At 41.7% G+C, this 576,716-nt stretch overlaps 1 protein-coding gene and 2 long non-coding RNA genes across 6 annotated transcripts; 2 read left to right on the plus strand and 1 right to left on the minus strand.

Moving 5' to 3' along the window:
- Positions 1-20,981: 20,981 nt before the first annotated feature.
- Positions 20,982-66,475, plus strand: LOC122462138. The gene is made up of 3 exons (XR_006284513.1): positions 20,982-21,657; positions 59,854-59,957; positions 66,412-66,475. It is a non-coding gene; the product is annotated as an uncharacterized LOC122462138 (long non-coding RNA).
- A 20,241-nt stretch (positions 66,476-86,716) lies between these two features.
- On the plus strand, positions 86,717-378,524 carry GRIN2A (glutamate ionotropic receptor NMDA type subunit 2A). Of its 3 annotated transcripts, XM_043524160.1 has the most exons (14): positions 86,717-87,347; positions 88,175-88,367; positions 90,041-90,463; positions 253,211-253,803; positions 274,897-275,011; positions 298,164-298,369; positions 301,631-301,799; positions 301,926-302,079; positions 304,544-304,669; positions 308,302-308,531; positions 318,392-318,552; positions 346,309-346,496; positions 368,654-368,892; positions 375,817-378,523. In XM_043524160.1, exons 3-14 carry the CDS (start codon positions 90,059-90,061, stop codon positions 377,605-377,607), a joined length of 4,377 nt encoding a protein of 1,458 aa, XP_043380095.1. In that variant the 5' UTR covers positions 86,717-87,347; positions 88,175-88,367; positions 90,041-90,058; the 3' UTR covers positions 377,608-378,523. The 3 variants fall into 3 exon arrangements, with proteins under 3 accessions (XP_043380095.1, XP_043380097.1, XP_043380096.1); XM_043524162.1 differs by lacking the exons at positions 86,717-87,347; positions 88,175-88,367 and having other exon boundaries at positions 375,817-378,524; XM_043524161.1 differs by lacking the exons at positions 86,717-87,347; positions 88,175-88,367; positions 90,041-90,463 and adding an exon at positions 100,501-103,068.
- Positions 378,525-513,336: 134,812 nt separating this feature from the next.
- On the minus strand, positions 513,337-526,716 carry LOC122461969. Of its 2 annotated transcripts, XR_006284278.1 has the most exons (4): positions 526,579-526,716; positions 524,757-524,847; positions 520,475-520,520; positions 517,620-517,701 (listed from the first exon to the last, which is right to left on the minus strand). It is a non-coding gene; the product is annotated as an uncharacterized LOC122461969 (long non-coding RNA). The 2 variants fall into 2 exon arrangements; XR_006284279.1 differs by lacking the exons at positions 517,620-517,701; positions 520,475-520,520 and adding an exon at positions 513,337-513,421.
- Positions 526,717-576,716: the final 50,000 nt, after the last annotated feature.

Consider the following 576,716-nt stretch of genomic DNA (forward strand, 5'->3'; position numbering starts at 1 on the left):
AACAAAGGAAATAATATGACTTTGATTAATATTCTTATTTACCAGCCTCTATCTACTACAATCCTAGTTCTCAGGCCTTGAGCCCAGGCCAAGGAAGCTTCCCACGGTTACTGTCCTTTAATTGACTTCCCATGGTCCATGCCCTTGGACAGAGCAATGTGTGCATTGCTCCTACACAACAGTCAGGGTGTGCCCTGACGGTTTCCAGGTGCATGAACGCTACATGAACCCTTCATGTTTGAACTATGCTACTACTACTACTGTTTTTTTGTTTTTGTTTTCCCCCCATCCCCTCTTTGAAGTATTTGTTTTTAATTAAAAGCCTATGTCAGTTATTCAAGTTACAACCTCCAGAACTTGTTTCTCCCTCATCAGCACACTTTTAGTTATGTACATTATAACCTAATATAAAATACTATGAAAGTGGTATTAGTTCGTTTTACACAATGCATAAATAACCTGTAGAACTCACTATATAATATTGAAGAAAATAGCTGAATTGTTTTAATGATTCTATGTTTATAAGGGAGATTTTCAAAAGCACTGAGGGGAAAGGCAGTAGGAGTTGTTAAGGCAAGTGTCACAACAAAGCTCTTTTATAGTCTTTCATGTTTTTTCATAGCATGCGAGCAAATGTTTAGTCTTGAGAAGGCATACTATGTATTTTTTATTGGTAGAGAGAGTTGTGTGAGCAACAGGAGAGCTTGCTCTCTACATTGATCTCTGACTGGAGTCCAGTCTTGGGAAGGTTGCTTCCTTGGAAAGGCGCATTGGTGTTGAGTTGAGATTCCTAATGGGAGGGATTGCCTGCATGCAGTTTGATCACCTGTGTTCCAGGACTCGTGTTTATGTATAAATCATATTCTGACATTTTGTTACTGTAGTTTGTGTATATTTTTGTTGCAAAGTCAAGCACTTGAAAGTAAGGAAATGCCAGATTTAAGATTCTGTCCAACCTTAATTCATCCCCCTTTTGAGTGTGCATTATGATACTAATTGGAAAAACAATATGATGAAGGGCCCCTGCCTCATTATGTGCACAGGTTGGATGCAAAAGGGGAATGGAATTAAGTTTGAATGTATAGGATGAGAATGCCATACAGCTGAGAGTGAGCAGCTCAGGTTTATTAATTCAAACCTTTATTTGAACCAAAAGCATACCTTGTGGTTATATTTACTATTAAAATAAGGGTACAGACATGGGGACCTGCATGAAAGACCCATAAGCTTATTTCTACCAACTTAGGTTAAAAACTTCCCCAAGGCACAAAACCCTATTTGTCCTTGGACTGAGGTATGCTGCCACTACCAAGTGATTTAACAAAGAACCAGGGAAAAGGACCACTTGGCGTTCCTCTTCGCCCAGCAATCCCCCCAAGACCTTACACCCTCTTTCCTGGGAGGCTTGAGAATAATATCCTAACCAATTGGTTACAAAATGATCAAAGACCCAAACCCCTGGGTCTTGGAACAATAGAAAAATCAGTCAGGTTCTTTAAAGAAGTGGGGGGGGGGAGAGAGGTAAAAATCATCTCTGTAAAATCAGGATGGAAAATACTTTACAGGGTATTCAGATTCAAAACATAAAGGATTCCCCTCCGGGCAAAACCTTAAAGTTACAGAAAACAGGAATAAATTTCCCTCTTAGCACAGGGAAAATTCACAAACAAAACAAAAAATAAACTAATCCTCCTTGGCTGGCTTACCTATACTGATTGCAATATTGGAAGCTAGGATTAGGATGGGTTGGAGAAGATGGCCTTCTGTCTGGCCCCTCTCAGTCCCAAGAGAGAACAGCCACAGAAACAAAGAACCCAAAACAAAATCTCTTTCCCCCTATCTTTTGTCCCCATTGGTTCCTTTGGTCAGGTGCCAACCAGGTTATTTGAGCTTCTTAACCCCTTACAGGTAAGGAGGAATTTTAGGCTACCCTTATGGTTATGACAGTAATTCACTTTGTTCTGTCTGCTATTACTTGGAACCACTTAAATCCTGTGGTATTTTCTGTATTTAATAAAATCACTTTTTACTTATTAATTAACCCAGAGTATGTAATACCTGGCGGGGGGGGGGGGGGGGGGGGCAAACAGCTGTGCATATCTCTCTATCAGTGTTATAGAGGGTGAACAATTTATGAGTTTACCCTGTATAAGCTTTATTTGGGGTTCGGACCCCACTGGGAGTTGGGCATCTGAGTATTAAAGACAGGAACACTTCTTAAGTTGCTTTCAGTTAAGTCTGCAGCTTTGGGGCACGTGGTTCAGATCCTGGGTCTGTGTTGGAGCAGACTGGTGTGCCTGGCTCAACAAGTCAGGGTGTTGGAGTCCCAAGCTGGCAGGAAAAGCAGGGGCAGAAGTAGTCTTGGCACATCAGTTGGCAGTTCCCAAGGGGGTTTCTGTGATCCAACCCGTCACAACTTTATTACTCAATTTAAGGATATTTTGTTTTAAAATATTCCCCTCTGTCCTACACAGCTATTATAAACAAGTTTACTTATTAACCAGATCATTTAAGGCAGCATTTCATTATCAACCAAACTACACCAAAGCCAGCATTTACTGTTCAAACATATGCCTCAGACATGGCTATTTTAGCATACATTACTACTTCCCACCTTGAAACTCTCGATTTATTGAGGACTTTACTGGGTTGATTCAGGGAGTTGGGTTATGTAGTTTATTTAGCATCTGCACTCCTTTCAGTTGCCAGTCTCCTAACATACATCACATTTTACAACACATTATAAGAATTGTTATGATTAATATAGCTTGCTCCAATAATAATTTAAAGCTAAATGCTATAACTGGATGATTTCCAATAGTATTTAGTTCCCACCAATTAACTGCGTTTAGAACTTGGTTGATTTGCTTAGTAATCTGACGCAATTGCTCACTCATATATGCAAGATGAACTGGAGTTCATTACAAGAGAGACTAAAAGCAAATCCAATTTTGCAATGAGTACTGTAAAATTAGGGAGTGAACTCACAGCTTCACCTCCAAACTTCGGCTGACTATTAACCATTATAGAGTTAATAAATGTAGGTATAGATGTAATTTCATAATTTTTAATTATAGTTTCAGATTCAGGGATAAAACACCAATTGATCAATTGAAAACACTTTCCCTTCATAATTGTATTTTGTTTCCGACATAAGAGGCAATCAGTCTGGCATCAATTCTAGGCACTTAGACATACGGGCCCCTGTCCCTGGGGTCATCCCCATTCCTGGGGTCCCGTCTTGTTACTGTGATCAGTATTGCAATTTGGTTGTATGGTTCCAAGGGCATTACACCAGGAAACCCACTTAGCCCACACCTCTGTGCAGCAATCCAAAGCAGAGGCAGCAGCAGCCATCTCGGTGACAGTGATATACTAATTTTGGCAGCTGTACGCTGACATAACTTGTGTTAACCGAAGGTTGTAGTGTAGACATTGTTACCCCAAAATCTCTGTTATAGAATAATAAGGAGGTGACATATAAAGAACAGGTTCGACTCCTACCAGCATCTATCAACTGGGAGAGTTAGAAATCTGTATGCCTCCTGCCTGTGTTGCATTGAAATAAAGGATAGAGAGAATATAACCTTAAACAAAAGAAGATTTATTAAGGGATAGTTACAACTGAGGTGGGGGGGAGGGAACCACTAAGGGAATCAGTACAATACCCAAGAATAGATTCCAGCAAGGGGCATAAAGCCCAGACCCTTAAACCGTCCTTTGGTTAAACTATTAAGTGCCCGAAAAACAATTACAGTCTCTCTTTCACTGCAGATGGAGGTCACCGGCAACTGATGTACCATCTCAGAATCTCAGGAACATCGGAGGATCTGGCTCTCTACTACTGAAGCAGGAGATCAACAGATCTGGGCTGATGGCAAAGTCTTCACTGGATCCTTTGGTGGAATACAGGAATCAGATATCAGGTAAGTAGCAAAGTCCTTGGCAGGTGTTGGTAGCTGAAGTCTTGATCCAAAGCCCACGCAAAGAAACTGGACGTGGCTGCCTCAATGGTGGACAGCCCCTCAGTCATCACTGACAGTTCCTTAAATGCTCTATGTGGTGCGAATTCCTGAGGCACACTCTGGCGGATGCTGCCCCTAACTGGTTCCAGCCAGCTCTCAGTCCCTCAAGTTCTGGAGGGAAACAGAATTTCAGCGGGAAATTGCCATGAAGAAAGGATACCAAGATGGAGTTCAAACCTTTCCTACCACATGCGCCATCTTGAATTCTTAGATTCCATTTTGAATTGCAGCAACATTTATTATAATACATAACAAAAGTATAGCCATACACCAATAACACCTTACAACATGACCTGACATTCCTTTTAGGAATCATTTAGATAAGCTATTACCAGCAGGAGAGTGGGGTGGGAGGAGGTATTGTTTCATGGTGTCTGTGTATATAATGTCTTCTGCGATTTCCACAGTATGCATCCGATGAAGTGAGCTGTAGCTCACGAAAGCTCATGCTCAAATAAATTGGTTAGTCTCTAAGGTGCCACAAGTCCTCCTTTTCTTTTTGCGAATACAGACTAACACGGCTGTTACTCTGAAACCTGTCATTTAGTGGTTGTATTTATGATATGGTTTTGTCCTTGTCCACAAGTCACTGGATAAAATTACTGAGATATATCATTAAAAAGAAAAGGAGGACTCTGTGGCACCTTAGAGACTAACAAATTTATTTGAGATATCATTGTTACAATTACTTCTGGGTCACTGCTTGCCTTCTGAAAGGTGGAAAAAGGTCTGGGTGTAGTGGGGAAAATAGTGTTTTAGCCTAGGCAAGCAGGTTGGAATCTGGAACAACCCAGCAAATAGGTGATCGCCCAAACACATAAATGGGTCTTTGAGGCTGACATCATGAGCAGAACAACCTTAGGGATGACATGATAGACAACTGACAGACAGCCTACATGGCATCAGATGTCCTTTTCATTAAACCTTTATGTTATTATATTTATCATGATTAATCTTGGTGAAAGTGAAGTCCTTAATGTTCTTGCATGTCTTTCAGCAGGATAAATACAACATTAGAATTTTTTATCCCTGAAGGATTTGCTTCAGATTTCACTTTTCCCTGTCAAGATAAAATGAACAGTATATTACGTCGCTCAGTTCTGTTCACAACAAGAGTCATCTTGCTTTTATTGAATTCACATAGTATGGCAATTTTCAAGATGTTGAAGATAATTCTCTAAACACAGGTTCTTTAGAAACCCTCTCACTTTGTTCCTGTGTAGGATAGGTAGTCCAGAGGCTAAACAAAATGAGGCACTGCTAATGATAGCTCTTAAAATCCTTGCCCTTGACTCAGCAAAGCTTCTGTTCATGCATATAGGGAAAAGCTTGTACTGTTATAGATTTATATCTTGCCCATAATTCATCCTCATTTTGTCTAGAACTTGCCAATACTTGTGAAAAGAACTGGCTTTTAGCTTAGGACAAGTGAAGTTTCTAATAAAGCACAGTACAGAAGTTCTTATACAAGTTGTTTTCATTTTTAGAGTTTATCCCAAATTAAAGTTTTTACACCAAATACAAATAAAAAAGAAAGAGGTGGTTGTGACACTCTGTACCTTGGGGGACCACCCTTCACCCCCATGTTAATCCTTATAATATGGTTGTGTGGTATCCAATGCAAAGTTTGTCATGTCGGGTGTCTTCGGAAGATTCATGATGCACTGAGCATTGTTGTTATAGTAGTGTTATAGGTTGTAATTTCATGTATATAGTTATGAGGCTGAAAATGTGTCCTCCTGGCTTAAAACAAGCCCAGGCAAAACTTAAAACAAGCCTAGGAGCAGAGGGGCAGTTCACACCTCATTAGGGCATGTATGGGACAAACCCAGCCCAGCCTCACAGGAACAAAGGACACTGGTCTAGGCAGCAACAAAGGATCTGTTGGACACTCGAGTGACTCACCCCCCTTCCCTTGATCAATTTGGGACTACGATGAGGTAATGCTCACCTGACTTTGAAGGGGGTGGGCAAAGCCAAGAGGGAAGAATGGACATGATAAAAGGGAGAGACATTTGCCATGCTGGCTCTCTCTTCCACCTCCATCTACAGACACCACCACCAAGCGACTGAAGCGCTGATCAAAGGGGAGAGCCTGGCTGAAGGGCAACCAGCCAGCCTGCGGTGAGAAGCCTCTAAGTTTGTAAGGACACTGAAAGTGTTAAGATCAGCTTAGAATGTGTTTTGCTTTTATTTCATTTGACCAAATTTGACTTATGTTTTGACTTATAATTGCTTAAAATCTATCTTTCTGGTTAATAAATTTGTTTATTCTACCTGAAGCAGTGTGTTTGGTTTAGAGTGTATCAGTGGATCCCCTTGGGATAACAAGCCTGGTATATATCAATTTCTTTGTTAAATTGACAAACTCATACAAGCTTTCAGCATGCAGCGGGCATAACTGGACATTGCATGATGGAGATTCCTAGGGTTGTGTCTGGGACCGGAGATATTGGCTAGTGTCATTCGGTTGCACAATCCAAGCAGTGGCTGGCCAAAAGTGCTCACTCATGTAGCAGGGAGCAGCTTACATACCAGAGGCTGTGCGTGAACAGTCCGGGAGTGGGGGCTCTTACAGCAGAGCAAGGTAAGGCTGACTCCCAGAGTCGAGGACTGGAGTAACCTAGCCCATCACCGGTCCAGATAACACCAGGGAATGTCACAGTGGTCTCTTTTGAAATTCCCTGTCCAACCTAGAGAGAAGTGGAAATTAGGGCATACAGCTAATTGTTATAACATTAACATGTCTTTAGCAGAGGTGTCCTTTGCGGAGGTTGTGACGTTATTAACATGAACTGTGACCGTATAGATCATTGTGGCAACCAAGGTCCTATAGTTGCACCAAATCTTGTACAAAGGAGGTCAAGTAAGGTGTATATGGAAAGGTTGTAATTTGCTGGTTATGATTATGCTTTCTGTATGTGTGTATCATTTTTGTATTTGAAGTTAAGAATATTGGCTATGTACTTGTATCTCAATGTGTTTGATTCTAAGTAGCATCAATGAAGAATTTGGTCAACTTCTTAAGAAAGGACTATTCTGAGTGCCCAATCAAGAAACACTTAACTGACAATGGACTTTGGGAAACTCCAATCCACATCGACATTTCCTGGGAACATTCAAACTAACGTGTAAACAATGGCGTCAGCCTGCAAAAAGCTGAATCATTCATGGACATGTGACTTGCCCAGGTGGCTACAAACTCATCTTGTCACTGTGATTTTGCACAGAAGAATAAAGGGATTTCTGCCCACAAGGGAGAGAACATAAAAGGCCCTAGAAGCCCCTCCATTTTGTCTTCAGCTGGCTCAAGAGATGGCCTCTCCACCCCAAAGAGGTGCCTGAAAGAAACTGGAACAAAGGACTGTAAATATGGGGGTGTGAGTGATTGCTGGACCCAGGCTATAAACCACAACGTTGGTCTGAAAAGGACTGGGCCCAGACTAGGAAGGAGTCTAGTTTGTGAAAGAAGCTTATTGGAACATCTCTGAGGGTGAGATTTACCTGTATTCAGCTTAGACTTGCATGTTTTGTTTTATTTTTCTTGGTAACTTACTTTGTTCTAGCTGTTATTACTTGGAACCACTTATATCCTACTTAATAAAATCACTTTTGCATATTAATTAACGCAGAGTAATTAATACCTGGGGGAGCAAACAGCTGTACATATCTCTCTATCAGTGTTATAGAGGGTAGACAATTTATGAGTTTACCCTGTATAAGCTTTATACAGAGTAAAACGGATTCATTTGGGATTTAGGCTCCCAGAAAGACTGAATACTGGCAAAGTATCTGTTAACTGAGAAGCCCCTGGGCTAAGTGAATCTTAGTTTCTGTGAACTGCAAGGGGGCGTGACCCATCCTCTTGGTCTGTGCTGTAATCTACGGGAGTGGAGGGAAGCCTTCTCTAGCAGGGGGATTTGTTCTCAGTGGTATCCCAGCACATCTAGTGACAGTCTTGAGGGAGTTTCTGTGAGCAAACCCATCACAGAGGAGAAAGTATAGTCTGTTTTGAAATATAAGGTAATGAGAGCTATACATTTAACTATAGCTTTCTTAAGCCAAAGTCATCGTACTTCAAATTACTGACACGGCAAAACCTAAAAGCCCTCAGTTCATGCAGTAGAATACATTTGGATCTGTCCTTATGGCTATGTGGAGCCCTATTAACTTCATTGGGATTATGTGTAGGTACAGGAGTCCTCTTCTGGGATCCAGTTGCAGGGTTGCAACCTTACTGAATTTCTGTTCCCCTTCCAATATATTCTGTGAAGATGCAACAGCCTGGAAAATACTCAGTTATGCCTTTTGTAATTATGCTTCATCTTCTGGAGAAAAGGTGATGTTTAACAAATATGTGTATTGATTTACATCTGCCTTCATTAGCAAATTCTTTATAAAAGAGATTGTTTCTTCGTAAACTGATTTCTCTCTCCATGGCTGGTTTTTATTGGAGTTCATTTCTGTTGAATGGTTAATTCAGATGCAAATTATATTTAACTAAATAGGAGGTATTTACATTGTTTATTCTCCTCACTTTGTGTCTTCATTTTGTTCTGATATCAACAAACAGGTACATTACTATGCAGTATTTTCTTCTTTTTCCCTAAAGAAATCTATTCCAAAATAGCAGTGGAATTTATTCATGTAATTTTTATGGTCAGGTCTCTTAATGAATGCAAAGTTTAATAAAGCACTATGCAGTATTTTGACTTGGTATTCACAAAGGAGCAAATATTTGCCAACTTTTACATTTTGCAGCAAGTTTAATTAAAAAGTAAAATAAAGGTCACTGATTTGTGAAAGGTCACATTAAAAGGAAATGTAACCATAACCAAATGTGGCTTTAGGCCACATTTAGCACCTGCAGATCCTGTTGAATTCAATCAGATTTATGGATGTTCAGTTCCTCTGATAAAATGGGAAAATAGAAATGGCTTGATTATCACTTCATAATTACAACATGAATTCATTATAAGACACAACATTTTAAAAGGTGTTATTGTGGTCAATAGCAGTGCTAAATATATTTTGTCTGTATGAATAAATCCCCACATTGAGAAAAAATATCTAGGAAGCAGAGAAAAATCTCATTCATATTAATATTGAACAGTCCTTAACATGGCTCAAATGAGCATAAGAATAATAGTTTAGGGCCAGATTCAACTATCTTTAAAATACATCTACACTTAAGCAGTGTGTAGAGTGCAGACACTACATGGCCAGCTAGCCTAGCCAGACACTACATGCTGAGATATAAATAGCAGTTAGACAATGAGGCATGGTTTAGGTGAGTAGAGTAGACTGAACCCAAGGGAATATACCCTACATGACACTCTACATGTCCATGCAGTGTCTCCAATATCTAGCTACACTGCTATTTTTAGCAGTGTAGTGTCCCACTGCTGGAGCCTTTCCCTGCTGCAGGGAAAGGCTCTTGCTGCTGGAGCCTTTCCCCACTGCCTCCCCGCAGCCAGAGCCTTTGACCACCGCACATAGCTGCAGACCTCAGTGACAAGTGTGAATGCAGCCAGCCTTTCACCGCAGCATGTAGCTATATGTGTAGTGCTTGTTCTCTACATGCCACCATAAATATAGACACGGTGTTATTCATGCAAAATGCACTCCACTACTGCACTGAAGTCAATAGATTTCATATTGATATTATTAGTTAAGATGCCACTCAGTATGAGCATACATTGCAGAATCTGTCTTTAAGTAGATAGTAAAATTAGTCAGCTTTGAAGCTGAAAGAATGTTGAGTCAGTATTAGAAGAGTTACCAAGATCTACAGAAGTATCCTGGACTGGACTGTAACTGGGCAAAAAGGCAAGCAACCTCTTATCCTGCACCTAGGAAGTAAACAGACAGCACATTTACATTTTTGACAATGGGGTCACAACCAGCCTTGGTAGGAAACGCTGCAAAATGCTTTGGGTGAGATAAGATTGCACTAGAAGGAGGCTAGCCTATTACATTTAGTCTTCACTGACTAATAGCTTTTGTTAAAAATGTATTTCTCAGTATTCAAAATCCTATTTATAATTAAGGCTAAGATGTAGACATGGGCATGTTTGGTAAAAGTCATGGAGACATCACAGGCAATAATCAGTTCATGACTTTTACCAAAAAATACCCCTGACTAAATCTCTACTTCTGGGGCCTCGCTGCTCCGAGGGTGGTGGGGGCCCTGCTCCAGTCTTGGGGGTTGACTCTGTTATTCTTATAAGAAGCACACGGGATCTTTTTCAGGAGAAAAGGCAATATGCCGCATTTATTGAAGATACAACAATTAGCATATGCATTCAATCACACCACACACACACACAGTCCCGCCAGTCGATGTTCTAGTTACCAGTCCAAAGTCCGGATCAACCTAGTGGCCAGCTAGGTTGATCACAGGTAGGGACAAGCCAGGTTCTGTTGGTCATGACATGATGCTCCGGGGAAGTCTTGACAGGATGAACCCAAAGTTTCATGGCAAGGCACCCTGTTTATATAGTGATTTTCCTTCACTGAGACCAATGAGTTTTGCACCGACATGCTGTAATCAATTGTTGTTTGACAAATGCTTGTTTTCTTAAATTATCCTTCTCATCCTTTATCTAGTTCCTTGGGGAGTTATCCCATGCTGGTTTTGATCATAGCTATCTTGTCCCCATTGATAGGTGCCTGTCTCATCTTTGGAGTCATCAATCTGCCCTCCTCTGACATTTCAATAGGGGCGTGTGGCAGCCTCCTGGTGCCCTTGTGTCTGTCTCTGGTTCCTCCCTAGACCATCTGGTTCAGCGATGGCCTTCACACTTCTCTCTTAACACACACATTCCTCATTCACACACAAAACAAAATTAATTTACACAGAACATTTTGAACAGGAACATCAAGTTGCAATGCAAAAGAAAACAATCATGGCATTCTTTTACTTATTTTAAAATGCTAAACCTACAACACACTGGTGACCCTCAAAGGTCTGTCACTGCCTTGAAATCAGCACAGACACTGTGATGGCTGATGTATCTGTACCAATGGCCCATTAGGCCATTCCTTTCTGTTATTCAAAAAAGGGTGGCTGGCAGGATATAATCAAATCATACACCAATACATTTAATACATGTACATAATTATTATTCTTTATCCTTCATTCTAAATTATATAAAATATAAACATAAAATCCTACTACTACAACTGCCTCCTGGCCACTTTTCTCTGGGACCGCTCTCCAGATGGCCTCTGGGCACCTCAAACTGCTGCTCCAGCTGCCCGGGACTGCTTCTGCTTGGATGGTCCCCAGAGCACCCCCAGGACCACTGTTTGAGTGTTCCCCACACTGGCCACTGTTCCAGCGGTCCCCGGAGCCAGCTGCCTGTGGCCGCCCAAGCAGCAGCTGGTGCGGCTGGCCCCTGTGATCGCTGCTCAGATGCTCCCCATTGTCCCCCCAAGGACTGCTGCCCAGGCACTCCTCAGGGCTGCCCCCAGAACCACTTCTCTGCGATCTGCGGGACCAGACGCACCAGCCGCTGCTCGGGCAGTCCCGAGGCCAGCTGCTCAGGTGGCCCTGAAGTCAGCCACACTAGCTGCTGCAGAAGTCATGGAGGTCATGGAAAGTCACAGAATCCGTGACTTCCGCAACCTCTGTGAAAGAATCGCAGCGTAGTTCATAATGTTTTATACTTTTACTATATTTTTTGTGTGCATTAAATCTTTGTAGACTAAAACTATAAGGAGTTCTCTGTTCCAAGCTGACTGGGAAATATTAACACCTTCATTCAGGGTTATATATTCAGTAGCCCAGAGGTTGCCCTCTGTGCAGTGCTTCCAGAAAAGACAGAGCTCTAGTCTGTGCTGCAGCAAAGAGGTCAGTAGAGATGAGGGGAGTGTAATAAGGTTGAAACATAGTGTTGCCTCAGCATTCCCATACCCTGTTACCTAATCATGCCATAGGTTGTCTTAATTGTCACTGGCTATGTCTACACAGCAAAGAAAATCCAGCAGCTGGCCCATGCCAGCTGATTTAGTCTTGTGGGCTGTTTCTTTGCTGTGTAGAGTTCCGGGCTTGGGCTAGAGTGCAGGCTCTAGGAGCAAAGTCAACACAGCAATGAAACAGCCCCATAGCCCGAGCCCAGGTCAGCTGACACAGGCCAGCTGCAGGTTTTTCTTGGCTGTGTAGACCTACTCACTGTGGCTGTGGCTACACTTTTTTCAAAAATCCAAATGTGTTCTTAGCTCAAGTGAGTTAAGAACACACCTTTTTTTCCTAGTGAAGACAAGACCAGTAAGTTAACCAACTAAAATGAAGCTTTATTTTTTGGCTCCCATCTTGTAATGATAATTTGGTATAGATGGATCAAATTTTCTTGTTTAACAGCAAATTCTTATTTCTTTTGGTGTAATTTCCCTGACATTGATAAGAGGGGTTTCAGGAGCAATTGGAAGCAATTTTTCTTGTGTACAGAAAAAATATTTAGTTAATTAATATGATAACTAATTGAGTGTTTAGTCAATTCAGATTTCATTAGCCTTGGGACATTTTTAGCATTTATTTCTATAAATCAGGATTTCTGCATGTAGATGAAGTACAGATGGAATAGGATAGCAAACATTTCTGGCTAAAATCATTCATTATTGCCAACTCGTGATTTTATCATTGTAAGGGAAAACTGAGTAGGCCCAAACTTTGACCAAGATAACTTTGATTAAAATAACTGTGTACAAGGGGCAGGAGAAGAGAGAGAATGGAAAGTTTAAGCAGAACAATTTGTAATAGTCAGTCTTATGAAATATAGCTGTGACTGCTAGTGTTAGGAGAGCGTTATCCGCAAAAGAGCAAACTGTGAATAACAGGAAAAAGCTTGTTTTGATGTATTCCTCATAAGGAAAATGCTAATAAGGAAGTGTGTGTAATTGATTGTGGTTTTAAGCTATATAAGCTTTTGTATTCCCTTTCAGGGGGCTGGGGGTCAGCAGCTTGGCTGTTGTTCCCCTGCATGCGTGTAATAAAGTGGGCCTCAGGCTGTTCTGATCCAAACACAACGCGTGATAATTTTTTCCACAACATCATGATATTTGATATTTTTCTGAAACAGCTCTTGGAGTGGTGGTTGTGAGAATGTTGGCTTTCATTTTTAAAAAGTAATTTCAGCTTTCTTCAAATTTGTATAATTCCTCTCTACCCTATTTCTAGATACATTTAGATAAAAAGTGTTGATGTCTCAAAGAATACCAGACCTCAATTTCACCTAACACCTCCTCTATTTCCCCCTCCATTCCCCCCATCCCCTACTTTCTTTTCCCTATTCATGTATGTCTTCTATTATTTCAATATGGTTATCCCCACTCTAACATGTTATGGCTATGTAGTATTGTCTGGTCTTGCAGCTTTTACAAGCTATAAATCGCCTAATTTCATAATTCTATTGGAGAGATCCCATGAACCATACAGTACTTGGAAAGATATACAAGCTGTAAGATATTTACCTTTTTGTACTTTTCAGAGTCTGCTTCTTTATGAAAAATCAATAAAAAATTAAACACAAAAAGGTAAGTTTGTCGTTCTTATGGTTGTGGAGAAAAGCTTGAAATCATGAACCCTAATGGTTTAAAATTGCAAATATATTACTTTATTTTAAAAATCAGGAGATTTTAAAACTTATCAAAATCTTTTGGTTGATGATACTACAAACAATATGTATGAACAGTTTGGAAAAAGCAGAATACCCTGGAAGGTAAATTATGGAAGTTCTAGACTGCTTTATTTTCAAAAGTGTGAAAGCCTATTGCCATCTTTCACAAGAATCACCAAGCATTGAATCCATAGTTTGCTGTTTCTTCCATTCACACTTGTTGATCATCTAGTTGTAATGACTAACAGAGGCCTTCCAAAAATAATAAACAAAATGTATTCAATGTTGTTCTTATATAGGTGGAATATGGTTTCATTCTTTTTAAGTTAGGCTTGCAATTTTTCTAGGTTCCAGGACAGTTAGTAAACTGAGTCTAAATCTGACAGTGTTATTCTAGAAATTGTACTCAGCCACATAGTTAATTTAAAATATTAAGCCCCCTTTTTATTAGTTAGATAATGAGGAACACTCCCTGTCTCCATCAGATTTTAAGTATATTTAAATAAAATATTGAGCCATTATCGAAGCTGTAGAGGTGTCAGATTTTATAGCCATAAAGTGGAATTTGAAAAATATCTATTTTAAATAGTAAATTCAGATGGACTGCTCTTTGATACAAGTACTTAAATCAGTTAAAAGTAAGATAGGGAGATTATAGCTCAGCTACACATCTACTGCATGTGTAGTGTCCAATTCCTTGTGCTCCATATGTACTTTATTTCTCAGACTGTATAGACTAATTATTGTATGTAAGATCTTTTCTGCTGTTAGAATGGATGCAGATAACTAGGATCTCTCTCATGGCTCCATCATGTGGTGCAGTTGCTGCATTGCCTCAATATAGTATTTTTCTTTAAATGGTTTGTTAAACAGGGATTAAATATGCATTAAAGAAGCACAGCTTAAAATAAATGCTACTCCACAGAAAGTAAAATCATAAACTAAAGTGTTCTCTCCAATAGTGAAAAATGGGCTAAGAGAGCATTTGGGGGCTAAAGAAGTTGTTAACACTGAAGGATAAACTAATAAAATTGTCTAAGGCTTGAAGGCAAAAAGACTAAAGGAGTGAACTTTCCAACTTAGCACTGGTGAAAGCAATTAGCACACCGAATAAAGTTAAAACAAAGGTTCATCTGAATGAATGAATGAATGAATAGGTAACCAATATATCCCAGCTTTGATGCTGAAATCAAGAATACTCAATTTAAATAAATAATATTGTTGTAGGGAATGGGGCGGTACAAAAATTGATTCATTTATATTGTTCTGATCAGTAAAGGCCATTTAAAATGGTGTTGCAAATAATAGTCAATCTGGTTTAAGACTGTATTTTTTAAAACCCTGTCTCTAAAAAGAGGTTTTCAGTGGTACATTGCTCCAGTGTCAGTCTATTTATAGGGTTACCATATATCCTGGTTTTCCAGGACACTGCCTCTTTTTTGAGCCTCCATCCTCTGTCCTGATGGGTTTTTCAAATAACAGAAATGTCCTGGAGTTTTGCAGAGCAGATGCTGTAGCTCAGAAACAGCCCCGATTGCACCAGACCCCCTATTTGGTCTCTTCTCTGCATCCCCTGATTGGTCCATTCCTCTGCAGCCACACCCAAACCCCGGCTCCCAGCCCTAGGGAGGCAGTCCCGCATTAAGATGCTGACTGATGGCTGTCGCTGCATCCTGGGCTTGTGCCAGCCACCCTGCCACCATGATAGGGAGTGACACTGCACCCCAGCTCCCTCTCCCCCACAGTGTCCTTTTTCCTGGGACCTGAAATATGGTAACCCTTGTCAGTCATGGACCAAAAGAGTAATCAAGGAAAAACACCCCCATGGCTAAATAAAATACTTTAAAAATCTAAGAAAAAATTGCTATTTCTCTATGCTGTCAAGCAGTAGAGAACTGAAGAAAATAATCTTCAAGTCCTTAAGGCGGAGAGTAAGAGGATCAACCAGAGGGGAGAAAATAACATTCTACTAGCCCAAACTTCAGTACAATGAAAATGGCTTATCCTGTCTGGTCTAAAAAAACCTATGAACATGATGTGATAGATTAGTATAAATCTATATCAATCTGCAAACTCCATTCTGTTTTGTGAATACTATTTTGGTTGTAACCTGCACTGTACCCTTCTCTTTTGGGCTGGGACAGTGAGGTGTTAAAAAAAATTCCTTACTCCTAGCAGAGGGGCTAAAATGGGGAAAGCCATCAGGAGTCCTCAGTCTTGATGGTCCTCCTTTTAAATTGGATCCACCCTAGAACAATAGGCTGCAGTCCAGAAGAACTAATTCTCCCTCTGTGGACTCTGAGGAGGGGAGCTGGAGCTAAGCAACTCAACACCTGCTGGGGTGGGGGGTGTCACTTGACAGGTGGGCCAAAACTCTACTTTCTCTACCTTCTCAAGCCTGCGGCTCTCACCCATCATCCATCGAACAGGAAGAGAAGAATGGAGTAGGAGGAGTGGGGTGAAATAGGGTCCTGGGATCCTAAAAGGCTAGTAACCAAATCTGAAAGGCTCTTGAAGTCATGAGGACACTGGAGGGAGCAGTTTTTGTGTACAGGTGTTTGTTATTTTTGCCTAGATCTGTTTATATATGGAAGAGTTTTTTGGGAACTCAGTCTTGCTTTAATAGTCAGGAAGTCTTTGAAATATCTTTTTTAAAATGTCGGTTCATTGTCCTTGAAACGGTAATGAACTGTGCTAATTTAGAATGTCTAACTCTAGTACAGTATGAATTCTTGATAAGAAAACATCTGTTTGGTTCAGCTCCTTACTTTTCAAGGCAAGAAAGTAAGCTTTAAAAGCTCCATACCACTTGAATAATACAATGAGCTATTAAAATATAGTGCTTTGTCTCATTAAATAACTCTTCCCCCGACCCTCACATACCTTGCCTAGAACTACTACTAGTTAATTGTAAATAGCCTAAATGCTGTATTGGCCTGGGAGGTCAGATGGGAAAACAAGGATCAATCTGCTTTTCTCACTCGAATTGAACAAGCTTCAGGAAGTATTAACAACATGCTATGTCAGCTGGCTTTGAAATACCCTCTGGTCTTTTTGGAGTACACTATCCATGCTTGGGATGGAAAGGCTTTGTTATAAAAGGTGTAAGGGAGTGCCTCTGAGGGTACATCTACGCAGGGATAAAAGGGTCGCTGCTGGCATGGGTCAGATGACTCAGGCTTGCAGGGCTTGGGCTGCAGGGCAGAAAATTGATGTGTAGACATTTGGGCTCAGGCCGGACCCTTGAGCGCTGGGACCCTCCCTAAACACCGTAGTGGATCTGAGCATAATCCCTACCCTGAAGAGCTTTAAAACAAAAAAACCTCCTCCTTCAATTTAGATGAAGTCTGATTTGAGGACTTCAGTAACTCAGCCAGAGGTTGAGTTATATTACAGGAGTAGGTGAGGTTCTTTGGCCTGCGATATGCTGGAGGTCAGACAAGATGATCATGATGGTCCCTTTTGGCCTTAAAGTCTGTGAGATGGTTGCACATCAATATGTAAAGTGTTAGCAGAGTTGCTAGTTGTATTTGACAAAAATGTAACGATATTGCAAGGCCATATTAATGGAGACACACAAGGAGCAGAATTAAAGCTTTTATTTGCATATAGTTGATACACAAGAACAATTTCAACATCCTATTCACAGCTAGTGATAACGTGGCTTAATATCAGTACCCAAAACTGGTACTGGGTTTATAGTAAAGATACATAGTGTTGCAGGCAACTCTGCCAGAGGAGACTAGCTTGCTGCCCTCTAGGTAGAGTGAGACCTTTCTCATGGCTATAAACATTTGTGTTGTAACAATCCTTCCCTCAATAACTAATTGGAAGGCATAGACTGTATACACATTCAGCCCAATCTGGAGACTTTTGTGAGTACCTGCAACTTCCATTTAATTAGCTGTTCAGTATCTCTCAAGATTTGGCCTATATACATGTACTCTAAGCCAAATCTAGAAATTCTTCATTTTAATTAATTGTTTATTCACATAAGCTCCCATTCCCCATATTTTATTCTTTCCATTGACATCAAGGATCACTTTACTGAGAGTAGCTAAGTGCACAGTTAGGGCTATATAAAGAAAAATGACTTAATTGTTTCAGAGTACAAGCATCCTGATCTGATTAGGACTTTTTAATCTAACAAAGCAATTCTAACTTTTCTAACATTTCTTAGATAGTATATAAAGACTTCTTTGAAGCACTGCACACTGCTCTTGCTACCCTAATTAAGTAGTATGAGCTCACTCCAGAGTCCTTACCAACATTTTCTTCCCTTTCCCCTCTGGTGTGATCTTTCAGAGGCACTTGATTGTTGCACTGCACTCCAGAGTGGCTGCATTTCATTTCTAGTGTAACCCTTCTGCCCATCAGAGTTGGCAGCAACAAGGGCTGGGTTCAGTATTTAGGGGTTCCGTTTCAATAACACAATGCAAAACCGGCTTGAGCCCCCACACAGAGACCTGGGACAATTACATACCTCCCCCCTGGGCGCCTCTAGGTATTAGTGATTTCAGCTCTGAATCATATAACAAGACTCCTAATGGAGCTAAAATTAGCTCTGTTATTATACAGTGAAGAGAGGAAGGGTCAAAGTAGTGTTTCAGGCCCACACTACCAGGTGCACATATCTGTCCCCAGCCTCTCACCATTCAGTGGGTTTTGGAACCCGTGTCCCTTGCCTAGTAAGTGCTACTTAGTTGAGGGCGAGTCCATCTGTCATAAAATGCCAAGTACAGTTCTACTGTCCTTGATTCACATAACCAGGATAACAACCCTTTATTACTCCTTCCCCAATAACAAAGAGACTGGGGATCCCACAGGCAGGGTGGGTGTGCCCATGCAAATGAGATCAGCCCCGAAAGTCCTTTTTCACAGCTCACCACCAGATGTCAGGGTAGAGCTTATTCTGACTCTGCTTACGCTAGTTTATGTACACATAGTTGAAATGCTTAGAGGTCCTTCAAGTTGAATGGTGCCATAAAATCAACCTAAGTTATTTGATTTATCCTTCTCTACATTATCCCTTCAAAACTCAATGGGATATTGGACTTATATTGTGTCAATAAAGTGATATAGGCTGCCTGGGAAATCACAGTGGGCTTCTATGCACGGTGATATTTATATAGAGCCACATGTGGGCTTGTTCTTTTGTTACCAAATGAGCAGAGTTAACTCAGATAAAAAGATTTTTGCAAGTGCAAGAGCCCCTAGGATCTACTCCTCTGCTTCCAGATCGGCTGTCTCAGAACCAGGGACTTATGCTACACCTGAAACTGGTGTCCCTGCACCTCAGTGCACTGGAGGCTGGATGGCTGTCATTTGTAGAGCAGGCTAGCTCCTCCCCAGTTACGGAAGTGCTCATAGAAAAGAATCAACAAGATAAATTTACCTGTCAAAATGGAGGAGACTCTCTCATTGGTGCCAACAGAAAGAATTGATTCCATTTATCATGCTTCAATACTACGGATTCTTACTAGAATTCAGGATGAAGAACCTGCCCCTCAGCTCTGTCAAGGTGTGCTTAGCAGTGTCTCAGCCCATGACCCACCAGTTGAGGACCATATGTTCTTTGCCCACCCCATCAGTTATAAGGTTCTCAAAAGGCCTAATTAAAGTATTTCTGGCTATCAAAGAACTAATTTTTCCTCTGTGATAGTTGACTCTAGCGCTTGGAGCCTTCATGAGATCACCCTTCAAGTTCATGGCGTCCTCTTCCCTGCTACACCTCTGTAATGGGCTTCCACTCACTGCAAGAGCACCTCCTCCTGGCTAGGCATGGTGTAGTTGCTTTCTTGCCATATAGCTCCCCCTGCCATTGATCATTCCATCACTGTGGTGGTCTTTCTTCCTGTAATTCACAGTGTTCCCTCTTCGTGACCTAGCCCTCTGGCTAGGTCACTACACGGTCTCCCCTTCTGGGGTATCAGTCTCACCAGACCAGGTGTCCAGATGGCACCTCCATGAGTCTTGTACCACTTCCCAGACTGTCTTCCTGCAGCTTCCCGCTACTACAAACCCTTTATAAACTGATATTAGCTCCTCCCCCAGCAATTAGTGTTTGTAATTGCTTGGGCCTCCCATCAGGTGCAACTGTAAAGGCCCTTCCTGGGCCACCTTAACCCTTTCAGGGAAGGTGTGAGGTAAAGATCCCATCACAATATCAATGAATAAGTAATTTTTGATAGCTATAACTTCACCCAGAAGAGTAGGGGAGATTCAAGCCCTTATGGCTGACCCACTGCATACAGTATTCCATCCTGATAAAGTATCAATGAGGACACATCTTAAACTCTTTCCCAAACCAATCACAGAATTCTGTCTCAATCAACCAGTACACTTACCAATATTTTTTCTGAAACCTCACACATCCAGATCTGAGGCAATATTGCATACATTGGATGTGAGGCGAGCCTTAGCCTACTTCCTGAAAACAGGTGGAAGATGATGACCTTCACACAGCTCACCCTGTTAAGTAGGAAACCATGACTAACTTCATCAGCCTGGCAACCAAACGTTGACTGTCGACCACCCGGTCAAAAGAGCAACACAATAAGCCTACCTTTTCAGGGCCAACGTAGTAGGCAGATTGGACCTGAGGTAAATATCTGCCAATTGAATGTTGTACATGTCTCACGGTCCAAATGTGACTACATGGAGAAAATGCTGAAGACCACCAGCATCAATGTCCTCGCCCTCCAGGAGAGCCAAATAAAGAAAGTCTGTTGCTACAAAATCAATGAGCTATAAACTCATCATCGTTATAAATGTAAGAAAAATGATGCATTGAACAGAAACACCAAATACAAATGAAAATGATGCTTCTGAAGATATATGGCACACTTTTGATCTCTGCTGGAATAGGGTTCAGTTTTTAATTGTATTTTATTAAAAATGTATATCTTGCCTGAGGAGAGGGCATCCTATTACATTTAGAAGTTGATAAATTGAAGAATTTAATATGAAAATGAAACCAACCTTTGTAGCATAAGAAACGCTTTCAACAGCGTATCAGGAATATAGACCAAATTTGTATACTACTTAAAGATCCCAGAGATAAATCTAGAGGAAAATACAACCAAGCATCAGTGTGGTAATTTATAGTACATTCTATGCAATAAAATAATTTGAGAAAGTATTCAATATTACTAGTGTATTCTGCTTTCTGACTGACTTAATAGGAAATATCAAATTGAAAATATTGTTATCTTTACATAGGAAACAAGGCAATTAGTTACATATAGTGTTGGAAAATCCATAAGCAGGGGTGGCAAATTTATATCCCCTCTTGGCTAAATCTCAATGGTGTGTATAAAATTAGTGTTGCAATATTCAGAATGCTTCTCTTTGAATCCGAGAATGAAACAATGCAGAAAAAGTGTCATTGTAGGAGCAAGCTCTTTGGGATAGGAAGCATGTTTTCCTATTTGTTTGTACAGTACCTAGCACAATGGGGCTGTGATCATGAATGAGACCTTTAAGTGCAACCTAATAGAAACATTTGTAAAGCATGTCATGTTCCACCCGCTCCAAAGTATACTGAGCAGTAAAAATATAGTACAATTATAAAATCATTTTAAAAATGTTTTTCAAAATGGCATCCTACAGGGTGAATAAAAATAGATGGTTTAAAAAAAATTAAAAGTGGATTTAAATTAATTAAACAAAGGGTGGCTTTTAAAATCAATTTGAAATCAGCAACCTGTGTTAAGGACCAAACTTATTATAATCAATTAAAATAATTTAAATTGAACATTAACATTTCTTTCTTTACCACGAGATACCAGGGTAGAACAAATCTTGGCGGTGCATTGGCTAAGGGTCCACGAGACCAGAAATCAAGAAGTTTTGAATTCTAATCCCTTAAGCAAGTCATCACTGCATAGCAGCCATCATGTGAGAAATCCATTCAATATTGCAAGTCTTTCTGCTTTTACTGATTAGAACTCAGCCTTTTAAAGATGACTAAACACTCAACCACATTCGATATAGAACAAAGGTTAACACATGTAAGTATTCACATATGTATACCAGTTAAGATTTGAACTGTGCAAAAAACACTTAACTTGCAGGATTTGACAATTCTGGAATTGGACCTACATATTCATTTCAACTTCTTTCAGTGTCCCATGATACTGTTATATCTATCAGAATTGTCACAATGTTATGACTGTTGAATTAAGAAGGCTATTGAGATAGTAGTGGCAATTTTAAAATGATGTGAATAATCGATAAAAAGCCAAGAAATTCTATTTTAAAAATATCATTGAGTTATTGCTTTGAGATTTTATTTTACTAACACAAGCTAGCCTCTAATATATTATCTAGGTCAGACTTATAAATGGTTAAGACACTTTCTTGATGGGGAGAAACAGAGGGAGAAACTGCTGATTGTCTCAGCATCTGGTTGTTTTTTTTCTTTTAGTATTTTAACTACTTAGACACTAATGATGAAGTATGTGGCATTGTTCTCTGAGTTGGTATTGAACCAATTCCCCAGCTTGGTATTAGGGGCATTAACATAAGTGTTTCTGGAGAGTGCAAAACCAAAGTCTATGTAACTTGTGAGCATTACAAAGTTCATGGTCCTATACATAAGAGAAGTACTTATGAAAGAGGAAGTGGTGAGAATGGTCTATTTGGAAATAATGAGGGGCAAAAGGCTGTTGAATAACATTACACAGTGAAAAGAATAGATAAGCATTAGAACTAGGCTGTAAGTCAGGTGATGCAGCAAGTAAGTAGTCTAAATTTAAATGAAGTAACAGAATAGATTAATACAAATCAAATTCTGATAGGTGGTGGAACAGGAAAATTGCGGTCAAGACAGGGCAAAATGGAACAGGTAAACAGTAATCACTGAGAACCAGCTAACAGGTGGATGAGTCAATCTGAGCTGGGTAAGGCAACAGTGCAGAGGACAGCTGGAATATCAAAGGCAAAATGGTGGTGCAGACAATCTGACTGTGTATCTTCTTTTGTATTGTCTGTCTACCCATTAGAGAAATGCTGAAGGCAGTTTCCTGGGATCACTGTTGTGGTTGCAGTTGTATTGGGTGGAATATGATGGGCCCAAGCAAAGTTACTGATTCTGACTTGATTTAACTTTCAAAGCCCTAATAGGAAAGTCTGTCCTTTTCTACTAGATTGTTCAGCAAGTTTAAGAGATTTAGATCTAACCAAGAATCAGCCACTGAATAAAAGTCTACAAAGTTTTCCTCATAAGAATTTCTGCAGACAGGGATTTTTCAAATGTATTCATTATTCAGAATGATTAGCCACACTTCTGTGAATTATCCTTGGTCTATAGCCCATACTTTCTAGCTTAGTTGTTTTGATTGAACACATCACATGGTATGTTTCTGTCCTGAGTGCATGACAGTAATATCGGGTTTCTCATTATATACTCAAGATCATTTTCTTCCTGTTGATGTTCTGCGGTATTTGTTTGGTGAATATTCTTATGACTAAACTCATGCAACTGAATATTTGTAAACACAAAGGTGAGTAAATACAGTTAAAGCAAATTCATTTAAAAATGCTGATAAATACACATGGGAGGTCTTTTCTGTATTGACTCATTGACTCTGCAGTATTTGCTCAACTACAGTTATTAGTTGGCAAGCAGTGGCTTCAGCCATTCCTCTGTGTGCTGTGGTTCTGAAATCATAAATGGTCAAGAAGTTATACCTGTGAAATCTATAGTCTCAGGGATGGGAAAGGAGGAAGTGATTAAAGGAACTGCATGCTAAATGAGGATTTTTTAAAAAGATGTTTGCCCCATCAAACATGAAACGATATCTTGAGTTTAGTTAGAAGGGTGTGAAACCCTTTCAAAACTTCTCCCAGCACTTTTTTGGGGGGTCTAAGGAATGTGTTTCAGGGCAGGGAAAGAAGCAGTAGCATTGCTAGCTCGAAGTATGTTTCACTAATATTTAAAACCCTTCTAAATCAATATACCAGCAAGCTACAAGTGGCCTGAACCCCTTAGTCCATATATACATTAGGTGGAGCTCTGTAACAAATGTTCAGCTTCACAATTTTTCAAGAAGAGTATATTTTATTACCGTTTAAATTAAAGTACAACTCATTTTAGGATTTGGAGTAACTATGCATGGGACACAGTTAATTGATCATTGAACAGTTGTAAAGAACTCCTCTGGTGACAGTGAGTCACTTTTATGGCTCATTTTTTTAGTCCTGTACCTGCTAATCGATGACCTTGTGGTAAGAGTCAAATACTTTGCCAAATACTCACTAGCATTTCATAAAAGCTTAAATGTTCATTTTTATTTGCACCTTGATAGAATGACCAGACTTAGCATTAAATCCACTTTCTTTCGGCATTTACAGTACGTCCTGTCATTAAGAGAAATGTCACAAGTGTTATGCTTGAATTAGACACTGAGCATATATCACTCAGTTGAAGAAGTGCCTTCTCTTTATTGCTCCTAATTTATGCAATTTTCCAAACATAGATTGCCATTTCCAGAACAGTTTTTTTTCTGCTCAACTTATTATCCTAATAATGTATCATGCAAACTGTCCAATTTACTAATCTGTACTAAAGCTAAGAAATGTAAGAGGAATGTCAGAGTAATAACAAAAGCATCAGCTATAACCATTTTTTTGTGTGCTACTCATGCTTTTCCTGAAAGGTCCACAGTTAATGAGACAGGGGGCGGGGAGGACGGGGGGAATGACAGAACTGTCTAATTCAACAAATTCATAGGTGCTTATTTTAGATATTTGTATACATTGCAAATAAGTTAAAATATTGCACTCTAATGCAAGCATTAATTGCCAAATTGGCAACATTTCAGATATTAATACTTCAGAACTTTTTTCTAGACTTCATTTACTTTATTATACCCAGTAGGTACTATGGAGAACATCTAAAGCTAATGTAACCTTTATTTTCAGTTGAATTGAATTAATGATTCTGTGTAAACCTACAATAGGTTCAGCTCCTGTTGCTACAGTTTCCAAATCAACAGGGTGAAAGTTACTCTTTAAGATTCTTTTAGATTGAGAGGCTCTTAGGAGCACATGAAGAATGAATACAGTGACCACAAACACATTTATAAGTAAACAGTCTTGTTTGTATTATAAGTTATAATTATACGTTATATTCACAAACACATCTACCCAAACTGAGAGAGCCCAAAGCAATAGCTGTGGCGGTTCAATGATGAGACAGAACACAGATTTATTCAAGCAAGCAAGCTGGTCAGCTGAAATGGGCTGCTGCCTGTCAGCTTTCCACCTTCCCTTTTATTATATTTCTCCCCCCTGCACATTACCTACTTTCACCGCAAAGGAACGCATGACATTGATTAATATTCTTGTTTTTCAGCTTCTATCTACTACATTCCTAATTCTCAGGCCTTAAGGCCAAGCCAAGGAAGCTTCCCACGATTACTGTCCTTTAATCAACTTCCCAGGGTTCATATCTGATCCTCGTCCTTGGACGGAGCAATGTGTTGCTCCTACACAACAGTCAGGGTGTGCCCTGACCGTTTGCAGGTGGATGGACCAAACATGAGCCCTTCATCTCCCCCTTTTTGTTTAATTATACTCGGCCCTCTCATGGGAGCCGTCAATTTGCTTTTGCAAGCAATTTAACTCCCAAACAGACAAGGACATAACTCGGGGAGCTTGCCAAGGTGAATCTCTACGAAGCCTTAGCAAAGAGGGAATACATTGTACACAGCAGCAGCAAAAAATAAGCCCAATGATTATAAACACAGCATAACCGAAAAATTGTCGCAGCCAGCCTAGAGAGGGCAGCCAACCTGTGAGCCAATTCCAAAAGCCCTCGAACCCCACATCTTGACGTATGTGTGCCGTAAGATTGGCCAGTTCGGCCAGTCTAGTCTCTATGGAACGACTATTATCAGTTAAATTAAAACAACACATATGCCGAAACGTGGAACAGCCTAGGTGATGTTTCAAGAGCAGAAAATCAATGGCTGCTCTGTTATCTAAAATTGCATCCCTTAATTCGTGTTGCTCTGCATTAAGTAGGGCAATTGCCTTGGATGTTGTATTAATCGCCTTCGCTGCAAAGCACGCCAGGGCATTTAGGGTTCTGGCTGTATAAGTGGCAAGCCCGGGGACCCCAACAATAGAGGCCGCTAAGGCGGTATACTCAGAGCGGCTGAGAAGATTGACATCTGCAATACAATCTTCGGAAAGGGGTATATTTCTTTTTCTGCGTTTTTGGCTGGCAAAAGGCAATATAAGCGTCATTCTACTAAGACAGCAAAGGGTGCCATCACTTAAATTTGCAGGAATATAACTAAAGGTGCGCGAGCCACTGGTAAAAAACCACCCTGATGGTAGGATGATATGGCCATAATTGTATGAAACATTTACAGCATGGGAACAATTTAAAAGGGGTTGAGAAATTTGCCGACAGCCCAAGGGCACCTTGTTACTAGTGCAGTTAACCACACGCGCACAGGTGACATTGGTGGCCCCGGCCGGGTACGGTGTGTGGAGGGATATAGCCGTGTGAGGCAAGGTATAGTGGGCCGGGCCCCAATTAGCCATGCCAGAGTACTGGGAAGAGAGATTCGCGTAAGCAGCGAGCATCGTCTCATTCCCTATCTCCTCAGGGTGATGACATACTGGAATAAGGCATGTACCTAACAATTCTCCGGCTTCTACAGAATTAGACAAGCAAAAGTGGGTAACATTTGCTATTGAAGCCAATCTTTCCCATATGTTATACGTCATTCGGGCCCGTAACGGGGGAAGCGCTTCCGAGCCAACCCCTACAGGAAATAGCAGGCACAAAAAGCATACAATCAGTACAGAATTAGCAGTGATTTGGGCGAGAATCGCCACAAACAAAGTCTCAGGAGTCTCTGGCTGTTGGTTTGCTGCCAGTCTTCGTTGAGCCGCCGCGACCAATGCTTTTACTGCTCCCCATGTCACGGGCTGGCTTGGGGCGCTACGCCTCTTCCGTTTCCGTCCCGCCGTTGTTGACCCGGGAGGCACCGCGTTCTCCTCCAAGGTCAGCTGAAACTCCGGTATGGGGTTCGGCAGCCCCTGGCGCCATGCCATGCTGTTTCAGTGCCGGTCGCACACACCGGGCTGGAACCCACAACGGTCCTGCAGGGAGAGACACCGCAGCATATCCCCGACCCCAAGTGATTAGAGGTACTGGGCCCAGCCACTGCGGATCAGGCAGCTGACGGTAAAAGACACGCGGTCTTTCCAGTACCTCAGATTTGTGAAAATGCCGATCCGCGGGGGTCTGCTGATCTGCGTTCAGCGTTAAATTATTTAAAATAAACAAAAGGATATGCATTTGTTGTTGAATGTCTCCTAAGGTTCGGAGACGCAGCTCCCCTTGTTTTAATTGTTTATCAAGCAAGGTTTTGAGCGTGCGATTGGCACGTTCAACAATGGCTTGGCCCGTGGAATTATAAGGGATCCCGTGTTTAAGACGGACGTCCCATCGGGCACAAAAGGTGGAGAGGGCTGTGGAGCAGTAGGCTGGGGCGTTATCTGTTTTAATCTGGCTTGGGCGACCCATAACAGAAAAACAGGCTAGCAAATGGTGAATCACTTTGGCAGTGGCTTCCCCACGCTGTGGGGTTGCCCAGAGAAATCCTGAATAAGTATCAACAGAAACATGTAAAAAGGAATAGGGGCGGAATTGTGGCACGTGAGTGACATCCATTTGCCACAGCTGATTCGCTGCGGTACCTCTGGGGTTAACGGCTAAGAAAAGGTAGGGGCAGCAGCGGCACAGTGGGGGCAGGAACGAACAATGGAACGTGCATGATCAGTAGGAATGTGAAACTGCCGGGCCAAAACAGAGGCAGACTGATGAAAAAAGGCATGGCTTTCAATGGGGTCAGAAAAAAGGGAATTTACCTGACCACGTAGCGCGCGATCGGCGCGCGCATTGCCCTCAGTGAGTGACCCAGGCAAAGGGGTGTGACTGCGAATGTGAGCAACAAAATAAGGAAAATTACGAGTGGAGATAAGATATTGCAAAGACAAAAATAGGCGAAGGAGGTCCGCATCGACCTGAGGGGTAATGAGGGCAAGGGGTAAATGATCAATCACTTGATAAACATAATGGGTATCCACAATTAAATTAAAGGGACAATCAGCAAAAAGTTGAAAGGCCAAAATAACAGCAGCCAGTTCCGAGCGCTGCGCGGAACGCTGAGGCAGTGTAAAACGAGAATGCCAGCGAGGGGGGTCACCGGATTGATAGGTGACAACACCTCGATGTGGAGAGCCATCAGTAAAAAGAGTAACAGCAGAAACAATGGGTTGAGAGTGGCTAAGACGATGAACAATTAGAGGCACCTTTTGGGTAATTACCAACCGAGGATCTTTTGGGGGATTATAGGAAATTTCTCCCACATAATCACAAAGAGCAACCTGCCAAGCCAAAGAGGTGTGGCACAAGGAATCAAATTCACTACGGGACAAGGGGAACACAATATCAACTAAATCAGTGCCAGTGAGTTGCACTGCACGGTGGCGGGCTTTACGAACAAGATCAGACAGGGCATCTAGATATGGGTAAATATTCCGAGGAGGAGTGGAGGAGAGGTACAGCCACTCTATGATAGAGACGGCTGTATTCGTACGGGGTACAAACAAAGCCGCAGTGGGCGTATGAGGGGTGGCAAGAAGAATCAACCGTAGGGGACGGACCTCAGGGGGTCTGTCCACAAACTGCTGACTCAATGCTGCATTAATTTGTCGAATGCAGGCAATGTGCTCTTCAGTGATGGCAATAACTGCACCCGGTGCTCGGGCTCCACGTAGGAGGTCGAACAACGGCTGCAGCATTGAGGTGGGGAGACGAAAATAGGGCCGAATCCAATTTAAATGACCCAAAATCTGTTGTAATTTAACAAGGGTTAGGGGTTGAGGTAGTTGCCGGACGAACCGGAGCAGCATAGGTTTGTAAAACCTTATGGCCGAGGTAGTGGTAGGGATAAGAGCGTTGGATTTTTTCTGGTGCCACCAACAGGCCATTTTGGCCGAGAATTTGAGACAAAGATTCAATCTGTTGTTCCGTGACCTGGGGACCACTAAGCAAAATGTCATCCATATAATGGTAGACCTTTAGCATAGGGTACCGGGCACGAAAAGGGGTGAGGGCCCGATCCACAAAAAGCTGACACACGGTTGGACTATTTTGCATTCCCTGGGGTAAGACCTTCCACTGATACCTTTGAGAGGGTTGCTGATTATTATATTGTGGCACCGTAAACGCGAATTTTTCGCGATCTTGTGGGCAAAGGGGGATGGTGAAAAAACAATCTTTTAAATCCAACACACAGAGCTGATCGGTTTGAGGAATTAAATTTGGATTTGGTAATCCAAACTGCAAGGGGCCCATAGGTTGGATGCGTTTATTTATTTCCCTTAAATCATGTAACAGCCGCCAAGCACCAGATTTTTTCTTAATAACGAACACCGGGGTGTTCCAGGGACTAGTAGAGCACTCCAAGCGCTGTGCCTGCAAATGCTGCTGCACAAGCGAATGAAGCGCTTTCAGCTTTTCTAGAGGGAGGGGCCACTGGTCAATCCAGACGGGCTCTAAGGATTGCCATACCAAGGGTAATGCGGAGGGCAATGTGGGTGAGGGAGGGTTTTGAGCCATCAGATATTAATATCGAGGGTGGTGTCCAGCTTTGTAAGTAAATCACGGCCCCAAATATTGAGGTGGACAGGGAGCACAAAAGGGCGGATAGTAGCAAGGGTACGGCCTCCCGGTTTAGAGACCGTGACCCAAGACAAACTCTGTCGCCCGGGTTTACTACCCCCGATCCCCCACAACTCTTTAGAAGGAACCGTAGGCCAACTAACCGGCCACTCCGGATCACGAATCACCGTAACGTCAGCTCCAGTGTCCACCAGCCCTGTGAAGGGAACATCATTTAAGAGAAGTGTTAACTGAGGTTTCGAGGGGCGGACTGACATTGTCAGAGCAACAAGTGGAGAGGACGCGTTGTGAGACGGCGAGTGAGACAACGTTGATCCAAAGCCGCCTCCGCCCCGAGTTCGATCCTCGGCAGCTGGCACCTGATAGGGGACTAAAATCAATTGTGCAATTGATCGTCCACGCGGGAGCGACTGTGGAAGATGAGTCCACACCTGAACCTTAATAATGCCGGTGTAATCGGCATCAATGACCCCGGGGATGACAAAAAAGCCCTGTTTCCCAGCATGAGAGCGAGGGAGAACGAGACCCACAAAGCCAGCAGGGAGAGGTCCAGTCACCTGGGTAGGTATGGCGCAGACCTCCCCTGGCAGCCGAAAATCAGTGTCCTCCTGCATGATCAAATCAAGCCCTGCACTTCCAGCAGTCGCCGCCCTCATAGAGTCTATGGATTTTAAGGCAGAGGAACGGTTGTCTGAGTGGGAAACACCCCCGTTTGGCCCTGGGTTCGGGGGAACCCGTCGCGCGGTTTCCCGACCCGCTACGACACTGATTAGCCCAGTGATAGCCCTTCTGACACTTGGGGCACTTTTTCGAGGGCCGAGCGGGTGCCTTTGATGAGCGGCACTCCCGCTGAAAGTGACCCTCCTTACCACAGCGGTAACAACGCTTCCCCTCCCTCTCGGTTTTTCGCAGGGCGGCAGCCAGAACTCCAGCCTTATGGGCTTGTGTGCCGATGTTCTGGCACGCCCGTAGCATGTCTGAGAGCTCTAAAATGCCAGAGGCTTGCGCCGTCTGGAGGGCACGGCGGCAATCCTCGTTCGCATTCTCAACCGCCATTTTTAACAGGATCTCCTGAGCTGCCGCAGCGTTATCCACCTGTCGGAGGATAGCCTCCTGCAATCTGTTGGTAAAATCCAGATAGGACTCTGATGCACCCTGACGGATACTGACAAAGCTTTTTGTAGGCTTGCCTGAATCTGGGACCTTCCGGAAAGCATGCTGGGCGCAGGTGGAAATGAGGGGGAAGAGGACCTGAGGGAGTTGAGTCTGCATCTCAACGGTAACAAACTGTCCCTCCCCTGCCAATTGCTCATAAATAACATTAACACCTGCTGCTCTATGAATCTGGGCCTGACGGTCCGCCTCCTGCCGAAACTCACTAACCCAAATAACATACTGACTGGGAGACAGCATCATGCGCAACAGCGCCTTCCAATCCTCAGGGATCAGGGAGTACCCAGTACCTAGCCCTTCAATGAGACCACGCACAAACGTGCTAGTCAGACTGAACTCGCGAATCGCTTTCTTTACCTCTCTAACCACCGAGTAAGGCAAAGTAACCCAGGTTCCAACCGGGTTGCCCTGGTCGTCATTCTGCCAGGTCACCGGACAAACTGAGACCAGCTCAGCCAGCTCCTCTGCTGTAAGATCTGAGCGAGTCTTCGCTGCGTGAACCATTTGTTGCACCAGCGAAAGCCTCTGAGCAGATGCAGACGACCCCCTGGGGGGCCCCGAAGCATGGGGTCCCAGGGGGGGATGGTAATCACACACTGGCTCCGGCGGGGAAGGTAAGGGAGGCGGTGGTAATAAAGGCACTGGGGGCGAAGCAGGGAGAGGGATGGCTGCAGGAGCCGACGGCGGTGGCGGAATTGGCAGCCCCTCTATTGGCGCGGGAGAAGGTTCTTCCGAGGCGACACACTGTGTTGCATCGGTAGGAGGGGGGGTGGCTGCAGGAGCCGACGGGCGTGGCGAGATCACCAGCCTCGCGAGGGAGGGCCTGTCCGAGGCGACACGCTGTATCGCATCACGGCAGAGGTGCCAGGCATGTAAAGCCTGCACGGGCGCCCGAGGCTCTTCATGCAATGTCTGGCCCAACCGCTCCCAGTCCGCTAGCTTAAGGGTTCCGGCTTCAGGGTACCACGGGCACTGGGCACTCACCTCCTGTAACAGGAGAGTGAGTTCTCGAGTGGGGCAGTCATGCTGAGCCTTACGCAGCAAATACTGTAGCTCATTGCGATGTTGCACTTGCAAAGCAGAGAGGGAGCTTCCCATACTTACCACAATGAAAAATACTCACCGGGATCCACGAAGCGGATGAGTGACGCGTCTGAAACCCTTGCCGGGCGAGGTGAGTGCTGAGGGCCCCACGTTTGGGCGCCAGTTGTGGCGGTTCAATGATGAGACAGAACACAGATTTATTCAAGCAAGCAAGCTGGTCAGCTGAAATGGGCTGCTGCCTGTCAGCTTTCCACCTTCCCTTTTATTATATTTCTCCCCCCTGCACATTACCTACTTTCACCGCAAAGGAACGCATGACATTGATTAATATTCTTGTTTTTCAGCTTCTATCTACTACATTCCTAATTCTCAGGCCTTAAGGCCAAGCCAAGGAAGCTTCCCACGATTACTGTCCTTTAATCAACTTCCCAGGGTTCATATCTGATCCTCGTCCTTGGACGGAGCAATGTGTTGCTCCTACACAACAGTCAGGGTGTGCCCTGACCGTTTGCAGGTGGATGGACCAAACATGAGCCCTTCAAATAGCCAATGCCGTATTTATACTCACATCTCCAAAAATATAATAGAGTCTGGTAGATCACTCAACAGGTGGTCATTGATATAGAGGTGGTTCCTGCTGGGGTCTTCCCACTTTTACTCTACCAGGCAACCTCTTTTATATTGTTGTTCTGACCACGGCTAACACCTTGTGCTCTTTTTTCTTATCTGTACTTCCATACGCCATAAACTTGGCCAATGGAAGACTGTCGCTGTGTCACTCAAGAGCCACACTCAGCTTCGGTAATTATCGAGGGTTGGGGATGATTTACTAACCTGGTGCGGACGTGTGTAAGTGCTTGAGACTAAGTAAAGTTTAGCTTTAAGTGAAAGCACTCTTGTGTTGTCCTGTTTGTGCCAGCCATCTATTGGTCGGACAGCTCCCTTGATTTATTTCCTGACACACCTCGCACAGAGTAAAAGATACCAAGAGCTTTGGGTTGAAAGAACCCCGGGTAACAGGGTCAGTTTTAGGTCACCCACTCAGTTCAAGTCTCCTTAAGCCTGTGGCCTAGTGTAGTTAGCTGAAATCTTACCGGCCTTAGCCTGTAGGCCATGCATTACTGCCTTACTTTACTTATATCCTTAATATATACTTGTCACTCCTAAATACTTTTCAGTCTTCTACTCTGATAATCCTGTATCATCATAGATGGCAGTGATATTGTCCTGAGAACTGTAATGAAACTTAGGGTTTGTCTACATGGTGCATTAGCCCACGCTAGAGGGGTGTAAATTCTAGAGTGCACTGGCATGTTACACACTAACTGACCTGTGTGGACCCTGCTGGTGTGCACAAAAGTTCCCTAGTGTGCATTAATGTAGTTGTAGTACCGTTTGAAATAGAACTACATTAATGCACACCAGGGAATTTTTAGTGAGCGCCAGCAGATTCCACCTGGGCCCGCTAGTGCCCAACATGCTAGTACACACTAGAATTTAAAGTAGGAGAGGAATACATCAAAAACTGGCTCCCAATTCTATTAAAACCTGAAAAACTGAAAGCAGTTAGTCTGCTTTAAAAATGAAAGAGGTACCTATATCAATAGCTTACGTACCCAAATTCAGTCAGAACTATACCGAGGCAGTTATTTGATATTTGCCTCAGTATTACGTCCAAAGATGGTAACTTTTCTTTTAGAAACCTACTTGTATTCCTGAATCTTACTAATTAGATTCTTTTACCTCTGAAGACAAAATCCAAATGCCTAACTTTGAAAGGGAAGGAGAAATATCCCATCTTTGTATTTAATTTAAACTTCATATTTCATATTCTGTACTTGTCTTATGGAAGGGCAGGACTGGAAGGGACCTCAATAGGTCATCCAGTCCAGTCCCCTGTACTCAAAGCAGGACAACAGAATATCAAGACCTTTCCTGACAGGTGTTTTTCTGACCTGTTCTTAAAAACCTCCATTGACGGAAATTCCACACCTCCCTCGGCCATTTGTTCCAGTGCTTAACTATTCTGACAGTTAGGAAGTTTGTCCTAATGTCCAACTGAAACTTCCCCTGCTGCAATTTAAACCTATTCCTTCTTGCCCTATCCTCAGAGGTTAACGAAAACAATATTTCACCCTCTTCCTTGTAACAAACTGTTATGTATTTGAAAACTGTTTAATGCCCCCCCTCTGTCTTCTTGTTTGTCTTTAATTCCTTAGTTCAAATAGATTTTTACCCAGGTGTGATGGGCTTTACAAACCCCACATACACCCCGCCCCTCCAACTATGCAGTGCATTCTCCAACTGGAGACAGGGTTGAAAAGGGAGCAAACCAGCTCAGAAGTGGGAGGCTGGGGAGGAGTGCAGACTGACCCTGAAGGCTTCTACCAGAATGAGCTGGAGAAACCTCCCTGAAGGAACAGGACTGTATGCGGAGCCCAGCTAGGGTTGGCAGTTTGTTTCCCTTTTTCTTTTCTCCTTATCTGGGACCAGAAGCTGAGGGAACAAAGCAGTGGCAGGAAGCGACCCAGGGAAGGTAGCTCAGAGGGCCCCTCTCTGAGATCAAATGCTATTGACCTTCGTAGGACCCTGGGTCAGAGCCCAGTGGAGTGGGCGGGCCCAGGCTCCCCTACCACTGCCCCATGACTGAGTGGATACTAATCACTAGGCTCCTCGGCCCACCGAGTAACCCCATTACACCAAGTCTTTAATCTCCCATTCAGTTGTTCTGTTACAAAGAGAGCCTTTTAAACTTCTTCTCCAGACTATATTGGAGTAAGCTCTTAATACTTTCAGGTCCTGTTAAACAGGGTGTTAAGCATACAATTCTCCATGGTATAGAAAAGATCTGATCATATTGTCTTTTATTTTTGGACCTTGGGCATCTTATGCAGTTACTTAGGACACCAGTCTGGAAACTTGCAAAATCCTATTAAATATGACATTGAAGGGTGATTGGCAAATAATAATAAATCCTGGGGCCTTGACTGGTAGTTTTTGCAGTGTAGTTTAAGGTAAGATGAGACCTAAGAATCTGAGGAATTGTAGGGGTACAATATCAGTTGAGGGTAGAAATTATTTAATTTACTTCTTTAAATAAGTATGGACTAATGATCAGAAAGTGGCTTAAATAATAGACAAAAGCACCTACTTATGTTGTACATACTTATATGGCGCTCTATCGGTGTGGGCTATGGTACTGATTTGAAATGGACTTTTCTTGGCAGCTGAGCATGGTTGAGCCCTTTTATGGAGAAGAAAGGCTTTTAATCGTTAGATGCTTTTGGTATTAATGTATCTGAGCAATCTCCTTTGTAAATTTTGTTTTTTAAAAGACTAGGTACATCTTGCTAAGCCATAGCATTTCCTTTTATCTGGCTCACCAGCTATTGAGGTCTATATTTACTGCAGAAAAGACATATTGTATTCCAAACCTTGCTGATTCATTATAACTAATGATGCAGTGATTGGAATTCATTTTTAATGTTTTCCATTTACACTTATTTAATTATTCTCATATTTGACTCACTCATTAGTTCACTCACCTTGTTCAATTATTTTCATACACTTTTGCATTTATAAATTACCAATTACAAGCTGCACGTTACCTATTTTAAGACTAAAATTCATTTTTAATGTGCATTTCAGAAGTATGATCTGTTCCTCATTTGTAACTAAATTTGAAATGACACTGTCTCTAAAAAAAAAGATAGCAATTGTAAGAGGTATTATGTCCTGGACACAGCAAGTTTAAAGAAAATTCTATTTTTCTTCCTTTTCCATCTGTTCTGCTATCACTCTTGGATTCTATCCATTCATTAGCATTTCTGAATAATTTGGGGTTGAGATTAGATATTAAACACTTAATCAGGTTTGGGACCCTAACTTTCTGACAACCACTGCAATCTTCATTTCCTCTCCTTGAAGGTCTGACTTGAGAGCAGTAAATATCCATTCATTTCATGACACAAGTTAGTTCATTTGTTAAGATGGCTGCTATTTTCCAATCCTTTTGGATTCTCCTATTCTGCTTTTTTAAAGAAAAACAATTTTAATTAGCAGCACAGGAAGAACCATTACATCATGTTCCATCATTTAAAAATACATCCATGTGTGAGCCTGGAAAAAGGGTATTTTCATTCACAAATGAGCACTTAAAATACTATAGTAACCTGTACTTATTTAATGCTTTTTCCACCCCATGATCTCAAGGACTTTACAAACATTGATTTAACTTTAATGCTTAAAAGGTCAATGCATAGTAATGATAAAGAAAGCAAATATTTAAGGCTGTATTAAGAAACAGAAGACTAATACTGATATGATGCCATTATATAAACCAATGGTACTCTCTGATCTTTAATACTATTTTTATTATTGACAACCTTATTACAACAAGGATATGGCAGAAACAGGGTCTAGAAAAGGCCAATGAACACAATTAGAGGTATGGAAAGTCTTCTTTGGAAGGAGAGATTAAAAATACATAGTTGAGGAAGAAGAGAAGAATTGATTTGCTATAGGAACTTAAACAGTGAATAGTTAAGAGAAGGTAAATCAGGAGCTCCCTTAATACTAGAACAAAGAGACAGCCAATGAAATTGAAAGGCAACTACAGTAATTTAAAACTGATCAAACAAAATACTTTTTATACAAAACATACTCTAATCTGTGGAACTTGATGCATTAAGAAGTTTTTGAGGACAAACTTTTAGTGGTATTAAAAAGATCAAAATGTATGTATGATATGCTGGATCTCTGTAACTACATTGGGGATGTGTTGGGGGAAAAGGAGACACACCAGGGAGGGGAAAGAGCTATTTAAGATAAAGGACAATCTTGACACAAGAACAAATGGATATAAACTGGCCATGAACAAATTCAGGCAGGTTTCTAACCATCCAAGAAGTAAGGTTCTGGAACACCCTCACAACAGGAGTTGTGAAGGCAAAGAACTTAATTGGTTTTGAGAGCTGGACAAATTTAGAAGTGGGACTGTATGATGGGGTTGCTTGTGATGGTGAGGGGCAGGGCTTGGCCTGCCTTAAAGTTTTCTTCCAGTTTATTTCATATACTTTCTAAAATCTCTTGCCTCAGGGCTTCATCCCATGACCTGCAGGGGTCAGGAAGGCATTCGTGCCTACCCGCACCCCTGATGTCTTTTTTTTTAATATCCTTCTTCTGTAGCATCAGAGATGGGCACAGCTGGAGACGGGACACTGGACGGGTAGGCTGGTGTTTGGAGATGGCACTGGACATTGGGCATTCTCTCTCTCAGGTGTGTGGCTGGCTGGTTCTTGCTCATATGCTCAGGGTCTAATTGATCACCATAAATGGGGAAGGAATCCCTCCCCCCCGGTCAGATTGACAGTGACCTTGTGGTTTTTGTCTTCCTTTGCAGTGTGTGGGTGTGGGTCACTTACCAGGATTATCTGGGTATATCTCACTTAATCAATTCCCTGCCATTACAGGGGCCTTGGACACTGGTGTACTTTGGTCCCTCCTATTCTCTCTGGCACCTAGTAGTTTAGTCTCCAGTGGGCTGTAACACTTTGGTCTTATTTCAGTTGCTATGGTTAGTGTGCAGGTGCTCAGTGTTGTTGGTGGCCTGCGATATACAGGAGGTCAGACTAGATGATCTGGTGGTCTCTTCCGGCCTTAAACTCTAACTCTGTGAGATGTACACTGCTCAGCCATGTCAGTTTTTTACCTTCCTCCAGCCCCTACAAAACATATAGGGCCAGATTTGCACTGGTCTAAATTGTTGTAGCTTTGTTCAAATCAATAGAACTATGCTGACTTTCACCAGCTGAGGATGTGGCCATTATTATAAATCATTAAAAAACTACGCTTCGACAGTATTCCGCTTACTGATGCTGAAGCGTTGTCTGATAGTGGCTTTGTGGACTCTCCAAAATACTTACATTTGCTCATGAATTATTAAAGACACGTGGTAAAAAGTCAACAGTGAATCTGACAGTGATGTCTTTGAAACTATTCTTTTCTCGTTGGTTATGAATGACCCGCTAATCTCCCTCCTGCTTCCAATCATGCCACTTCATTACCATGACCAGTTTCACAGAGCTGAGCGTATGGTTCTTTCATTTTCGTAGAGCAGCATCCTCTTCTCTGAGCCAGCAGCACCACAGGGCTTTTCAGGGAGTCACTGCACCAAAGGAATGTAAATGCTGCTGCTTCCATTTGCTATCCTGTAGGACTCCTATGGCCACAGACTTTATTCAGTGCTGGTATCATAGGTGCTGACTCCGTGAGTGCCACAGGGCTGGAGGACCCCCTTGAAAAAAATAGTGGATGCTCAGCACCCACCAGCCACAGCTATTTGGTGGGTGAGGGAGGGGCTTCAGGAAGGGTGGAAAGCAGCAAGCGGCGGGCAGGCGGGGGCCTCGGGGAGGAGGAAGAGCAGGAGTGGGAAGAGGTGGAGAGAGGGTGGAGCCTTGGGGGAAGGGATGGAGTGAGGGTGAGACCTTGGGCTGAGTAGGGGTGGAGAACCCTTGGGGAAAAATAAAAGGCAGTGCCTATGGCTGGTATTATGCAACTTCCTACTTAGAAGGTGTCAGGTTTATCAGTCCTCCCATCCCACCACGCATTCATCTCCCATCACTACTGCACCTTCCATGACTTCCCTGTTCGTTTGTTTTTAAATATACTTTATTATCATTCCCAGGGTTGGCCGCAGGCAGGACACCGTGAACAATGTGTTGTGCCATGTCCTCATAAAGTTTACATATCCTGCTGAATGGCTGTAGCTTTCAGAGAATAATCAGTGGCTCAGACAGATTTGGGGTGAGGCTCAATAGTCACTTTGTTTACATTGCATATCACAGTGAGGTCTAGCTGGCTCTCCATAACATCTTATGTGGGTTAACAGAAGTAGCACATCTTCAGACATTAAGGACGGTTTGATGATTTCATGCAGGTATGCTTCCTCTGCAGTGACAGCTAAAATAAAAGGGGTTGTCAATTAATATGAATTTGTCTCAACCCTGTTTCATGAATATGACTCAGCACAGAGTAACCTAGTTGTTTATGTAAATGTAAACCTAGTTTTTATGTCTCAAGCAAAGGCTTTAAATAACATTTCCTTGATTCTATTAGGCAACATGTGGTATCCACATACATGAACTAGGTATCACTTTCCATTTTCCTTATAGTAATGCAGTCTGTGATGTCTCATTTTCTGTTGGAGAAATTTTGACTTAATCTCATCCGAGGGACAGATTAAACTGAACTCCCTTCTTCCTCTGATAGTGTGGACACTCACGTGAATAGAGTAGGGAGTATGCCCATTGATCCAGCCAAAGCACCATTTCCCAATGAAACAAAGTTTAGAAACCTAAGCTATGTATGCATTAGTCACTGTGTTGCCAGGGCTTAAACTGATTTCAGTGGTGCTAAGTCACCTTGCCTAATGAAGGTTTATAACAATGTTAGGGCTCAGACCACTTATTTAAATATATTTCCAATATGTATTGATATTAGAATTGCAGTAGCACAAAAATATGACAGAGGCCTATGCACACTCTTTAGGGATAAGGCTTGTGTAGACGTGTTTTCGGGGGATGTGGCCACAATATTACATATATCTCTACTGCCCCACCCTTCGAACTGCACCTCAGCTTGACTCTTGCTGAAGTACAGACCAGAGTTCTGTCTTTTCAAGACATTTCAGAGAGTATTACACAGTTAAACGTCAGGGCTACAGCATATCAAACCCCGATAAGTAGTTGTTAATAGTTCCTTATCAACTTCAGAGATTACCACACAGTTTCTTAGAAAAAGAAGCATACAGTGCACACAGAGAGCATCACAAATAGCACAAAACATTGTGTGGAATACTATGAATTACTTTTAAACAAATGCTATTATAATAAATCTGCTGGTGTTCCTTATACAGACTTCCGCACTTTGTTGCTATTACATATATTTAAATATAGAATTTCAACCAAATATTTGTACTTTTGTACTTTAGCACAACCACACTCTGATCTTTCAAGATGATTTCTCAGTCTTTACAGTGTGACTGTAATATGTCCCCAGCACTCTTCAGCACTTGAGGTCAATGGCAACATCTCAGTACCTGGGAGGGAGCGGGGAGAAGCAGAGTGTCAGCGGCGTGCTCAGGGGAGCAGGCGGAGGCGGAGTGCAGGCGACCTGGGGCGGCGGGGGCATATTTCTAGCCCAGGCTGCATGGCCAGCGACGGGATGCCGGCCCTAGAAATGTGCTGCCCCAAGCACCTGCTTGTTTTGCTGGTGCCTAGAGCCGGCCCTGCCTGCACACTGTACGTGTGCAGAGGCTGTTTCCCAACAAATCTGTCTCCTCCCCACTTCTTGGCTCCCTTTCTTTGGGTCAAACACAGTCAAATGCTGCAGTATCAAACATGTGGGTTACACTTGCATTTAAGAGTCTGTGACCCAGGCCACTTTAATCCTAGGATGCTGTATTGTCGTATATTTAACCTCACTACCACTAACATCAGAGGCTTTAGGGCAGGGGACTGTTTCTCAGGACTTTCTGATTGTATTCAAATCTTGCCAATTATATTGTTACAATAGGCAAGCCTCTTAATCTTTCTGTGCCTCAGATGTAAATTAATGATCGGGAAATCTGGTCATCTGGAGTTTTTAAACACCCAGATGTTTTTCCCTTTAAATTTTGTGTTTGTCATCTTTTGAGTTTCAGAAAGTATTCCCCCTAATTTAACCACTGTTTTCCCCAAGGTATAATTAACTAGAAGACTGTTGTCCCCCAGACAAGGTTGGAATTTTTAAAGGAGCCAAAGAGAATTAAGTACCTTGACCAGAATTTTCAAAAGCACCTAAGTCACTTAAAACCAAAAGTTCTGTAACCCAGGGGTGTTAGACACTTAAATGCCTTAGGCCCCTTTGAAAATCTCAGCTGTTGAAATGTGTTGGGGTCCTACAGAAATTACTCTAAACCCATAGAATGTAATAAAAAATTACTACCTTGCTGTTACTTGGATTATTCCATAGCAGGGATATACTTTTCTACTCTGTAGTGATTTTCTATAAAGGATTCTAGAATGCTAGAATTAGTCAGGAAGGAGAGTGAGTATAAAGTCACGTGGCTTATGAAATCTTGGGAGAAAATATTTCAGTTGTCAACAACAACTGTTTCTTGGGCCCTGAACACAGTGCTACTGAGTAAACTAAAGACATAACAAAACAGGGAGTCATATTATTTATCACAAATGATGAAATAATTGGTGAAACTAGGTTTTGAAAAGTAAATATGCTATCAACATTTAAATGTGGGCAATGTCAATTACTCTAGATATTCATCAATACTGGCAGGCATAATTAAAAGAAAATCAATATCAATTTTATTGCCTTCCCTTTTTTTCTGATGCTACCATCTGAGATAGTTGTACTCTATGCAAAATACATGGGGAAAATACATCAGACACATGCACACTTTAAAGACAGGTAATATTCATTTTTGTCTTGTTAAATTGTATGAATTGTGAAACCTTGTGAAAATTGTAAAAACTGACATGCTCAAATATAGCAATTTGCTTATAAATCCCATATTCATAGTATTTTACCAACTATTCTGATTCTTCAGAGGGCTAGCATAATTAAAACTATGAAATGTAAAGTTAGTCTTGAAGCATTCAGTTTTAGAATAGATAAACAAAATCCCATAATGATATGATCATATCTTTATGTTCAATGACATAGTATTCTCAGAAAACTTGCTTATAACATGACACACCTAGAGCCCATTTAAATTCAGCAGGAACAGTTATCAACAAGTTTCAGTGTATAGGACTGATCACATTCTTTATTTTTAATGAATGTAAACATACAGATTTCAGGAAACAAAATCAATTAAATAATAAATTCTATTAACAACTTTCATTCAATAATAAACAAAAATAAAATATCGGGACATAAATTCAGTTTTAATGTTCCTTGCGAGCTGCGTGGCAAATGTTTTATATCTAGAGAGCAACATTTATAATTTTTAAATTAAATTGTGACACCAAGGGAAATAAGTTATTGAGTCTGAATCCCTTGATAAATGAGAAGAAACTCATATGTGCTCTGTGTAAGAACACTTTGTGACAAATCCTGCAGTATGCAGTGTTGTTATAGCCATGTTGGTCCTAGCATACTAGAGAAGCATGGTAGGTGCAGTAATATCTTTTACTGGACCAACTTTTATTGGTGAAAGGGACAAACTTTCCAGCTAAACAGAGCTCCTTCGTCAGGTCTTGGTGTCGCTCAAAAACTTGTCTCTTTCACCAACAAACATTGGTCCAATAACAGATACTACCTCACCCACCTTGGCGCTCTAAGATTCTTCAGTACTTATTAAGGGCTCTTTTACCTGTCATTGAAGACAATGGAAGTTTTCCCTTGACTTTTGTCTAAATAAAGACTATAGGACTGGGATCATGTCTCCATTAGTTAAAGGTGTTGATTCTTTAATGAAGGCAAATCAAAAATTTACCTAAGGCTTCCAGAACTGCAGAAAATTATACGCACCTGATGTACAATGCATAAAGAAAAGATAGTAGCACTTTCAGACCTTTTAAGTGAGTCTCGGATTTGGACCTCTGGTCTTGTATGAAATAACATGGTCCAAAGATTAAGCTGAATACTTGAGCACACAGTGTCTCACTTTGCATAGGAGTTACTGTGATGTTGCACCTCATAATGCTTTATAGAAATATGTTTATGAGTGTAAATATAACATAACTGGAAGGTGTTTTATGCTAGATATTCTAAGTAACATATCTCTGAAAAGGTTATGATCTACTGGATACATTCATCCTATTTGTATGCATGTATCATCTTTTATTCAAAGTTATGAATATTGGTTATGTACTTGTTTAATTTTAAGTAGCCTCAGTGAAGCAGCTGGTCAGCTTCCTGAGAAAAGACTATCCTCAGTAAGTGCCCAATCAAGAAACACTTAAGCTAACAATGAACTTTGAGATGCCAATCCACATCTGAGCTTTCCTGGGAATGTGGCCTGGCTTGTAAGGATCTGAGTCATGCATGGACATGTAATTTGCCCAAATAACTCCAAAACTCCATCCTGCAGCTCGATTCTATATAGGAGAGAGGAGAGGGTCTCCACCCACAAGAGAAAGTCTATTTAAGCCCCCTGGGAGATCCCTCCATTTTGTCTTCAGCTGGCTCAAGAGATAGCCTCTCCACCCCCAAAGGGTACAGGAAAGAAACTGGAACAAAGGACAGTAACTACAAGGGGTGTGAGTGATTGCTGGATACAGACTAGAAGGAGACTAGTCTGTAAAAGAAGCTTATTGGGACATCTCTGAGGGTGAGATTTCATCTGTAATCACTTTCTTATGTATTAGGTTTAGACTTGTGTGTTTTATTTTATTTTGCTTGGTAATTCACTTTGTTGTGTCTATTATTTGGAACCACTTAACTCCTACTTTTTGTATGTAATAAAATCACTTTTTACTTATTAATTAACCCAGAGTATGTATTAATACCTGGGGGGTGGAAAAAGCTGTGCATATCTCTTTATCAGTGTTATGGAGGGCAAACAATTTATGAGTTTACCCTTTATAAGCTTCATACAGGGTAAAACAGATTTATTTGCGGTTTGGATCCCATTGGGAGCTCGGCATGTGAATGTTGGAGACAGGAACACTTCTTAAACTGTTTTCAGTTAAGCCTGCAGCTTTTGGGGGATGTTGTTCAGACCTGGGTCTGTGTTTGTAGAAGGCTAGTGTGTCTGGCTCGAACCAGGCAGGGCACTGAAGTCCCAAAGTGCCAGGGAAAATGGGCTCAGAGGTAGTCTCAGCACATCAGTTGGCAGTTCCCAGGGGAGTTTCTGTGATCCAACCCATCACAGTTACCATGTCTAGTGCCACCATATGTAGCATCTTAAAAAAACACCAAGGTTTGCCCAGACACCAGTGACTCATATTTTTGCCTCTTTCAGCATGATACAGTAACCTGGCATCTTTACAGTAAAGCCCACATAGTAAAGGTAGGAAGCTAAGTGAAAGTAATAAGATAAATCATATTTCTCAAGACTAAAATTAGCTGCTTTCTCAAAAACAGAGCTCTAGACAGATAGGTACTTTAATATGGCCCCTGGACTGTGGTTACTTGGTTTTGACACATCATCACAAAGGAAATTAGGATCAGTTTCTCCAGTCCTGAATATCCCCTTGCAACCTCTCTCCAGTCAAACCTCTGGAATAGCCATAAAATAAAGCACGGAGACAGCCTGGTATCTCTCTTCTTGTAACTGCCAGCTGAGGGCAGAAAAGTATCGTAGTTCGTATAGTGCTGTCCAATACCTGAACAATGAGATCAGGCATCAGATCACTTAACATGAGGTTGTTGCTGGGAAGCTACTGTTTAAACGGTTTAAACATAAATCAGGTAGAATATATTTGTTCAATGGTCTGTTTCTTTGATGCAGGTCTTTCTTTGTGGAATTATTTGATTAACCCCCACTTCTTTGAACTCTCAGAATCCCCACACTTCCAGACCAACCCCTCTGCCCAAGAGAGACTGTGCAGAGCTCCTTCTGAAGCAACATACCCAGTGTAAGCCAGATGTGACTGGGGGCGGGTCTTAAAACGCTGCATCAGTGCAGCTGCACCGATGCTGCTGCAGAGCTTCAGAGAAGACACTACTATGCCAAGAGGAGGGATTCTCCCATCCCCATAGTTAATCCACTTCTGCGAGAGGTAGTAGCTATGTCGACCTAGTGCTGTTACATCAGGCATTAGCTCTGTATAACTGTGTCACTCAGGGATGTGGATTTTTCAGACCCCTGAGTGATGTAGTTATACTGATGTAAGTTTGTAGTGTAGAGCTGGCCTCAGTCAAGGCCAAATATAGATTTCAGAGGCAACAGTGCACTGTGTTGTTTCTAGACCACCAGGCAGCTTTATTTTATTTTCATGTGAAAGAAAATTACTTTTAGCAAATTATTTTGCATGTGCCAGAAGGAACCTTCTAAGCAGTTTGATGGAATGAATGAAAATAAAACCAGGCTTATACAGAGTATTCCAGGGAGCTGAAGCATTCCTAATAGTTACTCTAGACTGCTTTCCTTGGGAACCTAAGAGTTGCCATATTGGATCTCTCTAGCCCAATACACTGTCTCTAACAGTATTGTGCACCAGCTGCTTCAGGGATAAGAGCAAGGAACCCTGTAGTGAACAGCTAGGAAATAACATGCTAATAAGGGAAGCTCCTTCCTAATCCCAGGCAGTTGATGGATGGTTTATGCCCTGAAACCTAACACTTCAGACTCCTTATTATAAAAATCTATTTTAATTCTGCTAATGTGTGTACCTCTTGTCTCAAATGGGTGCATGCCCCGCTTTTCACTGAATGTAAAGTCAGATGTGCTCAAATGACAATAATGATCTCTTATCTTACTGTCCTCTAGTTGCTGTATCTGATTGATGCTAAAAGCTGTTACATGATACATAGGTATAATAGTTTGCCACTAGTTATTTCTAACATCATAATCTGTTTGTTATACAGTAGCATTTATCATACCTACATCTTATATTGTCTATTGACATATTGTTGATTTGCATCTCTAATATTTTCTAGTTTTTCCCCCACCCCATTAGTAAAGTTTAATCCATGGACAGATGTGTCTGTAATCTTCAACAGATATGTACAACTTTGGCTGGGGTGATGAACACAAACATCCTAAAGTTGAAATTCAGAACATTCTGAGTTGGCCAGTTAATGTCTATGGAAGACATATTTTAATGGATTGCATGATGCTTATGTGAAAACATGTTTTATGCTGTTTATTTGCATGCAGAAATGTGGTTGTATGGACCCAAAGAAAATAGGGAAGCATGTAGTTCAGATTCTCTGGGGAAAATGGTGTCCATAGTTATATAAACTGCAATGCAAATTGTGGACTGACGAATAGCTGTGTCCCGTCAACTCTTCAATTGGGGTGTCTTTTACATTGCTTTGCTGTGAAAACAACCACTCCTGGTCTGTTTACACACAGCCTTCAGCATGCAAAATCACTTGCAGCTGAATTATGTGAGTGCTTCTAGTCAGCCACTTCTGAATAATATTTCAGAGTGACACAAACAACTTCCCAGTCCAAGATTTGTCCCCCAGAAATGTGCATATTATACTGCCCAGCTATTTTCTTCTGTGCAGTACAAGCTCATAGAAAGTCCATCATTTCATTAATAGAAAATGATATGCACAAACCTTGTTATCTTGAATGGAAGTTTCAAAAACTTCAATCCAAACACACTGGTTTAGATAAAACAAGTTTATTAACTACAGAAAGATCAATTTTAAGTGATTACAAGTAATGAGGCATAAAGGTCAGAATTGGCTACAAAGAAATAAAAAGTAAAACACAAACTAATATCTAACATATCAAGCTAAGTGAATTCAAAGCAAAGATTTATTTCGCCATATGTTTACAGCATTCTTATTGGCTGAAAGCTTTCCAGCCAGGACCCATCCTCCAGTTCAATGATACTTTCTTTGTCTTTCAAACATTGTTGATGCCGTGAGAGGACGGAAGTGATTTGTGTTCTCTGTTCTTCCTTCTTATAGCATTTCTCTGCTTTGAGAATCATCTCCAGCTGGGGTTCAGGCAGAAAGTCTGTCTGCCAAGATGTAAATTTCTCACTCACACCCTTCTTCCTGCCAAAGAATGTCTGCTCACCCTGGTAGTAGTCCGCTTGATTATGTTGACACCTGGCTGAGGTGCTGGCTAACCTTTTGTCTTTGGGGGAAGTGATTTGGGCTGCTTTTCTAAACTTGGAGCATGTCTCAACAATGTCAGACAGTAAAAACTTATAACTTGATGTACACTGTTGCTACACACAATTTACCAGGACAATAATGTTCAGTAGCTTATGAGTTTTCAAAAGATACCTCACGAGGCATACTTTGTACAACATTTATCATAGTCTTCTAAAAATGGTGAACATAAGAGTACAGTCTATCGCCCAAATACAGTACAAACATTCTTGGAGTGTAGCTAACTGAATCAGTCTTTATAAAGGAATATTGTGTTCAAATTTCATACCTGCACCTATTTTGTGGCATGTAGTGTAAGAAACACAAAATATGTAGTAAGCAGACTTTGAAAAATGTGGAGAAAGCAAGAAGCAAATACTATCTGCATTCTTCCTTTAGATCTCACAGAGGAATAGGTAATGTTACAGATTCTGATTAAACAATTACATATCTCTCGGTGAGCTAGTTGGGGATTTAATATAACCCAGAGAAAACAGAATTATTTCCTGTTATCAAATGACTTTTGCATGAACTGGAGGCAGGAATTTTTCAACCACAGTAAGTTGCACATTTCAAACATATCACTTACATGACACAATTTTGGATTAAAAAAATAGACTCATACTTCTTTTTTTGTAATCTGAAGTGTCCAGGAGAGGTCTGGTCTAAGGACATAACGGAGACAGGAACACTTAGATTTTTAGTTTTGCCTCTGATGCTGATTTACAGTGGTCATGGGCAGGTCATAACTTCTCTGCTTCAGTATACCCTGTCTGTAAAAGGGGATAGCTAAACTTGGTACCGTAAAGATGTAGTGCGGATTATTGTCTGAAGCAATATAAAAATGTTAAGTATTATCACATATAGCTGCAGTATATGAATTGCATGGCAAAACTGGACTTCAGAACTAGTTGAATAAAGCAGAAACGCTTCTGATCTATTTGAGCTTTGATTTGACTTGTTGCTATTGGTAGAGTTGTACACCTAGTCATTAGGATGTTTGCTTACTGTTTACAAATGTCTGTGAATCCTGATAGTCTACCAAGCTAAGAGTACATCATCCTGCTAAGTTTCATTCTTCCAGTCAAGGAGCAGAAATAGCATCATGGTGTAATGGTTTCCAGGATAGTCAATGAACAGTTTTTGAACAATCCATAGTAGGTACATTCATAAAAGTTTTCAGTGAGCACTTAAAAATGCCAAATGCATTCACAGCTAAATGTGATTAGCACTTGAAGGATCTGTTGGCTCTTGTAGGATTAGTGACCCAAGTCTTAGCCCAAAATTGAGTGAACTTTTGGATTGCCTTATTCATCTGACAACCTGTCCTGGATTTCACTATTCTGGTGAAGTTGTCATCTACTTGCATATTACAGTCAGTATGCTCCAGCATGGCTGATATATTTCAGAAGCTGTTAAACTGATCTATTGTTGAAAGATAATCCTGTTAGGTCTGAATAATTCATATGAGTTGAGTAATCTGATTGTAAGCCACATCTAGAGCTTTTTATTAAAAACAAATAAATTAAAACTGGCCTTTCTGAGTAGGCTATTTAACAAGACTGGGTTAGTTTAGTCAGCTCTATTGCCAAGCAGAAACTAATGAGTCAGTTTGTTCAAATGAATCAGGAGATACTACCACTTAATATAATTTGATTTGAGGGTATAATAAACCCTGAGCACTTGAGACAGTAACAGGTGCAAGTTTGTTAAAGGGGGCACCACCTCCTATGGAGGGAGGGGAATACATAAGGATGATCCTACAAAAATATTGTTAACAAATATCCAGGTTTTTTTCCCATTGAAATGTTAGAACAAAATCTATTGCAGGGTCCCAGTACATTTATTCATGTACCTAGTACAAGCTCTGTGAAATGAGTATGGTGAGAGGGTATGGCCCAATGACCTCAATGCAGAACAGGTAAAAACAGTCTGAAGGTAGCATACTATGCTTCTAGGGGAATTATGTAGCTCTGCCTTGTGGATTGGGAGCAGGCAGTGCTGTTAGTTAGGGAAACAATAGCCTGCAGCTGGCAGGCAGGAAGAACAGACCCATTCAAAGCTTTCTCAGTCAAGCTTCAGGCTTACTTGAACCCCAAGGATTAAAGGATGAGGAGCTATGTAGGAGGAACTCAGTAGCTGGAAACAAACTACCATGTTTCATCAGGAGTATAAGCAAGGGTTTCACTCATTCATCTGTCTGATCTCTGCTATTTCTAAGGCTTCTGTAACTGCAGCATTTAAGTACCATGCACAATTTAGCATTCAATTTAGCCACATTTGATCTTTTTTCACATTTCCTTTATTTTAATTCCTGTCTTTCTTTCTTACTCTTGACAACTATTCCTGTCAGAAACCAATCAGTGAAAGATGTTACTTCCAGAGGAAGTGTTAGTGATGGGGGAGGGAACTGTGATGAGGTGTGTACCCTACATAGGCCCTGAAGGGATTAATGTGGGCCTGAGGGGTCAAGTAGGGTGCCTGGCTGCAACTGGAGGAAGAGCCAGGACTAATTGAACAAGAAGCCCAGGTGGGCCTGAGTAGGCTGAATTTATAAAGTCAAGAAGTTTCTGGAAGAAGGGGGTAGGCTGAGTGAGTGGGTTGGTGAGAGGGAGAGCAGAAAGCCCAAGAGGGAGAACTAGCCCTGGAATAAGGGCCAATCCCAGAGGAGTTATGCAGAAAGGAAGCCTGAGAGGGCTAGGTAGGAAGAAGCCTACGGAAACTGCATCAAGGGGTAGGACTGTGCAGACCTTGGCTACTTGTTATAGGGTCCTTGTGCTAGAACCTAGTGTAGAGACCAGGTCTGGGCTCCCCTACCAGCCGCAGGGAAGCGGCACAGGAGTGTTGGAGATGCCAGCAAGATGGCTGGTCTGCAGAGACTTCCTTAACCTGGAAGTGGGGGACTACATAAGGACCTGGCCAGAGGGCTGAGTCATGAAGAGAGAGCACTTGGAGTTGTGACAAGAGAGAGGGATTAAAGCTTGAGTAACAGACGAAAGAGGACATCAGACCAGCTGAGAGCTGATCCCTAGAGCAACCACAAGGAGGCATCACCTGTAGTGAGCAAATTGCATCACAGATATCTTGCATTTTGGTCTGAAAATAGAGCTGATTGTGGTCTCTAATAAGGAATTCCACAGCTGGGATCATCCTGCTGAAAGGATCTCTGACATTCTAAGCCTGGGCTTTTCCATCCCTATGGAGTGCAACTCTCTTGTTGGGTTATAGATGGTCTCAGAGGTATCTGGGATCTAACCTATTTAGGAATATGTAAATTACAGGCAGGATATAAAATTCCACCTGGAAGTAAACAAGGGAGTCAGTGGGGACCAAGGTTGGTGTCTTCTGATTGGGCTTTGTTGCTTGAGATGGCCTCCTTGGGTGCTGCACAAGTTGCAGCTTGTGTGGTGCTTTATTAATTCCTTAATAGCAAGCTGCACTAGACCAACCTGACAGTGACTAATAAGGTCTGGATCACAATGGCAAGTGGTGAGGCCTCCTGGCCATCTGGAGGCTGTAGAAGACCGTCTTTGCGACTGTTGGAATCTGTGCCCAGGAGTAGGGATGAAGCAGCAGGACGTCTGGGGTTTCATGCTGCCTTGACCGTTAGAGGTCATATCTCCTTAACTGGTGATATTGGAGTAATGGTAAGTGCCCGAGTGTGTCCTAGGTCTTTTTCAAACACACTCTACTTTTGTTTCCCTTGGATTTAAGTTTGAGCCAGCAGCTCTTCATCCATTTTTATTTCCTCTGGGCACTGGTATGAAGGAGACATAAAGCTGAATAATTGCATACTGGTGGCAGTATAGGTATGGAGCTGTGTCTTGTTTTCTGTTGACAGCTGAGAGGGGGGTTTGCCAGTAGCCCCTATGTATGGTATCCTGTTCTGCAGCCAGATTTTGAAGGATGCTGGCAGAGGACAGTTAATGCAGTAGTTCAGTTGCCATAATCTCTTTAGTGTCCCTGCACAGCAAAGGGAGATTAAAAACCGTGATAATTAGCAAGTTCATTGGCATCAAGTGTAAACTTTTCACTGCATCTAGTGGTAAGGGGCAAACAGAAGGAAGATTTTTGATGTTTTGTATAGTTAAGAAAACAATTTGCTTTAAACTTTTTGTTGAATATAATTTAGAGAAATACTGTGGACATCTAGACCAAATTACCCCAGTTTTTTAAATCTCTTTCATGACGCTTTGGAATATTGAGCTCCCCTTGTGAGGTATATGACATTTAAGTGTGCCTTTCTGTGACCTGACTTGTGTCTTCTTGAATCTGGTACAAACAGTTACCATTTTAGTTCAGTTCCTTCATTTTTATTTACTAATATTTTTCCTTTGCAATATTTTACTACTTGCTTTCTGTAGTGAGAATGTCAAACATGTCCTGCTGAGGAGTTTGAAAAGGCCACATTATGCTTTCATTGCAGGCTGCCTCTTGCATACCTCTTGTCAGACTCTAAGATGTACAGAGAGGCTTCAGCTCAGTGGGGTAACTGTCAGGTAGTGAAGAGGTCTAAAAATTATTATTGATGTAGCTCAGGATATCGGAGCCATATTTCTTTTTGTAGACATAACCCTCCCCAATTTAATTGGAAGGTTGCAGATAACCTTTCTGGGAACTTGAGTGAACTGAGATCATTATCAATTGTAGCTGAGCCACGGCAGGCTCTGTACATGAGTTTAGCACCCCTGTGGTAGGGATAATTACTGACTGCTCTCCAAGCAATATTTTTCTTTCAATACTTATTTATTGACATTAAATTATAAAGTTTGTTAATTTTTTTTAATCCTAGGTATTTTCTCCATGAGCCTAGTTCTCTGTGAAGTGCTGGAATTTCAGCTCTGGAGACTGAAATTCAATCAAAAAATCACAGGGGATAAGCTGATAGGCTAATTGACTTAGGACCATGAGTCTCATTGAATGTTGCTCTTGAAAATCCCACCTGAGTGCTATGTATAGAGAGGTTCATAGCTACCCTGCTTACTTAACCAACCTGCTTTGGCTGTCTGGGTTTCTTTGAGCTACGGTTAAATTAAAGGTGAGTGTCTCCCCCTAGGGGAAGAGAAAGGAACAGAAGTTGTGCAGGAAGAAGGTCTGGGATAACTAGCTCAGCCCTAAGGCATTTGTTAAACTGCTAAATGTAGTATTGCCTCAAGGATTTGTTGTTTAAGTCTAAGACAGCTGAATTAAGGCAAACTTTAGGAAGGGGGTGAATTGGATAAGAAGCTACTATGTGTGTATATTGTCCGACTCTTTCCACTTATATCAGAGTAGCAGAACACAAGCAAGAGAACTGGAAAGTCCCCTATACTGGCCTGCTCAACATGTTTCTATCCTTACTTGGAAAGACCACCTCTAGGCATGAAGTGTGAGGAAACAGATTAGTCTCCATATCCTACATCCTTTGTACTGAGTATGCCAACAAGGAAGCATTTGGCACCAATTGTGATGATGATTTTTGCAGTGTGGACATCTATACACAGAGGTCTAGATCGAAGACTCACCAAATCATTCACATTGGTCACTCCGGAGGCTACAAATAAAAATAATTCTACTCTAACTATTGAACTAGGCTGGATTAAGGCTGTCCATCCTGAAGTGAAAGGTTTTCTATCCCGTCAATAATTCCCAGATCCACATAACCCCCACATCTCCTAGAATGTTGGTCTAAAAAATCAGAATCAGACATCTGAATTGTAATGTATGTTTGCGCAGGTCAGTGTAAACTTGGATTTTTTGGAAAAGGATTAAAGTGGTTGGGGCCTGTGTGAAAATCCAGGTGAGCCTACAGCTCAGCAACAACAAAGTAATTTTTTTCCTGTATTGTAAATTACCATAATCTGATACTCCTGACGTGTGCCTTCTGTAGCAATACTAGAAGATGGAACAGGCTGTTCTGTCTAATGCCACTAACTTTGCCAGAAATAGACCTCCGATACTGAGCCTCCCTGATATCGTACATTTTCTGTTCTGGAAGAGGATAGATAGATGGAGAATGAAGGTAATGAAGCTACATTTTGTGAATCAGACAAAGGTATTCAGCTGCAGGGTTAGACCACCAATACCACTTCCGGTCATAAAACACCTGCCTTGATCCTGAGGACTACCAGTTAGTAATAAAGCTAGCATGAAAGGTTGCTAGCAGTCTCATGCTCCAGTCACACAACTAGAGTTACTTCTCCTCCGAATTGTATAGGACCCTATATTCAGTTGAAAGAAGTTCAGGAAAAAGGAAAAGAGCCCTAAATGTTGGGAAAAGGACCCTCAGAACCAAAGTGAAATGCTTCCTTTCCTCTCCAACTTGCAGATGTCCCCCATGCGAACACTGCAGATGGTATCTGTGATGTGCTGGGGCTAGACGAGCAGTCAGCAGCCAAGCTACATGGCCTGGAAATCCATCAAGTGCGGAGGAAGTGGAAACTTCAGAGGAGTAAATTCTGCTGGTTCTGAAACATCCTTAATGTGGGGGGTTATTAGGCAGCTGTGGTAGATTAATCAGTGACAGCATGACTTGTGAGTGAGCTCTCAGGGAGGAAGAGCTCTAAGTAGTACATGGTGGAGGGGTGGGGGAGACTACATGTCTGCACAGAGGCCCAAGATCTACAGGAGTAGACCTTGACTTTTTTGGCATGCTCTCAAGTCACAGTTAAATTTTTTTATCTCTAGCTTTTCCATGTGCCTTCAATCTCTGATGTTTCTAGAGCACTCTTTTTTCCCCCCATTCTGCAGGAGGCGAGAGAGTCCATAAGTATTTTCACATCTCTTACTAATGGCTCTAGTTCTGTCTTGAGATCTACATTTCTTACCTCTCGTTCCCATTCACGAGAAGCATGAAACATGCCAAAATCTTCAAAATGACTTGTGATTTTTGGGTGCTTCAATTTTTAGGTGCCAATCCTGAGATATCACAAAGGGATCTGGTTTTCAGAAAGTACTGATCACTCAATTTTTTTCAAAAATCAGTCCTCTTTAATGCATCTCAGGTAGGGCACCCAAAATCACTACTCACTTCTGAAACTCTTGGCCATTTCTGAAGGTGATGAACAATTATCTGGTATTTAACATACTGCAAGACCTCTAGCAATAGTTTAGTGGTGGGGGAAATGCAGATGCCAGCTGAAATTTGGAGCAAGGTAGTCTTCTAAAGCTATTAAATACTACTGCTTTGTGATAGGTTATTCTAATAAAAGGTCAAATTAATTACTTTTTGAACAATTCTTATATAGAAGGCTACTGTTGAGGATTGGGTCAGCCAAATTAGTGGTATGAGTATTAAAATTCCTGTGGTGCTCGCTGGCGAATGAGAAACTGAATGTCTGCCAAATTATTTGGCACATCTTGTTCTCTCAAAATTAACATGAAGCAGTTCCTTTACCAATCTTCTTTAATTTTGTGCACAAAGATTGAGGCGAAGGATGACAGGACGGGTGGAGTTTAAATAGACTTGTTCATAGAACAAGTGAGAAAATCAGTCTTGATATGCACATCAGCAGGTATTTCCATATCATGTCCAGTAAGAAAGAATAAAGAGCCGTCATCTGTACTCCAGTGAATTACAAACAGAAATAGTCTCTACAATGTGGCTGTGAGACTCAAAGGGAGGAGGTGATTCTATGATTAAAGTCCTCCCTTCAATTCTTGCCCATTTCCCTTTCTGGGCAGAGATAGCAGTGGGCAGCTGGCATGCTTCATACTCTGTGTTCATATTACATGATCAAATACTTACATGCAGGTGAACATACCATGCTGAAGGTTCAGCTTTGGACCATTTTTTTTCCATGTGTCTGTCATAGACTATTTCTTACCTTATTAGGAGCTTGCAGGCACTGCCACTTGCCCTGATAGCTCCAGATACTCTATTCAATTTTAATACATGAGGCGAGTGCAACTTCAGATAAAATGACAATTGCAGCTTTTGATAGCAATAGTGCATTTGTTGCAGCACTATCTGTCTGGACCGCTTCAACCTTTGAGCACTACTGTACTTGTACTGTAGTGTTTTTCCTTTCCACCCAAATCATGACACTGGTTTATTACCACTTCATCAATGGAAAGTATCTACACCAGCCTTTGCAAACCCGAGCAGATTTACCATACGCTTCAGGCAAACTCACGGATAAAGATAAGCAGCAAAAGAAGTTTGACTACAAAAGGGGCAAAAAATCAGTTAGTTACCAAAAGAAAATAAGCACACAGTCTAAACTCTCAACCCTATTAGATTGGGCAACATCTAGAGTAAGCAGTTTTTCTCACCCCACTGGATATTGCAGTCCTTAATGAACAGGTTTTTCCCTTAAACCTGGGCCAGTCTCCTCTGTTGGTGTCTTCAGTCTTCTGAGTGTCTTTGTTGCTTGCAGCATAAGTGGGGGCAGGAGAAAGGCCATGGGGCTGCTGTGTTCAGTTTTATACCCTTAGTCCATGTGCTTGGAGAACACAAGTCCAGGCATGTCTGATGGACATTGCCAAGTCCCCAGGCAAGGTTGAGCAATTCCCCTGGTGCGGCCTTATGCAGGTGAGTCACTGAATCGTAGCTCCCTTGCTGGACAATGGCTGGTGATTGTCTTTACTCTATTGCCTGTGCATTTTCCTCTACTTCACTCTGTATATATTGCAGGACATCATTAATGGGAATTCACGGCATGGATCAACAGGATTATTTGACCCTTAGTATCTTGAGAAAGCAGAGTAAATTAAACAAGTGTCTGATCCATGATGTGAGTCATGCATCAAAGCTACTGTGAATGCCAACACGCAAAGGAGGTCAGAATCTTTCCCTTTTATCTTAAAGCATTGCTTACTCAACTCTGAACCCAAGAAGAAAGTGTTTGCATGCTGGAAAACATGCATCAAATGGATTTAAAAATGCTAAAGAAACCGTTAAAAATAAATGTGTCCATTATGCAGGCACAGTTCAAAATCATTATTTGAAAATTCTTTGTATAATTGGTAATGACAAAATAAGTGCTAATTAAAAGAGCTCATTTTTATATTTGATACATAGCTGCTTTCCTCTTATTACTCAGTAAGTGTGTCTAATTACTAATTCAGTAGTTTCAGTCTAGATCGTGGACACCTGAAACAGTGTTGTATCACAGAAGTGCCGTAACAAGACCTTTGTACCACTACATTTTGAAGATTACAGCTTTGACACTTACTACATTGTAATTAATGAATGAGGGGAATGAGTAAAACTATTTGATTTACAGTGGAGATGGAGATGCCAGTTTGTGACTTTTCATGTAATGGGTGAAGATGCAATAAGTTGGTTTGGAGGCAATTAGCTTTTTTTCCTCACGTGAAATTAAGCAGGAAATCAGGCCAAGTATCAGAATGTCCAGTGCAAATGTGGAATGTGTTGACTGAATGTATTCTGATTAGTTTTAAACTTGGGTTGGGGGGGGTTAGTTGCATATTTAATTTTGCATGTAATTTGAATTGAAGGCCCAGCCAACGTCAGAGGTGACCTCATTTTGCAGAATTGTTTGAAGGCAGCTTCCTATGATACATGATTGAGTGGAAAAGCAAACTTGTGAAGTCTAAAAGTTTCTGCTTGGGTCAATTAATTCTATATATAACCTTCATAGATAGAAAATAAGAGTGGGCTCCTACCCAGGAGGAGCTGATATGTGCATAAGTAGCAGAAGTAGAGAACACCAAGCATGGGTGGGATAATAGGGAGAATTAATGGCATGATAAAACAAATGTAGAGAGGAAAAAGCTCTTAGAATTGAATGTGATTTGGCTGCTGTGAATGCAGGAAACTTGGGGGATGATTATTTTGTGTTATGCTGTTGGCTTTCCTGTAACTCTTATTCCAGTAAAACCAGTATGTGGGGAGTAGAAGTGGAGAAAGCATGAGATACTGACAGAACTCTAGCTGTGAGTTATCAAATGTGGAGCACCAGAAAAGTAGAGTGTGACAAGATTAGGGAGGATGGGGGTGGGAGCAATTGGTGGTGCAAAATGGAATGGTGGAGACCCATTTGATTAGTCAATAGTAATGTTAGTGACCTTAGTGAGAAATTTAATGGAGGGAAGGAGTGGAAAGTAAGACTTAAGTGATGTATGATGGAACTAAAGCTGCAGGAGTGAAGACAGCATGAGGATTCTAGGTACTTGTGGTGTTTGGGGCCATATGGGATACAGGTCAAACTTGAAGAGGAAAGAAATTGAGGGAGGACTATTTTTAGAAGAGGAGTTACTTCAGCATTCAGGTGAGCTTCATGGAGGAAATACTAGAAGGAATGAAGTCAGGAGTCAGTAGGGGATCCATTCGAGGAGGGCTGGCTACTGAGTTGGAAGCAAGGAAGGCTATTTCAGAACCAGACAGATGTGAAAGAAAGAGAGGGTAGCAGGGGGGAGGAAGAGAAGAGAATGATGGGAAGGGCTCCTACCAGGTGGTGTCACTTTTTTCCCATTGAGCAATAGATGATACTACCTTATGTAGTCCCCCACTTCTATGTTTTGCTTACCTTTCTCTTGGGTTCTGTTTCTGGATAATACAGCTCTGTGGAACTAAGCAGCTGAAAGTTTCTTCTTTCATCTTGTTGGCACTTAGAGTAGCAAAAATGTCTCTTTTTGGGGGGTCTCTGTTCAAAGGCCTCTGCTTTTTTTCTTTTAAATTCATATATTTTACAGTAAATGAGAGTGAATACCAAGGCAAAACAGAAAAGCATAGCGATGAAAGGCTGAAGTCTAATACAACTGATTGGGAGATAAAACTGTACAGAGACAGTCACTACTGGATTGCCTTCTGTCCACCTCACAAGTCACTTTTGCAATGTATCAGAGAGGTAGTTGTGTTAGTCTGTATCCACAAGAGCAAAGAGGAGTCTGGTGGCACCTTAAAGACTAAAAGATTTATTTGGGCATAAGCTTTCATGGGTAAAAAACCTACTTTTTAGATGCCCACAAAAGCTTATGCCCAAATAAATCTTTTAGTCTTTAAGGTGCCACCAGACTCCTCATTGTTACTGTTGCAATGGTCTCTTGTTGGCAGGCCCATCAGAAATACCAGAGCCTTATCCTCTCATCCATGAAGTTTGTTCCTCTAAGTTACTATTGAGAAGGTAAGGAAGAATCCACCACAGCTACTCTGCTTTAACACTTTTGTAGGTAAACTACTTCAGTATCCAAGATGTTCAGCACTGGGCCTTTAGCGGCATCAATCTGCTTTAAAAAAAAAAAAGATTTAAAACACAGTCAAGGACCTTATTGAGAAAACTCATGCATACTTCGCACTTTAAGTAGCAACTTAGTAGTGATTTTTTTTTATTGGTAGTCTCAGAAAGAGAATCTGCTGTATACATCAAACAGCACCACCACGCTAAAGGCAATGAAAGATGAATTCCTCTAGAGTGTGTTTAATTCAGGAGGAGAGTAGGTTTTTCATTCAAGTATGTCAGGTGTTGGCTAATCACACTAAGACTGCAATAGAAGAATACACATCATCTTGGCAACAGGGAAGTGCTATTGTTTTATTCTGTTTCATTCTCATCCATTGTAAATGGGATGAAAATAAAAGAATAGAAGTTTCTATAGTGTCACCAAGAAGCAGGTGTCTCTACTCAGTTATTTATAGAGCAGGAAAATTCATATATTGGAAATGGACTCTAAATGGTGTGAAAAAGTTCCTCCTCTGCCTTGGTGGGTCCTGCTCTTATTGGCAGATTTCTTGCCTCAGAGATTCGCGGCAGCCCTCAGTTTGGCCACTTTTGCTAGTGGCTCAAACCTGCCGTTCACTCAGCTAACCTCATCACTGGCCAGCATGGGGAAAAGGAAGGAGAACAATCCCCACAGTCTCTGCTGGTCCACCTAGTGGGTCAGGAAACAGGCCAGGGACCTTCCCCTCTGGTGGGACCCACAATCCAGGTCAACTCCTATTATATCCAACAGGGGGAAGGGGAATGGGAGGAACCCGGGCCCGCCCTCTACTCCGGGTTCCAGCCCAGGGCCCTGTGGATCACAGCTGTCCACAGTGTTTTGTGTAATACCTGTGTGATAGCTACAACTCCCTGGACAACTTCCCTATCGCCTCCTCCCAACACATTCTGTATCCTCACCACAGGACCTTCCTCCTGATGCCAGATAGCGTTTGTACTCCTCAGTCCTCCAGCAGCACACCCTCTCACTCTCAGCTCCTTGCGCACCCCCCACTGACTGAAATGAAGTCCTTTTTAAACCAGGAGCCCTGATTAGCCTGCCTGTCTTAATTGACTCTAGCAGCTTCTTAACTGGCTCCTGGCGTCCTAATTAGCCTGTCTGCCTTAATTGGTTTCAGCAAGTTTCTGATTGTTCTGGAACTGCCCCTGTTACCTTAAACAAGGAAAAGGGACCTGCTTAACCTGGGGCGCTTATATCTGTCTTCTGTCACTCTCCTGTAGCCATCTGGCCTGACCCTGTCACAATGGCCAGTTACCCAGTAGATAGGACAGATGGGTATCATAACTGATTATGTGGAAACTGACCTTGTTGGATGCCAGGAATTGGGGTTCTGAACAAGCCAGTCTGTTGATTTTTTTCTGCAGTTCATTTACCCCCAAAATTGGTTATATCTCAATTATGGCTCTGAAAACAGAAAAAGCAAACAATAAAATAGGCTGTTTTATCATAGGAGCTGTTCTGATCCTTGTTCCAGCAAGAAGCCTAGCCTGTATTGTTCCTACCTGGTCTGAAATACTACAGTCTACGTCACTGCAATTAAGCGATTGGCAAACATTGCTAGGAAATTGGGCCCTTTGTGAAGGGACAATTCTGCCCTATTGGAGTTTTGCCACTGATGTCAGTGAGTAAGCATCAGGGTTGTAGCTGCATGCCAACTAAGACTCTTCTCCAATCACATTAATCTGAACGTGTGTCTCAGAATAGTTGCTGTCACTGAGAAGAAGTTAGCATCTCTGAATTCCAGCTTGGAAACCTCCAGTTCCTTAAGAACTAGGTCAGAAACTGATTCAAACGTAATAATTTATAATAATGAAACTAGGGCGAAACAAATGCAGCTTTCCATGTATATGAAAAAAAAATCCACTACAAACAAAATAACCAGCATACCTTGAGTCAAGATAATGAATTGCTACTACTCCACAGAGTGGAGCTGTGCTGACCCTTCAAACAACTTTCTTTGGTAACCATTGTTGGGTCTTTTATTGCTTAGTCTTTCACTTTGAATTTGTGCAGAACAGTGACATCTAGAAATATTACTGCGGCTTCTAAAGAGCAGAAATGAATTTAGTAAAGAGAAGCTGTCTGACCTCCTTTAATGCACAGTGAAGTATGGTATAAATAGTGAAAGTCTGCTTATCATTAGAGTCAAATTTCCCATAATTTCTGCATTTAAAATCGCTATAAAAGACTCGTTCATGCATAGTCTCTCCAATAACATGGCACAATGCTGGTTTCTGTTCCCTTTCTCCATGAGCTTTACAGGGATTGTCATAACTTGCAGTTTTCAGTATTGCAAAGTCACTATTTAAGATACCTACAATTTTAAAAAAAAAAGGTATGAGGAAATACCACTTTCATGGGTTTTCATACCACTGTGGTACTTGTAGGAAACTTCTGATTTTTAATGGTGTCTGTGTCTCTGCCATCATGGGTCCTAAGGTATGGAGCATGCACCATACTAAAATCTCTCTCTTGCCCATCCCTTTAACTTCTCTAAGGCATCAAACACTTCTCCCCTAAAAGATCCTTCCAACAAGATTGCCCTATGAGTGTAATAACCTTCCTTCCCTCCCTTCAGTACTTGTGGGTTGGACCCTCCTCAAACTTATTTAGACCAACTGTAAATTAGGGTTTTTCTTAGTATACGTCGTTTTGAAGTACATCATGTGGATGCAGCACATCAAGTGCTTAGGGGTGGGATTGGCAGAACAGGGCTTTAGGAATAAGTTTTCATGGGAGAAACTAAGCCAGGAGTTCTAGTATTTTTATTTTTTTCACACACACCCCCTCCGCCCCCAGGGTGTGCTAGGTATCTCTCAGAGCATATAAAAAAACAGGTTCCCTTTCCCAAAGAATTCACACTGTAAGTGAGGGGATTAATGAATTCCAATTACTTGAATGAAAAGGCATGTTACATGCCAGTATAGTTTGTCTGCCATGTCTGTGTCCTTCCCTTTCCCTGACCCTTCCATCATAAGCTCTGTCAGGTGCAGAGAGAATATTCCAGCTAAAATCCATGTGTCCTCCTCACTGCTTTCCTCCCTTCCTTTGGGCCAGACAGTCAAATGATGCAGCATTAAAGCATTCAGTTGACAGCTACATTTATTTTTCAAACATTACTAGACAGGTTGGAGAGATGGGGTATAGCTGTAGCCTTTAAAAAGAAAGGAATATATGTCTCAACTTCTTAAACATTTAGGAGCAAACTGTTACTTATAGTTTTCAGAATAGCAGCCGTGTTAGTCTGTATCCGCAAAAAGAAAAGGAGTACTTGTGGCATCTTAGAAACTAACAATTTTATTTGAGCATAAGCTTTCGTAAGCTACAGCTCACTTCATCAGATGCGTGCAGTGGAAAATACACTGGGGAGATTTATATACATAGAGAACATGAAACAATGGGTGTTACCTGATCACTCTTGTTACAGTGTGTATGGTAAGGTGAGCTATTACCAGCAGGAGAGAAAAAAAACCTTTTGTAGTGATAATCAAGGTGGGCCATTTCCAGCAGTTGACAAGAACGTGTGAGGAAGTGTGTGTGGGGGGGAATAAACATGGGGAAATAGTTTTACTTTGTGTAATGACCCATCCACTCCCAGTCTTTATTCAAGCCTAATGTAATGGTGTCCAGTTTGCAAATTAATTCCAATTCAGCAGTCTCTCGTTGGAGTCTGTTTTTGAAGTTTTTTTGTTGAAGAATTGCCACTTTTAGGTCTGTAATCGAGTGACCAAAGAGATTGAAGTGTTCTCCGACTGGTTTTTGAATGTTATAATTCTTGACGTCTGATTTGTGTCCATTTATTCTTTTACATAGAGACTGTCCAGTTTGGCCAATGTACATGGCAGAGGGGCATTACTGGCACATGATGGCATATCACATTGGTAGATGTGCAGGTGAACGAGCCTCTGATAGTGTGGCTGATGTGATTAGGCCCTATGATGGTGTCCCCTGAATAGATATGTGGGCACAGTTGGCAACGGGTTTTGTTGCAAGGATAGGTTCGTAGGTTAGTGGTTCTGTTGTGTGGTTGCTGGTGAGTATTTGCTTCAGGTTGGGGGGGCTGTCTGTAAGCAAGGACTGGCCTGTCTCCCAAGATCTGTGAGAGTGATGGGTCGTCCTTCAGGATAGGCTGTAGATCCTTGATGATGCGCTGGAGAGGTTTTAGTTGGGGGCTGAAGGTGATGGCTAGTGGCGTTCTGTTATTTTCTTTGTTGGGCCTGTCCTGTAATAGGTAACGTCTGGGTACTCTTCTGGCTCTGTCAATCTGTTTCTTCACTTCAGCAGGTGGGTATTGTAATTGGAAGAACACTTGATAGAGATCTTGTAGGTGTTTGTCTCTGTCTGAGGGGTGGGAGAAAATGCGGTTGTATCGTCTACAGCCAAGCTCTACAATGGATCGTGTGGTGTGGTCTGGATGAAAGCTGGAGGCATGTAGGTAAGTATAGCGGTCAGTAGTGTGACAAATTGCCGGCACTATTTTGATGGGTCTCGCGCTTTCTTTTCTTGGGGAGGGTTCAGGGCACCATTTCTCGCCCCTGAACTGGGGTATTAACTGCCCCACTAGTGCCCTAGAGGAGGGGATTGGGGAGGGAGGGACCCAGGCCCACCCTCTACTCCGGGTCCCAGCCCACGGGCCCTAGGGATAGCGGTAAACTGCTTGAACTAGCGGTTCCTTCTCCTGGGCTACTTCCCTCTCCTGCCCTTCAGCTTGTGGGGCTTCCTGCCCTCTCTCTGCACAAACCAGGTGTCCCTTTACCTGGGGTCTTGGTCTTCTTAGCCCACTGCAGCATATATCCAAACTCTCCTCTGCTTCCCTCTAAACTGCTCTCTGCTCCAACACCAATCCACTCTGCTTCAACTCCTTTCCTTGTCTGATTGAAGCAGGGGGATTTTTATCAGGTGACTGGCTTCAGATGCTTTAATGAATCTATAGCAAACTTTCTTCCCTCTACAGGGAATAAGGCTCCCTTCTAACACTCTCCTGCTGCCCTCTGGCCATGCTGTATCACAGTAGGTTTCCGGTATAGGGTGGTGTTTATGTGACCATCACTTATTAGCAGTGTAGTGTCCAGGAAGTGGATCTTTTGTGTGGACTGGTCCAGGCCGAGGTTGATGGTGGGATGGAAATTGTTGAAATCATGGTGGAATTCCTCAAGAGCTTCTTTTCCATGGGTCCAGATGATGAAGATGTCATCAATGTAGTGCAAGTAGAGTAGGGGCATTAGGCGACGAGAGCTGAGGAAGCATTGTTTTAAATCAGCCATAAAAATGTTGGCATACTGTGGGGCCATGCGGGTACCCATAGCAGTGCCGCTGATTTGAAGGTATACATTGTCCCCAAATGTGAAATAGTTATGGGTGAGGACAAAGTTCAACCACCAGGTTTGCCGTGACATTATCGGGGATACTGTTCCTGACGGCTTGTAGTCCATCTTTGTGTGGAATGTTGGAGTAGAGGCCTTCTACATCCATAGTGGCTAGGATGGTGTCTTCAGGAAGATCACCGATGAATTATAGTTTCCTCAGGAAGTCAGTGGTGTCTCGAAGATAGCTGGGAGTGCTGGTAGCATAGGGCCTGAGAAGGGAGTCTACATAGCCAGACAATCCTGCTGTCAGGGTGCCAATGCCTGAGATGATGGGGCGTCCAGGATTTCCAGGTTTATGGATCTTGGGTAGCAGTTTTACTTTGTGTAATGACACACCCCTAGAACACCAAGCAGGGGTATTCTATTTCCCCATGTTTTTCTCCCCCTTACTGTTCCTCACACATTCTTGTCAACTGCTGGAAATGTCCCACCTTGATTATTACTACAAAAGAGTTTTTTTCTATCCTGCTGGTAATAGCTCACCTTACCTGATCACTCTTGTTACAGTGTGTATGGTAACACCCGTTGTTTCATGTTCTCGGTGTATATAAAATCTCCCCACTGTATTTTCCACTCAAATTTGTTAGTCTCTAAGGTGCCACAAAGTACTCCTTTTCTGTTATAGTGTGTGCCAAAATCTTCTATGGATTGAGGGGAAGAGTAGCATTAGAAAATCCCAGGTTTTCAGTTGACACACAAGGGAACATAAAATCACCAGGCACTTCAATGATAGAAAACAGAAGGTGTGTGTTTATAAAGGGTTCTGACAGTCTGCATCAACACTTTGACTTAATGGGAAGCCCTGTAATGTACTTTGCTTGTGGATACTTCACACACATGCTGTGACTGCATGTTTGAGGCGGTCTGTGAATGCTTTCCCTGCCCCAAGCATTCAGAGTCTGGGTACAGGCCTGCAGACAGGGATCAATCCCATTCTAGCTATGCCCTGGCTTACTTAAGTTTCTTTTTGTCATGTGTTTTGATTGCCTGCAAAGAGTTAAATGTGCTATTCTTAGCACTGTTAGCCTGTTTTATTCCTACCTCTGATGCACTGCAGAGCTTGAACTGCAATGCAATGTCACTTTATACCAGATTACACCAGTAAATACTCCTAAATCAATCCTTTCATTGGGTAAGATGTATTCTAACGAATCAGAGATGCATACTAACTTCATAGAGTAGAGATCATGCCACAGCACCACAGTAATTTGACATGGACGGTATTTGAATATCTTCTCAACCAGTTTCTGTGGAAACAATTTAAATGTCGCTCTATACTGTATATCCTCAACCCAGTTTTAATGTATTCTCCATGCAGAGGCACACCAAAATAATTCACTTATGCGGAACATGAACTCAGGATATTGGTTTCATGCAGGATAGGTATTGTATTTCAAAACAATAAAGTTGCTTAAAATCATCTGTCCTGTTTGCTTCTCTGTCCAGCTGACACTGTATTTGCAAACAGTAGACTAGATTTAATCAAGTAGTGGAATCTCCCATACGGTGACTGGACTTGTGGTACGGGAGCTCACATAACCTCAATGCTGCTATAGCTGGGACATGAGTTAAGGCCCTTTTTGGTATTTTATGGGAGAGCTGTAGGGGAGTTTCCCTCTGACACAATAAGGGCTGTGAGGAACTGTCTCCTCAGGAAACAGTTTCTGGCAGACCTAAATCTCTCTAGATTGCACTTTCCTAAAAACCGATAAATCTGTGGTGCTGTAATACATAAGATGGGCCTGAGTGTTAAACCCAGCATGCATTTCTGCAGAATATTTTCTGAAGACAAGTTGAGCACAATTGGCACTATTTAAATACCCTGTGTTCTTCCTCCCAGCAAATGAATTGTACTTCTACAGTATTATACCCATACAGGAACACAGCTGTGCCCTCAGAGATGGAAATAACTAAAAAATGACCCTGCCCTCTCTGTGTAGCCCATTTTGTATACAATCCTGAAATTCAGGTTAATCCTACTTCCAGTGATAAACATGCCTGCAGCATAGCTTCTGTTTTCATCTTTTGTGTTTACACTTCATGTAAAACCAAAAATCATTTAGTGCTTACATAACACACAAAGGTGCCATACTCTGATTTACAGCACTGACTTCCTGATAAACAATTGTCATGTAATACAAAGTTTGAAATGGCTTTTTAGTCCCCATGGATCATCTGATGTTCTTTGACATTTCAGACCAATGTTTTGCCCATTGTTAGGGAGTGGATCATTTCCTCTTTTCTTAGAGGGAGGTCAAACACCAGGATGCTGATCAGCTTGATTAGAGCAATCCTAGTGGAATCTTGGGATTTCGCCAGAACTTTATTCAGAAATCTTGTGACTGTTGAAGACTGTTCAAGGCATATGACATTTCAACAACAGCATTTTTATACGGTTAATATTAAAATATGATTTCACATAGGTAGACTGATAATTATAATCTACAAAGGCAAAACACATACTACATGTTTAATCTACATGTGCTTCCTTTACATGAGATGCCAAGGACTTCTTTTACAGTTCTCTATGGTCATTGGCATACATCCTTGTGTGCCACATGGTAGTACAAGTTCACTTAGACAAACCATGCTGTGTTATATTTGTGATATAGATCTTGAGGAATCTTGATCTTAGGATAAGTGAGTAGCTTGTAGGTCCAGCTTACTTATTGCTTTATTTTTTTTTAAATGTTAACTTTTGATTGCTGTGGACTACAGTCTTTATTTATGGAAGGTTGGAAAATTTTATCTAATGTGTTCACACTTTATTCTACATTCAAGGCAAATGTCATTCCTATCTCCGGTGTCTTTCTCAGGGCACTTTCTTCAGTAAAACGTTTCCTGTTTTTTATTTTTCGGATTTGTCACTTGACATTCTTCCCAGAAAGGTACAGGGGTGTGTGTGTGTGTGTATACACACACACACACACACACAAAAGAAGGGAACATTAATTCATAGCCCTAATGGAACTAAAAATAGTACAGTATGAAGAGCTTAAACCCCCTATTATTAAGTCTGGGGGTAATTTATTTTATATATCCCACAGAGAGAGAGAGAGAGAGTGTGTGTATATATATACACACACAATGTGGGATATATAAAATAAATTACCCCCAGACTTAATAATAGGGGGTTTAAGCTCTTCATACTGTACTGTTTTTAGTTCCATTAGGGCTATGAATTAATGTTCCCTTCTTTTGTCATATACTAAATTCTTTAAGAGCCATATACAAAGATAAGGTCCAACTTTCCAAAGACTCTGAAGTGAACTTCAAGGATCCAAGCACATTGTAATCATAGAAACAAACGTGCCATTGTACCTATGAAGATATTAAGCCTAGCATTGCTCCCACTGTGAGCTAAATGACACAGGATTTGGCTGTAACCTGTTAATGTCTTGACTGATGCCAGCCTTCTTGCAAGGCTGCACTAGGATAATTTCTAGGGGTCTGGTTTTATGACCTATTTCCTTTAGGAGAGCCATAGCTGATCCATTTTTTTTTTTTTTTTTTTTTTACTTTCAAAGATGGCGATGCAGTGGTCTCACCAAAGGATAGTACAAACGTGGTATCTATAAAGATCAATTTAAATCAAACAAGGTAATAAAGAATCTAAAGATTACAGAAGAGAACATCTTTAAAGGTTTTTATAATACATAGAAATGACCATGCCAGTTCCATGGCGGTGTCATTACTTCAGAGACAGAAAATTATCAAGGCATTCAGTAATCTTGACTGGCGTGATAGGATGTATGTATGTCAGCTTATTTTGCTTATAAAGAGCCATTTTTGGAAGCTAAATCATTGGTATAGGTGTTGTGAATGGCTAAGGCAAATTTGGGAAGTATCTGGATTCCCTGCTGACTGATCAATTGCACAGAACTCTTCTGATCCTGTTTTGGTCAAAGCCATAAATTCCCATCACCAGAAGAGGAGCACAACATGAGTGACTTGTCTTGAGCATCTGTACTGTGATGAGATCCTCAGAGAACTTTAGTCTCCATTCAAAATTGTACAGCAGTACCCAGAGGAAAATGTTTTGTTGGAGTGCTTTCATATTCAGCTGTGTACTAATTGTCTGTGTGTACTGCATTGTCATATAAGCCTCTCTGTATTTGACATGGCCCAAACTGAGCCAGTCATTGAGAAATTTCAGGAGATAAGAAATTCCCTTATTTAAGTATCAAAGCAGCAATTCCACAAAAATTCATGAATTTAATGACGAATTATATTTCATAGAGAACAGTCTTACTGTTATTCCCTCATTTCTGACTCATTCAGAATTACACACAAAATCCCACGTAGTCCACAGCTATTTTTACACTTAATTTCAGATTTTTACCCACACCTTCTAAATATGTATCACCTACCCATTGTGAACATTAAACTGGCTGGTTTCTGAAAGGCAAAATTCTTTTCTTTTGTGGATAACATTGTAACATGTCATTCCATCGTCTTTATAAAAATATGCATATGATATGAATGACATAACTAAGATGTACTCTATGCAAGATGGGTCTTGTAAGATATCATTGGAAATGTTCTGATTTACTGAATGTGATTATCCAATTTGTATGCCTGTATCATTTCTGTATCTGAAGTTAGGAAGATTGACTATGTATCTGTATTTCAACTATGCTAGTTTGGGTGACACCCATCGCTAACATTTCAGGTACAACAATGGAAAAGCCAGACAGGGCTGATAGCTTGGACATGGACTGTGAAAAGGCTTGTCCTTCCTGTGGACACTCCATACTGCCACGGACTCATGGCAGCTGTGATACTACAGAGTCAGGTGGTCTTGTCACCTGATACTAAACATTACTGGGGATTTCTTGTAACTTTCCACTGGAAGGGAAAGGTCAAGTTTGGGAAACAAAGGATTCCTGCCTTATGTAAATCCTGTTTAAGGAGAAAGGGAAACAGGACTCTTCCTCTCCATGGCCTGTCTGCCCAAGAGGAAAGACTGAAAAAAGGAAAGGCAAGGGCGGAGTCCAGACTGAGACAGGGTCTAGTCTGAAAAGCAATATAACTGGAACTCTGAAGCACAGAAGCTTTGCAACTTGCCTGCAACAATATCTAGGGTAAGCGATACTATTTGTAACCAATTTCTTTGGTGAAACTAGCTTAGGTTGCATGTTTGATTTCATTTGCTTATTAATCTGCTTTGTTCTGTTTGTTACCCCTTTTACCTCTTAATCTGCCTTTTTATAATATTTGTTTATTATTAAATCCAGTTTCTGTAATTTCTAACTGAGGGGACAAGAAGTGTGCACATCTCTCCACATTGAAGGAAGGGGACAAATTTAATATATCTTTGGGTCTGCACTCCCAGGGAGGTGGACATCTGAGTGCTGGAGCAAGTCCCTTAAGCTGAATCTTCTCAGAGCTGATCTGCAGCTGGCTGTGTGTGTGAGAGAGAGAGGAGGTTTTAAGAGCCTGGCTCAGCAAGCGGGCTCATGCTGGCAGAACAGGTGAGCTCAATGGTATCTCAGCACATCAGGTGACTTCCTAAGGGCTCTAACCCATCAAACATTTGAGCTTTAAATGGCTGAAAATCACTGTCCACTTCTCAGCAATGGACTTGGAATGGAAATACACTACGCTGGAGATGTGATACTGAGCAGATATTTCTTTTCTTGCTTCTGGCAGGAGCCCTCTTGTTGTGTATGGGTAGTGGCATCAGTGGATCTTAGAAAACTTTTCCACTGCTTGCCCAAACTAATAAATTCATGGGGCCACCAGTTAATGAGAAGTCTGTGGAAGAAGGTATAGTGATTTTATTTTAAGATGTTAAACTAAAGTTCAGTATCTTGGATAAAGACGGGCATAGTTACAAACAGTTTACATAGGCACTTTTTTGTAGATCAAACGGAAACTACATCCCTTTGAAGATCTGCTTACAGTATATGAAGCCATATAGAAGTCTTAAACTTTGAAGTATGGATGATGTTGTGTACTGCACCTTTAAAGAGGTCCGTTAAGTGACAAGGTTGTGAGGATTCAAGATGTAAGATGATAGAGACTTACCTTGCCTATAGAGTTTACATCAAACAAAATTCAGTAATCTAAAATAACTGACCTTGACTGAAACATCAATTCTGAAACTGTTTGAGAGACAAACTTTGTGACATAAGAAAAACAAAGGGGTGAGGGTCAAACCAACTGAAAGGAAAAACCACAGGCTCTGGTTTACATTAGGAACACTACTAAAACATTTCTCCATTGCCAACACTAGCTTAGCAATATTCAATGTTCACAACATTAGGAGTCCTAGTCCAAAGCCTTTTTTTTGTTGTTACTTCCATTATAAGTATCCTGTTCTCTTACTCTTCTTAGTGTAGATCTGACTGACATTGGCTGCCACTTGTCAGCAATTTTAAGAGTTTGAGTGAAATCAGGCAGCTGAAGCTGTGTTAACGGGTAGTATTAAGAAAATTATCTTCCTCTGTACAATGGCAAAGGAACTGAAGCAAGGAAAACTGAAGGTCTCAAACTGAACCAAAAGCCAACTCATCTGCATCATTGGTTGGGCTGATGGTTGGAAGGTGGGGAAAAAGTAACAGCAAAATGGAAAGTCTAGGGTATGTCTACACTATAGAGACTACCAGCATACCATTGTCACATAGTTATGTTGGCATAGCCCCAGAGTAGACACAACTATGTGGACAGAATGGGTTTTCCTGTCAGTGTAAGACCATCACCTCCCTGACCAAAGGTAGATACGTTAAGGAAGACTTCTTCCATCAATACAGCTGCATCTACACTGCGGGTTATGTCCGCATAACTGTCAGTCAAGCATATAGTGTTTTCAGACCCCTGACTGCTGTGGGTAGGCTGACTGAATTCTTCACTATAGACCAGGTGCGATGCTCGTGGGGCACCCTGGGCTGTGAGTTACCTTGTTGCCACCTGCCTCCAGTGTGAGGGAGTCATGTCCGTGGTGGCTGGGTGTCAGTTCCCTAATGCAACCAGCCTGTCAGCCACTCAAGCACTCTCCTCTGGGCTGTACAAGCCTTGTCTTTATCCTGCAGGCTGACAATAGATACACCCCACCCCAAGTCCCTTCAAAATGTCCCCCTATTGTGTTCAGTCCCATATTAATGGATACCCACAGAAATCCCAGATCCTTTACTCTCAAAGGAGTGTACCCCAGTTTTACATTAACCCACTGCTCCACTATCCCACACACCAATTAGGTTCAATTGTAGTAAAACAAAAGGAAAAGTAAGTTATGGAAACAAGTGGTTACGTACAAAACAAAATAATAAAACATGAACAAGGACCTTTTCTTAGACAGGAAAGGTATCTATCACTCACCCCAATGTTCAGTCTCTTGCAGTGCTTGCTTGCCCTGATACCTGGGACCTAGTCTTTCTGGAACACCTCTGTTCATCAGTGTACCTTCTCAGTGACTGGATCGAGTGAATTTCTTCACCTGCGCTAGACTGAATCAGTCTCTTGTCTTTATTCACAAACAGGGCCATCTCCCTGCTGTCACATTGTTTCTTTTCACTTCCAAGTGGTTTCGATATTGGCTTTTCCAGACTGCTGCAAAGGTGCTCAATACATTATATAATTGGCTAGGCAGGGAGGGGTGACAACTCTCGCTAGCTTAAATAGGCCAACACAGACCCTGAATCACCAGGGAGCAATGCATATGGCTACATAGCAACTAGACATCTGCGGCTGGCCTGTGCCAGCCAATTTGGGCTCGGGGGGCTCAGGCTGTGTGTCTGTTTCATTGCTGTGTAGACTTCTAGGCTCAGGCTGCAGTCCAGGCTCTAGGACCCTGTGAGGTGGGAGGGTCCCAGAGCTTGGGCTCCAGCTGAGCCTGGAAGTCTACACCGCAATAAAATAGCCCCATAGCGCCAACGCTCACTCTAGACCATAAGGCAGAGGTGGGCAAACTACAGCCCGCAGGCTACATCCGTCCACGGGACTGTCCTGCCCGGCCCCTGAGCTCCTGGCCGGGGAGGCTCACCCCATCCCCTCCCCTGCTGTCCCTCCTGCCACGCCGCCATGCGGGCAGCTCTCTGGGCGGCGGGTCTGCGCATTCATGCAGGGCAGCACAGCTGCCAGACATGCTGCTCTGAGCAGCATGGTAAGGGGGCCAGGGCCTGGATAAGGGGCTGGAGGTCCCAGGGGGCAGTCAGACAGGGAGCAGGGGGAAGTAGGATGGGGTGGAGGTTCTGGGGCGGGGGAGTCAGGGGACAGGAAGCAGAGGGGATTTGGATAGGGGGTAGGGTTCTGGGAGGTGGCAGTCAGGGGACAAGGAGCTGGGGGGGGGGTTGGATGGGTCAGAGGTTCTGAGGGGGGCAGTCATGGGGCAGGAAGTGGGAGGGGTCAGGTGGGGGTGGGGACCAGGCTGTTTGGGGAGGCACAGCCTTCCCTACCCAGCCCTCCATACAGTTTCGCACCCCAATGTGGCCCTTGGGCCAAAAAGTTTGCCCACCCCTGCCATAAGGGCATAATTTTCAGTATAGTTACATTATTCCTTAAATATTACCCATATGCACAGCTCACATTTATTATGAATATTGATAAGTTACAGGCTCACATGCTACCCTTATGGATAAATACCATGATAGTAGTATATTAGGTGTAAACATAAAGAAAACATGCTATTTATTTAAAATTCCATTAGGGCTCCAAAAGGAGCCACAACAGAGCTGTGCAGTCCTAAATCTCTTGGTATACGGAGTGCTGTAGTCTGTGTTTCCAGTAGGTCATGGGATTCCACCCCAGGCAGGATAGTGAAGGCAAGAGGCCTGTCACCTGGAGAGGTACACTCAGACTGGAGCAGGGTCAAAGACATTGGTTGCCCCTGAACTGTGATAGGTATCCCCTTAAGAAGAGTGGCTGATTCATTCTCAAGTGGTTAAATGGGGTTTATGGGTATGAGTAAAAGATACATAAATGCAATAAATGTATGGCTTATTCTCAAACATGGGTGCAGGAATAGACAACAGAAGGCTCAGACTCAAAGCAGAACTGTAGTTCAAGTCCAAGTGGGAATTTTATATCTTGATCTCTCCCTAGTGGACCATGTCTCTTACAGAGTTTAGCACCTAGTTCCGTAGATATGGTCACTACAGTAGAGAAATGATTTGGAAGTGGTGACCAAAAGCACTTCTTGAATTTTAATATCTTCTCCTAGCATGAGGTGAAGTGACTCTCTGTTGATGAGAAATTCTCATCCACCTCACTAAACTTTACTTTCAGGATTTAAAAAGGTCTGATTCTCACCCAGCAGAAACTTACTTAATGAGGAACTCAAAAACAGATGCAGGGTAGGCATTTTGGTGCTTCCTACTCAGTACAACGCTCTGCCTTCACCAGCACGTACCACCAATGAAGAATCTGTGAAAGGTCATTAGATCTTTTGTTTCAGTCATAACTTAACTCCTAAAAACAAAACTTCTATGGAAGATTCTAAAATTGTGTAACCCAAACACTTGGGTCAATGCATCCAAAGAAAATTAACATGGCTCTCAAGAAATGTCTTAATTATTTCAGTCTCCGAGACTTCAGAGGGATTTAAGATTCCTAAGGTATTTGTGACTCTCTTCAAACCCCTTTCTTAATGGGCTTAAGAATTTTAGCAATCTCAAATCCATCTGAGCTCCATCCAGTTGGCACATTTCTTATGGACTTAATGTTATAGTGGGTGAACAGGGCTGTAATATTGACACTACAGTCAGTCTCTTCAGTTTCATGGATAAATACAGTTATACATTTTAGACCTTTTTATTTACTCACGATCAGAATGACCATGACTTCTGGTCTGTTCAAGAACATATCTTTGAAAAAAATATTACATACATCAGCTACACACAAACAAATGTTTTTCCTGAGCAAAGGTATGTCTACACTACAATGGTACAGCTGTGCTGCTATAGTGCTGTAACGTAGATGCTTCAGATATCAACAGAAAGGATTTTTGCTGTCACTGTAGGTAATCCACCTCTCCAAGAGGTGGTAACCAGGTAACAAATTGTTTTTCCATTGACCTACAGTGGTGTTTAGGTTGACCTAAGTACGTTGCTCTGGGTGTGAAATTTTTCAAAGCCCTGAGTGAGGTAGCTAGGTCAACCCAAGGGTATGTCTACACTGGCAGAGTTACAGCGCCGCTCAGAGAGCACTGAAGGGAAAACGCTGTTGTGTATTCACACTGTCAGCTGCCTGCACAAATAGTGCGTTCACACCTGTGGCACTTGCAGCGGTATTCGGAACCATGCACACTGGGCAGCTATCCCACAGAGCATCTCTTCCTCTTCTGCTGCTAAGAGTAGCGGGAAGGCAGAGGGGGTCACAGGGCATCCTGGGTCCTATCCCAATGACCCGTGATGCATTGCTTCACATCCCAGTAATCCCTGTGCTTCCGTCCACATTTGGCTCCATCTTTCAATGGTTTGTGTACTGCGTGCTCTGCCTCTTCGGTCTGCAGGAATGGATCCCGCACTGTTGACCAATATACTGCTCGCTCATTCATGGGACTGTGTGATGAACTCACCCCAGCCCTGTGGTGCAAGGACATGAGAATGAGAGCTGCCCTGCCGCTGGAGAAGTGTGTGGTGATTGCACTGTGGAAGCTGGCTACTCCAGACTGCTACCAATCAGTCGCTAACCAGTTCAGAGTGAGAAAGCTGATGGTTGGACTCGTGTTGACAGAAGTGTGTAGGGCAATTAATCGCATCCTGCTCCAAAAGACGGTGACTCTGGGCAATGTGCGTGACATTGTGGATGGAATTGCACAAATGGGCTTCCCTAACTGCGGAGGGGTGATAGATGGCATGCATATTCCAATTCTGGCACCAGACCATCTAGTCACCGAGTACATTAATTGGAAGTGGTATTTCTCAATGGTTCTCCAGGCGCTTGTGGATCACTGTGGGTGTTTCATGGACATTAAGGCAGGCTGGTCCAGAAAGGTGCATGACGCGCACACCTTTCAGAACACTGGCCTGTTCAGGAAGCTGCAAGCAGGGACTTTCTTCCCAGACCAGAAGATCACTGTAGGGGAAGCTGAAATGCCCATTGCGATCCTGGGAGACCCCACCTACCCCTTAATGCCATGGCTTATGAAGCCATACACGGGGCACCTTGACAGCAGCAAGGAGCAGTTCAACAGCAGGCTGAGCAAGTGGAGAATGATTGTTGAGTGTGCTTTTGGCCATTTAAAGGCCTGCTGGTGCTGCCTATATGGGAGGGTGGACCTGGCCCATGACAATATTCCTTTGCTTATAGCCGTGTCTGTATGCTCCATAATATTTGTGAAGGGAAGGGTGAAAGCTTTATGCAGGGCTGGACTGCTGAGGCTTAGTGCCTGGAGGCTGAATTTGAACAGCGAGAGACCAGGCTGTTAGAGGGGAGCAGCGGGGGGTCATAAGGATCAGGGATGCTGTAACAGGTTGAAGACTCACCACTGCAGCACCTCCTGCTGGTTGCTCCAGGAATTAGCTCCATCTTAGCCATGGAGCTGCCTCTGAGGGTGGTGTCCCGCCCGTTGCCTGCTCTGTTGTGCTGTCTCGGACCCACATTGCTCCCTGGCTTGCGGCGTCCTGTTCTGGACACAACCCTCCAGCTGTGCCCCACTCAGTTCTCTCCCCTTCCAGGGGTATCCTCAGTCTGCACCCGCCCTCATGCCCAACTGCAGCCCCGAAGTCTAGCCCCTTGCCTCAGGGCAAGCCATGTCTGTATCAGGCCATGCTCCTCCACGGCCAGGTACAGCATGAGGGGGAAGGACCCAGGCCCACTCACTACTCTGGGTCCCATCTCAGGGACCCTTTGGTGGCAGCCATGTCCTTCTCTCCCCTCTACTGCTCATACTCCCTGGACCATTCCCCTTTGGTCCTTGTACCTTCTTGGACCTTTCCTTCAGGGGCCTCAGCCTGGCAGGTATCAGGCTGGAGCTTTCCCTCTGCTCCCCTGAGCCTGCCCAGCACTGCTCTATTTAAGGTGCTATCACTGGGAGCCAGTCCTCTTCCCTTGCTTGTCAGGGAGAGACTACTGTCTCCTCTGCTTTGCAGCCTTTATATAGGGCCCAGCCTGGCCCTGACTGGCTGCTTCTAAGCCTTCTCTGATTGGCTGGGTTCTTGCGCAGCCACTCCAAGGGCTGTTATTAACCCTTTGTCTGCCAAAGTGGGGCAACTGCCCCACTGCAGATGCCTTGAGGGAGCAATCTGAAGCTGAAAGCCACTAATATTTGTTGCTATGGTCAGGAGTGCAGTGCTTGTAATGCGAGGAGGTGATTGTGCTTGGTGCAGATGATGTACTATGAAGATTTAAGAAAATTGCCTGTTGCTTTGCAGGGCTCTGTTTTCTTTCAATTAATAGAATAAAGATTGCTTCAGACCAGAACAATTCTTTCATTAAAAAACAACAACCGGAGGAGAGAGACAAACAAAAAAACACATTAGCACTAAGGGGAATAGGGGAAGGGAGGGTCCCAGGAGGAGGTGGGATCCCGGGAGGGTTAAAGATTTGTGTATGTCCAGGGGTCATATCCAACCTTCTCCTTTGGAGTCCAGTGCAGCGGGTACTGTACTTCAGCAGGGCTACACTGCAGAGGGATGGGTGTTGAGTGCAGTGGGTACTGGGAGTCCACACTGCTGGACTGTGATGGGGGAGGAGTGGAATGCAGCGGGGACAGACTGGAGCCAGGGGGTTGACAAGAGTGTGTTGACGGTGTCGGGGGGGCGCATGGGAAAGCTGCAGGGGAGGGCAGGCACGGAGCTGCTTGGTTTGCAGTGCTAGTGGTGCCTGGAGCATGTCCGCTTGGTGCTCCAGAACGTTTAAGAGCTGCTCTGTGGCTTCATTCTGGCACGCCCCATTCTCCTTTTGGTCCCTCTTCTCGCTGTCCCGCCACTCCTTCAATTCTTGTTTTTCGGTTGTGGAGTGCATCATGACACAACACAGAAAGTCCTCTTTAGTTCTCTGTGGCCGCTTTCTAATTCTGCGCAGCCGTTCAGCTGGTGATAACAAAGAGGGAGGCTGGGCTCTCAAGGTCATATCTGTGAAGCCAAAACGCACCATTTTACAGAACCAGTATTGGTTACAACACAGAGACCACCGATTCAGTGATTTAAAACACAGCCAGTGTTCACACACCTGTCACTAACTGGCTGACCCCAGGCAAGCACACATGAGCCCCAAGACTCCCCAAATGGTGAATAGCTGCAGGGGCAGGGTAAATCAGTGTTCCTGGTCCCTACTGTACATTGGGCATGTGGCTCTTGGGGACAGCCAGCACTGTAGGGGGAGCTTGGTAATCATTCCTGTCCCCACGTTTGCCATAGGCTGTGTTCATTATGGAAGATATCTCACTGCTGAGGGTGAGCAGGGAATCAAGGGAGGGTCTTCTCCAAGACTGTAGCTCCGCCCTGAACCTTAAGCAGCTCGCCTGTGTGCAGCAATGGTCCTCCTCCCCCACTTCCCCCCGGTGATGGCAGAGTGGTGTGGGCAAGTTACTCTTAATGGGGCAAGAAACAAAGCAGCTTTGCCGAGGAACCTGTGGCAGCGGATTGCCCGGTATTTCCAAGAGAGTTTCCTGGAGACCTCTGAGGCAGATTCCCGTGACGTGAGTGAGTCAATCAACACAGTGTTCCTACGCTCAGATAAGCATGTGGTGGTACGTGCATCATACAGACACAAGCCTGCTTTCTGCAACCCTCCTGCCCCCAACAACTTGGTTCAGCAATTCCCAAAATCAAAGCCACTTACCAGAGGCCTTCTCTCCTGTTTCTGCTTCACCAAACTCCGACAGCTGTGACTGGCTAGCCTCCTCTGGGGTAGAGAAGAGCTCCTGGCTGCATGCATCTCTGACCTCCAAGTCATCCTCTGCCTCTGGGTCCCCCTCCTTCTCCACATCCTCATCCAAGATTTCCTCCTCCTGGCTCAGTCCACTCTCGACTGGAATGAGAGCCACCGAAATATCCACGGTGGCCTTTTCAGTGGAGGGGGGGTCGCCACCAAGTATCACGGTAAGCTCTTTGTAGAACCAGCAGATCGTGGGGCAGCACTGGAGCAGCGGTTTGCTTCCTGTGCCTTGTGGTAGGCGTTCCGCAGCTCCTTCACTTTGACCCTGCACTGCAGTGTCCCAGTCATGGCCCCTTTCTGTCATTCATCGTGAAATCTGTCCATAGGTATCATAATTCCTACGGCTGGAGCACAGCTGGGGCTGCACAGCCTCCTCTCCCCAAATGCTGATGAGGTTCAGCAGCTTGGCGCTGCTCCAAGTGGAGGATTGCTTAGTGCATGGCGCAGGCATGGCCACCTGGAAAGATGCACTGAGACCACTGCACGTGTCACCGAGCAAACAGAAAGGGGACTTTCAAAATTCCTAAGGAATTTAAAGGGTGGGGCTAACGGTTGGTCACCTGAGAGCAGGGCAGTAGAGTTCAAACCGATGACCAGACAGGTGAGAACAGGCATTGTGGGACACCTCCTGGAGTCCAATTGCAGCACTGGAATCGACCAGAGCGTCTACACTGGCACCGCGGCGCTGTAGCCCCGGCGCAGAAAGCTCTACGCCTCTCACTGGGGTGGATTTTTTACAGCACTGCAACTGCTCAGGGCACTAACTGGCTTGGCAGTGTGTACACCTCAGGAGTTACAGTGCAGAAAGCTGCTTTACTGCGCAGAAACTTGCCAGTGTAGACAAGGCCTAAGTTTTAAGTATAGACAATTCCATAGTAAATACTGTTATGGGGGTTTAGCAGCTGCTCTTCATTTAAGGCAGTGGTTTTCAAACTCTTTTTCTGACTAGTCAGTTGTTGATGCCCGTGACTCAACTGAGCTGGGAATGAGGGGTTTGGGATGTCGGAGGGGTTCAGGGTGTGGGAGGGGGCTTTGAGCTGGGGCAGGGGATTGGGGTGCGGGAGTGGGTCAGGGCTCTGGGGTGGGGCCGGGGATGAGGGATTTGGGGTGCAGAAAGGGGCTCTGGGTTTGGGGGGGGCTCAGGGCCGGGGCAGGGGGTTGGGGCACGGGCTTACCTCTGGCGGCTCCCGATCAGTGGTGAAGCGGGGGTACAAAGGCGATTTCCTGCCCGTCATGGCACCGCGGACTGTGCTGCGCCCCGGAAGCAGCCAGCAGCAGGTCCAGCTCCTAGGCGGAGGCGTGCGGTTCTCGCCTGTAGGCACCGCCCCCCCCCCGTCAAGTGTGCAGCCGGTGCTCAGGGTGGGGGCAGAGTGCGGAGCCCGTGGCCCCCCTGCCTAGGAGCCAGACCTGCTGCTGGCCACTTCCGGGGTGCAGCGCAGTGTTAGAACACATAGGAACTAGTCTGCCTTAGCCAGGCAGTGCTGCCGACGGGACTTTTAATGGCCCCATTGGCAGTGCTGACCAGAGCCGCTGCGACCCAGTGCCTTACATTCCACAATCCACTACTGGGTCGTGACCCGCAGTTTGAAAACCACTGATTTAAGGTATTTCTATTTGTAGTTAAACTCCAGCTAGCTGTAACAATTGTGGCGGTTCAATACAAGACAGGACACGGCTTTAGGCAAGCAAGCAGGCTGGTTTGCTGACTGGATTGCCCCCGTCAGCTTTTCCAGCTCCCCTTTTATTTCTCTCCCCCTTGCGCATTACATACTCCAACCGCAGAAGGCATCAACAAAGGAAATAATATGACTTTGATTAATATTCTTACTTACCAGCCTCTATCTACTACAATCCTAGTTCTCAGGCCTTGAGCCCAGGCCAAGGAAGCTTCCCACGGTTACTGTCCTTTAATTGACTTCCCATGGTCCATGTCCTTGGACAGAGCAATGTGTGTATTGCTCCTACACAACAGTCAGGGTGTGCCCTGACTGTTTCCAGGTGCATGAACGCTACATGAACCCTTCAAACAATAACATTCTCCATCTCAAACACAAGCACAGCTCACTGCCCAAAACGAAGGCACATGAAAGGCAGGTGCGGTGGAGGGGGTTTGCTGGGTATTGTTTTGTGAACGTTTGTGTCTGTGAGAGATCTGTGAAAGACCAGAGAAGCTGAGAGAGAAGGCAGCTCCAGCTGCCTGCAGCTGCAGCACCACTGGTAGCGTGGCCCTGAGAAAAAGTTAAGAGAACTTGTGGTCTAAATGCTGATTGAAAGGGGCTCGGAGCCTTGAGCAAAGAAATTGTCTCCTGCTGTTTGATTCCTGCTGTGTTCTGGGAAAAGGCTTTGCACATTCTTTTGTTTAAAACAAAAAACAAGCCAGGATTGTATCAAACACTCATCTGACTCACTCATAGATTTCTCCTCCTAACAGAAAAACCTGCAGGACTGTGAAGTTTAGTTAACCATTCAGGTCAACAGTATTGGGAGGAAACACAAGGAGGAGGGTGCAATGGGGGGAGCCTCCTGATTCATACTGAGAAAGCAGGGCAATCAGCTAGTTATCTTACATGCATGTACCCAAACACAAGAAGCCTGGGAAACAAGCAGGAAGAATTGGAAGTTCTGGCACAGTCAAAGAACTCTGATGTGATTGGAATAACAGAGACTTGGTGGGTTAGCTCACATGACTGGAGCACTGTCATGGATGGGTATAAACTGTTTAGGAAGGACAGGTGAGGGAGAGAAGGTGGAGGAGTTGCACTGTATGTAAGGTAGCAGTATGATTGCTCAGAGCTCCAGTCTGAAACTGGAGAAAGCCTATTAAGAGTCTTTGGGTTAAGTTTAGAAGTGAGAGCAACAAGGGTGATGTCGTGGTGGGCATGTGCTATAGACCACCAGACCAGGAGGATGAGGTAGACAAGGCTTTCTTCGGACAATTAACTGAAGTTTCCAGAACACAGGCCCTGGTCCTAATAGGGGACTTCAATCACCCTGACTTCTGCTGGGAGAGCAATACAGCAGTGCACAGACAATCCAGGAAGTTTTTGGTGAGTATAAGGGACAACTTCCTGATGCAGCTACTGGAGGAACCAACCAGGGTCTGTTCTCCTCTTGACCTGCTGCTTACAAAGAGGGAAGAATTGGTAGGGGAAGTAGAAATGGGTGGCAACCTGGGCAGCAGTGACCATGAGATGGTTGAGTTCAGGATCCTCACAAAAGGAAGAAAGGAGAGTAGTGAAATACAGACCCTGGACTTCAGAAAAGCAGACTTTGACTCCCTTAGGAACTGATGGGCAGGATGCCCTGGGAGGCTAATATGAAGGGGAAAGGAGTCCAGAAAAGCTGGCTGTATTTTAAAGAAGCCTTATTGAGGGTGCAGGAACGAACCATCCCGATGTGTAGAAACAATAGCAAATATGGCAGGCGACCAGCTTGGCTTAACAGTGAAATCTTTGGTGAGCTTAAGCACAAAAAGGAAGCTTACAAGAAGTGGAAACTTGTTCAGATGACTAGGGAGGAGTATAAAAATATTGCTCAAACATGCTGAGATGTAATCAGAAAGGCCAAAACACAACTGGAATTGCAGCTGGCAAGGGATGTGAAGGGTAACAAAAAGAGTTTCTACAGGTATGTTAGCAACAAGAAAAAGGTCAGGGGAAGTGTGGGACCCTTAATGAATGGGGGAAGCAACCTAGTGACAGATGATGTGGAAAAAGCTGAAGTACTCAATGCTTTTTTTGCCTCAGTCTTCACAGACAAGGTCAGCTCCCACACTGCTGTCCTGGGCAGCAGGAGGTAAGTAGTCCTCAGTGGTGAAAGAACAGGTTAAGGACTATTTAGAAAAGTTGGACATGCACAAGTCCATGGGTCCAGATCTAATGCATCCGAGGGTGCTGAGGGAATTGGCTGATGTGATTGCAGAGCCATTGGCCATTATCTTTGAAAACTTGTGGTATTCGGGGGAGGTCTCGGATGATTGGAAAAAGGCAAATATAGTGCCCATCTTTTAAAAAGGGAAGAAGGAGAACCCAGGGAACTACAGACCGGTCAGCCTGACCTCAGTCCCTGGAAATCATGGAGCAGGTCCTCAAGGAAACCATTTTGAAGCACTTGGATTAGAGGAAGGTGATCAGGAACAGTCAGCATGGATTCAACAAGGGCAAGTCATGCCTGACCAACCTGATTGCCTTCTATGATGAAATAACTGGCTCTGTGGATGGGAAAAGCGGTGGACGTGATATATCTTGACTTTAGCAAAGCTTTTGATACAGTCTGCCACAGTATTCTTGACAGCAAGTTAAAAAAGTATCGATTGGATGAATGGACTATAAGGTGGATAGAAAGCTGGCTAGATTGTCGGGCTCAACGGCCAGTGATCAATGGCTCAATGTCTACTTGGCAGCCGGTATCAAGCAGAGTGTCCCAAGGGTCGGTCCTGGGGCTGGTTTTGTTCAACATCTTTATTAATGATCTGGACGATGGGATAGATTGCGCCCTCAGCAAGTTTGCAGATGACACTAAGATGGGGGGAGAGGTAGATATGCTGGAGGGTAGCGATAAGGTCCAGAGTGACCTAGACAAATTGGAGGATTGGGCCAAAAGAAATCTGACGAGGTTCAACAAGGACAAGGGTAGAGTCCTGCACTTAGGACGGAAGAATCCCAGGCACCGCTACAGGCTGGGGACCGACTGGCTAAGCAGCAGTTCTGCAGAAAAGGACCTGGGGATTACAGCAGATGAGAAGCTGGACATGAGTCAGCAGTGTGCCCTTGTTGCCAAAAAGGCTAACGGCATACTGGGCTGCATTAGTAGGAGCACTGCCAGCATATCGAGGGAAGTGATTATTCCCCTCTATTCGGCACTGGTGAGGCCACATCTGGAGTATAGTGTCCAGTTTTGGGCCCCCCACTACAGAAAGGACGTGGGCAAATTGGAGGGAGTCCAGCGGAGGGCAACGAAAATGATCAGGGGGCTGGGGCATATGACTTACGAGGAGAGGCTGAGGGAACTGGGCTTGTTTAGTCTGCAGAAGAGAAGCGTGAGGGGGGATCTGATAGCACCTTTCAACTACCTGAAGGGGGGTTCCACAGAGGATGGAGCTCGGCTGTTCTAGTGGTGTGAGATGACAGGACCAGGAGCAGTGGTCTCAGGTTGCAGTGGGGGAGGTCTAGGTGGATATTAGGAAACACTGTTTCACTAGGAGTGTGGTGAAGCACTGGAATGGGTTACCTAGGGAGGTGATGGAATCTCCATCCTTAGATGTTTTTAAGGTCAGGCTTGACAAAGCCCTGGCTGGGATGATTTAGTTGGTGTTGGTCCTGCTTTGAGCAGCGGGTTGGACTAGATGACCTCCTGAGGTCTCTTCCAACCTAATCTTCTCTGATTCTATGATTGCCAACCCCAAACCTAAATTCAGTATACTGGAGAGTGCATTAGGTCTTAAATTAGTAAGTAAAATCAGTTAATACCACCCCCATCTGGATTCTGTATATTGAAGAAAAATCTGTGTTGAGGCCAAAGCTGTGAGATTGGGGAACTTTGCGCCACTCTTCCTATAACTGTGAAATATCTAAACACATTTATCTTTCACAGTTCCAAAACAAAAGAGCTCTCTTTTCCCAAATATGGATGCTGATTTCAGCTGAGGATGGGACTCTGAGGAAAGAGACCCTTGTGAATATAAGAGGGTGTGTAATAGGATGCCTGCTGACACAATCTTTATCACACTGTTGCAGTTCATACTCCTTTGTAAATTGAGTAGCTTTAATTAAAAAGTAAAAAGTTCATAATGAAATTCTGGCTTGACCTAGGGCCAGATATGACTAATTTAGTGATTTCCCAGGGAAACAGATTTTTCCCTTGGGTGTTAAATAAAGCAGCCCTGGAATAAAGCTAGAGATTAATTTGATGGGGGAAATGATAACAAAGTGGGGGAGAGACAGCCACTGTAAACCTCAAATGACCACCCAATCAATAATGAGGGAGAGGGAAGCTCAGAGAAGCCTGGTTCTACACAGTCCCTGGGGTTCCCTGGTTAGGGTGGGGGAGGGGGCCCTGCAGCAGCCGCTGGGCTCAGGGTTGTCGCTTCCTGTGTCAGGCAGCAGCCAGCTCACGTCCTTTGTAGAGCTGGGAGTCGCTCAAGGCCATCATTTCATGCATGGCTTGGTAAATTGTGCAAGAAAGGACATTGCCAAATGAATAGCTGAGCCAATTTTCAATAAGGGGACCATCTGTGACCAAATGTTTTAATAAGTTTGAAAACTAGTTTTCTCCCTTCTCTTTATTTCTTACAGTTCACTCAGCGCGTGTGTGTGTCACCTTTTGCCTCACAAGGAATAAACCACCCAAGTTTAGGGTCTGTGTTTACCTGAAGCATTGTTTCAAACCAATAGGCTCATGCATGATTGGCCGGAGATATGTGTTTCACGTAAAGCCTGATTCTGTGGTGCTGAGGACTACCAGTTCCCATTGACTTCAGTGAGAGGGGAGGATGCTTAACACTTCACAGGGCTGGTGTATCAGCTAAACAAAATATTCTTATACAATGGGTGCACTTAAAAAGTTAGTTCTGCTTTTTAGAGGTGTTACTGGTCTCAGCAACGTTCTTCCTTTTTATACTGCAGGAACCAATCAAACTTTAAAACACGGAAAGAGCTCTAACTGATCCATAATCTAGCCAGTTGTTTGCAATATCTCTTACTGATTTCAATTCCACAAAGCTGACAAAGTCTTAACATAATGCTGCTGCTTCTGAGTGTAGTGAGAATTGAGTTATTTGTCTTTTGCAATTCAGTTGAGAGATTTTTTGAATTATGGTTAAATTGTTACAGTAGTGGCTGACTCCTCCGAATATAGCATGGCAATATTTTTATACATAATGTCTAAGGGGAAAGATTTCAGGCAACCTGGGTATCATTGTGCAAGAACTCTTTTCTTTGAAAAGGTCATAATTATACTCGATGCTAATATTGTTCTTTCCTGGGATGTCTGTGAAAGTTTTCTGCCTCGGTGTGAAAACAGAATTTGACCCTTCATAATTAAACAGTACATCATCTGTGAGGTAGGTATATGTTTACAGATGAATAAAGTGAAGCAAACTGAGAGAAAGTAAACTGTCTAAGGTCATTCTGCAAGTCAGTAACAATTAGAAATAGACTGCTTGTCTCTCTGCTGTTAACCATTAGACCACACTCCCCTCAGGCTAGTTTTCTCAATATTTCTTGAACTCAATTTCTTGAACTTGAATGTTGGTGTCATTTGCTCCTGTTAACAAATTCTCCCCCAAATCAGATAATGTTCTAGAGGAAAAACTGAGTAATATTTTCATGTTGGCTTTGAAAAACTAAACATTAATATAAAACTTCCCATAGCGGTGGAAAATCTAAATCTGTTTAGAAGTCTATAATTGTGGGCTTCTGGGAAAAATCCCTTTAATTCTCATGTTCTTCTCAGAAGTGTAATTTTACACTTCTTGAAGTTGTTTAGCAATCTTTTTAGACAGGCTACCTGCTATGTATGCAGAGATCCCTTTAACAAGCTTATTTTTCAATGTATCCTCCGCCCCTCAAAAAGTAACCCTCTCTATTTAAATACATAACAGATCAAAATGTCAATAAATTTCTACCTTAGTCTACTAAATCAATGGAATTCAGTGTTCATTATAGGGATTATTGGAATAGCAGTTCATATTTCATGCATATGTTGCAACACCTAGGCACCCTATGGTAAGTTAAAGATGTTTTAGTGTTAGTTGTGCTTTTCCTGCTTCTGCTAGGTAAAACTGGCCTGCTGATATATTTGAACCTAATTTCCTTAATTTAAAAAGAAAAAAACCCATGAAAATGCACAGAAATATGATTCTGCAGCTTTTACACGATTGAGTAGACATTGCTCACATGGAGTCTAATTGAAAAGAATGTGGCTACTCCTGTGAGTAAGGTCTATGTAAGTGCTTTCAGAATTAGGCTCTATATGTTTGGGTATTTTTTTCAAACTTATTAAAATATTAATGCAGACAACATGTATAGCTGTAAACCTATCAAAATAGAGATATGATACCTATATTTCAAAGTTAAAGACCTCAGCTATTTCACAATTCAGCTTTTTTGCTACCAAAAGCAATTAGAGCACATTATGCACTAAGTGTTTGCCAAATATATCTAAGCTGGTTTTGATATTTAAACAGTAAACTTATTATATGCCCTTGTTAGACCCAGCTTTTTTTCTTGTGGATTTCACCTGTGGGTTTAAGATCTTGTAGTCCTCGTTTCACCCACAGGTGACTTGCTTGGCTCGGTGATAACCCCTTGGAAAAGGATTTATAACTGCAATGACACAATCTTAACTATAGTAACATTACCAGGCATCCATATAATCTTTATAGAAGTGAACTGTGTCAAGAAATGTACCATTGCTTAAATCTTCAAATATTTGTTAACAAATTATATATTTTGGGTTATATTCAATTGCTTTTCTAGAGGGATTAAAGCAGGGGTCAGCAACCTTCAGCCCGAGGCCCATCAGGGTAATCTGCGGGCGGGCCATGAGACATTATGTTGACTGTCCACAGGTACGGCCCCCCGCAGCTCTGAGTGGCCACGGTTCGCTGTTCCCGTGGATTACCCTGATGGGCTGCGTGCCAAAGGTTGCTAACCCCTGGACTAAAGCAATGTGTATTTTGAAGTCTTCTCAGTATTTTAAGGCCCAAAGACCACAAGAAAAAGTATATGGCTACTGGAGGATTTTATCATGGAGTTGTCAAGGGTAATAAAACAGTAATGAGTCTAGGGTAATTTTGGACTAAGGTAACGGCAGGCAAGTCCATGATTGGTTGCTTTGTACTGCAGTAGAGCCCAGACACCCCAGCTGAAATCTGTGCCGCACTGTGCAAGGTGGTGTACAAATGCACAGACGGCCCCTACTCTGAAGGGTTAACAGTCTGCATAAGTGGTTCTCAACCTGTGGCCCGAGCAGCCCACAGCTGCAGCCCATGTGACGTCCTCCGGACAATACAGGCAGTGTATATATTGCGTGGATGTGGCCCACATAATGTATAAAGAGCTGCATATGTGGCCTACAGTGATAAATAGGTTGATAACCACAGGTCTATATGGACAAGACTAAGGTTGGGATAAAGGCATGCAACATAAGAGCCGGGTGATATGGGTAAATGGCATTTTAGTCCCACTTCTTAAAACTGCATCATGGCAGATGGAGTGAGATGAGGGAGAAAGTGAGGTGGGGTGGTGAAGAGAATAGGAGCAAGGGACTGGGGAAGGGCGCACACTAAAAGAGGGAGCTAAGGGGAGGGAAGGATGATGGGGGTGCCTGGAATTCAGGGTTGGACTGGGGTCATAGGGGCAGGAATGAGGACAGACACAGCCAATCAACAGAGGGAAAATATCTAGAGTCTAAGCTAAAAGTTAGTCTGACATCAAGAGTGTTCAGAGGGATGGAGATGTGTGGGGTAGGGCAGCACAGGGACATGGTGCCTGGAGTTGGGTGCCCCTCTACTGGTTTGGAAGACAGGAGGGGAAGGGGGCCCACAAAATTGCCCTTCCCCAGGGTGCTACTGCTCCATCTTCTCTGGGAGGAGTGTCTCAAGCTTTCAGCGCTAGCTTAATCCTGGGAGCTGCTCCTTCTAATTCCCTTGTGCTCCAGTGTCTCTGAATGACCCCCCAGTGTGGGTCAGGACTGGAGGGATGATAGAGCAGGGCAGAGATTCCCGACTGGGCTGCTGTCCCCTGCCACTCGTGCTGTGGTGTTGTGGGAGTTCTCAGGGCTGCTGTTGCTCATGGCATTGCTGTTTTTACTTCCCTGGCGGGAGGGCTGCCCTGATTTGGTCCAGGTCCGGTGGTTGGGGGTAGAGGGTGGAGAGAGTGTGAAGGGAGGCAGAGGGTACCTTTTCAAGTGAAAGAAACCACTTAGATAAATTTGTAAATGGTAAATATTTGTCTGCATTTTATTTACCAAATTCAGGTACTGATGGGTGTAATTTCTTCTTCCAAACACCCTCCCCATCCCCTAGAGTTTTTGAATGGAGGGGGGTTGCAGAGAAAGGCCCCTGGCTGGGATTGCTGGAAAGCTTTGCTGCTTGCAGCCTGTGTTACCACAGAATCAGTGCATGCAGCTCTGAACCTGACTGCAGCTCCCTGCCTTCCCTCATGTGCAGGACAGTGCAACACGCTCTCCCGGAAGGAGGAGAGGGGGAGAGAGAGAGAACCTGCTTTGTAGAATGCACTGTAATTCTCTACCACACTGTAAGGATGCAATGCTGACAATCTGCTCAGTTTTCAAGAAGCTGGGAGGAATTCTGAGGCTGGCGTCCAGTAGAATTGCTGCAGCAACACATACAATTGCCCTTTTCCTTTCTTTTCTTTTTTTTTTTTAAAGAGATGATGCTGAACGTTTTTTGCCAAGGGTAAAAAGCAAATCTCAGTTGCAAGTGGCTTTGCTAAAACTTGATCACGGGGGGGTTTTAAGCGTCAAAGAGCTGCTGGGTTTCTATTTACTGCAGTGGGAACAAGTTGTAGGATGAAATCCAGGGATTAAAAGGCTCATTTTCCACTTCGTTGTTTGCAAAGGAATCGACTGAAATGACTTGGAGGATCTTCCGCTTGGAACTATGTGGCGGGAGAATGCAGTAAGTAGTCCCCTTTCTGGCTTGTTAGTAGTTGCGAATGGGCTCCTGGCTAGGGAATGACACACATGTAAAATGTTGCGGTCTCTCTCCGTCTTTAACGCCTCGGTTTTACCGGGTAGTCTACACTTACGAAGCTTATCGTCGGTGCTGCTTTTTTATTTGCCAAACATGCCACCGGCCTAAATTTAGCTACGGATACTTTAAGAAGTATCTTTATTGTTTTCCCCAGAAATGTTGAATACCAAATCAGAGCCAACGGAGCTTTTCCTGGGGGGAATTTGCTATTCTGTATCTCGTTGGTGGGTGATGGTGATCTGAGAAGCAGCTGCTCCTTAGCAAGATAAAAAAAGAACCGTTTCCCGTATTGATTCAGCTGTTCCCTCCGCCCCTATTATGCTTGTTTTGAACCTGTCAAGAAAACTCCCGTCCTTGATCTCGTGAATTAGTTTAGCATCCAGCTATTCCTTCCAGGTTGGGTGGCTCGCCCCCTTGTAGCTCAAAGCCGGTGGAGGCAATAGACGGTTACTAGCACAAAATATTTTCCCAACCTGTATGGGTGGGAGGAGGGAGGACTTCCAGGGAAGACTGGCTGCCCTGTCACTTCTCTTGGGAGAGGGATGTTCTCGCATCTATTTTTACATAAAGGGCGGCGGGGGGGGGGGGGGGGGGGGAGACAACAACTTTCTCAGCCTGTCACTTTGTTCACTGTGCTTGTTTCATGTGCTCATCAGAGTCGGGAAGACGTTTCCATCGCACTTGCGGTCTGACTAATGTTCTGCATCTGTCTCTTCTCCCCCACCCCCTCGCCCTTAACTCTTCCCCTTCAGCCCGCTTTCGCATCTCTTCCTGCTTGGGTAGCTGCCTCCCTTGGGTGCGATGCGGAAAGCAAGCTGCAGCGAGCCTCCTGTGTTTGGTCCGAGGGATGGAAGCAACCCCGGCCTCTTGGCGTTGAGGGTTACAAGGAAATGCCAAACTTCGCCGCGTGCCAAATAGCAGCGACTACGTTTTCTGGCATCCTCGGTAGGTTGCAAAGTTTGTGTCCCGGCAGTGCGCCGTGCGGCCAGCAAGCGGCGCTACTGCCCTGGGCTTGGAATGGAAAGGGGGGATTCTAGCGCGGCGGTCGTACGCACGAGGATGTACTTTGCAGGATTTCACGTCCCACGGGGGGCGCCGGGGGGGGCGGGAGCGGGGGGCCGTGTGCCTACAGCTGTAATTGGTGCAATTAATGCTTTCCAGTGCAGTCTCGTTTATTAAGGAAACCATGATTCCAAGGATAGGGGAGAGCAGCTTCTGCCCCGAGTCTGCGAGAAGATGCAGCAGCTTCACAACTGCAGGGGTTTGGGTTAATTTATTTCTAAACCTTTCTTCGCTGTCTCTGCTGCTGCAGTGATCAGAACCTGGCATGCAGTATAATAGCTTGGGAAGCACAGTGCAGCTGAGCTCTAGTTCAGTGGTATCAGAAATTCCCACCCCCACGCGGAGGGAAAACTACAGAGGGACTCCTGGTCTTGTTCAGCAGCAGCTGATGATACTGATGGAGGATGGGGACATTATGGTTAGTGGGGTGAAAAGAAAAGGAGGACTTGTGGCACCTTAGAGACTAACCAATTTATTTGAGCATAAGCTTTCGTGAGCTACAGCTCAGTTCATCGGCTCACGAAAGCTTATGCTCAAATACATTGGTTAGTCTCTAAGGTGCCACGAGTACTCCTTTTCTTTTTGCAAATACAGACTAACACGGCTGTTACTCTGAAACCTGGGGTGAAAAGGGAGATCAGGAAAAGGCAGCCCTCTGATTGGAAAGCCTTGCTAATATGTTCTGCATGACGCTTCCCAGCAGGCCTGGCTTTGTGTGTAGCAGAGGGACTCCCCTCCCGAGGCCAGAAAAGGGGGCTGGAAATCCCTTGGGATATGGTGGCAAAAGGAGACATTGCGCTTGGCTGTCTCAAATCACCCTCTCTGTCCATGGCTCATCTCCCTCTCCCTGTTCAGTCCCTGAAAGAACCACTGGGAGGCCAGAGCAAACCAATGCACTGATTCTCATTTATTGAACATGCTGTCCCCCAACGCCAGTGACAACTTTGTCTCTGAGATCCCCAGTTCAGAGATGCTAAAGTTAATGTAGAGTAGGGGAAGGAGAGAGAGAGAGAGAAATAGGTTAGAATAATGTGTGTCTGAATCTGTTCCAGACATGCAGTAGTTATACATGAGCAGCAGCCATCTGAGAGATTTAAAAATAAAATTACATTTCTGAAGTCCTGCAAGATGGGTGGGGTGCAGGGGTGTGGGGTTCTAGTGCCTTCCTGGGCTAATTGTATGGGGAAAGTGCATCTCCCTTTTAGGCTGTCACCAGATTTCAAAATACAAGTGCCTGGTAAAAAAAAAAAAAAATTCCCTCATGCTAATTGGTTCAGTCATTTAATTTTAACTAGATCAGAAACATTAAATGGTGCCTTTCCCCAGAACTTGCATGGCATTTTTTCTAGTTTGCTGTAGACAATTCATAACACTGTCACTGGGGAGCTAATTTCATGGGATAGTTAAAATGATGTCAGAATAAGGCTAAGGTGAAGAGCCATTGGAGGAAGCTAATAAGGATGCATTCTATGCAGATATTTTGCATCAAAAGCCTGGTGGGGGACTACATAGCATATTTTGCTCTTTTTTCTCATGCAATGTGATCACTTCTACAGGGGATAAAGCTGGCAAAGATGGGGAAAATTGGCTGTGCTCTCCTGGTACTCCAAGCTCTTCTGGCGCAATTGGATCTTGTTCATGGAGCAGAGAAAAGTTATCCCATACTCAACATTGCAGTGATTCTGGGGAGGACCAAGTATATCACAGAGCGAGACATCCGTGCTCTCTGGAGCAGGGAAATGTCAGCAGACCTGGCCATTGATGTCAATGTAGTGACCCTTTTGGTGAACCAGACTGACCCTAAAAGCATTATAACACATGTTTGTGACTTGATGTCAGGCACCAAGATCCATGGGGTAATTTTTGGAGACGATACTGATCAGGAGGCGATAGCTCAGATTTTGGATTTTATTTCATCTCAGACTTTTATTCCAATTCTGGGAATTCATGGCGGCTCCTCCATGATCATGGCAGATAAGGTAGGAATTTTTTTTAAAATTATTTAAAGCTTTTGTTGCACCAGCGTAACTTCATCGTGCATATTAACTTCAGTACATGTGCACTGCAAGCAGCTCAAAGGAGGATGCCTCTAACAGCCTATATTCTGATCTTTAAAAGCAAAATTATCATGCAGTTTCCTACTGAATTACCACCCAATGTCCTGACAGATTTTTTGGGGGTCAGGTCTGTAATTTGTTTGTTTACATAAAGAATGTTCTTACTGACAGTTTAGTTACCACCAAGCTGAATTCTGATTAACCTAGGAATGTTACTTACAGTTGATGACCCCGAAGATAGATGGTTTATTTAACTGAATTATGACAATAAAATATTTTGTCCTGTTTTACATCTTGAAGGAAAGGTATAATGTTATTGGCAGACACTAGAAACAAGTGCCACACTGGGAAAGATCACATGTAATGCACTTGAATGGATTTGATGAGGCTAGTGCTAGTAGAGGACTTAGAGGATTTTGATAAGTGTACAGCTATTCAGGTTAGATTTGATGTTCCCCCCCACATAATAGCTTAATGTGGGTGACATCAGTCTGATATAAAGAACCACCCTTTGATTTTTACTTAGTTACAGCAATTCAGTGAGAACCTGTGTTACAGTTAATTAGACTCCCATGTGGTAAACATGAGGTTATGGTGTGCAGGTGGTTTTGTCTGTGAACTCTTAAGATAATGCCAACAGATTTTTTTTTAGGAAAATGTTTTTTCCATATAACCCATCCTAAGATTATGAAATAATAGAACAGTGACTAATACATCCAGCGCACACTCCTTACTCAAGGTGGCAGAAGCATAGCAAACTCCTACTCAACAGGACACAATCTTGCCTGGTGTTCAGTGCTCAAACTCCTGAGAGTTGAGTGTGCTCAGCATCTTGAAGGATCAAGCCCTCTACCATGACCAGTTTCACTGTTAGCATTTGTTGGCTGAATGATGGGGTAAGAAACAACTGGCTGATGGTGAAGCACCCTTATCCCAGCTTGTTGTTACTTAAGTAAAGAGATGAGGATTATTCAACATAACATTTGCGGAGTAGAAAGTCATTTATTAGCTTTTCAGGAAATATTTTTTCAGCACATCATATTCTAAAACCATTATCAAGGGCAAAATATTACAAAGAAATGAGGCATGATTACAGTTCAGCTTTTCTGTAGTAATAAAACAAGGGAGGCGGGGGGACTGTCACATATTGTGTAGTAATTCACACAGATTCAGAGAAATATTGAAAATAATTATTTAAAGTGGCCCAGATATATTTTTAAAAGTGAAGAACAGAAGAGATGGGATTATTTATTATCTTTGAAGAAGGAATCAGGAACCATTCCTGACTTAGAAACAGAGGCATTTCACTCCTTTTTATTAACTGGTGGGACTAAAGATGTTCTTTCAATCTCAGTATTCTGAGTGACTTTATCGTTACAACTGACACTGTCATATAATGGTTCAGTTAATAAATGTTTGAATTGTAGTGGAAATTCTATAGGAGGGCCTTATGTCCACATGAATAACCACAGAGTTCATTATGATTGATGTTACTACTTTGAATACTAAAGGGAGATATACTGACTAGGTCATGGGGACTATTACATTGGGAGCTATTGAACTATCCTTAAGGTTATAAAATCTTTATGAAACTAATACATATAATATATAAATAGATCAGCTGAAGTTGTTATATTAGTCAAAAAACTTGTAGCTGAGAATCCCACCTGCCACAAATTATAAAAAACTAGAGATGGGGATGAGAAGTTAATCTTATCCATGCCTCCAGTGACTGATTCAGGGTCACTAACTTACATACATACACCTATTTGGTAATATAGAGTCAACTAGAATGTAAAATAGATACACATTAATTTAGATCACTAAAATGGAGGTATTTCAGTAGTATATTAATCCTGTAGTAAACTATTTGTATTTCTGTTTTGGCACTGTGTTTTAGTGGTTGTCCCTACTTGACATTTAAAAATGCTTGCTTTCAGGTGAAACTTAATTTTCAAGATCTCCTCTTGGGAGCAAAATAGTTCTGTGCAGTTTTTTAAACAAATCAACGGAACCATCTTAAAGTAGTTAACCAGCCGAACAGAGCCTTTGGATACATATACCTATAAATTGCCTTAATCTTAGATTGGCTTTTGGCATGTACTTAGTGTAATATGTTTCAAAGCTGGGCTTTGGACGTTAACAATAATAATATTTACGTGGTTTTTAAACTCTTTTTGGGACATAAATTACTGTGTAGCACAGGTGAAATTCACGACATTGTTGAAGAAGAATGGAAGGGCTGGAAATGTGAAACCCACTTTCCAAACCAGTGCCAGGATTTGGGGCTGAAACCCAAACTACCTAATGATGACTATTCTAGTTTATGGAGCTGAATTAGCATCCAGAGCCTGTGCCCTTTTGTCCTGTGATATTGGAGGTCACTGAGTATGCATAAATGACAGTTTCCGTGTCCCATCTCCTACCCCACTACTGCTCTCTGCACTAGCCTAGGGTGAGTCAGCATAGAAACCCTTTCTATAGTGCACTGGGTATCGCTATGTGGCCGTTCAGTTCCTGGACCCTGTCTGTGTGACCCTAATGCAAGACTTCAGTGCTGCAGAGAGCCTTACGCTAGTCTTCTAATGCTATTGGTGACTTTCACTTGCAGATGTGCATATATTCTTAATTCTCACATATTTCAGCCAAGTGATTCAGTAACCTATAAAGGCAGAAAAGGAGCCCATTAACTCAGTGATTTCTATATTAAGTATTATTTACAAGATGCTTAAGTGCATCAACATAAATTGGACATTAGACCTCTGAAAAGCATAACCTTTTGTTGTTTTGGTAACAATCCTGCAACCCCTAAGATTTCAATGGGACGGCTTGCATAAGTAAGGCTTACTTGCATGAGTAAGGATTGCAGGATTGTGTCATACTTTATATTGGCAATACCTCCTAAATGTGTTCATTCAAATATATATGAAGCTCAGACTCACTCCTTTAACTTTCCCACTAGGTTTTGTCTCAGATGGCCTGTGTAACATTACAGGCTGATCTGTGATTTTTTTGCTGTAGTAAGCCTTGTTTGGTTGTCACAGTAGCAATGTCTATTATATGTACCATATTTACAATCACATGGCCATATTGAGTTTAGTTTTGCAAAAGAATAAGCTTTCTGTACTAGTTTCTTGGACAGTTTTTTAAAAAAACCCTGTAAATTATAAGAGCATTATTTAGCAGGTGTCCCCAGTAAACTGTTTGTTTTGTATTGTTATGCCTCTAAAAAACTCAATACAGACTTTTCTAGTCCTGCTGCCCATTAGAAACTTTTAATAATAGACATACAAATTTTCTAAGAGGCATTTTTCTGAATTGGAATTACTGACAGTCCTAAAGATATGTGGCACATTCCAGAGAGATTATCATTAGGAAGTGGTACTTTTTGAAACAACTCTGGGAGTCTTGAGCTAAGGAGATTACCCCCCCCATCACACCTACCCAAAAAAAAAAAAAAGAAAATTAAGCATTAATGTATAATTATTGGCAGACTTTTTGAAAGCACTTTACACTGATAAATTACATTAATATAAAATAAGCTTATTTTTCTCTAGTTCTGTGAAGTCTGTTGTGCATTAGAACACCTAAAACCAGCTTGATATTCCTTTTTAAATGAACATTCCCAATGTATTACTATGTGAGGAGTTGTAAGTATTAATATAAAGTGAATTTATAAATATTTTCTATTACTTTGTTGAGGTTTTCTTTAGGTGTTCCAATGGATTATTTGTCCTTGTATTTGCAAACTATATCATTTTAACACTTCTGTTATCCATCACCATTATTTTATGATGTATGTATTGTCTGTGTTCTTTTTCTCAGTGAGATAAAAGCCAATATTTTGTGCAGCATTATACAAAACATGGAATCACAGGCAGAAAGATACTTTCATGTTTGAATTAAAAATTAAAAGTTCATTAAAAATCAATGGGAATAACCATGTGCTAAGGACTATTTGCGTGTTTGGGCTCATAGTCTGAAGTATTTTCTTTATATCCCTATGCAGCATATTAGCATTACATTGTTCTAATTATGCTGTAAACTCCACATCTCATTGAAGTGAATAGTGAGATCACAAAATTTCTGCTGCTGTTTGGGTGGAGACAGCGCTCTGTAAGATTGAGTTAACTAGGACACAGCATATAGTTTATATTATTCTTGCTATATCTTTGCAATAAAAAATTAGACTTTTAAAAAGCCAAAGCTTAGTATCTGTGGGACACTGCATGAGTTAGCAGAATGAGGAAGATTCATGGGATGTGCATCTTACTCTTCTGTCTAATTAGAGAGACAAGGTGGGTGACCTAATATCTTTTACTGAACAAATTTCTGTTTGGTGAAAGAGACAAGCTTTTAAGCTACATGGAACTCTTCTTCAGGTCTGTGTAAGCTCAAAAGCTTGCCTCTCTCATAATAGAAATTGGTCCAGTAAAAGCTATTACCTCACCACCTTTTCTCTGTAATATTTTGGGGCCAACACGGCTACAATAACACTGTATACATATCTCCTGTCTAATGTTGTTGGGTTTTTTCTAGGATTTGGCTGCTTATTTCCAAGGAAGCTAAAATTTTCCTCATGAAGATTTTTCTCAGCAGGAGCTGACTAGCAATCAAGCTGGGTTGGGGTGGCGGAAGGGAATGTTAACTTTTCCCAACGTATGGGGGTGCGAAGGATTGGCAAGCAAAAGAGCGGCAGTGCAACCTGACACATGCTGCCTGGCTAACATGCGGGAGTTGAAGGAGGACAAAATTGGTTTCATTTTCTTGAATGGAGGGGAGGATCAGCTTCCAGAAGTTTGGGAATTGCAGTCTATGTGATCTCATGCTCCTCAGTAAGGATTATTTACATTCAGTATCACTTTTGAATGTTTGCTTGATTTTGGTGTCGATGTGGTTAGGACTATATTCATATGGTCTTAGATTTGCCTGGTCTATATTTGAAGCTACTACATTAGAGCCTAAGGATCATGATCCTGCAAGCTGTACTCATTTATGTGAATGGGGAATTATGCCTATCTTTCAGTGTAGGAACAATTTAATTTCTCTCTTATAATGCCATTTACATTTACTTCAACCTGCCCTTTTTTACTGTGTGTTAAAATAGAAATTGGTAAGTGCATCTGGTGATGTGTTCAGCCAAACATTTAAACTACTAATAAACTATTTTGTAGTCACGGCTGCATATGGTCCAGAAGTACAAAAGACACAACATTCACGCACAAGCAATCCAAGTCATTTTAAATTTTAACTTGATGGAACCCAGACTGCAAAATTAGAACACCAACCCTTTGGCTTGGCATTTAATCTCCTGCCTGCAAACATTCCCAGTAACTTTTTAAAAATACTTCTTGAAGGAAACCATGTTGCTTTTATATTTAATAACTTACAAAATAGTAATAGGACTTCTATAGAGTACTTTTAGCAATTACTTCATATAGGCGGAACGCTCACTCTTAGAAACTTGCACAGTGCGCTGAACAGAAGGGAGATCCATATTGTATCTGTCAAACATGTTTTCAGTTTGCACTATTTCTAATTCATTAACTGCACTTGAGAACGTTTACTTTAATTTGAACGGACAGTTTAAAAGTTTTTTATTTTTGCTACCCAGCTGACCAAACTTAATGAACAAGCAGCCTCATTTTATGAATTTCCTGGTTTTGTTTTCTGATACAATTGTAATACAGGTGATGGCTTTGGACTGGCTTGAGGGGAGACCTGGGAATGGCTGTTTTGGTGGAGGTGCCCCGTAGGCTATCTTGAAGAAAATGGGAACCTTTGAGGGCCACATCTATTCCTATTCCTATGTTGCAACTCTAGGAGTTAAAATCTGTGACCATCTGGGCTCAGCTTTGTGCTGCCTTTTCCTGAAGCTACCAAGGAATGTGGATTTTATCTGAAGGAGCCCAGCCTACTCAATTTGGGTTGTTTCCAAACCATCTGTCACACTATTGTTTTTATAAATCCTTGGGATGTTTTCTTGATACTTTCTTCTTCTTCTTTTTTTTTTTTAAAGGAACATCATCACTGTCTTTTTCAATTAGATGTAATGTTGGTAGAGGAGGAAAATCTGTGCTTAAGATTTTGAGGTGCAGAAATTTACAGTCGGTTTGTAAAAATTAAAATACTTGGTGTTAGGGGGTTTATTCCTTCACCCACTTACTTCCCTGGTCCTTCTTGCATGAACAAAGAGCAACAATACCCGAAGTCCAAAGGTGCAAACAATTCGATGTTTATTGGGGTGAACTTCCAGCAAGCATGATTCCAGTTTCCTTCCTTAGTGTCCCCCTTCCCAGCTCTAACACCACAGAGCCTTACACCTGTGTCCCTGTTCCCATTCCTGCCCTTAGCCAAACATGATTCCAATTTCCTTACCCCCGTTCCCTGTTCCCATTTCCCCCTTTAGCAAAACATGATTCCAATTTCCTTACCCCCATTCCCTGTTCCCATCTCCCTCACCCACACACCCACCCCCTCACTTCCTGATTGTCTGCAGACTATATAGTAAAACTTGAGTTCAGCTTAGCTATACCTTAACCAATCATTTTCCTGAAATTTAACTAACCAATCCTAACATATTGTAACATGATTATGTAACCAATTATATCCCACCACCTTAATTAGTTTACACCCAGCAAAATTAATTATACAGCAGACAGAAACAATCACAGAACCAGACAAGAGATTATACAGACAAACAATAGCAAAGTGGGAACTATAATGACAAAACAATACAGAAGTGAGGATTTCACATCCCAGCTATTGATAAGTGAGTTCTTGCCAGACAGGATGCTATCAAACTAAGTTTCCTTTTACATTTTCTAGGCACTTCCCTTTCTCTGGAGGTGATAGGCACTATCAGGACAGGATTGTATTCCTAACAGCCCAATAGCACCTTATTTCAATGTGACTAGTTTGGAATGTGAGGATGTGACCGTTCACTTCCCAGCTTATGGCTGCCTCGGTTGCTTAGCCAAAGGCCTTAGCCTAAGAACAGGGCCTCAGACTGTCACAGTAAGAGAAGGCCCTTACGCTGGCAGACAGTGATTTTGATTCTTTCTTTTATACCTCTATAACTAGCCAAGTGATAAGAATACACCTAAATTCTTAGAGTACAGGCCTTTACCGACAGGCCTGAATATCTATATCCTAACACTTGGATTCTGGTTTTTGTGTTGCAGAGCTCAAATTACACAAACCTCATACCATTTTTCAAATGGGGAGTGAGAGCCATTCTAAATCTAATGTCCTCAGATATGTGATATTTCTTATCGTATCATTGGGGCTTCCCACTAATTTCAGTGAGACAGATGCTTTGTTCTTCTCCCTTGTGTAAATTTACACCTGAGCTAGCATGCGGCTTCTCCTGTCTAGCAATATGTGGGACCTGGGGTGGTGGGCAGGGTAGAAAGGGAAAGATTCAAGGGTATGGAGTGGGAAGTGAGGTAAAAGGGGTAGAGAAAATATAGGGTAAAATAAGAATAAATAAGAGCAAAGCTACTCTTCTCTCTTGTCCAGATACACATTATTGCTGCTGGACATTATCTAGCTAATTTGTCTGGGACTTTTAGCCCATCTGTTCCTTAACCCTGGCCGCAACTTTCCTCTCTCTCTCTCTCACATGTACGTGACAAGGGTCAAAGTGGTTAAACAGAAGAAGCTTGGGTACCCATTGAGAATAGGAGTTCTGTGGCAGAGCAGAAAAGACAGACTCGGAGGAGAATCTATCCCTGCATAAGTCACTGGATGGACAACTAAGGACGGGAGGACTAGCTAGGTGGGATGAGATGGACTCTGCGTAAAACCGCGTACTTGACCAGCCTAACCACGTATTTGAAACAAGTAATAAAAGCAAATTGTCTCCTTCCAATGCCCTGACTGTCATATTTGTCTGAATAGTGAGTGAATCTTCCAACTTCCCACAGATTGAAGCAGCTATTCATAAAAATATAATTAACTACTAAAAACAAAACAATATTCTGGTGGTATTCAGCATATCCCAGATCATAAACTGGTCCTAAATCTCCTTTCTATTCATGAGTACATGGCAATTAAACATTATTACATTTGGTGACAAATTCAGGGAGAGGATAGCTTTTAACAAAACTCACATCTGGAAAATGACAAATTAAAAAGAAAACCCACTGAGCTATAGTGTACAGAAAGGTATAGTTCTAGGGAGAGTCTTTCTTGCTGTCACTCCATGGTTGCTGGGAGGCAGTGGGGGAGCAAAAATGTATTGGAGGGTCATGGAGAGAGCTAGCTAAAAGATGTTAATGTTTTGTGAATGTGCATGTTTTGAAAGATTTTTGTTATTTTAAATTTTTCACAAATTTATTTCATTTGTTGTTACATAAATTAGTTTGTTTTGTCATATCTCTACTTGTCAGTCTGTCTTTTCCTTTTCCCTTTCTTTTCACCACTGAAAAAGAGAAGGGAAAATGAAGGCAGAAAATGGATTTTTTTTCTTTTTTCAAAGGAGCCTAAGGAAGTGGTTTGCACTACTCCTGCTGAAATTATATGGGAGCTAACAGCCCTAACCTAAGCTCCCAGGCTGATCTTTTGGCAGTGTTGTGCAGATTTCCTTTGAGAATGAGGACTGATAGGACAAATATAGAGTGATCGCTTTGTGTAACATGTTTGCCCACAGGTGATAGGGTGTTTTTGTCTTTTATCATTTTCCATCCTGAAGGAAGTCTTTCCTGAATGCCCACTTCTGGCCTTCATACAACTCCCCCAGCCTCTCCAAGCTCATCAAAAGAAAGCTCCCCCCAGCTGAGGACACATCAACTCAAAGCAGCACCAGACTGTGCCAGAACAGCAGATGCAGTGGATATGTCTGCAGGTTTTGTGATGATCAACACCCACCACAACACACCTTTCAAGATCCATAGATCCTACACATGCCTATCATAACATGAGGTGTACCTCATCCTGTGCACTAAATATAGGGTTGCCAACTTTCTAATTGCACAAAACTGATCACCCTAGCCCTGCCCCTTCCCCGAAGCTCCGCTCTCTTCCCCTCCCCTTCCATGAGGCCCCTCCCCCTGCTCTCTACATTTCCCTTCCCTCAGTGGCTTGCTCTCCCCCACCCTCACTCACTTTCACTGGGCTGGGGCAGGGGGTTGGGATGTTGGAGGGGGTGAGGGCTCTAACTGGCTCTGGGGTGCGGCCAGAAATGAGGGTGCAGGAGGGGGCTCTGAGCTGGGGCAGGGAATTGGGATGTGGGAACAGGAGAGGGCTCCAGATGGGGCTGCTGGTTTTGGGGTGGGGTTGGAGATGAGGGGTTTGGAATGCAGGAGGGGGCTGTGGGTTGAGGCAGGGGATTGGGGTGCAGGAGGGGGTATGAGCTCTGGGCTGGGGGTGTGGGCTCTGGGGTGGGGCAGGGGATGAGGAATTTGGGGTTCAGGAGGGGGCTCCAGGTCCGGGGGAGGGCTCAGGGCTGAGGCAGGGGGCTGGGTCTTGGGGTTGGGACGTGGGCTTATCTTGGGCGGCTCCCAGTCAGTGGTGCAGCAGGGCTAAGGCAGGCTCCCTACTTGTCCTGGTACTGCGCTGCACCCTGGAAGTGGCCAGCAGGTCCAGCTCCTAGGCATGGGGGCCAGGAGGCTCTGTGCACTGCTTCACCTGTGGTTCCCGGCCAGTGGGAGTGCAGACCCGGTATTCAGGGTGGAGGCAGCGTGCGGAGCCCTGTGCCCCTGCCGCCCCCTTCCGGGGTGCAGTGCGGTACCACTAGCCTGCTTTAGGCCTGCAGCACTGCCGACCGGACTTTTAAGGGCCCTGTTGGTGGTGCTGACTGAAGCCGCCAGGGTCCCTTTTTGACCAGGCGGACACCTAACTAAATGCCCCAATTAGAATTATGTGGATGAAACCAGACAATCACTGTGCTTTTGAATGAAATCAAACAAGAGAATGATAAAAGACAAAAATACTCTTTCACAAAGCGATCTCTATATGTTGCCTGATTCCTTTTAAGGTTAATGTTTGGATTGATGGCCAATTGATTTGACTGCGATAAGGTTCTTACCCCAGAGTCAGGCTATGCAGAACTAAAACCATGAAGTGCAATATCTTGTGGGGAGCCTCATGGTGGAGGGCAAGGACACTCACACTGAGGGCAAAGTAAAGCCTTCAATATCTTTATTAGAATAATGAACAAAGCCAGAAAAGCTCCAAGCTACATCAAAAGATACAGTATGGGGGCTAGCTGTGGTTTCATTCTTTGCATAAACTCTTAGATCTGCATACTCACACCCTTCTTTGAGGACCTGGTGGTAAGTGATTCCGATGGTCCAGGTTCCTCACTGAGTTGCAGGGTCAGGTGGTAGAAAGCGCGCAACAAAAGATGGAGAACTCCCTCCACATGATTGTCTTATTATAGGTCCCCTGCCACTGCCCAACCCACCGTGCCCAAATCTAGCTTTCACCCACATAATGTTGAGGTGTAGTTACCCTATAGGTTAACATATTGATATGTGTAAATGTCATCTTAGCTTATTATCATACTCATCACCCCTTGCCCAAATGGATCTTGCGGGGTTCGCTTCCATGTACCTTGTGGCAGCCACTTACTGTTAAGTTCCAACTCCTGCCATTGAGCAAGCGCCTTACTTCCTGCAAAAATCTGTGGGATAACTGTCACGCCATTTATCTATGCCAAAGGTTACAGGCCTATTATACTTCACTATACTTATGCCAATTTATGCTAATTTACTTACTTAAGTCAAATGGTCTTCCAGGATACAAGTCTGTAGATTCTTTGTGTTACAGTTGAATATATGAAAGCAGAGTCTAATAAAGACAATAGAGTGAATATAATAAAGGCAAGCTAGCCCTGTGGACTACAGACCTATCGGTCCTCATCCTCAAAGGAAACCTTTCAACAGCACTTTCAAAAGATATGTCTGGGAGCTTAAATTCATTACTCTGCTAGACACCAAAAATCATGGACCGCAGAGAGACACTGGATTAAGGTCTTATTACAACAATCTGTAACCCACTAACCCCCTCTTTTGTCCTATGACTGCAGAGGTATTAATGGGCCACTCTACATTGAATGGTCCCATACAATATGTGCTAACTACTTATGCTAAACAATCTGTTCCACCTTGCCTTTTGCTGTGATCTGGGAGTTCCTTTCGGAGCCCTGAAGGAGAGCTCAGTGTGACTCAAAAATTTCTCACTCTCTCATCAACAGATGTTGGTCCAATAAAAGTTATTACCTCGCCCATCTTGTCTCTCTAATATCCTGGAACTGACACAGGTATAGCTACACTACATACAACATTCATAATGCTTAGATATCTTTTGAAATATAGAGCAGAGAGGATGTGTGTCTATATTACATAAGAGGGCATGTTGGGTAGAAAGTTTCTTTTCTTTTACTCTAACTTTATTGTCATTTCTAATAGGGTCCCATTTATATTGTGTCTTCTAGAGTGTTTTCTCTAACTTCTTGCTTCAAGACAGTACATTTTACTTTGATTTGTTAGTATAAAGTTTTGACCAGTTGCATTACCAGTTTGTGTTGTCACATGACTAGAATTAACAGTAAGAATACTTAATTTTCACTGCACTGATTTTTGTCTAGTGGGAAGCCTGTGCATGTATAAAACCACTATGAAACCCAAATGAGCAAGGATTTTATAGTCACCTTCCAGCTCAACACAACTTACAATACAATTAGGACAGACTGTTATAATTGGATTAAAGAGAAAATAGAATTAAGGTAATCTATTTTAAGTGCACAACATTCCTATAATGAGTTGCTTTTAGCAGTTGCAGAAACATATAATTACCAAATAAATTACATGTTGTTCTTTGTATGACACTAATTATGTGTTCTGGGTAAACTGTGTTGGCAGAAATGTCTAAATTGCATGATGAACTGTGATGGAGCTTAGCCCCATCACCTGCAAGGTAAGGGTAAATACCTATTAATTATGCCCTGCACCTGGGAAATGGTTGATTAATTGCCTCCTGGCCAGAGGAGGTGGAGTGAGGTTGTTTAAGGAGCTCAGATCAAAGTGGAGATCCAGGAGACAGAGAGGGTATAGAGAGTTCCTTCTCCCTAGGGAGGCCTGTTAGAGCGGGGCTGGCTGTGACTAGGAATCAGAGCTGAAGGAGTAGGGTTAACTCTTGTGGGGGGGCCCTTGAGTGGAAAGGTGCATGAAGGTAGGCTATGAGAGGACCAGGGAATGAGGAAGAAGCCCAGGAGGGGAGAAAGACTTTTTTGTTGTTGATCCCTGGAAGGCAATCAAACTGTTTTGTGACTTGGCCGGAGATCTGAGCCACAGAATACCCAGGAAGGCAATACAAAGAAGGGTTTGACTGGGATGGACTGTTGTAGCTGAGGAAGTGGCTGCCAGAGGGAGTGTGAGAAACAACGCTGCATCTGGCTGTGAGGAGGTGCCCTAGAGATAAGGACACGTGTTTATAAGCACCTCATTGGGAAGAGAGGGGACCTGTACATTCATCATGTGAAAACAGATGAACAATATCAGAAATGATGCAGTTTCCTTAAGGTATATTAAGCCACTGGGTCTTACGCTGCCTGATGATGACTGTCAATTTGTTGGATGGCCATCTTCATCTTTAGAGGAAACAAACTAGCTTGCTATTTTTCTGTTGCCTCTTACTTTCTCCACTTAACTGTTCTGACTAGTAAAAATATATCTGCAAAATGGCTGAAAATTTACCAGAGCTGACTCTAGGCTTGTTAGCAGCTGACGTTCCTATGGATGATTGAATTATGCCCAGTATATGGTACACGAACTGTAACAGGTTTCAGATTATGTAATAAGACATTGAACTGGTATCAGAGTGTGTGTTGACAATGGAATAAAAAGGTTTCTACAAGAAAAGTGAAGAGTTTTGGTTCAGAACACATTTGGCAATTGCTGGCTCAGGAAATTAAAGCTGCCCCTTGGGTGGTAGCAAATTAGTATGGAAACTACCAAAAAGGAACCTTTAACTAAACTGAGCTGTGCCTCAGTGAAAGGGCCCGTCACAGGCTGGCTGCCCTTTCAAGGGGAGTCAGCTCAGTATTGCCTGTGATTATGTAGCAGACAACCCCCAGCTGATCGTGATGTGTTGACTTAATTACCATTAGTTACCTCAGCTGTAAAAGGGTCAGGAAGGACTATGTAGCCGGAGAAAGGAGAGCTCTTTTTCTCTGGGCAGGGCCTGGTGAAAGCAGGCTTGAAAGAACCACAGGGAGTTGTTCCCGTGGGAGCCCTGAGACAGGTGCTATAAAAAGAGGGAAGCTGCCAGCATCCCAGGGGAGAGGAGGAAGGCAGGCAGGGTTGCCAATCCTCCCGGTTTCGCAAGAAGTGTCCTGGAATCAGGATCTATCTCCCAGAGGCTACTGAAGCCAAACTGGGAGATTTTAAGCTGCTAAATATCTGGCAGCGCAACAGTGCTGAGGCAGGCTCTCTGCCTGCCCTGGCTCCGTGCCACTCCCAGAAGTGGCTGGCACGTCCCTGCAGCCCCTGGGGGGGGGGGGCGGGCAGGGGGTCTCTGCACGCTGCCCCCCCGCCCTGAGCGCCAACTCCGCAGCTCCCATTGGCTGGGAACTGTGGCCACTGGAGCTGCAGGGGCAGTGCACAGAAACCCTCCCCCCGCCCCCACTCCAGGAGCCACAGGGATATGCTGGTCACTTCTGGGAGCAGCGCGGGGCCAGGGCAGGTAGGGAGCCTGGTTTACCTTGGGTGGCAGTGCAGGGAGGCTAAGCACCGCCTCCGCCAGAGTCTGTACCCCTCACCCCAATCCCCTGCTCCAGCTCTGAGCCCCTTTCTGCACCCAAACTCCCTCCTAGAGTTTGCACCCCGGACTCCCTCCTGCACCCTAACCCCAGCTTGGAGCCCCCTCCTATACTCTGAACTCCTTGGCCCCAGCCCAGAGCTTTCACCTCCTCCCGCACCCAACGCCCCTGCCCCAGCCCAGTAAAAGTGAGTGAGGGTGGGGAAGAGCGAGCGACGGGGGGATGGAGTGAGCGGGGTGGGGTAGGGCCTCGGGGGGGCAGGGCAACGGTGTTTGGGTTTGTGTGATTAGACCGTTGGCTACCCTAAAGGCAGGAGGAAGACCTACTAGGAAGAACAGCCTCCCAGGGAAAAGCCCTTGGAAGCGATGCTTAGCTGAAGGAACAAAGAACAGCTCTGCAGTCCCCAGGACCAGGGGCAACGAGCAGAGGGACATCAACGTAACCTGCAATGGGCAGGAGGATTTTCTGTTTGGATGTTGGTGTGGACATTTTAGTTGGACTTTCGTTACCCAGGGATCTGAAATGGAATGACCTGTCCTGGCTGGAGGGCTGGGCCACGGAAGATGTAGCCAGAGACAGGCCATTGCAGGACCAATGAAGCAGTCAGCAGCAGATGCTGGAGATGAAGACCCCAGGAACACCATGCTCTGATGGTGGTGGGCACTGCAGCAGTGAGTACAACTGCTTACACTGCCCTTCTTATCCACCCAGCTCCAGATCCTCTTTCCCCCGAACAGCTGTTTCCCAGACCTGTCCTTTTTTCTTTTCATCCCACCCTTTCCACTCTATACTTGGCCATCCCTTAGCCTGGTCCTGCTTCTTTCATTTCATTAAGCTGGCTTAGTCCTATTCTCTCCAGCCTCTTAAGTCTGACCCCAGGCCTAGCCAGCTCTCCTTCTGCCTGCTGATTCCATTAGCATTTCTTTCAGCATCCTGGAAGGGTGGTAAGCAATTTCCAATGCATGGCCTTATAGGATGTATCTGATAGTGGGGGAGTGCTGGGCGTCTCTTGGCTACCTGAGCATAGGACAAAGGCAGCAGTGGCTCTAAAATGAGAAGACTGGATTCGTTGGAGCAAATGAGAAGGATTCTCTGGGAGGGCAAGACCAGATGGAGTTGCACACGTTTGAGTCAAAAGATATTTATATTTAGGGATAGAAGGTGGGGAATTAAAACAAATAAAGGCTTAGGATAAACTCAGCAGAGAATTTAGATGGTGGTAAACCCTAAACAGGATAACTTAGATCAAGAAATCATGTGGAAGTTTTATTGTAGAAATAAACCTAAGAAAACCAAAAACCACAAATCTATCCCAGAATAAAGCCTTCAGTGCTGAACCTTAGGGGTTCCCTCCCCACTCTGAACTCTAGGGTACAGATGTGGGGACCCCCATGAAAGATCCCCTGAGCTTATTCTTACCAGCTTAGGTTAAAATTTCCTCAAGGCACAGATTCCTTTCTTGCCTTGGGATCGCTGCCACCACCAAGTGAATTAACAATCAGGGAAAGGACCACTTGGAGTCCTATTCCCCCAAGCCTACACCCCCTTTCCTGGGGAAGGCTTGAGCATATATCCTTACCAACTGGTTACAAAGGGACTACAGACCCCAACCCCTGGGTCTCGGAACAATGGAAAAATCAGTCAGGTTCTTAAAGAAGGATTTTATGTAAAGAGGAAAAGGTAAAAGAATCACCCCTGTAAACTTAGGCTGGTAGTTAACCTTACAGAGTAGCAGAAAATTCAAAGAGCACAGAGGAACCCTCCTAGCCTTAGTTTCAAAGTTACAACAAAACAGGGATAAACCTCCCTCTAGCAAAGGGGAAATTCACAAGTTGAGAAAACAAAGATAAACTAATATGCCTTGCCTGGTTGTTACTTACAAGTTTGAAATATGAGAGACTTGTTTAGAAAGATTTGGAGAACATGGATTGATGTCCGGTCCCTCTTAGTCCCAAGAGCGAAACGGCCACAGAAACAAAGAACCCAAAACAAAGCCTCTCTCCCCCCTCCCCAGGTTTGAAAGTATCTTTTGTCCCCATTGGTTCCTTTGGTCAGGTGCCAACCAGGTTACTTGAGCTTCTTAACCCCTTATAGGTAAGGAGGAATTTAGGCTACCCCTATGGTTATGACAACCTTAGAGTACCTTCTATCCATATTTCTGGCTCTTACGCTTTTGGGAACACTTTCTTGCTTCCTTCCCTAAGTGATACCTTCTGCCTTCTCCGGTTACCTCTGAACAGTTTGTAGTTTCATCTTCTTAAAGGCACATTTCCCAGAAACATTATCTTGTAACTTCTCCTTTAAACCTGTGTGAGATAAGGAGCTGTAACTGGGCCAGTGGCATCTGATTACTGAAGCTGCTATTGCAAGCTCCCATTTCACTTCTCCCTGGTATTCTTTGTCATAGTCCCAGGGCTCTTCTGTATCATTTGAGGCTTACCTTCATTATCTTTGGGAAGAAGTATTGACTAACTTGTGGCTTACTTGTCCAGCACTAATATAGTCTTACTCTCCTTTTTATAGAAGGTCGAAAGGTTTTCTAACCACTTCTCCAATTTACAGGACATAATAAGCTTTCTTGCAACCATACTTCTCTTTCTCTATTACAGAGTGCTGTGTATGTTCATTTTAAAACGTTTCCACTAATCAGCCTATTTAAGTGGGGGCGGGCTATTACTGTGGCATCTAGGAGCTGTTATTTGAATGTATTTTTAAGATGACTTTTTTCCCCCTTACAACTAAATTCTCAGTTCATATGGTAGGAATTTTGTTTGTTATGTTGGTTTAGCTTTCAACCTGCTGTTAGGGCTTCAGAGGATTTGAGGGCAGAGAAGAATGTTAAATTAAAGAAGAAAAGTTGCTATTCTGGATATCAGACAGGCTGTCACAATTCCCACTACAATCTCTTACGTCATGCATGAGAATCCAGGCTGAGTATCTGTCATTTCAGTGATACAGATGTTATCCCAAGCCAGGCGCTTACCAGCGTTTATGATATAAAATCCTTTTAAGGTAAGTAGTCATAATCTTACCAGAGTTTATGGACGAAGTATGAATCATGAACTAAATACATGTTAATATTGGCAGTATGACCTTATGTTTTTCTACAACACAGCACGATGATATATGCAGGTCTTCAGAGCATGGAGTGTGGGAAGACTTTTTATTTCTTGTTGTAGGTTCAGTACATTTTGTTTCAGGTGACAAGTACAGATTTGTGTGAATTTAATTTCTCACACTGAGTAAAGTCAGCAAGTCAGTTTGCAAAGTCTGCTAGCTGTGCTCATCTGGTAGTGTATATGCTCTCTTTTTCTGTCATAACAATTTACAGAGCCTAAAAATAGCGCATAAACTCCTCCCTTGCATGCCTGTATCTCAAGACTGGGTAACCCAATAAGCTAAAAATCTGATTGCTCTGCTTCTCTGTAATTATCTAATACCATTTTGAAAGCATGGGAATTCCCGCAACGTTTCTAGTGATCTGAGAGTAAGCAAAATGACACGGAATAGCACTAATGAATTAGGACAAGTAAAAATAAAATAAAATAAACGAGGTTTGAAGAGTACTGCACAGTAGTTTAGAAGTAGAAAAGTAGGGGAGGGTGGTGGTCTTTCTCAAGATGTGAAATTAGGTTTTCAGACTCTCCGCTCCTCAAAAAACCAAACGCCTTAAAAAGATATCTGAATTGTTGCAAAATTTAGAATTTTGGGGAAGTGACAAATGGACTATTTATATGGGAAACTGCTGCCAGTTGAGGAATTGGCATCTTTTGGAGGCAAGGGAAATTTTTACAAATTTCTTTTACTGTGTGCTTGTTTATGCTGATACTGTTTGTACACAAAGGTGTATTCATCACATCTAGGCCTGATTCTCCTCTTCTTTACATCATTGTGATTCTGACTTGGGTGGAGTTAATCTTGATTTACATCAGTGTCAGTGATCATAGCATCAGGTCTTAACAGGAGGTATATCTGCCAATAATACAATATTAAGGCCCAATATTGCAATCTGTATTCAAGCAAAAGTCCTATTGATTTCAATTGGCTTCAGTGGATGCCGTGCTTCAAAAGATTGCAGAATTGTGTGGGGAAAGTGGGAGTGGGGAGAGAGAATCTTTGTTTCTCTCATTACCCTGCACAGTAAGAAAGTGTGGGTGTGAAACACTTTGTGACGTCCCAGAAGGGAAACTAGCAATCCTCTTGCCTTTTACAGCAAACGCAGCTGCAGTTATCAACATATGAAGTGTGTTCCCCTCTGCTTAATATTCACAGTTGCCATCAAAGAAGGAGAGGACTCCAAATAATGATGAGATATTAGCTCATTAAGTACCAAGTAAAGGGTAAAATCCCTCTCACCTCGCTCACAAGAGTTAGTCCTGTGGGTTTCAGTGTGAATAAAGGGAGCAGAATTGGGCTCTGAGCAAGCAAATGTTCACTGATTTGCAATATAATCTTTTAAAGACTAAAAATGTTCCTGTATACGTAAGTATAAAGAGGCAGCAGAATAACTTTTTGCCAATCTGTCTGATAACGCACTGAGTTTGTGTTTCCTGTAAACAGAACTTTATCAATGCTCTAGAGACTGCATTAGAGAACATGGCAGCTGTAAAATCCTGGGATTAGAATGTGTTGTGTGAGTGCTAGCTATTAGAATAAGACCTCACTACCTAGAAGGGCAGTCGTTAAAAAAATGCTCCACCAGATTAGGAGCTACTATGCTACTGGGGCTACTGTTTTTCAAATGACTGCACAGAGCATTGGTTTTATGTCATTAAAGATCTGGCACTTTTTATAAATTGCTTGTGATAACTGTGATGTCCTGGCCAAACTTCAGGTTCATTTTGTAATTAGATTTTGTGGTCTACCATCTTGAAGTTTCCGTTGGATATAGGTCTTCGTAATCCTTCCATAAAATGCTGCTGTTAAGTAGCTCTTCTGTTCCATCCCAGAGGTAGCTGCATTTTAGTGGCGCCTAAAGTGTTCCCCTGTACCTGCAAAACCTTTTCCAGAAAGATGCAAAAATGCATTGAAATAATCAGTGACTACTTAGATTTCTATCACTGATTGTTCTGTATGTGGAATAAGTACAGTAAATTGGTGATTTTCTATATCCAGCAGACAAGTTTGACCAATCCTTTTTCACCGACAAAGCCAAATCCCAAAATGATTTCAATGAGAGACTTGCCTGAGTAAGGTCTTCAAGATTCGGCCTGACAAACTGCAGAAATATGCTTATGCAGTAATGTTTGAAACCTTTGGCTATCCTGGTGTGGAGGTTAAAGATAGATCTGGCTCTGCCATTCTCATACTACGAAGCTTACAGACTTGCGTCTTGAAACATTTTCTCCCATTTCTATTCTATCTCCTGAGGTAATAGCGTACAGCATCATTTGCTATGGAAGCACACGGATGTGGCATTTATATGCTCAAGGGAAACCCTGTTGTTCTAGGTCTTGAGGTGACCATGTATGATATTTCATCAAGAAAAGCAGACATGAACTGCAGGTATATGAAGGAAGTTCAAACACAAAACTGCTTTTGGAAGATTCGGTGACATTTTCCTAGTTCCCCTTTCAAAAGGGGAAAAAGGAATTTTACGATTAAAAATTTCCACATTAGCCTTTTAAAATGCTTGAGTCTTCAGTTTTTGCATGTTTGATTTATTTTAATAGAAATATATATAAAATATTTGAGTACAAAGAACAAACATAACAACGAGGTGAAAATTATATGTACATCTTCGGGTTTGCTTTTTAAAAAAAGCAATATACTTAATGTCATTCTGAGGTCGTCTTAATAGAAGATAAATAATTTATCCTTTCAAAGGAATGATGTTGTGACTAAAGAACATGTCAAAATGTCTGGGATTCTCTTCTCAGCTTTGTCATGAACTCATGTTCAGTGTGAGGTGGCCTGCTAATTTAGCCTCAGTTTCTTCAACTATTGAATTACACATATGGGTTAAAATATCTGTCAACAGACATGGACTACTTTCATTTTAAAAGAAACACTTTTTACTTGTGCCCTTATCAAAGACCTTAACTTTTGTCTTAATCAAATCCTTACCATAAGCAAATGTAACTTTGGCATGTTGTTTAAATTGTACAAGCTTCTGGTTTTGACCAAGGATTAGCACAGATTTTAGCAGTTCTATACTTAACTGGGTAGACAGGATTACAATCTGTATGCTGCCTGTTGTAGCTGCTTATTTTGGTTTTTAAGAACGCACATTGTCTACTAACTGTGGGTCGAAGATTATGAGGGGTTTGTGAAAAAGCAAGTGGACAGCGATGGAGCATAGTTTTTCCCTAGTGGATTTAATATCTCTAGTTTGAGATGAGTACTTATGAATAAAAACAAATTTTTAAAAAAATTGCTCACTTGCAGCAGTGTAATTGGTGTTTTATTATCTCCCTACTGATAACATCTATAGTTTGAAGAAGAAAAAAAAACAAGTTAATTTCCTAGTTTGGAAATTTTGTCTTCTAAAATGTCTGGTTTTATACTTTAAATGGTACTCTGGAGGTGCAAAATAATTCTAATTTCTTATCCTGAGTTTGTTAGGATTGGGATCCAGGAGCTCCAGTTCCTGACTCTGCCACTGACTGGCCATCTGACCGCAAGCAAGTCCCTCCGCCTTTCTGTGTTTCTGTTCACATATTTGTAAAACATGGATAATGATGCCTGCTGCACACGTGTGTTAGAGTATAATTTTGCATTTATGTAAAGAGCTTTGAGAGAACCCCCCCCCGCCCCCCCAAAAATCTAAGTATTCTTATTTTACTGGTCTGGCAGTGTCCCCAAATCTAGCCATCCTATTGGCCAAGGTGGTTGTGTGTCTGTCGAACTGCTAATCGCTAGCAGATCACTAATGACCAAGTTTGGCGAATGGAATGAAATGTAACTTAGGCCTTGGCAAATCTTGAGGGTGAGCATGCTGAAGAGAATCCAAATGTTTGGTTTGATCAGCTTTGGGAATGGTAACATACTCTGGGGTTCTTATGGGAGTACAGGAGACTGCGTCTCAAGAGCTGCAGAAAACCCATTCTACTGCTAAGCCTGTAAAACGTATGAGATTACTGCATCCTAGAGAAGTGTTCATTTTACATTTTAAAATGAGAGCATTTATAAGAGCTTGTGTTTTGGGTACTTTGACCCTTTTTGGAGTTTTAATTCTCTCCTCAGGCAGACAGCTGAATCCTCAGGAGAGCGACTCTGAAGGCTTACATCCACTGCTTAAAAAGCTCTTTGCAGTATGTCATTTCATTATATTAAGAAAAAAGTAAATCTGTTCAAACAATGTTTGCACTATACAGTTGAAAATAGCGATTGCAATATTCAGGACATTGAGAGAAACTTTGAGTTCTAGTCTCCCCTTGATCTATACATGTAGCTTTGATGTTAGTGGGACACGGCGTCTATGTGTTAAGATTTCAAACCTCTCTTTTCTACAAGTTGAGGCTTATGACAATATATTCTTAAATGAAACAATCTCAAAAACAAAACCCCCTACCCCAAGCAGAGATTTTACTTTTGAAATGAAGAAAGAGCCAGAGGCTACATAAAGTCTATCAGGGATTTTGCTTATTGCTATTGACTTCATGTGGAAGGTGCTCAGATACTGAGGTGATGAGCAGTACTATCAAACTCCTAAGATATGAGCCACTGGGGTTTGGCCTGGAATATATGTTCTCCTGCCTCTATGGTTGCTGGTTCAAATAATTCATATCCAGTGGCTATTTGATGGCCTGCGTGACATGATTTTGTGGTCTGTCTAGATTGCAGGTGGGCAGGACTTTACATTACCTAGAACATCATAACTGGTATAATGGATCGTCTTGTTTCCAGTCTGGGTGGAGAAAGCAGAGAGAGAATAGGCTTGGAGATGGATATTTAATGTTTGCATTTTTAGTTATTGTAAAGTACACTGATATAATGGTGCTGACAATGCACATATATTATATTGTGTGTTTAGATATACCTTCTAGGTTAAGATCAACCCACCTAGATATCCATCACTTCTCCTGTAGTTGGGCAGATTGAGTGCTGCTTTCTTTGGGCTTTTGAAAGGCAAGACCCATCACATCCAGTTATATAAGTACCCACTACAGGATTTTTTTCTTTGTAGCAGTCAGGCAAATGGAAGCCAGCTGCATCTCAGTAACATAACAAATGGTGACTCCTTTCCAGTTCCTGGCTGCTACCCTGTTGCTGCCTGTCTCACATAATTATTCCACTGCCCTTCCAAAGAAATGCCATCCCAGAATTTCCAGACACTTTGCAAACATTAATACACGCCTGCTTTTTCCCTTGGCAACACTGAAAAACCAAACTTCCATTGTCAAAAATGATGACTTGTTGGATGACTGTGAAAAAGCAGGTTTCAGATAGCAGCCATGTTAGTCTGTATTCGCAAACAGAAAAGGAGTACTTGTGGCACCTTAGAGACTAACCAATTTATTTGAGCATAAGCTTTCGTGAGCTACAGCTCACTTCATCAGATGCATTCAGTGGAAAATACAGTGGGGAGATTTATATACACAGAGAAAATGAAACAATGGGTGTTACCATACACACTGTAACGAGGGTGATCAGGTAAGGTGAGCTATTACCAGCAGGAGAGCTGGGGGAAAAATCTTTTTGTAGTGATAATCAAGATGGGCCATTTCCAGCAGTTGACAAGAACGTCTGAGGAACAGTGGGGAGTGGGGTCGGGGGAATAAACAAGGGGAAATAGTTTTACTTTGTGTAATGACCCATCCACTGCCAGTCTCTATTCAAGTCTAAGTTAATTGTATCCAGTTTGCAAATTAATTCCAATTCAGCAGTCTCTTATTGGAGTCTGTTTTTGAAATTTTTTTGTTGAAGAATTGCAACTTTTAGGTCTGTAATCAAGTGACCAAAGAGATTGAAGTGTTCTCCCACTGGTTTTTGAATGTTATAATTCTTGATGTCTGATTTGTGTCCATTTATTCTTTTACATAGAGACTGTCCAGTTTGACCAATGTACATGGCAGAGGGGCATTGCTGGCACATGATGGCATATATCACATTGGTAGATGCGCAGGTGAATGAGCCTCTGATAGTGTGGCTGATGTGATTAGGCCCTATGATGGTGTCCCCTGAATAGATATGTGGGCACAGTTGGCAACGGGCTTTGTTGCAAGGATAGGTTCCTGGGTTAGTGGTTCTGTTGTGTGGTGTGTGGTTGCTGGTGAGTATTTGCTTCAGGTTGGGGGGCTGTCTGTAAGCAAGGACTGGCCTGTCTCCCAAGATCTGTGAGAGTGATGGGTCGTCCTTCAGGATAGGTTGTAGATCCTTGATGATGCATTGGAGAGGTTTTAATTGGGGAGCTGAAGTCTCTACGTAAAAGGCTGGACAGTCTCCACGTAAAAGAATAAATGGACACAAATCAGACGTCAAGAATTATAACATTCAAAAACCAGTGGGAGAACACTTCAATCTTTTTGGTCACTCTATTACAGACCTAAAGGTTGCAATTCTTCAACAAAAAAACTTCAGAAACAGACTCCAATGAGAGACTGCTGAATTGGAATTAATTTGCAAACTGGATACAATTAACTTAGGCTTGAATAGAGACTGGGAGTGGATGGGTCATTACAAAAAGTAAAACTATTTCCCCTTGTTTATTCCCCCGACCCCACTCCCCACTGTTCCTCAGACGTTCTTGTCAACTGCTGGAAATGGCCCCCCTTGATTATCACAACAAAAAGTTTTTTCCCCTCCGCTCTCCTGCTGGTAATAGCTCACCTTAAGTGATCACTCTCATTACAGTGTGTATCGTAACACCCATTTTTTCATGTTCTCTATGTATATAAATCTCCCCACTGTATTTTCCACTGAATACATCCGATGAAGTGAGCTGTAGCTCACGAAAGCTTATGCTCAAATAAATTTGTTAGTCTCTAAGGTGCCACAAGTACTCCTTTTCTTTTTGTGAAAAAGCAGAATTTTGCAATTCTTGCTTACAGGGGGAAAACAAACTTAAAATAGCTTGGCATAGAAGCTTTCCTTCCAAGCCCATTAAGATGTTCCCAATTCTGGTGTGGTGGTTTCAAGTGCATACTGCGGCATAGGTGGATCTAATATGTATTAATATATGAATACCAATATGTAATAATGGTATGAAGATTGTGACCTTGTAAATTAGGTAAGTTACTGTGTAACTGATTCTTAAAATTTCTGTGACTCTATGGATCTAACTTATAGTGAGGGTGGTAGAATGTTTGTTACATGCTTGCAATGATCAAATTTAATGAGCATTGTACAGGAAGGTAACACAATGATTTGGTAGCTAAAAACATCCCAACAAACAGCTGGGGGAGGGGGGAAAGAAGGGGAGAGGGCAGCAATTATAGCACAATGGTTCACTTCCATGCTCCAGGCCAAAGTGTCATAATTAATTACTTTGCCAGACTGGGTGCTTGGAGATCAAAAGAACACTTGATTTACAAAATTCAGAGGGTAGGAAAGGGGGTGAAGGGTTTTCAAGTGCCAGAATCTGTCTCGGAGGCCAGGCTGACTCAGACATGGTGCAGAGAGAATCTAAAGGAATTGGGCCCTCCCAGATCCGGGGATTGGTAAATCTTAAATAACTAGATTTCCATAAAGCCTATTTTTATTGTGTTTCTCTTAGATGGATGTTCTAAATAAATACTTTACTATAAAGGGGCTCTTTCGTCTCCGATTAGCACTATCATTTGTCCTGAAAGGAACAGTGTATCAGGGCTGAGCCTAAGTCAGACCTGCAGAGGTAATTGTGACTAGTACTAATCATAGTACTAATCTCTGGCTGATTTGAACTCTGGGGGAGGTTTTCGAAGGCTTATATGAGAGGCAGGTTCCCAACTCCCACTGACTTACAATTTGTTGGGCACTTGAGTCCTTTTTACCTTTGAAAAACTCCCTTTTTAACTTTAGCAGTAGACCCAGAGTTGCTGTTTTTACAGCTTTTTCCCAGGGTTAGGTGGCCTCTTGTATGTGGTGGGCAGACACTGAGCAGACTGAGGGTGCTTGCTCCAAATATAATCAATAAGAGTCACTGTAATGCAGAAAGCACTATACTGATATTCTTTCCCCTTACCGGTACCTCAGCTTTCCTGTCTGCTGTGGCACAGACTGGAGTTTAGTCTTTTCAGGATTTTGCTGTATTATGCTCTAGCTTTAGTGAGACCATCAGACTTTTCTGTTCTGTAGGTTCTTAGCGTCTCACTTTTTTTTTTCCAGAGCCCTTTTTTGTGTTTAAAAAAAGAAATCCATGGGGAATCTGAACCAAACTAACGTGTATGTGGAATCAGCTCTAATGTGTATCCTTGTTCCTTGTATCCATGTTCCTTTTATAGGAAATGTTGGACAAAAGGAACACTAGAAAAGCCTGATTTATTTTCCTCCCTCTGTGGCTGCCTGAGCAGTAGTAATGTGACACAGAGATAATCAGCCACTCATCACTCCCTCCCTCCAGTTTGTTGGCATACTTGGGGAGAGTCATTATTGCCTTAGTTGTCCTGTCAATGACTGCGTGTGATAATTAATTTACCTTGGGCAGCAATAAAGGGTCCTCAGTGGAGCTGTGACAAAAGCAGGCTAGGTTTGGATAAGTGCCTGCTGTGCTCCTTTGGGTTTGTAACTGGGGAAGTTACCCTGTTTTTTTTTCCCCAAAGGTAAACATTTGTTACTTTCCTCAAAGGGTTAAGTGCAAACAGGATACAAAATTCCAGCTTGCTTCCATGTATATTGTTCATTTGCTGCTTACAAATGGGGGGCTATGGCTTTCTGCTTTTTTTAAAACAAGAAATTGTAGTGGAGTCTCAACTCAGATTTCAGTTAATTTTTTTTTAAAAGCGACATTTAGAAATTGTAGTAGAAGTGACCTTGCATTAAAAGGTTTTGTTTTGAATATAGTTTAATTACTTTCCTTATATTGGTCAACATGGCACTGAGTGGTGAAATATGAAGCAATAATAGCTACATAGAAGACAACTAATATGCAAGTGCTTTATTATTATTTAAATAGCATAATACATAAAGATTTTCTTTCTGTTAATGAAGGAAACTGACAAAAAGCTTCATTTAATGTTTGTTATGGTTGCTCTCATCAATACACTAGACTATAAAAAATTAGGAAGTAGAAAGTCAAGGATTGAAAGGTTGTAAAGTCAAGCATTCAAGTTAGGAAATGCCAGAATGAATGTTTCCTGTGAAACCTTAATGTGTCCCCTTGCGCATATGCATTATGATACAGCCTTTAATTTCATGATCCCAGGTTGCTTTTTACATAGGACCACTGCCTTATTCAGTGCACAAGACAGATCTGCTTTAGGGATGAATTGACAAAGTGGGTAAAGTAATATCTTTTATTGGACCAACTTCTGTGAGAGAGACATGCTTTTGAGGTACAGAGAGGTCCTCTTCAGATCTATATTTGCCCTCAGGTCTACCTGAGGAAAAGCTCCGTGTAGCTTGAATGTTTGTCTTGCTCATCAACAGAAGTTGGTCCAATAAAAGATATCACCTCACCCACCTTTGTCTCTGATATCCTGGGACTGACATGGCTACAACATTGCATACTAGAGATGAATTGGCATTATCTAGGAAGTCTCTTATCTGTAGGAACCATGCCTTGTTTGCTGAAGGTAGGTTTGTAGTGACTGAGGCAGGGGATTGCAGGAAGAAAAGGATTTGTCTTGTGGCTAAAGCAGTTGAATGCCCCCCTGGAGACTTGGACTCAATCCCTACCTCTGCTACTGAATTTCTGTGTGGTGCTGGACAAATCATTTATACCATTCCTTTCACAGGTAGTAACTTTGATAAGCAATTACAAGGAGGCCAAATTTCTAGTAGTCGTCTTTTTTCCAGTGGGGTGAGGGAGTCTGCAGTCTAATCCAACAAAGCTAGCCATGTCCCTAGAATGCAGTCCTTACAGCTGGCCCTTCTGCTTCTTGCACTGATCCACTGCAGAGTTCTTAAATCCCCCCCGCCCCCTCATCCTATTTATGAACTTCGCCCTTCCCGCTGAGTTACCGGAGTTTCCATTCTTAGATTGGCTCTAGGTGCATCCTGACAGGCTGCTTGCCCATCGTGGAAATCACCCAAGTAACTTCAACGGGTTAATGAGCACACCTAATACCCACCTTATCTCTGGATGATTTCAGCCCATACAGCAGAGTGACCTCACTTGGCTCTGGCAAGTCTGTAGGCACAGAGTCCCCCAAAACATTAACTCTGTATTCTCCCCACTCTTTCTCTCATTTACACAAGAAAGGCTCTACTGCAAGTCTGTGAATTGCACCACCACACCTTACTCCAGGTCGTGCTGGGCAGAAACAGATGAAGGTTTTTATCTTTGAGGTAAACATGGGGAATTTGTTTCTATTTCTTATGGTGAACAATGCTCAGTAACAAATACAGGTGAGGGAATCCATCTCAGAATCCCTAAGAAATCCTGTACAGATTCAAGCTGTGTAAGCATATGTTGCAAGTACCTGAAAAGCACTACTCCGTATTCAGAACATGTGAGTAATTACAGCAGGATGTTGGCAGGGAGGAATATAAAAAATTTCATTATGGTGCATTATTTGTTTGCAGTTCTACTCAGCAGTGATAAAAGGACTAAAATGCTGTTCTTACAGAAATGGCATCTCTTCCAAAAATAGACTTTAAAAGAATGACCTAAATCTCTATTGCTAATTTATTGTGCTTGAGAGTAAAGCTGCATTGATGTGCTAACGAATGCTACGTACAGTCTGCAACACATGGATAGCATTACCTATAAATAACTTTGTGCTTTAGAAATGGCTGAACAGTGAATTGGATGAAATGGTATTTCAAAGTGACCATGCCTCGTTTCGCTATTTCTTCCCTGGAGCGATTCAGGCTCTTCCAGAACTTCATTAATATCGGTATTAGCATAATCTATTTGGCTCTGCGAGCTGTTTTCTTTTTCAGGGACCCACTGAAGCCAATTATTTTGTCTTAATATTCTTATTAATGAAGATACAAAGCTATATGCATCTCCCCTTCCATGTTGATGTGGAGGACCATGGGGAAAAAACTTTTGAAGACCCCCCCCACCCCCCCAGATCTTAGGTTGTATTTTTACTGTTAAATTTTTTTTGTGAATTAGATTCACAGCATTTGGTCATGTAATGTTGAGAAGCTAGGGAGATATTCCAATGTAGAGCAGCTCCTCCAGGGTGTGTGCCTGTTTGGGTTGTGGCCCTATTATCCTTGCAACGGGAGGAGAATAAGGAGGATGGATGGAATTTGGGTAATAGGAAAAGTGGCTCATTTTGAACAACGGACTCAATCCAGATGCAGTATTATACTGCACGTCCTACGTACATGCTCAGTGTATTTGTGTACAAGGCAGAATGCAGGGTCTGAAGATGTCAGAGTAGTTCTGACTTGTCTCTCCAGGTACAAACTAACTGTGGAGCATTCTTTTTAAGGATGAAGTCATAACCTGTGTTGAATTAACACCACATATGTCCACTGGCTGTCTCTGCTGCACTTGCACTTCCCCTACCTTGCATCAAAGCTGGGGGACAGGATAGAAGATGTGGAGTCATTAACTTCTGAAAGATTTTCTACTTTGCTTTGATGGAAATGTGATCCAAAAAGATGCTGCTTGCCAGCTCTGCCCCCAGCCCTCAATCCCATCTTTGTGTTCAAGTGCAGGCTGTCCGGTGAGCTGCTGGTGAGGAAGGGTGAAAGACTGTTTGTTGTATTAGCCTCATTCTGTCATCAGTGAAACTGAAGTGTCAGGGGTCTTTCTGCTTCATGTTTTCTGTACCATGTCTACAATCTGTCCCTGATTTTTCCCATAAGTAAAATGTTAGTCCTGGATGGTAATTGTCTGTCTGTCCTGTAATGCTATAAGACCCTAGTATCCTCTGATAGAAAAAACCTTTAGAGTTGCTTGTTTTTCTCCAGTTCGTCTAACAAGCTGCATTTCTTACTTTGAGGTACTCATCAACCCTTTCAGCTTTGTTTTCCCAACAATACTTCCTCCTTTCATGCTGCAACTGTTCTGCTCTGTTCCGAAACAGCCCCAGCGTTAGAATCAGGCAGAGCCTGATAATTTTTTTAAAAATTAAGTTGTCTTGTACATCCCTTTCCTCAAGGACAAGCCGCTGATCTAATCTGACTGGCACATAAAAATCCTGGCTGCATCAACTGACTAGCCATGTCCAGCCTGAGGCTGAAAACAAGATGTAGCCCCCCACTTCAGTTCACTTGTACATGCCTCTGAATGGCAGCTATGCCCCATACTGTGTGTCTTGGGGAGAACTTGTACAGAATTCACCCTGTGCTTTCCAAAGTGCAGTCTGAAGTGTGACCAGATGGAGCGCCAGAAGTATTTAGTGTAGCAGCAAGCCGTGCAAGCAAATCATATATTCCTTTGAGGTGGACAGGCAGTTTTAATTTTTAGCTGAAGGTTGAGCATGCTGGCCAAGTCAAGCCCAATTAGCAAACCTGATGGTTGAAAGTTGGACACCTAAATATTCCTTTTGGGCATCCAAGTGCTCATCAACACCCAGAGGAGAACTTGAATACCCTCTCTAAGGACTTAAATTATGGTGTACTTAAATTTGGGCACTCAGTTACACACTATAGGTCTCAAAATCTGAATATGGGTGATACCTTTCCTCATCATACTGCTATTAGCACAAAGCTGAATGTATTGGTTGGCTCCCCTTTACTCTGGCAAAGGATGGAATGCTAGAATCGGAAGATTTTGGCACGTTCTTTGACAGTTGGAGAGGGAAGAAAATATAGCAGCAGGAATCCCTCTCTTGGGAAGGGGGGTGTAGCAGGGTGCTGGTGCAAAAGCACCTAATTAGCCCCTGCCTGGTCAGCTCCAATCAAGGGAAGCAGATTGGGGCTGATGGAAAAGGCCTGATGCTGGCCTGAGGATTGGCAACACCTGCTGACCTGACAAGCCAAGGGCTATAAAGGCTGGGAGGAAGCCATAAAGCGGGGTGGCAGCAAGGGAGAAGTCAGTCAGTCATGGGGGCAGCTGGAGGCCTCCTAGCTGAAGGCTGACTCTGCCTGTAAGGGAGGCAAACAAACCTGTAAATCTTGTATATAGACGGGCACTGGTGGTGGGACAACCTTGAGTAAATGAAGACATGGGTGTTGCACAACCCTGAAGTCTCTCTCAGCCTTATTGGGGAGAGCAGGTGGGCCCCAGGAAGAGGGGTGGGTTGTGATCCCTGTTACAGGGGGCAAGAAGAGGCAATGAAAAGGCAAATAGAAAGCATAGTGAAGTGTGAAAGGAACAGTGTGAGGAGGACAGAAGGATAAGGTCAAGAAAGAACAAACAAAAAAATCAGGAAGGTGGTTAGAAAAAACATGACTGACTGAAATCCACTAAGAAGGTTGTGACCTTCAGAATGGTGGGCAATGAAGAATTCAAGATGCTAACTAGCCTGGTTCTTTCTTTGAAGAGATCTGTTTTCCCCTTAAGTAATTTTTCTTGTATCTAAGTCATAATTAGCTAGTTCTTGTAAATGAGCTTGAGGGGTAGTGATGCTGTAATGAGGTATTTATGTAACATAGTGTGATATTACAAAGTTACATCCATGATTCCCAGTAGATTTGGGTCATCCTTGGTTACAGATCCACCCAGGCTTCTTAAGTTCAGCTCAGCAGCAACTAGGGCACAATAAATACATTACTACGTATCTCAATGTGGTTTTGGTCTTGGAATACTGGATATTTTTCTTATATTTTTAAATTTATTTTTTCTTGTACATTCACGTGTTGATGTGTTTTCAGAGTCTTCTGACATAAGTTGATCGTGGTCCTCCAGAACTGTGGTGTTTAATTTTGTAATATGCTCTTCTGACAAGAGCCATGGATATTTTCAGATCTTCTTAGCTAATGCTTATCGTTTAGGAAACATTCAGCAACTCTCTAGCTACAAAAACTTTCTCTGCATCTGACTTGGAGTATGTTCAAAAACTTATACTCAACATTGCGTTCACACCCACTTTTGCATCTGGCTCAGAAGACGGCCCTTATTTCTCTGGACGAAGATTTGGAACTGAAGGTGCCAAAATTTTAAGACCTGTTCTTTCAAAATTTGGGCCCCAGATGGGTTGGAGTCTTGTGATAAACATCTGGTTTTGTCACATTTTGGACACGCGAACTAGATCTGACCCAGAAATAAAACGCAAAGCTGGATTCTGATAATTGAGGTTAATCAGTAACACACTCTTAAACTTGAAGGTGTTAGGTTCTAGTTTGGACCCATCTCAAATCTGCTTAGGGTGCTTTATCTTTCTTTACAAAGACATCAGATATTTATAGACATACTGACTTTTTTGCTCTGTTGTGCAAATGTTGCTCATAAAAAGTGGTTTCAATACATTAGTGTGGGTAGGTGTAATGGACCGCTTTCATTTCTGGATCAATTTTGATGTAGTGTCTAACTCCCACTGAAATTCAATAGGACTTTGGAACCTACCGGTAATTTCTTTAAGCTCTTCTGAAAGTTCTAGCCTAAATTTTTTGCTTATGAGTTCTGCACCCACTAACTTTCAGGTAGGTCAGTTACAGAGATAATGTCCTTTTCCCAAAGAAGCAGAAAAATGAGGCTGATTTCCAAGGTTATTTTTAAAACTAAAGTTATCAACTTCTGCCTGTAAAAGAAACTTTTTGGGAAAATTCACACGAAAGGCAAATGTAAAGCAGCTTGCTGAGAAGCAGCTAGAGGTGTTGCTCTGCAGTGTAACAGATAGTAAATTATTGTATTTAGAACAAGTTCTCCAATATGTGCACTAAACTTCATCTTCACCATGACAAACTGATATCCCTTGTATCATTCAAGGTTGTTGGGCCAAAAATGTTATGATTGTCTTGATAAAGGGTCTCTGAACTGCAGACGAGATCACAACATCCTCAAAATTCAAGGGAGTGTAAACATCCAGATATGGGCCTGAATTTTTCACCCCAGTCCCATCTTTGTTGGGAACCTTGTAATCCCATGTATACATCAGAAGCCACCATCTCCAATGTCATTTCTTGACATTGACCTTTCCATCTTTTCGTTTCTTTGCTATGTAGATAGAATTACCCTCTGACTCCTTGATGTGGTCACTCCAGAACAGAACTGAAGCTCACTTGTGGGACATTGTGGAAAGTTTGCATTACCATTAACTATAGTGTGTGTATTCTGTTCAGGGAGTCTTTGCTTTCCAGAGGGTATCAATCTGGCACCTTTTGGCCACAATGAAATTCATTGAACAAAAGGAAAAATAAGCATGGGCAGGAAAATGTGTATCTTTGCAAATTATGTGGGTGGAGATGGTGGTGGCAGCGGCATGATTTGTGTAGAACTTGTTGCAGCATGCTCCCATCATTGCGTTTAATAAACTTTTATATGGGGGAAAAACCACTCACTCCCCACTCCAGAGGGGAATTCTGTCACATTGCCGTGTTATCAAAACCCATGTATTCTTAGCTACTAAAGGAGTTTCTTGCTCTCTAATGTTTTGTGCTAAAGAGAGAGGCTCCAGCAAGCACACAGATTTGGAAGACAAAGCAGTAAACAAGTTTTACAGTAACTGGAGATTATTTTTCCCTGTGACACATTGAGTGTAGGTCTCAGTATCCTTTCAGTTATGGGTAGTATACAGACAAGCCTCTTTTCCACTACCGCACCAAAAATACCAATCAAAATAATTCATGGGCAAGAAAATGCTTCCTTTTCATACCTTATGGCCCAGTGTTATGAAAGACACAGAAATCTTCTGGGATTAGTTAAATTATAATGTTCATTCCTCTTTCTCAGTACATATGCAGTTATGGAAAATGAAATTTGTGAAAGACCATTGACACAAGCTAGTGGAACAAACCAACCTGTCTAGAAATAGCTGTCCTGCAGACGGCAGTAATATTGTGAGCTGTAGTGTTACTAGCCTCTACTTTGAAAATACTATTGCATTTTTTAAAAATGAGACAGTGCTTTTTAAATTACCAACCTGTGCATGCTGTATATGAGAGAAGTGATACAGAACTTGCAGCCCTGAATGATGCTCACATGGAGGGTGCTGGTTACTCCCTTACAGTTGGTATGTTTATCTCAGTGACAATAACTTGTGAAAAATGTGGAAAAATTGGAAAGTGTCCAGTGGAGGGCAACAAAAATGATTAGGGGGCTGGAGCACATGACTATGGGGAGAGGCTGAGGGACTGGGATTGTTTAGTCTGCAGAAGAGAAGAATGAGGGGGGATTTGATAGCTGCTTTCAACTACCTGAAAGGGGGTTCCAAAGAGGATGGATCTAGACTGTTCTCAGTGGTAGCAGATGACAGAACAATGAGTAATGGTCTCAAGTTGCAGTGGGGGAGGTTTAGGTTGGATATTAGGAAAAACTTTTTCACTAGGAGGGTGGTGAAACACTGGAAGGGGTTACCTAGGGAGGTGGTGGAATCTCCTTCCTTAGAGGTTTTTAAGGTCAGGCTTGACAAAGCGCTGGCGGGGATGATTTAGTTGGGGATTGGTCCTGCTTTGAGCAGGGGGTTGGACTAGATGACCTCCTGAGGTCCCTTCCAACCCTGATATTCTATGAAAGGCCATGAGTGAATGTAATTTCACCCATATTTAGTGCTTTGCTACCCTGCATGATACAACGTAGTGAACTTGTGGTTTGGAGAGAGGCTGCTTATACCATCTGTGCCATTAGCAAGCAATTAACTGATCAACCAGTACAGTGCACTGAACACTCCCACCCATTAGTACTAATGCACTGACCAAACTTGGCATTACAAGAGAGGCCATTGCATCTTTATATTCTAATACCTTTATGAGGGGGAAGAGTAGGATACAGGAGAAGCCCCGGGCTAAAGAAGCAGAATCAGAGGGAGGAAGAGCAGCGTGCTTTGCATTCTGAAACAGTTAACCCTTCTCCGAAGGCTCTTAGCAAAAGCAAACCAAGTGGGCGGAAGCAATAGTAAATGCGTACAAAATTACAAGTGATACAACAAACACAATTCTGTACAGATTTTTACTCCTTTTCACAAATTGTGCACCTCTCTTGGTGAAATAAAACCCCAACGTAGGCAAAGTGAGCTCAACAGTGAGCTGTAAGAAATCAGTCATTGTGCAAAGTGAGCTGTAAAACTAGTATGCTATTAGAACAAAATGCTTTTTCATTCAAAAATATGACCCCTATTAGATGGCCTGTCTGTCTCATTACTAAGGCTTGGTACAGAAGCCATTCTGTTACATTTGCTAGACAGCGTTAAGTGTCCTGATAGTTTGGCCCCTCAAATAAAAGCCTAGATGGTTGTGCTGGATAAACCTGTGGGGAGATGCTCAGTTAGGAGACAAATCAATATGTATCACATGCAAGAGTCCGTCAAGAAAAATGACACTAGACACTTTCTTAAATACATAATTACATCTTCCATACACTTCTGTAGCATGGAATGAATAGTTAGGGTTGTGTAGCCACAAACCCCGCAACTTGTTTTTTTTTGATAATTTAATATTATGAAATATGCATTGTTTAATAGAGTTCTTCTATAAAGCATGTTCACAAATAGATTAGAATACATATATAAATTGTACTTTCCACGTTAAGTGTTTTTTTCCTCTGTCAGATTTTAAATGGAATGGAGAACATGAGAATGGATCACATTCATTTAAAACACCATTAAAAACATTAGAGAAGGATGACAGTGCCAACTGTCCCACCATATATGGCACTTTACATGTGCAGAGACAATAATGCAGCATCTTTAAGTACTTTTTCCTATTTATGTATAGTTGTAAGAAGACATGGTTTTCAAAAGACAAAATCCCTATCCGGTTTAGTTTGCAACTACCTCTTCAGGTGCATGAAAAGATTGCTACCTTTCCTCCAGAATAAGGGATTAACAACTCATCAAATTCCTTTTCAAGAGAGCTGCATGCTTTCCTCCTCCAGATTGGGAATAATTTCAGGATCCTCATCTTGGTGCTTGCTCCTGCGCTCTTCTCAGCCAGGTTCAAATACAGATGTAATTCTTCCTCTGACAGAAAAGGAATAAGAGGCAGGATTCCAGCAAACCAAATTTTGGTTCTCCCTTGTGGCAATGAGAAGGATTCCCTGTTGGCATGACAGTGTCAAACAAAATTTAAGTAAGGTAGCAAAGCCTTCAACCAGTGCTGCCTCTTAGCTCCAGTGCAGTAAGTTCCCAGTACTCATTGGCCAGCATGGTGGACATGTTAGCACATCCATGTGTTCTTCAAAAACATTTAGCTCAATAGTTCCTGCCCACCCCACGCTTTATAGCTTGTGTCTTACTGAGTCGCAGCTGAAGACCCTTTCTTGCAAACCTGATGGCTCCAGTGCAGTGATTTATCTCTCACTGCCCAATGGATACAGGGTGCTTACATCATGTCACAGGGAAGCAGTTTAGATGTGGAGATGAAGGCACCATTGTAGGAATGCTGCATGTTAGAAATAAGTTTAAAGGAGAGATCTGGAAAAGAGAGACTTTTTTTCTTTGTGGCTTTGTTTGCACTAGACCTGGAACATGGTAATCGTGAACTTTCAGATACAGAAACCTCAGATTGAAGAAGTAGAAAGACTTGGGATTTACCAATGTGCATGTTCACGGTAGCTCACTAGGTTATGAGAAGTATTGGAGGATGGTAAATTATGAATAAGTTTTGCTGCTCCCCTGATTAGTGAACTAGTGATTAGACACAAACTGTACAGTATATCTTATGTCTTGTGGTTATTTCTTGGTTGAAGGATCTTGCATTTCTGCTCTTAGAACATAGCAGCAGTATCTGTTTTCCTTGTTAGCATTTCTTTCCAGTGATTCAAATCAATGACATGCAAAAATGCATATTATAACTATGGTGACTATGCCTTCAGCATAATTGCTTTATTTTAGTAAAGAGAGCATCAACAGAATGTGCCTGGTTAGAATTTGCCTTTGAAGTTAAATCTGGTAACTTTTATTACCTTAAATAATCCTCTGATTTCCTCCCCCCACCCCCGATTAATTTCATATTGTACCTAGTAAAAGTTAATTTGTCAGACCCCGCTTGCACACACAGAGATCAGAGGAACTATATGGAATGGGGACATTCCCCTAAGATGTGTCATGAATGTGTTGCTCCTTCACTTCTTTTGTATTTGTGTTTCTGGCAGCTTACGTAGAAGCATGTGTTGTAGGATGCAGCATGGAAAAAAAATAAAGTAGTGTCTGCAAATTCTGGAAGCCAGGGCCAGAAGAGGATCCCACAATCAAGTGTTAGGAACAGATCTTCACATCAGTCACAGTGAAGATCACCTGGAATCTGTTTTCTGAAGCAGAATGCAGGAAGCTTTAAACTCTGTTTCTATGATGCGAAAAGATTCAAAGACTGAAGTCCTTTCCAGCTAAGGCTATTCTGCACTGCATACCTGCCAGTGACACTGCTGTGCCGCTCCAGCAGTGCCACTGTAAGGTGTGCAGTGTAGTCACTCTTTGTTGGCAGGAAAGCTCTCTCCTGCGCCTGCCAACAAAATAAAACCTCCCCCAACGAGGGGCGGTAGCTTTGTTGGTGGGAGAGCGTCTGTCAAGTCATCCTATAGCTGTGATTTTAAATCTTTCACTGAGAGCTTAACTAAATGTTGGAGTCCTTGTGGCACCTTAGAGACTAACAAATGTATTTGGGCATAAGCTTTTGTGGGCTAAAACCCACTTCATCAGATGCATGGAGTGGAACATACAATAGGGAGGTCTAAATATACAGCATATGAAAAGATGGGAGTTGCCTTACCAAGTAGGGGGTCAGTGCTAATGAGCCAATTCAATTAAGGTGGAAGTCTTGTCAACTGTTGAGAATAGCCCACTTCCACCTTAGTTGAATTGTCTCATTAGCACTGACCTCCCACTTGGTAAGGCAACTCCCATCTTTTCATATGCTGTATATTTAGACCTCCCTTTAGAACTTTTGTTTTTCTTTTTTAAATGACAACTTAGGTTCTGGAGCAGGACCCTGAAACATCTTTTTGCTCACTGAAAATTCATGTAACAAATCAACTGTGATATGTTACAGCAACAATTAAATCTTCTCCCAGGCTTATTATCCTAATCACTTGTGTGATCATGAGTCCAGTATCCTAACTGCATATGTGGTAGTTAGGGTCTTGGTATTCCTGTTCTAGGGATGTATAACTTGCCTTTAATTGGCTCCATGGTGATACACTAGAATTACGAATACCAGAGTTAAGAACTAACCAGTCCACCACACATCTCATTTGGAACCAGAACTATGCAATCAGGCAGCAGAGACAACTCCCTCCTCACAAAAGCAAGTACAATACTGTGTTAAACATAAACTACTAAAAAAGGGAAAGGTTTAAAAAAAAAGATTTGACAAGATAAGGAAACTGTTTCTGTGCTTTTTTCATTAAAATGAAGATGGTTAAAAGCGGCATTTTTCTTCTGCATAGTAAAGTTTCAAAGCTGTATTAAGTCAATGTTTCAAATGTTTACAACCATAATGTTTTGTTCGGTATTACAAATATTTCAGAGTTACAAACAACCTCCATTCCCTAGGTGTTTGTAACTCTTGAGGTTCTACTGTACCTCTGTCACCACTGGTCCTTCCAGAATTACTTCTCCCTTAGAAAAATGCAGAATGCATCTATTAAGGACATTTGATGGATTTAATCTATTTTTATAACTTCTCTGGTGGTAGAAGCTCTTCCTGTTACAGTCAGAGCAGTCAATAGGAACACAGTGGGAAGCTGTGAAAGCTGGACAGCTGCTTCTAGCACAATTGGTCTGATTTGCTGGGCTCATGTCGATGCACACACCCTTAAACAGTTGTAGCTGTCAGGGTGAAGGACCCCAGTGTAGATATTCTCCTCTAGTGTTATATGGGGAAATGCCTACATCTTAGGTTTGGGAATGGTGCTTAACAAGTAGGGGAGGATGAATCTTCCATCACCAGAAGTGTGGTTGAAACTCACACTAACACTGTGTTAGCCAGTGCTCCAACCCTCAGTGCCCCTATTCTGTATTAGCACTTCCTCATGATCCTATAGCTGGAGGAGAGATTTCCTGGGTGAGAGAGTATGGGTGGCCGACCATACCATGCACAGCAAAGTTCTCATTGCTGACCACCATACATGTGTGGGACTGCAGTAGAAAGGGAGTAATGATTATGACAGAGACTGTGATCACTTGTTTTCACTTCAAACTTTAACAAACATGATGTGCCCACCACATATCAGTTACACAGTAACATCTGGGATCGTCATGAGATACTGAACATTTTGATCCTCAGCCACTTTTCATATCCATCCCATATTTGTTACCACCCATAGCCTGCAGTTTAGTGTTTTACAGTATTAGAAATCAGATGGCTCTCAGTCAAGTGGGCAGATATGAGCATCAGAACTGCTTCATGTTGGCAGTCTCAGTGGAGGACAAGTACCGAATGGACCATGGAGACTGAATTAGCCACATCTGTAATGTGGGTCCTTCCAAGTCAATGCTGAAGCACATTAGATTTCAGCTCTCCTGGCTGTTACTCTGCATGATCATTAGTGTTGGTTTTCTTTGTTTAAATTGGCTATGCTTAGTGCTTGTGAAAGGTGCCAAACTGGCAGCCCTGGAGGCTGAAGTCATATAGGTGCCGTCCTGGGCCTCATTCCTGAACTAGAGGACAACCCCTCAAAGGATGAGGAGAGGGTAGTAATTTAATCAAACTCTTGTTACTCATAAGCTCTTCTCAATGAATATTCTTCTCTCCTGACTGTGTGGATGAATGCAGCCCCTGCAGCACGTTTTTCTGCACTGTGAACACACTGCACACGTGGCTCTCATTTACAGAACACACTGTAGTGGAATCTCGTTAATGAATGCTGCCTAAAGGTACAACAAAGAGGGGTTGCCACCTAGAAGGAGTTAATTATCTGGTTATGCATTTGCAGTGCACTAGTTTCTGGGATCCGTGCCAGCTTGGGTCATGGGTCTAAAACAAAATAAGGTCAGCTGTGCACATCCAAGAATGTAATTTATCAGAACCATGATCTGAGCAGAGCTGTCTCCGTAGGCCCAGCAAATCCTGAGACACACATGCCACTTCATTAAAATTTTAATAAACCTTTATATCACACCAAGTGGGGAGTCATGCTACACCATTCCTCAAGCCTCCAATCACCCTGTGTGCCACAAATACATTCATCCTTCCCCCTCCAGTCTATCCATCCTTTCATCTAGCACCTCAGAGGCTCCTTCCCTCCAGGCTTCTCTTCCCAATTGCAGCAGTAGCACCTTTCCTCCACTCCCCTCTTCCTACCAGATGGAGCAGCTTGCTGCTGCTGCGGGAGGAGTGAGCGCTACTATAAAAGAGGTTCTAACCTCACTCTAGTCTGAAAATCAATCCTGTTGGGACAATTCAACCTAAGGCCATACTTTTGTTTTCAGACACTGCTCACGTGAAATCCAATATCATGGGCATACTTCCACAGAAACTACTGTCTGTCACATTAGAGCATCTATTAAAATATGTAAATAGTCTTTAATTTGGGGTTCAAATTACCTGCAGAGCCTGTTTGATAATTATTTATGTATCTCAAGGGATCCCCCTCTGCATTAATGTGGAACTTAAAATGATGACAAAGTCTGCCAAAAGGTAAATGTTTACCTTGAAGAGAAACTCCCATGATTAACTAGTGTAAATCTAATAAGGAGCAGCAAGATTTGCCTATTGGAAACATACTTAATATTTCAAGGATAGGCAAAGTAAATTCTCAGTAAGATTTTGGATTTGCTTACATTTGTAATCTATTGCAAAAGCCAAAGAATAGATCCTTGTGGTAGTAAACTTTTTGCAACTACTCAGTCAGTAGCTTATGTTTACTAGATACAGCGTCTTCCATCTCCAAAGGTCCTAATATGCTTTAAACCCTATATACTGACTATGAACCACTTCATCCATTATTGAGGTGCAGCCTTCTCACTGGTTTGCAGCAGCTCTTTAAAGGACCCAAAGCAACACTCTACTTTCCTGACAGTGTGGTACTCTGGAGCAGTGACAGCTCTTCCAAAGCTAAGACTGCACCTTGCTTTAAATTACAAACCTAAATTTGGCCCCCTCTAAAATCGCTCTGTAAAAGCTTTTAGCTTCACATTTATGCCAAGAGACACTTCACCAAATTTGAAGTATTCAGTCAAGCAGTTTTAGATACAGGACACAGAAGATGTTTAAATCAGAGCTTATATTGTTCTAATGATTTTTTTTTTTTGCTACATTCTAGCATAGGGGTGGGAAAATTTTTTGGCACAAGGGCCACATCTAGGTATGGAAATTGTATGGTGGGCCATGAATGCTTACAAAATTGGGGCTTGGGGTGTGGGAGGGGATGAAGGCTCCGGCTCGGGGTGCGGGCTCTGGGGTGAGGCCAGAAATGAGGAGTTCAGGGTGTGGGAGGAGGCTCCGAGCTGGGGCAAGGGGTTGGGGTGGGTGGGTGAGGGCTCCGTCTGGGGATGCGGGCTCTGGGATGGGGCTGGGGATGAGGGGTTGGGGGTGCAGGAGAGTGCTTTGGGCTGGGACCGAGGGGTTTGGAGAGCGAGAGGGGGATCAGGGCTGGGGAGGGGGTTGGAGCATGGGAGGGGGTCAGAGGTGCAGGCTCTGGCCAGGTGGCTCTGTGCACTGTCCTGTCTGCAGGTGCCGCCCCTGCAACTCCCATTGGGTGTGGTTCCCAGCCAATAGGAGCTGCGGGGATGGCGCTTGGGGTGGGGTCAGTGTGGAGAACCCCCTGGCTGCCCCTACGCATAAGAGCCGGGGGGGACGGGACGGACATGCCAGTGCTTCCGGGAGCCCCAGCACACACGGAGCAGGGCAAGTTCCCGACCCCACTCCCTGGCTGGAACTTGAGGGCTGGATTAAAACGTCTGAAGGGCCAGATGTGTCCCCCGGGTCGTAGTTTTGCCCACCCCTGTTCTAGCAACTATGTGCCGTATCTGAGAAACTTTAAAGGAGTTTGCTTTTAAAGACTTTTGAGATATGGTGCACAGGATACAACGAGGCATTATTCAGTGCTAAATTAGGACTTTCAGAATGGAACTACAAAGTCCAGCAAACACTTCATGCTCGCCTAGGACTCTGGTTCTAAAGAAATCTGCGAGGCTGCTAAGATGACTGCAGACCGTTTTTCCAACTCCAGCGGTTTTCCTTCTGAAATTGATGTAGTTTTCAAGATAGAGAGAACCATTGGATGTAGGGAAGAGGCTGCCTCTAGAAAATCTACATGTTCTTGTGGGATCTAAGTTCAGAGGCACCTTCAGGCCTTAAACGTTCTACATGGTACATACAGAGTTGCTGTTTCTACAGCCCTAGGTCCCCACTCTTCACGCCCTGGCTTTGCTACTCTGTGGGCACTCTGGCCTATGAAGACTTAAAGGTTTGCGTGTAACAGCAAGAACAGGAGCCAGGAGGGCCTTACGTGGTATTCATGAAACCATCCCAGCTTCTCCTGGTTCCCTTCAGTCACCGCATTCCTAAAGCCTTTCCCATGTCTTCTCAAAGACCAGAGTCCCCCAATATTCCCTTAAATATTAGTGTTGGTAACTTCACTGCAGGTTAAAGGGATACGATTACCTGGAAGGCTATAGTCAGGTTTCACCCCGAATCCCCCTGCCAAGCTGCGTGTGGCTTTGTAACCATATTCCTTTTTACAAACTGTCTCCCTGGTGCTGTTGGAAAGACTCTCACAGACAGGGAAATATTGATATGGGGAAACAGGGCAACTTAAACAGTGTCAAATGTATTAAGTAAACAGAATGAGCAGTATATTTTCTCTCATCTTTCAGAAGCAGTAATCTTACAGGTCACCTGTAACACCATTAGGTAACTTTTTTTTGTACAATGTGATAGCAACTTTAAGCATTTGTTTTTAATTTTCTAAACTTGTCTCTTTTGAACCTATCTAGTCACAGAGAAGTAAGCACACTGTTCGAAGTGCATTAAAAGATACGTACATCTGTGGAAGTGCGATAAATGTGTTCGGTACTAAAGAATTGAGAACGGATGGTCGTAAATAGATGTAATATAAGACATTTTGGTAGCTTGCATTGCTCCTTGATAAAACTGCTGAGTCTCAACTTTAGTCTGATAATTGAATTGTGTGTATAGTACACACAATTGGTTGTGTCTACCCTTTGAATAGTGACCTGTTGATTATACAGGTGAATGTGGTTCTGGACTAATCGGTTAAGAATAAGCAAGTGTCCTGATGTGAGAAATACTGTTCAAGTTAAAAGCTGACCTGAAAAGAACCCAGTGTTAAAACTAGTAAGGTTACGTGCCCTGGACTTGCTAAAAATCGGTTATCCTATTAGATTCATTATATTAGCAAACCTAGGTTGTTAGATTTTAAACTCTGAAATCTAACTGGCACCTTTGCAAATTCATAAAGTGACCCCCTTTCATGCTTATAGGGTGTCTCTTTAGCAAAGTTTTTTGTTTGGAAATGTATTTTTGAATTGCAGTCAAATATAACTACCCTATGGTATTTATCTAGGATGCTCAGTCTAAAAACCGCACGCTTGAGAGAAATGTCATGAAAAATGCCCACAGGTTGTTCGGGGTTTTATATCTTGTCTGAAAGATGATCCCCCAACACTGCCATGCTGGGGCATTGATACCGTCATGATTGATACCCACCAAAATTGCTAACATCACTTCCTGCAGTCCCTGGTACCTTTCTTGGTGGAATTATCAAGGTACTGAGCAAGATTGATGTCAATTAACCTGAAAAATCTGGCCAGCGATGGTATGCTGTGGGCAAGTGCATTCATCTGGGTTGATGCTTTTTAGTTTTAGTAAATAGTATTCTGGAAATTAGCTAAATCTGAAAACTTATTGGAATTGAAAAATAACTGCCCCTTTTGCATGAGAAAACAAATTCACTGTCCATTAGTTTTCCATTACTTTTCATAAGGGAGTAACAAGGAAAAAATGTGAGCCTGAAAATTAAATCTCAGCTGGTCCAAGAAAGGTTGCTCTAATTTGAATGAGATTACTGACATATGTTTAGGCAAACATAGAAATTTCATTGCAGTGAAATATCTTATGTTTCCATTAGCTTGAGTCATAGTTTTTAAATGGTGTTTAATAAAAAATCATTAATTGGCACAAGCTACTGTATCTGAGCTTTATAAATCTTAACCTTTCAGTTTAAGACTGTTACCTTTAAAGCCTGTGTCATAAATATAAAGGGAAGGGTAAACCCCTGTAAAATCCCTCCTGGCCAGAGGAAATCTCCTCTCACCTGTAAAGGGTTAAGAAGCTAAAGGTAACCTCGCTGGCACCTGACCAAAATGACCAATGAGGAGACAAGATAATTTAAAAAGCTGGGAGGAGGGAGAGAAACAAAGGGTATGTGTGTCTGTCTATATTTTGTCTTTGCCGGGGATAGACCAGGAATGAAGCCTTAGAACTTTTAGTAAGTAATCTAGCTAGGTACGTGTTAGATTATGATTTCTTTAAATGGCTGAGAAAAGAATTGTGCTGAATAGAATAACTATTTCTGTCTGTGTATCTTTTTTGTAACTTAAGGTTTTGCCTAGAGGGGTTCTCTATGTTTTGAATCTAATTACCCTGTAAAGTATTTACCATCCTGATTTTACAGGGGAGATTTTTTTTTTATTTCTATTTACTTCTATTTCTATTAAAAGTCTTCTTGTAAGAAAACTGAATGCTTTTTCATTGTTCTCAGATCCAAGGGTTTGGGTCTGTGGTCACCTATGCAAATTGGTGAGGCTTTTTATCCAACATTTCCCTGGAAAGGGGGGGTGCAAGTGTTGGGAGGATTGTTCATTGTTCTTAAGATCCAAGGGTCTGGGTCTGTAGTCACCTAGGCAAATTGGTGAGGCTTTTTACCAAACCTTATCCAGGAAGTGGGGTGCAAGGTTTTGGGAAGTATTTTGGGGGGAAAGACGTGTCCAAACAGCTCTTCCCCAGTAACCAGTATTTGTTTGGTGGTGGTAGCGGCCAATCCAAGGACAAAGGGTGGAATATTTTGTACCTTGGGGAAGTTTTGACCTAAGCTGGTAAAGATAAGCTTAGGAGGTTTTTTTCATGCAGGTCCCCACATCTGTACCCTAGAGTTCAGAGTGGGGGAGGAACCTTGACATGGTGGCAGAGTGGTGGGATTAACCTGAAATCATTTTGAGATCCAGTTGAGATTTTGTTGAACTAGAAATACAGATTTTTAAAAAGGAAGTCCAGAAGCAGCTGAAACTGAAAGCAGCTTGTTTTTTTTTCTCTGCTTTGTGGCCAAGCAGAGACAAAAGGGGATTATCTTTGTGAATTGCAGGTTTTCTTTGCCTGGAGGCAGGGTACTTAACTCCTGCAGGGAAATTCACAGTCTTCCAACCCAGAGTTTTTTTTTTCCCTAAAAGTAAGTAGAAGGGGGGGTGTTCTACCCATTTGCCTGGAGACAAAAGTGGCAAGGGTTTTTTTTTTGGATTTTGATTTTTTACAAGGAGCACAAGTTTAAAAAGGAAACTTGGTTTTTCTTTGGGCTGGGTAAACAGGTTTCAAAGTAGCTGGAAGTTTTTGCTTTGATTTGGGCCCAGAGCAGAGACAAGGGAATTGTTTTTTTTTTTTTTTTTTGTAGGCTGACAATCACTATCAGAGAATAGGTATTCTATTCCAGCACAGCAAAATTTTACAGCCAAGTTTTTTTTTGTTTATTTCTAAACCTCGGGTGTAAAGTTAGTTAAAAACAGAGAGGTTAGAATGACAATATCTGCGGCTCGACTACGGCTGGAATTAGCCAGATTTCAGGCTGAGGAAAGACAAAGGGAACATGAAAGACAGATAGAACTCATGCGGCTGAAGAAGGAGGAGAAGGAACAAGAAAGGGAGGCAGCGAAAGAGGCAGCGAAAGAGGCAGAACAACACCAAGCGGCTGCTCACAGGAGAGCTATGGAAGCAAGGGACAAAGAGCTGGAGGAGAAGGAAAAAGAGAGGAAGTATGTGGAGGAGATAGAGAAGATAAAGGCTCAGGAGAATATCCCAACAAACCCTAGCTATCCTTCTCCAAGTACCACTTCCCATCCCAGAAAGTTCCCCACCTACAAAGCAGGCGATGATACTGAGGCCTTCCTAGAAAACTTCGAAAGGGCCTGCCTTGGGTACAACATCTCTACTGACCAATACATGGTAGAGCTGAGGCCGCAGCTCAGTGGACCCTTAGCTGAGGTGGCAGCTGAAATGCCTAAAGAACACATGAACAAGTATGAACTGTTTAAATCCAAGGCGAGAGTCAGAATGGGGATAACACCCGAGCAGTCTCGTCGGAGGTTCAGAGCCCTAAGGTGGAAACCAGATGTGTCATTTACCCGACATGCCTACCACATTGTGAAGCATTGGGAGGCCTGGATATCCGGAGCAAGTGTTGAATCTCCAGTAAATTTGCCCTTCCTAATGCAAATGGAACAATTCTTAGAGGGTGTTCCTGAGGAAATAGAAAGATACATCCTAGATGGGAAGCCCAAAACTGTAATCGAGGCAGGAGAGATTGGAGCCAGATGGGTGGAGGTGGCAGAGAAGAAGAAAACTGGTCGCAGTTGGAGCGGAGACCAGAAGGGACAACCCCAGACCACACCCTATTACCGGGGGCCGCCCAAAGCCCCACCTACCTCCCAAAGAACCCTCCAGACCCCTTATCGTCCCTCCACCCCGTTCTCCAGCAACCCTCCTCGCCCCAGTGACCAGTCAGCTGGACGATGTTTTAAATGTAACGAGCTGGGGCATGTAAAGGCCAACTGCCCCAAGAACCCCAACAGATTACAGTTCATTGCACCGGAATCGCACCAGAGGTCCACAGGCCCAGATACCTCCCAGATACCCTTGGAGCGGAGGGAAACTGTGAGTGTGGGCGGGAAGAAGGTCACCGCGTGGAGGGACACCGGAGCACAAGTGTCAGCTATCCATGCTTCCTTAGTGGACCCCAATTTAATCAACCCAGAGATCCAAGTGACGATTCAACCCTTCAAGTCCAACTCTTTCGATTTGCCTACAGCCAAGTTGCCTGTCCAGTACAAGGGCTGGTCCGGAACGTGGACTTTTGCAGTCTATGATGATTATCCCATCCCCATGCTGTTGGGGGAAGACTTGGCCAATCATGTGAAGCAGGCCAAGAGGGTGGGAACGGTCACCCGCAGCCAGGCTAACCAAGCCGTGAGGCCTAGCTCTGTTCCGGAAACTTCTATCAGGACCCGGTCAGAGGTGATGGATCCGGACCCCAGACCAATGTCTGCAACAGCAGTAGTGGATCCAGTCCCAGAGACCCAGACGGAACCAGTCCCAGAACCGGAACCAGCCGAACAACCAACACCAGACCCATTGCCAGCACTGAATCCAGTACTTGCAACCTCAACACCAGAGGGCCCCACCGACCCTGAACCGACAGCAGCCGATAACCCGACACAAGAGGCTCAGCCGGAGCCTGAATCCCAACATAGTTCACCAGCGGAGAGCGGTTCACAGTCAATGGAAACAGCCCCATCCCCTATATCGCTTCCAGAGGGACCAAGCCTAGGTCCACAATCCAATAAGGAACTGATGTCTCCAGCATCAAGGGAACAGTTCCAGACCGAACAGGAAGCAGATGAAAGCCTCCAGAGAGCTTGGACGGCGGCACGGAGCCACCCACCGCCTCTCAGCTCTTCTAATCGATCCAGGTTTGTTGTAGAAAGAGGACTTTTATACAAGGAAACTCTTTCTGGTGGACACCAGGAAGACTGGCATCCTCAGAGACAGTTGGTAGTTCCAACTAAATACCGGGCCAAGCTCTTGAGCTTAGCCCATGATCACCCTAGTGGCCATGCTGGGGTGAACAGGACCAAAGACCGTTTGGGGGGGTCGTTCCACTGGGAGGGAATGGGCAAGGATGTTTCTACCTATGTCCAGTCTTGTGAGGTGTGCCAAAGAGTGGGAAAGCCCCAAGACCAGGTCAAAGCCCCTCTCCAGCCACTCCCCATCATTGAAGTTCCATTTCAGCGAGTAGCTGTGGATATTCTGGGTCCTTTTCCGAAAAAGACACCCAGAGGAAAGCAGTACATACTGACTTTCATGGATTTTGCCACCCGATGGCCGGAAGCAGTAGCTCTAAGCAACACCAGGGCTAAAAGTGTGTGCCAGGCACTAGCAGACATTTTTGCCAGGGTAGGTTGGCCCTCCGACATCCTCACAGATGCAGGGACTAATTTCCTGGCAGGAACTATGAAAAACCTTTGGGAAGCTCATGGGGTAAATCACTTGGTTGCCACTCCTTACCACCATCAAACAAATGGCATGGTGGAGAAGTTTAATGGAACTTTGGGAGCCATGATACGTAAATTCGTAAATGAGCACTCCAATGATTGGGACCTAGTGTTGCAGCAGTTGCTCTTTGCCTACAGAGCTGTACCACACCCCAGTTTAGGGTTTTCCCCATTTGAACTTGTATATGGCCGTGAGGTTAAGGGGCCATTGCATTTGGTGAAGCAGCAATGGGAGGGATTTACACCTTCTCCAGGAACTAACATTCTGGACTTTGTAACCAACCTACAAAACACCCTCCGAACCTCTTTAGCCCTTGCTAAAGAAAACTTACAGGATGCTCAAAAAGAGCAAAAAGCCTGGTATGATAAACATGCCAGAGAGCGTTCCTTCAAAGTAGGGGACCAGGTCATGGTCTTAAAGGCGCTCCAGGCCCATAAAATGGAAGCATCGTGGGAAGGGCCATTCACGGTCCAGGAGCGCCTGGGAGCCGTTAATTATCTCATAGCATTCCCCACCTCCAACCGAAAGCCTAAGGTGTACCATATTAATTCTCTAAAGCCCTTTTATTCCAGAGAATTAAAGGTTTGTCAGTTTACAGCCCAGGGAGGAGACGACGCTGAGTGGCCTGAAGGTGTCTACTACGAAGGGAAATGTGCTGGTGGTGTGGAAGAGGTGAACCTCTCCATGACCCTTGGGCGTATGCAGCGACAGCAGATCCAGGAGCTGTGCACTAGCTACGCGCCAACGTTCTCAGCCACCCCAGGACTGACTGAACGGGCATACCACTCCATTGACACAGGTAATGCTCGCCCAATTAGAGTCCAACCTTACCGGGTGTCTCCTCAAGCTAAAACTGCTATAGAACGGGAGATCCGGGATATGTTACAGATGGGTGTAATCCGCCCCTCTGAAAGTGCATGGGCATCTCCAGTGGTTCTAGTTCCCAAACCAGATGGGGAAATACGTTTTTGCGTGGACTACCGTAAGCTAAATGCTGTAACTCGCCCAGACAACTATCCAATGCCACGCACAGATGAACTATTAGAGAAACTGGGACGGGCCCAGTTCATCTCTACCTTGGACTTAACCAAGGGGTACTGGCAGGTACCGCTAGATGAATCTGCCAAGGAAAGGTCAGCCTTCACCACACATCTCGGGCTGTATGAATTTAATGTACTCCCTTTCGGGCTGCGAAGTGCACCCGCCACCTTCCAAAGACTTGTAGATGGTCTCCTAGCAGGATTAGGAGAATATGCAGTCGCCTACCTTGACGATGTGGCCATATTTTCGGATTCCTGGGCAGACCACCTGGAACATCTACAAAAAGTCCTTGAGCGCATAAGGGAGGCAGGACTAACTGTTAAGGCTAAGAAGTGTCAAATAGGCCTAAACAGAGTGACTTACCTTGGACACCAGGTGGGTCAAGGAACTATCAGCCCCCTACAGGCCAAAGTGGATGCTATCCAAAAGTGGCCTGTCCCAAAGTCAAAGAAACAGGTTCAATCCTTCTTAGGCTTGGCCGGTTATTACAGACGATTTGTACCGCACTACAGCCAAATCGCCGCCCCACTGACAGACCTAACCAAAAAGAAACAGCCAAATGCGGTTCAGTGGACCGAAAAGTGTCAGAAGGCCTTTAACAAGCTTAAAGCGACACTCATGTCTGACCCTGTACTAAGGGCCCCAGACTTTGACAAACCGTTCCTAGTAACCACAGATGCGTCCGAGCGTGGTGTGGGAGCAGTTTTAATGCAGAAAGGACCTGATCAAGAATTCCACCCTGTAGTGTTTCTCAGCAAAAAACTGTCTGAGAGGGAAAGCCACTGGTCAGTCACTGAAAAAGAATGTTACGCCATTGTCTACGCTCTGGAAAAGCTACGCCCATATGTTTGGGGACGGCGTTTCCACCTGCAAACCGACCATGCTGCACTGAAGTGGCTTCACACGGTCAAAGAAAATAGCAAAAAACTTCTTCGGTGGAGTTTAGCTCTCCAAGATTTTGATTTTGACATCCAACACATCTCAGGAGCTTCTAACAAAGTGGCTGATGCACTCTCCCGTGAAAGTTTCCCAGAATCAACTGGTTAAAATCGTCCTTGAGATGTGGAAAATATTGTTAGTCTTTATGTACTTGGTAGCATATTTAGAGATGCATGTGTCTTATTAACTCTGTTTTCCTAGAGCTCCAGGAAGAAATCCCAGCCAGTGTTTCACCCTAGCTGAGATTTGGGGGGCGTGTCATAAATATAAAGGGAAGGGTAAACCCCTGTAAAATCCCTCCTGGCCAGAGGAAATCTCCTCTCACCTGTAAAGGGTTAAGAAGCTAAAGGTAACCTCGCTGGCACCTGACCAAAATGACCAATGAGGAGACAAGATAATTTAAAAAGCTGGGAGGAGGGAGAGAAACAAAGGGTATGTGTGTCTGTCTATATTTTGTCTTTGCCGGGGATAGACCAGGAATGAAGCCTTAGAACTTTTAGTAAGTAATCTAGCTAGGTACGTGTTAGATTATGATTTCTTTAAATGGCTGAGAAAAGAATTGTGCTGAATAGAATAACTATTTCTGTCTGTGTATCTTTTTTGTAACTTAAGGTTTTGCCTAGAGGGGTTCTCTATGTTTTGAATCTAATTACCCTGTAAAGTATTTACCATCCTGATTTTACAGGGGAGATTTTTTTTTTATTTCTATTTACTTCTATTTCTATTAAAAGTCTTCTTGTAAGAAAACTGAATGCTTTTTCATTGTTCTCAGATCCAAGGGTTTGGGTCTGTGGTCACCTATGCAAATTGGTGAGGCTTTTTATCCAACATTTCCCTGGAAAGGGGGGGTGCAAGTGTTGGGAGGATTGTTCATTGTTCTTAAGATCCAAGGGTCTGGGTCTGTAGTCACCTAGGCAAATTGGTGAGGCTTTTTACCAAACCTTATCCAGGAAGTGGGGTGCAAGGTTTTGGGAAGTATTTTGGGGGGAAAGACGTGTCCAAACAGCTCTTCCCCAGTAACCAGTATTTGTTTGGTGGTGGTAGCGGCCAATCCAAGGACAAAGGGTGGAATATTTTGTACCTTGGGGAAGTTTTGACCTAAGCTGGTAAAGATAAGCTTAGGAGGTTTTTTTCATGCAGGTCCCCACATCTGTACCCTAGAGTTCAGAGTGGGGGAGGAACCTTGACAGCCTGAGTGCTAACATTTACAGAAGGAGTAAAGCAGGAGCAAAGAGAATCCCCTGTGCATGATATCAGTAAATAGACAGAGACTTATATGGGACTTGATAAATGCTGTAGATTAAATGTACTGAAATTCAATTTAATGTTTCCACTGAAACTGGACAATGCTGACTTTCACTGAAGTTTCTTTTCACTCTTCTGCAGTGTTCTCTGCTGTAGTGAATCCGTATAATTTCTCACTAGTGTGCATTTTATCTCATATACTAGCATGAAGCAGCCTACTGTGGAGACTGGTCATAGAGATCCAGGCCATAGTTGTTGGAAGTTCTTTGGCTCCTGCTACTTCTTCCTATCTCCTCTCCTCATCCCAAGTCACATTTATTTATTTATTTACATTCACACACCTCTGCAATAAGACCAGTCACCCAAAGATCTGGGCACCCTTGATGATATTTAAAAAAATAAACTAAAATATACACATCTGTCACCTACCCCAAGATACACTGGAAATGACATAGATATAGCAAAATGTAACTTAAGTGCCCCACCAGAGTCCCGTATCACTGCCACCCAGCCCCTATACAGCTCCTTATGCCAATGGAAGGAAAGATGAGCCTTGCAGTATGCCTTTGATGGTTAGCAGTGAACATCGAAGCCATTATTAATTATTTTCCACAGTTTTTAAAAAATGGATTTTTACAATGAGTTTAAACTCCTCAAAGCAGAAATTTTCAGGGAGGGATAGTGGCGTATTCACAACATTCACCTAGAAGCATTTCATTCGACAGGCAGTTAGAGATGTTGTCATAAACATAAAGGGGTACTTTTGAACCAGAAGCACAGAGTGTTTAAATAAAACCTCCCCCCCCCCAAGATTTGAAAGTATCTTCTTTCCCCATTGGTCCTGTTGGTCAGGTGCCAACCAGGCTATTTGAGCTTCTTAACCCCTTACAGGTAAGGAGGAATTCTAGGCTACCCTTAGCTGTATGTTTGACAGATGTAGATAGAACATAGTTCTAAGTATTGCCCACCATTATCTTTATGGTGGCCTTTTCTTGCGGGTATGTTTTCATATGTTCTGTACTGAGTTTCCTAAAAGTGGATCTGAACTAGAGCCACAGAATTCAGATCTGGAACTGAACTCACTGAATTTTGGGGTGTTCAGTTGCAGGGCTTTAGTCTGAGCCTTTCTGATGGGATATACTGGTACCGTGCATTTGTGACAGAAAAGCGATAAGGGAAGCAATGAAAGGCAAATCGACTGGGCTTATTTTCAGCAACTGCTATGAAAAGTTTTGCTTTAGAAGGTAAGGAGAAGCTTAGGGGAAGGAAGCTGCTGCAGAGAGAAGGACTTGCGTCTCTGAACCAAAAAAGCCTGTGAGTGTCTGGCTACGAGAAGGTCAATACATTTCTTGCCTTCAGTTAACAGTGGGGGTGAGTCACTCTCTAATCTTTTCTTTTAGACAGGGCTTCTGCTTCAGAGTTTTGAGGGTAAAGAGACCTGGACTGTGCTGGAAATCTGCATGGATCCTCCCTCCCCCATACAAGCAACCCCCACCTCCATATATACATTAACCTTAAAGAAAAGCACTGGTTGGTGATTAAACTGTCAGTGAGATGTCTGCTGCATCTCTGTATAAGACTATATTTGTATCTGTACGTCTTCACCAAACTGAAAAAGGAGGCATCACTCAGGAACATTATTTACATCAAAATCTGTACAAACATAACAAAGGTATTTGCCTGGAATGTGGGTAGAACATAATGGGCCGAATTTATTCCTAGTGTAACTGCAGTGAGCTCCCTTGCATTACCAGAGACAAATTTGGCCCAATATTTCATTTTGAGATTAAAATACTAGCGATAGTGCTGATTAAACACGGGTATGAAAAATGACTGATTTCTGTGCTGTCATCCCCCTCCCCCTGGCGTATTACCATTTTCACAGCTGGAAATCTTTCAAATCAGACAGATACACAATAAGCTGTTACTTGCCCCTTACTGTTTGATAGATGAGGAATTTGGCTACCATTTTCAGATTTATTTGCTCTGTACTGGAAAGCTTACACTGAAAGCCTATTTATAGCTTCCCAAAGCAGGCTGACTTTTTTTTAGTTATAACTTACATACATTAAAGCTATGATTTGGTTAAGCACTTAAGCACATGCCTGCTCAGAATATCTTTGTTACACCCACCAGTTTAATATACCTGTTGAAATACTTACTGAGCTGTGGGTAGCCAACCCGAGTTAAATAACTACATCTAGGAGACAGGGGATGAGACTCTTTCTACTTTCCAGCTCTCTGCCTAACTGGAAAGGCAGGCAAAAAGATGAGACCAAGGAGGAAGGTTATGCCTTCCTGTCGATAGGGAGGCAGTTAGGCAACCCTACTTCTCAGAAGAGCTTCCTAGTGGAGAAACTCGGTTATTGTGGTTAGAAAAGGAAAGATAAGCCTGGACCAACCCAGAGGTTGGGGTATGAATTTTCATCTTCAGCATATTATTCTTTGTGGTTTTTTTATAATGCAGTGGCAACAAGGGGAAAAACAAAACGGCTTTCTGTAATCAAGAAAATCCCAGTCTGAGTTACAACCCTGGCCTTATTAGAAGCCTCTCACTCCCTTCTAATTTCCCTGTAGCTTTTCTTTATAGAGGTTCTGGTAATCTCATTGAGCCTTTGGTTCCCAGCCTGGCCTTGCTACTCTTCCCTGCACATGGGTATGTGGTTTAGGAGGTAGTTTCTGGAAATAAGTAGTGCCTCTGTACTCTGTTTAAAGGACATGACCCATTTTCCTGGAAAAGATCCATTTATATATTTTACACTTGCTAAGGGTGATACAATATTCTATATTCCAGCTTCACTTCAGTATGCGCTGTTTCCTTTCAAAGCTGAGCTCAAGGTTGAGGTATTAAATCATGTTTTCCAATTCAAGTACCATGGTAAAATATATCCCGCCCTGGTTTCTTAGCACAGTCTGAATATATGCAGATAATAAATGCATTTATGTTCTGCATAGGATACCAATGGCATTTGTATCATTTGTGGCATAACTGCATTAGGACAAAGTGCAGTAACTTGATTCATTTCAAAAATTATTAGTGTTCCATGATTCCCATTGCAAAACCAAATACTTTATTAAAATGTAAGGAGGAAGATTAGAGTGGCTGACATTATTCATGTGCAAGTGGTTGACATTCTGCAGTTATTTCTATTTTAAGTATAGTGAAATACTGTGGGAAAACTAAGTCAGTTTTTATTGATAGTCCCTGTAGCTTAAGTTTCTTTTCAGTGTGATTGACATCCCAACATCTCTCTCTCTCTCTCTCTCAAAAAAAAAAAATCTAATGACCATTACTCAATTTTTTTTTAAAGGTTGTTGTGAAAAACGTTTGAGTCCACTAAGATCAGCTATGAAACCAATGGATTTCCTGTTTGCCTCAATTTGTGACTACTTGTAAAATGGGAACTTCTGAGATTGAATTACTGAGTCCTGATTCAGACAGAACACAGCACAGACAAAAGGAGGCTGTTACCCTTTCAACTTGCAAATATCTATGGATGATTTTATTTAAGTGCGAGTTTATTTGGAAAAAAGTTGAAAATGCTGTTTGTTTGTTTGTATGCTGATGGGGACAGTAGACATAAGGCATGAGCAAAAACTCCAGTTTTTTGGACTTCCTCCCATTTCTATGCAGCACTGTCTGCAGACTATCTGCCCCCTCCTCCTTGAGGAGGGTGGGAACAAGACTTTTTCATCACTTGTTCCTGACTAACGAAGACGTCACATTGGTTTTTGACAAGAAAATGTTTGTCCCACTTTTCAGACAATGGTCTCACTTTCTCAAGTGAAATATTGGTGAAGCTTTGAATGGTTAAAAGCACTTTGCATTTTGCTTCTGTTTTAAGCAAATGTGCCAGGATTTTTTGTTGTGGTTGTTTTTAGCATGTCTGACTCTAACTTGGTCTTCTGATTCATTTTTGTCCTTGCTCTACTAGAAGTTCTAAATTTAAGATGGATTAATTTAGAGGTTAAATGAGTGTTAGTAAATGTGTGGATCCAATTTTGGTCTGAAAACAAACAGGTTAAAGAATATTCAGATAAGGTAGATGTATTCAAGTCAGCAGGTCCTGATGAAATTCATCCTAAGGTGCTAAAGAAACTATCTGAAACACTCTTGGAACCATTAGTGATCATCTTTGAAAACTTCATGGAGGACTGGTGAGGATCCAGAGGACTGGAGAAGGACAAACATAGTACCTCTCTCTCAAGGGGAAACAAAGAGGACCTTGGGGAATCATAGACCTGTTGGCCTAACTTTGGTACCTGGAAAGGTACTGGAACAAATTATTAAACAACCAGTTTGTGAGCACCTAGGAGTTAATAGGATGATACGGAATAGCTAACATGGATTTGTCAAGAACAAATCATCATGCCAAACCAACCTATTTTCCTTCTTTGATAGGGTTACTGACCTAGTGGATAAAGGGAAGGTATCACATGAATGAATTTGGCCCATTATGTTTTAAGTTTTGATTTTATTAAGGCTTTTGACACAGTCTCACAGATATTCTTCTTATTAAATCTGGGAAATGTGGTCTGGAAGAAATTGTAAAGTGGGTGCACAACTGGTTGAAAGACCATACTCAGAGTAGTTAGCAATGGTTCACTGTCAAACTGGGAGGACATATCTAATAGTGTCCTGCGGGATCTGTACTGGGTCTGATATTGTTCAATATTTCTGATAAAGACTTGGATAATGGAGTGGGGATTATACTCATAACACTTGCAGATGACACCAAGCTGGGAGGGGTTGCAGGCACTTTCAAGCACAAGATTAGAATTCAAAATGACCTTGACAAATTGGAGAATTGGTCTGAAATCAACAAGATGAAATTCAGTAAAGACAAGTGCAAATTACTACACTTGGGAAGAAAAAATAAAATGCACAAATACAAAACAGAGAATTATTGGCTAGGCAGTAGTATTGTATTATGAGCCAACAATGTTGCAAAATGCCTAACATTCTTGGGTGTATTAACAGGAGAGTTGTATGTAAGACATGGGGGAGGAGGGGATAATTGTTCTGTTCTACTTGGCATTGGTGAGACCTGAGCTGGTGTACTCTGTCCAGTTTTGAGCACCACCCTTTAGGAAAGATATGGACAAATTGGAGAGAGTCTAGAGGAGAATAATAACAATGATTTTTTTAAAAAGAAAAGGTTAGAAAACCTGACCTATGAGGAAAGGTGAAATATACTGGGTATATTTAATCTTGAGAAAAGAAGCCAGAGCGGGGGACCTGATAACAGTCTTTAAATATGTTAAGAACCATGATAAAGAGGGTGGTGGTCTATTGGTCTTCATTTCCACTGAAAGTGGGACAAGAAGTAATTGAGCTTCATTTGCAGCAAGGGAGATTTAAGTTAGATATTAGGAAAAACTTCCTAGCCATAAGGATAGTTAAGTACTAGAATAGGTAAACAAGGGAAGTTGTGGAATCCCCATCATTGGAGGTTTTTAAGAATAGGTTAGAGAAGTACCTGTCAGGGGTGGTCTAGGTGTACTTGGTCTGGCATCAGTGTGTGTGGGGCGGGAGGGAAGGGGAAGGGGATGGACTAAAAGACCTCTCAAGGTCCCTTCCAGCCCAACATTTCTATGTTTCTATATTCGTTCTGTAGCCGATCGGTATTTGGTAGGTAAGGCATAGGTATAAGTTAAGGTATAAATAAACCGATGAAGTGAGCTGTAGCTCATGAAAGCTTATGCTCAAATAAACTGGTTAGTCTCTAAGGTGCCACAAGTACTCCTTTTCTTTTTGTGAATACAGACTAACACGGCTGTTACTCTGAAACCTACAAGGCCTGTAAGACAATCGCTTAGCTAAACAAAGCATAAGGCCTAAAAACTTTAGCATAAATGGCTAAGCAAGAGTAATCCTAGATCAGAAGATAGAATGCTGTAATGGCTAAACTTGCTGACACAAGATGCTAGTTTACACCAGCTTGGGATATTTTAAGTTAGGAACATCAGTAAATGTCTCACCACAAGAGTGTCATGGTAACTAATTGATGCATATGCTAATAAGCTTGAGGTAAAAGGACTAGTAATTTATGAGAGAAGGGCACCCCAATATTAGTAAGGTGAGGAAAGACAGAAGGAAAAGGGAAGATATCCCTACTGAATATGCATTAGGCATAGTGGCATTAGTGTAATACATTGTAAAAGTTGTATGCTGGCCTAGGTGCCTTAGGAGATGCCGGCAGGATGGTGACTGATACTTCAGGTTCTTTTGCAAGGTATGGTGTAAGTATATGGATGCCCAGGCACACATTCTGTATTTCTTCATCTACCTTGCTGGGTTTGGCGTGTTTGTGATTTTACTAGTTAAACTATTGCAAATTCAGAAGCTTTTCCTAGCTACAAGTGTTGCAACCATGCACATCAGGGCTCCCAACTGAACAGTAATTCTAATAATACTAAGCCTGATCTTGGAGCAAGAACCTACCACACCTTAGAGTGTTAATTGGGAATTTAAGTAATCAGTACTATTAATACACAATCAATAGATCAGGCAACAATTCTGTGATAGAAAAACATTGATGCCAAGGGATTCTTTTTGAAAAAGATCAAGGATAAAATCTGGTTCTAATTTGGGGCATATACCTTTCCCATAAATGGTAGTGCAGCACCGAGACTATAACTGCCAGCTTGCAGTAGTCCATTTTAATACAAAAATCCAGCTGGATCTAGATGGCACATTGCATGCTAGAATTTGTCATAGGTTGCACTTATGTATTAAAGTTAAAGTTCCATTACAAGCCAAGTACATGTGGCCTCAAACTTCTAGTAAGTCAACAATGAAGCGTTCAGTTGCACCAAGTTTGGTGTCTCTGAAGCTTATCTAGGGTTCTCCCTCAAGATTAGAGCTGCTACCCTTATCTTTATGACCCTTCAGATTATGGTCATAAATTCTGTATACCCAACTCAGTTTTTGAACAGGGATTTGGTCTTGTAGATATTGGAAGCTCCCTGAACCAATGACAGAATGAGAAGGAAGTGTTATTAACTATACTGTTCAGGAATAATCCTCCCAACGATACTTTGTAGAAAATATAGACAAATTGAATGAAGCTAGCATTCTTTCCAAGTGTCAGTGTTTGTTAAAAACAAGGGTGGGTAGTGTTGGTTCTTCCATATGTAGTGCAGGAACCATTGCTATCCAGTGTGAGGCATGAAGTTTCATTCCCATTATGTGGATCCAAATTATCTTCTAAAACAAAACAACCGTGATTTAATGTTCCCCATACACATTCCTGCTGAACCACTGAACAACTGTTTTTCTCCATGTAACATGTCATTCTGGTAGTCTCATCCATAGGTTATTACTAGTTAGGGTAAGGACTAGATATGATTCCTTCAGGGTCCTTTGATTCTCTATAGTAGTTTAGCATCACAATGAACTCCTGCCATCACTAGGGGCCCAGCACGCTTCCCTGGCCCTGCCTGAGTCTGAATTTATTTTAAAATACTTTATTGCAGCAAACTCATGTTTGAGTAGTAGAAAAAATAGGTATGGCTAAATACCATCTTTCACATATGCTTAAAGACTCCAGAGCTGGGCAATACGATACTAGGTATGGCACCAGAAGCTCACTGTTCTTGAAAGACTTCTGTGTCATGGGCTGGGCAGCTCAATTGGTTGGTTCTCTGCTCCAAAGTGAAAGGCCTAGGTTTATGGACAAGTCTTATAAGGTCATTTATCTTGGTTGCTGGAGGAGTTGAGAGAATCACCCAATAAAAATCAGCATAAGCAAGCAAATTAAAATCACAAGGCAAAATACTCAATTTCAACGACTGAAATGATTAGTCATTTTGATGTATGTATATTGAAAACACTTATATGTTAATTAGTGGCAAAGATCACAAGAGTCTATTATTGGGCTATGAAAGTGGCCTGAATCTCCTGATAAAATACTTAAATTTCATTTGTGCTTAGTGGAACAGCTGCGTAAATAACTCTTTAAAAAAATACTAGAAAACTCCTAGTAGTAAGTAAAATTGTAACTTTCAGCATCTTTTAACTTCTGAGAAGCTCAAAACTGGAATTTGTTTACTATTTTTATCCTAGGAATACATTGGGTTGGGAGTGTTAAGTTACTGGCATTGATATCTCTTGTTAGGTATATGTAGGGAGAGAAAGATACAGGGTCCTTGTATTCCTGTGTAGTGGGTGAGAGGAGACAAGTTTGTGTAAAGTTTTTAAACCTGAATCAAGATGTTCACAGGTGCAACCTTCCATTGGTTGCACCTGTAATTCTCTCACGATGGAGTGTGAGCTTGGCTTATCTATTTGAGAGTGGGGGAATGAGGATATGTGAAATTGATGGAGTTGTAGATGATAAAGAATAAAGTATTAACTACTGACGAGTTTGCCTTGAGCCTTGGATAGGCTCTTTATACATAGCATATAATTAAAATAAATTTATACTGTATCCAGTGTTCCCTCTAATTTTTCCATCCATGTGCGGAATAAATTTTGTTACATGCACTGAGGTATGTGTGGATGTGCGCCACCAGTAGAAACAAAAAACTTAGATATAATATATAATTTAAAAAAGTTACCATAGGGTTAATTACTCTAGCCAGGACAGGTGAGTAGTGAGTTCTAAAATGCCTCAAAGAATTAAATTTAAGTGTAAGAGAGAAATAAAATTATGAAATGCATAGACCAGTTCAGAAACTAAAATAACACACTTTGAAAAAATAAAATTACAGAGAATATATGTCCATTGCAGGAAGTATCAAGAAGTAACAACAATACAAGTATGTATTAGGAGGTGAGTGTGAAAGACTGTGTGTGTGTGTGTGTGTGTGTGTGTGTGAGAGAGAGAGAGAGAGAGAGCGCTGGCTGCTGGGGAAGTGTCTGAGAGACTGTGCGCTGTCTCTTTAAGACACTCACTCACTGTCTGGTGGCTTGTTCAGACCTCAGTAGCTCTCTCCTCCTCTGAATCCTGAACCCTGTCCCCTCTGCAGGGGGAGGGGGACAACCTGACATAAGCACCCCTCCTGCCCCGCTCTACAGAGCCAGCAGGAGGGTCCCAGGAGCAGCCACAGGAGCAACATGGCTGCAAAGCAGCAGCGGGAGGGGCACCTGAACACACGTTGCTGGATGTGTGCGGCTCTGCTAATCAAGTGCGCGACACTTGAATCGCTCCTGGGCGGCCACCCGACCACACAGCTTACAGGTAATACAGACTGTATCAGGAAAAAAAAGTGAAGCATTTCTTCTGGAGAGAAGTATAAAGACGGTGCTGGCTGTGTACACATATTGGAAACAAATTTCATTCCAATTTTGGGTCTATCAATCTTCAGACTAAGTCTTTAAATAACAAGTATTAAGCAACGGTGCAGTAAAGCAAAATGGGTACAAACGCAGCCATCATACCAACCAATTTACTTCATTTCTAAATATCTACAACAGAGATGTTAAGGGAATTACAACAAAAGCAAGCCGAACATGCATTTCCTCAATTCTGCTCAAAATGTAATTGTTACAGCACTGAATCTAGCACTCTTTGCTGCCCTTTGCCCATTAGCTCTTCTGAACAGCTGATTTGAAGACTTTTTATTTCCATTTTGTTTGACATAAAACTTTAATAGTAATGCTGCTGCCAATAGTGATGACGCTTACAGCAGTAGTGGGCCTGTCCTGGATCAATTTTGCAAGTGCCAAATTCCCTAGGGTATGTATTCTACTGTTTGTATAATTACTAAAATTGTAGCTGCCATTCAATTTGTCAAACCATGCTGAGTGTAACTGATGTCTTGGAAATGAAGCTAGAATGTCTAGAATAAGAAATGATTTTGCAGGGTGCAGCAAGACCTTGCTTGTGAGTGTTAAAAACCATGCAATGGCTTTCAGATGTAAGACTGATTTTCTTTTCTGTGTAGGGGTGAACAAGTGATTTTTGGTACTGGAATAAAAAGTCATGAATCTAGAGAAAATGAGAGGTTTGTTACAATTGCACAAGACTAGGTTATAGGAGTTCCTTAGTTCTAATACTGGCTTTAGCATGTATTTATATATGGCCATTAGCAAATCACTGTGTTTGTCTCAATTTCGCCATCTGTAAAACAGGATATCATCTACTTCCTAAAAGGATTAAAAATTGCGTTAATGGATCAGCTTGGTTCAAGATTTGTAATGAAAATGAAAAATGTTCAGTGTTCGGGTATGTAGCAGAACTGTGTAAATTACTTTCTTTGCTTTTTCCATATTTTAAGACTAAACCCGATTCTTAAGAACCTCTATCTGCAACAATGAATCTTGACATAGGTATAAAATATCCTTTCAAAATAAATATGCTTTCATGTTTCAGTGGTGCCATGTTTTGCATAATTATAAGCAGCAAACTATTTCACACATTGTTTAAGCCAGTTTGTCCTCCTTCACATGAAGATACCAAAAGATAGGATTTAATACTTTCAGGAGTTTACTTGGTTGACATCTATTGTGTTCAGAGTAGCAGAACTTTTAGTTAGGCTGCAGTTTTCCTAATGAGTTTGTCTCAAAAGGCAGCCTTTAGGATAGCCAGGTTTTAGCGTTAGACAGTCTAGATTAGAACTAGGGTTTTAAAATCAGTGTGCAAATGAATTGGGAGCCAGTGGAAGGATGAGTCATCATTTTGGCTTAACAGATGGGCTTCTCTGTTATGTAGCTAGTCGTCTAGATTAGACTGTTGCAACTCTCCTTACCTGGTAAAGGAAGTGCAGTTGTCTAACCCAGAAGTGAGAGAAGCCTGGATCACAGGAAAAATAGTAATCTGATAGGGAAGTGTGCAGTTTCCTGGAGGAAGAAGGTATTCCTCGCTTATCTGTAGTGATCTGTGGTCAGGAGTAGTGAAGAGTCTTGTATGATACTGAAACTATGCTCTGACTTGGTAAGTTGTATGGTGACAATCAATGACTGTTACTGTATTAGCAAGCTCCTTGAAGTGAAGTGGCTTCTTTGGTTTAAACTTGACTCAGCTGCTGTTCATTGTTCTGTTTGATTTTTCCAGGAAATAGGACATCTTAGTGACAGTGGAGGTATATCAGTTGGTAAGAACATGCCAGCATTCAAATGACATCCATGGCTTCCCAGGGTCTTCGTGAGAAGGACTGGTGAGAGTACTAACCTTGAACACTCCATCTAAGGGTTTTCAGGGGAATAAGAGCAGGTGCACATTATATCCATATACTGCTTTGACCACATCTGCTAGATCTAATGTGTGAGTCCGCACTTTTTCACAGGTGTCAAAAGCTGCAGAGATCCAGCAGTAACGGAAACAATTATGGAGGTTTAAGGCCATAAACAGATCATCCACTGAGTGCCAGATGGGTTCTGTGTGTCATATCCTCATGTGAAACTTGTTTGTGAAGAGACTAGGATATTGGCAGAGGTAAAGTGTTGCTGGAGTGTGTGTTTCCTCATATGTAATATTTTACACATACACACATATTATATGATATTATATTATATTATATAAGGAGGTTGAGGACATGGCCTCGAGAGTTAACTGTGTTCAAAATTGGAACTCCTGGCTACATCCCTGCCTGTTACAGGGGAAACATACAGGTCAACCTGAGGCAGAATCATGCAAAAGCAGTGAGTTTCCAGCTCAGTGGAGCAAGTTTCACCTCTCCCCCCACCCCCCCAAGGGGAAATGTAGAACATTTCCCCATAATTCAGGTGTGTAAATTGTATGAGTCTTCCCTCTTTGCTGCAGCTTTCAAAGGTTACATTTATTCTGTGGTTAGGTGTGCATACATTACAAACAGTGTGTGTTTGTTCTGATTCATTTGGGTTTGTCTTGAACTTCAAATATGAAATTTAGATTACAGTGCCCACATTTGCAGTTTGTTTCACACATTGCAGTAGCTTGATTTTTAGAGTGTAAATGATTTTCTACACCTATGAATATTGCTAGCCTTTGATTTCTAAGCCTTATGTTTAGGCTTTTGTATTGATTAATCAAATGATTTCAGGTAGTTGCATACTGTACCACCAAATCATACTAATATTTAATTTTTTATAAAAAAGCCTCCTGCAAGGTATAGAAAATGTAGGTTTTGATCTAAGTTGAAACGACAGCATCATCCTACACTTTATTCATTAGGTATTCTGAAGCAATTGCCTCTGACATCTAAACTGCAGAACAAATGTATTTATCATATTATTGACAGACCTGCAGCTCTGTATAAATGAGCAAATCCTGCAGATTAGCTGCTAGCCTAATTTGCCCTAATCCTAAATCTCCTTTGGCCTGAGATTCAGGAACCATACGTTCATAGCATTTGCCTTTCTCCTGTGTTGCTTTCATTAGAGACAGTTTCATTATTTCAATGCTGCTGCACCATTAGCCACAGATCATTCAGAGAGATGTGTGCATTTGTTCTAAGGATTTGTTGGCTCAGTGAAATACTTCCTGTGTTTTGCCAGTTTTGTTTCAAGAGTAAGATCTTGCTATGACACCACCTGCAGCTAATTCAGGATTGATGCTGGGCAGTTTTCAATAGAGGAGAGGTGATATAAAAAGGTTTGTTTAGTTTGAGGTCTAATCAGTTTATGCTTGTTGGTGCATGTGGAAAAAGTGATAAATTCATCAGAGGAAGCAAATGCCTTCCTTAGATTTGAATGTAAGGAAAGACCATGTATTTTTTGTCACTTCAAAATACAGTTTATATTCACTTTTGATGCAATAGGGATAACAAACTGCTGTAGGGGTTCTTGTTTTTCTTGTTTTGGCATTTGAGTTAGTTATTGAGTATTTTCAAGGGTGAAGTGATATCTGTGAAAGACAGCAAAACAAAACTGAAAGGCTCGGATTGCTGCATATCTATTGCCATAAAAGAAAATCATGCAACGGAGTACAACATTAGCTAAGAAATTAATCCCGTGTCAGGCAATGTAAGGTAAGGCAATGCATCTGCAGTCTCTAGCTGTTCTTCCTTGAACCAGGAGTTTTTCCTTTCCTTGTCTTTCTCAAGTGGAAGGTTTTCTTTGAACACAGTTTTAGATGCAGCAAGAACATTAATACAGTAGACTGCACCCAAACTTTGAGACATGTATGCTTTTTTTACACAGACTTATTTTCAATTTTTAGCCATTATGCCATGTGAAAGTTTACTGAGGTTGAACACTTAATGCAGAATTGTTAGGCCTGACATCCTACCAGACAAGCTACAAACTGTTACAGGGCTATTACAATCTACAGGAGTGTGGCTTGAGAGCTCAATGCAGCTACGTAAATCTGTGGTACTCTATAGAAATGATTAGGCTTTTAAAAACAGTGCTAAAAGTCTGAAAACAACATACCCATACAGTCTCTTGGAGGATCACAGAACCACCAGTAATCAAACAAATAACATCAAAGTCTTTATTCCAGTTTGTAGCAGGTGACACAGAAATTAAGTAAAAAACATTAGTGTAAAGGTATCTGCAAGAGATCAAGATGTATTAATAATGTATCTGAGTACATCTTAACCAATGGTATTACAAGTGCTAATAAAGTGTTGTGTGATGAAGTTCATATTCTTCCAAATTGAATGTTGTGACAGAACATACCCCCATGTCCAGACCCTACACACTATTTTAATAATCTTTGTACAAAGTATTTATTGTAAGATAACATTTGAAAACTCATAATTTGCCCTTATAAAATATGTATGGCAACATTGTATGTAAAGTTAGAAGATTCCACTGTCTGGTGTTCTTAACACATATTCCAAACTGGTAATTGGCAAAGAGGCCGGTCTCAAACAGAAGAATGAGTGCTCTGCTTAATTTGCATGTAAGCAGTAAGCGGGAAGGGAAACAAAGGAAGCTCAAACAGGTGAGAAAAAAGCATCAGGGAACATCCTGCCCGATAATTTTTTTTATTTTTTGTCTCCTGGTACCCAGCTGGAAATGTTTTTCAAATGGGGGACTGAAACTAGAAAAAGGAGGAACAAACACCCCAAGACACCCTGTGATGAGTGTCCCCCCCCCGGGTACAACCTGGAACTGCAGTACCACTGAGCCTTCTGACTCACCATCCTGGGTTCCCTCTCACACTGTGCTGCTGTGACAAGCTGCAGACCACTCCTGATCCTACACTCCTTGCAGGCAGGGACACACGCAGCTGCAGTTACATGCCGGCTCTAGCCAGCCATTGCATGAACCAACAATAGAGAGGCTACTGCCAGAATACCCCCAGCTCCCCAGGCTAGGACCCCAGAGCTGTACCATCCTGCCCTGGTCAAAAACCCGACCAGTATGAATTTATTACCAGTTCACCCCTCCCTTGATGTGGAGAGGAATATGCACAACACCTTTGTTAACTGAGCTGAGATTTTCCCAAACACTTCACTCAAAAAAAAAGCACTGGTTAAGATAAAACATAAAACAAGTTTATTAATTACAAAAGGTATATGAACCTGAAAACTGGTTTATAATAGAAAGTGTTAGTCTGACTTTAAGTATAGACATCATTGCCAGCTCTGCCTATAATCTGTCCTGAATTTTTAACTAAACCTATGTTAAACCATGTCTCCATATACGATGTAATAAATGAGACAATTCAGGCATATAAATTATCAAAAGTTAAGAACTAGACTTCATTAGTGCTACTGCTGGTCTCTTTTGTGGATTTAATATTTTCTTTGTCAGATACTATTTCTTAAAATAAATCAGACTTGCTTCAAATGCACTTAATGCAAAGTGTGTGAAAAAGGAAAAGCATTTCAAGTTGGTCAACAGTAACCTTATGCAAGTCTGTTAGCTGCAGGTATACTATATTTAAAGAAACTAAGGAGGCTGCAAAAGTTAACAGAAGGAGCCCACTTCAAAGAAAATGTATTTTTGGATTAAAGTTAGGAAAGGGAAAAAAGTCTATTTTCAGCAATAGGAAGCTTTTCTCTTAAAATGCAGTACTGTATATCAAAAAGGCAGGTCACTAAATATGTACAGTCACTAATGACAGCATGCAAAATGTTTTAAAACAGGTGTGGTGAACCAGTTTGGGATGAATATAGATCTGACAGAAACAAAGCTCCAAAGTGACTTTTAATATTGTAAAAAGTTTGTATAACTTCTCCTTTATCTTTAATTACTGAGCATCTTCCAGTAGTCCCCCAGAAATACAACAGGCAAAATGAGACCCTCAATTTCTGTGTACAGCACGCTCCTCACACTGTGGAACTCCCCATTTTGGGGTGGTAGAGTCCCTGGCACCACCTGTCCACCAGCAGAGCAGAGTAGAGGCACAAGCCTTCTCTCATGTAGATGGATCGAATCTTTGGAGAAATCCCTGTGTTCCCTGGGCTAAAGAGGATGTTTCTGCATGGGTAGCTGTCAAGGTTCCTCCCCCACTCTGAACGCTAGGGTACAGATGTGGGGACCTGCATGAAAACCTCCTAAGCTTATCTTTACCAGCTTAGGTCAAAACTTCCCCAAGGTACAAAATATTCCACCCTTTGTCCTTGGATTGGCCGCTACCACCACCAAACAAATACTGGTTACTGGGGAAGAGCTGTTTGGAAACGTCTTTCCCCCCAAATACTTCCCAAAACCTTGCACCCCACTTCCTGGACAAGGTTTGGTAAAAAGCCTCACCAATTTGCCTAGGTGACTACAGGCCCAGACCCCTGGATCTTAAGAACAATGAACAATCCTCCCAACACTTGCACCCCCCCTTTCCTGGGAAATGTTGGATAAAAAACCTCACCAATTTGCATAAGTGACCACAGACCCAAACCCTTGGATCTGAGAACAATGAAAAAGCATTCAGTTTTCTTACAAGAAGACTTTTAATAGAAATAGGAGTAAATAGAAGTAAAGAAATCCCCTCTGTAAAATCAGGATGGTAGATACCTTATCGGGTAATTAGATTCAAAACATAGAGAATCCCCCTAGGCAAAACCTTAAGTTACAAAAAAGATACACAGACAGAAATAGTTATTCTATTCAGCACAATTCTTTTCTCAGCCATTTAAAGAAATCATAATCTAACACGTACCTAGCTAGATTACTTACTAAAAGTTCTAAGACTCCATTCCTGGTCTATCCCCGACAAAAGCAGCATATAGACAGACAGAGACCCTTTGTTTCTCTCCCTCTTCCCAGCTTTTGAAAGTATCTTGTCTCCTCATTGGTCATTTTGGTCAGGTGCCAGCGAGGTTACCTTTAGCTTCTTAACCCTTTACAGGTGAGAGGAGTTTTCCTCTGGCCAGGAGGGATTTTAAAGGGGTTTACCCTTCCCTTTATATTTATGACAGTAGCAAACCTTACTTCACCTGTTCCCCCAGTGGTGGGTGGGGGCTGGAGGCACGGATTCTTAACTCCAAGCTGTTTTCCTCTCCCTTGGTTGCCTCTTGAGGATTTCCCACAAACAAGGGTGTGCTAGGTCAAAACCAATATAGTACAATCATATAAAGTGTGGTGGCAATAATATAGGGATGGTAATATATATTTATTATATTTATATATATTTTCAGTAATGGAGTACACCTATAGGAAGCCAGCAGTAAAGAAAATTGGATCAAAGTCGTCAAAATGTGGGAAGAATCTTTAGTGCTCCATACAGTTCATGGAATAAATGGAGCTAGAAAGTTACTTCTGTATTGCCCCTTGCACGCTGAAAAGATAACCAATATAAAATAAATGATTTATTCTCCATGTAACATATTGCCCTTGAACTCTAGCATAGAGAAGAGGAATTTTAATTATATCAGGTATGATACAGCACCTACTTTTGTCACCAACAGAAAAGTATTGGCCAGTATGAGAGAAGTTGGCCTCCAGGATTTATAAAGTCTGCTTTATAGTCTTCACAGTCTCTAAACTCTGGAATTCACTCTGCCACATTGGCTATAATTCTCCCCATGTTCTTCATCTTCTAATCTTTAACTGGTGCTTTCACAACCTGCCAAAGACAAATATCTTTCTGCACTATTAGGTAACAGTGAGCTCCAAAAATATATAAAATAGGTGAGGTGAGAGTCACTCTCACTTTTCTTTGGGCATATGTCTGATTACCAGGATAGGGTATGGTGCATTTCATTACCCAAAACACGTTACCTAGCAATTTTGCTTAATCTATAGGCCTTCTACTGGAAATAAAACACAACCTTTAAAGCTGTTTTCATGTGGAGTAATCTTATCATAGATTTATGTAATTGTTCCACAAATGTTGTTCATTACGTTTAGTAACGTTCTTTGAACAGGCAGTCTGAAAGGGATATGATTGGTCATATGGAAAATATTTATTTTTCTGAACATACTTTTCTTAGGCTCTTTTCTGACCACCTTGTATTCTTTCCTTTCTTCTCACTAATCCGAAGAGACTTGTCTGTCTTCCAAAGAGCCATATATTTATTTTTCTCTGGTTGGAAATATTTTCCTTTTCAGAGCATATTAATCAATATTTAAGTTCTTGTATGGTGCCCATTGCTATTGTTGCCCAACTTATTTCCATACAGTGGAAAATGAAAATATCCATACAAGTAGCTTATGAAGGATAAAATTCCAGTAGAAAGTAGTCAATAGCTAACAAAAAACTCTAGCATCACCAGTTGCTGCTGGAGAGGCCGCAGACATGCTGCCTGCCACACGCACATCTGGACCTTCTACAGATCCAAACATTCTGGTCACACACAACAAGTTGACAAAAAAGTGTCAATGTATTTGTAGATAAAACCCAGATTATGATGTTCTAAGGGATACTCCCCCAAACTTCATAACTAAGGGGGGATCCTGGTTCAAAATACTAACAGCTGCAAGAAAGTGCTTCCCCATACTATGGCACCTGAAAGAGCCTTTCAATTGAGATGTGGCTAAAGAAAGTACAAAATATTAGAGATGGAATAAATCCCAACTCATATTTGACTTGGAGATTTCAAGCCAATACTCTGTTCACAACATATAGGAAATAAGGGTATATAGCAATAGCCCAGGCTAAAAACACACTGCACTCTGCTCTGATAGACATAATTGTTAGTCTCTGTTCGAGACTCTTTCCCAGCGAATTGATAACTCTCCTAATGAGCTCACATATCAATTGCATGAGGGCTGACAGTATATAACTGTGGAACTCCACATGAAAGCCATTGGAGTAGAAAAGCACTTACCCAACATTATCCTTTGGAATCTGAGAGACAGGAACATACCCACTTGAAGCTGCCCCTGTCTGCTTCTGCCAGGGACTACAGACTCATCCGCATATCATAATCTGTGTTGGTAAAAGCAGCTGATGTAAGAATATCAGCATGTACACCTGATCTTGATCCACTGCTAGATCATCAACCAACACCAGCAGTGCACTCTGCCATATCCTGGTTGGATTCCTGGTTGACAAAGATCAAGAAAGTCAGAGGCATCAAAGCACTGAGTTCTCTTCCAGAATCTTAACTATGTATAAAGTTAGATTCCAGTGAACAGTTGGAAGAATTGTTGACATGGAAGGCTGACTTTTTGAACAGAGGCCAAACAAGAGCTTTCTTCAAAAACAGTCGGCACCCTGATCTCTTTTAAGGAGGCACTGATATCAGCAAAAGTACTAGTGGTTCCAGGCTGGCCTTCACCAGCCAGAAAGGACAAGGTTCCAAAGTACGGGTTGGGGTATGAGGCTCTTCTACTGGATCTGGAAACCAAGTACAGAAGTCCTAGCATTTGATCCCTCCAATTATTGCCCCACCTCCATAGCCGCAGACAATCTGGTGCATATATTCCCTTTTGTATCTTCAAGTAAGTTGGAATTTCATCACCATGGAGTAGACTTGCATCAGCAACTGGATGGAGACTGTTCAGATTAAGCACACCATTCCTTGGAACAAATTCCATAATTGAGACTTTGCGGTCACTATGGTGGAGGTAGGACATTTTTTCTGTTTCCTGCTTAGACATGGCATAAGACTTCAAAAGGCATTTATCCAAAACACAGTTTTCTCACAAGGCTTATGCACTACCACTGTATACAGAAGTTGCTTAATTTCTGACAAATCACCAATCAAATGACTGGAACCTATCTCTTGAATAAAAGGTGATGCAGAACTTCAAGTTGGCATCTGAAGATACCTAATTTAATAATTTTTAAATCAAATAGTAAGAATATCTAAGGTTTCAGAACATCCTTCTTAGCCTGCCTTTTGTCTGGGCAGTGGGGGGTTGCGTGCTCAGCACCTCTTCAGGAGCTAAACTCTTGTCACTAGTCACCACTTGTGATTCTGTGTGCCATTCTACATAGATACATAGTGAACACTTTCAATTTATAGAAGATTAAAACATTCTGATGATGCTTCTCAGAGAACAGGGTATAGCAATAAAACTTGCTCTCCAATGTGGTTTATTGTTGTTCCTTGAGTAGCATATGTCAATGTTCTGCTTGTCTGGGCTAGCTTCTTAGCTACCTGTAGTGTTGGCATACAGATTGTGACAGGCAGATCTGCAGCCATATTTTTTTAGCTTCGGTCTAAGTTGCAGGTTCCCCATGACTTACCGTTTCTCACCTACTGATGGGATATAGCAATACTATCGCCATGTGAGAACAAACTGCTGCTCATTTGCAGCTAAATTACCCCAAGCATGTAATTGCAGCCATTATTAGTGAAGCCACCTGTATCTTCACATCCTCCCCAACAACAGCTGTTATCAGACAAATCAGGGAGAAATCCCTCAGAGCCAAATCAAAAGGCAGGAATAGTAAAATAACCTTAAAAATCCCTTAAAATGGCTAAACCAAGTTTTGGACCGAAGACTACTAATTCTAATATCTGCATGTTAATTTGGTGGAGTTACACTGATTTACAGTCATTCAAAGTGGTCTGTTTTTCCTCACTCTGTAGAATAGTTCTACTGCTTGTTTAGCAACAGTGCTATTTAGATATCATTTCAATCTTTTAGAGAGATGGTGATTTGAGTAAATGGACTTTCCCACAGAGTTTTAAAATCTTCCATTACAACTATGTCTTACCAGCATGCTCACTCATTTGACTAGTAAATGAACTTGCTAAGAATATCCAACTATGTTCTAGATGTTGCAGAAAATATCTTAAAACATTTACTTTAATGTTAATTTAATTTAATTTAAAATAATCTCCAAACAGATGTCTCTCTTTTTCAGTCTAACATGACCCTTGTTGTTATTGTGGAAAGCTAAAAGGAAAATTCAAACCTTTATCCTCTTGGCTGGCTGGTTCTCTTGGGTCCAGTTTTATAATATCGACAAAGACAAAACACCCAGTTAGACCATTTGTAATCTTGCTTGATATCCGTCTGCTCAAAATGACTATTTAACAGCCCATCTTTAACAACCATCTCCAGATAAGGGATTTCTCCCCTCGCCCATTATTGAAGTGAATCATAAAATAAATTTTAAACGATGACCTATCTTGATCATACTGAGCTTCTAATTCAGACTCAGATGTAGTAATCCACAGTAATCCCAAATTGTAAATAGCTGAATTGATATCTTGGAAAACACTTATTAGGTAGTGTGAAAATAAATAAATAAATAAAAATAAATCATCATTTAATATCCCTACATCAAGATCTACCTGAAGATCATTGATTTGAATTATTCAAGTTTTTATAAAGCACTGATAGAGCTTGGAATAATATGGTACGTTTCTCATGTAAGGTGGGGAAAGATATTTATTACAACAGTGCTTCAGGGCCAATTCGGTATGGGCCCCACCATGCTAGACATTGTACAAACACAGAGTAGCAGACAGTCCTGCCATGAAGAGCTAACAATCTAAATTGACAAGATAGACATGGTGAGGGTGTAACGCACAAGCTGAGTGAACAATGGAATGGTAGCTAATGTTATGTTAGTCCCATGATATTTGGGTGGATTTAGTTAGGGGATAAGAAGATAAATGGAAAGAAAAGTGCAAAGAGAGGAGCTGTTGAAGGAAAAGGGGGGAAGTGGGTAAGAAAGGCAGGTGTGGATTGAAGCTGAGGTGAAGAGACTGTGGGTTTGGGGGGAGAAGGCTGGAGCAAACAGCCAATCAGTGCAGGACAGAGAATGTCTAGGCAAAACTGTAGAAAGTTGTCTGAATGTCCAGAGGTCCTAACTTTGGCTGCTTCTACAGCTGCTCCTACCAGCTGGAGTCTCTGGCTTGTTTCTCCCTGCACTTTTCCAAGGCCATATGTGGAGGGGAGGGACCATTTGGATCATACTGCGTCAAGTATGGGGGGCTCTTTTGCACAGTTATGGGTCAAGAGGTTTCTGGGAGGAGGGATGGTCCCAGCGGGGCCCCACTTTCCCCTTTCCCCTCAGTGCAGCAGTCCCTGCAGCTACTTTGACTGGCTGGAGTCTGTCTGGTTCCTCCCTGTAGTTTTTCCCCAACGCCACACAGGGGAGCAGGAGGAGAGCTGATGGGAGAGACACCTCCAGAATGTGGGTGTCTGTCCTCAGCACAGTTCTACAGGTCTACAGCATCTGGGGGCTAGCTGATTGTTTTCAGTCATAGGTAACTAGGAAGCTTTTTTTAATGCGAACAATGTTTTTAGGAAATATCACAGATTTGCTAACCATGGAAACATCTCTTGTCGTCCTCCCCCTTCCTTTGGGGATGGAAAAAAAAGAGAAAACCATTTCTAGATGCAGGAGTCCCTAGATGTAGCAAAGTAGGTATGGATCCACACAACCTCCACATCAGAGCATTCTGATCTGCAGGAGTTTCTTGCACCACTTCATGCAAGGTAATGGACAAAGGGATGGCGGATAAACAGTACGGGGGTTAACTGGCCATTCTCACCTATAGATGGGAAGTACAGTGGCTACTACAGCCCTGAGCCTTTGGGAGTGGATCTGCTGCTACTCTCTGTTCTGGGGGAGAGGAAGCTTCTGTTGCTTTTCCCACAGTCCCCCGTACTTATTATGTGAGGGACATGCTTTCCCTCGGAGAGCATTTGATCTTAAACTGGTCAAGTGCATACTATCTACAGGATTACCAAGATCAAAGTTACCAGCCATTGTGGGTCAGGTTTATAAAATATAAGCAAGGGATTTAATTCTAAAGTAGCTTGTTTATCACTGGGAGTTGCATGCAGTACAGTACTCCTCCTTACTGTTTACTCAGTTATAAATCTATGTAGTCATGTGTGAGTTCAGTTCTACTCAGATCTAACTAGATGAAGTACACTCACTGAGGAGGAAAGTCATTCTTCGCCCCAGGAAGAGTTGTAGCACTAAAGAGGAAATTAGGAAAATACCAAAATGCGGGCATATAAATTACTTTGAGTCAAGGCATTCATGATATTTTCAACATTGCCTTGATGAAAGCTCTGCTTAACAGTTCTGTCCTTAACTCTGTCAGAGAATCTGTTAACTACAGTGTGGGATCTGGCACACAGAGGTGGATCTGGGGAGTAGCTGCTTGTTTTAGAGCATGCTTCCTTGCCTAACTGGCTGATTTTGAAGTGGCAAGCTGCTCAGCAGTTAATTTTGCAAGGACTAGAAGGAATTTCGATACTGGCTCAGAGGGATAGCCAGTAGCAGAATGCCCTCCTCGGGTGGTGGTGGTGGGGGGGTATACTGCCAGGGGAGAGTGTGTGATAAGCTGGATGGAAAGGATGGTTTTGCACAGAGGGTCTGGGTGCATGACCTCTTGCTTCCATGCAGGTTTGTTCCTCTGTTCTCTCAGCTGACCCCCCCGCCCCAATCTGTCTCCTTTTGAGTGGAATCAAGCAAAAAATGTAGACTGAAACTCAATTCCTGCTGAACTTTTATCCTCCCAGTTGTTTTTCTCATGAGATAGTAGCAAGTAGGCAATTATCTTGTCAAGAACAGTTCCTAAGATATTAGATTTGTTACTGCCTGTATGTTTTCTCTTTTTATAGACTGAGATGATCTCAAAAAGCAATGACTGACAAAGATGAACGTCTTAGGGGTCTTAAGCATGGTTGTGGAACATTTTGTATTGTATTATGTAATTTAACCAGAACCAATAAAAATGTGATTCTTCTTTTAGCAGCATTGTCCTTGAGCAGAGACAGTGTTAATTATTCACTTTGGAGTATCCTCTCCTGTTTTTGTAATAGTATTAGCTTAAAACAATGGATGTAAGAAATCCTAATGTACAGCTGCTTATTTACCATATTTTAAAATGTCAAGAGGTGCATGCACATTTCTTCCCAATGTATGCAAGTTACTGTTAAGCTGTGGGAATGAGCACATCACTTTCATGTGAACTTATTTATGTAGCTGTACTGTCAATCAATGGAGGAATAAAGTTGAGCACAAAAAGAAGCAAATGCCCAGATTTTGTTTAAAATGTGGAGCTATGTTTTATCAAGAAAGGTAACTGCACTATATACGTGAGTTGAAATTTTGGTGCACATAATTTGTAGGCCAGATGTTTCTAAATTACAAAATAGTGCAGCACAGGATATGTGAATGGTTATATATCTCTAACGTGGCATTACGCTTGCTGTGCACTTCTCTAGATGTCCTGAATCTTTTCTAAAACTCAGGCTGAAAGCAGGGGTTTACGATGAACTAAAGGGTATCTCTAAGGATAGTGAAACTAGTCGTAGAAACAATAAGTGCCTTGTATAAAGTTAAACATGGAATACTATAAGGAGTCCGGTGGCACCTTAAAGACTAACAGATTTACTTGGGCATAAGGTCTCGTGGGTAAAAAACCCATTTCTTCAGATGCATGGAGTGAAAATTACAGATGCTGGCATAAATATAGTGACACATAAAGAGAAGGGAGTTATCTTACAAGTTGAGAACCAGTGTTGACAGGGCCAATTCAATCACGGTGGATGTGGTCCACTCCCAATAATTGATGAGGATGTCCATACCAAGAGAGGGAAAATAGCTTTTTGTAGTGAGCCAGCCACTCCCAGTCCCTATTCAAGCCCAAATTAATGGTGTTAAATTTGCAAATGAATTATAGTTCTGCAGTTTCTCTTTGAAGTCTGTTTTTGAAGTTCTTTTGTTGAAGTATAGCTACTTTTAAATCTGTTATAGGATGTCCAGGGAGATTGAAGTGTTCTCCTACTGGCTTTTGTATGTTACCATTCCTGATGTCTGATTTGTGTCCATTTATTCTTTTACGTAGAGACTGTCTGGTTTGGCCAATGTACATGGCAGAGGGGCATTGCTGGCACATGATGGCACATATCACATTAGTAGATATGCAGGTGAATGAACCCCTGATGGTGTGGTTGGGTCCTCTGATGGTGTCGCTAGAGTAGATATGGGGACAGAGTAGGCAGTGGGGTATGTTATAGGGATTGGATCCCTGTTACAGGGATTAGTGTTTCTGTGGTGTGGTCTGTAGTTGCTGGTAAATATTTGCTTCAAGTTGGGGGGCTGTCTGTAAGTGAGGACTGGCCTGCCTCCCAAGGTCTGTGAGAGTGAGGGATCGTTTTCTAGGATAGGTTGTGGATTGCTGATGATGTGCTGGAGAGGTTTTAGTTGGGGGCTGTATGTGATGGCCAGTGGTGTTCTGTTATTTTCCTTGTTGGGCCTGTCCTGTAGTTGGTGACTTCTGGGTATCCGTCTTGCTCTGTCAATCTGTTTCCGCACTTCCCCAGGTGGGTATTGTAGTTTTAAGAATGCTTGATAAAGATCTTGGAGGTGTTTGTCTCTGTCTGAGGGATTGGAGCAAATTTGGTTGTATCTTAGGGCTTGGCTGTAGACAATGGATCGTGTGATGTGTCCTGGATGGAAGCTGGAGGCATGAAGGTAAGTATAGCAGTCAGTAGGTTTCTGGTATAGGGTGGTGTTTGTGACCATCACTTATTAGCACTGTAGTGTCCAGGAAGGGGACCTCTTGTGTGGACTGGTCCAGCCTGAGGTTAATGGTGGAGTGGAAATTTTTGAAATCCAGGTGGAATTCTTCAAGGGCCTCCTTCCTGTGGGTCCATACAATGAAGATGTCATCAATGTAGCTCAAGTAGAGGAGGGGCACTAGGGTAAGAGAGCTGAGGAAGCATTGTTTTAAGTCAGCCATAAAAATGTTGGCGTACTGTGGGGCCATGCGGGTACCCAAAGCAGTGCTGCTGACTTGAAGCTACAAGTCATTGCATTGTAGTTTCCTCAGGAAGTCAGTGGTGTCTCGAAGATAGCTAGGAGTGCTGGTAGCGTAGGGTCTGAGGGGAGAGTCCAAACAGCCAGATAATCTTGCTGTAAGAGTGCCAGTGCCTGAGGTGATGGGGCATCCAGGGTGTCCAGGTTTATGGATCTTGCGTAGCAGATAGAATACTCCTGGTTGGGGCTCTAGGGGTGTGTCTGTGTAGATTTGTTCCTGTGCTATAGCAGGGAGTTTCTTGAGCAGATGGTGTCGTTTCTCAGTGGGATCAGAGGATAGTGGCGTAGTGATAGTGACTGTAGAATGTGGTGTTGGAGAGTTACTGTGCTGCTGGGATCCAGAGAAATCTGGCTGAGGCATCTGGATGTGAGGTAGGCCTTTGTAGCTATACTGGACACTGACACACCTCTGCTGCTCAACAATGAATGAGTGAAAAATTGTGCAATGCCATTGCAAAAATATACACTTGTATATTCTCAATAATATTGCCAGTGTCTGCCCAGAATCCGGGTCTTAATAGGTGAGGTACTGTACAAACACACGCACAGACATCGTCACTGCCCCAAAATCTTTATCAAATATGAGAAATAATAAACTGCTCTCCTTGTCTTTTAAAAATTGGTTTAAGTGAGTGCATCTTGACTTGTGGTGGGAGATTCTCCACAGACACAGATACCATCATAAAGATACTCAAGAGCAATAGAAAAAGACCAAAACACAAACCAGACCGAAACCAACCATTTAAATTTTGTGGGGGGAGAAAAATAAATATTAATATCTTAAATTAACATATTCTCATTCCATTCCTGCTTCTGAATAGGACTGGAATGAAATTTAACACAACTCAAGGGTGTTTTTGGCCCCTCATATTGGCTCCAACCAAACAACAGGAGGAAGTCAGAAATCTTGTGAGTTTATTTTTGTATGACCTTGCAGCTCAACTTCTCAGATTCTCCATATTTTGATATGCTTACCCAACCAAATCTCAGGATAGTTTTATAGAAGGTCTGTGCACTGATTAATGCACTTATGCTAAAGGTGCTAAATGCTAAAGGTGATTGAATATCTTTACTTGTATCTGTAATTGGCCAGAAACACTAGGTACAGCTCCCTTGTGCTATTTTGGGATTTTAGTCCCAGAACACGTAAGAACAAAATAATAATAATGAATGAATAATTAACCTATTTAATAAAAGCCTAAGCCTTAAATTAAATAACATTTGAATTACCCAAACATCAATTTTTTGTACTGTTCTTAAAGCTCAGCTAGAAGTCCAACTAAATTAACCTAGATGATTATTCCCCACAATCATTCCCCACTTAAAAAATACCTATTAATAGCTTTTAAACTGACTACTTCATTGTTCTGTTGTAATTAAAATTAGTCAATGCTATGGTTCTTTCAACTGTTTCTGTTGCACCCAGCAGCCCTTGCTCAGGGTAGCAAGTGGGATGGCATAGATGGACAGTGCCATATTAATAAAATTATAAATATTCTTAATTCTTGACATGTCCTGGTTTTAGGATATTAATGAACCCTTAAAATTACAAGGCTGGCAAATGTTCTTATCTTAAACTAATTGAGAGAGAGGAAGGGTGGACTGATATACAAATGACCTGACAATCAAATCAATAAATGAATAAACAAAACGAGTGTTCTACTTAACCTCCTTAATATCAAAGGATACTTCTGTCTGTTCAGGGCAGCTGCAGCTGTATTTTCCCTCCCCAGCTGTCACCTCTATTGGGCAGAGACCCAAAGCTCTTTTCCTCCTGACTGGGGTATTTTCAGGTTGCACTGTTGTCTGCCTACTCTGTGAATTCCCCACAAAGTCAGACTGTGTCAACAAGCCTGCTTTGCCTTCCTTCTTCATAGGCTATAAACAGTGTAATTGCCCACAGTTAAGTTACTGCATAGCTATATCTAAGCAAGCATATTTATTCCTAAAATAAAAGCATTAGAGAAAACATATTTAAAACAATAAAAGGATGTACACATATGCTAATAAGCTTACCAGAGTTAACACTAACTCCAAAAAGACCCCAGGTAGGTGAGGAGTCCTTCAAACCCCATCCAGGAGTTTTTCTGTGGTTACAAGTTCAGAACTGCTTTGGCTCAGAACAAACACGCTTGTGAATCTGAGTCATTCCTTTACACAATCTGGGTCTTTGCTCTCAGAATAGGTAACTCGTAGACAATGGGTTTCTCCTCAGGGCATAGTTGTAAAAGGCTGGGTTTTTGCATAACTGAAGGAGTTACATTTGCATACATCTTCCCCTAAAGGTTTTCTGGGAAACTCACTTAACTTTAAAAGTTCACATTGTTTCACAAAGTTGTTTGGAGAACGCTTCCCAGGCTTATATTAGTCAGGTCTCCTCCCTAGAGGCATTACATACAGTCCTGCAATAATATGTAAATGTTTGCATTTTAATACAATGAACTCCTAAGCAACTTAAACTTAATTCAAAAATGTGTACAGGAAATTGCAACATCTGTCAAAACTTCTAACATCCCTTGTGAAGTTCTGTATGTCAAATGCTGCTGCTGCTATACTGGCTGCGTTGGCACTTCATATAGTTATTAGTGGCACCATGGGATTATGCTGTTTGATTGCCTGAGCAGAATGTCCTCCAGACTGTAATCAGTTTAGGATTTTTCTATAGTGCTTATCACTAAGGTATCCAAATAGCACACAAGTTCAAATAATGCTGAAATTATACCATGCTGTAGAAAAAAATCTCTGCGCCATGTATAAAATTTTCCTCAAGTACCAAGAAATAACCAGAGCACGTTTGATCGGTAGTATTGCCGGGACTAACACTTTCCTATGAACGAATGATAGCAGAGGACAAATGAAATACCTTTAACGGACTTTGCTGTCTCCAAAATTCCAAATAATGTGGATTTCAGTATTAGGCAGTTCAACTTCCCTCTCAAATGTTCTCATCCCCAACTCTCATATGATGATGAAGAACAGAAATAAAGTAATGGTATTCCTTCAGTTTTAATATTTTATTGTCCATTGTAATTTTCATTTCTTCATAGATTATGAATGGTTTCCCCATGCATGCAGTAAACCTCACTCATTTGTTATACCAGCTCCCCACAAACCATGCAGGTGAACTACCATGATAAAATTGAACCCAGTAAAATATTGTGACTCATGCTGTACAAAACTCATGTCTGCTTTGAGAGGCCAAAGCAGAAGATGAACAAAGGGGTAACCTGAGCTGAGACTAGTCTACATTTTCTTAATCTATAATGTGTGGGCAGGGCCGTCCTTACCCATACGCAAAACACGCAACTGCATAGGGCCTGCTCTGCGAGCTGCTCCAGCCCCTGCTCCGCTCTTCCCCAGGCCCCCCACCCCTGCTCTGCCCTCGCAGGGGGGCTGTGTGGGGCCCCAGGCCTCCATGGAAAGGGGGGGCTGGTCCCAGGCCTCTGTGGGGGACGAGGGCTGGCCACTTCCTGTGGGAAGTGGAGAGACCCGGCCCCAGCCTGCTCCGCTTCTCTGGCTGGCCAGACTTCGTCCCCCACGGAGACCTGGGGTCAGCCCCCCAGCGGAGATCTGGGGCAGGGCCCCACACAGCCCCACCACGGAGGCCTGGGGCCCTGCTCCCCGCTGTGCAGGCCTGGGGCCTGATACAGGCCCCCTGCAGGGGGGCTGCATAAGGCACCAAAATAGCTAGGGATGGCCCTGTGTGGGGGGATTTCAAGGCTGCACCCTTCTGGCTCTTCTCCACAGCCCTACCGGAATTGGGAGTACTAACATTAAAGCTTATTTGTTTGCAGTGTTTCTATGGACAACTTCTGCCATTTCCTCAAGCATGTGAAACTGAAGACATTTCTACGTGCAGGGGATAGTGCATTAAAGATGTGATAGGCATATATGGTAACATTTTCAGAAACACCTGTCTCATTGTCTGTCAGGGGGACTTAGGTTTCTAAATGAATTAGGTGCTCTTGAAAATTTTAACCATAGAACTGTACTCAGGAAAAGATCTTCCCACTCAGCTTGATCTGCTTCATCTTCCTGCAAAATATTAACTGTGTCTGTTGTCCTGAATAGGGCCCTACCAAATTCACAGCATGAAAAACGCACCATGGATTGTGAAATCTGATCTCCCCATGTGAAATCTGGTCTTTTGTGTGCTTTTACCCTATACTATACCGATTTCATGGGGAAGACCAGCGTTTCTCAAACTGGGGGACCTGACCCAAAAGGGAGTTGCAGGAGGGTGACAAAGTTATTTTAGTGGGGATCTCTGTATTGCCACCCTTACTTCTGCATGGCCTTCAGAGCTGGGCGGCTGGAGAGTGGCGGCTGCTGACTGAGGGCCCAGCTCTGCAGGCAGCAGCATAGAATTAAGGGTGGCAATACCACACCATGCCATCCTTACTTCGGTGCTGCTACTGGTGACGGCTCTGCCTTCAGAGCTGGGCTTTCTGCCAGCAGCTGCCACTTTCTGGCTGCCCAGCTCTGAAGACAGAGCCGCTGCCAGCAGCAGCGGAGAAGTAAGGGTAGCAATACCGCAACCCCCCACCTCTCACAATAACCTTGCCACCTCCCACAACTCCCTTTTGGGTCAGGAGCCATATGATTACAGCACCATGAAATTTCAGATTTAAAGATCTGAAATCATAAAATTTACAGTTTTTTAAATCCTATGACAGTGAAATTGTCCAAACTGGACCGTGAATTTGCTAGGGCCCTAGTCATGAATGATAGAGGAGCTCCATGAAACTAGTTTGTCAGTGCATTTAACCACAGGCAGATGATTATCAAGTGCAAACAATACTTGTCTTTGACATATGTGGGGGGTTTTCCATTAAAGGATTCAACCACTTGGGATTTGTGGAACTGTTGACTTCTGGGTCATCCTGACCAGAGCAATCCTGATCCAAACTCTGACGACTGTTTGTTTGGTAGCTTTTTGTGATGTTCCTAGTGGGGATGGGAAGAATGAGTCTGGGTAAAATGCTCATTGAGCCATGGCATGCTTTACTTTTTCGAAATTTAAGAATGGTCCACATATGCCAATATAAAGCAACAAATGGCACAAACATACAAGTCCAGGAATTAGCTTTCCAGTTGCCGCTTTGTTAGCGATCAACACAAAAACCCAAATGAGCACCTTCTGCAAGTCAGTGCAGAATTCAGGTCAGTTCTTTACAGCTTTCATTGAACCAAGTGGCTAATATGTTTCTGACTCTTCTGTTGAGAAATGGCTTGTTTGTTTCATTACTCTTAGGTGTCTGCCCCACGTTTGTTGCAACCTCCTTCATGTGTGGTGGTTTTTTGTGTTTTTTGACCTTGAATAGGAACTGTGGTTCTGCTATGAGTAGCTTTGAGGAGGTGGACACAATCTTTTCATCAGGGGATTTAACTGCAGGTGGATGTTTTCTTCAGTGCAAACAGTCTTGACCTCACCAGGTCTCTGCTCTTTTTGCAATCTGTTCGGGGTAGTTTTTTAGTTTATTTTATGGTAACGTTAGCTATATCAAAATAACAGTAGGTCCAAATTAAACAATATCTGTGAAGAGCTTGCTGCATACAAATAGCATTATAAACCAATTAAGGATAGAGGTGGTGTGGAAAGAAAACATTACCATCTTAAATACAGAGGAAACCAGGAAGATTCAGCTGTAAAGCCTATCTGATATTATATGTACTTGCTGTAAGTCAAATATAACCTATGCAATTTGATCCCAATACCTACCAGGTTTTAGTGAAAAGAACAGTTGAAAAATAACTCTCCTCTTGAGTAGCACAAGGGACTCTCCAAGAGGAAGGATTTGCCCAAGAGTCTCTTCTTGTAAAACATTTCCACAGAGAAATCAATGAATGGGTATAGCATGAGAAGCAGATTTTACTTTGGAATGTCCATGAGGAGCATTTTAGTGTTGTCACTGTCAAAAAGAAATCTCTGTAGCCATCTCTGTCCCTGCTCATTACAGAAGGAAATAAGGGATGGAGAAAGGGCGGAGGAGGGAAGACAGTGGGCATAAATAGAATGTGAAGACTAATATATAGAAATCCTGTAAACAAACAAAAAGCCCTTCAACTAACTAAGTAGTCTTGTGTGAGAAATTCAGGGAGTAGGTTTCTTAAGGATATTAATGACAGCTTTCAGAGTAGCAGCCGTGTTAGTCTGTATCCGCAAAAAGAACAGGAGGACTTGTGGCACCTTAGTGACTAACCAATTTATTTGAGCAGAAGCTTTCGTGAGCTACAGCTCACTTCATCGGATGCATGCAGTGCAAAATACAGTGGGGAGATTTTATATACAGACCCATTGTTTCATGTTCTCTGTGTATATAAGCGAGCTGTAGCTCACGAAAGCTTATGCTCAAATAAATGTGTTAGTCTCTAAGGTGCCACGAGTCCTCCTTTTCTTTTTAAGGATATTAAATGTCACAATCCAGCTTGCAGTGCCTCAGGGCTTGGTTACGCAGGAGCTATTGCAAAACAGGTAGCTTTTTTTACCTCGGGTTTTGTCCCACACCCACTGCCACCTTTGGTTATGTCGAGACCTATTTGTAGCAGAATAATTTAAGTCTGTACAAAGTAATATTAAAAAGCTGGGGATACTTTAAATAGCTCATCACTTAAAACAGAGGCTTCCCTATTCCAGTAAGTTTACTGTAATGAAATGCAGGTTGCCTGGCACCTAGTGCAATAACCGTTTTATCATTTTGATGGCGCAGATATTCTATATTGTCAATATAACTGTGATTAAAATTCTGCTTTCCCGTTATTTACTGCCCTGATCTTTGTTAGAAGTCAGTGCTGACAAAAATGCACCATATGCAAGTTGACACGCTATGAAACAGCAATTTTTGTATACTTTCTTAATTTCACAACATGCGTTGTGCTGCATTAAGCTGTATAATTGTGGTTTGTTTTCTGTCCTGCACTCTGAAATCTTTTGGACTCTGCTGTCTGCAAAGACAGGAAGCCATTTGGTACTCAGTTCTGGGCAACATGACAGAGGAGAGGCATGGGGGCTTCCTCAGTGAGCTGTAAAATGTGTTCATTTTTTGTTGGGGTGGTATTTGAATGTAAGATCAAAACTATTCTGACTGAAAGTGTCTGCTCTATAATTATGGTGGGGGGGAAGCCACAACAGTTTACCCAGTTGGTCATTACTGAGGTTAAGAGCCCAAGGCATTCTCAGCACCTCCAGCTTCTCATTAATTGCCAAGAAATGCCCTCCCCATTGGTCATCATTGCTTAAAAAGTGCCAAATTCTAAACTTAGGTTTGTGAATTAATCATGCTTTGCTGACTTGCCAACTTTGCTAAGGTTGAGTGCCCTTTCAGAATTCACTCAAGAGATTTAGAAATCAGAAATGCAATTCTTTTGTCAAGAACTTGGCCAAAAATTGCAATGCCCCAGTATAATTTTTCTAAGTATTAAAGTAGACACAAATTTTAAAACGAGAGCTTCTAAAAGAAATCAAAGGCATGTTTGTTTTTTTTTACTATGTATATCTAGTGATAGAAACAGCTCCAGTGCTCAGATTAAGACAAATCTGAGCTTTAACAGGGACCCTTAAAGAGATGCATAGATATTGGACAAATACTTACACCTGTCTGGATAAACTGTGTATGGAGGAGCACCCTCATTTTGAAGCAAGCATTGTACTGGAGTTAAACTTGCAGCCTATTCCCACTCAAGGATTGCATTTGCTGAAATATAGTCAAGTTGTGACTAACTGAAAACCTGTGCAGACAAAAATGCAGCAGAGTTACGGTAGAAGAGGAACATGCTGTGACCATTTAAATCTTTACTTATATAAAGAAAGATGCTGTCAGGTTTTTGATTCTCAACAAATTCATGTGAGGGTGGAACTTCATAGGTCTCTTAAAAAATCAAATAAAAAATTGGGGGTGAATTTTTATTAAGCAAGCAAAAGGGGAAAAAATCCATGGCTTTTAATGAAAAATGCACCTAATAACCTTGAAAGTTTTTTTTCTTATGACAGAAAGATAGAGAATATAGTTATCTCTCAGAAAAAATAAATGATTAGACAGGCATGATGAGAGATGAGGAAGCACCCAAGGGACAACTTCACAAGCCTTTGCTCAGTCAGCCCTGTGATGAAGTGCAGCCTTGCGGAAATAAAGACACCCGAGAGGCAAAGGAAAGAAGTATTCCAAACTTCAGTCTCAAGTTTTTTTCTGTAGGTGCAATTTCACACTAAAAGAATTAAATATTACAGGAGACGTGATGTACAATTATTTCTAAACACACCAACGCCTGATAAATACTCTACTGCAATATAATGGAATTGGATACGTCCAGGTTATGAAAGCATGCAAGGGCCGGTTATCGGTTTGACAGTTTGAGCTTACATAAATCCTTACATACACATGGCTCTTTTTTATAGGGCAAAAGAATGAAAAAGCTGTAAAGGTCACTTCCCTGCGGTAAATCCTACATAAGGTGATGCGGCCATTTAATGTAGCACAATATAGAATTCTTCCTGACATTAGAGAAAATTATGTCAAGGCTGAGTGACCCAAAATTTGTCTTATCTTAAAAGCATCACTTTTCCAAATTAACTAACTAACTAACTAAAAGTGCTTTCTTGACTAGAGAAATCTGTCAGTGCCACAAAACAAGGACTGTGTTAACTGCTCAGCTTTTCAGCTGGGAAAAACCCATTCATACCTAACCTAGAGCAAAAGGTTTGTTGAAATATAGACATACGCATGACCTGCCACTGGTAAAGATGTGTTTTATTCTTCAGAGGAAATGAATGTGACAGTCACTGAATGGCTGGATGCAACCAATGACTGCAGGTGGAGTCTTTCATTTGTACAGTAGATTGTCTAGCACAGGTTTATTTTAACAAAAGTCATTAGAATGGGATGGCTGTTTATTAGCTTCTATAAAATAAGTAGCTTTGCTAAATTCCTAATGGGCTATGATAGTAACAGTAGTTGGCATTTAAAGTGCCTTTCCTGTGGAGCTGTTAGAGTGCTTTACAAAGGTGATTAGGTATTACCTCCACGGCGGGAAAGAGGTTCATTGGCTTGCCTCAGGTATTACAGCAAGTAAGTGGTAGAAACAGAAATAAATTCTGATGCACTCTCCTACTCTAATGCTTAGACCATGCTACCTGCCCTGACAAGGTTCACCAGGGGACTAAATTGTATTCACTGCATGCTCATAGGAGAAAAACCCTCTCAAAGTAGGCACTACTGCAGTGGATACTACTGTATACCTGGTCAGCATTGATAAGATCCTACATTTCGAAGATTCTAGTTGAGATCTCTGCTGGCATCATTAGTTTCAATTCTTACAAGGACTATAGCTGTAGTGGCTTACCATTTGAAAAAGATGAGAAGAAAAAGCAAACCTTTATTTGTTCAGGACATGGAGTCCAGTATATAGAAGTCAGATGAAAACTGATGACTTAAGATGGAATCAGTCAAATTCAGAAGGTACCAAGGAGTCATTGTGAAGATAATGAGCCCATAGGCATGTGGATCAATTACTGAACATTCTTATAAGTTTATATGCAAGAGTTCACGCCTGGTTACTTCTTCGCAGATGGGATGTTTGAAGGTAGATAGTCACTGGTAGTGGAACAGTAGAAGTTTTGTAGAGTAGAAGATGTTGGAATCTAGTTACAATGAGGAGAATGTAAAGAAAATAGGAAAAATGAGAGACTCAACTAAGTTAAAAATATATGCAAAAGACCAAGAACAATACACTAGGTTATGAATTGTAGCTATTGTGATAGTTCCTAGAGATCACAATCATGATTGGCAGCCTGGTTTGTTAAGCGTTGTATGCATACACAACAAATGCTGCTCAAAAGCACTTACCAGCCAAGCAGTTCAGCAGATACAGCTCGTAAGTAGGGCTGGGTGCATATGGAAAGCAAACTGAAGTGATTGAATTCAATTTTTGAATGTTCTTTGTGCCGTGTTTGATAGATTTGTTCTGGGCAATCACTTTTTATTAGCACGAATGCTCATGGAAAGCAAATTATTTGTTTGCATGTTCTAATTCTCACCAAAAGCTATTTTTTGCTGCTAGTTTTTGATGAGCATTTGCACCAGTCACTTGATTAAATGGTTGTGCTCATTCACGCAAAGAACAAAAATGATACCATGTGATTTGTGATCAATAGCAACTAAGCAGCTCAGTTCAAATTTCAAACAAAGTTGGACAGCAAACAAAAATTTCATCAAGTATACATCCGATAAAACTGATTTCAGACATCCCTGAGTAAAACTTTATCAACTACAGGATTTTGTTATACATGTATTCACTCCTCTCTACCAGTCAGATAGGAAACAAAGATGCTGCTGGCTACAAAAAGAAGCTTCACTGGATACTGGAAAACGGGGCGGGGCGGGGGGCGGGGGGAATAAGAAAAGGCTGCTCTTTAAATGTAGCATCTGGTGTGTAGGAATAATGTCTCATCTGACACCTTGATGAAACTGCAATTTGTGTAAAATTCCACAAGCAAAATGTGTATGTGTAAGAGCAGGTGAGGCCCCATGTAGTATACTGTGCTTCCTTTCCATTTCATGCTTGTAGCAAGTGACTCTTACAAACAAATATTAGTACAGATATCTCATCTTAGTAATTCTCCCATTATTATAATGTTTTAGAATCCAATTTTTAATCTATTGCTTGCAATGTTCTTCTCAGGTAGTTGCTTCTAAATGTTTGCAGTTCATACTCATGTCTGCATTGTGCATATGCAAACCCAATGAACAAAGCAGCACCCCTACACTCCACAATTCTTTCTGAGTTCTTTTTCCTTCGGTGTTGAATTTGTGACCTGTATGGTAGATAGCCTCTTCACTTCATCATGATTACACTTTGCACACTTATGTGTCACTTCATTTTCACATTCAGCAGTCATGCTTTTCTCTCCTTTCTCCTGACAGAATGCCTAGCTTCCTCTTATTTGCCCACAAATCTGTCTTAGATATGTTTGTAAGATGGGAAAAGAAATCTTCAAATTAAAGGAGTCACTTACTGCAGTGTTGAACTCTGCATTATTTAGTTTATTCATGGTACAAGATTATTCATTTTTTATATATACAAGATACAAAGGGTGAGATCTTTGAACACTCCACAGAAGAAGCTACTGTTGAGTGAGTGTATCAGCTAAACTAACTCATTAAAAAGCCTGTAAGTAATTGTAAGTTATACTTAATGCTCTAAATAGAAATAGTATTACCTGTTTGCTTTTTCAGAAAAGTTGAAATCCAGTAACTAGTAATCCTAAAGATTACAAATCAACATGGTTAAGACTAAAAATAAGTTTTTCTATTTGGAGGGCAGTACTGTAGTTATCTGACAGTTTGTCCTTTTAAACTTGGTCTGGTAAATAGTTACATGAATAATGTACAAATCAGCACTCAAATTAGGGTCATCACTCTGAAGGGCTTGGCCAGAATGGCCAAACGTGGGTGTTTAATGTCAGAGGTCTAAGTCCAAGTTTAGTGAACCTAAATAAGTGGTCTCATTGTCACAGGTACTGAGCACCCACAACTCTTAGAGACCTAAATATGGAATTAAGTTCCCAAACCAGCAGAGTGGGCATTCTGGTGCCTAAGCTGGAATGTTGTGGCTGTTGTAGCTATTTTTTTTTTTTTTGTGATGAGGCCGTTGTTGGGCTCAAGCCTTTGCTCTTTGCTCTGCCTACGCATGCGAATAAATTGTGCAGTATTTTTGTGCATACAAATAAAAAGCTGCCTATGAATAAGTCACTGAATAAAGTGAGGTCATTAGGGCATTTGTTTGTTCTAGACTAAGCATTTATAGAAGACTTACAGTGGATGCCATATTGAAACCCGCTTCCATCTGCATTCAAATACCTTGCTGAGTTAAATAGCTATAGTACTATCCAGGGAACTACAGTAGTTCTTCTGCACCTGGCATCCCATATATACTGAGGGAATAGAACACATCACAATTCCTGATGCTTGCCTCATTATGCACTGATGCTTTATTAGCCATTTGTATGTAGACTTTATCTCCCCAGGCAAATGGGAAGCCAGCAGTGTCATAGAATTCACTTGTTACTTGTTGGTACTTCGTTTCCCATAAAAACAAGTATTTAAATATTATTTTCTAGAGTTGAATCCACATATTGACCAATGGACTGCAATGTAGCGAACCACTTAATGCTGTAATTACCGTCGGAGTTGAAAAAGATTCTGTAGCAATTAAATGCTAAGTTCATTTTAATTAAATTTCACAGTATATGTTGTGCCTAGATACTACAGTAATTTGTGTTATGAATAAAGTACCTAGATCCTCTTTTCACTCATTGCAGAGACAGCACAGTTTTTATTTTTTATTTTTTTGAAAGCTCAGCAAAAATTAGGCTACATTGCTGACCAGCAAAATGTGAAGAAGACTGGCCAAGTGGGAGTAGAATCTAATGAATCTTGTAGGCGCTCCAGTTGAAATGAACAGATGTTCTTCTTAGAGTAGTGTCTCTATTGGTGAGGAGTGCCCAAATGTTTCCTCTGGTGTCCCCACCCCACCTGTAATGGAATGGGTCCGTGCCCCACCCTTGGCTGGGAGTGGAGGCAGCTGGGGCTGGGAGCAAGACTGGAGTGGGGCTGGGGGCAGAGTGTGGTGGGTGGTTCTCCCTCCCTCCCACCCCCCCCCCGGCCCTGCTGTGGCCCTCCAATGTTCAGGCACGGAGACACCCTCATTGTACAGTGGTCCCCAAGCAACCAGCCTCCTGGAGCATCACAAATGATGCAGAAAAGTCTTCCACCAAGAGAAGTAATACATATTCTCAGAAAGAGCATACCTCTAAGAAATCTGCTGGAGACCCTGTGTGCCTCAAAGTTTTCTGTGGAGACTTCAAGTAGTCTTAGTACTAAGAGTTGTAAATCAAAATCTTCAAGCTAATCTCAATAATGCAGTACCCACCGATTGGTCCCATCGTAACATGACCGAGCTGGTAGAGTCTCCAGGGAGTCTAAAGCAGTCAGTACCTCCTGCAACATCAACTGTGTATCTTGACCAGCAGTCCAGTAAATGTCTGCACCTCCCACATCTTCCTCAGCACCGCAGGCCTCCATGTCCGCAGCCCCCCAGATTCTTGTACAACTGCACCCAGTACCACAGGCGTCCATGTTTTCCAGAAATTTGGTGGTCTCTGATTAACCTGATTCTCCTTTGAGTTCCTGATACTGCAACCTCTGTTATATCTGGCACCTCGTCTATCACTGATACCATCTGCTTCCCTGGTACAATGCATATGGAGACACAAACCATCACTCCTCCTTTGTTTGTTCCACCATTAGACAAAGCAGATGACTGCTTTTCAGACTCTGATTTCTGTCCAGGGCTGTTATGATTATATACCTAGACCACCCTCTCCTGAACCTGCTCCATCGAGGGATATTCCAAGGCTTGGGTGACCATGACCTGTGCAGCACTCTTTGGTATCATCAGTCCTGGATGCCTCCCCCATTACCTTCTGGTCCCCTCATAATGGCCATATTGGGACCCTTGGGCTGTTTACCACCACCAGTTCTCCAAGGTACCCAGCACCTGTAGGGAACACCAGGATCAGCACTCTCCAATTCCCTACAGTCTCCCACAGCAATCTCCAGCTCCAGGAAGAGACATTTGAGGAGGAAATAAGGAGAGCTGATGAAAAGGCTACCAACAGTTGAATATTTATCATCACGCCCAGGGGATATTTTATGACACCTCTGTAACAGAATACACCCTTATATTCACATCTTACACACTATTGTAATAATCTTTGTACAAAGTATGTGTTATAAGGTATCATTTGAAAACTCATAATTTGCTGATTTCCATCTGTAGTAGATTACTTTAAACAATGTGGATTTGATTAAAAGAGTGGTAGACACTCTTCAAATCCCATTAGGAGAAGTTCAAGAGACTCAGCTCAAGTTGCTGGACATTTTTCACGCATCATCTTCAGCACAGGTAGCCCTTCCTGTAAACAAAGGGTTAGTAGATGCTGCCAAGACCATTTGGCAGACCTCTGCCACTACCTCCAAAAATCTAAGAGGGCAGACAAAAAGTAGTGTGTTCCAGCTAGGAGTTCAGAATTTAACTCCCTAGTTGTGGAAGAAGTAAACAAATGCAGAAGAAAGCCTCATTCCAAGGCTACCCTACACGATAAAAGCCAAAAGAGCTTAGATCTTTTTGGATGCAAAAATTACTTGTCTGCCACCCTGCAATTCCGAAATGATAATTACCAGGCAATTCTGACAAAATATAACAACATTAACTATTCAGTATGTAATTCCTTTATTGAACACCTCCCACAAGAGCAGAGGGAACAATTTTGTGGCCTTATTGCAGAAGGAAAGCTTCTTCCAAGGACAATTTTGCAAGCTTCTTTCTGCCACTGATACAACAGCCTGCTCTGTCTCCACAGCTGTTGTCATGCTTTGAACTTTATGGCTGCAGTCCTAAGGATTCTTCATGAAGTTCAGAACACTGTACAGGACCTCCCCTTTGATGGTCTTAAATTATTCAATTAATTCAGTGATGACTCCATGCATTCACCAAAGGACTGTAGGCTGACCCTTTATTGTCTGGGCATATATACACTTGCAAATAAGAGGCGATTTAGTCAGTCTGAGACAGCTCAGGGATCTTACCCAGCCCAGTTTCCCACCTACCATTGCGTGCTGGAGCCACCAATAAAGAAACCCAGAATGCAGAATAGAAATTGGATGCAGCAGCTATTATCTACAAAGCATTCATTTCAATGCCTCAGACGAGGGCCACAAACACCCTCAAGATCCAGATCTGTTGCTATACAACCCTGCTTCTTCCATCCTCCCGCTATTTATGCATCTTATGGGAGCAGCTTACCACCAACAGATGGTTCTTGGATTACTTGGATGGTCTTTGGATTACAAGGAGTTGGGTTACTCCTTGCCTCCCTCCCACCCTTCTTCCCCATCTCTTTTCAGCCTCTCCTGAGACACAAAGTTCTCTCCCTATCCTGCTTAGTAGCCATGGAACCTGTTCCTACTCAGCACAGAGGAAGCAGATTTTACTCCTAGTACGTTTTGTTCCCGAAAAAGAAGGTGTGTGTGGAAGCTGATTCTAGCTCTCAGGATACTGAATACTTTGGTCAACATACAGAAATTCAAGAGGGTAACACTAAGTCAGTTTTCAGAGTAGCAGCCGTGTTAGTCTGTATTCGCAAAAAGAAAAGGAGTACTTGTGGCACCTTAGAGACTAACTAATTTATTTGAGCATAAGCTTTCGTGAGCTACAGCTCACTTCGTCGGATGTGGTTCTCAACCTGCAGCCCATAGGCCACTTGTGACCCAGTCAGAACACGGCTGTGGCCCATGTGACATCCTCAGGGCCACACAGGTAGTGTGTATATTGTATGGATGCGGCCCATATAACACACAGAGAGCTGCATATGCAGCTCACAATGGTAAAGAGGTTGAGAATCACTACACGAAGCTATTATTCCATTCCTGGATCCTGGAAAGTATTTGTGACCCTCCACCTTCAAGGTGTGTACCTTCATATCATGATACATCCCTCTCACAAGAGACTCCTACACGTTGTCGTAGGTGAGGACCACTCTCATTGAATTCTCCCTTCTGGATTCTCTACTGCCCAGAGTGTTTATAAAAGTTATGGCAGTAGTTGCTGCACAGCTTCACCAATGGGGAGTAATCATCTTCCCCTATATTAACAACTGGTTTCTAAAAGGTTCAAATGGTGGTAAAGAAGGTTATGTCTCTCTTCTTCATGCTTGGCCTTCAGTTCAACACTGCAAAGTCCTCCCTCTGACCTCTACAGCAGATAGACTTTATAAGGGCGAGTCTCAATGCCATGATATCCAGAGCTTATCTACCAGAGGACAAAATTCTCACTCTGATACACTTAATCATGAGTCCAGTTGAGTCCACACAGGTCACTGGCAGATCGTGCCTGCAGCAACTCAGACACATGTCAGCATGTGTCTTCGTCATGTTACACAGCCACTTACATCTATGATTCTTCCAGACGTGGCTCAGGACAGTTTATACCCCCAACAGGGACAGTCTAAACTAATGACTCTCTATTCCCACCCATGGGCTAGTCTTCTTCAACTGATGAAAGAATCCAGACAAGATGTGTGTCACAGTAGTTTTGTGACATTCAACATTCTGGAACCCAGGGCCATGAAGTATGCTTGCCACCACTTCCTCCCCATGATAGAAGGTCAATCCATCTGCATAACAACACACAACAGGGCCACTATGTACTACATAAATTGACAAGGGGCAGTGAGATCCCTTTCCCTCTGCTTAGAGGCAATCAGGTTATGGAATTGGTGCCTAACCCACCAAATCCTTACCATAGCAGTTTATTTGCTAGGCCTCCAAAACACCATAGCTGACAACCCCAGCAGATATTTCACACAAGATCATGAGTGGGTACTCAACAGATCCATATTCAGGCAGATATTCCTTATCTGGAGTTTTCTGAACATAGTCCTTTTTACCACCACCAGAAATGTGCAAAATTTTGCTCAGGGGGATATCTCAGTTGCCATTCTCTAGGGGATGCCTTTCTCCTATCTTGTTTGAGAAGTCTCCTGTGCGCCTTCCCTCCAATGCCACTAATTCTCAGGATTCTAAACATTATTAGACAGGACAAAGCCACAGTTATCTTGATTGTACCAACTGGGCCAAGACAAATGTGGTTTCCTTATTTACTTAACCTCTCCACCCAGCTGGCCATTAATCTCCCACTGATTTCCCAGGCTTCTCACTCAGGATTTGAGGAACATTTGTCATCCCTACATGTGCACTCTGGCTCAAGACTTATTACTTGGATGGCTCTTGGGGTTAGAATTCTCCTGTTCCAGAGAGGTTCTACAAGTCCTGTTGAGCAGTAGAAAGGAATCCATCAGGAAAATTTACCTTCAGAAATAGAAGAGATTTTACCACTGGTGCACTTACTGTCCCCTATCTTGGAGGTTCTACAATATCTTTTCATGCTGAAGCAAGGAGGTGTTTCTTTGAGCTCCGTGAAAGTTCATTTAGTGGCTATCACAGGGTTTCATTCTCCTGTGAAAGAATTCTTGGTATTTGCTCACCCTGCAACTTCCAGATTCATCAAAGGGTTAATCAACTGCTTCCCAAATTTCAGAGAATTCACCTCAACTTGGAACTTGCACTTTTGTTCTTTATTCTTTCATGAAACTTTCCTTTGAGCCTCTAGCTACCTGTACCCTTTTAAACCTTTCAATGAAAGCCACCTTTGAGTGGCAATTACCTCTCCTTGAAGAGTTGGTGAATTAGGGTTTTTAATGACTTACCGCCTACCTGCTTTTACACTGTCTTCTTCAAGGTTAAGGTATCCCTCTGACTACACCCACCATTTTTACCCAGAGTTCTCTTGGACTTTCATGTCAATCATGCAATTCAGAAGCCAGTTTTCAACCCTAAACCTCATCAGACTAGGGAGGATGCTGCCCTTCCCACCTTAGATATTAGGAGAATGCTAGCACATTATTTCTACAGTACCACACAGTTTTGAGTTTCCTCTAAGGCTATTTGTGTCTATCACAGAATTAAAGGGATGCCAGTGTCCCCCCCAGAGACGTTCTAAGCGAGTTTCTTGCTGCATCCTCTCCTGCTATGCACCTGCTAACGTGCGATGCCCTCCTAGGGACATAAGCCATTCTACCAGATCTCAGTCCACATTTGCTGCCCATTGAAAGATATTCATATTGCAGAAATCTGCAAAGCTGCTACATGGTAACAATCTGTAAGTCCTTTTAATCTGATTAAATGTATTTTTGAGGCATCCTTGATCCTGCCTTCAGCTGAACTGTGTTGAACACATTGGAACTTATAAAATACAGGCAGTCCTCGGACTTACGATACAATTGGTTCCTGAAAATTGTGTCATAAGTCAAAACATCGTAACTCGGAATTGCAACTCTCTCTATTGTGGGACCGAGCGTTGTAAGTCGTAAGTTGAATCAGGATATCAAGTCAGAAACATCATAAGTTCTTTTCGTCGTAAAGTCGAGGACTACCTGTATAGCAATGGTTGCTCTGCAAGTGCTGGGTGAAGAATGTCTGTGCACTTATTTGGTACATAGAATTCAGCAAAAAATCCTGACAACACCCCCCATAGGATCTTGCAAACTGCTCGCTAGCTTGCACTTGGATACAAGGGGTGTGTGTGGGGGCATGCTGGCTACATCTTTAAGAGGGGGTTTAAGTGCTTGTTCTGAGTGCATTGCCTCCAGCACCCCTAGAACTCTTGTGCCTGCCTGTGCATTCCACAGGCAGAATGCCCCAGCCACCGCTCTAGGCTGCCATACTTCTGCAGCACCCTCTCTTCCTGCCAGTGCTCTTCTGGCTGTTGAAATCAGTACAGAGCTCTTAGCTGACAGCATTATGGGATTTCATAGTACTTGCTGCTTTTAACGATGGAATTAAAACTGTATATAAATGATTGACAAATGTTTTTATTCCTATGTCTGTTCTTCTAACTGCCCCAGTAATAGTTTTGTTTAGCTTCAACAGCCACTTGCACTTTACAGTGTTGTCTTAACCCCATATTTGGAAGAAAACTTTTCTTTGTAGGTTTGGTTGTGTTACCTTGTACATAAAGGACTTGTATGAGTCTAGCCCAACGCCAGATCTCTCAACCAGAGCACACAATAATTCAGGATCTGTGGAGCTGAATGGTCGTGTGTTTAGTTGAGATTTAGCACTTAAATTATGTGAACAAATATAGCTCTTTCTCCCATTAATGCTAATTGGAGTTACTTTTGTGCACTGAGAGGAGAACATGCTATTTAATGCTAAACGGGGTTTATTTCGGCTAAAACATGTTCTCATTGAGTGAAACATAGTGTTTAAATAAGAACTGCCTGAAGTGCAAAACAAAGCAGAGATGTCACTGCAACTAGATCTTCTATGGTGAGGTTGATCTGTATTAAAGGAAGGAAGCTAACTTTGTAATATATGCATTTTAAAAATTCTCTAAAATTAAATACATTATTTACACTATTCTTTATTGTAAAATGTGCCTGTATATTATTTTCAAACTCCTGTTCTTTTTGTTTTCGTTCCTATATACGTTTTCATTTTGATCACTCTTTTCACTTATTTTCCTTTTTGGTAAATATTGTTTGTTTGATATCATTCTTTAAAAGTTGTAATATGACATTGAAACATATAAATATTCTAGAGGAGATAAAATTATTGTGAGTTGTAAGGTATTTATCTGAGAGATGATATTTTAATGGAGAAATATGAAGGAAAGGCTAAAATTTCCCTGGGAATGCACAAGGTTTTATTGGTTCAGTTGAGCTCATCTGAAACTGTCTTCCTTTATTTTTATTCCCAGTCAATGTGAGCAGCAGCAGAGTACATGCAACTGGAATGTCTCAGTGGAAAGACAATGCTGTACCATGTATATTAGAGATCTCAAAAGCTTCAACAAATTGAAGTTCTTTTTATAATTTGCCCAGCAATTCATGAAATTCATACACTGGGGCCAATTTCTGTCCATTCTATGTGTGGATTTTCCTGAACTTCAACTTCTGGCTGTGCAACCCTGTCCTAAATTAGCCATACTGTTTCATGAGGAAGCTAGGAAAGTAAGATGGGAAAAAAACCAGCAGTGCTTGCTTAGAATACATTCATGCATATTTACTAAAATCTATGCATACTAAATGTCATTTTAATAAATTGCTCTTTCTCGCTACCTTCGTTATTTGATTATATATTATATTTGATTGTATCCTTCTCTCCTGCCACATGAAATCACTTATTTTCTTAGACTGCAAGTTATTTAGGGCAGGGACAACATCTTAGATGTTTGTAAAGCATCTTGGTGATGACTGGTACTTCTGGGTGCACATTTAATACTATTTCTGAGCAAACTTTCCAGATATAGATATTGAAAACCTTGCCAACTTTCACTCTGAGTTTCAACTTGGAACAAATGCAAACACTCAGAGTGGAACTTGTACAAAGTTGCTAAGTTGTTGCTGTTTTTTTTTTTGTTTGTTTTAGCTTTTGTTTTTTCTCAGTTTCAGGTTGAAATTTCAGGTATTGCGCACACACGTACTCAAGGGCACAAAATAGGTTACATGGTTTCGACCTAAACCCATCAGTTGACCCAGTCTCTTAAAATAAACCTGATGCAAGATTCTCATTTGAAATACAATGTGAAATGAGGGAAGTTTGATCTGGTTTTGAATCATGTAATGAAACATTCGCATGGCCCTGATATTCTGAGAGGGAGGGAGAATGACAAAATCCAGCTCCTCAAAAGGAAAGCAACAGAGACTTCCAATGCTGTTGTAAGAAAATTGTTTAGATTACTTTATTTAACTTCACAGCAGTTAAGACACTGAAATCTGTCTAAATTTAAAAATAATGGGCAAAATCTTGAAGTCTTTACTTCAGTTTCTGTTTGGTTTTTACTTGGTGCACTTGATTGACCTCAGTGTAAGGGATGAATAAGGATATCAGGATCTGACATAATAAGAAACTTGCGTTACAAAAAATGTGGAAGGTCCCTACTTTCTAGCCACTTCAAATGGAGAATGAGCTCTGCCTTGATCTGTATAATCAGATTCTCAAAATGACAATTATTCTCTGGATGTACTTCAAATTTTCAGATACTTCTTCTTTATAATTGGATGTATTAGAATCGAGTTTATTACAGAGCAGAATTTGTTTAATTACATTGTTTCACAAATACTTTTAGGAATATGTGGTGATACTTAATCTTTTAATACCAGTTTTCATTTTAAAATTTCTAAGGCAAGAAGGTGAAATATATAAATTTAGGGCATGCCATTCAACTGGCAAAAATGTCAAAGGAAGCTAGATCTCTTTTTTCCCCAGTATTGACTGGCAACCGGTATCTAATGTGGGACCCTCTTGCCAGCTTTGATAAATATGGATTGCAGTTCACTGGAAACTCAACTGTGAGTACTCAGTTCAGTTTCAGGACCTTTCACCATTATCTTCTTCAAATTATTTTTATAATCTCAGGTCCTAATGTCCAGTCTATTAACTATGGAGCTGAATAATCAAGTCCCTGGCCTTTCATAGCAATCAGGCAACACACAGGCATGAGTATGGGACAATGTTATCTTTCAGAACACAGGGAACACAGTTGTACTACAGAATAACAATTACAAACATTGATTTTGGTCTGAAATTTAGAATGATTTTCCTTCTTTCCACTCTTTCCCCCATTTTTCCACAATTCCATTAAGACATTTATCTGTGTACGTGCAGCTGTTAACATCCTCATGGAGGTATTTTGTCAATCTTTTTTATTACTTTGCCTGGCGATACAATCCTGTTTTAATCCTCTGGTAAAAGCTGCCTATTTGCAAAAACTTCAAGAAGGGTGGAGAGGAGAGAGAGGTGTGTGAGCCTTAATTCCTGAAAGGAAAAAAATAATTTAATTTGGAGATTACATATATATCTCGAGAAAGTTCCTTATGCCAATCCAGCAAAGAGGAGTCTCTCTCTTATTATATAGGGTTTTGATGTGCCTTAGAAGTAAATTGGGGACTAGATTGGCTTCAGAGTTTGTTACTTGTCTGATGGGCTATGTGACACGTAAAGTTGAGTGAGATGTTAGCACTGGTGGATGAAGTGCACATAAGTTGTCAAACACCGAGTATAATATTGTTTCGAATCATGCTGGCGAGTGCTCGGTTCTCTGATGCCAGGTCTGTTGAAAACTGTTTGCCTAATGCAAACAACCCATGAATGAATGCAGCACAGCTTAAATTGGAATAAATTGAAGCCTTCTTTAGTGCAGTGGAGACAAACTTTTCAAAATTTTTGCAAGCAGGATCAAGCTCCGCCTTGGCAGCTTATACATAGTAATGCATTATTATTTACTGGTATAAAATAAACAAACCACTTGTTTAAACAAAGTTCATTGAAAAAAGAACAGGAGTGCTTGTGGCACCTTAGAGACTAACAAATTTATTTGAGCATAAGCTTTCGTGGGCTACAGCCCTCTTCATTGGATGCATGCAGTGGAAAATACAGTGGGGAGATTTATATACATAGAGAACATGAAACAATGGGTGTTACCATGCACGCTATAATGAGAGTGATCAGTTAAGGTGAGCTGTTACCAGCAGGAGAGAAAAAAAACTTTTGTAGTGATAATCAAGATGGGCCATTTCCAGCAGTTGACAAGAACGTGTGAGGAACAGCAGGGGGGAAAAATAAACATGGGGAAATAGTTTTACTTTGTGTAATGACCCATCCACTCCCAGTCTTTATTCAAGCCTCATGTAATGGTGTTCAGTCTGCAAATTAATTCCAATTCATCAGTCTCTCGTTGGAGTCTGTTTTTGAAGTTTTTTTGTTGTAATATTGCGACTTTTAGGTCTGTAATCTAGTGACCAGAGAGACTGAAGTGTTCTCCGACTGGCTTTTGTATGTTACCATTCCTGATGTCTGATTTGTGTTCCTTTATTCTTTTACGTAGAGACTGTCCAGTTTGGCCAATGTACATGGCAGAGGGGCATTGCTGGCACACGATGGCATATATCACATTGGTAGATGTGCAGGTGAACGAGCCTCTGATAGTGTGGCTGATGTGATTAGGCCCTATGATGGTGTCCCCTGAATAGATATGTGGACACAGCTGGCAACGGGCTTTGTTGCAAGGATAGGTTCCTGGGTTAGTGTTTTTGTTGTGTGGTTGCTGGTGAGTATTTGCTTCAGATTGGGGGGCTGTCTGGGAATGCTAGTGCAACTCCATACTGAATATACCACTAGCTAAACAAATACACACTTTTGGACATTGTAATAGCACACTAAAAATATCTAAGTAAACCTACCAATCTTATAATGTTTGGACCATTACAGAAAAGATGGACAGCATTTCACTTGTAAAGGAGTGACTTATGATTCAATCTGAACAGCACTTGGAGTTTGTCCATTACAATCCAGGAGGTGAATGAAATGACATACTGTAACATTTAATATAAGACTTAGGTGAAGGTGGGAAAGTAGTCCATACTCTAATGGTTAAAACACAGCTCTTGGACTTAGGTAATGTTGGTTCTGATTCTGGCTCTGCCATGAAGTCCTGTATTGCTTTGGATAAGTTATTTAAGTGCATGGTTTCAAGCATGGCTTCGGATTCTGAGTGCCTCTGGTTTTGAGTGTCTGGCTTGAGAAACCCAGAGCCTGATATCCAGAAGTGCTGAGTGCCTGCAATTCCCAATGAGTTCAACTGGAAGTATTGAGTAGTCAGCATCTCTGAATATTCACCTTAAGGTGTCTCAGGAAATGCATTCAGAATTAGAGACCACTTTTGAATATGGCCCTAAACTGCCTCAATTGTGTTTAAAAACCAAACCAAACCGAAAACCATCTTACCTCACAAGGGTGTGGATTAATTAACATTCACAAACTGGTTTGAAATTCTGAGACAAAACGTGCCACAGGAGTGCAAGGTATTAATTGCCATTAAATTAAATCTAATACTTTTACTGCCAATGAAAATGCTTAGAAGATAAGCACAGATGAGACTACCTGAGTATGAAGTAGGGGCTTCCTCGGTTTACTGGCTTATTAAAATGTAAAACTGTCTGCCCATACCTTCATTTGCAAGTGAAGCCTTTGTGGTATTAATTTAGAATAGACATAACGTGTTTTGGCAAATGCTCATTCAATTGATGAGAGGAAAATACGGATATGAAAGCAAAATCAATATAGTAGCAGCTGCTGTCACAACACCATAAAACTGAGTGAATAACAATGTTGTACAGAGATTAAAAATAAAACATCTGTTAGTGTATGAAAAAAGTTCCTATTGTAGATGGCTGATATTAATGAAAACCATTTTAATAATGAAGCAGGGACCAGGAGATGCTTTTATCCTAACATTGTTCTTATGGCTAGGTGGACTTACTGACAATTTTGAAAAAAACTTTTAACACTTCACATAATTTGGCAAAAATCACTAAACATTAAGATAAGTTTGAGTCATTGAGCACAAATATCTTCCAGTTCAAGGTTTGGATGGCTACTTTATTCACTGCTCCATTTCTATCATCTGCAATAAATTCATATTATAGACTCTACTTAGTTTCTGCTTTTAGTATCTGCATTATGCAAACTACTAAAAAGCCACATGAATAAGGGAAGAACCCTCAAGTACAAGTGAGGTGACACAAATGCACAATCCAAAAATAAATGTACTGTAGTTGCTGCTTGTTGTGAAGTTAACTTTTTATATTGGCATTTGAGTTCTAAAATGTTTTATTCATTATTAGCTTTCCTTTTTGGGGGAGGTTATTCATCTTAATTTACATTATGCTTCCTTGTTGGGTAGAGTATATATTTTGCTGTTGGTTGCAGGTTATTTGGAACAGAGCATTTGTGCCCGTGACCTTTTTCTAGGAGCAAGTGTTTCTCTCTAAATGAGTTTTAATGCTTCTTAGGTACTGGATTTGTCAGCTTAAAAATGATCTTCTATCACATGCTCTGCAGGCTGAAGTCCTCTGTTAATTTACAGAACAGATACAACATAGGCAGAGACAGGACAAACTTTCCCACCCTGACCTTTAAATGCTCCTCGAGTCTGACCTGGAAAGACCTCTTCTAACGATCAAAGGGAAATACACAGGCCCACTGGGTCTTTGGCCTCCTGGCTGAGACTGCTAGAAGACCAGTATGTGAATTCAGCAGGCAGATTTTGTAAATTGCATATCTGACTTTTGGGGTGGACTGAGACCACCAATTCTCTTCGTATAAGTGTTAAATTTTGATTGTACCAAGATGATTCCAAAACTTTTTCCTTGCCCTTTAATTTGCTGCATATAGGGTGACCAGACAGCAAGTATGAAAAATTGGGTCGGAGGCAGGGGGTAATAGAAGCCAATATAAGAAAAAGACCCAGAAATTGGGACTGCCGCTATAAAATCGGGACATCTGGTCACCCTAGCTGCATGTACCGGTTTGCTCTTTAGGGGTCATGGTTTTTTACGCCCCATAAATTCAGTATTATAGGTGAAGGTGTTTATCAGGAGGAACATTAGAAGAAATGACCAGAAATCTAATGAAGCAATTAATTTTAAAAATAGTATTTGCAACACATTTATCGAGCCAATAGCCACTCTGTGCTATAGTTTCCCCATCAGTAAAGGGGAATAAATATTCACTTTTGTGAAGTGTCTATGGGTGCAAGGGAAGGAGGAGAATGTTGTAGGATCAAGAGATAGAAATGGTCCAGGAAGTCAATGACTTATTCACTTTAAAGGGTCTGATACTGTCTCTGCAGAAGTTTATTAGCCATCCTGATTATCACTACAAAAGTTTTTTTTCTCCTGCTGATAATAGCCCACCTTAATTGATTAGTCTTGTTAGAATTGGTATGGCAACACCCATTTTTTTCATGTTCTCTGTATATCTGTATCTTCCTACTGTATTTTCTAGTGCATGCATCTGATGAAGTGGGCTTTAGCCCATGAAAGTTTGTGCCCAAATAAATTTGTTTGTTCCTGAGGTGCCACAAGTACTCCTCCTTCTTTTTAGAGAAATATTAGTAGAGCTATAAACCTACAAAATCATTCAAAGTGGGATTTTTGAAAGGACTAACTGACTTTAAGTGGGACTTGTGCTCCTAAGTCCCTTTAAACTCCTACCCTCTGTTCCTGAGCCTACATTTTCAGTCACTACCGCTGAGGAATTGGCACTTGTGAAAATAGAAATCATCACAATGAGGGACATTTTGCCACACTTGTGGGTAAGGAAATGTTAAACAACTTTTTTACCTATGGGCGTAGGGTAGCTCAGATTCTGAAAACAACCACATTCTTGAGGTGATGCAGTAAGATCCTTAAAATTGTCTTAATTAGAAAAAGGAAGAATGTTGTCAGGAAGGTTGGAAACACTCCTGGAAAATAATGGAAGAAGGTGTATTGCAAGACTGTCTTAGGAATATCAGTCTTTGCAGATATTTTTGTGGTTGCACTTAATACTTATAACAAGTAACAGATTCCCAGTACTAGCCTGAAACTTCCCCACACTGCTTTGACAATGCACTTCAATCTTGAAAATGAAGAAAAATCACTTCAGTTGTCAGGTAAATCAGAATTTGAATGTAGGTCTTCAACTGAAAAACAAATTCACTAACTTACTGCTCCACTGTAAGTATCTGCAATAGCTATCAAGTAGAAACCAAGACAATTAAATGGATTAGTATTTGTAGTGATTGTCACTCTGCTGTTTATATTGCTTGTACTGGCTGTCAATGGAATATGATGTGAAATGTGGAAAATGCCTAATATTCTATTCATATATGTCCTGATGTTTGTTGTTTTATTTGTTATATGACTTCCAGGGGTCAACTCAGGCATGGTTTAGTTTACATGCAGACAGGAAAGTGGCCAAACATTTCTGATAACCCTCTTCGGTAATGAAAATGAAAATGCAGGTGTCAGTTTCTTTGAAGTTTTATCCCCTCCATTCTGGGATCGGCTAGCTCGCTGGTCCCTCCTCGGGAAGATCCTAGCTTGTAACTTCAAGGGGCCCTGAAATAGAAAGCTAGAAAAAAAAAAAAAAACTTTAGGACTGATCAAAAAGGCAGCCCCTGAAAACCAGAGGGAAAGACAGGGACTGCTGGAGTTCAGCACTCCCCCTTCCATGAGGTTGGAGTACCGGGGGTAAGCTAGATCTAGCTACTCGTTAGGTGAGACAGATGCATGTAGGCTATTTATTATGTTCCAACCCCTTTCCTATCATGCTTTTATTCCTACTGCTGAGATTAAACAATACTTTGCCTTGAAAAGTCTGGTTTGGGTCACAGTATTCATCACTGGCCACAAACTCCCAGAGGGAAGAAGTGCAGGCACAGAGCCCAGCCAGACCTGCTGAGCGATCACAGTTGGTACACAGGGCACTGCAGCCCACGATCGGATCTGAGAGTGGAAGAATTGTGAGATTCTACCCCAGGGAGGTAAAGGCTCAAGGTCTATAAAATCTGGGAGGGTGTATTTGGGGAGAGGCCCCAGAAAGGGATGTGAGGTGCAGCTTAGCTATCCCTGAACTGGGGCATAAGCAGTATGATGGGAGACTTTGTGGCCAGGGTGCTGTTTGGAGAGCAAGCCTCCCGTGCAGTGCGAGAAGTGAAATGAAAGGGAGAAAGTGGAAACTATGATGAGAAGGAGAAACAGGTGGAGGAAAGGCCTTTTTAATGAACACAATATATTCTCTCAGGTTTTCACATTCCTCCACCGCATCTGTCACTCAGCTTGACATCTTCTCCTTTCCACTGAGTAAAAGTGACTGAGAGAACTCTGGAACGTGAAAAGAGAAGCAATCTGACATGGCGCAGGTAAACAGTAGAGCAGAAACAACAGTTTTGCATAGGTGCCTCTTACCCCTTCTCAGAATAACTGATGAGGAGAAAATAATAAAAGCAACTTCAGGAAAGCCTGGCACTCTTGGCAGCCACTGAGACAACAGCATGTTCAGCAAGTCTGGTGCTGACCTAATTCAGTGACAGCAAAGCTAAATGCTAGAACAAGGACCTTAATATATTACGAAAAGACACGTCTAGTTCTTACTATTTAGAATTGCACTTGCCCACCCTTGAATGTTTAACACTGTGTGGTGTTAAAAGAGCTATTGATTCCAGACAAGGAGCCTACTTAGTATGCAGAGAGTTTGGCAGCTGGTTTTACTGTAAATAAATCACAAAGCCCTCCCATATTGCTGTCTGCATAGCTTTCACTTAAATTTTCTTCCTGGACGATGTATGAAGTTTGGACGGCAGTAAGAAATGAATGTTATGGTGGTGAATTGACTGATTTTGCAAATGTCCCTCCTCGCTGACGAACAAACCAGACGGTGCCATGCCTCCTGTTGAAAAATAGTAGAGAGTGAAATATTCAAGTATTGTGTTGCTTGGAAGCCAGTTTTAGGAAATTAAATTGAATCATCTAGTGGGCAAAATGGCAAGTTTTGCAGTGGGAAGTGCTTTTCCCACTCTGCAGAGCTGTATTGTGGAAAAGGGCTTCCCAGGAACCTGTGAGGTGTCTAATGTTTCAGTGCTGAAAAGTAATTTCAAAACTTTTTAAGAGAACATTATATAGCGGAGTAGTGTAGTGTAGTCAGTGTGTTCCATGCTTGCTTAAATCAAGGCAGGACGGCATGGTTACATTGTCACAGGTTTGGATCCAGACAGCTACTGTGTGTGCAATGTCCTGAATAAAGTGTCTCCTTTTTGGGTACACCCAAGTCCTGTCTCTTCTCCACTGTAAGGGAAGGCATGTACAGGGCTATCAAAATTACGTAAATACTGATTGTACCAGTGATACAGCTGCAGCATGTTACACCTTGGGACTTGGGTCTGGGACTCTGCTCCATCCCTTCTTCAGACACCTGCTACTGGGAATGAGTGGACCAACCTCTAATCCTCAGGAACAGATACAATGGCAATAGGGCTGGTATAAAAACCTAGATAGTCGGCACTGCAGACTTTTGCCACTATAGTCAAGGGCGTGACAAGGTGTGATCCCTGTCCAACATAGCTGTTCCAGCAAAAGCCCATAGGGTAGATGCAGTTATTCTGGAAAAAAACATGCTTTTGCCAGTATAGATTGTTTTGCTGGGTGAGGAGGCTGGAATATGTTATATCAGCAAAAGCTGTTCAAAGCTGCTTCCCACTAGGTATAAGGTACTGGTATAGGTATACATGTAAAGCACACCTAGGGTGGACCTGGCCTCAGAAAGGGATCGGAGTGTTACAGAGCTTATCAAACCTCATCCTATTGCCATTAACGGTTTGCCCAGGCTCTTGATCTCACTGCCTGATAGCTCCTTCAGTATTATACCCAGTTCCTCATGGGACATATATTTGTGGGCTAGATACCTGCACCTAGATTCATATGAAGAACAAAATCTCACTCTTTCCCCTCCTGTAACTCCACCACTGAAAAGAGTAATAAACACAAACAAACAAACCACAAGGCCAACTTCCCCCGCCCCTCCCCAGGTAACTCTTTGCTTGTTAAGAAAAGGCAAGCAGGTTTAATGGTGCACCTTTACTTCTCTCTGATGTCCTTTCTCTCAAAGCAGCGTCAGCAGGGAAAACTTTATGGATATTAGATTTCAGTTAGTTTTCCCTTGGGGCTTACCTGACTGGAAAATGAGATCTCTCTCTGCGAGTGCCTTTAAAAGCCTCCGTTGCCTCCACCTGTTTTGCTAGCTCATCCAAGGGAGGAGGGACATTTTGTTATCTACAATATCTGTGGGGGAGGGGACTGGGAGCAATTACTTCAAACAAGCAGCCTCCTCAGTTTTGATTACATCCATGGATGACGTTTATTTCTCCTGTCAGACTGGTACTCAGAGGCTTGTGTGGCCCAAGTCCCAGAAGACCTATATCCAGTCCTTACGCAGGAGACAGATGGTTAGATGAAGTAGCAGCTTAGCCTTCAGAAAGAAAATAAGTCGCTATTGACCTTCAAGCAGTCCAGGAGGAGCTAGATAAAAGCTGGCATTTCTTTAGTCAGTTGCAGGAGGCGTTCTCTTCCTTATACCGACGGAAAACATGGTCAAACTCAAGAGTGAGATGGAAAAATCTGAAATTCTCCAGGGAACCAGCAAATTCAAGACAGATATTTTTAAAATCCATTCTGTTTTCTGTCTTTCAAGGGGATTTCCTTTCCTCCATCAGCCTGAAGGAGGCTGAGCTCTATATTCTTACATGTCCCTCTCACAAGCAATTTACTCTTGTCTGCAAGCGATCATGGCTTCTTCAATATAAGGCCCTATTCATCAGCAGTGAGCATGTTCTGCATGGTGGCCTGTAGTAGTATTTATGACCCTCATTAAAAGGTTCATTTGTCTTAATAGATCACTTAAGAACTGAAACTCCAACACCAATCCTCCCCCTACCACATCTCCTGAAAAGGATAAAATGGGACAAGGAAGATTTTAAAGGATTGCAAGTTGAGCCCTAGTGAAACTCAGAAAAGTGTGTGGGAAAGCTGCATACTGCATTTCTTTCTTTGGGAAGCCCTTTCTCAGTGAAACTAATGCAACAGTGTATTTTCTGTACCTGATCACACCCTGAGCAAGGGATTAGCCCAGAAAAGGGGGTTGAAGACCCAGAGGACAGTCAGTAATTTGTGAACTTTTACCCCTGCCCCTACTCAGGAAAGGGGATGAACTATAAACAGTGACTTGGCTAGGGTACCAGGTGAAGAGTCCCCAGGGAGAAAGCCCTGGGGGCACTGCTCCATTCCAGAGCAAGGAACAATACTTGAGCGAGCCCAGGATGGACTAAGAGACACTTTGAAAGCTAGCCCAGGAGCGGCAATAAGCAGGGTACTGTGATAGGCCCTGTAGGACAGACTGAGGACTAAGCCCAGGGACAGGGCTGCAGGCTGACACCAAAAGAGGGTACTGTGATAGGCCCTTTTGGACTGTTTACCCTGGACGGGGTGTGTTTTGTATGCGCATTTCACATACAGACTGGGTGTGACTAAGCTGGAGGGCTGAGTCACTGAAAACCCACCAGATTCACCGCAAGCAATGCAGAGAGCATGCAGGTGCAGATACGCCTGGCTGGTAGAGGCGTTCACGAGAGGCGAGTGGGCCCTGTCACAAAAATCCATCACCATAAATATTCTTAATATTTATAGAACTGAAGTGGCTAATTTTATGAAAACAGAAAGCCGGAACAGCAGAGAAAAGGAAGATGCATCCTTCAGACATGATGGGTATTTAACGCTCCCCTCTCCCCCCCCCCAAAAAAAAAACAACCCATCAACCCAGTAGATACCTGGGGAGTCTTTTGGGAGAAGACCAAACTGTGATAGTGGAACCTACAATGTTTTACAGAAGAATGTTGCCCCAAGGCAGTCTTTCAGAAAGAAAGTGGCTAGCAGACATGGGCATGAAGGAACTTGCAGAAAGAAGGTGATGAAGCAGACATCACAGCTGTGAGAAGTAAGCAACCAGCCAAAGATGTATAACCCATGGACTGGTCCCTTGGCTAATATTCAAGTGCACTTGCACGTAATGATTCTGCTTGAACTCTTTGCCTGTTCCCTGGCTTTTGTGAGGTGAAGAAGCACAAGCGATATCTCCTTAATATCCAATGACATCGGGTAGCCTGTTCGGCACTTCAGCTGATACTGTTAACAAAATCATGGAAAGTATTTCCTGACAACCCTTGCCAGCATGCTAGACTTCCAGAGGAATAATGGCATTGACAGCCAGACACATGGAACTGCTTCTGTGTATGGATATCGTAGCTCCGCCTCCCTAACTGCTTTCTCTATACAGATCATATAGCGCAGGGGCGGGCAAACTTTTTGGCCTGAGGGCCACATCATCTGGTTTCCAAAATTGTATGGAGGGGTGGTTAGGGGAGACTGTCTCCCCGCAAACAGCCAGGCGTGGCCCGGCCCCTGCTTCCTATCCGATCCCCCTGCTACTCGCCCCCTGACGGCTCCCCTTGGACTCCTACCCCATCCACCACCCCCTGCTCCCTGTCCCCTGACCACCCCTGGACCCTCCATCCCTGACTGCCCCTGCTGCCCCATCCAACCCCCCCTCTCATTCCTGACTTGCCCCTCCAGGACCCCTGCCCCATCCAACCACCCCTTCTCCCTGTCCCCTGACCGCGCCCTGAACACCTGCCCCTGACTGCCCCCCGCCGCCCCATCCAACCCCCCCTCCTTCCTGACTGCCCCCCCAGGACCCCTGCCCCATCCAACCCCCCTGTTCCCCACCCTCTGACCCCCGCGACCCCTATCCACACCCCCAACCCCTGACTACCACCCCGAACTCCCCTGCCCTCTATCCAACCCTCCCTGCCCCCTTACCGCGCTGCCTGGCGCACCGGTGGCTGGTGGCGCTACAGCCGTGCCGCCCAGAGCACCGGGTCAGGCCGCGGCTCTGCAACTGCGCTGTCTGGCTGCCCAGAGCGGTGCACTGAGGCTGCGGGGGATGGGGAACAGCAGGGGAGGGGCTGGGGGCTAGCCTCCCAGGCCAGGAGCTCAGGGGCCGGGCAGGAGGGTCTCCGTGGGCCAGATGTGGCCTGCAGGCCATAGTTTGCCCACCTCTGATATATAGGATAATAGGAGAAATAATCTCAGTCCTTCATGTTTCCTTTGGTGCAAGTCATCTAGTAACTATGGGAGTAATAGCAAATAGCAAGGAAAAGGTGCTTTGGTGTCAGTGCATTAATCACGGTAGTTTTAGTACTCTGCTAGTTTCTCACCCCTCCTTACCCTTTGGCTGGGTAGCGGTACAACTTCAGAGTTTCTGGATGCTTCCAGAATCCATCAGTATTTAACAGCAGCTCATCTTTCCACATGGGAGGAGGGAGTGCATCCTTTCCTGCAACCTTTGTGTCCATATTAAAATCAAAGATTATGTCTAACCAAAACATACAGCTTTGATCGGCTTATTGCTTTGATCTAGTTTTCGTTGTACATAATAGTGCAGAGTAATGGAGTATGGCATGGAGCTTATTAAATGGTAACCTGAAGTCAGGGAATATGACTGTATCTTAAGCATATCCTTATCCTGATCTTTTGATTGAATATATCTGTATTCATTCAGTCCCTTAATAAGATGAGCGATAACACTCCAGAAAGACTGGGGAATTAATTGGGCTGCCACAGAGATGTCTCAGATTGTATGCTCTCAATTTTGAATCTGTTTAGATTAGAGATGGTTCTGGGCCAAAAGCACAGACAGGTCAGATTACTGGACCTCTGAATGGTAGGGAAGTTAAGATTTGGATCCAGACCAAAACAATGGCCTGGCCTCCCTTTTAATAATAAAGAACATATTGTTGCAGGCATTGGTGGTTTTATGTGCATACTGATCCAATAGTGTGAATGAAATATCAATACAGTGCATGGTCTTGTCCCAAGTGGCTTCTGACCCCTCTCCAAGTACTGCACAACTCTCTTTCTGGTATTGAGAGCTTGATAACTGAACACTTCTTCACGTCAGCATTAGCCTTCCACATGAGTGAGTCCTGAAAGGAGTTCTACTACAAGCTAAGACTGCTGAATCACTTCCAATTAGAGCTGATTTGATGTTAATTAGCCTGATGCTGCTTGGTAAGCTGTTTGAACTTATTATTATATATTATAGGTGAGAGACAAAAAGTGGTAGGGAATTGTGAATTCTTCTTTTGAGTGAACAAGTGAGTTGCAGTAAATAATAAACCTGCCCAGAGATGTGGTGTGATGGGTAAAGACTGGCTTCATGCTGGCCCAGTTTGTGCTTCTTGAACCCCTGGCCTGGGTAGATCTGTGTGCTGTAGGTGGTTGGCTCTGCTGATTGTAATCTGATGTTACAGTTCTAAACAACGTGGAAAAGAAGGAAACTCCATGTAAAACCTGGTAAAAATGACATCAGCAAATATTGGGGAATCTGTATTGCAGCTTACAAAAATTTCTCAACAACATGTCTACATCTCTGGCAGAAGGTCCCCGTGAACCACGTCATAGGGAAGTGACACTTAATCTGCGCACAAAATTATTTAAAACAAGAATGAAGTTAGCAACCCTTCAGTAAGAAGGAAATGAAGTCTGAGTTCAAGTTCACTCTCTTAGGGTGACCAGACAGCAAGTGTGAAAAATTGGGACAGTGGGTGCAGAGTAATAGGCACCTATATAAGACAAAGCCCTGAATATCGGGACTGTCCCTGTAAAATCGGGATATCTGGTCACTCTACACTCTCTAAACTGCAAAGTTTTACAAAAAAAAAAAAAAAATGTGGCCTGTGGCTGACGATTTCAGAGCAAACGTGATTTCTGACAGTATCTTAAACTCCCTTTTGCTTCCCTATAATTTAAATTTTGTCTATACACCCCACATAACAGGCAAAGCAGTTCCACTCTCTGTAGATTTTAGAACAGATTCTGTTGTGTGTCTGGTCCATGGTTTTCTGCATAAAACCAAGTGAACTCATCTCATACGTGGCTGCACGCACTTCAGCTGTCAAGTGCTTCTCCCCTGCATTTTACCATCATTCCCTCTGACTTCATTCAGCACAGACTCTCCCTTATAGTCTTTATGTATCATGACTGCATGCTTCTGGACACCCGATTGTCCACCTCTCAGTGCTACATTCTTTTTTGTGGTGAGAAATTGAAAGCAAAATTTTACATCTTAGTACTGATTCATCAAAGGCTCTTCATTTGGAGGCTGCCTGCATTGTTGATATCAATGAGTCATCATGCCAGGTACTTAGCAGCCTCTGGCTTGTTTTCTTGGTACTATCTGGATTATTGACTCACCCAGTGCTCTCTCCTCAAGTTTCAGGTTCAGTGTTGTTGAAGCTTTTGGTGTTAGGGAAGAGCTCAGGCTGGCTTTTGGTACCAATTTCCTTTGTTGCTTCAGTGTATTGCACTTTCAGTGTCATCTGACCTCTTGCTCTAATTCCTTCCAAAGCCTTTGGCCTATCTGCATAGTCACAACTGGGATGCCACATTGGTGGTTTCCTTTCTCTTGTTTGCCATTACCAGTATGGAGGAAGGAAGAGGACGTAGAGGCTTCAAGAATTGGCAAGAGTGTTTAAAAGTCTATTTGGTGTTCCTTAGGGAGTACGTGGCTGTGATATAATCTGTCCTGGAAGGACCATGTGTGGAGGAGGTGCTTCATCTGTTCACAGAATGTCACTCCAATTAATGAGCGTTCTCAGAGAATGACTTAAGTTTTTCTGGTGTCCGCAGAGTGTACCAATTAGTCTGACATGTGGTCAGCAAAACATGTCTTGAAGCCTTTGCCTTCAAAAAAATAAACGAGAGTTGAATTCCCACTCTGTGCATCAAGACTCCACATGAGTGACTGCTATGACTCAGGACGGGTGCTGAAAAAGAGTAGGCCCCACAGCACTGCTTCTGCATCCACAAAGTATTCTGCTCAGCCCAAAGCATCAGGGCCTGCAAATCATGTTAAGGTTGCCTCTGTGCACCATCCTTGTGTACTATAAACTTTCCTTTAAAGTAAAGTGTTGCCTCTTCAGAGTTCTGTTTCTGACCAGAGTCATTCAGAAACTGAAATGCATCTGTAGTGGCTGAGGTGGGCGTAAAGTGGTTCTTTTCCCCCCCATCCTATATCGTTCCTTCCTGCTGGGCCGGATGAGTAGAAGACTATGACAAAACAGATTATTAGTGAGTAGTCTTCTCTCAATGTGTTCAGTTTCATGGACGCATACTAAAACTCGTAGTAGAAATCAGAGCACCTGAATTTCCCCTGGAAATAAACTATCTGTAATAACTAGGGCTGTCAATTAATCACAGTTAACTCACGCGATTAACTCAAAAAATTAATCGTGATGAAAAAAAATTATCGAGATTAATCGCACTTATAACAATAGAATACCAATTGAAATTTAAATATTTTTGGATGTTTTTCTACATTTTCAGCTATATTGATTTCAGTTACAACACAGAATACAAAGTACACAGTGCTCACTTTAAATTATTATTTTTGATTACAAATAGTTACACTGTAAAAATGATAAACAAAAGAAATAGTATTTTCAATTTATCTCATACAAGTACTGTAGTGCAATCTCCTTATCCTGAAACTTACAAATCCTAGATTTTTTTCTTACATAACTGCACTCAAAACAATGTAACTTTAGAGCCTACAAGTCCATTCAGTCCTACTTCTTATTCTGCCAGTCACTAAGACAAACAAGTTTGTTTACATTGATGGGAATTACTGCTGCCTGCTTCTTATTTACAATGTCACCTGAAAGTGAGAACAGGTGTTTGCATGGCACTTTTGTAGTTGGGGTTGCTAGGTATTTACATGCCAGATATGCTAAACATTCATATGCCCCTTCATGCTTCGGCCACCATTCTAGAGGACATGCTTCCATGCTGATTATGCTCTTTAAAAAAATAATGCGTCAATTAAATTTGTGACTGTATTCCTTGTGGGGAGAATTGTATGTCTTCTGCTCTGTTTTACCCACATTCTGCATATATTTAATGTTATAGCAGTCTCGGATGATGGCCCAGCACATGTTCATTTTAAGAACACTTTCACAGCAGATTTCACAAAACGCAAAGAAGATACCAATGTGAGATTTCTAAAAATAGCTACAGCACTCGACCCAAGGTTTAAGAATCTGAAGTGCTGTCTAAAATCTGAGAGGGACGAGGTGCTTTCAGAAATCTTAAAAGAGCAACACTCTAATGCAGAAACTACAGAACCCAAACCACCAAAAAAGAAAATCAACTTTCCGCTGGTGGCATCTGACTCAGATGATGAAAATGAACATGCGTTGGTCTGCGCTGCTTTGGATCGTTATCAAGCAGAACCCATCATCAGCATGGAAGCATATCTAGAATGGTGATTGAAGCATGAAGGGACATATGAATCTTTAGCACATCTGTCACGTAAATATCTTGCAACGCCAACTACAACAGTGCCATGAGGCGAAGAGGTAGGACTGAGTGGACTTGTGGGCTCTAAAGTTTTACCTTGTTTTATTTTTGAATGCAGTTTTTTTTTTTACATAATTCTACATTTGTAATATGATAAAGAGATTGCACTACAGTACTGGTATAAGGTAAATTGAAAAATACAATATTTTTGTTTTTTACAGTGCAAATATTTGTAATCAAAAATAAATATAAAGTGAGCACTGTATACCTTGTATTCTGTGTTCTAATTGAAATTAATATATTTGAAAATGTAGTAAACATCCAAAAATATTTAAAATAAATTTTATTCTACTGTTTAACAATGTGATTAATCACGAATAATTTTTTTTAATCGCCTGACAGCCCTTGTAATAACATAATCAATGCACAGCATTTGGCTATAGAAATATATAGCTGAAATGTAGTTCATAAATACAAAGACAAAACTAAGTTAGGTATCAGTAGAATTCCTGTTTTTTTGTTCTGTTTTTGTTCTTGTAGCTAGCAGCAAAATGTATACCACTGTAGTGGAACATGATGCTGTATCATTATTTCTTTTAATTCATAAACAGTCCTGAGTAGTCACTGACTCACTTGGCATAGCACAGGGTAGACCATACATGTAAAGAGTCTATCTGTTAAGCTCAAATTTTTCAATTTAGCTTTTATTTACATATTAATTACAAAATAATTATTTAAGTTTCAGCAAAAGCCGAGACATTCCAAAGCTATGCTTCCAATAGCAATGTTAAATTGGTCACTGAAAATCCTGTATAAATTTTATTCCAAAAAGTGATATATTATGCTATACTATAACAGAGGGGAAAAAAAACTTGAAAATACTATGTCCAACATAGTGAACAAAGTGTGGGAACTTTAACGGTTTCATTACCAAACTTCCTGTGCTTTTAACAATGCAAGTTGAATGTGATACTGTGTTTTACATAAATTTTGCTAAGTATTTAAGAGACAATATCTTGAATGTGACATGCGCACTTAAGATGCCTCTGTGCTGCAGACAATGTAACCTGCAAGTGCCTTAAATATTTGATACCATGAACACTTAAGTTGCTTTAGTGTAGCTGAAATCCTTATAGTGATGCAGGGTTTTAAGGTACACAAAATCCTTAGAGGCATATGCGTCAGAGCTACCTCAGATTCTTCAGCTGACATAACCTTTTAAAATGTCTTAAATACTCACAACTGAATAAATGAGTATACTGTCAGTTTATTAACTTTAAAAGTACCCATTGTAGTCCCTAGATGCTGTGCAGTTTTAATTAACTTGTGGACTAGAATCAACTTTGGAAGACTCTTGTAACCTTTCAGAATACCACCCATAATTACCCACCTAAGGAATGGGTCTGGGAGAAGTGGTGGGCTTCACATCATGCCCTTTAAGCCAACAAATCTGGGCTTGCCCCAAATTGCAAATAAAGTAACAAATGTGCACTTACTGAAGAACTGAAATGCTGTAAATTCTACCATGTGCACACTTAAAAAAAACTTTCCACACCCCTGCACAGAACTACAGTGCATCTCTTTAGAAGTATGATCAATTATTTTTATTCTCTTGATGCTTACTAGAAAATTTCCACTTATTGGTGTATCTATTACCCAACATGTGTTTTCTATCTATGTAAGGCTGTACTCCTCAATGAGGAATACTAACATGTGAGGCTTCAAAGTTCAGCCATTTTACATTTTCCATGGAAAAATGAGTAGCAATATTTTTAATAAATGAGGAAAAGCTGCTTTTATTTAATTTTTTCCCCTCTCACCGTTGCAGAACTCAAAACAATGGCAAGGGGTTTGCTCAAATTCTCAGGAAAAACTTAACCATGGGGCAGAGTGAAAGGATGGAAATATAATCCCTAAAAGGGAATTTTTATTTTTAGAAAAGTATGCATGAGAGAAAAGGTGCTATAATGGAAACTGATTTACAACTTTAAACATAGTAGGAACTACCAGGCACTCACTATAGTACTTGGTGTATATATATAAATATACACACACACGCGCGCAGGAAGAGGGTGTGGTGTCTGATGCTTTAATAATTAATTTTGGTTTACATCTTTCCATATAATTTGAGGACGTTTGCTCCAAAGGGCTGCTTTTTGGTGTTTTATAGTTAGGGCTATACAATTGCTATCAAATGCGGGCCATTGATTTGTAGTGAATGCAGTTTTCCATTTAATTAGCTTTAAAATTTTATTGTCATAAAGGAACTATAAAAGAATAAGTTTTTATATTAAACTTTGGAGGATTTAGAAAGCTGATAAAAGTAGAATGAAAACGCATAAGTCCTATGGTATCCGTTTTTGTTTTTTTTAAAGCATTCAATATTCAGTTGGGAGCAATCTTGTATTGGCAACAGAACTGACAAAGTAACTTAACAGACCTCGTTTGTCTCTAGATTGTATTGGGTTTTGTTTGCATAGATGTGGGTCATCTCATTTTTGTGTTTTGGACTTTCAATTTCTCAGCTATAACGGAATTAAATAAAAATTAAAGTAACGTCCCATAAAGTTTAAGTGAAAACTAGGGCTTCTATTTCACAGGACCCTCCTGGTAATTTCCAGTGCAATAAATATAAAGATCTCAAACATTGGTTTTCTGGATTACTCTGAGAAAGGGGAAGAACACATAAAAGGGAGCCCAGCTCACCACTTATGAAAAGTATAAGAGTAAGATGCTGGTGGAAAGTGCTGACCTCAATATATTTTTTTAAAATGTGCAGCTGGAGAAGCCCTGAAAAAATAAGTGGCTGGAATTATTGTCCGTTGAAGCTGTGGTGATTTTTCTCTCTGTAAATTTGGTGTTGGGGTTTTTGGTCTGCATTTGGTGTTTTGATCTGTTGGCGTTTTTCTGTTATCGGAGTGCAATTTGTTGTCCTGGTTTCATATTTTCATACTGGAGAACAACTTGTGTATCTGTATGGATAACAAAACAAAACTTGTGTATGCTCTGGATAACAAAACAACAGACAGGACACTGATCACCACACTGATCTAGCTTTTTGATGTTTATCTCTTGCAGTCCCTTCTAATCTGGTGGTTCTATGATTTTTTTCTACTGTCGCAGCTGTTCTTGATGCTGAGTAAATCACCTAGTAATACAGGTGTAACTAGTTAGCAAGAAAGAATGAAATTAGTTTGTCGGTTGGAAGTAACCTCTGTAATGGGGATTGGAGTACAATTGTTAAGTGTGATCAGGAAAAAAATCAAGACAAGGCCCCGTAATAGAGCAACAGAGTTATTCGACTGATTTTCTTCCATTAGGTGTAACTCTATTTTGCCCTCAGCATTCTTATTTTATCAGTGTATGGTTACCATATTCTGAGCTTTTCTTAAGTAATATTTCTTCTCTGAACTCTCGACCAGGGTTTGACAGGAAATTTAATCTGTTTAGGTCAAAAAACAAAAAAAAAGTCCAAAATTGTTACAAATAGTGTGTGTATTGACAAGTGGATATGTGGCCTAATAATTAGAGCAGGAAGTGAAGACTCCTGGGTTCCTTTTACATTTCTGACACTGAATCTATCAGACCTTTGACAAATCATTTAGCGTTACCTCTCTGTGCCTCAGGTTATACTGCTTACCATCCCACAGGAGTGTTATGAGGCATCATTAATTAATTCACGTTTGTTCTGCACATTGAGATCCTCCCATGAAAGGAGTTATACAAGTGTACTGCATTGCCGCTCCTTTTTTCCCTTTTAATGTTGGAAATGTTAATACAAAGCTATTTCATCAAATTAGTCTGAGCAGCATCAGTCCTGTTTCATTAAAGCTGTTGAACATTTGGAAGCCTGCAGGTAAAATAGGTATTTTAAGTAAGTTCTGTAAAAGCTCATGTTCCGGCAGCAGCTGAAAGTGCTGCAGGCCTGTTAGACCTGTGTTCAAGATGGACTCCAGGACTCCAAACCTCAGCCTAGCAGGGAAGCTATTTGTGTTACAGAAGGGATGCTGACTTGTACAGTGGCATATTTGGTACTGATTGCTTTAATGAAACACCCTTGCCGGGTGGAGCACAGAATGGCAACAGCATGTGGTTCTTTGGAGAACTGTGTGTTGCGAACAATCTTCCCAGCTGGTTAGATGATACTCTGGCCAGGATGGCAGATACACAGGTGTAGCGTACAGTGGGATCTTATATAGTAGAGGGAGAATCAGAATCTTGCTCGTAGGATGTTGGAAACATTCAAGTATGGCAAATATTGGATGCGTCTCCTCAGAAACCAAGCTAAGGCTCTTGATGTAATAGCTGGCATTGACTAATAGAATGGGACAGCAAATCGATAAGTAGGGTGAATGCACAGAGAATTTTAAATGGAATGCACCAGTGTTGCTGAGGTGAGTAATATTTGCTGGGTGAAGGTGCTGAAGTCAAGTATTTAAGGTCAAGTATTTTTACACAGATTTAGTCTCAAGATTACTTACTATTATACATGAAACATGAGCAGAACCCAGAGACGGCCAGGTTATACATGTCCCATTGTGACTACACCTTTATGAATGGTTTCAGAGTAGCAGTGAGCTGTAGCTCACGAAAGCTTATGCTCAAATCAATTTGTTAGTCTCTAAGGTGCCACAAGTACTCCTTACCTTTATGAATGTAGTACTGTAAATTCATCGATCTTTTGCCAGGTAGCATCGTGGTCCACTCTGACAAGGTCATTATGCCAAAAAAATAAAGTCTACTGTTCAGCTGTACTTCTAACCCAGTCATACTTGAGTTATTGGTGTGGATTTTGTTTTTTAAAAAGTATCAGTAGGGATTTACAAATCATTTGGGAAAAGAGAGAATCAGAAATGGGCTGTACATGTTTTGAGGTTTGAGTACGTTTGGATAGCATTTCCTCCACACTATGTTGCTTTTACTAGTTTGCATATTCTCATTTTAGCAGGACATCAAAAGAGAGAGAGAAGAAAATTATCTTGAGAATCTATTCTCAAGATTGCTAGCTCAGGTCAGCATTTCTGGGTGTATATTTCAAGAAGACTTACTCCTCCAAACCTTTTTGAAGGCTCTTTCCCTCCCCCCCACCCCTTTAAAATACTTTCTGAAATTGTATTATAATCTGTCCTGTTGCAGATTTTATGGATGGGCATCTGTGATCAGCAGTGCTGGAGTGTGGAGCCCTATTCCGTTTGAATTCTTGTTCAGTCTTCTTTCCTTATTTGTTTGCTGTTTGTTTTCATATTCTAATAAATAGTTTAGAAATCACTGCCTGCTTAATTGCAGACTGGATTCTTGCCATGACACAATCCTTTAAACACACCCAAGGCTTTTTTAATGTAGCAGTACTTGCAGATTTCTTTTATTTAGCACACACACAACTAATTTTATTGTTAAGAAATTGCCATCGATCTTCCTAGAGAAAATGAAATGTTGTATTCAGCAGAGCATGGCTTGCAGAGCTATGATACAAGAGCTGTGTGCAATATTTTGTACCAAAGTGACTTGGTGAAATTAGCCTTTTGGCCTATTTTCTTCACCAGATGAAGAAAATGCTGTTTGCCTCTTGGGTCAGTACTGCTATAAAAGAAAAGCGGTCATTGAAGCTGAAAAATTGCTTTTCTTTTCAAAGCAGCAATGTATATATTTCTTACCAGTGAATGACACAACAAGTAAAAATAGGTTGACCAGACAGCAAGTATGAAAAATCGGGACGGGGGTGGGGGGTAATAGGAGCCTATATAAGAAAAAGACCCAAAAACCGTGTCTGTCCCTATAAAATCGGGACATCTGGTCACCCTAAGTAAAAACTGTGCAAATCCTCAGCTCAAATCAAAGTGTGAATCAAACATACAACTTTTTAGCTTATATAAAAATTTGGATAAGCACTCCCTGTGTGGTGTGAAAGTATGGGGGTCATGTTAAAGGAGAAAAATCCCAAAGGGTAGTGGGAGGAGGTTGAGAGCTGGTGATGGATAAGATCAAAGTTCAGATGAATTTTCAGGATTTAAACTGAACTGCCAAATCCGTTGAGGGCGAGATCAAAGCTAAATGCAACTTACCATAGCTATGCTCTTGATTTGAATGCTATTTGAGGGTTTAGCAGAACACTAGGAACACAGGAGTTGCTGGGCTGGAACAGAACAGAGGCCCATCTGGACCAGTATCCTGACTCCAACAGTGGCCAGCATCTAGGTGCTTGAGAGGAAGCTGCTGCAAGGAGGAGAGACTGGCAGGGAAGAAAGTTTTGTGGGTGTATGAAGGGCCCGTTAGGAAACCTATAAAGGAGGGACAAATAAAAATTAATAAATTTGCCCTGCCCCCCACCTCCCAATATTTGCATGAGAGAAAAGAGTAAAGATATCTTTTGGTACCTGTCTTATCCATCAAGGGACCAGCTATTGCTTCTGTGAGTTAGTAACAGTGAATCCTCTATTGAGGAAGTCCAGAGAGGTGCACAAATGGGAAGTGTGTTCAAGGTGAATCTACTGTTTTCACTGCCAGAAACATGAGCTGCTCTGGTGAAGAGAGTCGCAGGCACCATCTGTAGCTGCATATTGTTTGTGCAGGTAGAATTTCCCTCTAATCACTTTCCTCTTCTTCCCCAGTGAGTGCAGTGGGTTTGACGAAGAAAAGAACAAATGAGAGAGTGTAACTCAACATTGCAGAAATTACCAGCTTTCCAGAAACACTGCGCGTCAGCTAGAGATTGGTTCATTCTTCCTCTAATCTGCTTCCTTATGTAAGCTGATTTTTATAAACAAAAAGATGCTAGTCTGCCTAGACTAGTTTGCCAACCTGTACAGTCCCAAATTCAGTACCTTTCTCCATGGATGCACAGCACTCTGCTTTTGCAGCAGAACCTCTGATTCCACTGTTTAGGGGTTGTGAGGGAACATGGATTCAACAGCCTGCACAAGGGATGCACTAATTTTGACTGTTGGGTTTAGTGTACAGGTGCTGGGTGGTGCTGGTGGCCTGTGATATACAGGGGGTCAGACTAGATGATATGGTGGTCCCTAATGGCTTGTATTATTGATTAAACTCTATGATTGTGTACCCTAAGTGGTTCAAAGCTCAGCTCCATAAAGCCACATGTACTCATTTTTGGGGACAGAGCCATTGGATTTGCTACTTGGGCTGATGGCTAAGGACAAATTTGCCCCTAGAGTACAATGTGAGTCTGGAAATTTTTTCCATGTTTAGATGTAAGATCTTGAGTAGCTTAGGTTAAATACTTTAACACTTTCCTTCTAAACATTCTTGCTCTGTTTTTAGATTCCCAAAGACAGTGAGTGTGCTAGTCTCCAGGGTGAAGCTGATCTGCAACACTACAGAAAATTCTTATGAATAAGTATTCCTGCTCTTTATCAGAATAACCAGTGAAGAAGAATGGAACCTTCTTCACTTGAATTAGGGACAGGTAGAGGAAAGTGCTAAAAAATAAAAATTAAATAAAAATTAAAACTATTCATGTTCAGTGCAGAATGGCTAATCCACTGTCACAATTGCCTTTTGGCTCTTGCAATTAAAGCACGTGCCTGGAGTCTGGACATGGGAAAATCTGGGTTCCATTTCTGGCTCTGCATTCAGCACAATGGCCTTTAGTGTGGCCTTTAACCTGTCTGTACCTCTGGTTCCTTATCTGCAAAATGGGTATGATACTTTCCTAAATCATAGGGGTGTTGAGGCTTAATTCATTAGTGTGTGAAAGGTGCTTTGATAGCCTTAGATGGAAGGTGCTTGTAGAAGTATTAGTATTTTTATGATCACAGTGATGAAACCATTCTGGAATTGGTTTCATTTCAGAGAGGAGAAATTTCCATATCTATTTGCAAAAGCTGACATTAAAATGAGTTAAGCCATTTGACTGGGCCTTTGTAACCTTCAGAAAGGCCTTCAAGAATCTAACTACTATTTGTACTAAAGATCCCTTGTTATCTGTTCCTGATACAAGTTCCCTTTTCACCGGTTACAATCTTGGAGAAGTAAAGCGACTCACCTCTTAAACTGCTTGTGGAGAATACCTAATGCTATATGGAATCCCTGACAAACCCATGTTAACTATAAGGATTAATGTAAGGATACAAACTCGTCCCGTTCCTCACAAGCACACTTTCGCTTGCACTCCAGCTTGTTGGCAGTATAGCTGGGGTTGTAGTATGAAGGGGTCCCAGAATAAGAACTAGCTTTATATCTTTGTTCACTATTGTAAGTTTCCCTTGCCACAAACTTCACAGGCTTCTATGTGCTGCTAGAGTGATCTCCTTTTTGGCCAAAAAGTACTGTCATACAGTAAATGTTACATGCAAGTTTAGATGTAATGCTGACAGACCCTGGTCTGTTGGTGGGCAGGATTGAACCTGGGATCTCTGGAGCTTAGTGCATGAGCTGCTACTGCATGAGCTAAAAGCCACATGGCTGTTAGCTAATGCTGTAGAGCAGACTAATTAATTTCTCTCTAAGTGGTCTCAGTGCTACTAGATGGGACAGAACACTACACCCAGGAGGTGTGTGGATTACACAGAACATTAAAAAAACATGAGTAAAACATTGGGCAGGGGCTCAGGAGATGAAGTTCAGTTCCAGTTCTGTGACACCTGGGGCAAGTCGCTTAATGTTTCTGTGCCTTCTATTCCCGTTTTCTTTCTCCCTCTTTCCCTCTCTGCCTTGCCCCCAGTCTGGTTTGTCCATTCAGATTGTAAACTCTTCAAGACAGGGACTTCTGTATGTGTAAGCAGCATCACTCCTAGTACAATAAAAACAATTAAAATAATAAAAGAAAAAAAGAGTATTTGCTGGATGGTTTGTCAAGAGTCAAACTGACACACTTTCCGGCAATATTTTTTTTTAAAAAAGAGTGGATGCACTTGCTGCATGCCTCCTTCTTGTGGCTACTGATCAAACTTACCCCTATTTCTGTAACCACATGTAGATATTATAAAAAAGCCTGTCAAATAACGAACCAAACTGTCAATCAGTGAGGACAGCATTCACATTATAGAAGCACATAAATCACTACACATAAAATGAAAAGGAGTACTTGTGGCACCTTAGAGACTAACCAATTTATTTGAGCATAAGCTTTCGTGAGCTACAGCTCACTTCATAAAATATATATTTGAGGCAGGAAGAGTCATAGGAGTACTTTTAATATTGCTTAAATGTTAATATGAAGCTTGATAAAAGCAACATCTATTTATTGTAGGTATATTCCAAAGCCATAACCATTCATATTGTGACACGCTCAAAGATACAACAAACCAAAGCATTAAAAGAAGTTCATATTGTCACATGAAGGTTTGAAATTCCTGTGCTGCTGTTAATTCAAATTTACTATTTATAGGCTTTTATGCTTGATAAATTATTTACTTAGGTACAGAGCTATAAGGTGTCTCACTCTAAAAGGGAGTGGCCTGTGTGGAAAAGGAATGCAGCATTAATAAAAATTTCAATGTCACATGTAAAAGTACATCACTTAATTTTTTTGGATGGCATGTGGCTAGAATTCTTCCCTTGTCATCTAAACATCACTTTATTCCTTATGGTCATTTAACTGTTTTGACTGCAATGGCTACCAGATTGTGGATAGCAGAGGCTTCTCAGTAGAACATGTCTTGCCTACTGGGGGTTTATCCCTATTACAGTGGGACTCCGTGACACATGTCTAGAAAGGGTGAAACATCCTGCAGAATAAATGGCTCAAATTCAACCCTTGAAGACATGTGGGGAGATAATGTTTGTGTTTTTGCATATTTACATGTATCTGGGTAATGGTCAACAATGTAATCAACAGTCCCTGTCTATACTGTATTCTGATAATTCAGAGATCAAAAGAACACCCTAGCACCCTAGACTTAAATGAATTGTAAACGTGGGATATCTCTGTATTCATCTCTCTTTGAAATGTATAGCAAATCATTTGTGAATCGTGGAGGAACAAGCCAATTGCCTTATTCGTATAGCCAAATACGGATGATGGATCTCCTTCAAAGTCATCCTAATTACCCTTTGTTCCCTGAGAAACTCCAACTTGTCAAAAAAGACATGAAATTGTATAAAAGATCGTTGGGTTCTGATCCTTCTCCTCTCAGATTTGCATAAGGTTTCATGCAGGGGAAGCCTGAACCAGAGGGACTGAGACCCCAGTTCTAACTGGATTGCCCCGAAATATAAACATTGGACTGTAACGTATGGACTGTTTGTGAAAGAACTCTTTGCAACTACAAAGCTCACCATCTCTGCTATGAATCTGAACCTCAAAGAATTGAACTCGTGTGCATGTATATTGATCTTTTAACAATACTTGCTCTCTTTTGTTTTTAATACATTTTAGTTTAGTTGATAAGAATTGGCTGTATGCGTGTATTTGGGTAAGATGTGAAACATTCATTTACCTGGGAATGGTAGATGATCCTTTGGGATTGGTAGAACCTTTTCTTTTATATGATGAAATAAGATTTTCAGAAATCATCATATTTGACTTATTTGGATGGAAGCCTGAGGCTGGATCACTTCAAGGTAACTGTGTTGTTTGGACTTCTGTGTAACCAGTAAGGTAATAAAGAAGCTGTTTTATGCTGTCTTGGTAAATCTAAGTACTGAAATATCCACCATATTTTGGCGGATTTCTGCCCCATTCTTTGCAGTTCACCCTAGTTGAGTGATCACAGCTGGCCCCCACTGGGACCCTGGTCACAGACCCCAATCCTGGTTTGGGCCTCAAGTCACTACCGCAAAACAAATAGAACTGAGCATGCAAAGCTTTATATTTGGGGTTAAGAAACAATTCAACCCTCATATAGAAGCTCTGGTAAATAGGAACCTTCTATGTTAGGTGTAATGGCAAGTTGTTTGTTTTTACTTAGATTTTCCAGTGTTCTAACCTTGTTTTATGTCCTTTGCCAAGCATATTTTCTTTCTCTTAGTTGCCTCTCTGGAAGTCACTGATAAGCAATTTTAAGCAGAGTATGATTAACACTATATTTCAGTTATGTGCTACTTGCTGGGAATGAACTATGCTGGCAACATTGTGTTACTGTGAGAATCTGAAGCAAAGAACTTATGGATAAATCATATCCTATGGTGTTGCTGTAACCTGTAAGTACAGCAAGATGGTGGAGACTTTTATCAATAGAATGTCATGTTTGAAATGATTATAGTTAGATATGGTCAGTATAACATTTTTAGTAATTGCACAAAAGGCTGATAAACAATCATCTGTACAACTCAGTCTACAGGTTCATGGGGAAATTAAAAGAATTCTAGTATTTGAGGGTGTTCCCATATCTCAGAATAATCATGCAATATGCAGACTCATCCTGGGAAGGCAGAAGTTCAATACATTTGTTTTGCATTTGGGAAAAAGACAGATGATGCATTCGTATAATGATGGAATATTTTCCATTTTGACAATAACTCAGGAGATGTTAAATAGCAGCTACTAAATGTAAACATTTTAAAATCAGCAGGTCTGTATAACATGCATCCAAGAGTTTTAAAAGAGCTGGCAAAACAGCTTTGTGGACCACTGTTGATTTTCAGTAAGTCTTAGAACACTGGAGAACTTCCAGAGGATGGAAAGAAAACTAAACTGCCAATATTTAAAAAGGGTAAATGAGATGACCTCGGTAATTATAGTACTGTCAGCCTGACGTCGATCCTAGGCAAAATAATGAAATGGCTAATACAGGACTTGATTATTAAAGAAATAAAGGAGACTATTATAATTAGCGCCGGTCAATGTGGATTTATAAAAAATAGATCATGTCAAGCTAACTTGATATCTTATTTTGATTAGATTACAAATTTGGTTGATAAAAGTAATAGTGTTGATGTAAAAGACACTTAGTCTTCTATAAAGCATTTGACTTCGTTCCACATGACATTTTGATTTAAAAAACTAGAATGATATAAAATTAACATGGCACACGTTAAATGAATTAAAAGCTGGCTAGCTGCCAGGTCTCAACATGCAATTGTAAATGGGAAAGCTATTTAATATTTTTATCAATGACCTGGCAAAAAACAAACTCATTACTGATTGTTTGCAGAGGACACAAAGTCTGGGGGAGTGATAAATAATGAAAAGGACAGGTCATTGATACAAAGGAATGCACATATCTCTGTTAAACTGGGTGCAAGCAAACAACATGTATTTTCAATATGACCAAATGTCAAGTCAAACATCTAAGAACAAAGAATGTAGGCCATGGGGGACAGGAAGGGGCCAGGATGGGGGACAGGAAGCAGTGACTCTCTGAAAAAGACTTAAGAATCACGGTGGATAATCAGCTGAACATAAGCTGCATAAGTGTAACGCTGTGGGCAAAAGGGCTAATGTGACCCTTGGATGTACACATAAGGGAATCTCAAGTAGGAAGGTTATATTATCTTAGTGACTTGCCACAGTGTGACTGCTACTTGAATACTGTGTCCACTTCTGGTGTCCACAATTCAAGAAGGATGTTAATAAATTGGAGAGGGCTCAGAAAAGAGCCTCAAGAATGATTAAAGGATTGAAAAACACACCATAGCGATAGATTCCGAAGTAGCTCCATCTATTTAGCTTAGCAAAGAGAAGGTTAAGGAGTGACTTGATAAGTCTATAACTATCTACAGGGGGAGCAAAAATTTGATAATAGAGTGCTTTTCAGTCTAGCAGACAGAGATACAAGGCAATCCAATGGCGGGAAGTTGAAGCTCTCCAAATTCTGACTAAAAATAAGGCACACATTTTTAATAGTGTGGGTAATTTACCCCTGGAACAACATACCTAGGGTTGTGCAAGATTCTCTGTCACTGGACATTTTAAAATCTAAAGGGGATTTTTTTTCTAAAAGGTAAGCTCTAGTTCAAATAGGAATTAATTCAGGGAAGTCCTCTGGCTTGTGTTATACAGGAGGTGAGACTAGATGTTCACAGTGGTCAATTCTGGCCTTATCTATGAAAATTGTTGAAGCTAGTCAAATTCAGACTAGAAATAAGGCATGAAATGTTTAATGGTAATTTTTTTTAGGCACTTAGGCGCCTAAATCCCATCAATAGGCTCTGAAATACTCGAAATCTAACAAATGGAAAGCCCACAATGTCCATTGAAGCACAGTCGAACATATTGCTGTATTTGATCTGAATGGAATTTAGTTTAAACTGTTCCATTACTCCTCTTATATGGGCTAACAAAATCAGCTACTTATGGATGTCTTCATATAGATTTACTACTTATAACAACATGCAAGGGCTAAATGACTTTTGGCCTGTTTGTAAAATTATGACTGTTCTTTAAAATACACTAAATCCAGAAATAGCTCCCACTAGTTCTTGATGAAATGGCATAAATTGGCTTCATAATGCAGGGAGAGTGTCTTTCCAGCACCATCAGCCATTCTCCTACTCATTCAGCTTTTCAAACTTCTGTCTTGAACTACTAGGAACATTGCACCACTTTGGGTGATGAATCAAATGGCAGCTAACACATCTGGTGCCTTTAATAAAAGTGTTTTATTTCAGCAGAAAAGGTATGTTCACTTGTGGTTCAGATAATAACATGGCCCCCAGCATATTGAAAAAAGTGTTCAGTCTTGTGAAAAAGACACACCCTGTAATGCTACCACAATAAGTGTTGTCTCAGGTTAGTGCTAGTGCTTAAGTCATATCTGTAGAGGAACCACCTTAATTTTTTAAGGCTTGGCTTTTCAGAACCTGTTAACAATGGATTTTTGAACAAAAAGTTTATTTCCTCAACTAGACTCAGCTTTGTTAGCTGAAACCATGGCATGCAAGTAACTCTTGTTGATTATCAGTTTGTGTAAATTTATATGGGGACTGTCATGGCCAGAGATTTTTTTTTCTATACAGCTAACATGAGAATTGGTCAGAAACCAAATGTAACTCACTAGTGACTAGCCCTTAATTTGGCACAACATGTTGGGGGCCTTCCCTTACTGCTATCGTGTATTAGATTACGTTTTCACCCCACTTTCCACTACAGTATTTCCCTTGTAAATAATGTATTAAAGTCCTTGTGTCCTCACACACCCTGAAAAACTCATTTGGCACAGTGTAAATAGCTTGACAGCTGGCTTTTGGGGTCAATTAGAAATACTGCATTGCTGTTGGGACTCTTCTCTTTAATATGCCCGGTAGCATGCAAAAATGCTTAGGAGACTGTCAGAATGGTATACTTTTTGCTAATAACTGATTGACAGCTCTTGTGTCTGAGGCAACTTTGCTAAAGAGCTGATTTCACACCCTCCCCCCACTTTATACTTGGCCTGGAAATGTCTTTTCCCATCACTTCTTCCTTCAGCTGACTCCTCCCAATGACAACAGAGCTATCCATTGTTCTTGTGCCCTTATTGCCAGATGACTATACTAATGGATGGCTGCCTCTTCTACCAAAGATGATAATTTCGGTTCCATCTAGTTAGGCAGGCAACATCATCTTCTTGGTCTCCCCAGCTGTTCTTGTGCTTTGCTGAGGTGCAGAGGCAACCTCAGTCTTTTTTGGCTTTTGTTTTTCAGAGTTTTGTTAGTATGATTGTAGGAAAATTAGCAGCAGTGGCAAGGAGCAGGACTCAGTTTTGCCCAACTCCTTGGTTCTTAGCGTTAAGGCCCATTTGATTAGCTCCATTTAGTTGTTGGGGCTGGAAAGGGAGAAGTTTGAGCTGAGGATCTGTCCTCAAAGTATTCTTCTCATTGTGCTTTCCTCACACCATATATGCCAGTACATATTCTAGATATTATCCAAGGCAGTCCCCTATAGTTTAGGCCTTTCCATTTCCTCCACATTACTTTTGACAAAAATGTGTCTGATAAAGGACTTTGCAATTCTTTTGTACTAAGTTCTTTGTGCTTCAGTGAAGATGTAACAGTTAAAATGGGGTCTGCTTAGCTTGGCCCTTTTGCCTTTCCCACTCTTTATTTTAGCTCTGTTGGGAATAGTGTGCTGTACATTTTTCCAGTACTGGTGACATCTGAGACACAAGTGAGTTTCCAGTTCCATTTTCCTTCTCAATGCACTCTTCATTAGATCCATTGTGTTTTTCTCCTCCAGTAAATTTTCATTGTGCATTGAACCATTATCAATACCATTTTGCTTAATGTTCACTCACTCCATGTCTCTAACAATTGTGAAACATCTTCCTCATTCTTTGCTGTGTTGTGGACTGTGGAAGAAAAAATGATTACTATATTTTGGAATAAAAGCCATTTGTCCATTACATATCATAGCTAGCTGGAAGCTAGAGAGACTATGGCCAGGATTGTCAAAAGTGACAAGCAATTTTGGAAGCCTCAGTTTTTGGGTGCCCAGCCTGAGATGTCCAGTTAACCTATATTGTAGGTACTTTCAAAATTATCCAGTGATTCTGGGACAGCTGGAAGAAAGGTAACTGGTACTACCCTGCTGTGCTTACCCATCAAATAAAATAGCAGGATGATTGAATTTGCTCCACAACATTCATGGAGACTGAATGTGTGTGGTGTGTAACATGTATGGAAACTGAAAGAAATCCATCTGCTTTACATCCTGTTCACACAGTGCATTAGCAATATGGCTTTTGTTCCAGGGCGAATGTGCTTGTAGATGCAGTGTTAACTGCTTTGGCCTTGTCACTATCTGTTAGCGCTTCAAGATTCTTTTCTCCAACTGGTGTCTTGATGGTTATAATGCTGATTTAACTTCATCGTATAAGAGGATATTGTGCTCCCCTGTGTACTAGGCTCTCTTACTGTAAGAGGTGAACTTGAAAGTAATGCAAGGATGTATCTACAGAAGTTTCTGGACACGCAAGGGAAAGCTAATGGTTAAAATTTATTCAGTAATATTTTAAATCCACACGGCCAAATCTTCCCAGCAGACTGTGTTTCATTTTGGCATTCAGATTATTAGCTGTTCATTTCCTTTGCAGAAACTGCGAGCAATAGTACTGAAGTGAAATTGTCAGGATTAATTAAATCAGATCTGTTTTAACTCTAGGAATGGATGCATTGTGAGGAGTTCCCTTCAGAAACCTTGGATGCTTTTTCACCTGCAATTTTAATTCACTCAGCCACTAAGGATTCCTACAAACTTAAGCACTTATTATAGTTAGCTTTAAGCTACTGTTTTGTGAACTGACAAGCAAATCCAGGTGGGAATTATGGGTTGATGCCGTAGATTTTCATGTTAACTTGCACCATCCTCATTTTAAACAAGTTTGAAATAGTGAAGCAACATTTAAAATTATTTGGAGTCACTACCATGTTTTCAGCAGTGGCTGTTTTATGGGTACAAGTGGCTTGCTGACTGACTTTTTATGAATAAAGAAAAGTGTATGAAGATAAACTCTTTGTTTATATATATATATATATATAATTTGTAGACATAATTTCCTAAAAAGGTATCATTTAAATAGAACCCTCATGCCCACGGTGTGATACAGTGGAGGAAGCATGCTGCACAATTGGCAGGTCCCTCTTTAAGTGTAAAAGTACAATGGATGCCAAACTGGATAATGCTAATCTGCACCTGATTACTGAAGGGGAGTGTCACAGGGCACAGCCCCACTCTTGTCTTTTCCAGCCACAGACTGCTCAGAGATCTTCTTCTGGTCAAAGACCCTATATAGTTAATTTACAGTGTTCTCCCCCTAGCCTTAGAGACTCATGCAGCTCTGTATTTACAATAGCATACACTCCTTAATGCACTTAGCCAAGGATGGGAGAGGGAATGGAGGTATCACCCCCCTGAGAGATCTCTTCTAGCTCTGACGCTCTCACCAACAGAAGTTGGTGCAATAAAAGAGATTTCTTCTCTTCCCCCCTTAAAAGCCATCTCTCACTCAAGAGCACATGCCTATGTCTGTCTTCTCCTTCCTTCCGGTGCCTTTTCTACTTTCTGGGCAAATGGGTTAACTAGCCTTGTAGTTCTCTCCCATCCTTTCCCACTCTATCCATTAAGCACAGCTTTGTCCTCAGATTTACCCTGGGGTGATTTAATTGGTGATCCAGTGATTAGACTGCTGGTACACCTGTTGTTGCCTAGCCCTCCATTCCAGGAAGGCAGGAGCCTGTGTAAGGGCATGTACTGTGGAACAGAGATCCACAAAGGCTCTTTTGCTATGTCAGATTTCCACCTGTACCCAAGGAGTCTGCACAGGCTTTAAAAGCTATTCAAATCTAAGGCATGGAACAATGCTTGTGGAGCAGGTTTGGATTCAGTTCAATAGTTGGGGAGAGGGGGAGACTGAATTTGAGCTTCACTAATTCACAAAATGTCATTATTCACACTAGGTCCCCTAGTCATTAATGCCCAAGTTCTGCTATACTCTATTGTACCAAAGCTTAATCTTCATTTGTTACAAAATTTGCTTTAATTTTCTTGTTCTCCTGGCTTCTTATCAAAGGTGTGTTTCCCATGAAGATGATCATTGTGATGCCTGTTTCACACTTGGTCCTTCCAAAGTGATGTCCTAATGCTGAACGGTGATAACTTTTTTCTTGGAAAGGATTTATCAGAAGATAAGGATTGAGAGGGAGTAATAGCTTTAAACATATATTCAAGCGTTAGAAAGATAGACATTGTAAATAAAAGGCTTTTTGCAAAAAGCCTTTTTTACCAGAATTATTCCACTGTAAAAGCTCCTCTTTAAAGAACAGTTTAGACCCACAAATGCTGTATTGCCTAACTTATCATGTTGAGGTTAGTGCAAGTGTAAGGGGACTGTTGCCCCCTTACTAACATTCAGTGGGGGTGTTTTGGTTGGCTAGCTTCCAGTACTAAAAAGGGGGAAGGGTCAATGGGGAATCAGGACCCTGAGACTGACAGCCCCCAGGAACCATGGGGAGAGGCCAATGCTCCAGGTCAGCCTGAATGACAGCGTGGGCAGGCTAATCAGAGAGTCAGGAGGCCAGGGAGGTCCCGTCCTCTGTGTGAGCTGGATTTGCCTGGGTCAGACAGAGTGGGGCCGAGCTAAGGAGAAAGCAGGGGCCCAAGCTGAGCTGCGGAGCAGAGCTGTGCCAGATCCAGAGGGACCAGAAAAGCAGGCCAAAGAGAGCAGACCCTGTCCTGGGAGCAGAGCTGCAGCCCCAAAGCCAGAGGCACAGCCCAGAGAGAGCAGACTTGCCCTGGGAGGAGAGCTGCAGCAACCGGAGCCAGAGGGGCCAGAAAAGCAGCCCAGGAAGCAGGTCAGTGCTGGGAGCAGAGTCACAGAAGCAGCCTGCAGAGCAGACCTGTCATGGGAGCACAACTGTAACAACCAGAGGCAGAGGGGCCAAAGAAGCAGCCCAGGGAGCTGGAGGCAGAGCAGCAGCACCAGTGCAGAGACAGAGTGGTGCAGCTGGGGCTGGAGCAGTCTGGAGCTGGGTGCGGTGAGCAGCTGGGGAGAGCGAGGGGGGCCCTGGGCAGCAGGCCCAGCACAGGGAGATGCCTCAGCCAAGAGGCTCTGCAGGCCAGGCTTGGATCGTAACCCCGACAGGGCTGGGGTGACACTGGGAACAAGGGTCCTACCACTTAGAGCTGAGAGCGTATGGCCACCACCAGAGGAAGTGTTCAACCCACAGCATCCCCTACAGCACAGCCAGGGCCTGAGAAGAAGGCCTGGGTCTTACAAGGAACAGACTGTGAACTGCCCCGACATTCCAGAGACACACTGTTTGGGATGTTCCCTGCCACAGAGCGGGTTGATGTGTTTCCTTTCACCTTTCCCATTATTCCTTATTCTTTTTAAAATTAATTGTTGATTAAATAACTTGCATTCGCTTTAACTTGTATGTAATGGTCAGTGGGTCAGTGCCCACTGTAGAGAGAGTACCCCAGAGTGGGGACACCCTAGCCCCTGTCCTAGGTGACCATAGCAGGGTTGGGGGTCGAGCCCCCCAGGAGTCCTGGGCCCAGCCTTGTTGGGGTTACGAGGACTCTGCCAGACAGGAGAGTGGAAGGGGAGCCCTCAAGGGCAGGGAGGCCACTGGGTAAAGGAAGTGGGAGCGAGGACTCAGATCCTTTCGCTAGCTCACTTCACCGGGGTAGTGCAGAAGCCAGGAAAGTTCTCCACAATAGCGGGACTATTCCCCCGCTTACACAAGCTAACAACTTGAAATGTATATGAAGAAAAAAGGCAACACATATAGTCTGCAGAGTCAGCAAACGTTTGGAACCTAAGTCACAGTAAATCAGAGGCATGGTGCTGCTTCTCCTTACTGGCAGGCCAGGAAGAAACAGCAAGGAGATTTTGGCAGAAGCATTCTTTTGCGCCTAGATAGCTAGAAACATGCTGCCTTGATTCCTCTCTTCCTGCCAGTGAAGAAGAAATAGGACTCAGTACTGTAGCTGATTTGCTGGGAGTTAAACTTTATGCTTTCTGCTGAGCAAGCAGAATTTGGCTATTGTCTGCTATAGCCTGGGAGCAGCTGAAATCCCCAGCGTCGAGAAGTGTGAGATTTTCTTGTTTGTTTATAATGTGAGTAGTATGCATTTAGTGATTCCCATGTGTATCTGAAGTCTGTGCCTTAAAATTGCTTTCTCATAATGAGCTAGGGTATGGAATGTCTGATTGTTAAAATAATACACTCTACATGCCTGTAGTAAATCTACATCCTTGGAAGCTATATTGAGATTCAGCATTAATCAAAGTAAAATAAATTGGGAACAGATGATTCTGCATCTAATGTGGTTATTTAGATATTGTTCTGCCAGCAATGCTGCTCCTACACATTCTTGCACCTTTCTCTCCAGCCCCACGTTATTCCCTGCTCATGCTGGAGACCATGCTGCATGACGGGAGTCCGGGCAGCAGACTATAGAAATCAGATTTTCTCCTCACTGATGTGCCTGTATTTATGGTGATGGGTGGGGTAAAGAAATACACAGAAGCTGGCTTGCATCTGTGAGTCTTCTACGGGCTCCGGTACTCTCTGTCTGATAATGTACTTGGCTAGCAGGATCAGAAGATCCAAGAGACAGTTTATTATATGTATACACGATCTCAGGTCTGTTCCCCTCCAGGGAATGGGGAAGAGATAGGGAGAGCTTTGAGCCATTGTCACTTTATCTGACTGCAAGAGGATATTTTTCTGTGGGGGCTACTCTACTGTCCTCCTGGATAAATTGTTTACTGGCAACTTGAACGCTAATCTGGATTTCCCTCTTCCCTAGCGATCCTTTGCACATCGCCAGAAATGTGTATGACCAGTTCTGTCTGCCAGTGGCACATCCTACTTCTCATGTAACATGCAGAACTTCCTGCACGTTGAAATGAGACTGTAACCTAGCAAATATCTTTAGTTCTCTAGTGGCACATTCTTGAGCTGTAGCTCACGAAAGCTTATGCTTAAATAAATTTTAGTCTCTAAGGTGCCACAAGTACTCCTTTTCTTTTTGCGAATACAGACTAACACGGCTGCTACTCTGAAACCTGTGATTATTCTAGAATGTTACATATGGAAATTATTTTATTAGCTGCATCTCTTTGGAAAAAACATGATTTCAGTTAAACATGCTATTTAATTTGCTGTACAGTTGAGTATTTTCTTGGCAATATGGCATGCTAGTAGCTTTTATTTTTTGAAATTTACCATTTTTATGATTACTACCATTTTATGATTACTGACATTTCATGCATTTTCTTTATTTGAAAAAGAAACTCAGTCTCTTATTTAAAAAAAAATGAGAAAAAGGATTTACTGGAGTTTCTTGGAGTGACTCAGTTTTTAATCCTAATAAGTATAATTTCTAAGGGATTCAATTGTCATTTGAAGCATCTTCATTGTTATCTTTGGGCATATCCTTTTTTCTTTTGCAGTGCTCTTAATAATGATGACTGACATTTATAGTGTGTCTTCCATCCCACATCACTTTACATGCTGCGTCTTATAATTGTATGTCTAAATTAATTGCTTGTCCCATTGCTGACGTGCAGCCAGCTCTGGACTGCAACTCAGCAACTGTAGTGCCTAGAACTAAGGATAGGTGCCCTTTTTATAATTTGCAAGAAAAACAACCAACCAACCAACCAATGTAGGCTGACACTACAAAACAGGGCAGGATGAAATGATGCCCTAATATCAGTGTGCCGGGCCCTCACTCTTCTGATTCAAATTCCCCATCAAGGTTTATTTCTTATACAATCCCCAGTCACCCTAGTCCATGTCAAAATCCTTCTCCACCTTGTTGTTTTGGGTGGAAGGCAGTAGTAATTTAACTGAACTTCAGGGAGAAAATGTTCTGAGCTATCTCATCCTGTGGTTGTACTAATGACTCTTCTCTTCCATATATATTTTAGAATGCAAGCTCTTAGGGCTGGGACTTTGTCGGTCTTGTCCATACATATGGACTGTTATTGTTTAAGGATTATGAAACAATAAAGCTAAAATCTTCTAATGCTGATTGCAGAACTTGTGGTGTTCTGCTGCATAAAGATGGTGAGTAAGGAACATCAGTATATTTCCTACAACCCTTTCACACCCATCCCAGTGCATAAAAGCCCTGCAGCATGAAGGAAGGGTATGGGCTTGGCCAGTGGATGCAGATGGTCGGGGGACTCATGATTCCATCCTTGTTTCTGAAGGAGCTTTGTAGCTTGCTGCAAAGAGGCTGTGCCCTGTCTTTTCTTCATTCCAACCCTCTGCTGAAACATTTTTCTCCCGTGAATGGCTCAAATGCTCAGTCTCTGCTGTTGAGTTCAGGAAGTGCATGATATCTTATTTGTTTAAAAGTGCAGGGGGTTTTGAGACAAACTAAATAATTGCTTCACAATAAAAGGCAAAATTTTCAAACTTTGGGAAGAGGAGCAACATCAGTCCTTACAATATGCTACTTCAGCTAAAATTCAAATTCCTTGTTCTTCTTATGGATCACTAACTTTTGTTGATGGTTCTTCAGGGGCATACAAAGTGAATTAATACCATTTCATTTTCTTCTGGACGCATGCCCCTATCACAAATTGCATTTGCACACCGTCCACTGAGTCACCATGTGATTTTATAATCCTAACTCTTGTGCTTTCACACCCTATCCCCCAACCCCAATATTGTTACACTCATTGTCACGTCTACAATTGAAAGCTCTTTGGGGCAGGGATAACTCTTTTGTTCTGCAGAGCATGGGTATTCTTCTGCGCTTGGGTATTGGTAATAGTGGGTATTGTCATCCCTGTTGGGAGGGACTAAAAGGTCTGTGAAGCTGAACTATCCTGTTACCCCCAGGGTTTTTTTTTTTTCCAGAGCAAGGTGTAGGGATATTGGCACTGCCCTTACTGTACCTCTTTTTTATGAGCAGACAGAGAACTTCAGGCTCTGAGGTTGCCATCTGACGTCTTTCGTAAACACTTAAAAAACCCCCAAAGCTGCTAGCTGTGGGACTCATCTTAAATCCATGGCATTTACATGCTTCAAGACGCAGGATGTGTTCCATGGGAGATATAGTTAACGTACACTTATACGTTTAGCATATTTTTGTTGGATCTACTGAAACATAATGAATTTACATGTTGCTAGATCAGGGAACTATTTAGCCCTGAGGAGAACTGAGGCTTAATTACTGTGCATAGAGCACTTTGTGATCCATGGCTGGTAGATGCTACCATATGTTTTGAGAAAAAACCAAGTACAAGGTTGATATTTTACTGTTGCTGTATATGCAGTCCTGGGATCCTAAAATGACACTTAACCTTTAAGGGATTTGTTGCCCTGTAGTGTGGATTCCACTGAATAAAATTTAATTCCTGTAAGACACTCTTCTTCCTACAGGAAAGGAGGGATTTTTAAGGCCCTAGCAAGGTGAAATGTAAGGGCTAGCTCCAACGTATTGGTAGGTATTCTCCTTGACAGTGTTATCTCTGAAAAGCCCCACAATGAGATTGCTTGCCCTGCCTGTAGCCGCAGAAACTTGTTTGATTCTGGAGAACGATAAAACAGCACGAAAGAGGTGCCATTATGCCATACCACCATGTACCAGCCCAATCCAAGCCCTGGTTGGTTCCAGTTATGCCTGACTGAAATGGCCTCTCTAAATCTTTATGGGTCCAAAGATAATAGGACCTTCCCGGGTTTGGGCTAGGGATTTTTAGGGGACCTGCTTTTCCTGAGGGCAGCCTTCGCCTCAGAGCAAAGCCTCTCCTCAGCCCAACAAAAATGTGCATCCAAAAGAGGATCCAGAGGGGTAAACCACTGGATCCCAGTGGGTCTACTGGATCTGCAGTTTTCTGTGCATCATTTTTAATCATGGCTCCCCAACGTTGGGTTTTATTTTTCTAGGTCAGCCCTCCTCCATTTGGATATTGCTGTCATTGGTCTATCATCACCCAGCCTTTATTCCTTCTATCTCCTTTTACCAGCCAGCATCCCACACAGGATCTTTGGTGATATTCGCAAAGATCAGTGGACCAAATTGGTAGGAAGGCACAATCTTCAGTGGCAGGGCACTCTGTGTGATGTGCAGGGGCAATACATTTCAAGAACAAAAGATTACTTGGTTAAATGATCTTTCTTTTCATTTTTCCAATTCAATGAATAGGCGGTATCCCAAATCATTAGCCTTTGACATGCAGGACAACAATGCTATGTGTTCTGGGTCCTGATTATCTTGGACATAAACTTTTGTCCTATCACAGATCTCACTGAGTTCACCCTGTTGGACACTGACCAGCCTACTGAGGGGGATCCAGTTGTTGAATCCCGCATGCCCTTAGCTTGCTGGGGCTGGGCAGAGTTTAGGCACTGCCCCTGGTTTGGGCTTGTAGTAACCCACTCCAGGTGTAGACCTCATTTTTCACACACATCTTGACTGTGGGGACTCCATGGTGCAACTCCTGAGGCCCTAAAGCTAGTGCTCTCTCTCCCTCGAACCTCCCCTTGCATGTTTCCCAGAATCCCAGCAAAGCTTTACAGTTTACCTCTTTAAACATACGTCCTAGTGAAAGCAGATCGGCACTCTGACAGGCTTAGCATAGGATTCCAAAGCACCATTTCTTTCTACTTAGCACAAGAAATACTGATCTGTAGCGCGTGCGTGCATCCCCCCCCCCCCCATAGTCATTTCCCTGCTTCCAGTTTCTCACCACTCAAAAGAGTTTTTTGGTTCTGAGACAAGTCTTCTGGGGAATCCAGAATCCTTACTCTGCAGCTCATGACTTGTCTTCCAAATCATGGAGTCTTCCCAGGCCCACTAGCTTTCTCTGACTTGATTGGTCCCTCCTACTATGAAACCAGACCCCCTGCCTGTTATTTCGCCTGCTCAAACCTTCCTGTTCCTCCAAAAGCTTTCCCATCGCTCCTCCTGTGAGTCCTTTTTAAGCCTGTACTTTGTCATCTTTGTCCTGTCAGGGAATTTTCCTCTCTTTACTTCCTTTTCCCTGTAGCCAAGATTAAGGAAGTCCACTCTCCTTAGCATATCTGTTATTTGGTCCAGAGAAGCTGTTAAGGTTAACAACTCTACATTGTCCCTGGACTGGATCCATTCTGTAGCCCATATCAGCAGCTGCTGGATTCCATATCCAAATAGAGGCGTTCCCCGACATAACAATTTGATAAACCACTTATTAACCTCAAACAGAATTCATAAGTTGTACAGGCAGATTCCCCAAATCATCACAAACCCCTTGCTTATCTCAGCAAGGGAGATCAGTGGACACATTCCAGTAAGCTTTCATGAGACTTAAGACTTTGGAGGTTAGTGCAAAGTTAGGCTTTTTTCATTGGCATGTACTTGACCCTGAAACATGCTCAATTTGTGCATCCACCATTCATTTTGCTGACTTTGAGTGTGGTTCTGGGCCCATTTGTTTCACTTGCACCTTGCCAGAGTTAAGGGTATGTATGAGAGAAAATTTGCCTAAGTGATTGGTTGGCGATTGTTTTTTGGCAAGTAACCATCATTTGATGGTTACTTTAATCTGACCATTAGCTGCTTGTTGCAGTTTGTTTTGCTTATATGTTTTTTAAGGAATTGTAAATGGTACAAGACTTTTTTTACAAATGCAGATAGTCATAATATAGTTTAAATAGAGACATTAATTATCAGTAGTCCTGGACTGTACTGTTTCTATAAATGTGCCAGATTTTTATAAACATTAAAAGCATTAAAAATATCAAAACATGATATTTAATGTTAATCATTCAGAATGACAATTTGTGAAATAAAAAATGAGTTCTCTACTCACGATGCTGTTGGTGAAATTGGCCCTAAAGAACAAATCAATTCTAATACTGCTCTATAAAATTACAACAGCACAGCTTTTAATAGCTATACTTGTGCATGAAAATTGTAGGTTTAGTATTAGAAGCTCACTTCAGAAAATGCCCCCATAGATCTCCAATACAATTAATCTTCTTCTTTTCATGTGAGTTTTCATATGGCTGTATACTTGAAAAATGCTAAATCCAGCACTTACTCTTGGGAGAGTAAATTGTTCTGTTTTTATTTATTCATCTGTGCAAAGTTAGGTTAGGCTAACATCACATTAAATTCTGGCAATATTGAGCATTAGTGTAGTGTTTTGTAGTAGTATAGATAAATTTGTAGTTATCTCTTGGAATTTTTACATTGATTTCCAAACTTTTTTTTAAAGTCTTTTTGAATTAATTTACAGTCATTGAATTGACTGGTTGTGGTGATTATTTTTTGGTAATGACTATGGTGGAGGTTTCAAAAGCACAGAGTGGTGGCTTGCTGCCCTTTGTGCTTTTGAAAAATCTACCCCTAAGTGTTCAATGTTTTCAGTTAATTAGAGGTGTGTATATGTGTATACACATACATGTATGTACTGTGCATAAGTAGTGTGCATGTGTGTGTACAGAACTGGACTATTTTAGGCAGAAATCTGCCTGTAATAGCCAGGAAAATCCGGTGCTACTGATTACAAGCTCTGGACCCAAATAGCAAGATATAAGTGCTACATTTTTTATTGAGAGTTTGGGCCAATAAAAGAACAGTTTGGAGTAGCAGCAATCCAAATCTGGAAATGTGGCACACCAAGAACTGTTGAGATAAGTTTTATATAACCATGGGGAGATTAATTACTGTGGTGTTAACTGAAAATGCCTCAATTAGTGTTTTCACTACAAAAGAGAGATACAGTACAATAGTTCTTGTATGCATATAGTTTGTCAGGCTGATTATAAAGAACTTTCATTTTAATTACATGATGTTGAATGGAAAAAGCTGTTCATCACTCATGGTTTTTAAAAAGACAAATTGTTAAAATTTTCTTCCTGTAATTTGTTCATTTGTAAATGGGGAACTTTCATGAAAAATAAAAAGGATTTATTTCCTTATACTGCATATAATGCAAAACAGCATGGGGCTATCAAAGGAAATGATCCTTCAGCTGGATGCTATTGCAAGCAAGCAAGCAAGCAAGCAGAATTGCAGAGAGGTTTCTTATCAAGAGATTCCATTCTTGTTGCGTATGTGAATGTTCGGGGGAATGTGCCTTCACAGTATCAACTGTAAAATGCTTTGAACTCATGTTGTATTAAAATATTTTGGAAAGAACTATGAATTGGTGAGTGTGAAGCAGGTCTGAGTGATACAGAAACAGCAACTCTACAGTACAAATGCAATAGAGAATTTTAGATATAGATATACACAGAGTGTGTGTGTGTGTATGTATGTATATATATGTGTGTGTATATATATATATGGAGAGACAGTGTAAAAAATCTAGTAGGTTCATGATGTTGTAATACATTACCATTAACTTTATCTCAGGGCAGCATTATCTCTTGTAAATGTAAATGAACTTGTTTGTCATAGTGATTGGTGAAGAAGTAGGACTGAGTGGACTTGTAGGCTCTAAAGTTTTACATTGTTTTGTTTTTGAAGGAAGTTATGAAAAAAATATATCTACATTTGTAAATTGTGCTTTCACGATAGATTGCACTACAGTGCTTGTTTGAGGTGAATTGAAAAATACTGTTTATTTTAATTTATAGTGCAAATATTTGTAATAAAATAATAATATAAAGTGAGCACTGTCCACTTTGTATTCTGTGTTGTAGTTGAAATCAATACATTTGAAAATGTAGAAAAACATCCAAATATATTTATAATACATTTAAATTGATATTCTGTTGTTGTTTAACAGTTGTGATTAAAACTGCAATTAATCACAATTAATTTTAAAAATCTAGTTAATTTGTTTTGCATTAATCGCTTGAGTTAACTGCGATTGACAGCCCTATTTTGGACATTTAATTAATACTAAATTTGAAAAAACAAATGAAGCTTTCAGAGCAATTTGAAAAAATATACAGTCTCTATCCTTCATTGCCTTCTAGTAGGGTATCTCTTTCTTCTCCTTTGGTCAGAGCTTGCAGGAGGAATCTCAAAAGGGAACTCAGTGGTGCCATCTGTATGCAGTCTTGCATTTCCCTAATGTGAGAGAACCAGCAATGTAAAAGGAGCTTCTTTCTTAAGTTTCTAGCTCTTTCTCTTGGAAAGGGAAACTGTAAATCTGATTTCAAGGCTTGAAAGGAACAAGCACCTGAGCTCCACGGCTGCAGCAGGAGGGGGTGTGTGTGCTGGGGGGAACCTAAATACCCTCTTCAACCCTCAACCTATTTTTATTTTGTAAAGCATCATTTAAGTTAGTGGTGTTCCCTAGAGAATCATCTCAGTAACCAGTCCTCCTGAGGCTGGCTCAGATGATATGGTTTTGATTACTTTTTGGAGTAGGAGGTGTGCATCTGTGTGACAACTACTATGCATATGTAGCTTTAATTAAAATATCTGGTTAGCCAGGAGTCCACTTTTTTTTAGTGGTGCAGGGATAGGAATGACATGGGATTACCGAAAACATAAGTTTTCTTTCTTTTATACTTGATAGATGATGACAATTTGGCAAGACTGGGACATGTTGGTCTAGACAGACTAATCTAATAGAATTCTGGCGACAGGAGAGCCTTACATCTAATTGCAACAAATAATACCCTTTAGGATGAGCTAGTCTCATGATCAATGTAATCTAATCAGTGTCACTCTTTTCTTCAGTTAAGAAGAATAGGATGTCGGAAAGTTCTGGTTGCTAAACAATTTGCTTCTACTTGGCATTCCAGTCTGGATATTTATCTTAATTTTACAAGAAACAGATACCCATTCCTGACTCTGCTATTACTAAATTAACATTAATCATCTTTTTGAGTGCCATATTTGCAGCTGATCAAGTGAAAGCATTGATTTATGATGCACTATTGGTCACATCCTGGGTCCTGTGAGAAGCCCTAGTAAATGGAATTGAAACAGAGATGGGGGGTGGTTTCAATCGTGGTCAGGGGAAGTTAGAATTTTCCCATTATGGGTCACCGAGCAACAACAACAGGTACCCCTCTGTTTGTTACTGCAGCCTCACCCAGAGGAAGATGACTTTTGATAGTTTGGGATGGAGTGAAAGGTGAAGAGGTAAGACATAGGCAAGAAAGGAGGAGGTTGCAGTATCTGGTCTTGTGGTTAAAGGACTTCCCTAGGAATTAAGCTTGGTTCAATTCTGGCTCAGGCACAAACTCCCTGTGTGGTACACAAGTCGCTTAGGGCTTGTCTACACTGGCACTTTACAGCGCTGCAGCTTTCTTGCTCAGGGGTGTGAAAAGACACCGCCCTGAGTGCTGCAAGTTTCAGCGCTGTAACATGCCAGTATAGACAGTGCACCTGCGCTGGTAGCTACGCCCCTCGTGGACGTGGGGTTTTTATGCCACAACTATGGCAGCAAGAAAGGTGATGGCTGGAAGTCTGAGATCTAAGTGTGGTGTCCTCAGGGAGGCCATAAAGGTGTCAGAATTGCATTTTACTTGGGGACTCAAATGCATCCCACAGGAAACAATATGTGTTTACCAGAGTGTGAGAGGGTGTTCATTCCACACCAGTCTCAAGAGGGTTAAGGAACTGAGAAAGGGCCAAATAGTGTGATAGACCACACATGAGAGGCTTAGGCTGAGATGAAGGTCAGATGAGCAAGTCTGGGCTGGACTAGTATAAACCCAGGGAGCTGGCAACAAAAAGGGACTGTAGGGAAGTAGTCTGCAGTCATTCCTTGGGAGTAGGGAGGGATGTTTGAGGCTATGAAGTTCAGTAGTCTGCAGTTACTCCTTGGGAGGAGGGAGTTTGAGCTGGTACATGCAGAGATGGATGAGCCAAAAGCGATAGGAAGGAGTCCAGGAAAAGCACAGTTGCCAGGTATAGAATCCCTGGGCTGGAATCCGGAGCCGTGAACAGGCCTGGGTTCCCCTACTAGCCACTAGGGAAGTGACACCATTGGGGCAGTGAATGAGAATACTGCCTGAGACTGTTTGAAAGAAAGGACTTTGATACATGGGAAGGGGAGCACTACAGTGACCTGGCCAGAGAACCTAAGAGATCATATGATGATACAAAAAGAAAAGGAGTACTTGTGGCACCTTAGAGACTAACCAATTTATTTGAGCATAAGCTTTCGTGAGCTACAGCTCACTTCATCGGATGCATACTGTGGAAAGTGTAGAAGATCTTTTATACACACAAAGCATGAAAAAATACCTCCCCCCACCCCACTCTCCTGCTGGCAATAGCTTATCTAAAGTGATCACTCTCCTTACAATGTGTATGATAATCAAGTTGGGCCATTTCCAGCACAAATCCAGGTTTTCTCACCACCCCCCCACACAAACCCACTGTCCTGCTGGCAATAGCTTATCTAAAGTGATCACTCTCCTTACAATGTGTATGATAATCAAGGTGGGCCACCTGGAAATGGCCCACCTTGATTATCATACACATTGGAAGGAGAGTGGTCACTTTAGATAAGCTATTGCCAGCAGGAGAGTGGGTTTGTGTGGGGGAGGGGAGTGAGAAAACCTGGATTTGTGCTGGAAATGGCCCAACTTGATTATCATACACATTGTAAGGAGAGTGATCACTTTAGATAAGCTATTGCCAGCAGGAGAGTGAGGTGGGGGGAGGTATTTTTTCATGCTTTGTGTGTATAAAAGATCTTCTACAATTTCCACAGTATGCATCCGATGAAGTGAGCTGTAGCTCACGAAAGCTTATGTTCAAATAAATTGGTTAGTCTCTAAGGTGCCACAAGTACTCCTTTTCTTTTTGCGAATACAGACTAACACGGCTGTTACTCTGAAACCTATGATGATACAGTGATGGTGATCCACTGATCATAGAGGTAAAAGCTCTCTGCATTTTAAAGAAACATGGTCCAAAGCCCATGATGACTCTCACTGAATTCAATTTGGGACTTTGGATCCAAGAAGTCTGATTAGGAAATCTCCTTTTTTGGTGCTTTGTAAACAGGGAAAGAAACAACCCTAAAAACTGATGAAGATTTTAGTTCCTTAAACACCACCAGGGGAAAAAAACACCTCTAGATTCTTATGCGTGTTTTGTATGCCTGAGCTGCATTGTGTGTTATGTAATTTGCTACTCCTTTCTGTAGTATTTCATTAATCTGCTTATGTGCATGTGTAGCAAATCTAGGTTGAAATTCTATCAGTACATAGAATATTACTGACATGAGAGACAGGGATGAAAGCAATGAGGAAGAACTGTAGCCTGAAGAGACTTTCAGCCCATCCACCTTCATTAACTTTAAATAGCCTTGGCAAGTCTGAGGTGCAAGTGGCACGGAAACTTGGAAAGCAGTGAGTTAATTGGGTAGGAATTTGGGAGCTAAGTGGGCTTTTGGTTCATATTAAAAAGGGGAAAATATCAAACTCAAGAGGTAATCTGAGTACTGAAAAGAAAATGTGAAATGCTTTGACACTAATTGTTAACTTTATTAAAAGTCTTCTGAATTCAGTCTAGCTCCGTGTCCTAATTTCAGCACTTTAATTGGGTCCAGTGGTAAACTATGGGTGATGTAAGTCCTTAGGACTAATGAATCATGTGAACTAGAAATAACTCTTTCTCTCTTCCCTCCCACCCCCAATTGTAACTGAAATAGTTTCATGTAACATTTTAATAAAGGGAGCTGTATAATACCAATACAGTCTGATATCCAGGTTTTTAATGACTAAAGAAGTAATGACCATTGGCTTTGCCTTGGGCCTTCAGTTCCTCCAATCAGTCATCAGCTGTTTCGTAAGCTGATTCAAATGCATGATGAATCCTTTGCTGCTGCTGAAGGTATAGAAGAACTCAAACTGTCATTCAAGAACAGAAGAAAATGCTTGTATGGTCACTATTGGAATTTTTTAGTTTCCTGATGTAGCTAAAGAAGCAAGAGGGACAGAGAGGAATATGGACAAGAGAAGATTGGGACAAGATGGGGTGGAGATGAACTATATTATGTACATTTGGGAGAGGGGCGAAGAATTTGATCAAGGAACAAACAATTTCTGTGGATTTTGGTAACAGCACAATCTCCACTCTCCTTGCTTACACCTCCTACATTTTACTGTGCACATATCCACCTTGCTTCTTGAATTCAATGCAAAAGTAACTAAATAGTGTCTATGAAATTGACCTAACTAATTATACTGCATTCATCACCAGTTCTTTGGGAGATTGTATCTATTTTGTGAGCTGACTGTCTTAATAGCAATGCTAGTGTTCGGGCATTTTGTTATTGGCTTAGTAAATGCTGTTCTCTTCCCCCTCCCCCGCCATTTGACTTAACATGTGCATCAATATTAAATTTGTCTGGCACAGGGTATGCAAATCTATGCTGGCCAAAAATTCCCCTGCCTCCACGGTTCAATTCACTTAGAAAACTCAGTGAAAGAAAACTGTGTCCTCTCACTGATGATACAATGTGCTGGTGTGGCCTCTTTGAAACATGGTATGAGGATGCTTATTAAAAGAAAAGAAAATGATGCTAATACTCGCTGATATGAAAGTAGAAAGAAAAGGAGTACTTGTGGCATCTTAGAGACTAACCAATTTATTTGAGCGTAAGCTTTCGTGAGCTACATGAATCCGATGAAGTGAGCTGTAGCTCACTAAAGCTTATGCTCAAATAAATTGGTTAGTCTCTAAGGTGCCACAAGTCCTCCTTTTCTTTTTGCGAATACAGACTAACACGGCTGCTACTCTGAAACCTGATGTGAAAGTGTTATTCAATGAGAGTTCAGGGCAATTAGAGGTGACAACACAAAAAAATGTGTGTAACAAATTACTGGTGAAAAATGTATTACACAGAAAATGCAAAACTGAAGTGAAAAGTTCAGTTATGTTCTCAGTGTGTAACATACATTTAAACAGTTCCAAGGGATAGTCCCTTAATCCCACAGCTCAACATCAAGAATGAAAAGTATAAATCCACTACTATAAATTCATAACGGAGTGCATGTCACTTTGAAATTAAAGTACTGAATAAGAAAGTCTGTTTTAGCTGGAAGCTGGTATAATTTCGGCTCTATGCTTATCAATGCAAACAGTTAGAAATATCTGAGATTATAATCACATGCCAATGTTTGTTGGTAAGTGAACAATTTTGAACTGCAACATGAGTCCTGAATTGAACTAAAACCTACACTTCTTTTTAACATTCTGGATCCATTTGGAGAATACAAAAGTTTGTCTTTTATTGGTGAAATCTAAATAGGTCAGGTGACCTAAATAGGTCTCATGAGTTAGAAGGTTCCCATCTGCTAGAGGAAGTATGGGAATATGTGCACAGATGTCCTTATCATATATGATTTAAATAAAATGGCCATCAGATCTCTGCAAAGAGGGTCAGATCTGAGACTGCTGACGGGTGGGGAAGTCAATGTCCTTGCTGGGGTTTGGGGTATGAGTTATGGGTCAGGTGTGTGTGTGTTTGTTATTTTTTTTAAAAGGATCTTGGGATTTTTTAGAACCAAACGTTTTATGGGTCCTGTTATGTTAATTTAGATGGAATAGATAGACTAAATGTGTTAACATAACCTAGCCAGTGTTCAACATTAAACAGAGTTAAGCAAAGTCTGAGGTTTGGTATACAGAAACCTTAGCTTGCTTAGTACCATGGGAAACAAACTACAAAATTCATGCGAAATGTATTGATGTCAACATACTAAAGGAAAAGAATCAAAACAAGGTAAAGAGCATTGAAACAGCAATTGATTGTTTATGCCAAACAAAGTCCCTTTTGGGAGACAGTGAATATTGGTTAAAGTCTCTTCAGTCAAACAGTCACTTTTGTGCTTTAGACAAAACAGCTGGAGACAGAATGGACAGAAGAGATAGCACAGTAAAGATGTGGGAAATACGGTTTTTGTTTATTTCAGAATACAGGCTCATTGGTCAGTCACAGATGGATGCTTTGGGCTGGTAGGTCAGATGACCAGTGTTCCATATAATTTTTCCCACCCATATGCAGAATTCATTTTGTTATGTGCACCAGTATGGGGTTCGGAGTGTGGGAGGGGGCTCAGGGCTGCGGCAGAGGGTAGGTGTGCGGGGGATGAGGGCTCTGGCTGGGAGTGCACGCTCTGGGGTGGGGCCAGGAATGAGGGGCTCAGGGCTGGGGCAGAGGGTTGGTGTGCGGTCGGGGTGAGGGCTCTGGATGGGGGTGTGGGCTCTGGGGTGGGGCTGGAGATGAGGGATTTGGGGTGCAGGCTGCCCTGGGGCTACGGCAGGGGGAGAGGATTCCCCCCAGCTCTCTCTCCCCGCAGCAGCAGCTGGGCTTGCGGGGAGGGGCGCCTCTCCCTGCTGCGGCAGGGCTGGGCTGGGCCAGGAGAAGGGCTCCTCTTTCCAGCTGCAGCAGCTCCGGCTGGTCTGGGCTTGGGGAGGGGCTTCTCTCTCTGGCTGCAGCAGTTCTGGCGAAGTTGAGCCGGGCTGGGGCACCTGCGTGGCCCTAGATAGCCTGCCGTGCAGTTTACAGGGAACCTCGGTCATGACAGCTGTTGCTCTGGACCCTGGCTCATCTCTCTGGTATCCAAGGCCTGGTGTCACAGCAATAATCCTTCCACCACAGCCATAGCAATGGTAAAAATTCTCTCCCTACCAAAGCTTTTCTTTTTTATACTCTCATTATTTTGTCCAACAATTAAGCCTACTTTCTGACATACCAATTTTGGTTCATTGACTTCAAATCCTTTGCTCCTTTTGTTTACATCATAATCTTAACACAGCCTTTGAATGGTACCAGTAGACCCTTTCTAATAGAATTAATCCCATCTTTTCTGTCACCTCCTCACATCTGTTCTTAAGCAGTTTTATATAACCAATCATTGTGACAATTCATGAAACTTGACCAACTTTTCACCCATCAGGCTAACAAAGTAGGCCTGCTATGCCTCAAGTATTACGACAATTCTCAGTACTAGCTGGTTGGTTTTATATAATTTTGAAAAAAAAAGTTAAATTTTATACAAATAAATGAGAACTGATTTTGTTCTACATAAAACTTGAAGTACAAGTTCTGAAGATTTGATAATGGATCTGTCAGGTTGGTACCATTCTGAAGCACATTCCAAAGATGTTTGAAAATGTCTGCATGATCCTAGGAAGGTAAAATTGCGTGCTAGCCACTGAATCACCAAACATGTCAACTCTGGTGCTTACCAGCTTGGCCATTGCTGCAGTGTGCTCCTTAAAACAGAACTTAGTGGACAGTTTCACCCTGTGTAGCACTGTATTGAGGCAGGAACCTGAGGGTAGCAGAGTATATGGGTTGCACTGAGGTTAATAACCTTATCAGTGGAGGCTGAGGCCCAAGTTCTGTCTCACAGCACAGCCAAGGCAGTCAGACTGGGCACTTGGGAGTTTAGCTGGGGCTTGACAGGATGGAATCCTCCATCCCCATGCTGCAGAGTGCCCTGGAGCTGCTAAAATAGCCTCCATGTTGCCTGTTCTCCCCATGTCATTCTTTAAATGTATGCAGAGAACGACCATTGCATCCACACAGAGATAAATCCACCAACTGCACCCTGCGCTGGCCAGCCTTGCTTCTGTATCTTTGATGTGCAGTAGTCTACCTTCTGTGCAGCCAAGCTGTCTAGCATGTGTAGGATTATGCATTTCCTGGGCAAGCTCTCTAGGCTATTCTCCCCTCCACATGCTGCAGGAACTCATGTTTTGCTACAGAAAAGTAGTTTCCCAGAGCGGAGGCAGGATTGCTCCTAAGAGTTGTCACTTTGGTTGTATGAGGTTTAAAAATAAAACCATTTTATTTAGGAGAGCATGACTATTTAAGCATTAGTGAATTTGCTATCGAAGGGTGCTTTCCAGTTGCCTCTGTCAAGAAGGTATAGCTAATACAAAAACACTAAAGCAAAAGTGCAATAATTACGAACATCACTTACAGAAACTTCTATTTAAATGAGACATTCCATAATTAATTATAGATAGGTCTCTCATATTACCAATCACATTTTTAGATGCTAATTGCAAAATGGTACTGCACATACCCTGGGTAATTTGTATTGCTGTTTTAATTCTTCTTTTTCTACTAATCTAGGCCAGCTGGAATGAAAGAAGACAAAGGACCATATTTTGGTGATAAGCGTATTCTGTATAGCAAAATATTTATCCCAAGATCCCAGCAGACAGACCAAATCTCTGTCTTTGTGCAGAGAGGTGACATTGAAAACATTGAAAACCACATGAGAGAGAATACTTTATCCTACATGTACCAGCCATTTAGTCTTCAGGGTTCATTGACATGCTACCTTGTACATGGACCACTTTTAACCAACCTTGGCCAGCCCACATCCCTTCTTTCTATGCTGCATGTACTCTCAGAGAAGTGACCATGTCCTCATGCCAAATTTTCTGCTTGACAAACTTGTGCACGCAAACTGACCGCTTGCCAGAATTTGGCCAAAAATGTAAATGTGGATGAAAGTCTGTTAATAGACACGGCAGAGGCAATTAAGAGAATAAAAACTTTGTATACTGATTCTCTACCTGCAGAGCTACCCTTCAGCGAGGACACAATTAATATCCTGAAAGTGTCTTAAGCCATCTCTTTTAACCTTTTTTTAAAAGGCAGCTTTTGAAGAATTCTAAATGCGATTTGTCTGATCTCTCTAAATTGGACTGATAGTAAGTAATATAAATTTTAGCTTTTACAATAGTTTCAGGTCCTCTTAGCTACTCTCATCCAAGTTTTCTGAAACAGCTTGAAATTAGATTTTTGTGTATGTGTGTGGTGAGGGTTATGAAACTATGGTGCACATCTGAATTGCTGAATAACTGTCTTCTGTACTCCAAAAGGAATAAACATATTATATACTACATTGTGGAATCCTTAATCATACTGGTGTGTGTAACCCACACACCTCCAGGGTGTGGTGTTCTGTCCCATCTAGTGGAGGGGAGGGAGAGAGAGAGAAATGAGTCTGCTCTACAGCCTTAGCTAACAGCCAGTTGGCTTTTGGCTCATACGGTAGAGGCTCATGCACTAAGCTCCAGATTCTATCCTCATCAAGATTTATACAATCAGGCCCTGTGTGTAACTCTTACTCTCGCTGTCTGCAGAGTAAACTGCAGTCCTATTAATGTTTGGCATGTTCAGACTCTTCTGCTCATTTGTTTGTTAATGGGAACATCTAGCAGCATACATTTAGATTCCAAAAAGAGAGGTGTGGAACCTCAGTGATCGCTCCGTTGGGCCCTCTTGCTGATTTAGTTGTCTCATTTTCAAATAATAATTTGAGTCCTTGACATTCATTTCCCCTCTACATTCATTTGTCACACAATTCTAAACACTTAAGTGGTGTTTTTATATTGCTGTTTTTATTTATACTTCAGTCTATGCCCAATGATGAAGTTTGGTCATGACCAGCTGATGAAATCCACCATGTTTCTCAGAGGGGTTGAGATGATGCTACAAGGAAAACAATTCCTCACGGAAAGCAACAAATGGTATATTCCAGCTATTTTAGACCTGACACCTGGTTTCATGTTTCTCTCATTACTCTTCGTTCAGAGTCTTCTGTTTTTGTGGAGAGACTGAGGATTAATAAATCTGACATGTTCACAAGACATATTGGCCAGGGCATGAATGAATTAAAGGAAAAAATGCTACCCATCCGTTAGAGGGAATGACATAGCCTGTTATCGTCACAGTGGTGAAGCAATTAGTATACAGAACTACACTTTGTGCTATGCAGTTTGAGTGTTTGATCACACAATATAATGAATGTCTTTTCTGATATAGGAGACTTTTTTTGGACAAAGCAGAACAGAAGCATGGAGCTTGGTCTCAGTGCAATAATGGAGTGCCTTTTTAAATATCATCAGCCTCTACACCTTCTTGGACTACATATTTTCATTTAAAAACCACATCACATTTTAGCACTTACACACCCGTTCTGTCTGAATGTAACAGTATTGTTCAAACATTGGAGTGAAACAGCCTCTCTATTCAGATTTTAGTCATTTGAAAAACTGAGTTGGGGACTCTTTCAGTAGGAATGGTTTAATGGTATTTTCTACTAAAGCCAGATAATCTATTAGAGTGAAATGTGCCAAACGGATGGTCTATAATTGAAGATAAATCATTTCGGCAATTAGTAAGAAATTTATATTTTAAAAGATACTACTTTCTGCTTGTTTGTTCTGAGCCTGTGTCTTATTTTTACAAAAAAAGCTCCAGTGTTTCATATTTGAGAAATTGAAAAGCTGTTGAAAATTATCTCTTATTGGGGTTTTATTGGACAGATGAGGTTAATGAAATACCCATTGTTCAAATACAATTTGTAGTGGCATTGATGATTAAAGCTGGTTGGACCATGTTATGAAACGTAATAATTTAGCCCCATATTTGGCTAGTGAAACATTTGCTGATGAATGCTGATTTTCTTTGAAATTATTTGTTATTTGGTGAATAATTTGGATGAATAATCTTCAGATTGGGTGTTCCCAAATGGTTTAGTTTGATTATTCTATATACATGGTGTACAGCTGGTATCCTATGTCAGATTGGATGCCTGTCATATTTTTAAACTGGAAAATAGAAATGAACAACAATGGACTTCTGGTCCCAATTTTCAGAAAAATAAACGTTTATGCTAAAATTTGCAAAGCTGTCAGAATTAATGTCTTCTATTTTTATGGATACCCAGTGGTTGTGCAAATAATTGTGAATAGTGGATGACCCACTAATCACAATGAGCCCAAATTTCTGCTTTTTGTTCATGAAAATATTCGAGAAGTTGTTTTGACTGTTTACTGAGTTCTCATGTTCCAGTGTGTTGGTTAACTCTGTAAGGCAGCCCTTCCTGGTATGACATGTTACAGCTAGCTGATCATCGTCAGAAGTAATCCCTTTCAGAGGCAGCCATTTGGCTGAAATTGCTCAGGAAGCATGGTCTTTGTGGGCAGGAAGCTCAAGTTGTGGGGCAGGGATCTTGCAATTTAGGACTATTCATATTGTGAGCGTTGCTTTATAATATCTGTCCTCTTGACAGGCATGAAGATTACAAATATTAATGAATCTTCCCACACTTCAGTTGACACTTGTTCTCCGCACTCCCAGCAATGTAGTATTACTGTCTGAGGTGCCTTCCAGTTGCTCAGTGTAGTGATGGTAGCACAGGGGCCAGCTGGCAAGGACTGCCCTAGGGCAGCAGAGGGGAAAGAGCAGCATGTGTTGTGGTGGTCTGTCCCACTGCCTGCACCAGGTCCACCAGTACTGTCGTTGATTGTTTTTTGAAGTTTTTGGCTCTGCTTGGATGAGTCTACCCTAACTTAGAGTGGCCATCTGTGGTCCGATGGACACACACGAGCAGAAGGAGCTTTTCTCTGCCCATTTAAATATTTGTCATTTCACTGAGACTTCCAACAAGGCTGATATTCACGTTGTGGTGATGGATGCTTGTCCCCTGAGAAAAACCACTGATCTCGCTTCATTAACTTTTAGTTTAAAAAAGAATTTAAACATCTCCTAAAGCTCCCAGAACGATGGTTGCAGTTTCACATTAGAGGATATTAGAAGTGTAGACAGAACATGAGTGGCGAAGGCATTAGGATTTTTAAAGATTAGATGTTTTTTGCTTTTCAAATTTAATTTAATAATTTGACCTGTGCCGCCTTCATGCTGAATACAGCATTGGAAAACAGTCGCCTGGAAGAGGAACCGAGCAGCAGCCAGTACCATTTGATGGAGACTCTCTGTGATGCTGCTTTGACTGCTTTCCAAGCTCACCTGTTCTCAGTTACATGAATAACAAATAATTGAACGAAGTTGAATAATACATCTTAGTAAACTGGATCTTCCTCTTTCTGTGCAGAAGGGATGGGTCTGCTCATGGGGACAGGGTGAAAGGATCTTTGTGGGGAGGGGTTGTCCCATAGCTGGGAATGGGTGCAGTATGTTCATCATCATCTCAGCAACGGTTTTAACTTTAAGCTGGCTTCAGTCAGTATTAGCTCTTAAGCAATGTGGAACCCTCCTTTTTGAGGGCTAGATTGATGGTTCCTTAGGCAGCTCTGTTGTCAAGGGATCAAGAGGGGGCTGTATAGCGGTCATGTAGGGCCTGGGCCTGGAGTTTCATAGTTTCTAGAGGCTAAATGCCCTACTCCAGTTGTTCTCACCCAATGGTACGTGTAGCTCTGGGGGTACGCAGAGGTCTTCCAGGGGGTACATCAACTCATCTAGATATTTGCCTAGTTTTACAACAGGCTATGTAAAAAGCACTAGCAAAGTCAGTACAAACTAAAATTTCATAGAGATAGTGCTCTATGTACAATACACTGAAATGTAAGTACAATATTTATATTGTAAATGATTTATTTTACAATTATTTGGTAGAAATGAGAAAGTGAGCAATTTTTCAGTCGTAGTGTGCTCTGACACTTCTGTATTTTATGTCTGATTTTGTAAGCAAGTAGTTTTTAAGTGAGGTGAGACTTGGGGATATGTAAGACAAATCAGACTCCTGAAAGGGGTACAGTGTCAAATATTTGGCTAAGCTCATTAAGAAGAGTTATCTTCTTTTTAGCGTTTGTCCACCATTGGAAACAAAGTATTGGATTTACTAGATCGTAAATCCAACCCAGTATCACATCTGTAATCCTCCCTAGAACTTTTCGTTAAACCTTGTAAGTAAAGAAATAATGAATGTGATGGAAAAATATTGTGAGCTAGGCTTGGCAGCTTGAGTTCATTTCTAGCTTCCTTTCATTGTTTTTGTCATGTATCCATCCTGCATATTGTAGGTGAATTTTTCTATTTTTTGCTAGAAGTAAGAACCACACCTGTGTATATTTTACCTTTCCTCAACTGAAGAATAATAACTTGATAAGATAGATACAGTTCATAGCTGAAAAATCCTTGTTATGCACATAAAGCTCTAAATAACATGAATATACGTAGGGCAGAGATGCTTCTGCCCAGAGTACTATTTGCCCAAAGGGTATAATGCCTGAAAGGTCTCTTGAAGTATGACAACACTGTTCTCAGAAGTCTTGCCTGTGCAAGTCTATGCATCCTGAAACGAGATGCCAACACTGAAACATTGATTTGTCAAGGAAAAGGTGTAGGACTGAGTGGGTGTATTCAGTAGATGCAGGTAGTGCATATTTTTATCTGCATATCTCTACATTATAATTATCTTCCCTACCATCCATCACATACTGTAGCATCAAACGTTCATGTCCTTAGTTAGGTCTCATCTTGGCAGTTACAACACTTCGGAGTCATCGCTATGTATCTGTATCAGTCTGAATTTTATCTCCTCAGCTTCCCAAGTGAGAGTTCTGCATCTCATGAGGATGCTTTAGCTCAGGGTAATGGAATGTTTATTTTACAAAGACTTCATTCCGCTTTCCAACTACGTAAAACAAAGCTTTTCTTCAGGAAGTTCATATTTTGGGCTATGATGAATCAAGGCTCCACAGTGGGTACTGGTATAAAACTTTTAACTTCACTGTTGTTCTTCAGCATACCGGTTACATTCATATTGTCAGATTTTATTAGATGAAACATTATCAAAGACTCTCTTGCCTTGAGCTAGTTTGAGGTGCAAAATTTGATGTACTTGGTACTTCTGGGAAATCATAAGAACATACAAACGGCCATACTGGGTCAGACCAAAGGTCCATCTAGCCCAGTATCCTGTCTTCTGACAGTGGCCAATGCCAGGTGCCCCAGAGGGAATGAACAGAACAGGTATCATCAAGTGATCCATCCCCTGTCACCCATTCCCAGCTTCTGGCAAACTGAAGCTAGGGACACCATCCTTGCCCATCCTGGCTAATAGCCATTGATGGACCTAACTTCCATGAACTTATCTAGTTCTTTTTTGAACCCTGTTACAGTCTTAGCCTTCTGTAGAAGTTATTTGCATCTGGAGTTGACCTGCTCCTTATTATATACCCTAGGGTAATAAACACCTTCTGCCAGACTGATAGTTCGCTTGGAGAAAACACATCTGCTGGTTAAATATTAGAGTAGTATTTTTTTTAAAATTGCATGCTACTTTATTTTTAGTGGAATTTTTGATTAAACCTACTTAGTTATCTGTATAAAAGGTGTGCGTAGATTGAGAAGCCTTGGTTAATTACAGCTTTGGATTTTCTTTCACCCCCTACATAGAGGCGATGAGAGAGATTTTGGAATTCAGCTCAGGCAGAATGTTTTCAGATGTGAACCTGATGTCCAGTGATATTTGTTTTTATAGCAATTCAATTCCTGATATGCATACCTTTTCATTAGTGCATATAGTACTCTTATACAAAACTTATCTTAAGGAATGCCTTTGGGCCTGATTCTGTTATCACTGAGGTCAACTGTAGATTGTGTTAACTTGGGGAGCAAAATCAGACCCTTGATTGTAGCATACTTGAGTGTGAACATGGTCATTGTCTAAGTGTTTTGACAGAGCTTATATGGATTGCAACATTCAGGTTCAGCTCCTGCTTCTCTTAGACCCTGTATATAATTCTTCACAAATAGATTGTCTAATTCAGATGTTTTTACTAGTAATGCTCTGACATGGTAATGAATATATGAAACAACCTTTATGTAACTTCAGCTAATGTCTGAGCTGTAAATCAGTAGCTTGACGTTGGATAGAATTTTCTTTCCAGACCCATACCTTACCAGGTAAGAGAGACGAGTAATGCTTTATATGATCTGTTCATTCCTCAGTGTCAAATATTTCATCCAGATGATTAACTACGCTCACAGCACCTCTACTGAGATACTGATAACAGTCTACTTTTAAGGCCCCTTTATGAGTTTGAAGTTCATTTACAGCTGTTATGTGGCCTGGCACTCTGACACTGCATACTACAGAAGGACACTTGTTTAACCAAGATTGTTAGCAGGAGGAGTGCTGGATTTCTTGACACACATGCATATTTTTTTTCTTGTTTAATTGATCTTGGTTGCTCTAGGCCAAAACAGTAGGTGTGACACTGAACCTCCCCTTAGTTGTACATGAGCTCATTAATTAAGACCACTTTTTCCCTGAATGCATCTGATGAAGTGGGCTGTAGCCCACGAAAGCTTATGCTCAAATAAATTGGTTAGTCTCTAAGGTGCCACAAGTGCTCCTGTTCTTTTTGCGAATACAGACTAACACGGCTGCTCCTCTGAAACCTTTTAATGAAGTGCAGTGGTAGCAGCATCTGCTACTGCTTTTCAGCCCTCAGTTGGAAAGTGCCCATTTACAGTTGACTGTCTGCAGCACTGTAGCAGCTGCACCTGCACAGATCCCTCCTCCAGCTTTTCTGTTCCACGACATAAGATATTGTGAAAAGTGCACAGAATTGGTCTCCACGGTGTATTTATTTTACCCTGGTTTTTATGTTTCCCTTCTTATGAATGGGTAAGGCTCTAGCTTCCCTAATGGGAAGAGTAAGAGGGTACAAATGTTAATCTCTTTCTATTTTTTCTATAATGGAGAATAATACTTAAAACTTTTTAACGTCACCCCTTTTTGGTATTCCTTAACAATTTGTTTGCTTTCTTGATTGCTCCATAATGAATAGATATTGTCAGTGGACGATCTTCAGCGACACCTAGCTCTCCCTCCTGAGATGTATGTTAACTTAGAACCCATCAACACCTCTGAGTAGTTCAAACTATTTCTTCCAATATACCTCTCACTCCTCTGCTTTTAACTTCATATGCCATTATGTTTAGCTGCCTAGCTTTGTTACTCCTGAAGTGCCTCAAAATCCTTTTGAGATTTGACTAATTTAAATACTTTTGTAATCTGCAGGTTTTGGTCCCTCACTTTTTAATCCCTTTTCCAATTCATGAATAAATGTATTAAATAGCATAGGTCCTAGGGGCCTTGGGGCATATTGCTGTTAACCTCCTTCCATGTTGAAAATTGGCCACATATTCCCTGTGCTCTGTTTTCTACCTTTTAAATAGTTTCTAATCCACAACACAGCGTTCACTCTCACCTGATGGTCCGTCTTGTGAGGGACTTTATTCAGAGGCCTTTTGAAAATCCAAATAAATTGTATATACCATTCCTCACTCACGCGGTATATTGTTGACTCTATTAAAGAATTCTATAGTCTGTGTTAGCGTCTAGAAGATCGTAATGGTCCTCTTGGGCCTGAACATCTGTGAATATGGATTCTAATAGATTCTCATTTTAATTCCCTGCAGACAGCTGGCAATGGCAGTGTATTTTCTTTTGGTGGAGCAGCTTCATAGCAGCAACCCCCTCAATTCTTTTCTCAGAGATCAGGTTTTCTAAACCTTTTTATCATTTTTGTTGCTCTCCTCTGGACGCTCTCCAGTTTGTCCAAACCTTTCCTAAAGAGTAGTGCCCAAAACTGGACACAGGACTCCAGCTGAGGTCTCACCAGTGCTGAGCAGAGTAGGATAATATATAGTGGGTCTTATACACAACACTTCTGTTAATACACCCCAGAATATTAGGTTTTTTTGCAGTTGTATCACATTGTTGACTCATATTCAATTTGTGATCCACTATAACCATCAGAAAAGGAGTACTTGTGGCACCTTAGAGACTAACCAGTTTATCTGAGCATGAGCTTTCGTGAGCTACAGCTCACTTCATCGGATGCATAGCATATCGTGGAAACTGCAGAAGACATTATATAAACACAGAGACCATGAAACAAAACTTCCTCCCACCTCACTCCCCCGCTGGCAACAGCTTATCTAAAGTGATCCTCAAGTAGAGCCATTTCCAGCACAAATCCAGGTTTTCTCACCCTTCCCCCCCCCCCCCACACATACAAATTCACTCTCCTGCTGGCAACAGCCCATCCCCCTTTGAAACCCCTCTTTATAATGCGCATGATAATCAAGGTGGGTCACCTCCAGCACTAATCCAGGTTTTCTCACCCCCCCCCCACACCCCCCCCTTTTTTTTCCCAAAAACCACACACACAAACTCATTCTCCTGCAGCTCCCTCTTACTATTTGGAATTGCCTTCATTCAGGAATGTGATGGGGTGCCCCTTTTAACCCCTCCTAAAATTTAGGGTGCAGTCAGTTCTCCAAGTTTTTTTTCTTGGACCTGCAAGGGTCTGCTGGCTGGTCCCTTTCTCTCAACGTATATCTTCAGGGTCTTTACTTCCTCCTCAAGGTATTGAGACAGTCCACAGATCTAGCCTCCTCCTAAATCCCGGGTAAGGATCTTCACAAAGGCAGGCTGGTCCTCTTGAATCAACCTACAGCAGTGGGAGTAGAAAATTATCCTGTAGAAGGATGCAGCCTTGTGATGCTCTCTCATCAAGTTCCCAAGCCCATCATTGCTGGGTCACCATGTATCTGACATGAGTCTGGCTGTGTCTGTCACCAAGTTCAGTCACAGGCTGTGTACTCCCTGATGTTCTCTTTTAGCCATCTTTCATTTTTGTTCTCAAAAGTATTTTTCACTTAGCCTTTTTCAGTTGAACAGAAACTCCAACTTGGACTCCAGAGTTTCCACCATATGAGCAATCACTGACTGTTCAGTGTGAAAACCCAGAAGGTGTGCACCAATTAAAATAACATTATCATGTTCAGTGGCCAAAACAAATATCTCTGCAAGAGGTGTTTCACATTGTTTCACATTGTTTCAAGGTGGTGACGTGTCTTACAAACTTTATACATTAGATTCCTTTATTGGAAAAACATAAAGGAGCAGAGAAAAGTGAATTGTACAGTGTGCAGCCGCGACTCTTCCCACTCGTTCATACCATGTTTTTTTAGTTACTTGCTTTTCTGCTATATATAAAACTAATGACAAAAATTAGTACTCACTTCAAACTTGAATCAGAGCAGCAGGGAGACTCAAGCTGAATAAGTGCTGTAAAATGAAACTTTACAAAATCCCTTTAATTATTGTTAATTAGCTAAGTACATGAAAAGAACCCATGTTATGAAAGCACTAGGCCTTATAGACTCAGTAAATATAACAAATTCTGCAAACTCCCACTGGAAGTTTTGCCTGTGTTGGGACTAGAATTTTATCCAGAGGTGTTTCTGACTGAGCTATTACTGATACTCCCACAAAAATGCCCAAGCTATGTTCAGCAATTTTATATTTTTGAGCAGAATGTGCTTGATTAAGTTATATATAGCATGCTTTTAAAAATTCTGCTTCTCTGGTCTTTACTCCTTGAAGTAATAAAAGGAGATGTGGCATATATTTGTAAGGCATGGGCGGGGGACAATTCTACTCCTTACCATTTTCGGACTTCACTTGGCCTTTCCCCAAAGCAAAGTTTTAAAACAGCAAAAGTAAATCATGATATAGTTCTGACATTAACTAAAGTTACACTCTCCTTATATTTGAAAGAAATGGGCGAAGGTCAAGTTCATTCTATAACAGAGGTGGGCAAACTACGGCCCGCAGGACCGTCCTGCCCAGCCCCTGAGCTCCTGGCCGGGGAAGCTAGCCAGCAGCCCCTCCCTTGCTGTTCCTCCTCCCCTGTAGTTATGCTGCTGCGTGGGTAGCACAACTTGCACCCGCCCATCCCCCCCAGGCTTCCCAATAAGCCTGTCCTGCTGCTCTGAGTGGCATGGTAAGGGGGCGGGGGGAGAGGGTTGGATAAGGGGCAGGAGGTCCCGGGGGGCAGTCAGGGGACAGGGGGCGGTTGGATGGGGTGGAGGTTCGGGGCGGGGTGGTCAGGAGACAGAGAGCGGGGGGCGTTGGCTAGGGGGTGGGGTCCTTGGGGAGCAGTTAGGGAGGGGGGTCCCGGGAGGGGGCGTCAGGGGACAAGGAGTTGGGGTGGGATTGGGTGGGTCGGGAGTCCTAGGGGGTCTGTCAGGGGACAGTGTGGATAGGGGTCGGGGCAGTCAGGGGATAGGGAGCAGGGAGGGTTGGATTGGGGATGGGGTCCTGGGGGGTGGTTAGGGGCGGGGGATCCCGGGAGGGGGCGGTCAAGGGACAAGGATTGGGGGGGTTGGATGAGTCAGGTGGTCTGAGGGGGGCAGTCGGGGGGGCGGGGGAAGTGGGAGGAGGCGGATAGGGGGCGGGGGCCAGGCTGTTTGCGTAGGCACAGCCTTCCCTACCTGGCCCTCCATACCAATTCGCAACACCAATGTGGCCCTTGGGCCAAAAAGTTTCCCCACCCCGTTCTATAAGCTATAATATCTGCTCACCTTTGACACTTCTCTAGTATTATTATTCTCTAGTATTATTTTCCTTCTTTTGATATTCAACTAATCAACTTACGCTCAGGAATACCCTTCTCTGAATTTCAGTTGTTCATTCTCCATGAAAAGTTAAAATAGTCTACTGAAAATCTTTACCACTAGAGATAAATTAGTGTAAAGTAGGAGTAAAGTCTACTACACCTAGTATAAAATCTTCAAAATAATTACAAAAAGGTGCTGATCACAAAATAAGAGAAAATTATGCAGTTTCTTATAAGATTTTTCCTACGGGATAGGGAGGGGAGAGAGAAATAATTAGCAAATATCTTGGTTATAGCTAGGGCCTTACCAAATTCATGGTCCATTTGGGTCAATTTCACATAATGGGATTTAAATATCATATATTTCATGATTTCAGCTATTTAAATCTGAAATTTCATGGTGTTGTAATTGTAGGGGTCCTGACCAAAAAAGGAGTTGTGGAGGGAGTCACAAAGTTATTGTTGGGGGAGTTGCGGTATGGCCACCCTTACTTCTGTGCTGCTGCTGGCGGGGCACTGCCTTCAGAGCTGGGCACCTGGACAACGGCAGTCGCTCTCTGGCCTCCCAGCCCTGAAGGCAGTGCAGAAGTAAGGGCGGCAATACCATGACCCCCCTAAAATAACCTTGCAACCCCCCTGCAACTCCCTTTTGGGTCAGGGCGCCCAATTTGAGAAACACTGATCTCCCCATGAAATCTGTGTAGTATAGGGTAAAGGCACACAAGAGACCAGATTTCACAGGGGGAGACTAGATTTCACGGTCCATGACGTGTTTTTCATGGCCATGAATTTGGTAGGACCTTAGTTATATCCCTAATCTCATAATATACTTCATCATTAAATAGAATTGATGTTCTTGATTGGTGCTGAAATCACGTATCTTGAGTAACTTTCTGGTGTCTAACCCGTTGTCTCACTTTCTAAACAAGCAAGATCAAAACAAGCTTAACTTGCCCAGCAAGGTGTAAATTAATTTGTTCTTGTGTCAGTCACTGTCGTCTTCTGATTCTGGTACAAAGAGGAAAAGTATCCCATTGCAGATAAATATTTGCATCATTTACCTGACTAAATGTTTTCGCTCTTCCCCAGAAGAAGTAAGAATACAAAGTGAAGTCAATGGAGCGATGACCATTTTTACCAGTGGTGATGCTTTTAAAACTTTAAAGAAAACATAAATTAATATTTTAAGTGTTTTTGAACCTGATCCTCCCCTTTGGGGAGTTTTGCATGTTTACAGACTGTTGGATTGGGCCTTCAATTTCCCAGCTTCACCAAAATGATCACTTTTGCCAAATAAACCCTGTGCATGTAATGTCTGAATATTTTCCTTATATGCACATAAATATTTCTTGTAGATACCACTGAATTTTTAAAGGTGTCTGCCTGCAACTTTCCATCTTGCTGCTAACCTTAGCTGTAAGTCTCCACTTGTTCTTTAGCTGTGTAATTAGGTCGTGCTCCTGCTCCCATTTTAAGGTAGTGGCAAAAAATCATTCAGAGCACATGTGGCCAGATCCTTAGCTGGTATAAATCAACATATCACCAGTGAAGACTATGGAGTATCTGAGGATCTGGTCCATAACATTAATGCTAACACACTGAATGCTCTGCAGCAAAGTTCTGTCTTGTCCACTTAATTATTGTTTTAATCAGCTGGACCATTGGATGGTATTAATCGCAAATTGCTTGCTTGTAATATGTGGATAAGTCAAGTCATTGTCAAAATTTGTTAAAAGGCCGTTTCAGTAAATCCTGCAATATGTAGGCAAACTTTAGAAAGTTTAATATGTTGCCAGAGCTCCATTAAATGCTAATGTATCTTTTCTAAATAAGTGATTTCAGAGACATCATCCTTCAAGGAGAGAGCTTCATTTCAATCATTTCGCTCATCTTGCCAGATTCCTTTAGTTACATCGCTACCCAATGTTTCTGAAAGCATGCATGACCATGGAAGGGATTGTGACAGTAGCTGGGGCTCTGAGCGTCTATATGTGCACATTAGAAAGGTACACGTTTGTAAGTGTTTCTCTGTATTGTGGCTGATAGTCTGTTCATGTAAGTCTTCTTGCTTTTTGGAGTTCCCCGATGTGCCCCCGGAGTCTATGCAGACAATGGCCTTTGCACAGATCCTTCACTTGGAGGAGCAATTCCATTATGCTTATAGTCATGAGTGGTACATAGGGGTGCAGTGAAAGGATGTGATGGATTTCATAATCAAGTCTATTTACGTATCCTAAGTGCTATTATTTATCTGTTTTATTTGTGCATAGTAGGTCCTTTTGCCATTGCATCTGAGCACACCACAGATAAAAGAATATATCAGTCACAGTTTAGAAATCTGAAAAGCAAGAAAGCAAAGAGAGTGCATTAGATTTAATTATCGGTTTGGTAATATTTCTCCAAATAGTCAATCACTTGGTTATTTACTTTGTATTGGAGAAATAATGTAAAATTAGATTAATGGAAATGGTTTTGGATGTTTAATTCCTTTTGGTGTAGTGATGTGAAATGCTGTCTCTGAGTATATTTTCAATGTGCTCAGTTTGTAGGTAGCTGTGAGTATCCCTGAAAGGAAGACTTTTTTAGATTTATAATTGGAGTCCCTGGGGAATTGCTCCTATAAATGTTCAGCAGTAAAATATCCCATGTTTAATTCTCTCCCCAATATGCCTCATAGTGTCCTTAATTCATCAAACTGGATATTACCCAAATCTATTGGAAGGCTAGCACCGGCAGTCACAATACCCTTTTTGCCATGACAATACCTGCTAAGGCAGAAGATTTAATTAGCACCAGTGATGCACACATTGTTGCCCTAGTTGGCTTTTTTCATAGTTTGACCCTATGGTAGGATTTCCATTGGGGTTAAGCCCTAGAAAATCCTCCTGTTGGGTACGTAAGGCTCTAAAATTAATAACACTGCTTGCCTCCTTAACAAACAAAAAGACTCAAACACCTGTGCAGAGAGTTCTCTGCAAGAAGCTGGTATAGTTCAATGGACAGAATACACAACTGGGCATTAACAGACCTGAGTTTCAATTCTGATTCTAACACCAACTTGCTGTGTGACTTTGATCATAGATGTATCTGCTTCCTTTTCTCCTGCAGTTTCCCCATATGTAAAATAGAGATAATAGTTCTTAGCTGAATTCATAAGGCACTTTGAGATGAACTGTGATATATGTTTGTATTAATAATAAAGTCATTAGAGGAATGACTGACACTTTTCTAGAGACAGTGTTAGAAGCCTTGAACAGCCGATGCTTGAAATTCTTCAAAAAATAAGATACATATTTCAACATGATGGTCTATGAACAATATCAGTGTCTGAAAATGAAATAAATATGTCCTGGTGTTACTACTGGGGATAAAGTAAAACTATAACTGGTGGTGTATGCTTTGATAATCTAGTAATTTTAATTTGTGTAAAATCCAAATAGAAATTTAGAAAATGACCTGTCCATGTATGAAATATTAGAAGCCTGTAAAGAGCTTATTATAAAGTACACACAAGTATCGTGGTATAAGTGGATGTCTTTTGTTAGATGCCAAAAGTGGATTTTTGTTAGATGACATAAACACAATAGGGAGACATAAGGAAAATGGAACGTGTCAAATGTTGTGACTGAGAATATACACCTAAGCAAGGCAAACTCAAGGAAAGTGTCCAATGGCAAATTAAGGATGCCTTTGTGCTCGCTAGGACAACACACATAGATGCAAGTTATAGAATGCAAGACCATTCTTCAAATTTACTTCCATTAACTAATCTCACGAGGACTGGAACATGTTGCTAGACACTCCTAGGTTATCATTATTATAAATCAGTAGTTATTATTTTATTACTGGATGTAATACGATTCTAATTTGAGATGGGCAGAGTGACCTGAATGTAATGTGATGAGTAGTGAATACAGAGTATGCAAGTACAATGGGTCTGATTTGTAGAGCTGCTGACAGTTCCCATTGAAATAAATTAGATTTGTGGTAGCTCTGCACCTCTGTTAAGTCAGGCCTGTGTGTACAGTGTTGCTTCATACATATACTGCATATGCAGTAAAGATGCTTCCCTTTTGTTTAATAATCCAGCTGGACTACACTGCTTCACAATAAGAGTTGGTAAATCTACATCAGTATGGTGGAGTTAATTCATTCAAACAGTGTAGAGATCTATATGGTTCATTTATAACTACTAGTTTGACTTACTTCCTTTACCTTCAAGTGCTTTGAGAAATTTCCCAAGTAGATAACTAGATGCTCATGTCATTTTTCCTAAAGATTTAATCAGCCATTGCAATTACTGGTGGTTGGTGTTACTGACTACAAGAAAACAGCAACATCTGCCTGGCTGTGTTATATGTAAAATATAAAAAAGATTCTTTGAACTTTGTACAGTCACTGAAAGTTAGAGCGGTAACCATTATGGGCCTTAAGAGGACAGAAGACACAGACACCCTCTCTTCTTTGCACATCAGTCCAGTTATAGTAACCTTTCATTGTCTTTTGCATATTCTAGGATGTGATGTCCACATTCTTCCAGTTTGGGGCGTCTATCCAGCAGGAAGCCATTGTCATGCTGAAAGTGATGCAAGATTATGACTGGCATGTCTTTTCCCTGGTGACCAGCACCTTTCCTGGATACCAGGACTTCATAAGTTTCATCAAGACCACAGTGGAAAACAGTTTTGTGGGCTGGGACATGCAGAATGTGATCATACTTGATACTGCCATTGGGGATGCCAAGACCCAGATTCAGTTGAAGAAAATTCATTCATCTGTTATCCTGCTTTATTGTTCCAAGGATGAAGCTGTTTACATTCTTGATGAAGCCCGTTCCCTAGGCCTTACAGGCTATGATTTCTTCTGGATAGTCCCCAGCCTGGTTAGTGGCAACACAGAAATCACTCCCAAGGAATTTCCTTCAGGGCTAATTTCAGCATCCTATGATGAATGGGACTATAGTTTAGAAGCTCGGGTGCGGGACGCTCTTGGGATTATCAGCACAGCTGCATCAGCCATGTTGGAAAAGTACTCCTTCATTCCAGAAGCAAAAACCAGCTGCTATGGACAACTAGAGAAGACTGATAGACCATCTCACACACTACACAAGTAAGACGTTCTACTTTTTTCCTTTACTGTACATGGTTTTGAAGATTATTTTTTTCAGATTAGTACCAATATATTTCCTTGTAGTAAAATAATACTTTTTATTAATCCCTTCAGCCTCTTTATAAAAGATATGCTGTATTTATTGTTTGTCAGAGATCTCCAGGGGATTTCTACAAAAAGGTCTGGTATGTTGTTACTTGTACTATTCTATGCATGGAACTGATGCCATGCTCCTTGCACTAGAGAGCTACCATCTCTTTGGATCTGGTACCTTCATAAATTTGGTTTCAGCATAGTGGGTTGGTGGGACATTAGTTAATTATCCGTTGTGTCTTTAATCATTTCTCAAAAATGTAATGTGGAGGTGAAATTGCCAAAATACTATGCAGGCCTTGACTGAGTTTGCGTTACTCCCATTAACTCCCAGAGGACCCTAATTAGTTGATACTTTGTACATCTTTTTACTCTGTGTTAAAATGGTGATGCAGGAAATTATACGAGTCCAGGGTAATCTGGGCAACTAATAACAGACAGGAACAGAAGTCTGTTACTATTGTAGTTTTTTGCTACCTCTGCTTGTAAGTATTTTACCTTGGAAACTTATGTAAAAAGTCATCAGCATTAACCCAAGTTGACATGGAAGTATTCTCGCAATACTGTGTCACTTTTCAAACGGGAACTGTTTGTTTAGTTTCAATAAACTCTTCTCTAGTCTTGTCTTAGGGGCATTGGGATGCTCGAGTAAATGTAAGTCAAAGTCCTGACCACTTGTGAGAGCACCTTTAATAACCACACTTAACTGCATTCTGCCTCCCTGAAGTCTCCCCTGCATATGTAATTGGATATCGTATTCTTCAATACCTGTACTTACATGGCTGTGTAATGAATGATGCTGTGATGAGTACCAAGATGTATTTGAGCAAGTATGCTTGGGAAGTGTCCAGTCAGGGAACGGCAAGAATGTCCTGTGATTTAAGTGGCAATCACACAACACAAATAAAAAATATTCAAAGCCGTGCTTATGGGAAAGAATTTAAGCACTCTAGAGGCTGAAATATTTTTGTATAAACTATTCATTGAATAATTTCTAAATAACCAGGCAACATAGTAAAAAATGGAAGTCTGAATAATTCACAAACAGAGAAAGCAGCCAGGTTCTGGTCCTCCTAATTTCTCCAGTATTTTGAAAATGTGAAAAGAAAGAGGAGAAATATGTGTATAGAATTCCTAAATACAGTAACGCATGCAAAATTGTGGCTATTTTCTTTTGCTGATAATGAATGTGACTTATAGGTATAGTATATAGAAATACATAGTTTTGAGAGAGAAATCAATACACTCTTATATTTTAAATAGAATTAAGTAATACATTTATCCACCACTCAAATCATTCTCTCTTTCTCTTTCTCTTCTTTTTATTCCTGCTGGTATACCATATTGCTTTTCCTTTTCCAGAGTTATGACTCCTGACACACAGTAACTTTAGAAAGGACACACACACACACACACACACACACACACACACACACACACACACACACACACACACACACACACACACACACACACACACACACACACACACACAACTAGAAATCCTCTCCAGAAATACCATGTGTGTGAGATACCTAATGGAATGTCAATCAGTAAAAGGGGCATTGCCCGTATGACCTATAATTTGGCTGCTGCTCAGTATCACAGTACATTCACATTAGAATATTTGCACCCACTGTGGCCAGGTATTAATCATTTACTCTGGGTTTATTAATAAGCAAAAAATGATTTTATTAAGTATAAAAAGTAGAATTTAAGTGGTTTCAAGTAATAACAGACAGAACAAAGTACGTCACAAAGCAAAATAAAAGAAAACATGCAAGTCACAGCCTAATACATTAAGAAATTGATTATAGGTAATATCTCACCTTCAAAGATGTTCCAATAAGCTTCTTTCACAGGCTAGACCCCTTCCTAGTCTGGACCCAATTCTTTCCCCTGGTACAGTCTTTGTTAGATCCAGCAGACATCTCAGGTGGTAAGCAGGGGTTTTCTCATGACTGGCCACCTTTTTTGTCCTAGTCAATGGGAGCCATCGAGATTTTAAACCACCATTAATGGCCCACACTTTGCATAATTACAATAGGACCTCAGAGTTATACTTCATATTTCTAGCTTCAGATACAAGAATGATACATGCATACAAATAGGAGGAATATATTCAGTAGATTATAACCTTTGTTATGATAACTTACAAGAGACCTTTTGCATAAAGCATATTCCAATTACATCATATTCACACTTCTGAGCATATTTCCATAAAACATATGGAGTGCAACGTCACACAGGGTGCATGTGTAAACCTCCAGATGTGGAGAACAGATTTTCTTTATGTCCACTTTCATTCACTATGGTCGCTTGCTACAGCATCTGTAGCCCAGAGCTTTGGCTTCTTTTGGCTGTGGATCAGAAAACATATGCCAGCCCAGTAATGCAAAGTCACTCATTTCAAATTAGTATAGCACTGGGTGAACAGTTCAGCAAAGAACAGAAACCTAACTCTTTTAAGTCTGGAGTATCCTGACCCACAGCAGTAGATTTATAGTGCCTGCATGCTGGATATAGAAGGTTAATTCTAAACAGTGTGGTAAATAGTTACTATACTACCTAAATTTAGAGCAAGACAGAGGGGATTGATGGCAACACTGACTTCCTTAAAACAAAAAAAAAAATGTGTCTATTTGTCCTTTTATGGTGGAAAACAGAAGAACCCTTAAAGGTATTTAAAACTCCAGTCTCCTAAAGGTGAAAGGGGTGACCGTTGTCAATGAGTGAACTTATCAGAAGTGGGGAAATGTGCTTTTCAGAGTCTTCTAAGGCCCCTAATGGATGGCCACCACAGAAACATGTTAGAATTCACTTCTAAAACATCTATAGCAATGTGTTTATAAAACCGTGTTGCGGGAGGCTGACTGAATTAGCATGACTTTCCAACGCTATTTTAATGGTCAACTGGTTTTCACTTTGCTTGCAGAATCTGTGCTGCTTCAGATAGAGAATGTAATTAAATTTGGGGGAGATTGTGAAGTGGGGTTGAGAAAAGGAGATTGAGTTGTGCTTTCATATAGTGTAGAATAGGCATGCGTATTTATATTAAGAATTGGTATGTAAAATTATGGCATCCAGGAATAGCTGCTTTTCCTTTCAAAACGGCTCCACTTTGGTGCTGCTGCCGTCTATGTAGAAGTCATTGCCGGCAGTTTCTGCTAAATGCCAAATCCTGTATCATGTAGAGCTTTTCTTGCTTCATATCCACATTCCATAATTCGTGTGGCCCTGGTGAGGAGCTGCACTAAGCGGTAGGCTTCCTCCTCCTGGCTCCCTCCATCCCACCCTGAGCCTCTGAAAGAACTGTGGAAAATCACCAGAATTGCTGCAGAAAAATCTGTGAATTCCCCCCTCCATGGTGTAGGGGAAGGGAGGAGGAAGAGGAGGGAAGGGAGGAACACCCAAAAAACTATGCAGTGACAACCTGTTACAACATAGCTACTGGCAATATGTTTCCAAAATCATTTATTCTAAGACAGAACAAATCTGAATCAATGTCAGATTCACTGTAATCTCTATACCAAGTTTTTATTGCTCTTGATTTCTTCTTATATTAAGTATATGTCAACATTTTTAAAAAATCCCCAAAAAACTACTGACACTGTGCTCACTAAATCACACAGTTTAACATTAGAGCTTACACTGAAAAGATAAATTCAGCGTTAACTCTGCACCCCAAATTCCATGAATGTTGCAGTCTTGAATACCTTTCACAGTTATACCCTTTCACTTTTAAAAGCTCTTGTATTAAAAAACCACTGTTCAAGGTGGAAGTCCGTTTTAAAGCTTGGATATGTTTTGAAACATTTTCCCCTGTTCAGTCACTCGCTGCTTTGGAGCGGAACTAGCTATTTAGCATTCCTCCTCTGTGTGATCTTGTGCTGCCATTAAATCTGTATGACTACAAGGGGAATGTATGCATCTCCGCAGTGCAATTAGGCTGTAACATGAGATCCTACAGTATGTAATGCATAATGCACCTGCAAATTACTGGTGGATGGAGCTGTAATATACGACGGTGAATAAAGCCACTTTCCTGTTGGAAGCAGTCACGTCTACCTATAACATGAGCATAAGTTTTCCTGTATGGAAGACAATTCATTCTCTTCCAAACTTCACAATATAACAGGAGTGGGGAGGGTGCTATTTACGGTTTATAGAGGAAATGTCACAATAATAAGAAATTGCTTGACGTAGTTACTCTAATTAGTCATTTTTATATTTTTAAAAAATAATTATGCTGGAGTACTCAATTAATATTTACTGTATAATGCCAGAATCAATATATACAAATGCTTAGCACTTCCATAGTGCTTTGGAAACATTAACCCTCTTAGTACCGTGGTGCAGCAGATAAGTTAAATGTGCTTCACTTTTACCATCAGAAAAATGGAGGTTACCTATTTAAGTGCATTGCCCAAGGCTACACAGCAAGCCAGTGTCTGAGCTAGGATTAGCACTCAGGGCTTTCATGCTGCCTTGTTCTATTTTAAACTAAAAAAAATACATGAAAGCAGTATTAAAGGACGGATTTAAACAAGGAGTATTGATGAACGGGGGAAAGTCTAAAATTACTGTAAATAGTTGAAGGGCTTAAGGTCCACTATGTCATGCCTTACTAATCTGTATTGAATGTCTCACCATAACAGTGAATTACACACGTGATACAGCTTGCAAATGCCAAAGCTGAGAACTCAGTGGGGAGTACTGTATCTTGAAAAAACCCCTACAGGATATAATACCTGATGCTAAATGAAACAAGCTCAGGAAAGAAGCAGAAAAAAAGAGGCTTTTAGACCCTCACTTTTATTATCACTATCAAATTCAGCTTGAAACCTAGCATTGTATTCTAAACCCACTTCACTATACCTAGTTCGTTTGTAAATGAAGATAGGTAACATTTTACACACTATTTTTTGCATCCAGATGATCACTTTAAGCTCTGGATTTTTTAAAAGAAAATCTGTTTTGAAGTGAAATCTATTACAAAGCAAAAACTCTCAATGTTTTACCCCTTGACTCCTGTGAGCAACGCACTGGCTGAAGGCATTTTATCTCTCTTGAGCACACACAGGCTGTCTCCCCCCTTCACTGCAACTCTAAGATGCTGTTGTTGGCTTTTTTATACACAGGAAAAATGCTGGTTTGCTTGAATTTATTGGGATAAGCTGATCGATGTCCATTTCTAATATATGTGGGGAGAAATCGGCTTTCCCCTAGAGTCTCTCACCATGTAGAAAAAATGTAAAGGAAATTCAGAGTGAGTAGTTGAAACATACATATTTTTCAAGTTAATGTCTAGAGGTTTACCTTGAGTAGCATTAAATTTGGGAGCATAGGTAACAATCTGCAGTTGAGAAAAACAGAATGGCTGATCTGTTGGCATGTTCCCTCCTCACTTGCAATATACCCATAATCTCCCAAGGCAGATATACCATTACACACAGTATGGTCACTAACATAACAATACAGTTAGAGCTAGCAGTATATTAACACGATATCTGAACAAAACTCCCTCTCCCAAAAAACCCTGCTGATCACTATGAGAAATTCTGCCCTCCCATGAAATAAAAAAGGTGTATGTGTTGTTGTTTTTTTGTTTGGTTTTTTTATACATGCCATTGGAGTTTTTCTAGTAGGGTAAAAATGTATAAAGTTTTGGAACAAAAATCAGGGACAATTTTTTTTTTGCAAAATATTACCCATTTTTCAATCAGCTCAGATGTGTTCCTTGATGAACATAGCATAATTGCTATTCTTTGCCCTCACTCCTGAATAGCAAAGAGGTTTGGAGGTGCATCTACAGATACACTACTAAGTGTGGGCGAAATGTATGAACCTACTTACAGCTACAGTGACTATGTGGCTTTGCTGGGTGGGTAGTGAATCTCCCTCTGATCCCAATCTGTGGCCAAAGTGTGAGTCTGGAGCAGTGTGCCCAGCCACTACTTACTCCTTGCACAGTATAAATGCAGATTCTGTGCCCTGCCCCTGTCCTGTACACAGGCCCCATCACTAGCTTGTGTGGGGGCTGGTGCAAAGCCTAGTACGAGTGGTCATTCTTGTACTCTACTTCATCGAGCTTCAATGCAGAGCTCAGGCGGTGCAGAGGGCATTGGTCTGGAGAAAAGCAGTGCTTAGGAATACAGTACCTGATCCTCCATAGCCTCAGAGAGACGAGGTACGTGAGGTAATATCTTTTAGTGGGCCAACTTCTGTTGGTGAGAGAGACAAGCCTTCGAGCCACACAGAGCTCTTCCTCAAACCCTTCTACAAACCCTGTACACATACATGGCATATACATGGCGAAGTGGAGCCATCTTGAATGAACTTTGAGGCTTTATTCAATAAACAAACCAACAAAACACTGACAAATATCTGTCTATTTCTGTTTTGATTAACTTAGTTTGTACAGGTTTCAGAGTAGCAGCCGTGTTAGTCTGTATTCGCAAAAAGAAAAGGAGAACTTTTGGCACCTTAGAGACTAACACATTTATTTGAGCATAAGCTTTTGTGAGCTACAGCTCACTTCATCGGATGCATTCAGTGGAAAATACAGTGGGGAGATTTATATACATAGAGAACATGAAACAATGGGTGTTACCATACACACTGTAATGAGAGTGATCACTTAAGGTGAGCTTTTACCAGCAGGAGTGGGGTGTGGGAACCTTTTGTAGTGATAATCAAGGTGGGCCATTTCCAGCAGTTGACAAGAACATCTGAGGAACAGTGGGGGGCGGGTGGGGGGGGGGAATAAACAAGAGGAAATAGTTTTACTTTGTGTAATGACCCATCCACTCCCAGTCTCTATTCAAGCCTAAGTTAATTTTATCCAGTTTGCAAATTAAATACATTTGTTAGTCTCTAAGGTGCCACAAGTACTCCTTTTCTTTTTAGTTTGTACAGTGTGGCTTACAAAAACAAACCAATCTAACAACTTCTTTGAAAATTTAAAATCAAGTGGAACTTAGACTTCAATATGATCCTCTACCCACATTCATTCCCTGATTTCACTCTTGTCTCTGACATATCGATGTTGCCAACATGCATCCTGTCTGTGAAAGCAATGCATTCCTTACATGGGAAAGGCTTTTTATATAACAAGCCCTGATATTAATTCATTTGGTTCAGTACTTTGATTCCAGCTTCCAGCAATGCCAGATTAGTTCCTTTTTTTCTTTTTGAATTTGAGTCAATCCTAATTTTACATGAACACAATGGTTTGATGAATAATCTAACAAGTCTGTGTAATGCGTGTATGCCGCAACAGATCTCTTGACAGCCAGTTTACTGAGGATTTGCTTATTTCATTAAGTTCTGTCAAAAATTGGGATAAATAAACATAACATAGTTTACTACATGATTGAGAATGTTTCATTACTTAACGGATTATGTCTGGAGCAAAATGTTTTTGTCACTAGTAGGACACTTGCTGTGCAGTCCTAAATCAATATGGAACGATAAAAGCATATTTGGGTATGCATTTATTTTCAGTCAATACAAGAAAAAAATCACTCCTTTTTCTCCCGATAAATCCTAGAATTTCTTGATAATGCATCGTACTTAATTTCTGAAGTTCCCTTGACAGTTGAATTGGACCCATTTCACTTCCATTGATTATACCAATGATTAATTTTACCCTCTGTGTTTGGTACCGGGCTATAGCTTAAGAGTCAGTAATTCCAATCTCTATTTATAATTATATAGATGGACAGCATACTTGACATCTTCTGCTTAGTATCCTATTTTTTGGCAAGTAGTCCAATGCCTGAACAAGTTGCCATTTTTGATGGCTATAATTATCCCTTTTGAATGACAGTTGCTTATGTAAATTCTTTCCTATCACCTATGCTATCCTATCCCATTAGTTTTATAAGGCAGCATTCGTCATCGTGTCTTATAATGGATTTTTTTTTAAAGGAATCCAAATGGCAAGTGAAACCACTATTCTTCTGCAGTGATGGTTCATTAATTAAAAGCATTTATGAGGACGTGAGCCTTAAGGTGTGACTGAAGATAATCAAATCTGGCTTCTGGCAGATCTTCAGAGAGTACTAGTTGCATAGATGAAGGCCCTCAAATGCGTGCCAGGCTGCCAGTCCTACCAACTTAATTTTAAACAACCCACTTCCAGGGTACCCTCGGTGATGTGAAAAAATTATATCTTAACCAAACAAATGCCTGAGAAATACACTGCAGTGAACCATTCCCTGATGGCAGGGGATGGATTAGATGATCAAATAGTTCTTAACTTTCTCTAGTTTGTTTCTGCATGGATGATGGCTCCTGATTGGCAACCATGGCACAGTAATTAACCGATCTGATTGGTGAATCATTGTGTGGCAAGTGTAGCTCACTACTGAAGAGCCTATTTTAAACACTGCAAGCTATATTAGCATCTTTGATTAATGCACACAATCTAGTTGCCCCCAGTGCTCTCTGAAGAGTGGTGTTAATGGAACTCTTGTCATATTCCACCAGCCCAACAGGAGTTGCATGTGACACCACTCATCCAGCTAAGACCCCACTGGATAGTGGCGTATCATTGGTGCTGGCTGGCTAGTAGAGGTAGTGTGTTTTTGTAATTACTCAAAATGTAAACAACACATTTCTGTGCCAAATTAGGTCAGCGTAGAGTATGAATACCGAGAGTATGAAAGAGTCACAACAAAAGGTTCTTTAGGAATTTAAAAGGAGTCCCATTTTACAGACGAATTGCCACTTTTTGCAACTTAAATATGTGCCTCTTTTCCCCAGAATTTGGCACAAATGCACCTGAAGTTGGCATTGAAATGCAACATTTAAAATTGGCGCATTCTTGCTTTTTGGTATATGAAAAAAGATATTTAATCAGATTTCATGGAAAAGCTATGTTTGGAGATGCAAAGTTACCCCAAATGGCAAAAAGTTAATGTAAAAAAATGTTCACTATTTTTTGCAAAGCATGAATTATGAATAATAATGTTGGCTCACTACAACCTATTGTATTTCTAAAGTTTGTGACTGCTAGAAGCAACTATTTCCAATGACCAGTGATGGCACACTAGATTGGGAGGGCTCTGAGTTACTACAGAGAATTCTTTCTCTGGTGTCATCTGGCTGCTGGGTCTTGCCCTCATGCTCAGGGTCTAACTGATAGCCGTATTTGGGGTTGGGAAGAAGTTTTCCCTGGGTCAGATTGGCAGAGACTCTGGGTTTTTTTCACCTTCCTCAGCAGCATGGGATACGAATTATTTGCAGGTTTAAAGTAGTGTAAATGGTGGATTCTCTGTAACTTGAAGTCTTTAAACAATGATTTGAGGACTTCAGTAACTCAGCCAGAGGTTGGGGTCTATTACAGGAATGGATGGGTGAGGTTCTGTGTCCTGCAATGTGCAGGACGTCAGACTAGATTATCATTATGGTCCTTTCTGACCTTAAAGTCTGAGTTATGCTGCACTATTGCTAACCTGTAATGACCGACATTGCAGGCTAGAATGCTGAGCCATCCTTTACAAGCTTTGTCCAGTTCCCCTCAGCTTTTTTTATCCTGTCCTACTCTTTGCTGCTGATTTTGTACAATCCTGGGCAAAATGACTTCTCCAGAGCTGATGCAACTAACACTTTAAGGAGCAGCTGGCAGGAGGCGTAGATAGTTGGCATGCCACTCCTTTTTCACAGCCACTGAGCACATTGTTCCCAAAATGGATTCATCCTGTGCTGGCCCCAGGCCTGGGATTCTACAGCTCCCTCAGAACCAGGATATCACAGACGAGATGTACCCAGGACATAGGGGAACACTTCCTATTTACCACACGGAAGGGTTTGAAATAAGAAAGAAAAGACAAATGTCCATATTGTAAGACCTTTTAAAAAAAAAACAAAACTTCCCAAGTGTACAGTTGTGTGTAGTTAAGAGGTACATTCCAAAAATGCATCAGATCTTAAAACAGATCAAGCTAAATACAAAGGGGAAGAGTAATTAAAAGTAAACGAGTAGATCATTGGAGTTTTACATGATACCCAGTGCAGTCTATGTAGTATGCCATATACAGTTCCCTGAGTTTCATTAGCTTACTTTTTAATTGCTTCTTTAAGAAGTCTCTCTGATAATGTATATTTCTGGTGTACCTGTTGATAAGTATTTCCAGAATTACAAAAGTCTCACATAAAACCACATTAAGGAAGCTCAATAATTCATGGATTCAGTTAAATGAAGAAACAAAGATTAAAAAGTGGGAGTGGGTCCAAGTTTTATAAGCTTCAGTACTGGGTGAATGCCAAACCAAAACAGACTGTCTTCCTTGATTATTAAAGTGGCTGATTCATATTAGTTGGAGGAAACTGAAATATTGGCAGACATCATGTTTCCTGTAAGATGTGATCAACTTTGAAATCTAGAAATTCCTTCTTTTCCAAGAAAAAAGACTTTGATGAAATCCATATTTCTTTGAGCCTCCACCCTCTCTCATTTTCTGTGCATTGCCTGCAGTTGTTTTGGAATTGCAATACTAGGTAGTGAGGGAGAGCACAGATGAAAAATGATGGTCCAAGTTGATGGCACCTGTGACATTTATTGAGTTTATCAGTTTGTTGGCAGAAAGATGAGGCCAGGAAATTAGTGGCTGAAGTTCAGATAGTAAAGGATCCTAAGGACTCGTCATCTCTTTGAACATGTATTCTATTTCCTAATCACCATTGAATTCTATTATTGCTTACGTTTAGTTTAGCAATGATATATCTTGTTTTAGTAATAACTTTCACCCCTTGCCTGCTAAATTAGTTCTTCCCAGGACAATGATTTATTGTGGAGGTAGATGTTACATGAGCTTCAGAAGTCCTATTCATATTATGCTCTGAGCATTACTCTGAGATTCAAGTTTTCTTCTTGAGCTGTGTGGGATCAGTGGTACCTCTTTAAAACAGCTCAGGCTGTTAAAATTAATGTTGGCAAGAAGGCAATAGGAATTTCCAAATGTCAGTTTTAGGGCAACTGGAAACCAAACAGAACTGCAAATTGTTGGATTAGACTATAACCATCTTCCTCACTGTGACCTGTCATTCATTGCTCATACTCACATTTCATTATAAGGCAGAACTGAAATTACATTATGGTTCTTGTCATGTATTCATGGCCCTGTGTATTCTTTTGGTGAGGATGAGAAGCCTTATCTGTCATTAACTCAACTGGCCACTAGATGTCCGTATTGCTTTTCTGAACTACAGATGAAAGCAAATTTCTCTTGTAATTACAATAAGAAGACTCTTAAAGACAGAAGTTTTGAAATTCATAGTTTGAGGCTAGCAGGCACCATTTCCACAAGGCTCACTGTTGAGAGATATGAGATGCTTTCACCTTCTTCTGGAATGAAGTATGCTATTATCTCAGCTGTTCCAAATCCGAAAGCAAAAATCACACCTTAGCCTCCTGTATTTATTTATTAAAGACATTATATGGTATCCCTTCCAGTGGCATCTGGCCATTCATTCACACAAAAATGTATATGAAGTCACAAATATTGGAAGACCCAATACATTTACATACAATGAACCCATTCCTGTTACTATCAAAAATCAATGGTAAAACTCCTACTAACTTCAATAGAACCAGGATCCAGCTCAGAGATACTTTTAATGGCTGCCCAAGTTAAAGACTGAGGACTTGTCTTCATGGTACAGTAATGCAGACCAGTGAGTTGTGAATTCTATAGCACACAAATGTGTTGTGCACTAACTGGCCTGTGTAGACCCTGCTGGTACAAACTGAAAGTTCCCTAGTGCATGTTTACACAAAAGTTCAGTTCATAAAGAGTGACCGTACGTAACTGAAAATTTGGGGTAAACTTAGGAAAGCAGAATGAAACTACTCAGATTGTGACTCTGGGGATAATAGTTCACCTCTTGTGAAAAGTGTCATAGGGTCCATAGCAATCTCCCAGGCATTCACAACAATGTGGGGATGTGATTCTGTGAGACTTGACAGAAGAGCATCGACTATTGAACCAACCTTTCCTGCAACACTTTGCTTTTGGTGGTCTCCCATCCAAGCACTGAGCTGACACAACATTGGGAATTGGATATTATTACAATCCAAGTTAGCCTGGCCTGCAGATTGTAATAGCTCAGTCTCTTGCCAGCATTTGTGCTCTCAGCAGCAGTAAAAATGGCTATTTCTCACCTCCTTTTCTGACCCTGGCACAGGGGAAGCAATTTGTTCTCAATATGTCTGCATGGTGGCTGCCCCCCTCCCCGACAAAAAAAAGAAAGTCTCAGAGCCTGTGTCAGCTGACTCAGGCTTGTGCTATGGGGCTAAACTCTGCAGTGTAAATGCTCCTGCTCAGATTAGAGCCTGAGATCTGAAACCTGGCAAGGGAGATACCGAAGCCAGTGAGGGATGCCAAAACTATCAACCTGTAATGTAGGTAGGTTGTAGTGAGTCTGTTTCTGCACTACCTTGAATTTAGGCTAGTGCCCTGTTTCCTGTCATCTGTCTGTAAAGAGCTAGAATATTTTTTTTATAGATCGCTTTCCTGGCGTCTCTTGGCTGGTGCTCTTCAAACATTCCTCATAAGTGGCACCCAACAGATTTATTTTTATTCTATTCCCTTTTGAAGTGCTTCTCCCAGTACTTTGGGTATAACGTTTGGCCAGTTGGGGATGAAATATTAAAAAGACTGAAACACTGAAGTGTCAGAAACCACCTCTTTTAACAGTGAGGTGAGTTCCACCTTGACAGAACACCACGTTGCGTAGCAGATCAACCTCTTGTGCAGTAATCAACTCAGAGCCTTCCCGAGAAGCTAGTTCTGACACTTTCATCAGGAGCAAAGCAGTGTGAGCCTCACTGCTCATACTGTGAGTCCTCTGTGGGTAAATACGTGACTTCAGTCACTAGGGGTGTACATTTGGTATCTTTCACAATCGCTAATTTCACTTAAATGTAATAAGACATGGTCAAATCTAGCCAAGATGGATTGATCCATTGTTAGTGCCTCCCTTCGGCAAAGTAGGATGTGAGTGTCTAAATGTTCATTTTTGGTGGGATTTTCCAAAGTGTCTGAGTGACGTAGGAGCGCAAGGATTATTTATTTTCAATGAGACCTGTGCTCCATTGTTACTCAGACACTTTGGAAAATCCCATTCTTGGCCTTTACTCAGAAAATCTCATGATTTTGACAGAGCGGCTTACTGTTTCCAGGTCTTTACCCTGAACTTCTTTGGCAAGGTTGATGAGATGGCTGTGGTGATGAATGTCTGGCAATATCTGGAATCATCAAATCTTCTCATTCCATATCAGTCTTAGGTTCAGGTCTCCATATGCTTTAAAAATTGTGCTGGTCTTATTGTCTGACCTCCTTGAGATGGACAAAGATCCGTTCCAAGTTAACAGATACAGAAGAATCAACCTGAAGTTTAATAAATTGTCTGTGGATTCTGGCATTGATAAATGGAGTCACCCTTTTTATACCCTTTTTCCTTTGAGGGACCCCAGAGTGGTGTTGGGTGACTGCTCATCTGCCCTGAGAACTTTCTCTGTGTGGTTGCATCGGGTCATACTTTTGTCACTCCTGCTCAACACATATTTAAAGTGGTGGTTTAGGTTGTAGTCTCATCAGAATGCTGATAACATATAGCTTAAATGTCTTTTGTTGACTACTGATGTTGTAGAATGTCTGCTTTCATTTCCAATTGTTTGGCATAAATAAGAACCTGGATAATAGCAGGGTATCTGGTTTCAGTCCTAATAATCTTAGAGATTATGTAGATGGAGGAAGCATCAATAAAGTTTGATGGAATGGGAATGATGCCTGCCCCTGTTATAGAGGAGGTATACCCAACTTTCCTCAAGGAGTTTCACAATATACAGATATGTTTGAAGCCCCAGGTGACGCTTATCAATCTGTAATTGATGTGGCAATTAAGAACATCTCTCTCTCTCTCGTGGAACCTGCTAAAATAACTTGAGGCATTGTGATTTCCAGGATGGCTTATTGTAATGTATAGTACATAGTGACCCTTTGGATCACTAGTGGAGAAAGCAGCAACTGATTGCCTGAGAAAACAAGGCTATAAGGAGTACATTGCATCGATGTTCTACTTACTTTGCTGGCTTCCTCATTCCAGAATCTGATATTGATCTTTAAAGTCCTAGTGCAAAGATGCTGTCCCATCGGTTTACTCGTGCTTTTGCTTGAAGCATCTGGGGGGAGAGGGTGTATTTATACTCATCTGTTATATGAGGAGTGCATGGGTTTTTTTAGTCAACATTAATTATATAAATTTTATATTGCTCAAATTTGTACAAGTGCCCAGATGAGTTGGCATATGTTTAAAATTAAACATAAACAATATATAGCATCAGACAGATAGGATGAGCTAAAGGGACTACACTAAGGGTATGTCTACACCGGAGCTGAAGGTATAACTTCCAGCTCAAGTAGACATACCTTTGCTAGCCCTGATCAAACTAGCATGCTAAAAATAGTAGTCATGGCTGCATGAGGGGTGAGACCAGCAAGCACGCTACATATGTACCGAGTATTTCAGACTGGATTACACTCAGGGCAGCTAACCATTGTCCATGCAGCCATGGCTACAGTGCTAGTTTTAGTTCACTAGCTCAACCAGGATGTGTGTGTGTGTGTATGTGTGTGTGTATATATATATATATATATATATATATATATATATACGCATATATATATCTGAGGTGGAAATTACACCTCCAGATCCAATGCAGACCTATCCTAAAAGTATCAGTGAAAGATCCATCAGAAATTATATATCCTGGAGGATGATTCAGAAATAAGAGAATGAGCTTTCCATGGGAGCATTGGCTACGTTAGCTACCACAAGGTCAAATCCTAGTAAAGGCAAGGCTGGTGGTAGCTTTCACAAGAGTTAGCATGTGACACTCCCCAGGGGTACGCAAGGTCGTGAGGTGTCTTGCCACTACCTACCCTTAGCGTGAAGTAGTCTTGTCTGTCTTCTGTGCTTCAGCTCCCTGAAACCAACAGCCTCTTCCCCACAAACACTGACTTCCAGCTGTCTGGAGACCTCGCCGTCTCCATGCAGGCTGGTGGCAAGTACACCCCAACCCCCGAGTTCCTCGCAACATCCAGCTCTTGTCAGTAGACGCTCCCAGTAATTACCAAGTACACCAAAGAGACAATGTACGCACAGATTAACGGGAACAACTGAGGATCAGGTCTTTTATAACATAGCACTGTAATCTGTTTACAGTGAAAACAAATATCTTTATTAAAAAAGATTAAGATGTAAGAGATAGTGAGCAAGGAGAATAAGAATAGGTTACATGTAAATCAAAAGGTATAACACACTTCTTAGAGTCTAAACTTAATTTTAACAGGCTAAAATTCTTGTCTAAAGCAATTTCTCACCTAAAGCAATCTCCCACTGTAACTAACACACGTGGCCAGGGTGCAGCATTCATGAATGTAAAAAGTGCTGTTCTTTTTGCTTCCTCAGTGAAGGATAAAGATGTGTCCTTTTGTATTCCCCTTTTATATTCCCCCAAAGCCACTGTTTTTGTCCCCAGGGTCAGTAACCCTCACAGTGTTTATTCTCTGGTGCCTGTTGCCTTCACATGTCCCTGTTTTTTATTAGCATTGAGTTCAAACAGGTGATGGGGTGCGGTGATGGGGTCCGCTCGCCACAGCCCCTCCTGTTGGCCACCACAGGGATTAGCTCTGCTGGCTGCTGCCCCCTCTCCCGGTGGTGCCTCACCCGTCGTCTTCTCCAACTGCAGACCCGCCTCAGTCCAAGTACCGCAGCATCCTCTTCGTGACTTGGGCCTCCGGCCGGGTCACCATCTTTATTTTCCCCTTCCAGGAGTGGGTACCTTGTCAAAGGCTTTCTGAAAGTCCAGGTACATTGTATCAACTGGATCATCCTTGTCCCCGTGTTTGTTGACTTCCTCAAAGAATTCTAATAGATTGGGGAGGCATGATTTCCCTTTACAAAAGGCATGTTGATTCTTCCCCAACATATTGTGTTCATCTACGAGTCTCATAATTCTGTTCTTTACTATAGTTTCAACCTACAGTTAGGCTTAGCTGCCTGTAATTTTCAGAATCACTCGAGCTTTTTGAAAAATTGTCATGACATTAGCTATCCTCCAGTCATCTGGTACAGAAGCTGATTTAAGCAATAGGTTACAGCAATAGTTTAATCTGGTCCTGGTGGCTTATTACTGTTTAATTTGTCAATTTGTTCCAAAACCTCCTCTATTGATACCTCTATCTGGGATAGTTTCTCAGATTTGTCACCTAAAAAGAATGGTTCAGGTATGGGAATCTTCCTCACATCCTCTTCAGTGAAGACTGATGCAAAGAATATATTGAGCTTCTCCACAACAGCCTGGTCTTCTTTGAGTGATCCTTTAGCACCTTGATTGTCCAGTGACCCCACTGATTATTTGGCAGGTTTCCTACTTCTGATGCACTAAAATAAAAATGTGAGGTTAGTTTTTCGTTTCTTTCACTAATTGCTCTTCAAATCCTTTTTCATCTGCATATTTATATATTTACACTTGACTTGCCAGAGTTTATGCTCCTTTCTATTTTCCACACTAGGATTTGACTTCCAATTTTTAAAGGATGCCCTTTTGTGACTCTCAGGATATATTTTCAGTATATACACATAACTTTTTAGGTATCATCTCTACATACTTCTCACAATGATATTAATGACCAGTGTGTCACTGGATTTCATTTGATGTATGTGACAACATTCTTTATAGATAAATACAGTGACAGCAATGTGTAGTGAGTTTGTCAGGCCTGTTAGGAATTGGGAAATCCTCCTTCATCTGGAACCAGGGCTTGTAGTTCTCCTTTGTGCTGCTCCAGCCCAGTTTACTTGGCTTACCCAAGCTGGAGCAGGAATAAGGATCTGACCCAACCCCTATAGAATAGGAAAAGTTATGACATATACTATTTCCATTATTGCATAGGAGAGTAATATACTTGTCCTCTGTGTATGGTTTTGAAGTTGATTTTTATATAGAGAATTTGGAGAAAAGGTCCCTTAAACATTTTTAATAGCTGAGACCTAGATGCATAATACTGCAAGCATGTAGGTTACTATCCAGGAGAGGGGCGTCAAATGGCAATGCTATAGTGTGAAACTGAGCAGATGTATGTTGTTGTCTTATAATGATAGTAAGACTTGGTCCCATTATTCAGCATTTAGAAATTTATCAAAAGGAGGGCAATGTATGGTTGCACATCCTTTGAATGGATTATGGTATAGCTCTGATCATAACTTGTATGGTATGTTATGAAAATATATTATCATAGATTTGTTACAAAGGCAGATATGTCTAACCACCGTCCCCAATGCACATGTCAGCTTTGCTATGTTATGTTTTGGAGGATTCATACTGATTAAGGTGGTGTGACAGTCCTCCCCACAGGTTGTGCTGTGGGAATAGAGTGCATCTCCAATCACAGGGCCAGATTGTTGTTTGTTTGCATTATGGTACTGCCCAAAGGCTTCAGGCAGGGTTAAGGCCCCATTGTATTAGCTGCTCTCCAAACACGAAGCACAGTTGCCAACTTTCACGTGGTAAAAAAGTACTCCGTCTTTCAAAATAAGCCAAAAATCAAGCTAATCCCATTTCAAAACAAGGCCAAAACAAGCCAATCTCTAAGAACGTCAACACTCTATGTGACTAGATCCCCCTGGGGTGCAGTCTGGGACTGTGGTGGGCCCGCTGTGCACCCCTGACTCTCCCCTGCTTGCCCCTGCTTGCTGGGAGCCAATCACAAAAAAAGAAGCAACAAGATACAAGCCAAACAAGAAACAAGCTACACGCCAAAAACTAGCCAAAAAGCAACTCACAAGCCAATTAAGCCAAAAACAAGCCCAATTTCTGTTTTTTTTTACGGGTTTGGCATGTCTATCAGGAAGATATGGTACATGCTCCAAAGATCTTACAATTTCAATTGAATGAATCAAGACCCAATGAAGGAGTCTGAGGAATAACAGAAGAGGAAGGTAAGAGAAGGATAACCTCTGATGTTTGCCCTTGCCCCATGTAGGTAGAAGTACCAGATGAATTGTATTTGAGTAACTTTTCTATGTAGACTTGTCCCTGCCTCTTTCAAGATATAAACCATCTGGCACAATTCAGTCTTCCCTTCTGCATGAGATGTGCTGTGGGTGAGAAGAGTGTGCTGGTCACCTCAAGCATGCACTGTTTTAATCTCGCTGTTTTTACACAGCAAAAACATACAATTTCTACAGTTGCTGGGGATCTGCACAGATAAGAATGGGGAAACAGGGATTTTACTTGTATTGAAGTTGTTGAGGGCTTAACAGTCAGAATTGCTGTACATTATCTCTTCACTAGAGGTTTGTAATGTATGCACTTGGTGCTTCAAAAGGTCTGATTTTCCAAAGCTGAGAAAAACTGAGCAAAATTGACTGGGCAGAAACATTTAGAGAAAAGATGTGAAATAAAATATAGAGCTCTTGAAGAAGAGTTTATTAGATGGCTAGAAAGCTATGATTTCACAATGAAGAAAGAGAGACAACTTTGTCTAAAAGGCCTTCCTGGTTCAGTAGTGAAATGAAGGTAGCAATTAGAAATAAAAAGCAGTATATAACAAATAGAGAAAGAGGAAATAGATAACATCTGATTCATACTGACTGCTATAAAATGCAGAGAACTGATATGGAAGCTACGGACATGAGAGAAAAATCCATGTCTGGAAGGGCTAAGGACAATAAGGAGAAGTTTAAGCACATTAGGAAAAAAAGAAATGCTAGCAATGGTTATAGGCCCATTACTAGATGGAGATGGTAAAATAGTTAATGATGGTGCAGAAAAGGCAGAAGCAGTCAGTAAATTACTATGTTCTGTATTTGGTAAGAATAATCTGAGAATGATGAAGTATTTTCCAATCCATTAGTAGTTAAGGAAGATGTTAGAGAACCTCTACTAGTGATAAACACTTTTGAATCAACAGGCCCAGATAACTTGTACCCTAAAGTCCAAAAAGAGTTGGCTGAGGAGATCTCTGGCCTGCTGATGTTCATCTTTAATAGATCTTGGATTAAGGGGAAAATTTTCAAAGACTGGAAGAGTGCTAATGTTGTGCCTGTGTTCAAAAAGGGCAAGCAAGATGACACAAGTAACTATAGGCTGGTTAGCCTGACATCAATCCAGGCAAAATAGTGGAAAAGCTGATGTGGGAGTCAATTGATTAAGAATTAAGAAACATAGATATAATTTATGCCAGTCAACATGGTTTTGCAGAAAATTGGTCTTGTGAAATAAACCCGCTCTCACTCTTTGATGAGACTGCAAGTTTGATTGATAAAGATAACTTCGTAGATTTAAAATACTTAAGACTTTTGTAACGCATTTTGGTTAAAACTGCACAACACGCTGATAAAGAAATTAGTACTATGATATCAATAGAGCATATGTTAAATGGGTTAAGAATTGGCTTACTGACAGATGTCAAAAAATAGTTCTCAGTGGGGAATAATCCCCGAATAGGGGCACACCACAGAGATTGGTACTAGGCCTGATGGTATTCAACATATTCACCAATGATCTGGAAGCAAATATAAAATCACTGCTTATAAAATATATGGATGATGCAAAGATTGGTAGATTGGTAAGTGATGATGTTGACAGGACAGTTATGCAGAGTTACCTGGATTGCTTGGGAACCTCGGCCCAGTCAAACAAAATGGAAAACACAGATAAATGCAAAGGGAGTAGTTGAGAATAAGGGAGAGGATGTTGGAAAGAGAGAATATAGGAGATGGGGTAAGCTATAGAGGTCTGTTTGGGCCTAATTTTTAAAGCTCTATCCAGACGCAAGAATGACCCAGGAACTGCTGACTTTGAACCCAACCTGAGAGTGTCAAGTCCTTTTCAGACACAATGCTCCTTCTGGAACCTGTATCAGCGCCACTTCCGCCTCATCCTTGGGACTTGGCCTGGTGGGGCTTTCTGCTCCTTATGCCTCTGGTTGTCTCCTGCCTGTGGGGTAGGGGTGACAGTGGCTTCATGACCCACTCCTGCTGGCCACCATCACCTCACTGTGACGTATCAGGACACTCACTACGCAGCACACGCAATGCAACAAGATAGCAAGGTGAGCAGGAGCAGGGCACAAAACCACTGTAGGAGGTGATGAGAGCCTACCCTATTGCAATCCAAGGCTTGACCCGATCCAACCTCAACCCATCAGGTTCAGGTCAGGTTTGAAGGCCGTAGTAAGGTATGATATTAAGTTGCTATAAAATGTTTGTTAACATGATCTGACGTTCAAATTGATCTCTCTAACAGAAAGGTGGTAGCATTCCTCTAGTGTATTCTTTTTTAGTGATGTAAATGCAGATAAAATGGGTGAGTCACATTTTTTGCATATTTCCTTCTAAGCAAATATAAAATATGATTAATGATAACATCAGTATCAATACAGATGGAGCATATAGTTCCTCTTGGTAACAGGTTTAATTAAATCACAATGAAGTTACAGTTAAGGATACAAAATATAGATGCATGAGCAAATGTTAAATGTAGAATCAAACTAACAGTTTGTTTCCTGGCCTAAACAATGTCTAATAACAAAGCTGTATGAGCTTATTTTAATTATGTTCAACTGGACGGTTTTCATCTACACTCCTCCTGTGCAGTAAGAGGACACGTCATAACCACAGAGTATTTTATTGTTCACCTGCCTTCAACCAAATCATGATAAATTGATGAAAGCAAATCCAGTAACAAGGTGGGAAATAACCATCTACCTCTGCAGTGCAAGTCATGTGTATATAGTACTTTGCTTTTTCTTCCCTTCAAGGAATGCCCCAGAGACTCCAGCTGCAGACCTAGGATTTTCACAGCAGTGATGGGATTTAATGTGTGTGTATTTCATCAGTATTGTTCTGATGTATGAATTAGCTTGTTCGTTAACTGTTGGCCAGCTCATTCATTTTTCACTAAACTTTTTTTTTTCCTCCTAGGTTTGTGATGAATGTGACTTGGGAAGGTAAAGATTTGTCCTTCACAGAAGATGGCTACCAGGCACACCCAAAGCTGGTGGTGATAGTGCTGAACAAGGACCGGAAGTGGGAGAAGGTGAGCATTTGTCTGCATATTAATGTACTGAAAGGCACAAAGAGAGAATTTCAGTGCAGCTCCCTCTCCCGTGAAATACTTCTGAATTCCTAGTTTGTTGATGTCAATACACTGCTATTCTGACTGTAAATGTAAGCAAATCCCCAAAATAGATTGGTGACATGGTGTGTGTTCAGTTTCAGCAGAATGTCTATATTAGGCTGCATATACGTGCAGCATATACTTTTATATGTGCATGGCACTGCCTGAAGGTAAGGGAAGGATGATCATGTGGCTAAAACACAAAACTGGGAATCTGGGCTTATGGGTTCTACTCCTGGTTTTGTTCTGGAAATCTTGAGTGACCTTAGGTAGGTCTCTTGTGCATTAGTTTTTCCTTCTGTAAAACACGGATAACATTCCTAATAGGAATGTTGAATCTTCATTCATTAGTGATTTGAAGTCCTTGGATGTAAGGCTGTCTGTAAGTGCACAGCATTTGCCTGATAGATAGTAGAGCTGGCTGTTGGGTGGCCATTCCATTTTGCAACAACTTTGGAGGTTTTGAAATTTGTTTTTGTTTTGCATTGGAATGACAACAAAACCTCTCAAACATTTTTACGAAATAGAATTGCTTTAAAACATCTGATTATTTTTGGATCAAAAAGGTCAAGTTTTCAATTCACGGGTGTCTGTCAAAAGTGGCTAGAGAAGCCACATAGGACCTCAGAAACCTTCCTGTTGAAAACTTGTCAAAATCAGTACATCTCTGCAAAATATTTCCGCTTTGATGAAACAGCATATTTAAGACAAAATATGACCAGCTCTAATAATTGTGTTACTACTACTATATCCTGTAGGCACGCCGGTTAATGCAGAACTAGTTGCTGACAGCCCATGTGGTTGCACAGGTGTGGCCGTTATGCCAAGTAATCCACCATCTGTACAGTCTCCCTCATGCAACCAGTAAAGTTATTGCATGCAAAGTAGCTGCAAAGTAAGGGGAGTGATCTGAATATACTTCTGATATCACAATGGTCTTAGACTCTTGGCATAAAAACATAAGAACAGCCATACTGGGTCAGACCAAAGGTCCATCCAGCCCAGAATCCTGTCTACCGACAGTGGCCAATACCAGGTGCCCCAGAGGGAGTGAACTTAACAGGTAATGATCAAGTGATCTCTCTCCTGCCATCCATCTCCACCCTCTGACAAACAGAGGCTAGGGACACGATTCCTTACCCAGCAATGGCATAGACACATGCCTTGCTGTTGCTTGGGTGTCATTTGCAAAGTCAAAGAGGCTGAGAATTTAAAAATCGGACAGTAGCAGACTACAAAACCCAGTGATGATTCAACTTGGTGATATTCTAAACAAAGAGCCGTCAACTATTCTGTTCTTATCATTTCATAGTGATTCAACAGCCATTTTAAGCTTCAGAATGACACAGAGTGACACTCCTGGAATCCTATCATATAGATAGCAAACATGGCAATTTATAGGGTGTAAATATTTTTAAAGTGGAGTTTAGTGTTTAAAATGGCAATTTAGCATCTAGGACTAAATTTTTTCTGTCATATAACCACCATCTACTGCCATTAACATCAGAATTGGGTTCTTATTGTATAATAGTCTTGAATGTTTTAGTTTCCTCCCCTTTTAATATACTATTTCACAAACACTTTTTCAGTCCAGGCTTCTTTATTTTCTCATGTCCTAACTGACTTTTTAAATTATATCCTATCAAATAAGTCCCAGTGATACATGGCTTCCAGCTTTCGAAATCTTAACAAATCTGAAATCACCTAATGTGGTGATCTAAGAGTGGGCACTAACATTTTATACGTTCAGTTAAGATAAGAAAATTGTCTTTTGTGACCTACAGCAGCAAGTATACTCCACTATGATAATCTGCTCTCTCCGTATGGGCAGTATTACCATTAATATCGGTGACACAAATCTGTCATTTTGTCATCACTAGAAGTTCTGTATGCATTGGAAGAGCAGAATATTGGTCAAGATATGCCATGTGGATCAGAGAATTTTTTGGAGACTGCTCTGCAATTTCTTCCGAGTTCACTAATTAAACTGAGCTCACACTGGAGGAGTGAGTGAACCCCACAATCTTTCCTAAATTTGGATGGGTTTGAAAATCCAAACACAATCTAAAAACCCCTTCGCATTTTTATTAATTTGAATAATTTCATGTTTTAAAGTTTTTTGACTGCTAATTAAAATGTCATGTCCTGCTCTCCCTACCAGCAATAATAATAATAAATAATAATAATAATAATCTGCCTGGCAGTAAAGCTATAAATGGTCAATATTTGTTTCAAAGTATTTTTAATTAAAAAATTTTGTATTAAATTCCTTTCGAGTGTTAATCTTAATTCTTTCAAAGTTTGGCTGGAGGTTCTGAATCATGACTGCAGCTAGAATGCATTTAATTATACTGAGAGCTAAGCTGTTATTGGTGCATGTAAACCTCCATGCCCAGGGAATGTGCTCCATGGAAAAAAATCCACTGTAGCTAGTAAGTAATTCTGTTTTCTTTGATAAATGCTAATGCTGTATACTGTGATGATCTAGAACATAAATAAATATATTATGAGACTGATCCTACAAATCTTCACTCTTATAGTATTCCCATTGAAAGTGCATTTATTGAGGGCCAGATTCTGTCAATCTTATGCACACATTTGAAAAGAGTGGGATTATTAATCAAGTTAATTGTGAGTAACATGCCATAACCTGGAACTGAGAAAATGCCTGCTGTATCAGGACCTGGGAAAAATAGGCAGAGATATGACAGATGTATTTTAAATTCTTAATGCTTGATCATGCGTTGCTTGGGAAACCAAAGCTCCCATTGAAATCCATGAAGTCACGTGACATCCACATCTAGGGTACACACAGAATGTAGGATTGGAGTTCCAGTTTGCCTAAATGTTGCTGAATCAGTTTCCGAGCTGAATTTGTATGATCAAGAATGAGTTACTGTAGTCTCAGTAAACATGATAGCCATGCAGAGAGGGTTTACCGTATCACATGATGTATTTCTTTACATTCATTGACATGAATTAAATTATTAACCCTGCAGTGTGAACTAAACATGTAAATCTGAATATTTTGAGGAACATTCTGCTCATTAACCATCACTAAAAACTTAAATGTTATTTTTAAATATGCACTAGTCTAGCTATTATATATTATCTGTGGAAAAATCACTTTGATAACAACACACTGTGAGGTCAGTATTTGTATGAGACAGCTCAAGGGGAAAGTGGTTTAAGACATAGCCAGTGATCCTCATAGTATCATAATTTCATATACTTTATATAGTTAAATTTGTCTTAAGGGACCACCAAAGCAAGCGGTTTGATAGAGTTTTGAAAACAGAACTAGTAACTGCTTAGGGAAACTGACCAGGGGACAGATCATGTCCAAACTCCTCGATGTGAACAGTCTCCAGACTTCAAAGAAATACTTGGGTCTATTTCAACAAGTGACCACCATATGAGAGCAGGGAGGACTGAGTATAGGCTCTGCTACATGTAACCAGACATGTTTTGAAGCATTATAGTTCCATTGTGCAGCCTCAGACAAGATATGAGAATTCGTGAATTTCAACTTGGAGACATGAGAAGGTATTAGCCTAACCGTTTATGCAAATCTTTATCATCTCTGCTGTACCCACTGCAACTCTGTGGCAGTCTGGGAGCAGACACTGCATGCAAATAAGGCTCACCTTGGTTTAAAAATAAAAGAGGGAATTTGTGGACATCTGGGGACCTAGTGGGGATGGAGGAGGCAGCCAAGTATTTTGCTGCCACCTTCTTGTGGAGGACATCCAGTGCATGTCCTCTGGATGGAAGGGATATGACTATGGGGTAAATTGGACTGGAAAAGAATTTTGAAAGAAAGAACTCCTAAATCTTGTCAGTGTGGAGCAGACCCCTGTTCTTTTCCTGGTCTTCTTAAGGGAGCTGAGGAAGGGGATTTGGGTCTCCTATGTCTGGACCAGTGGGAAGCTTACCCCCTCTTCCCTGCATTGTGCAATTTGTTGCTGGGTACTCCCACATATTATAAGTGAATGAAGTTGTGGCCTAATTAAACCACATACATGACCTCCAGTCTTTCTTCTGGCATGGATAGACAATGCTCCATGTGCCTTCCTAGAGTTTCCTTCACATACCATACACCTCAGTTGTTTCCTTCACGAGTAGGAACAAACTGAGTGTGGACACTTAGATCTGTACAGTGTCATTTTATCTAATTTTATCACAAGTTTATCTAACGTTTCCCCTCTTCTTGCTCTAGTAGGAGTCTGACAGAAAGTCTGACACCTTTCAAACAGTGTAAATATATTATTAAACTTAGAGCCAACATCTTCCTTTTGTTGGTTTCCTGATGGACACAATGTTACTTCAACTGGCTGCGTTTGAATAGGTTGTATCACAGTTCCGTTTCAGTGGGATTTTATAACTCCTAGTATCTAATTATATGGGTCACTCACGCAAAATACTGATAGTACAACAATCCACTAGTCCTTGTAGTATAGCGAATGTACATACAAATTGCAGTATAGTTACTTTATAATGTGAGTAACGAAGAGTAATTGCTTCTGTTTAATGTGAAGTGCTTTTATCTAATTTTCTCCTTCAGGTACAAGTTTTAATATGGAACCCCTTGATTCAGTTTCCCTTTGCTCATAGTATAATAATCTGTTTTTACTTGATTATAACTTGAATAAAATTTCTCTTTCGGGACTAAAAATACCTATGCTGGATTTAGCTGCAAGGTTTAAATGTGCAGAAAATCCATTCAGCCATAGCTGAGTTGTTACAGGCTGAAAAAAGGTACATGCTCTCACTGTAAAAATAATAAAAGAATCACTTTCCCTCTATAAATGACTCAGATATGCAAACTTTGAAACTTACACAAAGTGTATAAATAGTGTTGGGGGAGGGAGAGGGGAGGGAGTGGGTGGTCCACAGCCAAGTTTGAAAAACGTTGGTTGAATGAATAATAGTTATGAAAATCACTTCTAGGAATGTTAATTAGGCATCCACCAAGATGTCATGATAGATCCTAAAGAGGCTCCCATTCTTGCTGGGCACAGGGGCTGTTGTTCTGAGGCAAGACCGTTTACATGGAGTGTGTAATGTGTGTGCCTCATTGAAATGGTCTACCTGGATAAAAATGCAAGCGTAAGCAACACCATCCCTAGCTCTAATACAGTGTGATGTGCTGCTGCCCTGTTAAACTAGCCCTGCAGAAATCGTTCCACTGCCAAACAGTAGCAGCTGTTCACCTCAATAAGGTATCATCCTTTCCTGTTCAATTGACCTCACGGAGATGTGGACTTCAAAGGTTTTTGGGGCCATTTAAATATAAACATTTTAAGCATGAATCACATAACCTCTTTTTTTTTAAAGCCAAGGAAATTAAGTGCAAAAAACATATCAATCTGATATTAAAGTATAGTAAAAATAGATAAAAAATATCAAACGCAAAATTAAGTTCCTAGAGAAAAATTAATTCAGCTACTTTGCATATCATATACTAAACCTTACTTCATGGTGAACATTTAATAGCAAAAGCAGGAACATATTACACTTAAACAAGAATATATTACATATATAAAGGTGAGCACAGGATAAAAACATTTTTTGTGCTTTATTACTATTCTGTTATTTGTAAAGATAAACTCATAGCCTGATTTGTTAAAAACATTTTTCCTGCTTGCTATTTTATCTTTATAAAATTAGCTACAATATCCTCAAATCCTTCTCTTTCTGAAGAACCCCAGTCTGTAGAGTAATGTCAAATGGTGCTATAAACTGAGAGTGAGACTTACCACTCCCTTGCTCCTAGATTGGAGGGAGGAAGTAGTAGAGGTCAGGTTATAGCCTTGTATATCACATCACTGTTCATGTCTGTTCTCCTACACAGAAAGGGAAGTGAGCATCTGATATCTCATATTTCTAGGGCAAGTGGGAAAAGAGAAATAAGACTTTTTAAAAATGTATAATAAATTAGTGAGATGTAAAAAACATTTTTTGCTTTACTCCTGCTTCTTGTAAAAATGTTTGTAGAAAATATTATATTGTAGGTACAACACAGCTGAGTCTGTTCCAGATCTCATGTTGCTATAGGAACCTTCACTTCCACATGTCCAAACTTATTAAAATTCCAACTGTGCATTAATATTGCATTTATTGTATGTGGTCAAGGGCTTGATTTTGCACTTTGATTAACTTGCAGAAGGAGGAGTCAGCCCTGGTGTGCAAGACATGATGTGCATATCAGAAAAACAGGGGGCTTGTGGTGGGCAAATCCCCTGTCCTAGATAAGAGAACTAAGTTCTCCATGGAGTGTTCCGTCTGGCAAAAAAAATCTCCTGTTTCATATAGCCAATAGAGGAAGTGTAGCATGTACAGCATTACAAGTGAAGCAACACTGTCCATGTTTAGAATTGAAAAACAGAACACTGGTTCAGATTTTGGAAAGCTTTTTGCTGTCAAATTACAGTGATGTTGAAAAATCACTGAGGTAATATAGTACCGAGTATAATTTCTCAGGAAATCATTGCATCCAAAATAGATGAAGTGAAGCTGCGATTTTGTTGGCAGTTCAGATCACACCATGGTACTTTCAATAAAAAATATGGGGAGACCATATACTTTTAACTAGAACAATTGAAATAACTGGGAACCAAATGTCCCTTTGTTTACATATTCCTCATGTGAAATATACAATGGAACCTTCTTATAGGCAACTCTGTCATGGGGCTAATATTTTCTAACTTGATGTTAAACAGGACTTTACACCTAGAGTAGATGTAGCAACACACTTTCTTGGCTACCTGTGTTGCAAAGTCCTGTTTAAAGTCATGTTATTTAAAATGCAAACACAACGTATTTCTAGATGTGTTCATGATAAAACTGTATTCAGAACAGAGTTAAAGTCCAGAATTGCATCTCTGCTTTTCAGTGAACCACTTGGCTTTTTTTTATAGTTTTTATTATAGTGAAATTTCACTTCATTGTATCAGTGTTGCACTTAGCTAATTTCCTTGGAATGCATCAGTTATTACCAAGCAGTTGTTAAATTCTGTGTTCCAAAAGAATAATCACCATTCTTCTCCTCCTCTCTGGCTGAAAAATAGGGGAAGAGTTGTAACTATTGTGGAGGAGTGGTGAAGAATGCCTGACTCCTATTTTTATAGCAGCTGGTCCCAGTGGAAGAATACGGGAGCAGGGGCATTTGTGCTGGAGCTGTTTCCCACTGGGAGTGAAGGCATGGCCATCCAGAGGCTACTTCAGCTGCCAAGGCTGTCACTATAACCCACTGGTGTGCGTGTGTTACAGGTCCCCTTCTGGGCCAATCTACAGAGGATATTAATTGTCACAACCCCAATGTATAGATTCTCTTGGCACTTTAGCTCAAGCTGTAGCAGCTCATGCTTTTAGTTTTGGAAGGTCCCTGATTCGGTCCCTGATTCAGTCCCCTACGGATCAGCCAAGAGGGCAGCTGTCAAACCATCAATCTGGAGGTGAAGAGAGGGGGTCATTGGCCTGAGTAGTACTCTCCTATTATAGTGAAATGCCAAACCTGCATTATTAGAGAGTTCCCAGTGTACATACCATAGGCTTATATTTAACCCAGTACTTCTCAGGCTTATTTGAAAACTTGCACTAAACAAAGCTATGCTGCACTAGACTAGCTGGGTGAAATCCTAATCTCAGCGCAGGAGCTGAAGGAACTATGCTGCGCACTGGGACTTTTCTCCACAAACTAAGGAGCAGCGGGAAAACCACTCAGGGCTGCAATAGCCTGTGTGACTGCTCTGCTGCTGTCTATCTATAATCTAGGTGTGTATATATACACACACCTCACTTATTACTCTAGTGCCTGAGGGCCACAGTATGTGGGCTTTCCTGTCCACAGAGGAGTGGGATGAGGAATAAGGGGTAGAGCTGCATAGTCTCCCTTGTGAGGCTTTCAACCCAGTTTTGAAGGTCAGAGGTTCCAATATGTTTCTTGAACTTCATCAAGACCTTCAGGTGAATATCTAGAATTAATGTTTCCTGTTATTAACACATATACGTGTTAATTATAGCATGCTGTATCTTAAAGTAATTGAGGAAACTGGGATCTAGATAAAAGTGTCATGCAAGAGGACCTTCAAAAATATAAAGTGATTGCAGTACTCTGTATCCTGCCATGCATCATATTTTGCAATGGAAGGGGTATGGCAAATGCTTTTTTCCTAAGAAGAGGAGTTTTCTCTCATGCTTTTCTCTGCAGTGAGACAAGATGGGTGAGGCAGTATCTTTTATTGGATCAACTTCTGTTGGTGGAAGGTGTAAGTTATACACAGAGCTCTCCTTCTGTCTTGGGAAGGAAATCAGAATAAGTTAAATACAAGTTGGGGCAGATTGTTAAGCATAAGGGGTAATGCATGTTGTAGGAGGCCATCGAAATGGAGCGGGCAATAAGGGTTAGATTGTTATGCAACAGGAGTTTGAAGTGGGCCATTAAGGGTTAGCTGGCAGGTGTGTGTTACAAATTGTCGTAATGAGCCATGAAACCAGTGTCCCTGTTGAGTCTATGATATGTGGTGTCTAACATCATGAATTTAAGTTCCCAGGCTTGCCTTCTGAAGGTGCATGCAGGGTTCCTTTGAGGATGAGTATTGTAAGATCAGATATGGAATGATCACTTTTTGGAAAGTGTTCATCCACAGGTGATATCGGGTCTTTGTCCTTTATCATTTTTCTGCGAGTTCATTTGTGAGCTTAGTGATTGGCTGGCGACACCCACATAGTTGTTGCTGGGCACTTTTGATGCACTGGATAAGCTATACCACATGTTGTGATAGGCATGTGCAGGACCCCTGAATTTTGAAAGGTTTGTTTTTAGTGGTAGTTTTCTGCCATTGTCTGTTGTTACTAAACTGACACGCTTAATTGATCTAATCTTGTAGTTTCCAGATATTGACCTAAAACTAAGATGAAGTATTCCCGAAGAGTAGTTGGAGAAGTCCACTAGAACAAAGGAAACAGCTAGTTTTCCTACAAAAAGTGTATGTCAGGCCATATGTTTGCTTGGTATTAATTTCTTGATATGGGTAAGATACTCCAAGTTTGTACATCTTCACCACACCTGTTGGTATTTCAGAGAAAAAGAAAGCATGTGCTCTATTATAGATTGCAATTGAAATGTGTTCTGAAAGGGAATGTGCCTGTTTGAACAGTAATGAGAGCAGATGTAGCTATTCATCTCATTCTGTCACTTTGTTACAAAAGGATTATGAATAACAGTCTTGTAATTTAGCAAGCATATTATATTCTGAATTATACCAATGCAAAGTATTGCAATGATGCTTTTGCATTAGTTAGCTGCCCTGTCATAGTGCTATTTGTTGTATAGCATCTACTCTTTCATGTATAATCTTTGTCAAATATTTATTGTTAACATACTGTTCCTTTGATTACTTATGTTCGAATATCCTGAAAAATTTTAGAACCATAAATATAATCGGACAGTTCATAGTACCTCACATAGATTGCAAAAACCTTTGAATGGAATCCTATTGTTAAGATGCTTTATTCCCCCCACACCATCAAGCTATCCATTTCAATGATAATATTGACTTTCTACAGGTTGCACATTTATATCTGATTATTCCTTTCAGAAATTGTTTGGTGTATGTAGCATATATTTTTCTTTACTTCCCTGCAATTATTCTAGTCTGCAGCCAGGATATTACTAGTTACAGTGACTTGATTTATCTATTTTCTATAATGTACAGTAATGAGCTATTCTGTATGTTATGTTTTGTAGTGTTTAGTTGTTTTTGTCTAAATATGTTACATAAAGATTAACAATTTATCATCGCCTTCTTTGACTATTGTCAGTTGTAGTTTGCAGAAAATATACATATACAAAAGATGTTATCAGAAAATGTTTTTTCTAGCCAGTTCACTGGGTTACTTTGGTAAAGACTGAATGCGGTGAGGCTGTAAGAACTAGTATTTCTATCTGACATCAAACAAGCTCCTGCATTTTCAGCTGTGTTGTGTATTTTCACCTGTGTCCTGGAGAGATTAAACCAAAACAAAAGGAAAACTTCCCAAATCCAGGTGAAGATGCAAGACATGGCTGCAAGAATGTAGGAACTTGGAACTTAAGTATATTTGTGTGTGTGTGTGTGTGTGTGTGTGTGTGTGCGCGCCTACAAATGTATACTGTATGCGTGTATTATGGAAGCAGTGGTTGCAGTTTCATAGTTAAAACTGTTGAGTTTTATACTTAAAACAGAGATTCAAAACCTTTGTATATGGAAGTGTGTGTGTAGAGAAAGAGAGAGAGACACACACACACACACACACAGAGTGTCTGTTTTGGGAAAATATAGTATCCCTGTATTGTGTATTACCCTAAATTACAGGCTCCACCTTAATGAAGTTTCTATATACACACATATGGTCCCATCACTGTGATGTCTGCCCACAGTAATCTTACTCCCACTTGTAATTTCTCTGTTGACTTTAATTGGATTCTTAGGGATCTTTAAACAGACTCTCTTTCCAGACACACACATTTCTATGCCCTTTGCCCTCTAAGCAGACTATTCTCCTTTCTATAGATCTATTTGCTGTAGACTGTAACTACATGTAGCTAATTGGATTTAGGGATGGAGCATAAATCAAATTTTCAGATCTGTCTCTGAACTATTCAATAGCTCCATCTTCCAGGTTACATAATGCAGAGTTCCAAAGGGTCCTTCTATAGTGCATTTACTGCTCAATTAAATGGATGTCACTCGGAAAAAAAAAAATCACATTACCACAGTGGGAAAAGATTTTAAAAGGAATAGTAGAGAAAAATTACTTGATTCTCCCCATGTTGAACACTAGCCCAGAAGTGCTTGTGTTATGAGACATGAAATATGGTGCCTTCAGCAGGCTGCCTAGGAAATGGATACCTGTAACTAAGGAAAATAGTTAAACCCATGCACTTCCTGGACATAATCAGAAAGGACATATCACCAGCAGTGTATAAGAAAGTGCAAATTACATCCAACTACATTATAGGTAGGCTTAAAAGGATTTGATTTTTATTGATAAATATCAGTAACTGTCAATTTTGCGACACAGACAAAAATATCTCCATCAATAATAATCAAAATGTACATATAGGCAAGGGAAGAAAAATGGTGCTTGAGAACTTTTTAAAGTTTGATTTAGGGATATGGATTTTGTATATTTTGACATGGGCTGCTGGTAACTTGTGTTTTAACAGTTATCAAGCTTTAACTTTTTGAATCTCAGACAGTCATTAAATAATTGTGTCTCCCATAATTTCCCACAACTGTGAAAAGGTAAATGGTTAAAAATAAAAAAAGTATAAGCCCCATAATTTTGTGTAACACTTAAACCAATTAAAATAAGCATCAATATTATCATTGAAATTATAAAAATAATAAAAATAGAATTCTGCCAAGCCTAATGATAGCTTTTACACCTTACAAATTACATCTCTTTACAGCACATTTCTGAACAAACCTTTAGAACAGACTTATGCAAATTGTCCTTAAGATTCCCGTTCCTTCCCACACAAATATGCAATGAGTGCTTTAGTTTTTCTGCTCTATGTTATCATTATGCAGTGGCCGACAAGAGGCAGTGGGCATTTTAGGGTTGTAAAATGGCCCATTCACTTGTAATGCTTCATTCTTCTGCGTTATATAAGCTTGCTCTATTTTGCTTACGTGCTTCAAATCATCAGGACCTGATGTAGATGTCTAGACTCTTCAATTTTAAGTTCTAATTATGTGTATTGTGATGCCACCAAGATCAATAGGGAAAGAGAATTAGCAGCATAGGGCTGCAATTTAACAATCTGCTTATGGCAACAAGTAGCAATGCTCGCTATTTCTGTTTAGGACTTCCATTTATGTATTTGACAATATTTTGCATAGCCTACATTTTGGCAGTTGTTATGGCTTATTCATGCCCAGCAGGATGTACACTGGCAGAGAACAAATGGCACTGAACGCAAAGATTTGTGTTCAGACTTCAGAATGTTGGATCTTCTGTTGGAATACCTTTTTATATTCCTATTAAGAATTAATGGTGACAGTTTTCTTCTTGATGGTGATAATCAAGAATTTATGTGGTCTCCTTATTAGTGTCTTGAACCAGAGATAAGTGAAGAACAACTCAGCTGGACTCTTTCCTGTAGTGCACAATCTGATTAGTAGAAACAATCTCCTCTTGTTCCTATAATTGATCAGTGATGAGCAGATTGAACTAAACCAAAGTCCTGGAACTGAACAGCACAGCTTTCTCCTCTCCCTGTAAGGAATTGAATCAAAGCCTTGTTGCAGTGCTCCTTATTGTAGGGCCAGATTTCTATTGCGATGCTTTGTGCTTCTGAAACCAATCCTAATGGCAAATTCGTCATACTACAAATGCCTCTGCAATAGATTGGCTCTGGGCTCACCTTCATGGGCTTTTGACTGTAAGCTCATATGCTTCTAGCCACATGGAGTGTGTTCTCCTGGCAAGGAAGTAAATCCTTTCACAATTCAGCAGAAATGAAGCTGAAACTATTGTCAGGCCCTAATCTCTCCTGGCCTCAAGTGTGGAAAGGGGAGTGAAGAAAGTCCCTACTGGTCTTCTTCTTTTCCCCTTTGTCGTCTTGAGAGGAGACAGTCTCTGAAAGTGCCCTCTGATAGACTAGCAACATCCCGCATGCTCTGCTCTCCTCTCCTTTTCTGTTGAGGGAGGAATAGAGGAACCCTGCAACCCTTCACTAGGGATGAGGGAGAGGCATTTAAGGATTAGGCTATCTGGTGAAGGAAGACCTGGTAGCTGTGGCGGCAGGCTATAAATTTGTGTTCATGTGTCTTGATTAGAATCCCCTCTTAGCAGGTCTTACAGCAGAGCGCTTCCATTGCCTTTCATATTGCTGAGCATGCAGCATCTCATTCACTCATTGACTAGAATTATATGTGTGAAAACATTCTATCATTTTTCTTTCGTGCAATTGCTCCCTTTCTTATATTAAAAAGGGTGATTTTTCTGGAGATTTCTTTAGATGTTGGTTTAAAAATCATATACCATCCTCTGAAATGAGCCCTAAGTACGCTGATATTTATACTTAAACTTATAAAATACACTTAATTTTGCATCTTGATATTTTATCCTACAATACTAAATCATTATTCATCCACCAATACGGGTTAGTATTTTGCATTGAATAGTATCTTCATGGATTTGCTACCTTCACTGTGCAGTTTATTATGCAGAGCCTTTCTCCTGGTTAGATGTTTAACTCAGATAATTCTTGGAGCATATTTTTTTTCCCAATTTAAATTCTAATGGTGCTGGAATTGGTCTGTGGAAAGAGAGAAAATTGTTATAGCACCTTAGTGATTTATTTTCTTCTTAAAAGGCCCTTTGGCAAATATATGCTAATTAAGATCAACAGACTTGTAAGAAATATACTGGTAATACATGCGCCTTTCCCCATGTTTTAGATTGATAGCTAAAATGCCTATTTTCATCAGAATATATTATGTTTGCGCATACAAATGGCACTCTATAAAATGTTAGATTTCCCATTGCATTGATATAGATCTAGTTAAGCTACATTTTAAACCAGCAGAACATGTTTCTTGACCCAATATATTTCCAGAGGTCCTTGATGTAAGACTACTACCAATGTACATTCATCTCCCCCAAGCACTGCACTCCTACTGCTACACAATTGAAAAGCTTTGAAGTTAATTCATTTATAGCTGAGAGAGATCATCCCCTGCTTTTGAGGTTCTACATCCAAATGTATACATATCAAATGTAGTTTAGCTTTTAGAGAATATAGATTAAAATAATGTTGCATCAGTGTAGTGTACCTTTGTCAGTGATACCAATATACATCAATCAAATTGATTTTTTGTGTGTGTCTTTTTAAAAGACGAACCCAATTCAGCTCAACAGTAGATTTTCGGACTTGATTGGAGGGTGAAGTTTCAAACTCCTGTTAAATCAGTGGGTTTCATATAGTTAAAAATCAGGCATAATCAGGTGTTGAGAATTGAACAAAAAAATCAAGTCTGTGCATTATCGCATTGAATTGCAAACCATTATGTGCAATTGCATACAAATTGCCCAGCTTTGGCAAAATATTTCCCTGTATTGTAAATGTTCAACTATTCAATTATCTACTACCCAAGATGTGTTTGTTCAATGTTTGTAAAGTACTTAAGTCCCTCACATGAAACCTTTTAAGTGCAAAGTGTTGTTAATAATAATAATTAATAAAAATCTGATTAGAATGGCAGTCCAACACTTGCCAACAATGGCAGTTTCCCCCAATAAAAGTTTAAAATTAGTCAAAAATAATGGCTTAAATATGAACAGTTTTTCCTCACTGAGTTGATTATCTCAAAAGAGTTACAAGATCATATTTAAACCCAAATTAAAGTACATTATTCATCGATAGTAAAACAAACAGTGGCCTCTGAGTAAAGATACTTTTAAAAATGGTCATATATTTTGAGATAGGTTTTTCGAAAAACAAATGTCCCTAGCACCATACCTTGAAAATATCTTTTGCATATTTCAGTTAAAGTGGAATGCATCCAAGCTGGAGATCACTACTTTGCAGAGGGTAAGATCCAATACGCACACAAAGCCTTAATGCCAAACTTACAAATCATAAAGACTACTCACGGTCCATGGTATCTGCAGTTTTCCAAATATAATTGTAGTGGGTAAAATTTTACAGGCATCAGAGTGATTTTGGAGACTGAGTTTTATTGAAAGTCCCATGGGACCTAAGCACTTTTGAAAATTTTGCCTAGTGTGTCCTGCTTGCTATATGTAGCTATGTAGCGCCATATTTGCTATCAATAAGGTTAATATTATTAAATGTTTATGCTAAAGTCCAAATTAAATTGGCTTCATTGCTTTCATTAGGATAATCCATTAACTCTGCCAAGCCTTGGGTAATATAGTAGAAGCAGAAGCAGTGCTGTAATTTAATTTCTGGGCATTTATTTCTGTTTCTAAAAACTGGAACATTCTGAGCCAGTATCCCAATAGCAAACATCTTGTTAGTTTCAGGAGATATCTATTTTTTCAAAGTCTTGTAATGGACAGACCCAGTGTCTGCATTATCAGAGGGTCAGTTCTATTACTGCTTGCAGCCTTACAGGATTAATCAGCAAGGCATTGAAAATAAAACATATTGTCAGCTATTTAGACCAAAAGAGAGTTCTTCCTTTGTGCAAACTCAAATCTATCTTTGCAATAATCTTTAGCGAAGGGATAATATTAAAAACATATTCAACAAGCGCCAAAGGCTTGTCTTTCATATCTGTCTATATTTATTTACATTTCTCTTATGCAATAAGATAACTAAATGATTAGCTAATACCCTTCTGTATTATTTGAACTAGAAGCTAATGAAAGAATGACTGTCTTGGTTATAAACAGAGGAGGGTGTAACCTACAAAGTACAAAGATTTGGATATTATTTTAACATATAGGGATGTGTGGTCTAGTGGTATGAGCATAATAATGGGAGCCTGGAACTCCCCAATTATAAGACATCTCTGACGCTAACTAGTCCCAGTTTTGACTTTGGTAAATCACTTGGGCCCTGATCTGGGAAAGCAGTTACATGTTTAAAGTTAAGTATGTGCTTAAGTTCCTTGCTGATGTAGGAGCCTTCACTTTTCTGCCTCAGTCCCTCAGTCTGTAAAATGAGAATATTTATCTACTGCACAAGGATGTGGTAAAGAATAAATGTTTGAAGATTTAAAATAGTATTATTTAAAACTCATTAGTACTATCATTCAGATTCTTATTAGCAATACTATAATTCAACTTAACATACAAAAATGCAAACCAGAAAACTTCCAAAGTTAATTTTAATATTAAATCCTGCCTACATTTTAACTAAATATGCATGCCAAATGAAAATAAATAAATTAGGAAGAAATGCGATTTTGAAATTCAGAGGTGTGGCTGATTTATGTAAATTGTGTGTTTTCATTAAAAACTTATACTGTTCAGCCATCATACTGCTCAGAAGTCTAAATATCATGTGAAGATGGGAGCTGTTCACTCATGTGTCTAGCATCTTTGACAGAACAAATCCAGTGACTGTGCCAACCAGTTCTTAATTAGAACTAGCAATATCCAGCCCAAACATTCCTTAAGAAGGGCAACCTGCAGGCATTTTCTAATTAACATTACACATGATCTGCCATTCTCAAGTCACCAGCAAGATTTCCTCAGCATTTTTCTATCACTTCCTCTCATCATTGTCCCATCCTGCTTCAATATAGACTGACAGCAGCTTGTTGCTGTTTGCCATGCTGGTCAGTGGAGAGCTTTCCGATACCACAGAGCCCAGTTGAAGTCAATGGGACCTTCTGTGTGTGTAGCAATACATCTGGATGGTCTGTATGACTGAGACCTAGGAGTGTGTCTTACTCGAGTCCACTGATGAACAATGCTGACATACAATGGCATCGCTAACTTTCAGGTTAGTTAGTTAATAAGTTAACTAGGCTGACACTGTTAGAGTAAATCCCCTACCTCAAAGTGGCAGTTGTGATAGATACTGGGCCTAACTTTGAGGGGAGCTCAGCACCCTAGAGTTTGCACTGACTTGATCCTCAGTTGTAAGTGATCAGCACTTCTTAAAAATCAGCCACCCCCCCCCTTTTTTTACTCTCCTCCTCAGGCAATAACTGTAATTGAAACATAGAACTCTAAACTATGAAACATTTTCTTCAATCCTCATCTTTATATGAACAAATAGATTCCAGTTGGCAGCTTTTGTAATTATATTTCCATGTATGACAGAGATTCAGCAGAATCATAGGAAGAAGCAGTGGCTTGCCAAACAAGAAACTCTTTAAAATTATACAGAATGTTGTCTCTTCACGTAGCTATGTCTACAGGTGCACTGCTATATTCATGAGCAGGTAAATCCACAGAATCCCGGCCAGGTCCTATTTCTATTTTTCTTACTGGTGTGAATAGACAGGTGGGAGGTAGACGTAGGGTTGCCAACTTCCTACTTGCACAAAACCAAACACCCTTGCCCCAACCCTGCCCCACCTCTCCTCTGAGACCCTGCCCCTGGCTCACTCCATCCCCCCTCCCTCTGCCGCTCGCTCTCCCCATCCTCCCTTACTCGCTCATTTTCACGGGGCTGACTCAGTGGGTTGGGGTGTAGGAGGTGATGAGGGCTCTGGCTGAGGGTGCGGGCTCTGGCATGGGGCGTAGGAAGGTGCTTCAGGATGGGATCAACTGTTTCAGAGAGTGGGAGGGGGATCAGGGCTGGGGCAGGAGGTTGGGGCACGGGGGGGGGGGTTAAGGGCTCCAACTGGGGGTGCAGGCACTGGGATGGAGCTGGGGATGAGGAGTTTGGGGTGCAGGAGGGTGCTCCAGGTTGGGACCGAGGGGTTCAGAGTGCAGGAGGGGGATCAGGGGTGCAGGCTCTGGGCCGCGCTTTCCTCAGACGGCTCCCAGTAGCAGCAGCAGCATGTCCCCACTCTGGCTCCTATGCGGAGGCACAGCAAGGCAACTCCATGTGCTGCCGCATCCACAGGCACTGCCCCCACAGCTCCCATTGGCTGCAGTTCCCAGCCAATGGGAGCTACAGAGCTGGTGCTTGGGGTGGAGGCAGAGCACTGAGCCCCCTGGCTGCCCCTACATCTATGAGCAGGAGGGGGGATATGCTGCTTCTTACAGGAGCCACAGGGAGCCTGCCTTAACACTGCTGTGCTGCCGACCAGACTTTTAACGGCCCGGGCGGCAGTGCTGACTGGAGCCGGCAGGGTCCCTTTTCAACTGGGCATTCCAGTCAAAAACAGGGCACCCGGCAACCCTGGGTAGATGCTGCTACTCTGTGCAGTTTGAAATTCTGATTTTTATTGCAATGTTTGCCCTTCATTTGATTGAAGTTTTAATCCTTTTGGAACTCTTCCAGTACCAGCTGGCAGAGTTCATAAAAATGGTTTCACCATGGGCAAAAATGTACAGAATGCCTGTGTGCTAACACACCCAAGCATGGACACTGCTGCAAATGGGATTACATGCTGTCACTCGGCAGACAATCCCTTTTTGAAATGCAGCTCTGTCATACAGATATACAGGATTATTTTCATGCACGTGAAATTGTTTTTCTCCCAATGGCCTAAATTCATGGAAGGAATCACATGGGGATAGGTTGTATTTTGTCAAATTTCAGGCCGAAACTTTCAAAGTAGGATACAGAAATCAGGCTCCAAAATCCCCTTGATTTCGAATTGGGCACCTATTAGGCTCCTTTGAAAATTTTAGCCTTAGTGTATAAGAGGCAGCCATTCTCATACTTCCTTTTAAAATTCAGCATTATTGATCTGAGTCCCTGCGCATCCCAGGAAGGCGGAAGCACAAACTGAATAGAAATTAGGCCGGGGAGAACATGTGCTTAAGTGCTGCTCTGAATGGGAATGGATTTAAGCGTGTGCTTTGCCTTAAATTATAAACTCTTTGGAGGGGGTGATGGTCTCTTATACCTTTGTTTGTACAACATTTGGCACAGTGGATCCCTGCTGGAGCCACTGGACACTACTACAATACAATTTAATAGTATGTGGGATGGGTCTCTACAAAATTAAATATAAGTAATTTATGGCTTGAAACAGGAGAAATAAATGTTTCTAAGAGCAGTATTAACTTCTACTGCACACTCTGATCCCCATCAGTAAGGTCACAGAATGACCCATGGCCGCACAGCTGAGCCAATGATTCTGCTCATGTTGGGAATGGGTCCCTTGAATTTTCTGAAGATCCTCTTTCTGCAGGATTTTCAGGCCAGGTGCCCGATTCTCCACTCGAGTCAATTAAGAAGAGCTTCACTTAAGTCACTGCAGAGAAAATGGTGTAAAGCCAGAATGACAGCAGGCCAGTTCTCCAAAAGGTGCATCCCAGTAGTTTTGGGGGGATTGAATGTTGTGGGTTTTATGTTGGACGTCTGCGTGTCTGTAGCTGGGGAAATTGAATGCAAGACTGAATTTGCGTAATTCATACAAAACTGAAACTTCAGTAGCTATCAGATTGTGATCTCTATCCCTCAAATTGTCAGTTTTCAATTCGTATTGAAATTCAATTCTCTTTGCTCTTTGAACTATTAGTTTAATTTTTAAAGATGACAAAGCAATAATAGTATTTATTATTTTAATTTCTAAAAGTGTAGAAGTATCACCAAACCCTACTTTGCTTTCATGAGTCTGGCCTGACAGATTGTCCTGTTACTTCCAGCCTGTTTTTTAGAGAAACAAATGTTTGTCAGATTCATGATTATGTTATTAAGTGGTTTTCACTAAGTCAGTCAGGGATTGGGAAAAATTCCTAGGATGTATGTTAAGTGGCTTGATAGCTTATTTGTATTTTTTCTTATCATAGGGCTCAGGTAAACCATGCAATTATATTTGAAGATACAAAGCAGTTATAAACAGTCTGAAGAGGGAATGCTATAAAAAGAGTTCACAAAGTATTGAAGTAATACTTGATGTTTGGATAGCAGGAAGAGTCAAGATTAGTTGAGGAGAGACAGATATTGAGCCTGATTTAAATCTCTATTATTCCATTTTATATCAGGACTTAACCCCACTGAATTCACTTAAGTGACACTGGTGTAAAACTTTTGTAAGATTGATCAGGATTGGGGCCATTACCTTAGGAATGTGTGTAATTTTAAAAAAATTAAATGAGGACAAATTTTTAAAACAATTTAAATTTAAAATTTGTCTTGAGTCTTCAAAATAGGCAGAAATGATAGAATACATTTATTATAAAGTTAGAGGCTTTGCTTGCTTGCTTAAGCTTTTAAGGCTATTGCACTTCTAAGTAAAACAAGTTAGAATACATTATTTGTAATGAGAAGTAAAACATGCACAACTGGAATTTGTGCTTGCCAAATATGACATTAGGGCTGGCCATTTTTACAGGTCACAGAAAAAAGTGAGATGGTTAGTTCTTTACCTCAGTCAGCTCTAACAATGATTTAATAAATGACTCTGCACTTTTGACAACAGTAAAAATATGAGAACATAAGAAGGGCCATGCTGGGTCAGACCAATGGTCCATCTAGCCCAGTATCCTGTCTCTGACAGTGGCCAGTGCCAATGCTTCAGAGGGAATGAACAGAACAGGACAATTTCAAGTGATCCGTCCCCTGTCATCCAGTCCCAGCTTCTGGCAATCAGACGCCAGAGCATAGGGTTGCGTCCCTGACCATCTTGCCTAATAGCCATTGATGGATCTATCCTCCATGAAATCATCTAAATTCTTTTTTGAGCCCAGTTAAACTTTTGGCATTCGCAGCATTTCCTGGCAATGAGTTTCACAGGTTGACTGTGTGTTGTATGAAAAGTATTGTCTTGTTTGTTTTAAATCTGCTGTCTATTAATTTCATCAGGTGACCCCCCCAGCTTTTGTCACGTGAAGAGGTAAATAAGTCTTTCCTATTTGCTTTCTCCATTCCAGTCATGATTTTATAGACCTTTGTTATTCCCCCTTCGTCATCTCTTTTCTAAGCTGAACAATATGTCCTCTTAATCTTCCCTCATATGGAAGTTGTTCCATACCCCTAATAATTTTTGTTGTGCTTCTCTGTACCTTTTCCAATTATAGTATTTTTTTTTTGAGATGAGGTGACCAGAACTGTATGCAGTATTCAAGTTGTGAGCATACCATGGATTTATATAATGGCGTTATATTTTCTGTCTTATTATCTCTCTCTTTCCTAATGGTTCCTAACATTTTGTTAGCTTTTATGACTGCCGCTGCACATTGAGTAGATGTTTTCAGAGAACTTTCCACAATGCTTTCAAGATCTTTCTTGAGTGGGAACAGCTAATTTAGACCCCATCCTTTCGTATGTATAGTTGGGATGATGTTTTCCAATGGGCGTTACTTTGCACTTACCAACATTGAATTTAATCTGTCATTCTGTTGGCCAGTTTAGTGACATCCCTTTGTAACTCTTTGCAGTCAACTTTGGACTTGAGTGTATTGTCTGCAAATTTTGCCACCACACTGTTATCCCTTTTTCAGATCATTTATGAATATGTTGAATAGCACAGGTCAAGTACAGATCATTGAGGGACCCTGCTATTTACTTCTCTCCACTGTGAAAACTGACCAGGTACTGATCGCTCTTATCCCATGACTGCTTATTTTGCCTACGAGCCTTTGATGTTGGACCTTGTCAAAAGCTTTCTGAAAGTCCAAGTACACTATATCAAGTGGATCACCCTTGTCCCCATGTTTGTTGACTTCCTTAAAGAAATCTAATAGATTGGAGAGGCATGATTTCCCTTTACAAAAGCCACGTTGACTATTCCCCAACATATTGTTTTCATGTGTGTGTCTGATTATTCTGTTCTTTACTACAGTTTCAACCAATTTGCCTGGTTCTGAAGTTAGACTTACTGGTTTGTAATTGTCAGGATCAGGTCTGTAATGCTTTTTAAAAATAAGCATTATGTTATCAGTCATCTGGTACAGAAGCTAATTTAAGAGAGAGGTTATATTCCAGGGTTGTTAGTGCTGCAATTTCACATTTGAGTTCCTTCAGAACTCTTGGGTAAATACCGTCTGGTCCTGGTGACTTATTACTGTTTGATTTATCAATTAGGACACCTTAATCTTGGACAGTTCCTCAGATTGTCACCTAAAAAGAATGGCTCAGGTGTGGGAATCTCCCTCACGTTGTCTGCAATGAAGACCAATGCGAATAATTCATTTAGCTTCTCTGCAACGGCCTTATCTTCCTTGAATGCTCCTTTAGCACCTCAATCATCCAGGGGCCCCACTGCCTATTTGGCAGGCTTCCTGCTTCGGATGTATTTAAACAAAAATGCTGTTAGTTTTTGTGTCCTTAGCTATCTGCTCTTCTATTTTTATTTTTTTCCACCTACACTATTATACCTTTATACTTTACTTGCCAGAATTTATGCTCCTTTCTATTTTCCTCACTAGGATTTGACTTCCAATTTTTCAAGGATGCCTTCTTGCTTCAAACCTTCTCTTTACTCTAACCATGGCGGCATTTATTCGTCCTCTTACAGGGTTTTTTTTGGGGGGGTGGGGGGGGAGGAGAAGGGGGAAGAGGAAACAATACATTTAGTTTTAGCCTCTTTATTATGGTGTTTTTAAATAGTCTGCATGGAGCTTGCAGGCATTTCACCCTTGTGACTATTCCTTTTAACTAGCATCCTCATTGTTGTGTAGTTTCCCTTTTTGAAGTTGTGGGCGTACCATGAAGTTAAATGCTACTGTGGTGGCTTCTTAGGCATTTTTACCCCTACAAGGATTTTAAATTTAATTACATTATGGTTGCTATTACTGAGCGGCTCAGTTATATTCACCTATTATACAAGGATAATATTCTGATGAACTGATAATCAGTCAACACTTGTAATACCCAGAGAATGCTACTGCAGAGATTTCCAGATTGAAGCCTGTCTGCTGGTTGCAAAGTCCCTTTAATACAACTCTCTATTGTATTAGTGTTAATTTGTTACCTAGAAGGTGACATTCTTAATAAAAATGCCAAGCTTTGAGGTGTGTATTTTGCTGAAGAATGCCTAAAGGGGAGAGGTGATGGTAAGTATTGTTTTGTTTCAGAGAGTTATGCCAATAACACTCATATAATATTGACAGACGTACATTTTGTTCCTAGATAGGAAACTCTTTGGAGCAGGGACAATTGCATGTGTTTTAGATAGCACAGTTGGGGGTGCCTATTGCTGCTGTAGTGCAAACATAAAATATTATTTTCAAAATGTTGACAATCTTATAGCCAAGGTTTAAATAACAAATCAATGTTGTCATTGAGACTAGCAGACCTTTACCTACATTTTTCCTCTTAAAATTATATATCCTTCGTTGACTTGCCCCTACTGGTTTCTCTCTCTTAGTGTGTCAGCTGAATATTTCTAAACCAATTCTGATGGAAAATTAAGACTCTTTCCAGTATAGTTTGTTACAGCTATGTACCACTCCCCTAAAAGTTACATCTCAAACAGCGACAGCCCCAAGCAAGCAGATGTCAGCAGTGTGTGTGTGTGTCTCCGTGTTTCAGGTGGGAAAATGGGAGAACAAGACTCTGAGCCTGACGTATTCCGTATGGCCAAGATTTAGTTCTTTCGCAGACAGTGACCCTGATGACAACCACTTGAGTATTGTTACCCTGGAGGAGGCCCCCTTTGTCATCGTTGAGGATATGGATCCTTTGACAGAAACTTGTGTAAAAAATACTGTGCCATGCCGTAAATTTGTCAAAATTAAGTAAGTACAAACTTTTCTTGAGAAATACCTTTGTTTTCATATACACCTGCTCTTTAGCTTCTTCTTTTTCTTCCCATCAACTCTCTCCCTTATGTCTCCTATTTTGCATTTTTTAAATATGTTTCAATTTTCTCTATTTCTTTGTTTTGTCCCACTATTCATGTCTTTGTACAAGTTTTTCCTTTTTGTGATTTGGACTGTTACACACTTTAGCTTCTGATTAATGTTATGTAAATCATATTAAATCAGTGTCTTGATAATAAATTCACAGCAAATTCGCAAATCATGAAGACTTAGTCGTTGAGTTATATGGAAGTAGATTACACTACTGGGGAAAAGGTTATAATTTAACACGAGCTTTTAAAACTGATTTAAAAATGTCCAGCCATGTTGAAATGTTACTGATTCGATTAATCCTGTGACAGTGGCAGATATTGAAAAGATACATTTTTTTGTATAATATGCCGTAAAGCTCTGTAATACAGAATGCCAGTGTGTCGTACTTATCAGTGTCTCATATTTACCAGGATCTAGTCCCACCTCTGCCTGTGACTTTCTCTCCAGTATTGGGCTTGTCACCAAGGCTGAACCAGTGCCCATAGAAGTTAAATGGGAAAAAAAAAACTAATTGATTTCAATAGGTGTTGAATCAGGCCCTTAACCAGGCCATGCCTCTGTCTACGCAGCTGCAAAATGAGTGTAATAATAATGGCATTTACCTACTTCACTGGGATGTTATGAGGTTCAACAATGTTTGTGGAACTACTTGAGATACTGGGATGAATGGTGTTATATACCGATTCATCCAGAGCCTTCTGAAATCAATTAAAGTCTTTTGATTGACTTTAGTAGGCTTTGATCAGACTCTAAACTTGTTGTTGCTGTTTTTATATATTCCTATAAAACCCTTAGGGTTACCATGATGTCACAGGATCCACTCAAAACTACTGTGGGGATTAGCTCTTTCCATGTCCAGGGCCCCTTCTGTTGCTTCTTGCACACCAAACCTACTGCTTGCACTCTCTCTCTCCTTGTTTGTGACTTGACCCTCCACCCAGGTCACTATACATATTTTCCCCTTCCAGGGTATCAAAATCTTTCCTTGCTTGCAGTCTCTGGCAGTTTTCCCATTCATTACCCCACAGTGCCAATTCCTCAGTGGCTGGCAGGGGAACCTGGGCCCACCATCTGCTCCAAGTTCCAGCACAGGGACCCTCTAATCAAGAAGCTAAGATCTGTTCCCTCCTGGACCTTACCACCTTTCCCCTCAGCCCTTTCCTTACCTCCTTGCTTCCCCGGATTTGCCAGCTTCACAGCTCCTTCTTCTGAGGGAGTAACTGTAGCTGCAAACACACCTCCCCTCTCTGAGGGAGTGACAGCAGTCTGCTTCCCTGCAGCTCCCTCTGCTATCAGCTTCCTGGCTTGATAAACTCAGCCCAGTTCCTTCCTCCTCAGCTGGGCTCCCTTATTCAGCCAGGGGATTACTTACACCACCTGATTGCCCTCAGCTGTGGCCTGTTTGGTTAGCTGGCTTCCTTCTTACCTTACATTAACCCTTTCAGGGCAAGTGTGGGTGAACACCCCATCAACATGGCCTATCAGAACACTCACATTTTTCTAAATTGCTGTGGTCATGAAATGTGCATTGAAGTAAAATGTAAGAGAAATTTCCCCTCTTGAATCCACATGGCTGATCTGAGTTTTGTTATTCTGCTTGCTCTGCATGCACAGAACTCTGCTTGATGCGGATGGGAATTCTGTGTACTTCCAGAGGGCAAAATACAGGGGCCCAGAGCCACCTATTGGAACTGTAAGGAAATTTTTCTCCTCACTTTCAGATTAAAATGGATTGTAATGATTTAATATAACTTTCATGTGGGAGAATTACATAATGGAAGGCATAAGTGCTAAATGACAAGAAGCCACTTGTGTGTGTGTCTCTCTCCTGTTGCAAAAAGCTATTGCACTTTTGTCTAAATAATTAAATATTCATTGGACCAGGGAGAGGGGCTGGCTCTGTGGCCTCTTGGTTAAGGCATGTGATGACCTGAACTTGGGTCTCACACCTCCCAAGTGAGTGCCCTCACCAACAGGTTATTGGCTATTCTGGCTGGTCTCTGTCTCTCACTCACTCCCATACTCCCAGCCACCCCTGGACATGAGAAATCTTTCCAATGAAAGTTTCATTGAAACTTACGCATTTCCATGAAAACATTTGGTTTTGAGTAATTGACATTTTCTGAGGAGAAAGAATTAATTGAAAATTTCCCATCCAGTTCTAGTCAAGACCATACAAACCTCTTTACATAGGAGGACAGTATATTCCAGTGGGAAGGTTAATGGAATGGAAGTTATGAGGCCTATGTTGTATTGCAGGGTCTACCATTGAACTTCTGTATAATCTTGGAAAAGATACATCAGTTCTATATTTCAGTTTCCCCATCTGACTGGGGTAATGACACTTGCATCCCTTTAAGTAGTGTGAAATTTATGTATGAAAAGCTCTCTATAAGAACTAGGTTTTATTTATTATTATATGTTTGAAATGAGCCTTGTACTAGAGACATGCTTTTGATTTATGTAACACTTATTTATAAGGCTCAGTTTAATCCTGCTGAGTCATTTAAAGATAAGGATTTTATTGGCAAGACCTGCTAACACCATATAAAATGTCATGTGTGCACTATTATTTCTAAATTGGTCCAAGACAACAATGGTCCTCATCAATTGCTTCTCAGTATGGCAAAAAGTTTATTTAAGCCTCTTTTGTTCATTATCTGACCAATTTAGCCGCAATATATATTTATTATATATTATATTATATTATATTTATATTATATTATAGCTCAGTATGTTAAGTCCCCTTTTCTTCCGAGTGCTATTTCAAGTACATCAGTAGTTTTAAATTGGACCCAGTGCTACCTTCAGCTATGTGGGTACCCATCCCCTTCTTGTAAAACTGGTCACAGGAATTTGTAGCTTTCTTATAAGATACATGGCAGAAGTGTGATACCAAACAATCCAATCTATTGCTAATTAAATCTATCTATGGTATTTATAAGGTACTATCACCATCCTATGTAAATGCTGAACAAATTTATGAAGAAGCAAAACATTGCAAGGCAGAATTTTACCACACTGTCTGTATGTCTCACTTTTGAATTCCACTTGTCTACTGATAAATACAGTAAAACTTGCTGGTATGTAGCCTCTTCTGTTTTTCATAACTGAACTGGTTGGTTCTTTCTTTCATGTTAACAGCAATTCAACTAATGAAGGAACTAACATAAAGAAATGTTGCAAGGGATTCTGCATTGACATCCTGAAGAAGTTATCTAGAACTGTGAAGTTCACATATGACCTATATCTGGTGACCAATGGGAAGCATGGCAAAAAGGTCAATAATGTGTGGAATGGAATGATTGGTGAAGTAAGTTCTGTTAGGTAAAAGAACTCTTAAGTAAAAACTTGGCAAACAAGTGTTTTGAATTCATTTGGAGAAATATGGTATACCATGTGTGGGTAACGTTGTTGGTTTCTTCTCTTTCTGGATCAGGTGGTCTATCAGAGAGCAGTTATGGCTGTAGGTTCTCTGACAATTAATGAAGAGCGTTCAGAAGTGGTTGACTTTTCAGTACCATTTGTTGAGACTGGGATAAGTGTCATGGTGTCAAGGAGCAATGGCACGGTTTCTCCATCTGCATTTCTAGGTATGTTTTTTTTTCCTCCTTCCAGATCAGTTTAATTGCATTTCCATAGACTTTGAGAGCTTTTGCTATACATCACCAAGAATCTGATTGCATTGTTCCTCATTATTTGCTATGTTATGTTTCCAAGTTCTAGGGTCTTTTACAAATGGTAGTTCAGATCTCACCCAAAACATGTATCTTACCAATAGTCATACAAACTAGATCTTACAAGTATTTTGTGAAAATCAACACTGACTGCACTTAAAAAGTTCCTGTTGTTTAGAACATTCCTATCTTTTTGAGAGAGATTCCTTAGATTTAAACATGAGAATCAGCACTATCCCTCCTAATGGAAAGCTCTTTCTTTGTAAGCACGACTACTGTGGGTAAGTTACATCCACCACAGCATTTCTTTTGCTGGTTTTATCTTTGATTAAATTCAAGTTCGTTACTTCCCTTTCAATAATCCATGTTCTTCTTTCCAATCAAATTATGCACTTGGTGGTATCATTTAACACACACAGAATTTTTTTCTAAAATATTTTCCCACCAGCCTGTAACTTTTGCTGAGGCTGCTTTATTATTAGCTGCTCACCTGGGGGCTCCCCTGCTATCCTTCGCACACCACGTGGCTGGGTTGGGCCCATTATAATGTAACTATATGTGATGTGAAGATCCACTTAGTTATTTATTCTATATTTGTTGTTCGATGCTGCTTTTTGCTCTTTTTAGTTTGCTTCTGTTTATTTTTTAATTCTACACCTCATTGCCAGACTGTTTATATTATTTAAGTACATTCTGCTTAAACTATTGTTTATAGCCCAGCTTAGCTGCATTGTCCTGTTCTGCCCTTTTCCTTATTTCTGTTTTACCTAGTTTAATTTGAGGTGTAGTATTGCTGACAGTCTTGGACGTTTTCTGTCTAATATTTATTTCTGATCAGAAACATTCGGAGACATTTCAGTACCTCTAAGAGAACTTCTCTGATATTGTACCACATCTCCTCTGATCTGTATTTCAAATTGTATCTTAACTAGGTTCTCCCAAGTTAAAACTTATTCAGCCTATGTCTTTTTTTTTTTTAAAGCAACATCTAAAATGATCTCTGGGTTCTCAGTACTCCTTCGCCTTTAAAAACACATCCTAATCCCCTTTAATTTTTACATAGCTCTTACGCCAATTAATATATGAATATTGAATATATAAGAATAAATAACACAATATAAATATATGTGAATAAATAAACAAATATAAATATATGAATAAATAACACAATATTTATTATAAACACAATCTGGGTTTCTTAAAAGGGCTCCCCTTATGTCTATCTACTTCCAAACTGACCTGGAAGTCTCCAACACCCCTTAAGAAACTCTTGTTGTTTTGCTCACTTGCTACACTATTCCAGCAAAAATATTCTCATTACAGATGGGTATGATCCATCTTATTTAAATAAATAAATCTCAGTCCATCACTCCCTCTTTAAATAATCTTTCAAAACATGTAATTCAGATTTAGCAAAATACACTTGCTAAGAGGCTAGGCAAAAACTACTACTACTTACCTTAAAAAACCTGTTCCAGAGATTAAAAATATAACTTGCGAAAGGCCATCTTTGCATGTGGTAGAAACATGTAGAGATGCCTGCTCAATGGAAGAAGAGGAAAAAGTAAAATAAAAAGCTCTCTTCCATGTTCAGTGGTCACATGCCCTTACATGAGGCATTTGAGTGAATGGCCTGTCCTGTCTTATCCCTGCAGCAAGCTGCCTATATCTCCTGATGTGTCACAGGCACAGAAATTATTATAGATTAACTCTACTACCCTCAATAGAGTTGAAGATAATCTTCATATTTGTAACAATTATGGGTATAAACTGCTTCTCCAGGCAGCAAATCCTTCCCTTTTCTGAGCATGGTAAAAGTTTTCCTTAAAACTTCAAAGTTGTCTGTAAAGTCAGAGATTTACCTTTTTTTCCGTCCACTTTGGCTTAGATAAGATAAGTGTGGGAGAGAGAGTTGGATATGTACTTCAGCCCTGATTTAGCTGAATCAGGACCTTAGTGGTCATGTTTATATAGGCACATATAACTGAATATATAAACAAACAATTAAAAGATGTTTATATAATACCAAAAAAGTTGTGATAAATCAAACTAAAATTTGCTGATCAATGTGAGTGCAGGTTTTGCCCAGTGAAATAGAAAAATGCAGCCTTCATTCTTGAATTGCAACTCTACTTTAAGATGAATTATTATTTTAATTGTATTTAGCCTATTTAGAAGCAGCAATCAAGGACAGCTTGCAGGTTTTCCTTCTTTCTTTCAGTCTTCCAGTCAAACTGACCTCTTGTTACATATCATTACATAGCTAGTGTTTTGGTGGTAAAAGCTAATTTACAAACAGTTGCTAGACATTAGAATTCTTGTTGTGCTGTGACTGGTTTAATGAACTGTGTTTCTGTTTCTCTTGTCTGTTTTGCTGCAGAGCCTTTTAGTGCTTCTGTCTGGGTGATGATGTTTGTGATGCTTCTCATTGTGTCCGCCATGGCTGTCTTTATATTTGAGTACTTTAGTCCTGTAGGATATAACAGGAACTTAGCAAAAGGGAAAGGTAAGCTTTACACTTTACAAAATCAAGGACTATGCAAAATTACACACCTCCCTCCCCTCACTCCTCTCAAAACAAGCAATAAAATTGAAGCAATATGAACAGCTCTACAACTACATTTACTTTTAACTAAAATGTTTTATCTGGTTGAGAGCTTGTTGTCATGTTTCACATTAATATAGTGTAATGAAGTTGGTGAATGAGTGATATTATGGAAAATCACACTGCAGTAATGTGGTGGTCAAGATACTCTACTAGCCCCAGAGTATCGATATAGAAAATATTTGGAATTAATTTGTATCTTAGCACATAGGAGTCTGATTCTAGTTTCCTTGCACTCCAAGCCCCCATTGACTCCTGGGAATTGACTGGGAATTCAAACTCGCTGATCTAAACTAGTGCGGTTTTCTGCGTAATTTTTAAAAAACATGGAGATTAAACAGGATCTAGTACAGTCCTTGTAAAAAAGATAGGATTCCCTTGCAATAGGCTCAGCTCTGAAAGGGGATGCTTGGAAGGGCCATGTTCCTTACAACGTAGTGTGCACAGCTGTATGCTGAACTTGCTCCCTTATTTCCAAAAATATTTGATTATTTCAAAATATACCACTACATCAATTATTATAGGGAATGTACATTTTTCAATTAAACTATTTTAGTTGCATTTTTGCCCCAAGAATGAATATTTCTTGTAAGCGTTTATGCTGTGCTGTGCATCTAACTTTGTTATTTTACTTTCAGTTTAATAGGTTAATTTTTTTAACTCACTACATCACACATACTTTATTTTATAGTTAAATATCTTTCAACTCGGGGAATACCATGGGGACTATTATATGCTGACAGTATATTCTAGTGTGTGTCATAGGTCTGTCAGGATGCTCAGATACTATGACGATGGGTACTCATATAAGAAGTTGAGAAAGTAGGTAGATTACCCACTTCTTTGGTGAATTCTAAATATTCATGGTTAATAAACTTTTAGGAACATATGACATTTTTCTTCTGGGTTTTTCTCAAAAGAATTTAGAATGTATTTTCTGAAGAGATTCCCTATGAAAACCACAGGTAAAAGAAGCAGTTTAGGGGCAATATTTCCACTCTTTCCACCTAGCCACATTTACCTAAGTCTTTGATGTCATGTAGCTTTCATAGTTCCATCTTTATAAAATATTAACAAACCCTAATAGATTTAATAGTTATCATCTATCTTAATATATTAAGTGTTATGAATGTTATTTGCAGAGGAAAAACCATATTGTATAACAGTCATACATCTGCTGATGAGCAAGGATCTTCACACTTGATGTAACATTAAAATAAAGCGGGCGTGACTTCCTGAGGTCCCAGTGATTTGAACCTGATTTGATGCCTTTGAAAATCAGGCCATGTAAAATTAAACAGATGTCACTATATAATTATCTAAAAATCCTGGAGCCTTCTCGGTAGTATACATTCCTGGTTTCTGAGAACATTAAACACCATACATTGTGAAGGCCAAATGATTTAATGTAGCATTTTTTTAAGTATTAATCTACAGAGAAGTAGCACGAGCCATAAGCCAGATCCTTCCATCTTCACTGAACCTATGCCAGTCCTTCCATTGATTCCAATTACACGAGTCTTAGAACCATGAGGATATTTGTGTGGGATTGTCCTACTCACAGAAGCAAGGGTTGCAGAATCAGGCCCCATAGTAGTGCAGCTTCCAGTGACAAAAAGAACAATGATAAAAAACCTAAACTTCAGCTTTTATACCCAGCTTCGCTTTTCTTGAATGGCTTATGCTTTTCTTGTCTCCACTGCTCATAAAGTACATTTTATCCACACTATCAGCTCAGCCTTTAATGGCCTTGAAAGGTGCTTTCATAAACCAAAAGTCAGTTCCATTACATATATTTATTGCACAATATTCTCATAGTGCCACTGCAGTCAGGGAAGCAGATAATCTTTTCAAAAGTCATTCTGTTTGAATGTAACATCAAAAATTAACAGTGTAGTAAAGGAAGAGTTCTGTTGAAATGAGAGTATAAATTAAGTTCATACCCATTGTGTGAGTAGGAGTTTATTGCTTTAGAATGTTTCTTTTACATCCTATTTGTTTTCCTTTCAATATTTCTGTATATTGTTTAAGTGTTTAAAATGGTTGATAGCATTATACAGAAATTAATTCTTGTAAATCAGACTTCAAAAAAAGCAAGTCAAGCAAGTACTATTAATTCTAGTGTTGATTAGGAATTTTTTGATTCAATTGTTTTTGCATTAGGAAACCCAGATTCTCTAAATCTGAAACTGTTTGCAGGAAAGGTCAGTGTTAGCTAGTTTCCAGTTTAAAGAAAAATAGAAGGAAAAGTTTTTTTGAAATTATAGTGATGTCCCATGTTGCCATTCTTTGAAACAATGTTTGATTTTTTTGGAGGGTTCCAAATGTTGTGTTGATAAATGTAAGTTAATTTATCATATAAAAAGTTGAAATCAAAATGAAACATTTTGATTGATCTGTCCTGATTTTTTTTTTTTTTAATTTTAGGTTTGCAAAAGTTGAGATTCTGACTTTTTGTGAAATTTTTTCTACATTTCAAAACTTCTTGCAGGACAGGAAACAGTTTCCTACTCAGCTCTAATTAAATCGAATTTTCTAGTAGCCTATTGACACAGGGCTATACAAGTAAATGATTTTTAAATGGATAATATCCTTGCTGGCCCACTTCTCTTCCTGTTTGAGTATAGGGATTCTATGTTGGCCATTTTTTCCCACATCTTTCATCTGAAGTGAAAAATCAAAACTGATTAAAAAAGTGACTGGTTGGGTCAGATTCTTCCCGGTAATACTTCTCTAATCAAAGTGGGAACTAACTGTGCATTTTGAGGAGGGAATGTATCCTGTTAGCCCTGATTCAATAAGGTACTTAACATGTGCCTAACAGGAAGCATGTCAGCAGTTCCTTGTAGTAGTCAATGGGACTACTCGTGCTTTAAGTTAAGTACATGCTGAAAAACCTTGCTGACTATGGGCCTTAATGATTATTCAGAATGGAAACTTTCTTAACTGTGATTAAACTATTCAGCTCAGAATTTAATTTTCTGAATGTAAATAATTAAGTGGGAAAGGCTTTGCATTAAACTAGTCAGTAGAGTTTATAATGTCAAGAAGCGTCATTAAAATAGAGCAGAGAGGACGAAGTCTTGAATAATATAACAGAAATATTTGTATTTACTTATAAAACACTCCTCCCAATGTATTGCATTTTAAATTTTGATTGCCATATTAGACTAGCAGTATGGTAAATACTGTGGCATAAGTTTATGTGAGAGAGATATCCCCCCTTCCTTTGCATCTCATCCAAACCCAACTTACAGTGCATGTTTTCAGTTTTCATTTTAAAATTGATTTTGGGTAAACTCTACTTTGAAAAATGTTGGAATAACGTGTTAACAAATATGGAAAGAACTGCAATTACAGTATTCAGTACAGTGGTTAAAGAACTGAAATTATTCCATCAGGAATATAATGGGTTCATACTGAAAGGATTTAAACCACCCATTTGAGAGTATTTTGTTAATATACGTTGTATTTTAACCCAATTGAACTGCAGTCAAGTAAAACTAAAACGACTGTGCCTTTTGCAATTACAGCTCCCCATGGGCCATCCTTCACCATTGGAAAAGCAGTGTGGTTGCTCTGGGGCTTGGTGTTCAACAACTCTGTGCCTGTTCAAAACCCGAAAGGGACAACCAGTAAAATCATGGTGTCAGTTTGGGCCTTTTTTGCTGTCATTTTCCTGGCTAGCTACACTGCCAACCTGGCTGCATTTATGATTCAAGAGGAATTTGTTGACCAGGTGACTGGGCTAAGTGATAAAAAGGTAGGTGTTCAAGTTCTGAAAAGAGACCCAATCTCCATTTTCCAATTCATTGTACTCGGTTAATCAGACATGCTAGATGCTAAAAGTCCCTATCAAGATACAAACTTGCAACCGCTGCTTTCAATGAAACTATGTGACTTCATATTAAACTTATTTCTTTATTTAAAAGCCCAGGGTCCAAATAATAAAAAAAAAATATAAATCTCTTTTTATAGAGGCTTTATATTCTTTTTCTGAAGGAAAAATATGCAGTGAAATGAAGTCATGTGAAACTAAGTTGTGTGAGTCATTAAACTCATGTTCTTTGAGTAGATGCAGCTGTGTATTATTCCAGATAGGTGTGCATGTGCCCAGCACACTGAAGCTGGAGAATTTTGCCTAGCAGTACCTGTAGAGGCGGTGCTCGCACCTCTGGTGCTAGGTTCTCCCTTTACTGGATAGGGGCAGCACCACTCCAACCCCTTCTTAGTTCCTTCTCACCGCCTGTGGCTAGAATCGGAGCTGCCTGGTGTTTTCACCTCACATTTTGGTCTCTGTTTTCTGTGAGTTTTTTCTCTACGTAATAGTTAGATAGTAGTACCTTAGGTTGAGTAGTTGTCTGCCCTGTGTGGTACCCTCACCAGGGTTCAAGCATTATCCATCATGCGGGGGCCATCCCCAATGGTGATTACCACATAAAGTGCTTGTGTCTCGGTGAGGGACACGTTAAGGAATGGTGTTCCAGCTGTAAATCATTCAAAAAGAGGACTCAGGTGGCAGAGACTTATGGCTGAAGCAATACCTTCTGGAGCAGGCTGGGACACCTACTTCAGCACCAAGCCCTCATCTGATCAGCAGTTGCCTTCCAAACCGGCAAATGCTGCTGCTTCACTTTCAGACCCTATTGTTTCCCCCAAGAAGAAGAGGAATCATTCTCCCTTTTCTGGGGCAGCGAGGAAGAGGTCCCATAAGACTACTTAGGACCACTCCAGGACTCAGAGAGACTCTTCCAAAGAGGAGTGCTAACCAGTACCATACTGTAGGAAGTCAACATTGGTTCCAACTCATATAATCAAGTTCATTGGACTCTACAAGTTTGAGAGCAGTTCTGCTGGCTGACTGATTCCATGCAATTTTACATCTATGTCTGGAATTTCAGTCTCAACCACAGCCCAAGTATGCCTGAGGTTGCTAGGCCATATGGCTGCATGCACACAGGTAGTGCACTTAGCTAGACTTCGCCTTCATCAAATATGGCTGAAGTCAGTCTATCATCCAAATAGTCATCCCTCGGGCAGATTGGAATCCTCCACTGATTCTGGACTCCTTGTGGTGGTGGATGGTTCAGGGCAATATGTGCCAGAGCATTCCTTTCACTTGGTCCCCAGTGACCAGGACTATTGTCACTGATGCCTCTGTAATAGGTTGGGGAGCACATCTGGGGTCACTAAAAGTTCAGTGCCTGTGGTCAGAACAGGAAGCATGTCTGCATATCAATGTCCTGGAGCTTTGTGTCATCTGCAATACCTGTCAGGTCTTTTAAGATCACATCAGGTACTCAGCAGTGCACATCTCTACTGACAATACCACTGTGATGTATTATGTGAACAGACGGGGGATCACACTCCAGCATGCTGTGTCAAGAGGCAATTAGGCTCTAGCAGTTTTGCATCAGCAAAAACATTAGCCCTGTGACCAGTCATTTACCTGGGATCCAGAATCACCTGGTAGATCACCTCAGCAGAAATTTCTCCCTGAATCACAAGTGTTTTCTGAAGCCCAACATCCTGCCATCCACCTTTGCAGTTTGGGGCATTCTATCAATCAACTTGTTCATCACAAGAGACAGCAAGAAATGCCAGATGATTTGCTCCTGAAGGGTCTCAGTCTGGGCTCTGAGCTGGAAATTAGCACTCCTGTATACACCCCTGTATGCTTTTTCTCCAATTCTGATCATCTGCAGGTCATTCTGAAACTGAATCGTGCCAAGCTCATTCTCATTGCTATCCTGTGGCCAAGACAGTGCGAGTTCTCAGACCTCATCACGTTACTGAATGGCCCTCCCATATATCTTCATATTCATCCCAACCTCCTGATTCAGGATCGTGGTCAGGTTTTGCATCCAGCACTCAGCTCCTTGCCTCTCATCATCTAAACATGCTGCATGTTTAGATGATGATGAGGAACGATGTTTGAAGGCCGTCTGGAAAATCTTACTTAACAGCAGAAAGCCCTCCATCAGAGTGGCCTATTTGACCAAATAGGTTCTCAATGTGGTTGTTAGCTCAGGGAGTTCAGCTGAAGATGGCTTATATCCAAGACATCTTGGAGTACCTGTTACACTTTCAGTCTTCTGGTCTTTTACTTAGTTTGTTGAGAATGTACCTGGCAGTGATTTTGGCATTTTATCCACCCATCCGTGGGAACACAGTGTTTTCAAATTCCATGGCAGTGAGGTTCTTGAAAGGAGTCACTCATCTCCATCTGGCAGTGAAATAACTGGTTGCTTTGTGGGATTTTAATATTGTCTCAGCGGCTCTTATGGGGCCTCTGTTCAAGTCGCTTGCAACTTCTTCTTTCTCTCTCTTGTGTCAGAAAACCACTTTCCTTGTGGTGATAACCTCTCCAAGGCAAGTATGTGAGTTGCATGCTTTGATAGCAGAGCTGCCTTATGTGCAATTTCCAAAGACAATGTAAATCTGCGGCCACACTCTACGTTTTTATCTGAAGTGGTTTCTCAGTTTCATTTGAACCAAGTGATATATTCACCAGTGGTCTTCCCTAAGCTGAGTTCCACTCCACATGAGCTGCATTTTCACACACTGGATGTCAGGCAATGTTTAGCTTTTTACCTGCATGGGACTGAACCTTTCCATTCTTCATCTCATCTGTTTGTGTCATGTGCAGACCAAATGATGGGGCAAGCAGTTTCTTCACAGTTGATCTCCAGGTGGATAACTTCCTGTATCATGACAGCATACAAAGTACCTCAGACTGCACCTCCTCAAAGGGTGTGTGGTCATTCCATGAGGCCCAGGCAACACTGATGATGTTTCTAATTGACGTTCCTATAATGGACATTTGCAGAGCTGCTACTTGGTCCTCTGTACATCTGTTTACAAACCACTCTGGTATTACTATTGCATCCAGATCTGATGCAAATTCTGCAGTCTTTATGTAAAAAGGCTCCTGCGAGTACTGCTTGTGAGTCACCTGCATAGAATACGTGGCTGCATCTACTCGAAGTAGAGAAAATGGTTGCTTACCTGTATTATGATGTGGTCGTGTATTCCACAATCCAGCCTCCATCCCCTCTGCACTGGAGCCTGCACTCTTGATGGTCAGTGTGAAGGAACTGAGAGAGGCTAGGGTGGTGCTGCCCTTATATCCCCAGGGGACGGGGCTATAGCCACAGGGCACAAGTGCCACCCCTACAGGTACTGCTAGCCATAATTCTCTGGCTTCCATGTGCTGGGTGCGCTCCCACCTACATGGAATACACATCTGCATCACATCTCGAAGAACAACAGTTACAATACTGGTAAGTAACCGTTTTTTCCCTTTTAGATAAAACAGATACTTCTGCACAGGTTTAGAAGGATGAAAAATTGCACCATGAAGACATGCAATACGTATTTTGTTAAAGGTAGAACATTTGAAGACTATTTCTAAGAGTAGTACCAACAATGTAATTAACTCACAAAACCATTACCAAAAGTCAGTGATGGGAACAGGGAAAAAGAGAAATTATTTTAAATTGCAACACAAGAAATATTTGATGCAGACATTTTTATGTTTCCCTTTCTTAAATTGGAAAGAGTGAGAGGGTGATATGTAGCAGATGTGTTTTTGTGATAGCACTCTGCAGTTGATGTGTAAATCTTCATAAATGTGACACTGTGTCCCACTGTGTTCATGCAAGCAGCTTTTCCTAGTACAGTACCTTTTGATCAAATCTCATGTTAAATTTTGAGCAGTATGGTGTGCTTTCTCATTTTGCTCTAACGGAGACAGGACAGAGGATTTGTACCCAAATACTTGGATTATGAGAAATGAACACGTAAAGTTATTTTAAAACTACCATTCAAGGGAACACAACAGCTTAAATAGCTGCATTTCATACCCAGGCCCTGAACAATCCCCAGAATTTTCAGAGATAGAAAGAGTTAATTGCAGCCTATGTAGATGGCCATAGGAAAGACTGATAAGAAACAGAATGAGCAGGACTAATTTTGTTCTCATAAAGTCATAGTGTCTCAAATTTTTTTGGAAGAATGTAAAGAAGTTCCTTAAAGATACTTTTATTTTAAATAGTATAAATCATTAACAGTGAGACAGATAAATGACATTTTTCATTTGAGGAAAAAAAATGGAACTGGAAAAAGCTGCTCTCCCCATTCCACTCCCTATCCCGCTTTTGGTGCAACCTGGAACTGAAAGTGTCGAAAGATCTTAGATTCAAAGTTCTGGCCAATATGGGTAATATACATGTCACTGGTCTTGGCCATCAGCTAGTGATTTCAGTAGATCTGTGATTTTCTATATGGGTTTTGTCCTTCCCTTCCCCAACTCCTCCCCAAAAAATAAATAAACCTTTAGCCAGAAAATGCCAGTAATTCCTTTCCGTATTGCTACTAAAAATGTACTTAGTCTATGGACATGATTTTGATTTTACAATCTTTAGATTCCCTTCTTCCTAACCAATAGATATTACATAAAAGAGGAGCCACATCTTTTCAGTGAATTTGTAAAAGTATCTAGAAATCCTGAAAAATAAAGGATTGCTTCAAGATGTTCTTTTAGATATATACATTTCCTCCCACCCCCTGCCTCCTGAAATGTTCTCAGACTTTAAAGATTTAAAATAATTAGTGTTTAAAACAAGTAACCATGGGTTATGAGGGCAATAATCCTAATCATGTTAAAATAAATATATTTTTCTCTCTTTGGCGCTTTGGCACTCATTGGTAAGATTCCCTAATGCTTTTCACATAATAGCCCAGGAATTATCATTAGTGGTTTTCTTTAGAGAATTCAGACCCTCAGCAAGATTTGACTGGGGGGGGGGCCATGGGAGAGGAACCAACCAACCCTGAAACTCAGTTCAAACAGACACTGCATAATGAGCTGAAGAAAAACTCCAGTAGTTTTAAAGACCCAATAAAGAGATGCTCTATAATTCTGTATTTGTTAAGAGATGGACATAAAGAAACTCATAAATCCACTTCACTATGAATTCTTGGCTGGTGAATCAATACTTTTTTGTTTTGTTTTGTTTTCTCTAGTCACAATTGAAAAGTCAAGCTCCTTTGTCAATATTGTCACTGCAATGAAGTGATCCCAGCCAGGCACTGGGGTTGTTACTGTCAGTTCCCTTGGTGATGTATTTATAGAGGAGAGTCAGGAGAAACCTATCCCTCTTTTGAGCAGTTGTCCCTGACTCTCAACATTCAATAACTTCCCATCCAAGGAATGTTTTATTTCTCCCTCCTCCTCCTCTTTCTTTTGCTAAATATATGGTGACAGGCAATTTACCCTTGTCCTCGGCTTTGAGACCTTTGTGACTCCCTTCTCTTTAGCATTCTTGTAAATGAGTCACTGAATTCCATGTGATTCTTGTCGCACCAGAAGTACCCGCACAGAATGTACTGGAAGTGGGTGTTCAGAAACTTCTTCACAATGCTCCAGGAGTTTAGAAGAAAAGAGGAAATTATGTTTTGACATCCTTTTTTATTTAAAAGGATTTTTAAAAGCCTCAGTGTACTTTTTGTATAAACACAAAGTAAGTGCAAAAGGTTGGCATTCCGAGCAGCTGTTACTTATTATACCACAGGATGCCTTTTTAAAAAAATATGGGGAAGATTATTGAACAACAGTAGAAAATTATGGGTATTTTTCCTGATGGGCACCTTAAGGGGCTCTAGCATGTGGTCTCCTCCACGGCTGGTGGCTCCATTAGTTTGTGACCACACTGCCTTTGTGGTTGCTAGTTCCATATGGGCCTTGTGCTCAGGGACTGCATGTAACTGGCCTTGCACAACAGACACAAGATGGGGAGAAGGAGAGCCCAGATATCTGCAGGTCATGCAATCTCTTTTGTAAGATGTAGTGAACACTTCCCTCCCATCCCCAAGTGTAAGTATCCCAGTGTGCTGTAGCCTTGGCCAGAAAAATCACCACTGGGTGGGTTGGGTCAGCACAAATAGGTACTGTTTTGCCCAGTGCCCTCTCTCCTTGTCCTGCCCCTTCCACTTGCTATTAGAACAACACAAGATATGTCTACGTAGACAGCCTGAGTAGACAAATATGCACGAGCTCTGCCTGAGCTAGTGTGCTAAAAATAGTGATGTGAACGTTGCAGCATAAGTAGTGGCACAGACTAGTCACTCAGGTACAAGCCCACCAGATGCCCCAAGTCTATACTCAGGTAACTAGCCCATGCTGCAGTGACCATGCTGCTATTTTTAGTATGGTAATTTGACAAGAGCTAGCAAGTGTCTGTCTGCCTGGGCTGGGAGGCATGCTCCCAGCTGCAGCAGAGACATGCCCACAGAGTGTCATCAGAATTGTCAGATGAAAGCTTCTGTGTGAATTTTTGATAGCCGTGACTTTAACGATACTTTTTGTAATTCCACTTTGTGCTGTACTGGTAAGAAATAGACTGGTGGCAGCATATCTGGAATCCGTCTCTACCGTGGTGTTTGAGAAGGAAGAGAGTTCAAATGTGGGTATCATCATGCAGGCCTGATATCAGTCACTTGGATGAAATCATCTGGAGCAGAAAGGCATATAGATAAAAACAAACTATAAAAATGAGAATAAGACTATTCTCTCAGCTCAGACCATTATACATGTGTCATGGGGGTCCTAGATCAGTGGATGAGAGGTTTTGGTTACTGTATATACTGCAGTGCTAGTAGCAGGCATAATATGGGGAGTTAAGAATGGATTGATAGCCTTTTGAATAATAGCAAATGTCCGTTTACAATCAAAATGGAAGTTTTCTGCATTTAATTTAGAGATTTTTATTAACAATAAAAAAGAGCTGAAAATACTTCACAAAAGATCTAAAAAGAAAATTGCATCCTGATAGCTACCATATATTCCAATTCCCATCAGGGTGCTTCAGAATGATTGAAAATATATAAGAACTTGAGTCTAAAAGCAAGGCGTGCCAGAAGTGAGGCTTTTTGCTGCCTTCTCAAACCCATGCTTCGTGGATCTTTGATGCAATCACAGGTCCTATATGCTTCCTCCCACCTATGTCAGTTCATAGAATAGATATTATTAAAAGTATCATTGAAATTTTCAAATTCCTCCTTAGAGCTGGGGGAACTATTTGCAGTACATTTATTCATTGCATTTAGCTCTTTTCCTGTTTGCAGAGCATGAACAGACCATCACTTCTAAAAAAATTTAACTCCTTTAAGAATTTGCTCTTGGCTAGCAATACTTGGTTGAATGTTTTGTGGCAATAAAGTCCAGCCTATGGATTCTTCTTGAACGATTTTCTTTTTTTGAGTTTTAATATTAGCATTTCAGTATTTGAGTTGTCTGATTGGTCTCCTAAGTCACATGTTATTTATTCTGTTCTTTGATTGAATTACCTGTACTTTATAAGCCATTTCTGCCCTAAATAAATGTTTTGGAATTGAATTTTGTCTGTCAGTCTGAAATTCATTTCCTGCAAACAATCCTATGAAGACAGCTTTGCTCATATGGATCTTCATGAAAAGTGAAAATAGAGCAAAACTTCTTGAGAAGTCACCAAGGCATTCAAACAATTTTTTCACTTTTTTCAACTCTGCTTTTATACATTAGTATTATGAGTAGAGCTTGCAAAAACTCATCAAATTTGAATTTTCAAAAAATTTCAATTATTCCAATAACAGCAAAAAAATTTCATTGAAATTTTAAAATCTGAACATTTTTGACCAGGAAATTAAACCAGCCTTAGTACTTGAGGAACTAGTCATACTAATTTTAAGACACTAATTATAAGTCAAACAAATACCTGGACCTAATTCTCCCCTCAGAATTTGACTGCCACAGACATGTATGGAAGTTGTGGGCATATATCCGGGAGCAGAATTTGGCTCAATTCTGCTTACAAAATGCAGAAAGGGGAGAGCAAGAAACCAGTTACACAAAGTATGAACTAAAGTGTAAATGTCTGATTTTAGGGTAAGCCTGAATCAACTGGCACAGATAAGGTAGGGAAATAATCCTTTAAACAGGAAAGCAGTGTGAATGTGCAAATAGAAATATACAGGAAGAAGCATATTGCAACAAAATTAAATGAAATAAAGTTATTTTCATTCTAGTTTGCCATAGCCTTAATTAAAATGAAGTATTCAATTGCAATGTCATCCCATGAAAAATATACTGCAATAAAGAACTATTTTGAGTCTAAAGCCAAGGTTTGACAGAAGTGAAAATGTTCCTATAGCAAATAGTTTATAGGCAAGCCTATTTGCAGTCTGTCTCACAGTTGGCATTGGACCCTGGGAATTCTTGCTGTACCAAGAGCAAAATTTATGAAAGAAAGCACTACCTCTGTGGCCCAAAGGAAGCAAGTGCTGTATAAATGAATATTGGCTGACTCTCGCACTATATGGGAGATGGATTGGGACTCTAACTTTACAGAAATAATACAAAGAGCATTTTACCATTGAAACTGTGGAGTGAGGATCCTAGATAATGTCTTTCTCACAATTAATTGCTTTTAGTCATATTAAATTGAAATTCCTCATTAGTCAAGTTACTTGAGTTTAGGGCCAATTTTAACAAAACATTTTAATTAACCTTCACTTCTGGTAACATTTCCTTACAATGTTATCCAAATGTTTACTCAGTCTGCAACCCAAAAGCCCAAAGAGCTACTGTTAATCCCGTGGAAATACTGAAACATTCCCAATGTGATGCCTGTCCATTCTGTCTTTCCTAGCTCCATAGCTTGTCCCATTATTTAACCCTATCCAGAGTCTCTTTGAAAAAACTCCTCGCTGCCAGTAAGCCACCAACCCCAGGCTCATAAATGAATTACTTTTGTCTTTAAGTCAAAGGTCCAGGCTGAGCTTAGATATGCACTATCCCAACAGGGATTGTCAAAGGCATTGTTCAGGGAGACAAGGCAGCTGCTGCTGCACTTTTCAAAGGGTGCAGAATGAACTTCCATCCACATGAAGGCAGCTGCATTGTTTCAAGCCAATTTCCCTCCCTTTGACCTTGCCCTCTCCCTGTGGGTTGGCAAGCAGGCTGCAGGTGCTAGTCTGGTACAGTCTTTGTGGTCCCTTGTGCCAGAGGCCAATGATAGGGAAGGCTCCTTGCATCCTATGCTGTCTCTTGTGCAAAATCTCACCGAAAACTTACAGAAAATAAGAGCATATGTATGGCGAGGACTTCATTTAAGGGTTGTATTTTTAGCGTGGCTGGCAATGGCATATCACCTGTCCATCCCCACTGCATTGCTTGCTCTTTTTTTTAGCTTTTGTTTTTTGAGGGAGGGACTGGTTTTCAAGGGAGGGACATCCTCCTGGTTCCAGTATCTCAAACCTCCTGTGGTCAACTCAGCTGCCATCACGAGAAACCCTGGAGGTTGTGAGGGAGCAATATAGAATGTCAGAAATGCACTGATGTCACTTTGGATGTGAACATTTTCATACAGCTCCACAAGTGACAAGAGGGGCTTTTGCAGGAGGTGTCAGTCCAGCATGGCGGAAACACAAGTTGTCCTTGAAGCAGGTGATGTGGAGCTTTTAGCTGGACAAAACTCAGGCCGTCTATGCAAATTATTTAACAGGAGATCAATCTGGTAGAGTTGTCTCACTTAGGCCATGCGTTTACTTGTCTCTTTTGCGTTTTTCTTTCCTTCTCTCTAGTTTCAGAGGCCATATGACTATTCACCCCCATTTCGATTTGGAACCGTTCCAAATGGGAGCACAGAGAGAAACATCAGAAACAACTACCCAGATATGCACCTCTATATGACAAAGTATAATCAGAAAGGCGTTGAGGATGCATTGGTCAGCTTGAAAACTGGGTAAGCATTTTTTATTTATTTTAATGAAAGCTGCAGGCTTTACGGAAACTGAGGAATATTGATCCACACTTATAATGATAAGTGCCTGTCAGATACCAAACCTTGGTTCTGGCTGAATGGTTCTTCTTCTCAGCGATGAACTTTGTAACCACAGGGGAGCAAAAGCTGTCTGCACATAATATGTGTGCCATTTTAATCATGTTGGAGGCTGTAATACCAAACATGTGGTAGGTTCAAAATGTGGAATTAAAATTTCTCAAATTGAGAAGAAAAAAAGTACAAATCAATATGAAAACCCAAACCATAATATATTGGTAATATGCCCAACACTGAAGAAGCATGATTTGTGACAATCTGTTCTCCACTCTCTCCCTCCCCATGGCAGCGTTTGCCCTCTTATAGGAAACCCTCCCCTCTCCCCTTGCTACCGTTCTGGAACTAGCCTTTTAAGTTTGGTAAAGCCAAGCAGGTACAACCTTAAAGTGGCCATTTTGCGACTGGCAACCCCCCCCGCCCCTTCTAGCTAGTCTATACCTTTTAAATGTTCCTTTTCTTATTGCTGATGACCTAGCATTGCGCATTCTCACAGACACAAACCATTTGATTTTGTTCTTCATAAAATCTATTGGGATGGGATGGACTGCAAATGTTGCCTAATTCTTCTGCCAACATTGTAACAGCATCAATGTCCTTATTCCTTAAATACCTTAATTTGGATGTTGTTGCAGGGTATGCACACCCTGTCCCCATTTCGGGGCCGGGTTGTGATACCACTGCCGTTACAGTCTCCCCGACAGCCTCTTGGCCGAAAGTGGCCAGAGTCACTGCCAGCAGTCCTTATGTTCAGGGCAGTGTGGTCTAGTGGTTAAAGTCGATATGACTGCCCTCAGGTGTAGGGCACTATGGCCTAGCAGCCAGGGTCCATATAACAGCCTTTGGATACAGGGCAGTGCGACCCAATGGCCGGAGTCAATATCGCAGTCCCTAGGTACAGGGAAGTGAGGCCCAATGGCCAGTATCCAGGCAGGAGGAAGGGGCTGCCACTGGTGCGGGGGGGGTGACAGCCCAAGCAGAGAGGCCCAGGCCCACCCAACTCTACCGAGCCTCGACCCAGGGCCATGACGGTGGCAGAGTACTCTGCCATTGGGTCAGCGGGGACTCCCACTGAAACATGCTTACTTCACTCAGGTGGGAGGTACCACTTGCACATCCTCCTTGGGTCACTTCCTACCACGTTTCCAGGCATTGTAGTCCATTGGGGTTCCCGGGCTCCTCAACATGGGTGATTCCCTGCGGCTCCATCAGCCGCAGCCCTCCAGTCTGGCTCTTAGGGTCTCCAGTTCCTGCAGGCAAAGGCTGTGATGGCTCTTTGGCTGGCGCGTCAACCCAAGGTCCTTCCCCTCCGGCAGTCAGCCTAGAATGAGCTGGGTTGCTCCCTTTTATACCGAGGCAGTAGTTGGGGTGTGTCCAGCACGTCTGGGGGGCCAGACTTCCACTGCCCATAGTGTGGCGTTAACCCCCTCTTGTCCAGTGCAGGGTATGCACACCCCGTCACAGATGTAAACACTGTACACTGCCTTCCTGTCTTTGAACAAGTCTTTTCCTCTTTGAAAGAAAGGTTGATCTCCATCCATTTGCACCCTACAGGTGTGTCTCACTGCTTGCATATCACATACCAGTGCATATTGCTACAGTAGCAACTTCTGAACAACACAACATTAGTTGTGATCATTTTTTATAAATGCAGGGACATCTTCAGAATTTGACATTTTCTTTCTAAAACCTGATTAAAACTATCAAAATTAAGTATAGTAGAAGATGGAGATTGTTCACTTTTATTGATGTTTCAATTCCAAATGTATTAATCAAATGAGAGGTTCAGGTTAGCCAAAGATTGAATTAAGTCGTGGTATATTTCCACCAGTGGCAATCTCACATCTTACTCTAATGCATATCTTTTCTTATAAGTATTTAAAGTTAGTATGGAAACTAATTTTCCTGCTACTGTTTTAACCTGTTACTTTTGTTTGGGCCTCGTTATCCAATCAGAATAACAGGTGCCTATCATTTTAATATACATCTCCTTTGTGTACTGGTAGTCAGTTGTGTTATGTCTCTTCTTATGTCCAGATGCTCAAGTCTCTCTTAGCCTTTATTTGTACTCTAGGTCCTGTCCTATAAACTTTTATCATTTTTATTGCTCTTTTCTGAACTGTTTCCAATTTGTCAATGTCTTTTTAAAATATCAAAACTGAAGGCAGCACTGCAGCTTATGTCTAACCAGTGCAAGTTATATGTTTGCTAGTTTATATTTGTGTTGTGAAGCATGATTGGACAGCTGAGACTAACTGCTTGCTGTATGAAACTTCCTGAAGGTAGCTACACTCAGCAAAAGTCTTTCTCTTGGCCAAAGATTGTGTATTTGGGTTGTTGTGTGTACTTGCAGGGGGATTGTACACATTTTATACAGTGTCGTTTTTGCTCCAGCTGCTTGCACTATAAAAGACTCTAAGACGTTGCTGTGAAACACAAATAAAACACCATTCAGGTGATGGTGTGTGAAGGCAGTTGGCTGGTTGCAAGGAAATTCTGAATACCCACTAAAACTCAAAACTGATTCCTGTTGCACCAGCTGTTCCTTCTCCCTACAAGATTTAATCCTCTTGACAGCATAAACTATTCATTTTCATAGACTTTTCCCGCAGGAGTTTCTTTTCCTCCTCTAAGTGATTTCTCAACCTGGACATTCCTAGGTGTCTACCCTGCTTCCCTTGAGTGACACTTTTGCAGCAGATGGTGCAAATAACCTGCCATGTACAGTATTTTCCAGATCAGTATAAGACAACTGTTACATACAGCTTAGTTCTTTAGTGTTTTGTCTCATGGCATCTAAGGAAGGATTAAAAGGCAAGTGAAAATACACCATCAGCTGCTGAAGTTTCAGACTACAAAAGTGTCACTTTTTCTTTGATTATATCCTAGTATCTATCACGCCAGCAGGATTATAGCACCACAGTCAGAACGGGTTGGATATTATTTCCCCTGAGACTCTGCAGAACAAAAGCTGCAGAGGGTCCAAATCAGTGTTATGATTGTGGACACTCACTCTGTTACTACAGAACACTGTATTGCACCCAGCCAGCACATCAGTTGCTTCCCGTTATGTTCTTGAGTTATATTTATGTCACTTGTGTCACCTGTAGTCAGGAGGTCCTCTGTTACCACATCTCTGCTGTTACATACTCGGTATAGAGATGGCTCAATCTCAGTGAACTGACCTGCCCCTGTGACTCCATTCCCTCTTGTTTACTGGCTTCTGTTGCTTCCCATCTGAACTCCTCTTTATGTTCATGTTTATTAAATACAATGTCAAAACAAAACCTACAATTTACAGTCACAATAGGTTTACAGCACACAAATACAAAAAGAAAACAGCCAAACTTTTCATACCCTAGACTATTCGTCCTGAGAACTAAAAGGTCAATTTGATTGATTTTTTTGCTGAACTCATCTGTTTTTTTCTCAGCCATTGCCAGCTCAAGCCTTTTCTGCAACTGCCAAATCTCTCTCTGCCCCTTTGTCTGCCATTTTATTTAGCATGCCATCTATTTTCATGGCCTTCATGCCCTCATTTCTGTTTTAATTCCTGTGCAGTCCAGTTTCACTCCTTTCCACTGAAACCACTGTCATTCAGGTCACCAGTGAATACCTCCTGGCCAAGTTCACGGGCACTTTTCTTCATACTCATCCTCTCCAATCTATCTCTTACCATCATCACACTCCATTCCTTTCAGCTTTTCTTCTTTACCCTGGCAATGTGGACTATGTGTTGTGGGATGACATTTCCCTTGGCCAGCAAACCAGGGACTGAAGCCAGGGGCCCCCAGAGCTAAAAGCATTAGCTGCTTGAAGGTTTAATGCTCAGTTTCTTTCTTTCTTTCTTGTCCCTATATTTGTATTGTACTGTCAGTGTCTAATTAGCATGGAAAGCTCCTTGGGGCAGGAGTCTGGTCTCCCTTAATACAGTAATGAATACTTAGTACTCAATACGTATCTAACAATAATGGTGTGGTATTTTTGGCCCACATAGAAATCAGACTAGAAAGTGGCCTCTTGTGAGATATCAGTTTGTTTTTTTCAGACTCTGAAGGTTCACATTGGCTTTGAATAAGCATCAGCTTTTTTGTATACTTTTGTGACCAGAACTTCCAAATCATTTGAACTTTGACCATCGCTATTAGAAATACCATAAAAACAGTGTTCATGTTGTTTTGGTACTGACATTTCTGGCCAGGTAGCAAGCCAATTTCCTCATGCAACAACTGTCCTTCCCTCTCTGTGCCTGAAAGTTGTTCCCATTTCCCTGTGCTTAATGCAAAATAAGACATTTAAATACCACGTATTTTTGTATTAAGCAGCCAGCAGACCTTATGCTATTTGCTGTTTGGGCGTTGTCTATAGCTATGTAGATATTTGAACAAGGATGTGAGGGGTTTTTTTCAGTTTTCAGTCTTTGGGCATACAAAATGGCACTGCCACTTCTACAGGTATAAAGAATAATGTGATAGTTCAGTAGGAAATTATTAACCTAGGCACTATGACTGACTTTTAATTATCATCATGGCATGATCTAGAATATGTATTGGGACGTTAGCTGTTCTGGGTGCCTCTTGTACCTGCATGCTGAGTGGGATGCTATGATGAATCATATGCTAGCCTTTGGGACCCAATCCTACCACACAGTGTGCAGCCCCTTTATCTTCTCAGCAGGTGTCCCACAACATGAGACAAGAGTGCTGGAACAATTTTTATAGTGGGGGTGCTAAGAGCCATTGAACCAAACTGTAAATCCTGTATATAATGAAAACCACTTCAAGCCAGGGGCTGTGACAGCACCCCTAGTTCCAGCACCTATGCCATGAGATTTTCCTTACTCTCATTTCTCATTATTCTCTCTCATTATTATGGTAGCTGAAAGTCCATCTTTCCTTTAGAAGCACTGGCAATTGGAAGTGACAACATGGGTGATTGCAGGAGAAATACAGTCTCACTTTATCCTGGAAGATAACATGTCACTGCTCTAATCTGCCTCACTGGAATTTTCTGTCTTAAAGCAGCATACAAAATAGTAAATGTTCTTGGTGACAACAGAAGTCTGTGGAAAATTCCCCCCAAACCGGCAGCATTTCTGTGATACTTTTATTTTCTAGTCGATTTGGCTCAACTCCTACTTTAATACCAAATGTTATAGCAAGACGTAAGGCTAATCATGTAAGTGGTGTTTGATATATTAGGTTATTAAAGTAAACTGCTGCAGGTCAGAGGCTGATGCAAAGGAGGAAGCAGACATAGAACTCCAGACACACAGAATACTATAAATTTATTTTTCTGCATTAATAATTTTGTTTATTAATCAATAAAAGATGATAGACTAGAAAAGACCTGCAAAATACTAAGGGATGGTTCTCTAGTACACCAGTTCTGCTCCATTGTCACTCCATTAACTTCAGTAGATTTTTACAAAACGGAGATGCTAGTCCTTCATTCATTTTAAAATGAATTATAAGAAAACAAAAGAGGTTTGCTACTTTGCAGTCCTCTACAATAGTTATGAAAAATAGACTCCACAGGGTGTTGGTCCTGGTCTCTAATTTGGACAGTGAAAGCTATTGGTCTGGGCATCCATGACACTCAGCAGCCCATTCCATTAACCTTGTCCAGGGCTTTGTGTGGCAACACTGCAGTACACACACCATCTGTAAATGAGAGAGGCCAGGAGTGTTGTAGTGCGTGTGTATGTATGTGGGCACACAGTATCCTGAATTTTTAAAAAATCCACTTTGTGTTTGCTACAACTGAATCTAGTCTTTTTTCCACCATCAGGGACACTACAAGGGCTGGAAGAGCCAGAAAACAAAGCTTTTAAAAAGTAATTGCAAAAACACCTATTGTGGTACTTGAGCTGACTGGTATTGGTTTAGAATCAGGTCTCAGGATAGTTAATTGACTGTCGTGCTCACTCACTGGATGGAGGATCAGATTTAGGATTGAGGTTCAACGTGAGATCCGATTTACACAGAAAAAATGTTTATTATCTCTATCAGCCCTCCTGTAATTACTACTTGGAACTTGATTAGAGTAATTTTCATAGCATGGACAAGAAGCATGACTGCAAGCCTCAAATAAACAAGTAATTAAATGCTGGATCTGAAGAGACTACATCCCAGATGTCATTCCACTTACTCAATACAAAATGAAAAAATGAGTAGAAATTCAATGTATTTGTCACTGTAGATATACAGGGCACGAGTCTATCCTTGTTTACATGGGTGTAAATCATGAATAACTTGATTTAGCTCAGTGGAGACACATCAGTGGAAAACTGGTATAAAATCAGATTCAGGCCTAAGGCTGCAGTAATGGAACCAGCTACACTGGGAATGGTGTTTGCAGGAAAATAGTAGTACTCTGGGGCAGTCTCTGTGAGGTGCCTATTCAAAAAGATTTGGAGAGAAAGGAATGCTAAAGAGACTGGAGGACTAGGACCCAGACAGATGAGTTTAAAGAGACCTAAGTTGGTAATTCCTTTTCTGTATTTTGATACTGCAAGGTTCACAATAGTTATTTAAAATTCTGCTGTTGTATACTTCCAGACAGTGATTCTTATGTACTTCACTCAGGAGAACATTGTTATTGTAATTGGGAATTTCCCTTTGTGTCACCACAGTCTTTGTTAATAATGTACAAACACCAAATTAGTTTTTCTTTTCATCCACTTTGCTTTGTGCTATTTGTTAGATATTAGAATCCAAAAGAAATCTCTCTTCATTATCTATCTCATATACCGAACACTAGTTGTTTCCTTTGCCACAAATGACCTGGGGACGTGTAGGATGGTTGCCATGGAATGACTGATTATGATGGTTTTCTTAATCTCCCCCCACCCGAACTCCATTTCTCTGGAAACCTCCTTACCTTGAAGTACAATTGTCATAAAGTAAAGAGAAAGGTAACCACCTTTCTGTATACAGTGCTATAAAATCCCCCCTGGCCAGAGGCAAAACCCTGTCACCTGTAAAGGGTTAAGAAGCTAAGATAACCTCGCTGGCACCTGACCAAAATGACCAATGAGGAGACAAGATATTTTCAAATCGGGAGGGTGGGGAAACAAAGGATCTGTCTGGGTGATGCTTTTGCCAGGAACAGATCAGGAATGCAGTCTCAGAACTTTCGTTAGTTATGTAATGGGACTGTTGTCCCCTTACTAACATTCAGTGGGGGTGTTTTAGTTGCTAGCTCCCAATACTCAAAGGGGAAGGGTCGATGGGGAATCAGGACCCTGAGACTGACAGTCCCCAGGAACAACGGGGAGAGGCCAGTGCTCCAGGTCAGCCTGAATGACAGCGTGGGCAGGCTAATCAGGGAGTCAGGAGGCCAGGGAGGTCCCGTCCTCCGTGTGAGCTGGATTTGCCTGGGTCAGACAGAGTGGGGCCGAGCTGAGGAGAAAGCAGGGGCCCAAGCTGAGCTGCGGAGCAGAGCTGTGCCAGATCCAGAGGGACCAAAAAAGCAGCCCAGAGAGAGCAGATCCTGTCCTGGGAGCAGAGCTGCAGCCCCAAAGCCAGAGGCACAGCCCAGAGAGAGCAGACTTGCCCTGGGAGGAGAGCTGCAGCAACCGGGGCCAGAAAAGCAGCCCAGGAAGCAGGTCAGTGCTGGGAGCAGAGTCACAGAAGCAGCCTGCAGAGCAGACCTGTCCTGGGAGCAGAGCTGCAGCAACCAGAGGCAGAGGGGCCAAAGAAGCAGCCCAGGGAGCTGGAGGCAGAGCAGCAGCACCAGTGCAGAGACAGAGTGGTGCAGCTGGGACTGGAGCAGTCTGGAGCTGGGTGCAGCGAGCAGCTGGGGACCCTGGGCAGCGGGCCCAGCACAGGGAGACGCCAATAGGCTCTGCAGGCCAGGCTTGGATCGTAACCCCGACAGGGCAGGGGCAACACTGGGAAGAAGGGTCCTACCACTTAGAGCCTGAGAGCGTGTGGCCACCACCAGAGTGAGTGTCCAACCCACAGCATCCCTGCAGCACAGCCGGGGCCTGAGAAGAAGGCCTGGGACTTACAATGAACAGACTGCAAAGTGTCCTGACTTTTCAGAGACACTGTTTGTGATGTTCCCTGCCACAGAGCAGGTTGAAGTGTTTCCTTTAACCTTTCCCATTTTTCCTTATTCTTTTTAAGATTAATTATTGATTAAATAACTTGCATTTGCTTTAACTTGTATGTAATGGTCAGTGGGTCAGAGAAGTGCCCAGTGCAGAGAGAGTACCCTGGAGTGGGAACACCCTAGCCCCTGTCCTAGGTGACCACAGCAGGGCTGGGGGTCGAGCCCCTCAGGAGTCCTGGGCCCAGCCTTGTTGGGGTTACGAGGACTCTGCCAGACAGGAGAGTGGAAGGGGAGTCCTCAAGGGCAGGGAGGCCACTGGGTAAAGGAAGTGGGAGCGAGGACTCAGATCCTTTCGCTAGCCCACTTCACCGGGGTAGTGCAGAAGCCAGGAAAGTTCCCCACAATAGCGGGACTATTCCCCCGCTTACAGTTAGTAAGTAATCTAGTTAGAAATGCGTTAGATTTCCTTTTGTTTAATGGCTGGTAAAATAAGCTGTGCTGAATGGAATGTATATTCCTGTTTTTGTGTCTTTTTGTAACTTAAGGTTTTGCCTAGAGGGATTCTCTATGTTTTGAATCTGATTACCCTGTAAGGTATTTACCATCGTCATTTTTCAGAGGTGATTCTTTTACCTTTTCTTTAATTAAAATTCTTCTTTTAAGAACCTGATTGATTTTTCATTGTTCTTAAGTTCCAAGGGTTTGGATCTGTGTTCACCTATACAAATTGGTGAGGATTATTATCAAGCCTTCCCCAGGAAAGGGGGGTGTAGGGCTTGGGGGGGATATTTTGGGGGAAGACGTCTCCAAGTGGGCTCTTTCTCTGTTCTTTGTTTAACATGCTTGGTGGTGGCAGCATACAGTTCAAGGACAAGGCAAAGTTTGTACCTTGGGGAAGTTTTTAACCTAAGCTGGTAAGAATAAGCTTAGGGGGTCTTTCATGCAGGTCCCCACATCTGTACCGTAGAGTTCAGAGTGGGGAAGGAATCTTGACAACAACATAGCAAACTGTACCAAGAGCTGTGACAAAGCTAGTCAAGTCAATGGAATAAACATGTGCAAGTTTCAGTTAAAGCAGAGAAAACCCCTCTTAGGGTTTAGAGCAATTCGAGATATGCAGGCTGGCAGAATGACCCAGCAGAATCCCAGTTTCAGTCAGCAAGGGCTTTTCTTCAAAGGATAGTGCTTACAAAAAGGAAGTACAAAGTAAGTTATGAGCAGAATGTGAACAGAAAACTCCTGAGCCTGGAGTTCAACCTAGTCCTATAAAAACAATGAGGAGTCCAGTGGCACCTTAAAGACTAACAGATTTATTTGGGCATAAGCATTTGTGGGTAAAAAACCCACTTCTTCAGAGGCATCTTCTGCATGAAGAAGTGGGTTTTTTACCCACGAAAGCTTATACCCAAATAAATCTGTTAGTCTTTAAGGTGCCACAGCCTCCTTGTTGCTTTTGTGGATACAGACTAACACGGCTACCCCCTGATACTCGACAACCTAGTCCTATGACTTTTGATGTGGAACCTGGTGCTCCCAAAACACAATCTTTCAACACTGACTGCATCTACACTTGGAGGACGGGATGTGATTCCCAGCTCGTGTAGAGACACTTGTGGTATCTCTCATTGAGTTAGCATGCTAAAAAAGGTATAGCCATGGTAACATGGGCAGCAGTGAGTGACTGGATGAGCTAGCAGCCCCAAGTACAAACTTGCCTGGATCCCATGGGTACATACTTAGGACAGCTAGCCTGTACCACCACTCACCACTGCCCGTGCTACCATGGCAGTAGTAGTATACTACTATCTTTCGCATGCTATCTCGATGAATGGGTAGACATAGCCAGACTCTCTTCTGATCAGCCACTTCTATAACTTGTCCTCCACATGCATGTTCAAGGGAAGGAGAAAACATTGCAAGTCCTTTTTAAGCCATCCTTCTGCATATTAGGAGGCATCTATACTGGCTGAAGTCTTCTATGCTCCCAGTTTCCTTCAGGAATCCTCTGATTTTCATCTCACCTTTGCGATTTCAAAGGCTGAAATTGACTCTTTCACTTGTGCTGACTCCACACCACCTCCGCTCAGGTTTGTCATGTATTTGAAGAGCTTGAGAGAGGATAGTGCAAATGAAGGGTCAGTCAGCAGGCCTGGCCTGATAGCTTCCACATAGCAACAGAGCCCTGCCATCGCTGTAGTGTGTGCATCTATAGGCATCAAACAGTGAGCTCCATGAGTTGCAGTGATCAAGGGGACCAGTGCTGCGTTAACCAGTCTAAACTTTTAGGGCCATTCGTATCATTAGAGTACCTGTTGATTCACATTACGTCGATCAAAACCAGAATAATTCCTTGAACAAGAAATAACCAGTCGCTTGTGTTATGTTTGCAACCTGTGTTCCAATTTTTGTTTGCTTTATTTTTTTTAGGAAGGGGTAGGTAAAGAGGAGGTATTTCTCTGCAAACAAAACAAATTTGAGATGGGCAATTTTTTATTTTTGGTTCTCTGGTATTTGTTACTACTGTTAGTAGTTTTTGAATCTGCGTATAGCCATTTCCCCATGCACAGCTCTCCTGTGCATCACTGAGATATGAAAATGACAGATGGGGCGGAGACTTGGAGATTGGGAGCAGCACGAGAGATGTATTTATTTTCCTGGCTTAGGCCTTTGTCCAAGCATGTCTACACCTGAATTTCAATAGGGCTTTTTATGGCTAATGGCTTAAACCAGAAGCCTTAATTAGGGAAATCTCTTCTTAACATAGAAATCAATTAGAATACATCTCACTCACACAAACACACACTTACTAATTGAGCACCTTGTTTTTCTTTGTCACTTTTCTCATGTTCTTTTCTATCGCACATGGATGTTGCTTGAAGAAGGGTGGTCACAGTGTCTGTCTTATCTTACAGAAAGAGATGGCTTCTTCAGCTGATAGATCAGAACTGTGGCAGGCCCATTTAAGTGAGAGTTTCATTGACTGGATTAAGTTGTCAATATATTTTATTTTACGTAGGCTACAGTTACAGGAGTCCTTTGTACTCCATGAGCCAATAGTCCCCTTATATACAATCTGCTACCCCCACAGCAACACGTAAATCCATCTGTGCTTATTTGCAGTAATTGATGTGGCTAGATATCCAGGTGCTAGCTGTTAAGCAGCTAGGCTGATGCAGAGGTTTGCACAGGAGGGAAGCTGCCTTCTATTTAAGGATGCAATGTTTGTCAATTTGCACACATCCAGTTTAATGGCCTAGTCTGTAGCTGTTAACAGACTAAGGATCAGCTTGGAAATGTAATTTTAGCTCCTTTGTAATGCAAGACCTTTGGAAGGTACAGTCCACAATTTATTATTAGGCATCAAAAATCTCTGAAGTTAGACGTTATCACTTTTCAGACATGTTTCAAGTTAGTAGGTACTTCAACGGTATCATTCGAATATTTGTTTGTTTAAAATTTTTTACTGGCAGATAAATTATTTTGTCATGATGCCAAATAGAAAACTACATCATAAACAGCCAACTGAGAACAAGCTGAGTGGGAATGGCTTGAAAGAGATGTTTTCCCATGTGAAAACAACAATGTGAAAATATTGATCCAAAATCAAATAATGTTTAACATAAATAGGGCTGGGCAAAACTGCAGATGCTCAAATAATCCCTGAAAGTCCTTGTTTGTTCGCTATCTTTGGCTTTATGTTATGTTTTTGAAATATGTCCCGTTCACAGCTTTGCGGACTCCAGTTATCCACTAACAGATACAAAATGGCCAGAAGCAGTTCTAGCTCCCTCTCCAAAGCATTTTAACCATTACCTGGAGGGTAACACCCTCTGGCAGGGAAAGCATAGTTGAGAGAGAGAGTGTTGAAAGAGACCTGAAAGGGCTAGGGTGTATAGGGATGTGAGATTTTCTTTGCTTTAGATTAGAATGACATGTTTAATGCCTCAGAATTTTCCTGTTTGCCTTTCATGGCCTGCCCATTGGTTGAGAAACACTGCCCTGGGCCATCCAGTCCCTCTAACTTTTGTTTAGCCAAATTTGTTTGAATTTTGTCTAATATTACATTTCTGCATACCTTCAAATAATAGTGTCCTAATCTCATCCAAAAAACGGAAATCTCTCCCTTGAGTGACTGATTTTCCCAAAAGACACTTGCCCTGTGACTCTGTTCTTCTCACTTCCTCTTTCTACCCTAGCACTACCAAACTTATTCCTTTTTGTGTCTTGTAAAGTGTCAAAATAGAATTGAAATAGAGTAAAAGAAGGCACCTAAAATAAATGTTTTTTTAAATGGCTGAATCCTTGTCCCATTCATATTCTTAACATTTCATTAAAAGTATAGCACGTTAATAGGTATTTGAAGTTCTTAACACATTGGAACCTAAGATTTTCTTTTTCAAAGTGTCATGTCTGAATGTCTTGGAATTCTCAATATTCCATCCATTTTCAAATCCACTTTTGTACCTGACACTCCAGTTCATCACACATCATTTGGAAGAGTGAAACGGTTAGTTTGCTATTTCCACTTAAACTTTAAAAATATGCAGACTGCGACATGTTTACCCTTACAGTGGTCCAAGCAGTAGAAAAATATAGGGATCAGTCCTGTGTCCACAGGGAGATGGTTGGGGTGCCAGAATAGGCCTTTTCCATCAGTTAACTTCCATAATTCTATTAATTTGGAGGCGTTTGTTTTTCTGCATTGTTGCTTCACAGAGTTATTGTATATTCGGAGATTTCAAGATTGTATAGGCTTGGAATTAAACTATTGTACTTGAAGTGCAAACAAATCCATGGGAACTTCTGACTTTTCTATTTTCCAGAGTGATGGAATGGTTGCAGATAAAATGGTGAGTCAGGAGACAAAGGAGAGGTGTTGCACTTTTCTTGTTCATTATCTTTACAAGCAGTTTTCTGAGACTGTGGGAAGCTCTTGTCAGATTTTTGGTCTGTCTGAAAGAAATTCCATTACTGGTTGTCTTTTATCTTGCGCCAGATATTACCAGCCACATGACTAGTGTTATAAAGCACAGAAATCAATGTCCAGTGGCACTACTAATACACATTGTATTGTGGCCCTGTAGAAGGGGCACAGCATCCTCCTGAGCACCTCCTTGAGAGGGAGCGTGGCTTTAGTGACGCTGGCCGCAGTTTCTGTTAACAAGGTCAAACATCTCTGGCCACGGACAAGCCAAATACTCTACAGCAGTATATCTCCTTTTGGTAAAGCCTCTGAAAATGAGCACTTGTACAAGGGTTTAAAGGCTCTGACCTCAGAGCCCAGCTAACACTTAAGTCCCAAAACAAAAGTCTCTTGGTTCCCTCAGCAGCTTCTTCTGCTGTAAGGCCTCAGGCTTCTCTGCTGCCTGGAAATACGTGCAGTCTTTCTCCTGCTTGTTCAGGGTCTCCCTCAGGCCTCATTGCAAGGGGTGTCTAGTTCCTGCTCCCAAGGAGGATCCCTTCTCTGGAGCTTTCTTTCTCAGGTGCTTTTTAAAGCTGAATTCTCCTAAGCTTTTTATTAGGCTCTGGTGCTCCTTGCTTAATTAACTGCCTTCCAGCTAGTTAGACAGCTAACTATGCCCAGGTGGACCTGGGTTGATTCACTCCCTTCAGTGGAGCCCATCACAGATAGGCTGGATAGCTGATGCCCTTAAAGGGCGTGCTCTGTGACAGGCTCATAGCAATAACTATAAAATGCCTTAAAATACTTGAGAACCTTTTAAGTTGCAGGTTATACTCTACCTTATATGGCTTTTTAGTGCATGCCCTAAGACACTATTCTGTAAAGGAGGAACTTGCAGGAAAATTACTGCACATTATTTCTTCAGGGCATTAGAAGATTAGTACATAGAGATTTTTGTGAGAGTCTAAATACCCCGGGGGGAGGGGTGTTTGTGCACCATGTGTGGTGAAGAAGAACATTATTGCACCTGGTGATCTTCCTTCTATGAGCTGTTAAAGTTACATACTGATAAACCCAACATTTGAATGCGCAAAAAGGATGAGTAGTTGATGCCTCAAATAATTGACTGTCAATGTTTTATAGGAAAATGTGCAAGAAACATAGAGTATCCGATTACCTAACTAGCCTCTGGATGTCTTTAATCCTTACAAATCAGCTGCCAACCCATTTATCTGGCAATGAATTGGAGACTTTCAGAGACTAAGAATCCATTTCTGCCATTTACATCTGTAAAAAATAATCCAAATTTCAGTAGAAATATGAGACAGGGAGAAGCAAATTAATTCAGATAAATTATATTATTTGAACTTTAGCTTACAACTCAAATGGAATCTGGACCTGAGTTTGTCTGAAGTTCAAAAAAATTCTGATAATTTTTTTCATTAAGCAAATATATTCATTTTCATTTCTATGCCTGTTTATTTTCTGGTTCTGTGCTGACCTGGAAGAAGACATTCTGAAAATATCTGTCCCTGTAGTGCAGTAGTGTAGTTCTTCCTGATTAGAAGAACCAGAAAGGTAGAGCTCTCCAAATATTGTCAATCCAGGAAAGCAGATCTGAGAATTGTGACTATTCTAGCTAAGACTACCTACTTTGGGGTACTTGCCTGCCCAGCACTAGACCTTTTAAGGTTCACCTGTGATTGACAAGATATTGTATTGGTGGAGAAATTCCTTCTCTTGGACATTTCTCTAGAATTGCCCTAGGAACGTCTAACTCAAGATGCTCTAAGCAAAGTACCCAGTCACCTTAAAGATGCTTTGCCCTCTTAGGAAGCACATTTACACCTGAGCAGTGCCTATTTAGTTTGACAATAAATGTAAAATCCAAATACATTTTTTTAAAAGATCTGAAGGGGCATATATGTGATCAATGACTTTATAGGTGTCATTCTGTGCCAATACTCCATGGAGCAGGTCAGCCCCCTCAATATTTTTTCTTCTGGTCGGGTGAGTTCAGTCAACTCCCACAGTCAATAACTTCATTTAGTTTGGTTTGTATGGCTGTGGTACTTCAATTTCAATTTGCATTCTTGTACTTGAATTTGAACCTCAGTTCACATTCATGTATCTGCACAGTGAATGTAGTTATCCTCAGCTGATGAATAGTTTGAGTCACACAAATTGGGCACTGGGCGGAAAGTTATTATTGAATGAGTGTGGGGTTAGAAGGGTATTATTCTTAATCTTGCTGTTCCAGTAGCAAGCTTTATTCAGAGATCTGTTTGTTAAAATACTGTTTCTGAAATCTAATCGGCCTAAAGATTTGCACCTCAATTGGGACTAATTTTCTTCCTTTTTACTATTACCACTATTATTATTGTCTGAAGTAAACAAAAATCGGTCATTGGACTGAAGATAGGATGTGCCACTGCGTGCATAAATTGTAAAGGATTAAATTGTACTCAACTTTGTGGCAGTTTCCCCAAAACTTTTGAAAGCTGAGGCTCTGTGATTGGATGGACTAGGCCCAAAGGCCCCCTACTGGAGGCCTCAGACTTTTGCCAAGCCCATCCCAGGAAAGGAGCAGTGGAGAGCAGGCTAGAGTGGCTGCAAGGGAAGCAGCCAATCAGGGCCCAGGAGGGCCATATAAAAGAAGCCGCAGAGAAGTAGTTAGTTGCTGCTTGGATCAGGAGAAGAAAGGACTGTAGGCCTGGCTGCCTTGAAGAGCAGCAGGGCCATGGACAGCTCAGTGTGGACAGGGACCAGGGGAGTGAGACGCTCTTGGCTGGCTGCTAGGACCAAGTAGGGACTGAGCCTGGAGAGGGCTGCAGGAAGATAGTATCTTCAGGGAGGAAGCCCTGGGGATACAGCCCCATACCAGGGCTAGCCTACTTAAAGACCAAAGCCCAGAGAGGTCTAAAGAGAGACACCACCAGAGGGGTACTGAGATAGTCCCCAGTGGACTGTATACCCTGGAAAGGGTTTGTGATGGTTAACATGCAGACAGGGTGATTCGGACAGAGCACTGTCTCTGAAAAACCCATATGAGAACCATCGAAAGGGGTCACCAGAACTAAAGAACACAAACATGCCCAACCAGAAGGGGGCACTCACAAGAGGTGGGTGCCAACCCCATTACAGGTCCCTTAATCTACTTTTCAGGAAAATGAAACTAATCATACTCCCCGTCATTCCTGCTATGTGAAAAGAGTGATAACTCAGAGTGGATTGTGTAGCACTTCGTGTAATGTTTCCTATCCTTTCTTACATGCTTTAATGAGCAGCAAACTAGTTAACAATGGTGCCTGCTATTTACAGTATCATTGGTACCTGACACAGCAATGGCTCTCAACCTGTCCAGACTACTGTACCCCTTTCAGAAGTCTGATTTATATTGCATACCCCAAGTTTCACCTCACTTAAAAACTATTTCCTTACAAAATCAGACCTAAAAATACAAAAAAGTGTCACAGCACGCTATTACTGAATAATTGCTTGCTTTCTCATTTTTACCATATAATTATCAAATAAATCAATTGGACTACAAATATTGCACTTACATTTCAGTGTATAGTATTTAGAACTGTATAAACAACTCATTGTATGAAAGTTTAGTGACTTTGCAAGTGCTTTTTATGTAGTCTGCTGTAAAACTTGGCAAATATCTAGATGAGTTGATGTACCCCCTGGAAGATCTCTGCATACCCCTAGGGGTACACATAGCCCTGATTGAGATCCACTGTGATGTAGCACCCATTGGAATGAACGGGGGAGTTCACACCTCATAATTATTATTTCAGGTGCTCTACAAACTCACACGGCATTGTGTCAATTACATTCAGATCACATTTTTAAGATTTTCTTCACAGCTGTAACAGATAAACTTACTTTAAAAAAAAAAGAAGAGAGGAAAAACAGAGAAAAATTGTGAGGTCTGTGCTCCCCAGCTAATTGTTCCTGCTCTGCTCTTCAGAAAACACTGACTTACGGCCATTTATTTCTCTGTGCTTTTAAATTCCTTTAGATGGTATGTAGGTGTTAATGTATATACCCTTTAGGTTTTTTATTCCATTTCTGTCCAGATCACGCTTTACAAATGTAATTATATTTAGCCTTTTTTTAAAACAAATTGGAAGCAATGTAAAAGGGCTGGCAATTGAATTAGTTAAAGGCCTTGTTCCACTCCATTCCATCTGGGGAATGTCTCTTGTTTTTCTTGAAAAAATATTGTATTCCTGTTACTGTCAGTTTGATTTGGTGATGAAGACAGACACTTACTGCAATATGCTGTATTTATCCTTCACTGTGCTGCTTTAACTGCGACAAAATCTTAAATCTAAAAATGTATTCCCTCAACTAGATACTTGTTTTGAGTTTCTTGTTTTAATAAAGTGAAGCTTTACAAGTACAGTACTTCCTCACCTGGCTTCTGAGTCTGGAAATAGGACTTATCCTATCACATAAAACAATAATAATAATTATACCTTTTACTTTCAGTCATTTCTGTTGTTGAGAGAAATTTTATATGTATTGGGAAGGTAGTTGGAGGGACTGAGAAGGATGTGAATGGAATTGGATTGAGAATGAGTTATGTGAATATGTCAGTTCAGGTCACAATAGACAAATGATGCAGAAAGATTCATATGAGCTTTCCTGGTAGCCTGAGGTTGGCCTGGCAGATGAGGTAAAGCCTCTACAATCAGTCAAAATGCAGTATGGTGTCACTGCTCTAACAGAAATTTGCTTTTAGTGTGGTCTCTGCATTTTCCATGTATAAATTTGAGTGAGGGCATTTTGAGGCAGGAGACCAATAAAGAAGAGAAGACTCACTGATCAATCAGAAAAATAGGTTAGATTCTCTTTTAACCCAGATAGTCAGAAGGAATGGGTAGGTAATGTTCCCCCTAACAAGCGGACAGCTTCAATGTGTCTGAAAATGCAGTGTATATAAATTCTGAAGAAATCTATTGTTTTTATAAGGGTCTATCTGGACAGGTACTATAGGCTGGAGCTACTGAAAACAAAAACATTAGATAGTGTAGCAGATATTTTTTTGTTGAGCAGTTGGGTGGGAGACATAGTTTGCAGTTGGGATTTACAATGGGGTCTCTTTCTTCTTCCAGCCACAGCATCAGAAGTGTCACACAGGAAACAGGACATCCAGTGTGGTCCCTTTTCTGTTTCAGTTACAGGCTCATCCCATCTCTGCCCCCAGTATTTCAACAGAAGGATATGTCGAAGTCAAAAATACTGCTGTATAGCTAAAAAAGCTTAAAATACAGCCTGGATTATTTTCTAGGATTCCTTCAGACCCACTTGTTCTTGGATTTTTTAAATTCTGCATCATGTCTTTTGCTTCTAGGTTGCCTGCTCAAATCTAGCACAAGCTGGTAGTGACAAAAGTTGTAATGGCCCTGTGATGAGTTTTGTCTGTTTCCCAGTGGACAGGCACTAACTGGGAGGACCTGCAGAGAGGCTGTAGTGGACTATGGGCATGTCTGCAGTACAAAATTAAGTCAACCTAATTTATATTGGTATACAGCTGCCACAGTCATTTCATCGCTTGTGCATGTCTACACTCTGCTTCTTATGTCGGCGGTGTGCATCCTCACCACCAATGGAGGGCTTGCACCAATTGAACTGTGTGTGGGGCACTGTGGGATGGCTTCTGAAAGCGATCAACAGTTGAGGTAAAGCAACACAGTGTCTACAATGACCCTGCGTCGACCTAACTATATCGATATTGACTCTACACCACTCGGGGAGGTGGAATTAAGTCGGTGTAGGGAGTGAGTTACATCAATGGGAGCGAAATTTTAGTGTAGATACTGACAGAGTTAGGTTGATGTAAGCTGCCTTGCGTCAAACTAACTCTGAAGTATAGACCAGGGCTAAGCATTGAATGATGCTGGAGACTGAATTATCTTCTCAGCCTTAAAATTAGGCCTTCTGGGGCAGGTTTTAAAGGCACCCTTATGAGATTGCATGGCTCTGCTGCTGCAGTAGATAGGCCTATTTTATGGATAAATGAAAGATTTTTTCTCCAGGACTTAAATCGAGTATCCTTTACGAGCAACATATTTACACACACAAGGTGTGAAAAAGAAACTCCACAAATCGCGTCTTGAGGTAGCTCAAATATATTCTCATGTTTCACCCAGCCTTGAGCAGATTCCAATAGATTCTCTAAAATAGAACAAAATAAAAAGTCCCACTTTAAGGGTTGCTGTAAAAGTGACAACTGTTCTGGCTACTATTGAATTTATTTTAAAAGGCAAAAGAATTTGGACAGAATAGATATAAGGTATCTGTAGAGTTCATGTAGAAATTCTGCAGTCATCCAAAGTGGGTTAGTCACAGAATCATGCTAATGATGCCAAGTCAAAAGAGCAAGAACATTCTTGGTAAATAACTTTGTAAAAAGTGCTAGTGGTTTGAAGAATCACTAACTGTTGCTCTGATCTCTGTGGTGAGTCAATAACCCTAGCCAAAAAAGTATGCCACAGACACCTCTGCTTCACATGATGTATATGTTAATGCACATGACTACAGCTTTGGTAAATACATATCCCGTTGGCTATTCACATTGTAATTCCTTTGTAGTGGAGTCATTCTGTCAATCACTTACAGCAAATCTGGAGGAATTAAGGTAAAATTTGGTCACTTCAGGTATAACCTAGGTAAGCTTCCAAAGTAAATAAAAAGGATCTGTGATTTCATTAATTAATCTGCACAAGTCATTGAAAGAAAAGGTGGCCCATTAACTGCCTTCCATTAATTAGCCTTAATTGTATAATTTGCCTTTAAACATAGTACACAAAACCAAGAAAGAGACACACATAAGAACATAATGAGAGCTAAAAAAGAAACTGCTGATCCAAGTGAGAAAGCAAGTGTTCATAGAATAGATAGCTGTTTACAGAGATAATGCTATGCATTAAAACTGTGATATAGTTGCACACTTTGAGTATTAGGGTGTACTCAACCTTTGTGCTTGTGGAACCATAATATGCATTCATAGTAATAATACCTAGCTTTTATATAGCTATTTATAGAACATATTAAGGGGTGCTGGACAGAAAGCATGTAGAAATAAGAATGAAGAGCTCTGGATCTGAAGTTAATGTCTTGTATATGACAGATGAACACTTCACTTAATGGTACCCATTTAATAAGGAATTCCTGGTGCGTGTGTGTGTGGAACTAGGGCACTAGTCGAGAAGGGGAAAATAACTTCAGTCATGCACCAATCCCTTTGATCTGCAAAGGAACCAGGATATTATTTGTTCAAGAAACTCCATTTGACAGAAAGGAAGAGTAATGCAAATAACTATGGCCACATCAAAGCGTCTTCTAACTTTTCTGAATGTCATGATGTACTTTATATTTAGACATAACAGTTATAGAAGGAAATCTGTTTCTCCTTTGCTGGTTTACTGCTCCGTGTCCTCGGAAGCACTGAGCAGAATCCACGTAGCCTTTTTAGCTTATTTGCATAGTAAGGACAGGAGACATAGGCGGCAACTCCATAGGTACTCCGGGGCTGGAGCACCCACGGGGAAAAAATAGTGGATGCTCAGCATCCACTGGTGACCCGCCAATCAGCTCCTCCCCCCCTTGCCCCTAGTGCATCTCGCTTGTTGGTGGGCCCTGCCGATCAGCTCCCAGCATCTCCTGACCGCCACAATCAGCTGTTCAGTGGTGTGCAGGAGGCACTGGGGGGAGGGGGTGCAACGGGGCCGGAAGAGGCAGGGATGGAGAGGAGCGGGAACAGGCAGGGTGAAGCGAGGGCAGGGCCTGGGATGGAGCAGGGGTCGATCACCCCCGGCAAATGACAAAGTCAGCACCTGTATCTCAAGAAACATGTAAATGGTTAATTATGCCAATTAGTATTTTAATCTGAAATATATTGCTGTCTTTTGAGGTTTAAGCCATGACCAATAAAGGACCATTTTCCCCCTCCCTTGAATACATTTAGTTCACATCCTCTGATTTCAGTGGCAGTTGTGTGCCCATATTGAAGACCAGAATTTAGCCCAAAATGATTGTTAAATTGGGTCAGTATTAGCTTCTCAAAGAAGTATTTTTCCTAGCCCCAGATAATAGTCTAAGTTTATCTGGATTCCACTAGCCATGGATGTCATTAGCGAAGTGCATGGTGCTTCTCTAGTTCCTTCAGGAGATGGTGTGCGAAAGTCACTTGATAAAAACTGGGTGGCCTGAACTGAGAACTACCAGATGTGTTCTTCTGCTGTATGTTCCATTACCTGTTGTTTCCAGGCAGTAGTGTGAACGTGCACCATTGCAATATGTACCCGTCAGGACCTATGAATTAAAACATGATTAGCTCACTATTTGTTTGATGTGTTGCTTCTCTGGATAGCTGAAATTTTCACATTGTAGGCTTGTCAGCGGAGCATCAATGGATATTAAATTGTATAATCAAATAGGATCAGATCTTCAGCTTCAGTGGAGCTATGCCAATTTACACGAGCTGAGGATTTCAGCAATGAAGTTTTAGGAAGGAGTGGGTAAAGAAAACCATCTTTGGCCTTATTAACCTAAGCCTCAAACTTTATCCCTTTAATTATTGCCTGCAGCTCCTTTAGTTTTTCAAGCTCTGAAACTGGGCTTCTCCTGCTTCAAAAAGTTCTCTGTACATAGACTCAGGGCTTGTCTTCGCTATGGGGGTAAGTCAACCTAAGTTATGCTACTCCAGCTACATAGCTTAGGTTGACTTACCCTGCTGTCTTCACTGTGCTGCGTCAACGGGAGATGCTCTCCTGTCGACTCCCCCTACTCTTCTCGGGGAGCTGGAGTACCAAGGTTGACCGGAGAGTGTTCTGCTGTCGATTTAGCGGGGCTTCACTACAGTGTGGATCTCCCCATAGAGAAAACCAGCCCACAGCCTGTAACAGTTGAGCTGATGACCTCCTTTAAGAGCATCTAAAGCAATGCAGGAAGCATGGGAAGCAGCTTCACTTTTTAAAGTAGCAAAAGACTAAGGACAATAACTTCAATCTATTCCAGTGCTTCTGTGGTGTTTGACTGACTTTACATTGTCTTCATATGGCTTTTCTCTAATGCCTAATTTTGGCATTCATCTTTCCCAAGGTCCTTGTCATAAATATAAAGGGAAGGGTAAACCCCTTTAAAATCCCTCCTGGCCAGAGAAAAAAATCCTCTCACCTGTAAAGGGTTAAGAAGCTAAAGGTAACCTCCCTGGCACCTGACCAAAATGGCCAATGAGGAGACAAGATACTTTCAAAAGCTGGGAGGAGGGAGAGAAACAAAGGGTCTGTGTGTCTGTCTATATGCTGTCTTTGCCGGGGATAGACTAGGAATGGAGTCTTAGAACTTTTAGTAAGTAATCTAGCTAGGTACGTGTTAGATTATGATTTCTTTAAATAGCTGAGAAAAGAATTGTGCTGAATAGAATAACTGTTTCTGTCTGTGTATCTTTTTTGTAACTTAAGGTTTTGCCTAGGGGGATTCTCTATGTTTTGAATCTAATTACCCTGTAAGGTATCTACCATCCTGATTTTACAGGGGGGATCTCTTTATTTCTATTTACTTCTATTTCTATTAAAAGTCTTCTTGTAAGAAAACTGAATGCTTTTTTCATTGTTCTTAGATCCAAGGGTTTGGGTCTGTGGTCACCTATGCAAATTGGTGAGGCTTTTTATCCAACATTTCCCTGGAAAGGGGGGGTGCAAGTGTTGGGAGGATTGTTCATTGTTCTTAAGATCCAAGGGTCTGGGCCTGTAGTCACCTAGGCAAATTGGTGAGGCTTTTTACCAAACCTTGTCCAGAAAGTGGGGTGCAAGGTTTTGGGAAGTATTTTGGGGGGAAAGACGTGTCCAAACAGCTCTTCCCCAGTAACCAGTATTTGTTTGGTGGTGGTAGCGGCCAATCCAAGGACAAAGGGTGGAATATTTTGTACCTTGGGGAAGTTTTGACCTAAGCTGGTAAAGATAAGTTTAGGAGGTTTTTCATGCAGGTCCCCACATCTGTACCCTAGAGTTCAGAGTGGGGGAGGAACCTTGACAATCCTAATTACATCTGCAGTTCTAGACAATGTCAGGGTCACACACTGAGTAGTCTTTGTATCCCTGGAAATGGCTGGCCTGACTCTCCCCTAAACACCCGCTTTTTTTAATGGTACCCAACACTTACCTTAGATTTTACCTCTGAAAATCAGGTACTAAATATTTATTATTGGATTCCATCATGCACTTAAGTAAGTTGCTTGTATTTGTTTCTAAACTATTTTTTATAAAAAAAAACTTAAAGTATAAAGCCTGTCAATGAGATCTTATTTGGCAGCAAGGTGATAGATTGCTACATATATGAAAGTAGTGATAAAAACCTCTGTGTAGGGTTATGTTGTGTTGGTTTATACGGAGCAGTTTTTTTCTTAAGGCAAAATGTTGGTCTGGAATCTGCACTGCAGGGTGTTTTTTTTCTTCATTGTGGACCTCTGCTTCTTATTCTGCATTCAAATCCCTGTGTAGCATGTCCATTGGCATCAGGAGTTTTGTGTGTGTATTAAATAGAGAGATGAAGTGTGGATCCCAAAGGTAGATTTTGCCCACAGTTTTATGTGCATAAACAGGCACAACTCCATTGACAAAAGTGGAGTTACTAATTTAAACCAGATGTGAATTAAGAAATTCATCAAAGAGCAAATTCACTACTTGCATAAACCAGTATAACTTCATTGAAGTCAGTGAAGTTCTGCCAGTTTATACTGGGCAGATTTGTTTTCTTATGTTCTCTTTCCTCCTCTTCCCCCAAAAGTTGAATTAGAAAACAAGTACACAAACATTGCTGAAGATGTTTTATATTTCACAGGCTTCAAAATGGACCAACTTTCTGGTTTGGGCAATATTTTTATTGAATTTTTTATCAATCTTTGTAGGATAGTTTGTTCCCTAACAGAATATCCAAGATTTTGAAAGTATTTTGATAAAATTTCTATTAAAATATTAAGGATAAATGTTGCAGAAAATTTCACTTATGCATAATTTTTTGCACAAACTTTCATTTTTTCCATGTAATTTCTGACAGATTTTAATGTTAAATACATTGACCAATTCTCTCCTCTCACTATAAATAAAATGTGAAGAAATATAACAGCTTTGTGTAATGTACTTAATATTAGATTGTGAAAGTAGGGAGACAGTGATGTCTAGTGGCTATAGCAGGAGTATGGGAATTAAGACTCCTGTGATTTCTGGAGCCTACGTTAACTCCCAGTGATTTTAGGCAAGTCATTTAATTTTTCTGTGCTTCAGTTTATCCATATGGTGTTTCTGTGTTGACATCTACTCAAAAAGTCTCACCCATTTTCTTCAACATTTTCAACCTTCAGAGAAAATATGGCAATTTTCTTGCTGATTTTTTGTAGACAAAATTATTGAGGGTCGTAAAAGATGGCTTATTATGATTGAAATCTTACCAGAGTCAACAATTGTCTGTCTTATCTAGCCTTCCCTGGTTTTGTTTTCTTGAAGCATACTGCAATTTTATTGTAAATCCTGGCACGTTCTGTACAGTGCCACTATAGAAAGGCTATGAATGTTGCCTGTTGAGAGCTGTCATAATGCTCATGCTTGAACACAGCTGTCTACAACTCATGTACTAAATATAATTGTTTGGAACTGAAATGTTTGGCACAATGATATTACTCTAAATTGCCTCCTGGGGCCTATTGGTGATATGATTTTGCAGCTTTTGTCCCCAAGGAATCATTTAATTTTTCTTCAGAGACTTGAGTTCAACAAACAGCTACTTGTTGCATAATAGTTGGGTCCAATTCACCACAATTATACAGTATGAGTGCAAAACACTGGGTTTATACAGCTAACTGCTGTACACACAGCAGCTGTTTGCCAGTACTTCTCAGGCTCTTCAGTTTTCACATCCAAAAAATCCTGTACTGTATAGACCCAAAATACTTACAAGCAAGAATCTATCTGCTTTGTGTATCTAGGTTCTTATGTAGGGGCCCATCAGTGTTGTCCTGTGAGTGTCAGTGTGACCAATTTAGTCCTTTTTCTCAACACATTTAATTTTAAAAAGCACTGTATTGATACCTCTTTTATATTGATAAGCATTACTTCTGGAGTAGGAGAGAAGGATGTGAGTGTTCAGTGTTAATTAATATGAGGAAATGCTTTGAAATTCTGTAATACCTTTCACCTGAAGATTGCAAAGCACTTTATTGACACTAACCCTCATAATCATCTATGTGAGGCAGATAAGCATTATTAGAGGGGGAGCTGGTAATGACTCTACATTTAAGTTGACTAACACTTTTCATTAGAAGAAAAGGAGTACTTGTGGCACCTTAGAGACTAACCAATTTATATGAGCATGAGCTTAGAAGAGATTCTCTTTTTTAAAAGCTGTAAAACCTCAGCTGCTTTCAGAAAGCCTTTGAAATTTGTGAGGGAGAAAGCCCTTTGACTCAAAGTCTTTTCTTTATTCTATGAAATTCCATTCAGGTAAGTTATAAAAGGTTTAAAAAATCAACATATTTCCAGTTGGTTGCATTCCTGAGGGCACTTTTGGCAGCATGCCAAAATAACTGAAGGTGAACAGTCTAAACAGCCGGGTCCCATGCTGCCACAAAAACAGCAGCAGCAGACACAGCCCTGGGGACACCTGGGAGCTGCCCAAGAAGCTAGAATAGAAGTGAGGAGGGCAAGGCTGGTCTCTTCTACCCCACTCTGAGCACTGGGACATGGTCTCAGCCTCCAATTCTGGCAGGAGCTCCTCCAACAGAAGAGACAGAACCAGACTGGGGCAGGATTTGTTGGCCATCCCCAGGATCCAGAACATGGTGCCAGTAGCCCATGAACCCTCTGAGACAACAGCCTTCCTCTTTTTGCCAGCTATGCTGCAGTGCTGAAGATTCAGGCTTCAAATCTGGATGATGCATAGGGGAGAGCGGGGCCGGGGGCGGGGGGCACTGTTAGAGCTCTAGATCAGTGGTTTGTAACCTGAGGTCCGTGGATCCCTGGGGGTCTACAGACTATGTCTAAGATTTCCAAAGGGGTCCACACCTCCATTCTAAAATGTTAAGGGGTCTGCAAATGAGGAAAGGTTGAAAATCACTACTCTACAGAACACAATTTGGTTTCACCCATTTCCTTTTAAAAATCTATGAAAAGTTACATACCAAAAACCGGAGGTAAAAGAACTTTTATATTACATAGTCAAGCAGCCAAAAGTGAGGAAATGTCACATTTGTGGTTGCCTGTGCATCTTTAATTCTGCTCCTTTGTGTATATGTGTTATGATACAGTCTTTGTTACATTATCACATACTAGAGACAGAAGGTGGGTGAGGTAATATCTTTTATTGGAGCAACTTCTGCTGGTGAAATACACAAGTTTTCTACCTACACAGAGCTCTTCTTCAGTACTGGGTCTGATCACATACTGTCTTTTTCCACAAGACTCCTGCTTCATTCGGTGCACAGGTTGGAGACAGGAGGAGGCAGAATTAATATTGCACAGGTCACCATAAATCTGGCACTTCCTGACTTTTGAGTGCTTGTATTTGCAACTTAAGTAATTTCTTTTAATGTTTTTTTTTTAATGTAACAATACCCATTTTACAGATGGGGAAAGTGAAACACAATTTGATTTTCCCAAGGTCACCCAGTAAGTCAGTAGCAGAGTTAGAGTTTGGGACCCAGAAGTCCTGACTCCCAAATGTTCTCTGACCATCAGATATACTTTCATGTTCTTTCTTAATTTCAGTTCCTCTTGACTGGCCTTTTCTTCCATGCGTGTGCACACTCTTGCTGTATCTGTGAAATGATCCCTTTTGCCCCACTACCTCTAAGTCTATCCTTACTGCACTCCTTATATGCAATCCCTTGATGATGCTACTTAGCTTCCTTTATCTACTTAGTCTCTGATGAGGTTTTCTTTGCTGCATAACTCAAGACAATGTGATTAAGTCATGTGCATTCTGTTATTTTTTTAAGGAGATGAGTCAAAAGGCTTACAATTTTCTGAAGCATCTTCTATTTTTACAGTGCTACGGACATAAAAGTAATGAGGATGGTGTGTGTGTGTGTGTGTGTGTGTATATATATATATATATATATATAAAAAAAATATTTTAGGCTGTATTACTTCTGTTGTCTCACAAGGGGCTTAATTTCCACCTTCATTCTTTGGTGCATTTTATTTTTGGAACGAAAGAGAAAGATAAGGAAGTGTCAAGAAAAGCGGCTTAGTCAGATTTTCAGACTAATTCAATATTTTAAATGAAGCTCGTTGGTCATTTTACTTCTATTCTACATTATTTACTGGCATTTCCATTGTCCTTCAAGATTATTTTGAATATCGAGTTATGGATTACTCATTTTGAATCCCAAAGGTAAAATGTGTTGGCCTTTGACATTATTACAATTGTTTACTGGTTTGGCTAGTCATGTTCTTTGTATATTTTTAACTGTGTCCCTTAAAATAGAAGTGCAAAACTGTGTCCTGTTTTGCCCCCTCTAAAAATATATGGCTTTTTTGTTAATGTCTGACTGTACAGCACAGCAACTTATCATATGGATTTTTTAGTATCATTAATGATATTCAACAGAGTCCTGATGTCCAGGGTGAAAGAAGGCAGACAATCGCTGTCCCTAATGATTTGGTTTGTATAATGTTGTCTTTTTTTTTCAGGAAGTTGGATGCTTTCATCTATGATGCAGCAGTGCTGAATTACAAGGCTGGAAGAGATGAGGGCTGCAAACTTGTAACAATAGGCAGCGGATACATCTTTGCCACAACAGGCTATGGAATAGCTCTCCAGAAAGGGTCACCTTGGAAGAGACAGATTGACCTCGCACTCCTTCAGTTTGTTGGTGATGGTAGGGCCAAACATTTCTTCCTCTCTATTTTGTGTGCACAGATAATTATTTTACTTCTTTGCTATAAATTTTTTTGTTCAAGAAAGAATTTTTTAAAAAGTTCTGTCTAGGTGTTCTTGAGGCGGGTAGTTTGCACCCCAACCTAACCCAGTGATTCCCTTCAACTCACTCCACTCACCTCATCTCCAAGACCACTAGGCCATATTTTCATGAAAAGGCTACTTCCACATATCACATCCCACACAAATATACCAAATCCACTGATTTTGATGCTAGAGACTATATCTGGATGGCTAAATCATTGAATGACATCCGGGTTATAAAATGTTCATGAGTATATCAGGGTTTTGACAAGAATACTTTTCAGTATCATAGTTCTTACTAAAAAATCTGAAAGGATTTTTGGGCAGGGTGGAAAAAAATCAATGATTTAAAAAAAATCTAATTTTTTTAAATTTAAATTTAATTTTTTTTGACAAAAAGCTTTTTGTCATAAACTTCATCGAAAGATCGTTTTAATTAAGATACATTATAGCTCAAAGATATCTCATCATGGAGTAGTGATTATAAATTCTAATTCTATAGTATGAGACAATATATTCGTGTCATGTTTAAGAAAAGTTTTGTAAATGAGTTCCAATAGTTCATGGATTAGGGACCCAATTTTATGGTGTTCCAGGGTCTTCTGTATAGATTATTTAAATTAATCTTTCTATCTACCCAATGGGACTCAGTGCTCAGTCTAGAAGATACCATCAGAGATGCTTAGTTTTGCAGTTTTCAAACTGTGGATTTGTGTCTCCAGAGATAACATGCTTGTTAACAGCAAAAATGTTTTTAAATAAATAAATAAATAATATATAGAGGTGAGAAATAACAGACCTCAATCCTATTGTCCCTCTGCAAATTTGTGTACACAGCATCAACCCCTTACCTTTTTCTAAAAGTGCAAAGTTTCAAAAAGTTCAACAAAGAGAAGATTGTTGGGGCCGAAATAGATCTGGACAAGGAGAAGAAGTCTGGAGATAAATGTGGGAAGGGAGGGACAGGCAGTATAAACAAAAGTGCAACTGCTTGAGCAGCATATTCCAGAAGTCTTGAGGTCTTTCTGAGTGTAGCCTTCATTGATTTGAGTTCTACCGTACCATTCTCTCACTAGAAGGGAAAACCTAAAATGGCAGCAGGCTGTAAAATAGACCCAGTTTGGGAATAATAAACCATTCAAAAAATATGTGTTTGCTGATGATGTTTTAAAGAAAGTCACATCAGTGACCTGGTGGAAGTCACTTAAGCACTTGCATTCAAAGACTGTTGAAGTGATAATCTCACTTTTAACAGCAGTGGCTTCTTCTGCCAGTGTAGAAAGAATATTTTCTTCCTTTGGACTAATTCATTCCAAACTGAGAATTGTTTGGGACCTGAAAAAGCAGGAAAGCTTGTTTTTCTTTTCCAGATTATGAACAAATAGGAAAATGAAGGTGAAGACGACTGAATTAGCTGCAGAAGCCAATATTTTAAGTTTCTCATGTTGACCTGGCTGACATAGTCGATTTAATTTTTTTTTTAATATTTCATTTAATTATTTTAGTTAAAAACAATTTTAACAAAACAAACCTGATTTTAAAAAAAATAATTTTTTTAACTAAATTCAAAAATTCATATGCTTGTTTTGTTAAAATATTATATGTTTGCTGTTGAAGAAAAAATCCAGAATACATAACGTTGTTTTGGTTAAATAAAACAATTTAAATGTCTGCCTGGTGATGTTCTCCTCCTAATACAGCCTGGCAAGAAAATCCTCCAAATATTAATGATTAACCTATTGAACTGGAGATAGTTCACCTCCTCATGACTTCATAAATATCTGTTTCAATTACCTTTGGTAAATGAAATAACCAATCAATCGTTCATTTTCTGATATAGCTGTAAAACTAATCTGAAAAGTTTTCAAAATAAATCACTTAAAAATGTAGAGTGTGTACCTTCTAAAAATGAAACCTACATCTGTCTCTGAGTTGTGAAGAATATGTATTAAGGTTATAACAACCAACAAGAATGCACTTTTATGTAATAAATCCATGATTAAATCAAGTCTTCCTGACTAGTCTTCCTGATGAGTGATTTAAATCAGGATTTAAATCAAATCCACCCTGTTTTTGGGGTACTCAAAAATAACATTAAGTACCTCATAAACTAAATAAAAAGGTTGTCCTCTGTAAAGGACGTATTAATTTACATTGGCCCATATTGTGGATACCTCACTAAGCTTATTTATTACCTTTCAAATGTAATAATATATTTCTTGAGGTTTTTTTTTTCAAAAACATGCCTTTTAGCTTCTGTCTGCAATCTCTGGGAACAAAAGGAAGACCTGGGCACAAAATGAGGCCTGTTCTGTATTTGAAAATATTTTCTTCTTGTGCACACAGCTATTATTTTTATCTATACTGGGTGCTTAACGTTTAAAAAAAAATTCATTTTAAGCTTTATTTTTCCCTTTATTTTCTTCTTTATTTTTTTTGTTCAGACAAAAAATAATTTTGGTTAGTTGACCTTCTCCTAGTCTGCTCTTCACTTTTCTCAGTATATTCTATATGTAAACAGCCATCACATTACTTGAGAAGTCAAAGCAAAACATATGGTCATGAAGACTTAATAATTGACCATTAGCAATAATGTCTATTAGTGGGATAAATTGCTTTTCTGAATCTTGCTAAATCTGGCAAATTTTGTACATTTGGAATGACTATAGTAAGAGTAAAGTGCATTTACAAAGAACATTATTGAATAATGCTGACACTGAGTTTAAAGTGCTTGTTTTCCTGAAGTGTGCTCAACAGTGACAGATTTAAATGAACGGTTTCAGAGTAGCAGCCATGTTAGTCTGTGTTCGCAAAAAGAAAAGGAGGACTTGTGGCATCTTAGAGACTAATGCATTTATTTGATCATAAGCTTTCATGAGCTACAGCTCACTTCACTGATGAAGTGAGCTGTAGCTCACTAAAGCTTATGCTCAAATAAATGTGTTAGTCTCTAAGGCACCACAAGTCCTCCTTTTCTTTTTGTAGCTTTAAATGAAGATGTTTATCTCTCTCCCTCTAGATATTAGTTGTAGTGATTCTAAGAAGGCCTCAGAATCATTTAAAAACAGATTTTCCTTTTGTCTTTGAGTCCCCTCTTATGAGACAAGCCACTCCTTTATCATGGTCCAAAAAGCCAAATCTGTTTATTTCTTGTAGTTAACAGAAAGTTTCTCCTTTGACATAGTCAACTAAATACTGTTCTGGCTCTTTCTTTCTTGTAGGGTAGCAAATCAACCCCCCCAAAGCCACACAAGAGCCTAATTCTCCCCTGCTTTGCAGCTTATGAATGAATTATACCTATGCAAAGTCGATGTAAACCAGAAGGGTTTCATTTAAGCTCACTCTATATTTGGGGTCAAATGACTATACATAGTGCAAGGCACTGGAGAATCAAATCCCAAGATGATTGTCTTCAGAGGGCAGCCAGTTCTATTTCCTTCCTGATCAACAACAGAAGAGGAGTAGCCCCTCCCGATGAGATGCCTCTCTCCCAATACACTTCTCTCTCCCCATCCATGCTCTTAATGACTGCTCCTTAAGGGACAAGAGTGGATCACTTTCCTCTTCAGGTTGTGAAGCTTATGGGGCTATCAGAATCTCTTCACCAGAGTGAAAAGTTTAACCCTTCCACTGTCTGGGTGCACGTTATACAATATCTCAATAAATGTACAAGTGTTATGAAAGTTCCTGCACTCCAGGGGCCATTATCAGTCATTCATCCAGTCAGCGTACAGGAATGCTATGTGCTTATGTTGAATTAACTGTTCAATCACTTATTCCCTTATTCTGATTCAGTCACAGATTTCCTGCCCCCTTCCACAGTGGAGGGAATGGCATAACTGAGAAACAAATATAGATTTATGCAGGGGTGAAAGTAAGTTAGAGGACTTACTGGTACGTGGGAGTCCTGAGCAGGGGGTGTGGCCTCAACCGGAAGAGGCGTGGCCTTATCCAGAAAAGGCAAGACCTTAAATCCCCAGGCCTTTAAAGGATCAGGATTTAAAGGATCAGGGCTCCAGCTGCAGTAGTGGCGGCTGGGAGCCCGGGGCCCTTTAAATCACCCCCGAGCTACCAGCTGCAGAGGTGGCTGGGAACCCTGGGGCTCGGGAGCAAATTAAATGGCCCAGGGCTCCAGCTGCCGCTACCGCAGCGGAGCCCCAGGCCCTTTAAATCACTGAAGAGCCCTGGGGGCTCCCAGCTGCCACCGCTACCCCAGGGCTCTGGGCTCTGGCAGAGCTTTAAAGGGCCTGGGGCTCTGCTGTGGTAGCGGCTGCCGGACCCCGAGCCCTTTAAATCCCCACCTGAGCCCTGCTGCCCGAGCCCTGGGGTAGCGGCAGCCGGGCTCTGTCGGGGATTTAAAGAGCTCCGGGGCTCCAGCCACTGCTACTGCCCTGGCCCTTTAAATCCACTCCGGAGCCCCCACGCCTCTATCCCAGGGCAGCAGGGCTCCGGTGGGGATTTGAAGGCCTGGGGCAGTAGCGGCAGCTGGAGCTCCAGGGCCCTTTAAATCCCCGCCAGAGCCCGGCCGCCACTACCCCAGGGCTCGGGCAGCAGAGCTCAGACGGGGATTTAAAGGGCTTGGGGCTTCAGCAGCCGCTACCGCCCCGGCCCTTTAAATCCCCTGCGGAGCCCCACCGCCACTACCCTAGGGCTTCAGCAGCAGGGCTCAGGTGGGGACTTAAAGGGCCGGGGTGGTAGCAGCGGCTGGAGCTTTAAATCTGGCCCTTTAAATGCCCGCCGCAGCCCCACCGCTGCTACCCCAGGGCTTTAAATTGCCGTCTGGGAAAGTCTGGGGCGTACCAGCATTCTTTCACCTCTGGATTTATGGGTCACTAACTGAGGGTCTCTGGTAGGTAAAACAAATACTTTTCAATATAACTAAAGGACAATGTAATTGGAATAGAATAGTGTCACAGGACAGTGGCCCTGCTTCATAAATATCAAGGCATGAATTTTCAAAAGAGGGGATGCTGAAAGTGCGAATGTTCCAGTACATTGATTGAATTTCTGTTATACAAAATGGCTGAAATACATGTAATCGTCTTGTTTCATTAACTTTGTCTGCAGTAGAGTGACAGTTGCTTATGGCATCATTATTGATCTGTTGGATTCAGGGTGGCCTACAATAGAAACATTATTTACTTCTTCCAGCCAGTGAGCAAATAAGCCATAAAACTCCAGTATAAAACAAAATGGCTTACTCTATTTTTATGAATTACCTAGATTTTAACTGGTTACAATATGTTTACTTTCATTTTTTTGTCTTTATTCAGCGTGCAGTGTTCTAAGATTGCTTAGATGTCGTAATAGTATTCCCATTTTATAGCTGGAGAAAATGAGGCAGAGTGGTTAAATTATTTGCTCAAGGCCACAAAGGCCTTGTCAGAATCAGGATAAGAATACAGGGTTCCTGTGTCTCACAATCTGGGGTTAATACTATTGGACACGGCCCTGGTCCAATGCAAAGTCGTTCTCTGATAATGCCTCTTTGTAGCCTAAAATCTAAATTATGTGCATTTTGTAATTCATAATTTACACTTTCTTAACTCTAAGTTCTTTTACCTTTTTTACTTGTCATCCTCCTATGTAAGAGAATAATTTGTTTTGCTAACAATTCAGTTTCTCTATTGAAAATTAGTAACTGAGATTATGTGCATTTCTGAAAAAGTAGAGAAAAAGCTAACAAAGATGTTGAAAATATGTAGGCAAAACTCCTTTGTCCAAACACTGAAAGTGCTATTGCATCTATATTTACCACTTGGTCTACAATTATTATAAAAGGAGTATTTTCTCAAATCAAAAATAGGAGTGTGATGAGAGACTGTGTGTGTGTGTGTGTGTGTGTGTGTGTGTGTGTGTGTGTGTGTGTGTGTGTGTTGGAGCAGGGAAGCTAGAGTTAAAGGGATTGGCTTGTCTAATCATTTACCGCAGTTAGCCAGCTTATTGTGTCATGACAGGCACTACATATACTGATGTGGATGGGTCAAAATAAGTAGGATTTTCCTGTAGCTAATTTTTTTTTTAACCTGTGGATTGGTTTAGATTGTGAATACTCATGTCCAGAACCTTGGTTTTTATTGGTTTAAAATAAAAGAAACAGTTAAAATAAGCTTTAAAACTTTTTAGAAATTTCTTGAATATGATTAATTTACTATATTTCAGCATAAAATAGACCATGGTATAAATGGTACTTGGCTGAACGCACATCAATGATGCAATACTGGCTGTCTCTAGTAGTACACTTTGTTTGCCCATACAGTGCTTAGAAACCTAAGCACAAGTTTTGTAAGTAAGCCATGGAGAATATGAACATATTTGCAATATTGCTTTATTGTTTTGTAGTTTAAAAGGATTTCTGGGCCACTCAGGGTTTCTGAAATGTGCATTTTCTGTTCTAAAGAACCCGGCTAAATTTGTAAAAATCCTTAAAGAATTGTTCAGTCACAACTTAAGAAGTATGGTGGTTATCAACACAGAGTTAGAAGGAAGGAGGTCCAGCAATACCCACTTCCTGCAATAGGAGGACATCATTTGCACGATGTACACCACTCTATCCTAATGTATGTTACCTGTCCAGGGCTCTAGAAGAAGTTGAATTATCCATTCTACCAAAGATCATTTCTGCTATACCCTGCAAGTTTGGAGATAAGAAAATATATAATCTTAAGAAAAGGAAAATTGACAATTAATATTAAGAATAACTCCCTGAGTGAAATCTGTGGTATGGAATTGTGGCACATTGAAAATAAAATGGAACAAAGCACTAGAAAATGTAATGTAGGGAATAACTCAACTGCGCTAGCAATGAGATGGGCTAAATGACATGATAGGTGTATTCCCGCTCTAATTTCAGTGGTTCTAGCCATAATCCCTTTAGGTGAGACTTGTTATAACTCAGTTTAGAGAAATCAGAAGGGATGGACACAGAGTCCATACAGGCAGATCATTCTGATACTTCACTGAACATCTTTGCTAAGTTGTCAAGTGAAACCAAAAAGTAAATGTTTGTGGTGGTTTTAAAATAATCTTCACAGGACACCTTCATCAGGCTCAGAATGAGGTTTTTGGGTAAATACACAAACTATTGATGCATAAATACTTCACTCGCTTGTGTAGGATTGGCTCTTTAAAATGGGGCTTATGAAAGAGGTACTGCCAGATAATTATTCATTATCAACAAGAGAATGTTTATCTGTTGTTATTGAGGAACGTCAGTGAATAATTATAAATCTAATGAGTGTGAGAAGCATAAGAAAAAATTCTTATGAGTTGTACGTGCATAACCTTTTGATCTGAATACTTTGTTAATAAGAAAACCTTTTGGATGGTATTAGCCAGACATTTGCATGGGAGCAAGTTGCCGTATCATTTATATGCATATATGAACATAACTAGCATGCATACTACATGATTTTGTGTGCTTCTCTGATTTAGCCTTAACAGTTAGATGGATTCCTGCAGTGTATTTTGTGTGTGTAATTTTTAAAGCCCAAAGGTTTGCTTTAATTTTCTGTCATGATCCCCAATTTTGATTGCATTCAAGCTAATGTAGCACTATGCTTAGGGACTGTCCTCACCTTGCTTTGTCAACACTGAACATGAAAGTCTAGCATGAATGTGGGGTTTACACTGCAGCTTCTTTCAATGCCTTTTAACATGCACAGATTTTCTCTGTGACCATCTGAATTATTTTGAGTCCCCCTTTTGTTAATAGAAACAGCTTTGATGACATTGAAAAAGAGCTGATGCTCCCCTGCTTACTAGGGCAGGTACAAGAAGGACGTGAGCTTGTGCTTACGGACGGCTTGAGGCTGGACTGGATAAGCTGTATTAAACTACATGGGCAGCATCCTGCGTGTAGGAAGGGTTCCACTGCAAAGACAAGTCATGTTGCCAAGAATCACATATTCTGGGAGCTCATCTCTGAATTATGGGTGGTAAGAAGGAAGTAGGATACTAGAGGACCAATTCCCTGTCCTAATAAGGAATTGGTGAATGCAGCTGGGTGACTGGACAGAGTTGGCAAGGCCAAGAGGAAAGGATAAGAGATGAGAATACCTACTTTGTTGTGGAGTCCCAAATGTTTCATCACATAGATTGCCCATATATCTATGGCTAGCCCTGTTTCTAGAAATAGAAGATGAATATTCATTTGTTAGGAACCACGTCAATTGCTGTGGACCATTGGACCTTTTCTTAATATACTTAGGTTGATATTTGTGTTTTCCCATTTGTTAGACACAATGAATTAAGCATGCTTAACAATAGCAGATGTCCATTTTTTGTCTCAGTAGCCTCATTATCTATGCACAGACTCCAGCCTGGTAATTAACATTTGCAGTTTTATTTAAAATAATTGACTATTTCAAGATACTTCTCTAAAATGCAGTGCAGTTTGATGCACAAAAGGGGCTCATTTTATTCACTAGAGGGCATGCTTACATTTATCTGCTACCCTGAAATAAAAGGTCCCTTAACTCTAGTAGTGCTAAGTTTGTAACCAATGGAAGAATTGGTATGCCTTTCTACGCTTCTGTTTGCTGTCAACCAGCTTCATCATTCTGGCCACTGGTAGGATTCTATTCCCCTAATAGCAGGGATCTGATTATACAACATCCACTTTGATTTCCCTTACAAAATAGTTAACTTTACTGCGCTCAGTAAAGCAGTCTAACCAACCTATAAGCCAGCCCACTACCTTAGCAGCAGTCAAGGAGAGCTGGACGAATAGCTGGGGTTTTTTCCGTTCATTGGCAGTTCTGAAATAAACAAAAACCAAATCAGTATGGGTTGAACTGAACCTGCAGTTTCCCAGGATTGTTGATGAATCAAAAAAGTCAGAAAAAAATTCATTTGGGATCAAACTAAACTGTTTGTATTGACCCAGATGAAAAGTTTTATTTTGACTTTGAGCATGTTTAACAAAAACAAAGGAAATGGTGGGCTAGATTCATGAAATAGAGTAAGGGGATGTGGGCTTGATGATTCCCTGTACCCAGTGGTTAGGACACTCCCCTGGTATGTGGGAGACCCAAACTGAATCCCCTCTCTGAAGCAGTGACTTGTATCCAAGTCTTGCTCCACCTCTCTGTGAGCAGTCTCACCACCAGGCTATTGGGTATGCTCGAGTGGCTCTCTCTCAATCTCTTCAATTTAAGCTGTTCCTCTTTGTATAAAATGCTTGAATAAGAGACTGATAATGACTCTGATGTTAGGGCAGTCGCTTGTATTCAAGCCCCTGACTCAGATCAGGGATTTGACCCTGGGTCTCTCATCTCCCAGGTAAACGTCCTAATCACTGGGCTATTGTGAGTTTGTGCTTAGAGCAAAAGCACATTTAGGCCTGATAGAAGCCTGCTGTGATTAAGAGTTGCACAGCTTAGAGGGTATAAGAAAATTCAGAATAATGATGTTTGTGGGGATAACAAAAGATAATTTATCTATAAAGATAGAAAAGACTAGTTTGAGTTAGCACTAAACTTGTACTGATAGGGATGGAGAATTGATATGAAAATGAGAAACCAATATATATATATATATGAGAAACGATAGCCAAAGTTATAAACAGTTAGCCTAATGAAGGGAAGCTGAAGCCAGAGGCGGCTTTACAGTGAAACACACAGTGCCCTGGCATGGGTCTCCCCAACCACAGGGGTCCAGAGGTCCCGGCAGCCCAACACCTTCCAGCACCCCCTGCAGGGGCAGAAGCTGTGCGGGGGAGCAGGGAGGGAGCCGTTTAAGAGCCATACGGGAGGCGCGGCATGCGGTGTGCTCTCCCAGCTGGTAAGCTGGGCTCCTGGGACTCCTGCTGAAGGCTGGCACTGGCGGCCCCGCGCACCACAGCAGGCAGCCAGGTGAGGCAGGCAGGTGAGGGGCTGGCTGGCGGTGCGCTGTAGTGGAGGCGGGTGCGCTCCCCTGGTGGGGCGTCTGCATGCGCCTGTCCTGCTGCCCTGCTCCTCTCAACACCAGGCAGCACAGGTGCAGTCCCTGGTGTGCACTGCTGCTGGTGGCCCCTGGAAAAAAGCCAGGGGAAGGGAGTGGCAGGCCAGGGGGTCTCAGTTCTCACCTGCTGCTGCTGCCACAGCTCCCTTTGGCAGCGAACAGGAGCAGCGGTGGGGCAGGGACGCATGCGATGGCCAGCCAGGTAAGGAGACCCAGCGGCCGCGACTGGGACTGCTCCAGCCCTGAGCTCCCCCCTGCGCTCTGCCCCCTACACACACACTGCCCACCCTCGCTCCTGCACCCCCACATCCCCACCCCCAGCATGAGCACTAAACGGGAGCTGCTGCACCCTCCCATCCCACTGCACCCCTCACATCAAACAGAAGCTGCCCCAGGTAAGCGCGCCACACCCCAACCCTCTTCCCCAGCCCTGAGCCCCCTCCCACACCCTAACTCCTGGCCAGACCCCGCACACCAATTCGCAGCCTGCTCCTACACCCTAACTCCCTCCCAGACCCCACACCCCAACCCTGAGCTCCTCCCCCACCATCCTAACTCCTGGCCAGACCCCACACCTTAATGGTTTTTTATGTTTTTTTTATAAAGTGCTCTTATCCAAAGCACTTTACAATAGTTAGCTAACAGTACAAACAGTATTTGGAAAGATCATTAAGTGGTCTACTGAGACCCTTAACAATTTTCAAGCAGTCTGTGGAAAAAAAAGTTAGACTACAAAAACAATCAAGATACCTCACTTTATTTTCATTTACTTCCTATTACGTATAATATAGGAGGAGGATGAAGAAAAAAAGAATGAAAAACAGGGATGGGGAGATAAGAGACTGGATCCCGAGGTGGGGGCCCCAAAAGTGAAGCTGAGCACAGGGCCCCACTAATTCTAAATCCGCCACTGGCTGAAGCTGTGAATTTTCTTGTACTGGAGGTGACTGTGCAGTGAGACCCTCTTGGTAAGCTTCCCACTTGTGAGAAACTGATCAGCGGAGGGCAACAAAAATGATTAGCAGACTGGAACACATGACTTATGAGGAGAGGCTGAGGGAACTGGGGTTATTTAGTGTGCAGAAGAAAAGAGTGACGTGGGATTTCATAGCAGCCTTTAACTACCTGAAGGGGGGTTCCAAAGAGGATGGAGCTCGGTTGTTCTCAGTGGTGGCAGATGACAGAACAAGAAGCAGTGGTCTCAAGTTGCAGTGCAGGAGGTCTAGGTTGGATATTAGGAAAAACTTTTTCACTAGGAGGGTGGTGAAACACTGGAATGCGTTACCTAGGGAGGTGGTGGAATCTCCTTCCTTAGAAGTTTTTAAGGTCAGGCTTGACAAAGCCCTGGCTGGGATGATTTAATTGGGGATTGGTCCTGCTTCGAGCAGGGGGTTGGACTAGATGACCTCCTGAGGTCCCTTCCAACCCTGCTATTTTATGATTCTATGCTTGCTAGTGTTCTGCCTTAATAAAGAGTTGGTGAGTGGTGAATTTTACTCCAACCTGGGGGGGTATCTCCTCCTCTGCGGTTTTGTGCATGGCACCTAAATCCCCTTGCGAATCTAGCCTGAAAAATTGAAATGGACTGTTTCAACTTTTCTGACTTTTTTCTCTTTGTTTAGACCAAAACAATTAGCAGAAATTGACACGAATTTATTTTGGTCAATCTAATCTGCATTTTTCAGTGGAGAAAAGGTCTGCTGAAAAAATCGCCCAGCTGTACTCTCAGGTTGTTCTTTTCTATTGATTTTTGGTCTAGTCAGTTAGGCTAAGCTGCCTGCAACTGTATTTATGTGCATAGATGGCATAACTCAGTAAGTCTTTAGTTGCAGGATTGGAAAATTGTGTAAGCACCTATCTACCACTGGCCTCCTATATTTTCAACCTCCTCTCTAAGCCCTGTGAAAACTCAAGCATCTGAAGACAAATCTACCCACCTTCTGCTCCAGTTTTGATGGTGTTTTTTTCCACTGGTGACAAAACAGTAATGTTAGAAAATATGCAGCAAAATAGTTCAAAGTTTGCAGCATAATTTCTGAATCCTTTTATAGCTCTAGAGGTGAGGCTGGCAAATTTGTGAGGAGGCATTTCCTTGGCTGAGGGACAAATGTGTAGAGGGGCACCGGGGTTGGGACAGGTAGAGTGATGAGTAACATGAGGATGTTGTAAAGAGAAGAAGCGGAGAGCCATTGGACAAGTGGGGATAGGAGCAGTAGGAGAGAAGAGAGAGAAGGGCAGAAATTGGTAAGATGTGGGGGAATAGGAAGGCAGTTAAGGAGAGGCAGGCAGACAATGGAAGAAGATAGAAGGCATCAGTAGAGAAGGAGCTGGAGAAGAGGATGCGTGGCTAGGCGTAAGATGTGTGTGAGAAATGAACTGGAGAACTATTAGCTGGGCTGCCTAGGTAGAAGCTCAGCTGTAGGCCAGGCATTTGAGGAAGGGGAGCAGGCTACTATGTTAACTGGTGTTAAGAAAGGTCACTTGAGTGAGGATCTGAGAAGAGGCCTCCTGGAGAGCAGTGTCCTTTAAAGATTGGCTGACGTGGCAGTGTTAAGGTTTTGACCCTTAGAGCTGTAGCCTTTGAAACAAAGTAGTGGGAGGAAACATTGTTTTGCTCAGATTTCCACACAGTCATTACCCTGCTAATAAAATCTTCCAAATGTTGGTTAATTTTCCATGGGCTTTAAAGCAGCTTTATATATTGACTGAGAATCTCAGCGAGTAGGCGTGTGTTTCCCACCCCTAGCCGGGAAAATGCAACTGTAGAAAAAAGACTTCTCATTAAATCTTTCAAAGAAAAGCCCTAACCTCACCCCTGCTTCTTTTTCTGGTGTGTATTTGCATAAGTCTTCCAAATGAATATTTCAATTATAATACATTGTGACTCGTGCTGTACCTTAAAGGGCTAGAAAAAAAAATCCTGTGAGTAAAAGTACATATTTACAGTGCGTGCTGCTTAGGCAGAACACATCCGTGTTCCCTGTGATTTTCTGTTTATATATTTAGTGTCCTCCTTAAGCAGTGGGTGGAACAAATGTGACTGGAGAGTGTGAGTGGATAGGTGGGGGCGTGTGTTTAGCTGAACAGGAGTGAGTGAGAATGTAATGCTGGAAATCGTGCTTAGCTGTTCTGGTTTTATTCATCCTTGAATAACAGGGCCACGCAGACTCTAGTCATTAGCTCACAATAAGTTAATAGCTTTTACTCAGGCTTTTCGTTCTTTTGAGATTTTTAACAAGTCAACATTAATCTAGAAATCACATATATGTCATATGATTTTGGGGGTGCTGGGGAAAGAAACTCAGAATTCTTAAATTCAGTAGTTGCGGACTCTGTGTGTGTGTGTGTGTGTATATATATATATAATGTATTGCATACAACATATTGTACATGCTGTGTAACTAGGTTAAGTTGATACTTATGGGTCCCAAGAACCAAGGATTGATACAGGGCCAGATTCTGACCCCCTTGCTCAGAATGTGAGTAGTCCCTTATTCCATAAATAGCTTCATTAATTTCAGCTAAGCCGACCAGGGACCACTAACAGGGAGTTTCGAGAGGGAGTTCTCCAGGTGAAGGAGGAGTAAATATGGGACCCTTGGGGTAATTGGCTGTCTGTAGTGTGTGTTTGTGTTTGGGGGTTACTTGCTGTGTGCTGAGCTTGTGTCTGTCTGTCTGTTTGAAGGACCATGTGCTGTGGCTAGCATTTGGAAGCTGTGAGCTTCTAAACAAGGTTTGAAATCTAGAAGCCTCTGTTCATTGGCTGAGCCTTAGTCAGGGGCGGGGCTATCAAGAAGGCCAGGGCTTTATAAAGCAGTGAGCAAGTGACCAGGGACTTCTAACAGGGAGTTTCGAGAGGGAGTTGGGAGGGGGGCGAGGTACACTTGCCATTCTTTAAAACCTTTAAACTTAATTTTTATCAAAACTTCTTGATTTAAACAAAAACCCTATCTTTAACCTAGGTAGCTGTAGGAGAAAATGCAGGCAGAAGCCCAGCAGCAGAATGGGGGCTATCCTGTTTATTGCACTCGCTGTAGCATGTATGATTACCTGCCCTGTGGGCAGGTGGCATATGTGTGCATTCGGTGCAAGGAGCTCCTGGCCCTCAGAGACCATGTACGGGCTTTGGAGGCCAGGGTGGTGGAACTGGAGGAGCTAAGGGAGACAGAGAGGTATGTTGATGAGGCTTTCCAGGACACTCTAGATTTGTCCCACCTCCAGTCGGACAGCCCCTGCGCTGTTAAGGAGGATGAAAGGCCCAGGGAAGGAAAGCAGTCAACGGGAACAGAGGGAAACCTTCTCATAGTTGGGACCCTCCTTCCAGATGATGTTGGGGTATCCTCTAGCACTGAGGTTACCTCTCTGGGGTGGGGGAGGAGGAGATTCGATATCAGTCATTAGGAATGTTAGTAATGGGAGATTCGATCATTAGAAACATAGATAGCTGGGTTTGTGATGACCGGGAGAACCGTATGGTGACTTGCCTGCCTGCTGTGAAGGTTGCGGATCTCTCGAGGCATCTAGATAGACTTATGTGTAATCCTGGGGAGGAGCTGGTGGTCGTGGTACATGTAGGTACCAATGACATAGGGAGGGTAGGAGAGACGTCCTGGAGGCCAAATTTTGGCGGCTAGGAAAGAGACTGAAATCCAGGACCTCTATGGTGGCATTCTCAGAAATGCTCCCAGTTCCACGTGCAGGGCCAGGTGGGCAGGCAGAGCTTCAGAGTCTGGATGTGTGGATGAGACGATGGTGTAGAGAGGAGGGAGTTAGATGTATTAGGAACTGGGGGAACTTTTGGGATGGGGGAGCCTACACAGGAAGGATGGGCTCCACCTAAACCAAACAAAACTTCCTCCCACCTCACTCCCCCGCTGGCAACAGCTGTTGCCAGCAGGAGAATGAGTTTGTGTGTGTGGTTTTTGGGAAAAAAGGGGGGGGGGGGGGTGGGGGGGGGTGTGAGAAAACCTGGATTACTGCTGGAGGTGACCCACCTTGATTATCATGCGCATTATAAAGAGGGGTTTCAAAGGGGGATGGGCTGTTGCCAGCAGGAGAGTGAATTTGTATGTGGGGGGGGGGGGGGGGGAAGGGTGAGAGAACCTGGATTTGTGCTGGAAATGGCTCTACTTGAGGATCACTTTAGATAAGCTGTTGCCAGCGGGGGAGTGAGGTGGGAGGAAGTTTTGTTTCATGGTCTCTGTGTGTATATAATGTCTTCTGCAGTTTCCACGATATGCTATGCATCCGATGAAGTGAGCTGTAGCTCACGAAAGCTCATGCTCAAATAAACTGGTTAGTCTCTAAGGTGCCACAAGTACTCCTTTTCTTTTTCCTTTTAGTTAATCCTTGGTTGATCACAGCCTCACTTACTTTACTATGTGTTTTGCACATCCTTATTTCTTAGTGATGGGTATTTTGATGGCTCCTTGACATGGGTTTCTCATCTGATGAAATAATTCCATCAGCTATTCTTTTCCTCTGATAATTGTCTGTGAGCCCTTTACCTCACTTTCCGTCGCTACTCTGAGCTGTATCAGCTTTCCTGCCCTTGTTTGTTACTACTATCTGTAGTGAGTGATTTGGTTGTACTACTCAGGCACATGCTACACGTTTGGAGGAAAAGGGGCATTAAAACCCCAACCACCATTCTGGACTGCTGTACATCAGCACATATACACAACTGAAGGATTCCCACATATCCTCTCCTGACAGTTATTCAATAGCTACTGAGCTGGTTAAAAACATAGGAGCAGGGCTCCCTACAGATAGCAGTGGTGGGTGGAAGAAGAAAGCCAAGACAAAGCACCGAGGATTCTACCTTTTTTCTCATCCCATTCCCCTCCCAGGAAGAAGATGCCCAGGAAATACTCAAACATCAATAAATCAGCAGAGTGTTCCTTTCTCTGAATGGAATAGTATGACCAGGTTGGAAACTAGTTTTTGTACAAATGATTAGCAATGGAAGTTTTAATGGCTTTCTTTTTGGTCTCTGCCCAGATGGAATTACAAAAGCTTGGGCTTGCTTATTTCCACCCTGTTTTTAACTAGGGAGCAGTTTGGGCTGTTAATGAGGAACTGTTTTAATTAGGGATGAGGAAAGCACCATACATTTACTAAAAAGTTGTAACTTCTTTTCTTGTTGAAAAAAAGCCCAGGATTTTAGCATTATTTTTATATAAAATGGTGAGGAAAATGAGTGAGTAGTGTATTAGTTTTTGATAAATATCATATGCATCTGCATTTGTCTGTGTGGTATTATTCTACCTGAATACCCAGAGTTAAAACAAAGGATGCTGTCCAGGGGGAATCAAGAGGAAATAAAACAATGACACCTGTGGTAAATAGCAAAAGAGGGGCTGGGATAACAATGTTTGGCCATCAGTTGGGAAGAGGCTATCTCCCTGGCTCCTTCCAGACTAGAATGGTTTACTCTTCCCGGGGTTGATCCTAGGATCCAAAGGAGCATCCCAGAAAAGGGAAGTAGTTGAGTGAGTTGCCATGGGCTGCCCATGGCATATCAGTGAGAACTGACAGACATGCATGGAGAGAGAGAGAGAGAAAGCTTCTCCCAACCCAGAGATGAAGGTACCTGGGCTAGGTGAAATGTACCAAAGCTTGTAGGGAAAGATTAAGGGTTGGGTGAGGGGAAATATGCATATAAACCTTTATTATTTTACCCTTTGCTCTGCAAGCTTTGTGCCTTCAAGGGAATGAATGGTTTGTTCTGAAGAAACTGTTTTTGAGTCAGCCACTGTCCCAGGTCCCCAGAGTGAAAGGGCTCTCAGGTGCCAAAAACTGTTAACACGTGAGAGGAGATCAGGCCCAGAGTGGTTGAATTACATAGTTCTGCCCTGAGAGGTGTGACGGTAACAAGGCTTATTCCCAAAGGGGTTCACTTGAGAAGAACTAAAAGGGGTCCAAAGTGCAGTTCAGCCTGTGCCCATGATACACTATAAATAGCTTCAAAGAGCTGGTGAGACAGCTAGAGTTTCGCTATTTAATACAAAGCTGGCATCATTCGAATGATTGGAAGTGCCACCCAACTCATGACAGAGTGACTGTCTCATGGTCCGGAGAACCAAGTGTCACGAGAACTTTTAAAAACTGAAATGAGAGGTACTGAGCCGTTTGCTGATAAATCTAACACAGAAGAGAACCCTCTCTTATAAGCACTAAGAAGACTTCCCTTGTATTTCCAGTTCACTGTCAGGATATTTCACTTGTAAGAGACAAAGACGTTGGGGAGCCTGTGATGTGCTCCAGTCAGGGCCATAATAAAAGAGATCCGGAATCACAAGGGAACTCAAGCTGTTATTCGAGAGCTCAGTCTGGATCAAGCAGCTCACATGCCACATCACGTGGCACTGAAACATAAGCAGTAAATGTCATGCTAGTATTTATGCCTTTGTCTGATACGGTGAGATCTCCATGGCCTCCTATGACTGTTGGTTTGGCAGCTTTGCTTGAAATGGCTCTTATGGGTCATTACTTTGTGATAGATTCTGCTCCCCGTAACACCAGTACAAACCAGGAATAACTCCACTGAAATCATTGACGTTATTCCCCTTGTGCACTGAGGTAACGGAGATCACAATCTAGCTCTTTGGACCTTATTCAGACTTCACTGGGAGCTGCAGATGTTCAGCAGCTGTAAGGTTTGGGCCTTTACAAATACCTACTTGCACTATTCTCTGTGCTATGGGTGAGTCAGGTTTCTATAAATACAGAAGTGTAGAAATTAACGTACCACCTACTGCAGTCACTTTCTATTTATTTGTAATTTTTACCAAATAGACGTGCTTTGAGTCTGTTAAAGTTGAAAAAAATTACTGCTGTTACCCCTTTTGTAAATCTGTTCAGATCGGTTTCATTTTCTAGTCCTGTTTCTTTCATCATGTCCTTTGATACTGAAACTTTTACTAGTCCATAAGCCTTTTAATCCTATCTGCATATGGTGTATGAAGAATAAATCAATAACAGTATGGCCATTCCTGCTGGCAAGTTGCTGATATTAAAACAAAAAGCCTTAAAAACTGAATTATAAATTATAAGTAACTTGAGACCAATCAGCAGACTGTGGTTCAGGCTCCAACTGCATTGATGCCAGACTTCACAGATGCCTGGTTTTTATATACATTGAGCTTACTTTCACAGGTTTCCGAGAACCTGATGTTATACTATCACAGTTATCCCCAAACTTGTTACCTCATGTCCCCCCCCTTACCCTTGTCTGTGCCCGCCTCCATCCCAGAGCCAACGCCCGGAGTGGGGCCACGGCTCCAGGAAGGGGGGGACACGGCCAGGGGTAAGGGGGCCACAGCTGGGGGTGGGGCTGGGGCAGGGAGCAGAGCCTCAGGCGGGGGCGTGGGGCCAGGAGTGGAGCTGGCTGGCACTCCCTCCCCATATCCTGTGGGGGTTGATCTGAGCCCCCCAAACATTCCTCTGTGACTGCTGTGTGGCACACCCCACCGTCTGGGGACCTCTGCACTATCAGCTTTAGCCCACTAGCCAGACCTATGCACACATAGGGAGAGCATATGCAGACTGCTAGTCCTTTACCTGTAGCTACATGCATATGCCAAGACTGTTCATTACCCTTGGGGGTCATCTTTCCCTGGCCACTTCCAGCTCAGGGTACTGAAGGATCTGAAAAGACAGTATCTTTATCCTGAACCAAAATTAAGACCACCCCCAAACTTCAGTGTTTTGAATTCAACTCACCTACTCTTGCAAATAGCTCCTCTCTCTATAGTGACCTAACCTAACCCACCAGATCCCAAATTTGGGTTATTTGAAATCAGGATTCAAGAATTATGACTTAGCCCATCTCTGTGTATGTTAGCAGTCTGGTCTATACTCAGTCTAACAATGTCCTTTCATTTGTTTGTCAACTTAGAGTTTAACAAAATTCCCAAACGTGTACCCTACATAGTTTCAAAATGAGGTAAATTGTTGCGGAGCATATATATTAGGTGTCTGCTGGAAGTGACTGCACTCTTGACCAGGTGTAAGGAGAGGTAATAAACCACTGCGCAACCCTTGGTTCCTTGCAGGTTGCTAGGGCACTTTCATATCTCAGTTTTAAAAAGCCTGGGTTGTTTCTGAGCTGTCCTTTTTTCAAAAGGTTAGTGGCTTATCACTCGTTATTTTAGGCATATATGGCGAAGGAGAGGAAATGCGAAATACGCCATTATAAAAAAGAGAGTTAAATCCCTCCATGAAATTTGTTGTGAATTGTGAAAGAGCACAGCAGCCAAACCAAGCTGACATCTGACAGTCTTGGGAGATGCGGATTTTACTGTGGAAAGCAATGCAGGCTGATTGTCAGAACCTTTGAGGGTAACACACATGCAGGCACTATTACACTTTCTCTGGACTTTCATTTTTCTTTTCTTGAGTCTTTGTATTTTATTGGTAGATCTTAGGGAGGACTATAAATGGGGGGTAAAACCACATCTCATTGAGGCTCTAAATGGTACTGGGATACAAACCAAAGAATAGGAATCCAAACATTTTAAGGTAAGAAAGTGCATATAAGCACCCTGAGCACAGGCAATAATTATATAATTGTGATTAATGAATGTTCGTGTTTATTGTCCCAGATTAAAGTGATTTTTAAAGACAATTTAGAATTGTTTTTCCTTGTGGTGTTGTTATGAGGTCTCGAAGAGTAAGCACTGTCATTTTCGTGAGGATACACTATTCTTCATACATAGAGGTTGAATCTCTGCTTTAACTGTAAAACTCAATTCAGTCTTAACTATGGGTATGTTTACACTGCAATCACGGCTAGTTCGCTCAGGTACTGTAGAAGCCTGCCCAGAACCCAGGGCACTTACTCAAGCGGGTAGCCTGTGCTGAAACCCATGCCACTGCAGCTTCACTGCTCTGGTATCTGAGTTAGGTAGATTAACAATAGCTTGGATAGGTCTGTGCAAGCTGTCATCACGATCAGTGATTGCAGTGTAGATATACCCTAAGAAGCCACGACTGGTTCCTCTGACTTAGGAACTTGTAAAATGCTCATCACTGAAGTATGCAGGCAACCTTTCTCTTCTGCCCCGGTGTTTAATTCCCACTTACCTCTACTCTAGTCCTCATAGCCCAATTATTTGTGGCCATCAACTTGCCTGTCTGCCCTTGGACTCTATATGCTGTGAACTATTCTTACATGCCAGCTCAGTAGCATTCCAGTTTGATGTGGGTAACTAAGATGTAAATACAACTTCTTTGCAGCTCACACCAACCCTGTTCTTGATTACAGGCTTGAAGTGCCTTCTGATGTTTCTCAGAAGACCAGGAAGATCCCACCTTCTATATTACAGAGCTCATTGTCAAGGAAGGGGTAGATTAGGAAATCTGCACAAAAATGTATTGTGTACTAAATTGTGAAGTAGATGAAGCTAGCTAACATGATATTTCTCTGTAGGTCCCATTTCATTCTTGATCATTATTGCCAGAAGCAGACAACTCATGTAATTACAAAAGAAATTAGAATCATGCCACTGCATATCTCTGAGAAGAAAAGGTTTAGCCTTAGAATCAAAATGCATTTTGCATGTAATGCTCCAGTAGAGGAACACTAAGGATGTTTCAAGAGTAGTCACGTTGTACAACATAAAAACCTTTCCAGAAGCAATTTCATTAGTTCTCCTGTGTGCTTGCAGACAGAACGAAACCAAATGTGGGGTTAAAAAGGGATAGAAACTATTTCTGCAGTTCAGGGAACATAAAGAATGAGTTTAGAGAGAAACAGTTGCAATGAACACGTTGCCAGGGTTTCAGACTCTGAGCAATGCTATGAGGACATTGCCCTTTGTCGTGCAAGCTTAGCCCCTTCTTAAAAGCCTGGAATAGTGTGATAAGTTAGTCAGTAGCTTTTCTATGAAAACCTCACTGCTGCTGACATGCCGCTGGCATGCTGAAAAGTAAGAGAAGGGAGATCCTGAAATATATCTGGATCTCATACTGAGTCTCACTAGTCTTTTGCGTTGGTCCATGTGGTGATTACATCACAGAGAAGAAAAATATGTGAGGTGGGGAGCATGGATTGCCCCAAAGATGCTTTTGAAGTGATTTTTTTCTCACCAAATAAGGTAATATTCAAGAGAGAGAGAAGAATTGAGGCGATGGTGATGGGAGAATTGAATGCTATAAGTCCCTGCGGTAGCTTCTGTCCATGCACAAAGTACAACATAATTTAAATCATTTTTTTATATATTGCTGGAAGAGCTCCATTCAGAGTTCTAGACCCTATAACACTTTTATTTGCTTGGATGAGTGTACTTAGTTTTGTATATTTTAAATAACAACTTGCCTAACAAAGTCAGACTGATCTGCACTAGCTGTCTGCATATTGCGATGACAGTAATGATGAGGAACTCAAAGACCTGTAAACTACAAATATTCAGCCTAAGAACCACCCAGCTATGGGAGATGGTATATCTGTTTTGCTGGGTATGACTGAGTAAAGTGAATTGTTTGACATCCCCTGGCACGGTTGTGGCAGACTCAGGAATAGAAGCCAGGAAGCCTGCATTCCAGTCCTGTTTCTGCCCACTAGATTACATTCCTTTTGACTAGTTCTATAGAGTACAATCCTCAACTAGATACAGACACGGCAAAGAGACAAAACACGTGAATAGAGATATCACCATAGATATCTATTTTTAAAACTGTACTTATTTGAACAAATGACAATGGAAGTTAAAAATACCAAGAAATAAAACAGGATAGGGAGATCCTGTCAGATGTCCAAGAGCTAAATAGTTGTAAGTCTGTTTCCACAGTAAGAGGGGTAATATATGAAACACAAAAGGTCTGTTTTTGAAGACTGTGCCACATTCAGATGTTTCTCTCCTCTTCCTGAAAACCCGAGATGGGAATGGCTAATCATGTCTAGCTAACATATGAAATCTGATGAAGTCACAACCCGAGGTACTGTGACCTGAAATCTATTAAAGTAATGTAGTCCTAAATTAGCAGATAAGAATAGTCACTTTATAATGAGATATTAGAGTGCTGCATTTTTAAAGATGGAATTACTCTATGTCCTAGATTTTCATTTTTGCAATATACTATGAATGATGGTTTTCAAACCCTAACTGTACGATTTCTTGTTTTCTCCAGGAGAGATGGAAGAATTGGAAACACTGTGGTTGACTGGTATTTGTCATAATGAGAAGAATGAAGTCATGAGCAGCCAGCTGGATATTGACAACATGGCAGGCGTATTTTACATGCTCGCAGCAGCCATGGCACTCAGCCTAATAACCTTTGTCTGGGAACATCTGTTTTACTGGAAACTCAGATTCTGCTTCACCGGGGTCTGCACAGACAGGCCAGGATTGTTGTTCTCAATCAGTAGGGTTAGTATAACTTTCATAAACCTCTTTTATCCAGTAGTTAATATAACAACTAGTTTCTTAAAACCACTAATCCACACCCTGTGAGGCAGACATATTTTCTCTCAATTTATCCCTTTGCTGAATATCTGAAACATTTTAAAAACTTTGATAAGATGTTCCACTGGGTTTGTATTATAGTTGCATTTCATATGCACTCCTAGGGATTTTTTGTTTTGTTCTTTCATTTGATAGCTGTGACTGCAAGCTGTCTGGTGGACTAGCACATGTCAGGATAGTCAATAAGCAAATACAGAAATCACAGGCTATTGATTCTTCGTTAGGGAAAGGTTTAATGGAGAAATGCAAGATTTACTCGTTAGCGGGAACTGGGCTAATCATTGGAATGAAGCAATTTTTTAAAACCTGCATTAATCAGATGATAAATATTAACTCTCAGTACTATGCATTTCATAGAACATGTGGGGTTCTAAGAGTGTTAAATAGTCTAGAAGGTATTACTCAGCTACATTTTCCTAATTAATTAGATTCCTTCAATAAACTCAGATTAGACACACAAAAATGTAATTTATTTATATGGTTAGAGATTAGGTCAATTTCTAAAGATAATTCTACCTATTAAAAAGTCCAAATAGATGATTGTAGAAGTAAAAGCAGAAAATATGTGTAGTCTTACTCTTTTTGACAAACGAGGGTTTTTTTATGCATCAAACATTAAATAGCCAATGGACTCTGAAATTTTTTTAATGTAGCCAAAGTGAATAGAACCATAGCAATATGCCTATTTGCCCCAAATCATGTTGAGGCTACTCCCCAGAGTAAATCCAGTAACTCTATTGGACTTGCAGCTAAAAGGAGTAGCGTAGAGTAAATGTTATGTCCTATTCTGTTGGTAAGGGATTTTGCCCTGTGATACCCTATGTGGAAAGCTTACAGTTGTGGCCCATGAGTGTTAGCACCAAACTCAGTGGTGTGGGCATTTTAAATGTTTGTTTTACTTCTTCTGAGACTGATCCTTGGACACATTCAGATCTATGTTGCCATCAGAGGGAGTTTGGGGTAGGCAAGGAATGTGGCCCTTATGAATTTAAAGTTGTTTTGTTATGACTGCATCTAACTTTTGGAAAAAAACCACCTTTATTTACTTTTTTGTTTGCAATGTTTATATGGAACTACAAAACTGCAAGATGGGACTTTTAATTTTGGTGCTTCTTTGCAGACCTGTTTTACAGACAGCTGCAAGTAAAGCTGTTATTTTCACTGAATACTGTCCTGGACCAGATACTTACGAAGCTGACTTATGCATAAATTTGAGCTTCCTAAACAACCCCACCTTTAAAAAATGCACCATACACAATCACTTCTCCTTTTTCATATTGGCTTCTTTACTTTTTCAAGTGAGATTCACTGTAGACCTCTTTACCCCCCACCCGCTTTACCTCCACTCCACTCCTGGCCTCCCAGCTGGGCAAATCAGAGATGGACTTTGTAGTCTGAAGATGTTTCCAAACTGAATTATATGGAGAATATTTTCTGTGGGGAAAATCATGCTCAGTTGTATTAAATATAATCCATTTTAACACCATTTGGTAAATTTTGCCGTTTGCATAAAATGTTAATTTAGTGCCCTTTGGTTTTGGTTTTGTTTCTTTTAGAAAAGGTGATTCGTTTTTGCGATGTGGTGGGAGAGCAGGTGTTTGGTAAAGGAACCAGGATAAGGGACATAAGCAGGTTATGTACACTGCAAAGCAATGTTATGCTTCTGGCATCTTTCTAGCAAATTTATCTTGAAACACTTTAGAGTTATTCTAATATGATTACAGAATTAAATAACTGAGGGGGGCGAGAGAGAGAAGAGAGATGTTTTCAGCTACATTCGTAATGAGTTGCAGAGTTGTTAAGCAGAAAGAGAGAGAAGTTGTTTCAGATGACAGTAACTGCAGAGATTAAGGCTCCTGCTTCAGCAGTAGTTGAGGGTTTTTGTGGGGGGAAGGTAGGGAGTGTGGGAGGGGAAGGTGAAAGAGAAACCAATGCCTGGTATGTTAGTAGGACTTTGATTTTAATGGATTCCAAAACAAACAGGAGGCAGTGGGAGTAGTTAGAAGAAGATGAGGATGCTGTAGTTGTGTTTCCTTGTGTATGGGAGGGAGCAGGCAGCAGCATCCTACACGTGTTGGTGCACAAAGATCTGGAGTAGTGTGAGGCTATGGAGAAGAATGTGCAATAATCCAGGTGAGAGGAGATGAAGTCTTGGAAGACCAGTGTTTGCTGTGCTCTAAAGCAGTGTTTCCCAAATTGTGTCGCATGGACCACTGATGGTTTGACGAGAGATTAAAATGATCACATGGTGCTGACTCTCCTCCTTTGGTTTGCATTAAGGCTGCTGAAAATATTCTACTCTTCCGCGTAAGCCATTGTTGCTGTTACCTAGGGGATGTTATGTGGTTGTGAGTGGGTGAGGAGGTGGCTCATATGATTGTCTCATGGGCCATCTCCTCTTTCCTTTGCACAGTCTTTAAATTTGTGATCCACCCTGTGAAAAGGTGTGAGAAACTGTGCTCCAAAGGATCAGCTTGGTCCTATGGGTTTATTGCTAAAGCATCTAGGTATTCTGTAGACTAACGTAGATTTATCTTCTGTGAGAGCCCATCCAGTGTTCTTAGAAAGACCTTAAATAGTAACCATCATTGAAAGCAATGAAATCCATACCTACAAAAATGACACCAACTTTAAGGCTGAGATTCACAAGAGTGAGAGTAGCTAAAAAGGGAAGTTCTCATTTACTTTGCAAAACCCAGGCACTTTAAATGGGGAATTGGCACATTTCATCTTCAGTTGTATTTCCTTGGTGTTATAGGTTTGTTATGGCTATAATGTTCCATTCATGTCATCTGCGAGTGAGAGAGTGGTTTTTGCTGTGACAAACAAATAATGGGGGGGGGGGTGTTTTTTCGTGGGGGGGGGGGTTCCAGTGATTTCATCTGCTTCATGAAACCATTGCATTAATAATATTTTGCAAACATCTTTAGAATCCAAGGGGACTCCAGGCCAGTCATACTTCCCTTTGATGAGTCTGTAGTGTCTGCAAGGAGTTACTGATGTTCATTCAGGGTTTTCTTATCCTGGTTAATGCAGAAGCTTTCTAGGAAGCCTGCTATCTGTCCTGTTCATTTCAATATTTTTCTGTAGCATTCAGAAAACAGGCTTACTACATTCCCTTGAAATGTTAGTGTAATCCTGTAGCAAAGGTCTTACGTTTTTGCAACGAAAGAGCTGCTCTGTTTTACAGCATATTGTAAATCTGCCTGTTATTTTCCCTTATTTATATTTGAAATTCTCCCAATTACTTTGAAAAAGCTACTCCTTTCACAAGCAAATTCACAGCTAATTCATCCTAAAGGAAAGCGTAAAATTCAGTAGAATCCTGCTACAGATGGGTAAACAGGTTTAAATTAAAATACGAACTGACTTCAATCTTCACTCCAAAAGGCAAAGCAAATCCAATTTCAAAAAGTTAATTTAACGTTTTAGAACATTTTATTTTTCATGTTTGCAATACACCACACTAATTCTGACTGGGACAGGAAACAACAGAACTGAAATACCATGTGGGCTGACTTTTTCTGTTTGACTGGAAGTGGGAAAATAGCATAATTTTCAGGCAAATCCCTGTTCTTGCTCAGCTCTAGACTTGTTTTCTAGACCAACAGGTGTGGGTATTTCAGATAAGCATCCAGGCTTCTGGGTCCTCACTGATCTTCTGTGATTTCCCCATTGATGGCTAGGTATTCTCTGTAGTTAACACCTTTTCAAAAGACAAGGAGAAGGGAATGATGGGTAGGGACTTTTAAGCAAGTAAGAAAAGAACCATAAAACCAAAAAATATTATAAACAAGTCAATTACAAAAGAGCAAGGCCCTTAATTTTTGCTTTGTATGCATGTTACTATGGTTAAATTCTGTTGCTATCGCTCACTTTTTGCTCAGGCAAAATACTCGCTGCAATCATAAGAGTTTTTCCCCAATAAGGAGTGAATAAAAAATTATTGACTGACCTGGGCATTTGGCCCATTGCCTTTGTTGGGACATTTGTCTGACCAATGACTAAGGAGTTTATGGTTTCAAAAGTCCTTCTAACAATACAATCCGTACATCTTAACGTGCTACATAACTTCTAGAAATTCTCTTGGATTTTGTATTTAAATTAAGTCATACCGAAATCCTTTATTGGCCTATTTATTTAGCATCAACTTTATAGTTCAATTTAGCAGATGTCAGCAGTCTGTGAGAGCTTCTTCATAAACTAGGGCATTCCATTGCTTTTGCACAGCTAACAGGCTGAAACAGGAGTAAGCAAAAATGCAGACATTTTTTATGCTAACAAGAAAACTGGAAAAAAAAACAGATAATATGCATTATGTGCATTGTAATTATGCTACATTCATAATTACTCCCTTTGCTGATAATTAGCAGCAAATTAAAAAATAACAGTATAAAGGTATCATACATAAAATGCATTTATATTATGTTTACATTCCGTTTTGGCTGCTTAGGATTTGCAGATCTTTACTGAATTTAATTTACAGGAATTAAACTTAGTGTTTCAGTTGTCTGTGGACAACAGAAATGAACATTTCTCTTTGTTCTCATTGTTACAATTGTCGAGATCTTGTAGGCATAACCCTTGAAACACCAAGTGGTGCCCCTCTGCCCATGAGTATGGCACGTATTTACCTAGCTGTCACACCAATTACCCAGCAGGAAGTAAAGAATAGTATTCAAGAAGACTATAAGAAGTCTTCAGTGTTTTCACCAGGAAAGCCATGGCCACCAGAATTCACACTCACTGCCAATGTTGCACTATGTATTAGCCCTTTGTTAACTGACTACTGTGAAGGACCTCTTCCTGACATACTTAAATTGAGTAGTTCCTACTATGTAAGTAGTTCCATTGATTTCTATAGGATCACTCATGGAGTTAAGTACTGTTCAGTGTTTGTGAGGGTAGCAGTCATGTCAAAGAGGTTGACACATTAAAGAGTAATGATTTTCGTAGGATCTCGAATGAACAGGAGTTGCTGTGGCAAGGAGGAGGATGCTAGAAAAAGAGAGGGATCAGAATTTATGATGGGCTCAAGTCCTTGTTTGTCCTGCCTTCATCTTCCCGCTAGGAAACCTTCTTGACATGCCCATCAGATTGGGAGCAGCTGGTGGCTTACACATGGCTGGAGGCAGAAAACTTTTTTTTTTTTTTATCCAGTGCTAACAGTATAATTGTATAAAGAAAAGGAGTACTTGTGGCACCTTAGAGACTAACAAATTTGTTAGAGCATAAGCTTTTGTGGGCTACAGCCCACTTCATCGGATGCATAGAATGGAACATATAGTAAGAAGATATATATATACACATACAGAGAAGGTGAAAGTTGCCATACAAACTGTAAGAGGCTAATTAATTAAGATGAGCTATTATCAGCAAGAGAAAAAAACTTTTGTAGTGATAAACACCTACCAGATCTCTATCAAGCATTCTTAAAACTACAATTCCCATCTGCTGAAGTGAAAAAACAGATTGACAGAGCCAGAAGAGTACCCAGAAGTCACCTACTACAGGACAGGCCCAACAAAGAAAATAACAGAACGCCACTAGCTGTCACCTTCAGCCCCCAACTAAAACCTCTCCAGCATATCATCAAAGATTTAAACCTATCCTGAAAAATGATCCCTCACTCTCACAGACCTTGGGAGACAGTTCAGTCCTCGCTTACAGACAGCCACCCACCCTGAAGCAAATACTCTCCAGCAACCACACAACAAAAACACTAACCCAGGAACCTGTCCTTGCAACAAAGCCTGATGCCAACTCTGTCCACATATTTATTCAAGTGACACCATCATAGGATCTAATCACATTAGTCACACCATCAGGGGCTCGTTCACCTGCACATCTTCCAATGTGATATATGCCATCATGTGCCAGCAATGCCCCTCTGCCATGTACATTGGCCAAACCGGACAGTCTCTACTCAAAAGAATAAATGGACACAAATCTGACATCAGGAATCATAACATTCAAAAACCAGTAGAAGAACACTTCAACCTCTCTGGCCACTCAGTAAAAGATTTAAGGGTGGCAATTTTGCAACAGAAAAGCTTCAAAAACAGACTCCAAGGAGAAACTGCTCAGCCTGAATTAATATGCAAACTACATACCATTAACTTGGGTTTGAATAGAGACTGGGAGTGGCTGGGTCATTACACATATTGATTCTATTTCCTTATGTTAAGTATCCTCCTCACACCTTCTTGTCAACTGTCTAAATGGGCCATCTTGATTATCACTAAAAAGTTTTTTTCTCCTGTTGATAATAGCTCATCTTACTTAATTAGCCTCTTACAGTTTGTATGGCAACTTCCACCTTCTCTGTATGTATATATATATCTATCTTCTTACTATATGGTCCATTCTGTGCATCCGACGAAGTGGGCCATAGCCCACAAAAGCTTATGCTCTAATAAATTTGTTTGTCTCTGAGGGGCCACAAGTACTCCTGTTCTTTTTGTGGATACAGACTAACACGGCTGCTACTCTGAAACCTGTCAGTATAATAGTGTAACTTTCTCCTTTTTAATGCCTGAGGCCTATGGTGCCAAAGAATGATACAGTTTGGGGAAAATGTTTTGTTTGATGTTAGCAATGCTTTTCTTTTACTGTTACACAGATGAAATCAAGAAATATTTATCATCGCTGTCTTATGTATGATTCTAGAAATATGCTGCAGGAAGACAGCATGCCCTTCTGCTCTTTGTGCTCATTAAATAAGTGATGTCCAATTTAATCATATTGCTAAGAATGAAATATGTAAAATTACAGTATTTAAAGTTTCCAGTTGGTGATATAATTTGTTTTATGTTACTCCTATTACAGGGTATTTATAGCTGTATTCATGGAGTGCACATTGAGGAAAAAAAGAAATCACCTGACTTTACTCTGACCAGCTCCCAAACCAACATGTTAAAACTACTGCGAACAGCCAAAAATATGACCAATATTAATCCTTCAAGAATTAATTCCCCCAAAAGAACAGGTGATTTTATTCAGAGGGGTTCGCTAATTATGGACATGGTCATGGATAAGGGGAATTTGATATTCTCTGAAAACAGGTCTTTTCAGCCAAAGGACAACCTTTTTGGTGACAATATGAGTGAACTGCACACATTTGTCAGCAACCGACACAAAGACAATCTTAACAACTATGTTTTCCAAGGTCAGCATCCTCTCACACTAAATGAATCAAATCCAAATACAGTGGAAGTTGCTGTTACAGCAGAAGCAAAAGTAAACTCCAGACCCAGGCAGCTTTGGAAGAAATCTGTGGAATCTTTACGTCAAGAATCGATTCTTCAGAGCCAAGGTTCACAGAGAGAAAATGGTTCAGAAGAAAATAGGCAGCATTCTGTGAAGGGCCAGAGATACCTTCCTGAGGAGATTGTCCATTCGGATGTATCGGAAACCTCAAGCAGAGCCACTTGCCATATGGAACCCGAAAACAATAACAAACACCACAAAACCAAGGACAATGTTAAAAAGAGATCAGTGGTGTCAAAATACCCAAAGGACTGTAGTGATGTGGAGCTGACATACCTGAAAACCAAACAAAGCACTCCTCGGGATAAAATTTACACAATCGATGCTGACAAGCAGCCAGGTCTCCACCTGAACCCACCCCAGTATATTGAAAATATTGTCCTTCCAGAGACTATTGAATTCCCTGCTGTTTACCAAGATCACAATGACAACTACAGGAAAGCAGAACACGGTAACAGGACTCCTTTGCATAATGAAGACAGTCTTCCAAATAATGACCAGTACAAACTTTATTCAAAGCACTATAGCTTAAAAGATAAAAATGCTTCGCTAGGCGAGGTGAATGATAGATACAGACAGAATTCCACCCATTGCAGGAGCTGTCTTTCAAATCTGCCCAGTTACACAGGCCATTATTCAAGCAGGTCTCCCTATAAATGTGATGCTTGCTTGCGGATGGGGAACCTATATGATATTGATGAAGATCAAATATTGCAGGAAGCAGCCAGCTCGGAGCATCCTGAAGAAATGTATGAGCATGACTGGGTTCAGAATAATGCAATCCAGCATCAGAAAAAGGATAAGATGAGGATCAGTAGGCAACACTCTTTTGACAACATCCCCGATAAGTCCAGGGACGTAGATATTGGAAGGCCTGCTCGCAGCATAAGCTTGAAAGAGAAAGAGAGGTTTCTAGACTGCAGCTCATATGCAAACACATTTCATGTCCCCCCAAGCAAACTGTTGAGTAACAAGAGCTCACTCGTAACGCAAACTCTGGAGGACAGTAAGCGCAGCAAATCCCTGTATCCTGATCACTCTGCAGATAACCCTTTTCTGCACTCCTATCGTGATGACCAGCACTTCGTTTTTGGCCGAAGTCCTGCTGATCTTTACAAACAATCATTAGCAGCAAAAGCAAGAAATGATACTTATTCAAGGTCATCAATAAAGTCCACAGCATCATATAGTTCCCGAGATGGCCGGGTCCATAATGATATGTACCTTTCAGAGCATGTTATGCCTTATGTTGCAAATAAGAATAGTGTGTACTCAACTCCACGAGTTTTAAATTCCTGCAGCAATAGACGTGTGTATAAGAAAATGCCTAGTATTGAATCAGACGTTTAAGTTTCCCATTTACACTTTATCTATAGGGAAACATAGTTGCCACCATCTTAGAGGCAAAGAGTGCATTCTTAAACAGTACTATGCTAAATGATAATATGCAATACCCTCAGGACTTGAATAGGTAAGAGGATATGACATCTTTTTAGATGTATCCAGGGTTTGTTGAAAACTGGGGGGAAGTTATATAACTGGAGGTTGAATTGAAGAGCCCCAAGACACACCGGCGCTGACTTTTATTTTTCCCAGTGAGTGCTCCACCTCCCCTCCCGCCGAGCGCCTGTTGGTGGCCCTGCCCAACAGCTCTGGGTGGTGGGTGCTGAGCACCCCCTATTTTTTTCCTGTAGGTGCTTGAGCCCCGGAGCACCCACTGAGTTGGCACCTATGCCAAGATATGTTGGCAACTATGCTCTTTTGTATTTTGATTATTTTACTGGTTTAGTTATGCTAAATTCTGTTGTTGAGCATCACTCAATGTATTTCTGTCATCGGGAATGTTTAATGGTTTTCTAATACTGGATGAGCAATATGGTATGCATGTAGTTTGACAGACAAAAAAAAAAGCGAAGAGCGCATTTGCACTGTAACTAAATAGAGGCTTGTAAAAGAATAGAGAGTTAGACTTTCAAAGCTATATTTTAGTTTCATATTTGTTTTCAAACGTCAAAATAATTAAAAAGAAAAAAACTCAGGGCCCTAAAATGGAATAAAAAACTGTGTTAGCACAAAAATGTTATGCTCATTCTAATCTCATAAAGATAAATGTGGAAAATATAGGCCCAAACTGTTATGTATCAAAAGGAAGACATATGGATATTGGTTAATGCTGGTGTACAAATGCTTTCTTTATATTTCATAAGCACTTACAGTTACAAACTCAGTTACTAAAAAATTCTGCGGTTTCATTGTGCAGTGAAAAATAAGCTGCATAACCTAGAATATATATTTTTAGATATCAATATATGGATCTTAAATCTGTCAAGCTATGGACCTCATTATTTATCTTGAAGCCTAATATGTATGTAAGTTTTTGCATTTGCCCCTTAATGGTCATTACTCAGGGCTGTATAGTATCTCTTTTATCCCTTCATTACAAAACAAAATAATAATGAAAACACCTGTAGCTCATTGTTCACAATGCAGTAGTGGTGACATCTAATTAATTGTATGTTAATATTATTACAGTTGTTAATATTGTATCAGACACCAACATATGTTTAATGTAATCAGTCAGGAATGCAATACCATTTTTGCGTATACCGTATTATGAAAGATTAACACCTTTTTAGTGACTTCTTCCTTCTAGAATATCTTGTATATTTGTTGACCATCAGGCTAGTTTTTTAAACCTCTCTAACCCTTCATTAAGTTTTAATGTATCCACACATAGTAATGTAGTTATAGCGAAACTAAGGGACAATATCTTTATCATCACTCATGAGGCATATGTTAAATAACCCACTGATGGTTCAAAGCCATTCACAGGGTATAGATGCATTCTTACACAACATTTGTTTCTGCGCTCACCAGATTATTTCACATATATACATTATACATTCTGCACTCCAGAAATATATACCGCATTTTACCAAGGGAGAAAATGTATACCAAAGTAATGTGTACAATGGAAAACGTTCAACAATCTGTGCTCACCTATTCCCTGAACTATGCTGAGAGCTGTTCCATTTACTGTGCTGGGGGCAGATAGTTCAAATTTATATGAATGCAAGTTCCTTAAAGGGTTCATTGAAGAAGTGGCTGAATTGGAAAATTCTAATGGAAAACAATGGAATTAAGTGGAGAAAGTACTATCCCATTGGACTGGAAAATGTAATCATTGCTGGGCAAAAATAACCTTTGCCTTTTTCAACCCAAGAGTCCATCGCTCTCCCCTAAGCTCTGACTCTGAGAAGTATCTTGTTCATATCAGATAAAACTATAGTATCTATATGAAATAAGTACAATATACCAATTGTTGTCATGAATTGTGATAGCACGCTTCACAAGAAAGAAAATATAGACAACATTCTTGCGCTCTACACATTTATAAAGTGTATTCAGAACAGAGGGCCAAAAGTAGGGATGAGACAAAATTTAGTCATTATTACAGCTGCTTGAATTATTTCTTGAAAACAATTTATTAAGTAGATTTGAGCTTTATTTCAGTTCATGAATTGTCCACAATGAGCTTTTTACAAATTTGTTGATGGTGGTTGGTATTTTCAAAGGTTCCAAAGGGAACTGAGCACTCAACACTCACGGGAATTGGGGGCGGAACTCCCTTCAGCTCCTTAGAAAATCTCAATTGAGATTATTAGGCCCAAATATGTTTATAAAATCTATGAGGTTTTTCCAGCTGTTCATAATGAGTACTCCCTTAATAATTCTGTATTCAAATTTGGTCTTTGTGATAATCCCTGAGTCACACGATATGGTTTCCATTTCCTGATTAGATGACCTAACATGCCAGCCAGGATCACTGAGGTGTTGAATTTCTCAGAGAGATGCTGAGAGGAGCTCTGAGCTAAGCAGGGCTAGTAAATTCTAGGGCACCATCTTCTAGCTGTTATCCAGTTTACTGTTGTGAAGCTTGACTGGCTCATCTGTTTCCTGGTTCTCCATTTCTCTGTGATGATGGTGGTAAGGTTAATCACCCTCTTGTGTGTACATGGATGTGCTTGGACCACAAGGAGAGAAGTTCCACAGGGTGGTTGTCCCCAGAAACCAAACCCTTCCACCTTAGTATCTCAACACACTGCAGGCACCTTGATTCCTATTCTAGGACTGGAACATGTTATGTGTCCCTGGGCAAGGACACGTTCTGCTCTTTCAGCATCATCCGTCCTACTCTTTTCTTGCTGCTCAGTGTGAACTTTCACTCAGGGTGTTTTAAAACCTCTGCCATTCTTTTTCGTTTTTCTTGTTGCCTCCAAACACGCTCAGTACCAAACACCTAAACTCAGAGCACATAGGTGAGTGCTTCTTTCAGAACAATCTGTTCTTCCCACACAATCATGTGGACAAAAACTGACTGGCCCTACATTTGTGGGAAGGTGAACAAACCAAGAGTATGAACACTATCGTATTGAACCACGAATTGGTTTAGCAAATATATTTGTGGCAAATTGTTTCCACTGTTTGTCCAATGCTAGTCATGAGCTAAAGGCTTAGATTATTTTGAACCAGCAGAGTAACTCTTATTTCAATCAAACCAATTTGCCATCCCTACTTGTGACATTGAATTTACTGGGAATTTTATCACAAGATGAATCATGAAACTTTGCAATGACTCCATCTTAATCATTATGATTTGCAGTAAGTCTCTGAAAATCTGATAATTCTAAGGTTGCTGTGTCATCTGTTTCTGTATATAGGCACACATGCTTTGCATGTTGTACATATATACATGGATACTGTGCTTTAAAATGTTGATTTTTTTTTCCCCATTTGCAAAATTTTCTAGGTAACTGGAGATTCAAACGTAAATATCCTGAAACCAGGTGGACTTGTACTTCTGTGAAATGTACAAGTAGATTAGCTGAAAAATATATTGTGGTGTGTTCTTTTTCTGAGGTGGGTGGAATGCTGGAGATTGTTGCAGTTTAGACAGCATTCATCTTAGTCACCACATAGATGCAATGTAAATGTGCAGCACAAAGAAACCAAATTTAAGAAGCAGCAGGAAGGCTGGGTAATATAGTAACACAATTGTTCACATGGGAATGAACACTGATGCCTTAATGGGAGGAACCACATACACTCAGATTCTTATCCCCACAATGTATTTACCATCTTGATCTTGTGGCATACAACGTAACTAAACAGAGAAGAAATGTAAAGGCTCATCTTCAGGGACAAAGGTGGGGTGGTTACTGATGGATCTGTGTAAAGAAAAACAATTTAAAAAGCTGAAGAAAAGCTTTTGGCAATGGAGCCAAAAGCCACAGCATGTGATACTGAGCCATAAAACCCTGGGGAGGCCTGGACTTTGTCTGCTTGTAGTACTCTCACATTGTTGATACCATTGGACTAACAGTCAAATAGAGATCAAGGATTTCTTTATCTCCTTCCTCTTTCTTGGAGAGGGAAAGGGAAACCTCATGCATGTGACCCCCATCTCTGTACTTCCATGGGCAGTGCCTGATACTTGTTACACTTTCTCAATTGCCGCCGCAGCAGTTTGTTGGTCAGTGTTATCGCCAAAGAGTTGATCCAGCCCCCAGTGACGTTAATAGAAAGATTCCCATTGGCTCCAGTGGGAGCTGGATCAGACTCTAAATCACTATGACCATTGTTGTCACTGGTGTTTAAGACTGTTAGTTTGTTTCTGTAGCATTACATAGCTCAGGTACATAGAAGTGAAAACAGCTACTGCTGACATATTTTTATCTTGTTCCTTTCCTATTTCACAGAAATTGTAGAAGTGTCTTCGTGGTTTTGCTCCTCCCATTTCATGCCAGTATGTTTTTCCTTTATTCTTTTTTAAAATTGTTTTCCCCTCTAATTACATTTCCTATACCACAGTCTCCACATTTGCTATATTCTGCAGCCACCCACTAACTACCACTCCCACAACAAAAAGGGAAAAACATGATATTTAAACACAAGGGAGGAAAAAGAAAAAAACAGATGTTTTTTCCTATTTCTGGCAAATTTTATTTGATATTTTGCCTAGTCTCTCTCTGACCTCACTATCTCCTTATTGAAGAATCTCAGATCTGAGCAGGTGCTCTGGGGAGGAATTGAACCCAGTCATCGTAGCAAACTGGGCTCCAGCATAATCTCATAGTTCTCCCTTTCCTTTCTGCATGTCAGCATAATCTTTCAACTGCCCTTGCATGAGAACACACAACAAGGTTTAAAGAAATCAAGAGAGTCTTTTCCTGGTAAATTTTATCCACATGGTTTTGAAGGTGGCAAAGAGTTGGATTCTGCTAATTTCATTGTAGGTAGCTACCATTTCCAAAGTATGTGACAGTATAAATTAGTGCCTGATTCTAATACCTTATTCCCTAGTGTTCGCACTGTTTTCCTGGTGACCACACATGGCATAAAGGAACAATTCAATGTAAAGTAAGAGTAGCAGAATCTGTCTATTGTAGAATAACTTAATATCTACATCATTACTATACTACTATATGTGCTTTTTAAAGAACAAGGAAGGGGAAGATATGGAATTATTCAATGTGCTTTTATCTCTAAATCAATCAATACATCAGGAATTCCTGATTTGAACCATAGCAGAGGCAAAGGACTAAGAATCAAGCTCAGACTCTGGAGGAATTAATAGATGAAATCTTTTGCTGTTTGATTCACAATTATTTCATTAAGAAATATGGTAAATAAGAGCTAATAAATACATTGATCATTACAGAACATTCCTCTATTGCTTAATATAGAGTGATAACTGCTCTACGTACTTGATGGACAATATCAAGTACTGGTCATCAGTATGTGTTCCATTCCATCTGAGTAAAAACGTGCATGAGGTTCTCTCCATCCTTAGAAATCCAGTGTTAGTCCTTAGGATCCTTATGACAGATTGCGCACCAGAACAGGGTAATGTCCATTACAATTTAAACTAAATACAATAGAATTACAGGGTAAAGTAGTCTTGGTGTAGAAAGTATTTCCTGCAACTGGATGTAAATGACTGTCTTTTTTTGACTAGGCATCCTCTCTGGTGTGAGCCTCTTCCAGATACTCTACTTCCCTTTCCCTATTTGAGCAGTGCTTGAAAGAATAGTCACTTTAACATTGTAGAGTATGAACCATTTTCCTCGTGAATCTACACTGTACTGTGTTAGTATTTAATTATATTAGCAAAATATTAGTATTTATTGTCACTAATAGGAAACAAAATTAATCATCAGTGCTCACTTATATTTATGAATATAAACACAACTGCATATGTACATATGATGCAATACAAAAAGGTCCACCTGCTTTCATCAAAGCCAATTACAAAGCTCCCATTGGCTTCAACAGGGGCAGCACCAGGACCAACATTCTTGTTACATAATTTTGATCATTTACAGGAGTGTTCAATCTGAAATGAGCATACTGTACATACTGTAAAGTTACTGTTAATGGTTAGCTTTCACTGTGGTATTAACAGAATACCAATTCTTCTTCATTACAATGCGGTCAGAACCATGTCTGTGAGCTTAAGAGATGGTGATTTATATTCATTGAGGTCTATTCCCACACTGAACTGTGGGGAGAGTTGTAGAACTCACTTCTAACACTGCTGGGGAACAGGCCACAGTGTTTGTAAATAAGATCCCCAGTTATTTCACAGGTCAGCAATCAGATACTCTGCATTTTTTGCAGCATTTCCCCATACCCGTGTACTGAGTACCTTCTGTAGAACTTGGCGCTCTTCCAAAACCCTGCATCGTTTAAAGTTAGAATTATAAATGTGCAGGCTCCTCCAAAGCAGTGAAAATGCTCTTACTTGTTCTTGCATGTTCATGAGTTGTTTTTTTTGTTCCGTCTCATATATAGCATATACCATGTACTGTACGGTCAGTGGTTTCAATGGTTTTAAAATTAGTGTTAGTCTAAAGCGCTGTCAGGGTTCCACTGCAGATCATGCAATAATGATCTTACTATATAATCATATCTATAATTTAAAAACCAAAAATAATATTAAGGTGATCACCGAGTTACCTCTTTGCTTCTTCGATCTTTTTTATTTTGTTTTGAAATATTTGAATTCTCCTTTTTAGTCCTTTTGATTAATTCTTTATTTGTATTAAAAGCAAGGCTAAATTGGTATAGAATATAATCATGCTGTAACATTGTCATGCGAGACCTTCATTAATAGGTTAACCCATTACATGTATTATATATATTTAAAAAGAGATGTTTCTGATTCTCCACAACTTAAAAAGTAGTGCTGATAACTAGTTATACTCTCTGATATTTTTTGTCCTTTCCCTTTTGTATTAGTATTTGTTTTTACTAATATAGTTCAAAAGTATATTTCTATATGCACGTTATAAATCTGTGAAAATAAATACAAATAAATATAATATTGTGATACTAATACAGTGCAATGTAAAATTACAAGTAAGATTATACTTTGTTAGGGAACTAATAATGTTTCCCTCATTTCTCATAAATGGCACTAAGCTTTAATGGGGGAAAATGGTTGTATTTACATTGACATGAAATTAACATGGAGAGGATCTTCTTTTGTATTTATGCTGCTATCAGGAGTAGGACTGTGTTTTCCCTAGCAAATGCATAATGAGAATAAATAACTTTTAATCTAAATATTGTACATCATATGCTTGGAAAAGTCCTTTTTTACAGATTTTTGTCAAAAAATAACTAAACCATCAATTTTGGATTCTTCTGTTATATATCATTTGCTGATCAGGTCTTTTGATGATGAATCAGAAAAACAACTTACGCTCTTTCTTGGGGAGGAGATTCTGTTTCTGAGCTGCATTGTCAAGACTCGTGCAGAATCTTTACTTATGCAACTTACGTTAGGAGTTGTGCAGCTAAAGGCCCACACACCATGCACGTTTTTTGCATGTGTACACCAATAGCAGTGTTATCGGGCTTTTATATGAAATGTTTCTTGAATGGATGGGATCTGTGAAGCATATTTACTCTAAACATTATCAATAGACGATCAGAGGGTGTTAAGAGATTTTGTTAGGGATATGTCATACAGAAGTCAAAGTGAACATTATGTTCAGAACTGGGAAAAGGAAACAATGGTAAGATTTAAAATGACATGTATTGGCAGGTATCCTGCAGTTAAGATACTGGTTATCAGAGAGAGTTTTTGGAGCATACAGAAATTGTTGATCTAGAAGATTCAAGTGCTGTTGAGTTTATTATGCTAGCCCATCACTAAGAAAATGGGAGAAAAAAGATGAGGGTTACATGGCAAAAAGGGGTCAAGGAATGAAATTAAATAGGTAGAGGCTGATCTTATGGAAAAGGAAGTCCTATCATCTTGATAAGCATAAGTGTATTAATGGTAATAGGAACAAAATGTGTAATTTTCCTGCATATTGCTACTATTGGATGCACTATTAAATTATGTGAGCCCAATATTTTAATTACCAGATACCATACGATTTTTTATTTAAATTAAACATGCTAACCTAAATATATATAAAGTGTATACACACATGCTTGCATACACATGCCAACATGATGGTGTGTGAGCATTCTCCCAAAACAAGTATTGTACTACCGGAAGCATTTCCAGAAATGTTTTCTTTTTAAATGACTGCATTCTTCCCACTCAAAACCCTCTTCTTAATAATGCCGCAAGTACTGACAAGCATTTATTGTATTGCTTTATTTAAATTATGGTAGTGCTTAGAGGCCCCAGTAAGGATCAGGATCCCATTGTTGTAGGCTCTGTAAAAACACATAGGAAGAGACAGTCCCTGTCTCAAAGATCTGACAAGCTAATTACATGCTGTTCTGTAGTAACGAATGTGAAAACTAGTTAGACAAAAATAAAAGCAGATTTTGCTCATACTGATTATATTGTAAAGCCAATTCCTCAGCTGGTGTGTCAGCGCAGCTATGTTGACTTCAAGGGAGTTATGCTGATTTGCCCCAGTTGAGGGTCCAGCCCCTCGAGTTTGATATACGAAGGCAGTTATTAAACAAAGTTATTAAAAATAGGCAACTAATAAACATTGCTGCTGCCTGCTAGTACCTCTATCTATATAGTCTAGGCAGTGGTTATTTGGTTCCTTCTGAAAGGGAGAGAAAAGGTAGGGGAGGTAATATCCTGAATGGGCCAGCTCCTAAAGTGGTCAAAGCCTGCACTGACTACAATGAATGTCTTGTCTGAGCAAGGACTGAGAAAGGACTGCAGTATTTGGCTCTAAAGTTATACCATTTTAACCAAAAACTATCACAGAAAATGTCCAGTTCTCTGCATGCTTTTTCATTAAACTCCCACAACTCCTCTTTTGGAAAGGTCATTCAAGGCATTCCTGGCATTTTTTTTTTCTCCAAATGAGAGTTTTAATTGTTTCTATTAACCTTTCCCCCTTCAGTTCTAATGGGGAAAAAATCCTTGGTGTCAAGTTTTGCTTACAGCTGAGTGCATGCATCTTTCATTGAAGGACTTGACTTCAGGTCCTTTGTCTACAATAAAACCATCTTTGATTAATTTACTTTTCTCTGGCCCAGTCCTGGATTCCTTACTCAGGCAATATCTGATTGACTTAAATAGGAATGTTTCGGACAGTAATGCTGGATCAGATCCATTTTTCTCAGTTATTCACAGAAATTAAAAAACAAGTGATGTGCAGTAAAAGAACGAAAGTTGCATTATGTGAAATTGAAGAATTTTTAATAGGAGCTGTTTACAATTTGTGGTTCACATTAGCTCGCCTGTGTGCACTTTTGGATGGAATTTATGATAAGATTTTAAACTAATATCTCATTCATTCCACAACCAGCATTTTGCACTGGAAAAGACAATCTGATCTGTAAATTTGTACACATACACATGTGCTATCTTTTGTCTGCCCTATTATTACTAGCATGTACAAACAGGATTTGTGTGTGTTAGGAACATGTCGACCTGATTTGGATGCATCCGTCCTGTTTGTATGCACAGTTTTACATGTGTTGCTTTCAAGAGCTGTTGTAGGCCCTAATTTGTGAGTTAATTCCATTAATTTTAATCCATCATATTTTAATGCCTCTTTTCATTGATTTGACCTTTTACGGTTTAATGATTTTGATTGATTTAAATGACTGTGTGCTACCAGGATCAAAAAAATTTGAAAATATAATTATTTAAGATTAAAATAAAAACTTCAGTTAAAATTTTAAAAATGTTTCTCTAATTACTTGAATTTAATTTTAATATGTAGTCCCAATTACCTTCATGTACAAACAATTTTTATTTTTGGAAGAAAAAAATTACTATGATTGGAATCCTACTGTAAAATTTACAGCGGGTCTCAAGAGCACAGATTAGAATTTTTAGTCTTGGCATAAGTTATTTATAATACTCTAAAGGTTGAGCAATAGTTGAAAATTAATATTGGCTTGTGCCTCAAAATGTTGAGTTCAGATTATTTTCATTTGTTAGTGTCCTCACAGAATACAAATTCACAATAGGAGCTGATAGCTATTTGTACCTGCTGAAAAGTATTCCCAGTAAGATAGAAAAAAATATCTGGAGTTATTACACAAAGTGGTTGTCTTCCCCCCAGTAGTAGAAATTTGTATTCTATCAATAACGTCTTACCAGAAATCTTGGAACTCTTCTGTTTCATACACAGGAAATTAAATAGTCTATCATTTCTAATATTTACTAGTACAATTTGCTGCAGTTCTGAGATAGTAATATTTCAAGCCAAAGCCAAATCATAAATTGAAAACTGCTAGCAAAGAATGGTAATGGCTTGACAATCTCTTAACGCCTGGGGAAGTAAATCAAAATATTAGATTTGAAATAAAAGCTTATTCATCAAATGGGATAAAGGATAAATAATTCATTTGTAAGCGAGATTAGATTTTGGTGTTTAATAGCCTGATGGATTGTCCAAAAGGAAGGGAGTGGAAAAATAGAATGAATAAAAAATAGTTTTAACATTCCAATTATAAGCCTATTTTTATCAGATAGGATTGATTTAATGAACTCAAACAAAGGTTTTAATACAGACACACACCCGTCAGCCACAATACAGTTACTTACACACACACACACCTTTGTACACAGCTGTCCACTCCCCTCACCCACCTAATCATGTCTTTAAAACCCTGGTTGGTAATTTGGTTTTATCTAATAGTACACACTACAACCCAAAGGAGTTGTGAACCCTGTAATTTTTATTTCCTTTGTTATGTATTGTCTCCAGCAATCTACCCCTTAACATATTTTAACCCAGTGCATGACTAAGTGCTAATACTGTATAAATATTTTCAGACATATCTAAAAAAATGTTTGCTTCAAACTTTTTATGATAGAAAAAATATATAATTACTATGGTTGTCTTATAAATTGTATTGTGTTCTTCATTTTTGTTAAACACGCAGAAAAATGTTAAGTGAATGAGGGACATGAATGTCTGGGTGAACTGAAATGTATATAACTATTGAGGAAAACACACGTGCCAAGTATAACATGATGTAAAAAAATGTAAATACATGAAAATTTCATTTTTCTAATAAAGATAATTTCTGCCAATTGATATGAAAATGAAAAACAGTCATTGTTCTTGTCTATGTTGCTTATTAAATGATACAAGGTTTAGGACTGTCTACAATTTAAGCTTTCCTGGGGTATTTTTACTCAGTTAATTTGATTTGAAAGGTGGTAACAATCATATAGTTCAAGTCATCCTTTTGCTGTTACAAATTATCAAAAGGTGAATAAACCTGAAGCTAGACATTATATACTCCATTTTGCCACTTTATTGTGGAGGGAACATGAAAAGACAGAGCCAATTAGCTTATGAAAAATCCATTCTGCATGAGGAGGACTGGCTTTTGTGATGCTCCTCAATAGAAGAGTTAGGAACTACATCCAGTAGGGTTTGTAACATGTTGCTGGGCTTTCATGCCTTCTGAACTATGACAGACAAAAAGCAAAGGCTCCTATCCAGACAAAGAGGCATCCTCCCTGGTTGCTGGTCCACAGAAGCTCTTTCAGGCAGTTGTGAAGTCCTCTTCCAGTTCCAAGGAGGAAGTGATATCTTGCCAGTAGAGATGGGTGACATTTTTTTAATAGTCTATTTACTGAAAAATGCCATTTCGGTTGACCAAAAATATTCACATATTTGACATGAATTTGCTGAATAGTTTTAGACAAGAGAGAAAAAAAAGTCCAGAAAAAAAAAATAGGGCTAGATTCACAAAGAGGCAGCGGCAGCAGCAGCCAATTTATAACTTTTAGCCCAGGGAATATTTGAGGTTTCTCTCTTTCAGCACCAGGCCTGTCCTGGGATGGTCTCTCTCCCATTCTCCTGTTGAAGCTTTCCCACTTTGTATAATTACATTTTCATTGGATCAGGGAATTGAATTTGGGTTTCCCTCCCCCGAAGTGAGTGACTGACTTTGCCTGGTAGTTTGATCTCACTGACTCTGGCCTAGTGACTATTCAAGTATTTTACACAGAGTGGGACAGCTTTAACAGGAGGCTGGGGGAGAAAGATCCACCCGATACCTCCCAATTCAAATTTCAGTTGTAGGGTAGGGATTTGAACCTATGTCTTCCACATCTCAGTGCCTTAATCACTGGGCTAAGAGTTATAAAGTTATAAGGTGGGTAACAACATTCCTCCTTCCCCCGTTTTGTGAATCAAGCCCTTTAAAAATGCCTGGAAACAAAATATTTCCATCAAAGGATGTGTTTGTTTCAACTTGAAATGCACTTTTTTGTTCACTGATATTTTTTGGATTTGTTTTGGGTCTAACCAAAGTTTGGGGATTTTTTTCTCCAATTTTTCGTAACTGTCAGTGAACTGAAAAATCAATTATTCACCCAGCTTTACTTGCCAGGATGATATTATTGAGAAGCATTTTGGAAGGCTGGAAGGTATAGAGCTTTGCCTAGATGGTAGTAATGTTTGAGGTCACCCATGGTGGCTGGGGAGGGGAAGAAAGGGAGTTGTGGAGAATGAGGGAGAGATTATTTTTTGTATTATGTGTGCCTCAATATTATTCTGGCTGACTACACAGAGTTAAATCAAAGAAGGCTGTTAGGGAACAGTGGGGAACAGAAAGAAAATGAAACAAAAACAAGAGAGAAGATCTCACCAGGGAGAATAGCTAGGGTCCTAAGAGAAACAATGGGTGAGCTAGTCATTGGAAATCCCTACCAGTCCATCATCAGAAGAGTTACGGGCCTGTTTTTCCAGGGGTATAGACTAAGATCAAAAGAACACTAAGCCACAAAAAAAAAAACACAGTGGGGGAGTGGGTAGCTGCTTCTTGGGGTGACACCCTGCTATAGGCAGAACATGCAGGAGGCAGGGGCTCTGCAGGATGTGCCTGAGACAGCTGGTCTAAGCTTTGAGAGAGGAGGCGATGAGCTGCAAGCAAGCCCCAGACTTCTGGGCTTGTTGTGAGTTTAACCCTTTCTCCCTCCTTGCTGTGTACCTCTAGGCAAATGCACAATACATCTGGTTGGAAGGAGCTCTTTGAAGACACTTTAATCAGTCTCTTGTCCCAGGTACCCAGAGATGATTGTCTTGCAAGTACCAGTTGCAGCTGGGCTGGTCATGTTAACACTGTTGGAAACAGGAAGTCTGCCACCCTGGGATCCAGTCTACATGGTAGAACTGAGAGAGGGGAGGGGTTCCACCTGGAGAAAGGTGAAGATAATGAAATTTGTCACCTGTGGGGGTGCACTCATGAGGGACTGCAGGACAGTGCAAGGCACTGCATGCCCTGGAACCGTGGCAGCATGGTGGGAAGAGGGTGTGTTGTAGCCTGGTGATCCAGTCCAAAGTGGCATGAACCGTGGAGTTCCACTCTGGAGGGCAGGTAGAGGCCTGTCACTTGGAAGGCATGCCAGCAGGAGACTCTGGGAGAGTGATCACATGTACAGCTCACCTTTGAGCCATCACAGGGGTCATGATATCATGGTTCTTCATACTCTCACCCAAATCAGAGCACACACAAGGGGCTTGGGGAAGGAGGCTCCGCTATGTCCTGTCAAGGACAAGAGCAAATGGCCAGAGAGCTCCCTCCCCATAATAACAGATAATGGAAAGTTGCAAAGGATTTTCTCTGAGATGAGGATAGGAAAGCTCCTGAATTAGGATGGGGTAGCTGCAGCTGCAGACTTTGCAGGGCAGCAGAAGGCAGCTCTGCATACCTGTAGTCTGTTGTCTTATCTGGGCTTTGATCCTGAGGTGATGGGTATGAAAATGATCAAAGGGCTGAATTTTAATGGAGGACTTAAACCAGAACAACTCTGTGCTAGGAGAACAGTTGCAGCAGAAGAAGCAATTTGCGTGTGACCTCTTAGATTCTCACCTTGGTACTTACTAACCTGTACAGGAGGTGCAGAATCTGGAATTTATCAATTTAACATTACAATTATAGAAGAGCTGAAAGAAAGATGGGGGACAGGGGAATGATGAGCCAGGAAGATCTTGGTGGTGGTGGTGGTGTTTTGTATGGATTTGGAGGGAGTGGGTGGGAGAGATGTGATGACAGAAAGGATGAAGAGGAGGAGGAGTGGTGGTGGTCCATATGCTACATGAAGGCCTGAATGACTGTTTTTGTTGTCATGATACAGAGCAATATATGGATCTTGGAAACATTCTAGAGGAAGAAATGGCAGAATTTGGATGAACAGGGCAAAAGAGAAGGTTTCAGAGGAGGATACCCAGGTGATAGAAATGATAGTGTTGTGGGAAAAGGAACAGAGATGTCAGCAAAAGAGTCAGAGAGCAAATGGGTAAAGCAATGGTAATTAAAGCTGTGACAGAATGAGATCATCCAAAGCCCAACTGTAACGTGAGGAGTGGAGGGGGCCAGAAATGGAGTGCTTTAGAACCCCCATAGCTCTGTCGTCCTCCTGGCCTCTGGTTTAACATGCAGCCCCTGGAGAGAATTATTGTGGCTAAAGCAAACCCAAATTAGTCCCCATCTTATGGAATAGCTCTCTGGAGCCTTGACTAGCTAGGAGTAATTTAGAGTAGATCTGAGGCTGCTGTAACTTAACGAGTGATGTCCCTGTCACTAACTGCCTTAGTTGGGTAGGTGAGGCATGCGTAAAAATAAAAGAATAAAGCATTGGGACCCTTTTTGTTGTACTAAGCAAAATATGACCGAGCAGCTCCTGTTGGCGCACTCTCGCTTTCTCTGATGATGTCTTTTTTGTGCAGTTGCTGTTGCTGCTCAAAGAAAAAGAAACTGCTGCTTTACGGCCTCTGATGGCTCAGCTGCACCTTGAAGCAAACTGGCTGTCCAAAGGGTATTTGCAGGATCCTTTCATAGCACGAAAAGAAAGCCAAGTCCCTGCTTAGGCTGCTGGAGTACTGCTACACAAAGTCTTCAGATGATATATGATCCTCTAGGCCTTGGAAGTTTGGAAGGTAATCTGCCTGCCAAGAAGAACAAAATGTCCAACAGGCTGCTACAATTCCTTGATGTTCTTTAGTATGGCAAATTGAGGGAACCCAGGGAGTGAGTGAAGGGACTTTTAGCGGATAATGAAGTAGAAGTTAAAAGCAAGCAGCTATCCACATTCCTAGACACCAAACAATGTCACATCAAACCACTGCAGGGATAACAAAATCCCCCAACCAAAGCATTGCAAACCTGAGAAAGATGAAGGTTAAAAAGATTTGGAAGAGACAGTCACAGCTTGTTTGATTACTTTCTGTGGCGGTTTAATAATGGGACAGAACACAGATTTATTCAAGCCAGCAAGCTGGTCAGCTGAAATGGGCTGCTGCCTGTCAGCTTTCCACCTTCCCCTTTATTATATTTCTCCCCCCTGCGCATTACCTACTTCCACCGCAAAGAGACACAACAAAGGAATACATGACTTTGATTAATATTCTTATTTTTCAGCCTCTATCTACTACAATCCTAATTCTCAGGCCTTGAGGCCAGGCCAAGGAAGCTTCCCACGATTACTGTCCTTTAATTAACTTCCCAGGGTTCATATCTGGTCCTCGTCCTTGGACGGAGCAATGTGTTGCTCCTACACAACAGTCAGGGTGTGCCCTGACTGTTTCCAGGTGGATGGACTAAACATGAGCCCTTCAACTTTCATATTACGTCTATCGCTTATGTAAGCTTTTTCCAGCTTTTTTTTTCTAAATTTTCTGACATTTTTGCTTGTGATGCTTTAGTTAGTATAATGAATATTCCTGCACTGTGTTTGACAGAGGAGCATCCAAACAGATCATCCATAGGCTTTGCCTGCCTTGGGAAGATGCATTATGTTAGAAAACACGTTAACTCAAATGTGAAACATGTAGTGTAAACAGGAACAAGTCATTCAAAAACTCATTGGCTTTCTAGTGGTTAACAAGGGCAAAATCATGTTTGATGTCGTGTTAGTTAAAATGTTTTAACATATTTTCTGATATTTTCCCAGTGTAAACAAGACCATATAGAGAAGTAATGTTAAGTGGAAAGAGATTTTTTGAAAACCCATATTTAGACAATATCACCTAATATGTATTAGGGCATTTGCCACTAGTTCACTCCAAAAATCTACGTAGGTGAGATTTTAAACCAATTTTATTATTTTTTTATTTAAATCAAACACTTATTGAAATCCAGTGAGGGGACACAGTTAAGATCTCTCTCTCCCCTGTCTCTTCACCATGGTATCTGAGCATCTCATCCTATATAGTACACCTCATCCTGGACTGTATAATTAAAAAAGCACCTTTGTGTTGATAATATGACCTTAAATTATTAATGCTGACAGGTTTTAAAGATCTGATTTACCTTGCACCATTTAGTCCAGGTTTTTGCTTTCTGCCCTTCACATGGACAGAGAAACTAAACTGGCAAGTTTCATTTTCTGTTTATAAACAGTTTAATGTTTTGGTTCTTCTCTGAGTATTGGTCCACATGGATCCCCCTCTAGGTGTGTGCATGGAAGCTTGGGATCTTTTGACCAACAGTGTCCATTGGGGCTCCACATGCTCCCTGCAGGTCCCTGCACCCCCTCTCCTTGCACCAAAGACATAAACAGTGAAACAGCCCCAACTACCACTTAGTTTATTCTTGAAGCCTGTGGCTGCGAGATGGAGCAGCACTGTCCCACTGCTTTCCTGCAGCTTTTAGTGTAGCTGACAGTTTCTTTGTGTTACTTAGTTTATTGTAGTCTTATTAGGGTTCATTTGGCCTGTTGGAACATCCTGCCTCCCCTCCACCCAAAAATTCCTTGATACTGGTTGAGTCTAGGTCTCAAGGTTTCCACACTTGCCCAGCCTGCGAGACAGCTATACGGCTACATGATGGGCATATTAATGCCTCTTCTGTCCAGGGGAAACTCCTGTCCCAGGCAAATATGTTATTTGTGAATCTTTCTCCAACCACACACAAAGAGCTAGTGATGCTCATCTGAAACTATTTTGATGAAGAAATCTATAAGGATCATGTCTGACTTAGGTCCCTCCTCATAAACCATCTGCTGCTCCCCTGAAGCCAGCACTTGCTACTAGAGACGCTGCCCCAGGACCTAAGAATTCTTAAGCCATCAAGAGATCTCGTGTCTGTGAAGTGCTTTTGTTACAGCTGTCACAGCAGTTCCCCTCAGATCAGTCAGCGATGCATGGTGCCTAACGTAGAAAGAAGCAGATATCTTTGGACACCAATAACTATCCCAGGTACTGCCAGGAAAAGGCCTAAGAGCCACTCTTCTGACTTGTCCAAGCCAGCTACAGTACCAAGTTACAGGATCTTCAGTACTACATTCCGACAGAATACCTGAATCTATGAAGCATCTGCTTTGATACCATTCCACTTGGTACTGTCCTTGTTGGTACTATTCTCTTCAGTACAAAGTTCCTCTACTCTGTCTGCATTTACATCACCTGTTGACCTGGTGATTACTCCAGAACTGGAGTCTCCACTCTTGGATAGTTCTCCATTATCAGTGGTATCTAAATCTCTCCTGGTACCAGAACCCAGGGTACTGATTATAAAGATATTGCACATCCATCTTCCTCAGCATCCCAATCTCCATCAGTGAGAGTTGGCTCTGGGTCTCCTAAATCTATCTCAACTCCTCAGATATCTGCACCTCCTTTGAGGCAGTTCTATTCATCATCAGCATCTTCTTCTGAGGGTGGTAAACATCCCTCCCTTGCGGTGTCTTTTCATTCTCCAAAATAAATTCCTGAGAGAGGTGTGCATAGAAGCTCTCCTCACCAAGGAAAGCATGCTTCAGAGAGATCACAAGTGTCTTGGAGTCCATCTCTGTGGCATTATAAACTTCAAAACACTTTCTCTGTTCCTTATTCTTCAGGACCCAGATCTAGGACCAGGTTGCTTCCTTCTGCAGGACTTCCTAAGGCATTATAGCCACCGCAATAGGATCTACTTTTAAGAATTAAGTCATGACCCTCAAAGTGATAAGAAAGTTCTCACCAAGGAATATAAATATTAACCTGTTCCACTGACTATTTCATCTACATAACCAGATGAAGCCATTCCACCATCAGTGCCTTCCATGATTGGCAACTTCAAGGCCTTTCAGGATCTTGCAACCTTAATTCAGTCTGCTTGTGCATATGTATTATGACAGTCTTTAATTATATAATCACATTGTTTTTCCCCACAGGAATTTTGCCTCATTAAGTGCACTGAATGGCTGGCTCTCACTTAGTAAACAATTATTCAATATTTTGTTTTCTCTGCATAATTCCACATATTCACCACATACTATGCAAACCCTGCTCTGAAGACAGAATTATTGATTTTCTCATGAGCTTTTCTATGACACTTGTCACTATAATATCTGAGAGCTTCAAAAATATTAATGAATCTGTTTTCACAACACCCTCTGAGATGAAAGGGTGGTATTATCCCTATTTTGCAACTGGGGACCTGAGGCAAACAAAGATTAAGGTCAAAACTGTCCACTAATTTTGGATTCCCACTTTGAAACACCTAGGACCTGATTCTTCAGAGTACTTAGCATTATAATATGTTCAAAGCACAGCTCCCATTGACTTCAGTTGCAGCTGTAAGCACTCAACACTTCTACAGATCAGAACACAGGGTATCAAGTTGGGCACCCAGAAAATGGGGAACACACATTTAATGACCATGTATGAAAAGTTTAGTTTAAGTGACTAGCTTGACTAGTATCACACAGGAGCTGTATGGCAGAGGCAGGGATAGAATCCAGTTCTCCAGGGCAGGATTCAACTGTCTTAACCATGAGAACATCCTTTCTTCTCTTGAAGTCCCCTGCCTCACTCACTACACAGACAAAGTGAGTGAGGTAATATATTTTATTGGACCAGCTTCTGTTGGTGAGAGAGACAAGCTTTCAACATCTTTCAACTTCTGCTATACAGGGAGCAAGGGTCCTATAGACAGTCTTCTTTACTACACAGCCCTGAATTCATCCCCAGAGTAGGTCCAGCATGTGCACTGAATGAGGCAAGAATACTGTGGAGAAAAATAGGATGTGATAATGTTTTTAAAAACTGTATCATCATACATACACACAAGGCGGGTGGTGGAGGGGACAAATGAAGGTTGCACAGGAATTGTGAGAATTCGGGATCTTGGGTTCCATTCCAGGTTCTGGAGGGAAGTATGCCTTCTACTCGGCACAGGCTCTTCTACCCATTGCCCCCAAGCATGGCCCCTTCTCCTTGTCCCAACCTTGTCTCTTCCCCATCCCTGGCTTCTCATCCAAGTGTTTCTTTACCCTGTGAAGTCTAGTCTCAATACTCTGGACTCCCTGTCCCAGTCCCCGCCTCCACTTCTAGTCCTAGTTTTCTGGCCCACCCAGTCCCTATTTCCCCTGGCATCTCATCCGATCTTTATCTCTCCCGTACGCTAACCTCCTGTTGTGGTCCCCCCCACTCACATTCCCTCTCCTCACTGAATCTCAGTCCCAATTACCTTTCCTGGACCCCTTGTCCAATGTTGGTGTCCTTCCCCCACACCTTGTTCCAGTTCTCTCCCTGAATTCTAGCTGCCCATCAGATCTGTCTCCTGTCGTTCCTCACATCCTTACCCCATCCCACTGGTTCTCAGTTCCAGTCTCCATGCCTCGCCAGTCCATTCTATCCCCCTTCCTGATAACTCATCCAATCTCTCTCGCCCCTACCCTGGCCTCCAGTCACCTCTTGCATCCCGCTCACATTCCCCATCCCTGCTGCCTACCTGCCCCAGTTTTCCTTGCCTGGGCAACTTTTCCAGCCTCAGTGTCATTTCCCATCCTGGGCTTCTTGTCCCAGTCCCTTTTCTCAGTCAGTCCCAATCCCCATCCCACCCTGCCCCCTCACCTTGCTGCATTGTCAGATGTGTCTGCCCTTCCCCACCCACTTCCTTAGCCCTCTTCCACTGGTTCTCAGTCCTAAGTCTGCCGCTTGGCTCCTCTTCTGATCTCAGACTCCCTCCCCATTTCCCCTCCTTGTCTCCCAATCCCAGAGTCCTTGCCCAGGTGGTTACAGTTCCTCTCCAGTCTTCTTGCCCATCCAGTCAGCTTCCTCCCAACTCCCCAGCCCCAGTTTCCATCTGCCCCACTAGCCTCCAATTCCAGTTTCTATGTCCCCTTTCCAGGCTCCAGTCTTCTTCCCTCAATTCCCCCTGGTCCATCTCTTGTCGCTTTTGCATTCAAATCAGTAAGCTTCCTCCTCTGTGCTGCCTGGGCCAAGCAAAGGGTTCCCTGACAATTCAGGAGATACAAGCTACCTGCTCCCAGTTGACCTGGCATGGCCTGCAGCCTCCCAAACGTGCAGTTACAGGAAAAGCGCTGCTTGGGCCCTAGCTGTGGAGCAGGCCCAGTGTGGATAGAATGTTTGAGGACTTCAGCTGCTGAAATCTAGAAGCAGATATGAATGGTGATTTTTCAAGGGCTCATAACTTGGCCAAATTTTGGGCAGATTTTCATCAGGATGGCAAAAGAAACATTCTAGATACAAAAACCACCAAGTTTCAAAGCCACACTCCAAAGCATGCTAGAAGCTGTTCAAAAGAAAGGTCACCAGATTTATTGTAACATGGACAAAACAATGTACATTTCCCTAGCCTCGTTCTTGGAAATAACTGAACTGTTTTGCCTGAAATGTTCTTTTAAAAAACAAACAAAAACAAAACCCAGGCAGACCCGAGGAAAATTTAAGTCTAAATGGTTAAAGTTTGATAAAGTTATAAGCAAACCCGCATCAACTCCTTTTTGGGTCAACACCCCTACAATTACAACACCATGAAATTTCAGATTTAAATAGCTGAAATCATGAAATTTACTATTTTTGAAACTCCTATGACTGTGAAATTGACCAAAATGGACTGTGAATTTGGTAGGGTCCTAGTCATGAAGCTGTTGGTTTTGTGAAATCAGCTAAAAATGTATGCCCACACTCTTGAGTCTTTACTAGATAACTTTCTATCATATTGACAAGCCCACATCTGATTCCATTTTGTCTCTCAAAACAATATAGGATTAACTGGTATGCCTTACTTTACCTGATTTATGGAGGCCAAATTCTAGAATGTTACATAATTAAAATAATTAAATAAATGCAATCCCTTTAAGACTTAGAATAAGTGGTGCTGGAAAATTAAATATGGTTTGCAAAACTATGTGATGCCAACCTGGAAAATGGTTCAGTTCTGATTCCCTTATTTTCTGTCTAAAGGTCCAGATTGAGTACAGTATTATATTCAAACTAGTTTTCTAATCCCTTGCAGTGACCTGGTTCTCTTTCTAACTTTGCCTTGATGACTCAGCTACACTTTGGCTTTGAGTCCATTTAGGATCCATTTAAAAGACATTCTTATTTTCTAATATTCTCTTCATCCCATTACTAGTGTGACAAAGAAAGTTGTCATTCTTCTATGGCTCCTTTAAGTTTTGTGTAAGTGGAGACTGGGAAACCAAACTATTTTAAAACAAAAACCTCCAGCTACAATCAGCATATTTCATAGTAAACCAAGTATTATAATGTAAGTAGTTTCAAAGTATTCATCAACAAAAGCATAGTACTTTGTATCTATGATATAAAAACCATCTTGGTTTTAATAGCAATTGCTCAAGACAGTACGTCCTTCTGCTTGGGCACATTAATTACTGGACCCGATTTCTCTCATTGGCACCCAGACTTTCTCCCTCTGCTGCTCTCAACAGCTTACAGATGGCATTAGCTTCCAGTTTTAGCCACAAAAAACACTCAGGTTCAAGCAACTGGTCTATAGCTTAAGTCAAAGTTGCTGCAGACTTCCTCCTCCCACCACTCTCATTCCACTGCAGCAGCCTAGTTCACTGGTATATTACAACACAGAGTGCCACTTGTAAGCAGCTATCCTCCTTTTCATTGGAGCCACTATGAAAAAGGCAAACGAAAATAGTAAAGTTCTCCTCTGATTTGTTTTCCATTTTCTTTTTCTTCCTAGTAAGTGTCTTCGATTCATTCCCAAAATCCTTTTTTTTTTTTTTTTTTTGGGGGGGGGGGGGGCATTTTTTTTCTGACAAGGTAGCATTACTAGAACCAGCATTTTAACAGTTAACTCATGTTCTGTACACATCACTGTTTTTCTCCCCACCTGAAACCTTGCTTTCCAAAAATAATCCAACTACAATGCAGTGCTGTTTCCTGATGCTGCCATAGGAGATGAGGGAAGGCAATGTATAGATGATAGTCAATTTTAACGTTGGTTATGGCAGATCATTGCAAAATCACAAGACATTTTCTGATGATCTATGTACAGTTGCAGCTACTAGTTTCATAGCTAGAGTGCAGAAGCACTAAAATCCCATCTGCTCTGCAATAAAGGCAGAACTCAGTGGAACTCAGAACTCTTTTTTACAAGAACTCGGTGGAATTCACCCTGCTAGTCAGGTGGGATGTGAATGGCCCAGGGACTGATTCTCCACTGCTTTGCATCCTGTGAATCAATTATACCTGTGCAAAGAGAGTGTAACATACCAGCGGGTCAGAACGGTAGCAGTTTATACCTACTTTGCAAGGCAGCGGGGAATCTGATTCCAGGACTATCGACGGAAAAAATACACTTTAAAAATACTTTGAGAGCCTAAAGGCCCTGTCCTTCCTTAAGCGAATAGTCCCACTGCTTCACTAGAGTTGAGGATGATTTGAACCTCACAGGACCAGATCATTTTATGAAAGAATCCCCCCATCCCCAAAGTCTAACAGGAATGGTAACAGACGACGTTTCACTGCAGTGGGGTTTATCTGGGCTCAAAGGAAAAACAAGAAGGCTCAAAGTTGTACATTTGCTTCCAATTAAAAAAAAAAAGAAGCCCTGGCAGTTTGAAAGAAATGGAGGAAAAGACTCTGCAGTTACATAAGCGCGATGCTGACTTTACCTTCCCCTTCAGTCCAGCAAGTGAAAAATTGCACCTTGTATAATTCTGCTGGTAGCTGAACTTCCTCTGAGTGCTATTATTGCTCCTGCACATGTAAAGAAGCAATATCTGGCTGTGCTTTGGAAAAAAAGACACGTGGGAACGAGAATGTTTACACTAACTTTGTTTCTCGTTTGGGAGCAAAGCTGCTGCTATATTTATTTGTGCTTTGTGAGTGTTTCACCAATTACATTCCATGTTCATTCTGCAGTCATATTTTTGGCAATGTGTTTGCTTTATATTCAAATAGCTTTTCAAACATTTTTGCTCATAAAACTCCAGCCTGGGAGACAGAAATACAGCCTTAATATTGACACCTTATGTGTCATTTCACCAAGCATCCCAAGGACCCAATCTACTGCATTTGGCCAAGGTTTTCAGAAATGACTAGTGTTTTTGAGTGCCCAGCCTGAGACCTCTTATTTAGGGCCCTGATGTTCAGAAAGTGCTAAGCACCTGTCCTTTGAACATCTTGGCCCATAATGCTGATGTTTAAGCAAACATGCTGACTCTGTGTAAGCAATCTTCTAATAACTCTCAGTGGTATAAAAGGAATACATAAATAGAAATCAATGGGTGTTTTGCTTGTGCAATAAGTGCAGGGCTTGCTGCTCCCATGCCTCCACCACATCTGTACCTTACCTAGAATATCTGCTCTTCCAATCTATTTAGGGCTGTGTAGGAACAAAGGAAGGGGGTGGTCTATGGGAGCCGTCCATGGAACAAACTTCCTGAGGAGATCAGAAAATACAGAGTGACCTTTTTCAGAAAATAATGCAAAACTTTCCTCTCCGAAAAGGTCTTTCTGACGTAAGAATGACTCAGAACACTGACACCCTTCTACCCAATAAACCTCACCCACTCAACCAACCAAAACAAGAAATGTATTAAAATTTAAAAAATGAAAAGCAGCCCCTCTACCCAAAGCAGATTTTACCTCCACCAAAAAGTGCCAGAGGCTCCATGAAGTGCACTAAGGGTTACACTATTGCTATTGATTTTATGTAGAAGGTGCTCTGATACTATGCGGATGGATGGCCGTACTAGATCCTAAGATAGAGAATTGTCATAGCAGGTCAGATGAGTAGTCCAGGTAGCCTAGTGTGCTGTCTTTGACAATGTCCATTACCAGATGCTTCAGAGGAAGGTGCAAGAATCCTTGAAATGGACAATTATGAAATAACCTGTCAATTCAGAAAGATTCTTTCCAACCTCAGGCAGTTAATGGTTGTATGTGGAGAGATGCATCATTTTATTTTTTTTCTTATTTAATTGTGGATATTGACATTATTCATATAAATGCCCAGTGCTGTTTTAATCCTGCTATACGATCAAGCAGCAATGCTATATGTTAACTATGTGCTGTTTTCTCAACGTCAATTGCTTTGGACGCTTCTTTGTTTTGGCATCCTGAGAGGAGAGGATAAGAGGCAGCTCCTGATATATCCTTGCCATGTGTCTCCGTCATTATTGTATGCCTCAGTTATGTCCCCTCATACTCAGCTCCAGTCTCAACTAAACAGCCCTCTCTTCATACAGAAGTCTCTCCATGCCTCTAAATCATTTTGGTTGCCCATCGTTGGACTCCTTCTGTTTCTGTTAGAACTTCTTCTAGATGGGAGACCAGCACTTCAAGGTGAGTGCACACCAAATGATTTCTAAAATAGCATTACAATCTCAGTGTTGTTTTCTAGCTTTATCTTTACACATGCTGAGATGTTGTTTACTATGCAGTGAGCGGATGATTCCATTAAGCTGCTCGTGGTGCCACCCAGGTCTTTTCCCTGAGAGGCTGCAGTTAATTCAGAACCCAGCAATGTTTGAGTAGTTCAAGTTATTCTTCCCAATGTACATTACCTGGCATTTCTCTGAATGTAATCTACTATTGAGCTGCCCAGTGGTCTCCGTTTGTTGGGTCATTCTCCATTTCCTTGTAATTTCATTTAGCCTCAAATACCTAAATAATTCTGTGTAATCTGCAGATTGTGGCTAGGATTCCCATGTTTTCAAGGACACTTGATAAACGCATATTTCATCACTTAACCAACCATTCTGTTGGTTTACAGATCTTTTTTAGCTATCAAACCCAGAGAATAGGGTTCTCAGGTGTTCTCCGACCAGAATTTACATGCAGCAGCCATGCAGTAGGTTTGTGCTGGGACACCAGAGGCACAACAAATAAGCTGAAAGTCTGTTCTGCACAATAATTATTTTACAAAAAGGTGCAAGTACTGGTATTGTGACTCATGCTGGACTATGTCAAATCACATTCAACAGGAGGCTGATTCTCATTATGGTACATGAGTTTTATGCTGGAGTAAACCCATTAAAATCATTGTAGGTATGCATTGGAGAATTAAACCCCAGCGGTGTTGGGGATTGGCAAATTGTGTGTGGGGGAGAACACGACTCTACAGTGCACCAGCTTGTGTGGACCCTACTATTGCACACTCAAGTCTTATAGTGCACTTTGAAACAGTAGTAGATCAAAGTGCACTATGGAATTTTTAGTGCATGCTAGCACGATACAGGTGGCCAGCTTGCTGCGTGCTAATTCTCCATATAGCTATGCTCTAGGTTGCCAAAAAAAGCATTACAGATTAGTATCTTGAGAGAATGGCGTGCATGTCCATTAATTCTAAAAACATCTCATATGTGGATCACAGAGATTACTTGAAAGGTATGTCACACACCCCCCTCACTTTTGATTATAGAAATCAGACCTTTAGTGATGAGCTTGAGTCAATACTAATAAAAACCTGGCCCTAGTCACTCATGGTATTTCTGCAATTTTATTTCAGGGGCTGAGATCAGCACGTGGGTGTGTATGAAATCATATTTACCAGAATGCTGTACCATATGTACTGTAATATTAGGTAAAAAAAATCCCATATTTTATGGGTCAAATTTTAGTCTCATTTACCTGTGTTAAACGCCATTGAATTTACTGGAAATTAACTGTGGGCTGATTTGGCTCTGCTATACCAGTGTTAATCCAGAATCACTTCTGGCCTTAAATTAATGCTTGGGGGGTGGTGGTGGTGGAGGGGAGGGTTGCCTGGATGTAAATGAGAGCAGATTCTGGCCCCAGTGTTCCTAGTTTATCCTAATGGCCAAATTCTGCCGATTGGCTCCAATGCATGAATGTAACTGAGGTAGAACTTGGTCTGAAATTCTTAATTTCTTTATCCCACATTACAGAATTTGAGTCAGACTAGAAATATTTCACTGTATTACTGAGAGTTGAATTAGACCCATTAATTTCAATACCTTTCTGTATGTTTTTTAAAACAATAGGTGTACAGTATATCCTCTCCTTAGTGTGCTTACAAACCTCCCACAAATACCATATGCAATAGTGTCAAATCATCAAACCCTCTTCTACTGATTCCAGTAGCAATTCTTGTGGCTTGATTTTTTTTTCAGAGCAAACCCAGCTCCTGTGGAAGACAGTGGGGGGCTGCAGGTGCTTAGAACCTATGAATATCAAATGAACAATGCTTAGAGGTTCCCAGTTTAGCTAGAAGTTTTATGATTAATAAGATAGTGTAAATATCAAATCGATTATGTGCCTTCACCTCTGTTTTGCTTCCAACTCTGTCTGTCTTCTCTAGCTAGAATGTGAGCTTTTTATGGCAGGGACTGTCTCTCGCTATGTGTTTGGACAATGTCTAGCACAATGGGGCCCTGATCCTGGTTGAAGACTCTAAGCACTACTGTAATACAAATAATAATCCTAAGATACAATGGTGATGTATTATTCACTTTTTCAAAGTCCCCAAGGTGGTCAGCGACTTTCACTATTGCATGATTCAAACTGGGGCTATGAAGATGAAAACATAATTGACTAAACTGAACAAGTTCCTCCGTCGCCATCCAAGATGAAATATGACAATGAAAATTAAACCTCCAAATCTGTCTGGATCTCTAACTACCAACAAGACAAATTTTGAAGGCTTGACAAGATCAGAGTTATATTATTCTGTGTACCTGACAAGTTCCATTCATCATGGGAGCATACCGTGGGAAGCTGTCCTTCACTTAAAAGATAGGCTGGACACTACTAACAAAGTATGCAACTCACCAACAGTTTGTCCTTCGATGTACTGTGGGTTTGGCCAGTATCCTGCAAAAAAATTTCATTTTTTATTAACCTTGTATAAGTTACATTGTTAAATCATTTTTACTGAAAGACTTTTCACATGAGTTTTTTTTAATGGCTCATGCATGCAGATTTTTATGTGCATTAGAGCTTCATGGACTTGCAGAAGTGTCCTCAGGAGTCCAGGAATATAAAAAGGGGTTTCTTTTCTGGCTTCATTTTTTCTTGGTTTGGCAGGCTGGCTGAGTGGCAATAAGGCAGTGTAGCTGTACTGAATACTATCACACTGTCCTCCTTACAATTGGCACAGGAAAAACCTATGGCGGGAACAGCTTTGTTTCCCCTTAAGGGTTTCAGCATAAGAAGAATGATCAGAAGAGTCCTTAAAGAGAGGAGTAAAGTATAACAAGAGTGATCAAAATATTTTTTTAATGAGATGGGTTATAAAAAGTACCATAATAATGATTTCAAAGATTGAATCAGAAGAATAGTTCCATGTACCAAAAATGGTCTTTCAGCAGGAATTACAACTTAATTAGGCACTCATTTTGTAATGGTTAACCTGTTACACTGAAGACCTCTTTCTAGAAGTTAGACAGTGCCAGTCCTTTTAAAAATATCTACATATTTTAGTTACCTAAGGTTGTACAGACTCTGTGCCATAGAAATCAGATATGTCACGTCTGGCAGGTACAATGGAGAAGGAAGAAGAGTATCGCTGGATAATCTGGAACACTAACAGAAGCTGTCCATTATTTTGGTGTTTAATAGAAAAACAAACCTCAGTGCAGAAGTGCTGAGTTCAAGGATACTAAAGCAGTAAAAGAAAAAGAAGATTCATAGTTAATATGTTCTACCCAATATTGTTTCACTGGGGCAGGAAGAGGAGGAACTGGAAATACAGTCTGGAGTATGACAGTGAACAAAGATGGGAAAGATGCAGTTCAGGGCTTCAACTTGCAATGCTTAGTCAGGCAAAACTCCCATTGAAATTATGTCCATACTGGGCAGACCAGTGGTCCACCTAACCCAGCATCCTGTCTTCTGACAGTGGCCAATACCAAATGCTTCAGAGGGAATGAACAGAACAGACAATCATCAAGTGATCCATCTCCCTTTGTCCACTCCCAACTTCTGACAAACAGAGGCTAGGGACACTCAGAGAACGGAGTTGCATCCCTGACTTTGCTGACTAATAGCCATTGACAGACCTATCTGCCATGAACTTTTTTTTTTTTAAAGAACCCTGTTATAGTTTTGGCCTTCACAACATGCCCTGGCAATGACTTCCAAAGGTTGATGTTGCGTTGTATGAATAAGTACTTTCTTTTGTTTGTTTTAAACCTTTTTATTATTATTATTATTATTATTGCCCATTGGGTAACTCCTGGTTCTTGTGTTATGTGAAGGAGTAAATAACACTTCCTTATTCACTTTCTCCACACCAGTCATGATTTTATAGACCTCTATTACATCCCCTCATAGTCATCTCTTTTCCAAGCTGAAAAGTCCCAGTCCTTTTAAATCTCTCCTCCCATGGAAGCTGTTTCATACCCCTAATAATTTTTGTCTCCCTTCTCCATATGTTTTCCAATTCATCTTAGGGATATGGTTGACAGGAGAACACTCCTCTTTTCATGGGTAACTTCTTCAATATGAAGATATCTTGAATAAAGATATTTTTTTCTGAATGTGGGATACTATACTGCATATTATATAAGAACTGTGTGTGTTGCATCAGGTTCTGTTCATTGTGGCATATAATGCAGTAAAATTGGATGCATCTTGATAACATCATTTAATTTAATAAAGCTGCAAGTTTTTAAGATTTTTCCCTGAAAGGGATCAAAACCACTGCTTTTGAGTGAAGCATTTTTAACCAATTTCTCATTCTTCAATGTATCAGCATAAGTATTATACTTCCCACCATAACAATAAAAATCCAACAAATATTTTGAGGAATTATTTGAATTCCTGTATTTATTTGGATTTTGACAGTTGCTCGGGGTGAAATTCGGCTTTCATAGGAGCTTTTCATTTTTTTTTATTCTTTTAGAATTAAAAAAAAGAAAAGAAAAAGAATAATACAATTTTTGGTCCAGAGGTTTCAAACTCTGATGTACCATGATAGTTTGAGGACTTGAGGCAGTATTGTCACAAGATAGCAGTAGAGCAATATATATATATATGTCAAGGTTCCTTCCCCACTCTGAACTCTAGGGAACAGATGTGGGGACCTGCATGAAAAACCCCCTAAGCTTATTTTTACCAGCTTAGGTTAAAACTTCCCCAAGGTACAAACTATTTTACCTTTTGCGCTTGGACTTTATTGCTGCCACCACCAAACGTCTAAAAAATATATAACAGGGAAAGAGCCCGCTTGGAAACGTCTTTCCCCCCCAAATCCTCCCAAACTCTACACCCCCTTTCCGGGGAAGGCTTGATAAAAATCCTCACCAATTTGCATCGGTGAACAAAGACCCAAACCCCTGGATCTTAAGAGCAATGAAAAAGCAATCAGGTTTTTAAAAGAAGAATTTTAATTGAAGAAAAAGTAAAAGAATCACCTTTGTAAAATCAGGATGGTAAATACCTTACAGGATAATCAGATTCAAAACACAGAGAATCCCTCTAGGCAAAACCTTAAGTTACAAAAATACACAAAAACAGGAATATACATTCCATTCAGCACAGCTTATTTTCTCAGCCATTTAAACAAAACAGAATCTAACGCATATCTAGCTAGATTACTTACTAAGTTCTCAGAGTCCATTCCTTTTCTGCTCCCGGCAAACAACTGCTGTCAACTGCTTGAAATGGCCCACCTTGAATATCACTACAAAAGGTTTTTTTTCCCCCCGCTCTCCTGCTGGTAATAGCTCACCTTAAGTGATCACTCTGGTTACAGCGTGTATGGTAACACCCATTGTTTCATATTCTCTATGTATATAAATCTCCCCACTGTATTTTCCACTGAATGCATCTGATGAAGTGAGCTGTAGCTCACAAAAGCTTATGTTCAAATAAATGTGTTGGTCTCTAAGGTGCGACAAGTACTCTTTTTCTTTTTGCGAATTAATAATTTGTTCAGTCACAAATTTAATTAGCGCATTATTTTTGTATCAAGCATCATCAACATGGAAGCATGTTCTCAAGAATGGTGGCTGAAGCATGAAAGGGCATATGAATGTTTAGTATATCTGGCACACAAATACCTTGCAATGCTGGCTACAAAAGTGCCATGAAAATGCCTGTTCTCACTTTCTGGTGACATTGTAAATAAGAAGAGGGCCGCATTATCTCCTGTAAATGTAAACAAACTTGTTTGTCATAGCAATTGTCTGAATAAGAAGTAGGACTGAGTGGACTTGTAGACCTGAAGTTTTGCATTATTTTGTTTTTGAGTGCAGTTATGTATCAAAAAATATCTACATTTTGTAAGTTGCACTTTCATGACAAAGAGATTGCATTGCACTACTTGTATGAGGTTAATTGAAAAATACTATTTCTTTTGTTTATCATTTTTACAGTGAAAATATTTGTAATAAAAATAATATACACTTTGATTTCAATTACAACACTGAATACAATATATATGAAAATGTAGAAAAACATCCAAAATATTTAATAAATTTCAGTTGGTATTCTATTGTTTAACAATGTGATTAAGACTGCAGTTAATCACGATTTTTTTTTAGTTAATTGCGTGAATTAACTGCAATTAATTGACAGCCCTAATATCTCTCTCTCTATGTGTGTGTGCGTGTATATATACACAGTATTGTCACATGATAGCAGTGTTATAAATAGGTGTTGAGAAGTTATATTAACTGAATATATTTTGCTTTTCCCACAGTTCTGCTCAGGTATCCCACAACACGTTACAAAGCTGAAGTCAGCTTTGGCATTAGAAACAGGAACATCTCAAAAACAAGATATCTGAATGAGCACAGGTCAAGATGTACCTCTGTGCCCACTGGTTGGGAATGTAATATCCAAAACAAAGCTAAGAAAAGGGTATACCATAGTAAAAGAAAAAACAAGGTAAAAAGCTGATTGGTGAATTTTAGTCTTGGGTGACGTATACAGTGCTTTCTCACTTGTAAAAAAAAGTGTCCTGTAAGAACAAGTGATCATGGGGTGTATTTTGCAAGCACACCTTCTGTGTAAGGAGAACTGCACACTGTGGGAAACAAGCGTCCCCAAAGGACTGGCATGGTATTAACTCTTTCTTTTCTGTATTGTAATGCTTTGTTTTAGTAAATAAACTTGACTAAGCTAGGTCATTTGTTCTCTCAAATGTTTTTTAATATTGAACAATGAGCTTAGTCAGCCAATCACCTGTACATTTTAAGCAATACAATGATCCTGGATATTGACACTGTTGTTTTCAAACATTGCATGTCACCTCAAAAAATGTTAGAAGATGCTATCACCTCCCTTCAAATTTGTATTTTCTGTATGTTAAAGTCCTGAGGCAAATTCTGCTCTTATTTAGTCTCATGCAACAATGTAGAGGTGTAACTCACCAGTGACTATATGTTACAGGTCCCCCACTGTACTTGATCTGAAGAGGATATGGGTCTATTACAGCTGCAAGTAGCAAAATTTAACTCTTTAGATCAAGCAGCAGCTCATGTTTTTATAAGTTCTGGAGACTTCCAGTTCACTCCCCGTGTGTTGGCTGAGATGGCACCCATCACAATTGCACTTAGGGACTGGTAAAGAGAGAGGCAAATGAGGATTAGATATTTGTTACCTGAAGCTCTGTGACTGTTCTGCCAGTTACCGCTCTTCCTGCCATCCTGGATGCTATTATCTTCTTGCATGTTTATAAATGTAATAGTCTATATGAAGGTTTATGTGTTGAGATGTGTATTAATAGTTAGGAGTTTTCATAACAATTGAAAGTACAATAGTTAAGCTTTAAATAATGTGTGGTAAAGCCTGACCTGGTGTGTGTGTGTGTGTGTGTGTGTGTATATATAATATATAAATTTAAAATATTATTAAATTTATATATTATATATATATATATATATTAATATATGTATATATTTTAAATTAATTTGATTCTTGTGAAATATGTAGGATTAATGGCACTGGAGACTAAAGTCTTCTATGTAGCCATAGTGCCATGATATGCCCTAGGCTGTGCTTGTGCAAGCTACTATATGCAGATTGTGTGTAAGAGTGCTAAGTGTGAACAGAGCCAAAAATAGGAACTTTCATTTGAACAAGGCATACATATTTCAAATGCAGAGATGTTGAGATGATGCTGACTCCTGTTGTTTGTGTACCAGACTGAACAACTTTGAAACCATGTTTTCCCCAACATGGTTGTCTGAGCTGTCAAGTAGCTATCGTGTATAGTAGGTATTTTATAGTTCCTATTTTTCTGTACACTTTTATTTTCTGAATACAGGAGAATCTCAAAGGGATTTACAGTAGCCAGCTTTCTTCTCATACCGTGTGTTCAGCCTCAGAGGCTCAGCAAACGCAATTTTTACAATACAGTAAAAATGCCCTTAAAGCCTTATATTGTAACAGGTACTGCTTGCTATTCTTGCAACTTGATGATAAACTCACAGCCAGGAAAAACTATAGAGACCATTGACTGGTTATAATAAAACTCTGATGATTCAGCACCTTGAATGATTGAAACTAAATTGAACTGATAACATCAATTGTGCAGCACCTGTGTTTTGCCCCAGCTCTTAATAATGTTCATGGCAATTTTCCATTACAATTCTGTGCCACTCACATTTCCCTCCATTGTTCTTTGCAGTTATGGCATCACTGTGCTTTCATAAATAATGTTTTTTTCTTTCTTTCATTTGTGCTCTCTGAAGGATGTCATAATACAGATTTGATAGACTTTTCATATGTAGAAAATCTTCTGCTCCATTATTTTGGATAAGTATAGCATAAACCCATTTAACTAAATGCAAGTTAACAGAAACTCCTGCTTAACCAAAGTACTTTTCATTTTGTCTGCTGGGCTTTAGGGAAGGCTCTTTTCCAAAGCTGGCCAGCTGGCTGGTCTGCAAAGCCATTCAGCTGGAATTTACCTTTACTATCCTCCAGAGTTGAGGACTTGGAATACAGCTGTTTCAAAGCTGGCTGGCCAACAGAATGATAAGCATTAGTGGGAGCAGCTGGTAGAGTTTAGGTTTAGTGAAAAGCAAGAGAGAGAAGCAGTCAGAAAGAGAAATGAAGCTCTGAGAATCTGAATAGGGAAGGCATTATGGTAGCTCTTGGGGCGAACAGCGAGGCTCCAAGAGAAGCCAGCAGACTAGGGGTTAGGAGAAACAAGACTAGATTGTGTGTGATGGGTTCTGGGAACCACAGGGTGGCATAGGGTTTAGGTGAGTGCTATGGGTAACATCAGCATGAGATGAGGGTGCCTGCATAAGTTAGTGCAATTCAGCATTTCAACTGTTCCCTGCAACTTCTTGCGTGTAGGCAGACTGCTCCACCTGTGTGGAGCCCAGCTGATTTTAAAGGGGTTCTGAGTGGGCCCAGCAGTCTGCCCATGAACATGAAATTGCAGGACCAGGACCTTAGTTACAAGCAAAGATCTTAACAGACATATTAGATGAAAAGGGAGCTATCTGAACTGATGGTCCATGGGATGGATGCATTAAGGAAGCCTCTGCAATGTGAGAAAGTGCATCTGCAAAGTGTGTGAGTGTCCGGGAAAGTTTCATTAATGTCATGAGTGAATGTCGTTTGAGCTATCAGAATGATTTCTTCTCATTTGTGGATATCCCCAATAGTATGGGAGGTGCTGTACTGACTGCCCTGAAGAGCCTATACTCTAAATTGTAATCTAATAGGAACCAGTGAATATTCCAATTCAAAAAAATTCTCTCTTGAGCTGGCTCAGCCTCAAACCTCCAAACACTTGCTACACCAGGCATTGTGTCTTTAACTAGACTGTTCATGGTGTTAAGCGCTATGATCCTGAGAAAGTACCCTTAAGGATGGTACTTCAGTGGGTACTTAAATCCCATTGAAGTCAATGGGACTTAAGAACATAGTTAAGTGTTTTTTTCTGAATTTGAGCTTATCATCTGCAGTATGCTTTTAAAGTATTCTCTTAGAATCATTCCTTTGTTGGGGTCTGACCCCTGGCTCAAGTCACATGGTATATTCCGCCCCAATTTCTTTGCTGGTGGTGTCTAAACATCAGGTGCCCAAGTCCGTCCAACCAATTAATCAAATAAATAAATAAATAAATAAAAACTTGTTAACTTAATAGGGGAGAATGTATTTTCTCCATACCAGTCAGAATATAGTCTTCTATTTTTCTGGTATTTGAGATTAAATTAATCCTCACATTTATCATATAATTTGACAAAGGGACCAGCCCCGTGAGACTCTGTGGTGTGGTGACAATGGAAGCCAATTGTCTGCTGTGAGAAGGCTGGATAGTCCACGGAAGGGGCAGGTAAGTATTATTCAGAAAAATTTCACTATTTTTATAATTACAAAGTGGGAGGAAAAACATGTTTTTGCCCCAAATACAAAATGTATATAAATACCACCCAATGAGTGGCGGATGTTCTCTGACAATCCAGATAAAACACCAGATGTCCAATAAGTACTTGAAATACGTTGGGCACCACGTCTTGTTTCAGAAGGTAAAGGAATTATCCAGCCATCAGCCTTTTTAGACTTGGTTCTGACTAACAAGGAAGAATTGATTCCGAATCTGAAGGTTGAAGGAAACTGTTGTATTAATTAAAATAAAATACGGGCCCAAAGAGTCAACATAATGCTATGACCGTCCAACATGAAACAGTGTCAAACAAGGTTTGGGTTTGGTATACAGAGACCTCAGCCTGCTTAGTACCATGGCAAACGCACTAAGTAAGACACACTAAAGTTTGGAGATTAAGAGAAAAGGAGCTAAAACAAGTTATAAAGCACTTTAAGTGCTGGCAAAAAGAAAAGGAGTACTTGTGGCACCTTAGCGACTAACAAATTTATTTGCGCATAAGCTTTCATGAGCTACAGCTCACTTCATCGGATGCATGAAGTTGAAGTGAGCTGTAGCTCACGAAAGCTTATGCTCAAATAAATTTGTTAGCCTCTAAGATGTCACAAGTCCTCCTTTTCTTTTTGCGAATACAGACTAACACGGCTGCTACTCTGAAACCTGTCTTTAAGTGCTGGGTTTACTTTCCCTGATTTAATGGTACTTTATTTTAAAACTGAAATAAACAAGTATTTAAAATCAAAACATTGTTTTAGGGGTCAAGATCAGACCTGGAGCTACTCTTCTTCATTCCTTATGTGCTGGAATATAATCTCTCTTTTTCGAGGGCATCATTCTATAGGATTTTTTCCTCAACATTTAAGGACACTATCAAGTCTTAATTTTCCACTATGTGTAAGTGGAATTCATAAGTGATTTTTTTAAAAGTAATGTCTGGGCTAATTTTGGATTTAAAATGAATCCTAAAGACAAAGAAGCCTAATGTTGTACTTCATAAATTTGTTGGGCTATATAGTAATTCTGGAAAACCTAATTAAAATAAAGAGAAAATAATTGTGTCTCTTCTGTACTCCAGGTGCAGTGGCCATTAGTATTCTTCTGCTCCAGTACCCTGAACCGCTGCATTTATTAACATTTAGTTAGATCAGAGGTAATTTTCTCCTGCTTGCACATAATGTTTGAGTTGTAATTGACAGCACTGATGAAAGGAAAAAGTGCTCCCATCATGTATTGTAAGAAGTTCTTGGCAACTCTACTTTTTCCTGCTTCTACACAGAGTTTTTCTATGGCAAGAGTCTTTTGAGTTTTGAAAAGGTGCACCTCATTAATGCTGGACTGTAGATACTATTTCAGTGCCTTGTCAAGAGTAGAGATGGAAAAGTGAAATCCAATGTGTACTGCATTATGTAATAACAATGCTATATTGGTAAGATACAGCAATAGATTGTAGTCCTGTATTTTAATGCATTGGTGAAAGACTGTTTATTAGTGAGCCTGGAAGAAACACTCAGTTTGAAAAAAACTGGACAGTTTATCAATGTCCAGGCAAATTTCATCACCTGAGATGCTTTTGTAGGGTTCACCTGAAGAGAAAACCCTATACACCTTATACACCCCGGAACAAAACAAACCCAAACACCACAACCAAAAAACAAAAACAAAAAAACCCCAACAGAAACAGAAATTGCTAGTAGGATTTTCCTGCCTTGTTGGCTTGGTGCTTGAAACTGAACTATAAGCACGCTCAATAGGTATCACTGTTCAGGGAAGGTTTTGTTTCATGTCTGTCTCCTAGGTCCCAGTTCACAGCTGGCAGTGGGATGTGTAACAGACAAGCTAGGCTAGGCTTGCAGGGCCCCTGAGCTCTTACAGATACATATCACAAAAATTAAAATCCTCAATTTCTAGTTTGCTGAGTGTGACTGTTTTCTTTTTGTTTACTTATTTTGTACTTTTTGAATGCCCATTTTCTCCATTTTGTGGTGTAAAAGAACCTTTTTGAAAGATGGCTATTTTTACTGAAATATTATGGAACACTTCCAAGAAAGAATCTTTGCTCCTGGAAATGAGTAAACACTGTACCCGAGAGACTAATTTGCTTTGCCCAGTAGCTGATATTGCCATACCTCACTGTGATAGAGGCTTACACCCTCCAGCTTAACCTGGTTACAGTGCAGTCATAATTTACTTTCTGGCAAAGTGAGTTTCTTCTTATTGTTTGGAGTTCAACTCATGAGGGAGGATTCAGCTTTTTATACAGACAGTGGCATGAAAAAACTCCTCTTCTAATTGCTGGTAAAACAATGATATATTTGTTTAAGCAAAAAGCAAAACATTTTCCCTCTAATCTGTTTGACATCAAAACAAAACACACTTTTCATAAGTGCAAACATTCATTTTGCTGTAAAAGGGGTAACATTTAACATTGGGCAAAATCATGAAAAAAGTACAGTTTTTTTCACTGGGCTAGAACTGATTTTTTTCCAACACCCAGGCCCATGCACATTACCTCTATTCATTGAGAGAGAGAGATGACGGCCTTGATTGAATTCACAAACTCTTGTGAAAATTTTCCAAGTGAAAATGGATAGTTTTCATTAGAGCCCCTTAACCTAAGCTAGGGCATGACTTCACTCGCAACGTTAAAGAGAGCTCTCCTGGCTCTATAAAAAACCACCTCCATGAGGGGAGTAGCTACCAGCACTGGGAGCACGGCTCCCCGCGCTGGTGTACTGTCTACACTGCCATGTTACAGCGCTGAAACTTGCAGCGCTCAGGGGGGTGTTTTTTCACATCCCTGAGTGAGAAAGTTGCAGCACTGTAAAGTGGCAGGGTAGACAAGGTCCTAGGCTTTTTAGTTGCTTATTTTTTTTTACCATTTTGCAAAAGCTAAAGTGTGACATGTGAAAACTGCTGCAAAGAGGAGAAAATGTCCACACCAATGTGTAAGAAATATAGATATTACTTCTTCTCAAGGAGCTTCTTTACGTATTACTCTTAAAATACCAGAGCTTGACTGAGCTTTTTCTCAAGATGAAGTCCTCCCAGAGGTAGCACAAAACGAAAGGTAGAAGACAGAGGACAGAAGTGAAACAACTGCAGAAAATTGCATGAGTCCAAGAATAAGATTCCTACCCCAAACAGTCAATACTATGAAGAGCATATCAAGGCAAAGGCATCAGTAAGAGCTCTGTGTTAACTAAAGATGGGCCTTACCAGAACCTTTTATCCCTGACGTCCAAAGTTTGGGAAAGTTCAGCTCAGTATGTAGGCTGTGACCTATCTCTGTAATAGGCCTGGAGGAAGATGCTGAATCAAAATCCTGCTCCGAATTTGAATTTGGGTATATGTTGGGTCTATCCTGTCCTCCTTAATCTACTGATGTATTTATACCATCAGGGCTGGATTAAGCTAATCTGGGACCCTGGGCACAACATGACATAGGACACTCATGTCTCCATCTCTGCAGCAAAGATAGCCCTTCAAACACAGACAGTATAAACTGATACAATGTCTGCCTGAGTCTGCAGACAGATAGATAGCTCCACTGCCTCTGATCAGAGTTTTGCCGAGCTATCACAGAGAGTAAACCAGGTAGGGGCCTTAGTGTTTTTACTGCTAATATTCATGCAGGTGCTAAAGTAAGGATGGGAGTGTAGAGGGGCACATCTCTTCTAATAAATAGAGGAGAATTCTCCATTGTATCTCTGGCATGGGGGAGCACTATGTAGGGAGGTTTTATGCCAGTGTAACCCACTGACGCCTACTGGGTAGCACGCTATGGCAGTGGGACATGCTGTGCCTTTGAAAAGCACAACTCTGCTGATTCTTGGCATGGCCTCATCACCTTCCCTCTGTGCATTGGCCATTCCAGGACATACCCTCTCTAACGCATGGATAGCTGCAATAATGCTAGCTGGTTATCCCATCGTGCTCCCTAATGCTTTACAGCCCCATTCTGTCCCTCTCCAGTCATATGTGAAGAAGAAGGTGGAGCTCCCAGGGCTTTCTTCGCCTCTAGCACACATTTTCAGATATGGCCGTAACTTGGCCAATGAGAGTAATCAATATTATAATATTGTATCACACTGTGTAGATCAACAACAGTGCTTCACCTTCAATTACTTGGCAAATAGAATGCTGCTTTAGAAATTTATAATGGATTTTACATCATTAGAGCAATGCTGCTTGAGCAACCTCTAGCATTCTGTAGGACAGCAAATGAGAAGCTCAATGCTGGGTTTGGTGCACAACAGCTCTATAACACTACCTATAGTTCTGAATGATCTTTTGTCTGTTTTAGTCTCCTGCTTAAATGTATAGCAATACATGTGTTGGAAAGGAGTACCAATTAAAGATGATGGGCCAAATTTGTCCTTGGTTGACTTCTTCAATGGACTTGCCCTGCTGTAACAGAGGGTGGAAAGTTACCCATCTAGGAGACAATGGGTATCTTAAACCAGATTTATTTTTAAATGAGAACATCCGCATCAGAATGCTTGTCTACACAGGAGATTTTACTGGCCTAACAATATCGTATAATTATCTCATTTTGAAAGCGGTATAAGCTAAATCAGAAAAAAAAACCCGCCCGTGACAGAATAGGAGCGTCCACTCTGAGTTGTGCCAACATGACTATGGTGGTATAACTATACCAATATAGTTTTACTAGTAAATTTCCCCATGTAGATAAGTTCAGAGATGTGGGCCAAATTCAATGATGAATTTAGCAGGGAATCAAAGTTGGTATGACTTGCACGTTTTTCTAGGTGCCTCAAACATATATGTTGCACCGATTTCAATGCCCTTAGCACTTGTAATCATCGTTCTTATTAAAAAGATTGTTTCAAACATGCATGAATAATATTTAATTGATAGTCTCAAGTATCCATTACATTTATTCCCCAGTATAAACGATCCATCATCCCCTTTGTTTATTTGGATCAAAAATAATTATCCATTGTTATTCAGTTACTAATCCGAATCTTTTCCTAGGTTGTGACAACTTTTAAGGGGGAAAATAAGGGAGTCATTTTGAAAATATTATCACTGACACAATGTTCAGTCACAAACTGTCAAATTATGCTAAGTTATGTGAGATAATGTAACCTGTCTGAGTCAACAGGTGATAAATTACACATGGCAGGATTGTAGTTTATTAGCTAAATATTGCATGATGGCATAATTGTCTTCCTTTCCACTGCACTGCACATATTAGTTCTTTTCCTCACATTTTAGTTCTGCACCAGAACATTGCTCAGTTTGCAAGTTGTCATGCAGTGATTCTCCTTAATAGCTTATAAAATGGTATGGCTTGATTTTCAGAGGTTCTGGGCACTCACAACTCCAGCTGAAGTCATTCCTTTGTCTCCTCCTTCCCTGCCAGTCTGCCACCTCCCTAACCCAGAGAGATCACCTCTAGGTACTCATTTATTATTCTATTTGCCATTCATGAACAGAGCAAATTGGCTGCAATTGCCAATTAATGCTGTTGGATTTTGTGATATGGGTGCCTGCCCCCTGAGAAGTGGACAGAGGTTATATAGGTGTTTGAGCAAATACTTTGTACGATGGTTACACTTGAATTCTCTCCCTCAGTGCTGATTCTTCCTCTGATGTGGCCATGTAGGAAAGACTTTGGGAATCAGTGAAGATTAGGGAAAAAGAGAATCAAGTACTTCTTGCTAACCCCTCAGAGTAACACAGACAGACTTGCTCTGCTAAATCACTGTTCTCATTTCCCACCCTTTTAAATTTAATTTTTGATATTTGACTACAGATAACTCACTTATAAAAAAAATTGCCGTCTTTATGCAAATTGGAGTTGATGTGTCCCGCCCACCCCCAAATATCCTTATTGCAACAGTAAATTCAAACTATATTCATTCACTATTAAGGAACCTGTGAAAGGTGCCCAGTGAATCAGAAGGCTGGCAACCACGGTTCAGACCTCTGCAGGGTTGTTCACTAAAGCCAGCAAGTTTCCCAGTACATTTGGGTTCTATATGACCCAAACGCCCAATTTGGCAGAGCACACCAGTGCTGAATGGTATCCAAATCCACCTCTCCCTGGTGTTTCAATTTATTGAACGCATTATAACCATGGCCTAAGTATCCTCCCTGAGCTTCCTTGATGCTACTTTTCTCTTCAGTATCAATTCTGTCCTAATTTCATGTATGCCCAAAGAACACCCCTACCCTCTTCATATCCCAGTTGGTCCTAAGTTGATTCATCTGCTAGAAAAGCTTGGAAATAATTACCTTGAATCTTAATGCAGGGTTTTAGCTTTTACTGTGCAGTGTGGGGGCAGGACATTACCCAATCCCTGAAAAATCCAGACCAGGCACAAGCCCTCTGAAAATGCTACTGAAAGAGAGTGGCCAGTGGGTGCCCCTTGCATGACCTGGGGCAAGGTGTATTACAGCTGGGGGGAAAGGGATCCCTAGGGAACCAGGAAGGGTAGTGGGGAATGTGATGGCTGCTGAACTGGGGGCAGATGGCTGTAGAAAAAAATGGGGATTGGGGCTCTAGGGAGATGCAAAACTAATCAGGAAAGAGATCTTGGAGTCATCGTGGATAGTTCTCTGAAGACGTCCATGCAGTGTGTAGCGGTAGCCAAAAAAGTGAACAGGATGTTAGAAATCATTAAAAAAGGGATAGAGAATAAGATGGAGAATATCTTATTGCTCTTATATAAATCCATGGTACACCAACATCTTGAATACTGCATACAGATGTGGTCTCCTCATCTCAAAAAAGATATACTGGCATTAGAAAAGGTTCAGAGAAGGGCAACTAGAATGATTAGGGGTTTGGAACAGGTCCCATATGAGGAGAGAATAAAGAGACTAGGACTTTTCAGTTTAGAAAAGAGGAGACTAAGGGGGGATATGATAGAGGTATATAAAATCATGAGTGGTGTGGAGAAAATGAATAGGGAAAAGTTATTTACTTGTTCCCATGATATAAGAAGTAGGGGCCACCAAATGAAATTAATGGGCAGCAGGTTTAAAACAAATAAAAAGAAGTTCTTCTTCACTCAGCGCACAGTCAACCTGTGGAACTCCTTGCCTGAGGAGGTTGTGAACTATAGGACTATAACAGGGTTTAAAAGAGAACTAGATAAATTTATGGAGGTTAAGTCCATTAATGGCTATTAGCAGGATGGGTAAGGAATGGTGTCCCTAGCCTCTGTTTGTCTGAGGGTGGAGATGGATGGCAGGAGAGAGAGAGAGATCACTTATGTTCTTAAAAAACATCAGACTTGGTCTGTTCATGGACATGGTCCCATGTTTACTGACTGATCTAGAACCTGAACATCCTGTAGCACTGAGCTCCCTACAGAGAAGGCTTGTTACAGAATTTTAAGCATTAACTGTGATATTTTTTCTGGGATTTCATAAGGCACTTTCCAACTGAAACACACCTGGAAGGTAACAGTTAAATACTGCACAATTTCTGTATGTGACAAGTGTGCAAAACTATTGTCAAGCTTGCAATGAATAAAGGTATTAGCAATGTTAGGCCTCAAACTTCTGGAAGCTTCAAAAAACAAGCCTTGCAAAATTAAACTTAAACTTGCGGTCAGGATGCGCTGCAACCAAATAATACTTTGTGCCGACCCCTCTGTAGTATAGATCAGTGGACATATGCCCCTGGACATAACTTATCAAACCCGCATGAACCAAATTTAAGACAATTGGCTACAAAAAAGCCAATTTATGCTTATGTATAAGCATAACTTATACAATTCTAATCACACTGACAATTTGGCCCACCCTAATTGGTTGGTCTGTTTTAAAACATGGCCAACAAATAAAATAAAAAGTGCAGAGACACAAAACTGTGTGTGTGTGTTTCAGTCACAAGGGAAACCTGATCCACACCCCCTAAACTGAAGGGACGTGCACTTCTCAACTGTCTGTACCTGGCCAGTGCAAAAAGCAGCTGACTAAAGAGTAACGAATTTTCGCAGAAATGCAGAGTAAAATTATAAAATAAAGAAGTCTGGTTGCTCAAGCTAAATTAATCTTAGTTGTATCAATACTGTAGTGTAAAACTGGTGGTAAGTGGTTGGTAAATAGTAACTTTACATGTACTTGTGCTTGTCTTCAGTATAACCTGCCATTTATCCTAATTCTTATACAATGCTGGTCTTTACTCTTTCTTTTCTTATTTTGTCTGTGTTGCCTTTATAGCCAAAAATCATTAAAAACTTTTTTAAGGAATAATTAGTAGTTTTAATTTGTCTTATATGGGCACTACTCAACCTCATTACATCTGTGTTGGGTGGTGGGAAGTAGCAATCATCCAGGGCTGAATTAGGGCCCTGAGGCATGTCTCCTTCTTCCTTCATCTCTGCAACAAGATAGAAATGTGATTCCCAAGCTGGCATTTCCCCTCATGGCTGGGCATGGCATAGCAGGGTCTCCTCCTCTGCCATTGCCTGCCGACAGCCATTCTGGCCCTACGGTGGTCTGCTTCTTCTAGTGACTTGAGGCCCTTTGGCCAGGTCACATTTAGTCCCACCCCCTCCAGGGTAAGATTTCCACAAAACAATAGTCTTTTGACTTTATGCCAGGTCTTAGTGTAAGTCTAGGCTTAGTGGTCCTTTTACCCCTTATAGTTGGGGGATTTCATGCCACCTTCCTTGGTGGTTGGTAGAGGATCCCAGTCCCTCCCTCTACTCTAGGTTCCAGCCCAGAGAGCCTTGTTGCCTCTCTGGACCACTTCTTATCTCAGTCTTTCTCTAGGTCAGCCCCTTCTTGGGCTCACTTCGTCGCAGGCTCTTCACCCCTTCCTGAACTCTGCAGAATTCTTTCCAACTCTTGTACTTGAGTGCTGCCTCCCCGGGCTTTCTCCCTGGAGGCATGGCTAACATCTGAAACTCCTAAGCCTCACTGTATATCCATTTCTTTTTTCTCTGGAAACCTAACCCCCGGGCTGCTCCCTGGGGTCTTGCCTTTTTGTCAAGGTTCAATGCACCCTTGCTCCACCCTTGTGACTCCCCAGTATACCTTCTGGACCTTTGCCAGAGCGTCCTTTCTCAGGAGAGGATCTCAAGGCCTAATCTCTCCCTGGGCCTTCCCTTTATTGTCCTGATCATCCCCACTCCTCACAGTGCTGACTCATCTTTAATTCTGGGCCTAATTCTAAATTGGGCCTGGCTCACCCTCCCAGTGCAACTGGGCACACTAATTGCTCTCTGGTCCCAGTTAATTCTTCCTCTACCTGTGTGGACTTGCCTTGGGAGGTTATATTTTCGTATCATCTGTATTGCTATTTCAGACATTAGTTGTTGGAAAAGAGCTGTCTCCTTCACAACCCCGCCCAAATTTGGTTTCTCTGTTCCTGCAATGATTATATAATTAGGGCTGGGTCTGGGTGATACTTTCATAGATACATGCCACCATGTTTTTCCCACATCAAAATTTTTGCATTTTCATGACATTTCTGGAAAATTGTCATTTGACCAAGGCAATATGCACAGTCTTAACATGTTTCTTACTGTTGAAAACAATTTTTCTTTAAAATGTTCCCATTTTTAATACAAAGCCAACATGGGACTGTAGAGAAAATGGCACTGATTCCAATTTAAAATGAAATGTGTAAATAGTCAAATACTGCTCATTTCAAATGTTCTGGTGACCATTTCATGCACAACATGCTATAACGCTGTCTCTAACTGCAGCCTAATGCTAATATAAATATGACTGTGATGTGCGAATTTCAAGTGGAAATGGAAGAAGATCAGGAAAGGGCAAGCCCTTGTTTGAAGGCACATACTTCAATATTTGCCAAATGCGAGGAAAAATCAGTGAAAAGGCAAAAGGCTTTTTGCTCCATGTGATACACATGCATGTTCCTGTTCATGTTATGTAAAAATATATTTTGAAAATTTTACTAATGAATACCATTGATCCAATGAACTGGAATTGTTCATTTGTTTCCATTATGGAGCTGACATGTAGTAGTGATCTATCTGCATTTAGACTGTTTTGGGGTTTTTATATCATGAAAGCTACTTTGAACCGTGACTCACGTTTTAACGTGGAACCCTGTAGTGGAGCAGTTGCTCCACTTTGGCAGAAGAGGGGTTACAGCAGGGCCTTGATGGAGCCTGTGTAGAACCTGGCCAATCAGAGAAGGGCAGAAAGGCAGCCAATGAGGGCCAGGCTGGGCCCTATATAAAGGTTTCAAAGCAGAGGCAGCTGCAGTCTCTTCCTGACAAGCAAGGGAGGAGGACTGGCTGCCAAGGATAGCACCTTAGATAGAGCAGCGCTGGGCAGGCTCAGGGGAGCAGAGGGAATGCTCCAGCCTGATACCTGCCAGGGTCAGGACCCTGAAAGAAAGGTCAAGAAGGTGCAAGGGCCAAGGGGAAGTGGTCCAGGGAGTGTGCGCAGTAGAGGGGAGAGAAGGAGGGAAGAACATGGCTGCCACCAAGGGTCCCGGGGCCCGAACCCAGAGTAGGGGGTGGGCCTGGGTCCCTCCCTTCCCCTGCACCTGGCCGGGGAGGAGCGTGGCCGATGGACTGTGCCTTGTCCCTGAGGAAAAGGACTAGACTTTGGGGTGGCAGGTGGCCACGAAGGCAGGTGCAGACTGAGGACTGTTGATACCCCTGGAAGGGGGGAGATTAGAGCAGGGGCACAGCTGGATTTCTGTGTCCAGAAGAGGATGCTGCAAGCCAGGGAGCAATGTGGGTCCCAGACAGCACTGCAGAGCAGACAAAGGGCAAGACACCACCTGCAGAGGGCGCTCTACAGCTGAACAGTACGAATTCCCAAAGCAACTGGAACGAGGCACCGTGGTGGTGAGTCTGTACCCTGTTACACACCCCCAAAGTTATATTAATAACCTGCAATACTGAGTCAGTGATGATTATCAATATGCACATTCTGAGACTATTGTCAAAAAGTCAGCAAGGAAGACAATTCAATTCCTTTTAAACTACAGAGCCATTCAAGTCTCCGTGACACACCACTCTCATGCAAAATTTAATTTTGAAATATAAACTTAATTTTGAGTCCAAGATATTTAAGGAATCACTCAGAACTGACAAGCTTCTCAAATGTACAGTCTTTAATGTTTCTTCGAAAAAGCTCCCAGACTGATATCATGTTTGTTCACTATCTGAAATAAACTTACTACCAAGTCGTATATAAAGACATGCAAGATATCTGTAATGGAAATACTAACTATTCCTCAATGGTACACTGAGCTGCAATGGGAGATGGGGATGCTGAGATCTTGTAGGATTTAGCCTGTGTTGCTGTTATAAATATATTATAGCCCTGGTCTACACTAGGAGTTGAGGTCAATTTAGTAGCGTTAAATAGATTTAACCCTGCATCCGTCCACACAACAAAGCCCTTTTTTTCAACTTAAAGGGCTCTTAAAATCGATTTCCTTACTCCACCCCCGACAAGGGGATTAGTGCTGAAATCGGCCTTGCCAGGTTGAATTTGGGGTACTGTGGACACAATTAGACGGTATTGGCCTCTGTGAGCTACCCCAAAGTGCTCCATTGTGATCGCTCTGGACAGCACTCTCAACTCAGATGCACTGGCCAGGTAGACAGGAAAAGGCCCGCGAACTTTTGAATTTCATTTCCTGTTTGGCCAGCGTGGCAAGCTGCAGGTGACCATGCAGAGCTCATCAGCAGAGGTGACCATGCAGAGCTCATCAGCAGAGGTGATCATGATGGAGTCCCAGAATCACAAAAGAGCTGCAGCATGGACCGAACGGAAGGTACGGGATCTGATAACTGTATGGGGAGAGGAATCCATGCTATCAGAACTCAGTTCCAGTTTTCGAAATGCCAAAACATTTGTCAAAATCTCACAGGGCATGAAGGACAGAGGCCATAACAGGGACCCAAAGCAGTGCCGCATGAAACTTAAGGAGCTGAGGCAAGCCTACCAGAAACCAGAGAGGTGAACGGCTGCTCCGGGTCAGAGCCCCAAACATGCCACTTCTATGATGAACTGCATACCATTTTAGGGGGTTCAGCCACTGCTACCCAGCCATGTTGTTTGACTCCTTCAATGGAGATGGAGGCAACACGGAAGCAGGTTTTGGGGACGAGGAAGATAGCTCACAGCAAGCAAGCGGAGAAACCGGTTTTCCCAACAGCCAGGAACTGTTTCTCACCCTGGACCTGGAACCAGTACCCCCCAAGGCTGCCTCCCGGACCCGCCAGGCGGAGAAGGGACCTCTGATGAGTGTACCTTTTAGAATAGTGTACATGGTTTAAAAGCAAGCTTGTTTCATGATTAATTTGCCCTTTCAGTCATAGACTATCAGGATTGGAAGGGACCTCAGGAGGTCATCTAGTCCAACACCCTGGTCAAAGCAGGACCAATCCCCAATTTTTGCCCCAGATACCTAAGTGGCCACCCTCAAGGATTGAACTCACAACCCTAGGTTTAGCAGGCTAATGCTTAAACCACTGAGCTATTCGTGGCTCTCCTGGATGTACTCCCAAAGCCTTTGCAAAAGGGAGGGCAGCCTTATTCCATCCACCATGGTTGGACACTTTACCACTCCAGGCCAGTAGCATGTAGTCGGGAATCATTGTAGAACAAAGCATTGCAGTTTATGTTTGCTGGCGTTCAAACAACATCCATTCTTTATCTCTCTGTGTTATCCTCAGGAGAGTGATATCATTCATGGTCACCTGGTTGAAATAGGGTGCTTTTCTTCAGGGGACATTCAGAGGTGCCCGTTCCTGCTGGGCTGTTTGCCTGTGGCTGAACAGAAATGTTCCCCGCTGTTAGCCATGGGGACGGGGGAGGGACTAGCCACGTGGTGGGGGGAGGCAAAATTCCACCTTGTAATGAAAGCACATGTGCTATGTATGTAATGTTAACAGCAAGGTTTACCGTGAAAGAGTGTACCCATTGTTCTATAAAATGTGTCTTTTTAAATACCACTGTCCCTTTTTTTTCTCCACCAGCTGCATGTGTTTCAAGGATCACAGGATCTTCTCCTTCTACATGCGATCATCATGTACCTTTCCCGGCCATCCCACGCTGATGTTGGTGAAACGTCCCTTGTGATCCACCAGTGCTTGCAGCACTATTGAAAAGTACCCCTTGCAGTTTATGTATTTGCCGGCTTGGTGCTCCGGTGCCAAGATAGGGATATGGGTTCCGTCTATGGCCCAACCACAGTTGGGGAATCCCATTGCAGCAAAGCCATCCACTATGACCTGCACATTTCCCAGGGTCACTACCCTTGATATCAGCAGATCTTTGATTGCGTGGGCTACTTGCATCACAGCAGCCCCCACAGTAGATTTGCCCACTCCAAATTGATTCCCCACTAACCAGTAGCTGTCTGGCATTGCAAGCTTCCACAGGGCTATTGCCTCTCACTTCTCAACTGTGAGGGCTGCTCTCATCTTGGTATTCTTGTGCCTCAGGGCAGGGGAAAGCAAGTCACAAAGTTCCATGAAAGTGCCCTTACGAATGCGAAAGTTTCGCAGCCACTGGGAATCGTCCCAGACCTGCAACACTGTACGGCCCCACCAGTCTGTGCTTGTTTCCCAGGCCCAGAATCGGTGTTCCACCGCATGAACCTGCCCCATTAGCACCATGATGCCCACATTGCCAGGGCCCGTGCTTTGAGAGAAGTCTGTGTCCATGTCCTCATCACTCTCATCACCGCGCTGACGTCGCCTACTCGCCCGGTTTCGCTTTGCCAGGTTCTGGTGCTGCATATACTGCTGGGTAATGCGTGTCGTGTTTAATGTGCTCCTAATTGCCAAAGTGATCTGAGCGGGCTCCATGCTTGCTGTGGTATGGCGTCTGCACAGAAAAAAGGCGCGGAATGATTGTCTGCTGTTGCTCTGATGGAGGGAGGAGCGACTGACGACATGGCTTACAGGTTCGGCTTACAGGGAATTAAAATCAACAAAGGGGGTGGCTTTACATCAAGGAGAGACAAAAACAACTGTCACACAGAGTGGCCCCCTCAAGGATTGAGCTCAAAAGCCTGGGTTTAGCAGGCCAATGCTCAACCCACTGAGCTATCCCTCCCCCCAGTATTTCAGGCAGGACTGAATCTCCATTAAACTATTCAAGGTGTCTCTGACAGACCTCTCCAAAACAATTGTTGGTCATTGAATTCACAGAGGGAGGGAGGGGGAGCAAATGAATACAAAACAAATCTGGTCTATTTCTTGTTTTGATCCACTCCATCTATCTTTTACATCTTTGGCTGGCAGCAGACGGTGCAGTAGGACTGCTAGCCATCCACATCTCCCAGCTGCTCGGCAGAAGATGGTGCAGTAGGTCTACTAGCCATCTTCATCTCCTGGCTGCTCGCCATAAGATGGTACAATAGGACTGCCGGCAGGACTAAAGAGAATGACCTGATCGAGTCACTCCTAATTTAGTTCCTGCGCCCATGTCTGCCCAGGCACTCCTGACCGACCTTACTGAGGTGGCTAGGAGCACCTCAGACATGACGACGATGGTTATCAGGCCTGTTGCACCATCTGCTGTCAGAAGGCAATGGGTTGCTGCTGCTGTGTAGCAATGCAGTACCGCGTCTGCCAGCACCCAGGAGACGTACAGTGACAGTGAGCTGAGCAGGCTCCATGCTTGCCGTGGTATGGCGTCTGCACAGGTAACTTAGAAAAAAAGGTGCAAAACGATTGTCTGCCCTTGCTTTCACGGAGGGAGGGAGGGCTTGACAACATGTACCCAGAGCCACCCGCGACAGTGTTTTTTGCCCCATCAAGCATTGGGATCTCAACCCAGAATTCCAATGGGCGGTGGAGACTGCGGGAACTGTGGGATAGCTACCCACAGTACAACACTCCGGAAGTTGATGCTAGCCTCAGTACTGTGGAAGCACTCCACCGAGTTAATGCACTTAGAGCATTTTGTGTGGGGGGACACACAATTGACTATATAAAAACGATTTCTAAAAAAACCACTTCTATAAATTCGACCTAATTTCATAGTGTAGAGATACCCATAGTCTAGAAAGAGAAGATTTCACATAAATAGCACTTGTTGCTGGCAAATTAAATTTAGCTGAATAGGTTTCCTGGCACTAACACTTCTTGCATTACGGCTGCATATGCATTAACAGCAGAATGGCCAGACACCACACTTGAGTCCTGTGTAAATTGCTTTTGCAGTGTGAATTTTGTGTATGAGCCAAATCCTCAGTGAAACTGAGTATGATTGATTTCAATGGAGACTGGTCCCCTGCCATGTGACAAAGGTCAGCATATGACCCATATTGTGGATGGGTCCAGGAGATGACAATTGGTCTTTTACCGGTACTTCTGTGTGTGTCACGTCTTCATTACAATGAAGACCTGCCACTCCTATTGAATTCAGTGGGAGCTACAGACATTCAATACTTCTCTGTATCTTATTTTAAACACGAATGAATCCCCTTAGATGATCTAATCCTGTTTTATAAATATCTGTGCTTCGGGGCACTTTTCTATGGTTATATTAAGGGTGTTTATCAAGGTTTTTTTTATTATTATCCTTTATGACTGTGTAACATTCAAGCCTTAAAGTTAGCTCTAAGGTTTCAGCTCTGAAGGAAAGAATGCATTTCCTCTTTGTATTAGCTCACTACAGCAAGGAAGGCAACGCAGCCTCTAGGGTCATAAAATTTAAATAATTAGTATAACAATTTTTTCCAAAATATAATGGCATAATTTCAGTATTTTCTGGATTGTTTGTCTGGCACTAAATGATAAATAAGGAGGATTAATATATGTTCAGAAATTTCCCCAAGGCTAATATGATCAAGATTGAAGATTTTCAATGCTTGACAAAACAATGAATGCAGGATGACTTCATATGGATTTTAGCTTTTAATATTTACTGTTTTTCAGGCTTCCTTAAAATAATGTATGTGAAGACACTGCAATCCCACAGTTCATGACCGTACTCCTATAAGGGGTATGGTCAAGTGTAGAGGTGAGGGGATATTGGGAAGTAATTTTCATGAACAATCACAAGTGACCATGGTCATGATCCTCTTGTGTTTACTTTTTGCAAATGTTAAAACTCCTGTGCTTTGCTAGTACGAATACTCATGGTTTGGGTTCAGCCATGGTAATTTTGAATAAAGCATGCACACAAAGTCCAGCCAAAAGAGGAGGGAATCTGTTAAATGGTTAAATCCACTCTGGCATAGGACCACTAGTTGTTGGAAGATATAAGACTTAAGACTAACTGGAAGCTACCAAAATAGCAGAAGGGGTGTGTGTGTGTGTGTGTGTGCGCGTGCGTGCATGCGCACATTTGAGAGAGGATTAAAGAACATGATGGGTAAATAAACTTTGTTTAAAAATCAAGAATCTTCTTTTTAAAAGGAGGAAGCAGAACAGCCATGTCATAGAGCAACACTTGACCCTCATTCAACTGGAAAGAGATCGCATTATAAAAGCTGATTGCTACAGTAGCTTTTTACAGTATATCTCATTATATCATTCCCCTCTTCCCCCTCGCTCCATCATCTCATGATTTGTTTTTATTTGCCACTTAATGTTTTCCAATCTATCAGAGGTTTAAGTGCTATGCTTTTTTCATAACTGAATGGGCTTTTTAGAAAGCCTCTCCTCAGGAGAAGCTGTCTGAAATATTGTTTGCCTGTAAAGGACTTTTTATTCCCCATTATAAATTTTACTGTTTAAACAAGAGACCAAACTAAATGAAATATTGGCAGCTTAGAGTCTAGTGGAACTTTATCACCAGTTACAATGAAAATCAGAAATCTTCTTTTAACCAGAAATCTCCCAAAGTGCTTCACAAACCCTTGTATCTTTAGGAATGCTTTCACCCACCACTGAAATGGAGTCATCTGTGACGTAAAAACATAGCAACTACTGAACAAGGCAAAATAATGTCACAGGTTAGGACTGAAAATGATGTGACTTAATGACACCTAGATCATATACAGTGCTTTCCATTCATAAACCTTGAAGTACTTTACAAAGGAGGATGGTATCATTAACCCCATTTTTACAGATGAAATAACAGAGGTGCAGGCAGGTGACTTAACTTGCCCAAGGTCAGACACCAGGCTAGTGTTAGAGCTGGACATAGATTTTAAGGCCAAAAGGGATCATTATGATCATCTAGTCTGACCTCCTGCATTACACATTTTAGAGAAACATCCAGTCCTGATTTAAAGCCTTTAGGTGATGGAGAATCCACTGTGTCCCTAGTTAAGTTGTTCCAATGGTTACAAGTCTGTCCTTACTGTTACTAGTTTGTGTTCTATTTCTAGTTTGAATTTGTCCAGCTTCAGCTCCCATCTATTGGATCACATTATGCCTTTTTCTGCTAGATTAGAGAGCTGTCTACTAGCATAAATCTCTTCCCGTGTAAGTACTTGTATACCATGATTGAGTCACCTCTGAACTTTCTCTTGGATCAACTAAATACATTGAGATTCTTAAGCTTCTCACTACAAGACATATTTTTCAGACCTCAAATCAGTTTTTGTAGCTCTTTAGAGGACCTGTTACAGTTTTTAAACATCCTTTTTGAAGTGTGGACACCAGAAATGGAAGCAGTATTCCAGTAATGGCCCCACTAATGCCATATGCCGAGGTCATACCACCTCTCTGCTCCTACTTGACATTCTACTATTCATGCATCCACGCATTGTGTGCACCCTATTCGCATCACACTGGGAGTTCAGTTGATCATCTGCCATTACTTCTAAGTCTTTTTAATGTTACTTTGTTCCAGGATACTATCTCCCATCTTGTAAGTGTAACATACATTCTTTGTTCCTAGATGTATAATCTTGCATTTGGTTGTATTAAAATCGAGTTTAAATAAGCCCACTTAACAAGCAATCCATATCAGTCTATATAACTGACCTGTAATAAGCATTATTTACCCCAAACTAATTTTTATCATTGCAAATTTTACAAATAATTATTTTCTATTTTCTTTCACATCATTGATAAAGATAGTAGTATTGGGCCAAGAACAGATCCCTGTGGGACTCCACTGGAAACACACCCATGGGATAACGATTCCCCATTTATGATTACTTTTTGAGATCTATAGCTAATCAGTTTTAAATTAATTTGTTATTGGCTACCTTGATTTTATATAGTATAATTTAAAAAAAAAATCAGAATGTCATATGGGATTAAGTCAAATGCCTTGGAGAAGTCAAAAGTATATAGACTCAACACAAGCTACCTTTATCAGCCAGACTTCTGACATCTTTTTAAAGAGACCATGTTTGTTTGACAAGACCTGTTTTCCATAAACCATGTTGACTGATGTTAATTATTTTACCATCTTTAATTTTTTACTGATTTTTATCCCATATCAGCATTCAATGATTTCGCCCTAGATCAGAGTCAGGTTAACCAGCCTGTGCCGTCCTGTTTACCATTTTTAAATATTGGCACATTAGCTTTCCTCCAATCCTCTGAAACTTCCCTAGTATTCCACAGGGTATTTTTTTTTTTTAATTTAAATCAATATTAGTGGTTCAGAGAGCTCCTGGACCAATTCTTTAAATACTCCTGCATGCAGATTATCTGGTCCTGCCGATTTTAAAAATGTTTAACTTAAAAAGTTGCTGTTTAACATCCTCCTTAGTTACTGACGGAATAGAAACTATGAACATACCAATCTGTTTTCCTCCAAATATCTATTTATTGAATACTTTTGCCTTTTCAGAATCAAGATAGGTAATTTTAACTTAGTATTGGACGTATATTAGTGTTAGAACTTCATATATTTAAAGAATTCCTTCTTATTATCCTTAATCCTATTGGCCGTAGATTTTTCATTGATATCTTTAGATTCTCTTATCCACTCTCTGCATTTCTTAGCTGCCAATTTGTACTCATTGCTATCAACTTCCCCTTTTTTTCATTTGTTACATATGTATATTTATCTTAATTACTACTATCACTTCTCTTAACCAAGAATGTTTTTAATCAAAGAAGCTTTTATACATGATTGTGAAATAGAATGCAAGTTTCCTGAGTCTGAGTCCCGTGTCCTACTGAGTGGGCCATGCTGCCTCTCATATCCCCACGTATTTTTATGTAGGCAAAATGTAATAGCCTGAATTACAATTTGGACAGGACATTTGCATCCCTTGCTATCGTTAAAAAGGTGTGATAGAATCTCCAGTAACCACATCTGGTCAGGACCTTGTTTTTAATGTATCCCTCAGAAGACAGCACTTCCACCAGTAAAGTTCTCTCACGTTCTTCTGAAGCACCAGTTAGGGTTAACAGACAGTGATAGGATACATAGGACTTGAAATACCAATTATCTGGTCAAGTATATCAAATATTTAAGTAGGGTATAGACCTGTTTTATTATTTTTTTTGAAAAGTCAGTGTAGATACTATCTCCCATACAATCTGCATTCATAGTTCTACTCCTAGAGTCTTGTTATTAATGTTCAGTTGTAAAGATCTGATTTTAGCCCTATAAATAATCAGAGGCATAAGAACATCAGGATGACTTTTGGACAACTTCAAGCACTTTTCGGTTTTGGCCTGCTGTTGAGCCATGTGCTGATGCCGAATTTCTGTTCCAATAGTAGCCATACACTACACAGCCAAGCATGAGGCTGTTTCTTAGTAAAAATATGGACTATCAATTTATTATGATTTATTAAAAATCATAAAAGTAGATGTGGGTCCAGGCTATATAAAATTATACCAAGAACCTTTACATTACAAATATTAGAAAAAAATGCCTAGGAAAAAATAGATGTGGTCTTATTGATATTTAAATGGCTTTTTTGTGGGGGGCGGGGTCTTCAGTAGCCCTGGGATAGGTATATGAAGTTCTACGCTGGAAAAGAGGCAATAAGAGGTGACCTTGATATGTGAGTTACTTTCACTTTACACTTCTTTTTTAGTATGAAGGGCACAAAACAAAAAAACAAAAATACCTTTAGCAAATGATACACCATAATGCTTTAAACAAGTTTTTAGTTTTTTGTTTGTTTGTTTTATTTACCAGACTTTTTTTCAAATAGTCTTCTGGGAAGCATAACCAAGATGAAGTTTTGCTTTCTCAGTAAGATGCCTTTCTATTTCCAAGGCTATTAAAAGACACTAGTATAAATGATTTGCCCAGTGGGATTCACAGCATCTGCTCTTTGTTGCTGTGGCACAAAAACAAAAATAAAACAAAAAACAATCAAGCTGGTAGTTGAAGCATGGCTATTTCTTATAGGCTTGGAGCATCATTCATTATATCAGCTACAGGTATACAGAGCCAGGTGCTGATGGAAATCAACATATCTCATTTACTTTTGCCAGCAGAGGAACTGGCTCATATATATGAGGACCTGGCTCTGTGTGTGTGTGAGTGTATGTGTCTATAGGTATATATGTGTATAGATAGTTACACATAAAATGTGAAATAAGCACTTGAGAACTTCATTCAGACCAAAAAAAAAAAAATACATATTTCTAAATTCATCTCTCTGAGCTCAGACATCTATGCATGGAAGCTTTAGGTCTGTATGTCTGCAGGGTGAGTTTTTGTGGCAACAATTTATAGTAAAAGGGAAGAAATAAAGAATAGAAAGAAAACTTAATAGAGAAATAAGACTCGAATAAAGTTTGCCTGCCAGTTATGTTTGTTCATGGCATATTTATTTAAGTAAACCCAGCAGGGCATATTAGAATGTAGAATAGTTCTGAAAGACAGTTGAGAGAATAAAGTGGTTTTCATAAACCTTACATCTATTTTATTCAGGTTTTTGTGCAGTAAAGACACAGTTCGTTACCAGGGATCCTGAAAAAATATAGAATTAGTTAAACATCTTTTTAAAGACATTGAATTAGTTGAAAGAAGAATGAGGAGTACTTGTGGCACCTTAGAGACTAACAAATTTATGTGAGCATAAGCTTTCGTGGGCTAGAACCCACTTCATCGGATGCATGCAGTGGAAAATACAGTAGGAAGATATATACACACAGAGAACATGAAAAAATGGGTGTTGCCATACACACTATGATGAGATTACTTCAATCTCATTATATTGGGTATGGCAACACCCATTTTTTTATGTTCTCTCTGCGTGTGTATATATATATCTATATCTATATCTTCCTACTGCATTTTCCACTGCATGCCTACTTCCCAGCAGGCATTTTTTTGGTCTCCAAAACCAGTAGGAAAGTACATAATTACCTAGAAAATGTCTTTGAAAACCAGATTTTGTTTATCTAACAAAACTGCATATGTCTCCATTGTGAGCTGAGAGAGGTAGAAATGGACTGTATGTGGACATAACTATGTACCATCTGACTGAGGTTAACAAGAGCCCCAGGGCTGAGCTTGGCAGTTGATACAGGAAAAAGTTCATCATTGTGATGATATAGGAGCAGGCTTCCTCTCTGCCCACTGACATAGGACTAGAAGCAGACAATAAAACAGGAAGCAAGTATTTTTCTCTCTGTGTGCATGCACATGTGTGTATCTCCAGTCATTCCTGTGCTCTACATTGCAATGTTAGCAGACAGCTAATGCAAAAAGTGCTTTTTTCTAACAGACAGGCTTACTTTTTGTTTTGTCAAACAATATTTTTTTGTAACTTACAGTAGAATGTCACCATTCCTCAAAGCTACTTTAAAAACTCACTCACAGCTGTTGTCTTCCTCTGAGATTCATATGTCCTATAGTGGCTCATGTCCCAGCAGTTATTAAAAAGTTCACTGAAATTGTAAAGCCATTTATACTGCCCATGGTGACAACCTTATACAGAAGCATAGGAACAGTGGTTAGTAGGTTGGTGGACTTGATGATCTCTGGGGGTGGAGAGGGGTATCCTCCCCAGAATGTCCCAGATCTAACAATGGGAAATATTTGTGGACAAGCATCTATTTTTTCTCTTCCTTTGGCGTTCCATACAATTGTGATGAGAGTTGGAGGAGGAATTAAGTCATTTTATAATCACACTTGTTTTGCTGCCCATGAGGTTTTCTTGATGGTGAAGTCATTTATTTCAGCTGAGCCTCCCTTGAAATCAGTTCATATAATCTATATATTGTGCACTTAGTTTTGCCCTAAGAATGAAAGACACTAAATGTAAACGAATATATTGTATTACGCTGTAATACAAAGTGGATTTTAAGGTCCATAATATTCTTGCAGCTACAACAGAGAGTACGGACCATATCCAACACCCACTAAAATCACTTGAAAGACTGCCATTGATTTCAATGGACTTTGGACTTTGGTCACTTAATCAGAAACGTACAGCCCTTTTGAATCCCTTAGAGTAAGACAAGATGCAAGTGTGTGTGGTTGGGCATTCCAAACCCCTTTGCCCCACAGTGAGAAATCAGGTTCCTACAAAACCTAAAAATGCTTTAAAAAATTCCCTATAAGTTACGGTGACACAAATAAGAATTACCTCTTCAGAAATACTGTTGACGAATGGCGGAATGAACAGGACCAATCACAGGACAATAATGTTTCGAAAACCCTGTAGCCCTTCTTCCATTTTCCCAAAGTCCATTTTGTAATGTGCAGACGCATGCAGCTCCCTCGATAAAATTCCACTTGGCACTCACCGAACATTCACACAGAAAGAACTTTGCTTACTAGAACATTGCTCCAGCTGTATTGAATTTCTGATCGTGATAGCAGTCTGTAAGGCAGACTGTGCATGAAATGTTAAAAGTCAGATTTGAGATGCAAAGATAGGTCTCTGTTAAAAAATTGTCAGGTTCAATATTGTAACAGTCAATAATTTTTTGAATAGAGTCCAAGAAGCAGGTGCAGCAAGGGGCGCTTCCAGCAGCCCCACAATACACACACATGCACACGCTTGCACACACATGCCTACCTTGCCAAGATAGAGGCAATTTGAACACCCGATTCCCTTAAAAGTGATAGGAAGTAGGCATCTAAATCCTGTACACTACTTTGAATATCTCAGTTGTAATGCCCTGCAGACACCTCCACTTGGTGGTGCACCTATTACCCCCACACTAATGCAAATTAGAGCCCCAAGGGTCTTACCTGTGCCCAGCATGTATTGCTGCATTCATCACCTGCAGGAGTCCTGGTGATTGTTAATCATTATCTAATTGTAGGTGAATACACCATTGGAACTCTTGATGGATATTGATAATAGCCAGGAGCTTAGTACAATGACTCAGCAGCTATATTTAAAATGGATCAAGGTTTAGATTAGTGTTTGAAGCATCTTTCAAATTGGCTTCTGGTAAAACAAAGTGGCACTGGAAAAAATGACATATAGTTCAGCTACCTATGCCGCAGTACCAACCCTCCCACCGAAGAAATGCAGAGTGCCGTTTTTCCAGGAACGAGCCAGAGCCTTGACTGCTCTGGGTCACCTTTACGAATGAAGGTATCTCACTTTGCTTGTTTTTATTTTGTCCTTGGTCTCTGCTAACCAGGATGCTAATTAGTTAGAAACCAACCAGCAACAGCAATAACAAAACACTTAAAACTGTACTGAGACTTGGCATTTATTTCAGATGGACAAAGACTTTACCGTTCTAATGGCACATTTGGTCAGTAAATCTGCTTGTAGATAGTTGAGTACTTATATGCTGGAGTCTTTAGGTATGTGTTTCTATACTATTAGCATCAAGAAGAGTTAATAATGTTCCTTAAAGTATTTTTGTTTTTGGTGAGTATTAGATTTCTTAACAAAGAATAAGCTGTCGAGAATTCAAAACAAACAAACAAACCAATCCTCACTTCATTTTGACAGAACAACATCTGAACTAAACTGATACGTTAATTGAGTCCGACAATCTCCCTTTAATTGTGACTCAATGCAAAAGATAGTTTGTCAACACTTCAGTTGGATTGTTCTTTTTGAAGTGAATGTAAAATAAACAAACATGCATTACTTTTAACTTTTGCTTTTTAAGTCACACAGTTTTGAAAGCTTTGAAGGTATGTTTGCTTTGATTTTTCTTTCACCAGTGATTTTGGTCCTACAACTTCTAACTCTGAGGAATCAATCAGCTGTTGTCCTTTAAAGGTTACAGATTTAAAAATTATTACAAACTCATTACAGATGTAAATGTGTGTAAAATACAGTCATGCATTATTTGCCACACAGTTTCATTACAATACATCAACAACATGAAAGCACTGGGAACATTCAGTGCTGGGTAGCAGGAAAAAAGTCCTCCAGTAAGTACCCCATTCATCTTGGTGTAGCTCCACTGTTTCCACTGCAATTAAACCAGAGATTAATTTCACTCCTTATGCTTAGACCTGTCCAGGACAGTAACAAAATAAGTCACCTTACATATGACTCTACATAATATGAATCCCATGAAGCCTAAGCAGTCTGGGAGGAGAGGAGGAGCAGTGTTGTAGAGGAGTGGAGGGGGCAATAGTCTATTATTGTTAATTATTTGTATTACAGTAGGTCTTAGAGGCCCCACGTGGCATCAGGGCCTCCTTGTGTTACACTGTGCAAACACGCAGTGAGAGAAAACCCTGCTGTGAAGACCTGACAGTGCCATATTCACTAGACCACACTGCCTCTCATACAGATCTAGGGTGTGTGTAGCACAATAGCATCTTAAATATTTTAATTCACCTTTACTGTCCTAGTATTTAGGCGCCAAATTAGCTATGCATTGTGTTATAGCTTTGTTAATTACCTCATGCTTTAGAAGTTCCTTATTCATACTGGTGAACTAGAGGGTCCTAAAACAACAATGACATTCTGACAATTACTTTATGTAGTAGTCCTTCTAATATTTTACAAAAAACTCCCGAAAAATGAGCACAGTTGGTTTTCATCAAGGTACAATTTGTAGAATTTGGTTTGGGGCAAGGCTCTTTATTTACAAGAGCACAGAAAGGTTACTCACCTGCCAAGTGTCAGTTCAGAGAAATATGTACTGACAGAGTTCTAAACTTCTGCAAGTAGGGATCTGTCAGATTTGCTATCATAGATGTCACTTCCAGCATTACTCCTAGAATGCTATAAAGATTTAAATGTTTAGAATTGTTGTCTCCACTGATGTACATATTTAAAAAGAAAATGATCTGTATTGCTGTAAAAGTTAAAGGCAGCTTTAATACTTTCATGAATACAGTATTTAACACAAGTGTAAGTATGGACATTTGCTTATGTATGTGCATCATTTATGGCCAAATCTGCAAGTCCTTACTTTCTGGAGTGATCATGAAGAAACTGATTTCAAATGGATATTATGATGAGTAATGGTTGTTAGGACTGGACCATAATGCCTAAACCATGGATTAAAATGGTTCTTAAATTATAACGTTCTTATATTTGAGTGCTAAAGGATTTTTTTATATAATGCAGGATAACACTTGAGGATGGGAATGGCATTTTGAAAAAAAGTATCTGTGACAAGTATGTATCATCAACACCCCTGTGAGGTGCTATTATCCCCATTTTACAGAAGAGGAACTTCAGCATGGAGAAGCTAAGTGACTTGCCCAAGGTCAAAAGGGAAGTCTACGGCTGAACAGAGAATTGAACCTGTGTATCTCAAGTCCTAGGCTGGTGCCCTAACCATTCTTCCCTTGAGGTACTTTGTATGATTACTGCTGTATGTAGTTACTTCAATTCTATTAATGCATAATGTTTCCTTACCTTTGCTTTTGTAACAATTGCCTGTATTCATCTGAAAGGGATCATCTAGATATCATCTCTATTTTTATTAAGCTAATTCAGCCATTGCATTACTTAAAAAGATATAATTAATCATTATGTTCCCATTCTTGGCTCTTAGTGAAACCACAGTTAATTAAGTTTACAACTCAACACAGCACAGTTTGATCCAGACAAATGACCTTAGGAGAGGGTTTGTATTGATAAAAATCTCTGAACCAATATAATGTTGGCTTCATTAGTTTGTGAGAAAATCTAGCCGATAATCTTCAGCTATAGACTGGTTGTAAATGCTTTCATGCAATGTAAGTCAACTTGCTGAAACCACCTCAGCAAATCACAAGTTTAGAGAAAGTCACCAGTTCCTCTAGGTGGTTTCAGATTAGGATTACATAATGTAGAAGCCTGATTCTGCAAGATGCTCAATGCACCCAACTCCTGCTGAAGTCAATGGGGACAGTGGGTCCAATTTGGCACCATTGAAATCAATGGGAAGAGGATTGGATCCAAAGCGGGTATATGCTAAGATAATGAAAACCATTAGATACAGATACTTCTCTTATTTCTCCAAAGGAAAAGGATGGTGAGTGGGTCTTAAAATGTCTCCTTCACACGGCCTATAGCTCAGTAGGTACAGTATTGTAATTTGTGTAGAATATTGACTAAATCACAAAACGAAGCATGGGAGAAATTTGGCTGCAGTGCCACATGTTATTGCCGATGGCCCTTCCTCCACATCCTGCCCATTTAAATGGGAAGGAGGCAAGAAACAGAAGGTTAGTGCACTGCAGCCCAGCATCCAGATCAACTAAGTGGCTGTTGCAGTAGCTCAGATGAGAGGATGGGGCTGGATCTTGTTACTCACATAATACAGCGTGCATCCAGGACCTTGCATATTCTCTTGTACGTTATCTCCCAGATTACTGATTGCAGAACACAACCTGAGATGTTGCATGATAATTCAGGCACAGTGCCTCCTTGTATAAGAGTGCTTTTCTACCCAATCATGAGAACTATACCATTCGGCAAGTCCATTTGGCATGAGTTCATTAACTGAACATCGCACATGACGTATTTGGTCATCCAGCAGCCTAACGTCTGCATTCATTATCAGTTCTTGTGTGTGTTTGTGCCTTTTGCTTTGCACAGCAAGAGAGATCCAAATGCATCTCCCAGTTGGACCTTCTACCTAATGCCTTTGAAATACTCTTCTAATGAGGATAATCACTGGAGCAGCATCCCAAAACCAGAAAGCTTCTCCATTTTAAGACTGGGAGTGGATGGGTCATTACACAAAGTAAAACTATTTCCCCATGTTTATTCCCCTCCCCCCCTGTTCCTCACACATTCTTGTCAACTACTGGAAATGGCCCACCTTGATTATCACTACAAAAGATTTTTTTTTCCTCTCCTGCTGGTAATAGCTCACCTTACCTGATCACTCTTGTTACAGTAAAAAGAAAAGGAGTACTTTTGGCACCTTAGAGACTAACAAATTTATTTGAGCATAAGCTTTCGTGAGCTACGGCTCACTTCATCAGCTGCAACTCTAGAATGCGGCTCTCTCATTAGTGCAACAAGAGCAATTTGACCAGGCAAAATGTGATGCTGTCAAACTATTTTAGAGTACCAAGCTATGAATCCCCTCATCCCGCTGATATTGGTGGGAGTTTGAAGGTTCTCATTTCTGTCATTAAATGACAGGCAGTTAATGCAATGGATGCATTAACATCTCAATAGGGACTCAATGCTACGAAGTGCTGAGAACATCATGACTCCCTTGGGAATTGAGAATGCGCACTCAACACCTAGCAGGTACAAGCCATAAAGGTCAGACCCTAGAGGTATTGAACTGGGGTTCATTACCTGCAACTGGGGTTCATTGGGAGAGGCAAGTGCTCAGCCCTTCTTATGAAAAGTGCCAGCTACTCCTGAATGTCTGAGGAATGAACTCTTCTCTTGTTTCATAGGTTCAATTATCTGCTGCTTCATGTCTCCTGACACTGAACTAAGTCTCTCACATGCAAATGAATAATTTCCTCAGGGATTCCAATCCCCAAACAGTTCAGCACATACACATCTATAGCTGCAGGCAAAACTAATTCTTTAGTCATTGTTGGAGCATTTCTTGTAATTGGCAATACAATATTTCAAGAAGATAAGAAGCTCATGGGATCTGTTCCAGGAAAATAAGCTCATCTACCAATATTTTCCTTGATTGGCTCAGTTTATTTATGTATTTTCCCCCAAATGTTCTATTGTGTACAGAGCCATCCCTTGGGAATGGCGAATAGGGGCGACCGCCCCTGGCCCTGTGCTTTGGGGGGCCCCGCGTTTCTGTAAAATTGTGAGGAGGAGGGTGGGGAGGTGAGGTGGGCAGGGTGAGGAGGCAAATGGCTAGTGGCAGGCAGGGAGGAGCCCCCCTACCAAAACCTCCCCACCAGAACCACCCCACAGGGCTGGCTCTAGGTTTTTTTGCCACCACAAGCAAAAAAAATCCCCCCCACCTTTTTTTGGCTTTTACACATGTTTGCACTTTGCAATGTGTCTTTTTTTTTGACTATTTAAAAGAAAAAAAAATGAAAACAGAGAATTTGTAGTTAGTGAAATAAAACAATTTCCTACTAGTGTATTCATTTTAATTTTAACAAAATCACAATTACAACCAATTTGTGTACAACTCTACACTGTCATGAAAAACATTAGTGTCTTCCGGTGCGCGCAGTTTCTGATGAATTAAAAGAATTTATATGAACTGAATTTTTCTGGATTTTGTACTTGCGTAGTCTTTTAATAATTCAGTGAAATCTAAATTTTTTGCAATGGTCCTTTCAATTGAAATGACTGTGAGTCCTGACAAACGATTTTGAGATCTAGTGGACCTCAAATGCTTTTTTAGTAATTTCAGTTTTGAGAAACTGCGCTCACCAGAAGCCACTGATACTGGTAATGTTAAAAGACTGCGTAATGCTATAGCAGTGTTTGCAGTGAGATGCTCGGGGCTCTACATCCCGCCCGTGGGCCCCCAGCCCAATCTCAGACCCGGCTCCACCTCTGCAGAGGGGACAGTAACCAACAAAGCGGCTGGGGGGTGGGTGAGCTGCGGAGAGGGGGGTGGACCAGGGTCCTGCCCCAATCCCGGGCTCCGCTCCTCTCCGGCTCCTCCACTGCTTGTGATACGTGCGGCAGGGGTGGGCATGGGGGGAGGAGCCGCATCACCTCGCTCCCCCCGCGGCGGCGGACCAGGGCAGGGACTGCCCCCAAGCCAGGACCCCCGCGCTGAGCCTGCTGCCCCGCCCCACGCAGGGGCTCATTGGTTGACTGAGCAGGGCCCGGGGGGGAAAAAAAGGATGGCCGGAATGCCGCCCCTGGAAATGTGCCACCCTACACACGTGTTTGCTTTGCTGGTGCCTAGAGCTGGTCCTGCCTCCCCATCCCCCCCAGTGCCTCCTGCCCACCGGTGGGTCCCACTGATCAGTGCCTCCCCCTCCCTCTCAGCGCCTACCGCCTGCCACAAATCAGATGTTTCACGGCGTCAGGAAGCTCTGGGAGAGAGGGGTGAGGGTGCAGCATTCTTGTGGCAGGGGGAGGAACTGGGTGGGGAAGAGGCGGGGCGGGAAGAGGTGGAGTGGGGGTGGGGCCTGGGCAGAGCCAGGGCGGAGCATCCCCCCGGCAGATTAGAAACTCGGCACCTATGTCCCAGACCCCGCACCCTCCTAGGGACGGCCCTGATTGTGTATATACTTTTAAGTTGTTTTGACACAGCTTGGATGCTGTGGGCCTGATCCAAACACCAGTTAAAAGAATCCCATTGACTTCAGTGGGCTTTGGATACAGCATTATGCACTTTCTGCACATTCACTATGGTCGTCTCATTTTCCTCCTTTTCATTTATTTGAAAAATTCATTAACATTCATTCTCTACCTCTCTGTCTGTTGCTCGAGGCTCCAGCTCAACAAAGCACAGGCTTAAGTCCATTCCTATTCAACACTGCACTTAAGGCCTTTCAGAGATTTCTAAAGGAGCCGGACATCCAATTCCTACTAAAATCAATGAGACCTGAGCATCCAGATCCTTTAGGCAGCTTTGAAAATTCAACCCTGGAAGCTTACCTTTAGGTATGTAAGTGCTTTGCTGAATGGTAATAGAAGAATTCATGAAAAACAATTGATGGTGTTTCTCTGAAGGAGTGAAAATCTGGTTGTATCACAAATTAATGCAAAGGGCACCTGAACTATTTAATTTTTCTCTTGATCATTACTTTTCTTGAAGTTAAACAAGAAAGACCGGGTCAACAAATGATTGATGGTGTAGTTTACTTTCTCCAGAAATAGTTTAACTTTAGATTTGGGGGGATTCCAAGGGTCTTAATACTTCTTTTAAAAGGGATTGTTTTCTGTACTGCTATTGCTTGAAATAGAGACAGGAACAGCAGAGAGCGTACCATGGGGTGCATGGGGAGAAGCACCTCCACCCTTCAAAGCCTATTACACACTGGCTGCATGACCTTCCAAAAAGAGACAGAAAACTATCCAGGAGGGGCAGAGTATGAGGACAGCATGCAAACCATCCCCACAACGTTTCTGGTAGTCAGAGCACAGGAGAAGCCCACTTACCCTCTGCATGGAATGGATGGAAAGCTGGTGAACACACAGGAGTGCTTCAGGCTGACTAGCAGGAAGTGAAGCTGGCCCTGAGTCCTGCTCTTCCTGCTCAGCTTGCCTGGGAGCCATGTCCTGGCAACCCTCTGGTATGCCAGTAGCAGGGAAAACCCATCTATGCCTGCTTCAGTGGATGGAGGGAGATAAAACCCTAATTTCTAAAACACTAATGAGGCTAATCAGCCAAATGTCACACCTGTTACTAAGTCCTAGCTCGGAAAGCCAGCACAGCCAGATAGCTGAGGTCAAAGAGAACACAGTCAACAATGCAAACAAGCCAACTTTAACTAACAAAGGAGAAGTATTCAGTTTATAACTAGGGCTAGAATTTGGACAAAAACCCATTCAGCTTGTGAAATTATAGGCCAAATCATGGCTGAAGTAGCATCTTAAGTGGAAAGACCCTTGTCTCATTCAGACACATCTTTGGCTATTTATGATATTAACTTCTGGGGCACTACATAGCTTAACAGTTTAGCAGAAACAAACCTGTTTGTTGCTATCACCTCCGTAACATGTACGTAGTGGACCATTAAAATGTTCGCAAAAAGAAAAGGGGACTTGTGGCACCTTAGAGACGAACAAATTTATTTGAGCATAAGCTTTCGTGAGCTACAGCTCACTTCATCTGAATATAGACTAACACAGCTGCTACTCTGAAACCTGTCATTAAAATGTTGTGACAGTCCTGCTAATTCTTTATCTTAACATGCAAGCTAGTGTTTACTCTTGGAGAAAATGCTGTGGTGGTGGTATTCTGATGGAGTTTCTTTGGGGGAAATGGGGAAATGTGACAAGCAGCAAGCTCTCTGCCTTAGTGTCTCTAATTAGGATACATTTCTGAAGCAGAGTTGCTCCCTAAGAACAAGGCGTTGATGGCTGGGTTGAAATTTGTGAAAGAGAGGTTTGCCTATATGTTGTTTATGATCATCTCTGTACCAAGGCTGGTGTATATATGTAAATATATTAAGTTACATGTGTTTTGAATTTAAAATCCAATTTAAAATCATAAAAGTAACCCATTTCTAGGCTTTTTGACGAAAGCCTAAATATAAACCAAATGTTCAGTGGCTTTTTTACTTCTCTTAACATCTGGGCTGTAAATGCCCATCCCTTATTGTAACAGCTAAACTTGCCTATTATGTTCTCACTCAAATTCAGAATATTTTTCCCCAAAATGTGTTTGCTTTTAGGAAAAACACTTATAGATGTAGTATTATTTGTTAAGAATTTTATTGAAAATGTTACCAGGTGAAAATAGACTTGTTTCTTAATTATGCTAGCATTTATTGCAATATTTGAGCAACAAGAAGTTGTTCCCAGTTATCTTTCTCAGAAATATGTACTCTTACCATAGCTAAATTATGCAAATAAAAAGTAAGATTGATCAAACACAAATCACTAGAAATGTGAGGGCTAGAATAAGGCCAAACTTATTTTACAGGTATATGGAAACTAATGGAATCACTAAATTACATATACAGATACACATTTCCTTTCATGAATATTATTGTTCTTGTTGTTACATTTTATAGCCCCATTCCCTGGCATTTGATTAGGAAAACACACACTATTTATTTAAATTTATTCACTGGGCTTATCCCGGGCTCTAGGCATTTTACAGGACTTTTAATAAATGTTAATATTAAAATAGGGTTCTCAATTAGACCTATTCCCTGAGAACACACAAAAGAAAGCGCAGACCTCTTCTAATATTTTGACGTGAAGTAAGGATTGTATCAGCTCAATAATCTTTCTTCCAAGTAAGAGTAATCTATTCTTTATCCCTCAGGGGTGCATAAGTTACAATAAAATTGGAGCTAGTAGAATAATATTCATGAATAGTTTATCTGATGTGTTTTCCAATCAGTTGTCAAATACATTATTTATAAGTGAAGTTCAAAGTCTCATGCATGAGCATTTTTGAAGACTGATTTTTTTACATTTGCATCTGTGTCCCGTTTGTGACAGGAGTATCTGTACATGTACCCAATCAGGGATCGAAACAATGCCATAAGACTTATCAGACCAGTCACACAATTAGCAGCACAGCTTGATTAATATCAAGAATGGAATATTCTGAGAATGAAAAATAATCCATGAAATTAAATAAATAAATAAATAAATAAATACAACCACACACAAAAAACTTGACAAGGCCAATATCAAATTTGATGAAATTGCAATCTGTTGATATTTCACTGAGGTGGCACAGGCTATATTTGTTGGATAAATTATTCTCTCAGCAATAGTTTTCAGCATGGCAGAAGGAGCATAATTCAATATGCATAGGTAGAGCATGCATATACTTATAAAGGGCATCTGCTAACACATCAAAAGAGCATATTTAAGCATGTTTATTATTCCTGGGGCCTGTTTCACAAGAGTTTACAGACTGTGGTTATTTGTGGTGCATTATGCTCAGTCACGTACAAGAGCCATGCCCACAGCAGTGTGATCTTTTTTATCCATTAGCTGACCTGGACTTCAATAGCAGCCTAAACATGGGATGGTCAAAAAAGACCTGGATTTGGAAGTAGATGTGCTAGCATTTAGTTCAGATTCTGTCTCATCCCGATCTGGTCAATTTTAATGTAAATCTAGAACTGAGGAAGTCCAGGAAATCTAACACCCAGGAACTGTTTGCACTCGGGATGGGTCTAAAGTGGGACATTGGATCTGAACACTCTTGCAGTTTGACAAACTCTGAATCCATCCAGATCTGAACTGCATGGCTCAGACTAGTATGGCTGGTTGGAAAAAAAAACGGACAGAACCATTTTTCTTCAAAATCAAACACTTTGCAAAATCATGTCAATTTCATCAACATTTCATTGAGGAGAAAAACTGGAAAAGAATTCTGACAATGGTGAAATGTCCCATTTCAATATTTTCAGAATGAAACTATCATAATATAAAATAAAGTCAAAACTGAAACAAAGTATTTCAATTGATCTGAATGAATTTTTGGGGACAATTTTCATTAATGGAGAATTTAGAAATGTTTAAGTTTAGTTCCAAATTGGAATGAAAACAGATTTCAGAATCTTTAAATCATTTGTGAAATGGGATTTCCATCATCCACACAGCTCTAAAGGCTACCTCTAATTTGTAGAATAGTTAAACAAAAGATAAATTCTTTGAATCTCAGGACAGCCATACTTGGGTAGTTAATGATCATTTTATCTGTCCTAGAGGAAGAATTATCAGCCCATTTTGATGGAATTAGAGAGATACTGTAGATCCAGTTTTGATCAAGATTAGTTATCCTCTTGGGGTAAAATTTTTAATTGTGCATAAATGAAATAGGAGCCTAAATCCTATTTTCAATAGTGATTTAGGAGTTTAAGAGTTTAAGTCCCATTGACTTCACCCCGTTCAAATTACTGGTGCATTTAAGTGAATAGTGTTTAGAACTTTGTATGACAAATTAGTCCCAAATTAGTCTCTATAACTTCATTGACCTCAGAGAGAGTATAATTCACGGCAGAATTTAGCCTAAGATTTTCATATATGCATTATACAAGTATTTAGTAATTAATTCTCCTTATGCCTGTGAAATAGCAAAGTAAAACTGGATAAAATGAAAAATATAGAAATTAAGTGACTTACCCAAGGCCCCACAGTAAGTCTGGTGCTAGAGCTAGTATTAAAATTCATGAGTTCTTGGCTCCTAATTCTGGGGTCAATCCATTCGACTGCACTGCTCCTCTGTCAAAAGATTTTTAGTGCTGTTATTCCATCATCCAGTCTTGCATTAGTTGATAATACTCTCTGTGATCCAAGCATCTCAGAGCTTTATTTAAGCTTCACAAGACTTCAGTGAGATATTATGATGCCTATTTTATAAATGGGCTAATCTGAAACAGAGGGAGGTTGAGACTTGCCTAAGATCCTTCAAGTCAGTGGCAGAGCTGGTTAACAGTACTTTTGTCTCCTTGCTCCCAACAAACTTGTTTGACCCCCTAATCAACACTTTAATTCCCAACATCTCTCTATCCTTAATGAACAGTGGGCCTTTTTACTGTTTCACATGATATCCCATGGGGCTCTCTTTGCTATACTCTTTTTTTTTTTTTTTGTTACTTATGTGTTCTCACTGGATTCTCTCTTTAGGTGGTAATGCTGGGTGTTACGTTCCACGGCATACAGAAATACTCTTGCTGGAAGGGTGCAATAAAATATTATTCGCAGGCTTAGAAAGATTCCATTTTTAATCTGTAAATAACAGTAAATGTCTATTTCACTGTACACACGAAGACAAAAAATGTTTCTATTAATGATAATTGAAATGTATAGTTTGGCAAAGTAAGAAAAATTCTGTTTGAGAATTTATCAGTTTGATTTACTTTGTCTATTTTGACAGGTTTCAGAGTAGCAGCCATGTTAGTCTGTATCCACAAAAAGAAAAGGAGGACTTGTGGCACCTTAGAGACTAACAAATTTATTAGAGCATAAGCTTTCGTGAGCTACAACTCACTTCGTCGGATGCATACATTTTCCACTGTATGTGTGATGAAGTGAGCTGTAGCTCACAAAAGCTTGTGCTCTAATAAATTTGTTAGTCTCTAAGCTGCCACAAGTCCTCCTTTTCTTTTCGTCTATTTTGACATTGTGATGTTACAATTTGTGTTTTAATAGTTATCATGCTTTAAATTTTTGAATCTCAGCATCTGCTGTCATTAAATAGTTATTGTCTAATCCCCCACTCCCCACCCCCCATTCCTGGACACTATGCCTCCGATTTCCTACAACTGTGAAAATTTAAACTGATAAAAATTGGAAAAAAATGCTTAAAAATAAACATCAAGATTATCCATCAGGATTATTTAAAAAAATGAAATTCTGACAAGCCTATTAGACTTCAGGAAACATAAGAACCCCAAAACAGAGAGATTTCAGAGTAACAGCCGTGTTAGTCTGTATTTGCAAAAAGAAAAGGAGTACTTGTGGCACCTTAGAGACTAACCAATTTATTTGAGCATAAGCTTTCGTGAGCTACAGCTCACTTCCACAGTATGCATCCGATGAAGTGAGCTGTAGCTCACGAAAGCTTATGCTCGAATAAATTGGTTAGTCTCTAAGGTGCCACAAGTACTCCTTTTCTTTTTGCGAAAACAGAGAGAGAAAAGGAAGTTTGCTCTTTAAAACCACTCACCCCCACCTTACTATAGACTGGCTGTCTGCTGACTTAACTCTGCTCAAAGGCTTTGCTATGGAGCCCTTTGTATGGAAGACCAGGGAGCTTCCCCCTCCCTTAGCTCTTAAAGTGATCATTTGCAATTCCAGCCCAGTCTTCATAGTCTTCAACACACTGGGCTTTCATTGCTATGCCTTTAATGGAATGAATGTCTGTTTTGGAGATCCTAGAATTGCAGCTTCTGTGCTATGAAACCATCTGATTGAAATTTGGTCGGTCTTGGTTGGCTTTTTAATTGGCTATGCTTGAATTAAACCTAGACTGGACAACTGCTGACAATTGCCTATTTTTTGGCTTAAATTGTTTAATCGTTGAGTGTTTCAGGAATCTCAGGGTCATCATGGATTCCAGTCTTAACACTGAGAAACACTGAAAAAATATTTCCTGAGTCCCTTCTCTCTCTCTCTCTCTCTCACACACACACACACGGTAGCACTCGGTCTTATCCATGACTTTATCACAAGCAGACCAGATTACTGTAATGCTCTTAATGCTGGTTATCCTGCTGCTACATGACCCCTTCGATGGGTTCACATTTATAACAGGGGAAAGGAGGATGCATTTGTATGCCTTCTCACATTATTGCTGGTGTTGGAGAGTGAGAGTGGAGGTGGGTTGCGGGTTATGTTGGAATCCTCTCCATTAATTTTTTGATTTTAAAAGTATGGCCTTTATGAGGAGTCTGAGTGAAGCAGGGAAGATACAGTTATAAAGTTCTGCTGAAAGTCTAGCCCATGTGGTCCTTTTTATAGATTAGGCAGAGGGGTGCAAAAGGGCTTGATCAACTTGAACACAGGTATTGGAGACTGCTTTCTGTGCAACAGCAACTTTGGTTGCTTCTGCAGTAATGCTCAGCCATGTAAAACTTCCTTCCTCAGTCTCTTCAAGACTATGAGGTCACATTTTGCTGATAGATGGATGCCCCCATGGGCAGCTAATTCAGCGGGAGTCATCTATTTATATCAGAGAGGACAATTAGCCCCTAATGTATAAACTCTTCTTCTGCACATAGTCTTTCTGACTGTGTTTTACTGATGTCATATCTAAGGTGCCACAAGATACTTGCATGCTAAGTCCTTACCTAAGCAGGACACAGAATTTAAAGAAAAAATCTATCTCGTGCTTTGCACAGTTTCCAAACCATAACAAGAAAAGTCTACAGAAAAATTCTCTTAGTTAAAGGCAGAGGTAAAGATCTAACGCTTCCTCATACCCAGACATGTTCTATTAATGAAAAAGCTTTGACTCTATAAAAGGCTATTGCCACCTTTCAAAACCCACTTAATCCAAAGAGATCATCTAAGTCTTCTTTAAGCTCTAAAATAACTAATATTATAGTACAGCTGCTTTTTTGCATGGATCATGATAAAGTAGACTTTGTCCAACTCGCTTTCTGACTTAAGTGTCTTTGAAACAGGCTCTCTTACTCATGTATTTTCATCTAGACTACTACCCAGAGTTACTTTGTGTAGGACTGTGGAAACATGAGGCCACATTTTTAGTACTGGTGTTATGTAGAGTGATAGTCACATGCTAGAAACATGTTTAAAACTATCTAGTGCCTTGTTCAAAGGGAAAGTGAAAAGGGGAGCTATAGTTCCCAACCACACCACAGGGGGGAGCTGTTGCTTGTGGCCACTCCCTGGGAGACTGGCAGAACCATTCTGGGAAGTGGAAGACTGGGCTGGGCTGGGCAGGAAAAGCTGACTGAAGTGGGAGTGGGAAGTGGGGTGGAGAGATGACAGGGCCCTGCAACATAAGGAGGAGGATTTTCTCTCCTGTTGGGTAAACCGTTGGACAGTTAGGAAATCTTATCCAAAGGGGGTTCAGGGCAAATCAAGGTTGGGATGAGCTCTGTGCAGAGAGCCTTGACTAGTAAATTAAGGAGAAGTTACTGTAAGCCAGTGTCTATTTCAGTTTTATTGTGATAAAGATCTGTTCACCTTCCCAAGTGAGTGTTTCTGTGCCTACTCCTCCATTCCATTAATAGTGCACCATTCATACTTCCTGTTTCTCCTCTGCCCAGGATTATAGCCCATTGGCCAAATTCCAGTAGATGGAGCCTGGATAAGTGGGTACAACTCCTGGGTTAGTCTGTGGGATGAATTCAGCAGTGATATAGACATTGGCTATAAAATGGGTGTGAAAGTGGCCTGATTTGGCATTCAATGAGTGTGAAAAGTGAGTAATTGACATGCTGGGGAGATGGAAAGATGCATATGCCTGGTTGCCTGCTAATTACTTAACTTGGACAAAAAGGAAATTATTTTTTGGTCATGTCTTCTGCACTTGAGTGTCATCCTTTGACACTAATTTCTTTTATATTACCAGCCTTCTGCTGCTGTAGTATCCAAGCTGGGTATCTCTTTTGACTGATTTTCCTTTTCATCCTCAGACACATTTAAACACATCTTCATCACTTGTTAAGCATCTTACAAATTCATGCCTATTTAGCTATTGATACAGTTAAGATCCTGCAGCATGCAGTGATGTTCTTTCAAATGGATTATTGTAATGGCTCTCTTGCTGGCTTCCCATTGTCTACTCCCTCCTAGTCTAAACTGTAATCCGCTCAGAATCATGCAGCCTATTTGATTTTTCTTTGTTCCAATTTTCCCCATCAAGCTCTCTTGCTTAAGTGGCATAGTTGGTTATCACTTGGGTTAAGAATTCAACTTAATGTTTTAATTCTTGCATTCATTTTGTTGTGTTGTCTGCTTGATAGATCAAGGCAAAGTATTCATTTAGTTTTGAGACTATACCTAGATTATCCTTAATCTTTTCCCCTTTTACACTGCCTAGCGACCCAACCTCATCCTTCCGTATTCTGTTTTTAGCTATATAACTAAAACATATTATTATTTGTTTTAATTTCGTTGCCAAGTGATAGTTCAGGTTGGCTTTTAGCAGTTCTCACTTTATTCCTGTATTTTCTAACCTCCAAGATGTAGCTTATTTTGCTGATCAGTCCATTCTTTGTAGGCTCTCTGCTTACTCCTAATGACATTTTTGAGGGGGTTATTCATTCAGTTGGGTCTGGAATCTTTCCCTACAAGTTTTTTCCATACTTTGGATACAAATTGCAGATACAACGAGGAGTCCTTGTGGCACCTTAGAGACTAACAAATTTATTTGGGAATAAGCTTTCGCGGGCTAAAACCCACTTCATCAGATGCTTGGAGTGAAAAATACTGTACGCAGTATAAATATTACAGCACATGAAAAGATGGGAGTTGCCTTACCAAGTGGGGGGTCAGTTATGTACATTGGCCAATCCAGACAAAAGAATAAATGGACACAAAGCAGACACCAAGAACTGTAACATTCAAAAACCAGTAGGAGAACACTTCAATCTCCCTGGACACTCAATAACAGACTTAAAAGTGGCAATTCTTCAACAAAAAAACTTCAAAAACAGACTCCAATGAGAAACTGCAGAACTGGAATTAATTTGCAAACTGTACACCATCAAATTAGTCCTGAACAAAGACTGGGAGTGGATAGGTCACTACAAAAAGTAATTTTCCCTCTGCTGACACTCACACCTTCTTGTCAACTGTTGGAAATAGGCAATGTCCACCTTGATTATATGGGCCTCGTTAGCACTACCTTGATAATCACACCTTTTTGTCAACTGTTGAGAATAGACCACTTGCACCTTTAATTGAATTGGCCTCATTAGCACTGAACATCTCCTCCCCACCCGCACTTGGTAAGGCAACTCCCATCTTTTCATGTGCTGTAAAGTTTATACTGCTTACTGTATTTTTCTACTCCATGCATCTGATGAAGTGGGTTTTAGCCCACGAAAGCTTATGTCCAAATACATTTGTTAGTCTCTAAGGTGCCACAAGGACTCCTCGTTGTTTTTGCTGATATGCACTAACATGCTACCACTCTGAAAATTGCAGATAGATTTTGTACAATTGATTTAAAGAAATTCCAAGCTTCCTCCACATTTAAATCCTTGAGTTTTCCAATCCAGTTGATTTATTTAACTAATTCCCTTGATTTCCTTTTGAAATAAAAAAAACATGAAGTTGATGATCTGGATTTGATTATGCTTATATCTAATTTAAACTCATAATCACTAGATCCATGGTTATGTCCTATGACCAACTCTTCTTTGATGTCCTCGCTACTTACCAAAACCAAGTCTAAAATTGCACCACCTCTTGTTGATTCAGTGACTATTTGATAAAGAAAACGGTCATCTATCACAAGCAGGACTAATTGGACCCTATCAGTGTTTTCTATCAGTGTTCTCCAGTCTATATCCAGGAAGTTGAAGTCTCCCATTATGATCCAGTTGTGACCCAGAAGTACTTATCTTTCTGATAATATTAAAGAGATCTCTATCCATACCCAAGTCCAACCCTAGGAGTTTATAGCAGTCTCCTAACACTATCCCAGTAGAATCCCTTTTATGATTCTTCCCCGGAATGATTCTGACTCAAACAAATTCTGTTTTGTCCACACTATCACTTCTTATTTCTTTACGGTTACTACATCACTGATGTACAATGCTACCCTACCACCTTTACCTCTACCTCTATTCCTTTCTGAAAGCAGCCTGGGAGCTGTCAGGAGAGACCAGAACTGGGAGAAGCCCCAGGAGGAGAGTTACCTCCTGCAGGGGGTCTCAAAATAGGGCACATCTCCAGGAAGGCAGCCCTGGGCTGACAGTGTTCAGCTGAGGAGCAGCATATCAGGGAAGACTTATGAAAGACTGAAGCTCAAGTCTGGGAAGGGCAGAAGTGTTTTAAGTTTTCACTTTTGGGATTTGTTGCAGAACTCCAGGGGGAATCCAGTGAACCACAGCCCTGAAGGAAGCTGTGAGGGGGCATGTCCAGTATTGAGTCCCTCCTCTACAAAAAATCTCACAGAATTAATTTAATAGGGACAAAACCAACAAGTTTTAGTATAAATTACTTAAGCTATAGAATAGGGTATAGAATATTAGATATACATTTAATAGAGATTATTTCTGTAGGTTTTAAAAACCATCCTATAGAATTATTTTGATGGAATATAATTCTCTATTAAATTCTATAGGAAGATCCCCAAAGACCTACAGAAAGGCTATAATTTTATGTTAAATTCGATAGGACTTTTCTGTAAAGCTTGAACATTGTGTCAATAAAGGTTATCAGTGTCATTTGGTTACAAGAGACTTTAGCTAACATTGCATTTTTCTAAGCTATGATTGACTGAAATCCATTTTGTTGCATTAATGTATGATATTTTTGATGGACTTGACCTTAGTTATGCTAAATCCTTGTGTTGTTCCACTCAAAGTTTTCTGTAAGGGCCTGTAGAGAAGATGAACTTCTGAAACTTCTTTTGTCCTTGTATGGCATTTATATCTAGCTGCTGAATCCTTTGCTAAATCCAGATTGATCAGAGGGGGAAAAAGGCCATTCCAGGCAATCAAAAGCCTATTGGCATATATTGAAATAAAGAGGGATCTTACAGTAATAAATTATACAATTGACTAAAATGATCACTTTTTGCCTCTGTGCTCTAAAGAGGCTTGGACCTGATACATGATCTTCAGGTGGACTTTTTTCAGCTGTGAAGAAATCTGATTGGTGGAAAGCTTTCAAAGCTTTTTAAGGAGGAAAATGAGCTGGGGGTAGTGGTGGTGAACTATATCCATATATTTTTGTGGGGGGAGGGGCAGTTAATCCATGGGTGCAGCTCCTAAGACCTCCTCAAAACTCAAGAAGGAAACTCTCAAGCTTATTGGCCATTAAATAACTAAAGGTCTAATTTGAAGAAGTGATTTGTATTTACTTGAATCTGGTGTCTTTCTTTATAGCTCTTTATATCATGTCGGGTGCATCTGCCGTGCTCTAGGGAGCCACCATACACTTCTGTGTCTTTGAGACTTGTGGGAGGGTTAGTTTATTAATCTACTTCAGAATCATAGAAATAGAGCTGGAAGGGACCTTGAGAGGTCATTTAGTTCATCACTCCACGGTGAGGCTGGAACAAGTAAACCAAGGCCATTTCTGACAGGTGTTCTTTAAAATCTCTAGTGATGGGGCTTCAACAACCTCCCTTCATAACCTATTCCAGTACTTAAATATCTTTATAGTTAGAAAGCTTTTCCTAATATCTAACCTTAATCTCTCTTTCTGCAGAGTAAGCCAATTAGTTTTCATACCTTCAGCGGACAAGGAGAACAATTGATTACCATGCTGTTTATGACAGCCCTCAACTTATTTGAAAACCGTTATCAGGTGTCCCCCTCAGTCTCAAGACTTAACATGTCCAGTTTTTAATCCTTTCCCCATAGACTGAACCCGAAACTGAACTGAACCAGTTTTTTAACCTTTTAACCTTTCTCCATAGGTCAGGATTTCTAAACATTTTATAATTTTTGTAGCTCTCTTCTAGACTTTTTCCAATTTGTCCACATCTTCCTTGTGCCCAAACCTGAACACAGAACTCCAGCTAATGCATCACCGATGCCAAGTAGAGCAGGACAATCACCTCCCATATTAATAACTACTTTTTGAGTATATTTTTTCAACCAGTTGTGCACCCACCTTGTAATAGTTTCATCTAGACCACATTTCCCTAGTTTGTTTATGAGAATGTCATATGGGACCTTCCAAAGCCTTTCTAAACTCAAGGTGTTTGCTGCTTCCCCCTATCCATTAGACCAGTAACCCTGTCAAAAAAGGAAATTAGGTTGGTCTGGCATGATTTGTTCTTGACAAATCTATGTTGGCTATTTCTTATCACCCTTTGATCATAGAGATCGATTGATTTATAATTTGTTCCAGTATCGTTCCAGGTCTATAATACCCCAGGTCCTCTTTATTTACCCTTTTTCAAGATAGCTACTATTTTTTCCCTTTTCAGTCCTCTGGGACCTCACCCATGCTCCATGAGTTCTTGAAGATAATTATTAATGGGTCCGAGATTACTTCAGCTAGTTCCTGAAGTATCCAAAGGCGAATTTTGTCAGGCCCTGCTAATTTGACTACATCTAACTTATTTAAATATTCTTTGACCTGTTCTTTTTCTTTTCTGGCTTGTGTTCCTCCCTCCTTGTTAATATTATTATTGTTAGCAAACATTAGTGTGGTGACAGTGTGCTTAGTGCTGTATAAAGTGAAGGCCCCAAATAACTTACAGTCTACAAGACAAAGAAAGCAGAAGACACACTGGAAAGCCCTGCAGGAGGAATAACCTGGAGAAATATATGTGTAATGATTTGTATATGTACATGAGGTGTGTATGGATTTCAATTCTCCATGTTATTCCTCTGTCTATCTTTATCTACATATATTTTTTAATGATGTGATGTTCTGTTCCTGCTCAGATGATCCTGAGGCTTCAGCCTGTTATGTAATGTGGAGGATGTATCACTCAAGTTCCATCATTATTAATTGAGCCTAGTCTCTTTTTTCTACGTATGAAATAGAAGACAATTTATTTACAGTAATATGGGTTTGATGAGTTAGGATTTGCTTTAGAAACTTTCCGTTTAAAGAACAGGATCCTACTGTTTTGTTTCCTTACTGCAATGGGAAATACAACTGTGCAGGTGGTTTGGCATTCACAGGAACAGCCTGGAAGCCATAGGGATTATGGAGGTATGTCAGAGCTACGTTGTGACTCCTCTATCCCTCCACCCCAGTTGTGAATGGAAGCGTCAGACCACCCCTCTAATGAAGATCCTTTTTATTTGATTTGAGGTTGACTTGAAGCTCCCAGGTAGTAGGAGCATTAAAGGAGTCAAACATGCTGTATACAGAGAGACCCAAACCTGACCTTTTCAATCAGAAAGCTGCCATTTTGACAACATTCTGTTTCATGAAAACTTTTGAAAGGCTTGGTTTTCATTCTGATGTGGAACAAAAACAAATATTTGAAACTTTGAAGATCTTTTCAAAAGATAATTACCATTGTCTGACCAGCCAACTCTAGAGATGATCCTTTCAGATCTATCTACCTTTTGGTCTCGACCATGGTATGAGTCTAAGGACTTCTGCAGTGATGTTGAAAGTAAAAGTACAGTGCAACCTAATTTGCAATCTGATCACAAATAGAAACAAAGAAGATGTTAGAAAAAACAAACCCTTGATCTATTCTTGAATAGCAATTATGAGGCATTTAGCATAGGATAGCAGTTATGGAAAAATATTTTTCTTTCCCATTTGAGGCAGTCTGTGTGCCCATGAGATTTAATTAATGGATTGTTATTTATTCTCATTTCTCTCCCTTCTGTATGAATTAAGAATAAAAATAACACATTTAATTTGGCTGCTGGCAACATGTAAAACCATCTATCATGATTATAGAGGAATCTATTTTGATTCTCAGGGAACTAAGGGAGTGTGTGGGAGAAACACGTGTTATTAATTGTACATTTGTCTATCATAGAGAATTGAGACTGCTGTAACAGAGTGGATTCTTACAGAGTCTGCCTCTGTTCTTCTACAGAACTACAGTGACTATCTGAGAACACAGAGGCCTTTGTCAATTATATCGTTCCGGGTTAGAATTGCTATTCATAGTGCTTAAAATGTAAATGACTCCTGAAAGCTATAGCCCACCCAATCTTTTTATAACATCTTGTCTTCCTGGGGATGCAAGCCTCTGGAAACATATCTAGGTTCCCGTTATCTTTTTCAATTAAGCTAATGTGTCTGATTCAGGAATAAGTTTCTGCTGCAATATCATTTGTTTTAAAATAAGATGAGCTATCACACCTTCCAGTACTCTCCTGAGCAGTGGAGAGTGGATCTAATTTACCTAGCAGTGGATCTAATTTACCTAGATTTTAGTAAGGCATTTGATACCGTGCCACATGGGGAATTATTAGTTAAATTGGATAAGATGGGGATCAATATGAAAATTGAAAAGTGGATAAGGAATTGGTTAAAGGGGAGACTACAATGGGTCCTACTGAAAGGTGAACTGTCAGGATGGAGGGAGGTTACCAGTGGAGTTCCTCAAGGATCGGTTTTGGGACCAATCTTATTTAATCTTTTTATTACTGACCTCGGCACAAAAAGTGGGAGTGTGCTAATAAAGTTTGCGGATGATACAAAGCTGGGAGGTATTGCCAATTTAGAGAAGGACCGGGATACCCTACAGGAGGATCTGGATGACGTTGTAAACTGGAGTAATAGTAATAGGATGAAATTTAATAGTGAGAAGTGCAAGGTTATGCATTTAGGGATTAATAACAAGAATTTTAGTTATAAGCTGGGGACGCATCAATTAGAAGTAACGGAGGAGGAAAAGGACCTTGGAGTATTGGTCGATCATAGGATGACTATGAGACGCCAATGTGATATGGCCGTGAAAAAAGCTAATGCGGTCTTGGGATGCATCAGCAGAGGTATTTCCAGTAGGGATAAGGAGGTTTTAGTACTGTTATACAAGGCACTGGTGAGACCTCACCTGGAATACTGTGTACAGTTCTGATCTCCCATGTTTAAGAAGGATGAATTCAAACTGGAACAGGTACAGAGAAGGGCTACTAGGATGATCCGAAGAATGGAAAACTTGTCTTAGGAAAGGAGACTCAAGGAGCTTGGCTTGTTTAGCCTAACTAAAAGAAGGTTGAGGGGAGATATGATTGCTCTCTATAAATATATCAGAGGGATAAATACCGGAGAGGGAGAGGAATTATTTAAGCTCAGTACCAATGAACAAATGGATATAAACTGGCCACCAGGAAGTTTAGACTTGAAATTAGACGAAGGTTTCTAACCATCAGAGGAGTGAAGTTTTGGAATAGCCTTCCAAGGGAAGCAGTGGGGGCAAAAGATCTATCTGGCTTTAAGATTAAACTCGATAAGTTTATGGAGGAGATGGTATGATGGGATAACATGGTTTTGGTAATTAAATATTCATGGTAAATAGCCCCAATGGCCTGTGATGGGATATTAGATGGGGTGGGATCCGAGTTACCCAGGAAAGAATTTTCTGTAGTATCTGGCTGATGAATCTTGCCCATATGCTCAGGGTTTAGCTGATCGCCATATTTGGGGTCGGGAAGGAATTTTCCTCCAGGGCAGATTGGAAGAGGCCCTGGAGGTTTTTCGCCTTCCTCTGTAGCATGGGTCACTTGCTGGAGGATTCTCTGCTACTTAAAGTCTTTTAACTACGATTTGAGGACTTCAATAGCACAAATATAGGTGTGAGGTTTTCTGCAGGAGTGGTGGGTGAAATTCTGTGGCCTGCGTTGTGCAGGAGGTCAGACTAGATGATCATAATGGTCCATTCTGACCTAAATATCTAAATATCTATGAATCTATGAGCCTGTCAAGGCATCCAGTCTATTGGATTTCACTTGGCCATAAAAATCAGAAAGTGGGAGTGAGATACATAGTGATGCATGCACTGGGTGAATGCACTAGAGCCCTGATCTTGCACCACTGGAATCAATGGGAATTTTACCACTAACGTCAATAAGCACAGAATCCCAGCCCCAAGTTTTCATCTCTTTGAAACCTGGGTTCAAATCTACTGTGAGCAAGGGCTGATCAATAAAACTGATGTCGTAGTTTCAATCTACATCCTCCTTGATATTTTTCCCGCATATAATAAAACTACTCCATTGCTTGGGACAGTTGGAAGCTTTTTCTCCAGAGATGTTCAGAACAGCAATAAAAATGGTGTTGCAAATGCAGACTCAATTGGACATATTGCAGTGCATCTGCCTGCATTCTGCTTGGTCTACCTAGTACCACCAGGGAGGTCACAAGGAGCCTTTGCCACCTCTTGTGTGTGTTCCAGCAGGACAAGCCACAAATGTGGTTCCTGCCCTCAGGGTTAAGAAATGTACCTTCCCTCCTCACCCAGGACGCAAGGTGCCTCAAAGGGAGCTGGCTGGAAGTGGGGTTGTTTCTCTTGCCCTTACCCTGATGCAGCTGTCAGCTCCGCAGTGGAGGGAATAAGGGGTGCCCCATGAAAAGGGGTGCAGCAGCAGATGCATGCTCTGCATGCTCTTTTTTTTTTTCCCCAGGAGGGAGAGTGATTCCCTGTCCTCATCTCAGCACCGTGCCTTACAGACGCCACTGAGCCCTGAATAAAAGGCAGCAGTCTACTCGTTTGCTATGGGTGGTGTCAGTTCCCCTTTCCTTTCATAGAAACTTCAGTGGGGGCCATTCAAATATACAAAAGGAGCAAAAGGGCACATCAGTGTAAAAATTGCCAGTGAAGCATCTTAGAGTGACAGCAAATGACTAAGGACAGCTGCCCCGCCCCCCACTACATACAGCGGCTAGAATGACAATGGGAGCAGTAGTACAGAAATAGCAGCAGCGTTATACCACTCTATACCCAAAGCAGCTGTTAGAGTCCCATTAAGTCAAGGTTATAGCATCCTTCTCACCCCTTCTAAGTCAGCCCCGCTGGAACCGCTGCTGCTGCTGCTATTGACAACTTTACTAATTTATTTGTTAAACAGAATTCAGCGTGGGGAATAGGGGATTTATCTTTTGGCTGCCGTAATCACAACCTCCATCAACTGTCTCCTTGCCTTCGGCTATGACCATGTTCTCCTCTGGCATGTTACTAATTTTAGTTCTTTTGGACCTCTTAGTTCAATTTTTTGTTTCACACTATTTGCTGCAACTTAGAGCCAATGAGTACTGCTGGCATGCTTCAAGCATGCACTGTTTATATTTTCCCAGCTTTTATTTTACACGTTACAGCGTGTGTGCCTTACAGAGCATTGAAAGCACACAGTGTTACCAAAACTGACATCTAAAAGCAGAGCTGCGGTAGGCCGTTAGGCACCAGTATAGACTCCTTGTACAGCTATACCTTCCATTACACCACACTGTGACATCAGCAAGCTTCTTCTAACAGATTCCATTACACCCTTCAGGCTAATCCTATCATCTCCTATCCAGCACCCTCCATTCTCCACATTCCAGCCCAGGAAAAAGTCACAACAAGCTAATAATCACCAGCGAACTGCATGTCTGTGGCCCCAGGAACCAGATTAACTAATTTAACTCCTAAACCACTGAGGCCTGACTCTCCACTGCCCTGCACCTTGTGTAGTTATTGGCACCAATGCACAGTGGGTGCAAAAGGTAGCTCCCAGAGTAAGGGCGAGGAGAAGTTTGATCTGGATTTCATTCTCTATACGTGTTGCACAGGTGCAAATTGACTATGGGAGGCAGTGCAGAATCTGGCTTCAATCCTGTGAGGCAAAGAAGCAGTATCATTAGTTCAGCCTATGGAGAAAACAGTATAAATATCATCAGGCTGGATGCTCCAGCTAGTAGGGGCAGAGGTAGTTGTTATTCAGCATCACATGTCTAAACTGAGACAAATGTTTTGTGAAAACATTTTAAAGCACTAACATTTTCCTGCAACTTTGGGGTTTTGATAAAAAAAACTTGAAACAAAACTAAATTTAATGCATTTATTTTTATTTCTCCCTTCCCCAGCATTTTCACTCACTCTTTTACTCCTTTTCCCCATTGGAAAAGGGAGGAAGGATTGTAAAGGGAGAGAAGGCAACACTTCTCTATGAACATTTTTGGTTGGGTCAAAAAGGTATTTTCCATATAAACCTAGTTTTGATGGATGTATTTTCTTTAGCTCTGTTCACAATACTTTAAAGCACAGCCTGGGGTGTGAGGTGATAAGGCTATACGTGATTGGGGTGATTATTTTTACATCCCTGTCATAGTTCTTGAACTTGGTTCTCTTTCCATGAGAGCAAAGTCATCTTTTTGTATTGTCTCTCTTGTTCATTCAGTGCTTTACTTGAAAATACCTCTAGTATAAAATCAAGAGAGCAGACATTACTCTCTGACTTCTCTGAGTGATATTAATCACACACCTTCAAGCTGTTTTTGTAACTTTGCTATCGGCGTGGCTGCTGGCCATCTTCCTGGTTTTTTTTTTAATGTCAAGATCCTTCAGCAATGCATAGATCTTAGAGAAAGCAAGATGTTATATTTTTCCTTTAGCTGGTTGCATCTTTCTTTAATGCTCTGCCTTGTTTTTTAGTCATGCTATATGCGATGAAAAGATCCCAGATTCCTGCTAGAGATTAAAGGATATTTAAATAAGCTTTTTCTGCTCCTGTTGAAGAGTTTCCCTTTTCTGTGTTTCCCTTTGTCCCCTACCATACTGCACGTAATAATCTCTGTCAGTACTTATATGGGCCCCATCACTGTGTTGCATCAGTGCATATGTTAATTAACATATCCTCTCTACACCATTGAGTTTCAGAATTGAAATACAGAGAAATTGTGGCAGCCCAAGATCACACAAAGTCTGTGACAGAGCGACGAAATGAACCTGCATCTCCTGAGTCCTAGATCAGAGCTTTAACCACAAGTCCTTCCTTCCTTCCACAGGCATGCAAATTACTTGTATATCTGCACCACATAATCAGAGTTTAAGGCCAGATCATCTAGGCTGACCTCATGTCTATCACGGGCCACCACCGCCACTAATCCCAGAAACTGAAATCAGACCCAAGTATTACAGCCCGCAGGAGACTAGACTGGTATGCGCCACAGTCAGAGGATAGGAGGGACTAAGGTGCACCAGTGCTCAAGCCCCCCGCAATGGCAGGGAGTTGACTGATGCATACCCAGAAGATCTTGGAAAGTGACCTGCACTCCATCCTGCAGAGGAAGACAAAAAATTCATGGCCACGGCCAAGCTGGGGGAAAATCCTTCCTGACCCCGCATTTAGCCCCAAGAAAGAACCAGCCAGCCAGGCACCTGAGAGAGAATGCTCAGTGACCCCTCAGAGCTCTGGCCCTCCCCATCCAATGTCCCATCTCCAGTTGAGGCCATGCCTAACGCTTCAGAGGATGGAGATTTTAAAAACCTGGGAATATCCTGTGATACACATATTGTGGTATTTTAACACTTCATAATGTTTTGCACATTGTTTTGAATTTTTACAAAAGAAAGTCATATTTCATCAAAACTATTTTCCAAAGTAGTAATTTGAGACTTCCTCTCCAACAGAGCACTGATTTCTGTAGCTACATAATCAACATGTTTAGTTCGTGAATGTTGGATCAACCTTTAGGTGATCATGTGCCCTGACATTTTGGATTGTGCCTGATTTTGTGACTTTGTTTAAGGTTCTGATTATGCAGATCACCAAAATTACTAACCCCTCGGCTAGTATCTGGGATAGTACTTGCCTCTGTGTAATGTACAAGTAGATTTCCCAACCCTCCCAGATTGGCCTGGAGTCTCCCGGAATCGGTCTTGATCTCCCGGAGGCTACTGAAACCAATCCGGGAGATTTTAATAGGCCATTAAAAGACCAGTGATGCAGTAAGGCAGGCTTCTTACCTGCCGTGGATCCCGGAAGTGACTGGCCTCTCCATCTGGCTCCTAGGCACAAGGGCGGCCAGCAGGGTCTCTGTGTGCTGCCCCCACCCTGAGCGCTGACTCTACAGCTCCCATTAGCTGGGAACCACAGCCAATGGGAGCTGCGGGTACGGTGCCTGCAGGCAGGAGAAGTACACAGAGCCCCTTGACCTCTCTGCCTAGAAGCTGGATGTGCCGGTCTCTTCCAGAAGCCGCCTGAGGTGAGCGTTGCCCAGCCAGAGCCCACACCCCTCACCCCCTCTCACACCCCAACTCCTTAGCCCCCTTCTGCACCCAAATTCCGTCCCAGAACCCACACCCCCTTCTGCACCCCAACCCGCTGCCCCAGCCCAGAGTCCCCTCCCACACTCAGAACCCCTCGGCCCACCCCCCAGCCCAGAGCCTGCACTCCCAGCCCCAGCTCGGTGAAAGTGAGTGAGGGTGGGGGAGGGCAAGCGATGGGGGGGGGGGATGGAGTGAGCAGAGGCGGGGCCTTAGAGAAGGGGTGGGGCAGGGGAGGGGCAAGGGTGTTTGGGTTTGTACGATTAGATAGTTGGCAACCCTATGTACAAGAAATATTCTGGGATGGGTTAAGACAATTTTATCTGGAAAAAAAGCATTACTATGAACAACTACTTTTCATAAAATAATCAATGTTATCTGAAAAGGAATGTGAAAAAAAAAGTAATTTACTTAGAGTAATTTATGATGTTTTGACCTTGTGCTCGCAGATAGTAACAGTAATAGCTTTAGAGATACCAACAATACAAATCCTGAACAAAAGGGTCCTCTTTTGTGAAACAATCTTCTACTCACTGCAGTTCATAAGTAGAACAGTAATCCTCTACTTGATGGGGCTTGAGTCTTTTCTCAGGCTGTTGTAAATTGGGAGTAACTCTACTGAAGACACTAATTACACTGCTGTAAAATCTGTGTACATGAGAGAAGAATCAGACCCAGGGGGGACAAATGAACTGAAGACCATGTTATAATTGAGGTCAGGACTTGAATAGAAATAGCTTTCAGTTCTAGAACTGCTGTTGGGAGACAATCAACTCATCATATCAGTGCTACCTATTGTTCACAGAAGTGTAATCTATATCACAGGAAACTAGTGCTTAATTGGTATTACAGAACTTTTATCAACCTATTTTGAATTTAAAACTCAGTTGCAAAACATAAGTCAGACAATGGGACTGTTTGCTGTTCCTTGCTCAGGAGCACGCTGTGAGCTGCAAGAAGGCAAAGGAGTATACCTGTCAACTTCTCACCCTCATGCAAACATTGCCAAGTCGCTAGGTTGGCAAATGATTAATTCATTCAAAGATTTGCTTTGAAGTTTGATTCTAGCACAGGAGAAATGATTCCTTTATTATTAGTTCGACTCCTGGAGGAGGCAAAACAGATAAAATAGCATTTTGTTTCTATTCGGGCCATCTAGATCTTCTCTAGTTTGCATACGGCAATTCCAGAGTAGAAAAGTTTTCCCTGTTCCTTTTGTCAGCTCATCAATAGTAGTTAGAATTTCAGTTCACCCTTGGAGCATAAGCATTAGATCTGTTTAGCAGAGATTGATACTCTGGTGGGCAAACAGGTCCCTGCTGGATCACTGAGAAGAGCATGAGTACTTGCAGTCAATTTTGCTCATTAGGGCCCCAATTCAGCAAGGTACTGAAGCATGTAACTGTAGATGGTGTTAGGCATATGCTTCAATACCTTGCTGAATTGAAGCCTAGTAATGACATGGAAAATAAGCCCTAAAACATGGCTGCTATTGCAAACAAACTAAGTGTTATTACTATGAGGCTTCTGCTTAAAAATCAGGGTTTTAATTGGTGCAAACAAACATCTGAAAACTTGAATAGCATGTACGCCTGCAAACAAAATGTTATGCCCACAAACTGGCTTGTCACGTGCTTAACTCTGAGATTTGCACATGCCAATTCTTTTGTCTTCAACTGAAAAATATCTGTGTGCATGCAAAACTTTGAGTACATATTTAAAGGCAAAGCTGAGGTCCTTTTGGAAACTTGAGTCCAATTTATGAGTTGTATTATCTCAACATTTAATTTGATACTTCAATATAGAATTACCATTAAACCCTTCCTAAACCACATTAATTACATGGATTGAGCATGGCAATTATATTGGCATTATCTCAGTGGATAGTCAGAACACGTGACATCTTGTAGAACCATCTCTTTGCCACATGCTAGCTCCTTAGGTGTTGATGGGATTTCATAGAGTGTAGTTATATAAAGCACTACTGGAGGCAAGACTACAAAATCCAAATCTTTAGCATTTCCTAGGCAGACACACAATTCTAATTGTTTTGTCAATTCTTATTGTCACCAAAAAAACAAAACAAAACCAACCAACCAACCAAACACAAACAGCCGAGGCCTTAAAGCGTATTAGGTGTACTTAGTAGAACTCTACAATTTACTACTAAAGGTATTTCTTAATTAGTGGAATACATAATCAAAAATTAATCTTAGTGTTTAAAGTTGGCTGCACTTATTCATAGTTTTCTGAACTAATTAGAATCCCAAGACCTTCTATTTCTTCTCAGAGACTAATGTTCCCGATTGGTAATTAATATTTCTTTTAAAGTGAACTACTGTAGGATCTAAATTTAGAAAGGAATTCTGAACATGGACAGTTTTTGCATGCCTTACAGATGAATAGCTCATGAATCATTACATGACTAATGTATTTTCTGTAATGAGCAGTATATACATCTTTGTCAAACTCCAGGCTTAATTGGAAATAGACTCAACACCTCTCCAGTGCCACATGTAATACAATTTGGGGACCTTGTGCAATTAAAATGAGTGTGAGATGTTAGTGATATTCCACTGATTGTAATGTTATGAACTGGAAAAGGGTTAAGTGAAAGGAGGGATGGGAAAATATCTGATTGGCCAATATGCTTATCTGTAAGTTGCATGAAACCTGTTAGGATTTGCATCTTTCCACAGTATATTTGGAAGAGATGCCATAGCATTGGTTAGCCGGTACTGTCTGATGATTTCAAGGACATTCTAGGGTATTTCAGAATTGTGGAAGAGATGGCAGGGTGTTTACTCTGATAGGCGATCCGGATAACATGATTGGCTACTGAGGTTATTCACTGCTTCTGTGGGTGTTTCTGCTGATCACACACAAAATAATTCATCTAGCCAACTGGGCAATGTTGAACATGGTATGGATGATTCCCTGTGTATGTCAGGAATCATTTTATCTCTTGGAGCATGACATTTGAACCATCCCTAATTAATATAATCAAATGACTAGTAAAAAACCCAAACTGACCAGTTTAATTAATTTTATCTGGTCTCATGAAAACAGGAAGACATGAAGTGAAACTTTACAACCAGCAGCAGGAAGTAATTTCCTACACAATGTTTTCTCAACTTCTGGAATTCATTAACCCACAAACTCATCGAGACACATATTGTGGCTGAATTTAAGAGTTGGAGAGTTTATGATCTCTAATGAAAGTTTAACTATGCAAGTTTAAGGATGCTAAAGGTAATCAAATCTCATGCATAAGGGTATTATTCCCTACAAACAGTTTGTCATTGCCTGTCTTCTCTCCCACTCAGGCTTTACCTGTCTGGCTATAGGGCTTTTTCCATCTTCCTCTGAAGCACGTGGTGCTGGCTATTGCTTGAAGCTGTATACCTGATGACATGACTCAATGGTCTAAACTGGAATGGTAAATCAATTGAATCATATCTCATTCCCCACCCAGACTGGGGTTTTGATAATATATAAACCTTGCTATGTTCAGACAAGTGTTGAGTGAAGGTAACACATGTTTTATAAAGCAAGCAGAATTACAATAAGTTGACTAATTTAGTAATAATAATAAGAAACAATCTTATTATTAGGGCTGTCAAGCAAAAAGAAAATTAACAGTGATTAATTGTGCAATTAATTGCACCATTAAACAATAATAGAATACCATTTATTTAAATATTTTTGGCTGTTGTCTACATTTTCAAATACATTGATTTCAATTATAACACGGAATACAAAGTATAGAGTGCTCACTTTGTTTAATTTTTATTACAAATATTTGCACTGTAGAAAACAAAAGAAATTGTATTTTTCAATTCACCCAGCACAAGTACTGTAATGTAATCTCTTAATCATGAAAGTTGAACTTAAAAATGTAGAATTATGTACAAAAAAACCTGCATTCAAAAATAAAAAAATGTAAAAATTAAGAGCCTGCTAGTCCGCTCAGTCCTATTTCTTGTTCAGCCAATTGCTCAGACAAACAAGTTTGTTTACATTTGCAGGAGATAATGCGGCCGACTTCTTGTTCACAGTGTCACCTGAAAGTGAGAACAGGTGTCCTCATGGCAATTTTGTAGCCGGCGTCACAAGATATTTACTTTAGATGTGCTAAAGATTCATATGTCCCTTCATGCGTCAATCACCATTCCAGAGGACATGCATCCATGCTGATGATGGGTTCTGCTCCATAACAATCCAATGCATGTTCATTGTCATCATCTGAGTCAGATGCCACCAGCAGAAGGTTGATTTTCTTTTTAGGTGGTTCAGGTTCTGTAGTTTCCGCATCAAAATGTTGCTCTTTTAAGACTTCTGAAAGCATGCTCCACACCTCATCCCTCTCAGATTTTGGAAGGAACTTCAGATTCTTAAACCTTGGGTTGAGTGCTGTAGCTATCTTTAGAAATCTCACATTGGTACCTTCTTTGGGTTTTGTCAAATCTGCAGCGAAAGTGTTCTTAAAATGAACAACATGTGCTGGGTCATCATCCAAGACTGCTATAACATGAAATATGGGGCAGAATGCGGGTAAAATAGAGCTGGAGACATACAATCTCTCCCAAGGAGTTCAGTGACCAATTTAATTAACGCATTATTTTTTTAACAAGCGTCATCAGCATGGAAGCATGTCCTCTGGAATTGTGGCTGAAGCATGAAGGGGCATATGAATGTTTAGCATATCTGGCACATACCTTGCAATGCTGGCTACAAAAGTCCCATGCAAATGCCTGTTCTCACTTTCTGGTGACATTGTAAATAAGAATTGGGGAGCATTATCTCCCATAAATGTAAACAAATCTGTTTGTCTTAGCGATTGGCTGAACAAGAAATAGGACTGGGTGGACTTGTAAGCTCTAAAGTTTTGCATTATTTTTTTTGAGTGCAGTTATGTAACCAAAAAAAAATCTACATTTGTAAGTTACAGTTTCACAATAAAGAGATTGCACTACAGTACTTGTATGAGGTGAATTGAAAAATATTATTTCTTTTGTTTATCATTTTTACAGTGCAAATATTTGTAATCAAAAGTAATAACATAAAGTGAGCACTGTACACTTTGTATTCTGTGTTGTAATTGAAATCAATATATTTGAAAATGTAGAAAAAATCCAAAAATATGTATAATAAATTTCAATTGGTATTCTATTGTTTAACAATGTGATTAAAACTGAGATCAATCACAATTAATTTTTTTAATTACGATTAATTTTTTTGAGTGAATCGTATGAGTTAACTGCAATTAATTGACAGCCCTACTTATTATGGATTATTTTAATTGCTAGCTTGCTACATGTCTGCTTGGATTGAAAAGTCAGAAGCAGATGGTAGTGTTTGAAAATATACACAGCTACAGAAATATCAGGTCATTTATGCAACACTAAGAAATCTTGTGCCTAAGAAATCTTAGAAATGGGAAACTATTGCAAACAACCGAGAATTCTCACTTTATTTGTAACAATAAGCTGCTACATGATTTGTATAAACGTGTTAGAAGCATGTTTTCATGATCTAGGCTAAACTCATGCTGTAGCGGAAAAGTGACATTTGGATCACACGACTCTGTTCTTTTTTTCTTTACAGAAGGCGAGAGTGTGGAAAATTCAGAATTAGGCAAACCTAAATAGAAACCAAAAGCCTATTCCGGTCTATAATTAAGTGATCCCAGAAAATGCTAATTTTTTAAGGCTAGCAATGAAATAATACACGATGCAAATGACAGAAATTCTTATAGTAACTGAGGTTAAAGCAGCTATGATTTGGTACACTTTTGCTTTGTGTATTTAGCTTTTATTCTTATAGCTGTGAGAACAGAAAACAGAAAAATCTGAACCTCAGTGGGAGGGGGAAGAACTCTTTTACTAATAGTCCTTGCAGTGTCTCCATGTTGCTAAAATTGATCACCAGCACCGGTGTAAATGAAGTCATAGGGGAAAAAGTTTTCTGGCTGCCACTAATGGTGCCAACGTGTTACCTTTCTAATGCCCTTGATAGAGCTCTTAAATTTTTTCTTCTAAAAACGCAATTGGCTATGAATTTTCTTCTTTATGATCACCAAAAGAAAAGCAGGAGCATTTACATACCATAGCACACTTCACAGCAAATTATAAAGACAGATAGGGTGAGTTTGTGGTTGCAGTTACATCAGTATAAACACAGTGAAAATTCACTAAGGTTAATGCACAAAGTCTTGATTTTACTCTGGTGTAACTGAGGTTAGAATCTGGCCCACATGCAGGGATTTAAGGAAATGAGAATCTGGCCCTTAGAAATGTATCATATTGTCCCTCACCCACTAATGTCTGCCGTTGATGCCAGGTTCAACACCTTGTTTTTCCAGGGTACTAATTATGCTGGAATGCTCTGGATTTCTGGTCTGGCACTTGTTTGGGTGATCTGAAAGGGCAGATTCCCATACTACCACTTAACGGCAGGAGCAGACATGAATTCTGGCACCTCCTTTTTTTTTAGGAGTGGAACACTGCCCAAAATCACTTTTGCAATTTTGTTTACGTCAGATCAGGGCTGGTACTCTCTCTTTATTCAAATCCTTTCTTACAACCCACTTCTTCAAACAAGCCTTAAAGAAAATAACTAACAAACTTATATTCATTACAACTAAATGCACTCCACCATGCTGAGCACTAGGCCTCAGTGGGTAACTGTGTTAGTTTATTTATATAACCCCAGAGGATATGTCTATACTACCCGCCGGATCGGCGGGCAGCGATCAATCCAGCGGGGGTTGATTTATCGTGTCTAGTCTAGATGCGATAAATCGACCCCCGAGCGCTCTCCTGTTAACTCCTGTACTCCACCGCTGAGAGAGGCACAGGCAGAGTCGAAGGGGAAGCAGCAACAGTCGACTCACCACAGTGAAGACACCGCGGTGAGTAGGTCTAAGTACGTCGACTTTAGCTATGTTGTTCACGTAGCTGAAGTTGTGTAACTTAGATCGATTCCCCGCTCCACCCCAAATGTAGACCAGGTCATAGTGTTTTGTTACTTCCTCATCAGCTCATGTCTGATATAAGGTCCCAATTCTATAGTAGAGTTAATAGAGCTCCACACATGGACACAAGCTGGTGCTGGTGTGGCAGCCACCATCTTTACTGACCGTGGGGATTGAACTGGAAACCTCCAGAGCAACTGCCATGGTTTTCTACTGCTTCAGCTAAAGCTGCAGGCTCTGTAGCTGGGACTGTAATCAACTCCTCCCCTGTAAATTAGACACACAAGGCAGACACACATCATACACTGATGTGCAGGATCAGAGATGGAGTATGTAAGCTCCTTGGAGCAGAGATCCAGGCTTTTCTGTACTGGGGGACACGTACCACACTTTTTGATGCTGTAAGAATAAATAAAAATAAACAAAAAGAAAAGGAGTACTTGTGGCACCTTAGAGACTAACAAATTTATTTGAGCATAAGCTTTCGTGAGCTACAGCTCACTTCATCGGATACATTCAGTGGAAAATACAGTGGGGAGATTTTATATACACAGAGAACATGAAACCATGGGTGTTACCATACATGCTGTAGTGAGAGTGATCAGATAAGGTGAGCTATTACCAGCAGGAGAGAAAAAAAACCTTTTGTAGTGATAATCAAGGTGGGCCATTTCAAGTAGTTGACAAGAACGTGTGAGGAACAGTGTGTGTGGGGGGAATAAACATGGGGAAATAGTTTTATTTTGTGTAATGACACATCCACTCCCAGTCTTTATTCAAGCCTAACGTAATGGTGTCCAGTTTGCAAATTAATTCCAATTCAGCAGTCTCTCATTGGAGTCTTTTTTTGAAGTTTTTTTTTGAAGAATTGTGACTTTTAGGTCTGTAATCGAGTGACCAGAAAGACTGAAGTGTTCTCCGACTGGTTTTTGAATGTTATAATTCTTGGCATCTGATTTGTGTCCCTTTATTTTTTTACGTAGAGACTGTCCGGTTTGGCCAACGTACATGGCAGAGGGGTACTGCTGGCACATGATGGCATATATCACATTGGTGGATGTGCAGGTGAACGAGCCTCTGATAGTGTGGCTGATGTGTTTAGGCCCTATGATGGTGTCTCCTGAATAGATATGTGGACACAGTTGGCAACAGGCTTTGTTGCAAGATAGGTTCCTGAGTTAGTGTTTTTGTGGTGTGGTTTGTGGCTGCTGGTGAGTATTTGCTTCAGGTTGGGGGCTGTCTGTAAGCAAGGACTGGCCTGTCTCCCAAGATCTGTGAGAGTGATGGGTTGTCCTTCAGGATAGGTTGTAGATCCTTGATGCGTTGGAGAGGTTTTAGTGGGGGGCTGAAGGTGATGGCGAGTGGCGTTTTGTTATTTTCTTTGTTGGGCCGGTCCTGTAGTAGGTAACTTCTGGATACTCTTCTGGCTCTGTCAATCTGTTTCTTCACTTCAGCAGGTGGGTATTGTAGTTGTAAGAATGCTTGATAGAGATCTTGTAGGTGTTTGTCTGTCTGAGGGGTTGGAGCAAATGCAGTTGTATCGTAGAGCTTGGCTGTAGACAATGGATCGTGTGGTGTGGTCTGGATGAAAGCTGGAGGCATGTAGGTAAGTATAGCGGTCAGTAGGTTTCCGGTATCGGGTAGTGCTTATGTGACCATCACTTATTAGCTCTGTAGTGTCCAGGAAGTGGATCTCTTTAAAATACAACTATTTCCCCATGTTTATTTCCCCCCCACCACACACACACACACACACACACTGTTCCTCACATGTTCTTGTCAACTGCTGGAAATGGCCCACATTGATTATCACTACAAAAGGTTTTTTTCCTCTCCTGCTGGTAATAGCTCACCTTACCTAATCACTCTTGTTACAGTGTATATGGTAACACCCATTGTTTCATGTTCTCTGTGTATATAAAATCTCCCCACTCAAAATGTGTTAGTCTCTAAGGTGCCACAAGTACTCTTTTTCTTTTTGCGGATACAGACTAACACGGCTGCTACTCTGAAACCTGTAAAAATAAACAAAAGATCATCCTGTTGTCGAAAAGTAAACTAACAAGTATTTACAAGTATTAACAAGTATATGCTTAAAACAAGGTACTGATTTCCATTGATGCTGCCTTGTTGTATTTATGACTAACCAAAGCTGTTTCATGTGCAAAGTTTGACAATGGGCAGGGCACCCAGGGAAGCTGAAGTTGCACTAGTGTGCTTTTTGAGCTGCCCTTTGTGGGTAGGCTTTGAATTTATGTTAAAGTATCTGGATGATGTAGAAATAGTTTCTTTAACAGCAATTTTTGTATTTTGTCACTTACAATGAAGGTTTCTTACAGTCTGCAACTCCACTGTATAACTGGGTCATTGAGAAATATCTTTCTGGCACTCTGTAATTAATCACTTGATACAAGAAGGGGAAGGTTATATTATCATGAACAAGAACTACATTCATAGATGCCCCGGCATGTTAAAAATGTGTTGGACTGTTAAAATGCGAACATTTCAACAATAAATAATAAATTTTATGGGGAATTTGGCTTGAGGTTTGGTGAAGACTATCGTGTGGTGGCGCCACTTCTCCTCTCAGATAGGCCCAGATCCAAAGCTCTCTGAAGTTAAGGAGAGTCCTTCCATTAGCCGCAATGGAATTTGGATTAGGCCATTCCAATAAGGTGAATCAGAAATAACTGCACCGATATCATAGAAGTCACGGTGGTGAACATGTGACATAAGTCAATCTGTTCTACCGCTTTTCAGCCAGCGCTGAGGATCTAGCTTTTGTCTCTTACACAAAGTGGGCTTATGACCCCACACAGCTGCCCTTGAACTTGATGGAAGTGTTTCCATTGACTTCATTAGGGCCTTAGGGAGCAAGTCTGTCCCTTTGCTTTGACAGCCAGTGTATCTTCCTTGATCTCAGTAGTGTTATTTTTGGCTCATACTACTGGAAGAGCCTAATCCAAAATCCATGGACTAGAGTCAAATTTACTTGTGGATTATTGGAGAATAAATTAGTGAATCCTTAAAATCTTGGGTACTCTCATGGGTGAGAATATTTTAGCCTAGGTAGCGTTCCACTATCAGTAGTAAAATTTCAAAGTCAGAGGAATTATTGTGTAAAATCAGAGCTGCCTGCTCAACATTTTTCAAAATGAAAAATTACCCTTTCTTGAAACTAGAATTTGTGGAAAGTTTCCATTGTCTTGCTATGCTGCAGAAAAGGTAAAAGAGGGCTTTTTCTGCATCAATATGGATGTAAATAATCTGAAAATAATCTCCCCTCTCTTCCAGTGACCTGGTAGAGGGACGGGTCAATGTGCCCACAATGACCTATTCTAAGGCTGCCACAACAGCCAGTCCCTCTCTGGTTATCTAGCCTTTAAAGGGGCCACACACATTTTCCTACAAGCCAGATGGTGGCCCCCACCGCTAAGAGTGTGGTGAGATCATTTTCCAAATAAAGAGATTATTTTTTTCATTGTTTTTTGTTATTGTTTGGTTTCTGGTTTACCTCCCTTCCCCTCCCCACTTTCTTCCCCATTTTTTTCATTCTCTTCCCCTCACTCCCCTTTTTCCTTGGCAAAATAGGAAAAGGACAATGGGGGGAGAGGAACAGAGAGAGCAAATCTGAACACTCAAATGAATTAAAAAAAAAAGTTAACTCATTCCTTTTGAAAGTGTGTGGAACAAAAATAAGTGAGATTTTTTTGATGAACCGCTTCTAAAAATGAGATTGTAATAAATTCAGTGGGCCAGATCCTCAGGTGGTGTGAACTGTAATAAGTGACTGCAGTGAAGCTTGCACCAGCCAAGTATCTATTTTATTTCAGCCAGCGCTGAGGATCTAGCTTTTGTCTCTTACACAAAATGGGCTTATGACCCCACACAACTGCCCTTGAACTTGATGGAAGTCTTTCCATTGACTTCATTAGGGCCTTAGAGAGCAAGTCTGTCCCTTTGCTTTGACAGCCAGAATATGGAGCCTGAATTGGCCCTTCAGTCTGTAATGCCTGGTGCCCCAAGAGGAGTGTAAATACAGTTCAAAGCTATAGTGGCTCAGACTTGGGAAACGACAGAAAATTATGAAACAAACAAATGTATTGACAAGCTATCTTTGTGTAATTACTGTATGTAATTGCACAGCAACCATTTCCTGAAAGCTGTACTCTACATACTGAAAATCTAATTAACAAATACTGTAACAGACTAGCATTTGGGTCATTTTTCTTATTACTAATTCTCCAGTGCCTGCTATGATGTATACTTATGAGCTCGCCTGTCTATGGAGTCTTATTTATGAGAGCTGGGGGTGGTGGGCTAACAGAATTGGTTTTTAAACACAGTCCTAGGATATTTGTTTGACTTTTGGGCCATGTTGTCATGATATCATTTTGTTTCTAATCTGATTCTTTTTTTGTTAAGGTGCTTGGATTTTTGGACCTGACCTAACAAATAAAAAAATATATTCCCCACACAACTGCTTTAAAAACGGTTCTCTTTCATTTCCAATAGAAGATTTCTTAAAACACAAACTGGAAATGTTCTCCCACAACCAGGTCCTCTAATGGAAAGTTATATAGCGAGAGAGTGATCCAGGAACTCCATTTGTCTGGTCTAATAAACCAGCAGTCCTTTCAAACTGTGAGATCTGGAGAACCACTGGGGATAGAAATGACTACTATACATATTAGATGACAGGGGATTTGTCCTGTGCTTTGTGGCATATGGGAAACATTTTCTCCTAGCTCTGGTAGCAACATCTGTTAGCATTCAGCAAACATCTGCATGCGTCACCCCCCAACTGCATGAGACCTCAAGGTGTGTGAGGCCTGCACCACAATGTAGTGGTGGTGAACAATGGTTGTCAGCCTGCATTGGCTATATAAAGGTGTGTTCATTTAGTCAAGTGTTTGTAGCATCCTGAGCTATGTGCCAGCCAGTCTACACCCATTGGTGAAAGTAATCTTAGAACTAAGCCAGGCTATGTGGCAAATCTTGATAGATTGAAACTATATGATTGGATTCAATAGCAAATTGGCATTTCTTTCATCAAGGGCAGGACTGCTGTCGAGTGCAGTTGGTCCTGGGTTTACTAAACGTTGATACAAAGCAGTGGTATACGGAAGGAGTACTGTAGCTGAGCATACATTGATTCTAACAGGATTTAGTGATTTATAGCATCAGATGTAACAGCATGTTACAAAGTAACATGCTATGATGTGATTTAAACAGTGATGGCTGAAATGTCAGGAGGGGAAGATATCTATTTTCTGGTCAGCCAATATTAATTCAGATGCCTGCTCTCCCAAATAAATTTTTTTAAAGAATCAAAGCAGGGAAAAGCTTGCAAGAGATAAATCAATTGTTCCTAAACAGAGAATGACCATGTTATAGATAATGGTCATAAGTATATTTTTGGCTATCCTGCTGTCTCGTTTGTTTTATATATGTTGGCTGATTTGTGCATAAATGTAACTCGTGGTCAGACTGCGTAATTCAAGAATCCTGGTTCAGTACTCCTGTAAACAGATAACATATGGGTACACGACAACTTTCAAATTTCAGAAGACTATTAGCAGGCCAATAATTGGTGCATAAGTACTCAATCTGCTCTCAGAAACAACTTCTTCTATGATGGTCTAACAAGCTGAATTAAAAACTGCCATACCCAAAGGGTTACAGACAGCGCACAAAAAAATTGCAAACTAGAAACCACTCCTTGATGTGTAAAATAACTTGCCCTTTAGCTCTCCACAATAATTTTGTCTCAAAACAACCTCTACATATAATCACCTCATATTTTTTACTTTGTAGGGAGTGAAGGCTCAATTTTTTTTATAAAAGAGTGCTTTAGATGTTTGTGCATTATGAATGATGTGCAGACATTAATTATAGCTCAAGATAAAGGGAGAGTCGTATTTGGTTATTTGATAAATCAAAATGTTCTTGACATAAGAAGTTTTGGATACTGGGATAGTTTAACAGGAGAGGTTTTATTTTTTGATTAAGTTTGTGTGGAAGCAGGGGTTAGGATGGTGCCAGCAACAGGGGCACTGGAACAATTTGTATAGTGGGGGTGCTGAGAGCCAATGAACCAAACTGTAAACCCTGTAAATAATGGAAACCACTTCAAGCCGAGGGTGCGGCAGCACCCCCTAGTTCCAGCGCCTATGCCTGGCACCGTATTTTATGCTAGCAAGAATGGTTCACTGAATGTGCATGTATGTTACTTAAATAGGCTTGGTCCTTTCACCATTTGTGGTGAAAGAATGGGTACTGGGATAGTGAATGGCAAGATACTTGAAGGCAAATGCTGCCTATCCATGACGGAGTGTGCAAAGCCTAATAATCAGTATTACCACTGGTTCTGCTGCATTATGTCTCTACAGCAGTGTGGTGAGATGGAAGGGGAAAGAAGGGGCAAGGACATGCCCACTAGGGACAAAGACTATGCAGGGAACCTGATTGAAACTTCCCTATATTGAGTTCTTCCTCCATCTTCCTGTGATGGAATTGGAGCTGCTCTCTAACTTATAAATACTGTATGTTGACCGGGAATGTTTACTGTATGAATGTTCTAGTTTAATAGGGGATTGTAAGTGAAGAGAATGGCTCAAGATAAGCCAGCCCTCAGCAAACACTGGACCGTTGTTAAGAGACAATTGCTGACCCTTTGGCTCTCAGGACTCTGGCTCTGATCCTACCAGACTGGTTTAGGCCAGAAGGGCCAAAACTGGGACTACATAACAAAAGAACTCTGGCAGTTTAAAAAAGGGCCTCCTTCTCAAGATGCGGGGAATTCTTTGGGAGAACCAGGCTGAGACACAGCCAACTGTGAGTGTGTTTGAAGGCATTCATCCTGCTTAGATTACAATCAGGGGATGGTACACCTTTAAGAGGGACATGTGTAGACTATTTAAAATATTTTTTTTCTCTACAGACTTGTTCCCAGTGTTACATGAACACCACTTTGGTTTTAAGACGGCTCTGATCACTGTATACCAGTGGTCACAGACTCCTAAAGGGAAGAACCATGAGTTCCAGAACTCAGTCCGACCCCCTAAATACACATGGTCGATACACAGGGCAGTGGAGGGCCGAGACTAGGACTGGGAGAACTGCAGAATTCTACCGCAGGAGAGAGAAAGGCATGATACCTTGATACCTCTCTAATCTGGTAGGATGCACTCAGACTAGAGAGGGGACTGAGGTGCAATCCTGCCCCCATGGCCTGCCCCCATGCCACATCCTTCCACAGCTCTGGATGCTTCATATAATTTACCAGCTCCACCACATAGGGGACTGAGTAAGCTGTAGCTTCTACTTCAGAGGCTGCAGAATGGCTGGGCAGCTGCTACAGGCCCTCGCTCCTGGTTTATTCTGGAGAGACGAATAAACAGGAGAAGATAACTGTTTCTGATTGGTAACTCACTGCTGCTTCTCAGCTGTATCCCTAATGCCCTTGTGGCAGGAATTTGTAGGAGTCACTTCCTTGCCCCTGGTGGTGTTCTTCCATTGCCCGATCCCCACCCACCACTATTGCATGAAGCTTTGGAGAGAGTTTTCATCTTGTCTCCAGCTAACTGTGGCAATTCTCTGTTCAGCAAAGGGGCTGCTCCCTGCTGCTGCATAAGGAAGCATTAAGGGAGGACTCCATTCAGACAATCTAGCAAGGTATGAGGCTTATTCCTAGGGCCCCCCAAAATCTCCCTTCCTAAAATAATTCCATTTTTAAATGCAATTTCAAAATAAGCTATTTCTCACCTTTCTTGCCAAGTGAGGGTAAGGAGGAGGGAAATTTAAGAAACCGTTTACAAGGGAAGTCAATTTCTTGTCCAGCCACTATAGATCAATGCTGAACCCAGTGGGAGCCAGCAGCACATCCGAAGATAGTTCAGGATAGTCAAAGGTGTTTCACAAGATTCACCTCAGTGTAGTTATTCTCCATCCCTGCTCTTCTGCTGTCCTGAGTACCAGCGGAGAGATCTCTAATGAGAATGATAGCACAATCACTAGGAGAACAATTAGATTCTTTTGGTGTCAGTCTTAAGGTTATTAGCATTTAACATGCATGTAGAATATAATTAATAATGGGCAGTCAGCTATGTCAGCCACTCCTATTTAGTAAATGAAAGGCTCTCCCACTGTAGAAATAGTTGCACCGATAGTACTAAATCATAATATTAAAAAGAGAAGGTGCTGCCAGTGATACCATTGGAAAGAAAGTCACAGAATAGCACTCAGCCAGTGCAGTGGGTAGTTTCCCAGAGAACAGGCATTCATGGAATGTGTCCCACACTCATCACACTTGCAGGTATTTAAATGTTTTCCGGGGGCTCCCTGCTCAAGTATGAGCCTGTGAAAATTCCATGCACTGTCACAGAAAGCAATTGAGTACTTATGGTCTATTTTTATTCTAGCAGAACACGCTATTGTGGGGGAACATTACATGATTTTTTTTAAATTAGAAGTTTACTTTCTAACAACCTTCCAGAATTAGAGAAAGGCCTGAATCAAAACCCTAGATCCAAATCTCACTCTACTTTCATGATAGTCTGAACAAAAAAAAATCTCAGTTCCAAATATCCCCAAATTCCACAGTTTGAAGCTTCGATCTGTATCTGAACTATTCTGAGGTCAGAGCTGGTCCTCTGTAGAGTGAGGTTTGAGCTGTGAATCTGAATCCTGATGTGGATCCAGATCTGGAGGTTTGGATCACACCCATTTTTACATGATATAGAGAAGATTTTGCGTGATCTTGTTCAGGCTCTGTTGTATTTATTTAGATGGAATAAATTGGCTCTATGAGTCAAAGGTGTTAACATGACCCTGTTAGTGTCTAACATTAAATGTTTAAAACAAGGTTTAGGGTTTTGTAAACAGCCTATTTAGTACCATTGCAAATACCACTACAAATAATTTAAAATCATTTATTAAAGTTCCTGAAAAAGGAAAAAACAGTTAAAGCATTTGAAATGTAAAGTATTAAGTAAAGCTTTCTTTTTAATGACTTCCCTAGTTCCCTTTCCCTTTAGTTGGAGAGAGTTTTTAGGATTTTTCTTTTTATTTGACAATCTTTTAGATGATCATAACAGCCCATTTCAGGAAAAGAAAAGAAGTTAATTGAAATCGGCTGGAGCTGTCATTGTTAAAGTCTGAACCTGTTTCCTCGGGCCGGTCTACAAAAAACCAAAATTGCTTGCACAAATTGATCAATGGAAAAACAAGAGAGTCCTAAATACTGTTGAGATGAACAACAGAGTTATTCAAATACTGTTCTTCAGTATTCAGCCAGCTCCAGGTCTGATACTTCACTAAAGCTTTTTCTTTTCAAACACTTCCAGCCACCTACTGTTGAGTCCAAATTGCTCCTCAAACTATACAGCCTAGGCCCTTTATTAGTAAAAAGTATAATGTTTCTTAAGCTCTCAGAAGGCAGGTTAGAGGAAAACCACAGAGCTTCTATTCACTGACAAAGCACCTGGCAATGGTTTATGGAAAGACCTAGAGCACAGGTCTTTAACATCTGCTTTAGCATAAGCCATCCCATCCTAACACTGCATCATCTCATTTGTACAGCTACCCCCATGTTAAAAACTTGATACCCCTCCTCACACGTTTTCTCCACTGGCCACCAGTTGGCTTCATGGAGATTTCACACCTTGTGCCTCTATTATTCCTTTAGACAGGGCTGTCTCCCCACTTTGACTTGTTGGTGGGCTTTCTTTGGGAATAGATAGAACACTTTCACCAGGAAGCAAGTAGAGAAGAGTCAGACCTATTTGGGGTAAATGACAATAGATATTAGCTAGAGCTGATCAACTTTTTTAAAAATAAAAAACAGTTTGAAAAAACTGACTTTTTTTCAAAATTAGAAATTTGGAGAAAAAATGATTTTTTTTAAAGTGTCCTGATTGTCAGCAAGATTGGAGAAGTTGTTTCTTTTCCCCTTTCTCCTTGTGCCTCTTTCTTAGGGACAAAATGGAAATAAAAAAGAAAAGGGAGTTGGGGGAAGGGGATTAAATTGCAATGTCAAGATCTTTATCCATTGAAGAAGAGTCCTGTGTTCACATTGTTCCTCTCATATATTCTGGAAGGGATATGGAGGTCAAAGCTAACATGGTGAGTATGCCAAGATTAGTTCTCAGGGGATTTAAGTTCATACTTAGACTATTTCTCACTGTCAAGATGATGATTATCTGCTGCCAGAAGCTTATCCAGGTATTACTTGTGTAGAATAGAAGGAAACTAACCAGTATGATATATTGTGGGTGAGCGGAACGGGGATGTTTCAGCTCAATATAATATTACTTTGTCTTTTCTATGCATAAAAATAAAAAACACAGTGTGAGAAATTGTACTTTAGATATCAACTGCAATTAGTAAGTTAGAAGTTCTCATTGTTTTTAGACATTGCTTACTCCAGCAGGAGGTTTGAGATTTCTATCATTCAGCTGTGGCATGGAAGATGAAATAGATGAAGATGTCTACATTGGGAAACAGTATTATTCTTGTATTTCAATAAAATTTAAGAGTTCCAGTCATGGACCACCAATCCGATTATGCTAGGTGGTATTGTGATGGGGGGCATCTGGCTCTTTGAGGCCCCCTGCTGGAGGTCCTCTGGTTCTACCACACCTTGCCCCAGAAAAGGAGCAGTGAAGGTGGGTCCTCCAGGCCTGCCAAGAGAGGCTACATAGAAGCAGCCAATCAGAGCTCAACAGGCTTAGATAAAAGGAGCAGGTTGGTTCTTGTCTGTGACCTGAGGGGTGAGGAAGGGGGCTCTGATCTGGCTACAGGAGCTTGATGGAATTAGGAGCTAAACTCCATGCAGGGAGTTTAACTAGAATGCAATGGTAGATTAAAATTATGGGAATATGTTCTTGGGGCAAATGGATATTTTAATACCTTTTTGCCTACTCAAAATTGCATGTTTCATGGATAATCAAACAGGGTCAGATTTCAATGGCAGCTGCTGCGTGCCAAGCACTTTAGACACATATTTCACTTCTTTTAACAGTGAAGGTACTTTGCCATTGGAACAACTTACTTAGGGTCATGGTGAGTTGTCCAATCACTTGCTGTCCAGTCTTGATTTAAAGACATCTTTTAAAAATATATTCTAGGGCTCAAACAGAAGTTGCAGGCCTTTTGCTGAGATTACTGTATGAGGGTCTATGACTTGTGTTATGCAGAAGGTCAGACAAGATCATAATGGTCCCCTCTGGCCTTCAGATCTATACACTTATGTGTCTGAACGGGATCTCAGCTCTTCTGAAACTCTGGCCTCATTTGTGTGTGTTAGATGAATGCTCTGAAAATATGATGAATGTTGTATTCTCCAGATACACACTCCATCAAAAGTGTTGACTGGGTAAGTGCCTGGCGTCATTGCTTTTCAGATGTCTGGGAGAATTGTAAATGAAGTATTAAATTCAGGTAAATTGTATATGGGGTAGAGGTAGGGTAGGAATGGAAGACTCTTCTACATGACAAGCATTTCCATTTTTCCCCAGGGCGAAAGGAGATTTTCAGAAGTTCTCTGCTTGCATTTATGTACCCAAGTGACAGTCAGGTTTTCTAATACATTTACCCCCCACCCTCCCAAGGTTCCAGTTCTAAAACTTATGGTCAAATTGTTCAGAGTCGCTCAGTTCTAATGTGGTGTGCTGTTTTGAAAGTCTGTCCCCCTGTCCACACTGGAAGGGAATGTAATGTTCAGATATATTAAATTGTGTCAGTTTCTATGTGCCCTATTTCCCAAAGACTTTTTCCTGTAGGTGGAAAGTGGCAGGGGAAATCCCCTCAGGACTGGTTCACTAATGATTTTTGCCAGCAAGGGACTCTGATAAGGTGACCCTACATGGAGCATCTTCCTACAGCAGGCCATGGCATGACAAGTGCACTTACCTGAGTTTCTCCTCAGTTCAGCCATAAAAAGAATAGTTTCTCTCCCTGTCCAATACAAAGTCCCACTTCAGTCATGTACACATCAGTAATCCATAGAACCCTCATTGTAAAGCCACTCTCTCAACTCCTGCAGTAAAACATATCAGAGGATGGCCATTTTCTATTCACCTCTCTAGAGACATCGCTTCCAGGTCAGTCACCACCTGTGAGTCCACCAGCTCTCAGTTCCCAGTTCCTTCCTGCCCTTGTTCCAGGGCCCCACTCTCCTGGCCATCTACCTGAGAGTGATCAGGCTCATGATTTTTCTACCCAGACACAGTCCCACAACTCAGCCCTGTTCAGCCTCCCAGCACTGGCTGTCTGACTCAGGAAGGTCAGCAAGCTAGCTCCACTGGTCTCCTAACCAATTCCTCCCTGTTCCTAGGGAGGGCTTGGAACCATTCCACTTCCTACAGCATCCCTGCCTTGCCCAGATAGCTCTCACCTGCCCTTTCCTGGCTTCTCCACTTTACACGGTCAGGCAACTCAGCCTCACCAAATCCTTCTGTCTTCTCTCAAGTCCTAATTGGGAGGCAGCTGACAAGTCACAGATGCATTATACCCTGCTTCCTCTTAAGGGGCCAGTGCTACCCTGTGATAGCCACAAAAACACACACAGAGAGAGAGGCTTTACTAATCAGGAGAAGCAGGAAAAGAGGCAGGATTAGATTCTGATTGCCAGTGTCTGTAGTGATAGCCTGACTTATAGCTAGGCGGCTTGAACTGTACAGCATGAAACCATGTGGTCTTGGTGAGTAGCACAGCACCAGGGATACAGCTTGACCTATCAGTCCCTAGGTAATACCATCAATGTCAGTTTCTCTCACTCAAATGTCTCCCATGAGGGCCAGCACTTCTCCTCTTCACAAGGCTGATCACTGTGAAACAGAGCAGTGGTGAAAAAGAACATAACCTATGAGCTTCAGACAGCATTTAAATTTGGTCCTAAAAAACCTTCAGTCGGAGGAAGAGGGAAGGTGTTGGGTGATGGTGAATGAGGCTCAGTAAAATTGCCAGTAGTATGAGTATCTTCTGGAGTGCTTACGATGCCCTGCAACTGGCATGTGCTGCGGCAAGCTACTCTGGTGCAACCACCTAGAACCCATTTAATAATCACCTCTTTGGTTTCCCAGACCTGCAGTCAAATGCAGAACATCATTCCATCCCATCGTCATTAGACACCTCCATGGCTTCCCAATCTCTCCCGTCCATTACCCCATAGTCTCTCCCTCACTTGCTCCCTCTTTCTCCATTGTCCCCCACAATCTTTTCCCTTCTGCTGCTTCTTGGCAATCACAGTCTTACCCCCCTGCTTAGGGCTGGAAAAGAAAACAATACATCGTCTGCATGCTTGCCATCTCCGTCTATTGCACACACGATTTCCCCTGCTTTCCCTTCCCTCATAGGTGGTATGAGTGGGGACGGGGCCCACAGAGAGGCAGATAGAGGGAGCCCAAACCTGCTAATAACAGGTCTGTGTGCAGAGGACAGGGATGCTCCACTGGCCCTGGAGGCAGCAGTGTTTGCATGTAAGCAACCACTTAAGATCAGTGGGAGAGAGGCAAAAGTTGGGGAGAGGGGGGTGATCAGCCCCCCTTTCCCTCCCTGATATTTGTTTAAATGTGTGGTGTCCCATGAAATGCAGGATACTGAGAGTGTATGTCAGTGTTTTGTTAATGGGAATGTGATCGAGATGGGCAGAATAAAGGGCAAAAAGCCATCTCTGGACAGGGTTGTTAGTAGTATCCTATGACGGGAATGATCTACCCTAGACAAAAAGACACTTCTCCAGACTCTCTCTAGTTTGAACACTGTTAACAAGAATAAATGAATTGCAAACTATTAGTGTAATCTGAAAAAGATTCATCAGTTTATTTGCTTTAATTTAGTGAAAGGACAAAACAGGAAAATACGCAAATCCATTGTAGGTGATTAAAAGGAAATTCACATATGGGAAAGATTTGATTTGATAACTCATTCAGTCTGATGATAAGAAATGCCAAGCTTGCATTATATAAAATAAAATGCATTTTAGTAGTGTGGCTCTGAGAGACTCTTTCCTTGCGTCACACAAGACATTTTCACAATCACGTTTTCACTCATGCATGGGATTTTTATTTGTCTGCACATTCATAGAATGACTCTTGCATAAAACTTTCACATGACTATTTGAGGGGAGGATTTTTAAGTGAGGCACTTATGTGTATTCAAGATTTTTTTTTTTTTAAAAAAAGGATTACTAAAATAAGAAGAAAATTGATGTAAATCAGAATTTTTAAAATGCCAAAAGAGGTTTTAATCGATTTTAGCTGCTTGCAGGCTGCTGCATTTCACACACAATTCACACGACTAAAGTTTACATGGGTGTATACTTTCATCACTTTTATGCCTATGTACACTCACTGAGAAAGGTGAGACTTATATGGGACTCATTATGCACCCTTCTAGTCCAAATGCAGTATAGTTAAGTCTATTTCTTTACATTATCAATGGGAATTCAGAAGTCTAAAGATACTCAACATAGCCGTTTCATTAAACTCCATTTAATCTTCCATCTCCATATTTCAACTAAGAGAAATGATAATCAGGGAACTGTACTGTCGAGGACACATTTTAGATTTATTTCTAGGGTAAGGAGGCACTTACCATTTTCTGCACTAAGAAGCAATTAGAAATGGCAGCCACTACATATACTAAACAAGCCCTCAGAATAAAGTATTAATGGCCAGCCAGTGCAGTGCTGTCTAAAACAAGAATAATTTGGCCAAGAATTTGTTACAACCCCTCCGTTAGCAAAAAAAGGAAGAAATTTCACATTTCTGTTAAACCTCTAAAGCTTTGCTCCCCCGCTGTGCTGCTTCTTCTTCAGTTTTATGCAGGTGTACCTCTGTTGGTTTAACTGGAATGCAATAGTGGGGAATCATGTCCTTAGATTTGTTTCCATACACACTTAATATTATTAGATGTTGTTGTGCTTTCTCTAGAAAATACTTGGCTTTGGCTGATGAACAGAAACCCCAAACTACCCTTTGTTCCTGCCTGAAGTATAAAGTATAATCTTTCTGAAAGTTATAATAGTTAATTTGTATGGTCGTAACTCCCCTAGACCCTATTGTACTGGGGTCTGCACAAACATAGTAAGAGAGAATCCCTGCCCCAAAGAACTTGCAATGTAAATAGATTAATAGATTGTAAAATCAGAGAGGACCATTGAAATCACCTGTTAATACAGGCCATGAGATTTATAGGCAAGACAGACGAAGTATAACAGAGATTAAATATTATCCATCTTTTACAGACGGGGAACTGAAGCTATATCTCCCACCCCCCAGTCTAGTGTAGTAAGTAAAAGACCATCCTTTCTCTCATAGGCTATCACTATTGCTCTCATCCTAAAAGGAAAAGGTGAGTTACATGTCTGCCTTTAGACCCTATGTTTGTAATCAGTGTTCTAGTGTATAAAGAATGGTGGGACGGTATAAGTAGAAACCTCAACTAGGTTTGTTTGTTTGTTTCTGTTACCATGATATTTGTTTCAGAGTAACAGCCGTGTTAGTCTGTATTCGCAAAAAGAAAAGGAGTACTTGTGGCACCTTAGAGACTAACCAATTTATTTGAGCATGAGCTTTCGTGAGCTACAGCTCACTTCATCGGATGCATACTGTGGAAACTGCAGAAGACATTATATGCACAGAGACCATGAAACAATACCTCCTCCTACCCCACTCTCCTGCTGGTAATAGCTTATCTAAAGTGATCATCAAGTTGGGCCATTTCCAGCACAAATCCAGGTTTTCTCACCCTCCGCCCCCCCCCCCCCCCCCACAAACTCACTCTCCTGCTGGTAATAGCCCATCCAAAGTGACCACTCTCTTCACAATGTGTATGATAATCAAGGTGGGCCATTTCCTGCACAAATTCAAGTTCTCTCATCCCCTCACCCCCCTCCAAAAACCACACACACAAACTCACTCTCCTGCTGGTAATAGCCTATCTAAAGTGACCACTCTCCCTACAATGTGCATGGTAATCAAGGTGGGCCATTTCCAGCACAAATCCAGGTTTTCTCACCCCCCCACCCCCATACACACACAAACTCAGTCTCCTGCTGGTAATCGCCTATCTAAAGTGACCACTCTCCTTACAACGTGCATGAAAATCAAGGTGGGCCATTTCCAGCACAAATACAGGTTTTCTCACCCCCCCCACCTCTTTTCTCAAAAAACACACACACACAAACTCACTCTCCTGCTGGTAATAGCTCATCCAAAGTGACCACTCTACCTACAATGTGCATGATAATCAAGGTGGGCCATTTCCAGCACAAATCCAGGTTTTCTCAACCCCCCCCCCCCCCCCACAAACTCACTCTCCTACTGGCAATAGCTCATCCAAACTGACCACTCTCCCCACAATGTGCATGACAATCAAGGTGGGCCATTTCCGGCATAAATCCAAGTTTAACCAGAACGTCCGGGGCGGGGGGGGGGTAGGAATGGTCACATAAACACCATCCTATACCGGAAACCTACTGACCGCTATTCCTACCTACATGCCTCCAGCTTTCACCCTGACCACACCACACGATCCATCGTCTACAGCCAAGCTCTGCGATACAACCGCATTTGCTCCAACCCCTCAGACAGAGACAAACACCTACAAGATTTCTATCAAGCATTCTTACAACTACAATACCCACCTGTGGAAGTGAAAAAACAGATTGACAGAGCCAGAAGAGTACCCAGAAGTCACCTACTACAGGACAGGCCCAACAAAGAAAATAACAGAACGCCACTAGCCGTCACCTTCAGCCCCCAACTAAAACCCCTCCAACGCATTATTAAGGATCTACAACCTATCCTGAAGGATGACCCAACACTCTCACAAATCTTGGGAGACAGGCCAGTCCTTGCCTACAGACAGCCCCCCAACCTGAAGCAAATACTCACCAACAACCACATACCACACCACAGAACCACTAACCCAGGAACCTATCCTTGCAACAAAGCCCGTTGCCAACTGTGCCCACATATCTATTCAGGGGACACCATCACAGGGCCTAATAACATCAGCCACACTATCAGAGGCTCGTTCACCTGCACATCCACCAATGTGATATATGCCATCATGTGCCAGCAATGCCCCTCTGCCATGTACATTGGTCAAACTGGACAGTCTCTACGTAAAAGAATAAATGGACACAAATCAGATGTCAAGAATTATAATATTCATAAACCAGTCGGAGAACACTTCAATCTCTCTGGTCACGCAATCACAGACATGAAGGTCGCTATCTTACAACAAAAAAACTTCAAATCCAGACTCCAGCGAGAAACTGCTGAATTGGAATTCATTTGCAAATTGGATACTATTAATTTAGGCTTAAATAGAGACAGGGAGTGGCTAAGTCATTATGCAAGGTAGCCTATTTCCCCTTGTTTTTTCCTACCCCCCCGCCCCGGACGTTCTGGTTAAACTTGGATTTATGCTGGAAATGGCCCACCTTGATTGTCATGCACATTGTGGGGAGAGTGGTCAGTTTGGATGAGCTATTGCCAGTAGGAGAGTGAGTTTGTGTGTGTGTGGGGGTGGGGGGGTGAGAAAACCTGGATTTGTGCTGGAAATGGCCCACCTTGATTATCATGCACATTGTAGGTAGAGTGGTCACTTTGGATGAGCTATTACCAGCAGGAGAGTGAGTTTGTGTGTGTGTGTTTTTTGAGAAAAAAGGTGAGGGGGGTGAGAAAACCTGTATTTGTGCTGGAAATGGCCCACCTTGATTTTCATGCACGTTGTAAGGAGAGTGGTCACTTTAGATAGGCGATTACCAGCAGGAGAGTGAGTTTGTGTGTGTATGGGGGTGGGGGGGTGAGAAAACCTGGATTTGTGCTGGAAATGGCCCACCTTGATTACCATGCACATTGCAGGGAGAGTGGTCACTTTGGATAGGCTATTACCAGCAGGAGAGTGAGTTTGTGTGTGTGGTTTTTGGAGGGGGGTGAGGGGGTGAGAGAACCTGAATTTGTGCAGGAAATGGCCCACCTTGATTATCATACACATTGTGAAGAGAGTGGTCACTTTGGATGGGCTATTACCAGCAGGAGAGTGAGTTTGTGTGTGTGGGGGGGGCGGAGGGTGAGAAAACCTGGATTTGTGCTGGAAATGGCTCAACTTGATGATCACTTTAGATAAGCTATTACCAGCAGGAGAGTGGGGTGGGAGGAGGTATTGTTTCATGGTCTCTGTGCATATAATGTCTTCTGCAGTTTCCACAGTATGCATCCGATGAAGTGAGCTGTAGCTCACGAAAGCTTATGCTCAAATAAATTGGTTAGTCTCTAAGGTGCCACAAGTACTCCTTTTCTTTTCATGATATTTGTGTCTCTTAAGACTGGCACTGGCATGCCTAATATGGTAGCAGATATATGGCGGTCAATTCTGCCTTCATTTTCAAGACATGCATTGATAAAATGCTGTGTAACTCAACTTTGACTTACTTATACCCCTGTGGTATATTTTCTAGTTGGGGAAAACAGCTTTTCAGAGCCAGGGGTGTTGCATCATAGGGAAGAGTGCAGGGGCAGAGGCATAAGAAAAGTCTGAGAAATACATAGACACGTTATTCATATTTCTCCCCTGTCTTAGTCCCTTCCCTTGAAAATAACCAACAAAAATTAAACCTGCCAAAGTCAGTTTTAACTTGCACTTCAGTTATAGGCACCACTGGAAGCCCATCTTCTCCAGTTTTAATCGGTAATGTCCCTATTAAAAACTAAACATGGCACAGGGCGTTACAACACCATAGTGATGAACACATGTGCACAGATAGACATGTGGACCTTCACAGTAGGTGACCCCAGCATGGAGATGAAGACTGGACATGTCAAGATAGCGTAGGTCTGTAACTTGCACTATGTTATCTTGTAAGGTTAACAAGGGGAGAAGGGGAAATCTGGAGGAGTCCAGAGAGGCCTTCTATCCCTGCTCCTTATACCTCCAGAGGGGGAACCCCATGGTGAAGATTTTGAAGAGTTGAGAAAAATGCTGCAGATGTGGAACTACTCCTCCCCCTACAGCTTCTGTTCCACACACAAATACAGAGGATCCAATCCTGCAAACTCTTAAGCACATGCATAACTGTACTTCAGTAGGACCACTAATGTGAGGAGAGGTATGCACATACTTAAGTGTTTGGGGCCCATGTTTGCTCATTTGAAAAGCTTGATTCACATTTACTTTGAGCACACTTGTTTTCATTGTGAAACTGACTTGCTCCAAGATCTTTCATGTGGCTCTGACACTCCACTGCCCTTTTTCATAAGTGCTTGGGTATTTTTCTCTGGTGTGTCGCAAAGTACCCAAAGATAGGTCACTGCTCAACTACATTACAGGGCTCTCTTATTCAAGAAGACGATGTGTCAAACAGCTGTGACAACAGGAGCTCACAAGGGGCAGCCTTTAAAATTGGAACTATTTTTGAGCTCCAGGTTTGACTAAACACAGTGCTACGATTGAGCAGAATATGTCAAATGACTGACATGATCCAGAAACCTTTTTGGTTAAGAAAGGCTTAACTATCTGGGGTAGGAGAATGTATATAAGGAGGAAGGGCAGTGTGGATACCAGTCTAATAGGTTATACTGGCTGTAGAATGACCGTGCCTAATAGGGTACAGAATGTGAGTGAGGCCAAACAGCAAAAATTAAGATGTTTGTACACCAATGCAAGGAGCCTAGGTAACAAAATGGAGGAACTAGAGCTACTGGTGCAGGAAGTGAAACCAGATATTATAGGGATAACAGAAACATGGTGGAATAGTAGTCATGATTGGACTACAGGTATTGAAGGGTATGTGCTGTTTAGGAAAGACTGAAATAAAGGTAAAGGTGGTGCTGTAGCATTGTATATCAATGATGAGGTAGAATGTAAAGAAATAAGAAGCGATGGAATGGATAAGACAGAGTCCGTCTGGGCAAAAATTACATTGGGGAAGAAAACTATTAGAGCCTCCCCTGTGATAGTGCTTGGGGTGTGCTATAGACCGCCGGGATCTAATTTGGATATGGATAGAGCCCTTTTTAATGTTTTTAATAAAGTAAATACTAATGGAAACTGTGTGATCATGGGAGACTTTAACTTCCTAGATATAGACTGGAGGACAAGTGCTAGTAATAATAATAGGGCTCAGATTTTCCTAGATGCGATAGCTGATGGATTCCTTCATCAAGTAGTTGCTGAACCGACTAGAGGGGATGCCATTTTAGATTTGGTTTTGGTGAGTAGTGAGGACCTCATAGAAGAAATGGTTGTAGGGGACAACTTTGGTTCGTGCGATCATGAGCTAATTCAGTTTAAATGGAATGGAAGGATTAACAAAAATAAATCTGCAACTAAGGTTTTTGATTTCAAAAGGGCTGACTTTCAAAACTTAAGAAAATTAGTTAGGGAAGTGGATTGGACTGAAGAATTTATGGATCTAAAGGTAGAGGAGGCCTGGGATTATTTTAAATCAAAGCTGCAGAAGCTATCAGAAGCCTGCATTCCAAGAAAGGGGAAAAAATTCATAGGCAGGAGTTGTAGACCAAGGATCTCAGAGAGGTGATTAAGAAAAAGCAGAAAGCATACAGGGAGTGGAAGATGGGAGGGATCAGCAAGGAAAACTACCTCATTGAGGTCAGAACATGTAGGGATAAAGTGAGACAGGCTAAAAGTCAAGTAGAGTTGGACCTTGCAAAGGGAATTAAAACCAATAGTAAAAGGTTCTATAGCCATATAAATAAGAAGAAAACAAAGAAAGAAGTGCGACCGCTAAACACTGAGGATGGAGTGGAGATAAAGGATAATCTAGGCATGGCCCAATATCTAAACCAATACTTTGCCTCAGTCTTTAATAAGGCTAAAGAGGATCTTAGGGATAATGGTAGCATGACAAATGGGAATGAGGATCTGGAGGTAGATATTACCATATCTGAGGTAGAAGCGAAACTCAAACAGCTTAATGGGACTAAATCAGGGGGCCCAGATAATCTTCATCCAAGAATATTAAAGGAATTGGCACATGAAATTGCAAGCCCATTAGCAAGAATTTTTAATGAATCTGTAAACTCAGGGGTTGTACCGTATGATTGGAGAATTGCTAACATAGTTCCTATTTTTAAGAAAGGGAAAAAAAGTGATCCGGGTAACTATACGCCTGTTAGTTTGACATCTGTAGTATGCAAGGTCTGGGAAAAAATTTTGAAGGAGAAAGTAGTTAAGGACATTGAAGTCAATGGTAATTGGGACAAAATACAACAGGGTTTTACAAAAGGTAGATCGTGCCAAACCAACCTGATCTCCTTCTTTGAGAAAGTAACAGATTTTTTAGACAAAGGAAACGCAGTGGATCTAATTTACCTAGATTTCAGTAAGGCGTTTGATACCGTGCCACATGGGGAATTATTAGTTAAATTGGAAAAGATGGGGATCAATATGAAAATTGAAAGGTGGATAAGGAATTGGTTAAAGGGGAGACTACAACGGGTCCTACTGAAAGGTGAACTGTCAGGATGGAGGGAGGTTACCAGTGGAGTTCCTCAAGGATCAGTTTTGGGACCAATCTTATTTAATCTTTTTATTACTGACCTCGGCACAAAAAGTGGGAGTGTGCTAATAAAGTCTGCGGATGATACAAAGCTGGGAGGTATTGCCAATTTAGAGAAGGACAGGGGTATCCTACAGGAGGATCTGGATGACCTTGTAAACTGGAGTAATAGTAATAGGATGAAATTTAATAGTGAGAAGTGTCAGGTCATGCATTTAGGGATTAATAACAAGAATTTTAGTTATAAGCTGGGGACGCATCAATTAGAAGTAACGGTGGAGGAGAAGGACCTTGGAGTATTGGTCGATCATAGGATGACTATGAGCCGCCAATGTGATATGGCTGTGAAAAAAAGCTAATGCGGTCTTGGGATGCATCAGGAGAGGTATTTCCAGTAGGGATAAGGAGGTTTTAGTACCGTTATACAAGGCACTGGTGAGACCTCACCTGGAATACTGTGTGCAGTTCTGGTCTCCCATGTTTAAGAAGGATGAATTCAAACTGGAACAGGTACAGAGAAGGGCTACTAGGATGATCTGAGGAATGGAAACTTGTCTTATGAAAGGAGACTCAGGGAGCTTGGCTTGGCTTGTTTAGCCTAACTAAAGGAAGGTTGAGGGGAGATATGATTGCTCTCTATAAATATATCAGAGGGATAAATACCGGAGAGGGAGAGGAATTATTTAAGCTCAGTACCAATGTGGACACAAGAACAAATGGATATAAACTGGCCACCAGGAAGTTTAGACTTGAAATTAGATGAAGGTTTCTAACCATCAGAGGAGTGAAGTTTTGGAATAGCCTTCCAAGGGAAGCAGTGGGGGCAAAAGATCTATCTGGCTTTAAGATTAAACTCGATAAGTTTATGGAGGAGATGGTATGATGGGATAACATGATTTTGGTAATTAAATATTCATGGTAAATAGGCCCAATGGCCTGTGATGGGATGTTAGATGGGGTGGGATCTGAGTTACCCAGGAAAGAATTTTCTGTAGTATCTGGCTGGTGAATCTTGTCCATATGCTCAGGGTTTAGCTGATCACCATATCTGGGGCCAGGAAGGAATTTTCCTCCAGGGCAGTTTGGAAGAGGCCCTGGAGGTTTTTCACCTTCCTCTGTAGTGTGGGGCATGGGTCACTTGCTGGAGAATTCTCTGCTCCTTGAAGTCTTTAAACCATGATTTGAGGACTTCAATAGCTCAGACATAGGTGAGAGGTTTTTCGCAAGAGTGGGTGGGTGAAATTCTGTGGCCTGCGTTGTGCAGGAGGTCAGACTAGATGATCATAACGGTCCCTTCTGACCTTAGTATCTATGAATCTGCTTAGACCTCATTCAGAACTGAATAATGAGGCAGGGAGTGAGGGCTCTAAAAGGTCGTACAGGAAACCAAATAAACAGCTACTTGGAAGGAAAAAAGCCTTAGAGAAAGAAGAGAGCTTTATATCCAATTGTTAAAGGGCAGATTTGGAGCACCCATGGAAAAAAACTAGCAGGTGCTTAGCACACACTGGTAGCCAAGCTTCCTCCTCCCCCCCGCCCCCCGCCAATGCCTGCCACCCACTGGCAGCCCTGCTGATCAACTCCTCCCCCTCCTTCCCAGCACCTCCCACCTGCTATAGATCAGCTGTTCTGTGGCATCCAAGTGGCGCTGCAGGGGCGGGGGGGGGAGGGAAGAATGGGGAGGCGCTGGGATGGGGTGCTCTTGGGGGAAGGGGAGGAACTGGGCAGAAAGAGGTAAGGAAAAGGTGAGGAGGGGGTGGAGTGGGGTGGGAAGAAGTGGGGCGGGGTGGGGGTTTGGGGGAAGGGGTGGAGTGGGGGCTGAGCAGGGGTTGAGCACCCTCAGGAAAAGTTGGAAGCTGGTGCCTGTGCTTCCCAATTTCATTTGGGATGATAAATTTATTTATATCTGAGGTTCTCAGTTACCACAAACATATAAATACAAGGCATACAAATATCTAAATAATTGGAGATCCTGCCTTTTTAACTACTAGATTGGATTAGTGCAGTGCTTTCTACACAAGGTCACATTAGGATACTATTGCTTGTTCTATGTTAGGCACAGGGGATATTAAACCCACCCTTTGCCTCCTCCAGTGACTTACTATTGACTTCTTGTTGCAGTTCAATGTGTGTTTGGTTTGTAAAGCCCTATCTGACTTGGGTTCTCGATATCTGAAGTGTTGTCTGTTTGCCTCTGAGCTGCCATGGTAGCTGAAGTCAGCCGTTGCTCAAGGTGACAAATTCCATCAACGATTATTTTTCTAAAAGGAGATTCAATGACAATAATATAAATGGATATAACATGATGAACTAGGGACAAGCCACAGATAAGGCTGTTGTCCACTGTCTGTGAAGCAGTTGGAATTTTCAGTTAAAGATGTAGACTGGGATGGTTCCAGGATTATTAAAACCTGGCGCTCAAGATGTATTTTGTCTGTTCCTCAGTACAGTTTATTGATGATAATAGAGGACTGTATTTACAGAACTTAAGAACTTGCATAAAAGACAGAGGAACTAGAATCTAACTTATTTCATTGGCTAGATCTATTTTCTTTCATATCTTAAATTCCTATAATTGTACATGTTGGGTTATATTAAAAACCAAAAATGTGTTTGAGGAGATACTCCCATAATGAGACTGAGAAGATATTTATATAATAATGGTCAAACTGCAGTGCCTTTCCAGGCAATTCATGACCCATTAGGAAGAGTCATAATGAGTCTTAAATGATAATGGGTCACTTGTCTTCCAGAAGTCCCACACAATGAGGTAGTTATGTTGTGTTAGTTACTGCAATCATAAGCTAACGTTGGAGAATCATGGCTCTGTGTTGTTAGATGGAGTCCTTGGGGTCTAGAGTACTACTAATATTACATTTATTCTCAGTGGTAGGAGCAGACAAGTTGGGATATTATTGACAATGAAGGTATGGTGATGCTTATATTGCATCAGTAAGATGAGAGAGGCATTGTCACAAGTGGAGAACTGGAGTCTTTCAAAGAATTAGAACCATATATTAAAATAATAGGGAAATCAAGTGGTGGAATCTGGGCACAGAAAGACACAAAAAGTAAAATCATCACTGATGGTGAGTCATATAATTGTGTGCAATAACTGCTGGCTAAGAAGGACAAAAGATGATTTGGAAAATGCAATGGCTGGGATACCCTCTCCTATAGAAATACCCAAGGTTTCCCAAGCAGAGGGTTTTTTGTAATAGTTCCATCAGAGAATGGTATTTGTCTTCCCCCATACACCATAGAAAGGCCAGGAGGCCCACTCCAAAACTAATGGATTCTGCAGAATCCATTGGTTTATCCCAAAGGAACCGGAAAAGCTGGGTTCCTTGGTGCCAGCTTCAGGGAGGGGAATCTGTACAGAAGGGACCCTCAGCAGCCCAGAAGGTCAGGTCCAATGAATGCAACAGCCTGAAAATCCTTAAATGTGATCAAGACCCTGAGTTTAATTTTTTTTAAAGTATTTTATAGAAGTTTTGGATTTTTGGCATCAGGATTTGTATATTTTTATGGGTGTGTATATGTTTGTGTGTGGATTTTTCCATATGTAAGTAATGCAAAACCATATTTGATATCAGATGATTAGACTTCTCAAGCACTGGATGGAGGTCAGATCATGAGGGGAATCCTGTTTGTATCTGTTATCTTTGTGTCTGCTAGAGCCAGAATGTTAACACGTTTCCACTAATAAAGGGGCAAACTATTTTGTGGCGAACAGATTCTACTGTTCCCAGCTGTGGCAAGCCTGAGGCTGTCATACCTTTCTTATACGCACAAATTCCAGGATTTTAAATACCTGGAAACTTTCTCCCCCTCTTCCCCTGCAAATTCAATGGGAAAAGTCAACCTCTTTTTTCAGTCTGGTCAGCTTGCTAACTGTATTCATGCAGAACCTACTTGTAGTCCACTTGAAACCATTTCGGCTCTTGAAACTTAATGGGAGGTAGCATGGCCCAGTTGATAAGACATGGAAATGTGACTCTTGGATTCTGTTTCTGGCTCTGTCACAGACCTGCTTTGTGACCTTGGGCTTAATGCCACTTCACCTCTCTGTGTGCCTCTGGGTAAGCTGCTACTTAGCTCCTTTGCAAAACGCTCTGAGTTCTTGAAATTAAATAAGATTCAAATATAAAGTCTTATATTGAATGTGTACCAGAGAGGAACCTGCATTCTAATCTTTGTAGCTGTAACTCTGGACAAGTTTATAATATTCAAATATTGTTTTGGCTTAATGTATTGTGGATGTTTAATTCAACTCATATTTATCTGAGAATCATCTGAAATATTTCCTGTTTCAGATTTTCTTTATTCTTTTATTTTCTGTGGATCAAGTACAGGGTTTTTATTTTCAGGGACACTGCCAAGTTTGGTCTTCCCTATTTTGACCTTGTCTTGCCCCACTTATAACTTAACTGGAGGGCGTATTCCTGAAGATGATGTACAGTCTAGTGCATGTGGGAAATATGGCAGATTGTTGCATAACAGGGAGGTTGTTGCAAAGGGAGGTTTAACACCAGGGTAAACCTCTAACCTTACAAAAAGTGCCACAGGATCGTCAACGTCCTTTCAGAGCAGACCAGATCTCTGATTTCAAAGGTATCAGTTGATAGATGGCCACAGGAAAGTCCATGATACTCATCTGTACCTGCATGGGAAGGATAAAAGCTGAAGGTATAGTTCCAGGATATGAACCTGTGATTCCAGAGAAGTTTAGGGGGGAAACCCTGATCCCACTAAAGCCAATGGGAGTTTTGCCACTGATTTCAATGGGGCCAGGATTCTTCAAGTTAAGTGCTTCAAACCTGAGGCCTAGGATACTCATACTTCTTGCTTCACTTCAATATTCTCTTAAGCTTTTTACTTGATTATTCATGCAGGGAATGTGAAATATTTTGAGAGGTTGTGAGCACCCTGGCGATCTTTCCATTTTCACTTTACCACCCCACCACTCCTCTGTGTTTCGGTGACCCTGGCTTCAGCTGAAGAATGGGTGGATGGAGATCCCTTCCAGAGCTGATCAGTGCCATTTGAATCAGCCACTGTTGAGATTGGCTTGTCAAAGAACCAAGCTGCTTTTGCCCTCATCCAGGAGCTGCTGTCTTGTGGGCTGCCTCCACAGCACTCCCATCCCCTTCTGATCTGGGAGCAAGGGACTGAAAAATAATCCTTATGGCATGTATACTTAGTTTCAAACAGGCTATATCCTCCCGAACATTGCAACATCAATCAAACAATCATAAAAATCACCTCTCCCTTGAGCCAGTGAGCAGATGCCATGAAGATGGATGGATAGACATAGCTCTGAACTCATGGCTAATGTAGAAATCTTCTGGAAGAAAAAATCATGGGTCACAAGGTCAGTGATACGTATGGCAACATAAATCCTAGTGCAACACTGACAGACATCCAGCTTTTAAAAGGTTAGATCTGAAATGATAATGTTCACAAACTAGTAAAATTGCTTTATCTCAAATATCTTCCCGTGGCTGCAAGAAGAAGCCACAGCTGAAACCCTTATTAGACCTTTTAAAAAGAAGTGATCTGCCTTGTAAATATTCTTATTGAGACTCTCTTATAGCAAGATCTGATTGAGCTGTGTCAGATTGACTAGCTGGCGGATTAGTGAGTACAGACTTTTGCTGATGAAAGGACTGTGAAAGGGGAAACTATTCAACTCTGAGCAAACAACTCTTATATAAGATGGAGCCTTGATCTCTCTGCTGTCTCAGCAGAGTGCAAACAGTAAGTATTAACATTCAAAAAATTGGTAAGAGAGGTCATTTTAAGCAGAGGTGTCAATTATTGCATATCACAGGTTTTAGAATATACATTTATTTCTTTGTTATCCCTCCCTCCCCCCAAAAAACTCACAGATTAAGTAATACAGATGATTTTCTGCAGGAATAAGATGTATGAGAGTATTGAGGCATTACACTAATCAGCCTGTGTACCGAGGAATAACACTGGATTTCTTCTTGATCTCTTTGGTTTCTTTCTTTGCTACAGGTAATGGCAGGGTATTTTTTTTCAGCATGAAACTAATAGTGATAACATGATACCCCAAAAAGCTGTTAGGATCAAATGAATTGATTAATCAGCATCCCATGTACTTATTTTACAATAGAGTTGACTTTAAAAACAATTTTTTTTAAAAAAAGGAAGAAATTCATTGTACCTCTTTGCAGTATAAATAGGTTTCCACAAAAGAATGTTAGAAAAATGGTTTATGAATTAAACACTTCCTGTTTAAAGAGGCTTTACTGGTTTGCAAAAGAGAAACAAAAGAAGAAGAGAAACATTTTGTGTAGCATACTTCATGCGTGTGCACATACATAAAACTGAACCTTTATAATAAGCAGCAAGAAGGAGTTGGTACATGTTGATATATTTGTAGTTACATACTGTACACAAAATGGGAAATATTCAATGACTTATTGGAATTTTTAAAATTTAAATATTCACCGGAGTCCAGCTGTTAACCATTTGTTAATTTTTAGAAGCACAAATCCACTTAAATATGCACATCACAACAATACAATGCATCCACTGACTGAAATGTAGCTGAAAAGAGTCTTTCCTGTTCTGTACAATATTTTAAACAGCTGTTTAGAAAACGTAAGCGCTGTTTATTGTACTACGAATCTTCTTGGTGATTTGTTCCAATGTACTAACTGATATGAAATTTAATAAGGACATATTGATGTCTATGGTATGCATAGCATTATGCATATACAATGATATTCCTTGCCTGTTTCAGCTAACCATCATTTTGTTTCCTCGGGCAGATTATTCTATATCTTATAATGTAAGAGAGATTATTTCACAGAGTCAGAGAGAATAGATAAGATGAGAAACTTACACAATATTTATAATATCCAGCAAACCCCAGCAGGTGAGGTTGAGTGTGGCTCATTAGGAAGTGGCTTCTACTCTGTCAGGTAATACTGGAATATTGATCACACTGTAGGGTGGAATTGAGATCAGGCATAAAATGCATTCACATATATTTGACTTCTTGTGCTAGATAGTCTGTGAAAATCTGTGTACAATGTGCATATTAACATTTATTAAGAGGCAGTTTCTGATTTGTCCTGGTTGACTGGCTAACCTGTAATATGAGAGAGATTGAAAGAAAGAGAAGGTCTTGAAAGTCATGTCTGGGTCTGAGGGAAATAGGAATAAATCATCGGCACGTACTGCTGACTTGGGACCTCATCCAAGGTCAGTGGAAAGACTTGCACCAACTTCATATGGCATACCCATTGGGAGGTACTGAGCTCCTTCATCACCCATTTGACTTCAGTAAGAATGGAGTGTGTGCCGAGGAATGGACCCTTAACTTCAAGGATTCTGCAATAAAAGTGACAAATCTTATTAGCTGGATTATACTGAATAGCTGTGGACAAAGATTCACCAGTACAAAGGAGTGTGGGGGGAGAGTCACCATTGTCTAGTTGAGGAAAGGATGGTTGATGAAAGGGTGCCATTAATTAACTCTTGATGATGGATTCTTGTGTTTTAATGATGTTAGATGTAAAATTTAGCATCAAATTCAAACCATTTTAATAAGGGACATGGAAAGTCCAGTCCACTTTGTCAAATGCTTTCTTAACATCTAAAGAGCATGCTTCCACAGTAGTCTGTTGCTTGTTTGCAAAAGAAGAATGTTGCAGAAAATCCTGGCATCGTCTATACCAAATGGTTGCAAGTCCTCCTTGATTCCGGGATACTTTGTGTTGGATAACTTTTCCCAATATCTTTGACAGAAATTAGGACCTATTATGAATTAGGGAAATTAGCCTTAAACTGCTATCATACTCTGCATCCTTGCCTGGTTTTTTTTCTAATGAGACTATCCATCTCCATAAAAGAAGGTTGTGGAGGTTTAATAAATTCCAGCACATCATATTGGATTTGCAATTTAGGGACTAAAGAATCTGTAAAAGCTCTGTAAAATTCAGCTTGGAAACCATCTGAACTTGGAGTCGTTTGAGGTGTCATAGCTGTAATGACAATTTTATTTCTTTTATATTAATAGGCAGTTCAAGGTTATCTTGGAGAGAATTAGCTGTAGCTGCTGTAGGAAGAGCATTCAGGAAACAAAAGGAAGTGTGGCTGCAGGTACTCCATGTTTACCTTCGTAATTGGAAAAAAACCCCAGCATTTGGCCTATAAAACTTAATACTAACTGAAGTGCAGATTTTCAAAGTCAGAAGCCAAGGGCTGTATTCAAAACTGCATGCACAATTAATCTGTCTATTTTAGGTACTTATATGGCCCTGTTACCATGGCATCTGAGCACCACACAATCCTGAATGTATTTATCCTCATAACAACGACATGAGGTAGGGCAGTGCTGTCAGCCTCATGGTACAGATGAGGAATTGAGGCACAGAAAGACTATAACTTGCCTAATGTCACACAAGAACCCTGTGGAAGAGCAGGGACTCAAGCCAAGGTCTCCCAAGTCCCAGGCTAGTGCCCTAACCTCTGGACCATCTGTGCTCATATGCACATATACCCTATCTGCCTATTTTTCTATCTGGCCATTTGCATATTCAACTACGCAGTTTGTGAATAGAGTTTTAATTACATGTGCAAATTAGATGTGAAATATGATGGGTGGCTCAGCTTCTTTCTCTGAAAATCTCATGCTATTTGTCTGAAAAATCTCCTACTTGTTTTACTAGTAAGGTGCAGATTGGCCATTTATATTTTGAGGACAGTCAGGGAGTCAGTTCTACAAATGCTGAAGTCCATGGGAGTGGGGGATGGTTACCATATTGCAGGAATGAAATGGAATGAGATTAAGCTCTTTGGGGCAAGGACCATCCTTTTGTCCTGTTTGTAATGGGGTCATACTCCATGACTGGGGTTCCTAGGTGCTTCGGCCATACAAATAACACTAGCTTCTTTCACATATGCCGTTAAAAGTTATCACCTTCATCACTAATGACAGGCTCAATTCAGACCAGTGACCTAGAACGGCAAGACCTTCATAGCCCATTTCCAACTCTGTGATAAATCTGGGACAAAGTCCTTTGATCTTATTCAATGTGAACTTCATTCTCAAGATCCATGACCTGGTTCTCTGTCTGGCCAAAGGCACTACTTTGGGTACCAATCAGGGAACACTGAGAGCAAGGAGAGAGAGCATTATAAAGCCAGCCTCCCTGAAAATTCAGCACTTTAACCTGTAATGAGTTCATCTTGCAACTCTTTGCAGCAGCGCTTCACAGCTTTTAATGTTCCTTTCGTGTTCTTTAACTGTAGTAGCTTTTATATGCTAAGGGCTGCTCGGTTGCACCTAGAGTGGACTAACCTGAAGCTAAGGCTGTCCTTTGTTTTATAGTGAACCAGTGTTGCTTTGGTTTAATTACATCACATAGCAAACAGATGTTTTCCTCCCTTTATCAAATCAGCTGAGATAGATGAGGGACCATATCTGTCACTTAAGAATGGCCAAATAACAGCCATCAAGTCTGTTCCTGTGATAAATTTCATGCTGCCTTTACATTAACAAAAGCCTTCAACACTTATAAGAGAGTGTCCTCTGATGCACAATATCTTTACATCCCACTATTTAGCTGACTACTGTGGCCATAGTCAGATCTACTTATATATCTAGCCTTGAGGTGTATAAAAACCATATCTTACCCTGCATCCTTCAAAGGAAACTTATGTCAGCCAAGTTGTCCTTGATCTTCAGTTCAGGATTCCATCTGAATTTGGAAGGGTACTGGGTTTTTTTCAGTTCCAGGATCTCATCCAAGGAGCTAAGTCTTCTGGAATCCCTCTGTAGCTGGCTTCAAGGTGAAATGTGACTGATGCAAAGTTTGATGTACAGTATTTGAGTCAAGACATCAATGACTATCCTAAACTTCTTTTTTGGATATTTTTCTTGAGACTTTCTACCCAGTTTTCGGTTGGTTGATTGGTTTTTTTTTTTCTGACGTACTGCCATTGTGTGTTCTGAGCATTAGGCCCATTTTTGTTTAACTCTGTACACTGCATCTGGAAACGGATGTGTCAGAAATAAATCGTGCTGTGGTGCTGCATGGTTCAGTTTTGACTTGGGTGCAGATTCTGTGGATAGCAATCCCATCCCAAATTACTCCCTCCTGAGTACTTATTCCTAGTGCATTGTCAAATATTAGCAGACAAATAAAAGACCAAGTTTCCACTACATAGAGAAGTACTTCAGCTACACACATACGTTACTAAAATCAAAATGGAAACCTATTTACAACACATCACCAAAGAGACCCTATTGGAAGAAAAGTACATGAAGATAAGTAAGATTGCAAGAGGAATTGTCATTGCCAGGTTGCTTATAGGTGCAAAGTTGAACAGTGTGCTTATTCTGTCTGCAGTCTCCTGCTCCTGGATAGTCCAGACTGTGTCTGGTTTGGTAGGAAAGGGGGCTCAGTAGTGTGTGGTTCACCTCCCTCATCTGTCAATGATAGAAGGTGAAAGATCAACACCACCGCTCCAGCTCCTTCAGACTGTGTAAAAGAGTCAGTGATGTAAAAGCCCCATATCTGGCCTGTGAAGGATTCCCTTGGTGCAGGAACTGTGGATGAGGCAATCTGAGGATACCCTTTCCCCCATTATATTCCCTGGCATAGGAGATATGCCAGGGGTGGGTCTGAGGAGTGGGAGGTGCTGCAGTGTGCAGTGCTGTGGTGGTTTAGGACAGCATTGCATCGTATGGTTAGTTGCTGGAATTTAAGCCCTCAGGGCTGTCTAAATTATTCCAGGAGACCTGTCCAGACCCAAAACAGCCCAGGATCTGGATGGTGCAATGGTGACTTAAAGCCACCTTAGCCCCCAGCCCTGGGCTATGAGTTCTGTACTGTGCCCTTTAGAAGTGTAGCACAGAATTGCAACCAAAATTATTATGGAGACATGGGAGGGCTTACTCTTAGACACCTGCTGCATGAGCTACTCTGTTTGCAAATCATGGACCAGAGCAAATAAAATTCAGGCCTCATCATGTTTTGCACTCCAGCTTCCTGCCCCGGCTCTTGTAGAATCTTTTTCATCACCTTATAATTTTAAAAAACATTTTTTCTGAAATGGTGGGAAAGAGGGGAGGGAAAACATCTCTGATTTCCCTTCTTCCTATGGTGTTTGAATAGGTCTGAATAGTCACTCATTGAGATGGAGGAAAACAAGTCCTCTTTTCCATCCCATCTCCTCAACAGCTTACAACTTTCTTCCTACATTTTAGTGTGCTTGTCTTTCCAAACCAAAGTGTGCAAAGTAGCACTGTGGGGTTTAGCTGCCCAACTCTCATTGGCTTTCCCATATTACATTTCAGAACTGTGCTCTCGCTAGAGACGCATATATCTAGAGTGTGATAAACTTTATCTTGTGGTTGAGTGATGCTAAAAGAATGAGACAAGCAGGAATCAGAGAAGAGTTCTCTGCTCTTTCTCTGTGCAACAGAGACCATTTGTAAGGAGAAAGTGTTAAAGTACTGGCAGCCTATCATGGGGAAGGGAAGGATGAGGAAATTCCTTGCATGAGAAATTTGGGACTTGAGAAATCTCATTCCAGTTTAATGATTGTTTATCACTGTTAGTACAAAGGAAAACCTGATGTGTTTATATGATTTGAAAACTGCAGATAGACTCTTAAATCTTCAAAGCAGTGTGCCTGGTTTCAGTAATATGATTTTTTTATTTTAATGAGAGCCATGTAGATAAAAGGCCACTCACCACCTCAAGAGCAAGAAGTTCTACACTTAGATCATACCTCTTGACTTGTCGAGGTTCAAATATGTGACACAATATGTGCAAAGACCCAAAATGAAGGACACACACAAAATTCTTACAGGAAACTTATGTTGCTGTGGGATTCCTCCCTTTAGTATAAATAGAGCTTCCTATATCCTCAGTTCCATCATTCAGTATTTGATGGTAAATAAATTTGAACAATAGAAACTGCAATTTTGTGTGACACATAGGTGACTTTGAAACTAAAATGAGTGGCATCTCCTGCAATGAGGGAACTTTGAGAGGAAAAGCCATGTTATGCGGTCAATGGAGTTAATGGAAATCTAGGACTGTCCTTATTAGTGCAGGACAGGTGGCAAACCCTGGTGTGCTATGTACTTGTCACAACAATGTGCTGTACCCCAACCAAAATGCCTGAAGCAGTCCTTTTCTGAAACCACAAGGGGAATTGTGACAATCTCCAGCCTAAGGGTTTAGTCATCCCTTGAGAAGAGATGCCATATTGATACTGCAAATAGGAGGCACTGATAGTTTCCCTCCTTCCCTGCTGTGCACATTGAAAGAGAAACAGAAGCATGATAGAAGTAGAGGCAGACTGAGGATGGGGGAGAAAGCTAACGGGGTATATGAATCACTGCATGCACTGTCTGGGGCCAGGTGGAGTTTGTCATGAACAGACATCTAAACCATCCTCCTGAATCTAGGATTAACTTCTGGCTTATATGAATTAGTGGAAATTAAAATATCAAAATACATAACTTCACTCTAATGATAACCACTCTATTAAAGTGGAACCAAGTTATGACATATCATTTGACACAAAATGAGCTAATGTAACCCTTAATCCAGTACTCAGTACATTACTTTTCCGAAGGCCTAATTCAACTGCCAGCATTGGGCCTGGCCCCTCAACCTCAGATGTCCTTTGGGAAGGCAATTACTTATTACCTTTGCTTCTGGAGATGCTCTCCTCCTCAGAACACAATCAGAGTTTGAAAGGTGTCACTCCCTCTTCCCAAAAGATAGATGTCAGAGGGGGATCCCCTGTCTGCTGTGTGGATATTCGAGAAGTGGCTACAAAACTCCCATTTTCCGTACATGCCAGTGAGGTATGAAAGTTATGTGGATGCAGCAGTTTGTTAACTCCTCACTAGGTAATCAAGTGTCACTCCCCACACTTTAATTACTTCGTTTTTCACATAATGCTTCCTAATTTGGGGGGCACCCCAAAACCTCTAGCCCATCAGCTTTATTCAGCCAATGGGCTGTGCAGCACGCCGGGAAGTGCAGCTTGCTGGAATTGTCTATCGCTGTAATTGAGGTCATGGCAGAATGGAGCCTTCTCTTCCCCTTGACTGAAGGAAAAGCTGTAGCATAAACCTGGGAAGAAGCCACCCATTCTGAAATTAGGAACCTATCCATATTTTTGTAAGATCAGTTTTCCAGAAATACAAAAGCTTCTGACTGCCACATTCTATTAGTTTTCCGTTAATTTTAGTAGTGGCTAGCAGGGCATTGAGTGGCCTTTTTACCCCATTCTCCTACATGTTCTTCAGTAAGAGAGTTGAATAAATGAGGAGAATTGGGAAAAAAGGGAAAAATAATGAATAAATCAAAATAATGGTAGCTCAGACAGATATCACTCAGTTGAACAGAGCTAGGGTTGTGATCAGAAGAGAGAATGAGTGTCTTTGGTGCACAGAAAAAAAATCTGTTTTGAGCAGAGGAATGAGTATGGGAGCTGAAATATCACTTTAATTAATTTGGCGGTCAATCTTATTAGCCTTTGTGGTGTTGCAGCTTAGCAAGAGAGATACAATGTGGAAAGTCAGACTCAGAGATTTAAGGTCAGTGGGGATCTTTACAGTCACCTAATCTTACCTCTTGCAGAGCAGGATCTGTAGAATTTCAGCCAGTAATTCCTTCGTCAAGCCCATAGCTTCTGGTTGAGCTAGAGCACATCTTCTAGAAAGACATTGTCTTGATTTAGAGTCTTCAAGTGATGTCAAATCCCCCACATCACTCAGTAAATTGTTCTCTTGGTTAATTGCCCTCAGACTTTAAAATGTGCACCTTATTTCTAGTCTGTCTCGTTTCAGCTTCCAGCCATTGGATCTCATTATGGCTTTGCCTGTGAGATTAAAAAGGGCCTCTTACTATCAGGCACATATAAATCATGATCAAGTCATGTCTTAACCTTCAGCTTGTAGGTTACGCTGTAAGGGTAGTCTTGATGGGACTAATGTCTGACAGAGATTTAACAGCCTTTCTTCCATTTTACTTGGCATAGAACTGTGTAATAGCAGTTCCAGCTTCAGGAGATTGCAAATTCACATTCTGGCCTATTGCATTATCTCTCCCTCATAGGCATGCGGCAGCTAGGCTCTAACTGCTATGTGCATTTTCCTCCAGGACACAGCACTCTCGTTTCCATTCTGTCTCTCTCCTTTCATTCAGCAATGATGTTTCCAATTGCATCAGCATGGCTGCCCCGTGATTGTGAATACATTTGTTGTGAAATTGTCAGATTAGGCCAATTTTGAATATTTCCATGTTTTCCCCTGTCAGTTTCAGTAACCAATGGATAAAAGCCAGTCACCCACTGTATACTGAAATATATTTTGTATAAATGTACAATAATATAGGTTTGTATCACCACTGGCAAATAGGACACAGCAGGGCATTGCATGTTTTTACTATGTTTGCCATGCTCTCATACACTTGAAACTTACCTCTTTATGATGAAAGAAAGAAGTTGAGCTGGGCTGTTGGCTTTTCATCTCTGTATATTATCCCCATTGATTGGGCTATTCATTAAGAATGATTCAGTTTCATCAGGATTGCTATTTCTGCAGCACAGCCATCAATATAGCTAATATAATTTTAATTAATTCCATCAGCTTTTTCATATTAAGTTGTTGTTCTGTGTTAGAATGTTTGCTACATGTGTTAGAATCCAGTATTTCAGCATGCTTTGGATGGAGTTGTTTTTGATGTGGAAAAATGGAGAGGCTGGCTTCTAGACGTGGTCATCATTTCTGCATGGGGCAGTTCTGTGACTGCAAAGAACTGTGCCCACATTGTTACATCTCCACCGTCTCTGCTTTGAGTTCATTATGGGTGCAAATATTTGTGCTTTCAAAACTGAAAGCTGAGTTGCTTTCTGGCTGAAAATGAAGCCTGAGTCACCTGTAAATTCTACCTGCTGTGATCTATTGTAGTTATTGATGATGAAGGATTTTAATTTTGTGCCATGTTTGTACAATTCCTAGCAGAATAGGGTCCTGGGCCATGGCTGAGACTCTGAGGTGCTGTGATAATACAAATAATACATAATTGTAGACATTTGGAATGAACCATAACTAACCAGAAATCAGAGGCTGGCTACAGCCATGGAGATTAGGCCGCTGGTCTCTGAAAGCCAGTCCAGCAGTGGCCAATACCTAATGTTTAAACGAAAGGAACCTCACCCAGCATGAAGGAATTGTATAATAGTGTACATAGAAAAAAATCCTGTGTCCATATGGTGGATTTAATCCTTTAGTTCTTTTCGTTTCATGGCTGTTCACACAGGCAACCTCATCAAAAGATAAATATTCATTAAAGATCATATCTGATCCCACCTAATAGCCAAAGACCTTCTTCAATCCAATCTGACATTTAGACAAACTGCTAATGTCCAAATTTCCTGCCAATGGTACCAAAAGCTACTGATAGACCAATACCCAAAGCAGATACCTTACATTCTGATTCAGCACTAGGAGAAACAGGAAATGTTGAAGACACAACGGATGTGTTTACAACGGCAGGTTGTAACTTTTATTTATTATACCTTAGGGAGGGGATGGAAGATGGGGAGTGGGAGGGCCCCAGTTCTCACGTACCAGGCATTTAATTAGTTCCAGTGTGGGTGTGACGGGGTGCACTCACCTCTCGTGAGTGTCTCCTGTTGCCGAGGTGTGAATCTGTACTCTTTCCTTTTCCTGGTGCCCCCTGTAGGTTGTTGTCCTCATTAGTTAGGTCTAAGTCACACCATCAGAACTGATGAATAACTCCTTCTGGGGTAACAAGAGTTCGACACATGGTCTGCCCTTACTAGAATCTTCAGCTCTGTCTCTGAGCCCTTTAAATCTAGTCTCTTTCTCGGGGTTTAGAGAAGAGTCAAACTGGAACTGTCACCAGGATCTTTAGCCCAGCCCTTTATGTGGTCTTCTCAAAAGAGCCTTGTCCCCTTCTTGGGACATAGGCCCCAGTGGCTTGTGGGTGGGCCGTGGCTTGCCTATTACTGCAGGTCCCAACCCAGAAACACTATAAACAGCAGCCACATACTACTTCCCTTAATAGATGGTACTGCTACCTTCCCTGGCCTGTCTCCTACTTGGTCCCACCACCTTAGGGTCACAGTCCTTGGGTTCTCCATCTGTTTCCTGTTTGTACAGGGTCTCTCCCAGGCTTACTTCTTTTTAGAGTTTTGCCATCTTTCAGCCCTTGCTCACCCTTCTGGTCTGAGCCAGGAACGGACCAGCTCAAGCCCTGTAGCTACTTTTAACTGAGCCTGCTGTGATCTGATTGGCTGCTGTAGTTGCAGAGGAAGGGGATGCTGAAAAGCCAAGAGCCACAGCTGCCCCAAACCCCCAGATGCCTTACTCTGGCAACCCTGGACTGCTCCCTGATACAGAGAAGGGCAACAAAAATGCTTAGGGGTATGGGACAGTTTACATGCCAGGAGAGATTAAAAGACTGGGATTGTTCAGTTTAGAAAGAAATGGCTACATCGGGATTGTGACATTCCACTGGTGTTATCTGGACTGCTGATCTGCCAGGTCACTCCAACCCTTGACTCTGGGAGACAGCCTTACCCTGCTCTGCTGTGAGAACCCCCGAACAGACTCTGACACGTAAGCTGCTTGGATTGTGAAACCAAATGACACTAGCCAATATCTCCAATCCCAGACAGAACCCCAGGAACCTCAGTCTTGCAGTGTCCAGTTATGCCCACTGGACTCTGCAAGCTTATATGAGTTCACCAATTTAACAAAGAAATTGATATGCACCAGACTTGTTATCCCAAGGGGAGTCTCTGACATGTTTCAAACCAAACGCACTGCTTCAAGTAGAATAAACAAACGAATTTATTAACTACAAAGATAGATTTTAAGTGATTATAAGTCGAAGCACAACAAGTCAGATTTGGTCAAATGAAATAAAAGTAAAACGTGTTCTAAACTGATCTTAACACTTTCAATGCCCTTACAAACTTAGATGCTTCTCACCATAGGCTGGCTGGTTGTCCTTCAGCCAGGCTCTCCCCTTTGATCAGCGCTTCAGTCGCTTGGTGGTGATGTCTGTAGATGGAGGTGGGAAAGAGAGGAAAAGCATGGCAAACATCTCTCCCTTTTATCATGGTCTTTCTTCCCTCTTGGCTTTGCCCCTCCCTGCTTTAGGGTCAGGTGAGCATTACCTCGTTGCAGTCTCTGACCAAGGGAAGGGGGGTGACTCACTTGAGAGTCCAACAGATCCTTTGTTGCTGCCTAGGCCAGTGTCCTTTGTTTCTGTGAGGCTGGGCTGGGTTTGCCCCATATGGGCACTGATGAGGTGTGAACTGCCCCTCTGTTCCTGGAGAGTTTTGGCTCGGCTTGTTTTAAGCCATGAGGACACATTTTCAGCCTCATAACTATATACATGAAATTACAACCTATAACATTACTATAACAACAATGCTCCATGCATCATGAGCCTTCTGAAGACACCCGACATGACAATCTTTGCATTGGATACCACACAGTCATATTAGAAGGATGGACATGGGGGGGTGCAGGGTGTTCCTCCGAGATACAGAGTGTCACAGGGATATGATAGAGGTCTATAAAATCATGAATGCTGTGGAGAAAGTGAATAGGCAGCGTTATTTACCCCTTCACATAACACAAGAACTAGGGGTCATCCAATGAAATTAATAGGCAGTAGGTTTAAAACAAACATAAGGAAGTGGGGGTAAGAGGTGAAACTATTTCCAATTTTTGTCCAGATTTCAAGTTGATAGTTTCCTTTAAAAATGCACAGTTAACCTGTGGAATTCCTTGCCAGGGGATGTTGTAAAGGTCAAAAATATAACAGGGTTCAAAAAAGGAATTTGATAAGTTCATAGAGGATAGGTCTATCAATGGCATTTAGCCATAGTGGTCCAGGATGCAACCCCATGCTACAGGTGTCCCTAAACCTCCAACTGCTGGAAGCTGGAATTGGAAGACGGGATGGATCACTCAAAACTGCCCTGCTCAGTTAATTCCCTCTGAAGCGTCTGGCATTGGTCACTACCAGAAGACAGGATAGTGGCTGGATGGACCATGGTTTGACCCATTATGGCTATTCTTTTATTTTTATGTCGCCCCTCTGGAGCAAAGGGGGTGGAGCAGGACCTGATGCTGTCCCCGCGGTGGTTCCACTACCTTGTGGGCCCAGCACCCTTCCCCATGAGCTGACTAGGGTGAGGGACACAGCATCTGGCCAGTCCAGCCCAATTGCTCTGGGAGTGGGTGTTTGAAGTGACCCTGCTGCAACATCATCAGCAGCCCCATGTGCCCCCTTGCCTCCCTCCCCTGTGAGCAGTGATGTGGGGAGAGGGCAGCAGCATCAGACTCGGTCCTAGCAGTGGGACAGAGGGAGCCAGATGCTCTTTCAGCAGCAGCGGCAGCCCCATATGTCCCCTGATGCCATCTCCTGCAAACATGTTCTGGCTGGGGAACCAAGATATGGCCCTTGTGTATACCTCCCAAAAACAGTGAGGGGGTTCGCAGAGCTCCTACCTTCCCTTGGGATGTGGCAACTCCTGGGTGCAGAAGCAACCTTGATTATTTCTTGTCCTGACATCCTTGAGGTGGGAACTGAAAATAATTATGTGCTTGTTCTGTTCCCATGCCTCTTCCATCATTGCCCACATTTCCTTGCTCCAGGCATGGCTGAGCAGCAACTGCTTCCTTGCAGCTAACCAGAGAGTAGGAGGCTTTTGAAAAGCCTGGCCTTCATTTAAATGGGTGGGGAGGGGCAGGGCACACAGCAACCAATCATTTGGCCCCATTACCCTTTGCCCAAGCAATGGCCAAGCAGACACTTGAATGTGGGAGAGTTGGGAAAGGCAGCTTCCCCTGCCATGTATAAGATGTAGACTTCTCACCTTCCTTGCTGTCCCATCAAAGATCCTCCCAGGCTAAAAGTGGTAAGAGAGTATTTCCATACGTAGGTGTGACACCAGACTGGTAGTGACCCAAGATTGCATCAATATACTCTCAACAACTTCCATTACAAAAGAAAAGTGTGAGACACTGGAGAAGATGTTCACAGCAAAGGGCAGTTTCTTAAGGAAGGACCTAAACATGGCCTAGTTAAGGGTAGTTTTCTATTTATCCTCCATAATGAATTTGTTACCAGTTGTGCCAAAGTATCATTGTTGTATTTAATTAGCAATTTAGGATGTACATCTACTAACCTGCTCTTCTGCAGCTGCAAATCCTAAGGATAAGTGCTTGTAACTTATCTGGAATGGGGTTTTCAAAAGCATGTGTGGAAGTTAGGCATTCAGAGTTGGGTATCTAACTCCCTGAAGTCAATTTGACATTCCCAACTCTGCTTCCTAATGTGAGTGTGGCCTAGGGGGTGAATGCATGTATTCTGCACCTCACCTGCAGAGGAGAATCCTTTCCAACTGGCTTAACTAATTTCATCAGCCCTGATCTAAGCAGATGCAGGTTCCACTGAATTCCAAGACCATTTTCTCCATTTGTGATTAGGATTAGAGCTGAGTGTAAACTGGAATTTCTGTACCATGGGAGGTGCCATCATTTCAGCATTTGTTTTCTTCCCAAATTGGGACAAAAAGTTGGTATATCCTGTGTGTGTGTGTGTGTGTGTGTGTGTGTATGAAATATACTGAAAACATTCATTTGGAAATTGCAAAACCCTTTGTTTTGAAATAGTTCAGTATTAATGCATTTCTCTGTTGTGCCATATTGCCTCACGGGAGTAGTAGTTTGGGAGCCTAATGTTGTCATTCTCCCATGTGGCCAGGCTCCCTGGCTGGACTACATATCCCATGATGTACCCAAAGTAATGTGATGCCTATGATGCATCACACAGTTGATGAGATGGGAGTCTGTGTTACATCATAGATTCATAGATACTAAGGTCAGAAGGACCATTATGATCATCTAGTCTGACCTCCTGCGCAACGCAGGCCACAGAATCTCACCCACCCATTCCTGTGAAAAACCTCTCACCTATGTCTGAGCTATTGAAGTTCTCAAATCGTGGTTTAAAGACTTAAAGGAGCAGAGAATCCTTCAGCAAGTGACCCAGGCCCCATGCTACAGAGGAAGGCGAAAAACCTCCAGGGTCTCTTCCAATCTGCCCTGGAGGAAAATTCCTTCCCGACCCCAAATAAACCCTGAGCATATTGGCAAGTCTGTCAAGGGAGACCCTGGCCCATAAGGGAGAAAGGGGGCCCAAGCTACAGCTCCCATGAGGCAATGCAATTTAATAATAAACTGATGCAAAACAAAAACATTGAAAAATTTCAGCAAAATTGAAATTTTCCCACAGAAAACTTCAATGTTGTGGAAACTCCAATTTCTGTCAAAAAATCATTCTGATGGCTCTAGCCAGTTCTGACCCTATGTTTTAGTCACTGCTGAAAGAATTTCAGGGTTAATGAACATCAGCAATACCATATGGTTGGTAGAACCTGCCTCTGCTACTGTGAGAAAACTAAGACACTTATTTAATTTGCAAGTTATAACATCCTGTGACCTGGATTTTGTTTCTGCAAAACTGACTCAGGTAGTGGAGCATTGACACCTCAACTCAGGGGTTCAAGGAAAAATGCTGATCTGCATGTGGGATAGATCCATAAATCTTCCAAGAAATCACAGTCATTTCAATTAATTATTTGTTTTCTAACTGAAATCTGAATAACATCACCATATCATTGCATTAATTGATTGGATTAGGAAGAACTCAGAAGGAAAAGTCAACATATGTTATAAAACATCAAGTAGCTTTTTAAAGGCTCCATGCAAACTTTTTCCTTAGAAATAATCCAGCTGGAAAACAACTCATACCAACTCTTTCCAGCAATGCTTAAAACACTCAGGTGGCTCTATTCTTTCATAGCTATCATGGATATATTCATTACACATGTACTTCAGAAATAAGCTTCTACCTTTAAGGAGCCAGTGATAATTATTTTCTTCCTTTTTTGGTAGATAATGTTGCTTGTATATCGTAGCAGGTTTAACATTCATTTAAAAATTACAGAAAGAACGAGAGAACAGAGATCTTTCCTTGATGTTCAGGTTGAACATATTTTTGAAACATATTTAGAATTATTTCAGGTTGTCTTTTCATGCCATTTACAAGTAAAATGCATTCATTTTAATAAGGAATTATCATAGTTCAAACTGATTGTCTGATTTTTGAATATCCACCTGCCATATAGCAATGAAGGCAGATTGGCCCAGTGTATCCCATTCTACAGTCAGATGCCATAACAGAAGTTGATTTTCCCTGCAAAGGACTAAGCATCTCATGGGAGGTGCTGAAGTCCAAGGAAGTTACAGGCTCTCAGTATTTGTTAAAATATACCTGGGGCCCTGTGCTCCTGTGGGGAGAACCTCTTGGGGAGGAAGACCAAAAGGTTGGACCAGAAGTTATGGTCACTGGGTCACGTCACTGTGAAACTTAGGCTGATTTTTTAAAGTTCTGGAAAATCCCTCTGCGTGAAGCCCTAAGAATTTGAAAGAAGTAGGGAGTCTTAGCCATAGGATATTATTAGCTACAGGGCTGTTGGGTGACACAATAATTTGGGTCAGGAATGGACTGAGGGCAGGGTTAAGAGGAATCTGAAGGGGAAAGGAAATTGAGTAAGGAAACTAAGGGATCCATTCAGCTCATAGGTATACAGGCAGAAGCTCATTGCCACTCATTTTGTGAAATGATGTGCCGGTAGCACAGTGGTGCATAACTACAGGCAGATCTGAATTTGAAGAGCGATGTGGAAATTGTTTCTCCGTCCCGTATTTGTGTTTTTATGTAATGTTGCCAATTTTATTTCTCTCTCTTTTCCCACCAAAGGCCCTAAGAATCTGAAAGAAGTAGGGAGTCTTAGCCATAGGATATTATTAGCTACAGGGCTGTTGGGTGACTGAAGAATTTGGGTCAGGAATGGACTGAGGGCCATTTTGCAAAACTCTATTCCAGGAATCCCCTTCAGAAAAAGAGATTATTACAATATTTGGCTTCTTGCTTTTAGGAAATAAAAGAGAACACAGGGTAACTACAACTTATTTAGCATCATTTGTTAGTGAATGTGTAGGTTGTAATATGCAACAAATATTAAAAGACATTAGAAAAGATGGAGCCTATATATAAACAGTTGGATTCTACTTAAGACTTTACTGCACTTTTACTGTGTAATACAATAGTGGAAGTCATGAATTTGTGTATATTTGGTCAAATATTTGGTCATAAATTCCAACTTTAAACTGAGTGTAATATTCTAGAAATTCATGAATATTTAGTTGTCTCATTAGCCTAGGTTGCAAATAAGCTATGAATGAGCAAATTAGATGTTTGTTTATAATGCAAATAGGAGTCTGTCACATTTTGTTATAAGTTTCCTTGAAAAATACAGCAAGAAAAAGTCTTGTTAACACCTTTATTGATTGGTTTGGTGGTGTCCTGGCCCAAAGGAAGTTTTCTGTGCCAACTCAATTTGGTTTTGAAAAGAGGTTGTGTTCAACTGAGGAAAAAAGGAAAACCAGTTAACCCAGCTCTGTATTATTAATACACACTTCTTACATTTTATCAAATGAAATTTGGAGTTCAGCATGATTCAGGCAAGAAAGGTTACTTTAAAGAGTCTTTCCTAAGGCCTTCAGATTTAACTGGACTATAATCTATTACATATACAGCAGAGTTTATCCCACTTAATACTTGCCATAAAGTGACTTATTTTATAGCTTTCAAAATTTAAGGTTTCTAATCAAACCACAGATTTATGCAACCTGGAAGAAGCAATACATCTGGTAAATGCAGAGAATCTGCAGAGAGCTGTGAAGTCCCTGAACTCCGCTGCTGTGTGGGAAGGGGATAATTAATTTTATATGTATCAATATTGTAATTGATAGTGCCAGTTATGTTCAGTAGAAAGATGTTTTTGGTTAATGCACAGTCTTTTACGGCTCGTAATTATGCATTCATGTATAGTAAATCTATTCATGCAAATCATTATTTTGTGTCTATGCATTTTAGTAATTCAGATAATAGCAGGATTATATTTAGAAGTGAAAAGAATTCTCTCAGAGCACAGCAGGCTTCTACAGGGAAAGATGCCACCAGAAAAGTCACAACAGAAAGGGTTAGAGGATGAAAGACAGTAGAGGATTTTAATAACAACAAGTAAATGCTCAACTTTCACATACAAAGGAAGGGATGTTCCCTCACAGCCTCCAAATTCAATGAAGGGCATTATTATTATTTCCATTTTGTCTTTTTGTGCTTATGGAAAGGGAAAACATGGGCATAACCCAGAAACATTATATTTTGGTGGCAAAATTACTTTTTTTAACTCATAAAAATTACCTTCCATTCCATGGGAATTTGATGTGAACTTAAGCACATGGATAACTCTCCTTTACAAATAAAATACAGATCTTCCTGTAGCTAATTTAATGGGGGAACAAATTCTGGCCTGTCCAGGCAGGGGAATGCAGGCATGAGGAGAATTTGTCATCTCCCCCGGCAATCCCTATTAATGCCCTAGGCAGCCATTCCAGACCCCGGGTTCAGGAGTAACTGGGTATCATGCTCCCCACCTCTTGAGCAGTGGACAAAGAGAGACGTGGGAACTGGCAAAACTTTGGCTCCACCTCCCTCAGTGTGCTGGCCAGCATAATTCAGAAGGTGCGTGGGGAAAGGAATCTGCTACAGGATGGCCCTGCCCCTGTATGACATTAATACCCACTTTGGAGCTAGGCAGAAGCAGGGAAAGCAATAATGACTCAAAAAGGTGTAATTCCTTCCCCATGCTATTAGTGGAGCAGTGGACCTACGTTCCACCACTTAGATGGGGCTAGCTGCAAAGCATCAGTCTAGCCCATACTAATTAATCCCTAATCTAGAGGATTTGTCAATGTTCAGTTATGATAATGTTTTAACAGATGCTAGTTACGTTGACATGGGTCTTCTAAGTGAACTTTCATATGAGAGTAATCCAGGGATCGGCAATCTTTGGCATGTGGCCCGCCAGGGTAAGCCCCCTGGCAGGCCGGGGCGCTTTGTTTATCTGCTGCGTCCACAGGTTCAGCCAATTGCAGCTCCCACTGGCTGCGGTTCGCCGCTCCAGGCCAATGGGGGCTGCGGGAAGCGGCACAGGCCAAGGGATGTTCTGGCTGCTGCTTCCCGCAGCCCCCATTGGCCTGGAGTGGTGAACCACAGCCAGTGGGAACTGCAATTGGCCAAACTCGCAGATGTGGCAGGTAAATAAACCAGCCCAACCCGCCAGGGGGCTTACCCTGGAGGGCCGCATGCCAACAGGTGCCAATCCTTGGAGTAATCTATAACATATCGGCTTGGAAGGATTCAATTTTTATCTGTAAATGTCAGTAAATGTTGACTTCACCATACACACACAAACCAACTAAACAATATTTCCATCGAAAAATTACAGATGGGCGAAGTAAGAAAAATGCTGCTTGAGAACTTAGTAGAGTTTGATTTAAGGATATTTACTTCATATTTTTTGACATGTGATCTTGACAATTTGTGATTTAACAGTTAAAAAGCTTTATCTACCATCACTGAATAATTATTGTCTGACTTCTTCCCGCTGTCCAGCCTCTATAATTTTGTGCAACTGAATAAATTCAAATGGCTAAAAAAAATTTTAAAGCCTTAAAATCCATAATTTTGTTCAAATTTAAATGCCTTGGTTTCCGCTTCACTCAGAATGAAATGTCTTATAATGTTCACACACTCCAGATATTCAAAACACCCCACTTCTGGGGTCCAATTTATTAAATCCTGCAAAGTCTTTCAAAATGGAACACAAACCTACAAAGTCAAAGCTCTGCCCCTTCTTCGTAAGGGTCTGTCTTCCCTTCAGAGTTCAAACTCTCTTCCACTCCAGTTCCAAGATGGGTACAGGCCTTCCTCCCTGAGGGTCTATCTTTCTGCTCGCACAGCACTTCTTGCCTGGAGTTTGGCCTTCTCTGCCTTCTGCACAGGTCTCTCACACTGATGTTTTCCCTCCTGTTGAGTCAGGGCCCTGCAGGAGCTTTCTTACTCCCTGCAGTGTTTGCAGGCATCTGCCAACAGCCACCTGCAGCCCTTTGTGCCTCAAGGCCTCTTCCTCATATACCACATGCCTGAATTAAGCTTGTCACATGTGGACTGAGGCCCATCTCTTCAAAAGGACCAACTACTCTGTGACATTCATATACTCAGGGTCAAGCTTATTTACAGATTTGGGGTTAGGAAGACATTTTCCCCCAGGTCAGATTGGCAGGAACCTGGGGTTCTGCCACTTCATGGATCTTGGGCATTGGTGGCAGGGAATTGATTGCATTGCTGACGTTGGGCTTTCCTATGCTCTGCCTGTGGTGCACAACAGTTTAGTCTCCTGAGAATTGAAATGATTTAGTCTAATTACAGTCTTTGGGCTCCATATAGGGGTATCAAGGTGAAATGTAATGCCAGGAGATCAGATTAGATGATTTAATAGTCCCTTCTGGCCTTAAACTTTATGAAACTATGAAAATCATCCTCTTTATTTGAACAAGTCCTTTGATTGCCTCAGGTTTTGCTCTAAAGCTCCAATCTTATGTAAAAGTAAAGATCCTGATCGTCAAAGCACCTGCTACTCCCATGGATTTCAAACAGAATTGTGGGTACCCAACATTCCTAAAAGTCAGGACCAAATTATATCCCTGCATTGCTGTGGGAGAGCTTGGATGTCAGGCTTCAGCAAATATTTTTATACCACTTTGAAAAGCAAAAGTCAAGGAATCATGTCTTCCCTCTACTCAGACATATAAGGTAGCCCTGCACTATTGATGTTACACAGATTCAAGTGAGTATACCTAGAAACCCGAGTCAGCAAATTATCCTATTCAGCAAAGCACTCAAGCATGCATGCTTTGCTAAATAGGGATGGATTTACCTACATGGAAGGTGCTTCAGAGACAGCATGGAAGCATCTTTATAAAGAAATGGACATCTTTTTTCTACTATATTGCTACTCAGACATCAGCCCCTGTAAGTCCCAAGAAACTGTGCTCACACTTTTTAGCTACATGGAGGTAACAAAAGTTGACATTTAGTGGTCACCATGAACAAGTCAACATTTACCAGCTGTTATCACACAGTGTGTCCTTTCTAGTGAGGTATTGAGCAACTCTTGGCAGAGGCTATATGTTCCCCAATTCTCAACGGGTGCTGAGGGCACACAACACTTTGCAGGATTGGATCTAGACATATCAGAGATGCAGAAGGGAATTCCTGCAATAAGAATGGGAAAATATTGTGGTATCATAGATATCACTGTGGCGACAGGTTTACTTCTGATAGTGACCATTGTGTTTGTGTTCCTCTCTTCAGCTGTGCCATACACAATCAAGTGTGCACGTCTACTTCACAGCAAATATATATAACATTTTTTAACATGCTGTGATTTGGCCTGTCTGTTGCCCCTATAACGGGCTGCCTATTCAGAGTCAGAACAGTCCATGTATATTGGGCACTACAAATTTGTTTATTTTTTGGCTCAAATTGTCTCCTTCATACCACAATGACATTTTCTGCTATAGGCCTTTATGCTGCATTCCTCACTGACATTGGTCTTCACACAACCAAATCATTTGACCTTCATGGGTTCTTTAGTCATCTGATGCAATGCAAGCTGTCTTGTTGGCAGCTAGCAGTGCTTGTGAACTCTGTACCTTCCTTTCTTCTGCTGGGTTTTGGTTCTTCTTGAATCAGATAAAAGAAGTTAAAGAGGCATGTGGTCCCAAAACTTTATTTCTGGCACAGAAGAGAAATAGAAATGACATATTCAGTGTGGTGTAGGATGCCTGCTAAAAACCATCAGTAGCCCTGCACCTGTGCCTGTAGTAAGAATCTGACAAAATTATTAATGGGGACACAATGCCAACCAAGCAGATGGGCATGCCAAAGCACTCTTCATATGCATTAAGTGTGTTTCTTAAGGGCAGGGTTCCCAATTCAGACAGCTATCCATGCTGTGTTTACACATCTATAGTGAAGGGGACATGATAGAACTAATTCAGATCAAATTTCAAACAAGACAAACAGGTTCTGTGTTTGGAAAAGGAAAGATTGGGATTTTGCCTGAGGCCAAAAAACTTTTGATTATAGGGAGAAATCCATTAGAAAGAAGCCTCTGATCGCCTTCGCCTTGTTTTACAGTGGAAAGAAGACCTGTAAAAATGGCATAGTGTTGTATGAACTTGTTCTGTCTGCTGTCAGATTTCACAAATTCACCAGCGCTAGCATACCGAGTGATTGGATGGGAGGCTACCAAGGAATGCTTGGTGCTGCAGAGTTTGGTCATTTAACTTGGTAGCACTTTACCCTTTGAGTCAATCCCAAGATAACATTCCAGCATTATGGAGGGGGCATTGCAGGTATCAACTGGTGAAATACCTGATCATTCAGATTCATTAAAGATTAGACCGAACTTTGAAAAAAGGTAGAGGTGTTTTGGGATCCTGGACAAATTCCAAAAAGGAAGTTTTGTCAGTTGGATAAAGTATTCTTCACTTCCTGTCCCAAACTGCTGCACACTGTTAAACACATACCATGTTTCACTCTGGAGATGGCTGCATCTTACTGATGGGTAAAGTGATTTCTGGGCATGGCTTGTAAATCATTTAAGTTAAGTGTGGGATTATGAGGCAGGAGTTCAAGGTTCTCTATGTGGGTCCTCCCACAGCCTTGCCATGTGGTCTTGGGCACATCACTTAATCCTCATTTTCCCCACCTTTTGAAAGGGGGTGATAGTATTTTAACTTACAGCAGTGTTTGTTTTGGGCCCTGAAATGAAACGTTCTGCAGAAATGCATGGTCTGTCTTTGCTAATGAATGTAAAATAATTTAACTGTGCTGGTGGAAACCTTTGGATCATTAAGTCATTGTCATAGGCTGGCTGGCCCTTTAAGGCTCAGTCATGCCTGTGTCCCAGCAGCTAGCCCGCAGCTGATATAGGGCCACTTAGTGATAATTAGTGACCCCAGCTGTGAAATGGTTTGGAAAAGACTATATAGAATGGAGAACCGAGTTAGGTTCCAGTGAGGGGAGAGATTGCAAAGAAGGTAGGACTTTTCCATAGGCAGGAGAACTCACAGGAATCAGGGTCAGGATCCTGTACTGGGGAGCCCTGAGCTAGGGCGCCACAGGGAATGTTGGGGGATGCTGCCAGAGTCCCTGGGAGAGAGTAGTGGGGGAAAACCGGTTAAGACAGGAACTCTGCAGAAGCAGTTTAAGCTTTTGTGAGGAAGGCCCTGAGGTAGGGTCAGTGAAAGACCTTCAATGGAACCTGAGAGGGGTGGAAGACTTATTTATTCAGCACCAAAGGGAGAACCCAGAGTCTGAGAACCAAAGGGAGGCTGTGTTAAGCATAGGCTGTGGGGGAGCAGCATGACAGGACTTGGAGCTAGCAAGCGGCCAAGCAAAGAGCAGCATGTCTGAAGAAGCAGGTCTAGGTGCTTAATACAGGGCCAGAACCCAGAGCAGACTCTGGGCCCAGGGCCTCTATCAGCTCCTGAGGAAGGGACATGCAAGCCCACCAGCAGGAGCAGGTTAGGCTCCTGGGAGGAAGGCTTTGATGTGGCAGCAGTGAGAGCACTTCAGTGGAGCCTGAGAGGGCTGAAAGAAATATTAGTTAGCTGTTTAGCTTAGACGTTCAGTTGGACCTTTTGGTATCCCAGAAGGAGATTGAACTTTGTGACTTTGCCAGAGGGCCAAGCCCCAGAAGACCCAGTGAGAGGCAGATGGCCAGCAGGAGGCACTGGAGGTGAGGGCCCCTTTGCAGCATCATGTCCTGACACAAGGAGGTGCTCCAGGTGGTGAGTACACTATCTTACAGTCCTTGAAGTGTGGGAATCTGCTCTGTGGGCTTCCGCTCCTATAATGATCAGTACCATGACTTCCCTTAACTATCATTACTATATGACTTATCTTTACTTGCTTATTTACTTGCATCACAGGTGGCTATTTGGAGACCCAGGTGACTCTGAACAGAAGAGCACTTGCTGCTCTACAGGTTAGGGTGGATGTTCTGACACCTGCCCCTTTCCCTGCCTGCTGGGAATGGTGGTTGCCATCTGTTCCTTTCTGTCACTGAAAAGACTCACTACTTCCAGGGATTACATTATGAGTAACAGAAACACTGACTCCCTGGCACCATCGTTTCTACAATGTCTGCTTTGTGAAGGCATTGAACTGATCCCAGGGGGGAAGCGAAAGAGAGGGTCAGAACATGTATGAGATCACTGGGGTCTCAGTGGGTGGGCACTGGGAAATAAAATATACCAGCATGTCCCTACTGCTTAGTATCAGCTAGCTAGCAGATGTATCATGCCTGTGTCTGACTGTAATGGGATTCATTTGACTTCAGGTACAATCTAGTGATTTGTGTCTATAGTCACAAAAAGTAATGTTATACAGTATTTTTACATAGTTTGCCACTATTGCAATTCTTACCTCAAATGCTGAAAGAAACACAATGTCTTTAGAAAAACAAAATTCACATGTTCCTCCAGTACCTCTACTGTACCTGTTCTGATAATGACATTGGATTCCTCATCTGGCCCAGGCACATGCTAAAAGAAATGAACAGGAAGGTTCCCTTGGTAAAGCTGGTGTTCATGCAATTTTAATAAACTGAAAGTGTAATCTCAGTATTTCCCAAATGTCCATGTAACCTCAATGTCTTTAATCACATGTTCCGTTTACTGACAGCTCACTTATCTGGTATAATGAGTCAGCCTAATGCTTTTAATGGTTGATACTGGCCTACTTTGAACATCGTTCAGATGAAAGTTGTGTATTATTTAAATTGGAAAATGCTGCATATGGTCACTTAATGACATCTATAACAGGAAAGTTATCTCCCGTTATTTAACCTTAATAAACTTTATTTCTACTCCCCTTCCCCCTCTAAGTTACAACCAATAGGCTTCCAGTTTGTAAACATCACTTATCCTGCTGCTTGCTAGCCTTGCAGGAAAGTCAGATTGCTATGCTCTGAGCTCATGCTCAAAAAAATGTTACCTCCAGCATCAACGTTGTTCTGGGTGAACCTCAGAATAGTGTAGTAGCTTTGCATGTTTTGGAGAAGAACAATAACATTCTGATGTTTCATTGGCTTCAGAGGGCTTTGGAGGGCCCTAAATCTGGTATAGCTCTGGTCTTGCAGTGATATAACTGAGATAAGAACTGGCTGTTTGAATGTGAAAAGTGGGGCTGGAAATACTGCAGGATATTATTTGGGAATCTGGCTCTTCCCTTATCCTGATCTGTCTTTTACAGCATTTCCCAAAATGCGGGGCATGAAGGCATAGCTGGGGTGAGATGTATACATTAAAAAAGGCCTGCCGTGCCACAAAGAATTGTGGAGGGAAGATGTGACTGATTTTATGGTCATGACAGGGTGGAACAGTTCAGCCTTGGAAAGTCTGGGGAATGCTGCTATTGTATGGCACCCATCACTGTCATAGCTAAATGCCTCAGCTGGAACTAGGAAAGGTAAAATATAAAAAATGCTCTGTTCCTGTCCACTGTTTGTGACTGTTTATTTTCTGGGCTTGATCCTGCATTTTGACATGTGGGAACCACGTCGTTTGGAGTATCAGATTTTACAAGGCTCCCCATTGGTGCTTGTGTATCTGACCTTACTGTTACTGCCAAGTCTAATTCCTTATACAATATGCAAACTCATTAAGAGGAGAGATGTTTTTATAGCCCAGTTCAGCAAGTTGATATAGCACATTGCTGAAGACAAGGTAATGGTGGTAAGTGAACCCTTCTCTTGAATTGTTATATAAATATCAATTTTTGGTATCAGGGCTTCTGTTGAGGAAAGGAGAAAGGGGATCCAGTCAAAGAGAGCTGCTGAGAACACGGGCAGCTACAGCCCATTTGTATAAAATTTGCATCTAGTCTTAGTATAAAGCTTGGAAGCAGGTCTCTGTCATGATTGGCTCTGTTAACTCAGCCTCCTATGTACAAATAAATGATTTTCTTGAGCAGGTTACAAGGATGTCTCTTGACAAGATCTGTGTGTTGCTGCTTATTTTGACAGAACATTCAGACTGGTAGCATTTTCTCTGGCTTTTATTGTAACTGTTGCTTCTAGATTTCCTACTGTCGCCCAAAATTCTAGTTTAGTTTTTTTTACTAGCACAGTCGTCTCTCTAGACATGCAGATCGATCTCTTCCTCATTTTTCCTCTGTCAGAGCTCCTGGAAACACTTTTTGGGAAGTGCTGAGCACAGAATTTTGTTGTTTCTGGTATGAAGTCAGCACTTGGATGTTTGTAGCTTACTGACATGTTGATGAATATCCATTTGTAAAACTTCTCAGTACCGTTTTGAAGAATGTATAATTTAGCAGGAAGGAGCTGTGGAAGCTGTTGAATCACCATGCAGAGCTGAATAAAAAGGGCTGAATCCTTTACTGTGTTCATGTTTGTCCATTATTTCCTGATGTCTTACTGGCATCACTTCGCTGCATTTATGAATCCGTCGTACTAAGAGGTTTGAGGGTTTTTTAGACTTGATGCATTTTCTTTGGCTAAAACCTGAAGCCTCTTCTCAGTTCTGGACTCCAGTGGGAGTTGTGCAGAACAGAGAGGCAAATCCAACCCCTTCCTCCATAGCAGTGATGCACCCGAACTGGTGTTGATACCACTGTGTGACAGGAGAGGCAGTGTCAGGAGAGCCCACGCAGGAGGTGTGTGTACCCACTGCGTGGTGAGTGCCACTCCAGAGAAGGACCTATTTGTCCTTCCCTGTGGAGTGGGGCTTTTGGATAAAGCACAGACTGAAGCATAAATCCACTGGGCATTGACCTCTCTAGGGATGCAGGAGCAACAAGGGTTGCTACAGCTTCAGGGCTGCAGGAATGGTCATACAGTTATCTGAGGGTATAGGCAGGATTGCCTGTCATTTGTCTATTCTCCATTTTCCGTTGCTCCTCCCCAAGAACAGGATACCTTTGTTGGCAGCTAGGGCGACTGGATATTTGTTCTCTGCTCTTTTTACTCTCCCAAGTTGCCTTATCTCTTATTACCTTTCTTACTCTCAACCTGCAATGTTTGTGACAACTCCTGCTTTTGTACTGATTTGACTGGCTTTGGTCATTGCCTTCAGCTGCAGTCTGGGTGCCTGCTTCACCTGCTGCAGACTGGAAACCAGCCTGCAATTTAGAAAAAATGTGTAGGCTCCTCCCTTGGCTTTTGTTCAGCAAATGGAATGCTGTTCACCCATTCTCCACACAGAGCTTTCAGGAAAGAGAACTGTAAAGCCTTAGAATCACACACAATAGTTCTTCTCTTCAGCCACTCGTCACTGGATGTCTGGACTCTGTCAGAGCTTCTGAAATCTGGTTGGAATCATTGCCTGAGGCACCTCGATAGTAGTGATGGACGCATTAAAAATGCCTGGATGGAAACTCTGTGACGTGCCATGAAGCTGAATGGAGCCCAGCTACTTGACTCTGTTTGCACATATCCTCATTTTTCCCTGACCATTATCATTAAAACTACAGTGAGATTCATCCCCTACACCTACATATTTAATTCCCAGGAGGGGCAAAAGAAATCTCCTGTATAAACTTTTCAGAGAAGTACACAACCCCTAAAGAAAGTGGATGCCCTTTTTATTTTAACCTGAATCAGTCTCTTATCTTCTTTTTTCCCTATTTAAAAAGATAGAGAAGGAATTTCAGACCATTAAGCTCTGTGGGCCAGATCCTACTCTGATTTACACACCGTGTGCAATCCCCTTGAGATTGATGGGGGTTGCATGGCAGAATCCAGCTAGAATTTTTCCCTTTATTATTACATTTATTCCTTTCCTGTCTCCCTCTTTTTGCTGGCATTTGAGAGATGCACCATATAGCGAACCTGGCTGCTGTAGCATCCCACTCTAAGAAGCTGCTATTTAAAGCACAAATCACAAGTAATCTAATAACTTGGCATTCTTATAAGAAGTGCACAACAGCAGCTTAGACCATCACTCCTGATTACAAATATATCACAAAATTCTGCTGAACAGCATGACCTTCTGGCAATAAGACAAGTTCTGTTCTTAACCACTCCTCTTAGTTTGGCAAGGCTCCTTGGTGCTAAGCACCAGCTAAGGGAAATGGCTAATTTAATTAAACCTCCAACTGTTTGGATTTTAGGAGGATCATTTTTCATAAGGATTTCAAGAATATAGTAATACCGGCAGCTCTCCAATTCCGTCCATAAATGATCAACAATCATTCAATAGTTTTGCCTTTTAGGGGGCATTTCCTTAGCTCAAGGAAATAGACAATGTCTTTGCAGTGTAACATTAACTGTACTTAGCCTACAGTAATGACAAGTGAGGCCTCTCTGGGCATGTCTTCACTGCCCAGTTAATCTGGGCTTTTACACAGGTTTTAACCCCAGCACAGCCCTTCCATTCACATTCAGACACGCTGACCTGGAGGTGGAGATGCTTTAAGCCCTGGTTATTGTATTCATCTGGGGTGTATAAATTAAAACCTGAGCCCTGCTTCAACTTAGGACCTGCCCACTTTGCAGTGAGGTTGCGGGTGAAATCACTCAAGCTGACAGCTCCTCCAATACCCTTCTCACAATTCCCCTTGAAGGGCAGACAAATTCTCCTGGAATTTACAAAACTAATGTGGGTTAGACTTTGCCATGGGGTTGTTCACATCCAGATGAGGCTAACCTGAGTGCTCAGCACCTAGGTCTAACTGTGTAGTGAAGACATAACCCCCAGTGGTTCATGATACTGTTGGTAAATCACAGATTAAACTCTCCTGAATAGGCAAGTTCAAAATACCTGATTCATTGAACTTCAACCTTTCTCCATTCCAGTCAATTCTATCCTTGAACAAGTTCCTCTCCAGAAGTCCTGAGTGTCTGTCTCACACCTGCAACAGAGTGCCCCAATTCCTGTTAGAAACAAATGCAGTTAGAAGTACTCTTTAATCACTCACTAGGCAGTACCTAATAGTGCTGCTCTGCTGGCTGCTCCTATCAATCCAAGAATCCAGTGCTACCAATCCTTCCCATTGTGTTTCCAGGTGAAGATTCCCAGTCAAGGGGGAGAAGGTTGGTGGGAACTTATCCCCACTCATTTGAAAAAAACATTTCCCCACTTCTCCCAGTAGGACCCTTCCTCAAGGTTCTGAGAGTTTTCTCTCCTTCATCCTAAGTCTGCGGCACTTGATGCGGCTGAGCCAATGCAATACTGCTTTGGCCAGGCATTTTAATGCAACTTCTTTGCCTGACATTTGCGGCTGCCAGTTATTTCAGACTGGCAGTAATAAAATATCCGTCATACAGCGGTGATATCCAGCCATTTCATTTATGATGTCCACATGAGAATAGTGAATGTTCCTACTAGGTTAGTGGCTCGTGTGATGATGAATGAAAGATGGGAGTCCACATACACTGGGATTTTTCCATATTATTGCCCTCTGGGCCATGACACAACCAACGCAGCCCCCAAGCTGCCTTAAAAGCAGTCAGCAGGATGCAATAAAGAAGTCTGTGGAGTCCTGTTGCACCAGGGAAGTGCAGTAGGCACCCATGTTGCATTCTGAAGATGAGCATGGGATATAAGGATGGTTGGTGGTAGGGGGAAGGAATGGGATTTCCTTCCTACCACTCATGAAGAAGGCTGTAGATTGGATAGGGGTAGCAGGCCTAAATGCCTACCAGAGCTGCAGAGCATGGCTCAAGGGAAGCAGAGTCAGGGGGGTTGTATGAAGAGCAGGGTGGGGAGGGGGCGTGTCTCAAGATGTGAAGTGAAGGAGCCTGAGGTATTTAAATAACATGGACAATCCTTAATAAATATCCAGACTTTTGGGTGCTTAGTCAAAATGCACTGACTTTCAGAAGCTTTTCAAGTTGAACCCTCACTACTGAGTTGCCAGTTGAAGAAAGAGGAAGCTACCGTCACCCAAGGAGAAAAACACTGTAAATTAATATCGAGCCTTGACTTTAAACTGTCCTCAGACAACAGACAGAGCAATATCACAGTGAAAAATCACAGTAAGGAGCTGCTGTGCTTATCTGAGAGTAAACAGGTTTAAGGCTCTGCAGAGATAAAGGAGTCCAAAACCACAAAGGGCTTAGGGCACCCTGATGTCAATTCCTTACAGTTCCTCAGAATGACTGGTTGCAGAAAGAATCCTCAGCCTTCTCAAAGCACTCCAGGACGACAGACTCTTTTTACAGCTGCAGAAGGAAAAAAAAATTGTTCCTGGCAGCTGATAACTAACATTTAATCCAGGATCTAACAGCAAGAGGACAGTGCTAGATACGATAGCCCCACTGTGATGACAATGGCTTGTCTGTGTCCTTTTAGAAAGGTGGTATCTTCATGAAACAAGCCTGCAGACATACTGAAGAGGGAATAAACTAACCAAAACCTAAGGCAGAGATGCTAGACGCTGCCATTATGTACTTTGGTCTCTATTGCTGATTGAGTTTGAGAACTGGTCAGAGAAAAGATATTAATTGAAAATTGAGGATCCCAAGAAAGTTTCTTTAATTTGTTCAGCTGCATTGTTGCTCCATTCTGTCTCATGGTAACAAGAGAGAAGAAAGAAAATAGTTTGGCTTAAAATTCTAAGGGCAGCCTGGAGACAATTTACCTGCCAAATCCATGTTCCTTGGAAGGAGGTGTAGCGGGTTGGTCACCCACTCCTGCCCTGAAGGGCTTGAAGTCAGTTCTGGGGGAGGGCTGAGGCTGCGAGAGGGCTGCTGCTAGGGAAAGCAGCAAGCCTCGGCTGATTGCGGAAACAGCCACAGATGCGGTCATGCCCCAATCAGGGCCCAGCTGGCCTTTATAAGAGGGCAGTGGGCCAGGAGGACACACTCTCTCTAGATGTTGAGAGGGAGGGGCCTGACTGCTGGGAGCTGAGCAGGGTACCTAAAGTGGAGCAGTGCTGGGGAAAGGCCAGAGGACCTGGGGAGCTCCAGCCTGAGAAAACCCCAGGCTGCAGGCCTTGATGAAGGCCTAGGAAAAGGGTACTGGGGTTGCAGAGGGAAGCCCAAGGGTAGGCAGAAGCAGCAGGTCCAGATCCTCCTTGCTGATGATGAGTGGTAATTATACTGTAGTCCGCCCCAGGAAGCGGGGGTTAAATGGTGACTGGCAGTAGCCAAAGACTGAGGTGAGGTGGGGATAAAGGGTGGGGGTTCCCGGGGGTGGGGGGACCAGATCTTGGGGGGTACTGCCAGGGGGCAGCACTCCGGTGTGGAAGGGGCACCGGGGTCCAGGAGGGACTCGGGGCCCAGCAGCAAGTGGGACACTGGCCTGAAGAGGCCGCTCCGGAGGCTGGAAATGCTAATTCCCTGGACAACCAGCAGGAGGCGCTGCAGGGGTGAGTCCCATCCCGCAACAGGATGCATCAGACTTCTCTTTGGTTCCAACTATTTCAAGGTGGAAAGAGACAAAAGCATATGAAAGAAATTATCACAGAATAATGGAAAGGCTGATAGTACAATTGATGTCAGGAAAGACAGAAGATAAAGGGAGAGAGATCTCTGGACGTTTTATTTTGAAGCTTATTTTCATTTTCATTTTCTCTGCAGATCGTTATGGCAGGCAAGACAGCTGTGTTGAGTGCATGAATTTAATTAAAAATGAAGAAACTAACTCCTTCTGTATGACCTATGAGAACTAAGGTAAACTGTTTTCAAACTTGAGTGCCAACAGTTAGGCAGTCTAGGGTGAAGTTCTAACCCCTCTGAAGTCAATGTCAAAACTCCCATTGACTCAAATAGGGCCAGTTTTTCACCCCTAAATCCACACTGAAGCACCTAAATGAGTGACCAGATCTGCAGTGGGCATACATAAATCTAATTCCATTGCAGTTAATGCAGGACATGTCCCTGAATGTTTACCCAGAGTCTAGCACTGTGACTACAGGCAGTGTAAAATAGAATTTCACTGCCAATATAAATCACTCGAGGGCTGGGCTGATTAAACTGTTTTTTATCCTTCCAGGAGAACATTAAAAATTTCTCTTGTCACCAGCTCTCGTGTTTCTTTTTTCCCCATGGTTGAGTCATGCAACATAATAAATCTATTTAATTGGTAATTGCTATGTGATTTGACAGCTGCACATCTTTTTCTAGTCACCTGCAGAGCAGACACACATTTTTAAAAGATGGCCGAACGCTCTGGGGTGAACACCATGGTCAACAGCTTTGCTCCTGCCCAGTGGGGCTTAGTACAGTAAGGGTAACGCAGGGTTGTGCAGGAGACAGAGTTTTTTCTGAAGCTGATCCAACACTGAAATGAACTCCCCCAGGAACTAAGGACCACCACAAACCTCACAACCTTCTGTTCCAAGTGCAATGTGCATTTTGTTAACATTCCCTTCTCTAATGTAAACAGTGCATGGGGTGTGTGTGTGTGTGAGAGAGAGCAAACGTCACAGTTAGGGTATGTCTACGTTACGAAATTAGGTCGAATTTATAGAGGTTGGTTTTGTAGAAAGCATTTTTATACAGTCGATTGTGTGTGTCCCCACATAAATGCTCTAAGTGCATGTCGTCAGTGGATTGTGTCCACAGTACCAAGGCAACCGTCGACTTCCGGAGCGTTGCGCTATGAGTAGCTATCCCACAGTTCCTGCAGTCTCTGCCACCCATTTGAATTCTGGGTAGAAATCCCAGTGCCTGATGGGGCTAAAACATTATTGCGGGTGGTTCTGGGTACATATCATCAGGCCAGCCTTCCCTCCCTCCTTCCGTGAAAGCAAGGGCAGACAATCGTTTTGCACCTTTTTTCTTGAGTTACCTGTGCAGATGCCATACCACGGCAAGCGTGGAGTCCGCTCAGCTCACTGTCACCGTATGTCTCCTGGGTGCTGGCAGACGCAGTACTGCATTGCTACACAGCAGCAGTCTATTGCCTTTCGGCAGCAGACAGTGCAGTATGACTGGTAGCCGTTGTCGACATAATCCTGGGTGCTCTTTTAACCGACCTCAATGAGGTCAGGGGCACCTGGGCAAACATGGGAGTGACTCAGCCAGGTCATTTCCCTTTTAAGTTTTGTCTCATGGCGATTGAGTCCTACCAGCAGTGCACTGTCTTTTAATCAGCAGCCAGCAGAAGATGATGGCCAGCAGTCATACTGCACCGTCTTCTGCCGAGCACCCAGGAGATGACGATGGCTAGCGGTCGTACTGCACAGTCTGCTGCCAGCAAGATGTATAAAGATAGATGAAGTGGCTCAAAACAAGAAATAGACCAGATTTGTTTTGTATTTATTTTCTCCTCCCTCCCTCCATGAAATCAACAGCCTGCTAAACCCAGTTTTGAGTTCTATCCTTGAGATTTCGAATTCTATCCTTGAGGGGGCCATTCAGTTTCTCACAAAGCCACGCCCTTTGTTTATTTTAATTCCCTGTAAGTCAACCCTGTAAGCCATGTCGTCAGTCTCCCCTCCCTCCATCAGGGCAACGAAAGACAATCGTTCCGCATCTTTTTTCTGTGCAGACGCCATACCACGGCAAGCATGGAGCCCGCTCAGATCACTTTGGCAATTAGGAGCACATTAAACACCACACGCGTTACCCAGCAGTATATGCAGCACCAGAACCTGGCAGAGCGATACCGGGAGAGTAGGCGACGTCAGCACGGTGACGAGAGTGATGAGGACATGGACACAGTCTTCTCTCAAAGCACGGGCCCTGGCAATGTGGGCATCATGGTGCTAATGGGGCAGGTTCATGCGGTGGAATGCCGATTCTGGGCTTGGGAAACAAGCATAGACTGGTGGGACCGCATAGTGTTGCAGGTCTGGGACGATTCCCAGTGGCTGTTAAACTTTTGCATGCGTAAGGGCACTTTCATGGAACTTTGTGACTTGCTTTCCCCTGCCCTGAGGCGCAAGAATACCAGGATGAGAGCAGCCCTCACAGTTGAGAAGCGAGAAGCAATAGCCCTGTGGAAGCTTGCAACTCCAGACAATGTGGGATGGCCGGGAAAGGTACATGATGCTCGCATCTGCAGGAGAACTCTGGTCTGTTTCAAAAGCTGTAGGAAGGGACTTTATTCCCAGACCAGAAAATAACCGTTGGGGATGTTGAAATGCCTATAGATATCCTTGGGGACCCAACCTACCCCTTAATGCCATGGCTCATGAAGCCATACACAGGCAGCCTGGACAGTAGTCAGGAGCTGTTCAACTACAGGCTGAGCAAGTGCAGAATGGTGGTAGAATGTGCATTTGGACATTTAAAAGCACACTGGCACAGTTTACTGACTTGGTTAGACCTCAGCAAAACCGATATTCCCACTGTTATTACTGCTTGCTGTGCGCGCCACAATATCTGTGAGAGTAAGGGGGAGACGTTTATGGCGGGGTGGGAGGTTGAGGCAAATCGCCTGACTGCTGGTTATGCACAGCCAGACACCAGGGCGCTTAGAAGAGCACAGGAGGGTGCGGTGCGCATCAGAGAAGCTTTGAAAACCAGTTTCATGACTGGCCAGGCCACGGTGTGAAAGTTCTGTTTGTTTCTCCTTGATGAAACCCCCCGCCCCTTGGTTCACTCTACTTCCCTGTAAGCTAACCACCCTCCCCTCCTCCCTTCGATCACCACTTGCAGAGGCAATAAAGTCATTGTTGCTTCACATTCATGCATTCTTTATTCATTCATCACACAAATAGAGGGATAACTACCAAGGTAGCCCAGGAGGGGCGGTGGAGGAGAGAAGCACCAGGAGGGGTGGTGGAGGAGGGAAGGACAAGGCCACACAGCACTTTAAAAGTTTAAAACTTTAAAACTTATTGAATGCCAGCCTTCTGTTGCTTAGGCAATCCTCTGGGGTGGAGTGGCTGGTTGGCCGGAGGCCCCCCCAACTGCGTTCTTGGGTGTTTGGGTGAGGAGGCTACGGAAGTTGGGGAGGAGGGCGGTTGGTTACACAGGGGCTGTAGCGGTGGTCTGTGCTCCTGCTGCCTTTCCTGCAGCTCAACCATATGCTGGAGCATATTAGTTTGATCCTCCAGCAGCCTCAGCATTGAATCCTGCCTCCTCTCATCATGCTGCCGCCACCTTTCAGCTTCAGCCCTCTCTTCAGCCCACCACTTACTCTCTTCAGCCCGCCACCTCTTCTCCCGGTCATTTTGTGGTTTCCTGCACTCTGACATTGTCTGCCTCAGCGCATTTGTCTGTGCTCTGTCAGTGTGGGAGGCCAGCATGAGCTCAGAGAACACTTCATTGCGAGTGCGGTTTTTTTTGCGTTTTAGTCTTCACTAGCCTCTGGGAAGGAGAAGATCCTGTGATCCTTGAAACACATGCAGCTGGTGGAGAAAAAAAAGGGACAGTGGTATTTAAAAAGACACATTTTATAGAACAATGGGTACACTCTTTCACGGTAAACCTTGTTGTTAACATTACATACACAGCACATGTGCTTTCGTTACAAGGTCACATTTTGCCTCCCCGCAGCGCATGGCTACCCCCTCCCCGTGGCTAACAGCGGGGAACATTTCTGTTCAGCCACAGGCAAACAGCCCAGCAGGAACGGGCACCTCTGAATGTCCCCTTAAGAAAAGCACCCTATTTCAACCAGGTGACCATGAATGAGATCACTCTCCTGAGGATAACACAGAGAGATAAAGAACGGATGTTGTTTGAACGCCAGCAAACATACACTGCAATGCTTTGTTCTACAGTGATTCCCGAGTACGTGCTACTGGCCTGGAGTGGTAAAGTGTCCTCCTATGGTGGATGGAATAAGGCTGCCCTCCCCAGAAACCTTTTGCAAAGGCTTTGGGAGTACATCCAGGAGAGCTGCGAATGCCAGGGCAAATTAATCATTAAACATGCTTGTTTTTAAACCATGTATAGTGTTTTAAAAGGTACACTCACCAGAGATCCCTTCTCTGCCTGGCAGGTCCGGGAGGCAGCCTTGGGTGGGTTCAGGGGGTAATGGCTCCAGGTCCAGGGTGAGAAACAGTTCCTGGCTATCGGGAAAACCGGTTTCTCCACTTGCTTGCTGTGAGCTATCTACAACCTCCTCCTCATCATCTTCCTCGTCCCCAAAACCTGCTTCCGTGTTGCCTCCATCTCCATTGAAGGAGTCAAACAACATGGCTGGGGTAGTGGTGGCTGAACCCCCTATAATGGCATGCAGCTCATCATAGCAGCGGCAGGTTTTGGGCTCTGACCTGGAGCGGCCGTTCGCCTCTCTGGTTTTCTGGTAGGCTTGCCTCAGCTCCTTAAGTTTCACGCGGCACTGCTTTGGGTCCCTGTTATGGCCTCTGTCCTTCATAACCTGGGAGATTTTGAGAAATGTTTTAGCATTTTGAAAACTGGAACGGCGTTCTGATAGCACGGATTCCTCTCCCCATACAGTGATCAGATCCCGTACCTCCCGTTCGGTCCATGCTGGAGCTCTTTTGCGATTCTGCGACTCCATCATGGTTACCTCTGCTGATGAGCTCTGCATGGTCACCTGCAGCTTGCCATGCTGGCCAAACAGGAAATTGAAATTCAAAAGTTTGCGGGCCTTTTCCTGTCTACCTGGCCAGTGCATCTGAGTTGAGAGTGCTGTCCAGAGCAGTCACAATGGAGCACTCTGGGATAGCTCCCGGAGGCCAATACCATCTAATTGTGTCCACAGTACCCCAAATTCGACCCAGCAAGGCCGATTTCAGCACTAATCCCCTTGTCAGGGGTGGAGTAAGGAAATTGATTTTAAGAGCCCATTAAGTCGAAAAAAGGGCTTCGTCGTGTGGATGGGTGTAGGGTTAAATCGATTTAACGCTGCTAAATTCGACCTCAACTCCTAGTGTAGACCAGGGCTTAGTCACATTGCTTAATGCCCTTCTTGAAGGTACTTAGATACTGTCATGACAATTTCCCCATTTCCTTTGTGAGTGAAATGTTCTAGAACAGTTGCTTAATAGTCTGTAGTCCTGGTAAGTTGGAAAATACCTTTTTATTTCAAATTGGGGAGGGAAGGTTTTATTAAGAAGGTTAATATTGACACTTTTGCTGGTGTTGCTGCCTGTATTACCATATTAAAGAACTGCCTGCCACACTGCTCATGATAAGTCAGCAGACATTTATGTAGAAGGTCTTGTAAGTGTAAGCAGTGTCAGGATGAGCTCCACCCTGACATCTGGTGGTGAGGTGTGGCAAGTTGTGGAAAAAAAACTTCAGGGGCCGATCTCATTTGCATAGGCACACCCACCCCACCTAGACTGAGGCCATAGCTGCCCAAATGGTCACTTCGGCTGCTGTGGGATCCCCAGTGTCTCTGTTATTGGGGCAGGAAGAATAAATTGTTATTACCCTGATTATGGGAACTGTGCTTGGAACTGTACTTGGCCTTTTGCTATGATGGAGGGACTCACCATCAACTAAGTAGCACTCGCTAGGCAAGGGTCATGGGTTCCAAAACTGTGTGAATTGAGAGAGACTTGAGACAGGTATTAGTACCTGGTGGTGTGGGCCCCTTTGTGAGGGCCTGAAGCACCAATTGCACCTCTGTCTCTCTCCACTGTGGAATGTCAGAGCTAATTTTGAGTCTATTAAGAGTCTTGCTACAGGTACTGTGCTGCATTCACGTTGGCCTTATGGTGCACCAGCACTAAGGCCCCCACTACTATGAGCTGAAATCACTAAGAGCTGAAATCACTGAGCACTGTGTCAAGTAGTGGGGAGCCGGAAGATCTAGAGTGCAGTGGTGCTGTTCGTGAGACGGCGAGCTGTGCAGAGCGGAGCCGTTCGTGAGACAGCGAGCTGAGCAGAGCTGTTTGTGAGACAGCAAGCTGTGCCGAGCAGAGCCGATCGTGGTGGAGCAGAGCCGTTCGTGAGACAGCGTAGCAGAGCAGAGCCCTGTGGGGCAGTCAGCTTCAGGACACGTAAGGTGCCCCTTACCCCTTTCCCCCACACACAGGCACATTTTAGCCAGACTGGGGAGTAACACTATGCAGATGAACTTTTGAACTCTGGGGCTGGACTTTTTGGACTTTGGGTGATTTGTGGATTTCTGGACTCAAGAGACGTTTGGGTGCTGGGACTCAAGAACCCGAGGGAAAGGGGCATGCCCCAATTTGCTTGGGGTGGTTTTTTTTGCTCATGGGTTGTGTTATGAATCCTGTTGGTGGTGTTTCCCCAACATAATGCCACATTGTTTCTCTCTGTTATTAAAAGGCTTTTTGCTACACTCAGACTATGTGCTTGCGAGAGGGGAAGTATTGCCTCTTGGAGGCGCCCAGCGGGGGTGGTATATATTTGTCCCAGGTCACTGGGTGGGGGCTCGAGCCGGTTTGCATTTTGTTATTGGAATGGATCCCCTAGATATTGAACCCGGCCCCTGTTGCTGCCAACTCTGATGGGCAGAAGGGTTACATTTTTGGGGGCTCGTCCGGGATTGCCTGGGTCAGTACCCCTCGCAAGCACCTGTTGAGTGATCCACTACATTGGAAAACAATTTATATTTTTTTTTGTTTGTGCTTATATTATGAGGAAATTACTGTTTGTATAATGGCTAATTTGTCAGGTTTGTTGGGCCCTGGCTCAGCAGCTTCTAGCTCAGAGGCTGCAGCCTCGGCTGATGATTGGAGAAAAGCTCTGGGGCAAACATTGGAAAAGGTTGTGCTGTCCCATGCTGCGTCAAACTCTTGTCGTAAGTTAAGATTATTTGCTGGGGAGGAGGAGTTTGAACCCTGGTTAGAGCATACCACTGAAATGCTGCAAGAGTGGGCCGTACCAGATGCAGAAAAGCGAAGATGCCTCATAGAGAGCCTTGGCGGCCCAGCATTAGATGTGATTCGCACCCTGAAGCTCACTGACCCTGGGGTCAGTGTGAAGGACTGCCTAGAGGCCCTTGAACACAACTTTGGGAGCGTAGAGGACCCTGAAGACAGCTACTGTAAGTTCCTTAATTCCCGACAACAAAAGGGCGAGAAGGCTTCAGCCTACATACAGAGACTGGAGAGACTGCTTCAGAGAGCTGTCATGAGGGGAGCAGTGACTGCTGAGCAGATGGATCAGACCAGACTGGCTCAAATTGTAAGAGGAACTCAGTATCAGAACCCGATTCTACTTCATCTCCAGCTAAGAGAACGACGGGAACATCCCCCAAGTTACTCCCAGCTGATGAAAGAGGTCAGAGAGGAGGAAGAAAGGCAGGCTGCCAGTGAGTTTTGGGAAGCCCAAACATCGGATCCAGCCAGCACAACACCACTGCAAGCGGCCAGTGTACTGATGGTGAGCACCAGAGAGGAACTTGCCCAACAAATGCAGGTCCTGACGGAACGGATAGCTGAGCTGCAAAGTACCATTGACCAAGTTAAGACTTCCAGGAATAAGAAGCCTCAAACGGTGGCAATTGAGAAGCCCGCACTTAGAGCCACCATCCCACCCAGGCGAAGGGGGAAAGGTCAATTCTTCTGCTACCGATGTGGTCAGGATGGACACAGTGCTGCCAAGTGCCGTAATGAAGAAAACCCCTCCTTGGTGTATGGAAAGCTGAGGATCAGTTGGGAGAGATCCGGTAGCTGCCAGAGGGTCTGGGGACGGGGACCCCCCAGGTCTGCAGGATTTGAAGATTCCCCCAGAAAAGACTGTCCAGCTGGGATCCCCGCAGGACTGATAGGGCCTCGAGCAGAGGTCACGGTGAGGATTGAAGGGGTGGAGTGTAAAGCAGTGCTTGACACTGGATCTCAAGTGACTATTATATTTCAGTCATTCTACCAGCAGATGCTTAGGCACCTGCCTATACAGCCACTGACTGGCCTTGGCCTGTGTGGCCTCAGCATGGATGAATACCCCTACCAAGGGTATGTCATAGTGCACCTGGAATTCCCAGAGGAGGTTGCTGGGGTAAGAGAAGAGGTAGACACAGCTGCCTTAATATGCCCTGACCCTAAAGGGACCTCTGATATGTCTGTGCTGATAGGGACCAACTCCAGTCTCTTCAAGGTACTCGCGGATTACTGCAGAAGGCGGGCTGGGGACCAGTACCTGAATACCCTGATGATCCATACGCTTTGTGCTGAAGCCTATAGGAAAATTGAGAGCTCTAAAAGGGAGACATCTGAGCTACCGCTTGGGGCACTGAAGTACGCGGGCACGACCCCCTTAGTAGTGCCTGCAAGGACGGAGCAAGAAGTGCTTGTCATGAGTACCTGTCTGAAAGGCAGTAAAGGGACGTTAGCAATGATAGAGCAGCCGATGGGAGGAGAGCTCCCTGAAGGAGTGCTGGTCCCCAGTGGAGTCATAACCCTACCTGCTGAAGCCCAGGAAAGGGTGACTATACTGATTGCTAATGAAACGAGTCGTGATGTTGTTGTGAAGCAAGGACAAAAGATAGCAGACCTCTTTGAGCCTGAGTCGATTGTAAAACTGCAGTGTGAAACTCAAGTTCCCACAATAGACCCAGCAAAGTTTGACTTTGGAGATTCACCAGTGTCCGAGGACTGGAAAGATCGCCTGAGGAAGAAACTTTGTGAAAGATCCAAGGTGTTCTCACTGCATGAGTGGGATGTGGGATGTGCAAAAGGAGTAGAGCACAATATCAGACTCCATGACTCTCGACCTTTCAGGGAGAGATCTAGGAAAATTGCTCTCTCTGAGATGGAAGATGTGCGACATCATCTTCAGGAGCTGGCTGCGAATGGCATCATTACAGAGTCCCGCAGCCCATACGCCTCACCCATTGTGGTAGTCCGTAAAAAGAATGGGAAAATTCGGATGTGTATTGACTACCGCACCCTAAACAGCCGTACTGTGGTCGACCAGTACACTATGCCTCGAGTGCAAGATGCCTTAGACTGTTTGCTGGGAAGCCAGTGGTTCTCTGTGTTGGATCTTCGAAGTGGATACTACCAGATCCCTCTGGGAGAAGAAGATAAGGAGAAGACAGCCTTCATCTGCCCATTAGGGTTTTATCAGTTCGAACGCATGCCCCAAGGGATTTCTGGAGCACCTGCCACCTTTCAACGTCTCATGGAGAAAGTTGTGGGAGACATGAATTTACTGCAAGTGTTAGTTTATTTGGATGACCTGATTGTGTTTGGAAGAACCTTAGAGGAGCATGAAGAAAGACTTCTTAAAGTGCTTGATAGGTTGGAGGATTATGGTCTGAAGCTTTCAGTTGACAAATGCCAGTTCTGCAGAACCTCAGTGAAGTATGTGGGTCACATCGTGTCCCAAGAGGGTGTGAGTACTGATCCTGATAAAATAGAAGCACTCACTACATGGCCACGTCCAAGTAACTACAGAGAACTCAAGACCTTTCTCGGATTTAGTGGCTACTACCGAAGATTTGTGAAAAACTATGCTACGATTGTAAAGCCTCTGAACGATCTCACCAGGGGACATCAGTCCAGCAAGAACAAATCTAAGTCCAAGAATAAGGGGAGGTCTCCAAAGCCCCCTGTGCAGAGACACTATGGCCCATTTGAACCATTTGGGCCACGGTGGGATGAGAGATGTGAAAGGGCTTTTCGAGAAATCATTACTTGCCTAACTCATGCTCCAGTCCTAGTTTTTGCTGACCCAAGCAAACCCTTTATCCTGCATACTGATGCCAGTTTGGAGGGTCTGGGAGCAGTCCTGTACCAGGAAGTGGAAGGCAAACGTAAACCTGTAGCCTTTGCCAGCCGAGGATTGTCTGATAGTGAAACTCGCTATCCCACCCACAAGCTGGAATTTTTGGCCCTGAAATGGGCCATCACTGAGAAATTTCGAGACTACTTGTATGGTGCTCAGTTCCAGGTGTGGACAGACAACAATCCACTGACTTATGTGTTAACAAGTGCTAAGCTGGATGCTACAGGGCAGAGATGGGTGGCCGCCTTGGCTAGCTATGAGTTCAGCATTCAGTACCGATCAGGGAGAAGCAATGTAGATGCAGATGCATTGTCCAGGCGTCCACAGGCTCCAGAAGTTGCGGTGATACCCACAGATGGAGTGAGAGCTATTTGCAGTGTGAGTCGCCGAGAGCCAGAGGCCCGTGAGAGCCTTCAGGGATGTGTTGCAGAAGCTTTGGGCCTGCCCCCTGAATGCATGCCTTCTGCTTCAGTGAACTATATTGCATTGGACCAATCTCCTTTGCCCATGCTCAATGCGGCGGACTGGCAAGAAGCCCAGCGGCAAGATATTGACATTCGTGATACACTACTTGCCAAAAGGGAGGGGCGAAGCCCACCTGCGGTTGTCCCACCTAACCCGGAGGGTAAACTACTATTGAGAGAATGGACCAAACTAAAACTGATTCAGGGAGTGCTACACCGAATGACCACTGACCCTTTACAAAAACAACGAGCACAACTAGTGCTGCCAAAAAAGTACAGAGCCCTGGCCATGAGGGCTCTGCATGATGACTTTGGGCATTTAGGGATGGAGAGGACCCTGGAACTTATTCGTAGTAGGTTCTATTGGCCCCGAATGGCTGAAGATGTTCGCAGGAAATGTGAGACTTGCGCTCGATGTGTTCAAAGGAAAACTCTGCCCACGAGGGCTGCATATCTCAAGAACATCACCAGCAACAAACCTTTGGAATTGGTATGCATTGATTTCTTGTCTGTAGAGGTAGACAAGAGGAATGTTGGGAACATTCTAGTAGTGACTGACCATTTTACGCGGAATGCACAGGCATATCCCACACGTGATCAGAGGGCCACCACCGTCGCTCGAGTATTGTGGGACAAATATTTCTCAGTCTATGGATTCCCGGCTCGGATACACTCTGATCAGGGGCGGGATTTTGAGAGTCACCTTCTGAAGGAGGTGCTGAAGATAGCAGGAATTAAAACGTCTAGGACAACGCCTTATCACCCCCAAGGTGATCCTCAGCCAGAGAGGTTCAACCGAACCCTATTAGATATGTTGGGAACTTTGCAACCAGAGCAGAAGGCAACCTGGAGCCAGCATGTCGCATTTCTGGTGCATGCCTACAATGCCACAAAGAACGATGCTACGGGAGTCACCCCATATCTCTTGATGTTTGGGCGAGAACCAAGATTACCCATAGACTTGTGCTTTGGTGTATCAGAGGATGGAGATAGCTATGAAACTCACCAGCAATATGTATCCCGACTAAGAGAAAAGCTGCGGGATGCTTATCGCTTAGCTACCGCTGCGGCTCGGAAGAACGCAGACCGCAACAAACATCGATATGATGCTAGAGTGCGTTCGCAGGAGCTCCAGCTGGGGGACAGAGTCCTGCTGCGAAATTTGGGGATTGCTGGCAAACACAAGATAGCTGACAGATGGAAGGCAATACCTTACCTGGTGATGGAAAAGCTGGGAGATCTGCCGGTCTACAAGATCAAACCTGAAGACGGCCCAGGGCAAATAAAGACGGTGCATAGAAACCTTTTGCTCCCTGTGGGGGAATTGGTAAGCATCCCTTATGAGACGGGCCATGACAGGGCATCCGGGCAGAACAGAGGTGCTAGACCCAAGCCGCCATCCTACACAGACAGCGGGCCCCCTGCAGCTAACTTACCCCTATTCTGCACATCTGAGAGTGAGTCTGAGGAGGAAGACACAACCCTGGTGTATCCTGGGATGGAGACAAGATTTCAGTCTCGATCAGCTGAACCAAATGAGAGTTTTCCCTCTTCCGCCCTAAACCCCATGGTGGAATTATTTAGGCCCCTTTCTGACACCCCGGTGCCGCTGATGAGACCCCCCTGTGATGACACACACAGGTTATTGGACAGTGGAGACACACAGGTAGAGGATGCCCTGGGCACCTTGAACCCTCCAGCGTTAGAACTAGGAGTGCAGGGGCCTACGCCAGTAGCCGAGGGACCCTCCAGGGAAGCCTCTCCATCCGTCACTCAAGAGGATGTTCCCCCTACCTCGGCAACAGAGAGTCTCAATAGACGAGACAGGGTGATAAGACCAGTGAAACGGTTAACTTATGATGCACCTGGGGTGACTAGTGAGGAGCCAATACATTTAGCACACAGGCTTGTGGAAGCTAAAGTGGGCTTCCTGAGGCCCTTTGGAGAAAACCAATGAGTTGGTATAAAGGGCGTGTGATTTGTCGGGACGACAAATTCTCGGCTGGGGGGAGGATGTAAGCAGTGTCAGGATGAGCTCCACCCTGACATCTGGTGGTGAGGTGTGGCAAGTTGTGGAAAAAAAACTTCAGGGGCCAATCTCATTTGCATAGGCACACCCACCCCGCCTAGACTGAGGCCATAGCTGCCCAAATGGTCACTTCGGCTGCTGTGGGATCCCCAGTGTCTCTGTTATTGGGGCAGGAAGAATAAATTGTTATTACCCTGATTATGGGAACTGTGCTTGGAACTGTACTTGGCCTTTTGCTATGATGGAGGGACTCACCATCAACTAAGTAGCACTCGCTAGGCAAGGGTCATGGGTTCCAAAACTGTGTGAATTGAGAGAGACTTGAGACAGGTATTAGTACCTGGTGGTGTGGGCCCCTTTGTGAGGGCCTGAAGCACCAATTGCACCTCTGTCTCTCTCCACAGTGGAATGTCAGAGCTAATTTTGGGTCTATTAAGAGTCTTGCTAAAGGTACTGTGCTGCATTCACGTTGGCCTTATGGTGCACCAGCACTAAGGCCCCCACTACTATGAGCTGAAATCACTGAGCACTGTGTCAAGTAGTGGGGAGCCGGAAGATCTAGAGTGCAGTGGTGCTGTTTGTGAGACGACGAGCTGTGCAGAGCGGAGCCGTTCGTGAGACAGCGAGCTGAGCAGAGCTGTTTGTGAGACAGCAAGCTGTGCCGAGCAGAGCCGGTCGTGGTGGAGCGGAGCCGTCCGTGAGACAGCGGTGTGGTCGTGAGACGGCGAGCTGAGCAGAGCTGTTCGTGAGACGGCAAGCTGTGCAGAGCGGAGCTGTTCGTGAGACAGCGAGCTGAGCAGAGCTGTTCGTGAGACGGCGAGCTGTGCGGAGTGGAGCCGGTCGTGGTGGAGCGGAGCCGTCCGTGAGACAGCGGTGTGTTCGTGAGACGGCGAGCTGTGCAGAGCAGAGCCGGTCATGGTGGAGCAGAGCCGTTCGTGAGACAGCGTAGCAGAGCAGAGCCCTGTGGGGCAGTCAGCTTCAGGACACGTAAGGTGCCCCTTACCCCTTTCCCCCACACACAGGCACATTTTAGCCAGACTGGGGAGTAACACTATGCAGATGAACTTTTGAACTCTGGGGCTGGACTTTTTGGACTTTGGGTGATTTGTGGATTGCTGGACTCAAGAGACGTTTGGGTGCTGGGACTCAAGAACCCGAGGGAAAGGGGCATGCCCCAATTTGCTTGGGGTGGTTTTTTTTGCTCATGGGTTGTGTTATGAATCCTGTTGGTGGTGTTTCCCCAACATAATGCCACATTGTTTCTCTCTGTTATTAAAAGGCTTTTTGCTACACTCAGACTATGTGCTTGCGAGAGGGGAAGTATTGCCTCTTGGAGGCGCCCAGCGGGGGTGGTATATATTTGTCCCAGGTCACTGGGTGGGGGCTCGAGCCGGTTTGCATTTTGTTATTGGAATGGATCCCCTAGATATTGAACCCGGCCCCTGTTGCTGCCAACTCTGATGGGCAGAAGGGTTACATAAGGTTTTCCATTAATTGTTCACAATGGGTCATGTACAAGCCTAACTTCAGGGCACTATGTCCTTTGAATGTCATATTCATGAAGACAAAATGTTGAATAATTTACTTGATCCACAACTAATTCAAGCAAGAAAACATCCAGAATCGAAAGCTATTCTACAACCTCTTCTTTTGTGCTACAGATTAGTATGCCAACCACTTACAAAGTTTACTCTGCAAACCACTGTGCTTCTATTTGGAGGCAGTAACCCCTCAACTTCTACAGTACATCCGTTTTCCCAGACCTTGGCTCATACCTCAGCACACCAGATGGGAACACTCAGGTGTATGCCCATTTTGGATTAAGTAGATTGAAGGACAAGTTTTGAGAGTTTTTTACTTTTCAGCTGAGTATTTTGCATAGCTCAAATTAAAAACATTGTTTGTCATTAGTAACAGTTTAAAAATAATCATTCTTACACATTGAATGTCCATGTTAAGGAATTTTAGGAGTCAATAATAGCTCTCTTAGTACAGTGTAGTAAAACAAATAACCCTGATCCTAACCCTGCCTGTTCAAGTTAAGGAACTAGAGAGGCCAGAAATTTAAGGACTGCCTTGTGGTTTGTGTAGTGAGCTGGGATGCAGGAGGTCTGGATTCATTTCCTGTCTCAGCCACAGTTGTCTTGTGTGACCTTAGGCAAATCACTTAGTTTTCCTGTGCTCCAGTTCTCCATCTGTAAAATGGGAATAGCCCCCCAACCCAACTCATGCCTCCTCAGCTGGATGCCCTCACTCAGTCAGGGGATTCCTTGGCCGCCTGATTCCCTTCAGCTGTGGCCTGTTGAGTTAATCACCCCCTGCTCCCTCTGCATTAACCCTTTCAGGGCAACCGGGCGCTGAACATCATATCACAACCCTTTTTCAGGAAAATGCTCCAGGGCACTTTGTGGTCCGGTGGAATTTAATACCACTGTGAGGTGTCAAAATAACTGTCTCAAATGGAATGATTGATTCAAAGATTATTACTCAAAGATTAATACAGCATTATGCAGAAATAAATTATATTTTACCACCCTTTGTGAGTGGTGAAGAGGAGGCACCCCGCTTCCTCACTCTGGAACTGTGGAATGCTGGTTGTGTTCATTCCCAATGTAACTCCTCAAACCTCTGTCCTTTTACAGGGTATGAGACAAAAAAAAAATCCTTGTGGAGAGGGAAAGTCACTTTCCCACAACTGATCCCATCATTTGTTCGGTTTTCAATATCTCAGTGTACTTCATTATTGATGGAATTCCTTTTATGGTGTCTGTTGCTTGATAAACTAAAGGGATTTCTAATCCAGCTGTTATTATTAACACCTGTTGCAACAAGCACTTCCTGATGAGTTAAAACATCTTTCTCTGGGTCATTATGTCATTCATTACAGAAAACATCTGTAATAACAAATACTACTTATCAATCATAGAGCATAATTGAACGATGAGCAATCCTTGTCAATTACCCAGTCTTGGGTATTATAACATTTCTGTAGACATCCCTTATTAGTTTCCCCCATCTATTTCTCAACCTCCGGACTAGGTTAAGGGAGTAAAGATTAACACATTCCTTCATTTGGTCACACTCTCGCTCATTTTAAAACAAAGCACATTAGTATGATAGATAAACCACGCTTTAGTTTATACACAAAAAGGATTTTAGTTAACATAATATATCAAATTATTGTAGGGGTTTTAGTATCTACTCACAGCTCTGAGCATGTCATTGTGTGACAGTCACCTTAGCTGTACCAAAGTATAAGATAAACAAACATGTAACAGCCTTCTAGCTGCTAGCTTGGGTTTGCTAAAACATTGGCTTGGTATGTCTGTTTTTCATTAATTTGTCTGAAGAACCTTTTTTGAAAAGCTTGGGTGAACAAGGAAATGTTGTTCCCTTTTCCTAAATGTTGTGGCATCTTACTGAGCCTGATACAAAGATCAATGATATCAGTAGGAGTCTTTCCACTGACTACAACAATTTTTTTTCCCAAACAAACAAAAAAATCCCAAACCTTTAAAATGTATGGTTGCATGGAATTTGGGCATGTGAGCATTCAGGATACATCCTTCTTATATTAAAGTTCATGATTTTCATTCATTCTTTATTAACAGCACCAAAGGTGCGCATGATGCCTTGTAGACATCTAAAAATGATGCATCCATGCTCCAGGCAGGTTACAATACAAGTCTTGAATTAAATTAAGAAACCAGCTATTGACTAGAGGTGATCCACATTTTTGTGACAGAGTTTTCCTGTTGGAAAATGCTGTTTTGTCAAAACTGAAACTTTCTGTGGGAACGTGTCAATTTCAACACAAAGTAGGTCATCGGATTAATATGTTAACGGAAAGGTCCTTTAAAAATTACTTCCCAGAAATATGTTTTGAGAGAGATCCTATCACCTTGGAAACTCTCCAGCTTATGGAATACTTGGTTCTCGAGAGCAGTGCTTATAGTCAAATGACTCATATTGCTTATAGGGAAGATCAGACTGCCTCCAGTCTTGGCTAATGCCTCCTTGGCTCAGCAACTTGGCTGACATGGCAACGAAAGCGCAAGTAATGTATCAGAGAAAAGTGACCTCAGGCAACTTGAAAAGATTTGATCTAACTTTTTAGAGACCTTTGATTAATTCCTAGAGGTTGGAATCTGAGATGTATTCACCTTTCTCTGCCCTGTCCTACTTTCTTCCTTCCCTTCCAATCCTTATGCTTTTTTGTTCTGTTTTTCTTCTGTCTTCTCTCAATTTTTTGGCGGGGGGGGGGGGGGGGGGAGAAGAGGAATCAATACAATACAATAAAAATTTTAAAAGATTTTTTTTAAAAAAAAGCATTTTGATAAGATAGAAATGTTCTGTTTTGACATTCTTAGAAAACAATGTTTTGAGTTATTTCAAAATGACTTGTTTTGAAATTTTATATAATAAAAAATCAAAGTCAAAACTGTATCTCAATATAGAACATATCATTGACCCAAAACACTTTTTTGAAAATTTCATTTAGTGGCAAATTTCAAAATTCTTTGCTTTCTTTTCAGATCAGAATGAAAGCAAATTTCAAAAACATAGAATTTCCCATGAAATGGAAATTCCATTTCCTGACAGGTCTCTAGCCTAGAATGCAGATGGAATTATATATCTTCAGCACCTCTTAAACTCAGGCCTTTAATACCTTTGTAGCATAAAGGCAAAATATTCAAAATATTCAAACTCTAATGTCTAAAATTTGGCCACTAACTCCAGATTTAGGCAGCTGATTAATTGGCCTTGTTTGAAGTGGTGTTGAACTGGATGCAGCTCCTATTGATTTGTTTGACTATACAATATAAAGAGTGTGTGTGTGTGTATGTGTGTAAATAATATACACACACTGATATTCAGATATCACATGGAATCAACAGCAAAAGGAACAATCTGTGTCTTTATTGTGCTTTCATAAATTTGCCAATAGATGTATATAGAATTTTCTCAACACTGGTACTCTATGGCTGAATCCCAGTTGTAGTTTCTTCATTCCCCTTGTGAAGCTTTTAAGCCAACCCCTAAAATAAGGGTTTATGATGGAAATGCTATAGAAACAAAACTAGAGTGAGGCATGCAACATTTCCATTACAGTATTTTATTGTTTGTTTACAGTCTTTGTGATAAAATGAAGTATCTGATTTTCCAATGTCTAGTGAGTTTTATGAAATACATCAATGCAGTGCATTGTGATGGCCTTTTGGATTTTATTTCCTTCTTTCTGAATGGACCTTTCACAGATCAAGAAACAATCCAGGACATTTATACTCTTGAAATGGTAATTTTAACTTTCTTCTTCAATGGCACAGCATCTCTGTTTCTTTATCGGACATAATTAGATCAATAACATTTTAGAGGTGAGATGCACAGGCTTAGGAAACTTATTATTACATCTGAATCATAGCATGCGTAGACACTCTAGGTGCAGTGTGCTGTTCTTCTACGGTTCCAATCATGCTCCAGTAGACAGGGCATGGGACTGGGATGCTTGAAACCCAGATTTTATTCCCAGCTCTACCCTTGACCTGCTGTGTGATCTTGAGTGAGTGACTTCACCTCTCTGAGCCTCCATTTCAATTCTCAGGTTATTTGTAGGGCCCTACCAAATTCACAGCCATGAAAAATGAGTCACAGACCATGAAACCTGGTCTTCCCCATGAAATCTGGCTATTGTTGTGGGGGAGTTGTGCTATTACTACCCTTATTTCTGCACTGCCTTCAGAGCTGGGCGGCCAGAGAGTGGCAGCTGCTGGTGGAGCACCCAGCTTTGAAGGCAGCACCTCCACCAGCAGCAGCGCAGAAGTGTGGGTGGCACGGTATGGGGGTGTCACTTTTTGGAGGGGCAGGGCTGGCCTTACAGGTGGGCAATGTGGGTGACCGCTCAGTTTGCTGTGGTCAAGGGGGTGCCATGATCACCCCCCCACACACACACAGAGCCAGCCCAAGGCCCTTTTAAACCCTGAGCTCTGGGCCCAGAGATGGGGAGCGTCAGAGCTGGGGGCACCACACCCAGGGGCTCCTACCTTGCGCTGGGCTCCAGCTGCTAGTCCCAGCTGATCTGGGGTGCGGGGGTGGAGAGGGCTTCCTCTTCCTCTGCACAGGCTGCTCCCAGGGCCAGGTCAGACCCACTCCTGGGAACCTCCCCCAGCTGCAGGAAGCTCTGCGGTTGCTGGCTGGACGCCCAACTCTGAAGGCAAGGCCACTGCCAGCAGCAGCGCAGAAGTGAGGATGGCACGGAAGGGTATTGCCACCCTTACTTGTGCACTGCCGCTAGGAGTGGCGCTGCTTTCGGAGCTTGGTGGCCAGAGAGCGGCGGCTGCTTGCTGGGGGCCCAGCTCTGAAGGAAGCAGCGTAGCAGTAAGGGCGGCAATACCATACCATGTCACCCTTACTTCTGCGCTGCTGCTGGCGGCCGTGCTGCCTTCACAGTTGGGCTCCTGGCCAGCAGCCGCTGCTCTCTGGCTGCCCAGCTCGTTTCTGGTTTACCTCAGTTGTAGCATTTTTCTATCTTTGTGTTTTATTGGCCCATTTCCTGGTTTTGAAATTTCCACACGTTGCTTTAGTCACTTGGTAAATAGCTCTGTGGTTTCCTATCACAGCAGCAGCTTGTTGCTTCTAAGCTGCTAGGTCTTCAGTTTATCTGTTTCTTTCCTTGTGTTGCTTTTCGTGGCCCTCTTATACTTCTCCTTTGCTTTTTCCAATATTTTGTTGGTCTTAACATTCCGGTGTTTTCATTGCAGTACTTTTTTTTCCTTAATGAGATGCCATGGCTGTTAGCTTATCCAGTTCTTGCTCTGTCTATACGGATATCCAACGATGACTTCTGCAGCCTAAATCACATTCTCTGAGTGCTGCCCATTTTTCTTTAGATCCAGTCTTTGTCTTCCTCTATCTTGGACAGTGCCTGAAATCTGTCTGTGGCGGGTCTGGCACCGCCCCGCCCCTTTGTGGCAGGGGTGGAATGGGGTGTTGGAACCTCACCACTCCTAAATTCCCATGCCCGTCTCTCTGTGGGTGGCCAGTTGCAGCTTAATGGCCTCCTTCCACACAATCACCCCTGGCCGTCAGGTAGTGCGGCCTATTGGCCGGAGTCCATGTAACTTGCCCCAAGTATCTGGGCAGTGTGGCCAATGGCCAGGGTCCGTATAAATCACGCCCCACGTTGGAGCAGTGCAGCCTAGTGGCCAGAGTCTATACAATCGCCCTCGTAAGCGGGGTAGCATGATCTAGTGGCTGGAATCCAGGTAACTCACCCCACACATCAGGGTGGTGTGGCCCAATGGCCAGGGTCCATATTAATCACTCCCCACGTTGGAGCAGTGCAGCGTAATGGCCAGAGTCTACACAATCCCCCTCGCAAGCGGGGTAGTGCGGCCTAGCAGCTGGAGTCCATAGGATTCCTGCAGTGCAGGGGTTTGGTAGGGGGACCTGGACCTGCCCTCTTCACCGGGTCCCAACCCAGGTAGTGGCAAGCTCCCCTTGCCACCAGCTCTGTGGGGATCCGCCCGCAACACGCCGAGTGTCTGTGAGGCTCTAACGCCGTGCTTCTAAAATTCCCCTGGGTCACTTCCTACCATAAATGCCAGGTTCTCCGCTTCGGGGGGTCCTCTGGTCTTTTCCCCTTCTGTGACATCCTCCGTCTGGATATCAGGGTGCATCCCGGTTTGGCTGGCCTCCGGATCCTGCCGTGCAGGCTGTCTCTCCTCAGGAGCTGGCGGTGTGCCTCCTTCCCCTCCAGCAGTCAGCCCAGACTGAGCAGCTCTGCAGGCTTTTATACCTGTTCTCCAGTTGGACCATGCCCAGCAGAGCTGCCGGGGCGGGGCTTTCTCTGCTAGGAAGGAAGGGTTAACCCCTGCGGTGCCAGTGTGGGGCCGCTCTGCCCCATCACAGTGTCTCTTAGTTCAAGTTGGAATTTCTTTTAGTCCTCTGGATTTCAGTTTTATGCTGTTGATTTTATCACTTTCTGCTGAAAACTGATCTTAATTTTAATGTCAGTTTAGTAATGCAAAGATTGTGGTCACGTCTGACATGCGCTGCTTGTTATACCCTTATGTCTTGGACAGATGACCTGAATATTGAACTAAAGGAGATGTGACTGATCTGTTTTTTTCGTTTTGCCATCTGGAAAATTCATGCTTCTTTATATGTGTCTTTGTGAGGACACAGATCAGACAACACACACAATTCAATGAGTCTCTCACTGTTCTAGTTGTTGATTCCCAACCCATGTTTCCCCAGTGATTTTTCCACTCCTTGGTTGTCCCATTGTACTTCAGCATTAAAGTTGGCTGTGATAGGGCCGCACCTGCCTGTAGTGCCCTCCTGCTGCAGGTGAAACATGAGAGGTGTATCTGCCTCAGTTTCCCTCCATTAGACTCCTCAGAACTAGTCCAGAGCATCTTCCCATGTATAAATGTAGCCCTTGTGGGGTTCATTTATTAAAAAAGTCCCAGGCACATATATCATTACAAATCTAGGACACTTTGGGGATTCACCGAGACCAATAAGGGATTGTGTTACCACCTACCCTGTAACCTTGGGTGCTTTTGTTCTAAGCAGCTTTGGCTAAGAGCCCTGAAACCAAAAAGCCTGCTTCCAGCAGAATGACCTCACCCTGGCTTCCACCAGCCTGGACAAGTTACTCCTTGTCGGGGGATACCAACAGCCCCTCCAGTCCTGAGTCTACGCAATACGGTCTCCTCTGCAGCACTCAGCCCTTCTCACTGTTGCATTCACAAAACCTTATCAAGTTTGCTGCTCATTTATTGAGACAGTACACAGCACAAGCCTGATAATGTGGCTGAGGATATTCACTCTTCAGTTTGAAGCACTGCACCGACATGGCTGTGTAATAAAACAAGATGAAATGTATCAATAAAGAGAAGACGTTTAAGTGACACTGAGGAGAAGGAATTGAGATAGAGAGGGTTACAAACAAACACAAGTAAAATATGCTTCTAAGACTAAACCTTAAACTAGTGAGTTGGGCCAAACTGAGCTGGTCAGGTCAACTGAGAATCACTGAAAGATACCAGGGAGCCCCTTGCTTTCTGGCCGTGAGGTGCACTTAGGGTCATAAGGTCCCACAACCATAGTCCCGATGTCCCCCAGCATAGTCCAGACATTACATGCAACTCCAGGCTCAGTGTCCCTCACCGTATTCCGGCTCTCCGTACAGTCCTCTCCTCTCCTTCTAGTAGGACAGTCACGCAAGCCATGTCACCCCAGCCATGGAGTGCAATCTTGTTGTTCCCAGTGGGATCCCCCAGAGCACTTCTGCTGGGAGCATCCTGGAGAAGAGCTCTGCGTAAGCTTGAAAGCTTGTCTCTCTCATCCACAGAAGTTGGTCCAATAAAAGATGTTATCTCACCCACCTTGTCTTGCTAATATCCTGGGACTGACCCTGCATAAGTCATGTTTTGGTATGCTGTCAATCACATTTTGGAAGCAATTGTAGAACTCTTCCTCATCCCCGTTGCTATATCCCTCAGCTGGAGCACAGCACTGCATGACTAACATCTTTAGGAATCGGGTTTGGAATCTGGCATATATGATGCATTGGCTGATTGCTGTCCAGGTGATGATAGACTTTTCCACAGAATCTGAGTGTTTTGTTACTACTACCTGAATAAATGAAATGTTCCTTCTCTTGCTTGAAGTGCTTCTTTTCCACACCTCAGTCTGCTCTCAGAGGGCTAGAATTTTAAGTCGACAGTTGTCCATCTCCTTAATGATCTGTGGCATCTTTGGGGTTTGCAGCGTTCTCACATTCCAATAACCAACTTTGATGCTGGCAGTAAGAAAATGCTTCAGACTGTTTGGGGTCCTGGCTTTGTTCCCCCCACCCCATTATATCTTAATGTGGTTGCCAGTCACAACCTGGGTAAAGTGGGAAAGGTAGAGTGCAAGGGTAACCACCTAGCTTTGTTTTTTAAAAAAGCCACTGATTATAGAACCAGACAGAGAACACTGCTGACCCTTGGTGCTGCAAGAAAGCTTTCTCATGAAAGTCAATGGCACAGCTCAACAAATATCTGCTTTCAAAACACTTTTCAGCACCAAAGGTTACTTCCCTAAATGATTCCAATGGAATGCTGTCTTTAGAGGCCTGGAAATACTTTTTGGTTTAATAATACAATTTAATACTTAAACAAAAATAAGTTGGGGTGAGAATTTTCAAAAATACTCAGTGTTGGCCTATCTCTGATCCCACTGCAGTCAAATACCATCAATTACCAAAGACTCCAAGTCCAGTTCTGAGTGCTTCTGAAATTCCCACCATTGAACTTATGTTATGTCCATAATACAAAACATCAAAAAGTCAAACAACTTTAAGCAGCAGTACTGGGAAAAGTTAGTGCCCAATTTTTTAAATTTCTGCCGTTGAAATAGATCCAGTGCTGAGCAGTATGAATTGAGGAGGACAGACATAGTGGCAATGAATTGCCTAGATATTGTTGGTTTCTATTGCAGCCTCGTCATATTTAAATACAGCTAGATTTTTAAAATTTCTTTTAAACATAATAAAACTTTAGGAGAACATAATAAATCAACTAGAGAACACAGATGCTGCTTAATATGGCAGTGTATTAAAGTTTGCAGTAACTTCTTTTAGACTCTGCCCTGGGGTGCCATGTGTCAGCATCCTGGAGAAGTAACTGCAAATGTTGATTCATTGACGTATTAGATGACATCTGTACTCTCTTGCTGGGATTAGAGATATTGAATCAGAAGGATTTTGATAATTTTTACCAGCGCTAAGCTGATATGGGGGTTACAAAATTTTGGTTTTTTAGATTTTTAATCTGTTCTGAGTCAGCATTGTCTGGTTTTATTTTTTATTTTTTTCACATTGCAGTAGAAGAATACTGTATTTTGTTCGATTAGTACAGCTTGACATGGCTATGATACAGAGTCAACGAAGTGTTTAATACAGTACTAAATCTCTGATACAAAATTCAGCATGGGTAAATAAGCATGAATTTTCATTTGAACCTATTTTTATACTAATGCTTTCATCCTGGAGTCTAAACATATGCAAACACTAACTGATTTAAAATCTTTTCTTAATGAATCTGTAGGGACCTTTTTAACTTTGTTATATCTATAATGATAGATGAACACCTTAGGGTTCATCCTCCCCTCATAAAACGCATACTGATACTGAACTTGTTAAATACACAGTGATGTATTCCTGCATAACAGAAGCTTGAGTTTTCTGTTTGAACTTTCTAAAAGGAGTGCGATATCCAACAACTCTGAGCAAATACTTCAAATCTCATCTCCATGTTGGTGATTTGTACAAACTTCTTAGCAAGTTTACTTTTGGGGGAATTCTGCACCACTGGGCAAGTGCAGAATTCATGCCCTGCCCCCTCCCCCTCGGGTGCAGATTTTTTTTCCCCTCAGAATATAGAGTCTGCTAGAGAGGTGCTGCAGTTACACCTTTCACCCACCAGGGGCTGCTGTGGCACCAGAAGAGAGGGCAGCCAGCAGGATAGGCTTCATTCCTCACAGCGGGGCCAGGTGAGGCGGCACCGGAGAGCAGAGCAGTGCAGGTAGGGCTGCTGGGGAGTCACAGTCTGTGGGTCAGAAGGGCTAGTGCGGGGGGACAGACTGGGGCGCAGGCTCACGAGCTATGGGGTGACAGCATTGAGCCAGGGATGAATGGGAGGTGGGCTGCAGAGCCACATGGGAACAGGGGTAGGGGGCTGCAGGGCCACAGGGGTAGGGGTGCAGAGCCACACAGGGACAGAGGCAGATGTGCCTAATGGAATGGGAGAGGCTAAGGGTCAGCCAGGGTCTGCATAGGGGAGGCTCCCTAATTCCCTAACAATTCCCCCCCCCCCCCAAAAAAAAAACCCTGTTCTGTACTTCTCCCACCCATACCCAACAACCCTCCAGGTTCACTTCCAGGTGCCTTCCCTCAGCTCTTCTGGTACCCTCATTCCCGCAAGCCTTTGTGCTGCTTCTGAGGGTTAGAGGAAATATGTTTCTGTATTGTCGTTTAAATGAATTACTCTGAGTTCTGTATTAATATGCCTAGTAACAAACCTATCTGTCAAATAAACATTTCCTGAATGTTTTCCTTTTGGTCTGTATTATTACAGACATACTTGATGACAGGTATTTTGAAATAATTGAAACTGGTGAGTTTATATTGTTTTATTTCGACAAATAAAATACGCAGAATTTTAAAATATTGTGCGCAGACTTTTTAAATTTTTGGCCCAGTTTCCTCCCCTAGAGTACAAATTGCAGGATTTCACAGACTCCCAACATCTGGCATACAGGGCTGAGATTTTCAAAAGTGCCTTAGGAGCACCAGCTAAAATTTTCAAAAGTGCCTCGGTGATTTAGGACCCTCTTTCATTTTCAAAAGTGATTTGGAAGCCTATGTCCTATTGATTTTCAGTGAGACTGAGGCTTCTAAATCTCTTTTGAAAATAGGACTTAGCCATCCAAGTCACTTAGGCCTTGAAACGCTAGTGGAGAAATCACTAAGTAGCTTTAAAAATATGGGCCCAAATCATTTTTGAAAATGGAAATTATGCAATTTTGAAAATTGTACTCACCAATTGCATTGACTTGTGCTCCTAAATCACTTAGGCACTTTGAAACTTCCATCCAATAACATTAATGGCAATCTCCTGGCCAAACTAAATAATATAGGTGAGGTATTCTGTTCAACAAACTCATTTTCAATATTTTTTCATTATAATTTTTCAAATAAATAATGCCCCGCCCCTCAAATGCCTAGATGTACTTCTTTCTTTTAATCTAGCCACTTGGAAATTAAGGACTCTGGTTTAGTTCTAAAGGATATCAATCTGTTTTTCATTTCATTTGTTTTGTATTTTTCCCTGGGAAAGTAGAAACAGATCTTGTTTTATGTTTTTTGCACTGGCTACTTTCAAATCTTGTGGACCAAGTAGAGCCATGTGGCATGCAATAGAATAAGTAGATCACATTCCAACTATCATGTGAAAATGACAGCAAATTTCAGAAAGTCACTGCCTTCTATCTCTGGAGCGCCTTTATAATAATAATAAGAATATAATAATAAGAAAAGTGTTGTCCCAAAAGCCACTCTTTCTGCTTCTTCGTAGAACTTCTCACTAGAACCTTTCCTGGCCTCCATCATTGCAGGCTTTCTAATACAAATTTAACACTGAACATAACCTCATAGACCCCTTTGACTTTTATTTATCCTTTGGAAAAACTATAAAGTAATCTTAATTTGTTATGTGATTTATGTAATCTCTTTATTTAATATTGTAATCCGTTTAAAGATTAAACTAAAAACCTCTTTAGAAGCATCCAGCTTATACACACACATAAAAATAAATCAGACTGTGACAACCTCATCAATTAAAATGATCTCAATACTACCAGGCCATTCCATCCCAGTGCCTCTTGCAGAGTGCATACCATTAAAATCCAGGCAATTGCTGACATGCTAAATTGATCACTATCTACAACTTGACATTCTTACTCTCAGAATGTTATAAAAGTTTGTAATTTGTCAATGGGATGTATGCTCATGATAAACTAGTTACTTGTACCCCGCATGTGTCCCTGTGGCCTAAACTCAGATGATTACTGTGTTCCATTATTTTGGTAGCCAGTCTAGTGTCAGGCATGCCAAATTATGTACAGGCAGGTAGTGTTTTTGTGAGGGGGACAACTATCAATTGGGGCTCAACAAAATCAGTTTGATTCATAGACAGAAATCATTTGAAATCTTAAGGGCTGACAGGCTAATGGTCTATCCCATTGTGCTAGAGAGAGATATACTTTGAAAAAAACTATACAGGATAAACATTTCTGGGAGTATGATGATTATAAGGTAAGAAAAATAAATATGGATTGACATGTACAGTATGCCACACAAATTTCTGATGGGCTCTGAGATGTGCCCAGTCTAATATCTTGCAGTTTAATACCACGTTATATCTTCAATGCATCTGATCCTGCCAGTGCCTCTCTGAGTATATTTACTCCCAATTTTACAGCTGGGGAGACCGGCAGAGAAAGATGAAGTCATTTTGCAAGGTGTTACAATGAGTTAGTGGTAGCACCAGTCTTAGAACTGGGGACAGCTCCCGACTCCCTACCCCATGCTTTTTCCTTCCTTTGCCTTTGCATCCCTGAGTTGCTGGAAGGGGATTTGCTGTGGCATGAGACCTTTTGAAGACTAGAAAGTATGGAAGCTTCAGAGAACAAAGAGGGTTTTGGAGAATGTTGATTCCCCAAGTCAAAAACAAACCAAGTGACTTAAGCCCAGATTCTCAAAGATATTTAGGTGCTTAACTCTCCTTGATTTCAATGAGATATAGATGCCTAAGCACTTTTGAGGATTTGGACCTTAGTGCCTTTTCAATTATGGTACTACTGCCATCATAATAGGGCGCTATAGGAAGAGCTGTATAATCTGTACTGCTCATACTCAGGCATTTTTCCAGTGGATATTTTGAGGCCATGTCAAGGGGAAAGTACCGTCTTCAGTGAGGATTCTGTGCTATAGCTCCTAGTCCTCCTGGTCTCCGTTATTCCAGCAGCTGCCACTTATACTTGTCGTCTTATAAAGGAATTAAATTGAATTTACTCATGCTTCCTTGTTATCTTTCTATTGCAACAACCTTTATAAAATATTTCATTGTTTTACATTATGTTTATTAGCATGAAATTTAATTAAAATGAACACATATTGAAGCCTCTACAAGAGTAAGTAAAAATATGTGATAGGTGCTGAGTACTAAATAAATTGCTCTTAATGGATGAAAATCCACCCTTGCACTGAAGGGCAGCCCAAGGCTCTGACACTTACATCCCACTTAATCCCTCAAAATAGGGCTGAAGTGTGACTTAAATAGTGTATAAGCCTTCTGCACTAGAGTGAGTTTCACCCAATGACAGGGGGGGAAATCTTGCTGTCCTTTCTTGGCCAAAACTCCCACTGACTCCTTTTGTCAGTAGAATTATCATGGCCCGTATTCACAGCTGGACCTTCATGATATAATGGTTACTTAATACAGAATTTCTTTAGAGAGAAGTCACTAGAGCCAGTGAACTCATTCTGTCACGAAAAAGATCTGCAAAAAGACCACATGCAGGTTAAGTAAAAGAAATAGAGATGAACCCCCGGGGAACCACTGAGAGTGATAGTGTAATGTTGTAGGCATTTTTTAACATATGTATGCCTGTGAAGAAAATGAAAACTTGGAACTGTGAAAAGGGAATTTGCTGGGGTCAGAGTGCTGATGTGGGATTAATTGATGTGTTTAATGGCAGTGGATTGTGGATTTGATTAGCACCAAGGAAGCGGCAATGACACTGGATTAGCCAGAATATACAGTAGGCTAATTTATTAGACTCATTGACTTTAAGACTAGAAGGGACCTTCATGATCATCTTTTCTGTTATCTCTTTTCAGTAGGTTAAGAGACAGGTTGAAATGCAGATAGATTGTCTCTAAATTAGAAAGTTTTGGATTCAAGTCCAACACAAACACCCTTAGAGCTTAGTTCTGCCCTTGGTGAGGTCACTGAAAACTGAGTGCACAATGACAGATTTGACCCTTTGTAAATGTGTTGCCAGTGTAACTAAGTGTGGCGCCATTGATGTCAGTAGGTCTCACAAGATTTAAGTCAGTACAAAAGTAGCCATTAAATACTCCATTATTATTTTATCCAATAGTGACCTATTTTTAAAAAAATAGATTCAATTTTTTGTGCCCACAATTCATAACAGATAGAAACAGCCATTAGCCATTTGACTCTTTACCTCCACAAATCAAGTAATTGGATATATAAATGCTGGTGTCCGCACCTGCAAATAATTGTATCTACCAAAACCAACCAAACAAAAAAGGTTGTTTGAAACTCCTTTAAGAAACATGGCCCATAATCATCCAGACATTTTAAGAAAACAGGTTTTGTATTGAGGGTTTATTATGGCGTCCACAGTAAATACTAATGTACCATGAAACCCACGGGAAAATGGGCTGAAGCATTTTAACAGGAAGATCTCATAGAACAAGCGGGGACTCTTCAAATCCCACTCTAATATTAAGAGAGACAAGGTGGGTAAGGTAATATATCTTATTGGACCAACTTCAGATGGTGAAGGGACAAGCTTTTCTACTGAGCTCTTCTTCAGATCTGGAAAAAGGCATCAGAGATGTTGCTGTTAAGTTTTTTTTGTTTGTTTCTTTTTTTTCTTTTTCATGTTAGGATTCAGCTGCATATTGCTTAGCCTTTATTTTCTATGAAATAATTGTCCTGTCTTGGTTTATGGTTAAATCCATCCCAGTGCAGTGGGCCAGCACCATGCCTAAGCACCAGTTAGTTGTGTTTAAATAGGCAATAGGACTTCTGCTGGCCTTCTGACCCGGGGGAGGGGATGGAGTGGGGACGGGTTTTGCTCTCTAAAGCACCATTGCTGTATAGTGAAATCAACAAAGCATGGGGAGAGAACATTCCCCAAATAAATCTTCAGCTCAGTTTTAAACCAATCAGCAGAATCAAAGTAGTTTCCTTCTACAGAGCTTTTTACCACTGAGAGGTCAGATGAGTGAGTACTTAACAAACACAACAGGATTGATTGAGGAGGAACCCCCAGGAGCAGGGAACTAATTGGAAGCAGGCTCAGGCAGACAGGAACAGGTGGGGCCTGAATAAAGCCAGGTAGCTGGGAACAGAAGGAAGCTGCAGGGAAGTAGGTTGCAGTCACTCCCTTAGTGGAGGGAGTTGGGAGACTGGCAAACCCAGAAAGTGGGGAAGCCAGGAAGGTAGGTGAAGGCTCGGGGAATTAGCAGCAAGGAATAGGAGTGCAGACCTTTGCTGCTGACTGGAGGGCTCCTGAGCTGGAATCCGGGGTAGAGGTCAGGTCCAGATTCCCCTACCAGCCACTGGGGACATGGCACAGACCAGGCAGAGGACAGGAGACTGCCTGGGAGTCCTGGAAAGAAGGTTACAGCTACCCCAGAAGGGGGAAACTGTATGGTGACCTGGCTGGAGTGCTGAGTGCATGAAGAGGAGACTGTGGTTCCTGGAGTGGGAGGGATCCACAGGATCACTGGAGAGATGCTGCTGGAGGAGTGGGGCAGGGGCACAATGCCTGTCCAGAGCTCATTCCCAAGACGGCCACTAGGAGGAATCACTAACAGTGAGTGAGCCCTGTGGCAGACACATAAAACAAATTACTACAAAATGAAGATAGGGATGGGCTTGGATATCAGTCACTCTAAATTTGATCTCATTATTAATATTGTAAACCCAAGAAGCCTCAATATCACACAGCAGGTTATCGGTGCAGCCAGGAATATAGCCTAGGTCCTCTGATTCCTAGATTGGTATCCTATCTTCCAGCCCACACCGCCTCTTTATAGCTCTTGAGGTTTTGATTCTGTGCAGGTTTTGTGTTGGCACATGATAAATAGAGAGACTATTTATATTCCCATGTGAATTTGAGTTCAGTGCTCAAAATGTCAGTTGTTTTTGAACCCAGAGGTTTAGGCTGGGCCCATCTTCATAATTAACAGAACTCAGAGACCTAGTCTGGGTATGCCCATTGTGACAAAGTTCCTCCTCTACCTTGGTGGGTCTTGCGCTTATTGGCAGATTTGCTCGCCTTGGAGCTTCACAGCAGCCCTTGGTTTGGCTGTTTTCATGAACCCACAGTCCAGGTCAACTCCTCTAGTGTCTGACCAGGAGTTAGGAGGTTTGGGGGGAATCCGGGCCCGCCCTCTACTCTGGGTTCCAGCCCAGGGCCTTGTGGAATGCAGCTGTTTAGAGTGCCTCCTGGAACAGCTGTGCGACAGCTACAACTCCCTGGGCTACTTCCCCATGGCCTCCTCCCAACACCTTCTTTATCCTCATCATAGAACCTTCCTCCTTGTGTCTGATAATGTACTCCTCAGTCCTCCAACAGTATGTGTTCTCACTCTCAGGTCCTAGCGCCTCTTGCTCCCAGCTCCTTACATGCGTACCACAAACTGAAGTGAGCTCCTTTTTAAACCTAGGTGCCCTGATTAGCCTGCCTTAATTGATTCTAGCAGCTTCTTGATTGGCTGCAGATGTTCTAATCAGCCTGTCTGTGTTAATTGTCTCCAGAAGGTTCCTGATTATTCTGGAACCTTCCCTGTTACCTTACCCAGGGAAAAGGGACCTACGTAGCCTGCTCTCCTGCTGCTGCCCTCTGGCCTGGACTTTCCTTGCTTTTTGCCCCTGCTTTCGGCTTCCCACCGACTGGGCCAGACGCTCTCCCCCCTTTATTTTCTTTTTCTTTCTTTCTCTGCTGTTGCTAGAGTGCTGGCTGGCTGCCGGCTGGCTGTTAGCGCCCCAGCCCCCCGCCCACCCTTGGACGCTGCTGCCGCTCCAGCTGAACCCCCCCCCCCCCGAGAGGGGGGGGAGCGGAGGGACCCAGACCCAGCTGCTTGCTGTTTGTCTGCGGACCCGTCTCCGGCTGAGAGAATTTCTTATCATCCGCTCCGGCATCCCTGGAATGTTTGCAGCTGCGACCCGGAACAGACAGAGAAAAAGCCATCTACCGGAGGAACACCGCCCGGTGAATCTACAAATCGCCGTGGAGGGGGCCCAAGACTCAGTAACTTTTGAACTGTGCTCTCGTGTGGGGGGAGGCCTTGACTGTGTCTTGATTGTGTTTGTAGGGACACAGGGGGTGTGGCACGGAGCTGCCCCCCGATCCATCTGTGTCCTCCCAACCCCCACACTACAATCTTCCTCACTGCCCCCTCCATTGTCATTGCTGGCTGTTTAACATCTGCCTCTGGACTAAGCTGCTCACCCTGATTCCACTGTGTGGGCCAGAAGCACCAGCCAACCAAACAGGACTCTCTGGACAAGCGTACGGTGATTCATGTGCCCCCTGAACTGCCCATCCCACAGCTTGTCCCTTTTTACCTGCAAGGACCCCACACTCCATCACATTTTTTCCTTCCGCCGGCAAGTGCAACTTTTACTGCTGTCAGCAGCATGTGATGGAGTGGCGCTCAAAGGGTCCTTCCTAGTCCCCCACCAGGGGGCCCGTTACCAGGTGTACTTTTCCACAGGGGAAGCCCGGTGCTACCTCTGCCGGGCATCGGGGCATGTCCAGAGGGACTGCCACTTAGCCCGGGAAGGAGTGGCACCTGGGATCCCCGAGACCCGGCAGGACTTCGGCCCCGTCATTGCCGATTCCCCTAGCCACCCGGTACCCGAATCCGCCCCCCCTCCTCTTCGGACCACCGCTACTCCCACTCAGGCCCAAGGGGCACCTCCCCTACAATGCCCAGACAAGCGGGAGAGCCCCGCCCTCGCTGCTGACAATCTAGCGGGGCCTATGGAGGAAGGTGTGGCAGAGTTACCACCAGGCGTGGGAGAGCCTGCCCCAGGGAGAATCCTCCCTCCCTTATGCTGCCCCACCGTTCCCCCCCCCCAAGTCCCTGAGCCATCGCCTTTACCCCCTGACACGACCCCTGCTAACCAGCCCCCAGATGATGCCATGGAGGGCTGGGCCCTAGTCCAGGGGAAGCGAGGCAAGCGGAAGGCTCGAGCTCCGCCTCATCTACCCAAGGCGCAGGCCCCCCGGAGGACCAGGAAGGGAGGCACCGATGCCGAACCTTCCGCTTTTCCCACGAGTGCGTCCCATCCACCGGAGTCAGCCGGGAAAGATGTGGCGGCACCGGAGGGTAGTGTCTCCCTCCACGGGAGACCCTCCCCTCCGAGACCCTCGAGGAAGCCCCTTCTGTCCTGATGCTACCGGAAGCCCCCGTGAACCCCTAGGCAAACGTAGTGGCGGGTGCCGGCGGGGAGAACCCCGGGGCAGGGGAAAGTGTCCTCTCCTTCATGTTCGAGGAGATCGAGGCCTTAGATCTGACCCCAGTTGCCCAGGGAGAGGACGACCTTTTGCCAGCAAATCTCGATCTGGGCGACCTCACTCCACCCCTCTTTTCCCCATGCTCCCTCCCCTTAACTGCTGCTTCCGCTCCCACCTCCGAGGAGCCCCTGGACTCCTCCACCAACCCAGCCGCTGATGGCACCCTGCTGACGACCACCGAGCCTGCTCAGTTGACAGCCAGCACCACACGGCCGGGGCACGAGTCACCAGGGGCACCCCCCGTTGGTGCGGAGCAATCAACTTCCTTCCCGGGCGGGGACCCTACAGAAGATAATCCACCTCCTGATGCTGTGGCCACTAAATCCACCACAGAGCGTGCGCCCAGTGTCACTGAGAGCTCCCTCCCCACACCCTTATCCCTTGAACCTGATCAGGAGGCGCCACCATCCAGCTGCTTGCCTCCCAAAATCCAAAACTCGCCTCTGCCCCTGCCCCTACCCCTATCCAGTTTACCTCCTGCATTGTCATTGCCGCCCCCGGGGCTGTCTCCTTCCCTTTCCCAACTGATGACCCCCAGGGAGCGGCCTTTGTGTTCTCCTGCCCCGACCCATTAGGAGCTGCTATTTTCCCTCCACCACCCCCTATCGCCCCAGAGCTTGAGGCAGGCCTAGAAGCTCCAGCCCATCAGGAACCCCGACGGGGGTCCGCACCCTGCTTGTCCGTTTTGGTGGACCACAGGGCTGCACCAAGGGCCCCGCCGGGGAACAACCGGGAAACCATAACCCCACCCCCCCATGAGCTGCAAGGAGAGCTGCGGAAGTTTTTAGAGCATGTCCGTGGCTCCCGCAACAAGGTACAGCTTGCTCTCCAGCGATGGGAGGACTTTTCTAAAATCCTCCGGGCCACAAGGGCCCTCATGGGGGAAGGTAAAGAGACGGGGAAGCAGGATGCCGCAGCCTACTGGCGGGTCCGCGTCTTCCGTGAACAATTACTCACCTATGGGATGGGTCACGGACTGCTACGCGACCCGCTGGGAGATGCGAGCATCCCTGCCAATGAGGACCTCCCTGACCCTCCCCATGACACCTCTCACCATCGCAACGTTGAACACCCGGGGTTGTAGGATGGCTCTCTGCAGGTCCCAGGTGCACTCCTTCCTTCGGGAGGAAGGGTACTCTGTGGTTTTCCAGCAGGAGACCCATACGGACCCGACCGCCGAAGACAGTTGACGGCTGGAGTGGGGGAAAAGGGTCTACTATAGCCATGCCACGGTTCGACAGGCTGGAGTAGCGACCCTGTTCTCCCCCGACCTACAGCCCGAAGTGCTAGGGGTCACCGAGGCCATGCCGGGTCACCTGCTGCATCTCTTGGTCCGTATGGAGGGGCTCGTGGTTAACCTCATTAACGTCTATGCCCCAACATCGGGCCCGGAGCGGCTGCAATTCTACCAGCGGGCGTCCGCCTTCCTCGGCACCTTAGATTCTTACGAGTGCCTGGTCCTGGGAGGGGACTTTAATACCACCCTCGAGGAACAGGACCGCGCGGGGACCGAGCAGAGCCCGGCCATCATGGACACCCTCCGGGAGATAGTCGAACATCACTCCCTAGTGGACATCTGGCGCGAGCACCACCCGGATGACACTTCCACGTTCACCTTTGTCCGGGTGGAAGCCCATTGGTTGAGCCACTCCCGGTTGGACCGCATTTATTTATCACGCTTCCATCTCTCACGAGCCCACTCCTCCAGCATTCGGCTGGCCCCATTTTCTGACCATCATCTAGCCACCATGACAGCCTCCCTCTGTGCGGAGAGGCCGGGGTCGGCCTACTGGCATTTTAACAACAGCCTGTTGGAGGATGAGAGCTTCGTAATGTCCTTCCAGGAATTCTGGCTGGCCTGGCGAGGACAGAGGCGTGCCTTTCCCTTGGCGTGGCCATGGTGGGACCTGGGGAAGGTGCGCGCCAGGCTTTTCTGCCGCGACTACACCCGGGGCACCAGCCGACGGAGAAATGCGGCGATACAGCAGTGGGAACGGAAGGTCTTAGAGCTGGAGAGGCGTCTGGCCACCAGCCCCGAGGACCCGCTCCTCTGCGGAGCGTGCTGGGAGAAGCTGGAGGAGCTACGGGCCCTCGGGGACCATCAGGCCCGGGGCGCCTTTGTTCGATCCCGCATCCGCCTCCTTCGGGAGATGGATCGCAGCTCCCACTTCTTCTATGCCCTGGAGAAAACGAGGGGGGCCAAGAAACATGTCACCTGCCTCCTGGCAGAAGACGGCACCCCCCTCATGGAACCGGCGGAGATGTGCGGGAGGGCCTGAGCCTTCTACGCAAGTCTTTTCTCCCCGGATCCGACTGACCCTAGCGCTTGCAGAGTGCTTTGGAAGGAGCTCCCTATGGTCAGCGTGAGCGACCGAGACCGACTAGAGTTGCCTCTCACTCTGGCCGAGTTCTCGGAAGCCCTCCGTCGTATGCCCACTAATAAATCTCCGGGCATGGACGGGCTGACTGTGGAGTTCTACCGCGTGTTTTGGGACGTCCTCGGCCCAGACCTAATCACTGTCTGGGCTGAGTCTCTGCAGAGCGGGGTCCTCCCTCTTTCGTGCAGGCGAGCTGTGCTCGCCTTACTGCCGAAGAAGGGTGACCTCCGCGATTTAAGAAATTGGCGTCCCGTCTCGCTCCTCAGCACGGACTACAAAATTGTAGCGAAAGCAATCTCACTGCGGCTAGGGTCTGTGCTGGCGGACGTGATCCACCCAGACCAGACCTACACCGTCCCGGACCGCAGTATCTTTGATAACCTATTTCTGGTTTGGGACCTTTTGGAACTCGGGCGTAGAGACGATCTGTCGTTCGCCCTCCTGTCCCTAGATCAGGAGAAGGCATTCGATAGGGTGGACCACGGGTACCTCCTGAACACTCTGCAAGCATTTGGCTTCGGACCCCAGTTTGTGGGTTTTCTCCGGGTGCTGTACGCCTCTGCAGAGTGTCTGGTTAAGCTCAACTGGACGCTGACCGAACTGGTCAGCTTCGGGTGAGGAGTACGACAGGGGTGCCCCCTCTCGGGCCAGCTGTACACTCTGGCGATCAAGCCCTTCCTCTGCCTCCTCTGCAGGAGGTTGACAGGGTTGGTGCTTCGGGAGCCGGAGTTGCGGCTGGTCCTGTCGGCGTAAGCTGATGACATGCTCCTCGGCGCTGGTGGACGCTTGCCAGGCCATCTATTCAGCAGCCTCCTCTGCCCGGGTCAACTGGGTCAAGAGCTCTGGCTTGGTGGTAGGAGACTGGCGGCAGGCGAGCTTCCTCCCACCTGTGCTTCAGACCATCTGGTGGAGTGCGGGTCCGCTGCTCTACCTTGGCGTTTACCTTTCTGCCACGCATCCCTCTCAGCCAGAAAACTGGGAAAATTTAGCGGGCGGGGTGATAGAGCGGCTCCGGAAATGGATGGGACTACTCCGATGTCTCTCCCTTCGTGGGAGAGCGCTGGTGCTTAATCAACTACTCCTGTCCAAGCTCTGGTACTGGCTCAACACCCTGGTTTCCTGACCAATCTCCGGACATCGATTCTGGGGTTCTTTTGGTCAGGAATGCACTGGGCCCCTGTAGGGGTTCTTCATCTACCCCTGAAAGAAGGAGGACAGGGCCTGAAGTGTCTGCACACTCAGGTCTGCGTCTTCCACCTCCAGGCCCTACAGAGGCTCCTCTATAGTGCAGGCAGTTTGGCGTGGAGCATACTGGCGCACGCCATCCTGCGCCGCATCCGAGGCCTCCGATATGACCGGCAGCTCTTTTATCTCTGTCCAGGAGGTCTTCCGCGAGACCTCTCTGGGCTGCCAGTCTTCTACCAGGACCTCCTCCGGACTTGGAAATGGTTTTTAATGACCAGGTCCATGGCGGCCACCGAGGGGGCAGATCTCCTCGCGGAGCCCCTGCTACACAACCCCCAGCTCTGTGTGCAGGTGGCAGAGTCCCGCTCCGTGCGCCAGAGCTTGATCCTGGCAGAAGTCATGAGAGTCAGAGACCTCCTGGACTACGACCGGGAAGACTGGCTGGATCCCCTGATGCTCGCTCGGTGCATGGGGCTCTCCAGACATCGTACCCCCCCGGCGCGTACTTCAGGAGGTGAAGGCCGCTTTGCCACCCACTGCTAGAGCTTACCTTGATCGGGTCCTGTTCAAGGGCACGCCCCGCCCACCCTCTACCCTAGGCCCGCCGGACCTTTTAATTGGACCCCTGCCCCGTAGACCCAATCGACCCCCTCAGCCCTTTACGGCGAGCCGGCTGCATGAACTGCAGCCGGTATGCTTCCAAACCGCTCCAAGGAAACATCTATACACGCTCGTGCTCCACACCCTTCACGCCCTCATCCTAGTGTCCCACCCCGACACAAAGTGGCGAGAACTTCTGCCACCTTTGGAGGGTGAGGAGCCCCGGTGGGCCAGCCTATATTCCACCTTGGTTCCGAGGCCCGTCGAGGACATCAGTTGGCAGCTCCTTCACAGAGCTGTGAGCACGGGCACGTACTTGGCATGGTTCAACCCCATCCCAGATACCTGTCCCTTTTGCGGTGTGAGGGAAACCCTGGCCCACGTATTTTTGGAGTGTGCCAGGCTGCAGCCCCTGTTCCGGCTCCTCACAAATCTTTCATTACATTTTTGGTTGCATTTTTCCCCTCACCTTTTTATTTATGCACTCCCCATCCATGGCCTCACAAAGTCGCGGGATCTCCTAGTTAACCTCATCCTGGCCCTGGCTAAAACAGCCATCTATAAAAGAGAGAGGAGGTTAGCCGATGGAGTTTCCTGTGACTGTGGGGCCGTTTTCCGATCCTCAGTCTGTTCACGTATCCGGGCGGAGTTCCTCCGGGCGGCGTCCACCAACTCCCTTGATGCTTTTGAGGAGCGGTGGGCGCTGTCCGAGGCTCTCTGCTCGGTGTCTCCGTCCGGCTCCCTTTGTTTTGACCCTTTGATTGGGGGAGAGAGTAAGGGACCCCAGCCCCAGCCATTGCTGCTGCAGACACCACCACCTTAGAGGGGTCCTTTCACATGTGGGTGCACGTGCCCCCGCCCCAGGTTGTCCACCCCACAGCCTGCCCCTTTTGTTGGGTGCTTTCAGAGGAGGGAATTGTTGGTGACGCTCGGGCGTGGCGCCAGGTAACTCGAGGGGGTGGCAGACCTTGAGAGTCGATGAAGCCCCCTTGCTCTGGACCACCAGGTAACTCGGAAGGGTGGAAGACCACGAGAGTCGAGGAAGCCCCCCACTCTGGGCCCAGGCAAGCTTGAACACTTCCCTCCCCTGAAGCTAATGCTGTTGTTTTTTTTTTTTGTAAGTGTGTTATGCAAATAAAAAAACCCACTTTTTTTGCTTTAAAAAAAAAATTACTCTCCTGTAGCTATCTGGCCCGACCTTGTCACACCATGTATCAAATCACAGAGGTAAGGTAAGACCAGCCTTATTGAATGTTGTTTTCTGATGGCCCCTGTCTTGACTAACAGAGCTAAAAGCCTAAGTCTCTACAATTTGAGCCAAAGAGCCAGGCTCACAGGTCTTGAACTGTAACCAATTTATATCTTCTGTGGATTGGGCACAGAGGGAGGGATGCACCCAGCACACAACAGTTACCATTTTTTTCAAGTATATTAAAATGAAACAATTTAAATCTAATATAAATATAGAAACAAAAGTCATTATGAGGAAATGTATTAAAATCCTTATACTGGATAGTTTAGGGCTTTTTTTTTTTCTTCCCTTAACTTTCTTTCCATTTGCCTTGCATAATGACAGGTTTCAGAGTAACAGCTGTGTTAATCTGTATTCACAAAAAGAAAAGGAGTACTTGTGGCACCTTAGAGACTAACCAATTTATTTGAGCATAAGCTTTCGTGAGCTACAGCTCACTTCATCGGATGCATACTGTGGAAAATACTGAAGATGTTTTTATACACACAAACCATGAAAAAATGGGTGTTTATCACTACAAAAGGTTTTCTCTCCCTCCACCCTACTCTCCTGCTGGTAATAGCTTATCTAAAGTGATCACTCTCCTTAAGGTGCCACAAGTACTCCTTTTCTTTTTTCTTTCCATTGGCAGCACTGGTAGAACCGTCTGTTATTCTGATGATTATTGGTGGAGACTGACTCAAACTATTGTGATACTGTTCAAAGCCAATGCTAGTCCTATTCAGCTCTAGGTTCCTCGGGAAGTATCTGAAGCTGCTAGCTGCTCTATGGATGAGAGAGACGTATTCAGCCTTTCTCTTAGTTCAATTAATATTTTTCTTCAGGAAACTCAATGACTTGGAGAGCATTAACTTTCACTAGCCAAAGCATTTTAAATGAGAGAATCGGAGCTACAGTATGCGATGATATGAAGCAATATATTTGCTCTATTTTGCCTATGGCCTTGTGCAGTGTCAGTACCTGCTAAATAAGGGTCAGATTCTGATACCTCTATTCATATAGAGTGATACCTTAGACTCCAATCTAATTCAACTGATTGTGCCGGGGCAGACTGCTGTGCCCACTTGGAGCTCAATTGACTTCTGCACTCGCATGCTATTGTAAAAAAGCTACACACATGGAAACCATTTGCAAAGCACAACAATACATTTTATTGGTCCTACAAAACCCAGGAACAATGCTGCATATTCTTGTGCACCATCTATTGGCACCTCATTAATTATTTGCATATATGTAGCCATCCCTTATAGAGCTTTCTCATCACAGCTATCAGTTGCTATTCTTGGGAGTCAGAGGATTGAGGTCTTAGTCCACACTGAAATCTATGGGTCTACTAATGGACTAAGGTACCCCTCACTGTGTGGTAGGCTGGGGTATTAGAACCTGATTCCACATTAGAAAATATATATTGTAAAAACACTGGCTACAAATCCTTGCTCCCTTATATCACTGCAAATCAGGAGTGATTCCATTTAAGTAAAAAGAATTACATCAGTGTTGGTAAAAGGAGGATCTGATCCACTCTGCTTACTTCTAGATCAGTTTTCATTCCTGTTAAATGTCTGCAATAGACATTTTGTAGCTTTATATATTTTAATATAATTTTTAACTATCAGCATGAGTTAGATCACTGCTTTTATTCTTCATAGGCTGACTTTCATGTTCTGTCTTAGACTCAGACTTTAAGGACATCATGATCATCCAGTCTGACCTCCTGCACATCATAGGCCATGGAACTGCTCTGCCCCCCACAATAGGCCCAGAACCTCTAGCTAAGCCATGGAAGTCCTCTAATCTTAACCTGAAGATTTGAAGTTACAGAGAATCCACCATTTACTCTAGTTCAAACCAGCAAGTGACCTGTGCCCCATGCTCCAGAGGAAGGAGAAAACCCCACAGGATCTCCACCAATCTGACTTGGGAAAAAATTCCTTTCCAGCCCCAAATATGGCGATCAGTTAGACCCTGACCCTGTGGGCATGACCCACTGGTCAGACACCTGGAAAAGAATTCTCTGTAGTAGCTCAGAACCCATTTCTGGCCATTGATGATATTGGCTAATAGCAGTCACTGGTGGGCCATAGACAATCTTGTCATACCATCACCTCCATAAACTTATCAAGCTCAGTTTTAAAACAAGTTAGGTTTTTTTCCCCCTACTACTCCCCTTAGAAGACTGTTCCAGAACTTCACTCCTCTTATGGTTAGAAACCTTCATCTAATTTCAAGCATAAACTATGGCCACTTTATATCCATTTGTTCTTGTGCCAACTTTGGTGTTGAATGTAAATAGCACCTCTCCCTTTCATTTTCTTAGTGCCATAGGTTCCTCTTTGTACTAAAAAGAAGCAGACAGAGCTAAGATCTGCAAACCAGTTACTACAAGATGTGGCTAATATGTATCGTGCTATCCAGACAGGAAGTAAAAACGTTTGTGGTAAACCTAGCAATGGGAATGCTTAGTAATTTGCACTGAAGAAAGAAACCCCCACCTTCCCCCCAAACCATTGTTGAATACTTTGTTGGGGAAGATACTTGTTGAAAAATCTGTAGGGGGTGGAGTAAAACCAGAAATTTAATGTACTCGTCCAAGCTAGTCCTTTGCAGTTAGAGATAATGACCCTGTCCCATTTTCCCCAAACACAATTTGCTTCTGCTCCCTCTATACTTAGGCATTACTTTATATTTTATGTGAATTCCTGCCAGTAACAACTGAACACTGTTCAAATGAGGCTGCTAAATCAGCGGGGTTCCATCTGGGTGCATGAAGGAAGGCTTCAGTTCCTGAAGGATTTATATGCCCGGCTCAGCACATTACCCATGCTTTTGCAGGTGGAAAAAGCAGATTGTGTAGCTTGTTACAGAAAGCCATTGGTATTTGTGATGAAAACATATGAGCAATGGGATAATTTGGGATTGAAGTGCAATGTACTGTGATCAGTGCTCATTGCCTTTTGAGAACATAGCCCTAGATCACTCCTGTTGGAGGGGGGGGCGGATCATGGGATGGGGCCAAGGTATGGGTGAAAATTGTTTGCTGTTCCCCTCCCAGGCTTTTAATTCCACAATTCCCTTCTCCCTGGATTAAAGAAGTTTGAAGGGATGGGAAGTTTAAGGGACAGCTGCTGCTGCAAAGCCCCCTTCTCTCCCACAGAAGCAGAGTGCCATTGGCTGGATCTCCCTACACCTGCACCATAGTAGACTTGGTGGGGGCCTGGAGATGATATCCAAAGCTTTACATGGAAAGCCGGGGCTAGGGCAGGGGACTATGGCAAAGCGAGTTACAGTTGCTCTGCTCCGCCCCTTCCTCTCCCAGCCCTGCCTCCTGAAGTCCAAGTAGCTCCAGTAGAAGCAGAGAAGCACCAGGGAAGGGGGGGTCCATACCATGTAGGCACTGTTCCTGTCTTCCACATACAGATCATCTAGGCCAGTGGTTTTCAACCTTTTTTCATTTGTGGGCTCCAAAAGTTTTTTGAATGGAGGTGCATACCCCTTTGGAAATCTTAGACATAGTCAGTGGGATTCTATGGACCAGAGGTTGAAAACCATCCACCTAGTCCATCTCTAAAAAGCCACAGCACAGATCTGCAGCTAGAATTGTCACTGAAGGACTAAAAACAACAATAATGCTTGCCATCCATATATCTCTGCAACCGTGGATGCACACTGTCAGTCCTACTCAGGTGCAGCCCTAACCATTTTACCATCCAGGGCAAAAAAATGTTCCCCTCCCCACCACCCACTCTACTCCGGAATGACTTAGCAAAAACAAATGAACAATACAACTGAGCCAATCAGCAGAAGTGTGTGTGTATGGAGGCGGGCGGGCGGGCGCGGGGGGGGGGGAGGGGGAGTGGAACAAAAGGCCAGCCAATCAGAGTAAAAAAGCCAAACCAAACACATGATCAGCACAGCTTCTGCTGAAAGTTGGAGACCAGGGCAACCGACCTGCTTACATGTCCAAACAACCAGACTTGATTGTATTGCACAAGTTGGGAGACTGACTCACAAAGTCACAGACTCAGGAAAAGAACCCTGGTCTCCTGACTCCAAGCTATCTCTAGAACCTCAGCAATGCCATCTCCTTTGGTTTTGAAACTCCAGACTAGGGAATAAATACTCTATCTTAATCTGGTCTTTAATAGAGCTCAATGCTTCACCCACTACCAACACTTTATCCACTAGGATTCTACTGGCTTCTCCGCAATGAAGACAATGTTCCCCACTTCCAATTCCCCACTTCGCCCTGCCCTGCAGTAGGCTACACATCCATAGATGCTTATGTGTCGCTAAGGGTATGTAAGTAATGGGGGAAGAATAATTCTCTATGGTTTCAGTGTATAGATGCCAAGTTCATGTCCTGTCTAGGCTCACTGTAGTGCAATGTGGTTATAGCTTTGGGCTGTGGTATAATGTCATGTACTTGATTAAATAATCTGTCATCTTGGTGTTTAGGGAAAATTAATTTAGTAGCTATTCCAGACTGTCATTTTCTCCCCTTTGACTCTCTTACAAAGAATCTCCTTGTCTTTCGAAAGCATCTATCATAGATCTTGCAGAATGAAATACATCTGTGGCTATTGCTTGATGAGTTATTACCTACAAGTTATTTTTCAGTTGTACATTTGTTTTCAAATGTAAGTGAACTGAATGCTGAGGGGGAAGGAGCTGTATTGACAACTAAGAACAGCAATGCTAGTTTCTACTCGCTGCTTTGTAATTGGCTTGATCTTGTTCCCATTAAAGTCAGTCAGAGTTTTGCTATGGATTGAAACAGGTGACATCATATAAAATTAGCTAGATTTTCAAACGTGACTAGTGATTTTTGAGAGTGTCAGTTTTTTGGGTGTCCAAATTGAGATACCTTCAACTGGTCTGATTTTCAAAAAGTTCTAAGGACCTATGCTCCACAAATTGGGGCCCGTTAAGTTTGTCTCGAGTTTGGCCTTCAAAACCACTCATCACTTCTGAAAAATCTTTGCTATTTTTGTGCCTAAATTCTGCTCTGTTCAGACCACTGAGCAGTTAGTTTGGTTTCCCTGCCTATTCAGTCATTTGTATCTCTGAGACTGTCAGCACAGGTGCCAGTTTCGATGGGGCCAAACATCTCCTTGATGGGTTTAATTCTGACCAGTCTGGCTAAGCTCATGGTTATAGAGAGAACCGTGAAAATTGAAATAAGCACACCTTAAAGTCTCAGAAACCAGAGGACAAATAAAATGAGTCAACATTTATTATTTAAACAAACAGACAAAAAACATCATTTTAAGCCAATCTCATGATTGTTTTTGATGTGTGTGGGGGTGTGTGAGACAGGGAGATCTAGCTCATGGCTTTTGTGTGCTTAAGCTTGGCCATCCTGGGTACACCATTACACATATAGGACCCATTGTGGTATTGGTGTTTGGTATGGTTTTTAAAGGAACATTCCCCTACTTGTTCCTGGGGACAAGAATGCAGATGTCTTACTGCAAGGAAACAGTGTGTTGCAGCCACCGCTATGAACCAGAGGAGGGACAATACTTGGGCATCGTCCATTCACAGCAGCAAAAGTCATCGGAGCAAATTAGGTATCCTATGACCAGGGAAGGCGGAGATCAAGAGAAACTTTCAGTGACCCAAGAAGAACATAAGCGCACAGAGAAACTGTCTAGCTTTTATGTGTCTTCTATTGTGGAGGGTGAGTGGGAGAGGAGAAGGGGTAACTAAGAAATATCAACTTCAAGGAATGCTAGGAACTGTAGTCCTTTTTGGAAGGCAGTTAGGTCTTCAAGTCCTTTCATAACATAACACTCATTCCACAAAGCCTATTAACCCTCAGCCAGTCAAAGAAATGTTTTTTAAAAAACTGCTCTGCACAACCTGATGATACTTCCTCACTCAGACCACCCATGAAACCCTATGTGTATTGTTTTATTTGCTTCGGCTGAAAACTTCTTTGAACTCTTGTTTCCAACTGCTTCTGTACAGCACTGTGTACACCATGGGGCCTCATCAAATAATAAGAGTAGATAACATAAAAATGGGGAAACAGATTGTCTGGTGGAAGGAGACTGTCTGGAATTAGCAGCAGCTCAGTGCACTTAGTGAATGAGTTGCTCATTTTCTGAAATCTCTTCTCTTTCTCTGTCCCAAGCTTACAATGCATACCTCACAGTCACAGACAGATCATGCGGCCAGAATAGGGGGGAGGTGTACTAGTGCAATATATGAATTCTGCTCCATAGCTGCCCAATGACTGGATAATCTAATGAGAGGGAGCGATGTTTTATTTATTATTTTAACTATCTGAACTGGAAGAGTGAGAGAGAAAGCACTTCTGGCTTCTTTTTCCAGGGGATTCTCTGAGTCCTTGTCATTTCCAAGAGATTCCTTTGTTCCACTTTTTATCTTCCATCATCCAAAAGTCTGTCTAGCTTTGGAGACCCCATGTTTGTGATCATCTGCACCATTATCTACTTGGATAGAGAGGTTATTGTTGAGTGAAAGGAGGAATTGTTTGCCTCTCAGGACTGATTATGTCTTCTCCATCATACTCACAGCCCCTGCCTTTTAGAAAGTAAGACACCACACGGAGCTGAACAAGTGGACATTTCAAAATGTTGAAGGTAAAGGACCTATGTTCTCTGGATCTGGTATACCTAATCATAACTAAATTTAAAAAGCTGGGTGGTCAGCTGTCAGAGCCCAGGAACCCAGGACTGAGCAGAACAAAGGATTGGTGTGTTCAGCCCTAATTGTGACATGAACAAACCAAAGGTATACATTTCAGAGGGCAGACTGGCCCTCTGACCATAACTCACTTGGCTGTGCCTATTTTGCTTGTTGCTATCCAATGACAAGGACGGGCTATTAGTCTCAACTGTGATTTATCTGACTTCTGCCTGTTCATACTAAAAGCCGAATGTCATTTAAATGCTGTGTTCTAGCAGAAAACAGAACACAAGCCTTGAAACCATCGTTAGTTGTGCTGGGTTCTGAGGTAGACTTCTCTATATATGAGTAACATTCCATTTTATATACAGAGACAACTTCATCCCTCCACCCCCACCTTAGGTTTGTTGCATGGTGAATTGGTCTAGCGTCCCTTATCTGCCTCATCAGTAAAAATGGAAGGCAGGATACCCTGAAAGGAAGTTGTCTAATAGCACTGAAAGAAGGAGGTAATGTGAGCGACATGGTGTAGACCGACGTTCAAGAGGACTGTGTGTTGAAGATACAAAATCTGATTTTTGCAATAATTTGGCTCTCTCTCCATATTGAGATGTGCTCTGGTACCAAACCTAGGTGAGTGAGACAGTGAAGAAGGCTTTCTATAGCTACCTTTCCCCACTTTGGCTAAGGGTTCTGATTTATGATGAAAGAAAGAATCACATTTTATTCTCAAGGTCTGAAATTCCAGGGTTGGTGCAGGTGATTGACACTATGATTTCCCAATTTTGCCAGGCTGGTTCCAGACCATATTTTTTCAATTATATGGCTATAAATGCCTAAAGAAAGCTCTATCAATATGCACAGATCAAGTAATACAAAAGGAGAACAGCATAGTGAAAAAGTATAGCAGACTGCAGGCAACTGAGATGTTACAGTAAATAGAACAGCGTTTCAAGCTATAGTCTTATTCCTCAACATTCCAATCTTAACGTGGTAAAACAAGTGCATGGAGCTTTTCTAACACACACCTTGCTGTGCCTGAGGCATGCTACTATAGCCCTCTCCCCTTTGTGTCCTATTTTCTCATGTGTGCATTTACGTAGGAAAGCTTGTCTCAAAAAAATCTTACTGTTTTTCATTGTGGATTAAGTTTACCCAATTCTAAACCTGAGGGAGCTTGTCAGATGTCACACACGATGAGCTGAATACTTCTAGTGTCTAGTCCTTTGCTCTAGAGGACTGCTATCTGATCTCTCCACCTTTCTTGAAGTCAGTGTCTAAGCACTGAGTTAGTTTGAAGCTGCATGAGGCACAATTTTCTTTTTGTGGTGGGGGCCCTGAGCAGCTAAAAGTGGCCTCTTTCCCACTCATCATTGCAGATCCATACCAAGGGGACTTTGACTGAGAGAGTGAACAGGTGCAGGAAAGTGGTTTCTCTCAAAACTCGGAAGCATTCTACTCCATTCTTACAGCTTGCCTATAAGACCCAGGAAAGGTGTGGTCTAATGAGTGAAACTGGAGAAAGAGAGTCAAGTTTCAGGAGGGACCTAGTTCAGTGTGGCTACGGGGGCTCAGGAATGCAAGTGGCATCCTGGCTATTACGTCTCAAATTTTAGAGACCCAGCATACAACACTGATCTTTGTGCATGCTCAGAAAAGGTCTCTTTCTTACAAGTCTCCTGCCTCCTGCAGACTCCAAGATGGGCTATGAGTGGATGAGTAAGATTGTGCAGAGTTTTGTTGAAGGAACCCCAAAGGGAAAAACAGGAAACAACCACTGCCGAGGCACCCATGACAACAAGGGGGTGCTTGGATGGCAGCCACTGTATTATGCATACCCTATTCAATCCTCATCAGATCTGCTGTAAAACTAACTCTGTTTTCCCTATAGGCCACATTTATACCCTCTTTCAGTTTCACTGCCACCTTAGATAACAATGACATTAAGGTGAAAATACATAGATACAGTCTATTACATTTACAACTTTTCAGTGTAAACCAAGAAAGGACAGAGCAGAGAAAAGCAGTAATCTGAGATAAGACACACTTTCCACTGATGTTTGGATGTCCTCAAACTTTTAGTGCAAATCAATTTAAAACTCTGTCTGGAACCTACTGTTTCATGAAAATTTATCTACAGTCATTGACTGTAATGGTGGCATCCTGTGCTGGATTTTTATCTCACTTACTCTGGTTTAACATCATTGAAACTCCATGGTTGTCTGTGCAGTTAGTCCTGATTTATAGTAGCATAGTTAAGATCAGAATCCGGGCCCATATGTCCATAGAAGGTAGTGCCTGTCACATTTCTTCTCATTTGAGCCAAATTCTGAAAGTCACACTCATTTCTTACTCTGGGCCAGATCTTCATTTGATGTAACTTAGAAGTGTTCTGTTGAGTTCATTAGGATTTAAGCACCTGTTTAAAGCTAAGCATGTACTACAGTGGTGTCCCCCCTAGGGATGCTTTCCTTAATCGGGAGTTTTCTGCAGAAAGTTTCAGGATTAACTTAGGCCCAGGTGCCCTTTCACTGTTACTCAGGGGAATGGGTCCTAGCCCTGCCAAATATGCATAGCAACTCATGCAGACAAAGCATATTGTACATATATTTTTGAAAACATATGAAAAATATATGTGCAATATGTTATCTTTCCCAGGCTCAGTGCCAGCATGTTGAGTTCTTCTGGGTTTCTGTCCTCTCTAGGACAACATAAAACAGAGCAGCAAAGAAAAGCAAGATCATGAACAGAGGACTTTTCTAGATGCCTTTGGAAGTGGCTTATGTTGGAAAAATCCTTTTCCCATTGAAACTCTAATAAAATATGTTTTCAAACTTTGTTTCAAATGTGAACAGTGCACTTGATATCTACAACTGCTTCTGTTGTACCTGAGCTGTATGGAAGCACGTTAATTTGATTAGATAATCACTAGGATCATTATCTGAACCTATTTAGTCATGATTTCTTTATGCAGAATTAAAGATTAAAACACCCAGAGTTTTCTTTAAAATGAGGCATTTGCAAAATAATGTTCTACTCTGTGCTAAAACCTTGGCAGCTTATGAGAATTTTTTAAAAACAGGTATTTACCCCACACCATTACTGAAAATTACAGTCTTTATCTCAGCATGCAATAAATACTATATATTAATGAAGGTAATCTAAAGAGGGTGTGAACAAAAATTAATGACACCATTATTTCACCATTATAAACTGCAGAGGTGCTATAAATCTTAGAACACAGCTGAAATTCCAACTTAGGTAGGAGAAAAATGCTTTAATTTGAGCCAAACCAGCTAAATCTTGAACAGCAACCTTTATGATATCATCTGAGATATCATATGAAAATGCCAGTTGTTTTTGGTGGGAAATTCTAACGAATATTTTTTATTTGTTTTTGTCTCCCCCACCTAATTTCCTGTAAAAATTTGGGGAGGGGGATGTTTTTGAGAATTCAAAACCTGATTTATTGTTTGTTTGTTTTGTTTTCGGTTCCCCCCAGAAAATTATTTTAGTTTCTGGTTTGTTAGCCTCTAAGGTGCCACAAGTACTCCTTTTCTTTCATTTTAGTTTCTGTATTTTCATTGATAAACCTGAAAATGTTGACCAAAATGAGAATTTTCTGCAAAAATGTTTTTGTTTTGGTCCAAAAGCTGTTTTTTATTGGAAAAAAGTGTTTTAGCTAAAAAGTGTGAACCAGTTTTTCTCATTTAAAAACAAAACCCCGTTACTGTCAAATTGGAAGTTCAGATGGAATGAATCCAGCCTCTTATACGCTGAACTTTTTACAAGATGCACAAGCTATATACAGCAGCTTTCCACAGTTGTGATATTGGATTACGCTATTTACTGTAATTTTTACAGTAACAATAAGCTTAAACCACATACCAAAGTGAAAATACTAATTTAAAGTAAATAGTGAGTATCTAATGTGAATAGGCTTTCATAAAAAGATATAATTATATGCCTCTTTATGTACACAACCTTCTTGCTTTCCTAGTATGCATATCTGCAAACAATGAATTTTAACAAATTGCTATAGATTAAAACAATCGTACTGAAAGTGTAGATCTGGGTTTTAAGCAGAACTTATTGACATTAATAAATGATGCATGTTTTAGTTAATGTTCCTTGTGTTACTAAATTTTGCAGTGTTACGTTATTGTTGTGCCACTTGCTGCCTTGTTAATTATATGCCTTAGTAGTATAGGGTAACACTGAACTCTAGGGATGATTCATATCTTGGTTATATCAGTGATATGGGGTCTGGAGAAAGACGCTGAATATCACTGATATTTGTATGGTATTGAGGGAATACCCTTTTTGGGGTCAAAGGGGGACAGCAACGAACCAAGAGCTGGTAGACATTCTAACAGCGCTGCCTCTACCCATCATCCCCCTCTGTCTTAGCACTGCAGACCCAAGCCTCTAGTCTCTCTTTTCCTCTAAGCAACCTTGATGGGCAGGGGGGTATAAATGCAAGGATTCCTCTTCCCTGAAGGTTTGGGGCTAAAATCTCAGCTGGTGTAAACTAACATGGCCACTCACATATTCCCGGACTGCCTAACCTTCTGGTACTTCTGGGACTGGCTTGGGTCATACAGCATGACAGAAGCCATTTTTAAGAGCACGCTCCTCACCACCACCAGTGGGGTCAGAGCAACATGGTCTTCAGAAAGGACCCCCCCCCATCTGATACCGAACAAACCTATGTCCAGTTTTGTCTGAATACTGAATGGGGGGGAAA

Source organism: Chelonia mydas, chromosome 10 (genome assembly GCF_015237465.2).
Source record: "Chelonia mydas isolate rCheMyd1 chromosome 10, rCheMyd1.pri.v2, whole genome shotgun sequence".
Lineage (NCBI taxonomy): Eukaryota > Metazoa > Chordata > Testudines > Cheloniidae > Chelonia > Chelonia mydas.

Excerpts from the sequence above, each read along its gene's own strand:
- GRIN2A (XM_043524160.1), top strand. The coding sequence starts at position 90,059 with ATGGGGAAAATTGGCTGTGCTCTCCTGGTACTCCAAGCTCTTCTGGCG. Across the intron at positions 90,464-253,210 it reads CCATGATCATGGCAGATAAG|GATGTGATGTCCACATTCTT; the intron begins GTAGGAATTTTT and ends TGCATATTCTAG. Across the intron at positions 301,800-301,925 it reads GGAATGGAATGATTGGTGAA|GTGGTCTATCAGAGAGCAGT; the intron begins GTAAGTTCTGTT and ends TTTCTGGATCAG.